Below are 516,459 nucleotides of genomic sequence, written 5' to 3'. Positions count from 1 at the left end.
TACCATTTTTGGAACAATTCTCAAATAGTGTCAATTTTTGGCAAAATAGTCGAAAAGTTCCCATTTTTGATACAATTGGTAAAAAGTGTCCATTTTTGTCAAAATTTTCAAAAACTGTCCATTTCAGGTAAAATTGTTAAAAAGGGTCAATTTTTATCAAAATTGTCAAATAGTCCGATTCTTGCCAAGATTGTTCAAAAAATCCTGTTTATGCTAAAATTATCAAAAAATTCTTGTTTTTGTCAATTTTTGAAAAAGTAGTCAAAAAGGTGCCAATTTTTGGCAAAACAGTAAAAAAATGACGATTTTTGGAGTATTTCTCGGAATGTGTCAATTTTTTGACAAAACAGTCAAAAAGTGTCCAATTTAGGTAGGTATAATTGTTAAAAAGTGTCCATCCCTAAAAGGCCTAGATTCTAAGGCGTCCTTAAATAAAGATTTATTCAAAGTGTCCATTTTAGGTAAAATTGTTAAAAGGGGCCAATTTTTGCCAAAATTTTCAAGTTTTCTTGTTTTTGCCAAAGATTGCTCAAAAATTCTGTTTTTGCTAAAATTATCAAAAAATTCTCGTTTTTGTCAATTTTTGAAATAGTTGTCAAAAAGTGTCAATTTTGCCGTCTTATAGGGGCGGGCCCTTTGCTTCATACTAAATATTTCCGACCTCCCATAGTCAATTGATGACGGTTTCGAACCGTTCTGCAGCCTTTAGCGAATTTTAGAATTCTTCAGTTTTTGAAAAAATTCTGTAAAGTAAGGTGAACATAAAATTCAAAACTTGAAGTCGGACTCCAAAAATCTGCTAAAATTTCCAGAACGGTTCAAAGAAAAGTACATTTTGTAAGTACGTAAAAATACAGAAAAAATGAAGTACATACATATACGTAGGCTCACGAAGAAGTACGTACAGAAGAAGGGGGCAGGGGGCACGAGTAAGACAAGAACACTATACTTCAATAATATACATACCTAAGGAAGAGGGTACTTGGAGTTGAGAATATTCGGTAACGACGATGATGTAGATGTAATGGTACTTGTCGAATAAATAAACAATGGACAAGGACCGGATTTAAGCTTGACGGGGTACGAGGGGGTGTCAGATACGACTAAGTATGTATATTTTTAAACGGCCCGGCGAACGGAATAGAGAATCCTACATGACGACGACGACGGGGTCGGGTATTTAATTTCTGTATTTCGAATACCACTGAAATTATGACCGTTTCCCGATCCTCTGAACAGAGATGGGAACACACTGCAGAGTTTCCTAAATGCCCTTTTTTATCCCTTTCATGTATAATTTTTCCCAGCTTCGGTGATTCGACGATGACGATCGTAATGTGGAATGAATTTGAAAAAAAAAAAAAACTATGTCAGAACGATGAGGAAATCCCAACCACCCTGTTTCCTTTCCCCATAGTTTCTATTTCTCTACAGTATGACTGTGCTATTATCGAAGAAAAATAAAAAAAAGCATTTGTTTTTTTTTTCCTTTCGAACTACTCCTTATCTCGATATTATCTGTTTGCTTCGAATTTCAAAAAAAAAATAAATAACCAACACGCTGAGTTGCTTTTTTCGAAACGAAAAACTCATTATTGACACACTTGTATTTTGCTTCTTGTTCATCAGGTTTTTTACAGTTTCTTATGTACATTTAACTTAACGATAAGTATAAGTGAAAAAAACAAAGTCGTAAACGAGTTCGAAATGAATAAATAGAGATAATCGAAACGAAAAAACTGATTAATGAAATGCAGCTAAAGTACTTCAATTTTAACCGCATTTCAGATACGAATTGTCTATTTTAAAAAATTAGTCTAAATGAGGAAATGGAAATACGAGTAAAGGAAAAAACGAGATAGATAAAACATTAGTACAATCGTGAAATTTATCTGTACTAATGAAGTGAAAATGGAAGAAATATTCTATTTAAAGACACGAAAATTACTTACCTACTTATCTCGAGTTGATTTCTTTAGAACTTGGAAACCTAAAAATCGCTTTGTTGCATTAGATACTAGTTTCTCTTTTATTTTTATGAAGTCAGAGCGATTGTGATTTTTTCCAAGGGAATGGGGGGGGGGGGTAGGGTAATGATTTACACTGAGGGAGAATTCATCTCATTTCTGCAGATAACGAAGTGAGATATTTAGATATTAGGAGAGGACGACTTCATGATTGATTGCAAGATGGATGAAAAAGGTGGGAAGGGGGGGAGGCAACTGTATGACTCAAATTCGGACCTTTCAAAGTTCAAAAATAACTTCAAGCTGTTTTTCACCGTTGATGGGGGATCTGATGACAAAGGAACTTCTCTTGAATTTCTAGAAACGCGTTTTCGCTGAATTTTTCAACGTTTTTTTTTTCAAATACAGCCTCTTGCCCCTTCCGGTCCTTCCTCCTCCCCCTTCATCAGCTCAATTTCCTCAACACATTTTTTCAAGACCTCGGCTACACTCCATTTACCCATCCGAGACATTTTCGTGTTTCAAATTCGTTACCAGGTAATTGCACGGTCCCAGGTGTTCTGAGAGATTCTGCGAAAGAGCAGAATAAAAATGACCAACACTTTCGCAATAACGTACAAGATGGAAAAAAATGTGCTTTGTACTCGAAACAGAGAAAGAGAGAGAGAGAGGGGGAAAAATCACAAGACAAATAAACCACGTGAAAATTCCGTCAGACGCGATGGAACGAGGGGGCAGACAGGGGACGAGGCAAATTACTCGTTTAATATTAACCTGCTGCGGTCGTGCGGTCTTTACACGGTAGTTGATTACGGTAAAACATTACGGCCCATTTGATAGCGAGTTGATGAGTTTTTCATGGAAATGGCCCGCCGCTGTAAGGTGGGGTGGGTACATCACTATACAAGTACATCAGGTAGATAATTACTAATTTTTGTTTTCGTCGAAATGATTATCGTATGGTGCACTTTTGCCTACAGAAGTATTGTAGGTACCTACGTGTTTGTGCACTTTTTGGAACGTATCCCAAAGAACATGGCGATGAGCTTTTCAGTACAATTAAACACACACACACAAACACACAGCTCATTGTCATCGAGTCTTTAAAAGTTTAAAGGAAAACTTGTGCTTTTGAGTTCCCGGAAAATCAAACCTACAATGGAGTTAGGCATTTCCATTGTTTTGATCAAAATATCTCTGAAATGGATGGGAAACTTCATGTTTTGAAAATTTGTTTTGATCGAGTTTTTAAGGACACCTTAGACTTTTCCTGCAAATTGATTTTTTGAAAAAAAAATTCAGGAGTAATTTTTGGTAAATTACTGGAAATTAATTGTTGTCAGATTACTCGGTATTTTTGCCGTAATTACTAGTCATTTTTTGGTAAGTCACCAAAAATCAATTTTTGTTAGATCATTTGCAATTTTTGGTAAATTGCTGGTAATTTTTGGTAAATTGCTGGTAATTTTTGGTAATTGCCGGCAATGTATGGTAATTACTGGTTATTTTTGGTAAATTACCCCAAATTAATTTTTGTCAGACCACTTGTAATTTTTGGCAAATTACAAGTTACTGGTAATTTTAATTTTTGGTAATTACTGGTAATTACTGGTCTTTTTTGGTGAATTACCTAAAATTAATCTTTGTCAGATCACATGTAATTTCTGGTAAATTGCTGGTAATTGTTGAAAAAATACTGGTCATTTTTCGTAATTACTGGTCATTTTTGGTAATTACTGGTCATTTTTGGTAAATTACCTAAAATTAATTTTTGTCAAATCACTTGTAACTTTTGGTAAATTGCTGGTCATTTTTGGTAACTACTGGTAATTTTAATTTTTGAGAAATACTGGTAAATTTTGGTAATTACTGGTCTTTTTTGGTAAATTAGCTGAAATTAATTTTTTTTGGTCAGATAACTTGTAATTTTTGGTAAATTTCTGGTAATTTTCGGTAATTACTGGTAATTTTCGGTAATTACTGGTAATTTTTGAGAAATACTGGTAATTTTTGAAAAATACTGGCAATTTTTGAGAAATACTGGTAATTTTTGGTAATTACTGGTCTTTTTGGGTGAATTACCTAAAATTAATCTTTGTCAGATCACGTGTAATTTCTGGTAAATTGCTGGTAATTTTGGCAATTACTGGTCATTTTTGTTAAGTCACCCAAAATAAATTTTTGTCAGATCACTTGTAATTATTTTGTTTTGATAAATTGCAGGGTTTTGGTGAATTTTGGAGTAATTTCGGTAAATTACAGGTTATTTTAATAAATTTTTGGCATTTTGGTAACTTGCGGGTAAATTTAGTACTTTAGAGGTAATTTTGGTAAATTAAGGACTATATTTTGATAAATTATGAAAAATTTGTTGAATTACGGGAAATTTGAACATATTATATAGTGTTTTGATAAATTTTGTGTACTTTTGGTAAATTTTGGATAATTTTAGTAAATTACAAGATATTTTGGTAAACTGTGAGTAACTTTGGTAAATGAAAGTGTTTGGTAAATTTTTGATTATTTTGGTAAATTTTTGATTATTTTGGTAAATTATGGTGAATTCTATAAATTATGGGGTATTTTGGTAAATTATGAGTAATTTGGTACGTTGCAGTTATTTTTGACAAATCACGGTGTTTTGGGTACTTTTGGTAATTTTAGTAAATTTTGGGTATTTTTGGTAAATTTTGGGTAATTTTGGTAAATTTGGTGTGATTTTGGTATAAACTGTGGGTAACTTTGATAAATTACAGTGTTTTGGTAAATTTTTGATTATTTTGGTAAATTTTGGTGAATTTTAATAAATTATGTGCTATTCTGGTAAAGTAAGTATGAGTAATTTGGTGATTGACAAATCACTGTTTTTTGGTCAATTGTTTGGTACTTTTGGTAAATTTTACTTACTTTTGATAAATTGGGGTACTTTTGGTAAACTCTGGGTAACTTTGGTAAATTACAGTGTTTTGGTAAATTTTGGTGAATTTTAATCAATTATGAGCTATTTTGGTATAGTATGAGTAATTTGGAAAACTGCGGGTAATTTCAACAAATCACTGAGTTTTGGTCAATTTTGGGTACTTTTGGTTAATCTTGGGTAATTTTGGTAAATTATGGGATATTTTGGTAAAAAGTGGGTAACTTTGGTAAATTACAGTGTTTTGGTAAATTTTTTTTGATTACAAGAATTTTGGTAAATTTTGGTGAACTTTGATAAATTATGGGCTATTTTGGTAAATCATGGGTAATGTGGTAAATTGCTGGTAATTCCAACAAATCACAATGTTTTGGTCAATTTTGAGTAATTTTGGTAAATTATGGTGTTTTGGTCAATTTTTTGGTAAATAGTGAGCTATTTTGGGTCAATTACTGGAAATGTTGACAATTTTGTGACAGACCTCATCATACTCGTATTACTGCTATCAAGTGCTGTTTCAAATGTTGTCAGCTGTTAGTATATCATAAGATTGTTTGGTGTAGTGTATTATTGGTCACCCGACCTACAATGAGGTTGAGGTACTCTGCACAAAACATCTTTCGCGACGTTTGCCCAAACTACAGCTTGGAAAAATTTCCATCCAACTTGTTGCAGCCTTGCAAAATTTTTATAGGATACACGAGACATGACATAGTATACACAATATATATGCACTCGTAAGTATACGTTTATAATACTACATAACCGGCAGCCTTCGTACGCCGGCCGCTCTGTGGCCGTTCGAGAAAAGGTTAAAAACCTGCAACTAGGGCAATGTAAAACCGGCACCATCGCGCGTTATGCTATATCGTATATGTTTGTTTCGCGTATATACTCGTACGTTAGAGTAAGTACTCGTACTCGTATTCGTATACCAGTAGACGTACGTTCAAAACGCATTTTCCTCACTGCATCCAATCCCAATCCAATTGCCTCTGTGTCTTTCTCTATAGCTCACATATACTACGATCAGTCTTTCTCTTTGGCACACTGTGATGCGGTGTAGGTACTATAGGTAGGTAGAGTAGAGGTATTGGTGACGAAAAGTGGAAAAACTGCATCGAATTTATGCCGATCGAGCGTTACAACGAAGAACGGCAGCGCGACCACCTCTTCTCATCTGATTGCCAGTTTCAACGACCGCCACCGCCACGACGATGCAGCCGAAGAAAAGAGTGGAAAAAAACAAATTCGATCGCGATCGCTCGCGTATACGATTTAATTGTAGTAACCCAGTTACCTCTATGTCTTTCTGTCTCACTTGCTCTCGATCTGCGTGTACCTCTGTGGCTCTGAGACCCGGGCTACTTTGCTGTTTATACGTCATTTCGCAAGTAAACGTTCGGATAACTTACTTTTACGAGTACCTACCTACAGTATGGAGGTAATGGTACATGTACGAGTCTTCTACATAGAGATACAGTGTATCTATAACACTGCTGGGAGTTACAGTTAATTCTCTCGGGTCACAACGAGAACTGCATCGCAGGATGGGATGGGAACCTCAGCCTATATTTGTTGACCTAGACCTCTGCAACGATCTAAAAAGAAAAAGGTGACTGTTCGAAGAAAGTAAGCCAAAAGCCATCGGGGATCAACGCATTGCCAGTTGTGATGATTGCGAAGGAAAATGCTGAAATTTGGTCGTAGAAGTGCCTTTTGAGGACTTGCAACTTTTCCACCGCCTCTCATTCACCCTTCTCCAGCAACAAAAATCGTATATTTCCCTTTAATGAATTAGTCCGGCATATGGCAATAGGAGTAATTGCACCACCCCCCCGCCGATCCTCCGGGACAACTGTCTTCTTAAAGGGGACATCCTAAGGAACATTTTAAAGCAAACTTGCCAAAAAAAAAGTTGGCCTTACTTACAAAATGGCGGGCATTTTGATTGAGAGGTCATCCGGAATCGCAGATTTTGCGTTTTAACATAGAACTTGCACGAACTTTTTCAAACTTTACAAAGGTAGATCGAAAGATCATGCAAAAGTTTATCACCTGTCAAAATTTCAAGTGCTAAAGTGCGTTTTTCGATTTTTGGTGAATTTTTGAAAATCCAATTTAGGCCAAAAATGAGGGAAAAAATCAAAATTTTACCAAATTGACCTAGAAAGCTGAAATTTGGGATATACCCTATTTTCGACATGCCAAATCGATTGGAAACAGTTTCAACCCGTTTTGAGCAGTTCTGGAGCCTCCAGCAGATTTTTGAAACTCGAAATTCCCACAAAATTCCATCAAATTGGACTTGTAAAGCTGAAATTTATTCTAAAAAGTAAATTCAATACGCTACGAAGTACTGCAGGTGAATTTCAAGTCGTTTTGGAGCCTCCAGCGACTTTTTGAAAATTCGTAAAGCCTCCAGCAGATTTTTGAAACTTTAAATTTTCACAAAATTTCATCAAATGGAGATGGAAAGCTGAAATTTACTCTACACTCCAATTTTAACACCTTCTGAAGACGACTTCAGGTAGGTTCAAGTCATTTCAGAGCCTCCAGCGACTTTTTTGAAAATTACTGGAGCCTCCAGTAGATTTTTCAAACTTTGAATTTCCCCAAAATTTCATCAAACTGAGACGGAGAGTCGAAATTAATTCTGCAAACTAATTTCAATACGCTGCGAAGTTGACTGCTGGTGGATTTCAAGTGTTTTGGAGCCTCCAGCGACTTTTTGAAAGGTTGTATGGCGTTTTTTCGGAAAATTGAAATTTCCTAAAAGTAGCTGGAAGCATCAAAACCATTTGAAACCACCATGTAGTCTGCGAAGTAAATTTCAGCTTGCCAATTCTATTTGATAAATTAATGTTGCGAGAATTTCAAGTTTCAAAAATCTACTGGAGGCTCCAGTAATTTTCAAAAAAGTCGCTGGAGGCTCTAAATGACTTGAACCTACCTGAAGTCGTCTTCAGAAGGTGTTAAAATTGGAGTGTAGAGTAAATTTCAGCTTTCCATCTCCATTTGATGAAATTTTGTGAAAATTTAAAGTTTCAAAAATCTGCTGGAGGCTTCAGGAATTTTCAAAAAGTCGCTGGAGGCTCCAAAACGACTTGAAATTCACCTGCAGTACTTCGTAGCGTATTGAATTTACTTTTTAGAATTAATTTCAGCTTTACAAGTCCAATTTGATGGAATTTTGTGGGAATTTCGAGTTTCAAAAATCTGCTGGAGGCTCCAGAACTGCTCAACACGGGTTGAAACCGGTTCCAATCGATTTGGCATGTCGAAAATAGGATCTATCCTAAAATTCAGCTTTCTAGGTCAATTTGGTAAAATTTTCATTTTTTTCCTCATTTTTGGCCTAAATTGGATTTTCAAAAATTCACCAAAAATCGAAAAACGCACTTTAGCACTTGAAATTTTGACAGAGGTGATAAATTTTTGCATGATCTTTCGATCTACTTTTGTAAGGTTTAAAAAATGTTGTGCAAGTCCGATGTTGGAACGCAAAATCTGCGATTTCGGCTGACCTGTCAATCAAACTGGCAAAGGCCGCCATTTTGTAAGTAAGGCCAACTTTTTTTTGGGCAAGTTTGCTTTCAAATGTTCCTTAGGATGTCCCCTTGAAGAAAAAAGTTGTCCCAGAGGATCAACGGGGGGGGGGGGGTGCAATTACTCCAATTGTCATATGCTGGACTAAATGGTTCTTGGTGTAGATGAGTCTGCTGGTAGAGTCACAGCTCTGCACTTCAAGTCCAGGTATGATCTTCCAACGAGAGAATCACTCATTTGGAAATTTTGAGAAAAACTAGCGGATTTTTCAGTCTGGACAAATGTTGAAGAATTTAGCAATTTTCATTCTGAAATTGATCGAGGTAATTGGCATGAAAATCACAAAAAATGAAATCACGATAGGTATAGGTAATTTTTAGTAAAATTCGCGATAATTTGGATAAAATGAACAAAGAATTTTAAAGATCATGTAGCGAGTGTAGAAACTTACGCAATACGAAATTTTTAAAATCTAATTATTGGAGGTCGAGAAGTCATTTTTTTTGTCCTCTCGCGATCAAATTTATCTCCTCGTAACGGTAAAAATCGTTCGAGTTGCTATTAAGATATTAAAATTCAATTTAAAAATTGGTATTTTTTTTTTAGACTGCAGCCGGTTTATTTGTGAAATTTTTTATCATTATCGAACAATATGGCAGTATTATAGTGGATCGATTAAGATACCGGTATGACGCTTGTACATAAAAATTGTGATATTTGTGTAACAAGGCGATTATTGGGCTCGTGTACTGTAAATATACGATGTACTCGTACACGCTTTAAGAAAGCGAGAAAAAAAAACTAGATCGTAAAAGGCGAACGATTAATGTTTAATTAACTACTGTTACCAGTTATTGTTATTCCTATAGGGTATTATATCGTCGTATTTTCCCAGCAGCTTTTCGTACAGCGCGGTGACCTTTTTATTTTTAGACAATTTTTTTTTCCATCCTCTCTTCGAATTTCTTTCACAATTGGTAAAAGAACAGCTCACACCATCGTAGGGTAGGTAGGGCAGGTAGGGGGTACCTTACCTACGCAACAGCGTAATAAACGTTGACGAAATTCGCAATGGACCGATGCCAGTGTTCTCTAAGTTCTTTGCACTAATTGTCCACGGTTCGAGGTATGTGTGGCTTGTGGCTGCCCATCCATCGCGCGAATAGGTACGCAGAAATGAGAAATATTTTGGAAGTGCAACGAACACTGGCCAGAAGCCAGTAAAGTTGAACTTGAATGTAGTGTAGTCGTAATAAAGATGTTGTTTTTTTTTTCAGTTCGGGGTCCGGAACCTCAGATGACACAATTTAGTCCGGATATGCGTTGAAAAGTGGATTTCCTCGTTTAAAATGAGTAAAGATGTATGTGCTAGGGTGAAATTTGTATTAGCTGGGTAATTCTGTCATATCCCTAGAGCTGGTCGACTCGATAACCGAGTCCATCTTTACAACCTACACCTACGAGCACCTACATTGCAAATGCTGATGCTGAATACAGCGAGGAGAAAATACGACGCTAATTAAAATTATACCCGAGAGGATACGTTAAAGCGTGATTTGTTGCCGAGAGCGATGTTCGTCGAGAACGCCTTTGGCCCTTTTTCATCTACCTAATACAAGTTCTTTGCAGAATGGTATCTCATTCTCACTGTTCAACATACATACACGAGGTGGCATCGTGTCGATGTGGTTTGTGTTTGTAGGAGGTCTCTTGAGATGAAATTTGTTATGTGTGAAAATGACCCTTTTCAACCCAGTTTGTTGAACGTGCTCTCTACGATTTGAACCAAATTGAGCTACGTCCAAAGAGCATATGTTTTAAAGTTCATTTTTTAAAAAAATTTTTGACAAATTTTTGAAGATTTAAAAAAATTTAAAAAAGCTGTTTCAAGAGCTATTTTTTAATTTTTTTTAAAAATATAATTTTTTTTTGAAGCAATATCAACCAATGCGAAAAATTTCTTCAATTCAACTCTCACATATCAACTACGTAGTACATAGAATGTTTTAAACCTTCCTGAAGCCTTCGGCGATTTTTCAATTTTTTTCATGAATTATTTCAGATTGCTCTGAGGGGGGGGGGGCAAAAATGAATGACAATCTTTGGTAAATCACTTTTCAAATTACTTATAATTTTTGGTAGATGTTCTAAATGTTGGTATTTCATAATAATTTTCTGGAATTCTTTGGTAAATTACTGGTAATTTTTAGTGACTTGGTAATTACTGATGAGTTTTGGTAAGCTACTCAAAATTAATTTTCGGAACAATACTTGTCATTTTCGATAAATTACTGGTAATTTTTGGAAATTATAGGTAATTTTTGGTAATTACAGGTAATTTCTGGTAATTACTGGCAATTTTTGGTGATTAAGTACTGGTGATTTTTATAGTAAATCAACCAAAATGAATTTATGGTACAATAATTGTCATTTTTGGTAAATTACTGGTAAGTTTTGGAAATTACAAGTAATTTTTGGCAATTACTGGTGATTTTTGGTAAATAATTCAAAATTAATTGTTGGTACTTAGGTACATTTGTATTTGCCATTTTTGGTAAATTACTGGTAATATTTAGTAATCTTGGTAATTTTTGGTGATTATAGGTAATTTTTGGTAATTACTGGTAATTTTTGATAATTACAGGTAATTTTTGGTAATTATGGATAATTACTGGTAATTACTAGTGGTGGGATATTATCGATATTTATCGATATATATCGATATTTGCCGTCGTCAATATATATCGATATTTTGAAACCGATAATCGATTATCGGAAAATTTTTAAAATTATGCAAAAATCCCGCAAATAAATTGTGCGAGGTATTTTTTTGCTCTTTTTGAGCATTTTCAGGCTCTTTTAGAGTAAAATAGGGATTATCACAGCTATTAATGGTAGCCATGGGCCATATCTGTAGAATGATGAAATGTTGACAATTACGTCATCAACGTCATCATTATTTTAAAAAGCGCCAAATAGGTAGCTAGATACTGTAAAAGCAAAAAATTAAGGAATAGAAACAGCTTAGAGATGATTCAGTTTATCTTTTCATCAAAAATCAGCTGTTTTATGGTCTTTTTATGAACATCAAAAACATCCGATATATATCGATATTATCGATATCAGACCTCCGATATTTTGACGATATCGATATCCCGAAATATCCATAATATCCCATCACTAGTAATTACTGGCAATTTATGGTAATTACAGATGATTTTTAGTAAATTATTCAAACAGAATTTTTGGTACAATATTCGTCATTTTTGGTAAATTACTGATAATTTTTGGGAATTACAGGTAATTTTTGGTAATTACTGGTGTTTTTTGGTAAATTACTCAAAATGGATTTTTGGTACAATAATTGCTATTTTCGGTAAATTACTGGTAATTTTTGGTAATAACTGGCAATTTTTGGTAATTACTGGTAATTTTTGGTAAATACGGGTAATTTTTGGTAAATTACCCAAAATTAATTTTTGACAACTAATTTTTAAGTTTTGGTAAACTGCTGGTAATTTTTGGTAATTACTGGTAATTTTTGGGAATTACAGGTAATTTTTGGTAATTACTGGTGTTTTTTGGTAAATTACTCAAAATTAGTTTTTGTACAATATTTGCCATTTTTGGTAATTACTGGTAATTTTTGGTAATTACTGGTAATTTTTGGTAAATACGTGTAATTTTTGGTAAATTATCCAAAATTAATTTTTGACAAATAATTTTCAAATTTTGGTAAATTGCTGGTAATTTTTGGTAATTACTGGTAATTTTAGGTAATTCCTGGTAATTTTAGGTAAATTACTCAAAATAAATTTTTGACAGACTACTTGTAATTTTAGGTAAATTACAGTTGATTTTTGGATTTTGTGACAAAGCAGCTGCAATTTTCACTATTAATTTTTCTCGCAAGGGAAATAGTGGAATCGAAAGGGTACTCAAAATACTTATAACACCAACCAAAATCTCAGACCCTGAAATTCACTCATCCATTTCTGGCAAGTGTTTGAAAATTCAAAGGGCTCTTCAGGCTGAGAAAAAATTCCAAAAATTAGAAACTGACCTGAGGTGAATGGCGTGTGGGGGGAAGGGGAGGCGAAGGTTGGGGAGGAGGAGGGTGGAAAAAGGATGAACGTACATTTATGGACCAGAATTTTCGAAGTTGGTTATTTTGCAACAATTTCTTGCCACATATCGTTTCCAATTTCAAGATACATACATAGATATCAGATAAGTTTAATTAATTTCGAGTTATTTCATTAAACAGGTTCGAATTCGAGTTGATCAAATTAAAATAGGTATCTAATTTTCTCTTCATTAAGCACTCCTATTCTCGATTTCAAACAATACCCTTCTTATTTGGCACGAGTTACTTCAGAATCGTGCACATAATGAGTTATTTTTCTTTCAAACTTGTCTTTATACAAGTGAGTAAAAAAAATTGGAAAATTTGGTAACTCTGAAAAAAAAATACTGACGATAAAAATCACCAAAGTGAAAAACAATGATTATAGAGTTGCTTGGTTTGTTACACAGGGTGCCCACAAAGTCTTGATCTACGAATAATTTATCAATATTATTATCGGAATTTTCAGGGGTCAATTTCCAAATTATTTTTCAAAAAATGAAAAAAATTGACATAATTTTTTTCCATCCAAGGGGTTATGATTGGATTGTGGTTTTATGAAATTTTCAATTCATTTTGAAATTTTTAAAACGTACTCGGGTCAAAAAACGTCAAAAAAGTCCGAACAAAACCTTATCGAACACCCAGTACTCGTTGAAAAATTGCTTTCCAACCTCGTTGACGAGTTGTATGTAATACACACCATGGTATATAGATAAAGATAAAGGTATCGTAATTACCTCATTTGGTGTATGCGCGCGCGTCCAACTTTCAGCAGCACATGGACTTGGATACGAAAAATATAATACCTTATCGGATTTTCTTTATTTTCACGATGCCCTCTCGGGTCATTAACGAGGCCGCGGAATGGCTATTCGAGATGATTAATCGTCTTTCGTCTGCCATGCCATATAGCCAAAAGGTGTGCAGTGCACTGTGCATCGTCGATTTTTCAATGATTTCTTTCTCCGCGCGATGAGGCAGCATCACCGAAGGGCACACAGATCCATTCGTCAAACGAGCTGTTGAACAAAAAAAAAAAAAAAGAACAAATCCAGAATTAATACACCCATTCGGCGGTGTGAATAATCTCTGCCAAAGATCTTGTCAGTATTCGCGAGATCGCGATGTAAAAAATCATCAAAGGTGGAAAAAAATTCACGAAAAATTTAAATAACTACGCGATGATGAGACGATCAAATCAAGGTAAACGACAATAATTTTATCATCAACGATGCATTTAATACTCTTATCATTGGTATAAAATGCATATCATATTATACACAGCTGACATGACAACGAGAGCATTAAAGATAATTTTTCAATCAAGGTTTAGTCATTGCCAAACGATTCGTAAGGATGCGAACAATTCAGAATTCTAAAAACAGCAGATGAACCGTTTACGAGTAGATACGATTTATCCCCTTTTTTCCAACATTTTTCTTTGTCTATTTAACGCGAACCCCAGTCCCCAGCTCTTGGCTGTTATACGTATCAATAGCACCCCTTATATTCGGCTCGACGAAGCTGTCGTTTAATTAATAATTGTCACCGAGCACATACGTACGATAGGTACCTTGCTTGAATGGTCACTATGCACAGTGCACCCAGCACAGCAGTGACGCATTCGTAATTGAAAACTGGCGTTCGTTGCAAGAGATTTGAAAAAAAGGTGATTTTTTATTTTCAACTGGGATAAATGAACGTTTAGCAGAGACCTGGAGGAAGGGAGGAGAACGAGCTATTCAAAAGTCGTGGCTTGTGGCGCTATTGAGAAATATATAAGGATCGTTATTGAAAAAGTATTACACAATTTTACAGTTTATCTACAGGGAAAAATAATGAACAATTACGAGGGATCGGAGTTGAAATTATTTCCCAAGAACGTGGTACTGAAATGAGCACAGGGAGGGGAGGAGTAGGTAATTAAAATTAACCTAGCCCATTTTAAACCACATCATCTGAACTTCTATCACATCCCTGGTCATCTTCAATCCCTGAAATTGAACTAGCAACACCTCAACACACGAATATGCATTCTTGCTGCCCAATGCACTATGCATTTAACTGCACAATGCACAAGAGCCTCATATCGTGCTCGTGCCCTCGATGCACAAACCAACTCGGTACACCGATGAATTCTTGGCATGAATCGTGTAAAAAATCCATCTCGGAGAGCGTTTTGAGTACCCGAAAGCCCCGGCTCACCTTTAGATTTCCGATTTATCGAGCATTTTCGACTCTCTTTATATAATTTTACGGTCGCTGTGTAACGCTACGTTGGTCGTTGTACTTATATGTATCAGCATTCAGCACCGCCATACACCGCCTCGTTTCACTGGTTTTGGAATATTACCAGAACGTACCAGAGCAAAGCAACCGTGTGCTGGGTACTTGGGTGTTCTCCACTGTACTTTCGTAGATGCTACGATTCGTTTTGCTCGGCAACATGAGTCATTTTTTAGGGATAAATTATAACGAAAGATTACTTCATCTTGTACGAGTACGAGTAGCTGACTAGAAAATATACGAAAATGCCGCACCATACAATACAGTATACTACGATATGTAAAGTACCTAGCTTCCTATATTTCGTCGAAGAAGAGAAGTCGATTATGGAGTATTTTCACGAAGTAGAACGTACTCGTATACCAATCACGCGTCATTTACCACCCTAAAGAAGGAAGCATTCGAACTGAACGAAGGAATATCTATAGGTAGGTACTACGAATTCGTATTTGGCGACCTTTAAGACTATTTTGAATCGATAGGTAGTGTACAAGGTACCCAACCCATAAAGCTTATTTATCAGTTTTTCTAATCACAAATACACCAACCATCCATTCCTCTGTTTCATTTTGGAACATGGTAGGGTAGGTATTGGTAGGTGTATGAAACAGGGGTCTATGTATACGACTGTTTATGATATTTTCAACTTGGGTTCAGTAGTAGCAGTTGCCACCAATAAACCACAACCAGGATATAGAATACTCGTAGGTAATGTATCGTAGAAAATTGAAATTCAGCTGTGGCTTGACTCAATCCTTTTTCTCTCGTTGTCTTCGATTCACCCTAATATCGTAATAATATTTCAGAAGCCGAATGTTTCACCAGAGCATCGCATGAATATTCAAAACACTACAGGAGTACAGGACCTGAATACGAAGAAAATAGAAATCGCTGAATAAGTGCGAGAAAATTCAATTTCACCAACTTACGAAGCTGAATTTCAAAATTCAACTTCTCAGAAAGTTCAATCTCTTGACCAGATTCAAGTTTTCAAAAATATGATTTTGGCACAATCCACCAAATCCACTGGCTCTAACTGCCATTACTCCGAATGACCATTTCTCCGAATAATAAATTTTTTCCTGACTTTTTTTCTATAACTACTGAATTTTTGAATCCGATTTCCGGAATTGATACCTACTTCCTGAACGAATTTTCCCCTTCAACCTTAAATTCAAAGTGAAAGAATTTTTTACAATTGATTTTGGTAAAATAACTCGACTTTCGGACAATTTTGACAAAAAACAGGCTTTTTCTGCAATTTTGAAAACAATGGGACTTGCATATCTACAATGTGTAGTGGGGACTAGGGACTCCAAATTACCCACCTAAGTAGGGAACTTTATGCCCAGGTGGAGGCTATACTGATTCTTCTAGGAAGATCAACACTCTCTGGTCACTGGTGGTTTAGTTCCACAGAGACCAAGCCGGAGCCGCAGACAGCTGCCTCTAAGCAGTAGGTATTATTTATTCCTTATAGGCGAATGTACCTTTTACACTGGGTACACAGCTCTCAAATAAGATGCTCAGCAGAATAACACCCTGTGTTGTATCGCATTATCTTGTACAGTGGAACCTCGATAACTCGAAACTCTTCAACTCGAAAACCTCTATTAGCCGAACCAACCTCCATTCCCCTTGAAATCTCCGTAACACTCAATGTTAACTTGACTCGCATAAGTCGAAATTGACTACACAAACCAGTTGTAACTCGAAGCTAAAATTTTGCCAAAAATAGTGAGAAAGCCTTTATAAGTCGTACGTTGTCGAGCGTTTACCTCTATAACTCGAATATTTATCAATTCATACGTTTATCTTTTATGCACTACCTACATATCTCAGTTGTAACTCCATAAGCTAAACTTTTACCGAAAATAGTGAGAAAGCCTCTATAACTCGTACGTTGTCTGGCATTTACCTCTATAACTCAAATATTTTAACTCATACTTCTATCTTTTATGCACTTACATATCTCTCAATTCATTCATTTCGTAAGACCTCTATAACTCAAATGCTCTGAAAATCTTACCGGCATAACTCGAAACAGATTATCTCAAAAACCTCTATAAGCAGAATGAATGACCATTCCCCTTGGATTTCGAGTTATCGAGGTTCCACTGTAGTAACGGTTAATGCACGGTGCACAACTGACAATAAACCTTAGCACTATACCTTGTATGCTATTTGGGGGTATTGCTGAGTTGTTTCACATCCTTGGAGGCTGGCATAAGGCGTAGCCTGTTGAATCCTCGAAGCAACATTGGCGCCCAACGTGGGGCGCCAATGATTGGGGTATTTCTAGCTATTCTAGCTTGTCCCACCAAGGGTACCCAATCTAGCCATAATACCAACTAATTTGTATTCAAAATAGGCAACCAGAAACAATGGTTGAAAATTATGTAAATGAAAACATACCGCAACTGCAGGACAATTGCGAATTAATAAGTAATAGGGCCAGATTGGGTACCTTGGGTGGGACAAGCTAGAAATACCCCCAACAAATGTTTGGAAAAAGTTTGTATTTTTGGCAATTTGCAAGAAAAGTATAATTCTGTTTGTAATTTTGATGAAAAACAGATTTTTTTTAGCAATTTTAACAAAGAAAAAAGACCAGACCAACAAAACATCAATATTTTCAAAAAACTTCCAAGAAATTTCGGCCACTAAAAGGTATTTTCTGAAGTTTTAACAAAAACTCGAGATGTGGCAATTTTGATAGAAAAACAGGCATTTTGGCAACTTAGACCAAAAAAAAATATTTCTGCGACTGAAAAAGCAACACTTTCTGTAAATTTTGGCCAGAAAACAAGTACTTTCTAAAATTTTGTCAATTTTGGTTAAAAAACAAGCTTTTGAGCAATTTTACCAGAAAAAATTTTTTCACAAAAAAGTTTTGATTTTTCAAATTTAACAAACTGTTTTTTTTTGCACTTTTGACAGAAAAAACGGATTTTCTTGCAAACAAAAAAGTGAGACATTTTAAAATTTTTGAAACAAAAAACACTATGTGAAATGTTGACAATTTTGATCAAGAAACAGGCTTTTTGTTAAATTTTGACAACCAAAAAGGGATCTTTTTTACCCTTTCACAAAAAACTGAATTTTTTGCAATTTGAAAAAAAAAATATTATTTTTTTGATTTTGACCAAAAAATGTTTTTTTTTGCAATTTTGACAGAAAAAACAAATTTTTTAAGACCAAACAAAGCTAATTTTTTATTAGAAATCAGACTTTGACAAAATATTGGACTTGACAAGAAAAAATAAGAATAATTTTTTTGCAATTTTGACAAAAAAACACTGATTTTTTTGTCGATCAAAAAAAAGTATTCTCTGAGATTTTGACAAAAACACAGAAGTTGACAATTTTGATAGAAAAACAGGCTTTTCGACAACTTTGACAAAAAATGGGACTTTCTTTCAATTCTTACAAAAAAGTTGGATTTTTTGAAATTTGGCAAAAAAAAGAAGAAATATTTGGAAGTTTTGATTAAAAAAATAAAAATAAACAAAAACAAAAACTGTTCGTTTGGCCATTTTCACAAGAAAAAAAATTTTTCCGACTGAAAAAGCAAGAATATCTCAAAATTTCGGCCAAGAGAGGTATTTTCTAAAATTTTGACAATTTTGATCCTGAAACTGGCTTTTGGACAATTTTGATGGACAATTTTGATCAAAAATTTATTTATATGTTACTTTTTCCAATTTTTTAAAAAAGTTTGATTTTTGGACTTTTGTGCGACCAAAAAAGCAAAACTTTTCAAAAAAATTAATAACAAAAAATGTTTTGTAAAATTTTGACAATTTTGATCGAGAAACAGGCTTTATGGCAATTTTGACAAAAAAACGGGGCTACTCTATCAGTTTTTACATATATAAAGGTTGGATTTTTTGCAATTAACAGAACCGAACCGTTTGCAATGTATGTTTTTTAAAATTTTAATTAAAAACCCAGGTTTTTGGCATTTTTGAAAAAAATTAAACTTTTATCGATTTTTCAAAAAAGTTGAATTTTTGAAAAATACGGCGTGAAAAAATGATAATTTTTTGTGATTTTGGTATATTTTTTTTTGCAATAAAAACTTAATTCTGATCCAAAAACAGGCATTTATAGGTAATTTCGACAAAAAAAATTGGCTTTTCTTTCAGTTTTTACACAAAAGTTGGATTTTTTGTAATTTTCCAAAAAAATACAACTTTTTTTTCATTTTGACAAAACACTGTTTTTTTTTGCAACTTTGACAAAAAAAGAGACAAAAATCCAAAACTTTTTAAAAATTTGACAAGAAATAAATATTTTTTTAAAATGAGAATTTTGACCAAAAACCAGGCTTTTTGACAATCCTGACAAAAATTTGAGTCTTGTAATTTCAATAAAAAACTCTCTTTTTTTGCAATTTTGACAAAAAAACAGGTTTTTTGCCGACCAAAAAAGCAAGACTTCTTGGAAATTTCGACCAAAAAAAAAGCTTTTTCTGAAATTTTGACAAAAACACAAAAATTGACAATTTTGATATACCTAAAGGCATACTTCTTCGCACCTTTGACAAAAAAAATGGTCTTTCAATCAGTTTTTACAGAAAATCGGATTTTTTGAACCTGGAAAAAAAGAGAAATTATTTGACAAGTAATTTTGATTTTTAAAAAACTGTTTTTTTTTGTTGCAATTTTTGACCATACAGAAGCAGATTTTTTTTTGTGTGACAAAAAAGTAAAACTTTCTGAAAATTTTGTTCAAAAACAAAGGTTTTTGCTGCAATTTGGGTAAAAGCCAGACTTTTTGGCAATTTTGAAAAAAACCACAATCATTTCATTTCGATAATTCTGAAAACGAACAGATTTTTTGAGTAAATTTTCTCAAGATAAGGTAGGATTCTTTGAGTTTTTGTCCAAAAAACATATTTTTAGTCACATTTCTGCATTTGAGATACACACGCTTCGGGAAACATGGATTCGAATTTTTCATCAATTTTTACCCAATTTCACTCAAAATATCGATTTGTTACTCGTATGTTGAAATCAGTCGTACAAGCGCCAATTAACTTTCAACCATTCGAATCCGTCTATACATCCGCAATTTTAATAGGTTTTTAAAACAGGTATCCTTCTCGTTCTTTTCCTGACAGTGTTTTCAAACCATTTGCCTTTTTCACGCAGCCAAATGTCAATCTACACTCACTAATATCTCCAATCTCCAGACACAAGCCCGCGAATTTGACATTCGATCAAACAACGTTAATTTTTCAGCTGGTTTTCGTATTTTCAAATACCTACCTAATAAATAACAGTAGGTATAATAATATCCCATAGCAGAAACAACGCTGCCTATCAAAGTATAGAAAATAAAAACCTTATACGAGGATTTGTCACGTTATCGTATTGCAAAATGTCGAAATTGTCAATTGGTTGGTATAGGTAGGTATAGAGAAGTGATGGCGCGTCGTTTTGACAACCCGGTAGAACAATCGAATAGGTAGGTATACAAGAGACATCACGCGAGAGCTTTACATGTAGGTATTTAAGTTTACAAGTTGTCAAAGTAGGTAAAGAGACAGGGAATCATACACGTATGATAATATACCTATAAGGATGATCATTTTATTTATAATATACATACCTTAAGGTGCACGATACACCAATCAAAGATCTACATATACAATAATGTGCACTGTGTGCCTTATATTATTACATATAATTACCACGCTGAACATTTATATGATTGGTCTTATATTAAATTCGTTAATATGTGTAGAGGTAGAGGACACTGACGCGTTTGAATACCGGTCATCAATGTCAGTTTACGAGTACAACCCAAGACGACGACGTGAGTATGTGAGCATAGTCATTTATTAAGTATTAAAAACTTTTCACGTTTCCACCCCTTCCACTGACTTGGCACACGTGGTAATTGTATCCAGTCCGGTGAAATGATTGACGTTAAAAACGCGCATACGGTACATTGGATTTCAAAAATTGGCAACTCATTTCAAACCATAAATGACAAGTGCACGACGTTGAATAGGCTGAATTAGCCAAACCAAAGCTGTGAACTGTGAAGTGAAGGTTTTTCCGCTGCCCAACTCGTAAACGTGGTTAGGTATTGTAAATCTTTACAAATTAATGAGTGCCAGTAAATATGGCAAGTAGGTACGATAAAGCTAGCCTATTCGTATGCACGTTCAATGGCTTTAATTATGCGACGACGAAAGAACAGGGAAAAAATGATTGAAACGAGTGAGAGATGGAAGGATAAAAACTTCCCTTTTGAGGTTGAAAATTGTCGGAAAATATGGCGTCAAATTATAATAGAGCGGAAGAAGTTAATACCAAAAAATTGGGAAAACTAGCTTTCATCTCCCCTCCCTCCTTCTCCCACGGACACAAAAAAATTGACAGAATTAATTTTTTCACGAGAAAATTTTCAAAAAAAAAAAAAAAATTGAAATTAGAAGAAAATCTGTATACAAAGTGTTTTTAAATTTCAATCAATTTTTTCAATAATTTAAAGGTTTTTTGTTACGATTTAAAATTTTTTCATTTTTTCACTAGGTACCTACCTTTTGACTGAATTCACTGCTACATATTTCACTACTCTCACTACCCATTTTTAAAATCACTATTTTTTCACTACTTTCACTACCTGTTAGATACCCTGATGTGTATTTTAAAAAAAAAAAATGACGCTTAAATTAATTTCGACGGATTTTAGATGAGACCACCTTTTAGTTTGTGGAAATTTCAATTTTCAAAAATCTGCTAGGGTGCTCCGGAACTACCCCTCAAAATGGTTTGAAACCATTTTTAATCGATTTGGAGGGTCGAAAATGGGGCACAAACCAAATTTCAGCTCTCTTGGTCAATTTGCTAAAATTTAGTTTTTTTTTTTCATTTTCGACCCGAGTTGGATTTTTAAAAAATTCATTAATTAAAAATAAACTGAAAAATTTGATCTTCTGTTTTCAAATTCGTATTCGGAAAGTCAGATCACCTCGATTCAAATCTGATGGACAATTATTTTAGCAGATTTTCAAATTCCACGAAAGGTCACAGGGGTAGAAATGACTTGTGTAACTTTTCTCATAACTGAGGATTATAAAATTACTTACTTCATCTTCTCATACGCGAGTTCGTATTCTATCATTTTTGGAAGGAAATTTGTACTCACCTGAAACAAAGAAAAATTAGAGCTGATTAGTTGGTTATAAAATTATTGATCAATCAACACTCAACAGATATGAAATAATAAATGGTTGAAGGCCAAAGTAAAAATGCTGATCATTTCGACGTTTAATAAAGAGCCAGAAATAAATATTCGCAAAAAAAGTGTCATAAAAATTGTAAAATTGATTGTGAAAATCACTCAAAAATATCAAAAATCGATAGACCATCAAAAAACGACCAAAAATTTGAGAAAATGTCTCGTTTGGGTAAAATTTTGCACATACTGCTCAGATTATTGAAAAATACCGAAAATGATTTTCATTGAAATATTTGAATTTCACAAAATTTCAACTTAAATTGGTCAAAAATTCCCAAAAAACAATTTCGCCGCGATATTTGAACTTCTCGCGAAATTTTAACTCATTCTGATATGTCGCAAGACCACTTTTAAATAATTCTTTGACAGTTCATTTCAACTCAAAATTTAAGGAGAGCAGAGCCAGTCATTTTTTTCACAAATTTTCAAAAATATAATTTTTTCAAACATTTTGAAGAAGAAAAAATACTCATCAAAGCCCTGCTTTTTTCTAAAATTGCCAGAGTGTCGCTTTCGGCCAAAAATAACAACAAAAAAAAACGTACCTTTTGTCAGAGTTTTTTTTTCTAAAAATCGTCGCTTTTGCGCAAAAAATTCTAAAACGTCAACTTTTTCAAAAAAATTACCCAAAGGTCTTCGCGTTGTCCTTTTTTAACTTCCCTCTCACCTACCCGATGGTGACTATATAACCCCATGTAAAGTAGCAAAACGCTGCTACTTTTTATTATCTTCGGATATGAAAGGTACGTCAACGGATGGTTTCCTGTTAACTTCTACTCGCTCGGTTCAGCCGTCGTGGTCCCAGGTAGAAGTGAGGAACCATTCTTATCCCCCCAAATGCTACTTCTCGCTGGATTAACCTCCTCGCGGTCCCAGGAAGTATGCATAGTCCTTGTTCCCTCCGTTTCCCTCCCTTGGCCTTACAATCCAATAAAGAGAAACTGGATCCAAATCAAGTCCTGTAAATATGAGATGCTAGAGATGGTGCATCGTCCCTATCATGCCAATAAATACTTCGACAAGAAATGGATACGAGCATGATGCTCTGTTATTGCCATGGCCATACGCCATACGTGGTAATTCCTATTCCCTTGGATATAATGGTAATTATTCTGTCTGTCTTGAATTACCATCGAAATATGGCAACGAAGATAGTCGTTTTGGCCTTTCTATTTTCCTTTTTTTCCCCAAATCACACCCTATTGGATAAGTTTATTGGATAAGTTATTGGATAAGTACCCGGCATTGCGCACCCTGCCATTTATTGGATAAGTACCCGGCGATGTCCCATTCCGCCATTTATTGGATAAGTTTATTGGATAAGTTATTGGATAAGTCAAACCCCGGCGATGCCCATTACACCCTTTATTGGATAAGTTATTGGATAAGAAAAACCCACAAACCCACAAAAAGTCCACAAGACAACAACAAAAATTTACAATTTTCTACTTTTTGATTAAATATATTCCCTATATAATTCCATGTCACGAGTTCTTTTATTTATTGACTTTTATCTTCATTGACTTATGGTAATATTGACGATCAAGTATTATTTATGTCCCCGAAGGTATATAATTCCATCAATACTTGAGGTAAGTATAATTCCCTACAGATGCCCCCACTTAGATACGCAATAGTACCTATCTAAGTCCCTCAGAGAAAAATGCTACAAAATGAATATTCCCAAATATTCACCCAATTCCCGATTTTATTGCTCCAGATCGATTATTTTGATACTCGATTGAAACAAATATTCCAATTCGAACGTCCAATGATCTTCGAATAATATTACGAGCATTTTGTCCCCATTGAAGGCATTTGCGATCGGTTGCATCCTGTCCCACGTGAATATAAATTAATTTAATATAAACCTTTGGGAGGAACCCCCCCTAAGGCCCTCGATACAGACGACCCTGAGAATCCCATTGAGCTAGTCACAAATCGAGCGAGATATCAATTACAATCACTCTAACCACACCATTATAATAGTACCCAAAACAAGGAGAGTGCTTGATAGGATATCCAGTGCCACTAAGTAGGTATAGGTCCAATAGCTCCTTTTAGAGGTCCGGCAGATCCTATATTTATAAGAAAATCAATCTTCAAAAGTTCATCTCGACCAGGAGATTGAGGATTTTGAGACTTTTGCAAGAACTTCAAAAACCATAAATCAAAAATTTAATTTTTGTTTTTATGTTAGTTTTTGAAATTTTCTCCCCCCACAAATACACACCTTCCTCTGACCCCTAAATGATGTTGGTTCTCTTGTACGGAACTCCACTCCCCTCCCCTCACCTTTCCTTTCAAGTTGACAAAAATCATAACCCTAAAAAAATTGAAGTAGGTAACTGAAAAAATGTTGAAAATTTTCCACGTTGGTCAAAATCATTCTGGATAACGTACATTTTCAAGAAAAATACGTTTCTCTGACCCCCCTCCCCCTCCCTCACCCCGAAACATTGTTGGTCCTCTCACAGGCTCCCAATTGGCGCAGGAATAAATTTTTTCAGAAACGAAGAATTCGAGTCTTTGAAAATTTTACGATTTTCTTGCATCTTGAAAAATTGCCACGCTTGGAAATGTTTTGAAAAAACTTCTCAGCTGACAAGATATCCGAATTCGAATTTTAAAATTCAAGGTTTTCTGCAGCAGCCGACGATAAGATGAAAAAAAACATGTTCGACTAAAGTTCTCTTTTTCTTTCTAAATTCATTCTTCAAAATCAAAACTACTATTTCCCTTAATCTCGTTTGAAAGGGTTTATCAGATAGCATAATGAAGCCCACTTCGTTGAAATCATTTCGCTCTATCTTAATTCTGCAGAAATCGAAAGGCACGATGAGTCAAAACTTATTAAACATACTGTACGTTGCGTAAACGTTTAGTAAATAATTTAATTTCGCCGGATATAAAGCAGCAGATGAGTGAATGGCGTTGCTAAAATATTGAGCTTCTCATACCTTCCTACCAGAGCCAGAGAGAGAGAGACTGGAAATAAGGGAGCTGGAGCGAGAGGATGAAAGGGCGAATAGAAACAACAAAACAGGGTGTTGTAAATGTAAACGTATGTATGTGTATGTGTTTCATTGATAAATGAGGGTCTTTTGATTCGAACGTATATACAGTGCGAGTGAGTGCCGCAGGATGCTCGAGATATTTTGGAATTTTTTACCCTTCCCATAAGATAGGTAGGTAGGTAGTATACTGACTCGTACATAATATAAGCTTACGTTTATTACAGATAGAAGGCATATAGATATAAATTTATGTACTTTATTATCCGGTATCACGAGTACGTACCTCTATCGTATACCTACACGCTATACACACTCGAGTAGGTAAGGTAGCAGGTAGAGGTACGTATATCAGTCATGAAAACACTTCTACGTGACTGGCGATGTGCAGCATATGACATAATTTTTATTACTCGACGAATTTCAATCAAATTCGGGCGGTGTTTCCGTTTCTTTCACCCCTTCTCACTCATTCATTTTTTCCATTATACGGTGTATTTACATCGAGTCCTTTTTCTCCTCCCCGTCCGTGCTCACAGTCTAGGTACATGATGAGTGCTTCATTCGTGTGTAGAGATAGATAGATATAGATATAGGTAGGTATTAAAAGTACATAGAATGTGTAACGTTACCTCTACATATATATACGAGTACGTCGTCGGTAAATAACTTATTTTCTCATGATTTATTCATAATTTTAATTTAAATTTCCAATTTTGGCGTTTGTCGAATTTCTACGGTAGAAATTTTTTTTCGCTCTCTCGAGGATTTATGTGTCAGGCTTTTCGAAGCGCAGTTCCTGCTGCGGAACTTGGAATTGCCGTGTAGGTTTTCAAATTATCGAATTAGCTATGTAAATACCGAACGAAAGAGCGAGTAACACGAATGTAATGCACAAATATATGTATAATATGTATTTGTGATTCGAATCGACGCACTGTACGATAATATCTTTGTGAGGTATCAGAGCTACCTACCTGTACCTGTACTTGGGATGTGCGCGGTTGGTTGACTGACTTTTGAAGTGGAGTTCAAATGCATTGATGTGGTGTAGGTGTATGTAGAGATTTATACAGCAGGTATTTAGTTGAATTGCTCGTATTGAAAAGAAGAGCTGATAGAAGGATTAAGAATGGTGAGATTGTCTTTTGGAACCAGCTGCACGAAATCCAAAAATTAACCCTTTGAGACCCGAAAAGAATCTGACGAATGAAAATTGAAAAATAAAAAATATCATTTTTTGTACTCGTAAAAATGAAATGCTATAAATTTTGAAAACATTTTCACAGAAAGCTCAATGTGTAAAAGTTGAAAGAATTTATTCAACTTCGGGTAATTTTGAATTATGAGGAGGAGGGGGTCAATTTGTCCAATTTTATGACACTTTCTGCAGTTGTGTCAAATCATTATTTTATTTATTTATTTCTATTTTTAGTGTGCGTAGCACACTATTGGTTTCGTTCCGAAAGTTGAAAAATTCTTTGGCTCGAATGTTCTCTTAGAGGAATGGGCCGATTTTTTTGAATCTTTCGTAGGTAGGTGAGGCATAACTTGAGGGAGGGAATGTCGTAATTATAATTGCAATTACTCAATTAGCTTCTTGAGTAATTGCAATTAATTACGAAAATTTGTACCAAAAAAAGAATAAAAAAGGGAAAAGGGCCATATCAAAAGGGAAGCCGACAAAAGCGAAGCCGACTTTAAATTTTCAAAATTGAACAATGAGAAAGGTATCAAAAGGGAAGCCGACATCGGTTTTGAAATGTAACACTGCAGGGGTCCTAAAATATTCTTATCTACAGTGTTATCTTTCCCATTGTTCAATTTTAGACTAGATGCCGAAAGCAGGTGGTTACCCTTTCGGAATGAAAACCCACCAGTCATTTGTGAAACACCTGCAGGTGTTTCATTTACACACGTAGATGCTGAAAGCAGGTGGTTACCCTTTCAGAATCAAAACCTCCAGTCATTTGTGATTTTGCTGTGCTCCCAAGAGGTTCTCTCAATCTCTCAGTACTGCAGTGCTTATGCTTTCCTGATATATCGCGTTGTGCTCCGGAGCTTTCAGAATATCATAGCATAGTGTATTCGGAATCGCGTTGTGCTTTTTTTTTCAAAATCGTGTTGTGCTTTTTTTTTTGAAATTGCGTTGTGCTTTTTTTTCAAAATCGAGTTTTTTTTAAAAATCACGTTGTGCTTTTTTTTCAAAGTTCGCGTTGCGCTTCTTTTTTAAAATTGCATTGTGCTTTTTTTTAAAAATTGTGTTGTGCTTTTTTTTCGAAATCTAGTGCTTTTCAATTCCTAAAATTTGCATTGTGTTTTTTTTCAAAGTTCGCGTTGTGCTTCTTTTTCTGAAATTGCGTGGTGCTTTTTTTCGAAAATGCGTTGTGCTTTTTTTCTAAAATTCGCGTTGTTTTTTTATTTCGAAGTTCGCGTTGTTTTTTTATTTTGAAGTTCGCGTTGTGCTTTTTTTTTAAATCTCGTGTTTTTTTTTCAAAATCGCGTTATGCTTTTTTTCCAAAATGGTGTGGTGCTTTTTTTCAAAATTTTGTTGTGCCTTGATTTTTGAAGTTTGCGTTGTGCTTTTTTTTCAAAGTTCGCGTTGCACTTTTTTTTAAAAATCACGTTGTGCTTTTTTTTCAAAATTCGCGTTGTGCTTTTCTTTTAAAATCGCGTTGTGCTTTTTTTTTGAATCTCATTGTGCTTTTTTTTTCAAAATCGTGTTATGCTTTTTTTCCAAAATGGTGTGGTGTTTTTTTTTCAAAATTTTGTTGTGCCTTTTTTTTGAAGTTCGCGTTGTGCTTTTTTTTGGAAGTTTGCGTTGGGCTTTTTTTTTAAAAATCACATTGTGCTTTTTTTCCAAAATTCCTGTTGTGCTTTTTTAAAAAAAAAAATCGCGTTGTGCTTTTTTTCTAAAATTTGCGTAGTGCTTTTTTCCCTAAAATTTGCATTGTGTTTTTTTTTTTGAAGTTCGCGTTGTGCTTTTTTTTCAAAATCGCGTTGTGCTTTGTTTTTAAAAAATCTCGTGCTTTTTTTCCAAAATGGTGTAGTGCTTTTTTTCAAAATTTTGTAGTGCCTTTTTTTTTCAAAGTTCGCGTTGCGCTTTTTTTTTAAATCACATGCTTTTTTTCCAAAATTTGCGTTGTGTTTTTTTTTTTTTTAAAATCGCGTTGTGCTTTTTTTCTAAAATTCGCTTTGTGCTTTTTTTTTAAATCTTGTTGTGCTTTTTTTTTCAAAATCGCGTTATGCTTTTTTTCCAAAATCACGTTATGTTTTTTTCCAAAATGGTGTGGTGCTTTTTTTCAAAATTTTGTTGTGCCTTTTTTTCAAAGTTCGCGTTGTGCTTTTTTTCCTAAAATTCGCGTTGTGTTCTTTTTTTTTGAAGTTCTCGTCGTGCTTTTTTTTAAAAATCGGGTTGTGCTTCTTTTTCTGAAATTGCGTGGTGCTTTTTTTTGAAATCGCGTTGTGCTTTTTTTTCAAAATCGCGTTGTGCGTTTTTTTTTCAAAATCGCGCTGTGCTTTTTTTCCAAAATTTGCTTTGTGCTTTTTTTCAAAGTTCGCGTTGTGCTTTTTAAAATGAAAATCGCGTTGTTTTTTTTTGAAATCGCATTGTGTTTTTTTCCAACGTTCTAGTTGTTTTTTTTCAACGTTCACATTGTGCTTTTTTTCTGAAATTGTATTGTACTTTTTTTTCCAGAATTGTGTGGTGTTTTTTTTTTCAAAATCGCGTTCAAAATCTCGTTGTGCTTTTTTTTTGAAGTTCGCGTTGTGCTTTTTTTCGACTTTTGCATTGTGCTTTTTTTTCTGAAATAGCGTTGTGCTTTTTTCGAAATCGCGGTGTTTTTTTCCAAAATCCTCATTGTGCTTTTTTTTCAAAGTTGGCCTTGTGCTTTTTTCAGAATTCACGTTGAGCTTTTTTTCAAAGTTTGCATTGTGCTTTTTTTTCAAAATCGCGTTGTGCTTTTTTTTTCACTAAAATTTGCGTTGTGCCTTTTTTTTCAAAATCGTGTTGTGCTTTTTTTTCGAAGTCCTCATTGTGCTTTTTTTTTTGAAGTTCACATTGTGCTTTTTTTCCAAAATCATGTTGTGCTTTTTTTTCAAAATCGCATTGTGCTTTTTTTGAAATCGCGTTGTGATTTTTTTCAAAGTTCGCGTTTTTTTCAAAATCGCGTTGTGCTTTTTTCCGAAATTGTGTTGTGCTTTTTTTCCAAAATTGCGTGGTGCTTTTTTTTCAAAATCGCATTCAAAATTGCGTTGTGCTTTTTTTTTCAAGTTCGCGTTCTGTTGTTTTTTTTCAACATTTGCGTTGTGCTTTTTTTTCCAAAGCGCATTGTGCTTTTTTTCAAAGTTGGCCTTGTGCTTTTTTGAGAATTCGCGTTGATCATTTTTCAAAGTTCGCACTGTGCTTTTTTTCAAAATTGCGTTGCGCTTTTTTTTCAAAATTGTGTTGTGCTTTTTTTTCGAAATCGCGTTGTGCTTTTTTTAAACTAAAATTCGCGTTGTGCCTTTTTTCAAAATCGCGTTGTGCTTTTTTTAAAATCATCATTGCGTTCTGCTTTTGAAATCCCAATTGCTTTTTTCCAAAGTTGCTTTGTGCTTTTTTTGAAAATCGTATTGTGCTTTTTTTCTCGAAATCACGTTGTGCGTTTTTTTAAAATCATGATTGCGTTCTGCTTTCAAAATCCCAATCGCTTTTTTTCAAAGTTGCATTGTGCTTTTTTTGAAAATCGTGATGTGCTTTTTTTTCATAATCGTATTGTGATTTTTTTTAAATCATGATTGCGTTCTGCTTTCAAAATTCCAATCGTTTTTTTTAAAAAGTTGCGTTATGCTTTTTTTTCAAAATCATATTTTGATTTTTTTCGGAATCTTGTTCTATTTTTGAAATTTGCGTTGTGATTTTTTTCTAAATCGCATTGTGCTTATTATTTTGAAGTCGCATTGTGCTTTTTTCGAAGTTGCGCCTTTTTTTGAAATTTTGTTATGCTTCTTTTCCAAAATTGCGTTGCGCTTTCCAAACTAAAGAAGCTACGCACACTGTTACAGCTGCGCTTGGCGCAGCTGTCTAGTTTATTTTACAATTCAGGTCTCTCCAACAGCCAGAAGCCAATTACAGGAGAGACCGATTATAACTAAGAGAGAAAAAAACTAAATATCTATCGTTTTATAAACTGAAAAAGGAAGAAGAAAAAAATACAAAAATTTAAAAATACAAAAAATAAGGAAGTAAAGTGAGAATTAATGACCAGATACAAAACAAAAAGATACTAATAACAAGAGATATGTAAAGATTAATAAATGATGATTAATTAAGCGGAGAAAAACAAAGAAAAAAAAACACAAAACAAAAACAAATAGAAAAAAAGAAAAAAGAAAAAATTAAACCAACCAGAAAAAAAGTAAGGTTTACTGGGGCAAGTCAGAATGTGTTTTTCACAATTTAAACTTTGACCAGCTGTTACTCCCCTTCTAATGAAGTAATAAGTATATTATGGATTAAATTTATTATGTAGGTTCCCATAAGGGTTCTTAACCTATGGTGAAAATTTGAGCGCGATTAACACAGAAGCTTTCACTCAGTGGAATAAAATAAGTATGAGCTGTTCTAACTTACCTCAAATTGGGGGAAGTCTGAGGCGTAGCTCACAAACAGAGCGCCCTAGAAAAATTGCACATGAACAAAATTGTAGAGAATTTAATTCTCTTTGAGATTACCCTCATCAGATTTTCACTAGGATGCACGGTTTGTCCGCTATATGCACTTGAAAATTATTCAATTCGTTCGTGAATAATTCATCAAAAATGAATTAGGTGAATCAATTCGTTCGCGAACGACTCACTTATGCTAATTAGTTCGTTCGCGAATGATACACAAAAAATAATTCAATTCGTTCGTGAATGATTCACCAATAAATTGAGTAAATGAATCAATTCGTTTGCGAACGAGTCACTTATGCAAATCATTTCGTTCGCGAATGATTCACCAAAAATGATTCAACTTGTTCGTGAATTATTCACCAAAAATCGGTTGGATGAATCAAATCGTTCGTGAATGAGTCACATATACGAATCAATTCGTTCGCGAATGATTTATCAAAAGTTATTCAATTCATTCGTGAATGATTCACCAAAATTTGATTGAATGTATCAATTCGTTTACAAATGATTCACTAAAAATAATTCAATTCAATCGTGAATAATTCTCCAAAAATCAATTAAATTTAAACGAGTCGATTCGTTTGCGAACGAGTCATTTCTACGAAACAATTCGTTCTCGAATGATTCACTAAAAATTATTCAATTCGTTCGCGAATGATTCACCAAAAATTATTCAATTCATTCGCGAATGATTCACTAAAATTATTCAATTCGTTCGCGAATGATTCACTCAAATTATTCAATTCGTTCGCGAATGATTCACTCAAATTATTCAATTCGTTTGCGAATGATTCACCCAAATTATTCAATTCGTTCGTGAATGGCTCTCCAAAAATGATTCATTTTATTCGCGAATGATTCACCAACATTTATTCATTTCGTTCGCGAATGATTCACCAAAAATTATTCAATTCATTCGCGAATGATTCACTCAAATTATTCAATTCGTTCGCGAATGATTCACTCAAATTATTCAATTCGTTCGCGAATGATTCACTCAAATTATTCAATTCGTTTGAGAATGATTCACCCAAATTATTCAATTCGTTCGTGAATGACTCTCCAAAAATGATTCATTTTGTTCGCGAATGATTCACCAACATTTATTCATTTCGTTCGCGAATGATTCACTAAGAATTTATTATTCCGTTCGCAAATTATTCATCTAGAAATCAATATGTTTATTCAGTCATCAATCATCAATCGTTTATGAATGATTCGAATCGATTCGCTTCGCTTATAAGCAGATCAAATTTCTATGCAGATTTTTCACAAAAAGTGAATCAATTCGTTCATAAAAGAGTTTTATTCGACGAAAGGTCGGTCTTCTCACGCATAATGCGCGAGTGTTTTTTTGAAACTGTCCCATTCTTTCCAAAATGAATTGAGTAAAAATCAAACCGAAAAACCAACGATTCTTTGGAAATTCCCCCCCCCTTTTGGTGATCCATACCTCCATTTACGGCTGTTTTTGATACTCCAATGTGCATGCATATACCTTTTTCAATTTAGTTTATTCGAAACAGTAAAATTCTTTGCTGTTGAATGAAAAATTAATATAGAAATGTTGTTGGTGGGGAGAGGGGGTGGAGACTGAAGAACCTACAAAAAATCTGAAATCAGCGGTCAGATATTTCCTGTATTCTTTGCACTCCAAAACGAAAGACAAAATTCTCAAGAAATGTATTTTTTGGATTTTTGACCCTGACTTACCACTTTAAAAAATCTGAAAAAAATACCAAAAATATGTATTATTGCTTGAGGTTGGTATTTTGGCGAAAAAATACACTCTGCATCACTTCTAGTTTCGGACCCACAGCAGTTTGAAATTTTCTTTCAGGCTTTTTGTTCAGAAACAGGGGAAAACATTGAAAAAAAATCCCATGGGTCGATCCCAGTCTTTCCGTTTACCACAGATACTTCAAAATTTTTGTTCATCATGGTAAAGAATATAGTTATTTTTTGCGTGAAAAAGACGTTTTTTTCGGATGGGGAGAGGGGAGGAGGTTTGGGTGAAATTTTTTCCACTCTAAAATTCGTTTTTGGTTCACCAAAGATACGCTGTGAATATTTTCAGAATCTGAGCCGATGATCGATTTATGTTCAACTCATTGATTCGATTGGTTATATGTAAAAATGACGTCAACAATTGTTTAGTTGATTGTCCAAGTGGCAAAAAATGCTTCAGAAATCAAATTCAGCTGACTTTTTGCGACCCAGAAATAATTCAAACATTGCAAGAAAGTTAATCGTCATCTGCGTTTCACTTAATTATACGATCGTAGTATTCGTATATAGCCATACCCAGCAGCCACGCTGACTGAGAACGGCGCGGAAAATCCGCGTGACGATGACGCCGACGCTGACGCGACGACGGTGGCAATGGCAGCAGACGCGAACGTTCGGTTATAATAAGTTATAAATTAACGAGAAATTAATTTCAAGTGCACACAAATACCGCTACACTCGAGATAAGAAGCACAAAAATAGGCTTTATCGCGAAAGAGCTGTTATTTGTTACGCTGTTATCTGGCGAGCTTTAAGAATATTTACCTTGGGCGCGCGGTAAAAGAAAGCTCTCTTCTTTTATATCGATAGCGAACGCCGATGCCGCCATCGCCCCTGCTGCTTTTTTCCCTAAAGTACTCGTACACTTACTCTCTAATCGTATATATGTATTTTTTAACCGACTTGAAAATGATACCTACCAACCTACCTGTAGATATAGGTACTCTTATCTGTGCACTATACCTACCTACTATGTACTTATAATGTACAGTATGCAGAAAACTACCACTTCTGTGCGAAGAAAATCCGAGGCAACGAGAGAAAAATTAATGAAAACCAGGCCCCAGATTCGCGAACAGAATGTAATTTCGCTCGCTTCCAAGTCGTGAAAACGCAGCAGCCTAACGTTTCATTATATATGGTATGGTATGGTATGGTACGATGGTATGGTACGATGAAATAAGCAGCTTTGGAGAAGTACACACACGTCGTCGTCGTCGAGTAATTAACGAAATAAGGTGCTGTGCAGCGGTGTTTCGGCGTTTGGCTGAAATTTAAGCGAGTATATTTCGAGCCTGCTGGCTGGTGTCACCTTGTAAACTACATTACCTACATTGTATAGGTGCTCATTCGCTGCCATGCCATACCATATCAGCTGAACGTAATACGTTTAGTTAATGCAAGGTACAGTCTGTTTGGGAAATTCTGACTGGAGACACGGGAGAAATCATTTTGACTTTTTTTAAGTGGCGGTGAGGGGAGGGGGTGGCATCGAACAAAATGGTCGAAATTTCGCGAATAAAAAACTTTCCTTCGAACTTCAGTTTTACCTACTGTTTGAATTGAAGGCGAATTTGAAAAAAAAAATGCAAGGTGTAGCTGGTAACGTCAAAAGACTTGGAAAAAATTTGGATAAAAGCTCAATTTTGAAAAAAAATGAGAATAACTGACTACTTGAAACAATATTATGAAATTGGGTACTTTTTTTCATCAATTGCTCAATTTCAACTTTCAAACAAGTTTGTTTGCGTATACATATCAGTATATTCAGTAATACTAATTATTGCTGAAAATCATCACACAATTTTGGCATCGAAATTCAACAAAAATGCTCCAAAGAAGTTTTGGTGGAAATTTTCGATTTTCTCCCGAAATTTTGATTTTAACACATTTTGATACAGCTGTTGCATAGCACCTTTTTCAAAACTTTGAAAAATCATGACCAAATTTTGGGCTCAAAATTGTTAAAAATGCTCAAAATACATTTTCGTCGAAATATTTGAATTTTTGGCAAAATTTTAACCTATTTTGATATGTCGTATGACACTATTTTAAGTATCACTGAAATCATGACACCCCCCCCCCCTCATACAACAATGACCATGCTAATTTCGATGTTAATGTCGACCCATCCACATCCGTCACTTTTGGATGCCACATGTCGGTGTGAATTTCGACCCTGTGTCGAGCTAATTGTTGATGTAATTGTCGCCTAATGTTGATCTGCATTCGTGTCAACAATTGGCTCGACACAGGGTCAAAATTCACATCAACATGGGGCATCCAAAAGTGACGGATATGGATGGATTGACATTCACATCGAAATTTATGTCGACCTCCTGCTTCGTAAAGTTATAAAATTTGAGTTTAAAAATTAATTTTTTTTTCCAAAAATAATTTCCTCTGATGTGGCTATTCTCATGCTGAAAACAGCATCGATACAAAGTCCACTTCCGAAGAAGTACAGACGAAAAGTCTGTATAATCAAAAAGTTGAAAAGAAATTTCTTATATCAAAGATGGTGCAATACTTTATCTAAGAGTACTAAACTAACCCATTTTCATGTCGACATGTCAATGTTAATGTTGATGTGAAATTTGACATCAACAAATACATCCACAATATGAACATCATATCATCTACAACTCCTAACTGTGGAAAAGTGAATAATTTCATCAATGCCCTAAAAAATTTGTTTTCCTCATTGAACAAGATCATATTTTTGAATGTTTACTAAACTTTTAAACAGTTAAACAGAAATTTTAATTCTGAAAAATTGGTCGACATAGTTGTAGATGTAAATTTCGAGTATCGAATTTTACATCTACATGTAGAGATGGCGTGTCAAGGTATCAGAAATAATGAGAAAATTTCGAAAATTTTCATTTACCTGGCTTTTGTACAGACAGAAGATTCTTACTAAATAATTAATTGATCACTTTTCCATCATTATGTTGAAAAAAAAACGTAGTCAATGTAAATGTTGACGTCGACAATTGTTGTGCGGGCCTGGCCAAAACCGCTTATAAAAACAATTTTGTCGAAATAGGTATTCAAATATTTCACAAAATTTTAACCCATTTTCATAAGTTGTATCTTCTTCTTAGTGCCGTTTCACCCCTTCAGGGGTATCCTGATTAAGACGCAACAGCCGCCGTTTCTGTGACATGATACACCAGCTCCCTCCCACTATCTCTATTTAGGGCGCTCCTGCCATGCTCCCCCTGTATAAATTGTTTGATCAGCCACACCAGATGTATTGGGGCACCCATCTCTACAAGAATTTTCCACAGTTTTTGCCATTGTACGCAGTCAAAAGCTTTCTTGTAATCTACAAAACACTGCACAGTATGCACATTGTATTCTCGTGCTTTCTCAATCAGCAGCTTAGGTTGAGGATCTGCTCCCTACTTCATCTTCTTCTCACAAATCCTGCTTGTTCTGGAGGGATTTGACTGTGCATGAGTGAGTATAACCAGTTGTACACAATCTTCAATAGTATTTTGCTGGCGTGACTCATCAAAGAGATTGCTCTGTAGTTCTCACAAATCTCAGAAGATCCTTTTTTGTACAGAGTGACATATTATGTTGACTGTACCCAGTTCTCCGGCCATCCACCACTCAGCCATATCAAGTTGCATAAATGTTGTAGATTCGGTAAGTGACTTCTTCACTTCCAGCTTTAAGGACCTCAGCCAGGGCTGACTCTAGTTAACAGGCCAGTATGTAATGTTTGGCAACTACGCTGTTTTGCAAAAATCACACCAAATCCAAAAAATTTTGAACTAATAGAAAGCATTTTTTATTCCCTACAAAAAAGGTTTACTACACCTTTTCTGTAAAAATGATATTTTTCAACTTACTGCGATGAACATCAACATTACATCTTATGCAGAAATCAAAAAGTCAGCCCACAATGCCAAAAATCAACATTTTTTTCCAAAAATGATACCAAAGCTCAAAAATTATCGCATGAATAGAACCCTTTTTTAATTTCCTGCAGAAAAGATCTACTGCAATTTTTATGTAAAAACGATATTTTCTGAGTACTTGCGATTTTTATTAACGTATCGTCTTATGGAATAATCAAAAAGTCAGCCAGCACGGGTTACCAAGTTTCAGTATACCGGCCTGTTAACTTGAGTCGGCCCTGCCTCAGCTGTCACCTTATCTGGTCCTGGAGCTGTGTTCTTTTTCAAGTACTCAATGGCATTGATGACCTCATCAAGTAGAATTGGTGGCTCTTTCTCTTCCACGATGTTGAACCTAGGATCATCAGGAAGCTCCTCTTCCTCAGCGTATAGCTTCTTGTAGTACATATTTTCTCCATGTCTCTGCAACCTCCTCTGCATCAGTCTTAACTTTGCCCTCTTTGTCTCAAATGATCTGCTTAATGACCTTGAATTCTCTCGTAGTTGACCTGATTTTCTGAAAGAGCAACCTAGTCTAATTCTTCTCAGCATGCATTTCAATTTTCTCACATATTGATGAAATGTGGGCATTGCCTAGTTATGCGCTGAGATAGAATTTTCCTTTGCCTGTCATGTTCTGCGGTCCTTGGCAGTTTCCTACGCTCTTCTATTGTCTCAATTGTTTCCTCAGTGAACCAGTGCTTCCAAACTTTTGGTTCAGTCTTTGGATGAGTGGTGTCATATGCCTTATTTATGTGTCCTTTCAGCTCCAACCACTGCTGGTTTGAGGGCGCCTCCTCCTCAGGGTCTGTGACTGCTGTTCTGAGAAAGTGACATGTAAGGCCTTTGGGTTGATGGCTTTCATCGTTTGTGGTATTATTTTCTTCTTAGGCACTGGTAGCTTTAGGCGCAGCTCCATCATTATTACCCGATGATCAGATCCCCACTTGGCACCTGGCAGTGTTTTGGCATTCTTGCATGAGGTTCTCCATCTCTCGCCTATCGGGATGTAGTCACTAGTCAATCTGGGTTCTATACCTGTCACCTGGCATGGCGATGCCCATCTTTTCAAAAATCCAAATAATCATGGCCCAATTTTGAGTTGAAAACTGTTCAGAAATGCCCAAAACCACTTTCGTCGAAATATTAATGCTCAAGAATTAATCGAAAATTCTCAAAATTGAATGATGATTTGTCAAAAACTGCAGAAAGTGTCATTTATCACTTTTGGGACATCAGTCAGAAGCTGTTCATCAAAACCATTGAACTGCTAAGTACCGGATTGGATCTCCAATACTCTAACAAATCACACTCATTGGTAATGGACTAATGGACTAGAACAACTTTGAATCAACCTGCTGAAAATTTCTGAAAAACTTGCTGCCATTGAGAACGTCCAAAAAATAACTCAGGATTCAAGAAATCACGATCTTCAGTCAATCACAACGCTGATAACCTCAAATAATAATAATGCAATGGCTTTACATCAAACAATCAAGGAAAATCAAAAAACTATGCAGAAAGTAAGTAATAAGTAATAACGCTCCGAAAAATTATTGGTAGGCCTAAGATTGTAAATATGCCCTTATACCTTTTCCGGCATTAAAAGAATAACTTTTTTTCATATTTTTTTTTTAATTAAAAAAAATAATAATTTTATTTTACCCCCTCCTCCCCAGGGATATTATCCTTTAGATTTATTTTTCAGATTTCAAACTTTGTACTTCTTTAGACTCCCCCCCCTTCCGAAATAATTGAAAATTACCAGAAAATGATGAACGAATTGATTGCCATTAAAATTCAAGAACACTTTTGGGGTTCTAGAATGAAACTCACTCAAAAAATTAGTTTTTTGGATTTTATATCCTGACCCACCACTTCAAAAATGTTGAAAAAAATGCCTAAAATGATACGGCTCGAGGTCGACATTTTGGCAAAAAAATCTACTCCGTACCATTTTTAGTTTCGAAGCAGTTTGAAATGTTCTGTTAAGCTGTTTGACCAGAAAACAATACCCAAATAAATTGGAAAACCCCCATGGATCGGCTCCCAGTCTTTCTGGACACCACAGTCACAGAGATCTCAAAATGTATATTAGTTCAGCCTGGTGATAAATCGGTCTTTTCCGCGTGAAAAACACGTTTTCTTCGCATAGGAAGAGGGGGGGGGGAGATTTGGGAGAAAATTTTTCAGCTCTACAATTCTTTTTTGGTCCCCCAAAGATACTCTGCGAATATTTTCAAAATCTGAACCAGTAAGGGCCGATTCATCTATCATGAAGGGAGGTATCCTTTCAGGCCCAATTTCATCAACTTCTTCGTTATTTATGTATACCTGAATCGACATCTCAAATGATCTCCAACATCTTGAATAATTTTCGCATCAATTGCAAAATCAAACAGTTAACCTAAGGCGAGATGGAGGTGGAGGAGTACCCAGATGAAGCAGAAAATAACAGCTCACACTGCACGATAATTAATACCCACAGTTTCAATAATGCTGCTAATACCATGGTACACACAAGATGTACGTACTCGCGAACTAGCGAGCATTCATACTCGTAAGCTCAGTTTCGCGAAATTGTAGGGCATAAAGAGATGCGAGAGAGGAGGGGACTCGATCTCGAACATTCAGATTTCAGGTGATAAGAGATGCTTGTTTAGATAGAAATGAGTAGATTAAGCACATATAGGTGGGTTAGCATTATGTTGCTTTGGTATATGATATGATGGTATAGTGTGTTTGGCGATAAACGATGACAATACATGTATATGAAAAAAAATAAAATGAGTACACACGTACACATTATACGCACGTAGGTACATCGTACCTCTATGTCCAAGTTGAAGAGTTCGCGGGTAGGTAGGTACTCGTATATGCAGCAGTGATTTATAAATAGTAAACGTAAGGTGTACGCAGTGTACCTACAGTGCACCACATATACCTACATTGCGTATGCTCACCTTGGCTATGGAGTAATTGCAATAAATTTGCAGTTGAACGAGTTCAGTGACTTTTGATTTATGATTTTTCACATGTACATATTACCTACATATATCTACATATGCCTACCTATGCTATACGTGTCCTATACCTATGAATATTTGAAAGTGGTCGCAGGCCTGTCACTGTACCTACGAATGAATTCGTGGTATACCGTTGACCATATCATTATAGCTTACCTACGAACAGTAGAGAAATAATATTCCATCAACATGCCAAAAAAACGCTACCATATATTAACGAAATAACCAAATGAGGTTTTTAAAATGTAAGAAAATGCCTTAAAAAACCCCCTATAAATATGTGTAGGTGGCTACGTTGTTGTTGTTGTTGTTGTTGTTGTGCTGCAACCTTATAATCGTCGTATTTTTTTCGTCAACATTACGGTTGCCTCGTGACCCCACAACGATGTGTTGTTGTCGTCCCTTCAACCTTCTCTTATTTTTTTCTCTTTTTTTTTCACCAAATAATATGAAAATATCACGCTAACAATATAAAGGTGGTGTAGTTATGTATGCGTGTTTAGTTGGTGTTTTCCTTATTAATGAAATTAAAATATAACAGCTGATTTCTTATCACGACTCGTTAACGTTTTAAATATATCATGGTATAGGCTCAATGTGGTTATTTAAACAAGCACGCGGATGATTTTAATTGATAATTAGATAAATGTAGGTACCTAAAAGTTTGTTTATCTGTTCTGTACCTATACATAGAGTAATATAGCATTGCATACTTGAACACTCATTTGAAGAAATGTGCACCTACTGTGTAACTTACGAGTTTCCTCTCCAACTATTATTCTAGAAGGTTCAACTTCCTGAAAATTCAACTATACGAAATTCGATCGTTTTATAAAAAAGTTTTGTACTTGGTATTTTTCCTGAGCCAGACCCAAAGCCAATCACGCTAGGTACACTCTACACCCTACCATACGAATCATGAATTTTTCAATGCAAAAGGTGGGGATTTTTATTGACTTTTGATAGAAATGTTTGGAATTTTTCATTATTATTTAATTCATTCAGAGAGAAGGGAAGAAGAAAAAATAAATACACTTTAATTCTGAGAAACAGATCGAAGTACATAGTACATTGTACATCATGTTATGGTCACCTACGATACATGATGCTATACTCGTACAATAAAATTCATTCTGGGTGGAAAGGGGGTGGTGATTTTACATTGTTTGCATATACTTTGAAATCTGGCTTGTTTCAGCATCTCCATCTACATATCAGGCATAAACTCAATATCCATCACAGCTAAATTCGACTTCTGCATGCCTTTTATATTGTATAAACGCTCCCCCTTTTGTCATCCCATTTGACACATCCGTAATGAAATTTTCTCCGCGAGTAAGTATACGAGTACGAAATCCGCGACGTTAAATTATTTTCTGGTAATGAGAGTCGAGGGTGTTAAGAGATTACAGCAAGTTCCAAGGTGCTGCGGTGATGGTTATCAACAAACTGCCACCGGATGCAGTGCGTACGTAGACGTACGCGGAACACAGCTCAGCGGGTTGGAATTACTATTAGTATTACGTGTAGAGAGATGAGGAAACATAATATAATCTATGCTAATCGGATTTGTACATAGGTATAGTAAGAATAAGAAATTCCGCAGCCCATGATACACACCAAGACGTACTAGGTAAGTATAAGTTGGCGCAAATTTTAACACCGTTCGGCAGAGAGATGATGATATTGGGGCAGAATCGTGTCGTGTTATAATTTTACACTGTACGAACCGCGAGGCGAGTGTGAGTTCGAGGATTTGTCCCTATGTAAACCGATGAAGGCTTCTATTTGTACAATGCTGGCTTTATATGTATGTGCTGTAATTTGTCTTATAGGTACCTATTTGAGCTTAACGACGAGGTTTATACTGGATGAAGATTTCTCAGCAACATGACGCATTTTCATATTTAGGGGCTCGAGAGTCGTTCAGAAACAGAGTAGTGCCGAACAGAGAGAGGGGGGAGGGTGTCTCGCCCCTTAATTAGATTGAAATACCGGTAAGGGTTGGTGATCTGGAGTAGGAAATAGAAAAATCTGGAATTACAGTAATTTACCTGCAATTACCAGTAATTCACAAAAAATTGTCGGTAATTACCCGTAAATTACCAAGAATTACCCGTAATTTACCAAAAATTACTTGCAATTTACCAAACAGTTCTCGTATTTTACTAAAAATTACCTGTATTTTACCAGAAATTACCCGTAAAATACCAAAAAATACTGGAAATTTACTGAAAATGATCAGTAATTTACCAGAAATTACCTGAAATGCACCACAAATTACCAGAAGTTTACCACAAATTGCCTGTTATTTACCCAAAATTACCTGTAATTTACCCAAAATTACCTGTAATTTACCCAAAATTACCTGCAATTTACCCAACCTAAAATTACCTGTAATTTACCCAAAATTACCTGCAATTTACCCAACCTAAAATTACCTGTAATTTACCCGAACCCAAAATTACCAGTAATTTACCCAAAATTACCGGTAATTTACCCAAACTTACCGGTATTTTACCAAATCTTTTTGGTAATTTACCAAAAGTTACAGATAATTTATCAAAAATTACAAGTTATTTAGGTACCAAAAATTACCAGTAATTTACCATAAATTATCTGAAATTAACCCAAAATTACCCAAAATTTACCAGATTTTACCTGTAATTTACTTGAAATTACAAGTAACTATCACATGTAATTCATCAGAAATTACCAATACCTAATTTATTAGAAATTGAACAGAAATGACCAGTAACTTATCAAAATGACTGGTAATTTACCAAAAATTACCTGTAATGAGGGCATGAAAACCAGATAAATAATACACTTGGTTTTGTTTTTGGTTTTATGTTTTTTGAAAAAATAAAGGTTTTGATTGTGGTTTTTAAAAATATCGCTCTTCACTTCCAGTTTTGGTTTTGGTTTTTTTCTGTTATCTCCATTTATTAGAGGGAAGAAGGTCAAGAAGGTGATCACTTTTTCAAATACTTTGTACAAGTATGTGTGACTAAAACGTGGCAATTTGACAGTGCCAAATTTGCAACTTTTTTTATTTTTCACCTGTATCATCAGTTTGTTTTTGCTTTATTTTTACCAAAAATGCAGTATTAATCAGGCTAATTACCTGAAAAATTCAAAAACTAAATAAGTTTTCAATCGGTTAAGGTTTTGGCTTTGAACTTAAAATTTGAGAAATAACGTTCCCAGTATTGGTTTTGGTTTTGTTGAGAAAAAATAACACTCCTGGTTTTGATTTTGAATAATTTTAATCGGTTTTTGGGGATTTTGGTTTTGGTTTGCATGCCCTGCTTGTAGTTTACCCAAAACTACCAGAAAATTAACAAGAAAATACCTGTAACTTACTCAAAATCACCTGTAATTCACCTACCAGAAATCACCTGCAATTTACTCAAAGTTACCTGTAATTTACCAGAGATTACCAGTACCTAATTTACCAAAAATTACCAGTTATTTCCCAAAAATTACCAGTAATTTCCCAAAAATTACCAGGAATTTACCAAAAATTACCAGTAATTTACCAAATATTGCCAGTAATTCACCAAAAAATTGGCAGTAATTCACCAAAAAATTACCAGTAATTTATCAAAAAATTACCAGTAATTTACCAAAAATTACCAGTTATTTACCAAAAAAAACTACCAGTAATTTACCAAAAAATTACCAGTAATTCACCAAAAAAACTACCAGTAATTTACCAAAAAATTACCAGTGATTTACCAAAAACTAACCAGTAATTTACCAAAAAAGTACCAGTAATTTACTAAAAAGTTACCAGAAATTTACCAAAAATTACCAGTAATTTACCAAAAAATTTAGCAGGCTGCAGTCGCTCCAAAATCAAAGTTTTTGTTTCGAGCTTTCAAACAGGCATAGGTACAGTCCATTAGTCATGCTCAAATGTGTTGAGAGAGGTTATTGGTTCAGTCATTTTTCTCATCTTTGTGGGTTGGTCAGGTCTAGTCATGATCTGCAATATTCATACCTGTCATCAATTGATCCAGGTCCAGAAAAACGGTCCAAAAAATCTGTTTAACCAAATGTCATGTAACCTATTAAGATGCATTAAAATTTTAAAAAAATTTGAATAATCTGTCAAAAATGTCTTTTTGAGCATTTTTGAAGACTTTTGAGCTTAAATAGTCTCCAAGATTTTTGGGAATTTTGGAAAAAGGTGTCATCATTATTTATGAGCAATCTTCTCTTACATATGTAGTACCATGTAAATTTTTTCATTTTTGTTTTTTTGTAGAAAATTGAAATTATGAGTCTCTTTGCCTATCACATGAAATTTATTGTCATTATCACGAGAACCTTCTGTGGTATAAGCTGAAAAACATGAAAAAAATGACCCCGGAACAATGAGGTTTTTGAGCAGTCTGTGTCCCAGTCTGTTTGTAGTAGTTCTCATGAAATGGGTCCTCTGTTAGGTTCATTTTCAGAAAAATGTTCATCAGAGGGTTTTAGTTTCTGTCTAGTAAAACCAAGGAACATTTTTTAGGTCGGGGGTTAATACAGGTCTTTCATATGAAAATTGTATGCCCCAGGTCTAGTCCGGTTCACACGGTCTTGTGTGCATTTTTGGATCTGCTCACGGTCATTGGACCGGTTTTTTGGTCTGGCCCAACAGACCTGACTGGTAATTTACCCAGTGGTAATTCACCTACCAGAAATTTCCAGTAATTTACCAAAAATTACCAGTAACTTACCAAAAATTACAAGTAATTTACCAAAAATTACAAGTAATTTACCAAAAATTACCAGTAATTTACCAAAAATTGCCAGTATTTTACCAGAAATTACCAGTAATTTACCAGAAGTTACCAGTAATTTACCAAAAATTACCAGTAATTTACCAGAAATTACCAGTAATTTACCAAAAATTACCAGAAATTCACAAGAAATTACCAGAAATTTACCAGAACGAAATTATCTACCTGTAACTAACCAGTGCCAATTTTCAAAAAAGAAAATCATTTTTCTCATTTCAAATGAAAATTTTAAAGAAAGAGCTATGATATTCGTCATGGTTCACCTACGACAGTACTTTAGCAATTAATTTTGATATTCTCCCCATTTTTCTTTCAATTTGACATTCCTCGTTCCTCATTCCTCAACCTACACAAGCGACACACTTCGTGATACCATTTTATGTAACCGTGTCGTAAATTTTCGAACAAAAATTTCGTGTAAAAAAATATTCTAAAAAAAAAGCGCACCTAAATAGGTTAATCCGGTTTATTTGTCCTTGCAAAATGGTTATCATATTAAAAAATTTTGCAAAATATTCACGGTTCGCTGTCAAATCTGTTATATACGAATAAGTAGGTACGTTTAAGTGTACGTAAATGTACATTTATGTGTGTCTAGCAGTATAATGGTAACGAGAGAAGAGTACTGAGCACTCGCAGCGAACGACACACGCGCCCACATACATAACGAGATAATAATTGTCAAATACGGTGTTATATCTAATGTAGTATACGAACAACAGAACAGTACAGTACATATATATGCCCAAATTTCCTGACATGTGGACCACTCGAGATTCCTGAAATAAATTTTTTTGAAAAAAAATTGGAAAATTTCCGAACTGATTTAAATTTTGAGTGAATATTTATATCAGAATAGCCTGACTCTCATCAAAATGTTTGATTATAATAATTCTACCATGGAGCAATAAAATTCGGATAAATCACAAGTAAAATTTTTTGTCTTGTACACACAATTTTGGTATGATTACACGTACCTCAAGCAGTGTTACCCATTCTACAGACTACACATTAATTGTAGACTCAACGTTCATCTCCGCGACTCGATTTTTAAACCGTGCGCCACCTAGCGGAAGTTGATGAAACGGGGTGGGCCACTTTGTATGTAGCCTATACATTTGACAATTTGGCCCTGGGCCACATTGTCAACTGGGCCAGATGTTATGTAAGATTTACACGTAGCATGGGCCACATGGAAGGAAATCTAAACCTATATATACGATTCTTTATCATTTACAAAGTCGAGTAGGTACCATACTACGAGTACACATGGTACATTTTTTTATAAGCCACAATTAGAAATGTTAATGATGAAACGTCTCTTTGATAAGTACCTGTTTACGTCATATACAATACTCGCGATGGTGTTTGAATTGTTTGATACAGCGGGTTATTTCTTTTCTGTTTTTTTCAGAGAGAGAGAGAGACCCTGCAGTAAACGTTTTTCTGATTTTTTTTCTTTCTTTCTGTCTAAAAAACAAGATAAAACTTACGATAGATACTTAATTTCACGTGTACGGATAATTATAAGGTATTGTCTTTCGATTCCGAACGAGATGACAGAGGCGACCGACCGACCGACTGATTTCATTGGTCGAGAATTTAAATTGTGTTATGCCTGCTCGATGCTCGATTGTCGCGCGAGCTCGCTATACGAATAGGTAGGTAAAAATAAATAAAAGCGAAAGTGTTTATCGAACGGAAAACTTTGACAATGGGACAAAGATTTCAAATAGCCTCGAATAATGAACTTGGTTGCCCTTGCGTGAGTAAATAATGTTGATTAATTCACAAACGAATTCGAAACTAGTAATTTTTAATGTCATCTGACGCGTTGTTCGATGGGTCGTGGGGCGGCCCTTTTTCCGCGTGTTTTTGCCCGCGCCACGCCATGTAGCCGGTTATAAGCAAAGCACCCATGTGAAATGTGAAAGTAATTCGTGGGTTTTTTTTGTAGACAACAAAATGTAGATAGGTACGGTATATATGGGCGGTTAGAACGATCCGATGGTTTTATTGTATATAGGATATGTTATACATAGGTAAAAGTAGACATGGAAGATATGACAGTTGACGAGCGACCAGACCAGGGGTCAATTTGCGTGGACTTCGGTGTGATTCGAGGGTGTTGACTCTTGGTGCTGGATGATCTCACCTCTGACAAGGTAACCTCTTGAGATGTCACACTCCGATTTGAACGGGATCGCGATTTTTGGATAGAACATAGTCTAAAACCCACAAAACCAAATTTTCAGCTGCCCCAGTTCATTTTTCAATTTTTGGCGAATTTTTGAAAATTCAAAATTGACTGTTTTTGGCGATATTGCTTTTTTTTCAAAAGTACGATCTTGACCAGTAAAAATGGTCAAAGTAAGTCCCAAAACTAATATTAATTACTCAAATCCAAATTACACCATTTCCAGCCATTCTGGAGCCTCCAGCGCGATTTTTCAATTTCTCCAGAATTTTGAATTTGCTCCAGAAGGTGTGAATATGAAGTTGGGCAGCTAAAAATCGAGTTGTGTATTATACTCGACCTGCTTAACGAGTTTATCTACATTTGAGACGATTTTGGGAGGGACACCTCAAGGGTGGTTTTTTGACCAGCTTTCTTTCAAAATTAAAAAATATCCAAAAAATCAAAAGTTTCCAGTTTGTGTGGAAATTTTCGAAATTAACGCGAATCACTGTGTTTTGTACAAAACAAACCACCCAAATCCAAATTTCACAACTTCCAGCCATTCTGGAGCCTCCAGCGCGATTCTTCAATTTCTCCAGAATTTTGATTTTGCTCCAGAAGGCTTGAATATGAAGTTGGGCAGCTAAAAATCGAGTTGTGTATTATACTCGACCTGCTTAACGAGTTTATCTACATTTGAGCCGATTTTGGGAGTGACACCTCAAGGGTGATTTTTTGACCTGCTTTTTTCAAAATTAAAAAATCAAAAAAATCAAAAGTTTCCCGTTTGTGAGGAAATTTTTTAAATTTGTGCGAATCGCTGTATTTCTTTAAGAACTAACCCCCGGAGCACAAACTCTACCATTTCCAGCCGTTTTGGAGCGAGAGTGACTCCTCAAAAAACCACTCTTGAGATGTCACTCACAAAATCGGCTCAAATTTTGATAAACTCGTTAAGCAGGTCGAGTGTAATATACAACTCGATTTTAGCTGGCCAACTTCATATTCACGCCTTCTGGAGCAAATTCAAAATTCTGGAGAAATTTTAAAAATCGCGCTGGAGGCTCCAGAATTGCTGGAAATGGTAAAATTTGGATTTGGGTAATTAATATTAGTTTTGGGACTTATTTTTACCATTTTTACTGATCAAGTTCGTACTTTTGAAAAAAAAGCATAAATCGCCAATAACAGTCAATTTTGAATTTTCAAAAATTCGCCAAAAATCGAAAAATGAACTTGGGCAGCTGAAAATATTTGGTTTTGGGCGGTTTAGACTATGCTCTTTTCAAAAATCGCGGTCCCGTTCAAATCGGAGTGTGACACCTCAAGAGGTTCCCTTGTGAGTTATACAATTATACATATTGATCGATTAGACCGAGGGGCTCATTGATTTAATCACCACCCCCGCCCCCTTCATCATAATTAATTTCTGATGCAAAGTTCTTCAGATTTGAACAACAATAACTTTGAATTTTCGTACGGAAAAAAATCCCACAGGCACAAAAATTTTGAAGTCTTCGTAATCTTGAGGCATATCTTTCATTTTAAAAAATAACGTTTCTGATTCGCAGAAGTGGTATCTGTTTCAGTTATTAGGTAATTTGAAAACGAAACTTTTAAAATTAAATTCAGCTGTTTATTATCGACTTTGAATCTAAAATAATCCGAATTGAATTTTTTTTGATAAGTGATGTCTGATGAGTTGAAGTAAAGATACCTTTTTATTTTTTCGTTTACTATGCTTTGAGCCATAAGAGTTAAAACTTGATATGAAATTTTTTGCGACAAGTTTTTCAACTAAAGTTATAGTTTTTGGTTTGACGACTACTTTTCAATTTTGTTACGAAAATGATGAACCCTCTGGTGAGTACCTCTACCTACATCTAATTTCGTAAGATCAAAAATAAATAATATTACAAATAGATGAAACTTTTCTCTAAAATAGTAAATGTATTTATCGAGATCTGCAAGTTACACTAATGAACCATTTTTTCCTCCCTACAGATCCACATCCGTTTCATTTGCGCAATGCTTGTAATGGAAGACCTTTACGAAACCATTTACAAGAATCAAACCATGACTGACGGCGAATATACAGTAAATGAATTACTTGGTCTCGCGCATCATCTTAAAAAATTGAAAGAAGCACCCAAAATAAAGTCCCTGAGTCGCGACACCAGTTTGAGCAAAGATGATTTCAAGAATGTCTTGGAATTCCTCGCACCTAAACTTATTGGTAATGAGATCGTAAATCTAGTAGCAGATAATGGTTTTTCCGAAGACGAGTTCCAAGGCGAATTATACCCGTATTACGAAACAGTTTTGAAGTACTTCTCAGCTTGGAAGAGTTTCATGGAACATCGTTTCTCGAATTTCAGAAGAACATTCGAGAGACTATTGAAAAAGAAATATCCAAACCCGGACCAGTACGAGATCGCCGTCCAGGAGTTCTTTCTGCTACAGTCGAGAGACCACGCTCTTGGAAATTTCACCAAACATCAGTATTGGGAGTTGTATCGTGAATTTGGTTTCCAAAAAAGAGAAGACAATTTTTTCGAGGTGTTGGATGAGTTCTACGAAGGATGGTGCTTGACCAACAACAGCATCGATCAGTTTTATCTGCTTCTCGAGGCCATGCCCGTTGAGAAATTCCAGACTTACGACAGAGATCTGATTTACTTCGAACCGTTTATAACGACACCATTTATAGGAATGCCCCAGTCTAAATTTTGCAAGTCCTCTAAACATGATTTTGATTATTTCGGCAAATACTGGTTTGCAGGCGGACAACGTTTTGATTTTTCCACCGATTTGAGGGATGAAGTAGCCGATTAATCCACCTCCGGAACAATTTCCTCTACAACCGTACAAATTTAACCGGTGGGTGGGGAGGGGGAGTTCTTATGTGTTCCTGCTTGATGGATAAGTTCTTGACAGCAAGTTGAGCCTGTATTCAATTTTTTTGCCATAAGGTTTTTATGCTTTGCAGAAATTACTTGTGATGAATGGTCTTGAACATGTTCTAGTTTTGCTTCCTTCTCCCCTCTTCAATAATTTCACAAAATAAGAATTTTTCAAAAGGAAAAACAAAGTTGAAAAAAATCCCCAAAAAAACTTCCAAGGCAATAAAAAAAAGGTACGTTTAAAGAGTACCTCTGATTATCAAAGGTGAATCAGACATTGACTCCGATTTTTAAACTATTCTTCTTCTTGGTGCCGTTCCGCATATGTCTCTGTTTTGGGCGAGAGCATCCGCACCCTCTTGCTCCCTCCACCCTGCCTAAAATGAAAAAAGAATTCTCCTCCAGCATCACATTTCGAGCGCGTCAATTTTTCTCCTGTCTACTTCGGGCACTGTCCAGGTTTCTGACACATTGAGAAAAACTGAGAAAACCAGAGCATTTATGAGCCTTATCTTCAGAGTCTTGCTCACTGCTGCATCTAACCATATCATCTTTACTCTAGGAATCTTCTATTTCCAGAAATTTTTCATTATTTCTGATAGGTACCTCGACATATCATCTTGACATGTAGATGTTGATTTTGAAGCTCAAAATTTGCATCTACCTACAACTATGTCGACAAATTTTTCAGAATTGAAATTTCTGTTTCAGTGTTTAAAAGTTTGGTAGGTAAACATTTCAAAATATTATCTAATAGTTTAAAGAGGAAAACTAATTTTTAATGGCATTGATATTCATTTTTCCCTAGTTTGGAGTTGATGTTATGTCGATATTGTGGATGTAATTGTTGATGTCGAATTTCACATCAACATTAACATTGACATGTTGTCGACATGAAAATGTATTAGTTTAGTCGTCGTCATGGTTCCATATCCTTTTTACAGGACATTGGAAATCATATTAAGTGGTACCCTAACAGGGTGAGGCGAATGCATATATGCCACTGCGATTATTCTAGGGAATCAACATTTTTTGAGCTAACATGTAGTAGTTTCCCGTTGCTTTCTACGCTATCTACAAAGCAGTGTTGAAAGAACAGCACAAGAACGGAACAAAATTTAAAAGAACGGAACATTTTTTGAAGAACAAGAACAAGAATGAAAACAGAATTCAAATTTTTTCAAGAACAATAAGAACAAGAACAAAACCGCAAAACCAATATTTTGAAAGAACAAGAACAAGAGCAAGAACAGAATCAAAATCTCCTCAAGAACAAGAACGGGAACAAGAACGGGAAAACATCCCATGTTCTTTGTTCTTGATCTGTTCTTTGTTCTTTGTTCTTGTTCTTAAATGTTCTTTCATTTTTTTCTTACACCATTGTCATAGCTACGAATTTCTATGGAAATTTATGCAAAAAATTTTGTAACTTGTGAAAAAATCGTAAAAAAAGGGTGTAATTTTTGCAAAATATTGATAAAATTGTCAGCTGATTTGAAACTAGCAAGAACGCTAGTGAAAGAACGCAAGCACGCAAGGAAAGAACTCAACAAGAACAAAAATAAAAACAACCAAGAACAGGCGTTCTTGCTGGTAAAGAACAAGAACAAGAACGAAACTGTGTGGCAAAAATTTGAGAACTCAACAAGAACAAAAATAAAAACAACCAAGAACAGGCGTTCTTGCTGGTAAAGAACAAGAACAAGAACGAAACTGTGTGGCAAAAATTTGAAAGAACAAGAACAAAAACAAGAACATAATTTGATAACAAAGAACAAAAACAAGATCAAGAACGCTCCTGATACATCAAGAACAAGATCAAAGAACAAGAACGCGGAAATTTTTTTCGCGTTCTTTCAACACTGCTACAAAGTATGTAGCCCATACATCGCTAGCCGGGTTTTTTACAACCCTGAGTTCAGTAATCACTACTACCTATAGGTGCTCAACCAGTTACGGCTTTTTGATACCGGCAACAGATTGTGTGCATTTCTGTTGCCTCTGCTGTTCTGGTGCTCGGAGCTTAACATGTAATAGATGTTAAATGCACTACAATGTATACATTACACGTTAACGCCTGCGTTTCTAGTGGGATTTGAACCCACACCCTCTTGTTCAGAAAGCCATGGCTCAACCCACTACGCCACCAAGCGTATTAGTTTAGTACTCTTAGATAAAGTTTGGCACCTTTCTCAATATACTGACTTTCGTGATCAACTTCTAGATTGTATAAGTCTGTACTTCTCAGAGGTGGTCTCCGCATCACTGCTGCTTTCAGCATGAGCAATGGCCACCTAAACCTAACAGAAATCATTTTTGGAAAAAATTTCAATTTTGAAACTAAAATTTCATAATTTTACGTAGCAGGATGTCGATATGAATTTTGATGCCAATGTCGATCCATCCACATCCGTCACATTTGGATCCTACATGTCGGTGTAAATATCAACCCTGTGTAGAGCCAATTGTTGACATGAATGCCAATCAGCATTGGTCAACAATTGCATCAACATAGGGTCAAAATTCACATTGACATGTGGCATCCAAAAGTGACGGATGTGGATGGGTCGACATTCACACCAAAATTAGCATAGCCATTGTTGTAAGGGTATCTCCTTTGTTATCAACAATAGATCCCAGGTACACGAATCAATTCACCACTTTGATTCCCTCAATTTCCTGGATTTCAGGTCGAGTTGTTCTCAGGCTGATTCATGATCATGATCTTCTTCTTTGCTTTATTCATCAGCGAGCCATATTCTGCGCTAACCTCTTCCAGACATTTCAGAAAAATGGTAGTATTTTCAACACATGTCTTGAAGCGATGAGGGCTGTGTCATCAGCAGTGTGAAGATTTGACATTTGTACACCTCTGATTGATACTCCTCCCTGCCATTCATCAGAGCCATCATCATTGGCGTTTTCTGCTACAATTAGCTGCAGCGTCTCTGGAATTATAAATGCTCCCTATAGATTGAACAGGAGTGGGGATAGAATACAGCCTTCTTATACTCCTCTCTCTAGGTGGAATTTCTCCCACATGTTGTTTCTCTGTTGATTTGGACATTTGCCATGTTCCCTTCCTACAATAAATTGTTTCATCAGCCACACCACATGTATTGGCGCCCCTGGCTGGACACGAATTGCGTCCCGCGCCACGGGTGGTACAAATGGGTAGGCTCGAATTGCGTCCCAAACAGGCACGAATTGCGTCCGCTGGGGCAGGTATATTTTAAACAAAAGAAGTGGGTCAAAATAGAAAAAAAATGTACTCACAAAGTAAGGAGTACCATTTCGTCTTGCATTACCAATGTTATTTCAAATAACTTGACATCCATACGCTTGAACTCTAAAAGAATTGAAAACACAACACTAGGGTCCCAGGGTTTTGAAAAAAAAAAATGCTGAAAAATGAAAAAATCGAGCGTGAGGAATTTGTTTAAAAAACCACCAATGTCAAAATTTACAAACATTTTTTCCAGGGACGAAACCAGGCATTTTCTTTGGGGGAGGGGGAGGTGTTCGATCAGAAATTTGCCGACTGATGTGACAAAAAAATACCTATACCTATTTTGCTGATTATAACATTGAGCTTTTTAATGTGAAATGAAGTGTGAGAAGACAATTTTGCCACTTGATATAAGTACTCAACACATATGATGGGTAGTAGCCATTAAGTTACGGATATTCATAGCCCATTATGACTTATAAAAAATTTGCATGTTCATTTTTCAATTTTTAGAAGCCTCAAGCAGAATTTTTTTGTTTTATAAAAATGAAAACAAAATATAAACAAATTGGCCCAAGCGTAGCAGGGGAAAAAGCTTTTGAAAATTTGTATTTTTATAAGTAAAAGAACAATTATTTTTCATGGGAGGAGATTGATTTTTTCGGTTCAAAATTTTCATAATTTGAATGATTTTTTTTTAGAAATTTCAGCTCCACAAATGAAAAGCAAAAAGGTCCCATCGAAGTCAGAACAACGCATATTTGTATACGTTAATTTGTACGTATTCTTCTTATTTCTCTAAAAACGACCATCCAACCTATCTAACACCCTAACCTTGGGACGCAATTCGTGTCCAATTCTAATGATCTCGAAAGGGTTGCTTTGGGACGCAATTCGTGCCTAGCAAAATATTACTTGGGACGCAATTCGTGCCTTTTCGTACTTTCGGGACGCAATTCGTGCAGTGCCGCGCCCCTACCTTGAGTACAATGTTCCACAGCTTATTCGATTGTACATACACAGTCAAACACTTTCTAGTAATCAACAAAACATAGCACAGTGCACACATTGTATTCCCATGCTTTCTCAATAAGCAGACTGAGGTTGAGGATCTGCTCCCTAGTTCCTCTTCCCTTCAAGAATCCTGCTTGTTCTGGAGGAATTTGACTATATATGAGCAAGTATAACCTACCATACATGATCTTCAGTAGTACTTTGCTGGCGCGATTCATCAAAGAGATTGTTCTGTAGTTCTACCAGTTCTCAGGAGATCCTTTTTTATACAGTGACTTATGTCAACTGTACCCAGTCCTCTGGACATTCGCCGCTCATCCATATAAAGTTGCATATGTTATGGATTCGGCAAATGATTTCTTCGCTTCCAGTTTTGAAGACCTCAGCCATTATCTTATGTAGTCCTGGTGCTTTGTGCTTTTTCCAAGTACTCGATGGCATTGATGACCTCATCAAGTAAGATTGGTAGCTCCTTCTCCTCCATGACTTTGAACCTAGGGGCATCAGTTTGCTCCTCTTCCCCGGCAACCAGCGTATAGCTTCTTGCAGTAGGTACTTTCTCCATATCTCTACAACGTCTTCTGCATTGGTCTTAGACTTCACGCTCATCATCTAGATTGATCAGCTTGCTGGCTTTGAAATCACATGTGATTGAGCAGATTTTGTGAAAGAGCAACCGGGTCTCATTAAGTAGATGTGTTTTTTTCACTAGGATTTCGGCAGATTTTCAAGAATCTGGATTTTGGACATTTCTCAATGACCTTTTTTTCAACAATTTTTAAATTCCATTATTCACCAACTTTTGAAACTGTAAAAACTTTCTTTTAACAAGTAAAATCCAAAATCCATTTTCAAAAGCTACTATTTACCTTAGCAGATAGTCTGAAATTAGCTATTCGATATGACCTTTATTTGTGTCATTCTGTAGGTAATGGGCCCATTTGGTCGTTTCTATTTATCGAGATAATCGTGTTTTTTTTAGTGAAAAAGTCGAGAGAATCGACAATCGAGGTTTTGATGGATTTCGATGTAGAACATATCCGACTATCACGTGTTAAAGTATCAAGGCCGCAGGTGCGCCCCAAGCGGAGAAAAACGGAACTAAAGTTTTTCCAAGAAGGGCCCATTTGGTTGATTTTGTTTTTTTTTCACGGTAAATTCATTTCCGAAGACTTCCAAAAAAATACCCTCCAAATTATACAGCACCTAGTTGCCAGTGGAAACATGTATACCATTCAAAAACACAACTTACCTAGCTGCAGCCTTAGCCATGTGGCACTGGTAATGAATTGCGGATCAGGAGGTATGGGTTCAAATCGCACCTCAGGAACAAATTTTTAAAAAAAATTTTTTACAATTTTTATTTTTACAAGTTGAATTTTGACAGAAAATGTAATTTAATATTTTTTTTTTGCTTTTGAACAGAGTAATGAATTTTTATGCAAAATTTTAAATTATTAATCATTGTTTTTCAGGCTTAAAATACTCATAAACATGAAAACATTGAGTAAAAAAAAATCACTATTGCAGGTGGGTAGTAATATTTGACATCAGAAACAATAATCTTCAATTTTAGGTATGAAGGTTTTGGGATTACATGAAATTTCAGCTTTTTTCAAAAAAAAACTTTGAAGTCAATTTTCTCAAAATTTGAGCTTTTTAAATTTTTAATTACGGATTTTTTTGGAGTTTTTTTTTGCACTTTTTGAGCTTCTATACAGCTCATATGATTGCTCCGGAGGTCTACTTCACCCCCCCCCCCCCCCCCCTCACACATAACTCAATATCGACCAAATGGGCCCATTATACCTGCGGAATGACACATTTTATGAGTTCAAAAACGATTAAAAAGCCCTTATTAAGTTGTTTTTTTTGCATTTTTGACGCTGTCCCACCATAATAACAAAATTTGAAAAAAAAAATCATAAATATTATGACTTGAGGTGAGGACAACATTTGGCCACAAAATGTAGTTTTAATTTTGTAGTTGAAACGATTGGGATTTTTGGCTAAAATGCAGGGCAAAAAATTGAAAAAAATTCATAGATTGACCCCCCCCCACCTCTCTTTCTACTATTTGCTCTACACATCATTTCGATTTCAAAACTGTTGGTCAATATGTGGTGAAGAATTTTTGGGATGAAAAACGCGATTTTTTCGCATAGGGGAGGGGGAAGGAGCATTGAGTGAAATTTTTTCAGCTCTAAAACTTTTTCCAAGTTCACCAACCTCTCAAAGATATGTCTTGTGAGTATTTTCAAAATCTGAGCCAACGTCAGATTCACCTATTTTAACCACAGATACCCTCTCCCAAGAAACAAATTTTCAAGAAACGTTTCATCGAAAGATGTAAACCAGCAGACTCGAGAAATTACAAATTCAATTACCTATATAAATACCTTGTACGACTTTCAAGTGCATAAATTAGACAGGCATTGAATTGATAAGCGATGAAAAGGTACTCGAGATAGGTAGATAGGTATTATAAATAAATCGATAAGAATCACTCGTTGTGTGTGATCAAGTTGGGGAAATTTCTTCCGTTAGGTTAAATTGTACTTGAGCGGAGAATTTTCACTCGAGCAGGAGATTCGAAAAAATATGAATACTGTATACTCGTAGGTAAGTATTATACAACGTCTTTGTTTTAGCAGCTCGGACCGGAACCGGTTTTTAAAAATTCATTCAAATTAGTACCTATAGCTTGGTGTATAAGGTAAGTACCTTACCCTACACCGTGTAGATTTTTTTTCGCTCCACGCTCTGCGGTAATAATAGTAATTTGAACGACTATTTGAACTAGTTTCGTATACCTATGCTGTACTTATACGTTGTATTCGATATAATAAACATTTTGCCGGTGTTTTAATCGTTAGGTACGCGTGAAAGAGACTTTTTTTTTTCGTTTTTGCAACCACGAGTACATAATGATTGCAAATTGAGCTTTTTCTTTGGGCGACGAGTTATACGATGGCTTATATAGAAAGTGTTGAGCGATTATTGTTTCGAATTGGTAATTTTCCACGAGGTAAATGATGCGAGGAGACCGTACGATACGATAACGTTATTTTTTACCCAACATGATGGTATCTATCATCTTTTTGATACCAACATATACTCGTACTACTATGGCGAATAGCTATGGGTGAATTTCCCGTATGGTGTATCTTGACAAGTACCCCGCATACTTCATCCTCTCGTCTCTCGTTCAGTTTGCTAAACACAAACCCTGTTGGCTCTGCTCATCGTTTATGCGCTGGAAACAATACCTTCACAGTAAAGGTACAAACCCAACACCCATTTCGAACACGATGATGATGAGCTAGAAGAAGAAGAAGAAGAAGAAGAAGAGAAGAAAAAACCACCAGCATATAAACATCGTACGATCATCTCGCTCGCTCGCTCGTACGAGTATTCTATGTCATAAAAGGTCCAAGGTCGTATTTACACCACGAAATTCCATCATCCAAGATGCGAGATCGGGATACTCAACAACGTAGTATTAGAAGGGTGGAGCAGTCGATGAATAATGATTGATAGTAGCATCTTCCAGGTCTCTCTGGCAGACTTACAGGCCACGAAGAAGGTAGATTCGAATTCGGACTAGGGTTCGATTCGATGTGTAAAACGATACTTTTATATTGTTCGAATCCCCTGCCTCGCCTCCTCACCACCCTCGTCGTATCCCTGTAATGGACCAGGCAACGATGGAGTATGGTTCGATACGAGTATTATACTTGTAGAAATCAGACCATTCGAGGACAGGGATTAGAAAATATTCTCGTTGGAATAATTATCGAGTACATTAGACACTTAGTTCATTTGTACCTATTTTAGATGATTGTATTGAACAATTTAAATTAATAAATTCAAAAAAAATCCACATTTCTTTGTTACGACGACGATGTGAAGACCTATAACGAGATAATAATTCGGGTCGCTCATGTCCCTGACAAGGGGAACTGGTTCGTCCGGAAAAGAGTGTAGGTACATTTTAACATAATAAACGTTATTTTTTTTATCTCTATTTTTTTCTTATTTTTTCTCCTCGCAGAGCCGAGTTGTTTAAATGTATAAATATTCGAATACCGCTGTACATAATAAATACTTGGCCTACTATGTATAAGGTACCATAGAGGACTATATAGGTATATAATAATTGTACAACCTGGCGTATTAAACAACCTTACGTACTTGCTCGAAGAATAAGAGACTGGAGCAGCGAAGAGTTGCGTGGGAGGAAGATGATTGTCTATTTGGATGCATACTGAGTATCGTTATACTATTCTTTTCGAAAAGTTTGATTATAATCGTAAATCATGGGATATTAATCCTCGAATATAATATGTTGCTTTTTTGATTTAGTCGGAAAATCATGAATTATGAATGTTTTCCAGACTTTCTAGCCTCGATTAAATACATACAAAGCACGTTTGATTTTTTTCTTTGTATTTTAGGGCGTACCTTATTCTTTGAAAAGTGGAATTTTCCATCCACCAGCCCCCAAAGTTTTTACCTCGCAAGATGAAATAATTCCATATTTTTTATTTCTCTCGTATCTGCAAAAAAAGTGGTGGAGGTAGTCTAACCCCCCCCCTCGTAAAAAAGTCAAAATAATTCAATCTATCAAAATTTTTTGTTTCTGGACCAAAATTTCTCTAAATAATCCCCTTTTTAAGAAAACAACCTTTTTCCGGTCCTTCAAACCATATTGCCCCTTCCCCAGAAAGGATCCCTTAAATATTGAAAAAATCACAAAAAATGAGAACAAATCAAAATCAGGGAAAATTTTTTGAAAATTTTCTCATTTCCACATTAAAATTTTTCTACATAACCCTATTTGAAGAAAAAACCGTCGTTGAACCCCCAAATAATGTTAGCTCTCTTATATCGAGCCCCAAATTTGAAAAAATGAAAAAAATTCACGTCTGTAGAAATTTTTTGAACATTTTTCAATGGGCAAAATCTTTATAAATAAGCACATTTTCAAGAAAACTCCTCTCTGGGTCCTTCAAATGATGTCGGCATCCTTGTATAATCCCCCCTCCCCCCCGGAGTTGAAAAACATTAAAAAATCTGTAAAATTGATGTTCAACAGGTAGGTACCCATTATTTGAAAATTTTTTATCTCTGAGTATACATAGAATACTTCTGAACAGGTATTTTTTTTGCACTTTTTTTGGAGTAGGTCGAAAACGCTAATTCTCGAAAGTTATAAGCCCATGATTTTTGTCCCCCCCCCCACCACAAACCCCAAAACAGAGGATAAAGAATTGATTCGGAGTGCCCAACAAAACTTCAAAATGAAAAAGCAGGACTTCGGTAGGACTTTTTGCAGAATATTTTTTAAACTCTTGGAATTTTTTAAGAAGGGTGAGGGTGAGGGGGGATGGGCGAGGCGAAATTTTATATTCAAATTTTCCACTTTGAAGGTTCTCGCTAATTTGTAATGAAATTGAGCGAATAAAAAACTTTATTCAACATAATTATTAGCCAGGCAAATTGCAGACAAAAATGGGCGAACCCAAACATAATTGCAAACAAAGGTTTTTTTGGTGAATATTGTCTAGGGTGGTGTGCTGAACAACATACTAAAAGTCCCCGCCCCTACCCCACGAGCAAACCCCCCCCCCAAATCAGTTTTTCATCAAGAACTCCTGAAATATTGAATTTTGAGTAAAATGAGCCCAGTATGATCATTTCATCTCCTTCCCAATACCTATCAAATGAGCTATCGTCCAACTCCCTAGCCTCAAGGGGGGTGGCGCTACGACCCCTCAAAGTGATGTGATTTCAATAATTTTACATTTTATGATTTGGGACCTGTAACCTGTTCTAATTGATAAAATGAAGTCAAACTTGGGGAATGGGATTCTTTTGAAAGCTAGGGTTGACCTCTGGAGTGGGGAGGGTCAAAGTTGAAAAGGTCATTTTTTTGGAGGGGCATAACATGACCCCAAATGGATGAAAAGGGTCCAAAATCATGCCATCGGACAGTACCCTATCTGTGATCAACATATCCAAATTTCAGCTTCCTAGGTCATCCCCACTCCTTTTAAGATGGAAAAAACCGAAAATAGAGGCAAAATAAGGGGATTTTTAGCTTAATTCCGCTTTAAATGGGGTGGGGATGACCTAGGAAGCTGAAATTTGGATATGTTGATCACAGATAGGGTACTGTCCGATGGTATGATTTTGGACCCTTTTCATCCATTTGGGGTCATGTTATGCCCCTCCAAAAAAATTACCTTTCTGTAATTTTCAACTTTGACCCTCCCCACTCCAGAGGTCAACTCTAGCTCCCAAAAGAATCCCATTCCCCAAGTTTTACTTCATTTTATCAATTAGAACAGGTTACAAGTCCCAAATCATAAAATGTAAAATTATTGAAATCACATCACTTTGAGGGGTCGTAGCGCCACCCCCCTTGAGGCTAAGGAGTTGTTCGATAGCTCATGTGATAGGTATTGGGGAGGAGATGAAATGATCACTGGGCTCATTTTACTCAAAATTCAATATTTCAGGAGTTCTTGATGAAAAACTGATTTTGGGGGGCTTTGATCCACTGTGGGGGGTTAGCTCGTGGGGTAGGGGCGGGTACTTTTAGTATGTTGTTCAGCACACCACCCTAGACAATATTCACCAAAAAAACCTTTGTTTGTAATTATGTTTGGGTCAAATTGCATATTGACTGCGCTATATGACAAGTTTTTAAAAAATATGTAAAAAAAATTAATGGAAAATTTGAACGACATTTGGAAAAAAAATATTATACCAATTTTTCGAAATAAAACGGAGAGTTTTATTATAAAATACTTAAGTAGGTAAGAGATAAAATAAAAATTTTTTACTAATTTATTATTCTGAGTTGAAATTTTAAAATTTGAACGATGGTTTAAAAAAAGAAAAAATTTCAAACTTTAAAAAAAAAAGCAAACGAGCCCAAGTAAACTGAGACCAAAAGCTTTTCAAAAATTCATGTTTTGACTGACTTTTGAGAAGTAAAAAAAAAGTTTCATTATGCAGGGAAGAGTTCATTTTTCTGATTCAAACTTTGAACATTTCTTGAATTTGAACAATAAGTTTTTTATTTGGGAAAAGAAGAGCAAAATATAGCCTGAGCGAAGCGAAGCGAGGCCAACAGCTCTCAAAAATGCGTAATTCATGTTCTAAAAAAAGTCGACAAATGAGCCCTTTTCCAAAAATTTTTTTCCAAAATCACCGAAAAAGGAGAAACGAATTTGAAAATTCCAAGTCTAATTGAAAAAAAAAAAACAGCAGGTCCTTTTTAATGAAAATTAATAAAAAGCAGGACTTGGAGGAACGTTAGACACTCTGTGATTATTGCCTTATCTGTTTAAAAAGTTCTCTTTTTGTTCCAAAGTCTTGTTTTTTTCCAAACTTGCTAAATAAGGTTCTGTTTTTTTTTGTTGCCTTTGCTCAAGTCAAAAAGTGTTGAAAACCGTCAATTTTTGGCAAAGTAGTCAAGAAGTGTCCATTCTTGTCAAAATTGTCAAAAAAAGCCCTTTTTTGGTAAAATTATCAAAAGACGCCAATTTTTGCAAAAATTGTCAAACAGTCCTGTTCTTGCCAAAATTGACCAAAAATGTCAAAAAAATTCCCCTTTCATGTCAACATTGTCAGAGAGAGTCAATTTTTGACGAGTTCACGAAAAGCTGTAATTTTTTTTCGTCAAAATTCTCAGGAAGTAATTTTTTTTACAAAATAGTCAAATGGTCGTAATTTTTGCCAAAATGTATCAGAAAATTTTGCTTTTCTGCCAAAACGTCCAAAAAGCATTGATGTTTGCCTCGCCTGCATAAAAAGTCTTTTTTTGGTTTCAAAGTTTGCCAAATAAAATTTCTGTTTTTTTTTTTTTACAAAATTGCTTAGAAAGCTTCTATGTTTTGTCAAATTTTATTTTCTCCCTTGAATTATTTCATTTTCTCAGTTTTTAGGATAATTTTTTGATATTCTTGAAATTTTTTTAAAGGGCACTGCAAATTTCATGGCGTGATTTTATCACCCAAGGTAACAACGGTGGGGGGGGGGTGAGAGCTAAAAAAAAGAAAAAAAATTCATTCCATGTACTATAATTATAACGGTCCTAAAGCATACCTACTTGATTTTTTTCTTTGAACTTTTGGTTCGCCATAATCGACACTTTTTTTTTAAATTTAGAATTAAAATTAACCCCATCTCCCTTAAGAATTTGGTTCACATTTAGAATGGAAATTTAATATTCCAACTCTTTCTCTCTCTATAATATACAATTTTTTGAAAACATGCAACTAGCAACTCGTCTAGTTCTCGTTCATCGTCATCATTAAATTTCAAAACAATTCTTCATACCACACCCTGACTGCAGAGGTTTTAGTGTAGAATTTTTCCTCTTTTAAACCACCAAATTTCTACGCATTTAAACCCAACAGTCATAAATCGACTACAGTGACTCACCACCACGATCCACGAACGAGTAAAACTTTTTTTCTCGTACTCGCGTATACTTCGCTTCAGTGAGTAGATAATTTTCACGAAGCACGCGAGCTTTATATACTTACTGTATTCGTGGATTGTGGTATAGAGAATAATAGGACAACAAATGCATAAATTACATTTCTTATTATACAATTTCGGAAATAAACAAATTTTCGCAACGAAAATATTTTAATTTCCTCAATTCCAAACATCAACATCAACACGATGACGATGAATACGCACCTAATGTATATCGCGTATTTAGTATTCGTATATCGAGGGTAGTAGATTTTCAAAAACAAAGTTGCGAAATTCCACCTTCCTAATACAATCATACAATCATACATGATCAAAAATTGACTAATTTTCAAAGTTTTCAAGAGCCTGGCATAATTTCAAGAATTCGTCGTGATTTTTTCCTCAAAATCTGGAATAATAATCACAAAAATCAATGAAAATTTCCCCCAAATTAAAAAAAAAGTCGATCGATTTTCTTCCAAATTTTCAAAAACCAGACAATTAATGCAATAAGTCAAAAAAGTAAAATTTTCATGGGAGGGGGTGTCAAAACTATTTAATAGAGCTGGTTTCAATAAAAGTAGACCAAATCCAAGGATTAAATGAAAAAATGCAAATACTTTATTTTTTGGATTTTCCAACATCATGAAGAGGGGAGGAGGGGGAGGGATCAAAACTATCGAATGATGCTTTTCTGATGATAATGGCCCCATTCCAAATTGGAATATAAAAATGTTAGAATTTCAATTTTTTTTCTAGCTGACTCGTAATTCAAAAATGAAGGTCTTGGCTAAATTGGCCAAAATCCTTCGATTTTTTTTTTTGGATACAAAATTCATCAAAATATTCAATCAACGAATCTGCTTCACAAATCATCGCCCATTGGGTATGTTTCGCAACAATTTACCCATTTCTTTGGTGAATTTACCTAATTTTATAGCGCACGTTCGAAAAGTCGAGCTGGTCATCCTTCGAATAATTTGGCAAAATAAGTACATCTACATAGATAGATAGATAGAGATATACCTACCCACTCTACAAAATATACGAGAGTAGAATAAAAAAAATTCGATAAGATCGAAAATTCGTATTTAAGTACTTTGTTTTATTACACCGCGCGTAACACGACGAGGTTAAATTTTCGCTTCGGAGTTCGGATCTGCTCACCGTATAATTATTACAAACTGTAATAGTGCGATACAATGACGTCATCAAAGACTACAGAGAGATATGATAGAGTGAGGAAGAAGAGAGCGAAAAAAAAACACGTAACTTAGTATGTTAAACAGAGTTGATAATTGCAGATTTACACCCGTAATACCGCGTACGTCTCTCAACACGAATATTAGATACTCGTACCTTAATCTCGATAAGAATATAAAAAATGACTAACAAAAAAAAAAAAAAAAAAAAAAAGGTCGACCAATAAATTATTTCAGTAGATTTGTAGGTAACTAAGTTTAAGATGAAGACGAGTATAGAAGATTTCATAATACGAGTAATACATACTACGATGATCCGGCTCAAATTTCAGCACCGTAGAAGGGTTCAGGGTTCAGGTTTTACAGCAACAAACTGCGCGTATCCAATTATCATTATTAATAGCGATCGTTTAATGGTCGCCCTGTATAACCAAATTACAATAATAATAGAAAATTCACCAAGACCGCAGGGACAGGTGTATAGCTGCCTAGCTGCATAGCATAATAGATTACGTGGTGAATATGACTATTGCTCGGATGATCTTCGAGGGTACCTAGGGTAAGGTAAGGTACACCTTAGCTACATATTTTACGCAGGCCTATTTTCTAGCTGCCAAAGCTATATAAGGGATGATAATATTCTTATAATGTATAAGGGCTAGGATATACCCTCGATAAACCTTCTCTCTCTCTGTCGTAGGTATCAGACGGGTTTATATTGTGGAGCTGCAGGAATTCCTCCACTTGGTCTTCACGGTTCGCGTATAACAATAGAGCACCTTACTACGATGTTTTCTCTCTTTTCTGGTATGGTACCTACGCAAACAATGCAATATCGGTTACCACAGGTGCGACAGTCTTTCACATCAGATACGACGAGTATGTGTTCCTGGATCTCTCGAGTGTACTATAAATACGTACCTACAATCTCGGCTAAGGTATAAGACGACGACGAGTAGCACAGGTAGACAGGTACCTCTATACATATACCTGTACAGGTTGTGGACCAAAAAAAAGAAAGAAAAAGAAAAAGATCTCTAGGTGTAGGGATAAAGATGTCTAAGACCTTTGGGGGATCCTTTTATTCAAAGTGCATCGAACTATGGCATCGACGTAGAAGAAATCAAAGACGTGGTTCGATATATTGACGGATATGTGTAGGACATTCGTACTACTCTTTTCTTGCCCACTTTTCCTCACTGTTTCTTCACAATATGCCATCAATTCGTTCGCGAATGATTCACCAAAAACTAAGTAAATGAATTGATTTGTTCGCGAACGAGTCAGTTATATAAATCAATTCGTTCGCAAATGATTAATCTAAAATTATTCAATTCGTTCGCGAATGATTCACCCAAAATTAAATAAAGCAATCGATTCGTTCGCGAACGAGTCACTTATACAAATCAATTCGTTTACGAATGATTCACCAAAAATTATTCAATTCGTTTGCGAATGATTCATCGAAAAGTATTCGATTCGTTCGTGAATGATTCACCAAAAATTATGTAAATGAATCGATTCGTTCGCGAACAAGTCACTTATACAAATCAATTCGTTCACGAATGATTCATCTAAAATTATTCAATTTGTTCGCGAATGATCTACCAAAAATGATTCGATTCGTTCGTGAATAATTCACCAAAAATGATTCAATTCGTTCGTGAATGATTCACCAAAAATTAAGTAAATTAATTGAGTTGTTCGCGAACGAGTCACTTATACGAATCAATTCGTTCACGAATGACCCACCAAAAATTATTCAATTCGTTTGCGAATGATTCACCAAAAATTATTCAATTGGTTCGCGAATGATTCACTGAAAAATTATTCAATTCGTTCCTGAATGATTCACCAAAAATTGAGTAAATGAATCGATTCGTTCGCAAATGATACACCAAAAATTATTCAATTTGTTCGCGAATGATTCACTAAAAATTATTCAATTCGTTTGTGAATGATTCGCCAAAAATTAAATGAAAGAATCGATTCGTTCGCGAACGAGTCACTTATATGAATCAATTCGTTTACGAATGATTCACCGAAAATAATTCAATTCGTTCCCGAATGATTTACTAAAAAATGATTCACCAAAAATCAAGTATTGGAATCTATTTATTTGCGAATGAGTCACTTATACGAATCAATTCGTTCGCGAATGATTCACTAAAAAACGATTTACCAAAAATTAAGTAAAAAAATCGATTCATTTGCGAACGAGTTACTTATATGCACAGATCAATTCGTTCGCGAATGATTCATCAAAAATTATTCAATTCGTTCCTGAATGATTCACCAAAAATTGAATAAATGAATCGATTCGTTCGCAAATGATACACCGAAAATTATTCAATTTGTTCGCGAATGATTCACTAAAAAATTATTCAATTCGTTCGTGAATGATTCGCCAAAAATTAAATAAAAGAATCGATTCGTTCGCGAACGAGTCACTTATATGAATCAAATCGTTTACGAATGATTCACCAAAAATAATTCAATTCGTTCCCAAATGATTCACTAAAAAATGATTCACCAAAAATCCAGTATTCGAATCTATTTATTTGCGAACGAGTCACTTATACGAATCAATTCGTTCGCGAATGATTCACCAAAAATTATTCAATTCGTTCGCGAATGATTCACTGAAAAACGATTTACCAAAAAAAATCGATTCATTTACGAACGAGTTACTTAATATACAGATCAATTCGTTCGCGAATGATTCACCAAAAATTTTTCAATTCGTTCACAAATGATTCACTGAAAAATTATTCAATTCGTTCCTGAATGATTCACCAAAAATTGAGTAAATGAATCGATTCGTTTGCGAATGATACACCAAAAATTATTCAATTCGTTCGCGAATGATTCACTAAAAAATTATTCAATTCGTTTGTGAATGATTCACCAAAAATTAAATAAAAGAATCGATTCGTTCGCGAACGAGTCACTTATACGAATCATTTCGTTCGCGAATAATTCACTAAAAAACGATTTATCAAAAATTGAGTATTCGAATCTATTCATTTGCGAACGAGTCACTTGTACGATTCAATTCGTTTGCAAGTGATCCACTAAAAATTGAGTAAATGAATCGATTTGTTCGCGAATGATCCACCAAAAATTATTTAATTCGTTCGCGAATGATTCACTAAAAATTGAGTATTTCATTCACGCATGATTCACCTAGAAATCAATCAATTTGTTAGATCATCAATTGGTTGTGAATGAGTCGATTCGGTTCACTTCGCTTAAAAATGGATCAATTCCTATACCAGTAGTTTCACAAAAACTGAATCAATCATAAATTAATTGATCCGTTTGCGAATGATTCGCCAAGAAATCTATATAATTTATTTAATCACCAATCGTTCGTAAATGATTCGATTCGATTATAAACAGATCAATGTTTCAAAACAAGTGAATCAATTCGTTCGTAAAATATTTTTATTTGAAGACAAAAGTCGGTCTTCTCACTCATTTGCGTTAGTGTTTTTTTGCTAATTTTCTCAGTCCCTCTTATTCAAAATGCATCGAACTATTCATCGACATAGAAGAAATCAAAGACCTGGTTCGACATATTGACGGATACGTGAACGACATTCGTACTCTCTTTGTCCATTTTTCTTCGCTGCAGCTTCATAAGCCAATGCAGTATATTATCAAGTTGTGAGTTTAAAAATAGAACACTACGCGTTCAACTCCAGAATCGTTAACTCGAACTCGATACTCGTACATCGGTTTTGGTCTCCTAAATCTTAAGATGTTTGTAAACTATTGGAAAGATCGTTTTTCAAAATCAACAGTATACTACATCATGTGCTGTAGCTCTAGCTACGTACGCAGAAAGCACTATGCGCATATAAATTTACCCATACAAACACATGGTGTGGTATATTTCGGATTTCTGAGTCATTCTTACTTTTTACTTGACTTCGCCTTTGTCTCTTTGTTTCAAGAAAATTATTACGACCGTTGGTAATTTATAAGCGTTCATTTCTAAATCATATAGTTACCTACCTACAGTACAACTACGAGTACAACAAGCACCCAGATAACCGTAACACCGCCATTTATGTGAAATAAAAATAAAAAAAAAAGTTGATAAAGAAAATGAAAAATACACCATCGATGACTTTTTTGAAAAAGTTTTTTATCGCGACGTGACACGAGACATGTAAAATTTAGTACACGACGATGGATCAAGTATGGTATATTTGTCAGGTACCTTCGTTACAATGTCTGCAAAAATACTCGTACGAGTTGATATCGGAAAATTTTAACGTGGGTTTTGATATTTTTTTCAGTCGAGTAGGTACCTTACCTACTTTAGTATTTTGCAAATAAACAGTTCATTTCCATCTGTTTCTCGGCTCTCGATTGTACTCGTAGGTAGGTACATAATACCAAGAAATGCATACACACATAAGTAACTACTAACTAGGTACCATAATATAGCGATAATATAAAAAACACATCACGTTTCGATGAGTTTTATCTGCTAATTAAAACAATGAACAATGCGAGTATGTGAGTAGGTGTTGTTTTCATCGTACGAATAAAAAATTCACGATAAATACTGATCCAAAAGCATTCGATACTGGTAATCTCATTCGATAAGGGCAAAAAATGTTAACTGATGAAGTGATGATGCAAAAGATTACAGCAGGGATTACCCTAGCAAATAAGATATCGGAATTTGGGGCAAAAAATTGGAATTTCTGATGATAAAAAAATCTTACGAAAGTACCTTATAGGCATTTCACTAAAACGATTCGTTTGAAAAAAATGTCTAAAAGGAGGCCTTTTCTTGACACCAGACAGTTATCGACTCGAACACCCTTAAAATGTTGTAATAAATGCCCCAAATACAAATCCGTGGGTGGTTAACCCACAATGACAATTTTTTTGGATTTCAATGGTTCCCAAAGTTGGGAATAAAAATGAAAAAAAATGTTTAGGAACCACTGAGTATTATTTTCAAAAACTTTTTTAGCGTAAAATATATGTTTGAACCTGGTAAACGTTATGCGAGGTGATTTTCTTATTTTCGACCCTTGGGGGCAGAAATGAGAGGGGGGTTAATTTTTGGAAAATTTCGGAACCACTATTTTGAACCTAGGAACCTACCCCTTTGAACCATCGTTGAAAAGATTTTACAGATGTCAAACATCCAAAAAAAAAAAACTTCGAAAAAACGTTAAAATCGCAATTTCACGATTTCAACGAAATGAATTTGACCCCTAAAAAAGCTCAATTATGAAAGTTACAAAAAAATCAAATGAAAAATTATCAAACACTTAGCACTTCCTAATCTGTTCAATTGAACTTTTTCATCTAGATAATTGAATATAATATGTACCTCAAAACGTTACGTTTGGCGCAAATCGCAGGTTTCTAGCTATCCAGGGGTTCCCAAAATATCGAAATTACGAAAAATTGGTTTTTAGAGTACCAGAGTAAAATTTTATTGGGCTCAAAATTGGGTACGATGGAGATCTTTCAGATTACTAATAAATTGCAAGAAGGTTTGAAAGTGATAAGTTCAAATTGTTGGTTCCAAAATTTTCCAAAAATCAACCCCCCTCCATTTTCTGTCCCCAAGGGTCGAAAATAACCTCCCATAATGTTTATTCGGGTTCAAACAGATATTTTACGCTAAAATAGGTTTTGGAAATAACACTTACTTATAGTGGGTTCCTAAAATTATTTTTCTATTTACAACTTTGGGAACCCCTGGAGCCCAAAAAATGGTAATTTTGGGTTAACTAACCACGGATTTGTATTTGGGACATACATCATAAATATAAATTTTACCTCTTTTTAAAGGGTTAGGGATGAATTTGCGATCTGAAAATTTTGTCTAAGAGATTTTGGACCCCATGAGGCCTTCTTCCACTGATCAATTTCAAAATCCCAGCGGGGCATCGGTTCGTCCTACACACTTAACTATGCTGTTTGGGCCCCAAAGATTTAAAAAAAAATTACCAAATTGATTTTTTTTCAGAAAATGCCAAAAATTCTCACTTTTATCTCCTATTAGAGCGGGCAAATAGCGGTTTTAAAAAGGAAAAAATTGGCACATCAATTTTTTCTTCGGGAATGTGTTCGGATGGACCCTCTGAACCACCAAAAAAAAGCCGACTCTCCTATCCCTGGAGGAAAATTTTTTAGGGGGCTGAAACCGGTTCCGATTCACGTTTTTTGCGTTTTACTCCGTAAATATTAGGTTTTTGAGAAAAACTACCATGACGAAAAATGTTCCTCTTCAAATTCTCGACAATTTGATGCTACGCTCGATACCCATTGCTCAAGGGGGGTGTCCAAAAAAAGGGATGGAAAGAGTAGGTGTTTCAAAAAAGGTCAGTCCAATAAATTAATCAAAATTACCACTTAAAATCATTCGTTTCGGCTCAAATTTTTTTTACAAAGTCTACTCACCCAACTACTAATTAAACTATCATTGGTTTGTCTTCAACCCTCCTCGGGGGTTCGTGAGGGTTGCTTGATTTTTCAAGTAACACACTACTGAATCATATATTTGAAAAACAAATCTGGACGTGCGATATATCGAATAGTATGTTTTCGAGGTCGCTGAATACGAATATGAACTCATTTTTTGCATACAACCCCTCAAAGCCCCTCTGTGCCCCAAAATGGGGGTCAAAATTTTGAAAAATCGTGAAACGTCGAGTGATATATCGAATGGTACGTTTTCGGGGTCGCCGAGTGCGAATATGAACTTATTTTTTGGGTCTCATTCCCCAATGCCTCTCTGTGCCCCAAAATGGGGGTGAAAATTTTGAAAAATCGTGAAAAGTCGAGTGATATATCGACTTGTAAGTATGTTTTCGAAGTCGCTGAGCACGATTATGGCCTTATTTTTTGGGCCCAACCCCTCACAGCTCCCGACTGCCCCAAAAAAGGCCAAAATTTTGAAAATATGTGAAAAGTCGAGTGACATATTGAATGGTATGTTTTCGAAATCGCTGAGTGCGAATATGAACTTATTTTTTGCCTACAACCCCTCAAAGCCCCTCTGCGTTCCAAAATGAGCGTCAAAATTTTGAAAAATTGTGAAAAGTCGAGTGATATATCGACTTGTATGTTTTTGAGATACTGAACTGGAATATGCACTTTTTTCCTGCTCTACTTACGATTCCTCAAAATCCCCTTACGCCCCCTAGATAGGATAAAATTTTTACTTAATAAAGCTAGAAAGCTGAAAGTTGGTATGTATTTTATTTTCGATTCCCTAAATCGACTGGAAACACTTTCAAGCCATTTCGAGTCGTTCTGGAGCCTCCAGCAGATTTATGAAAATTGTTGGTAGCATTATGTGGAAATTTCAATTTCCAGAAATCTGCAAGAGACTCCAGAAGTGCTCAAAATAACTCTAAAACGTCTGCTTAATAGTTACGAGATATTTTAATTTTTTTTAAATAATTTTTTTGCAACGATTTAAAAAGTTTACCAAAAATCAAAAAATGGACTGGAAATGCCTAGAACTGAAATTTTTGCTGTTGGGTATTTTTACATACTCTTTAGATTTAGTTTACGTAGTTTTGTTCAAAAATTTTCCTGCTGGTTGGAATCCCTCTCTCCTTCTCAGTTCTCTCCACATCAAAGTTTCAATGAATGATTATTACCAACTTCAGACCCTCATTTTGGGGCAGAGAGGGGCTGTGAGGGGTTGGGCCCAAAAAATAAGGCCATAATCGTGCTCAGCGACTTCGAAAACATACTTACAAGTCGATATATCACTCGACTTTTCACGATTTTTCAAAATTTTGACCCACATTTTGGGGCACAGAGGGGCTTTGAAGGGTTGTATGCAAAAAATGAGTTCATATTCGTATTCAGCGACCTCGAAAACATACTATTCGATATATCGCACGTCTAGATTTGTTTTTCAATTATATGATTCAGTAGTGTGTTACTTGAAAAATCAAGCAACCCTCACGAACCCCCGAGTAGGGTTGAAGACGAACCAATGGTAGTTTGATTAGTAGTTGGGTGAGTAGACTTTGTAAAAAAAATTTGAGCGAAAACGAATGATTTGAAGTGGTAATTTTGATCAATTTATTGGACTGACCTTTTTTGAAACACCTACTCTTTCCATCCCTTTTTTTGGACACCCCCCTTGAGTAATGGGTATCGAGCGTAGTATCAAATTGTCGAGAATTTGAAGGGGAACATTTTTCGTCATGGTAGTTTTTCTCAAAAACCTAATATTTACGGAGTAAAACGCAAAAAACGTGAATCGGAACCGGTTGCAGCCCCCTAAAAATTTTCCTCCAGGGGTAGGAGAGTCGGTTTTTTTTTTGTGGTTCAGAGGGTCCATCCGAACACGTTCCCGAAGAAAAAATTAATGTGCCAATTTTTTCCTTTTTGCCCCTGCTTTTGTACGTTATTTTCCCGCTCTATATAAATTGACCAGGAACTGCCAAAAAGCCTCGCTGATTTGCTAAAATTATCAGTCTCTAATTTTGTTACATGTTTCGAAAAAAAAGTTGCAAAAGCCTCACTTTTTCACTAAAAATTGCAAAAAAGTAATTTCTTAAACATGTCGTACTTTTTCTGAACCAGAAATTGCCAAAAAATTTGACTTTTTAGATATCATAAAAAAAACAAAATTCAAGGATAAAAACTTTAAAATTGGTCTCGTTTTTTAGTGTATACTCAAGTCCTAGAGAGAAGGGGTTAAAACTATTGAGGCTTCCTGGCACTAATTCCAAGTGGGGAAGGGGAGAGCGAGAATTTTTAGGTTTTTTTTTCCTAAGTAAGTAATATTTAAATGATAATACATAATTATGGAGATGATTCAAAAAACCTTCATGTTTTCATCCATCTTACATATAGCAGATGCATAAGTGTAATTTGGTGGGCATAATTTTGTAGTCATTCGCGATATCTGCGGAAGTGTTGACCCCCCTCTCCACACCCTTTATCATGCATTTCCCTCTCAAGTCACAGCATTACCAGAAATCGAATCAATTTGAATAATCTCGCGAAAAAATGATCAATTTTTTCCGTCGAATCGTCATCGTATATGGTATGCAATTTCGTCGAAGTCAATTTCGGAGAACTTTGCATCGTTTCTGGCATCGATATGCAGCGGACCGTTCCTCGAATCCGCCCACCCCAGTCTTCTTATTTCTATATACACGCTAATACAGGTGTAATTAGCCAATTTCAAAGAAAGTACCTATACCATTTGTGATTACCACCATTCTATACATTGATTTCAGATTTGCATGTATTAGTGTACCGATTTGTGTTTGTGGAAGTAGATGGATATTATGTATAAGCACCTAAACCAATCTTCCTCTATGTCATGTCTTCTGTGTACCTACCTATATACTCTCTGTTGTGGTACGTCTTTCTCTCGTTTCTCAAGGTGATTTCAGTCATCTTTCATTCGTCCTTCGTCAATGACTGTGTATGTATAGCACCTCTTTATGTATTATTATTACAAGTTTGGCTATGACGATGGTGGTGCGGTGTTTCCTCCGAATATACTCGCTCGGTTAGTCTATGCCTGTATTCTGATTTGCTGATATCTCCAGTTGAGATTTTCTTTATAATATACGTACGTTAGAGACGTACCTCTACCTATGACCATTAATGATAGATATATTATATAGGTACGTGCTGCTTACGTAGTAGTATACTATAAACAAAATACGAGATACGACGACCTTGAGTATATCTATCTACTAGAAAGAAGAGAAGAGTAATTTTCAATTTGGTCGACGTGTAGTTTAGCCCCGAGCTGGATATAAACCCCTTTAAATACGACTACGAGAAATCCTTAGGCTAAGCGTTGCCATTGCCTGCAGCGGCTATATGCGGTCGACTCTAGGTAATAAATCTGCCGAAATGATTGTCTTCTCTCGAACGCTACCATATAGCAGCGTCACAATGTATCCAACCATTAAAAAACCGAACGAATGCAATAAAACGCTCGTAAAAAAAATAAATAACCCAGCTCCTCGTATATGTATATGGTAGTACATACTACACAAGTATGAAAATAACATCGCCACTGGATGGTATTGTTGTTGTTGCTGCTACTGATGCTGCTGCTGCTGATGGTGGTGGTGAGGAAATGGATAAGATGAAAGAAAAAGGGTAACTCGGCAGGATTGCGAAATCCATTCGAGAGGTTTTCAAGGGGGTCAAGCTGTCTGATAAATTTAAACGTTCGGTATATTACTTATATACCTACTTAAACTTATTTATAGGTTGGTTCGAAAATTGCAATTTGCTTAGGTGAAAAATTGACGCTCAGAGGATATGCGTGTGTCAAAATCCAAATCCGAGACTGGCCAATAATAACTTCTATTTCTTTCAACGATAAGGTGAGATGTATAGAAAGGCACGGTACGTATCATCGAAAGGATACGCGATTTAGAAAGGGTATTGGCAGAGGATTATCTTTACCTTTCTCGACAGTGCTGAATGAAGCATTCGCCAAATACATATAAGAATCGTACTATACTTTGAGTGAGAATCAGACACGAGGTGTGTGAGTGTGATAAATGGATACGACGCCAGTTCCTAAAAATATACGCTGCTCAATTGATATGTCCGAAGAAATATGTATATGGTAAGCTATACGATTTTATTATAAGCAAATATCTTCGTTTTTTGTGCCTCGGTTGTATTGAAAGATAGTCCTTTTTTTTCGTCGTCCGGTTCCTTTTTTTTTCGCAGATGGGTAAATCCTTTCGTTTGGTCAGATATTTGAATGGTGTGATATATACCCTATATATATTTTTTTCATGTGAGAATCTAAATTGAACATGTGTATAGGTGCTGAGTTTGTGAGACTTTTCGAATATTGACTAAGTTAAATTCGTGTTGAAAAGAAAGATACAATTAGGTAGGTTGATATTTTATTTTAGCATTTTTAGCCTAGTTGAATGGGGAGCTGTCTGAAAAAAAAATTGTCCAGTGACCTCAAACGGGTGTTGGGAAAAACATAGCGTTAGGTCTTGAGCACGATCTTAATATTTTCTTCGGTCTGTTGAGATGAACATTGGCTAGAAATTTCGACACGATTTTCTTGGCCTTTTTCTAATATAGGATTTGCAGGCCAATTTTTCCAATATTCCAGATAATTGGAATATCAAACACAAAGCCGGTGGTGTGGAGGGGAGGGGTTCAAAAATTAGGGACTTTTTGAAAAAAGTCAAGCAAGTTGAAAAAAGTTGGGGAATTTGGGTCAAGTTGGGAAGAAAGTTGTGTAAGTTGAGGAAATCAAAGAATTACCAAAAACTATTGGTGTTTTACTGTTTACTTTCTTGAATTAAAATTTTCAAATTCAACATTTTTGTTTTCCAACCCCCCCCCCCTCTCCAACCTTTTCAAAAATTGTTCGAACTACAACTGGCTAATTTAGCTGGAAAAATCCGAGGCGAGGACGATCTGGGGTAAAAAGTTGGAAAAATTACTGTCTCAACCCCCCCCCCCACCTGAAGCACGTCACGCCTCATCTGCAGCACTGCTACTAATAAAATCAACTCACACGAACCAAGTTTCATCATTTCCGTAGCCATTGTGGAGCTTCCACTTTCCAGCACGATTTTTGTTCTGGACAGAAATAAAATTTCAAAAATTTTTCCACCAGAAGATGTGTGGAAATCAATTTGGGCAGCTAAAAATTGTGGTCTATTTTCGATCTATTCAACAATCCACATTCGATCTGATTTTCAGGCAAGCACATCAAAAGAACGTTTTTTTTTTCAACCAGAATTCTCCACTTACCATTAAAAATATGTTGGTCAAAAACCCGCATTGTAGGTGACTGCCTGAAAATCAGCTCAAATGTGGACAAACTCATCGAATAGATCGAGAATAAGCCACGATTTTTCGCTCTTCAAAGTTCAAATTAATTTGCACACTTTCTGGAGACATTTTAAAATTTTGAAGAAAATGAAAATCGCGCTGGAGGCTCTAGAAAGACTGGGAATTGAGAAATTCGAATGAGGGATGGAGGATGGGGGTTAGTTATAGACATGATAAAACCATTCGATCAAATTTTTAAAAATTTCTTATGTGCAGAAACATCATGATTTTTGAAAATTTTCCAATATTATTCTGGTAAAAAAAAGTTTAAAATTTTGGATAAATCAAAAATCCCACTGCGGGCTCTCGATCTACTCAAAATTGAGAAATTGAAATTTGGAGGTTTAGTTATAAACAGAATAATGTACCTATTAGTGCAAAATTTAAAAAAATTTCCCACATTTTGACCAAAAAATACCCTTGAGATGTCCTCTAAAAAGCAAATCAAAGGTGGAAATTAGCTCGAAATGCGAAATTCGGATAGAAGGAAAGAGGGAGGGAGGGAGGAAGGAAGGAAGGGATGTAGGTTCCAGAAAAGATAGATCCAGATATGTACACATTTTTAAATGCATAATTCGCCAAAAAATAGTCAATTTTGAATTTTCAAAAATTCGTCAAAAAACAATAAATTTGGCCAGCTGAAATTTTGGTTGTGAGGGTTTCAAAGCGAAATTTTTCCAAAAATTGCCCTCCCGTTCAAATCGGAGGCGGGCATCTCGAGAGGTTCCCTTCTGAGTTTGGCGTTGGATTCAAGAGGATAAAGCGAGGAGGATCTTGACCCGAAATTGGAGGATATGAAAAAAAAAAACTGAAAAAAGCTGAAATGAAAATCAAAAGTTATGTACGTAAAAGTTTTGCATTTGGTTGAATGGTTATGCAAGTTATGCTAAGTCATGCATTTGCCTGATTTTCCAAAAAATATCAGACTTCAAAATTCAGGAAAACTCAAAAAAAAATATAAAACATAATCTAAATTGATTCAAGTTTTTCATTTATTTGATGTTACCTATTTTGAATTTTTTTTATTTGTTGGCCTTTTTTTCTAAAACTTTGTTTGCTGACAATCGTCGCCACATTTTCAGTTCATGGGCATTACTTTTGCAAAAAGTTGTCTTTTTTTCACTATGGAAACTGCCATTTTTCAATAAAAATATCGTGTTTCCCAATTAATGAAAATGTCCAATTCCTCTCGCCCTTTCGGCTCCCCCTCACTCAAAAAATTAACACTTCTTCACTAACAAAGTCGTTTTTTCACCAAAGTTTCCATTACCCCCCCTCGCCCCCTCCACTGAAATGGTCATATGTATTTTGTTCGCCAATAATTTGACACGTTTTCACTACAAATTAATGGCAACTTTCTCACATACGTATAAACTACAATAAATTGTTGCTCTTCTCACTAAACATTGACATTTTTTCAACTGAAAATTGACACATTATTATAAGTATGTTGAAAATATTAGGTATTTTTCCTGTTAAAATGAAGAATTCTCTTGATTTTCTAACAAAAATGGGCACACTTTTTCACCTGAACAAATTGTCACTTAATCACTAAAAATCAATGGTCTTTTTTTTTTCCAAAAATGTTCAATTTTATTTCAATTTCCTTCGCTTCTTTCCTTCACAGAAACCTTTTTTTTAAATCTAAAAATTACAATTTTCATTTTTATAGGGGGGGGGGGTGTCAAAACTATCAAATATAATGGCTTTTTAACGAGAATGGGCCAAATCCAAGGATTAAAAAATTTGTAAAAATGCAAACGTTCAATTTTTTCGGTTTTCATCATTATCATGTAGGAGGGGGGGAGGGGGTTCTAACGCTGAACGCTGAATGATGCTTTCCTGATGAAAATTAACCAAATCCAAGGATTAAAATGTAAAAAAGTAAAAATGTCAGTTTTTTCAAATTAAAAAAAAAAAAGTTTCGGGGTTCATCGAATTTTAGAGACTTCCTGGCACAATTTGATTTCAAGTGAGGGGGTCCTATATGCATTTGGGTTTTGAAGGTGTCTACACTGATTTTCAGCACACCTTCAGGAAGCTCATGGAAGCGATTTTATAAGCCCAAAAGCCGTCGATAGTTTCAAATTTTCACCATTTGAACAAAAAAAGAGGGATATTCGGGTGTGCATTCCTCCTTTCTTTATTATCGAGGAATTACGAACGAGTACAACCTTATTTTTTAAGGAACATCTTACCTCCCAAACTCACCTCACCATCATGTTGGATGGCCACTAGGTGAGCAAGGAAGTATATTCTTAGATTATTGCACACATTCTTACCTCTCTTCCCTCGTTAGAGGGAGGAGAGTATATACCCAATACCCATAGTATGATAATGATGATAATTCCTCGAAGGATCAGCAAGCCCCAAAATCCAAATGCCAGTTGCTCCTCAACTCCAGAGTGCACCAGAGTCCTGAAATTTTTAAAGCAAGTTGAGTTAATAAAAATTGACTTTACAAATACGATTTCACAAATACCTAATTTAAGGAAGAGGAGGTTCAACTTAAATTTATATCAATTAAAAAAGCAGAAATTTCCTTTTTCATATCCTCACACAGAAAATCTTTCATCTCAATAGCATCTTTATGCAAAATCTCAGCAAAAAAAAAAATTGAACGAAGAAATCATTATAACCTTTTAGTTATAGTTAAGAGAATGAATAGAGAAGAGGGGCTAAAATTCCAACCAGATCTTATACAAAATAAGCCCTTTATACACACCATGTAAAATTCTCTCTATTTTATGCCTCTCAGCTCTCAGCCCTCAGCTTATTCACCACGACGTTGAATTCAAATTCTCATATTCTTTTTCTCTCGACGACAGAGCTAGCGTATGTTTTTGCGAAATCTTTTGCTTTTTCTTGCCTCGCCTTTATTTCTGTATGTGTGGTGTAGTGTAGGTTTTATACGCGTTGATCCTTTTAACCTGCTTTGAATTTGTCAACGTAATTTATTTCGCTCTAGCTTCACTTGAACTTTTGGTTTTAATTTGATTGCTCGTTAAGTTGGAAAAAACCACCGGCCTCGTGTTAGTATTTTCCACGTTTTACACTTACGTACTCGTACATTTTTATAGCACAGCCAGCTTCGTTCGTCGTCGTATGAAAAGGAGCTCGCAAATGAAAAACCTCGCAATTTTTTTACTCTTTTTTTCCCGCATCCAACGTAATACGCTGAAATTACATTCGTTTATTTTCTCTACGTACTTAGAGCTTCGTTTAGTGCCCTTTTAGCCCAAAAAACCGACCCAGCTCGAATTAATGTGTAAGTATCAATGTCCCTGGAAAAAATATTCGAAAAATTAAACGCTTCCCCCGGTTTAAATACGTAATACCCAAAATTTTCTCAATTCATTTTCATCTTGCTAATCTGCCCTAATCACGCTAATATTCCAGTCAATTTCAAAAAACCTTCAGATAATCTCGAACCAATCGATTTAATATCTTCAAAAAACTTCCACACGTATTTATCACCCGAAGCGATTTTTCGCACATAAACTTTTCTCGGCGTTTTTCAACTCGATTAAAAAATCTACGTAGGTAGGTACAGGTAGGTAGGGGAGAGGTACGACCTACCGCGCGGATGATGAAATATTTAATTTTGTCAAAGTCGTTGACATAAAACGTTTTATAGTCGTACTCGACTCCGACTCTCGTATATACTGTATAAAAATTTCCAAACCAGCGCATTAGCTTTATTTTTCGTCATTTTGCAATTTTCTTTATTCTTTCAAACTCTCCGAGCGCGATGAGACGATGAGAAGGCGAAACTAACTTAAGCTTTAAACTCCAAGTCGTCGAAGAAGAAGAAGAAAAAGAAAAATAAGAAAGGAAAAAAAACACCGAAACGCAGGCACACCATAAATGTATCTTCGCGAAAAAAGTTTCGCGGTAAATTGTTTAATTTTTACGTTTTTACTTTCTCATCGCTCATGTCGGTAATTCGAGCAAACATTTCAACAAACTTGACGTTCTCGTTCGGAGCGAAATTAAAATTCCCCATTATATTTAGGGGTACGGTACGATACGCCGTATATACGGTACGGGGCGGTATAGGGTACGTATATAAAAAGAAAAACTTTTTAATACGCCAACTTCTTTTTAGTAGATGGATATACACGCAGTTGTATATGTACAATATAAGCTACAAGATAGGTATGTAGGTACGGTTTTTAGTGTAGATGGGTAGGTACTCGCAGCAGCGACAGCCAACCAATTAAATCAGACAACGAGAATTTTTCGCGTCTCGTCTCGTCTCTGTCGCGTTTGTTTTTCTTCTTCTTCTTTGAAAAGCTAATTTTCAACTAAAAATAAAATGAAAAAAAAAAAAACGTCAAACTAATTTTCCAACAGAATGCGATAAAATCGTGATGGCTATAAGGCGAAGGCGTTGAAATGAAGAGGTAAAGTTGAGACATTTTAAGATGAAATCGATAACGGTTAATGCTCGAATTTGTCCAAAACAGTGGACTCAGCAGATATGTATTATCTCGATTACGAAATGCATAAAATGAAAATGCTAATTGGGAGAGAACAGAAAGGATGGAAAGGGAAGGGGTAAGGCGGTAGAGTATCAAACTTTCAACTAAACTCGGGTATGATTCGAGTATCTTGGATTTTTGAAAAAATTCTCACTTCTCGTGGTTCACTGTACAATATATTTTAACAAGTTGCCAAAAAAGAGTCAAATTTTCCGTTTATCAAACTAGCGATAACGACAGAAAGCTTTGCAACACAGTAATCCTCACAATTCCTTCGGTTTCAGAAATCATATTTAAACAGTAACTTTTCGTAAATTACGGAAAATATTAAGAATTGCGGGTGATTTTTGGTAAATTATAAGTGAAGTTGGTAATTTGGGAAATTACTGGTCATTTTCGGTAAATTACAGGTAATTCTCTGGTAAATTACAGGTAATTCTCTGGTAAATTACAGATAATTCTCTGGTAAACTACAGGTAATTTCAAGTAAATTATAGGTAATTTCTGGTAAAGTACAAGTCATTTCTGGTAAATTACAATTAATTTTTGGTAAATTACAGGCAATTTCTGGTAAATTATAGGTAATTCTCTGGTAAATTACTGGTAATTCTCTGGTAAATTACAGGTAATTCTCTGGTAAACTACAGGTAATTCTCTGGTAAACTACAGGTAATTTCAAGTAAATTATAGGTAATTTCTGGTAAAGTACAAGTCATTTCTGGTAAATTACAACTAATTTTTGGTAAATTACAGGTAATTTCTGGTAAATTATAGGTAATTTCTGGTAAATTACAGGTAATTTTTGGTAAATTACAGGTAATTTCTGGTAAATTACAGGTAATTTCTGGTAAATTACAGGTAATTTTTGGTAAATTACAGATAATTTCTGGTAAATTACAGGTAATTTCTGGTAAATTACAGGTAATTTCTGGTAAATTACAGGTAATTTCGGGTAAATTACAGGTAATTTCGGGTAAATTACAGGTAATTTCTGGTAAATTTTAGATGATTTTGGGTAAGTTACAAGTAAATTTTTGATTAAATTTCTGTTTTTTTTTTGTCAATTACTGATAATTTTACGTAAATTACAGGTAATTTTACGTAAATTACAATTGATTTTACGTAAATTACAGGTAATTGCAGGTGAATTACTGCAATTTTTGCGTAGTTACCAATAATAAACTCCTGGTAAGTACTCAGCCATTTTTGATGTACCTACTATTTTTGCAATAAGTAATCAAGAATGAAAGTTCAAATCAAAAATTAGAAAATAACGTAACCTAAAACTAAAAATCCAAAGAATAAAATTTGAAACGAAAAATGAAAATTGAAACAAAAAAAAAAAAAAGAAAAACTTCCAAAAACAAAATCGCGAAACCTCAAAAAATGAAACCCGAAAAACTAAAAACTAAAAATTGAAACAAACATCAGAAATGGAATCCCCCAAAAAATAGAAAAATCAGAAAAACTAAACGTAAAAACAAACCAAAAAATAATTGCAAAAAAGTCCAAAAAAACAAAATCTAGAATCAACTACCAAATCATGACCCCCCCCCCCCAGTGGGATGTGTAAAAATTTCGGAGGAAAAAAATTTAAATTTGGGATGTAGCGGTTTTTTAATGCGCTGAACACGATTTTGAAGTCATGTATTTTCACTGAGAACCCTAAAGGGGTGGCGGGGGAGGGGTGAAAACTCAAAATTTTGAAAGAAAGTATCAGTGAAGAGGACTCAGATTGAATTTTTCAACAGATTTTTTTGATAACTTGAATTTTTTGGAAATATCATTTTTTTCAACTAAAATAAAATGTTTACCTCTCCCTACCTCCCCTTCAAAATTTTGAGTTCCCCCCTCCCCCCCAGAAAACAAAACAAAAACAGGGCAATGCCTACTCTAAAAACAAAACTACCCCACCCCCTCCTCAAAAAAATTGAAATTGAAATGGATACATACGAAACCAAAACGAAAACTTGGCAGAAACGAAAAATAAAAACAGAATCGAGAAGTTCAAAAAAAAGTGTATAAGTAAATACTCCAAAAACAAAACCATATGAAAAACAGAAGTAGGTAGAAGTAGCACCTATGTGAAAACAAAAACCAAAAATGAATTGTAAAAATTCAAGAAAATAAAATTCTAATCAAAGATCCAAAAACGGAACTGAAAACAAAAAAAAAATGAATAAAAATAGGAGATACTTAAACAAATAAAATTGATCATAAAAATTAAAATCCCCAAAAACAAAATATTAAAAAAAAAAAAAGAAAACCGTAAAGCACCAAATACAAAAATGTAGAAATGAAAAACCAAAAACTGAAAACCAAAAAAATGGAAACGAAATCGGAATTGTCAAAAAGTTGACTTAAAAATCAAAATAAAAATTTTAAAAACTCTAAAAAACAAACAACAAAACCTGAATAACCAAACACAAAAAGAAAACAAGAGATTATAAAAGCCCGAAAACAACTCCAAAACACCAATCACTAAAAATTAAAATTCAATAATTAAATCGTAATTAATTACTTCACGCAAAAACAAAACTGAGAACTAAAACAATCAGCCTAAAAAACAAAAACAAAATTGAAAAATGGAAATAATCAAAAGCTCAAGAAATTCTTAACACCGAAAATAAAAATTTGATGGTAAAACAAAATTAGAAAAAAATTTCAAAAAAAATTGAAACTGGTGAAAAAAATGAGATGAAAAAAATCCCTAAAACGAAACTAAAAACTAAAAACTTTAAAACGAAAACCAACAAATTGACGATAAAAATCAAAAAAGAAACATGCAATGAATTTGTACAAAACCTAAAAAACATAAAATACAAAATAAAATTGTAAAATCGCAAAAACCAGTACTAAAAATCCTAAAAAACAAAAATGAAAACAAAAATAAAAAAAATTGAAAACCAACAATAATTGACCCTAAAAAAATAAAATAAAATAAAAACTGAACTCCCATAAGCGAAAACTCAAAACAAAAAAAGAAACTCTTAAACGAAATTGAAAATCAAACAAGAAACTGTAGGTAAAAACAAACGTAAAACTAACATTCAAAATTATGCAAAAAATCATCATTCATGTAGGTAATTTTTGGTACTGGTTCGAAATTCATTACAATTTTTTTCAAAATGGAAACTCCTGAAGAGGAGCAACATCCCCCACCCCTAATTTATGGCCAATTTTTGAAGCTAAAAAAATGTTCCAAGTCACGCGATATACTGAATAATAGGTTTCCGAACATGCTGAACACGAATTTGGCTGTATTTTTATGATAGGATCCCTTTCTGGTTCCCAGAACCCCCTCCCCTCCTCCAATCGGTTTCAAAACCTGAGAATATCGATGAAGTCGTGCGATATATCGAGTGAAACCGTTCTGAGAAGCAATGAACATGAATATGGGTCAATTTTCTCGACATAATCTCTTTCCCAACTTCTCAGTTCTCAAGACCCCTTTTTCTTTCAGGGTAGAGCCCAATGCCTCAAATTGACCTAGTCAGGCAACATATCGACTTTGATGTTTTCAAAAATGCTTAAAATCCTAATACGATCAATGACCATTAAAAAAAAAAGAATCCAACCCCTGTCAACTCTCAGAGGAATACATCAAAATGAAGGCATTATTATAGGGCATGGTAGAGATCAAAATGTTTTTTTTTTTTTTTGGGGGGGGGGGGGTGTTTATAATTACAAGATTATTTTTGTGAGGTTGAGGTTTTTTATTAGGGAGATGAATTTTTGTATTTCTGAGGGATCGTCAGGAATGGTAGGTGGGTTTTCTTTTATCTGTAATGTAAGTCTGTTCTGTTTTAGTTTGGGACAGTTGAAAAGTATGTGTTGGATGGATGTGGGTTCGTTTCTGCAAAATTGGCATGAGGGTTTTGGTTCTTTTTGGTATAAGTGGTTATGAGTAATTTTTGTGTGGCCTATTCTTAGTCTAGTGATCAGGATTTCTTCTTTTCTGTTCAGATGGCATAGATTTTTCCAGGGGAGGGTAGTATTTTTATGTTGGAAGAGTTTGTTTGAAGTTTGTTGTGACCAAAAGTTCTGCCAGTTAGTAAATGCGTTGTGAGTGATTAGAGATTTAATGTCATCAGGAGTGAGAGAGGTAAGAGGGGAGGGGGCAGCGGCTGTTTTTGCTAATCTATCAACAGTTTCATTTCCAGTGATACCTATGTGGCTGGGAACATACATGAAGCTAATTGAGTAATCATAATATTGGAGGTTAAAAAGGGACTTATGTATGTCTTGGACTATGGGATGGTCAGAAAAAATGTTTTGAATGGATAGCAGTGAACTTAGTGAGTCGCTTTGGATTAAGAATTTTTTATTTTCTGATTGAATGGAAATTATATCTATTAGGCAATGTTTTATGGCAGTGAGTTCAGCAGTAAAAATTGAGGCACAGTTGTGAATTTTGAAACTGAGAACTTTGTCATTAATTGAGTAAGCATAACCAGTACCCGCGTAGCTAGAGGTCTGCGCCGACAGAAAAACAGCGGCGGCGGCGTGAATCGGCGCGCCGGCGTGGCCCACTACGCCGATGAAACAGGGCTCAAAGTACGATGAAAAATGAAAACACTCAATTTTATTGGTTTATTGTTATGTGAGCTCTAAAAAGTGAATTTTTTTCAGAATAAGAAATCTTCCTCAAAAAACATAAATTTCTAATTTTTCTATAAAATACAAAAAAGTGACTAAAATCAATGAAAAAAACTAAAATCAACGAAAAAATAGCCCAACGCCGACTCACGCTGCCGGAAAATCGTCGGCGGCGGCGGCCGGCGGCGCGTCACCATGAATTCTTTTCGGCGGCGGCGAGTCAGTCCCTCAGAAATTCATCGGCGGCGGCGGCGTGGGTCGGCGGCGCAGACCTCTACGTGTAGCACTGACGAGATCGTCAGTGGCCTCGACAAAAGTATCGACATGATTTTACATGATTGTTGATTGAAAAAAGTCCAAACATTATCCACAAAGGGGTTAATCTAACTACGTTTAAGATGATTAATTAAAAATTGACGCTTTTTTCAAAAATTATGATGAAAATGCTGATGGTCGTCATTGCTGTCTACATTTGTATCTACAGTCATGTGCACGATTTCGATACATTGTAGACACCTTTGTAGACCCATGATCGATATTGAAATTCAGGTCGTCTTGTCGATCCGAAGTTGATGTTGACTATAAGACCGACAAAAGCATCTACAAAATTTTGATCTTGTATAGTTACTTTTGTCGATCTAATAATTGTCATCAACTTTGGCATCAGCAAGACGACCTGAATTTCGATATCGATTATAGGGTCTACAAAAGTATCTACAAAATGTCGTCATCGAGTAGATACTTCTGTAGATCTTGTAATCGACATCAATCATCTGGTTAATATTGATGAGGAAGTTGATGTCGATTACAAGATCTATAAATTTTTTTTAGAAATTTTGAAGTGTTGCCGACTCATTTGTCGATGTCAGAGTCGACAATACAATTAGAAAAATTTTCTAAGTCCAGAATAAGATGGACTGAATATTCTTTTGAGGCTTCTCCACTCAACAGCGGCAATGGTCTAGTGGTTAGAGAACGTGACAGCAGTGATGGCAACCTAGGTTCGATCCCTACCCAGGGCAACTTTTTTTCTTTCAAAAAAATTTTTTTGGGAGAAATACTTTTGAGAATAATTTTACTTGAATCAAAAAAAGAGGTTTGGGCACATTTCGCACATTTTTCAATCAAAATTTGCTTATTTTAGACTCAAAAAAATTACACCAATGTCGAGATCTTGTAGAGACAAAAAATAAAGGAAGACGACAGTCGATTTTGATATCAACTTCTCACTCGTCATTTATCGACATTGGTGTCAACAAATGTTGTGTCGGCAAGTGACGGATTAGAGATCTCGTCTTTTCCATCGACTTTGGCATCGCTTGTGCTACGCGGGTATGAATATTAGAAATTTTTGAACCATCTGTAAAGCATAAGTTATATTCAGTATAGTTTGATAACAGTTCTAAGTAATGACTCTTGATTAATAATGGGGAGTGATCATGTTTTGGGTAGTTTCTTAAGTAAAATTCCATCTGAATAGGTTTGAGAGACCAAGGGGGATAAGATATTGGTTGATGTATTAGGTTTTTTAGGTCAATTTGTAGGTTGTTCACATTTTTGATAAATTCTGGGATTGGACCTGAAGTATGGAGGAAATGCTGAGAGCTGTAGATATTTAGTGACCTTTGAAGAGGGTGAGATGGATTATTTGAAACAGTTGTTAAGAATTTGTTTGTCATGAGAATTTTCCTAAAATCAGGAGGAAGCTCTAAACTAAAAACATATTACGTAATAATCTCCTCAACTACGTACAAATTCGACGACTCGAGCATTAAAATGAACAACGACAAGAAAGAGACAAGTTACACCAGGAATGATTGGGGTGGGGGGTAATGTACATCAAAATACATCTTATCACAACCCAATACGCGAGTATAAAAAAAAAATCCAACCTCAAAAACCACAAAGTCTGCTACCGCTTCGCTAATGTGCCACCTTTCTCTCAAGTCTCAACCACTGGACATTTGACTTATTTGGATTTTACTCGCACTACTATGCAGACTTTTCATTAGAAGGCATAACTACATCTCAATATATTATCTCGCGACCGCGACTCACAGCCACATTAGAGCTGGGCTGGTTTGATACTTCACATTCGCATCCAACTTATGGCATAAAAATATGATCTGTACAACCACAAAACGTAAAAATTACACAACTAGGTACCATTACCAGAATGATCTAGTCAGCTAGGTAATTTTTTTTTAAAAAGAACTTCTTCGATGTATCTCGATCGAGATGTACAGAAAACGTACCTACAATAATTCGTGTATATACCGGTCTCCTCTCGGACTCGGAGTCCAGAGTCAAGAGTGCGATGCTGTTCTGAACACGTGTGAAAGAAACCGGTTCATGCAGGCAAGACAAAGGCCATTGTATAAATGATGGCTTTACCTTTCTATATAATCCAATCACGTATACTACATAGATATATAAGAGTATCAGCTTCTGGCTATCACTCGTATAGGTACTATTATGGGTACCTTATAACACTATACTAACGTAGGTTTAGTATACTCGTAGTATATGGTGAACTTATATACCATAATATTATAAAACATAAAGTTCACCATCATAAACGTAGAGACCATATTTCTATGGACGATAATGCACAAATCCGGATCAATTTAGTAAATAGACCCCCCCCCCTCCAATAACCCCTAAGTCGGTAATCATCCTTCAATATTTCACGTTAATTTGGGTACCTACAGTTCTCATCATATTTTATGATGATTTTTGGCAATGAAATGAAATAAAAAGAGAACATGCAATGGATTTTTTCATACGACATGCTTCAAAAAAGCCAAAAAAAAGTTGTTGAGTTTACAGAAAAATGTTCAAAATTATGTTAAAGTTTGAAAAATTGAATGAAAATACCCCCCCCCCCCATACCACCCCTCCTTTGAAATGTCTTTACAGCTCAGTAAATCATAAATATTACCCTTTTGCCTTTTCATAGGGCCAATTTCCATTCCTACCATCACATATATGTATAAAATATAAGTACATACACATTTATGTACATCACGAGAGATGAAATTTTTTTTTACAATACTTCACATCGCTTTCGGCTACTCGTCAGTCAACTCCGCGATTACATCATCTCGTATGCACGTATAGCGGCACAGATAACACAGGCACAATCGATTGATAATGTGTAAACAAAATCACAAATTACGGGAAATAAAAAAATTTTATCGCTTACGTGCCATCCAAGTATTATTACATCAGCCAGTCTGTCGTCCGATCTGCCATCTCATCGCGGTCACAAGTTCGCAAAATTTCACGACCTTTGATCTCGTATAATACTAGGTTCATGATCATCGCACACTCGAGATAGTTTGAGTTTTTCCCCCAAAACAACGCAATCTGAAACAAAAAGAAAACCCATTTCTTAATATATTATTTGTATTGAAATCTCTTCCGAATTTAATTGTATGTATTGTAAAAATTTTATTTACAAGGAGCTGATTAATTTCACGCATCGATTAAATTTATCAAACAAATTTTCAACCTTGTTCTGCTCTGACGTCAGCATAGGCTCGACCTGATTACCTTTTATCTACCTGAATGGTTATTCACTCTTCACTCGATGGAAGATTCGGCAGGCTATCTCGATTGCTCTCAAAATTATGGTCAATTTATTTCGAAAATTGAGTACGATGTACGAGCAGAAAAATAGAACACGAATCCGAATCCGAAGTGACCCACACGTGTACAACAGGAAATCAATCGACGATAATAATAATTAATTGTGAATGTACGAATATGAAATTCTATGTACAATACATTTATGTAGGTACTCATATATAGGCACTTTACAGTTTAATCGAATGTGAATGCGAGAGCATTAAAAATATAACGTCAAACATCCTAATTTCATTATAGCTCTTTACACACGTTTACATTTATTTTTATCGTTACGTCAATACATAATAAAACTAATTAAAATCGAAAGAAAAAAAAAATTCGCCGCGAATAGCCATCCAAACATACCTACGTGATGGAAATCATAATCGTCAATTTACAACGCTGCTGCCGTTTTAATCGATAAAAAAAAATAATGTAAGTGTACAGTGAACGAGTGCCATCGAAAGAAGAAAAATTTATTTCACATTACGCCGTAAACATCACGTATACTATTAAGTATTAAAAAATTTTACTGCAACCTCTCCCAAAGCTGAGAATAATTAACACGCTATGAAATAAATTTCTCACTATAAAATTGGCAATTTTTTCGCCCCCTTTCCTCTGTATAAACACGTGTATGAAATTATATAAGTACATTAAGTTACTTAGAGTTACGTAGGTACGAGTTCATTGTAAATAAGCATTAATAGGCACATATGTGTAGGATGCTCGACAACAACAAAAGTACCTTACCATTAATAAAGGCCGATAGAGTAGTTATTTTTAATTCTTTTTATCGTGTTTTTTTTTTATCGATATGGTAACTAAAAATAAACTCGCAGCTTTTTATATATCGAAGCATCCGACCATTTCAATAATATTGTGATTATTTTTCTTTCGAGCTATATTACATACTACACAGATGTTAAAAATGAGATGCAGCATTACGAACAGAAGCGAAGAGCCGAAGACTAGGGTGTTTTGATGAAATTCATAAGTCACAAAATATCAGCTACAACTTTGCGAAATTTTTCCAAAATTTCAACAGAATGTTGCGCGAAATACCTATTTTTAAATGTACACCTCTTCCCTTGTTGGTAAATTACTGGGAATTTTTTAGTAAATTATGTACTGGTAACTTTTTGGTAAATTACTTACTGGTAATTTTTTGGTAAATTACTGGTACTTTTTGGTAAATAATTGGTATTTTTTTGGTAAATTACTGGAATTTTTTTGGTAAATTACTGGTACTTTTTGGTAAATTACTGGTATTTTTTTGGTAAATTACTGGAAATTTTTTGGTTAATTACTGGTAATTTTTTGGTAAATTACTGGTACCTACTTTTTGAGAAAATACTGGCATTTTTTGGTAAATTACTGGTAATTTTTTGGTAAATTATGGGTAATTTTTGGGTGAATTACTGGTAATATTTGTTAAATAGAACGATTGGCAAATCAATGGTAATTATTGGTTTTCTGGTAATTTCCAATTTAGGTAAATTACTGGTAATTTTTTGGTAAATTACTGGTAATTTTTTGGTAAATTACTGGTAATTTTTTGGTTAATTACTGGTAACTTTTTGGTAAATTACTGGTCATTTTTTGGTAAATTACTGGTACTTTTTGAGAAAATACTGGTAATTTTTTGGTAAATTACTGGTAATTTTTGGTAAATTACTGGTAATTTTTGGTAAATTACTGGTAATTTTTGGTAAATTACTGGTAATTTTTGGTAAATTACTGGTAATTTTTGGTAAATTACTGGTATTTTTTTCGGTAAATTACTGGTACTTTTTGAGAAAATACTGATATTTTTTAGTAAATTACTGGTACTTTTTTGTAAATTACTGGTATTTTTTTGGTAAATTACTGGTATTTTTTTGGTGAATTACCGGTAATATTTGTTAAATAAAATGATTGGCAAATCAATGGTAATTATTGGATTTCTGGTAATTTCTAATTTAGGTAAATTACTGGTATTTTCGGTAAATTACTGATATTTTATGATAAATTTTCAGTAAACGACTAGTAATTTTTGGTAAAATACCCATAGTGTTTGGTAGCTGGAATGATTTGCAAATCACTGATACTGAATTTCTGGTAACTTTCAATTATTTGATGGTCATTTTTGATATTTTTGAATTTTTGATGAATGACTCATAATTTTGGGAAAATTACTGGTAATGCTTGGTGAATAAATAAATGGCAAACCTAGGGTAATTTTTTGGTAAATTACTGATAATTCTTGGTAAAGTACTGTTAATTTTTGGTGAATTATCATACATTTGAGGCTCAAAAATGGAAAATTTCCATTCACACGTATTTTTATGTAAGTTGCTTGAAATTTCTTTTCTTCTAAAAATATTTGAGCCCTGAAGTCCAAACACTACAAAAAAGCACGCTTTTTGCAAGATTTTGATTTTTTTTAGCATGTTACATGTTATTCCTAAGGGTGTACCTAAATTTCTCCTTCCAGGTTTTTTCTGCTAATTTTTGAAATTCTCAACCCCCTTCCAAACTTCTTCCTTCTCACTTGCCCTTGTCCAGACATTAGGACTATTTTTTTTCTGTTGTCCAGTAGGCAACACTATCTAAATTCCCTTCTTGTCCCAATATTTGAGGAACTTCATCCCCTCGTCATCAATTGTCCAGTCCAGTTTGTCTGAGTTGAAGTCACCGTATAATCAATACCTGTATAAAATTTTGGTCAAGATGTGATATACATACAGGGTATTTCACGGGAACCCGACATTTCTGAAGTTGAATTATACGTAAACAAAATAAACAAAATGAGATACCGCAATGGTAGCAGCCTCTAAAGTTAGCCAATTAGATTAATTTTACGGGAGCTCCGAGCCTTTGGCCTGGTGCTGGCAGGGCTTGAAAACCGGATAGATATCACTCTTGGTTTTGGTTTCAGTTATATGTTTTTTGAAAAAGTAGAAAAAGTAAAGGTTTCGGTTTTGGTTTAGGTTTTTTAAAATATTATCTCTCTCGTCCCGGTTTTGCTTAAAGGGTTTTATATCAAAGGAATTGGTTTCAGTTTCGGTTTTGGTTTTGGTTTTTTCCCTTTTTTCTTCATTTTTTAGAGGGAAGAAGGCCAAGAAAGTGATCATTTTTTTCAAATACTTTGTGTATGTGACTAGAAAACGGCACTTTGGCAGTGCCAAATTTGTCAACTTTTTTAGTTTTCAGGCCTTTTCACCTTTAGCATCAGTTTTTACTTAATTTTTACCAAAAATGTAGTATTAATTAGGCTAATTACCTGAAAAATTCCAAAACCAAAACCATTTCAGTTTTCAATCAGTTACGCTCTCCGTTTTGGTTTTGAATTTTGGGAAAATAACGCTCCCAGTTTCGGTTTTGGTTTCAGTTGTGGGAAAATTAACGCTTCTGGTTTCGGTTTTGGTTTTGAGCAATTTTAATCGGTTTTGGTTTGTATTTGCAATTGACACCTATTTTTGGAAGAGTAGATTTTTGTCTTGCTCAAAACATGCAAACAGGATTTAAGGATGAAGAAATTGACCCTAAAAATTTTTTGGAGTCCAAAAGTGACTATTTTGGTAATTTACATGCCCAGCCAGTATAGATACTGGACTTGCGTATAAGACAACCAACTGCAGGCTGAGGGGAACAGAAATGGTAAGGAAAACTTGAGTAACGCCAATTTATCCCGCTGGGTGATAAATTGGCGTTACTCAGGTCTCAGGTTATTTTGCCAAGATGGCTGCCAGTTGGTTGTCTTATACGCAGGTCCAGTGTCTATACCAGCCAGTCATGAAAATTTTTTGGGGATTAATTTTTTCACCTTTAAATCTTTTTTAGCATGCTTTGAGTGAGTCAAAAATCCACTCTTGCAAAAATAGGTCTCAATTGCAAACACATCATGTTGTTGTTTCTTCAAGTGTTCCATGGTAAAAACCAACCATAGGAGAGTAAAATTGATCTTATTGGCTACCTTTAGAGACTGCTACCATCGCGGTATCTCATTTTGTTTACGTATAATTCAACTTTAGAATTGCGGGGTTCCCGTGAAACACCCTGTATTATGTAGGCTATATTTACCTATTTCTAAGCAGTTTTATAAAATGATGTATAAAAAAAGGTGCATTAGGTAGTTACTCTAAATTCTTTTATACCTACTAGAATAAATCTTAATATATACAGTCCACAATAAGTTATCATTATTTTCATGGTCCTCTAAGAACCAAATTAAATCAGTAACAATGTCTGAATCTGCAGAAATACACGGCAATTCTCCCAATGACAACAACAACTGCGATGTTTTTCTCAATGATGACATTTTAACCAATGATGACATTTTAACCGATGATGATGGTACAAGTAGCTCTTTGACTTTGACTTCAACAAATACAAATGAGGAGCTGAGAATCAAAACTCACATGTGCCAAAAAAAAATACCGTTTTATGGCAGATTTGGATATACCGTTTTACACTCTATAATGTGACATATTCGGTTTTTTTTGGATCAAAGTCATTTTGGTGTGAAATTCACCTTCAAAACCAAGGGTCAGAATCAAAACTCACATGAGTTTTGATGAAAACTTAGTTTTGTTTGCAAAATTCCATAGGGAAAAGTTTGATAACAAGCTGAATTTTGGTACACGGGGGTTTTTTGATACGCTGAACATGAATTTGGGGTGTCCAGGTGAATCCGGTGTACGCTTCCCCCTTTTTTGTGGACCTTAAGCCCCCAAATTTGTTTTTTTGCGTTTAAGTCCGAAAATATGCAATTTTATGCAAGATTTATGTTTTTTGGGTCGCAGAATACGAATTTGACAATATTTTTTTGTAGGGGTGGGGGATGAGGGGGTTAGGGGGGCGAGAAATTCAAAATTTGACTATAATGATGTGTGATATGTCGAAATGTATGTTTTTGAGGGTGTAGATCACGAATTTGACAATATTTTTTTCGTAGGGGTGAATTGTGGGGGATGAAGGGGGTGAAAACGGCGAAAAATTCAAAATTTGACCATAATGATGTGTGATATGTCAAAATGTATGTTTTTGAAGGTGTAGAAAAGGTGAAGGGTGGGGGATGGAGAATTTTCTATTGGAGAGCCGTCAAAGTCCCTGGAAGAAAAAATTTGTAACATTTAAACAAAATTCACCATGGTTTTTCACTATAATTGACTGTTGTCGTCGCCGGGGCATTCGGGGGCAAAAATGGCAAATGACATCTTGAAATACACTATCTGAAGTACTAGCCCCTGGGATTTCCCGTGCATCTACGTGCAAAAATTTGTTCTATTCCTATTTATGTAGCAGAATAGGCAAAACACGGAGTTTTAACGTAAATTAAACCTCTATAATGACTTTATAACAAACTAAAATCGAGTAAATCGATGAAAATTACTCAATTTCAGTTGAATTATTCATACTTGGTACATTTCGACATATTACACATCATTATAGTCAAATTTTGAATTGTTCACCGTTTTCACCCCCTTCATCCCCCACAATTCACCCCTACGAAAAAAATATTGCCAAATTCGTGATCTACACCCTCAAAAACATACATTTCGACATATCACACATCACTATGGTCAAATTTTGAATTTTTCACCCCCTTCATCCCCCACCATCAACCCTTACGAAAAAAATATTGTCAATTCGTGATCTACAACCACGAAAACATACATTTCGACATGTCACACATCATTATAGTCAAATTTTGAATTTTTAACCATTTTCACCCCTCAGCCCCCACCATTGACCCCTACGAAAAAAAAATTGTCAAATTTGTGATCTACACCCTCAAAAACATACATTTCGACATATCACACATCATTATAGTCAAATTTTGAATTTCTCGCCCCCCTAACCCCCTCATCCCCCACCCCTACAAAAAAATATTGTCAAATTCGTATTCTGCGACCCAAAAAACATAAATCTTGCATAAAATTGCATATTTTCGGACTTAAACGCAAAAAAACAAATTTGGGGGCTTAAGGTCCACAAAAAAGGGGGAAGCGTACACCGGATTCACCTGGACACCCCAAATTCGTGTTCAGCGTATCAAAAAACCCCCGTGTACCAAAATTCAGCTTGTTATCAAACTTTTCCCTATCGTCGTAATTAAAACAGTGAAAAAAAATTTGATTGCAAATCTTGGAGTCAAAACTCACATTTGCCATTTTTTGTCTGGATATTAAAGCAGAAGGGAGCTAGGTGAAAATCAGTCAACACAGGGAATCGTGTTCTAGTAGCGCTATCTAATGATTAATTTTGGTATTATAAGTTTTTTCAACTGGCAACACTACTAACTCAGTTTTTCGCGTTTTTCTCAAAATCGTTTGTGGTGGCAAATGTGAGTTTTGATTCTCAGCTCCTCAAATAATAGTAACATAATGAACATCTTACTCAGTGATCTTTGAAAGCTTGACATTGATTCAGTAATACCAATTCCAGAAATCATCAATATTCAAGAACTGAGCAACATACACGACTTGAAAATCGAATTCGATGAAGTTGCCAGAAATTTATTAGCACGCTCCAGAGCAGACGATAACATTGAAGATATTTGATCCAACTTTAATGCATTATATCGAAATATAAGAAATTTGCCAATTCAGAAACAACATGACCATTTTCAAGATTTAAAATTACCAATGCTCAACATACCCAAATTCAACGGCGATGATAAAGATTGGTTTTTCCAAAACATCTACATGAAGAACATCCATAATAATACCAAGATTCCGCCTGAGAGAAAACACAGTTATTTGTCAACTCTAGCTTATTAAAAGAAGAAGCTCTAGATTTAATCAAAAATTTAACCATTTTAAAAACGTGCCAAAAAATTTGCAGCAGGCTCCAGCAGAACTGCTCAAAACATTTCAAAAACGTTTATAATCGATTTGAATTTTTGTACTGTAAAAAAATGCCAACCAAATTCGATTTTTAGAGCAGTTTTTGTCAGTTTAGCTGTAATATAGAATAATCAGCGGACTGGTAGGTACAGTATTTATAGATGTATTAGAAACTACATCGAGCAGACGATGATGAATCTCGATAGAGTTCACGAAGAAAGCTCTCTCGCCGCGCCGTTCTCATTCATAAGCGTCGACATTTTCATACTTACACAAAGTTGATAAAACTTTTAAATAAACTTTCAACTTGCAAGTATTCGCCGAATCGGCGGATATGCTGTATCCGAGCTCACTTCACCTACCTCGACTCTGTTGTAGCTGTTCATCTTGCTTATATTATTCATTATATACTCTTAAGCGAAAACGAGAGAAATAATTTTATTCAAAATTCATCTCCGAGCTGCGTGAAATTATGTACGAGGCTTGGGCTTGGGCTCCAAGGAGTACACAACACTCTGTGTATAGTTAGTTAGCTGTTAGCTGTTATAGCATCCAGCAACAGCAACAGCGCGGTGGTGAAAAAAACACATACCTGCGCTTCTCCACTCACCCTGCAGCAAGTTTTCTTCTAGAGTGTACTAAATCAGTCAAGGCTAATTGAAACACCTACGATAATAAAATATTTTGCCACGAAAGTCTCGCAGTATAACCGACGATGTAAAAAGGGCAAAAATTTAAAATTGAAATTCACAAAGTGCTGCTGCTGTTTGGTATAACTATTTTTTGAAAAATTCAACAACTTGTTTTTCTTCGACTCGGACTCGAGCATCTCTCCCCCTCCCCCCCACCGTAGCTTTCCTTTATCGTTGTGCATCTTTCTCGCGCAGCTCTTCAAAGATATCAAAACATTACGAGGTTTTTTTTTCTTCTCTCGTTCTTGCTTTTAAACGTGTAGGCAGTGATGGGTAGGTATATAAGTAAACTTGTTAAAAGTAAATAAAAACCCAACTTGGTCTTCTTCATTTTTACCTTCACCCTTTACCCTGCTCTCTGCCCCAACCCTCGATATCTTCTACTGGAATTAGTAGCTGTTCTTTGGTATCTCTTTGGCCGCTTGCTTTTCGAAAGATACGAGTATAGTTTATGTACCATCTTTCATCCTCCTTTCGCCTTCTTTTTCTAGCCTGTGAGCGGAGATGAAAGAAGAGGAGAGGAGAGTGGAGCGTTGCATATTCCCATACCCGTTTTTAGTGCTCTTTTCCATTTAGTTTTGGAAACGGGTCCGACAATTTATGGCATGTTTTATCCTATAATAAACGCGTCCGATGCGTAACGGTCAAGGTATCTTTTTTTTTCTCTCCTCAAACGACTACCGGATTTAACATCGCACCCTGCCTGCCTTCCCGTCTCTCTCTCTCTCTCTCTCTGCACTGTGAACATCTACCCTTCGTTTGCTTTGGATTTTTATCACTTTTTTTATACCGAGTAAGTATGGGTGTTCGATACACGAATTTTTGAACCAGACAAAGCTAAATCGACGAAAGAGCATTTTAGGTGCTGAAGTGGATTTTTCAATTTTTGGCGAATTTTTGAAAATCAAATTTGTGGAAGTATTGAAGTCCTGGGGTGATGACGATGATTAGTGAAGTAATAATAATAAACTTTACTATAAATTTTCAATATCGACAAATTTTTTCCAACATTACTTTTTCAATATATGCCATTCAAGTAGGATTTTTGAGTCGCAGTGTAATGAATCATCGAATATAAATTCTCCAATTAATTCGGTATCATCAAAAGTGATTAATTACTTACTTATTCCATTGAAAAGAAAATCGTATGACGATGTACTATGAGCAGATTGATTATTCTTGCTCACAATCAGATAGGTTAATATACTTAGTAGGTAGGTAATATAGGTAGGTATATGCTTATTAAAAATCAACTTAATGCTATTATGAAGTAAATATATTGTAATAATATGAAATAGGTGCCGATAACAGACTAATTTTTAATCCTATTTTCACTTTTATAGCCATACAAAGTCGAAAAGTAAAGGTTGGTATTATCATCGAGTACAGTACACGTTAAGGGCAATTTAATTTTAGGCAAATGAAGAGGTCATATTATTCAACTTTAATAGTATAATAATGCTTTGAACCAGTACGATGCATTTCGTAATTATGAAAAAGTTCAACTTTCAACTTCGATATTATGTCGAAAAATTAAAAAAAATTGGTCATCCTCGTATGAACGTTCAGCAGGTATCAAATCGAGCACACAGCTACAGGCAATTTAATTTTAGGCAAATTAAGAGGTCATATTCGATTTTAATAATATAATAATGCTTTGAACCATGCACGATGGATTTCGTAATTATTATGAAAAAGTTCAACTTTCAACTACGATGTTGTCGAAAAATAAAAAAAAATTGGTCCTTAAACCAACGTTTAGTTAACAAATCGAGTTAAGGCTGAATTTCAACCTATCTATGAAGCGTTTATCCTCATTTGAGTTAATTTTTCAGGTGGACACCTCGAGAGTATTTTTCGAACAACTTTCTTCAGTCAAGTAAAAAGCCATTAAAAATATTCAAGTCAAAAGAACGCACTTGAGATGTGAAACGAGTCCAAAATGAGCTACAACTCGATTTTTACCTCCGCTAATTTATTTTCATGCCTTCTAGAGAAATATTGTATATTCTAGAGAAATTGATAATTACGCTGAAAGTTTCAGAATGACTTGAAACAGAGAATTTTTGATTGAAGTTGGGAGGGGGGGGTCGGTTTTAAACAAAGTAAACTCATTCGTGCAAATTTCATTAAGTTCTACATGATGAAAAATTTTTGATTATTTTTGAATTTTTGGCAAAAAAACTGCACTTTTGAGGCAACTTGATTTGAAGCCAAGCCTCTAAAAAATGGCTCGAAAGAGTAAAATTTGAATTTAGGGACGTTGCTTTTAGACAAGGCAAAGCCTTTCGTGCAAATTTCAAAAATTTCCCCCAGAATAGAAATTTTTTTGATGTTCCTAATTTTGTTATCTGAGCATTTTTGGGCTTATTTTCAATATAATATTGCGCAAGTGGATCCAAAATCTCTGAAAAAGTCCTGAAAGTATCTAAGAAAATCCACAATTTTTTCAAAAATATTCACTTCAAAGGTCGTCTAAACACCGCAAAAAACTAAAAAACTAAGAAAAATACTTTTTTCATGTTTTTATTCTTTTGAGCATGTTTACCTACTTTTGAGCTCCCAAAGATATGAGTACTTAATTTATTAGGGTGCATCTTGAAAAAAAAGTCGGCGGATTTTGACTAAATTCAGCAGAAATCTTCTTTTTCTGCAGTTGAAAGTTACTCGTAAAATTTTTTCTAGCTCCGGAGGTGCTCCTGGAGGGGAAAAATGGAGCCTCAAATAGTTGAAAAAATTTCCCAAGTGTTTGGCTATTCCTCTTAATTTTTCGAATTGCCAGAAATGTCTAAAAAATTGGCACCACTGCGTTCCAAAACATTTCCCCAATTTCAGGAATGGTATATCTTTCAACATTTTAGGTAAATGTACTTGATTACTGCACAGTATTTGAGAAGAAAAAATTCTCATCAATCAGTCCATTTTTCTCCCAAAATAGATTGGGTACAGCGATAGGAGCGAAAAAGCAATGATTTTTCTTGAACATGCTTCCCTCCCCCTTCGCCAACAAGATTAACGAAAACCAGATCAGATATCTAAAATGAACTGCCACTATCGTCAGTGCATATACGAGAGGATATAATATCTCCACTCCAGAGTCACTTCCAAAGCTAGAAATTTTTTTAGTGTGCGTAGCACACTATTAGTTTCGGTCTGAAAGTGGAAAAATTCTTTGAAACGAATGTTCTCTTAGATGGATGGACCGATTTTTTTGAAATTTCCACATGTAGATGTGGTCTAACGTGAGGTATGGAACGCCGTAATTATAATTGCAATTACTCAAGTAGCTTCTTGAGTAATTGCAATTAATTACGAAAATTTGTTTTTTTTTTGAAATTGTGTTGTGATTTTTTTTTACCATAATTGCGTTGTGCTTTTTTTTCCAAAATCGCATTGTGCTTTTTTTTACCGAAATTGCGTTGTGCTTTTTTCCCCAAAATTGTGTTGTGCTTTATTTTGCTTTTTTTCAAAATTGCGTTGTGCTTTATTTTGCTTTTTTTTTGAAATAGCGTTGTGCTTTTTTTTCAAAATCGCGTTGTGCTTTTTTTCCAAAATCACTTTGTGCCTTTTTTTAAAATCATGATTGCGTTCTGCTTTCAAAATCCCAATTTATTTTTTTCAAAGTTGCGTTGTGCTTTTTCCAAAATCACAATGTGCTTTTTTTCCGAAATCGCGTTGTGCATTTTTTTCAAAATCGTGTTGTGCTTTTTTCCCAAAATCACGTTGTGCTTTTTTTCGAAATCGCGTTGTGCTTTTTGTTTAAAAATCGTGTTGTGCTTTTTTTAAAAATCGCGTTGTGCTTTTTTTCCCAAAATCACAATGTGCTTTTTTTCCAAAATCACGTTGTGCTTTTTTCCCAAAATCACGTTGTGATTTTTTTTCAAAATCGTGTTGTGCTTCTTTTTCAAATTCGCGTTGTGCTTTTCTTTCCGAAATCCCATTGTGCTTTTTTTTCAAAATTGCGTTGTGCCTTTTTTCAAATTCGCGACGTGTTTTTTTTTTTTTAAATCATGATTGCATTCTGCTTTCAAAATCCCAATCGCTTTTTTTCAAAGTTGCGTTGTGCTTTTTTTTTTGAAAATTGTGATGTGCTTTTTTTTCAAAATCATATTGTGATTTTTTTTGAAATCTCGTTCTATTTTTTAAATTTGCGGTGCTTTTTTTCAAAATTGTGTTGTGCTTTTCTTTCAAAATCGCATTGTGCTTATTATTTTGAAGTCGCATTGTGCTTTTTTCAAAGTTGCGCTTTTTTTTGAAATTTTGTTGTGCTTTTTTTCAAAATCGCGTTGTGCTCCTTTTCCAAAATTGGGTTGTGCTTTCCTAACTAAAGAGGCTACGCACACTGTTACAGCTGCGTCTAGTTTGAGTCGCTTTTCATCTCAAAATGAAGGATTCGGCTGAATTTTGTCAAAATCTATAATCTTTTTCTTTGGAGAGGGGGGGGGCAATCCATCCTAATATTCATCATACCTCCGGATCTAATGACTTGACTTTTTGAAACAATTTCGCAATGGCCACTTCTCTGTGTTTCACGCCAATTTTCGAAATTTCAAACTATTCCTCTTCTCCCCTCCCTTCTCCCTAAAAAACCTAAATATGGAACCATCTTTTAGAAAAAAAATTCACATACCCATCTACTCACTGAGTATTTTTTGCAAAGCTTTAGAAATTTTTGGACCATCCTCACCTGAAGTATGAAAAATATTGAATACTGAGCAACTCTGGTTGATGTAGGGGGGTCGGGGGTCGGGGGGTCAACTGAGAAATTTTTCAGATGATTTCGCATTAATACTTTCTGCTCTTTTGGATCAGTTTCTCCAAATTTGACGAGAGTGCAAATTTCACCATCGTACCTAGATTTTTAAAAATTTACCAAAAATCGAAAAATGCACTTCAACGTACTAAATTTTAGCTAGTGATTTATTTTTGTATACTTTTTTGATTCAGCTTTGTCCAATTCAAAAAATTGTTCTGCCAGTTGGGATACTCTTTTTGTGACTAAGGGGCAAGGTTGATTCCTTCTTCTCAATTTTTAACTAGATACATTTTTCTTCTTCAAATTTAAACAAGTCGATGGCAATTTTGGCATCTTTAAAGTTGTGAATTTTCACAGAAGATGAACTTTCAATTTCAAAAAAAAAACATGAAATAAGTGTTTTGATAATTTAGTTAAAAATTTGAAATGTCCATGACTTTGAAGCTTCAATTCCACAGCGGGCTTTTGTCTGAACCCAACAAACCCAACAAGCTATAATAACCTTAACCATCGATTTTTTAATACCAAGGATTGAAAAAATGATTCGTTCAAGTGCTTCGATCGTCTCTCAGACAGGATAAACTCTACCCACTTTTATTATTATTCAATTCATTATAAACCACTCTGATAAATCGTCGTCACAATCCGAGCCCTTGCGAATCCTCAAAAGGTGCTTGTTTATTTGTGCAAATTTAAATGCATTCTATACCTATTATTATGTCATTTACTCGGCGGAATTTTCCATACGACTTTTCTGGCTTCGTTCTTACCCATCTTACATTTACTACCCAGACAGACGTACTACGATTATATAGTAAGCATTGAGAAAATGATATAAGCTTATTAAGATGAGCGATTTGTTCTCTCTCTCTCACACACACACACACACACAGCACATTTATACTCGATACCGTTAATTGGTTTATTGCGGAAAAAAAATCGCTACGATAAATTAAAAGAAGAAAAAAAACATAAGTACCTAGGGCACACACACGCACGTTTTCTTGTTGATGTAGGTAGGATAGGTTTAGTTTAGAGGTATATCAATCTAGGAAAATATACATATCTATAACGAGCTCCTATCAAACTATTAATCGCCGTCTATCTCAAGGTTATAATTAAATCACGCACACAGCTTACTCGCGATTCGTCGAGTACGTACTCTTCTCTGACTATTTCTATCTCTATCTACACTTTAAAAAATTTATTATGCATACACTTTACTCTCGTACACGCCGAACTAATAAAATTTGCCAATATTGTAAACAGAATTTTATTAATAGATTCGTGGAAAAGAGATGGAAAAAAAAACTTGATCTGAAAATTAGGTAAGTACGTATTACGTAGCAGAGCCTACACATAGAAGCTGGAGGAAAATTAAATGGACCATCTACGAGTATACAATTTTACAGTTCCTTCTTCACATTTTAACCAAAATTTTGGTGGATATTTTAGTTATCTCTTTGACTTTTCAAAAAGTTCATTTCCTCGATACATTCTAAAAGCCTTTAATTTTCAAACTTCGTTGATTTTTCAGTATCTAAAGATGATAGCAAAACCGAAACTGGCAATTTTCGAAGCACACAATCACACACGATGCTTCCATCTCATAAACGAATAGGCACAAAAGTGCTTCATCACATCGTCACAGCAAGATAGATCCTCGTCTATCTCAACTTTAACGACCACTATACTCGTACGTACGTACTTACTCGTATTTTTTAATAAAACAGAAAACACAATTCGTCTTTTTTTGCCTTCTAATTAATACGAAACGGAATTACTCCGTGAGAGGAAAATAGCTGGCGATGGCGTACTTGACACAAACGAAGAATGACGAAGCATATAACAACTCGCAAAGAGGAGTCGTCGGTAGCGAGCAAAATTAAAAGAGAAAATACGACGACGTGTGGTGACAATGTATAGTCGTATACTTACATCGTCGTCGTATAAACGAGGGTACAAAAAAAAGAGCAAGCAAAACGTACCTACATATACGAGTCGAATAAAGCAAAAGAAAGGAAAGGAAACAAAACAAAACAGAGAAAAAAAGAACCAAACGAAACGAGTAATTGTTTAGGGTATTTTTTTAGTAATTTAGAAAATTACACGAACGATGCAATGCGAGAAATGACAAAAAGTGTACGAGGTTTTATATTATACGCTAGCTGTTACCTAAATAAAAGTTTTCCCAGATATATTTAATGATTTTCATGCCATTGTGTATTGTACGAATATACAGAAGTATGTACGTTTCCTACTTGGCGAAGTTGAACAGTAGGTACACAGATGAAAGGAGAACTTCTCGAGAATTGGGGGGGGGGAGGATGTGTACAGCATGGGCCCTGTTTGTGGTACGTAGTTTAACGTCGAAATTTTTATCTAAAATTCAAAACTTTACGGTATCATTTTTCTTTTACTAGCTGCGTGCAAAGACGTTATCTCACTATATAGTGAAAGGGAAAAGAGGCATTTTTTTGCAAGTTTTTCTGAATGCTACGTACGTACACACAAAAGAAAAATAAAAGAGGAAAAAGTTTAACTATAAGGTTATATGTAATTCTCAGGACGATCATTTTCACGATGATTACCCTAGTATGTATTATATAGGTATACATAGATAAAAGTTGCAAATGTTGGACGATTTGTGTGAAATAGCATTCAAATGAGCGTCAGGGGTGGCAACTACAGGCAATTGACGATGACTATAAGAAGTTCTACTCGTAGTAAAAGAAGTAGATTTCAGGTGCTAATTGTATAGGTGGATGAGGTGCATGTGAGGTGGTTGGGTACATATTATGTATGTTAGGAGGTTTGTAACGATGCGATGGTTTTTGTTGTGGGTAGTAGTAGACGTGTTGGCACCCTCTTGCGAACGTTATTATAGCTGGTGAATGGAACATGTCAATAAATAACCAGAAAAAGGGAAAAAATTATACAATACATTAAAAACCCAAGTCCGGTAAGCATTTCTTGAAAATACAAATATTCTTTGGTGACTTGTTATAACATGAGAGCTATTTCAACCCTCCGACTTGAAACCTGCAGGTTCAGTGTTGTTGGATTTTTCACCTAAGAAAACGTCAATTATTCGCTTTCGTTTTCATAATAATCCAAACACGACTGATCAAATTGATTGTTTGGCAAATTTTTGAACATCAAATACCCAGGGGTTTTTTTGTAAAATGAATGAATTTTGGCAACTTCTTCAAAAAATTTTGATTTTTTTTAGGTCCAAATTATCCAAATACAAAATCTGTCAAGGTTATCACATTGAAATTTTTCAATTATGGAACATTAGGTAGATAGGTACTCAATTGAAGAGCAAAAAAAGTGATCAAAAATTTTTCATTTCAGAAAAGTTTCAAATTTTTTAAAACGATAACTCAAAAAAATAATTCAAGTACTTTGAGTTTTTTCTCAAAACTCAGTAGCCGGGGGGGGGGGTGTATAAAAATTAAGGGACTTGTATCTTCAATTTAGCGTCATACCCCCCCCCCCCCGGGAAGGAAAAACCAAAAAATGACGTCAACGTTGATTTGGATGGTTTTCAGATCACTTTTTAGAAAATCTGGAATTTCCAAAATACATCTCAATAAAGAGTTTAACAATGGGGATTTTTATTTGAAAAAAAATTATTTTGGAAATAGAGTTTCAAGGTTCATTATAAAAAATACAGGGTGTCTAACAAAATTTCTCCGAAGAAATGCAGTACTTTTACAGTACCTTTTGCATTACCTTATTTTTTTTTATCCAGCTCACACCGAACCCCCCCCCCCCCCCCCAAAGAAAAAAAAATATTTTTGAAACGGTTGGAATTTGTCTATAACATTTTTACAAGTATTAATTTAACAAGTGTTGCCATCTTTTGAGGTACAAAATGAACATTTTTTTTTAAATTTTCACCAATTAATTCATTTTGAGGTTTTAAAAAAATTTTAAATCAAGGATTCTGAGAAAAAATACAGTACTTTTCAGGCAAAATGCAGTACTTACTTCGCAGTACTTGCAGTACCGAGGATTTCAATGCAGTACTTTTACAGTACTTGCAGTACCTGTTAGACACCCTGAAATATCACCTTTTGCAAAACTTTTTAAGGTCATTGGTCATCGAAATTTTACCCTAGTGACTGAGCTTTCACATTATCATGCTATCAAACAGAATTTTTGTTGGAAAAATCACTACTTTTTCACTACTTTTTTCACTACCTTTCTTCAACCAGATTTTTAAAAAGCTCAGCACTCGACCCCCCTCCCCTCCCACACACACAAAAAAATTAACAAAATCAAATATTCTACAGAAAATTTTCAAAAAAATTGAAATTGGAAGAAAATCTGTAAGACAATGTGTTTTAAAATTTCAATTAATTTTTTCAATAATTTAAAGGTTTTTGTTGCGATTTAAAATTTTTTCATTTTTTTAGTACCTTATTGATTGAATTCACTATGTACCTACTTTTTCACTACTCTCACTACCAATTTTCAAAAACACTATTTTTTCACTACATTCACTACCTGTTAAGATACCCTGTATTTTGAAAAAAAATGACGCTAAAGTTAATTTGGGCGGTTTTTAAACCACTTTTTGAAAAATCTGAAATTTCCAAAATACGAGTATATCCGAAGGCTCCAGAACCGCCTGAAACCACCTCCAATCGACTCAGCGTATTAAAAATAAGGTACTGAGTAAGTTTCATTTCCACAACTCGATTTGATAAAATGAGGAAATTTCAATTTTCAAGGGTGCTCCAGAACTATCACTCAAAATGGTTCGAAACCGTTCACAATTGATTTGGAGGGTCGAAAACGGGGCACACACCAAATTTCAAATTTCAGCTTTTTTAGTCTATTTGGTAAAATTTTGATTTTTTCGCCCATTTTTGACCCAAGTTTGTTTTTTTTTTAAATTCATTAAAAATCAAAATCGTTCGTGAACTGAAAAATTTGGTCTACGGTTTCCAAATTTGTACTCGGAAAATCAGATCAACTCGATTCAAACCTGATGATGGACAATTATTTAAACTGATTTTCAAATTCTGTGATTTCAGAATTTTTTTTTTTGATTTTCCGTTGAAAATAAAAGGTTACAGGTGTAGAAGTGACTTGAGTAACTTTTCTTATAAGAATTATAAAATTACTTACTACTTATTCTCATACGCGAGTTCATATTTTATTGTTTTTTTTTGGAAAGAAATTTGTACTCACCTGAAACAAAGAAAAAAAGAGATGGATTAGTTAGTTATAAAATTATTCATCAATCAACAAATACATAATATGAAATACGATAATACTCAATGGTCGAAGGCCAAAGTAAAAATTCTGACGATCTCCATATTTAATAAAGACAAAGAAAGTATCATAAACATTATAAATTTTATTGTGAAAATTACTCAAAAATATCAAAAATTGATGAACCATTAAAAAACGACTAAAATTTGAGAAAATGTCTCATTGGGTAAAATTTTGCACAAACTGCTTCAGTGCTTAAATTATTGAAAAATACCAAGAATTAATTGGAAATTCTCAAAATAGAATGATGATTTGTCAAAATTGCAGAAAGTGCCATAAAATTTGTCAAATTGACCCCCCCCCCCTTCATAATAGAAAATTACCAAAAATTAATGATATCTACTTCACAGATTTTTTAAAAAAAATAGATAACTACTTTTTCCAACCAAATTTTCAGAAAGCTCTCTACTCGAACCTCGCCCCTTCCTACAAAAAAAAAAACAAAACAAAAAAATCAACAGCCAAAATTTGTTAAGTACAGGAAAATTTAAAAAAAAATGAAATTGGAAGAAAATTTGTATAAAAAAGTATTTTTTAGTGTCAATCAGATTTTTTTTTTTTAAATACAAATTAACGCATTAGAGAATTTTTTCACCAACTTTTTGGCCAAATTCACAACTAATGAAAAAAATTGTTTGTAAAAATAACTTACTTACATTCTAAATTTTAAGAATGGGAATTCCTTCATTTTTCAAAAAAACTCCTTTTACAAGTGAGGAGCGATATTCCAAAACGCCCTATGTCCATTTTAAAAAATTAATTTTTAGTCTGGTAAATTGGCTATTCAGGCGGGTTTAAAACTTTATTTGGGTGGATTTATGATGTTAGGAGTGTAGCTATACACTTCATCCACCAGATACCACTAAAAAAAATTCAATAAAAATGGACAAAGTGCGTTTTGGAACACTTTTTATTTTTAAAAACGCAATTCGAAAAAAATGCACTAAGGGCGTTTTGGAATATCGCTCCTCAAGTAGAAATTCAAAAAAGTTTTGCTTTCCAAAAAAAAAAAAAATAATTTCTCGCAGAAATTGCTGAAAATTGTGTAAAAGTTGTATTTTTTTTTAGATGCTAAAATCACACGATACCGTTCAAATCGGACTTCATAAGATTTGCATTTTTTTTCTTTACCATAAATCTACTCAAAAACTTTCGTAACACTTTATATAAGACCTCCCTTTGACAATTTGAAAACAATAAGCGCAGACTTCGCAGTTTGCATACCTGTCCTTTAATTATAAAAGTCTCTCGTCGTAGCAGTTGGTATAGGTTAGGTCCCACTCCCACCTATATCATTACGCTTTATTAATACGGAACCCGTATCATACGCTTAAATTGTTCAATAACTGTACACATGACACGAAGAATTACACAGCATATTAAAAACTTCAGCTTCGAACATTCGAGACATTTTTTCCCAAGCTAATAGGTTAGCAACAGTCGACTCACAAACTCGAGGTACGAGATATAGTTAGAGGTACCTATACCATTACCATACATCTATACCGCCCGGTTAATTATACGAGACGACGGCGAGAGGGCTAAATTGCTCGATTAATATTTAAACTTTATTGCAGGATGAGTGCAGTACCTACACCTACATCTCTCTATTGTATCGTGATCGTAATCCATCCTTCCGTGATATTTGTAGGTAACGAGCCAGAGAGCAAAAGCACATAGTCAGCAAAGCGAAGATATTCGTTTGATTTATTATTAAAACTTGCCTATCTACCTACCTACCTACCTAAAGCAAGGAAAAACAGAGAGCGAAACACACACATACACGGAGAGAAAGAAGGGTATCCGCGTAACAGATATGAAAAATTCAACCCCCGGTTTTTCGTCGCGCGAAACATGTATCTCTCTAGGTACCTATTCAGCCTATCTCTCTCGCTCGCTCACCCCTCCAGCAAGGGTAGAGAGAGAGAAAGCTTCACGGCCTCAAAACTGCCTGGAATGGTGTGGTGGGACCAGAAGAAGAGGAGGAAAATCTAATCGCGGTTATTTGCAACAATCCCCAGCTGGGAATGGGATTTTACTGCCATCGTCAGCACCACCGAAAATACGCCCGCGTTCAAGGTCGAGCCGGAGCCGCGAGAGTAGGTCATGTTATTACGGCCGAAATAACCTCGAATTCGAAATCAAAACTGTAAATGCTATACCCGCTGCCTTTGCCTGGCATCGATTCGCAACTTCGGGCTTGCTCGGCAGTTTTCCATGTACTTTTTTCAGACTATTTTGTATGGGACAGTTTTACGAAAGTGTCCTATTTTCGACCACTTTTCCACCCACTTGCCTTTTAATAATTTGTTTATCGATAATTTTTCGAATAAATTTTGCCAAAAACATTCTTCTCAAAGAACATCTCTAAACTACAACTGTTTTTCAGGACCTAGTGACGTGTAGTCTGAAAAGTAAAATGTACTTTTTTTAAAAGAAAAATTGAAAAGAAAAGTTTCTAATTTTCCTTTCACATTCACTTTTCACTAAAGAAAAAAAAAATCGAGTGACCGATCAATTTGCTCATTTGAGAACACATATGAAAAATCCGGAAATTCCTCAGCTTCTTCAAATCACCAGTCATCTGTACCAGAAAAAGGATCGTCCGTAGCGCTGCATTGAACAAATCAGGATTCTTTTTGGACACACATTTATAAACACCGCCACGCGCCATTGTGTTCCCATGGATCTTCTAATACAACATTATTTTTGCTGGACACCTCCACTATATTTTTTGATAAGCTGGCGCCTCCTGGAAACAGTAGGTCAACTACTGGCCAATCATCCCAACATCCAGTCGATCATGCACCCTACGCTCAAGTCATGCTTTATCATGCAAGTCGACTGGAAACATCCTCCTGCCCTGTGTCATTTGGTGCAGTGTGTTTAAAAGTAAGCATGGTTACAAGAGAATTATTTTATGAACTAGCCAAATTTCCTACTTTCAAGAATGAACATGAAACTGATTCGGTACAACAGTAAAATCGCAACATAACACTGTTTTTCAAAACCTCGCCACAACAACACCGCTAACAAATTTGGAAAAGAAATTATTGTGGGTGAAAACCACTTACTTCAAGAAAATTTTCATGCGTTTGAACCAAAGAAAAAAATTTCCAAAGCTCACTGAAATGAATACTCCGGCATATGACAATAGGAGTAATTGCACCCCCCCCCCCCGACGATCCTGCGGGATAACTTTTTTCTTAAAAGAGACATCCTAAGGAACATTTTAAAGCGAACTTGCCAAAAAAAAGTTTGCGTTACAACATAGGACTTGCACGAACTTGTTCAAACTTTACAAAGGTAGATCGAAAGATCATGCAAAAATTTATCACCTGTCAAAATTTCAAGTGCTAAAGTGGGTTTTTCGATTTTTGGTGAATTTTTGAAAATCGAATTTAAGCCAAAAGTGAGGGAAAAAATCAAAATTTTACCAAATTGACCAAGAAAGCTGAAATTTGGGATACACTCTATTTTCGACATGCCAAATCGATTGGAAACGGTTTCAACCCGTTTTGAGCAGTTCTGGAGCCTCCAGCAGATTTTTGAAACTCGAAATTCCCACAAAATTCCATCAAATTGGAGTTGTAAAGCTAAAATTTACTCTAAAAACTAATTTAAATACGCTACGAAGTACTGCAGGTAAATTTCAAGTCGTTTTCAAGCCTCCAGCGACTTTTTGAAAATTCCAAAAGCCTCCAGCAGATTTTTGAAACTTTAAATTTTCACAAAATTTCATCAAATGGAGATGGAAAGTTGAAATTTACTCTACACTCCAATTTTAACACACTCTGAAAACGACTTCTGATTGATTTCAAGTCATTTTAGAGCCTCCAACGACTTTTTTGAAAATTACTGGAGCCTCCAGTAGATTCTTGAAACATGAAATTTCCCCAATATCAATTTATCAAATGGAGTTGGCAAGCTGAAAATTACTTCGCAGACTACATGGTGGTTTCAAATGGTTTTGAAGCTTCCAGCTAATTTTAGGAAATTTCAATAAAAAACGTCATACAAACTTGCAAAAAGTTGCTGGAGGCTCCAAAAGGACTTGAAATTCACCAGTAGTCAACTTCGTGGCGTATTGAAATTAGTTTGCAGAATGAATTTCGATTCTCCATCTTGGTTTGATGAAATTTTGGAGAAATTTCAAGTTTCAAAAATCTACTGGAGGCTCCAGTAATTTTCAAAAAAGTCGTTGGAGGCTCTAAAATAACTTGAAATCAACCAGAAGTCGTTTTCAGAGGGTGTTAGAATTGGAGTGTAGAGTAAATTTCAGCTTTCCATCTCCATTTGATGAAATTTTGTGAAAATTTAAAATTTCAAAAATCTGCTGGAGGCTTTTGGAATTTTCAAAAAGTCGCTGGAGGCTTCAAAACGACTTGAAATTCACCTGCAGTACTTCGTAGCGTATTTAAATTAGTTTTTAGAATAAATTTTAGCTTTACAACTCCAATTTGATGGAATTTTGTGGGAATTTCGAGTTTCAAAAATCTGCTGGAGGCTCCAGAACTGCTCAAAACGGGTTGAAACCGTTTCCAATCGATTTGGCATGTCGAAAATAGAGTGTATCCCAAATTTCAGCTTTCTTGGTCAATTTGGTAAAATTTTGATTTTTCCCCTCATTTTCGGCCTAAATTCTATTTTCAAAAATTCACCAAAAATCGAAAAACGCACTTTAGCACTTGAAATTTTGACAGGTGATGAATTTTTGCATGATCTTTCGATCAACCTTTGTAAAGTTTGAAAAATGTCGTGCAAGTCCTATGTTGAAACGCAAAATCTGCGATTTCGGCTGACCTGTCAATCAAAATGACCGCCATTTTGTAAGGCCAACTTTTTTTTGGATAAGTTTGCTTTAGATCGGCGGGGGGGGGGGGTTGCAATTACTCCTATTGTCATATGCCGGACTAATACGTAATGGTGAAATTTCTCAATATAATTTAAACTCGTTTTTAACAATTTTTCCTGCATTTCTGGCAAATTTTATCTGGTTTTATAAAATTTTAATGCAAATGCATATTATAAAAGTTTCTACTCATTTTCTCTCGTTCATTTTTTGCTTTCAATTTTCGTGCATGAATATTGATAAAAATATTTACAAAACAGAAAATTTCCGGTCACTTTTTGGCTACTTGTTTGGTGAAAAAAAAAGGTTACCAAAGTTACTTTTTTTTGAAAAATAACGTTGGGTTGCCTGACTGATTGTAAAATACTCCAAAGCTCGATAAAGTGAGCCGAGGAGGTTGACAGATTGTATAGGTATTTTGAAATAATTCCCAGAACTGTCCCTTTTCCCATAATGATACCGAAGTTTTTCAAATGCTTATCATTTATCATCAACAACATATCGAGTTTGGAAAATTGACTTTTGAATGAAGAAACTGAAGGGAAAAATTTACCTATTCGAATTTCGGCAAACATGGCACATGGCACGAAAAAGCAATTGAATGAAAAAAAAGGTCTAAATACAATAAAGATTCGATTTTATCGCTCGTCGTAATGAAAATGTGTACGCGTATGCGAGATTTCACTCGAAGAAATTATCCATTTTTAAAATCAACCCTCTCTACATGCCCCCTCGTTCTCGTCTTTTATACATTCTTTATGATTTTCATATCTCGATGCGAGTTAAACAGCACCCTAAATATTAAACTATTCAATTTGTGGCTTCTATATATATACGTCGTCGACAACGACGACGACGACAACATCGTCGACGAAGCGAAGACGTGCAAAACGTAGTTAGAGGTATAGGCAAATGCCTAGCTTAAATTTAAAATCAATTATTCGTTATTTTCATCGTCGTCGTCGTCATCGTGAAACGAGCGAAAAACTTGTAGACAGGGTGGAATAGAAGAGAGGAACGTATACGTAAACGTATTAAAAGCATACCTATATACTCGTACTTTTACCTTTGCCTCTATACCTTACCTTGGCAGCAATATTTAAGTATATTGAGATTTAGATACACGATAACTTACATATAGGTATAGAGAAGCTATTACTTTATAACGAGTAAAGTTATGGATGGGTTATTGATATTATTAAAACTCGAGCAAAATTGAAGTTTTAATCGAGCTCGTCGTCAGGGGTCGTTTAGTCTGTGAGCCATATAGCCGGGTGATTTTTTTACTTTCGTTTGGCATATACGAGTATAGGTACCCGAGACCCCGAGATGTTTTCCTGCTTCATCAACACGACCACGCTCATGCTCACGCATCGCGTAGCACGGTTTATTGCCTATCACTATTAAAATTGATGGTACTTACTCGTCGTACTTCTGTTAATCAATCGATGTACGAGTAATATAATTTTTATCATCGAATCGATCAGACTCGGGGAGCGCATTACGCTGCATAGCATAATGGGTCGCCTTCATCTTCACCAATTTTATATCGTACTCGTACCATGTATCACTAGTAGATCACCTTAGTTAATAAAACGCATCAGCCGTTCGTATACATAGTGTAATGAAATACTGCACGTGATATTTTATAAGCGTTTTTTTTTTTATAGCGAAGCTATAAAGATAAGCTAAATTGAGAGAGGAAAAATAGTATCAACTAGATACCTAGGTACATATTTTTATGCTCGACTAAAAATAAAAAAAATGGTAAATTGTTATCTGTTTGTTGTTTTGCTACCGTATCGTGGTTGTTTTTTTTTTTTTTACTTCAATTTTCTGGCCGGTGATTTGGAGATAGTTTTTTTTTTTTTTTTTTTTTTTTTTTAATTTTTATGAGCAACGATTAAGTAGAATAGAAGTGTATGAGCCTGTGGGATGGGGGGGGGGTTAAAGCAGCGGAATGACTTCTGTGTGATAACCAATAAACGGTTCAAAACGTGTTTTTGACTACTTTTGTACCTGCAACACTTAAGTAGATAGGCGTAAACTGATTGAAATTCACTGTATCCCCCCCCTCCTCCCTCCGCCTTATAATTGGTTTAGTGGTGAAGTTTTTGAAGTTCCGGGCTTTAATGTTTTTGATACGAATGTAGAATTTCTAATTCGAGTGTCTGAAGCGTAGAAATTAGTCCACGTCTTCGAATTGATTATTCTTTAAAATTTGGGAAACTGACCGCAGATTTTTTTTAAAAATTGCTTTTTACCAAAGTGGAAAATTAAGACATTGTTGTTTGGTCAACTCACTCGTATGGCTACCTTGTCTCTAGTTCAAGTACGTATTTTTTCACAACACGTAGGTACCTCAGCAGTGTTTTTTTTAAGGCTTTTAAATTCGCATTATTATATTATGTTTCGAGTACAATAATACATATAATGATCGACGCCCCGAAAACAATAAACACTTTATTTACTTTGTTTGGAACTCGTATAAATGTACTAATAAAGAACGAAAATAGAGTACGTGTAGGTAGAGACGAGGTAAGTATATAAGAAAAATAATCACACTATAATGCTATTTCGCCGGCTTATTGTTGCACACGCACACACACGCAAATATACCTACCTATATACGAGCGAATGAGTATAAAATAATAATAAAATGGCTATTTTATAGGTAACTAAATTACTCGAATAATAAATTAACAGCATTGTACGAGAATGTATGTGTGTAATGTGTACCTCTTCTATACCTCTATACCTGCGCTGCGATACTTATCACGAGAGTATATAATATGTAAATATACGGTAGCCAGAGTACCTAGTACCTACACCTATGGAGTTGAACATAATTTAGTATTAATAATTTCACGGTTTTTAATAGGTAGGTAAGTGGCTAAAGTACCTACATACGTGTTGGTTTTTTTCCACTGTATACTTATACAATATTTTTGTATAGTCTAAATGCTGCATTTATACCTTATCACCTTCGTTTACCTTAGAAATAAACTTTTGTATGAGCTCGCATGATTCAGGCATCTCAATAAAAAAAAAAAAAACATGCAAATAATTTCAAATTTCCGTCTTTTCAAAAATGAAAAAATACTTTTTTGTATCATCACAAATTCTGTACCCTTCACCTAATTTTGATCAAATTTTGGGGAAAAATTGAAAATCATGTGATATATCATTTGATACTTTGTCATAGCCCTGATTTCAAATTTTAATTAATTTTTGTCAACACGAGCCCTCTCTCACCCATCCCTCAATCTGGTGGTGGTGTCAAAAACCAAATTGATTACATCGTAGCACAGAAGAGGTTGAAGTCGGCGATAACACAACCAAGGCTAATCCTGGAGCAGATGTAGCATCAGATCATCAATTGCTGGTGACTTCATTTGAATTGCGTCTTTGCAGTGGGAAGAAACCAACAAAAAAAAATTGGATACACCTTCCTAACCGAGAAAGGAAAAGACTTGCTGCCCAAATAAATATTGATCAATGATCACACAGATGAAGAGGATGTAAATACCTTATGGGAAAACATAAAGGCAGAAATCCAAAAGAAGCCAGATTTGGTGATCAAGAATAGGAAGTAAGAAGTGAGAAAATGTCAACCATGGATGTCGGAAGAAACATTGAAGCTCATAGACCCATACAAAAATTGCCGACGTCGACATTTACATCAACTACGTTTTTCTCCAACATAATGATGGAAAAGTGACCAATAAGTTATTGAATAGGAATCTTTTGTCCATAAAGAAGTCAGGTTAATGAAAATGTTTGAAATTTTCTCATTATTTCTGACACTTTGACATGCCATCTCAACATGTAACTTAGATGTAGATTTTGCTCAAAATTTACATCTACATCAAAATTTACATCTACATCAAAATTTACATCTACATCAAAATTTACATCTACAACTATGTCGACCAATTTTTCAGAATTAAATAATTTCTGTTTTAGTGTTCAAAAGTTCAGTAAACATTTGAAAATAAGGTTATGATCTTTGTTTAAAGAGAGAAAAAAATGTTTAATGGCATTGATAAAATTATTCACTTTTCCATAGTTTGGAGTTGTCGATGTTACGTCAATGTCAATGTCAATGTGAAAGTTGATCATCCACAAATACATTGACACCAACATCTACCTCAAAGATTTCACAAATTTGAAAAATTAAGTTGATATTGTGGATGTATTTCCCAACAAACCACCTCGACACAATCTTGAAAAAAAATAGGGTCGAGTTGGCTCAAATTTTAAGTCAAATTTGGACCAATAAATTTCCTTTTCATCATTTTTTTCAGCATAAACTCTACCTATTCTCAAACATTATTGATATAAAATCGACCCAAATTTACCATTGAGCATTTTTCATATTGAGACATCGTCACATATTTTTTGTCGATAATTTGAAGATTGTGTGTAGTTTATTAGTCGATTTTTCAACACTTTCTTGTGATTTGATGCAAAATCGACTCATTATCTGTGACGACAGTTTTGAGTACTTTCTATCGACACTTTTTTCTAATAAATTTTGTGTCAAGCTTATGAAAAACGACCTCAAATCTTCAGAAAATCGCTCTTTGTATTCTAGTGCATATTTATGCAAATTATACAAAATATTATGTGAATTGATATTTGAAATGATTTGATTTGATGGTAAAATCCCTGCACCTCGACTCCACCTCGACTCTCCCATGACTCAAAAATTGGGTCGAGATGACCCCTTAGAAATGAAGTTACATACATATTATAACATTCCTTTTCTTCAACATTAATTTTTTTGGAAAAACTACTTATATAGTTTGCTGCACATTTTATCTGCGAGTAGTAAATTGTATCAGTGATGAATAATTATTAGGGCAGAAGAATATATGCTCAAAAAAACTGAAAATATGCGCATATTTTATGCGCTAATTTTGTCAAAAATATGCCAAAAAATTCCCTAAAAAGTCAAAATATGCCAAAATATTCCCATCATTTCCTACACAATATGGGTATCATTTTACAGGGAAAAACAAAGTGAATTCGAAGGTAACAATAATAATTTTGATAAAGTGATAAATCTTATATTTTGAGGCAGTTTTTTATGCAGTGTTGACATTTTACATTCAAAAAAATGTGTGTTCAAAAAATTACAAAAGATTACAAAAAAATCCACCCAAAAAAGTTTGTGTTCAAAAATATACAAAGAAGTGAAATTTTGAAATTTTTTGAAAATATTCCCCAAAAAGAGGGAAAAACTGTAAAAATTGATTAAATATGCTGAAATCTGAAATATGCGCTAAAACAGGTAAAAATATGCTAAAACGTGCATTTATGGTCAAAATTAATATGCTAAAATATGCCAAATAACATTGGCTTATTCGACTCGAAATCTCTTGATTCGCAAAAATGTGTTGGATATTCTCTACCTAATAGGACAGAAAAAAATATGCCAAAGAATATGTTCTTCTGCCCTAATAATTATTGACGTCTATTTTTTATCAATTTTTGGTCTACTTAATTTACTACTTCTGTGCTGTAAATCAACCACAAAATTTTGAAGCGATTTTCATACCATTTTCATTTCTCATCAAAAAATAGTCAAAATCAACTTCAACTTCAATGTGCAGAAAAAATTTTATATTTTTAAGAAAAAAATTGATGAATATTTTGAGTCAAATTTTGACTATTTTCAATTCATCAAAAAAATTGATGAAAAATTGATTCAAATTTTTAAACTTGAAAAAACTATTGGTTACAACAGCACAAATAATACATTAATTTTGAATCAATTTTCACGCTATTTTCATTTCCAAGTGATCATATTAATGTCTATTTTCAAGGCAAAATCGATAAATATTTCATATCAAGTTTTTATCGTTTTATCATTTTGACAAAAAATTGATGAAAAATAGATCCAACTTTTTATTTAAAAAGTTATCTATTAGATATAACACTTATTACAATTTTGAAATAATTTTAAATTGATTTATGATATATTTTCATTTAATCAAAAAATTGATGAAAAATCGATCCAACTTTGGAATTGAAAAAAAGGTATCGATTATGATATCACAAATTTTGAATGATTTCGAATTGATTTTCGCATCATTTTTATGACTTAGTAAAAATCGACCTAAAACTGACTTTAATTTCTGTATGCATAATTGAGTCTACAGAGAAAGAAAAATTGACAAACATTTGCAGTCAAGTTTAGGCCTTGAGCATGAAATCGACCTAAAATTGATTTGAATTTTCAACGTGAAATCGTCACAGATTATAGCACTATAATGTAGGAAGATTTAGGATCAAGTTTCCATCAATCTTACATTTCGTTGAAAATTGTTGAAAACTATCAGTCAATTATTTTGATATTTTTTGTCGATTCTCAAAATCGTCAAAAAAATGATTAAAAGTATAAGGCGATTTCCACTTGATCAAAACTCGACCTCGAATTGAAAGTCGAGATGGTTTGTCGGGTTGTTTATTTGTTGATGTCAAATTTCAAATCAACATTAACATCGACATGTTGTCAACATGAAAATGTCTTAGTTTAGTACTCTTAGATAACCTATTGCACCTTTCAATATAAAGAGTTTATTGTTCAACTTCATGAATATTGAATATGGACTTTCTGTCTGCACTTCTTGGAGGTGACCTCCGCATTGATGCTGTTTTCACTTTCAGCACAAGCATGGCCACCTAAATGTGTAAGAGAAAATGATTCTTGGAAAAAAATTTCAATTTTGAAACTAAAAGTTTACAATTTTGCATAGCTGGAGGTCGACGTAAATTTTGATGCCAATGTCAATCCATCCACATCTGTCACATTTGGATCCCACATATCAATGTAAATTTTGACCCTGTGTAGAGCCAATTGTTGACATAAATGTTGATCAGCATTGGTCAACAATTACATCAACAACTGGCTCAACACAGAGTTGAAATCATCATTGACATGTGGCATCCAAAAGTGATGGATGTGGATGGGTCGACATTCACATCAAAATTAGCATGGTCATTGTTGTATGGGGAAGAACACAGAAAAGTGAAACTGGAAGGAAATGATCACAACTCACAAGTGCAAAGCCTTGAATAGATGCGTTCAGAGAAATTGTACGTAGGAAAGACAGAGAAGCCTACCTGAACAGATGTTGTGAAGAAATTCAAGAATATGCTGACCACAATGAATCAAGCATACTATTCAAGAAGATAAAACAGATCACCAGAGATTTTAAACCACAATCATATGAAATCACAGCCAAGGATGGTATAGTTGCATGGTACTTGAATAAGATTCTAGAGAACTGGAGATTGTAATGCAGCAAGCTATATCGGAGTGAACCACAGAACCCAAACAACAATAAAGCACCAGGAATTGAAGTGGACAGTGGGGAAGAGCCAGATATGTGAAACCAGGATAATGAGTTATTTTGGACCAGGGCTGTAAGGTAATTTATGTCAGTAAATTATGGTGGTATTTTACCGTATTTTATGGTATTTTACCGTATTTTATGGTATTATACCATAATTTACCAAAAAACAAAATTAAACACTGTTTTTTCAACGTTCCTTCATAAATTTCCAAATAATTTGTGATTTGAAATTTACTTCAGGGATAGGTCAGCAGCTCAGAACTTTGAAGTCAAACTACAAATAATTCTTCATATCCAAATTGGTAAAATACAGTAAATAACAGTGAATAAATTACGGTAATTTAACAGCCCTGTTTTGGACACATAGCCAGAAGAGGACAGGAAAACATCGAAAAAGGAATTCAAATTTCATAAAATTGAAAATATTGTGTGACCCACAAGTATTGCAAGTTCTGTTTTCAGATGTGCTGATTTTTTTGTGCGGGTAATCCCATTATCTGGAAAATTGTTTTTTTAAGGTCATTGAACTCAATTGAAATTATAAATTTTCAGAAATTCCACCAGCGACCGCCCCTGCAGTGCCCCACCGATTCCTCGAATTTACTAAAAATATATGTACATTAAAAATTCTCTCAGGTTATTTAGGGGAACAACTGAACGATTGAAGAAGTAAAATGTTTGCAGGGAAGTTTTAAAAAATATATTACCAATGGTTAAAGTGGCGTCCTTGTTTACACGGTTTTCGTTCGCACAGCACGCGAAGAAAGATTCATGATTAAGATGCGGTTGTTTGCTTTTTCATACTTGTCGAAGAAATGTCTGCCACGGTTTAGGAAAAAAAATAACCATATAAACCTCTCTATATACGTATAAGAAGAAGAAGAAGAAGGAGAAGCTCTCGCGTAAAAATACACGCAGATAAGATAATGTATCGAAGTTTTTCAAGTGCTGCTTTAAATGTATTCTTATACACATACAATGTGTAGTGTACACACACAGTTACATGCATGTAAATCTACAACACAGTACCATGAAGACGAAGACTGAAGAAGAGGTATACAGCAGTGGAAAAGGACGACGACCAACGTTGAAACCGCAATGTTGAACGATTTTCTTTCAAACTCGACGACGAAAAAAGTTGGTACATACAAAGAAATATGGGGAAAAGCTTTTACTACATCGCATTATGACGGCTACAAAATTATATCCCTTCGTTAATGTTTTGTCACAGAGTCATATTTCCGCGTGTTTGCCCAGCTCAGCTCTGCTCCTACCATATATATGTAGTATAGGAAAATCGCTCGTATTTTCAGTTTTTCACGCCACAATGTACGAGTATCTCTAACTCGAGCTCGCCCGAACCAGGACGCTTTTATTTTGAGAATTATTATTTTTCTAGCATGATATAAAAATTCATTGCGAACGAATGTAATCGCGAGTACAGCGAAAGCATCTTTTACCTTACAGCTGTATTATTCGGTATTACTGAAGTAGATGTACTTAGACTTACTCCAGCTAGAGACTGAGAACGAGAAGTATCAAGAAAAATTGAAAACGACGAGCTATACCTATTTATTCTACAATTCTACACACAGCACTTTTGTTCGTCGTCGATCCCGAGCGAAAGTATTTTGCTACACAGCACCTTAAGTGGTCGTTGATCTACAAAAAGATGCATAGAAATGTCGCTATTATAGGTTTGGGTACTGTATGGGTACTGTATGGGTATTGAAAAACCTCGAACCGAGCCACAGAGCTAGACTCTGACCACGTCTATAAAGTGCTCATCTCTATAGCGAGCTGCAAAATACAACATTTTCCAAAGTGATTCCATATAGTACTTAGCGGACAAGTGCTCGGGCTCAGCGTTAGCGTTTAATGGGCTCGCAGAGCCTTATAGGTTGCCAGTTTGCCACTCCAACTTACGCTCAAGTACGCTGCTAAACGAGTTTACTCGCGGTTTTCCTCATGTAAATTGCGTTTTTCCGCCTAAAATACTTACTCTCGAGTTCGAACGCGTTCGCGTTTCTTCTCGCATGCTATACTCGTAATACTCGTACTTGGCCAAGTATGTACTTAGTTTATCCCGTTTCCCTTATCGAGACCCGAGACCGAGACTGAGACGTCGTCCTTTTTATGCAAACTGCCAAACGATAAGATTTTAACAGCGTCGAACGACGACGTCGATGGATAAATAAGCACATCTTACCAAATATTGATCATTCGATGGCGACGTTGTTGCTGAGTTGAAAATAAACTTTCAGCTCCATTTTTCTGCATTAGTATGTTAGTTTCGCAAAAATAGAGGTCATTTTGAAGATTTTGTAGAGAAATTCCAAAAGATGAAATTCAAGAGTAGGGTCGTCCGATTTCATTGAAGTTTTGCTTACAAGTTCCCTTCGGCTTCGACAGTTTTCACAAAAAGTAGGCAACCATCGCAAATTCCATTTCAATCGTGCAGTAGGCTGGAGGAGCGTTGAGGTATTATCGAAGAAAGACTCCAAATTCTTGAAAAATACGACTTCGAATTGTTCACAATTTTTCAGAGAAAATTTTTCAACATAATTTCCAGTGGAAATGACACTAGCTTGAACAGGGGATAATACCTTTTCGTTTGTATATACTTTTCAATTTTATCGCCTAAATGCAAAAATAAAATAAAAAACAAAAATAATGTCCTTCCACACTAGTAAGTAAGATCCTCAACACCTCGTTCATTTTCTTTTGATGGTCTTGGTCTCTTGGTATCTCTTTTAAAGTGATGTAGAAAAAACCAAAAACAAACCAAAAATAAACGTATGAATAATCTTTACCTCGATCTTCGAGAAGGCGTTCCTTTGGTAACCAAGTCAAATCAGAAAGCCTGAACAAAAAGGAAACCATTTTTTTGGAAGGAAATTTGTACTCACCTGAAACAAAGAAAAATTAAGATGGATTGGTTAGTTATAAAATTATCGATCAATCATCAACAGATATATGTATGAAATAATAATGGTCGAAGGCCGAAGTAAAAATTCTGACGATCTTGATGTTTCATGAAGAGCCAGAAATGAATATTCACAAAAATAAGTAAGTATCATAAAAATTGTAAAATTGATTGTGAAAATCAATCAAAAATATCAAAACTTGATGGACCATCAGAAAATGACCAAAAATTTGAGAAAATGCCTCATTTATAGGTAAAGTTTTGCACCGAATGCTGAAATTATTGAAAAATATGTACCATGAATTAATCGGAAATTCTCAAAATTGAACGATAATTTGTGAAAACTGCAGAAAGTGTCATAAAATTTGTCAAATTGACCCCCCCCCCCAACAAAATAATTGACATTTACCTGGAGTTGATCATGGTATCTAGTAACGGATTTTTTTCACTACCTTTTTTCAACCAAATTTTCAGAAAGCTCTCCACTTGACCCCCCCCTCCCTCCCCTCCCCTCAAACATAAAAAATTGACCAAGTCATTTACAAAAAATTGATACATTGAAAGAAAATTTCTATATAAAGTATTTTTTAATTTCAATCAAAATCATTTTAAAAAAAAACAACACAAATTAACGTTTTTTGACTTTTCAAATTCAAAATCACTACCTTTTCTTATTAGTCCGGCATATGACAATAGGAGTAATTGCACCCCCCCCCCCGCCGATCCTCCGGGACAACTTTTTTCTCAAAGGGGACATCCTAAGGAACATTTTAAAGCAAACTTGCCAAAAAAAAGTTGGCCTTATTTACAAAATGGCGGCCATTTTGATTGACAGGTCAGCCGAAATCGCAGATTTTGCGTTTTAACATAGGACTTGCACGAACTTTTTCAAGCTTTACAAAGGTAGATCGAAAGATCATGCATAAATTTATCACCTGTCAAAATTTCAAGCGCTAAAGTGCGTTTTTCGATTTTTGGTGAATTTTTGAAAATCGAATTTAGGCCAAAAATGAGGGGAAAAATCAAAATTTCACCAAATTGACCAAGATAGCTGAAATTTGGGATATACCCTATTTTCGATATGCCAAATCGATTGGAAACGGTTTTAACCCGTTTTGAGCAGTTCTGAAGGCTCCAGCAGATTTTTGAAACTCGAAATTCCCACAAAATTCCATCAAATTGGAGTTGTAAAGCTAAAATTTATTCTAAAAACTAATTTCAATACGCTACGAAGTACTGCAGGTGAATTTCAAGTCGTTTTGGATCCTCCAGCGACTTTTTTGAAAATTCCTGAAGCCTCCAGCAGTTCACAAAATTTCATCAAATCGAGATGGAAATCTGAAATTTACTCTTCACTCCAATATTTTAACACCCTATGAAGACGACATCAGGTGGGCACAAGTAATTTTAGGGCCTCCAGCGACTTTTTTTTCAAAATTACTGAAGCCTCCAGTAGATTTTTGAAGCTTGAATTTTCCCCAAATTATCATCAAACTAAGATGGAGAGTCGAAATTCATTTTGCAAACTAATTTCAATACGACATGAAGTTGACGGCTGGTGAATTTCAAGTCGTTTTGGAGCCTCCAGCAACTTTTTGAAAGGTTGTATGACGTTTTGTTGGAAAATTGGAATTTCCTAAAAGTAGCTGGAAGCTTCAAAACCATTTGAAACCACCATACAGTCTGCGAAGTAAATTTCAGCTTGCCATACTCCATTTGATAAATTAATGTTGGGGAAATTTCAAGTTTCAAAAATCTACTGGAGGCTCCAGTAATTTTCAAAAAAGTTGCTGGAGGCCCTAGACTGCCTTGAACCCACCTGAAGTCGTCTTCAGAGGGTGTTAAAATTGGAGCGTGAGTAAATTTCAGATTTCCATCTCCATTTGATGAAATTATGTGAAAATTTAAAGTTTCAATAATCTGCTTGAGGCTCCAGTAATTTTCAAAAAAAGTCGCTGGAGGCCCTAAAATCACTTGTGCCCACGCGAAGTCGTCTTCAGAGGGTGTTAAAATATTGGAGTGAAGAGTAAATTTCAGATTTCCATCTCGATTTGATGAAATTTTGTGAAAATTGAAAGTTTCAAAAATCTGCTGGAGGCTTCAGGAATTTTCAAAAAGTCGCTGGAGGATCCAAAACGACATGAAATTCACCTGCAGTACTTCGTAGCGTATTGAAATTAGTTTTTAGAATAAATTTTAGCTTTACAGCTCCAATTTGATAGAATTTTGTGGGAATTTTGAGTTTCAAAAATCTGCTGGAGGCTCCAGAACTGCTCAAAACGGGTTAAAACCGTTTCCAATCGATTTGGCATGTCGTCGTCGTCGTGGTTCCTTGTCCTTTACAGGACATTGGAAATCGCATTTTTGTGGTACCCTTACAGGGTGAGGCGAATGCCTATTGCCACTGCGATTATTCTGGGGAATCGACGTTGTTTCGAGCTTCCACTAGTAGTTTCCCGTTGCTTTCTAGTGACATCTACACAAGCACCTTGGAGCTAGCCGGGTAGTTTAGAGACCCTGAGCTCCTCAGTGTTGACCTCTATAGACGCTCGAACCAGTTTCAGCTTTTTGATTCTGCTAACAGATGGCGTGCATTATCTGTTAGCTCGGCTAAATATTCCAAATTTCAGCTTTCTTGGTCAATTTGGTAAAATTTTGATTTTTTCCCTCATTTTTGGCCTAAATTCGATTTTTAAAAATTCACCAAAAATCGAAAAACGCACTTTAGCACTGGAAATTTTGACAGATGATAAATTTTTGCATGATCTTCGAACTACCTTTGTAAAGTTTGAAAAAGTTAGTGCAAGTCCTATGTTAAAACGCAAAATCTGCGATTTCGGCTGACCTGTCAATCAAAATGGCCGCCATTTTGTAAGTAAGGCCGACTTTTTTTGGCAAGTTTGCTTTAAAATGTTCCTTAGGATGTCCCCTTTAAGATAAAAGTTGTCCCGGAGGATCCGCGGGGGGGGGGGGGGGGTGCAATTACTCCTATTGTCATATGCCGGACTATATCATTACTTTCACTTTTTTAATCAGGGTGTCTACCAGAATTTTTTGACCGAAAATCACTAGCTTTTTCACTACCTTTCAAAAAAAAAATCACTGCCTGCCTCCCAAAATATCCCCCCACCAACAAGAACGATTTTTCATTTTTTTTTTTTTTTTTTTTTTTTTTTTGGTTTGAACGTAGTCATTTTTTATATTGGAGTAAGTACACGTTTTCATCGATTTGAAATCAATTCGATGATTTTATAACCATTGCTACATACATTATTCAAATTTCAAGTTGTTACAATTTCTCATGTGAAGTGAATGATTTTTTTTTATTTTTAGCAGTGATTTTTCAGGGTGTCAAGTTCAACAAAATCTCAAAATAAAAAAGCAGGACTTTAGCAGGAAGTTATTTATTTTTTGAACACTTGGGATTTTCAAGAGGGCGAGGGGGGTATTTGTCGCTTTTACAATGTCTTCAAACATCCCAAGGTTTTTATTCAAGCAAGCGGATGTCAAGAATACAATTTTGTCATTTCAATTTTTGATTTTATATTCACCTTCAACGTTTTTGTTAAATGTTACTGTAAAAAAATTGGGCAAACAAAGAATTTTTTTCAAAATAAAAAATTTTAAAAAAATCAATGGAAAATTTGAACAACATTATTTGGAAAAAAATATACCAATTTTTCGAAAAAGCTATCGAAAATTAGTAGATATTTCAAGGGGTATAAAAACGAATTGTTTTCTTGGGTGATGGATGAAGAAATTTATTATTTTTGCTTCAAAATTTTAAAACTTGAATACTTAGTTATTTTTGAAAAAAAAATTCAAACTTGAAAAAAAAGCAAACGAGCAAAGCGAGGGCAAAAGCTTTCAAAAATATGTAATTCAAGTTCTAAAAAAGTCAACAAACGAGCCATTTTGTACAATTTTTTTCTTGTAAGGAAAATCAGATTTTCCGATTTTTTTCATTTTTCACTACCTTTTAAGCAAAATTGCTGAAAATCACCACTTTTTCATTACTTTCACTATCGACTTTCAAAATCACTACTTTTTCACTACCTACATTTTTTCAACCAAATTTTCTGAAAGCTCTCCACTTGACCCCCCCCCCTCCCCCTCAAACATACAAAAATTAACAAAGTCAAATTTTTCGCAGGAAAATTTACAAACAAATTGAAATTGGAAGAAAATTTTTATAAAAAGTATTTTTAATTTCAATAAAAATTATTTTTTAAAAAAACAACACAAATGAACGTATTAGTGAATTTTTTCATTTTTTCACTAACCTTTTGACTTTACAAATTCATACTCACTACCTTTTATTTTCACTAAGGCACTTTCACTTTTTTTATGAACACTTTTGATGTATTTTGAGCCGAAAGTTGCAGGGTAATGACTTTTAAGGATGTTTGAAAAAGTTCCACGCCAATGATCAAAGTTGGTTACAATTTCGAAAAAAAATCAAATATTTCGATAAAAATGTTGTTGACCATGTTTAAGAAATTATCAGGCTAAAAATGGGTCATCGTCATCAGAATTTTCAAAAAAATTGCCAGATCATCAATCAAAATGGTTTGAAATTTCGGCACAGAAAATAAAAGATGAGATTTCCATCACAACAATTTTTGAGCATTTTGGAAAAATTTCAAACTTGAAAAATATTATGTCATGATTTTTTGGATTTTTGAAAAAAGTGTCACGTAATTTACCGAAGTGACTTGGAATTTTGGACTGAAATTCAAACAATTTTTTTGAGTAATTTCGAATGATAGTCAATCTTATAACAATAAGGGTCTCGTTTTTCAAAATTTTCGAAAAATAAGTCACGTGGCAAATTTGAGGTGGTTAAAATTTTTTGCGAAGTTCAAATATGAATTTCTGAAGAATTTTGGGCCAGGCCATGAATTATAAATTTTTTGAAAAAAAGTGTCATGTGACTTGGGTACCTATCAATCTAGGGTAAAATTTCAACACAGAATAAAAAGTTGCTGTCAACATTTTTTATGAACACTTTTGATGAATTTCTTCTGATTTTTGGAATGGTATCGGTCGGCCGATTAAAGTGGGGTAAAATTTCGGGGAACATTCAAAAATTTCAACAAAAATATTTTTTAAGCGTTTTTGAAACTTTTTAAAATGTTCACAGCAGCGACATTCGTCTCAGGGTCATTCCATGTCAATTCGACCAAAAAAATTCGATTTTGAAAGTCATGTCTTTCGATTTCGCTCAAATTTTTTTTACAATATCTACCCACCCAGTAAGTAAGAAACCCGCAATCAGTTTGGTCCCAGCCCCCTCGGGGGGGGGGGGGGGGGGGTGGGAGGGTGGGGTGCGGCTTCCATTATTTTCACATTGTCTCGAGGTACTCACCTTCAGCAGCGCATTCCTCCAAAACTATGATACTTTGATCAAAACTGATTTCACAGTTCGAAAGGGTATTGAATTTTGAACTTTTTAAGCATTTTGAAATTTTCAAAATTTCAAAGTTGAACTTTCAAATTGAAAGTTCAAATTTCAAAATGACGCTGTAAGTGGAAACTACCATTTCAAATTCTGAAAAAATTTCCATAGATGTACCTTTCGATGGTTTTTCGAAATATTCTAGTTTCAAGAAGGGATCTCTTGATAGAAGGGAAGCACCCCCACCCCCCAATTCTGGGCAAAACTTTCCAAAAAAATCTGGGGCATGTGATATATCGAATTCTATGTTTTTGGTAACGCTGAACACGAATATGACGTTAGATTTTTGATTGGACCCCATCCACAGCCCCCAGCACCTCCCCAAATCGGGTGAAAGTACAAAATATGGTTTTTTTCGTGCGACACGTCAAATAGTATGTTTTTGGTGACGCTGAACACGAATATGACGTCAGATTTTTGGTTGGACCCCAATCCACGGCCTCCAACAATTTTTTTGGTCTTTTACCAATTGGGGGAGGTTCTGGGAGCCATGGGGGTGAGGTCAATTTGAAAAACTAAGGCTACATATTATATTTGTGTTCAGCGATATCGAAAACATATTATGTCATGCGTCACACGATTGAAATCATTTTTTTTCAGGTCCCCCCCCCCTTGGGCAGATCGAGACAATGTGAAAATAATGGAACCCCTCCACCCGCCTCCTGAGGCGGCTAGGGCCAAACTGATGGAGGGTTTCTTACTTACTGGGTGGGTAGATATTGTAAAAATTCGAGCTAAATTGAAAGATATGACTCAAAAACGTTGGTCGAATTGACATGGAATGACCCCTCACTGAGTTCAACTTTCAAAAACATGGAAAAAAATCTCAAGAATATATCCATGGCTTAGAACTGCCCAATTTTAATTTTTAGAAACTCACTAAACCAAAAATCATAGAATAAAATCGAGCTTTTGAAAATCGGTCTGTCGTGGTTTCATTTTGTGATGTACAGTACCTTATGATAATTATTCTTTCTATTTCTCTACATTTAGGTACTACAAACATTTTCCTACCGGTGGGATTTTTTTCGGTGTGGGGGGAGGGGTGTTATCTCTTATTCATTTTATGTTCTCGAACATTCCATTGATCATAGTTACAGCTTTGATAAACAAATCGTATTTACACTCGACAGCTCCATTAAAAATTTAATAAAAATCATTAGGCACGTGTAATTTATCAAGTTTACCTACTATGTATACATCGGATGATAATTATTATTATTTGATTAGGCAATAATACGATTTTTCAAAGTCTACCTAAAAGTGACCTCTGGTGTGCCCTGGAAATAGCTTATCGAAATTGATTGTCGGACATCGTACTCGATTTGAAATACACAAATAAGTAAGTATAGGCTCATAACACTATTCTACGCACCTATTTCTGGTTTTATTAGCCATGATATCCGTTTGCACTCGTCACTCGTATATTTTCATCGTTGAATTGGGAAACCGATATTTCAATACAATCGACTTTGTACTTCTCAGCTCATTCTTCTTTTCTCGGTACCAATTCATGTAAAAACCGTTGAGAAAAAAAATACTTACAAGAGTAAGAAATCACCTGACATCGTCGTCGAATTGGTACTTCTACCGACCTACCCAGACCCACGACCAACACGTCGTTAATTTTATTGCTCGGGTATATAATACCTTTACCTATCCTCCCCATCCTCCCTTTCTCGAATCGATGACCACTTCATCGCAAAAATCGCGAACCTTTTTATCGTCTGCCCACATACACATGACAACAAAAACACCAGGGTGTTCTTTTGGGTGAAAAGCAAAACCCTTAACATACTATATATACAGCTCACATAGAGCGTATCTTTAATACCATCTACCTTGTATGTAATATAGCGTCCTGCGTCCGTCCATTTCTCCTACATTAACAGACACACAATAGCTACAATTTCAGCTTCCTGAAACCGTTCGAATAGAAAATCACCACCAGATTGACGGTATTTATGCGGGAGCTCGGATTGCATTGCTCATCGAACATACGAGCTAGACTGGGGCATTCACATTGGCCATGGACAATACAAAAACATCGTCGTTTATTCTGCTTGCTCTTTTTTTTTCAGCTTCGGCACCGCATTTCCTCGATGGCGAGTTTTTTCTCCTTCGGACAGCTGATCAGCGAGCTGAGAACCCGAACAGCTGATGGGTTCGAATTTTTATATGCATTTGCTAAACTCGATCTCGCTTCCTTTACTTTACACAGTCACAGTAGGTTTTTAGTGGAAAAATTAACGTATTTTTCAAGGTGTACCGGTTTCTTTACTTACATTAAATCACGCACACATGCATACGATTGCACACAGTGCACTTGTACTCTCGTATATAGCCAGCTGACGATGGACGAAGATGATCGAAGAGGAAGAGGGGGTGGTACGATTCGAATAATGTGGTACGAGTATGACTTATACCTTACCTAATGAGTCACACCGTCGTCGAGAAGAACACTTGTTTCACGCAAAATAGCTATAGAGTATAGGTAGTGCAAATATTGCGACATTTTTGGATATTTTTATTTTAGTATTTTTTTTGTTCTGTATTTGGATTTTCTCGCCTCCGATACGATCGTTTTGTGGTTACAGAGCTCTTTGTCTTATTGTACTACATGTACTGCAACGAGTAGCACGTAATGAAGAATGGACGACCTTCAAAATGTACGAAATAATGTATTTGATGGTATGTATATTTCATGCAGTTGTATTCGTAATGCACATACTTCGAGATTGTACTGTAGCTGTGATGAAAGGAGGCGCGACGGGCGAGTATGCAGATGCACAGATGGATGATTGATCGATTTATTATACCGAGAATAGTTCATCAAAATATAAAATTTATTGCCATGTTTTCAATCATTTCATTACTCACAAGCTGTGTCTAGCTGTCTATACGTACTTATGTATAGTAGTCTGGATGAGAAGTTTCGAAAATTGACCATCCGATGAAAAATCGATCATGATGGTCAAGAATCGATTAATCGATCTATAAAAATCGATCCAATTGCGATTTTCAATCCCATTTGATCGATCATGTCGAAAAAGAAAAAAATCAATTTTAGCATCAAAACTTGACCACGGTCGAAAATCGATTAATCGATTTCGAAAAATCGATTATCGATAATTTAAAAATCGATAATCGATAATTGAAAAATCGTATCCAAAAAATTGACACATTTTCGATTTTCCATCCTATAAGATCAATCATGTTTGGTGACAAAAAATCAATCTTAGCTTCAAAAGTAGACTTCTCGATCAGAAATCGATCATTGGCCAAAATCGATTAGTCGAACTACAAAAATCGAATAAATTTTGATTTTTAATATTCCTTGTGATTGATCATGTTCAAAAAGAAAAATTCGAATTTTAGCCTCAAAAACTTACCATCTCATCAAAAATCGATAATTATTTAGAATCGCGATAATCGATCAGTTTTCGATATTCGATCATAAAAATCGAATAAATTTCGATTTTGAGTTCCATGTGATTGATCATGATTAAAAACAAGAATTGAATTTCAGCCTCAAAAATTGACCATCTCATTATCAAAAATCGATATCGAGAATCGCAAGAATCGAACCATTTTCGATCACAAAAATCGAATAAATTTCGATTTTGAGTCCCACAAGACTGATCATGATTGAAAAGAAAAATTGAATTTCAGCCACAAAAATTGACCCTTTCATCATCAAAAATCGATATCGAGAATCGCAAGAATCGGTTCATTTTCGATCACAAAAATCGAATAAATTTGGATTTTGAGTTCAATGCGATTGATCATGATTAAAACAAAAATTGACCATCTCATAAAAAATCGAATAAATTTTGATTTTGAATCCATTTGAGATTGATCATGTTCAAAAAGAAAATTTGAATTTGAGCCTCAAAAATTGACCATCTCATCAAATATCGATATCTAAAATCGCAGAAATCGATCCATTTTTGATTTTCAATCACAAAAATCGAATAAATTTCGATTTCAAGTTCCATGTGATTGATCATGATTTCAGCCTCAAAAATTGACCGTCTCATCAAAAATCGATATCTAGAATCGCAAAAATAGATCCATTTTCGATTTTTGATTTGAACCGATTAATCAAATAAACAACAACAAAAGTTGAATAAATTTCGATTTTGAGGTCCATGTGATTCATTATGACTAAAAATGTTAATTGGATTTTATCCTCAAAAATTGACCATCTCATCAAAAATCGATATCTAGAATCGCAAAAATCGATCAATTTTCGATCACAAAAAACGAAAAAATTTTGATTTTGAGTTCCATGTGATTGATCATGATTAAAACAAAATTTAAATTTTAGTCTCAAAAATTGACTATCTCATGAAAAATCGATATCTAGAATTGCAAAAATCGGTCAATTATCGATTTTTGATCGCAAAAATTTGATAAATATCGATTTTGAGTACCATGTGGTTGATTATGATCAAAAACAAAAATTGAATTCAAGACTCAAAAATTGACCATCAAGTCGAAAATCGATGCGTAGAATCGCAATAATCGATCCATTTTCGATTTTCGATCAAAAAATCAAATAAATTCTGATTTTTGATCATAACAATCGAATAAATTTCGATTTTGAGTACCATGTGGTTGATCATGATCAAAAACAAAAATTGAATTCAAGACTCAAAAATTGACCATCAAGTCGAAAATCGATGTGTAGAATATCGCAATAATCGATCCATTTTCGATTTTCGATCCAAAAATCAAATAAATTCAGATTTTTGATCATAAAAAATTAAAAATCGAATAAATTTCGATTTTGAGTTCCTTGTGACTGATCATGATTAGAAACAAAAATTGAATTTTAATTTTAGCCTCAAAAATTGACCAACTCACCAGAAATCGATATCTAGACTCGCAAAAATAAGTTTCGATTATCGATTTTAAAAATCGATTACGTTTCGATTTTCGATAATAAAAATCGATTACATTTCGATTTTCGATTACAAAAATCGAATAAATTTCGATTTCGAGTTCCCTGTAGCTGATCATGATTAAAAACAAAATTGAATTATTTTAGCCTCAAAAATTGACCAACTCACCACAAATCGATAATATTTAGAAGTGCAAAAATCGATCCGTTTTCGATTTTCTATCCCATACAATCGATTATTTTCGGAACAAAAAATCGATAGGTATGTACTAGCCTCAACAATAGACTTCCTAATTAGAAATCGATCAGGAATGATCGAAAATCGATTAATCGATCCCCAAAAATCGATCAGTTTGTGAGTTTTAATCTTGTAAGATGAATTAATGAATTACATATGTTCAAACTTGAAGTATCTATTTTACCTCGATTAACCTCTCGGTCAAAAATCGAATAATCGAACCCTGAAAATCGATTTTTTTGTGACTTTCGATTTCTTACTATCAATTATAAAGTGTTGCTAATCTCACAAATACTTAATATGCAGAAATTGATCATAATTCGAAATTCGATTAATCGAACTCCACGAAACGATTCGTTTGGGATTTTCGATGCCAAATGATCGATCATGCTCCGACATATCGATTAGTATGTTTTTAAAGAAGCTGAATTTGAATTTGGGCTTATCTTTTCGATTCAACCCCTTCGATCCGCTCCACCGTTCATGGTTTGATGATTTGATTGCAAGACATATCATCGAGATATCTTCTGCCAGTATAAATCCTAAAAATTTAATTTTTCTGCTCCTCCCTCAAACTATTTAGTCAGGGAGCCCAACCTGAAAAAATGTACGATGGGGGTTGAAATTGGGGACCCGGCCCAAAAGTTACTATATGTAGTACTCTTTCCAGAAATGCCACTCTGGCAATTCGCAGGTGGGGCTTTTAAGCACAGCGAAAGCTCAAAGTTCACAATTTTTATGAACTTTCAACTTGGAAAGTTTTATGGCTGAAACCAGGGGATTCTTATAGGATTTTTCACGCTGAATTCAAATATGCCGGTCTGCCGACCCCTAAGTGTCCCCAAAGGGGTGCCAGACTGGGTTAAAGGGGTAAAAATCGCAAAAAATGCTGTAGTTTTTCAATGATTTTTCGTAAAAATCAAATAGATGACAAAACGTGGCGAATTCTTGAAGAATTTTTCGCGCTAAATCCGAATATGCCAGTCTGCTAACCCCTAAGTGCCTCCAAAGGGGCGAAAAAGGCAAAATATTGAGGTTTTTCATGTCTTAGGCGCATAAACATACTTAGCATTATTTGGTACCTAATTATTTTATTCGAATGTGGTTTGCGAGCACATTTTTGAAAACAGCATAAAATTCTTGCAGGCATCCATACGCGAGGTGTCCCCCAAAAAAATTTTCAACCCCCTCCCCTCATATTTACCCCTCGAAATGGCGTTTTTCAACTTATTTTATGGGTTTTAACAATGTAGATTTTGCGAGGTACAATTTTAGAAGCACGTTTTTTGGATGTATTTTTGACTCTTGAACATGATATTATACCTATATTTTTTCTTATTCAGTGGGTTCAAATAATGGAGCTCCACTTCAAAACTATATAATAGAAATCGAGGATTACGTTGAGGTTCAGACAGGACTTTTTGATGAGTATAACACAAAATTCAACGTCATTTCGTGTTCAGGAGATTTGGTTTGGATCACAACGATACCGTATGTTGTAAAAGTATGTAGCTTAACTTCAAAAATAGTCGAAATTTAGAAAGGAGCCAAGGCTCCGATTGCGCTGGGTGAAACTAAAACGAATTATGACGTCATCTTTGCGTTCAAGGAGTTCGGTTCATATGAAAACGACGCCAATATTGTAAAAGTAGCTCCATGTTGAAAATAATGGAAATTGAGGAGGGAGATGAAGCTCTGGAGGAGCTGTGTGAATGTAAAACAAAATCTCAAAGTAGGTAACTATTTCAAAAATAGTAAAAATTGAAGCGGGGGGGGGATGGAATTGAAGGCTCTGGAGGAGATTAGATGCGTGTAAACTAGCCGAAAATCTGAGGTCATATTCGTGCTTCAACAGTATTGAATAATGCGGAAGCGACACCCTATTTACTCAATTATTTTCCCGGAAATTCCTATTTTACGCCTCTACGACTTATTATATCAATTTTTCATCGCGGCCCATCAAAACAAAAATTTTGAAAAAAATATATTCTAGAGTTGAAAATATGTACCTACATCCAAAAAACGTGCTTCTAAAATTGTACCGCGCAAAATCTACATTGTTAAAACCCATAAAATAAGTTGAAAAACGCCATTTCGAGGGGTAAATATGAGGGGAGGGGGTTGAAAATTTTTTTGGGGGACACCTCGCGTATGGATGCCTACAAGAATTTTATGCTGTTTTCAAAAATGTGCTCGCAAACCACATTCGAATAAAATAATTAGGTACCAAATAATGCTATGTTTATGCGCCTAAGACATGAAAAACCTCAATATTTTGCCTTTTTCGCCCCTTTAAAGTAGTCTGGCACCCCTTTGGAGGCACTTAGGGGTTAGCAGACTGGCATAATTCGGATTCAGCGCGAAAAATTCTTCAAGAATTCGCCACGTTTTGTCATCTATTTGATTTTTACGAAAAATCATTGAAAAACTACAGCATTTTTTGCGATTTTTACCCCTTTAACCCAGTCTGGCACCCCTTTGGGGACACTTAGGGGTCGGCAGACCGGCATATTTGAATTCAGCGTGAAAAATCCTATAAGAATCCCCTGGTTTCAGCCATAAAACTTTCCAAGTTGAAAGTTCATAAAAATTGTGAACTTTGAGCTTTCGCTGTGCTTAAAAGCCCCACCTGCGAATTGCCAGAGTGGCATTTCTGGAAAGAGTACTACATATAGTAACTTTTGGGCCGGGTCCCCAATTTCAACCCCCATCGTACATTTTTTCAGGTTGGGCTCCCGGACTAATTTATTCATACAGACACATCACAAAGTAAAACGACGAAGTAATTCCATTTGTTCTTTTCACTGTCGCTTTCGTAAGGGTTGAAAGTTGTTATTGTACTAATAGCGAGAAGAACCGAGTTCAACGAGTAAAAGTATACGACTATAAGAAGGATTGGATAGGGCCACCTCGTCCACAGCTGCTGCCACCTCGCTCGTCTTCATCGTTCCAATTCGGCGGGCCAGAGCGATGGAGAAGCGAAGGTAAGACCGAAAGCGTGTATAATTTATCAAATCTCAATGCGTAAACTTTTGACCGAGCTCGGCCACTAATTTAAGGATTACCAGGACATACAAAACAGAGCGATGGCGGTCTTCTCCACCTGTACGGTTGCCAGTATTGAACGGGGTGGTGAACGAGGTGAGGGGGACTTTGATAGAGTAAAGTTTCCATGTTTCGTGTTTGGCCGGCTTAAATGATTAACGAAGCGCGAATCGCTATTTTCTTAATAGTGAAACCTCCCTTCGCCCCCCCTTCGTGCTGCGAACCGCGACCGAAGCTTGCAAGTTTCTCGAAGCTGTTTCGTGTAGTGTATAAGATAAGCTTTGACGGTGCCTCTGCCTCGTCTCTGTCTACCTATATAACCTTCTTAATGCCTAATACAATAAAAAGATCCTCGAGTAGGTGTACAGAGTCGAGTACTATACTTGACAGCTACCTAGATACGATGAGGTGATGGAAAATTTTCGTGTCAACTTGATATTAGGTATTTTGAGTGTTTTGAGCGAGGTTGTCGTTTATCGTGCAAAAAAGATTCATGTACGACTTACAAGAGGATGCCTGAAAAATGAGCGAGCGAGTATAGTGATTATATTGATGGTATCAGTAAACCTATAAATAAGTTGTAAGAATAACATTTTTTTGTACATTTTTAGATATAAGCACCACCAGAAACACTCTCCAAAAGAAATTCAATGCCAACAAATTTCCCAATTAGTTTCCTTATCTCTCTACAACACGTCCAAAATTTCAAAAGTTATCGCTGGTCTTTTTTTTAGGGACCTTTGAATCATACTGCGTATACCTATTCTTACAATTAATCGCTTCGCCTTTTCCTAAATAAGTTAAAGACTTATTATTATTATGTACTTTTATCTTGGAAATTTTATCGAGGTTTTTTAGTATATTCAAAAGGTTTGGAAATCTGAAAAGAACACGTGATTGCCTGCATCTTTGTTTGTGAGCGTTCATCTGGTCTAATTATGAACCTATTTATTGCTACATGTTATCTTTTTGTGTACTTCCTATTCAACGTGAGATTGCAACGAAGTCTTCTAATTAATAATTGGAAAAGCGTCGAAAAACTGCTCAGATGACTCATGGTGTAATCTAATCATCTCATAAAGTCAAATGTTATCTCTAAAGAGTTAAAATGAACCTTCATTCACTCCTCTGGATTCATCATTAAAACTGAAATCTATCAAAGTATGTATTGGTACATCGCTTTATTTTCATAATCAGGAAAAAAAAGATAATAATTGAAGTTACGTCTTATATCAGAAGGGCACCTACACTTATCTTATCTATGTGCACTCATTACATATAAACAACATCAAACATCAGGAGGAGCAGGAGGAGGAGTGTGAGAGGAGGGGGATCACGTGCACAGTGCAATACATCAAATGAGATTATTTTCATGTTTAACATGTAACTAACGCATTTAAAAACCGAACTTTCGATGATGTATCGTTCTCGATAGAATAATTTTCGTTCTCAAATTTTGGCCAAAGCCAAACTAGGCAATGACATTTTGAAGGAAAGGGGTCTAATCGAAAAATTAAGGTCAGATTCGCGTTCAGCATCTTCAAAAACTCAGTGATCGAATGAGTTGCTCTGCTGACGCTCTTTGATCTCGAGGTCTAAAGCTAAGAACATAAGTATTCGTGATAAGCGGTTTCAAAAACGAGTAATTTGATTCGATTTTTTTTTTTTTTAAATTTTGATCCAAATTTGGGGAAGAGCTACTCGTTTTCGTCGACAGTTTTCATTTCGAAAAATAAGGTACTTCAAAGTAGCTTCAAAAATTACATCTGGGATCATTTTTACAGCGTTTTGAATTATGCCTCGCGCTGACAGATTTACAGATTTTCGATTTTTTGACAAAAAATTGCCAAAAAGTCACTCGTTTTTCCAAAAATTTCTGAAAAACCCTTCATTTTGCTAAAATTGTAATTTTCTGCCATAAATATAGCGAAAAGACTTGCCTTTTGTTAAAATAGTCACAAAAGTAGGTATTGTTTGATGCCAAAGATTGGTAACAATTATTTGTACTTTTTGTTTGTAGGGAGGGAGGGGAGGGGGAGAGAGAAATTCTAAAAAGTTTCAGATTTTTTTTTCAAAATGTGCCCCTGAAATCTCGCATTTTTGCCAAAAATTGTTAAGAAGACCTGGCATTTGATAACATTTCAAAATCTCGTCCTTTGTCATGAAATTGCTGTAAAGTTTTGCTTTTTTTATATTATGCAAGTATTATTAAATTACAAAAATTACCTATTTTGTCACGAAAAAATGCCAAGAAGTTTCATTTCTTGATGAAACTTGCAGAAACGTTTCGTTTTTTTTTTACACAACACTCGTGCAAATACGTGAAAACTGAAAAGACCGACTTTTCTTCAAATAAAAATCTTTTACGAACGAAGTGATTCACTTTTTTTGAAGTACATTTGTGGTAGCAATTGATCTGTTTACAATCGAATCGATTGATTGATTTTCTTCTTGGTAAATAATTCGCAAACGGATCAATTATTTTAGATTGATTCAATGTTTGTGAAACAATTGTATAGGAATTGATCTATTTTCAAGCGAAGTGAATCGAATCGAATCGAATCATTCACAATCGATTGGCGATTGAACAAATCATCGATCGTTTTATAGGTGAATCATTCGCGAACGAATTGATTCGTATAAGTGACTCGTTCGCGAATGAATCGATTCATTTACTTTATTTTTCGGGTGAATCATTCACAAAAGAATTGAATAATTTTGGATGAATCATTCGCGAACGAATCGATTCGTTTTATTTTTTGGGCGAATCATTCACGAACGAATTGAATGATTTTTGATGAATCATTCGCGAACGAATTGATTCGTATAAGTGACTAGTTTGGGAACGAATCGATTCATTTACTTTATTTTTTGGGTGAATCATTCGCAAAAGAATTGATTCGTATATGTGACTCGCTCGCGAACGAATCGATTCATTTTATTTTTTGGTGAATCATTCACGAACAAATTGAATAATTTTTGATGAATCATTCGCGAACGAATTGATTCGTATAAGTGACTAGTTTGGGAACGATTCGATTCATTTACTTTATTTCTTGGGTGAATCATTCACGAACGAATCGAATGATTTTTGATGAATCATTCGCAAACGAATTGATTCGTATAAGTGACTAGTTTGAGAACGATTCGATTCATTTACTTTATTTCTTGGGTGAATCATTCGCGAACGAATTGATTCGTATATGTGACTCGTTCGCGAACGAATCGATTCATTTTATTTTTTGGTGAATCATTCACGAACAAATTGAGTAATTTTTGATGAATCATTCGCGAACGAATTGATTCGTATAAGTGAATAGTTTGGGAACGAATCGATTCATTTATTTCATTTCTCGGGTGAATCATTCGCGAACGAATTGATTCGTATATGTGACTCGTTCGCGAACGAATCGATTCATTTACTTTATTTTTTGGGTGAATCATTCACGAACGAATTGAATCGTTTTTGGTGAATTATTCGCGAACGAATTGATTCACAAATTAAAGAATTGATCAATTGAAGGGCCTGATGGAAGAAGGAAACCCTCAAAAAACATAGTTTTGAGAAAAACGCGTTAAAAGTTTTACTTTTGTTGCAAAAAATTGTAAAAGCCAAAAATTCTCGCTTTTTTCCAAAAAAAACTCCAAAAAGTCCCAAGGTTTTTTTGTTGAAAACCCCGTCCAAAAGTGTCGCTTATTTTTACCAAAAATTGCTACCTATAAGAAGGTCTGTTATCTGATGAAATTGTTAAAATATTACTCATTGTCAAAAATTGAAATAAATTCTCGCTGCTGAAATGCTGCTTATTGATAAAACTCTCGAAGTTGACATTTTTGCCAACAATTGACAAACGATCTTGCTTTTGAACAGAAATTTCAAACAGTTCCAGATTTTTTTTTATGAATTTGTCCAAAAATGTCAGTTTCGTTTTTTTCCAACAAAGTCTGAAAAATTCTAAAACAGGCTACTTTAGAGACAAAAATTGCGACAAATTACCACTTTTGCCAAGTCTGCCTTTTTGCTGAAATTATCAAAGTTTTGCTCATTATTGTCAAAAAAATTTTCTACCAATTGTCAACAAAATTCACTTTTTTCCCCAAAAATTACCAAAAAGTTCCTCTTTGTTGGTGAAAATAGCTACAAAGGTGGCCTCTTCTGTCAAAAATTTTCTAAAAATGCCCTATCTTTTTTAAATATTTTCAAAGACTCGTTTTCCACCAGAAATAGTTGAAAGTCTCACCATTTGTCAAAACCTCCATAAAATATCGTTTATGGCTAAAAATGGGAAAAAATTCTCAAAAAGTCTAGCCTGGAAGTCTCTTGAAATTGTCAAGTCAAATTGATGACTAGTCCGGCATATGACAATAGGAGTAATTGCACCCCCCCGCCGATCCTCCGGGACAACTTTTTTCTTAAAGGGGACATCCTAAGGAACATTTTAAAGCAAACTTGCCAAAAAAAAAGTTGGCCCTACTTACAAAATGGCGCCCATTTTGATTGACAGGTCAGCCGGAATCGCAGATTTTGCGTTTTAACATAGGACTTGCACGAACTTTTTCAAACTTTACAAAGGTAGATCGAAAGATCATGCAAAAATTTATCACCTGTCAAAATTTCAAGTGCTAAAGTGCGTTTTTTGATTTTTGGTGAATTTTTAAAAATCGAATTTAGGCCAAAAATGAGGGAAAAAATTACAATTTTACCAAATTGACCAAGAAAGCTGAAATTTGGGATATACCCTATTTTCGACATGCCAAATCGGTTGAAAACGGTTTCAACCCGTTTTGAGCAGTTCTGGAGCCTCCGGCAGATTTCTGAAACTCGAAATTCCCACAAAATCCCATCAAATTGGAGTTGTAAAGCTAAAATTTATTCTAAAAACTAATTTCAATATGCTACGAAGTACTGCAGGTGAATTTCAAGTCGTTTTGGATCCCTCAGCGACTTTTTGAAAATTACTGGAGCCTCCAGTAGATTTTCGAAACTTTAAATTTTCACAAAATTTCATCAAATGGAGATGGATAAAGCTGAAATTTACTCTACACTCCAATTTTAACACCCTCTGAAGACGACTTCAAGTGGGTTCAAGTAATTTTAGGGCCTCCAGCGACTTTTTTGAAAATTACTGGAGCCTCCAGCAGATTTTTGAAACTTAAAATTCCCCAAAATTTCATCAAATGGAGATGGAAAGCTGAAATCTATTCTACACTCCAATTTTAACACCCTCTGAAGACGACTTCAGGTGGGTTCAAGTTATTTTAGGGCCTCCAGCGACTTTTTGTGAAAATTACTGGAGCCTCCAGCAGATTTTTGAAAATTTAAATTTTCACAAAATTTTATCAAATGGAGATGGAAAGCTGAAATTTACTCTACACTCCAATTTTAACACCCTCTGAAGACAACATCAGGTGGGTTCAAGTCATTTTAGGGCCTCCAGTGATTTTTTTGAAAATTACTGGAGCCTCCAATAGATTTTTGAAACTTCAAATTTCCCCAACATTAATTTATCAAATAGAGTTGGCATGCTGAAATTTACTTCGCAGACTACATGGTGGTTTCAAATGATTTTGAAGCTTCCAGCTAGGTACTTTTAGGAAATTTCAATTTTACAAAAAAACGTCATACAACCTTTCAAAAAGTTGCTAGAGGCTCCAAAACGACTTGAAATTCACCAGCAGTCAACTTCGTGGCGTATTGAAATTAGTTTGCAGAATGAATTTCGACTCTCCACCTATGTTTGATGAAATTTTGGAGAAATTTCAAGTTTCAAAAATCTACTGGAGGCTCCAGTAATTTTCAAAAAAGTCGTTGGAGGCTATAAAATGACCTGAAATCAACCAGAAGTCGTTTTCAGAGGGTGTTAAAATGGGAGTGAAGAGTAAATTTCAGCTTTCCATCTCCATTTGATGAAATTTTGTGAAAATTTAAAGTTTCGAAAATCTACTGGAGGCTCCAGTAATTTTCACAAAGTCGCCGAGGGATCCAAAACGACTTGAAATTCACCTGCAGTACTTCGTAGCATATTGAAATTAGTTTTTAGAATAAATTTTAGCTTTACTACTCCAATTTGATGGAATTTTGTGGGAATTTCGAGTTTCAAAAATCTGCTGGAGGCTCCAGAACTGCTCAAAACGGGTTGAAACCGTTTTCAACCGATTTGGCATGTCGAAAATAGGGTATATCCCAAATTTCAGCTTTCTTGGTCAATTTGGTAAAATTTTAATTTTTTCCCTCATTTTTGGCCTAAATTCGATTTTTAAAAATTCACCAAAAATCAAAAAACGCACTTTAGCACTTGAAATTTTGACAGGTGATAAATTTTTGCATGATCTTTCGATCTACCTTTGTAAAGTTTGAAAAAGTTCGTGCAAGTCCTATGTTAAAACGCAAAATCTGCGATTCCGGCTGACCTGTCGATCAAAATGGCCGCCATTTTGTAAGTAAGGCCAACTTTTTTTTTGGCAAGTTTGCTTTAAAATGTTCCTTAGGATGTCCCCTTTAAGAAAAAAGTTGTCCCGGAGGATCGGCGGGGGGGAGGGTGCAATTACTCCTATTGTCATATGCCGGACTATATGTTTCGTTTTTTAGCAGAAAGTTTGAAAAAGTCTCAGTTTTTTCCAAAAATTGTTCAAAAATGTGGCTTTCTTGTCAGAAATTGCCAAAAAGTCCTGCCTTCGCTAAAATTGTAGACGTTTCCTTTTGGTCCCAAAAAAGTAATCCAAAGTCTCGCTTTTTTGCCAATTCCGAATTCAAATTAGCTCTTTTTTCAAGTACGACTTCTCGATTACCCCCCCCCCCCTCCAAATTCGACAAAAATCAAAAAATTACGAACTTTCCCACTGAAATTCGATCAATTTGAACTTCTGCAAATAAATTCTCCTCTCTACCAGTACGACACACATTGGGCGATCAACTGTACCTCTTTTCCTTCCCCATCTGCTTTCCCCCCTTCGTGATACGACGATTTGTGCAATTCGCTATCTCTTTGCTCATTCAGCACACACTGCGCTTTAATTTAGCCAAGATTTTACGTAAGTATATAAATTGATTCGCGGTAAGGGGACCGGCGCGGGCGGGCGCGGGCGGCGAAAACTTTAATCCGCAAAAAAGAAGGTCGAAAAAATATACTATAAGGAAGAAGGGAACCGCTTGCATTAGGAATATAACCACGTATGTCATTAAAGCTAGTCGTTGAATATTTATTCGAACGAATAAACGTGGGCGATCGGGTTCGGGGGCGTCTTGCGTCGCGTCGTCGCAGGGATGCATACGGACGAGAAGAACACTGATGAAAAAATTAAGAACTAGAGTGAGAGAGAGAGAGAGAAAGAAAGGATGAGGGAGTTCGTGGATAAAACGTGTTTTTGAAAAGTTTCCATGCGATACGATACCAAAACCGAGGCGATATCAATATTGAAAAATATTTCGCAACGAGCTGCTCTCGGTTGACCGATCGTGACCAGAATATGTAAGCTTCGATTTGGCCACCCTCGCCGCCAATTTCGAGATAGTTTTTTTTTCTTTTGCACTTTGAATACCGTATATATATACTGCGAGAATACATATATTCCGATGTCGTCTCATGTACGCCTCTTTTTTTTCATCGTGTTCCAATTAATGAAATAAAAACTACCCTCGTCGTCGAAAGTTTACTTATTCGCGATACTTGTTCGAATGTGGAACAAATCACGTAGTCGAGTTAATCAAAATTATCCCACAAACTTGTGATTTTTTCACCTTTCCAAGTCCTTTTTCCTTCATCTACTCGTTCCTGTTTCTTTCTCTCTGTCTTTCGACGTATCTGCAATAATAATTTTCCTATCAACTCTTCGCCAGGTTTTCAAACAGGCCACAAACCAGTAGGACTTTTTTTTCAGACGTTAATTCGTCACTGAAAATTCTCATCGTCGCGAAGCAAAGGTTATTATTTCCTTCCAGTAAATAAAAACACGAAGGTCTGAGCCAACTTCGGATTTGAATTCGCGTTCAGTTCATTTCGAATTGAGCTGAACTTCTCGATTGAAACTCGTAACGAGGAATAAAAATGAGTATTTTCTCGTTTAAATCGAAATTTTTACAAAACTTTTCCATCGAACGTGATAAGATTGGTTAAAATGCCTCGTCTCCATTTAGAAAATTACACGATAGAAGCGAAGAAAAATTGTGTACAGAAGCATACGACTACGAGAGAGAGGCTCGTTTAAAGATTTCGCAAGAAAAACGTGGGAATCTGTTAACTGATTGTATTTACATCTCTGTACTATTTTACACAGCTAGTATAGGCTACGAGAATCCAGCGTTGTTGGTAAATTAAATGAGCCGAGAAATAAATTTTTATTTTTTCATCGTCGGCGTAGGATAATGTGCAGTAACTCGCTACTGTGCCCTAAAACTTCTTGCGCCCATCCCACGAATCTCTACTCGTATATAAAATTGACGTATAAAACGCGAAACGTGCGCGGTATTGTGTTTCATTTTTCTTCTTTTTTTTTTTTTTTGCTGCTCGTTTCAAGGTCTCTAAATTCGCGAATGCTGAAAATTTTCATCTTCAGCCAACCCTACAGCTTCGGGTTAAAATTGCTTTAAGGCAGTGTAAGCAACATTGAAACAACTAAATTGCTCACGATTCGATGGAAAAATTTTGCACGAAGACAAATTCTCGTTATTGAATTTTTATTCGAATTGGCGCGTTCCCTGTTCTCTTCTCGTTTCTACATTATCAGTCTTTGTGAGCTCAACTCGATGGAAAATGTAATTTGACGACAGATATATCGTATTACTTGTCGAATTATACACACATACATAGGTACGTTTTAAAGGTCGCCGAACTTGAAAAACATCGATTATTATTTTCGCAGCTCGGTCATTCGTAAGATACGTAGGTGTTTTTCTATATTATACCCTTATATATTCGAGAGGAAAATTTACACTCTCGTGAAACGTTATTTATTTAGACGAGTATCCGCAGATCAAAAGTAAAAATATGCTTTGGATATTTCAAACTCTACAGTATAGAATTTCTTGCTGTGCTAAATTTATCATTTTTTACTCCTAAGGGTGACTCAAATTTCCCAACATTCTCGAAAAATCACGAAAATCGAAAACAAATCGATTTTTGGCTTCGTTTATCAATATTTTCGACCGTGATAAATTTTTGATCAGGAAATACATTTTCGATGCAAAAATCGATTTTTCATTTCAAACACTTCCAATTTTACATAGGAAATCGAAAATCGAAAATTAATCGATTTATAGAGATCGATTTATCGAATGTTGGTAACGATCGATGTTTCATCAGGAAAGTCACTTTCGAGACTAAAACTGAGTTTCCATTTCGAAGAGTTTTTCGATCACACGTGGGATCGAGAATCACAAATGAATCAAATTATGGGGGTCTGAATAATCGATTTTCAATTGCGATCAATTTTTGAAAATCTATTTTGGAGGGTAAAATTGATTTTATTCATTTCGAACATAATCGATCACAAAAAAATCGAAAGTTGAAATCAAAAATTAATCGATTTTTAATGATGATAAATTTTTCAGGATAAAACTTGATTTCTCATTTCAAACATGGATCGATCACATGAAATCGAAATCGAAAATAAATCGATTTTCAAACATGATCAATTTTTGATCGATAAGTTCATTTTTGAGGTTGAAACTGATTTCTTATTTCGATCATGACAGATGACACATAATGACAATATAGAATCGAAAATCGCGAAGAAATCGATTTTTGGGGTTCGATTAATCGATTTTTAATCTTCATCAATCATTTCAAACATGATCATCACATGAAATCGAAATCGAAAATTAATCGATTTTCAAACATGACCAATTTTTGATCGAAAAGCCCATTTTTGAGGCTGAAATTGATGTCACATTTCGACCGGAATTCATCACAACATCGAATCAAAAATCGTAAACAAATCGATTTTTGGGAGTTCGATTTTTGCTCGATCACATGAAATCGAATATCGAAATAAAAAAAATCGATTTTTAATCGAAAGGTATATTTCTGAGGCTGAAATTGATTTCCTATTTCGACCACATAATTGATCACAATCGAAAATTATTCGATTTTTGGAAGTTCGATTAATCTATTTTCAATCCTGATCTTTTGAAGGTAAACTTGATTACTCATTTCAAAGATGATCAATCACAAGAAATCGAAAATAAATCGATTTTCAATCATGGTCAATTTTTGATCGAAAAGTCTCTTTTTGAAGCTGAAATTGATTTCCTATTTCGACCATACTTAATTGATCGCAATGTAGAATCGAAAGTCGAAAATAAATTGATTTTGAGGATTTCGATTAATCGATTTTCAATCCTGATGTTTCGAAGGTAAACTTGATTTCTAATTTCAAAGATGATCAATCACAAGAAATCGAAAATCAAAATCGAAAATAAATCGATTTTCAATCATGGTCAATTTTTGATCGAGAAGTCTATTTTTGAAGCTGAAATTGATTTCCTATTTCGACCATACATAACTGATCGCAATGTAGAATCGAAAATCGCAAAAAAATCGATTTTTGGGATTTTGATTAATCGATTTTCAATCCTGATCTTTTGAAGGTAAACTTGATTTCTAATTTCAAAGATGATCAATCACAAGAAATCGAAATCGAAAATCAATCGATTTTTGGGAGTTCGATTAATCGATTTTCAATCCTGATCTTTCGAAGTCAATCACAAGAAATCGAAAATAAATCGATTTTCAATCATGGTCAATTTTTGATCGAAAAGTCTATTTTTGAAGCCGAAATTGATTTCCTATTTCGACCATAATTGATCGCAATATAGAATCGAAAATCGCAAATAAATCGATTTTTGGGATTTCGATTAATCGATTTTCAATCCTGATCTTTCGAAGGTAAACTTGATTGCTCATTTCAAAAATGATCAATCACAAGAAATCGAAAGTCGAAATCGAAAACAAATCGATTTTCAATCATAATCGACTTTTGATCGAAAAGTCTATTTTTGAAGCAGAAATTGATTTTTTCCTATTTCGACCATAATTGATCGCAATATAGAATCGAAAATCGCAAATAAATCGATTTTTGGGGTTCGATTAATCGGTTCTTAATTCTGATCAATTTCTGAGAATGACTTCTCATTCGTCATTTCAAACATAATCGATCTCATGAAATCGAAAATTAATCGATTTTCAAGCGTGATCAATTTTTGATCGAATAGTCTATTTTTGAGGCTAGAATTGATTTCCAATATTTGAAACTCATAAGTAAGGCAACCTGGAACCTGGGAAGTTGATTTTTGAAATTTTCATTAATTCTTTATCTAAACCAACACACTTCGCCATAATAATTTCATATTTTTGAACTAATGGCTTCATTTTGATACACATTACTATCTGTATAGATAGACCTTGTACTTTGATGGAAAGTCGATTTTTATCTTAATACGTTTACAGAGCGTTCGGTTTTTGATCGCAGGGCAAGCTTAAAACAGAATTTACTACTGTAAGACTTTGCAGTGTAATGTAGACTGTAGAGTGCAGATGAATAAGTAGTCCAATTATTAATTAAAAGTATGTAATTGTGCTTATTCAAACCGCTTTCAGAAACAGTTGAGAGAAAAAAATGAAAGAATACCGTCATCTCATAACCTTACTTTCAATACTTGTGCTGAAACTACCACGGTTCAATTTCGACATTGTGGATCATGATCTTAAAACTATTGAGGCTATCAAGCAATATAGAGTTTTCGTACAAAAATGGAAGGGAAAAAATTATGAAGAAATGGACGCCAAACTTGCAGTAATGCAAGGTCTACGTGAATATCGAAGAACTAATAATACGGATGGTAAGATACCAGTCATTGTTTCAAGTTTTATACATAATAAGTTAAAAGTATCGTAATTAGCTAGACACTCGTAGATACGAAGTGTTATAATATTTCATAGAGCGAATTCGATAGTTCTAGATGATATCCAGAAGAATCTCGAAATTTTGGATGATATTCGTTTCAAGCACATGGGAAACCTCACACAAGAACTGAAATACAAATTTAGAGAAATGGATACCAGGCTCAAAAATCTTCATTATCAAATCGAACGCCAAGATGGTAAGTTATTCGCCCACGTTTCAAGTTCGATCTCGTATACGATATGTTCTAAAAAGCGTATTCAACACGTCTTCTATGTAGACGACGTTCTTCAAAAATACGCATCCATCGTTGAAGATTATATAGAGAATCGCAATTTTACCTCCTTCAGTACTCGTTTAACACGCTTTGAAGAAGAATTGCAGGGGAACCCGAGTGTTAAACATTTGCTGAAACTTCAAGTTCTGAGCCAAGACGACTCCGGTGCGAATAGTGATCGTTCCAACCGTTCGAAAAATTTCAACCTCACGCAAGAAAATATGGAAGCTAAGCTTGAAAATGTAAACCGTCAGATTGAAAATATATATCGGATAATGATGGACAGAAATGGTAATTGGTATAACCTCGCTTTGAGTATACCTATTGTACAGAATACTTCTATATAAATTCAATACTTATTTCCAGACGACATTTTTAGTTCAGATAAATCCGAAGTCAGAGAATGGATCATGGGACTTGATCGACACTGATTTTTTCATCCGAAATGGAAAATTTTTATCAATTTATTAACTGGTGGAATGAAAACTTTTGTTGGCTTAATTCGACGACGTTGAAATACTCATAAGTTTACATGTTTCAGATCATCTTTGAAGGTGGCACTATTTACAGTCCATAAATACCACTACCAGTTTTACACTAACCTACGAGTATGAACAAATTCTGCTACGTCAGTTTTTCAAGATTCAAGCTATTTGGGATGTTTCAAGTCATTTGCCTGGTTTTGGGATTGCAAAGATCATAACATGTAACAGCAGACCGAATGATTTTGATCGCATCAGTCAAAACGAATCTTTCATTTATTTTTAGCACTTTTGCAAAATAACCACTATACTAAGGAAAATAGATTTTATCAATTGAGGCTAAAATTGACCATGATTGATCACAATATAGAATCGAAAATCGCAAAGATATCAATTTTTGGAGTTCGATTAATCGATTTTTAATGCTAATAAATTTTTGAAAATGAAAAAAAAACTTGATTTCTCATTTCAAACAGGATCGACCACATGAAATCGAAAAACAATCGATTTTCAATAATGATCCAGATCAATTTTTGATCGACAAGTTTGTTTTCGAGGCTAAAACGAATTTTCTATCTCGACTGTGACTGATCAAAATATATGTAGAATCGGGTATCGCAAATAAATCGATTTTCGGGTTCAATTAATCGGTTCTCAATCCTGATCATGGTCAATTTTCGTGAATTGATTTCTCATTTGTAATTTCAAACATGACCGATCACATGAAATCGAAAATCGAAATCGAAAATTAATCGATTTTCAAACATGATCACTTTTTGATCGATAAGTTTGTTTTTGAGGGTAAAATTGATTTTCGGTGTCGTCCATGATCTATCACAATACAGAATCGATAATCGCAAAGAAATCGATTTTTGGACTTCGATTATTCGATTTTTAATGCTGGTAAATTTTCGAGGATAAGACTTGATTTTTCATTTCAATAAACAGAATCGACCACATGAAATCGAAAATAAATCGATTTTCAATAATGATCGTCATTTCAAACATGATTGATCACGTGAAATCAAAAATCATAATGGAAATCGTAAATTGATCGATTTTCAAACATGATCGATTTTTGATCGAAAAGTCAGTTTTTGAGGCTCGAATTGATTTCCTATTTCGACCATGATTGATCACAACATAGAATTGGAAATCGCAAATAAATTGATTTTTGGGAGTTCGATTAATCGATTTTTTTTATCGATCACATAAGATCGAAAATCGAAATAAAAAATAATCGATTTTTAATAAAAAGATATATTTTTGAGGCTGAAATTGATTTCCTATTTCGACCACACAATTGATCACAAATCGAAAATCGCAAATAAATCGATTTTTGGGATTCGATTCATCGATTTTCAATCCTGATCTTTCGAAGGTAAGCTTGATTTCTAATTTAAAAGATGACCATTGACCAATCACAAGAAATCGATTTTCGGGAGTTTGATTAATCGATTTTCAATCCTGATCTTTCGAAGGTAAACTTGATTACTCATTTCAAAGATGATCAATCACAAGAAATCGAAAATAAATCGATTTTCAATCTTGGTCAATTTTTGATCGAAAAGTCTTTTTTTGAAGCTGAAATTGATTTCCTATTTCGACCATATTTAATTGATCGCAATGTAGAATCGAAAGTAGAAAATAAATTGATTTTGGGGATTTCGATTAATCGATTTTCAATCCTGATGTTTCGAAGGTAAACTTGATTTCTAATTTCAAAGATGATCAATCACAAGAGATTGAAAATCGAAAATGGAAATCGAAAATGAATCGATTTGCAATCATTGTCAATTTTTGATCGAAAAGTCTACTTTTGAAGCTGAAATTGATTTCCTATTTCGACCATACATAATTGATCGCAATGTAGAATCGAAAATCGCAAATAAATCGATTTTTTGGGATTTCGATTAATCGATTTTCAATCCTGATCTTTCGAAGGTAAACTTGATTTCTAATTTCAAAGATGATCAATCACAAGAAATCGAAAATCGAAATCGAAAATCAATCTATTTTTAGGAGTTCGATTAATCGATTTTCAATCCTGATCTTTCGAAGTCAATCACAAGAAATCGAAAATCAATCGATTTTCAATCATGGTCAATTTTTGATCGAAAAGTCTATTTTTGAAACCGAAATTGATTTCCTATTTCGACCATAATTGATCGCAATATAGAATCGAAAATCGCAAATAAATCGATTTTTGGGATCTCGATTAATCGATTTTCAATCCTGATCTTTCGAAGGTAAACTTGATTACTCATTTCAAAGATGATCAATCACAAGAAATCGAAAATCAAAATCGAAAATAAATCGATTTTCAATCATGGTCAATTTTTGTTCGAAAAGTCTATTTTATGAAGCAGAAATTGATTTTTTCCTATTTCGACAATAATTGATCGCAATATAGAATCGAAAATCGCGAATAAATCGATTTTTGGGGTTCGATTAATCGGTTCTTAATTCTGATTAATTTCTGAGAATTGATTTCTTAAGTATTTCGATCATGATTGATCACAACATAGAATCGAAAATCGCAAATAAATTGATTTTTGGGAGTTCGATTATTCGATTTTTTGATCGATCACACAAAATTGAAATTCGAAATCGAAAATTAATCGATTTTCAAACATGATTCATTTTTGATTAAAAAGTCTATTTTTGACTGATTTTCTAGTTCCACCACAATTGACCAGGAAATAGAATCGAAAATCGCTAATAAATCGATGTATTGGGGTTCGATTATTAAGTTCTTAATTCTGATCAATTTCTGAGGATTGATTTCTCATTTTGTCGTTTCAAACATGATTGATCACGTGAAATCGAAAACCAAAAGCGAAAATAGAAATCGAAAATTATCGATTTTCAAACATGATTACTAATTTGTCATTTCAAACATGTTCGATCACGTAAAATTGAAAATCAAAATCGAAAATTGAAATCGAAAACTGATCGATTTTCAAACGTGATCAACTTTTGATCGAAAAGTCAGCTTTTGAGGCTCAAATTCATCGGAAATCGCAAGGAAATTGATTTTTTGGGAGTTCGATTAATCGATTTTTTGATCGATCACACAAAATCAAAAATCGAAATCGAAAATTAATCGATTTTCAAACATGGTCAATTTTTTAGGCTAAAATTGATCTCCAATATTTGAACCTCACTATGAGGCAACCTGGGAAGTTGATTTTTGAAATTTTCATTAATTCCTTATCTAAACTAACAGAACACTTTGCCATAATAATTTCGTATACTATCTGTATAGACCTTGTATACTTTGATGGAAAGTCGATTTTATTAATCTTAGTAGGTACGTTAACAGAATATTCGATTTTTGATCGTAGGGCAAGCTTAAAAAAAGCATTTACCACTGTAAGACTCCGCAATGCAGATAAACAGGTATCCAATTAATTATAATATTGTGCTTATTTAATACACTCTCAGAAACAGTCGAGGAAAAAAAAATGAAAGAATATCGTCATCTCATAACCATCCTATTAATACTTGTACTAATATTACCACGGTTTAATTTCGACGTTGTGGATCATGATCATACTAGTGAGGTTATGGATATTGTAATAGATATAATAGTAAAAAATGAAAAAATGGAGGGAAAATACGAAGACATGGATGTAAAACTTGCAATAATGGAAGGTCTGAATGAATATCGAAGAACTAATAATACGGATGGTAAGATACCAGTCATTATTTCAAGTTTTACATAGTTAAAAGTATAATAATTCATATAGCAAATTCAGTAGTTCTAGATTAGATGACATCCCGAAGAAACTCAAAGTTAGTTAATAAAAGTGCATAATCTAATAATTCATAATATTATAGCTCAAATTCAATAGTTCTAGGGTACATCCCGAAGAAGCTCAAAGCTTTGGATGATATTCGTTTCAAGCACTTGGGAAACCTGACACAAGAAATGAAATACAAATTTAAGGAAATGGATACCATGCTCAGAAATCTTCATCTGGATCTCGAATCCTATGTACCTAAATACGACGTTCTTCAAAAATACGCATCCATCGTTGGAGATTATATAAAAAATCGTAATTTCACCTCCTTCAGTGCTCGTTTAACATTCTTTGAAGAAGAATTATACGCGAATCCAAGTGTTACACACTTACTGAGGCTTCAAGTTTTCAACCTCACACAAGAAAATAATATAGAAACTAAGCTTGAAAATGTAAACCGTCAGATTGAAAATATATATCGAATAATGATCGATAAAAATGGTAATTGGTAACACACTAATCAATGACTCAATAGTTCTATATCGCTTCGAGTATAATATGTAGGTACTTACAGAATATGTACATTCAATATTTCTAGACGACATTTGGGGTTCATATAAATCCGAAGTCAGAGAATTGATCATGGAACGTCATCGACGAAGTGAGTTGGAATTTCATTTTATAAGGGAAAGGGAGGTATCCGAACAGGTAGAAAAATAGAAATACATCAGCAGCTAAATTTAAGATTCTGAAATGCATTTTTCGATTTTTGATGATGAATTTTTTTAAAAATCAAATGGCGAAAAATCAAAATATCGCCACATTGAGCTAGAAAGCTGAAATTTGATATGCATCCTATTTTCTTATACGCAGGTGACAGACCTTCAAAAATTTGAAAATCCAATTTTTTCATTTCAATTTATGGAAAATTTTGAAAACTTTTGTTGACTTAATTCGACGTTAAAATACTCATTACGTTTACATGTTTCAGATTATGGTATCTTTAAAGGTGGCACTATTTACAGTCCATAAATACCACTACCAGGTTTACACTATAAACAAATTCTACAACGTCAATTTTTCAAGATTCAAGATATTTGGGATGTTTCAAGTCATTCGCCTGGTTCTGGTATTGAAAAGATCATAACATGTACCTAACAGCAGACCGAATGATCCATCAGTCAAAACCAATCTTTCAGGGGTTAAATGAGAAAGATTTCTTTATATAGCACTTCTGAAAAATACTAAGGATCGTTGCTGCTCCCTGAATTGTGGTATTTAGAAGAAAAAAATTTGTCTGGCTTAGAAATTGAGATTTTTTTCCTCAAAATTATCCTTGTATGTAAATTATACCAAAACAATAGTGTAAAAGCATGAAGATAAAAAAAAAGGTCAAGTTGATAAAAATATTTGCAATATTTGAGTTCAACTTTCAGACAATCAGAAGATTTTTATTTTTTTTCACCTCACCGAAATTTAAATACATACCCAGGTTTAATGTAATTTTATGGGACTTTTGCGAAATGCTACATCTCAAATTCGATCGCCGAATCGATTAATGATGGTTTCAAGACGTTCTAGGGCTTCTGAGTCCCGAAAATCACACAAAAAAATCCAAAAATCGAAAAATCTACAGGAAGGATATTTTACCACGACTCGAAATTGCTGCCAATTTATTCAAAAAATCGAAGCAGAGGGTCAAGTGAAACATACAGTCAAAACGTTTGCAAAACATTTAGAGTTGTTGACGATTTCTGAATATATTCCAGGAAAAAAAATGAAGCACCGTTTACCTCTCAAAAAAATTACAAATAAGTTACTTACAATAATGCTCATTATATTATTTCAAGCTTGTAAGTGTTGATTCAATTGAGAAAACTTACCTGAAACCAAAAAAAGAAAAAAAACGATTAGAAACATCATAAAAGGTAGGTATACTTTGAATACTTAAACACAAAACTGAAATCTGAAAACAACTAACAAGTAAGATAAAATGGCAAATAAACATGTTCAGAGTACGTACATACTTTGTTTTTGATTCATAAATCAAAGATCCTTGATCTGAGGATTAAATTATTGCAGTTTTAAAAACATTCTCTCATTAAATTGCTAAAAAAATTGAGAACTCGCAAAAAACACCTTTTTTGACATTTTTCTCAAGTTTTCCATCAATTGTCAAAAAATAATTCATTGAAAGAACAAAAACATTGAGGACATCTTTTTGATTTCATAACAATCCAATAAATTCTTTTGGTACATGAAAATCGATATCAAAAATCGAAATGAAAAATTAATCAATTTTCAATAATGATCAATAATTTTTGATCGATAAGTCTGTTTTTGAGGCTAAAATCGAGTTTCCGTATTTCGAACATGATCGATCACATGAAATCGAAAATCGAAATCGAAAATTAATCGATTTTCAATCAAGATCAATTTTTGATCGATAAGTCTGTTTTCGAGGCTGAAATTGATTTTCCATTTCGACCGTGATCGATTACAATATAGAATCGAAAATTGAAAAGAAATCGATTTTTGGAGTTCGATTAATCACTTTTTGAGGATGAATCTTGATTTCTCATTTCAAACATGATCGATCACATAAAATCGAAATCGAAAATCGAAAATTATTCGATTATCGATCATGATCAGTTTCTGATCGATTAGTCGGTTTTTGATGCTGAAATTTATTTTCCGTTTCGACCATGATCGATTACAATATAAAATCGAAAATCGCAAATAAATCGATTTTTGGGATTCGATTAATCGACTTTAAACGCTGATCAATTTTTGAGGATGGATCTCGATACGTATTCAATTTCAAAACATAATCGATCACATGAAATCAAAAGTCGAAATCAAAAATTGATAGATTTTCAATCACGATCAATTTTTGAGGCTATAAAATTGATTTTCTACTTTGACCATGATTGATCACAGTGTAGAATCGATAATGACAAAGAGATCGATTTAAGGAGTTCGACTAATCGATTTTTTATCCTGGTCGATTTCTTCACATAGGAAATTGAAATTGAAAATCGATTGAGTTTCAATTGTGGTCAATATTTGATTGAGAAATCATCTTTCGAGGCTAAAATTGAATTTCCAATTTACGACCACGATTGATCTCAATGTAGAATCGATAATTACAAAGAAATCGATTTCAGGGGTTCGACTAATCGATTATTAATTCTGATCAATTTCTGATTTCTCATTTCAAACAGGATCGATCACATAAAATCGAAATTAAAAATCGATATAAGAAATTAATCGATTTTCAATCATGATCAAGAAGTATATCCTTGAGGCTAAAATTTATTTTCCTCAAAAATGGCAAGAAATCGAATTTTGGGAGTTCGATTAATCGATTTTCAATCACGACTTATTTTTTATCGAGGATCTCGTTTTGAGCTTAAAATCATTTTTCATTTCGACCATCATTCGAAAATGGCAAAGAAATCGGATTTTTTTAAACAGATACATTTACACGAATCTCAATTAATCCCTTCTTGGGTAACCGAATACGTTTAATTCAAGATACATAGAACCAGGGGGAGGGCTTCTCCAAGTTACAGAGTTCAATTGTAAGTACGTACCCAACAGCAAAATAAACGTTTAAAAAACATCAACAGAAATAATAAAAACCACATAACCACATCTATAGGTAGAAGTCGTTTGTAATCAAAATACGAGTAGCTGGAGCATTCAGGCACAGTCATTCAAACGCTATTCCTATCGAGGTATACCCTCATCTGGATACGGTCGACCCTCCATCTTCCCATCCGGCCTTTCTTTTGTGATAATATGTGCGTTGAATAGGGAATTTTTATATTTTTATTAATAATGACAACTTGGAATTACACGGATCGAGTATTTTGTAAGATATGTATTATGTTGATCGTTGTTGACGTCTACGAAAATACATCTAGGTAGAGGTACCTATACCTACTCGCGGTATACAGAACACGAGTACGAGTACGTGAGAGAACGATAGAGTAAGTATAACGATTATATACGAATTTAAGCAACCAAACCGAATAACTATTAAAATTATCATCGTCAATCTACTCGGATGAGCAAATCTGTGTACACAATATACCTATTCGTACGAGTTATTATAGATACATTGAAATTAAATTTGTAGTAAACATTTCCTTTAATCAGCACAACACTCCTCCGGCTTGCGTAACGTCATCCCTTCGTGCGATGTCCAAAACCGTGCCTTCGTGTTCATCGACGTCAATGCGGCGGTAATCACGTGCTTATTGCTTACACAAATCTTACAGAAGAGCCCAGCGCAAGATGCAGCATTATCCGCGAGGTTGTTTTTTTCAACATTTTAAATTGGAAAATCTTATCGTGCGTGAAGTTACAATTTTTTTCATTATAGGTACTTACTTATATACTGTACGTTCACGTATTGGTATTAACCTCTTAACACCCCGATGATTAGATAAATAGAAGTTGTATCTAACAAAGATCTGTCAACTCATTCATGAGTCATGGCCTATGTTAGTAAGGTTTGAAAGCAGTTACCGAATTTTGAAATTTAGAACAGAGATAGATCTCATCGGTACATCTATGTACCGCATGGACTTCGGTTATTCTTGCTCATCTTGCTGTTGCTGCTGATGATGATGATGGTAATGATGATTGTTAATAATGTTAATCGCGTAAATCGAGTGTATTTGTCTTCAAACTAGGATTAATTATCCGATACTTGACGGTACATTTGGTAAATTGGATATTTTGAAGTGAAAATAGCTTTTAAATAGGTAGGTGAATTGCCAACGATAAAGAGCTCAAAAGAGTAAATTAAGAAACGTTCGGCCGGAAACTTACAAAAATGATACCATTTTTGCTAAAATTGTTGAACGTTTTCAATTAGGTTCATAAAAATAAAAAAAAAATATTAATAAAAAAAAACTAAAAAAAAAAAAAAAAAACCATTAAAATCATTCAGAATTTTCAAAACATGGTTAAAATTTGCTAATTCGGCGAAAATTGCATAAAATATATGATTTTCAGCAATTTTGCTTGAAAGGTAGTGAAAATAGTGAAAGTAGGTAGTGAAAAAGTTGTGATTTTCAGTAGGTAATTTTGCTTGAAAGGTAGTGAAAAATGAAAAATGGTGGAAAATCCGATGAAAACGTATACTTTAATGTGCAAAATTACAGTTCAAACCAAAAGTGAAAAAAAATCGATGTTGGGTTGAGAGGGGGGGGGGGGGTGTTGAAAATATTTTGAAAGATACCTATTACCTACTATCTAGTGATTTTTTTTTTGAAAAGTACCTAGTGATTTTCGGTTTACAATTTCCTGTAGATGCCCTGATTGGGCCTTTGACGAAACTTCCAAAAAAAACTTAGCAAAAATGCTCTAAAAAAAAAAAAAAAAAAAACATCAAAATCACTCAAATTTATCAATAATTAAAAATGTTGGAAAAACATTTGTAAATGATTGTGTAAACTTTTAGCTACTTCAAATGTTCTGAAAACTTTTCCATTTGGCGTTCTTTGTTCTTCTTTTACAAAATCATTTTTGGAGTAGAAAAAATTGAGAATTTCTCTCAAAATTATAAAAAGTTAGGAATGTTGGACTATAATCTTGGAATTATCTCAATGTTCTGAAACTACTTGTATTTTATCGTGCACATTTCTGCATCTTTACTCGATGACATAGATCCTGACTTCCCATTATGAGAGATAGGAGAAGGGGGGCGGGGGGGGGTTGTGTGACGAGAAGTTAAAGAAATGTGGTTTAGAAACACAGCGAGATTAGGTAAAAAAAAAAAAAAAACGGATAGTGAAAAGTGGTGAGATTTATTTTCAAGGGGCCAACATGCTTTTCGGCACATAGGTACTCATACTTCAGAATCATTACTTGATGGGAGTATCATTTTGACCCATTTTGAGAGGAGGGGGTAAGATCTTACAAAAATAAGAGAATTTGGTAAAAAAAAAAAAGATAATGAAGAGTGTCGAAAGTTTTTTTTGACCTAGATCGCCTTTCCTTCCAATTCCCAGTTTCCCAGGGGCCAGTTCTTGAGATTTTCTAGTCAATGTGTAGTGGCCTGATTGCGTTAAAATACACGTATAGTTCGATTCAACTCCAACTGTAAAATAGGTTTGAGAAGCGAGATGAAATTCTGATACTGGTTGATAAGTGTGAGTACGAGTATTATGCTATGGGTATGTCAAAGTGTGCATGTATTATTATTATTCTCGCATAGTCTAAATAAAAACATAAATAAATCAGCAGCCTGTGTGTGTGCACGTGATCAGTTGAATGGTGAATTTACATCGTAATAATACTTCCAGGCTGGTTTATGTTTCGCTGTTTGAGAATATTGAGAGAGAGAAGAGCGATCGAGCGCCAGAGACTGAGTGAGAGAGTCCTGTAATATAGCACGTTATCTTTCTCACTTTCGCATACATTATAATATGTAAGCGAAGCGCGATACGCGTTTAAATAATTATTTCATCGTTTTAAAAGATTTAAGGAAAGAAACCGGTTGGCCATCTATTTATGGAGGCGTCGTGAAGCATATTTTATTTATATTGACATCGGGCCGCCGCGAGTTCGAGAGATCGAGATACATCGAAGTTTGGGTGAAAAAATTTAGGCTGAGTAAATGGCGCCGCCGTTTACAAATTATATCTATAGATATAGTATACGGTGTCCTAGTCACGTTACGTGTTCAGTCAGACTCATCCGAGTTGAGATTAAAAGCGAATAAATATTTAAAATGTACTCGAACCGGCGACGCGGTGTGTAGTGTACAATGTGTTAGAGATAGAGCGATAGGTACGAGGAATGGAGGTGTTGAAAATTATGCCTCGTACAAGTGTAGTTTACAGACTACAGACACAGAGTACCTACCATAAGAGATTAGCGTCGAGTGTGCTTGTGCCTGTGCCTGTGGCACAAGATGACGAGTTATTGAAATTAATATTGTTTAAGGTCTTTTTAAGGTCGCAAACTGTCATACTGGCGTACCAATTGACATGGTTTTTCTTTTCTGCTGCCGTGGCCCTGCTCTCCCAATGGTATTTAGTATAAGGTCTGTTTTCAAAAACGAATTAGTTAAGCTTATAGTATGTATAGTCGACCAGACGAGATCATCCTGTATGGTGGCATCTTTATGCATACATATATGTAATGTGTTGTGTGATTATTATGTTCTATTGATGTAGATTTCATGTACAAAGCAGATGATTTCCAATTAGTTGAGGTGTTGGGACGTATCAGTGAAACACATTGGAGTGCTCTGAAAATCAAAGTAACATAGGTCTGCTATAAATGATAATGAATGACCAGAGCATGCCAAGTTTTCAATTGTGAAGAATATGTGAGATAAGGCCCAGGAGGAGGAGATCCTTCTAGAGATGGAAGCTCCTGAATTTTGGATTTTCATGGCCAGAAACTTTGGGACAACGAAACTGCAATGGTGTGGATATGTTATGGACCAAGTCAGAAGTTGTATGTACAATTCGAGGATAAGTACAGCTGATTTTGTTCCATCTCCGAAGTGTGCGGATCAAGCGTGAATGTTCCTTTTTCATCCGGCTTGGTTCGTCTTCGTACCATATTCGGAGGGTTTGGACGAAGTGTTTGACTTGGTACAAATTGTATTGTGCAAAGTTCGAAATATAGTTTTATAAATAATGAATGAATTCGAATTACATGCCTTCATTCCATTTATTAGATAATGATGAATTTCCAAACGAATCATTTAGAAACGAAGTGATTAAATTTTTTAATCGTTCGTGAACGATTCATAAAAAATGAATCAATTCGTTCGCGAACGAGATTCGCAAAAAAATGAACCAATTCGTTCACGAATGATTCACCAAAAGTGAATCAAATCGTTCGCGACTGATTCACTAAAAATGAATCATTTCGTTCATGAATGGTTCACAAAAAATGAATCAATTCGTTCGCGAACGAGATTCGCCATAAACTGAACCAAACGAATTCGTTCACGATTCACGAATAATTCACTAACGTATAAATGAACCAATTCGTTCGCGAGTGATTCACCAAAAATTATTCAATTCGTTCGCGAACGAGATTGGCCAAAAAATGAACTAATTTGTTTGCGAATGATTCACCAAAAATAATTCAATTCGTTTACGAACGAGTTTTGTCAAAAAATGAACCAATTCGTTCGCGAACGAGATTCACCATAAACTGAACCAAACTAATTCGTTCACGAATTATTCACTAAAAAAAAAATGAATCGATTCGTTCACGAATGATTCACCAAAAATGAACTAATTCGTTCGCGAGTGATTCACCAAAAATAATTCAATTCGTTCGCGAACGAGATTTGCCAAAAAATGAACCAATTTGTTCGCGAATGATTCACTGAATATGAATCAATTCGTTCGCGAACGAGATTCGCCATAAACTGAACCAAACAAATTCGTTCACGATTCACGAATAATTCACTAAAGTAAAAATGAACCAATTCATTCGCTAGTGATTCACCAAAAATAATTCAATTCGTTCGCGAATGAGATTTGCCAAAAAATGAGCCAATTTGTTCGCGAATGATTCACTGATTATGAATCAATTCGTTCGCGAACGAGATTCACCATAAACTGACCCAAACTAATTCGTTCACGAATGATTCACTAAAAATGAATCAATTCGTTCGCGAATGATTCACCAAAAATGAACCAATTCGTTCGCGAATGATTCACCAAAAATGAACCAATTCGTTCGCGAATGATTCACCAAAAATGAACCAATTCGTTCGCGAATGATTCACTGAATATGAATCAATTCGTTCGCGAACGAGATTTGCCAAAAAAATGAACCAATTGCAGATGTCTACACAGGTGAACCAAGGAGTTTTTTTTTGTGATTAAAACTCGCAAAGATTACAAACGATGTAGGTTCAAATCAATTTGATAATTTGATTCGTCGAATAATTAGATTCATTCAATTCGACGTGTGCACGATTTATTTTCGCCCATAAAACACACTTATGTGCTTGTGTACTCGTACATTAGAATAGTTGAACCGATGTACCGGGGCATTGTCTCTTTCGTCGTGGCACTATGCTCATCTAGTCATCTGTATGGATAGGGTAGGGTACCACCTCTAGAAGTGAAAATTACATCGGTATAGATAAGTACTGTTTATGTACTCGTATTAAGCGTCGTAAAATTAGGTATTGTTTTTTGTTTCCTGTTTTACTCGTAGGCGAGGTACGAGTATACGATCCAAGCCGGACCTATTATTCTAACCGATAATTGTATATCTGCTTCGATGAGGTATCCTTACTCTATACCCCCTCGTATGTACCTATCCCTTTTGGGTACCTAATTTGTGGTGGCCTGTGTATACTCGTAAGTCGAAAATGTTGATGTTGTTATACTTGCCTTGCCTCACTCACTCGGAAACGAGTACCTGGTATAGATATAATGTAGAGTTGGTACATATTTGCTAAGAGTAGGTACGATGTGTGATGTTTTTTTTTATATTTAATTTATTTTTCTCGAACACCGTTATCCGCAAGGCTCGAGGGTGAGTTACGCAACAGATGAGTGTACGTGTGCTGGCGAAATCGTGAACTTCCTCTTTATACGTACGCATGTGTTCCTAGAGAAAGACGATGTGGAGGAAGTGGGTACCTATACTGGCTACCCGTTGGTGATTCTGCGCGAATCTCGAAGCGATAAGACGCGTTCGGTTCGTGGTGAAATCCGGAGGAGATTAACCTTAGAGTTGGATGTATGTAGAGCTACCGTTATGTGCTATGTACATGTTACGAGCAATTGCAAACCGTAGGTACGAGTATAAAAAAATGAAGAAAAAAGATCTGAAAGCTAGTTGGATTATTCCATTCTGCATGTGAAATCGGTGAGGTTTTGGTGCTACAATTTTCAGGTCCCTTAAATCCGCTTGAGGCTGATGGAGCAGAGTTTGATTTTTTTCTAAACGTGGGGGGCCACGCTTTCAAACTCCTCTTACCATAAAAAATGAAATTTTTCAAAATTTTTGGGCTAAAAATGTTATTTAGGCCTACTTTACTTTTTGATATTTTAGATCGAAGGTATCATTTCAAGTGTAAAGTCATTTTTGAGTAATGAATTCCATTTTTTTTTTTTCAAAAGAGGGGGGGGCAGAAAATCATATTTTTTTGATCTTTTGAAGTGAAGGTCTCATTTCATAGCAAAAAAGTCATTTTAAATTTTAAAAACATTTTTTCAGTTTAAAAAAAAAATAGAGCATACTTAATTGATTACAATAAACATACTTGTACAATTAATAAATTTTTAATGCAGATCAGTTTTCGAGGATAAATCTTGATTTTTCATTTCGAACATGATCGATCACATGAAATCGAAAATCAAAATCGAAAATTAATCGATTTTCAACCCTGACAAAATGTTGATCAATTAGTCAGTTTTGAGGCTGAAATTTATTTTCCGTTTCGACCATGATCGATCACAATATAATCGAAAATCGCATAGAAATCGATTATTGGGAGTTGGATTAATCGATTTTTGATGCTGATCAATTTTCGAGAATAAATCTTGATTTCTCATTTCGAACATAATCGATCATATGACATCGAAAATCAAAATCGAAAATTAATCGATTTTCAAACATGATCAAATTTTGGGCTGAAATTGATTTTCCGTTTCGACCATGATCGATCACTATAGAATCGAAAATCGCATAGAAATCGATTTTTGGGGTTGGATTAATCGATTTTTAATGCTGATCAATTTTTGAGGCTAAATCTTGATTTCTCATTTCGAACATGATCGATCACGTGAAATCGAAAATCGAAATTGATGATTGAAATCGAAAATAATTCGATTTTCAAACATGATCAGATTTTGATCGATATGTCAGTTGTTTTGAGGCTGAAATTGATTTTAGTTTCCACCATGATTGATTACAATATAGAGTCGAAAATCGCATAGAAATCGATTTTTGGGGTTCGATTAATCGATTTTTAATGCTGATCAATTTTCGAGAATAAATCTTGATTTCTCATTTCGAGCATGATCGATCACATGAAATCGAAAATCGAAAATCGAAGTCGAAAATTAATCGATTTTCAAACTATAATCAAAATTTTGATCGGTAAGTCTGGTTTGAGGCTGAAATTGATTTTCCATTTCGACCATGATCGATTACAATATAGAATTGAAAATCGCATGGAAATCGATTTTTAGGGTTCGATTAATTGATTTTTAATGCTGATCAATTTTCGAGGAGAATTTTCTTATTTTTTTAAACTGAAAAATATATAGGTAAGTATCATTTGAGACCAGCAAAACAGACATTTCGAGCAAAAAATGATGTTATTTAATTGAACTGAAGGTGTCATTCTTAGGGCTAAAAAGTCATTTCCAGTAAAAAAAAGTCATTTTTTGATATTTGATCAAAAATGTCATAGGTATGTTTGTATTTTGATCTTTTGGACTGATGGTGTCCTTTTAGGGCTAAGAAGTCATTTCGAGTAAAAAAAAATCATTTTTGTGCCAAAAGTGTCATTGTGGGCCCAAAAATGTCATTTCTTTCAGTTTTATGGTAAAAATACCCACCTACATATTGTTTTTTCTTGCACTAGAGGGGTTAGGGGGAGAAGGGCTGAGTGTTTTTTGGACGAAAATTCGACTACAAGTTGAAAATGTTCATCGTTGTGCCAGGTCAGATGCCTTTCCTTTTTCTCGATCATTGCGCTGTGGTTCAAGGATCCGATCTATTCCATCGGAAAGGAGACGTCGTCACGTCAGTTCATCCAACCAAAGATGAGAAAATAGAATAAAGGGCTAATAGAACAATGATCTGTACAGCTTCCCTTCGAAATATACTAACTTAGCATACGTTAATGTGTCATATCATGTCGTGTAGGTATCGAAGAAGAAGAAGCGCACACTAACGAGAAACATTTATTTAAATGGGATCCGCGGGAGGTCAATCACAAAATCTACTAAAACGCTGACTTTTTCCACCATCTTTCTCTCTCTCTTTCTCTCGCATCTGTACTTACATGAATGTGTATGTGTTGTGTTTCGGTTGACTCAGTAACCCAAATTACTTTAATTACACGGCTGAAGTATTAATTACCAAAATTATACAACGAAACAGAGAGCCGTATCCGTGAAACGAATTGTTTTCGGCTAAATTACGCGTATAAAACAGCGAAACAAAAAAAAAAAAATGTGGTACTACATAGAAAAATACTCGTACTCTAACTGTACAGCATAGCATAGAATACGAGTAGGATGAAAAACACCTAGGCGTATATTTTTCTATCAACGTTTCATTAATTCGAGGGTACCTACCTGGCGCGAGATACGAGTAGAAGAAGCGAGACCCACCGCGAGCGAGATTGAATCGACGGACGATCGAAAAATATAGATAAATTTCAATTGTTCTAATAGGAAAAAATCGCATTTTAATGAATTATTATTAACGGATTTAAGGATGCGTGTCTCCTGCGCTCTGTGCTCTGTGCTCTGTGTTCAATTCGGTGTTGAAATCGCGTACGCGTATTCGACGCATCGCCCAATTCCGGGCGCACATTAGCCACATCCTTTCCGAGGAAAATATTTATTAACGTTTTAATGGTTTTCGTTTATTCGTATATGTATGTAGACTATATTACATATAATACGATTCCTTGTAATTAGAGCTTTCGACAAAAGTGTACCTATTTATCTTAGGATGTTAAATACATATGTACCAGGGTCGGGGTGGTTTTTCGTTTTTTTTTTTCAATGGCGTGAAGGAAATGAGCATTGAGGTAGGAGACCTGGATTGAGAATATCAAAATATAAATCCCTTCAGCAGTGACCGTATCCGGTAGGGTAATCGAAACAATAGAACTGAGCTAGTGAGCTAACAGCACATCTTATTTGAAGCAGAAAAATGATTATCAAGGTGTGCCTCGATGGATTGAAACGAAGGGTGAGAAATCAAGATTAATTCTCGAAAATTGATCAACATTCAAAATCGATTAATCGAACTCCCAAAATCGATTTCGATTCGATTTTCGATTTTTCATTGTAATTTATTTATTTATTTTTATTTATTTTTATTTATTTATTTATTTACAATTTAGGTCTCTCCAACAGCGTAAGCCAATTACAGGAGAGACCGTTTATAGCTAAGCAGGGCTTCAAACCCGTACCCGTACCCGTACCCGAATACCCGAATACCCGAACGAAAATCCAACAATTTCTGTACCCGAACCCGTACCCATACCCGAAAAATGAAATGAGGAATACCCGAACCTGTACCCGTACCCGATAGAGACTATTTTGAACCCAAATACCCGATAGATCGGGTACAGTTCGGGTATTTCACCTAAAATACCCGAACGTTTAAAATTTTCATACCCGTACCCGATACCCGTACCCGAAAACGTTCGGGTTTGAAGCCCTGTAGCTAAGAGATAAAACTAAAAAAGACCTGAAAAACTATAACTTACAAAAACAAGAAAAAGAAAAAAAATACCATAAAAAAAACCAGTAAGAAACAAAAGAAACATTAGTACATTATCAATATGTATGTAGTTCTTCTCATTGAAAAAAAAAGTAAGATAAGCAAAAAAAGAAAATAAAAAGTACAAAATCAAATAGAAGAAAAACAAAAGAGTGAGGGCAAAAACCCAAACTTAAGGCAGATAAAGGGGGGAGGGGGAAAATAGAAAAAAAAGAGAAAAAAAATCTGGGATATGAAATGGCTCATAAACAGCTCCCACTGCATCCACGCTCCTTTTCCCATGCCTTCTCCACCACACGCCTAAAAGCAGACCTACCCATACTATAGATATCGGCATCCACACACCTACAGAGGAAAGCGTCAGAGATACCCATGATGTTATTCATAGGGGAAACCTTCATCCTAAACGTACTGTAATTGTGTAGAGAGAATATTTTTTTTGCCTGGAGTGGATCTTTGGGGCCCAGAAATTAATTTTTCCCAAAAGGTTACTATCTTTTACATTGCAGTGGATGAGATCATATCGCACCTCGGGAGTTATAAGGTCACATCTCAAAAAAAAATCGATTTTGATGTTTTTGCATTTTTGGGGTTTGCATGACCCCCTGCAACCAAAAATAACACTTTTAGTCGGGTATGCTGCTTAGATCATGTAAAAAATGCAAAGGGCCTAACTCAAAATTTCTACAACATTGCAAGTTGTTTGGAGTTATAAGGTCACATCTCAAAAAACTCCTCTTTCTTTGAGTAAAATTTGCACATACAAAGTGTCAGAAACCAGTTTCGATAGTGTTGAACGTTTTTAAGATGTAAAATAATGAAAAGGAGTGTATTTTTTGTAGGTTTGTTCCAAAACAAAAAATTTTTAAAATAGAACATTTTTCAGAAAAATTAATTTGCATATATATTAAAATTTTAGTTTTTTGGGAAAAACTCAAAAACTAAGCACTCTAGAAAAAAACTAACGACATTATGTCGATTGGAAATTTAATTCTCTACAATTTTGTTAACATGAAAATTTTTTTGGACGCTTTTTTTCGCCTCCAGATCACTTTTTATGAAAGGTTATAACTCAAAATGTTTTCCAAACATTGAAATATTTCCTCTTTAAGATTTTATTTTTCAAAATATTCTTATGCTAAATAAAGGTAGGATACCCAATCTTCAAAATGACATGCTACTCATTCCTCACAATTGATTATAAGTTGATGAAAATAATGAATCAAGTTTTAAAAAAAAAGAAAATCACTCTCCTGTAAAATTTCACTTTTTTGAGATGTGACCTTATAACTCCCGAGGTGCGATATAGGAACATCAGTGCAGCTGTCTCTCTTCTCTTTAATAGCAAATCTACTTCAAACCCTTCTAAAAGCTCTTTTTGAGATAGATCATGGGGATAATATTCAAAAGTTTTAAAATATAGGTATTTTAGAAATCTGTTTTGAATTTTTTCAAGCTCTTCCACAAATTTTTTAGTATGAGGGAACCAAATTAGTACACCAAACTCAACTATAGATCTTATGAACGAGAAGTATAGGACTTTGAGTGTACTTATCCTCTTAAAGTGCACTGAATTTCTGACAACAAAATAGGCCATCCGCCTTGCCTTCGCCAAAACAGTATTAATGTGATGTTTGAAGGTAAGTCCCACATCAAGATTTATACCTAGGTCCCGAACAGTGGTCAAGCGACAAAGTTCTTCCTCATTACCTGTGTAAGTATACTTCAAAACATTTTTTTTTCGAGTGAATGTCATTGTTCCACACTTGGAGATGTTAAGGGACAGTTTATTCTTGATACTCCATTCCACAAACCTATCCAAATCTGCTTGAAGACCCTGACAATCCTTTATATCTTCAATTTTCCTGTACATCTTTACATCATCAGCAAAAAGCTGTATTTCTGAATTATGTATCACTAATGGTAGGTCGTTTACAAACAGGAGAAAGAAAAAGGGACCCAAGTTAGAACCCTGAGGGACACCTGATGGACAGGGGTAAATTTTGGATTTATAATTTTTATAAGAAACATATTGGACTCTACCATTAAGATAAGACCAGAACAATTTACACAAATTTTGAGAGAAGCCAAGTCTAGCTAGTTTTTGTATCAATAAAGTATGGCTTACACTATCAAATGCCTTTTTAAAATCAGTATATATTGCATCTACTTGGCCACAACCATCAAGGGAGCTCAGACTATATTCGACAAAGTTGATTAAATTTGTGTTGACTGATCTACCTTCAACAAAGCCATGCTGATTTGCTGAAATAATGTTCTCAATTTTAGGATATAGTCTGCCATATACCACCATTTCAAACAGCTTTGAGGGAATATGGATTAATGAGATTGGCCTATAATTAGTAACGTTCCCTGGTGCCTCTTTTTTTGGAACAGGAATAACCTTTGAGCATTTCCATGCAGTTGGGAATTTACTCTTCTCGATTATCAAATTGAATATAAAGGTAAGGGGTTTAACCACAAATTCTCCTACTCCCTTGTATACATAAGAGGGTACATTATCTGGTCCTAGTGAGTGTTTAGTTTTGAGTTTTGAGATAACAGTTTTAACTTCTCTTTCATTTATATTTCTAATAAATATTGAGGAACCAGCACCTAGGGCTGAATCACACACTATATCATCAATATTGGCTAGATCATCACTTGTATAAACTGACTGGAAGAATTCAGCGAATGAATCGGCGATGCGATCTCCCTGTCTCTCTATTCCATGCATATCAACTATGCTAGTGCCAGAGTCATTTTTAGAGATTCTTTTTGCATTTATTTCTTTCCAGAAATTTTGGGGATTAGCATTATAATTTTGTTCAAGTCTAGAATTATAGTCCTCGAGGGCAATTTTAGTCATGTTTTTAGTTTCCTTTCTCAGACTTTTAAACTTCTCCTGGTGCTCAAGCAGACCAGTTTTAATAAACAACTGCCTTGACCTCTCCTTCTCTTTCAATTTTTAATTATCTCTCGACTGAACCAAGAAGGATATTTTGGTCCACTTCCTTTTTTCCTCTCCTTGAAGCGAGGTACATGGCCAGAAATTATCTCATCTACCACATTGGAATAGAATTCCTCTGCCTGATCTACTTCGGTTATTTTATACAAGTCATCCCATTTGAAATCCCTGAATGCACAGTATAGTCCTAAATAGTCAGCTTTAGCAAAATTCAGCCTTAAAAAATCCCCTGGGCAATGCTTTGCAGCTTTTGTAGTTTTGTGGTGGGGTATTTTAACTAGCAAGGGTGGATGGTGCAAATCTTCTCTCTCTAGCAGGGATTCCCCTCTTTGTACAGAGACTTGAGGTAGATTGGTAATGACTAGATCCAAGAACTTGTTATGAGCATTAGGGACTCTGTTTACCTGTTGAAGATGGCCCACCTGAATGAACTCAAGGATATCTCTGACTTTACTATTAAGAGGCTGAGACTGCCCATATTCTGAGATGTTAAAATCCCCTAGTATAACTTTGTTATATTGGCATAAAATTGGGGAAAAGGAAATTGCATCATAGATGGTTTGGTAGACAAACCCTGAGGTATTGGGAGGAATGTAACGCAAAATAAATTTTAGCCTCAAAAATAAACTTCTAGATCAAAAATTCATCATGATTAAAAATCGATTAAATTTTGATTTCGATTTTCGATTTCATGTGATCGATCATCTTTGAAATGAGAAATCAATCCTGCGAAATCGATCAGCATTAATAATCGATTAGTCGAACCCCCTAAAATCGATTTCTTTGCGATTTTTGATTTTATATCGTGATCATTGATGGTTGAAATCAAAAATGAATGTTACCTAGAAAATTCATCACGTTTGAAAAATCAATTAATTTTCGATTTCGATTTTCGATTTACGTGCTCGATTATGTACTATGAAATGAGAAGTCAAGATTTATGCTCGCATAAATTGAACAGCATTTAAAATCCATTAATCGAATCCCAAAAATCGATTCCTTTGCGATTTTCGATTCTGTGATTAGTCGAACCCCCTAAAATCGATTTCTTGGCGATTTTTCACTTTATATTGTGATCAATATGATGATTGAAATCAAAAATCAATTTTAGACTAAAAAATTTACCACGATTGAAAATCGATTGCGTTTAATTTTTTTAAAGTACTACTATTACGAGTATGTGTCACTTTCAACATGTTTTTATGCAACTTTTTCGACTTTTGGTAAATTTTACTGAAAAATTTCATCACTTTTTGGTAATAAGAACGCATTTTAAAAGCATTTTTATGGAATTTTACTCGTTTTAACGACGTTGCATGTGATTTAATGGTATCTTACAGATTTTTTTTTTTTAAAAAAATCACTACTTTTTTACTACTTTTTTCAATCAATTTCAGAAACCTCACCATTTTACCCCCCCCCCACCCCCTACTCCACACACAAAAATTTACAAACTCAAATTTCTCACAAGAAATTTTTCAAAAAAAAAAAAAATGAAATTGAAAGAAAATTTATATCCTACTTACCTACAAAGTATTTTTCAATTTCAATTAAAATTATTTTTGAAAAGTTACCAATTTTATCAAAAATTAACTTTTTTTCAACGATTTGAAAGTTTTATATTTTTTCATTTTTTCATTACTTTTTTGACTAAATTCACTACTTTTTGACTACTTTCACTATCTATTAGATCCCCTGAATTTACTGAGACCTATGCCAAATTTGCACCCCTCCTGAGATGTCACCTTCCCATCTGAGACTCAATTTTCTGAATTGTGTGGCTGGGATGAAAAATAGGGAGGATAAAAATCTCAGATTTCGATCAAAATTTGAAAAAAATTTCAAAGTGAAGGACGCACCATATCGACTGTTATAGTCCGGCATATGACAATAGGAGTAATTTCACCCCCCCTCCCGCCGATCCTCCGAGACAACTTTTTTCTTAAAGGGGGCATCCTAAGGAACATTTTAAAGTAAACTTGCCCAAAAAAAAGTTAGCCTTACTTACAAGGTGTGCGGCCATTTTGATTGACAGGTCAGCCGAAATTGCAGATTTTGCGTTTCAACATAGGACTTGCACGAAATTTTTCAAACCTTACAAAGGTAGATCGAAAGATCATGCAAAAATTTATCACCTGTCAAAATTTCAAGTGCTAAAGTGCGTTTTTTGATTTTTGGTGAATTTTTGAAAATCGAATTTAGGCCAAAAATGAGGGGAAAAATCAGAATTTTACCAAATTGACCAAGAAAGCTGAAATTTGAGATATACCCCATTTTCGACATGCCAAATCGATTGGAAACGGTTTCAACCCGTTTTGAGCAGTTCTGGAGCCTCCAGCAGATTTTTGAAATTCGAAATTCCCACAAAATTTCATCAAATTGCAGTTGTAAAGCTAAAATTTATTCAAAAAACTAATTTCAACACGCTACGAAGTACTGCAAGTGAATTTCAAGTCGTTTTGGAGCCCCCAGCGACTTTTTGAAAATTCCTGAAGCCTCCAGCAGATGTTTGAAACTTTATATTTTCACAAAATTTCATCAAATTGAGATGGAGAGTCGAAATTCATTCTGCAAACTAATTTCAATACGCTATGAAGTTGACTGATGATGGATTTCAAGTCGTTTTGGAGCCTTCAGCGACTTTTTGAAAGGTTGTATGGCGTTTTTTTGGAAAATTGAAATTTCCTAAAAGTAGCTGGAAGCTTCAAAACCATTTGAAACCACCATGTAGCCTGCGAAGTAAATTTCAGCTTCCCAACTCCATTTGATAAATTAATGTTGCGGAATTTCAAGTTTCAAAAATCTACTGGAGGCTCCAGTAATTTTCAAAAAAGTCGTTGGAGGTTCTAAAATGATTTGAACCTACCTGAAGTCGTCTTCAGAGGGTGTTAAAATTGGAGTGTAGAGTAATTTTGAGCTTTCCATCTCCATTTGATGAAAATTTAAAGATTTAAAAATCTGGTGGAGGCTCCAGTAATTTTCAAAAAGGTCGCTGGAGGCTGTAAAATGACTTGAACCTACCTGAAGTTGTCTTCAGAGGGTGTTAAAATTGGAGTGTAGAGTAATTTTCAGCTTTCCATCTCCATTTGATGAAATTTTGTTAAAATTTCAAGTTTCAAAAATCTGCTGGAGGCTTCAGGAATTTTCAAAAAGTCGCTGGAGGCTCCAAAACGATTTGAAATCCCGCTGCAGTTGACTTCGTAGCGTATTGAAATTAGTTTGCAGAATAAATTTCGGCTATCCAACTCCATTTTGAAGAAATTTTGTGGGAATTTCGAGTTCTAAAAATCTGCTGGAGGCTCCAGAACTGCTCAAAACGGTTTGAAACCGTTTCCAATCGATTTGGCATGTCGAAAATAGGGTATATCTCAAATTTAAGCTTTCTTGATCAATTTAGTAAAATTTAGATTTTTCCCCTCATTTTTGGCCTAAATTGGATTTTCAAAAATTCGGTATCCGGACAATTTACCTTGCGCAATTTACCCCGCGCAATTTACCTCGCGCAATTTACCTTGCGCAATTTACCTCCAGAGACAATTTATCTCGCGCGAAAATTTACCTCGTAAGATGATTGATCTTGTGAGAAAATTTACCTTGTGAGAAAATTTACCGCGTAAGGAAACACCATTTGAAACATGCATTATTTTATTATCAAAGTTTTCATTCATAATGACATGAAATAATTCTCAAAGCACAGTTCAAGCTCTCAGTGATTGATATTCACGCTAATTATTTAGATTTGCAGCTGCCTTAAAATAGGAGCAGTGTATAACCGAGGCTCAGTATGAGCAAACGATTGCCGGTGAACCTCCTCAGAAAAAAATAAAAGTTTACAGAGATGCCACCCAGAAGCTGAAAAATGTGTGGTTTCGAAATTTTCAGAAAGAAAAGATGAAGATCTTATGGAGCATCTATGAGGAGTTGCCCATAATATTACATATTGAGTACTACGCTTTCTCCTCCCCTTTCGACAATAGTAATCGTTCACCTGTGCCGGGCTGTGCAATTTTAATACTTCATTTTTAAATATAAATTTACCATTTTGTGTTCCTGAATTTGTCGTGATTGTTTTTACTCATGTTAAAAATGTTCCAAATAGGTAAATTTTCTCACAAGGTAAATATTCACACAAGGTAAATTTTCTCACGAGATCAATCATCTTACGAGGTAAATTTTCGCACGAGATAAATTTTCACACGAGATAAATTTTCGCACGAGATAAATTGCGCAGGGTAAATTGCGCGGAGTAAATTGCGCAAGGTAAATTGTCCCCAAATCCAAAAATTCACCAAAAATCAAAAATTCACTTTAGCACTTGAAATTTTGATTACTCCTATTGTCATATGCCGGACTATTATCGATTTGAAGTCTTTGAAATCGAATATTGACTTTTTTCGATTCGGGTCCTTTAACCCTCCTCCCCTCTACCTATCAACTCTCCTGCAAAACCCTCAACCATCGTGAAAATACTAAAAAAAATGATGAATCGCGATTGAAGTATCGTCTGTTGAGGGTATTACGAAAGCTACGAATGCGAATATTCATTTATTTTTCGGATACAACCCTTTAAAACCCCTCCCCCTCCTTTTATTTAGGAAAAAATCCAAAAAATTTTGAAAATATGGTGTGGCATATCGAATGCTACTAATTCGGGGTCACTGAGCACGAATATTCATTTATTTTATGAATTCGAGTCCTCAGTGACCCTCTTCCTTTCTCGCTGACTCATTCTTTCAAAATGGGCACTCGCAGAGAATGAAAAAAATTCAATAAAATTGTAAATACACAAGAAAAATCAACATCGACATCAATTTTACACTAATCCAGTGACGAGGAAGAGGTAAGAGGTAGGAGAGACGCGCGAAAATTTCAAATCTACATCGACACGTGTTCTCGTATTGTATGTACGAATGAACTGTACCTATGATGAAATTACGATACAGTAAAGAGTTGAAAAAACCTAAATTCGTCGTTCTTTGTTCGACGACATCGACAGTACGAGTAAAATCGCGTATATGTACACAAAAACATGTACGTATGTAAGTACTAAGTAGTGTATTTTTTCCCTATTTATAATACCCATTACCTCTTCTATATAACCTACTACAAACATCTCCATACTCGTATACCTAAACCTATACAGTACAATCTGTACGAGATGTCTACGTGCAATATCTCGTAATCACACCAAGCTGCACCGGTGTGTATGGTAAGCGATTACGTAACCAAAAAAAAAAAACAGAAAAAAATGTACGATGTACATACGTCCAATATACCTACATCTATAGCGTTTATCATTTACGGTTTCCTATGTGTTAAAACAGTTACCATTTGTAAAAATGAGAGAAAAAAAATCTCAAACAAATCGTAGGAACGTACGTACAAATATGGAAGACTATGCGCGCGAACAAATGAAAAATATTTCTATTATTTTTCAATCCGCGAGTGCACTACTCGTACATATGTTTATGTACGCATATCTCGTGTATCGGACATGCGGACGTTTTGTGCCTGCGCAGAATAACCAATTTTTTTCTGCAGTACAGATAACGTAACGTATAACATAACGTCGATGCAACAGCACGCAAATAATCGGCGTCATTTGTTATCGAATGAAAATTGTAAATTAATCGTCGTACATAGTACATCTACATACATACAATGATATTAATCGTCTTATAAGTACTCGTATTATGAATTCAATATCACACAAAGTAAAAAAATGAAGGAAGGTAAAAAAAAAACTCACCAATTTTTTTCATCTCTGGATAGTTTCTTCTTGCAAACGTCACATGTGAGAGGGGTAAGGCACAGATGTAAGCACGGTGTAAATAATTACATCTGAAAGAAAACGAGAAGATTAGATAAGAATCACTGGTACTTAATCCGTATACATTTGAAAAGAATAAATAAGTATTTAAAACTTTGATACAACGATAAGAATTGAATTAAGAATAAGTACCTGCTACTTAATAAGATGAATAAGACACAAAAAACACCTCGTGAGAATTAAGACGACATTAAAAATAAATCGAAAAGGACATCGAAGAGTAAAAAAGGTGAATCTGTTTTCACCTCGCGTCTAAAACCGAAATTTTCGATCGAAAAATACACGAAAACGTATTCATTTAGCACGCGATCACTTTTTGATACGAAGCACACGACAACAGGTTAAAAAGTGACGTTTATGAAGATGACGAATGTATTGCAAAAGATAGCGTCAGGGTGACTCATACCCGTAGGTGCGATAATCGGCTCGCACTCGCAGGCATTTTGTCAAACGAGTGTGTAACTTCTTATCGCATAAGGTTAGAAAAATTCGTTCGATTCTTTACATTCTCGTTTCGAGAAATTCAACAATGATGAAACGACGATAGCCGAATAAAGCGATTTTTGCTATAATGACCAGTAATACCAATTACAACACTTTCAGAATTTTTTTTGAATTCTAATCATGATCGGGGGTGTGGGGTTATTACTTCTGAGGAATGTTGAGACCCCATTTCGAAAATTGGTTCGTACTTAGGAGTTGAAAATTGGACATTTTTATCGAGAGTTCCAAACTAAGAATTCAACTCAAATTCTGAGATGAAATTGAGTAAATCGAGAACTGATTGAGTAATCGAATCTCGAAAATCGAATTAATTATTAAGATTTTTGATCTTACACGATCGATTAATATTATTGTACGGAACGAAAAATCATCTTCATTCTCAAAAATGGATTCTCCATCAAAAATAGATTGTGATCGAAACCCGATTAATCGAATTTCGAAAATCGAATAATCAGCGATTATCGATCCGATATGATCAATCAAGTTTGGAATTGAAAATGAGTTTTTGCCTTAAAAATGGATTTTCAACCAAAAATCGATTCATTTGCGATTTTTGATCCCATTTATAACCAATTGTGTTCGAAATGAAAAATCGATTCACATCGAAATATGGGCAATCTATTCAAAAATATATTATGATCGAAAATCGATTCATTTATGTGATATTTTGATCTGATAAGATTCACCATTCTAATTAAAAATCGATTATGAACGAAAATCGATAACTCGAACCACAAAAATCGATTTATTTGCGTTTTTTAACCCCACACGATCGATCATGATCGAAACGAAAAATCAAATCACTATATAAAAAATGACAATCTAATTAAAAATCGATCATAACCAAAGTAGATGTATCGAATTCAAAAAATCGATTAATTTTGGTGATTTTTCTATCCCATATGATTGATTATTTCGAAGCCAAAAATCAAATTCACCCCGAAAAATGAGAATTTAATTAAAAATCGATGTATCGAACTCAAAAAATTGATTATTTTTTACGATTTTCGATTATGATATGATCGAAGCAAAAAATTAAATTCACTCCGAAAAATGACTATTTGATTAAAAATTGATTATCATAAAAAATCAATACATCGAACACATAAGATCGACAAATTTTGCGATTTTTGATCCGGTATGATCAATTATGATTGAAACTTGAAATCAAATTCACTCCGAAAAATGGCAATCTAATTAAAAATCGATTATACCTAACCGAAAATCGATGTATCGAACTCGAAAAATCGATTCATTTTGGCGATTTTTAATATCTACCATAAATATGATCGATTATGATTGAAGCGAAAAACAAAATTCACTCCGATTTAATTAAAAATCGATTATAATAAGAAATCGATACATCGAACTCAAAAAATCGATTGTTATTGCGATTTTTGATACCGTATGACCGATTATGATCGAAACCGAAAATCAAATTCACTTCAAAAAGATGACAATTCAATTAAAAATCAATTATAACCAAAAATCGATGTATCGAACTCGAAAAATCGATTAATTTATTCGATGTTTGATACCATATGATCAATCGTGATCAAAGCAAAAAATAAAATTCACTCCGAAAAATGACAATTTGATTAAAAATTGATTATCATAATAAATCGATGCATCGAACACATAAGATCGATAAATTTTGCGATTTCTGATCCGGTATGATCGATTATGATCGAAACTTGAAATCAAATTCTCTCCGAAAAATGGCAATCTAATTAAAAATCGATGATAACCGAAAATCGATGAATCGAACTCGAAAAATCGATTAATTTTGGCGATTTTTGATACCATAAATGATCGATCATGATCGAAGCGAAAAACCAAATTCACTCAGATTCAATTAAAAATTGATTAAAATAATAAATCGATACATCGAACTCAAAAAATCGATTATTTTTGCAATTTTTGATTCTGTATGATCGATTATGAACGAAACTGAAAATAAAATTCACTTCAAATAAATGACAATTCAATTAAAAATCAATTATAACCGAAAATCGATGTATCAAACTCGAAAAATCGATTAATTTATTCGATTTCTGATACAATATGATCGATTGTGATCGAAGCAAAAAATCAAATTCACTCCGAGAAATGACAATTTGATTAAAAATCGATTCTAATCAAAAATCGATACATCGAATTCAAAAATTCGATCAATTTTTGCGATTTTTGATATCATATGATCGATCATCATCATAACGAAAAATCAAATTCACTCCGAAAAATGGAAATCTAATTGAAAATCAATTATAACCGAAAATCGATGTATCGAACTCGAAAAATCGATTCATTTATTCGATTTTTGATACCATATGATCGATTGCGATCGAAGCAATAAATCCAATTCACTCCGAAAAATGCCAATTTGATTAAAAATCGATTATAATCAAAAATCGATACATCGAACTCAAGAACTCGATCAGTTTTTGCGATTTTTGATATCATATGATCGATCATGATCGTAACGAAAAGTCAAATTCACTCCGTAAAATGGCAATCTAATTGAAAATCAATTATAACCGAAAATCGATGTATCGAACTCGTAAAATCGATTCACTTTTACGATTTTTGAAAGCATAAATGATCGATTATGATCGAAGTGAAAAATCAAATTCACTCCGATTTAATTAAAAATGGATTATAATAAAAAATCGATCCATTTTTGCGATTTTTGATTCTGTATGATCGATCATTATCGAAGCAAAAAATTAAATTCACTCCGAAAAATGACAATAAAATCGATTATAATCAAAAATCGATACATCAAACTTGAAAACATCGAATAATTTTTGCGATTTTTGATCTGGTATGATCGATTATGATCGAAACAAAAAATCAAATTCACTCCAAAAAATGGCAATCTGATTAAAAATCAAATAAAACCAATAACGAAATAATTCGATAAATTTTTGCGATTTTTGATCAATAGGTATCTAAGTATATCTAATAAATTATGATCGAAGCGAAAAATAAAATTCAGTCCCAAAAATGGCAATTTAATTAAAAATCGATTATAATCAAAAATCGATACATCGAACTAAAAGGATTGATTCATTTTTGCGATTTTTGATCCTATATAATCGATTATGATCAAAACGAAACATTAAATTCACTCCAAAAAATTACAATCAAATATTGAAAATCGACCACAATCAAAAATCGATGAATCAAACTCAAAAAATCGATTATTTTTGTGATTTTTTTTTCATCCCATGTAACCGATTACGTTCGTAACGAAAAATCAAATTCACACCGAAATATGGACAATTTAATGAAAAATCGATAAATCAAACTGAAGAAATCGATTTATTCTTGTGATTTTTCAATCCCATATAATCCACCATGTTCTCAACAAAAAATCAAATTTACCCCGAAAAATGGACATTCTAACTAAAAAATCGATCGAAGTCAAAAATCGATAAATCGAATCCTAAAAATCGATAAATTGCGATTTTCGATCACAATAGTTGATCGTGTTCGAAAACGAAAAATCAATTTCGGCCTCATAAATGAAACATCCATCCAATCAATAATCGATTAATCGCACCGAAAAATCGATTTAATTTCCATTTCTGGTGATCTTCCGTATGATCAATCATGTTAAAAATCACGATTGAAATTTTTTTCGATTTTTTAAAAATTAATTACCTAGGTACTTATTTTGATTGATCGATTTCACGATTTTTAAATTCGATCAAAGAATACTGAAGAGATCGATTTTTTCAAAATTCGATCGTCTTCGTCAAGAATCAAGCTTTTATCCCGTAAATTGATATTTTTGATCAATTCGATTCTTGATTTCGATCATAAAGAGAGATCGATCTATTTTAAGATAATTGAATGGTTTGTTTTCGAAAGTAGCAAACGCGATTATGTGGCCATAATTTTCAATACCGCCCTTTTTATCCCTCCCCTCTTTCCTGCCATCTTTTGGGGTCAAAATAAATTAAAAAATATCGATCAAGTCATACGATACATCGAATGGAATATTTTGAAAGGCAATAAACTCAAATATCTGCTATTTTTCACAAAAAAAAAAAAAAAAAATTGAAAAATTGACCAAAAAGAACTACAAATTTGGTTTTTGACACTTTTTTAAAAACACAATATCCTATCTCGAAAGTTTGGGGAAGATTTTGAAACCAGATCTTTCGAAAAATTCCCCTCATCGACGATTGATTTGTGTAGACCACAACAGCATTAAAAATCAACTCGGTTTCATTTCGGCTCGATTTGTGCGGATTCGCATTAAAAACATCACACACCAAGCTGACGACGAGATACGAGAAATTAATTCGCATTCTAAACGAAAAACGGAGTAACGAGGACCCGGGGCAGGAGGGCAGAGGCATATCTGAAACCCCAAAGAGATCAAGAGTGTACGTACGCGTACGAGCGTAAATTTCTTAATTAAATCTCATTTAAAAACTACTCGAGTGCTTTTTCACTTTACTTATCCGCCATTAAATCTGGCAAAATATACCCACCGGGTTAGGGTAAGTACGAGTATTAGGTGAAATTTTATAATTCGCGAGCGCTATTTTTAGTCTAAGGGCCTAATTAGTTGGTAAAAACGGCCTTAAATTTTACATCCAAGCCATACTCAAGCAACTCCGACCCTATAACCCCGACCCCGACCTGGTAATTATACAAGTACGCCACGCTCGACTCGTATTATCGGAAATACCATAACGAGTAACCCAGCTTCATAGTAGGGTAAACTTGTCGTAAATTTACCAAAAATTTGCAGCAGCAGCAGCCTCGAGTTTAAAAAAAATACAGCTAGAAAAAAAGGTTAAATGGGTCTTGAGCTGGAAATTTTTCACTGCGAATTTCCGGCTTTGGTTGGTGGTATAATAATTTAGGCTGTTTTTCAGCTATACGAGTATTTTCTCACGCATACGAGTCTTCTCGCAATTAAACCCTCTTAAACATAGTCTCTGAATTCGGTTTCCAAAACCATTCCGCGTACATACGTATAACAGTTTTAGTTACAGAGTGTAAACTATTATACATATTAATACGGTATTTTGAGCTTTCAAACACTCGGGGATGTCGTTTTAGACCTTTTTCAATGATTCTGTTTAGCTGTATAAGTTGTTCCAAAATACTCTACTTGAAATCCTCTATACAGAGCTCTATCTTCGTTGTAGTGTAGCTTTTCACGTGCATAAACTCGTTCGCGTTTTCGCAACCAACTTATTCGAAAAGCCAGCTCGACGCCGAGATAGCGCAAAAGCTTCGATTTCCAAGCAACAACGTTTTAATGTACACAATTTAACAGATAAACCATACCGAGCGAATACGCGTATCGAGAAATTTATGCGCCAAAACTAAACTAAACCCATAAAATAAACTCCGGCAAGTTTTAATGCCTTTCATTAGCGTTTTACCCTTTTATTTTCAGCGATTTTTTTTTTTTACGTTTTTGCACAAATATGCGGGATAAATTCCGAGCACGTGTATGCGAGTACCAGGGCAAGACGAGCACCGATCTGAATTCGACTCAGATCTAAGATTTCAGCATTGAAAATTCAACAAGATTTTTCTCCTATGTAGATTTTGTATTTGAGAAGTCTCAAAAGTACACACAAAGAAGAAGAATGGAAATCGCCATTTTTTTCAACAACTTCTCCCAATATTAATCAAGCAAAATATCAAATTTTCAGGCAACTTTCTTCAGCGCACAAAAATGGCCATATAAACTGAATGTTGTTGAAAACTTCTGAACTCACTACCCTAGAAAAATCTCAATTTTGGACAAAATTAAAAAAATATTTACATACTTACTTATTTGAAAAAAAAACCTGATATTACGTACAATTTTTCTCGAGGTGACCACACTGAATCCGAATATTTTGGTAAATTTTTTCAATTCAAATGTTCTGAATCTCTCCTCCCTTCCCCCTACCCCTCCCCTCAGGAACAAATTTTCAAATATGAACTTTCAATTGTTTTTTCCAAAATTTGAATTCAATTCCAAATCAAGGATTAAAATTTGAAAAGTTTCAAGGAGAAAGATCGACTCTGCTCCTTGTGGTACTCCAATGGACACTCTTTTTTTGTTTGATATATTTTCTGTTCCAATTTTAACGACAAGTGTTCGATTTTGCAAGAATGAGCGAATCAGGAATGTTGAGGTTGGACAGTTTGCAAGGAAGGCCCAGATGCCAAATGGAATCGAATGCTTTTTCTATTTACATCAAGAAAGACAGCTGCTGTGTACATTTTCTTTTCAAAGCCATCATTGATAAGTAATTCTGCATGCTCTGTGAAGAAGGTAGTTGCACTATATTTTGCTTTAAATCCGAACTGGTCCATTTGAATGATTTTGTTCCCTTCAATCAATTTAGTGGTGGAATATTATCAATATTTACCTACATCGATATGCGAGTTTACCAATATTTATCGCCGTTGTCGTCGTTTCCTTATAAGCGGTATGCCTGTTGGCCTGTCTGCTGCGGTGTGGTGTTGAGGATGAGCCTGAGGTATCAGTGAGTTTTCTCCTTGGTCTCCCTCTGCGTCTCTTTCTCGTTGGTGTATATTGAAGGACCTGTTTTGGTGATCTTGTTTCCTCCATCCTTTTGACATAATTTCTCTAATCTTTCCTATACTTTTTTATCTTCTGCATGACTGGTATCACTCTGAGATCTGCTGTTATGAGAGTCACCCCTGCCGTTCTCCTCATGAACTTCATCTCCGCTGCCGTTATTCTTCTTTTATCAGATTTCTTCAGTGCCCATACCTCGCTTCCATAAGTCATCATTGGTATTGCTAGGGTATTGTACACCTTCAATCTTGTTTCTTTTTGCACCTTACTGCTTCTCAGGGTTCTGTTTATGAGTCCTGTGACTCTCAGGAGCTTTGCAATCTTTCCACCAACATCTACTTCTCTCTGGTATGATATCGTGTTATCGTGTTTCCCAGGTATTTGAAATTATTGACCTGTTCAATGATTTTTACATTCATTACAATCTTGCTTCTTACTGGTTCCTTTCCTTTGAAGATGAAAAATCCAATAACTGATATATCGAAAAAATTTTGAAAATTATGCAAAAATTGTGCAAATTAAATCGTGCGAGGTGTTTTTTTTTTTTTTGATATTCTGAGCATTTCCAGACTGTTTTAGGGTAAAATATTGATTATTACAGCTATTAATGATAGCCATAGGCCATATCTGTAGGATGGTGAAATCTTGACATTGCGTCATCAAATTCATCAATTAAGGTAAGTGCAGCTAATTATGCCATGCTAAGGTTTGAAGTCATTTAGTGGGGTTAAAATGCATTTTTGGCAAAAATGTGAATAAACCACTTCAAAGTACCCCTATTGACAATTTCAACATGAAAAAAAGCTAGCAAAAAAGCTAGCACAGCGTGCCAGCATGACTGGGACCCTTTTTTCCACGTTTGCTAGCACACTATGCTAGCACTCACATGCTAGCAAAACACTAGCATGATTGTGCTAGCATAATGTGCTAGCAAACGTGGAAATAAAAGGGTGCCAGTCATGCTAGCACGCTGTGCTAGCTTTTGGCTAGCAATGTGCCAGTGAGTACTTGCTGACATTACTCTAGCATTCACCTGCTAGCAGAATACTGGCATGCTTGTGCTAGCTTAATGTGCTAGCAAAGGTGGAAAAAAGGGTGCCAGTCACACTAGCATACTGCGCTAGCATATTTCCTAGCAATGTGCCAGGGAATACATGCTAGCAAAATACTGGCACCTTTGTGTTAGCATAGTGTGCTAGCAAAAGTGGAAAAGGAGGTCCCAGAAGTGCCCTACTGATTAGTATCAAAAATTGGTCATAGACCTGCTATGCTAGCATGGTGCTAGCAACACTCTAGCGTGAGATGCTAGAGTCATCTGAGTGCACTGAATAATGAACTTCTTACTTTGAATCACATAAGAAACCATTTTAGCTTATATGCAAGTTGACTACATACTTCATCTAAGAGAAGTAAAGTATACCACAGGAGAAGGCAACGCTAGCAAAGTGCTAGCATCACGCTAGTGTTAGGATGTGAAAAACGCAGGCAATGTGTGATATATAAAATAAAACCAATTTTAAGTGTATAAAGGAATTGACAAAAAATGAAAATTTTAGCGACATTAAAAAGTTCAAACATTTAAGTATCCATGGAAAAAATTGTGTCCACAAAAAATTACTTTTACTATTTTTAATGATTTTTTGAAAAAAAAATTGAAAAATTCATCATTTCAAGAAGTTGCAGGTAATATGGGGTATTAGTAAAAATTACAAAAACATGAATTTCAAAAAGGAAAAATGTATTTTTTTTAGTATTTACCCAACACATGTCACCCACAATAAACAAGTTTTTTTTTAAAAATGATTTTTTGATTTTTTTTTTCAACACTATTGAAAATTCCTGAAAAGTTGCAGGCAATATGGGGTACTTGTAGACATGAAATTAAAGAAAAAGACAAACTAGAAAAACAATTTTCCTCCACCATTTTTGCAAATGTTAGTCATTTGGAATTTTTTCAGACTTTTTTGGTCTAGAAAAATGTAAAAAAATCTACAAAATAAAATAAATCAACAAAGTTTCCCATATTACCAGTATGTGAAAATTTCAACATCAAAAATATACTTTTATTAATTTTTTTATAAAAAACGACTCACTTAAAAAGTGAATTATGAAAAAGACAGCAAAATCATTGTTCATTGTGGCAAGTACATACTTGAAATTGCAGAAAAAGGTGAAATAGTGTCAGCAGAATGCGAATAAAATGCTAGGGCATGTGTGCTAGCATGAACCATAGTGTACTTATGTGGGACAGATGCTATGATGCTAACATTTGAATGCTAGCATAAACCTAGCATATTAATGCGAATAAAATACTATCTAAAAGTGAAATAATGCCAGCAAAATGCGAGTAAGATACTAGCATGTGTGCGCTAGTGTGATGCTAGCGTGTAGATGCGAGTAAAATGCTAACATTTGAATGCTAGCGTGAACCTAGCATACTGATGCGAGTAAAATGCTATTTAAAAGTGAAATATTGCGAGCAAAATGCGAGTAAAACGCTAGCATGTGTGCGCTAGCATGAACCTAGCATACTTATGCCTGAAAAATGCTAACATTTGTATGCTAGCATGAACCTAGCATACTGATGCGAGTAAAATGCTATCTAAAAGTTAAATAGCGCTAGCAACATGCGAGTAAAACGCTAGCATGTGTGCGCTAGCATAAACCTAGCATACTTATGCCAGAAAAATGCTAAAACATTTGTATGCTAGCATGAACCTAGCATACTGATGCGAGTAAAATGCTATCTAAAAGTGAAATAGTGCTAGCAAAATGCGAGTAAAATGCTAGCATGTAATGCAAGTAAAATGCTATCCAAGAATGGTATTGTGCCAGTGAGATGCTAGCATCATGCTAGCTCATGTATGCTAGCTCACCTCATGCTAGCATAACACCAGTGGAATGCGACTGATGCTAATGATATGCCAGCTTTGCTAGCATAATGCTAGAAAAATTGTCAACAGTATCTCATTGGCTACCTTTCACAAAAAAAAAAATTTCTTACCCCTCCCCAATGCCGCCCATCTTCTGAAAATGATTCACAAAAGTGGCGTAATTATCAACACATGCAGGTAATTACGCCACCACCCCAAAAAAACTATTTAAAATCTATGAAAACATTGGTAAAAATCATTTGGCATTTTAGGCACCTTATTGGCCACCTTTCCCTAAAAAAAAATGTTTCCATTACCCCTCCCCCTGTCCCACCCCTCTATTTCTGAAAATTATTCACCAAAGTGGTGTATTCATCAACATGCAGGTAATTCCGCCACTCACCCCCACCCCAAAAAAAATTAGTTAAAATTATTGATAAAAACATCGCTAAAGATTATTTCTTAGCATTTTGGTCGAAAATGTGCAAGTCCTGAAAGAGTTTTGTTAGAGTGGCGTAATTTTTAACATTGGTACTTTTGTATATTTTTCAACATTTTGATACTTCCCTCAAGAAATAACAAAAAACTGTTTATACTTACTATAGGAAACATACCTTCAAAATTTTTTTTCGCCCTTATTACAAATTACATCACGTTTTAAAACTGTGATCAATTTAACATGACGTTTTTTTTTTTGGCATCAAATTTATGAAAAAGTGAGCCACAGATCAGAAAATTATCTGGTCCGGTGATATTTTTGGTTTTCCTACCTTAGCTTTAACAGTACAATCACTTAAAAATTGTCAAACGGCGCTATCTACCCGTTTACCATGAGAACTGCGGTGGTGGCGTAATTGCCAATTTGGGCGTAATTAGCTGCACTTACCTTACTGTAAAGCGTTGAATAGGCAGATACATACTGGAAAAACAAAGAATAAGGAATAGAAACAGCTTAGAGTTGATATAGTTTCTCTTTTCACGAAAAATCAGCTGTTTATGGCCTTTTTATGAATGTTAAAAACTTCTGATACATGTATATCGATATCCAGAAATGTCGATGGTATCCCATCACTATATCAGTTATCATATCAAGTCTTCTTTTGACAATTTTTTCAAGAATTTTGGATACCTAATGAGCGGAGTAGACTGATTGGTCTATAGGATGCAGGTTCGTTTTAAGGTGTGCCAGGTTTGGGCAATACAATCATAACTGCTTTCTTCCAGCAATTTGGGAAATATGCTAGTTGCAAACACACATTGTATCTTACAAAATTGGGCTGTAAAGGAGTTTGGCATGTTCTTTAGCATTAGATTAGTAATTCCATCGATTCCGGGTGATTTTTTATTTTTGCCCTTCTTGATGATATGGTTGATTTCATTCAAGTTAGTAAACTTCACATATTCAACTATGCAGTTGTCAATGAAACGCAGATTATTTGTTACAAGTTGCTTTTCTGAAGTAGATACAATGACTTCTCTACCAAATGTCTTTTCAAAGTATCAGCAAAAACCGTGCTTTCATCTTTGCCTCTTATTGCTGTTGTAGAGCCATTGTCAAGTGGAGGAATCAGAGTGTTGGGTTTTGTGATACGTTTGATAGCTTTTCAAAGATCGTTGCTGTTATGGCTCAAAGTAGCCAGGTATTATTGGTAGGAATCACAATTAAACGTTTCCAATTTGTTCTTTATTTTGAGTATAAGATGATTTAACTGCAGTGTAATTTGCTAGATTTTTTAGTCATTGACAATGTCTTCTAATTTAATTTTTGCGTTGAATTAGCGAAGTAATGTGTTGAGGCAAAGGCCAATGGTAAGCATTGTATGTAGTTGCTGGTGATTTCTCTCAAAGAATTTTGGTGGACTTGATGATTTTTTCTGTGAAGTCAGATATTGCAGAATCAATAGAGTGGGTGTTAGCGTGGACATTGACAAAACCTTGTTGATACTGAACAGAGACATTTAAATTTCTTCCAGTTGGTAGTTGAGTATTTGATGTGAAGTGTAGAGGTTACTGAAAACGAGCAGTCTATGATCACTGGAAGATGGTCTGAATTAGAGATGTGCAGTCTGAAAAGTGAAAAGTACTTTTCTTTCAATGAAAAATTGAAAAGAAAAGTTCCTACTTTTCAATTCACTTTTCAGTTTTCACTAAAAAAAAAGTGAGTGACCAATCAATTCACCCATCACAGAACACTGACCTCATTGATGAAGTCAAATATCAAGTTTCACTATCTCATCCACTCCTCCACCTTCTTAAGCACCCATATATGAGCGCTGAATTGCATTTTGATATATTTCACAACATTTTTTACAAAACAGAAAAACTCAAAAATGTTAGAGGCTCTAGGGAGGCTCAAAACTACCACTTTTCGATCAAGGTAGGTGAAAAAATGTGATTTTGTTTTTTTGTGTGTTTTAGATAGGCAAAAAATACATCAATTTGAAGCTTTTACAGAGAGCTTCAAAATGAGACTCACACAATTTACTTTTCACACTTTTCAATGAACTTTTCACTTTTCATTTCACTAAAATTACTTTTCTGAGAAGTGCACATCTCTAGTCTGAATTAAGTTCAACAACTGGTGTCTGGGTTAACAATACTCCAAAATTTTTGTGAATCACTATATCAAGAATGTCAGAGATGAAGTCAACTTGTGTGGATAATCGTGTTGGTGAGGTCAGTCCTTCCATTTGGAAACCCGAATGGCAGCTTGCATTTAGTAACTTTCGTCCACTTGTGTTAGTTTTCTGACAGTTCCAAAGCGTGTTTTTGCTATTGAAGTCACCACATATTAATATTGGTTGATCACTGCATAGGCGAAGTAAAGATCTTCTTCTAATACATATTTTGTTTTTAGGACAGTTGTACGTTGAGATGATTATGGTTGTTATAGATTTCAATGCAAACAGCATCCAGGTTTTCTAATGTTGGTTGTAAAATCTTCCTGAAAAAAGTTGTTACGATTCAGAATTGAATGAGCAATAGCGAAACCAACACATTTTCATACGTAGGTCTAGGTACCCCGTGGGTATACCTAGTACTTCTAGAGGAAGCAAATGTGATGATGAGAAATCGTCATTATATTTGTAATTTTTCCACGTATTTTTTTATTATTAATCTTATCAACTGATTATCGTTTTACATCATGATGTCCCCTTCGTTGGCAAATTTGTAATCGCAGTACCTAATCAAAAGTTGAACGATGCTAGTGTTTCGTGGTGAAAAAAGCTAATTAATTGTTTCATGTTTGCAAGCATCGCTTTATGAGCAGTTGAAATCCGCATAAGTAAGTAGACGAATCTACAGATATTAACGAATCATTATTTCATTCATCTTTTGCTGGTCGTAAATACTAACTCGTACATTTTATTCGAATCAGGTTGATGAAAAATAAATTTACAACATGGGAATTGTAGAAATACTGATAATCATATTACTACTGCTTGTATGTCCCATGCTATCCATAATCTCGACAATATGCGTCATCATTCATTTGTACAAGTTTTTCAAGAGTACAGGACCACAAAGCCTGTCAACGAAGAACCTTACTTTTTACTGTTTTTTACTGTTGCTCATCTACATCTTAATATTTACATTTGTGGTTGGAATCGTAATGCATTTCGATCAGGAAAAGCAGGAATATTTATCGTTTATTTTTGTACATATGACAATAACGACGTCGTTTATCAAATTCATCATTGCATTGGATCTATTCGTGTGTTTTCGCAAAGTTGCAATCCACCTGAGAAGCCCTTCTTCATCGGCTGTTCAAAATAGAAAATTCATTGTATACTGCATTTTCGGTACGAGCGTTCCCTTCCTTTATGCATCAATTTTTACAATGTTATTTGGTGAAAATCGTAAATATATATTCTCATGTTTCGGGCCATATGCGATAAAGAGGTTTATTTGCACCGCTCGATTATTTTTGATTATCGGTGCGTTTTGGTACATCAGATTGTCCAGTGTAAATAAAAAGGATTTATGGTCAAAATATGGCCTACATATGCGTTTGCTTACGATGCTTGGTGGATTCTCGGCTGTAATGAGCGTTGCCGAAATCATTTCACTGATAAGCAGTAGTAACGAATCTGATACGATTGGAATTTTCTTTGTATTAAATTACTTTGGGTGTACTCTAGAAGGAGTGGTTATTGGAGTATTATTCACATTCAGAAAATCAACATTTGAGTCACCTATTTCTCCACTTAGACCCGATCAACAAACAGTTCCATAGGTTATGAAATTTTGCTCAAATGAAATTTTACCTTATGCTTATAATAATTCAATAATCATAATATCTATCTATCTAGGATTTAAGGTTTACACTAGATAAGCTCTAATTAATAATCAATTGTTGATGTAGTAAGTACAATGTAATAATATGTAGAGTACTTTCAATAATTAAAAACTTAATTATAAGCTGGTGATTTTCATTCTGATGCTTCTATTTATTCAGTAAATTAAAATGGGGGAAATTAGCCATGTAACTAATATCAACTCCTCCAATCCGAATAGTTTTACCAGCCTCCAGTGTGACTTTTCAAATTTCTCAAAACTTTTCAAAATTAGTTGAATTTTTCAAAATCTGCATTAAATTTAGAATTTTGAAAGCTTGAATCTGAATTTCCAAAATAAAAGCTCAACAAAAGACAAAAAAAATGATTCGTTTTCCAAATTTTCATCAGAAAAGTGAGACTATTTTGCATCTTTTTGGCAATGAAGCAAAATTGATTGCGGCAATTTTCAACATAATGTTAAAGTGAGGATTTTTGGCGATTTCTGGTAAAAAGAAGAAAAAAACGAGATTTTGACAATAATTTTAGCAAAAGACACAGTTTTTTGGAAGTGTTTGGAAAACAAAATGAGACTTTTCAGCAAATACCTATTGAAAAAAGTGAAACTTTTTAGAAAACTTTGGTAAAAAAGTGAGACTTTTTGGAAATTTTCGGCTTGCCTACTATTTGGGGAAAAACGAAACTTTTCCGTAATCTAATAAAAAGCCAGCATTTTTGTCAATTTTTTTTTGACAAAAAGCATGAAACATTATGGAAATTACGGAGAAAAAGTGAAAATTGTTTTCAACTTATACCGAAAAAGTTGAACTTTTTTGCAACTTCTTGGGCGAAGGGGTGATTTTTTTGAAAACATTGTTGAAAAATGACCCTTTTGATAATAATTTTTCTGCTGGTTAAGATACTTCTGTAAATTAAATCAATTTTATTTCAAGTTAGATAATTGAATTAAAATTTTTTTTTTCAATTTCCTTCTTTTAATTTATAAGTATGTAGTTGAATTTAGTTATGGTTACCTTATTTCAAATTATAAATATTTCTAAAATCTAAAATGAATACAACAGAACAATGTATACGTACTATAGTGTTATTAAAAAATTACAGATGAACACTTTCAAAAAATTCCCTGACTTGTCCTGACGACCGAAATTCCCTGACTTTTCCAGGTTTTCCAGCAGTGTGGACACCTTGCTTTTTATACCATGAAAAAAAAATCAAAATTCGAACAAATGTAAGTAGAACGCAGAAGTTATGCGAACATTTTTTTTTAAAAATCCTTCTGGAAAAAGTTGTTACGATTTGGAATTGAATGAGCAATGCGATACCAACACATTTTCATAAGTAACCACTGGTGATGCACTATTTTTAGAGGAAGCAAATGTGATGGTGTAAAAAGAAAACCGATTGATAATATTGATAATAAAAAAATACGTAGAAAAATGACAAATATAATGGCTATTTCCCATCACGATATCTCTTCGTTGGCAAATTCATAATCGCAGTATCTAATCAAAGGTTGGACGATGTTACTGTTTCGCGGTGAAAAATCCTATTTAATTGTTTCATGTTTGCAAACATCACTTCATCAGTGGTTGAAACCCGCATAAGTAAGTAGACGAATCTATAGATATTAACGAGATTATCTCATTCATCTTTTGCTGGTCGTAAATACTAAATCATACACATTTTATTCGAATCAGGTTGATGAAAAATAAATTTACAGCATGGGAATTGATGAAATACTGATGATCATATTTCTGCTCATATGCCCCATTCTATCCATATTCTCGACAATATGCGTCATCATTCATTTGTACAAGTTTTTCAAGAGTACAGGACCACAAAGTCTGTCAACGAAAAACCTTACTTTTTACTGTTTTTCACTGTTGCTCATCTACATCCTGGCATTGACATATTTTGTTGGAACCGTAATGTCGTCTGTCCATGATAAAACGCTGAGATTTTTGGAATTGAAGCGTGGTTTTCCAAAACGCATTAAGTCCATTTTTTTCGAAATTGATTTTTTCGCGCCATTTGGTTAGTGACGTCAGGACACAATATCATCTGAGACGCATACCTACTAGTGGAGGCAAATAAGAAAAAATAAAAACATTTTTGGCTACCAAAGATTTTATGATGAAAAATTGTCAAGGGTGGTCCCCTGAATAATCCCTGAGAATTGCCACCCCACAGACCCCTTGCTAATTTTTTTATGGGGGGTTGAACCCCCCCAAAATGGTTTTTTTGCAGTTTTATCCTCAGGGGTAGATTTTAAGTCAAAAATAGCTTTATTTTTGACTTCTACGTCAAATTCCCGATCTAGTGACATATCAACTGTCTTTCTACCTCCAAGGGGGGTGGGGCTGGAACCATTCAAATTTGAGGGGTTTTCTAAAAAACACAAAAAAGCTATTGGCGCGTACAAAGGGTGAAATGTGTCCCGAGAGTGTTCGGGTTGATACTAGCACGGAAGGTAGATACCATCGAGAAACTATCGCGTGAAAAATTTCAGATCCACACCACCTCCCCTTTTTGGGGAACCCCCCTTTCCTGAAATTTCAATAACACTTTTCTCAGCCCCATTTTAACCGATTTTGAAAATTTTTCAGGATGTTATGTATATTCTTGGTAGGTATCCTCACAAAAAATTTCAACCCCCTCCCCTCATATTTACCCCTCAAAATAGCGTTTTTTCATTTTTTCATGCTTTTTATCAATAGTGAAAATTGAAGGGACTAAGTGCTCTGGAGAGAGCTAGATGAGGGTAGCAAAAAATCTGACGTCATATTCGTGCTCAGCGGTACCGAATCATAAGAAAATGACACCCTACTCATTAATAATTGGTTATTTTCCCCAAAATTCCCATTTTACCCCCAGCTCTCCCTAAGACACATTTTTACATCATTTTGAGGGGTAAATATGAGGGGAGGGGGTTGAAAATTTTTGTGGGGATACCTACTAAGGATATACATAACATACTGAAAAATTTTCAAAATGGGTTGAAATGGGGCTGAGAAAAGTGTTATCGAAATTTCCGAAAAGGGGGGCTCCCAAAAAAGGGGAGGTGGCGTGGATCTGAAATTTTTCACGCGCAAGTTTCTCAATGGTACCCATCTTCAATGCTAATATCAACTCGAACGGTTTTGGGGGCCATTTTACCCCTCTTAGGCCCCTATAGACTTCATGTATTTTTCAGGAAACCCCCCTTTTTTGAATGGTTCTAGCCCCACCCCCTTGGGGGTAGAAGGACAGTTGACGTATCTCTAGATTGGGAATTTGACGTAGAACTCAAAAATAAAGCTATTTTTGACGTAAAATCAACTCCTGAGGATAAAACTGCAAAAAACCCATTTTGGGGGAGGGGTTCAACCCCCCATAAAAAAATTAGCAAGGGGTCTGTGGGGTGGTAATTCTCAGGGAGTATTCAGGGGACCACCCTTGACAATTTTTCATCATAAAATCTTTGGTAGCCAAAAATGTTTTTATTTTCGAAATATGATGCTAATTTGCCTCCACTATACCTAAAATACCTATTTTATCCATGTTCTTTCCAGCTTTTTGTGAAATTGTTGAAATGCGCTTGATTTTCCAAAACGCATTAAGTCAATGTTTTTTAACGCTTGTAGAATCGCTTGTTATTCCCATACGAACTGATTTTTAAAATTTTATAGTATGTTGTATATGTGCATCCTTAGGAAGTATCGCCACAAAAATTTTCAACCCCCTCCCCCCCATATTTACCCCTCAAAAATGACGTTTTCAGTTTTTTAACTTATTTTATGGTATTTAACAATGACGATTGCGAGGTACATTTTAGAAACACCTTTTTTGGACGTATTTTTGACCCCATACCTTTTTCGAAATTTTTGCGGTGGTGCGCCATGTTAGAAAATTGGGAAATGTGTGTGGGGGGGGAGGGTGAAATGGGAATTTTGGGGAAAATGACTATTAACGAGTAGAGTGTCGTTTTCTTATGATTCGATATCGCTGAGCACGAATATGACGTTAGATTTTGTTTTACACCCCCACAGCCCCTCCGGAGCCCTCAGCCCCCACCTCAATTTTCACTATTTTGGGAATGAAGTTACTTTGATGACGTTGGTGTCGTTGTCTTATAATTCGATACCACTGAGCACGAATATGGCGTCAAATTTTCTCCTGCACTAAAACTGCCCCTCCGGAGCCCTCAGCCCCCTCCTGAATTTCTATTAATTTTTGAAATAAAGTTATGTACTTTGATGAATTTGGTGTCGTTTTCGTTGTTTTCTTATGATTCGATACTCACTCAGCCCTCTCCTAAATTTCCACCATTTTCAAAATTAAGCTGCTTTACAACATGGAATCTTTTTCATACGAATTTCGCGCTCAGCAGTATCGAATCACAAGAAAACGACATCAATATCATCAACGTAATTCGAAAATATAAGGCAAAAATTTTCAAAAAATCACAATTCGTCAGATGTGAAACACAAACATAATTTTTGATAAGAGGTTTTGAATTGAATGGTAATATGCAAGCTGGAAAGGAGAAAAGGCAGAAAAATGTACTTTTCGCGTGGTGTTTTTTTTTAATTCTTCAATTTGTGCACTCGCGATTGAAAATAAACAGTAAGTAGTAGGAACCATTTTGTTGGAAATTGATTTTCCTACAAGATGGTACTTTCATTTTTATAATTATCTTATTGTTACCTCATAATTTTCCTGAATGAATGCTCATTTTTCAACATAAAACGTCTAGTGGTTTTCCAAAACGCATTAAGTCCATGTTTTTCAACACTTGTTGAATCTCTTGTGCAACATTCAACTCAACACCGCGTGTTGGATCATATCAAGCTATACCTAAACTTCAATGTTAGGTTGGTTGCATACTCAAAATAAGCCCTCTAATGAAATGGGAGTATGTTTTATGCTTTTTCTCGGAACTTACTTTTGGGACTTAATGCGTTTTGGAAAACCACGCTTCAATTAATTCTTGAATATATGATATTGACGACGTCTTTTATCAAATTCATCATTGCATTGGATCTATTCGTGTGCTTTCGCAACGTTGCAATCCACCTGAGAAGCGCTTCTGCATCGACTGCTCAAAATAGAAAATTCCTTGTATACTGTATTTTTGGTACGAGCGTTCCCTTACCCAGTTGGGTGAAAATCTGCCCTTCTGCCAATAAATACGCGGTAAAGAGCAGTTTAATTGGCGTTTTATACTTCAACGCGACTTTAAACTGCTGCCATGCAGCAGATTTTACAGTTTTCAAAATCGCGCTGCAATTCACGGGCGTGATTTGAAGCAACTTTTTAAGTTGTTACATTTTCTGCACAACAGAAAAAAATTTCTGCTGATAAACACGCCACAAGAATATTTCGTAGCATATTTTTATCGTGTAAGCCCCTACGCTTCTAAATTATGTGGCGTATTTTTGCACGTTGAAAAAACCAGCCACAAAAATACGCTACCTACGCAAATATTTCATAACGTATTTATTCGCGTATTTGCTGAAAAACGCGCGCAAATGTGGTATTTTGCGCGTGTGTTTTAGACTAGTGTACCGGTAGGGGATGCGCCCGCAGCTTCCACCTAGAGGGAAGTTGTGGTCCTGTCGGAGTGGCAGCACTGCTTACGAGTAGTGCACTCTATCGAACTAGTTCGAGATGCGCCACTCCGAGCTTCGAGCTTTGAAAGCTCGTTAGGTATATTTTCACTGGTGCTAGCGTAAGGTAGCAAGTTCAGAGCTTCCGCTTGTAGTCGATACTACAAGTGTATTTTATTTAATAATGTGTAGTGTATTTTATTATAAATCTTCGCGTGTGTTATACCAGAGAAGTGAATAAAATATTACGAACATTTAGCGGTCTTATGATCATTTATGAGGTGTCTCAACATCGCTGCAATTTGATATCTTTCGCAAGGATATCGGGCAAGTTTAGGTTCCCTGGGCTTATTATATGCACGCTGGTCTTGGCGAAGTCTCCCACAAAGTAAAGACCTCCCAAACCACCACACTAGTATATAAATATTTATTCATTTCTACCAAGTTCTCTGGTGGCGTAGGTAGCAAGGATTCCGCTCACAGATCAGGGGACTCAAGTTCAATCCCCGCTGGTGCCACAAAATTTTTCAAGAATATTGATCAATGGCAGATTTTTACGCGTAAATAAAATATGCGCCGTGATTTTCCTACAAGATGGTACTTTCATTTTTATAATTATCTTATTGTTACCTCATAATTTTCCTGAATGAATGCTCATTTTTCAACATAAAACGTCTAGTGGTTTTCCAAAACGCATTAAGTCCATGTTTTTCAACACTTGTTGAATCTCTTGTGCAACATTCAACTCAACACCGCGTGTTGGATCATATCAAGCTATACCTAAACTTCAATGTTAGGTTGGTTGCATACTCAAAATAAGCCCTCTAATGAAATGGGAGTATGTTTTATGCTTTTTCTCGGAACTTACTTTTGGGACTTAATGCGTTTTGGAAAACCACGCTTCAATTAATTCTTGAATATATGATATTGACGACGTCTTTTATCAAATTCATCATTGCATTGGATCTATTCGTGTGCTTTCGCAACGTTGCAATCCACCTGAGAAGCGCTTCTGCATCGACTGCTCAAAATAGAAAATTCCTTGTATACTGTATTTTTGGTACGAGCGTTCCCTTACCCAGTTGGGTGAAAATCTGCCCTTCTGCCAATAAATACGCGGTAAAGAGCAGTTTAATTGGCGTTTTATACTTCAACGCGACTTTAAACTGCTGCCATGCAGCAGATTTTACAGTTTTCAAAATCGCGCTGCAATTCACGGGCGTGATTTGAAGCAACTTTTTAAGTTGTTACATTTTCTGCACAACAGAAAAAAATTTCTGCTGATAAACACGCCACAAGAATATTTCGTAGCATATTTTTATCGTGTAAGCCCCTACGCTTCTAAATTATGTGGCGTATTTTTGCACGTTGAAAAAACCAGCCACAAAAATACGCTACCTACGCAAATATTTCATAACGTATTTATTCGCGTATTTGCTGAAAAACGCGCGCAAATGTGGTATTTTGCGCGTGTGTTTTAGACTAGTGTACCGGTAGGGGATGCGCCCGCAGCTTCCACCTAGAGGGAAGTTGTGGTCCTGTCGGAGTGGCAGCACTGCTTACGAGTAGTGCACTCTATCGAACTAGTTCGAGATGCGCCACTCCGAGCTTCGAGCTTTGAAAGCTCGTTAGGTATATTTTCACTGGTGCTAGCGTAAGGTAGCAAGTTCAGAGCTTCCGCTTGTAGTCGATACTACAAGTGTATTTTATTTAATAATGTGTAGTGTATTTTATTATAAATCTTCGCGTGTGTTATACCAGAGAAGTGAATAAAATATTACGAACATTTAGCGGTCTTATGATCATTTATGAGGTGTCTCAACATCGCTGCAATTTGATATCTTTCGCAAGGATATCGGGCAAGTTTAGGTTCCCTGGGCTTATTATATGCACGCTGGTCTTGGCGAAGTCTCCCACAAAGTAAAGACCTCCCAAACCACCACACTAGTATATAAATATTTATTCATTTCTACCAAGTTCTCTGGTGGCGTAGGTAGCAAGGATTCCGCTCACAGATCAGGGGACTCAAGTTCAATCCCCGCTGGTGCCACAAAATTTTTCAAGAATATTGATCAATGGCAGATTTTTACGCGTAAATAAAATATGCGCCGATTAATGGGCAGAAAAAGCATAGGCGTAAAGTGTTAAATCTCCTGCCTGCGTTTTTATGTCGCGTAAGAGCAGATTTTCACCCAACTGGGTACTTTATGCATCAATTTTTACAATGTTATGTTTTAGTTACAAATGTAAACATGGGCTCTCATATTTCGGGCCATTTGCGATAAAGAGGTTTATTTGCATCGCTCGATTATTTTTGATTATCGGTGCGTTTTGGTACATCAGATTGGCCAGCGCAAATAAAAAGGATTTGTGGTCAAAATATGGCCTACATATGCGTTTGCTTACGATGCTTGGTGGATTCTCGGCTATAATAAGCATTGCCGAAATCATTTCACTGATAAGCGGGAGTAACGAATCTTATACGACTACATTTTTCTTTTTATTAAATTACTTGGGGTGTACTCTAGAAGGAACAGTTATTGGAGTATTATTCACATTCAGAAAATCAACATTTCAGTCAGTTATTTCTTCAGTTAGACCCGATCAACAAACAGTTCCATAGGTTATGAAATTTTACACAAAAAATTTTTACTGTGCTTATAATAGTTCGATAATCATAATATCTATCTAGAACGTAAGGTTTACACTAGATAAGCTCTAATTAATACTTAATCAATTGTTGATGTAGTAAGTATGTACAATTGTACAATGTAATAGCTATAAAAAAACCTGTATTCTCATGGTCGCATGACAGTCTACAAAGCCGAAATAATTCATTTGCAACTTCGGAAGCATTTTCTGATAGTGAAAATAGCGAAAATTGTCGTTTTGAATTTGGAAGTTATGAAACTGACAATGAGGAGGAAAAAAATTTAAAGTATTGAGCGCTCAAAACTTTTTAAGCTCTCTGGAGGCGGAACGAAGTATTCTACAGAAACATTTGGTCGAGAAAAATTGTAGAGAATTGAAATTTCCAATCGACATAATGTCCTTAGTTTTTTCTAGGATGCTTGGTTTTCGATATATTTGCAAAAGAAAGTATAATTTTTGAAAAAAATTTAGCGCTCAAAACTTTTAAAGCTCTCTGGAGGCGGAACGAAGCATTCTACAGAAAATTTGGTCGAGGGAAATTGTAGAGAATTAAATTTCCAATCGAAACAATGCTGTTAGTTCTCTTCTAGGACGCTTATTTTTCGATACACTATTTGCAAAAGAAAGTAAAATTACCCCACCTTGGAATCAAAACTCACGTTTGCCAAACTTGATAGCGATAGCCACACCACAACGATATGGCAACTTGAAAAAAAAACTTCTCACGGAATCCTTTTTAGTAGTCTTACTCAAGAACTCGAGACACTTTGCGGCATTTTTATCGTCAACGCCCTAGGCGAAATCATTTATTGTCGATTTTCTCGAAACTTTGTCGGATGTCAAAAGTGAGCTTTGGTTCCAATCTCCTCAAATCTACTTTTACAGAATTGTTTTTCAGAAATTTAGATTTTTACGGACTTCCACTTTAAAAAATGTCTAGCTTTCAAATTGTTTTTATGTACCATGAAAAAAAAATCAAAATTCGATCAAATGTAAGTAGAACGCAGAAAATTTGCGAACCCATTTTTTAAAAAATCTTTATGGAAAAAGTTGTTACGATTCAGAACAGAATGAGCAATACGAAACCAACACATTTTCATACGTCTACGTATGAAAATTATCACTAGTGGGTAGGGGTACCCAGTACCCACTAGTGTTGCAATATTTCTAGAGGAAGCAAATGTGATGAACTGATAATGGAAAATAGCCATTACATTTGTCATTTTTCTGCGTATTTTTTTATTATTAATATTATCAACCGATTATCTTTTTACATCATGATGTCCCATCGTTGGCTAATTTGTAATCGAATCGCAGTACCTAATCAAAGGTTGGACCATGTTACTGTTTCGTGGTGAAAAAAGCTATACTTAATTGATTCACGTTTGCAAGCATCACTTTATGAGTACCTACTACCTACCTAGTTGAAATCCGCATAAGTAAGTAGACGAATCTATAGATATTAATGAATCATTATTTCATTCATCTTTTGCTGGTCGTAAATGCGTGTCACATAATTTACCTAAACGTTACTAACTCATACATTTTATTCGAATCAGGTTGATGAAAAATAAATTTATAGCATGGAAACTGGAGAAATACTGCACAGGATATTAGAAGTGCTCTTATTTACCATTCTATCCATACTCCCGACAATTTGCGTCATTATTCATTTGTACAAGTTTTTCAAGAGTACAGGACCACAAAGTCTGTCAACGAAGAACCTTACTTTTTATTGTTTTTCACTGCTGCTTATCTACATCCTAACATTTACAATGGTGGTTGGAAAGGTAATGTCTTTCCATTATGAAATGCTGACATATTTGGAGCCAATTCTTACATATACGGTAGTGACGACGTCGTTTATCAAATTCATCATTGCATTGGATCTATTCGTGTGTTTTCGCCAAGTTGCGATCCACCTAAGAAGCCCTTCTTCATTGACTGCTCAAAATAGAAAATTCCTTGCATACTGTTTTATCGGCACGAGCGTTCCCTTACTTTATGCATCAGTTTTCACAATGTTATTCGGTCGTGATCTTAAATATATTATGCTCTCATATTTCGGGCCATTTGCGATAAAGAGGTTTATTTGCACCGCTCGATTATTTTTGATTATCGGTGCGTTTTGGTACATCAGATTGGCCAGTGTAAATAAAAAGGATTTATGGTCAAAATATGGCCTACATATACGTTTGCTTACGATGCTTGGCGGATTCTCGGCTGTAATGAGCATTGCCGAATTCATTTCACTGATAAGCGGGAGTGACGAATCTGATACGACTGAGTTTTTCTTTTTATTAAATTACTTTGGGTGTCATCTAGAAGGAGTAGTTATTGTAGTACTATTCACATTCAGAAAATCAACATTTCAGCCAGTTAATTCTCCAGTTAGACCCGATCAACACACAGTTCCATAGGTTATATGGACGAAATTAGCCATGTAAATAATACCAACACCTCCAATCAGAGTAGCTTTACCAGCCTCCAGCGTGATTTTTCAATTTCTCCATATTTTAAAATTTCTCAAGCCCGAACTTTTCAAAATGACTTAGTTGAATTTTTGAAAATCTGCATTGAATTTAGAATTTTAAAAGCTCGAATCTGAATTTCCAAAATGAACGCTCAACGAACGGCAAAAAAAATGATGCTTTTCCCAAATTTTCATCAGAAAAGTGAGACTATTTTGCATCTTTTTGGCAATGAAGCAAAATTAGTTGCGGCAATTTTCAACATAATGCAGAAGTGGGGGATTTTTGGCGATTTCTGGTTGAAAAATGAAAACCCCGAGATTTTGACAATAATTTTAGCAAAAGACAAAGGTTTTTTGTAAATGTGTGCCTGTGTGGGAAACGAAATGAGACTTTTCAGCAAATTTTTGAAAAAAGTGAAACTTTTTTGAAAACTTTTGGCAAAAATGTGAGACTTTTTCGAAAATTAATGCCATGCCTACTATTTGGGGAAAAACGAATATTTTTCGTAATCTGATAAAAAGGCCAGCATTTTTGTCAATTTTTCTAAACAAAAAGTATGAAACTTTTTTTCAACTTATATCGAAAAAGTTGATCTTTTTTGCAACTTTTTGGGTGAAAAGGTAATCTTTTTCGAAAATATTGAAAAAAAGCAAGATCTTTGATAATTTTACCAAAAAAAAAAAGGAAGAGTTTTCTGAACATTTTTTGAAAATATTGTGACACTTTTTAGAAAACATTAGCAGAAAAGTGCAACATTTTGGCAATTGTTGGCTCATTTAGGGAAAAAACGAGTTTTTTCAGCAATATGATAAATAGCCAGCATTTTTGTCGATTTCTTTCAACGCAAAGCAAGACTTTTTGAAAATTTACTGACAAAAAGTGAAACTTTCTTGCAACTTATGTCGAAAAAGTTGAACTTTTTTGCAACTTTTTGGGTGAGGGGGTGATTTATTCTGAAAACATTGTTGAAAAATTACCATTTGATAATAATTTTTCTGCTGATCCAGATACTTCTGTGAATGAAAATAATTTTCAATTACATATGTGACCCCGCCTAACAAAATCGACCATTTTGACAAAATTTCAAAAAAAGTTTTTTTTTCAGAAATCTGATCTTTTAACCCTTAAGATTCATTTTAAACGTCATTTTTTGGACACTTTTTTTTGTCGAAATGGTCGATTTTGTCAGGCGGGGTCAAATATATAAAACTGCATTTCTTATTCGACAACATTTCAAGTTAGATAATCAAATTATAATTTTTTTTCAATTTCCTTCTTTTAATTTATAAGTATGTAGTTCGATTTAGTTATTATTACTTTATTTTAATTTATTAATAATTCAATTTTTTTAAATCATCAGTTTAATTTAAGTAGATAATATGTATACCAAATTTATTTTCATCAGGGCTCGTACCTACTCATTTTTTTATAAAAAAATTATTACAGTTTCGGTAACTAAAATTTTGAAAAAATGACCAAACGTTACTTCTGATATTTTTAGTCACTTAGTTACTTGCAAAGTAACTCAGCACGAGGCCTGTTTGATTTTAATTTCATGTATGTACCTATAGGTAATCAGTTTTTAATTCATTTCAATTTTTTATATCAATTATTAGGTAAGTAATTTAATTCATTTGATTCATTTTTATTTATGCTTATTTAATTCAAATCTTTATTTTAAATTCAAACGAATAAGTTTAATTTTTATTTTCAATCCAATTTACTCAATTTATTAATTAATTTTCAAGTTGAATTTTCATATTCGTATGTATTTTTAGCACCTACTCGGCTACTCGTATGATTTAATTTGATTCATTTTATTTTGAAGTTGAGTTAGTTTACTTTTAATGACATGTATTCTCATTTTACTTCATTAAATTCATTGTAAGTTCATCCATTTTCACTTTATTTTAGTTTTGAGATCTTGTAAGTGACATTAAGATAGACCCTATTTCTGAAGTTTCTGTTCATTCCAAATTATACAGAACTGGGCAGGTCGTACGGTCAATTTAATATTCATTTTCCCTCTCAGAATAGCAAATCCTTTGTTTCGCCGCCGCCGAAAAAAGGTCATTTTTGAAAAAGCGTTCGTTTCGCTGCCACGGTATCTTAAATTTAAAATGACAAAATATTAATCAAACAATCTCATCATGAGATGAGATCCTGAAATGAGAAATACTCTAAAAATCAACCTAAACAATAAAAAAACACTAACTCGTGAAATAGGGCAAAAACGTCCATTTTTACAACTTTGATCATCTCTCCTGACCACAAAAACAACTCAAATTGAAAAATCCCACTCTGTTTTTTTGTTTTAGGGTCCGAACTATCGATTAAGCCCATTTTCAACCCAAACACAAAAAAAAGGTCAAAAAAAGAAATAGATGAGATCATATTTAGGCTTATATTTAAGCTCATATTTCTCATTCTATGCATATTCTCGACAATATGCGTCATCATTCATTTGTACAAGTTTTTCAAGAGTACAGGACCACAAAGTCTGTCAACGAAGAACCTTACTTTTTACTGTTTTGCACTGTTGCTCATCTACATACTAACATTTACAATTGTGGTTGGAATTGCAATATCTTTCCATCAAGAAACGATGAATTATTTGCAGTCAATTCTTGTTTATATGGCAGTGACGACGTCGTTTATCAAATTCATCATTGCATTGGATCTATTCGTGTGTTTTCGCAACGTTGCAATTCACCTGAGAAGCCCTTCTTCATCGACTGCTCAAAATAGAAAATTCCTTGTATACTGTATTTTCGGTACCAGCGTTCCCTTACTTTATGCATCAATTCTTACAATGTTACTCGTATTTGGTGACGAAGGTAAATATATGTTCTCATATTTCGGGCCATTTGCGATAAAGAGGTTTATTTGCACCGCTCGATTATTTTTGATTATCGGTGCGTTTTGGTACATCCGATTGGCCAGTGTAAATAAAAAGGATTTATGGTCAAAATATGGCCTACATATGCGTTTGCTTACAATGCTTGGCGGATTCTCGGCTGTAATAAGCATTGCCGAAATCATTTCACTGATAAGCAGTAGTAAGGACTCTGAAACGACTGAGTTTTTCTTTGGATTTAATTACTTTGGGTGTACTCTGGAAGGAGTAGTTATTGGAGTATTATTCACATTCAGAAAATCAACATTTCAGCCAGCTATTTCTTCAGTTAGATCCGAGCAACAAACAGTTCCATAGGTTACTTTACACAATGAAATTTTACTAGTTATATAATAATTCGATAATCATAATATCTATCTAGGATTTAAGGTTTACACTAGATAAGCTCTAATTAATAATCAATTGTTGATGTTGATGTTGATGTTGTAAGTACAATGTAATAATATGTAGAGTAAGTACTTTCAATTAAAAACCTAATTTTAAACTAGCGGTTTCCTTTAGAAATTCGCTGGAAAATTTTAATTTCATCCTATTTTTCAAATACTTTTGACAGATCACAAGGATAAATTTTTGCACCGCAACAAAATTGGAATTAAAATACGGTAAAATAAAATAATTACTACCCATCTAAGAATAGGCCACTCTGAAATCACATACAACCATCTCTATCAAAAAATTCCAAAACCGCCCAGTCAATTCTGCGAAAATGAACCTACATCCATCCAACATTTACTATTCACCTGTCCTAAATTACAGAAAAGCAGACTATCTCTCCAAATAGACCCAGATTGAATGACTATCCCAGACAACCCTTCCGAAATCCAAAAATTCATAACCCTACTAAAAAACACCAACCTAATAAACCAAATCTAAACCCCTCTCTCCACGGGTGTAATAATCCTGCAATTATACACACCCCCAAAAAAAAGACCAAAGTTTTCGATTTAGACAAAATTTTGTTTAAAAATTTTAATTTCAAGAAAAAAATTGGCAAATTTTTCGAACATTTTTATGTTTTGGACTTTGAAAACACATTTTCGCTTCGAATAAAATAAAATTTAGTGAAAGAAGAAAAAGCGCAAAAGTTCTCAAAATCAGTCGAAATTACATTTTGGAATTTGGAAGAAAAATTTGAGATGTGGGTAATTCTCAAAAAGTGGTAAATTTTGTGTCCACAGCAAAGTTCTCACTGGTTTTAGCATGATTTTTTTTTGGTCCATACCAGCATCACCTCCCTCACATTTTACACTTGATATTGAGCTGTTCAGCCCCCCTTTCATTGGTGTACATTCGATTGTATACCCCAAATGTCCTTCGACTTGCCTGTCTCACACCATGTTTTTGAAAATGAATGTTATAAAGTGCTATGAAATCCCTTTTTTTTTTTTTGGAAAAATTTACACATTCTCATCATCGTAGAACACTAAGGTATATTATTGTGCAAATTGCAATCTCAATAAGTCCATAGAAAGCTCACATTTCTCAATTGAAAACTGTCTCACAGTTCTTGCGCCAACTAGAGCAATTTTTAATTATTTTTGCTGACTTCCCAATCCAACATTTTTTTCTGGTGAGTGGCTGCACTGGTTCACTGTTCTCATTTAAAAACCTACTTAACAGCCCGTTCTGATCGTATTAATCCGTAAAGTTTTGATGTGTGGAAAAAAGTGTGTCTTTCGGTTTGCGTTTTCATTTACCCTAATTAACCCGCCAAAAACGATAATTGAGAAAGGGAAGTTATTCTACATTATTACTGTTAAAAATCAAATAATGTCCAGTAAGTAAGGCTATAGAAACGAAAAAACGTTGAGATTGTCCTTCAGCTTGTCCAAATTTCAGACTGCTGTACTTTTATCGCGCTAGTCGAGATATAACTTCTGCGTTCTATCGTACTTACATTTGATCGAATTTTGATTTTTTTTTCATGGTGTAAAAAGCAAGATGTCTACACTTCTGAAAAACCTGGAAAAAGTCAGGGAATTTCGGCCGTCTGGACAAGTCAGGGAATTTTTAATAATTATTCTAGCATGTATGTAGTTTTATTGTATTCATTTTGGAAAAAGTTTCCCACGCATCGCTCGGGTAATTTCGTTTAGTTCGGGCTTGGAACCGAAACTATATTGAAAAACGTGACTTTTTTTAATGAAAAGGAGGGGTAATTTTAAAAATACGGTGTTTTATTTCTAAAAAAAGGTCTGGAAAAATGGAAAAATTGGTCTGGAAAACTTGGAAAAGCCAGGGAAAATCATTTCGAGTAGTAAGTGGACACCCTGAAGTTGGAAGCTGGACTTTTTTTAAAGTGGAAGTTCGTCTATAAAAATCTAAATGTTTGAGAAAAAAATCTGTAAAAATGGATTTTTGGGATAATGTTTGTTTGATTTCAAACATTGTATTTTCAAAAAGAGCACCACCCACCCCACCCTCCCCTTCTCACACACCCTCCAGTTGAGGAGACAAAATTTAGAAAAATACCCAAGTCATGTAGGTAATAAGTATTGTGAGTTTTCAAATGAGCTTAACTCGAATATAATCCTTTTCTGATCCTTCCCCTCCCACCACCTAAGTATCTCATTTCGGGGTCAATACCTAAAAAAACAATTGTGATGTACCATTTATCGAATGGTATGTTTTAAAATGTGCTAAACTTGAATATTACGTATTTCATTTTCTCAATGCAAATTGTGCCTTTTCAATTTTCATTTTTCTTTTTTTTTTTTGAAAATTTTCTCAATGAATATTTCAGTTAATTTTGCAAATTTTTTTAAAGCAAGCTTTCAATTGTTGAACATTATTATTATATGTAAAAAGTTGATCTTTCTCCTTGAAACTTTTCAAATTTTAATCCCTGATTTAGAATAATTGAATTTAAATTTTGAAAAAAAAAAATTGATTCGGGAAGTTGAATGTTGGACTTTGTTGATTCGAAAGCTCGCCTTTGAATATTTGTTCAAGTTGCTTGAGGGGGAGGGGGAGGGAAGGGAAGATTCAGAAAAGTCTAATTGAAAAAAAATTACCAAAATATCCGGATTTAGCGTGGTCACCTCGAGAAAAATTGTATGTACCTAATAGGGTAATTCTCAAAAAAAAAGGTCAATTTTGATATGCATAATTTTGAAAAACAAAAATCATTTTTTTGGAAAATTTCAAGTGGGAATTATTTGTATAGGTATCTCAGATCTCGTTTCTAGTGTTGGCATCAATTCAATCCCCCCCCCCACTGTGGGCACTGACGCCGTTGAAACGGCGATAATTAGGATTCGACCCTCATAGATGTGTAATAGTATGTCGATTAATGGAGTTATTTTTTTTGTAGAGGTGGAGGGTGAGGCGAGGCGTGGAGAGGGAGAAAATGTCAAATTTTGCTTGTATTATCGTGTAATGCGAACCTTTTTTTAAAAAATCTTCCTGGAAAAAGTTGTTACGATACAGAATTGAATGAGCAATGTGAAACCAAAACCAACACATTTTTATACGTAGGTACCCACTAGTGACGCAATATATTTCTATAGAAAAAGCAAATGTGATGATGGGAAATAGCCATTATATTTGTCATTTTTCTACGTATTTTTTTATTATTATTGTTATCAACCGATTTCGTTTTACATCATGATGTCCCTTCCTTGTCAAATTTGTAATCGCAGTACCTAATCAAAGTTTGGACGATGCTACTGTTTCGTGGTGAAAAAAGCTGTACTTGAGTAATTGTTTCATGTTTGCAAGCATCACTTTATGAGTTGAGATCCGCATATAAGTAAGTAGACGAATCTATGTATAGATATTAACGAATCATTATATTTCATTCATCTTTTGCTGGTCGTAAATATGTACGTACGTACTAACTAGTACATTTTATTCGAATCAGGTTGAAGAAACATAAGTTTACAGCATGAGAAATGAAGAAATAGATGAGATCATATTTAGGCTTATATTTAAGCTCATATTTCTCATTCTATGCATATTCTCGACAATATGCGTCATCATTCATTTGTACAAGTTTTTCAAGAGTACAGGACCACAAAGTCTGTCAACGAAGAACCTTACTTTTTACTGTTTTGCACTGTTGCTCATCTACATACTAACATTTACAATTGTGGTTGGAATTGCAATATCTTTCCATCAAGAAACGATGAATTATTTGCAGTCAATTCTTGTTTATATGGCAGTGACGACGTCGTTTATCAAATTCATCATTGCATTGGATCTATTCGTGTGTTTTCGCAACGTTGCAATTCACCTGAGAAGCCCTTCTTCATCGACTGCTCAAAATAGAAAATTCCTTGTATACTGTATTTTCGGTACCAGCGTTCCCTTACTTTATGCATCAATTTTTACAATGTTATTTGGTGAAAATCTTAAATATATATTCTCATGTTTCGGGCCATATGCGATAAAGAGGTTTATTTGCATCGCTCGATTATTCTTGATTATCGGTGCGTTTTGGTACATCAGATTGGCAAGTGTAAATAAAAAGGATTTATGGTCAAAATATGGCCTACATATGCGTTTGCTTACGATGCTTGGCGGATTCTCTGCTGTGATGAGCATTGCCGAAATCATTTCACTGATAAGCAGTAGTAAGGTACCATCTTATACAATTTTATATTTTTATGTATTAAATTGGTTGGGGTGTACTCTAGAAGGAATAGTTATTGGAGTATTATTCACATTCAGAAAATCAACATTTACGCCAGCCATTTCTCCAGTTGGACCAAATCAACAAACATTTCCATAGGTTATGAAATTTTACACAAATGAAACTTTACTATACCTAATAATTCGATAATCATAATATTTATGTAGGATTTAAGGTTTACACTAGATGAGTTCTAATTAATAATCAATTGTGGATGTAGTAAGTACCATGTAATAATAGAATGCTTTCAATTAAAAACATAATTTTAAAATAGTGATTCCTTTTTTATGCTTCTATATATTGTATATTCAGTGAAAATGGGGGAAATTAGCCATGTAACTACACAATATCAACACCTTCAATCCGAATAGTTTTACCAACCCTGTCTTTTTAAAATTATCCCTCCTTTGGAATGAAAAAAATCACGTTTTTCAATACGTTCGGTTCTAAGCCCAAACTAAACGAAATTACCCGAGCGATGCGAGGGAAATTTTTTCCAAAATTAGTACAATTGAACTACGTACTAAATTATTAAAAAATTACAGACGAACAATTTTAAAAAATCGCCTGACGTTTGTTGAGTGAAAATTGATCGAAATATAAGAAAAGTGAGACTATTTTACATCTTTTTGGCAATGAAGCAAAATCGGTTGCGGCAATTTTCAACATATGTGAAGTTGAAGTCGGGATTTTCGGCGATTTCTGGTTTAAAAAAAAAAAGAAATTTTGACAATATTTCTATCGAAAGACGCGGCTTTTTTGGGAATGTTTGGAAAACAAAATGATACTTTTTAGCAAATTTTGAAAAAAGTAAAATTTTTTAGAAAACTTTGGTAAAAAAGTGAGACTTTTTGGAAATTTTTGGCACACCAAATATTTGAAAAAAAAAACGATATTTTCCGTAATCTGATGAAAGTCCAGCATTTTGTCTATTTTTTTTTTTTGACAAAAAGTATGAAACTTTTTGGAAATTTCTGGGAAAAAGTGAAACTTTTTTCAACTTATGCCGAAAAAGTTGAACTTTATTGCAACTTTTTGGATGAAAATGTAACCTTTTTTGAAAATATTGAAAAAAAGCAAGATCTTTGTTAATTTTAGCAAAAAAAAAGGGAAGGTTTTTCTGGAAATTTTTCGAAAATAATGTGACACTTTTTAGAAAACATTAGTAGAAAAGTGAAACATTTTGGAAATTTTTGGCTCATTTAGGGAAAAAACGAGTTTTTTCAGCAATCTGATAAAAAGCAAGCATTTTTGTCGATTTTTTTCAACTCAAAGCATAACTTTTTGAAAATTTACTGACAAAAAGTGAAACTTTCTTGCAATTATGTCAAAAAAGTTGAACTTTTTGGGTGAAGAGGTGTTTTTTTTTGAAAACATTGTTGAAAAATGACCCTCTGATAATAATTTTTCTGCTGCTCAAGATACTTCTGTAAATGAAATTAATTTTCAATTACATATGTATATAAAACTGAATTTTATTCGACAACCTTTCATGTTACATAATTAAATTACAATTTTTTTCAATTTTTTTCTTTTAATTCATAAGTAACTATGTACAGTTCAATTTTGTTATGATTACTTTATTTTAATTTATTAATAATTCAATTTTTTTTATTCATCAGTTTAATTCAAGTAGATATTATCTATATCAACTTTATTTTTATAAGGGCTCGACTCATTTTTTTCTAAAAAAAATAGCATCCGAAGTAACTAATCAAAAAAATTTGACAAAGTAACCAAAAAGCGAACAAAAAAATAGCAAAACGTGCAATGAATTTAGATAAGAAAAAAAATACCAAAAAAAAACCACATTCCAGTAATTAATTAAGAAGAAACTCAATCAAGACTTTGAAAATTTTAGCAAAAAGCAGGCTTTCTGGCAATGTTTGCCAAAAAGCGAGATTTTGGCAATTTTTTAGAAAAGCAATGAGACATCTTGAACTTTTCTTTTTGCAAAGCAACAATTTTTATCAATTCTGCCAAAAAAGAGACTTGCAGTTTTATTTATTTATTTATTTATTTATTTATTTGACAGAAAGTAAGACTTTGACAATTTTAGCAGAAGTCGGATCTTTTTAGAAATTTTTGGCAGAAGAGCGAAACTTCTCAATAATTTTTCCGAAAAAATGGTACTTTCAGATAATTGCTTTCCTAAAAAAGCAAAACCATTACGGTAATTTTGGTTAAAAAAAAAAAGAAGAAGTATTGGGTAATTTTAGACAAAAAGGTGATTCTTTCTTGCAAGAATTAGTGATAAGGCGAAACTTTTTGACAATTCTTGGTTATTCTGACAATAAAACGAGACGTTTGAGTACCATATAGGTATGTATCTGGCGAATTTAAAAAAATGAAGAGTGATATTCCAAAACTAGCTTTGTCCATTTTTATCAAAGTTGGGTTTTCAGTGGTACCTGGTAGATGAAGTATTAACTCACATTCCTACATCATCAACCTACCAAAATGAGGTGTTAAACTCACCTAAATAGCCAATTCACTAAAAATTAAAAAAAAAATAATGTTCCAAAACGCGCTTTGTCCATTTTTATGAAATTTTTTTCAGCAGTATTTAGTGGATGAAATGTATACCTACACTCCTACATCATAAATCTGCCCAAATAAAGTGCTAAATTCGCCTAAAAAGCCAATTTACCCGTTTAAAGGGAAACTGTTTTTCCTCTCTCCTGAAAAGTTGTGAAAATGGACAAAGCGATCTTCAAATCAATCTTCTTGTTTTTCGTTTTTTTTTCTTGCAAAAAAGTGATAGGTACCTATTTAATTTTTGACAGATGGCAAGATTTTTTGCTGTTTTTGGGAAAGAATGTTCGGACCTAGACACTTTTATAGCGGGGCTTCTTAATCATAACGCTGAAAAATCAATGCAGCCAATTTAAATTTTTCCTTTTTTTCTTTGAAAAGTAGAACCAAGGTTTCAAAAAAATTGGAATTTTTGAAAATTAAAAAAAATAATTATAATTTCAGTAACTGAAATTTTGAAAAAGTGACCAAGCGTTACTTTTCATATTTTTAGTCACTTAGTTACTTGCAAAGTAACCCAGCACGAGCCCTGTTTGATTTTAATTTCATGTATGTAATGTACCTATAGGTAATCAATTTTTAATTCATTTCAGTTTTTTTTATTAGGTAATTAAGTAAGTAATTTAATTCATTTGATTCATTTTTATTTATGCTTATTTAATTCAAATTTTCATTTTAAATTCAAACGAATAAGTTTAATTTTTATTTTTAATCCAATTTACTCGATTCATAAATTGACTTTTAAGTTGAATTTTCATATTCGTATGTATTTTTAGCACCTACTCGTATGATTTAATTTAATTTATTTTATTTTGAAGTCGACTTAGTTTACTTTTAATGACATGTATTCTCATTTTACTTCATTAAATTCATTGTAAGTTCATCTATTTTCACTTTATTTCAGTTTTGAGATCTTGTAAGTGACATTAAGATAGCCCCTACTTCTAAAGTTTCTGTTCATTCCTAATTTTAGTACAGAACTGGGCAGGTTGCACAGTCAATTTAATGTTCATATTTTCCCTCAGAATAGCAAATAATGGTATAAAAAATAATAATATTCTACCTGTTTTCTTCATTCTTGACGAATCAGAAATTCTTCACTCACCTGTAACAAAAAACAAAAACAATTTGTCGATTAGTTGATTTGAAATCATTCAACAATATCCTAAATTTAAAATGACAAAATATTAATCAAAAAATCTCACCATGAGATGAGATCCTGAAATGAGAAATATTTTAAAGTATCAAAATCCATAGATAGTACATATTAGGATAATTCTCAAAAAAAAGGTCAATTTTGATGTGCATAATTTTTGAAAAACAAAAATCATTTTTTTTTTTGGAAATTTTAAGTGGGAATCATTTGTATAGGTGTCCCAGATACCTTTTGTAGCGTTGGACTCAATTCAATCCCCCTCTGGGGGCACTGACCCCCCCTAAAACGGCGATAGTTAGGATTCGACCCTCACCGATGTGTTATATGTATGTCGATTGATATGTTTTCGAGGCCGTAGAATTCGAATCTGGAGATATTTTTTACGTAGAAGTGGAGGGTGAGGCGTAGGGAGGGCGAAAATGTCAAATTTTGCTTATATTATCGCGTAATATGTCTATTTATGTTTTTCAGGCCGCAGAGTTCGAATCTGGACCTATGGGCGCTATAAAAAAGAAAAGTGAAAAGGCACAATTTGCATCCAAAAATGAAATAATAGTCACGTTTAGCACATTTGAAAACATACCATTTGATAAATGGTACATCACAATGGTGTTTTTTTTTAGGTATACTGGACTATTGGCCCTGAAATGAGATAGGTGGTGGGAGGAGGCGGATCAAAAAAGGATCATATTTTAGGTTAGCAAATTTTTTTTTAAAGGTTTATTTTTGAATATTATTTACAACTTATAATACTACTTACACGAAAAAAAAAAAATTGATAAAAATTACTATTTCAGTAAGTAACCGGATCCCATTCAAAAATAATAGTGATTTTTACTCAGCCAAAAAATACATTTTATCTAGAATTAGGTAAAAATTTATTACTCTCAAAGTAAAATTTACTAATCTCATAGTAAAAATCACAATATTTTTGAATGGGATCCGGTTACTGTATGAAATAGTAAAAATTATCCATACTTTTTTTTTCGTGTATTCATGCGGTGAGGGCCCCGCCCCTTCCGCGTGACGGCAATAGCATAGATCGTTTGTATGTATTTTGAGTTGAAAAAATTTCACGTTACTAGAATTATAGAGGGGAAGGTACAATTATGGACCCAGGTACAAATATGGACCCCCCATGGTTTAGTGTACAACCACTAGCGCTACGGTCATGCTGGGTACTAAAAATTATACTAGTAGTGTGGTATCGATGATCCATGTACATACTTATTTCGGATCCATGCAAACTTGGGTGTCTCTCATCAGCAATTGTTTTTTTTGCGCATTATTTTCTTGCCAATGGAAAATTTTACAAGTTTTTCATTCGGTAATTCATCAACTTCAAATAAAGTTTGGAAAAAAAATTATTAGCGAAGTAAGTAGCTTACAATGTGTACTTTCAAAATATACTTTCATATTTGTCTGTACTTCAACTGATTTTCATAATTTTTTACATTTTTCATGAACTGAGCCGATTTTTTGCATGGGTATAAATATGGACCCCTGAATTTTTTTACCTAATTCTGATTCAATATTTTTTAGAATGTCGAGAAAAGTGTTATTAACAAAGAAGACAAGTCCAAAGTGTCGAAAATTGAACCATGATTTTTTCATTTTTCATAAAGTTGGGCAATTTTTTGCATGGGTATAAATATGGACCCCTAAATTTTTTTCATCTAATTTTGATTCAATGGTTTTTAGAATACCGAGAAAAGTGTTATTAATAAAGAAGACAAGTTCAAAGCATCGAAAAACATCATTAAATAAATTTTTGTTCAATTTTCTGAAATTTTCATTCATTTTTTGAGGGGGTCCATATTTGTACCCGAGTCCATATTTGTACCATTTTATGTCACTTTTCTAAATTTCAAATTTCTCCGTGAGTTTTCAACAAAAAAATAGATTTTTTTACACAATATACTAGAGTGCTTGGCCTTTTGAATGGTGTACTCGAAAAAAAATTTTGATATTTTTTTCTACCCTTTAAAGCCAAAAAGCTAGAGGGGGTCCATATTTGTACCTTCTCCTCTACCTATCTTCTTCAAGTACTCGTATTTTGAGTGAATCCAGATTTTTATTTTCAAAACTCGTTGAAGCATGATCCCCCCCTCCCCCGAGAAAAGCGTTTTTTTGCTATTGTGAGCAAGGGAGGTGGGGGTGATGAAGATTTTTTGGCTCCAACATTTCTCAAAATTTCAGAAATCCTAGGACAGAGGCTATTCACCTATTTTACTCAGGAATACCCTTTCAGCTAGGTATCATGATATAGGTAAGCAAAAATACTTCCGCGCGTATAGTTTTATAGGATCAGGTGGTATAAAGGAATTTTCAAATACACATTCTGAGGTAAAATTTCACGCTGAACAACTTGGTTTCCTTCGATTTCCGCCAATTGTCTACATTTTTGGAAAAAAACGTAAAAAACTTGGTTTTTTGAGAGGTTTTTGAGCTTTTGAACTTGACCCACCACTCCATATGGTCAGGTGATGATTTCTATAGAAAGTAGACCTAAAGATACATATTTGACGAAAAAAATCGTGTTGGTATGTTTTTTCATTCCGGAATATAATGTAGATTTAAAGTTTTTTTTTATACCTCCTTCTCCCCTCATGCGATGAAAAAATCTGAAAAAATTCAGGTAAGTACCCCCATGTATCCTCTGATCATATTCGTTTACAGAACAAATTTATCTCAATTACGCACTGGTGCAGAATTTTTCCCCTGAAAACGCGTTTTTTGGCCCCCCTTGCTGTCGGGGGGGGGGAGAGGTGGGGAGCGGGCTATGGACTCAAAATTATTTTTTGGGGGTATACTAAACATACCCTGTGAGTTTCATCAAAATCCGAGGTTAAGGGCATTTTGCCTATCTTATCCGGGGAGGGGGGGGGGTCCCTTTGATGTTAAATAGCTTAAAATAATGATGAATGGGTCTAGTTTGCTGAAGTAAGGATCTAGACCCTAAATTTCGGCTTCGTTTTAGGAATATAAGCGATTTTAGCACTTCATCTCTCATACCAAAATACTTAATTTTCATTTCAACTTTTCTAGTACATTAAATAATCAAGAGTTTAAAATGAAACTCACATAATTTTGTAGAATGAACATTCCTGATTCCAAAAACCTATAACATCTTTAGTATTTATTCAACATTTTCTTAAAATGAATCAATTTCGTCACTCACTTTTCGAAAAAGTTATACAAAATTACCATGATTCACAGGCACAAGGCGAAGCCCCCAGAAATATTTTTGTCCAATATATTGAATAAAACAGCATAATTATTCAAGCGAAAATGAATTAATAAAATTAAAATAACTCGTAAACAACCTGCTTACAAGATGAAACATAGATAAAACACAAAAATACTTCGGGGTGGCGAGCATTTAGTGTCCTGTGCCAGGGCGGTCCCTATAGCCACAAGTGATAAGAACACGTCGACTACAAAATATTAGTTAAATATTCACGTCGCAACCGTACGCTTATTAAAACCGAATATCACACCATGAACCGGTCTATTGAAAAATTTGTATTTTTTATCCACGAGAAATTGTATGCATCAGTAAAGCTTCACGTTTGTATACCCGCCGGGATGCACGGAACAGTAGGATACCATCCGCCACAACCGGGTTTGGAAATGCCCTATGGCTAGGTATTTCCCATCATGATGTGCCTTCCTTGGGAAATTCATAATCGCAGTACCTAATCAAAGGTTGGACGATGTTAGTGTTTCGTGGTGAAAGAAGCTACTTAATTGTTTCATGTTTGCAAGCATCACTTTATGAGTTCTTGAAATCTGCATTACTTGGTAAGTAGACGAATCTATAGATATTAACAAATCATTATTTCATTCATCTTTTGCTAGTCGTTAATACTAACTCGTACATTTTATTCGAATCAGGTTGATGAAAAATAAATTTACAGAATGAGAATTGAAGATATACAAGGTTATATATTTCAGCTCCTAAGTCTCATTCTATCCATATCCTCGACAATATGCGTCATCATTCATTTGTACAAGTTTCTCAAGAGTACAGGACCACAAAGTCTGTCAACGAAGAACCTTACTTTTTACTGTTTTTCACTGTTGCTCATCTACATCCTAACATATACATATTTGATTGTAAACCTAACGTCTTTATTTACTGAAACGCTGACATATTTGTTGTCAATTATTGAATATACGATGGTGACGACGTCGTTTATCAAATTCATCATTGCATTGGATCTATTCGTGTGTTTTCGCAAAGTTGCAATCCACCTGAGAAGCCCTTCTTCATCGACTGCTCAAAATAGAAAATTCCTCGTATACTGTATTATCGGTACGAGCGTTCCCTTACTTTATGCATCAATTTTTACAATGTTATTTGGTGACTATGAGGAATATGAGCTCTCATATTTCGGGCCATTTGCGATAAAGAGGTTTATTTGCATCGCTCGATTATTTTTGATTATCGGTGCGTTTTGGTACATCAGATTGGCCAGTAAAAATAAAGAGGATTTATGGTCAAAATATGGCCTACATATGCGTTTGCTTACGATGCTTGGCGGATTCTCGGCTGTAATGAGCATTGTCGAAATCATTTCACTGATAAGAGGGAGTAACGAATCTAATACGATTATATTTTTCTTGGCATTAAATTACGTGGGGTGTACTTTAGAAGGAGTGGTTATTGGAGCATTATTCACATTCAGAAAATCAACATTTGATCCAGTTATATCTTCAGTTAGACCCAATCAACAAACAGTTCCGTAGGTTATGAAATTTTACACACTGAAATTTTATTATGCTTAAAAGTATACTTAATTCGATAATCATAATATCCATCTAGAGTGTAAGGTTTACACTAGACAAGTTCTAATTAATAATCAATTGTTAATGCACATAGTAAGTACAATGTAATAATGTGTAGAGTACTTTCAATTAAAAACTTGATTTTAAACTGATGATTTCCTTTTTATGCTTGTATTTAATCAGTAAAAATGGGGGAAATTAGCCATGTAACTAAACATCAACACCTCCAATTCGAATAGTTTTACCAGCCAGCAGCGTGATTTTTCAAATTTCTCCATATTTTAAAATTTCTCAAAACTTTTTAAGATTAGTTGAATTTTTCAAAATCTGCATTGAATATACAATTTTAAAAACTTGAATCAGAATTTCCAGGGTGAAAGCTCAACGAAAGACAAAAAAAAATGATACGTTTCCAAATTTTCATCAGAAAAGTGAGATTACTATTTTGCAACTTTTTGGCAATGAAGCAAAATGGGTTGCGGAAATTTTCAACATAGGTAATGTAAAAGTGGGGATTTTCGGCGATTTCTGGTTTTAAAAAAAACGAGGTTTTGACAATAATTTTAGCAAAAGACACAGCTTTTGTGGAAATGTTTGGACAACAAAATGAGACTTTTCAGCAAATTTTGAAAAAAGTGAAACTTTTCAGAAAGTTTTTGCAAAAAAGCGAGACTTTTTGGCAATTTTTGGCATACCTAAGTATACTATTTGGGGAAAAACGAATATTTTCCGTAATCTGATAAAACGCCAAGCATTTTTGTCAATTTATTCTGACAAAAAGCATGAAACATTTTGGAAATTACCGGGAAGAAGTGAAACTTTTTTTCAACTCGTGCCGAAAAAGTTGAACTTTCTTGCAACTTCTTGGGTAAAAAGGTGACTTTTTTGAAAATATTGAAAAAAAGTAAGATCTTTGATAATTGTAGCAAAAAAAAGGAAGGTTTTTCTGGACGTTTTTCGAAAATGAAGTGAAACTTTTTAGAAAACATTAGCAGAAAAGTGAAACATTTTGGCAATGTTTGGCTCATTTAAGGAAAAACGAGTTTTTTCAGTAATCTGACAAATAGCCAGCATTTTTGTCGACTTTTTTTTAACGCAAAACAAGACGTTTCGAAAATTTACTGACAAAAAGTTTTGCAACTTAATGTCGAAAAAAGTTTAACTTTTTTGCAACTTTTTGTGTGAAGGGGTGACTTTTTTTGAAAACATTGTTGAAAAATGACCTTTCATAATTTAAGCAAAAAAGCAATGTTTTTTGGAACTTTTTGCCAACAATGTGAAACGTTTGTGCAATAATTGAAAAAACATTTTTTTTGCAAACAACCGACAATTTTATTGACAATAAGTATTTGGAAAAATTGAATTTTTGAAAATTTTAGAAAAAAAAGCAACTTAACAATCGAATGATATTGAAAAATACAAAACATCAAAAGTTTCCCGTTTGAGTGGAAATTTTTGAAATTCACGCGAATCGCTGTATTTTGTCCAAAACTAACTCCCCCATCCAAATTTTACAATTTCCAGCCATTCTGGAGCCTCCAGCGCGGTTTTTCAATTTTTCCAGAATTTTAAATTTGCTCCAGAAGACGTGAATACCTATGCAGTTGAAGTCATTCCATGTCAACTCAATCAAAAAAAGGCGATTTTTGAAGTTATGTCTTTCGATTTTGCTCAATTTTTTTTACAATATATACCCAGCCAGCAAGTAAGAACCCCGCAATCAGTTTGATCCCAGCCCTCTAGGGGGGCGAGTGGGGGGACTTCCATTATTTTCACATTGTCTCGAGGTACTCAACTTCAGCAACCCATTCCTCCAAAACCATGAATACTTTGATCAAAACTAATTTCACAGTTCAAAACAGCATTGCATTTAAAATTTTTTAAGCATTTTGAAATTTTCAAAAGTTGAAAGTTGAACATTCCAATTGAAAGTTCAAATTTCAAAATGGAGCTGTAAGTGGGAGCTAGCATTTAAAATTTTGAAAACATTTCCATAGATGTACCTTTTGATGCTTTTTCGAAATATTCAAGTTTTAAGATTGGATCTCTTAATGGAGGGGGAGCACCCCCACCCACAATTTTGAGCGAAACTTTCGAAAGAAAATCTAGGGCATGTGATATATCGAATTGTATGTTTTTGGTGACGCTGAACACGAATATGACGTCAGATTTTTGATAGGACCCATCCATGGCCCCCCAGCACCTCTCCAAAAGGGAATAAATGTTCAAAAAAGTGTTTAGTTCATGCGACACATGGGTGACGCTGAACACGAATATGGCGTCAGATTTTTTAATGGACCCCATCCGCGGCCCCATCAATTTTTTTGGCTATACCATTTTCTTGCTTTCTTACCACCCATGATAATTTCTCGTTTTTTTTTGTTCTCTTGCTAATTTCTTGTCGGTATAGACACTCTGTAAAAATCCACTTTTACAGATTTTTTTCAGAAACTTAGATTTTTATAGACAATTTGAAAAAAGTCCAGGTTTCAACAGTTTTTATACCATGAAAAAAAAATCAAAATTCGATCAAATGTAAGTATAACTCAGAAGTTATGCAAACCTTTTTTTTAAAAAATCCTTCTGGAAAAAGTTGTTACGATTCAGAATTTAATAAGCAATGCGATACTAACACATTTTCATACGTATCTACCAGCGATGAAATATTTTTTAGAGGAAGCAAATGTGATTGTGTAAAAAGATAATCCGTTGATAAGATTAATATTAACAAAAAAATACGTAGAAAAATGACAAATTCTATAGCTATCTCCCTTCACGATATCCCTTCGTTGGAAAATTTTTAATCGCTGTACCTAATCAGAGGTTGGACGATGTTACTGTTTTTGTGGTGAAAAAAGCTATTCAATTGTTTCATGGTTCATGTTTGCAAGCAACACTTTATGAGCTGAAATCCGCATAAGTAAGTAGACAAATCTATAGATATTAACGAATCATTATTTCATTCATCTTTTGCTGGTCGTGAATGCGTGTCACATAATTTACGTAAACGTTACTAACTCGTGCATTTTATTCGAATCAGGTTGATGAAAAATAAATTTACAGCATGGAAATTGGAAAAATACTGCTAACCATATCATTACTGTTCATATGTCCCATTCTATCCATATTCTCGACAATATGCGTCATCATTCATTTGTACAAGTTTTTCAAGAGTACAGGACCACAAAGTCTGTCAACGAAGAATCTTACTTTTTACTGTTTTTTACTGTTGCTCATCTACATCCTAACATTTACAATTGTGGTTGGATCCCTAATGTCTTTCTATCAAGAAACGATTGCTTATTTGGTATTAATTCTTGTCTTTAATATGCCAGTGACGACATCGTTTATCAAATTCATCATTGCATTGGATCTATTCGTGTGTTTTCGCCAAGTTGCAATCCACCTGGGAAGCCCTTCTTCATCGACTGCTCAAAATAGAAAATTCATTGTATACTGTATTTTCGGTACGAGCGTTCCCTTATTGTATGCATCAATTTTTGAAATGTTAATTGGTGAGGATCGTGAATATACGCTCTCATATTTCGGGCCATTTGCGATAAAGAGGTTTATTTGCACCTCTCGATTATTTTTGATTATTGGTGCGTTTTGGTACATCAGATTGGCCAGTATAAATAAGAAGGATTTATGGTCAAAATATGGCCTACATATGCGTTTGCTTACGATGCTTGGTGGATTCTCGGCTGTAATGAGCATTGCCGAAATAATTTCACTGATAAGCGGGAGTAACGAATCTGATACGATTAAATTTTTCTTTTTTTTAAATTACTTGGGGTGTACTCTAGAAGGAGTGGTTATTGGAGTATTATTCACATTCAGAAAATCAACATTTCAGCCAGCTAATTCTCCAATCAGACCCAATCAACAAACAGTTCCATAGGTTATGAAATTCTACACATTGAAATTTTATTATGCTTATAATTCGATAATCATAATATCCATTTAGGATGTAAGGTTTACACTAGATAAGCTCTCCATTAATAATCAATTGTTGCTGTTGGAAGTACAATGTAATAACATGTAGAGTACTTTCAATTAAAAATTTAATTTTAAACTGGTGATTTCCTTTTTATGCTTTTTCTACTTTGTTCAGTAAAAATGACGGAAATTAGCCATGTAACTAATACCAACACACCTCCAATCCGAATAGTTTTACCAGCCTCCAGTGTAACCTTTTTAAATTTCTCCATATTTTAAAATTTCTCAAAACTTTTTAAAATTAGTTGAATTTTTCAAAATCTGCATTGAATTTAGAATTTTAAAAGCTTGAATCTGAATTTCCAAGATGAAAGATCAACGAAAGACAAAAAAAAAATGATAGGGCTACGTTTTCCAAATTTTTTATTAGAAAAGTGATACTATTTGGCGATTTCTGGTGAAAAAAAACACGAAATTTTGACATTAATTTTAGCAAAAGACACAGATTTTTTGGTAATGTTTGGAAAACAAAATGAGACTTTTCAGTAAATTTTGAAAAAAAAGTGGAACTTTTTGGAAAACTTGGCAAAAAAGTGAGACTTTTTGGTAATTTTTGGCATACTTACTATTTGGAGAAAAACGAATATTTTCCGTAATCTGATAAAAATCCAGCATTCTTGTCTATTTTTTTTCGACAAAAAGCATGAGACTTTTTGGAAATTACTGGGAAAAAGTGAAACTTTTTTCATACCGAAGACAACTTTTTGGGTGAAAAGGTAACTTTTTTTGAAAATATTGAAAAAAAGCAAGATTTTTGATAATTTTAACAGAAAAAAAAGGAAGGGTTTTCTGGACATTTTTTGAAAATAATGGGACACTTTATAGAAAACATTAGCAGAAAAGTGAAACATTTTGGCAATTTGGCTCATTTAGGGGAAAACGAGTTTTTTTAGCAATCTGATAAAAAGCCAACTGACAAAAAGTGAAACTTTCTTGTAACTATATGTCGAAAAAGTTGAACTTTTTTGCATCTTTTTGGGTGAAGGGGTGATTTTTTGTTGAAAAATGACCCTTTGATAATAATTTTTCTGCTGGTTATAAGATATACGTCAGTAAATGAAATTAATTTTCAATTAGGTACATATATAAAACTGAATTTTATTCGACAACATTTCAAGTTAGATAATTAAATTACAATTTTTTTTCAATTTCCTTCTTTTAATTTATAAGTACCTATGTAGTTCAATTTACTTATGATTACTTCATTTTAATTGATTAATAATTCAATTTTTTTAATTCATCAGTTTAATTCAAGTAGATATTATCTATACCAAATTTATTTTTATCAGGGCTTGTAGGTACTAATTTTTTTTCTAAAAAAATAGCATCCGAAGTAACTAATCAAAAGCATTTGAAAAAGTAACCAAAAAGCAACCAAAAAAAAAAAAAAAAAATTGCAAAACGTGGCAATGAATTCACATAAGAAAAAAAATACCAAAAAAAAAAAACACTTCCAGTGATTAATTAAGAAGAACCTTAATCAAGACTTTGAGGATTTTAGCAAAAAGCGGGCTTTCTTGCAATGTTTGTCAAAACGCGAGACTTTGACAACTTTTTGGAAAAGCAATGAGACATCTTGAACTTTTCTTTTTGCAACGCAACAATTTTTATCAATTTTGACAAAATAAGAGACTTGCAGTTCTTATTATTTATAATTTTTTTTTTTTTGACAGAAAGTAAGACTTTAACAATTTTAGCAGAAGTCGGAGCTTTTTGAAATTTTTGGCAGAAGAGCGAAACTTCTCAATAATTTTTGCGGAAAATGGGACTTTCTGGTGATTTTTTTCCTAAAAAAGCAAAACCATTTCGGTAATTTTGGTTTTAAAAAAAAAGAAGTTTTGGTTAATTTTAGACAAAAAACTGATTCTTTTTTCAAAAATTGGTGATATGGCGAAACTTTTGAGTACCGTAGGTATGTATCTGGCGAATTTTAAAAAATCAATCTTCTTGTTTTTCGTTTTTTTTTTTTTGCAAAAAAGTGATATGTACTTAATCTAATTTTTGACAGATGGCAAGACTTTTTGCTGTTTTTTGGGAGAGAATGTTCGGACCTTGACACTTTTAGCGCGGGGCTTCTTAATCATAACGCTGAAAGATCAATGCAGCCAATTAAAAATTTTTCCTTTCTTTTAAAAAAAATTAGAACCAGGGTTTCAAAAAAATTGAATTTTTGAAAATTAAAAAAAATAATTATAGTTTTAGTAACTAACATTTTGAAAAAGTGACCAAACGGTACTTTTCGATATTTTTAGTCATTTAATTACTTGCAAAGTAACCCAGCACGAGCCCTGTTTGATTTTAATTTCATGTATAGGTATATCGCACCTCGGGAGTAATAAGGTCACATCTCAAAAAAAATTGATTTTGATGTTTTTGCATTTTTGGGGTTTGTATGAACCCCCCTCAACCAAAAATTACACTTTGAGTTGGGTACATCATCTAGATCTTGTAAAAAACGCAAATGGCCTAACTCAAAATCTCAACAACATTGCAAGTTGTTTGGAGTTATAAGGGCACATCTCAAAAAACTCCACCTTTTTTGAGCAAATTTCGTACATACAAAGTGTTAACAAATAGTTTTGATTGTTTTAAATGTTTGTCAGTTAGAAATAGTCACAAGGAGTGCATTTTTTATTGGTTTGTACCAAATGGAAAAAATTTTTTAAATTGATCACTTTTCAGAAAAATGAATTTGCACATACCTATCATGAAATTTTAGTTTTTTGAGAAAAACTCAAAAACTAAGCACTTTAGAAAAAAACTAACGACATTATGTCGATTGGAAATTTAATTTTCTACAACTTTGTTGTCATGAAATTTTTTTTGGACGCTTCCTTTCGCCTCCACATCAACTTTAATGAAAGGATCTAACTCGAAATGTTTTCCAAACATTGAAATATTTCCTCTTTAAGATTTTATTTTTCAAAGTGTTCTTATGCTAAATGAAGGTAGGATACCAGATCTTTAAAATGAGGTGCTATTGATTCCTCACAATTAATTATAAGTTGATAAAAATAATGAATCAAGTTTTTAAAAAAAAGAAAATCACCCTCCTGTAAAATTTCACTTTTTTGAGATGTGACCTTATAACTCCCGAGGTGCGATATCTAGGTAATCAAATTTTAATTCATTTCAATTTTTTATATAATTAGTTAAGTAATTTAATTCATTTGATTCATTGTTATTTATGCTTATCTAATTCAAATTTTCATTATTTTAAATTCAAATGAATAAGTTTAGTTTTTATTTTCAATCCAATTTACTCAATTCATTAATTAATTTTCAAGTTGAATGTTCATATTCGTATGTACATTTTAGCACCTACTCCTATGACTTAATTTAAATTATTTTATTTTCATGTTGACTTAGTTTACTTTTAATGACATGTATTCTCATTTTACTTCATTAAATTCATTGTAAGTTCATCCATTTTCACTTTATTTCAGTTTTGAGATCTTGTAAGTGACATTAACATACCCCATATTTCTAAAGTTTCTGTTCATTCCTAATTATACAGAACTGGGCTGGTCGTACAGTCAATTTAATGTTCATTTTTTCCCTCAGAATAGCAAATAATGGCATAAAAAATCATAATATCCTACCTATTTTCTTGTCGAATAAAAAATTCTTCACTCACCTGTAACAAAAAACAAAAAAAAGTTGTCGATTAGTTGATTTGAAATCATTCAACAATATCTTAAATTTAAAATGACAAAATATTAATCAAACAGTCTCATCATGAGATGAGATCTTGAAATGAGAAATATTCTAAAAATCAACCTAACCATAGATATGTAGTAGGGTAGTACCTAATTCTCAAAAAAAGAAGTCAATTTTGATGTGCTTAATTTGAAAAACAAAAATTATTTTTTTGGAAAATTTCAAGTGGGAATCATTTGTATAGGTGTCCCAGATCCCTATTCTAGTGTTGGCCTCAATTCAACCCCCCCCCCCCGTGGGCCCTTTCGACCCCCATCGATGATGTTTTCGAGGTTGTAGAATTCGAAGGGGAGGGTGAAAATGCCAATGTCGATTTAAAGTTTTCTTCTGTACCTCCTTCTCCTCTCATGCGATGAAAAATTCTGAAAAAATTCAGGGAGGTACCGCTATGTATCCTCTGACCATATTCGTTTACAGAACAAATCTATCTCAATTACGCGCTGCTGCAGAATTTTCCCCCTGAAAACGCGTTTTTTTGCCTCCCTTGTTGTGGGGGGGGAGCGGTCTATGGGCCCAAAATTATTTTTTTGGGGTACTAAACATACCCTGCGAGTTTCATCAAAATCCATGGTTAAAGGCAGGGGGGGGCTTTGATGTTAAAGAGCTTAAAATAATGCTGAATGTGTCTAGTTTGCTGAAGTAAGGGTCTAGACCCTAAATTTCGGCTTCATTTTAGAAATATAAGCGATTTTAGCACTTCATCTCATACTAAAATACCTAATTTTCATTTCAACTTTTCTATATTAAATAATCAAGATTTTAAAATGAAACTTACATAATTTTGTAGAATGAACTTTCCTGATTCCAAAACCCTATAATAACATCTTTAATGTTATTGTTATGTATTTATTCAACATTTTCTTAAAATGAATCAATTTCGTCACTCACTTTTCGAAAAAATTATACAAAATTACCATGATTCACAGGCACAAGGCGAAGCCCCCAAAAATATTTTTGTCCAATATATTGAATAAAATAGCATAATTCCAGCGAAAACGATTTAATAAAATTAAAATAACTCGTAAACAACCTGCTTACTAGATGAAACACAAAAATACTCCGGGTGGCGAGCATTTAGTGTCTGGTGCCGCACCGGGGCGGTCCCTAGCCTCAATGCCACAAGTGATAAGAACACTTCGACTACAAAATATTAGTTAAATATTCACGCGGTAGCCGTACGCTTATTAAAACCAAACATCTCACCATGAACCGGTCTATTGGGAAAATTGTATTTTTTATACACGAAAAATTGTACCTATGTATCAGTACAGCTCCACATTTGTATACCCGCCAAGATACACCGGTTTTGTAAATGAGCTATGGGTATTTCCCATCATATGATGTCACTTCGTTGCCAAATTTATAATCGCAGTACCTAATCAAAAGTTGGACGATGTTGTCGATGTTAGTGTTTCGTGGTGAAAAAAGCTACTTAATTGTTTCATGTTTGCAAGCATCACTTTATGAGCAGTTGAAATCCGCATAAGTAAGTAGACGAATCTATAGATATTAACGAATCATTATTTCATTCATCTTTTGCTGGTCGTTAATACTAACTCGTACATTTCATTCGAATCAGGTAGATGAAAAATAAATTTACAGCATGAGAACTGAAGATAATTATACCAGTGTAAGAGTATGTAATTTTGTGCCTAATAGACGATTATTTCAATGGAACGTCACGGTGACGTCACTTGACGGACAGCTGTGCTGTAATTGGTCGGTTTCATTATCAACAAACAAATTTGGCCCTCGATTAGCATTACGTTAAATGGGGAATTTGAAATCTATAAAGAAATGAAGAAAACGCTTGTTAAATTCGGATTCTGCGTTGAAAAAGACCCTAATATCATACAACCTTTCTCATAATTTCTTTATAGATTTTAAATTCCCCATTTAACGTAATGTTAATCGAGGGCCAAAAACGTTGTCAAAAGCGCTTTCGAACAATTGTCGCTACACCATTAGCCAATCACGTTGCAGCTGTCCGTCAAGTGACGTCATTGTGACGTTTCATTGAAATCGTCTATGAAACACAAGGGAAATAGAGTGTATACCCAGAATACCTGGCTAGGATCGTGGGATTTAATATGACATACTCGTTACCATTGTAAAAATCTTTGAGTATAAAATATAATGATGATATGGAGGGATAAAAACGCAGCTTCAGGGTTTCACCTGTAGAGCGCTCCAAACGTGGTCATTCGCGTACCCAATGCATTTTAAATGGGAGGTCCGTCAAACTACGTCATCCTTGGGTACGCGAATGACCAAAAACCCTGTATTTTTATCCCTCCATATCATCATTATATTTATACTCAAAGGTTAAAATATAAAGGGTACATTTCCCCGTACCCCCCCATTTTGGGAGGGGCGGTAAAAACCACCTAGAAGGATAGTGCTAGGTTAGTGCTGGTTAGTGCACGTATCGCCGACGTTAGTGCACGCCCCCTTCACCCTCATTTTATAAAAAATATGTGGGGGGTACAGGGAAACGTGGTACCCCCCATTCGCGGAAGGGGGTTAAAAACCACCTAGAAGGATAGTGCTAGGTTAGTGCTGGATAGTGCACGCATTCCCGGCGTTAGTGCACGCCCCCTCCAATCCAATTTTTTAAAAAATTGGTGGGGGGTACAGGGAAATGCTGTACCCCCCCCCCCATTCACGGAAGGAGGTTAAATACCACGTAGAAGGATAGTGCTAGGTTAGTGCTGGATAGTGCACGCATCCCCAACGTTAGTGCACACTTTCTTCACCCCTTCACCCCCTTTTTTAAAAAAAATTTGTGGGGGGCTACGGAGAAATGATTTACAAAAAAAGGGGAAGAACGTTGTTGAAAGGGTTAAAACCCACATAGTTCGATTCAGTTTCGTTAGTGCTGGTTAGTGCACACACTTATACAATTATTCCCCCTCCCCCTCCCTCAATATTAATTAAATGAATAATTTTACACCCTATAGTCTAGTAAAATGAGCATCGAATAGGGAAAATCAAAGTGGCAAGCTGATTTTCGGTATATTGGTCCATTTTGATGTCCTGAAAACGAATCCGAGCTGTCCCCCACTGTACCGAATGAGCTCCCCCCCCCTAAATCGGGTGTTTGGCCAAAATCTCGAATAGTACATATTGACTCCAGCGCAAAAATGGTTTTACAAAATGTTCTTCTACTTGTACGTCAAATTTTCCATCACATGAGCCATTGATCAATTTTCCAGTCCCAAGGGGGGGGGGGGTGGACTTACGGCGCATCGAACATAGGGGGGTTTGGGATAGCTTCATAATGTTGATAGTTAATCATCATTAAATCGATTATATTGTTGTTTTACCAGGCAAATTATTTGACTCCTGTTACGAGATGTATTTTTTAAGTGTTTCAATGACTTTTCAATCCCTCCCCAAGCGGATTTTCAGACACTTTTTCGCAATACCTATGTGATTTTGTGTCTTCGCTGAATACTCATCTCCTCCCCTCACACTTCCTCAAATTTTTCTAATAGTCCCGATTCTGTAACATTAAACTAAAAATTCCCTTTAGGTACATTTTTTTTAAGGCGTTCCCATAGCAGTCTTGCTAAAAAAAAAGCATTTTCCTCACAAACTTCTAAAAGTTTGGAGGGGAGGAGTGGGATAGGAAATCACTGTAATCCTAATCTGCACACTTTATACTTTCGGTTTTATGTGAAACAAACAAACTTTGGAGACTCTCATGATTGTGGAATTTTAGAAGAATTAGGTAGGTACATAAGGGATTTCAAATCAGTGATAAAATTTGAAAACTTCAACTTGAAATTGGACTTTCAGGCAAACATATTGAAGTTGAAATCTAAAACTGAAAAAAAAAAAAAATATTGCGAATACTTTTTTTTAGATTTTGTATGTTTATAATTTATAATTACCTAATTTCACAGTTTTGCGCTGCCTATTACGATTGAATTGGAAATTTCATTGTGAGAACGAGAAGGTAGGTAGGTAATAGGTATTCAATGCTTTAGGTTCACCCCCTCCCCCGCCCCTTCAGGGGTGAGAAATATGAAGGAAGGTCCATTCTATGGCAAATTACATGAATTAGAACAGAACAATTGCACAATTTTTCCAATTTGACCCATATTAAAGAAGATGGATAGGAAAAAGTTGCAGGGGGCTTGGGACCCACAAAGGGGGAGAATTCATTCATTACTCTACGTTAAAATGGGTGTTTGCTGTTTGAAACTGGTATTAACATTCCATTCGACATGTTTACATTTTTTCGTACATTTCAATTCACTTCACGTACGTTAAATGGGCAAATAACTAAATGGTGAGGGGCAGGTGGGAGGGGTGACACTGGTAGTCCGCTCTGTACCTAAAAAAAAAACAATGTGAATCACCATCATGCCATTTTTGAATGATTAAAAATATTACGATCAATATTAACTATCAACGTTATGAAGCTATCCCAAACCCCCCTATGTTCGATGCGCCGTAAGTCCACCCCCCCCCCCCTTGGGACTGGAAAATTGATCAATGGCTCATGTGATGGAAAATTTGACGTACAAGTAGAAGAACATTTTGTAAAACCATTTTTGCGCTAGAGTCAATATGTACTATTAGAGATTTTGGCCAAACACCCGATTTAGGGGGGGGGGAGCTCACTCGGTACAGTGGGGGACAGCTCGGATTCGTTTTCAGGACATCAAAATGGACCAATATACCGAAAATCAGCTTGCCACTTTGATTTTCCCTATTCGATGCTCATTTTACTAGACTATAGGGTGTAAAATTATTCATTTAATTAATATTGAGGGAGGGAGAGGGGGAATAATTGTATAAGTGTGTGCACTAACCAGCACTAACGAAACTGAATCGAACTATGTGGGTTTTAACCCTTTCAACAACGTTCTTCCCCTTTTTTTGTAAATCATTTCTCCGTAGCCCCCCACAAATTTTTTTTAAAAAAGGGGGTGAAGGGGTGAAGAAAGTGTGCACTAACGTTGGGGATGCGTGCACTATCCAGCACTAACCTAGCACTATCCTTCTACGTGGTATTTAACCTCCTTCCGTGAATGGGGGGGTACAGCATTTCCCTGTACCCCCCACCAATTTTTTAAAAAAATTGGATTGGAGGGGGCGTGCACTAACGTCGGGAATGCGTGCACTATCCAGCACTAACCTAGCACTATCCTTCTAGGTGGTTTTTAACCCCCTTCCGCAAATGGGGGGTACCACGTTTCCCTGTAACCCCCCCCCCCACATATTTTTTTATAAAATGAGGGTGAAGGGGGCGTGCACTAACGTCGGCGATACGTGCACTAACCAGCACTAACCAGCACTAACCTAGCACTATCCTTCTAGATGGTTTTTACCGCCCCTCACAAAATGGGGGGGGGTACGGGGAAATGTACCCAAATATAAATAAAACACAACACAAGAGGTAAACCTGCATAGCTATTTATTGTATAAAAACATATTCCAATTTACAGTGTTGCCAATATATTATAGCGAAATACCCACACACCATAGGCATATCCTTACACCAGGATTTATATTTCAGCTCCTAAGTCTCATTCTATCCATATTCTCGACAATATGCGTCATCATTCATTTCTACAAGTTTTTCAAGAATACAGGACCGCTAAGTCTGTCAACGAAGAACCTTACTTTTTACTGTTTTTCAGGGCCGTATGCTAAAAATTACCTTAAGGCGTTCCTTAGATCTAAGGTACTTTTCCAGTAAGGAAAATCTTAAGGAAAACGGTATGCTAAAATTCTACTTACATTCAAGATTCCTTACTATCATATGCTAAAAATTCTCCTTACTTGAAGTAAGGAAAGTGTATTTCTATGATGTTGCCAAGTATAAAAAAATATAGAAATCAATCAATGAAATACGTTTGTGAGGATGCTAGTTGTTGATTACTTTCACACTCACCAGGTTCGCTACCATTACTTACTTGAGATATTTATGTAGATTGTAAAGGGGATCATAATCAATAATCAATACATTGGTTTCAAACGAAATTGATATTTAAAAAAAATTGAATTCGAACGATCATTCAGTTTAGAAACTGTGGATTTTCCTCAATTTTTTTTACAAACGATTATTTTAATTTCCAACGCCTCAACAAATTTAAAGTTGCGGACGGGAAGAAGAAGCCAAGTTGATAGAAATTGGCTGGAAAATTTTAATTTCTTCCTCTTTTTAAATAATTTTGACAGATCACAAGGAAACATTTTTGCATCGCAACAAAATTGGAATTAAAGTAAGTTAAAATAAGACTAAAGTTTTCAATTCAGATGAAATTCTATTTCAGAATTTTTATTTCAAAAAAAGAATGGTGAGAATTCGAATTTTTCGAAAACATTAACGTTTTGCACTTTGAAAACATATTTTTGCTTCGAATAAAATAAAAAGTGAAATAAGAAAAAAGCGTAAAAATTTTGAAAATCCATTGAATTTCCATTTTGGAATTTGGAGGGAAAAGTTGCGATGTAGATTTCTCGTTTCAATGTAAAAATTGAGAAATTCCTTAATTTGAATTAAATAATCAAATTCCATAATCGAAATTGTAAAATAGATCGAAAATTCAAATTCCGTACAAGTCCAGGAGTCTTCTGAAATGAAAATTTAATTTTTCTGTTAGAAAAGTCTGATTCTGCAAAGAAACAACTTCAGTTTTATACCTACTTGAAACGAATTTCCAAAAATTCCAAAATTAAATTCGATCAAAATTGAACCCCCTCCCTTCCTCTCGACGCACATAACTTGGATGGCGAAAAAAAAGGCACGCATGGCGTTTTACAACAAAACTATGACCATATCAGGAGTTGAAAGTAGTGATTTCGTAGTAATTTTCAACGAGGAATTCGAATCCGGTGCCCTTTTTTTTCGCCAGACCCCTTGGAGACGGGGGTGGCACCAAAATCAAATTTTGTAAAAATAAAAAAAAATCGAATGATATTAAAAAATCCAAAACATCAAAAGTTTCCCGTTTGAGTGGAAATTTTTGAAATTCACGCGAATCACTGTATTTTGTCCAAAACCAACTCTCCCATCCAAAATTTACAATTTTCAGCCATTCTGGAGCCTCCAGCGCGGTTTTTAAATTTCTCCTGAATTTGGGCATGTGATATATCGAATTGTATGTTTCTGGTGACGCTGAACACGAATATGACGTCAGATTTTTGATAGGACCCCATCCATGGCCCCCAGCACCTTCCCATAGGGGGTATAAGTTCGAAAAAGTGTTTTGTTCGTGCGACACATGAAATAGTATGTTTTCGGTGACGCTGAACACGAATATGACGTCAGATTTTTTTTATTGGAGCCCATCCGTAGCCCCAACAATTTTTTTGGACTTTTACCTATTTATGGAGGTTCTCGGGGCCATGAGTGAGGTCGATTTAAAAAACTACGGCTATATTCGTGTTCTCATGTGAATTTTTTGGACATTTTCTTGTTTTCTTGCCACCCCCATGTCAATTTCTCGCCTTTTTCTTGCTTTCTTGCTGATTTCTTGCCGGTAGACACTCTGTAAAAATCCACTTTTACAGATTTTTTTTTTAGAAATTTAGATTTTTATGGACAATTTGAAAGAAAGAATCAGCTTTCAACTTCAGAGTGACCGCTTATTTCTGGAAATGATTTTCGCTGACATTTCCAGGTTTTCCAGGCCAATGTTTCCATTTTTCCAGAAATTTTTTTCAAAATAAAAACACCGTGTTTTTAAAATTACCCCTCCTTTGCATTCAAAAAATCACGTTTTTCAATATGTTGGGTTCCAAGCCCAAACTAAATGAAATTAACCGAGCGATGCAAGTGAAATTTTACCCAAAATGGATACTATAAACACCTATACCTACGTACTAGAGATATTAAAAAATTACAGATGAAAACTTACAAAAAATTCCCTGACTTGTCTAGACGGTCGAACTTCCCTGACTTTTCATGGTTTTCCAGAAGTGTGGACACCCTGCTTTTTATATGTAGAGGAGAAGGTACAATTATGGACCCAGGTACAAATATGGACCCCCCCCCCCATGGTTTAGTGTACAACCACTAGCGCTACGGTCATGCTGGGTACTAAAAATTATACTATGTAGTAGTGTAGTATCGATGATCCATGTAAGGTGCACCGGGGGAAGTCAGAACGCTTTTTCACAATTTCAAATTTGATCAGCTGTTACTCTCGTACTAATGAACCAATATGGCTGAAATTTTGTATGTAGATTCCCATAAGGGTTCATAACCTATGGTGAAAATTTCAGCGCGATTTATCACAGTAGCTTTCGCACAATCGAATAAAATGTAACTTGTTCTGACTTACCCCGCTTTGGGGTAAGTCAGAAATCTACAAAATTAATTGGTGATTTTAGGATTCGACCCTGATCGATGCGCAATATGTCGAATAATATGTTTTCGAGGTCGTAGAATCCGAATCTGGAGTTATTTTTTCTGTAGGAGTGGGGGGTGAGGCGTGGGGAGAGAGAAAATTTCAAATTTTTCCTACATTATCATGTAATATGTCGAATAGTATGTTTTCGAGGTCGCAGAATCCGAATCTGGAGTTATTTTTTTAGTAGGAGGGGGGGGGGGTGAGGCGTGGGGAGAGGGAAAATTTCAAAATTTTCCTACATTATTATGTGATATGTCGAGTAATGTGTTTTCGAGGTCGTAGAATCCGAATCTGGAGTAATTTTTTTAGTAGGAGTGGAGGGGGGGTGAGGCGTGGGGAGAGGGAAAATTTCAAAATTTTCCTACATTATCATGTGATATATGTCGAGTAATGTGTTTTCGAGGTCGTAGAATCCGAATCTGGAGTTATTTTTTTTTGCAGGGGTGGTTGGTGAGTCGAGGGGAGAGAGAGAGTAAATTACAAATTTTGCCTATATTAATGTGTAATATGTCAATTGATATGTTTTTGAGGTCGTATAATTCGAATCTGGTGTTATTTTTTTGCAGTGGTAGGGGGTGAGGCAAGGGGAGATGAGAAATTTCAAATTTTGCCTATAATATTGTGTAACTTGTTGATTGATATGTGTTCAAGGTCGCAGAATTCAAATCTTGAGCTAGTTTTTAGGGTTGAGTGCTATTCAAGTACGTTTGGGGAGAGGGGGTTGTGGCCTACTGTGCCCCGTGCAAGTTGGAACAGTAATGAAATGAGCTAACTAATGATTATTTGAAATAACTTCCGCTCAAATACACGGATGTGTATGAAAATGGCGATTTGTAGAAATCTCCCCCTCCTGCCTATTATGGCAGTCATTGTGGTAACTTCAGAAAAACAATTCATCTGACAATTTATTGTAGAGTACAAAAATGTGTTTGTAAAAAAATGAAAAACTCATGTTAGGAGAAAAAATAATCATCTTCTGAGAAAACAAAAAAAAATCCCCAAAACATAGTAACACCACTCCAAAATACACATCTGACATCATCCTGCAGAAAAGAACACATGATATTGCCTGATTGTATAGCACTTTTTTTTTTCAAAACATGTTCTGAATTCTGATTTTACATAAAAAAAACTGTCAACTTTGAACATCAGTGGTATAAGAAAACATTGAGATGAATAAAAACCAAATTTGGAATTTTTTACAAGCAAAATTTGAAATCCGCCACCCATACGAACCTACAACTCACCTTCCACCTTCACCACAAAAAATGACTCCGGATTCAAATTCTAGGACCTCGAAAACATATTATTCGACATATTACACAATAATGTGTGAAAAATTTGAAATTTTCTCCTCCCCACGCCTCACCTCCCACTCCTACCAAAAAAATAACTTCAAATTCGGATTCTACGACCTTGAAAACATATTATTCGACATATTACACAATAATTTTGTAAAAAATTTGAAATGTTCTCCTCCCCACGCCTCACCTCCCACTCCTACCAAAAAAATAACTTCAAATTCGGATTCTACGACCTTGAAAACATATTATTCGACATATTACACAATAATTTTGTAAAAAATTTGAAATGTTCTCCTCTCCACGCCTCACCCCCCATTCCTACAGAAAAAATAACTCCAGATTCGGATTCTACGACCTCGAAAACATATCAATCGACATATTACACAATAATGTAGGAAAAATTTGGAATTTCCCCCTCCCCACGCCTCACCCCCACTCCTACAAAAAAATAACTCCAGATTCGGATTCTACGACCTCGAAAACATATCATTCCACGGATTACACATCGATGAAGTCAAATCCTAATTATCAATGTTCACTTTTCTGACTTACCCCATAGCACTAATTTAGGGGGTAAGTCAGAAAAAGCGATATAAATAATGAATAATGGAAAATTTAAAAAAATTGAATACTTGGGGTTTTACATTATTGTTTTAGGAATACTTTCACTTATAATATCACTTTTACTGATCATTTCTTCTGAGGTAAAAAGCAGTTTGAAAAACACTGGTTACAATTTGAAATCAAATTCAAAACAGCAACTAAAAAAGAACCAATCAAAAGCCTGTAAAATGAAACTGGGTCGCGAAATTTTTTATGCTGTGATGAATTAGGGGTAGTACCCTCAAGTTACCCCTGGGTAGCGCTTCGGCAGATATAAGCCACTAAGAGCTAGAGCAGTTTTTCTGACTTACCCCGAATTCGGACTTCCCCCGGTGCACCTTACTTATTTCGGATCCATGCAAACTTGGGTGTCTCTCATCAACAATTGTTTTTTTTGCGCATTATTTTTTTCATAATGGAAAATTTTACAAGTTTTTCATTCGGTAATTCATCAACTTCAAATAAAGTTCGGAAAAAAGTTATTAGCGAAGTAAGTAGCTTACAATGTGTACTTTCAAAATATACTTTCATATTTGTCTGTACTTCAACTGATTTTCATATTTTTTTTCATTATTCATAAACTGCGCCGATTTTTTTCATGGGTATAAATATGGACCCCTAAATTTTTTTACCTAATTTTGATTCAATATTTTTTAGAATGTCTAGAAAAGTGTTATTAACAAAGAAGACAAGTCCAAAGTGTCAAAAATGGAACCATGATTTTTTCATTTTTGATTAACTTGGCCAATTTTTTGCATGGGTATAAATATGGACCCCTAAATTTTTTTCATCTAATTTTGATTCAATTATTTTTAGAATACCGAGAAAAGTGTTATTAATAAAGAAGACAAGTCCAAAGCATCGAAAAACATCTTTAAATAAATTTTTGTTCAATTTTCTGAAATTTTTATTCATTTTTTGAGGGGGTCCATATTTGTACCCGAGTCCATATTTGTACCATTTTATGTCACTTTTCTAAATTTCAAATTTCTCCGTGAGTTTTTAACAGAAAAATTTTTTTTTTACACAATATACTAGAGTCTTTAACCTCTCAAATGGTATATTCGAAAAAAAATTTTGATAATTTTTTCTACCCTCTAAACCCAAAAGGCTAGAGGGGGTCCATATTTGTACCTTCTCCTCTACCATGAAAAAAAAAATCAAAATTCGATCAAAAAATGTAAGTACCTAGAACGCAGAAAATTTGCGAACCTCTTCTTTTGCAAGTCTTTCTGGAAAAAGTTGTTACGATTCAGAATTGAATGAGCAATGCGAAACCAACACATTTTTATACGTCTACGCATGAAAATGTACATACATATTACTAGTGGGTACAGAGAAATCAAATGTGATGAACTGATGATGGGAAATAGCTATTACATTTGTCATTTTTCTACGTATTTTTTTTTATCAAATATTAAAACTCGTATTATCAACAGATTGTCTTTTCACATCGTGATGTCCCTTCGTTGGCAAATTTGTAACCGCAGTACCTAATCAAAGGTTGGACTATGTTACTGTTTCGTGGTGAAAGGAGCTACCTAAGTAATTGTTTCATGTTTGCAAGCATCACTTTACGAGTAGTTGAAATCCGCATAAGTAAGTAGACGAATCTATAGATATTAACGAATCATTATTTCATTCATCTTTTGCTGGTCGTAAATGCGTGAAACATAATTTACATAAACATTACTAACTCGTACATTTTATTCGAATCAGGTTGATGAAAAATAAATTTACATCATGGAAAATGAAGAAGTACTGACATACATATTTGGGTTCATATGTTCCATTCTATCCATATTCTCGACAATATGCGTCATCATTCATTTGTACAAGTTTTTCAAGATTACAGGACCACAAAGTCTGTCAACGAAGAACCTTACTTTTTACTGTTTTTCACTGTTGCTCATCTACATCCCAACATATACATATGTGATTGGATACGTAATGTCTTTCCATTATAGAACGCAGGACTATTTGGCGTTCATTCTTATATATATGACAGTGACGACGTCGTTTATTAAATTCATTATTGCATTGGATCTATTCGTGTGTTTTCGCAAAGTTGCCATCCACCTGAGAAGCCCTTCTTCATCGGCTGCTCAAAATATAAAATTCCTTGTATACTGTATTTTCGGTACGAGTGTTCCCATACTTTATGCATCAATTTTTACAATGTTATTTGGTCAGAGAAATGAATATATGTACTCATATTTCGGGCCATTTGCGATAAAGAGGTATATTTGCACCGCTCGATTATTTTTGATTATCGGTGCGTTTTGGTACATCAGATTGGCCAGTTTGAATAAAAAGGATTTGTGGTCAAAATATGGCCTACATATCCGTTTGCTTACGATGCTTGGTGGATTCTCGGCTGTAATAAGCATCGGCGAAATCATATCACTGATGCGCAGTGGTGACGACGAAATGTTTTTTCTTGGATTTTTCTTTTTATTAAATTTTTTTGGGTGTACTCTAGAAGGAATAGTTATTGGAGTACTATTCACATTCAGAAAATCAACATTTCAGCCAGCTATGTCTCCAGTTAGACCCGATCAACAAACAGTTCCATAGGTTAACAAATTTTAGACAAATGAAATTTTACTATGCTTATAATAATTCGATAATCATAATACGTATGTACTACCTATCTGCATAGGATGTAAGGTTTACACTAGATAAGCTCTAATTAATAATCAATTGTTGATGTAGTAAGTACAATGTAATAATATGCATGTATGTAGAGCACTTTCAATTAAAAACTTAATTTTAAACTGGTGATTTCCTCTTTTATGCTTCTGTTTATTCAGTAAAAATGGGGGAAATTAGCCATGTAACTACATAATATCAACACCTTCAATCCGAATAGTTTTACCAACCTCCAGTGTGATTTTGCAATTTCTCAAGTCAGGGTTCCACTTATTTCTGGAAATGATTTCCCCTGACTTTTCCAAGTTTCACAGACCAATTTTCCCATTTTCCAGACCTTTTTTAAAAAATAAAACACCATATTTTTAAAATTACCCCTCCTTTGGAATGAAACAAATCACGTTTTTCAATACGTTCGGTTCCAAGCCCAAACTAAACGAAATTACCCGAGCGATGCGACGGAAATTTTTTCCAAAATTGAGACAATAGAACTACATACTGAATTATTAAAAAATTACAGATGAACAATTTCAAAAAATTGCCTGACTTTTGAGTGAAAATTGATCGAAATAATATGCGAGTAAGAAAAGTGAGATTATTTTGCATCTTTTTGGCAATGAAGCAAAATTGGTTGCGACAATTTTCAACATAATGTAGAAGTGAAAATAATTTTAGCGTAAGACACAGCTTTTTTGGAAATGTTTGGAAAACGAAATTAGACTTTTCAGCAAATTTTGAAAAAAGTGAGACTTTTGGCGAATTTTTAGCACACCTACTATTTGGAAGAAAAAACGATATTTTCTGTATAACCTGATAAAAAACCAGAATTTTTGTCAATTTCGATTATTTCAATTTCCAATGCCACAAATTCAAAGATGCGGATGGGAAAAAGAAGCTAAGTTGATGGAAAGAAAATTTTAATTTTGCCCTCTTTTTTCAATAACTTTGATAGATCAAACGGAAAAATGTTTGCATCGCAACAAAGTTGGAATTAAAATAGGGTAAGATAAGACCGAAGTTTTCAATTTAGAAAAAAATTTATTTAACAATTTTAATATAAAAAAAATGGTAAAAATTCGAATTTTTCGAAAATTTTGATGTTTTGGACTTTGAAAACGCATTTGTGCTTCGAATAAAATAAAATTTAATGAAAGAAGAAAAAGCGCAAAAATTTTGAAAACTAGTTGAAATTTTATTTTGGAATTTGGAGGAAAAATTTGAGATGTATTTTCTCATTTCAATGTATGTAAAATTGAAAAATTCCTAGATTTGAAAAAAACAACAAATTCCAAAATCGAAATAATTGTAAGAAAGATTGAAAATTTAAATTCCGTACAAGTCCAGGAGTCTTCTGAAATGAAAATTTTATTTTTCGAGGAAAAGACGGAAAATACTGTGTTACCAATCAAGAAACTGAAGAGGTCTGGATCACCTACATACAAGAACTGTATGGAGATGATACACGTCCGGCTCAATTTGCAGTTTCATCCACAGAAGAGGCACCACAAATTGAAATGTGGGAGCTGAGGAATGCTGTGAAGCGAGCCAGAAACCACAAAGCAGTGGGAGAAGATCTCATACCAGCAGACTTGATCAAACATTTAACACCAGAGTATGAAAAGGAGCTGCTGAAGATAATAAACAAAATATACGATGAAGGCACTCTGCCTAAGGACTTCAAAGCAGTAAATTTTGTACCAATACCAAAAAAGAACAACTCGCAAAAATGCTCTGAATATAGAACCATCGCACTGATGAGCCACGCACTGAAGCTACTACTCTCCATCATAAATGCCAGAATTGAAAAGAAGATAGATGAAAATCTAAGTGAAACACAATATGGCTTTGTAGCAAAAAAAGGGACGAGAGATGCAATTGCCCTGCTGAAAGTGATCATTCAAAGAGCACTGAATGCAAATAGGGAAATCATTGCTTGCTTCGTCGATTATGAAAAAGCATTTGATTGTGTCAACCATGAGAAGATGTTGGAGATCCTGGAAAAATACAATATCGATAACAAAGACCTGCAAATAATCGAGAACCTGTACTGGGAGCAAAGTGCTAACATCAAGATTGGAACTGAGTACTCAGAGAACGGATGTGGAATAAAGAGAGGTGTGAGGCAAGGATGCTCCCTCTCACCCAGGTTGTTCAACGTGTATGCAGAAGAAATAATGAGAGAAGCGCGAATCGAACGAATGGGATTCAAGATCAACGGCAAGAGAATAAATGAAATAAGTTATGCAGACGACAAAGTGATCCTTGCTGAGACAGAGGCGCAGATGCAGAAAATGATCAACCAAATCAACAGTGCTGGATTAAAATATGGAATGAAAATAAATGCAGGCAAGACCAAGGTGATGAGATTTACGAAAGGAGATGATAAAGAGGTCAAAATCAACATCGGATCACAAGAAATTGAAAATGTAAAGCAATTCAGGTACCTTGGAGCACTGATAAACAACGATGGTAGAGATCATAAAGAAATCAAATCACGGATTGGAATGGCAAAGACTGCTTTCAACAACCTTGCCAATGTGCTGGGAAATCGAACGATGAGTATTGATCTGAGGAAGAGAATTGTGCGATGCTACGTATGGACCGTTCTGAAGTATTCCTGCGAAACATGGACCATGAGTGCAGAATGCGAGAAGAAAGTATCCGCTTTTGAGATGTGGTGCTATCGAAGGCTACTACGGATCTCATGGAAGGACTTCGTTACCAACAAGGAAGTACTAGCAAGAATAGGAGAGGAGCGGAAAGTCGTAGTTGAAGACATCAAAAACAGAAAGCTAAAGTATTTAGCTCATAAAATAAGAGAAAACGGTATTTTCATGCTAGCGGTACAGGGGAAAATCCAAGGAAGATCGACGAGAGGGAGGAAACGATCGGAACTGTTAACAACAAACTCACCGGCCAACTCCCCCTGCAAGACCCTGAAAGAAACAATTAGATACGCTAGATACCGGCTAATATAGATGGACATATACGCTATCTCCTGTAAAGGAGCGCGACTACGACGACGACGACGTTAGAAAAGTTTGATGTTGCATAGAAACAACTTTATTTGAAGAGTGATATTCCAAAACTCGCTTTGTCCATTTTTATCAAAGTTGGGTTTTCAGTGGTACCTGGTAGATGAAGTATTAACTCACATTCCTACATCATCAACCTACCAAAATGAGGTGTTAAACTCACCTAAATAGCCAATTCACTAAAAATTAAAAAAAAAATAATGTTCCAAAACGGGCTTTGTCCATTTTTATTGAAATTTTTTTCAGCAGTATTTAGTGGATGAAATGTATACCTACACTCCTACATCATAAATCCAGCCAAATAAAGTGTAAACTCGCCTAAAAAGCCAATTTACGGGAAACTGTTTTTCCTCTCTCCTGAAAAGTTGTGAAAATGGACAAAGCGAGTTTTGGAATATCACTCTTCATTTTTATTAATTGAACTTAATTTCCTAAAATTCCAAATTGAAATTCGATCAAAATTGCCCCCCTCTCCGGCGTTATTTTACCTTATAAGGGAACCTCTTAAGGTGTCACTCTCTGATTTCAACGGGACCGCGATTTTTGGAAACAGCTTACAGATTTTCAGCCGCCCAAATTCATTTTTCGATTTTTGACGATTTTTTGAAAATTTAAAATTGACTGTTTTTGGCAATTTATGCTTTTTTTAAAAAAGTACGTAGGCCTACTTGATCAATAAAAATGGTCAAAATGAGCCTCAAGACTAATATTAATTACCCGAATTCAAATGTTGGGCAGCTAAAAATCGTGTTGTATATTACACTCGACCTGTTCAACGAGTTTATTCACATTTGAGCCGATTTTGAGAGTGACACCTCAAAAATTGCTTTATGACCAGCTTTTTTCAAGACTAAAAAATCCAAAACATCAAAAGTTTCCAATTGGAGTGGAAATTTTCGAAATTCACGCGATCGCTGTATTTTGTCCAAAACTAACACCCCCCCCCATCCAAATTTTTACAATTTCCAGCCATTCTGGAGCCTCCAGCGCGGTTTTTCAATTCCTCCAGAATTTTAAATTTGCTCCAGAAGACGTGAATATGCAGTTGAGGTCATTCCATGTCAACTCAATCAAAAAGAGGCGATATTGAAAGTCATATGTCTTTCGATTTTGCTCAATTTTAGCCCTCTCGGGGGGGGGGCGAGTGGGGGGACTTCCATTATTTTCATATTGTCTCGAGGTACTCAACTTCAGAAGCCCATTCCTCCAAAACCATGATAGTTTGATCAAAACTAATTTTACAGTTCGAAAAAGCATTGCATTTAAAACTTTTTAAGCATTTTGAAATTTTCAAAAGTTGAAAGTTGAAGTTTCAAATTGAATGTTCAAATTTCAAAATGGCGCTGTAAGTGAGAGCTACCATTTAGAATTTTGAAAACATTTCCATAAATGTACCTTTTGATGCTTTTTCGAAATATTCAAGTTTCAAGATGGGATCTCTTAATGGAGGGGGAGCACCCCACCCACAATTTTGGGCGAAACTTTCGAAAGAAAATCTAGGGCATGTGATATATCGAATTGTATGTTTTTGGTGACGCTGAACACGAATATAACATCAGATTTTTGATAAGACTCCATCCATGGCCCCCAGCACCTCCCCAAAGGGGGTAAAAGTTCAAAAAAGTGTTTTGTTCGTGCGACACATGGAATAGTATGTTTTCGGTGACGCTGAACACGAATATGACGTCAGATTTTTTATTGGAGCCCATCCGCGGCCCCCAACAACTTTTTTGGACTTTTACCTATTTGGGGAGGTTCTGAGAGGACCATGGGTGAGGTCGATTTAAAAAACTATGGCTAATATATATTTTGTGTTCTTATGTTAATTTTTTGAAAATTTTCTTGCTTTTTGAAGGAATCTCTATACCATTTTCTTGCTTTCTTGCCACCCATGATAATTTCTCGTTTTTTTCTTGCTCTCTTGCTAATTTCTTGCCGGTATAGACACTTTGTAAAAATCCACTTTTACAGATTTTTTTTCAGAAATTTAGATTTTTATAGACAATTTGAAAAAAGTCCAGCTTTCAACAGTTTTTATACTATGAAAACAAATCAGAATTCGGTCAAATGTAAGTTTAACGCAGAAGTTATGCGAACCTTTTTTTTTAAAAATCCTTCTGGAAAAAGTTGTTACGATTTGGAATTGAATGAGCAATGCGATACTAACACATTTTCATACGTATCTACCAGCGATGAAATATTTTTTAGAGGAAGCAAATGTGATTGTGTAAAAAGATAATCCGTTGATAAGATTAATATTAACAAAAAAATACGTAAAAAGCTGACAAATTCTTTAGCTATCTCCCATCACGATATCCCTTCGTTGGAAAATTTGTAATCGCAGTACCTATAATCAAAGGTTGGATGATGTTACTATGTTTTTGTGGTGAAAAAAGCTACCATATTCAATTGTTTCATGTTTCATGTTTGCAAGCAACACTTTATGAGCTGAAATCCGCATAAGTAAGTACACAAATCTATAGATATTAACGAATCATTATTTCATTCATCGTTTGCTGGTCGTAAATGCGTGTCACATAATTTACGTAAACGTTACTAACTCGTACATTTTATTCGAATCAGGTTGATGAAAAAAAAATGTATAGCATGGAAACTGAAAAACTACTGAGAATCATATTAGTACTGCTCATATGTCCCATTCTATCCATAATCTCGACAATATGCATCATCATTCATTTGTACAAGTTTTTCAAGAGTACAGGACCACAAAGTCTCTCAACGAAGAACCTTACTTTTTACTGTTTTTCACTGTTGCTCATCTGCATCCTAACATTGACATTTGCGGTTGTATACGAAATGCCTTCCCATTATAAAAAGCTGAAATATTTGGAGTCGATTCTCATACATATGACAGTGGCGACGTCGTTTATCGAATTCATCATTGCATTGGATCTATTCGTGTGTTTTCGCCAAGTTGCAATCCACCTGAGAAGCCCTTCTTCATCGACTGCTCAAAATAGAAAATTCCTTGTATACTGTATTTTTGGTACGAGCGTTCCCTTACTTTATGCATCAATTTTTGACAAGTTATTTCGTGACGATGATGAATATATGCTCTCATATTTCGGGCCATTTGCGATAAAGGGGTGTATTTGCACCGCTCGATTATTTTTGATTATCGGTGCGTTTTGGTACATGATATTGGCCAGTGTAAATAAAAAGGATTTATGGTCAAAATATGGCCAACATATGCGTTTGCTTACGATGCTTGTTGGATTCTTGGCTGTAATAAGCTTTGCCGAAATCATGTCACTGATAATCGGTATTAGTGACGAATATGATAAGACTGGCTTTTTCTTTGCATTAAGTTTGTTTGGGTGTACTCTAGAAGGAATAGTTATTGGAGCATTATTCACATTCAGAAAATCAACATTTCAGCCAGCTATTGCTCCAGTTAGATCCGATCAATAAACAGTTCCATAGGTGATGAAATTTTACACAATGAAATTTTATTATACTTAAGTATAATTCGATAATCAAAACATATCCATCTAGTGTGTAAGGTTTACACTAGATTAAGCTCTCATTAATACTTAATTAATTGTTGGTGTAGTAAGTACAATGTAATAATAGAATATTTTTAATTATAAAAACTTAATTTTAAACTGGTGATTTCCATTTTATGCATTTAAATCTAGTAAAAATGGGGGAAATTAGCCATGTAAATAATACCAACATCTTCGATTCGAATAGTTTTACCATAGTGGAGTGGCAAATGAAAAAAAAAACTGCATTTGATGAAAGAAGCGTGAATTTTGGTATGATGTATTTTTGAACCAAAATGAAGTTTTTAAGACCGGGAGCCACTCGAGCTCCCCCCTCCTTCGAGGGGGGTGGGGCTTACAATTTTTAAAATTTTCCTGTGGATAGAGTTTTAATCAGAAATTCAATATTATGGTGTCTGCTGTTAGACATTGATCAGCACTTTCTATTTTCACCATTGAAACCATCGTCCTCCCTCTCCCCCTTGCGTGGGGCTCAGCCCCCCAAATTGTGGATCTGGAAGACGTTGAGACTCGGAAATGTAATTTTGTGAAAATATACTATGTAAAGTGTACAAATAATTTTGATGGTTCATTTTTTGGCTCCCTCCCCCCTCTGCCCCCTGTGGCACCTCAAAACTTAAAAAGCCCCACGCAAGGGGGAGAGGGAGGACGATGGTTTCAATGGTGAAAATAGAAAGTGCTGATCAATGTCTAACAGCAGACACCATAATATTGAATTTCTGATTAAAACTCTATCCACAGGAAAATTTTAAAAATTGTAAGCCCCACCCCCTCGAAGGAGGGGGGAGCTCGAGTGGCTCCCGGTCTTAAAAAATTCATTTTGGTTCAAAAATACATCATACCAAAATTCACGCTTCTTTCATCAAATGCAGTTTTCTCCTGTATTTCAGCCGTTTGCCACTCCACTACCAGCCTCCAGCGCGATTTTTTAATTTCTCCATATTTTAAAATTTCTCAAGCTCAAATTTTTCAAAATTAGTCGAATTTTTCAAAATATGCATTAAATTTAGAATTTTAAAAGCTTGAATCTGAATTCCCAAGATGAAAGCTCAACGAAAGACAAAAAAAAATGATACGTTTTGCAAATTTTCATAAGACAAGGGAGACTATTTTACAACTTTTTGGCAATAAAGCAAAATTGGTTGCGGCAATTTTAAACATTGTAGAAGTGGGATTTTTGGCGATTTCTGGTTTAAAAAAAAAACGAGATTTTGGCAATAATTTTAGCAAACGACACAGCTTTTTTGGAAATGTTTGGAAAACGAAATGAGACTTTTCAGCAAATTTTGAAAAAATTGAAACTTTTTGGAAAACTTTGGCCAAAAATTTTTTGCATACGTATACTATTTGGAGAAAAACGAATATTTTTCGTAATCTGATAAAAAGGCCAGCGTTTTTGTCAATTTTTTTTTTTACAAAAAGCGTGAAACTTTTTGGAAATTATTACTGGGAAAAAGTGAAACTTTTTTTTCAATTTTTTGGGTGAAAAGGTAACCTTTTTACCCTTTTTGAAAATATTTTAAAAAAGCATGATCTTTGATAATATTTTAGCAAAAAAAAAGGAAGGGTTTTCTGGACATTTTTCGAAAATAATGTGACACTTTTTTAGAAAACATTAGCAGAGAAGTGAAACATGTTGGCAATTTTTCGCTCATTTGAGGAAAAAACGAGTTTTTTCAGCAATCTGATAAACAGCCAGCATTTTTGTCGATTTTTTTCAACGCAAAGCAAGACTTTTTGAAAATTTCCTGACCAATACAAAAATTCTAATACCCTTTTCAAACGAATCTTTTCAAAAGTTAAAAACAAAATTCCTACCATGTCCCAGAGTAACGTAGTGTATAAAGTTACATGCAACAACTGTAATTCTGATTATATCGGTGAAACGAAACAACATCTTCGTGATAGAATGTATAGGCATAGTTTGGATGTTAAAAATGGAAAAACTACTACTGCTCTGTCCGAACACTCTGTGAAATACAATCACAAATTTAATTTTGATCAGGCTAAAATTTTGCATAAGGGGTGTGGGAATTTACAAAAAAGAAAAACAGCTGAAGTTCTACACATTTTAGATAATCCTAATTGTATCAATAAAAAAACGGACGTTTCAGGCTTTGACTCGTACAAAGCTTTGGTGCAATACAAATAGGTACCTATTTTATCTCCGTTTCTCGCTACTCTCGTTACACACTATTCTACTTGTTAGTTATTCATATCACCTGATGAAGGTACTGTGTGCCGAAACGTAGTGTATTCGTAAATTTATTCTCGATCAATACAAATAAATAACCAAGTTATTCTACCAATTTGTGTTTAATTTTTTTCTATGTACTCTAAAAAAAAAAAGTGAAACTTTCTTGCAACTTATGTCGAGAAAGTTGAACTTTTTTGCAACTTTTTGGGTGAAGGGGTGACTTTTTTTGAAAACATTGTTGAAAAATGACCCTTTGATAATAATTTTTCTGCTGGTCAAGATACTTCTGTAAATGAAATTAATTTTCAATAACATACTTGTATATAAAACTGAATTTTATTCGGTAACATTTCAAGTTAGATAATTAAATTACAATTTTTTTTCAATGTCTTTCTTTTAATTTCTAAGTATGTAGTTCAACTTAGTTATGATTACTTTATTTAAATTTATTAATAATTCATGTTTTTTAATTCATGAGTTTAATTTAAGTAGATATTATCTATGTATACCAAAAAATTTTTATCAGGGCTTGTACTCATTTTTTTCTAAAAAAAGTAGCATCCGAAGTAACTAATCAAAAAATGTTGAAAAAGTAACCAAAAAGCAACCAAAAAAAATTGCAAAACGTGGCCAATGAATTTACATAGGAAAAAAATACCAAAAAAAAAAAAAAAAAAAACAACATTCCAGTAATTAATTAAGAAGAAACTTAATCAAGACTTTGACAATTTTAGCAAAAAGCAGGCTTTCTGGCAATGTTTGTAAAAAAGCGAGACTTTGACAATTTTTTGGAAAAGCAATGAGACATCTTGAACTTTTCTTTTTGCAAAGCAACAATTTTTATCAATTTTGACAAAATAAGAGACTTGCAGTTTTATTTATTTATTTTTTTGACATTTTAGCAATTCAAAATTTTATTTTAAATTTAAATGAATAAGTTTAATTTTTAAGTTGAATTCTCATACTCGTATGTATTTTTAGCACCTACTCGTATGATTTAATGTAATTTATTTGATTTTGAAGTTGACTTAGTTTACTTTTAATGACATGTATTCTCCTTTTACTTCATTAAATTCATTTTAAGTTCATCCATTTTCACTTTATTTCAGTTTTGAAATCTTGTAAGTGACATTTCCTAATTAAACAGAACTGGGCAGGTCGTATACAGTCAATTTAATGTTCATTTTTCCCCCTCAGAATAGCAAATGGTATAAAAAATAATAATATCCTACCTATTTTCTTATCGAATCAAAATTTCTTCACTCACCTGTAACAAAAAACAAAAACAATTTGTCGATTAGTTGATTTGAAATCATTCAACAATATCTTGAATTTAAAATGACAAAATATCAATCAAACAGTCTCATCATGAGATGAGATCCTGAAATGAGAAATATTCTAAAAATCAACCTAAGCTGGTATCAAAATCCATAGATAGTACTGTTACATTAGGTACTACAACAAAAAACCACCAACTCGTGAAATAGAGCAAAACTGTCCATTTTTGCAACTTTGATGATCATCTCTCCTGAACACAAAAACAACTCAAATTTAAAAATCCCACTGTTTTTTTTTTTAGGGTCTGAACTATCGATTAAGCCAATTTTCAACCTGAACACCAAAAAAAAAGGTCAAAAAAAGTTTCCTAGTGTAATTTAAGCAAAAAAGCAATGCTTTTTGGAACTTTTTGCCAACAAAGTGAAACTTTTGTGCAATAATTGAAACCAAAAAAATGTTTTGCAAACAACCTACAATTTTATTTTATTGGCGAGATTTGAAAAAATTGAATTTTCTTTTAAATTTTAGGAAAAAAAGTATAAGTAAAGTTAACCTGACAATGAGTAAGTATAACGAAACATTCAGAAATGTATTTCGCGGTGTTTCCTCTGTAAATCAAGGAGGGTTTTACTCTCTATACACTTTGAAAACACATTTTGTCTTCGAATAAAATAAAAGGCTATAGGTGGATAAGCGTGGCGAATTTGACGGGCCGAGAGCTTCAGGGTTGATATTTGCATGTAAGGTGGGTACCCTTGAGCACCTTCCGTCAGGAAAAATTCAGACATGCAGCCCCCCCCCGTTTTTGAGAAACCACCACTTTTCTGAAATTACAATAAAAAAAATTTCTCAGCCCCATTCGAACAGTTTTTTTCAATTTTTTAGTATGTTGTGAACATCTATAAGAAGTATCCCCACAAAAATGTTCACTCCCCTCCCCTAATATTTCCCCCTTAAAATGGAGTTTTTTTTAGCTTTGATTACCTGTTTTAGCGACGACCATGATTCGGCACAAAAATGGGAATAGAATTTTCAAGTGTGTTTTTGTCCCCTAAAAAACATATAATTTTTTCAACAAAAATTTGAGGATGGGCAGTGGTCAAAAATTGAAAAAACTTACAGAGGGGGTAAAAATGGATTCTGGTGTAAATTATTGTTTTTTGTAAACGATGTGTCGTTTGCATATGAATCGACCCCCCCCCCCCCCCGAACACGAATATGACGTCCAATGCATTATTACCCTCATCCACACCCATGGTCGTCGTTGAAACAGGTAAACAGAGCTAAAAAAATTCCATTTTGAGGGGAAAATATGGGGGACGGAAGAGGGTGAAAATGTTTGTGAGGACACCTCCTATGAATGTTTACAACATACTAAAAAATTGAAAAAAATCGGTTGACAAGAGGCTGCGAAAGAAATGTTGATTGCAATTTCAGAAAAGGGGGGTTCCTGAAAAACTGGTGGGGGGGTCTGGGGGTCTGAAACTTTCCTGACGGAAGGTGCTCAAGGGTACCCACCGTTACATGCAAATATCAACCCTGAAGCTCTCGGGGGCAAATTCGCCATACTTATTCACCTTTGGCCTTTGAGCCATATTGGTTTATTTGTAGGAGAGTAACAGCCGGTCAAAGTTGAAATTGTGAAAAACCCATTTGGACTTATCCTGGTGTACCTTTTTTGAAAAAAGTTTTAAAAGTACAAAAATTCACATTTTAATGAAATCAAACAGCTCCACATGTTACACAAGACTGGAACTTCAAGTTGATACCATCTCCATTCAAAAAATATTCATCATATGTACATAGAAAATGGCAGGCAAAATAAGTGAAAATCGTCTGAATATGTGGCGGCTATTGGCGATTTACCTTATCTCTGACTTTTTCAGGTCTTCCAGACCAATTTTCCAGACATTTTTTTAGAAATAAAACACTGTATTTTTAAGATTACCCCTACTTTCCATTGAAAAAATCACGTTTTTCAACACGTTCGGTTCCAAGCCCGAACTAAACAACATTACATGAGCCATGCGAGGGAATTTTTTTACAAAATGAATACAATAGAACCATATCTATTATAGTTATTAAAAAATTACAGATTACCTAACACTTTCAAAAAATTCCCTGACTTGTCCAGACGGCCAAAATTCCCAGGCTTTCCCAAGTTTTTCAGATGTACGGACACCCTCCTTTTTATACCATGAAAAAAAAAATCAAAATTCGATCAAATGTAAGTAGAACGCAGACGTTTTGCGAACCTCTTTTTTTAAAAAAAATCATTCTGGAAAAAGTTGATACGATTCAGAATTGAATGAGCAATGCGAAACCAACACATTTTCATACGTTTACGTACCCACTAGTGATGCAATATTTCTAGAGGAAGCAAATGTGATTATGGGAAATAGCCATTAGACATATTTGTCATTTTTCTACGTATTTTTTTATTAATAATATCATCAACCGATTATCTTTTTACGTCATGATGTCCCATCATTGGCAAATTTGTAATGGCAGTAACTAATCAAAGGTTGGACGATGTTACTGTTTCGTGGTGAAAAAAGCTACCTAAGTAATTGTTTCATGTTTGCAAGCATCACTTTATGAGTAGTTGAAATCCGCCATAAGTAAGTAGACGAATCTATAGATACTAACTTATTAACGAATTATTATTTCATTCATCTTTTGCTGGTCGTAAATACTAACTCATACATTTTATTCGAATCAGGTTGACGAAAAATAAATTTACAGCATGAGTATTGAAGAAATACTGATGATCATATTTGCGCTTTTATCTCCCATTCTATCCATATTCTCGACAATATGCGTCATCACTCATTTATACAAGTTTTTCAAGAGTACAGGACCACTAAGTCTGTCAACGAAGAACCTTACTTTGTACTGTTTTTCACTGTTGCTCATCTACATCCTAACATTTACAATTGTATTTGGAACCGTAATACATTTCCATACAAAAACGATGAATTATTTGCAGATCATTCATACATATATGCCAGTGACGACGTCGTTTATCAAATTCATCATTGCATTGGATCTATTCGTGTGTTTTCGCCAAGTTGCAATCCACCTGAGAAGCCCTTCTTCATCGACTGCTCAAAACAGAAAATTCCTCGTATACTGTATTTTCGGTACAAGCGTTCCCTTACTTTATGCATCAATTTTTCACATGTTATTTGGTGACGATGATGAATATATGCTCTCATATTTCGGGCCATTTGCGATAAAGAGGTTTATTTGCACCGCTCGATTATTTTTGATTATCGGTGCGTTTTGTTACATGATATTGGCCAGTGTAAATAAAAAGGATTTATGGTCAAAATATGGCCTACATATGCGTTTGCTTACGATGCTTGGCGGATTCTCGGCTGTAATAAGCATTGCCGAAATCATTTCACTGATAAGCAGTAGTAACGAATCTGAAACGACTGATTTTTTCTTTTTCTTAAATTACTTTGGGTGTACTCTAGAAGGAATAGTTATTGGAGTATTCTTCACATTCAGAAAATCAACATTTCGGCCAGCTATTTCTTCAGTGAGACCCGATCAACGAACAGTTCCATAGGTTATGAAATTTTGCACAATGAAATTTTACTATTCTTATAATAGGTAATTTATCTAGGGTGTAAGGTTAACACTAGATAAGCTCTAATTAATAATAAATTGTTGATGTAGTAAGTACAATGTAATAATAGAATACTTTCAAATAAAAATTCAGTTTTAAACTGGTGATTTTCATATTTATGCTTCTATATTATATTCTGTAAAAATGGGGGAAATTACCCATGTAACTACATAATACCAACACCTCCAATCCGAGTAGTTTTACCAGCCTCCAGCGTGTTTTTTCAATTTCTCCATATTTTAAAATATTTCTCAGGCCCGAACTTTTCAAAATTGGTTGAATATTTCAAAATCTGCGTTGAATTTAGAATTTTAAAAGCTTGAATCTGAATTTCCAAGATGAAAGCTCAACAAATGGCAAAAAAAATAATACGTTTCCAAATTTTCATCACAAAAGTGAGAGTATTTTGCATCTTTTTGGCAATGAAGCAAAATTGGTTGTGACATAATTTTCAACATAATGGAAAAGGAGGGTTTTCTTGCGATTTCTGGTGAAAAAAAAAACGAGATTTTGACAATAATTTTAGCAAAAGACACAGCTTTTTTGGTAAAGTTTGGAAAACAAAATGAGACTTTTCAGCAAATTTTGAAAAAAGTGAAACTTTTTAGAAAACTTCGGCAAAAAGTGAGACTTTAGGAAATTTTTGGCATACTTACCTACTGTTTTCTAGGTCAATTTGGCAATATTTTGATTTTTTACCTCATTTTTGTCTTGAATTTGATTTTCAAAAATTCACCAAAAAATCGAAAAATGCACTTTAGCTCTTGAAATTTTGACAGATGATAAATTTTTGCCTGCTCTTTCGATCTACCTTTGTACGGTTTAAGAAATGTGACTTTTTTGAAAATATTGAAAAAAGCAAGATCTTTGATAATTTTAGCAAGAAGAAAAGGAAGGTATTTCTGTACATTTTTCGAAAATAATGTGAAACTTTTTAGAAAAAATTGGCAGAAAAGTGAAACTTTTTGGCAATTTTTGCAAACAACTGACAATTTTATTGGCAAGATTGGGAAAATTTGAATTTTTGAACATTTTAGAAAGAAAAGTAACCTGACAATGAGTAGGTAAGTATAGCCAAAATATTCAGAAATGATACTCGGAATGTATTTTCATCAACTTTAGTTTTTAAAGGTCTGAGAGAAGTTCAAACAAAATTGAACATTCAGATTTGTGATAATTTGTAAAAAAAACAAGGAATTTGAACGATCACTTGGTTTAGAAACTATGGATTTTTCTCAATTTTTTTACAAACGATTATTTCAATTTCCAAAGTCACAAATTTAAGGACGTGGACGGGAAAAAGAAGCCAAGTTGATGGAAATTCGTTGGAAAATTTTAATTTCGTCCTCTTTTTTAAATAATTTTGAAAAATCACAGGGAAAAATTTTTGCATCGCAACAAAATTGGAATTAAAATAAGGTAAAATAAGACCAAGTTTTTCAATTCAGATAATATTTTATTTTAGAATTTTGATACATATATTATAAAAAAAAAAAAATGGTGAAAATTCGTATTTTTTGAAAACTTTTATGTTTTGAACTTTGAAAATACATTTTGTCGTCGAATAAAATTTTAGTGAAAGAAGAAAAAGCGCAAAAATTCTGAAAATCAGTCGAAATTACATTTTGGAATTTGGAGGAAAAATTTGAGATGTAAATTTCTCATTTCAATGTACATGTAGATTGTAGGTACGTAAAAATTGAGAAATTCCTGAATTTGAAAAAAAAATTCCAAAATCTAAATATTGTAAAAAAGATTGAAAATTATTTAAATTCCGTACAAGTCCAGGAGTCTCCTGAAATGAAAACTTTATTTTTTTATTGGAAAAGTTTGATGCTGCATAGAAACGACTTTGTTTTTAATAATTGAAGGGCCCAGTTCCAAGTCGGCCTAAGTCCATTTTTTCCGTTTCGAGAAAAACGCAAATAACTGTTTTTCTCGCCCTTCCGCTTCAATAATAAATGATGTGATTATATGGTTGTGAAGCTTGATCTTTCTGCTTTAAAGTACCATATTGGTATTTTTTAAATTTTGAGTATTTTCAGCTCCAGAGCACGTCAAAGAGTCAGAAAAAGTGGACTTAGGCCACTTTGGAATTATCTGATGTTAAAAATTTCGAAAAAGAGCTGAAAAAGTGCGTTTTTTCAAAAAAAAATTCACGAATCATTAATTTAATACATTTTTGAAACAATTTCTTTCAAAGCACCTATTTGTACATACCATGATGAATAATACATGTGAAAACGCCTTCACTCGAAAATCGTTGAAAAACTTCTGAAAAACGGCACTTGTATACAAATATTCGTAAAAAATGTATGATTTAGGCCACTTTGGAATAATCAGCTTTTTTTTCGAACCGGCAAAACAGCGCTCCTGAGCGAAAAAAGTAACGCCAGGGGTTGGGACAAGGTGGTAAAGGTGTTAACCGACCTGTACCACCAGATGGCGCTGCTAACTCAAAAATGATAAAAATGGACTTAGGCCGACTTGGAACTGGGCCCTTCAATTGAACCTTTCCTAAAATTCTAAAATGAAATTCGATCGACATTGCCCCCCTCCCCGACAATATTTTACCTTACAAGGGAACCTCTTGAGGTGTCACACTCTGATTTGAGCCGTTTTGGAGCGAGAGTGACACCTCAAAAAACCACTCTTGAGGTGTCACTCTCAAAATCGGCTCAAATGTGTATAAACTCGTTAAACAGGTCTTGTAATATACGTACAACTCGATTTTTAACTGCCCAACTTCATATTCATGTCTTCTGGAGCAAATTCAAAATTCTGGAGAAATGGAAAACTCGCGCTGGAGGCTCCAGAATGGGTGGAACTGGTGAAATTTGGATTTGGGTAATAAATATTAGTTTTGGGACTTATTTTGACCATTTTTATTGATCAAGTACGTACCTACTTTTAAAAAAAAAAATCATAAATCGCCAAAAATCCAAAAATGAACTTGGGCAGCTGGAAATTTGGTTTCGGGGGTTTTAGACTATGCTCTTTACAGAAATCACGGTCCCGTTTAAATCGGAGTGTGAACCTCAAGAGGTTCCCTTGTTAGACGAACTATCACTTTAAATAAAGTCCAGCTTGCAACTTCAGGGTGCCCCTTTACTTCTGGAAATGATTTTCCCCGACTTTTCCAGGTTTTCCCGACCAATTCTTCCATTTTCCCAGACATTTTTTTCCAAAATGAATACAATAAAACTATAAGTACTGGAGTTATTAAAAAATTACAGATGAACACTTTCAATTCCCTAACTTGTCCAGACGGCCAAAATTCCCTGACTTTTCCAGATTTTCCAGAAGTGATGGTCACCCTGCTTTTTATACCATCATGAAAAAAAATCAAAATTCGATCAAATGTAAGTAGAACGCAGAAGTAATTCGAACCTTTTTTTAAAAAAAAGTTCTGGAAAAAGTTGTTATGATTTGGAATTGAATAAGCAATGCGAAACGAACACATTTTCATACATTTACGTACCCATTTTTTAGAGGAAGCAAATGTGATTGTGTAAAAAGATAATCCGTTGATAAGATTAATAACAAAAAAATACGTAGAAAAATGACAAATTCAATAGCTATTTCTCATCACGATGTCCCTTCGTTGACAAATTTGTAATCGCAGTACCTAATCAAAGGTTGGACGATGTTATTGTTTCGTGGTGAAAAAACCTACCTAATTGTTTCATGTTTGCAAGCATCAGTTTATGAGCTGAAATCCGCATAAGTAAGTAGACAAATCTATAGATATTAACGAATCATTATTTCATTCATCTTTTGCTGGTCGTAAATGCGTGTCACATAATTTACATAAACGTTACCAACTCGTACATTTTATTCGAATCAGGTTGATGAAAAATAAATTTACAGCATGAGAATTGAAGATATACTGGTGATCATATTTCTGCTCATGTGTCCCATTCTATCCACATTCTCGACAATATTCGTCATCATTCATTTGTACAAGTTTTTCAAGAGTACAGGACCACAAAGTCTGTCAACGAAGAACCTTACTTTTTACTGCTTTTCACTGTTGCTCATCTACATCCTAACATATACATATTTCATAGGAAACCTAATGTCTTTACATAATGAAACGCTGAAATATTTGTTGTCAATTATTGAATATATGATAGTGACGACGTCGTTTATCAAATTCATCATTGCATGGGATCTATTCGTGTGTTTTCGCAAAGTTGCAATCCACCTGAGAAGCCCTTCTTCATCGACTGCTCAAAACAGAAAATTCCTCGTATACTGTATTTTCGGTACGAGCGTTCCCTTACTTTATGCATCAATTTTTGACAAGTTATTTCAAGACGATAGTAAATATGCGGTCTCATATTTCGGGCCATTTGCGATAAAGAGGTTTATTTGCATCGCTCGATTATTTTTGATTATCGGTGCGTTTTGGTACATCAGATTGGCCAGTGTAAATAAAAAGGATTTGTGGTCAAAATATGGCTTACATATGCGTTTGCTTACGATGCTTGGTGGATTCTCGGCTGTAATAAGCATTGCCGAAATCGTTTCACTGATAAGCAGTAATAACGAATCGGATACGATTGGATTTTTCTTTTTATTAAATTACTTGGGGTGTACTCTAGAAGGAATAGTTATTGGAGTATTCTTCACATTCAGAAAATCAACATTTCGGCCAGCTATTTCTTCAGTGAGACCCGATCAACGAACAGTTCCATAGGTTATGAAATTTTACACAATGAAATTTTACTATCCTTTTAATAATTTGATAATCATAATATCTATCTAGGGTGTAAAGTTAACACTAGATAAGCTCTGATTAATAATAAATTGTTGATGTACTTAGTAATAGAATACTTTCAAATAAAAATTCAGTTTTAAACTGGTGATTTTCATTTTTATGCTTCTATATTATATTCAGTAAAAATGGGGGAAATTACCCATGTAACTACATAATACCAACACCTCCAATCCGAGTAGTTTTACCAGCCTCCAGCGTGTTTTTCAATTTCTCCATATTTTAAAAATTTCTCAGGCCCGAACTTTTCAAAATTGGTTGAATATTTCAAAACTGAGGGGGCTGGGACCAAACTGATTGCGGCTTTCTTACTTACTGGGGGGGTAGATATTGTAAAAAAAATTTGAGCGAAATCGAAGGACATGACCCAAAAACGTTGGTTGAGTTGACATGGAATGACCCACTCGCCTTTTTGAGAGGGGTTTGAAGTTGTTATGGTGCAATCTGCCTCCACCTGCTAGGTGATAGATCTTAGGGTAACCCTTTACGCGATGTGATTTATAGCTATTTAGTAAAGAGGGTTCCAGTAACGTGGGAAAATATTAGAACATAGGGTGTGAACAATACCTTTCAATCGTGAAGGAGGCACGAGCTTCTGTCGATTGAAAGGTATCATCACTTGGTTTTTGCGATCGGCCGTGGCAAGATCCTCGTCGAAGTATGTGGTCAAGGAGTAATTTGTATGTAACAACAGGCCTATGCCTAGAGTTACATTATTCTCAGGTTAACCCACCTCGCGTGTGTTTAAGATAATATTTGAGTTTATCGTAATCATTGGTAATTATTAATTAATTCTCTGAGGTAATGATCCGACGATTATAACCTTTGCGGTCATATCAAGATAAACCTAGGCATCTTGAATGAAGCGTGTGATACGTGTGTCTCTTCGTAAAGCAGCCACCGACAGCCACTATTATTGGGGTAGGCTAAGGAAAAGAGGTGGTGTGACAGTGAGCAGTGTTCGGTAAGTGTAAGCTTACTTGGTGGTCTCTCAGCCACTATATTAATTATAACCATATCGTAATTAATGGATGATGTCAATAGACGTGAGGGATGGAGCATGGATTCCTCACTCACGTCATTATGAACCTATTTCGCATACATAGTTTTAGTCGTGTACTAGGCTAGTAAGGTCTCAATTCCATGTATAATTGCCATGATTTGCCAGGAGAAGTGCCTTAAGCACCATCCTATCTGTCTAGATTGAACGCATTTAATAAATAAATAACATATTACAATATGTTATAAATAACGTAGATGTAGTGAATGTCTTGACCGAATAAACCTTTGTACATAAATGGTATTTAAATGTTGATCATTTCTGTACTTTGATGACTTAGAATCTTTAGTGGTCACTCAAGAGAACTCCCACCTGAGCTAGTCAGGAGTCGAATAAATCTCCCCCCTAAGGTGATATTTATGAGAGGTACCATCGAAACAGTAATGACTAATTACACCAATCATCGCTGATCATTATCAATTCTAAGATAACAAAGTGTTGGTTTATAGTTTGTATACATTCAATTTTAGTCCAAATTTTGAGTTTTGTTTCCTTAGAATGGTGTTTATGTGTCTGCTTAGTTTGCTGAAGTAAGGGTCTAGAATTTTGGTTTCCTTTTAAAAATATAGGCGATTTTAGCACTTCATCTCTCATACCAAAATACCTAATTTTCATTTCAAATTTTCTATAAGGTATTAAATAATCAAGATTTTAAAATGAAACTTACATAATTTTGTAGAATTTCCTGATCCTAAAAACTTACAGCATCATTAATATTTATTCAACATTTTCGTAAAATAAATAAATTTTGTCACTCATTTTCGAAAAAAATTATACAAAATTACCATGGTTCACAGGCACAAGATATAAGAACACTTCGACTACAAAATATTAGTTAAATATTCACGCCGTAACCATACACTTATTAAAACCGAATATCTCACCATGAACCGGTCTATTGAAAAAATTGTATTTTTTTACACACGAAAAATTGTATGCATCAGTACAGCTCCACAATTGTATACCCGCCAAGATGCACGGAACAGTAGGATACCACCCGCCACAACTGGTTTTGGAAATGCCCTATGGCTAGGTATTTCCCATCATGATGTGCCTTCGTTGGGAAATTCATAATCGCAGTAGGTACCTAATCAAAGGTTGAACGATGTTAGTGTTTCGTGGTGATAGAAGCTACTTAATTGTTTCATGTTTGCAAGCATCGCTTTATGAGTAGTTGAAATCCGTATAAGTAAGTAGACGAATCTATAGATATTAACGAATCATTATTTCATTTCATCTTTTATTGGTCGTAAATACGTGTCACATACTTAATTTACATGAACGTTACTAACTCGTACATTTTATTCGAATCAGGTTGATGACAAATAAATTTACAGCATGGAAATTGAAGAAATAGTGCAAATCATATTTGCGCTCCTATCTCCCATTCTATCCATATTCTCGACAATATGCGTCATCATTCATTTGTACAAGTTTTTCAAGAGTACAAGACCACAAAGTCTGTCAACGAAGAACCTTACTTTTTACTGTTTTTCACTGCTGCTCATCTACATCCTAACATATACATATTTGATTGGATACGTAATGTCTTTCGATGTTGAAACGAAGACATATTTGGGGTCAAGTCTTGCACATATGATAGTGACGACGTCGTTTATCAAATTCATCATTTCATTGGATCTATTCGTGTGTTTTCGCCAAGTTGCAATCCACCTGAGAAGCCCTTCTTCATCGACTGCTCAAAATAGAAAATTTCTTGTATACTGTATTATCGGTACAAGCGTTCCCTTACTTTATGGATCAATTTTTCACATGTTATTTGGTGACGATGATGAATATATGCTCTCATATTTCGGGCCATTTGCGATAAAGAGGAATATTTGTTTCGCGCGATTATTTTTGATTATCGGTGCGTTTTGGTACATCAGGTTGGCCAGTGTACATAAAAAGGATTTATGGTCAAAATATGGCCTACATATGCGTTTGCTTACGATGCTTGGTGGATCTTCGGCTGTAATAAGCATTGCCGAAATCATTTCACTGATGAGCAGTAGTAAAGAACGTGATACGACTGCATATATTTTCTTTTTCATAAATTACTTGGGGTGTACTCTAGAAGGAGTAGTTATTGGAATATTATTCACATTCAGAAAATCAACATTTCAACCGGCTATTTCTCCAATTAGACCCGATCAACAAGCAGTTCCATAGGTTATGAAATTTTAAACAATAAAATAATATTATGTTTAATGGTTTATAATTTAGATAAGTTCTAATTAATAATCAATTTTTGATGTACTAAGCACAATGTAATAATATGTAGAGTACCTACTTTCAATTATTAAAAAACTTATAATTTTAAACTGGTGATTTCCTTTTTATGCTTCTACCTATAAATTCAGTAAAAATGGGGGAAATTAGCCAATTAGCCATGTAACTAAAACCGACTCCTCCAATCCGAATAATTTTACCAGTCACCAGCGTGATTTTTCAATTTCTCCATTTATTTTAATTGGTTTCTCAAGCCCGAACTTTTCGAAATTATGTTGCTGAATTTTTCAAAATCTGCATTGAATTAAGAGTTTTAAAAGCTTGAATCTGAATTTCCAAGACGAAAGCTCAATGAAAGACAAAAAAATGATAAGTACATTTTCTAACTTTTTATCAGAAAAGTGAGACTATTTTGCATTTTTTTTTGGCAATTAAGCAAAATTGGTTGTGGCAATTTTCAACATAATGTAAAAGTGAGAATTTTTGGCAATTTCTCGTAAAAAAAAAAAAAAAAAACTAGACAGCTAATCAAAGTTTAGCTGCAAAGTGTGCGTAGCTAGCTGCCTTTTCTACAGCTATAACCGTTATTACATCTAGGTAGTGCATAAGTGAATCAACCATGTCACAGTGATGAGAATTTTTGAAACTCTCACTGCTTCAAAATAATAATTGTTTTTCAGTGTTTTCATATTTTCCAAATTACAATACGTATTTCAGAATAATTTATAAGCTTGTATTGCTTCTAAATTAAGAAATTTCTAGTTGTTTTTCATAGTTTGCATTGTTTTAAAATTTACAAAATTTCAAATCAATTTCCCGAATTCCCCATCGCTACAATTTCATAAAGTTTTCAATAAATTTTCAGAATTTTGCATTGCTGCTGAGTTAGGAAATTTGCAATCAATTTTTAGAATTCACATTGCCTCTAAATAGTCAAATTTTGAATAATTTTTCAGAATTCTTATTGTCTTTAAATTAAAAAATTTCAAATTCAATTTTCAAGTTCATATTGTCTACAAATTGTAAAACGTTTACTCAATTTTTGGAATTTACATTGCCTCCAATTTTTCAGAATTCTCATCTTCTTCATAAATATTACAATATTTATTTCATATAATTTTCAAGTTCACATTATCTGCAACTTACAGAACTTTTAATCAATTTTTGGAATTCTCAACGTCTCTAAATACAAATTTTCATATTATTTTTTTTTTAGAATTTCCATTGTCTTCAAATTTATAAATTTTCAAACCAATTTTCAGAACTTGTTTTTTATTCTAAATTAAGAATTAAATCTTATAAAATATGTTAAGAATTTGCATTGCCTCTAAATTACACGAAAAAAAATACGGGTAATTTTTACAAAAAAATTCAACTAATAAATACTGGTATTTAGCACAATTAAGTACCAGATCCCATTCAATAATTTTTACTGTAATCGTATAGTAAAAATTATCATTTTAATAAATTTTGCTATAGGTACCAATAGTAAAAATCATTTTGTTTAAAAATTACATGTTTCAATTGTACAAAAATTAGTTTAATTACTCATTTTGAAGTAATTCTTAAATTATAAGTAAAAAGTTGAAAAAATTATTCATGTCAAGGTAATTCTTACTATACTTATGGCTACAGGTGGACAAAAAATTAATGAAATGTATTTTTAGTTAGCAAATGATATCATAATTCATAAATCAATTTCAGCATTATTTTGTCCCATTATCATGTACTATATGCATTTACCTATCCAATTTTCCTACGAAAAATCTGTCACCTACCTACTTACCTCACGGGGATTCGAACCTGGGTCCCTAAATTTCCTATTCCTACCTACATGCCCTAACCACTCAGCCACCACTTCGCTACGAGGGTTAAGGCATTAAAATAATATATTTGTTTGGTAAACGCCCCACCAAACCACTCCCACTTGGAATTTACAGCTAACAGACCGGGGGTGTAACAGGGTACAATGAAACACAGCTGGTGATGGAATAGACTGGGGGTATAGCAGGGTACAATGAGCGGCAGGTGTTCTACAAGTCCCCTTTTCCCTTTTTTAGCATTTAATGCATTAAAATAATGAACTAAAATTGCAATTACTCAGCAATTACCCATCCGAATTGAATGAAAATTAATCTATTCCCTCCGCCTTAATGATTCTCAAATGGTGTCCAATAGGTACGAAAAACGGTTGGATAGCTTAAGAGAACATTCATTGTAATTGAAATTTCAATTTCTCAAAGCGAAACCAATAGTGTGCTACGCACACTAAAAACGTGACAATAATTTTACCAAAAGACACAGCTTTTTTGGAAATATTTGGAAAACAAAATGAGACTTTTCAGAAAATTTTGAAAAAAGTGAAACTTTTCAGAAAACGTTGGCAAAAAAATGAAACTTTTTGGGCATTTTCGGCATACCTATCATTTTCTAGATCAATTTGGCAATATTTTGATTTTTTCCCTCATTTGTGGCCTAAAGATTTTCTAAAATTCACCAAAAAAATCGAAAAATGCACTTTAGCTCTTGAAATTTTGACAGGTGATACATTTTTGCCTGCTCTTTCAATCTACCTTTGTACGGTTTAAAAAAATGTGACTTTTTTTAAAATATTGAAAAAAGCAAGATCTTTGATAATTTTAGCAAGAAAAAAAGGAAGGTTTTTCTGGACATTTTTCGAAAATAATGTGAAACTTTTTAGAAAACATTAGCAGAAAAGGGAAACATTTGGGCAATTTTTGGCTTATTTAGGGCAATCTGATGAAAAACCAGCATTTTTGTCGACTTTTTTTTGTAACGCAAAGCGAGACTTTTTGAAAATTTACTGACAAAAGGTGAAACTTTCTTGCAACTTATGTCGAAAAAGTTGAACTTTTTTGCAACTTTTTTGGTTAAGGGGTGAACGTGATCTTTTTTGAAAACATTGCTGAAAAACGACCTCTTGATAATTTAAGCAAAAAAGCAATGCTTTTTGAAACATTTTGCCAACAAAGTAAAACTTTTGTGCAATAATTGAAAAAAAACAGTTTTCCAAACAACGGACAATTTTATTGGCAAGATTTGGAAAATTTGAATCTTTGAAAATTTTAGAAAAAAAAGTAATCTGACAATGAGTAGGTACTAGGTAGGTAGGTATAACCAAAATATTTTGGAAAAGCATAATCTAAAACCCCAAAAAACAAATTTTCAGCTGCCCAAGTTCATTTTTCGATTTTTGGCGAATTTTTGAAAATTCAAAATTGACTGTTTTTGGCGATTTATGCTCTTTTTTTAAAAGTACGTACTTGATCAATAAAAATGGTCAAAAGAAGCCCCAAAACTAATATTAATTACCCAAATTTAAATTTCACCATTTCCAGCCATTCTGGAGCCTCCAGCGCGATTTTTCAATTTCTCCAGAAGGCGTGAATATGCAGTTGGGCAGCTAAAAATCGAGTTGTGTATTATACTCGCCTGCTTAACGAGTTTATCTGCATTTGAGCCAATTTTGGGAGTGACACCTCAAGAGTGGTTTTTTGACCAGCTTTTTTCGAAATTGAAAAAAAAACAAAAAATCAAAAGCTTCCCGTTTGGGTGGAAATTTTTGAAATTCACGCGAATCGCTGTATTTTGTCCAAAACTAACCCCCCCCCCCAATCCAAATTTTACAATTTCCAGTCATTCTGGAGCCTCCAGCGCGGTTTTTCAATTTTTCCAGAATTTTAAATTTGCTCCAGAAGACGTGAATATGTAGTTGGCGTCATTCCATGTCAATTGTCAACTCAATCAAAAAAAGGCGATTTTGAAAGTCATGTCTTCCGATTCGCTCAATTTTTTTTCACAATACATATATACCCACCCGGTAATTAATAACCCCGCAATCAATTTAGTCCTAGCCCCCTCAGGGGACGGGTGGAGGGGCTTCCATTATTTTCACATTGTCTTGAGGTACTCAAATTCAGAAGCCCATTCCTCCAAAACCATGATAGTTTGATCAAAACTAATTTCACAGTTTGAAAGGGCATTGCATTTAAAACTTTTTAAGCATTTTGGAATTTTCAAAAGTTGAAAGTTGAACTTTCAAATTGAAAGTTCAAATTTCAAAATGGCGCTGTAAGTGTGAGCTACCATTTAAAATTATGAAAAAATATCCATAGATGTACCTTTTGATGCTTTTTCGAAATATTCAAGTTTCAAGATGGGATCTCCTAATGAAGGAGGAGCACCCCCACCCACAATTTTGAGCGAAACTTTAGAAAGAAAATCTAAGGCATGTGATATATCGATTTGTATGTTTTTGGTGACGCTGAACACGAATATGACGTCAAATTTTTGATAGGACCCCATCCATGGCCCCCAGCACCTCCTCAAAGGGGTAAAAGTTCAAAAAAGTGTTTAGTTCGTGCAACACATGGAATATATTATGTTTTTGGTGACGCTGAACACGAATATGAAGTCAGATTTTTTATTGGACCCCATCCGCAGCCCCCCGACAACTTTTTTGGATTTTTACCTATTTGGGGAGGTTCTAGGGGCCATGGGTGAGGTCGATTTAAAAAACTATGGCTATATTCGTATTCTTATGTGATTTTTTTGGAAATTTTCTAGCTTTTCGAAAGAATTTCTATACTATTTTCTTGCTTTCTTGCCACCCATGTCAATTTCTCGCCTTTTTTTTGCTTTCTTGCTAATTTCTTCCCAGTAGACACTCTGTAAAAATCCACTATTACAGATTTTTTTCAGAAGCTTAGATTTTTATAGACAATTCCAAAAAAATCCAGCTTTCAACTTCAGGGTGTCCACTAATTTCTGGAAATGACTTTCGCTGACTTTTTCAAGTTTTCCAGACCAATTTTTCCACTTTTAAAGTTCTCTGAAATTGTTGTAGGAACTCTGTAAAGGGTTCCTACAACAATTTCAGAGAACTTTTTTTTTTTTTTTATGTCGTTAGGTCCCTTTCCGTATGCGCCCTCACATATGATCTGTCCTAACTCCGAACTACTTAAACGAAATTACCCGAGCGATGCGAGGGAAATTTTTTCCAAAATGAATACCTACAATAAAACTATACGTACTAGAGTTATTAAAAAATTACAGATAAACAGTTAAACACTTTTGAAAAATTCCCCAACTTGTTCAGACCGCCGGAATTCCCTGACTTTTCCAGGTTTTCCAGAAGTGTGAACATCGTGGTTTTCATACCAAGAAAAGAAAAAATCAAAATTCAATTCAATTCAATTTATTCGGTACGTTTATGCCTTTTGGCTTTGTACAAGTTACACTTATAATATAGGTAGGTGTATTATAGGTAATAGTATAAATAAACTTAGAATTGGTTACAAAGTTGGGGGGTTTAGAAGTTCCTGCACTGTATAGAAAGCCTTTACCTCTAACCATCCTTTTAAATATTTTTTAAAGGTTTTTACTGAAGTTATGTTTTTTAGATCTGGGGATAAAGCATTGTAGATTTTTACTGCCATTGTATCGATATTGGATTGTAAAGTTGTTTTGAAGTAGTTTACTGCAAGGTTGTTTCTATTTCGTGTGGGGTACTGATGGCTTATTGTGGATGTTTTTATTGTTTTTTTCTTCACCATAACTCCAATTTCAAGAATGTATAACGAAGGAAGGGTTAATATTTTCTCTGACACAAATAGATCATTACATGATTCGGTACAAGTTAGGCCATAAATTTTACGCAGAATTCTTTTTTGTATTAGGAATATCCTGTTTAAAAGAGTAGGGTTACCCCCCCCCCCAAAAAGCTAAATTATAAGTTACAATGGATTGGAATAGTCCAAAATAAGCAATTTTCCTTGTCTGAGTTGAAGCGATATGGCGTAGTTGTGTCATGATATACACTGTTGTAGAGAGTCGACTTGCAAGTTTGTCAGTTTGTACTGTCCACTTTAGGTTATTGGAAACCACAGTGCCGAGGAATGTGGTATTTTCACAAGTTTGGGCAAGACCAAGAGAAGAAATTAAAGATGAGGGATGGGTGGTAGATATACAAAATGGCATAATTGTTGTTTTATTAAGGTTTAGTTCCATGCCATTCACTATGAACCAAGTCTGCATTTGTAGGAGGGTTTTTTCAGTTTCCTCAACTGCTAGGGTCCAGTTGAATCCTTTTGTAATTGCTGTGGTGTCATCTGCAAATTGTATAGTTTTATTTTTGGTGCAGTGGGGAAAATCATTTACATACATGAGGGGTAGAGAGTCAAAGTGGGAACTGTCCAATGAGCACTTTTTTTCAGGAACCGCAAAAAACTGTGGCGAAGGCGCGTGTTGACTAAATGAGTTGAATATGCCCTTAGGTTGTTCACTGATACCAGCTCTATCGGGCCACCAAAAATTTCCACCTCCCCGCCCCCTATCAAAACTTACGAGCATTTTAAGTTTGGAGAATTCCGGTTTTCATTCGACTTTTTTTTTAATGGCTATTTATGGCTATTTGTGGTAGATTTCAAAGACCGACACAGTGCGCATTGTATTTTTCAGACGATTTTACATTAGGGGGCAACTTTTTTCTCAATAAAAATTCATACTGGTAGATTTTGAAAAATTTTTTTAAAGAAAAAATGAAAAATTTTATAATACCAAAATTTATAGAAAAATGATCAATTATAACGCAATAAACATTGAAATCACTTCTATGGTAATCCATGCGCACTGTTTACATCGTCAGCCAATTTGAGTGCAAAGGTCGAGTGAAACCGGAATTATCCATGCATGCGGATAATTCCACATCTGACTCCACCTACCAACTTTGGAGGCCGCTAACTGTGTCAGTTAAATAGGTAGGTAAATTCTGTTTACACCATTCAATGCGCCTACTTAAACCATAACCGAAACCATCAAAATCTCATTTTTCATTTTCATGGCGGAATTCCCACTTTGACTCTGCACCCCTCACATAAGAAAAAAGTATGGCCCTAGGTTTGAACCTTGTGGTACTCCCATGGTAATGTCTTCTGGGTCGGATATAGCAATCCCTTTTTTAGAAACTAGTTTTACTCTTTGTGTCCTATTGGTTAGATAGGATTTTATAAGTTTTTTTGTGATACCTCTAATGCCATAATGTTCTAATTTAGCCACAAGGATATCATGTTTTATTCTGTCAAAAGCTTTAGAGAGGTCACAAAATATACCAATAGGTTTTTCATTGTTTTGTAGCATATCAGAGATTGTATTCACTAGTTCATAAATGGCATCTGAAGTACTAAGTTTTGATCTGAATCCAAATTGATTTGGGCTTAGAATATTTTTGGAGTTGACATAGGATGAAATTCTCACATAGATGATTTTCTCAAAGATTTTGGCAAAGACTGGTATTATAGATATTGGTCAGAAATTTGATATGTTATCTTTTTGTCCTTTGTTCTTATATACTGGGGTTGTTATGCTGTGTTTTAAGCAATCTGGGAAGACCCCTTGTACTAAACAATCATTGAATAGCCTAGAGAGGACCTCAGATATAGCATATCTGACATCCTTTATCAGCTTTACATCTATATTGTATACATCTTTTGCTTTGGAGTTGTTCAAGTTTTCTATAGTTTTACACACCTCAATAGGTGTAGTAGGGTGGAGGAATATGGAGCCTTGCACCTTTTCAGGTAGGAATGAGAGAGGGGTATAACCTGTACATGAAGAGTTTGGTTTTTTTGTGGTTTGTTGGGGAAGGTGGGTGAAGTATCTATTAAAATCATTGGCTAATTCCTCATTAGTTACTCTATTCATTAGATCACCAATCGAAGGTTTATGTTTGGTACCATTGATTATATTCCATATAGTTCTATTTTTATTGGATGAGTTTTGTATTCGCTGTGCATTGTAGTTTTTTTTTCCATAGTAATGGCAATTGAATATTCCTTCTTTTTATGTTTATACCTGTCCTTGATGTACATGGAATTGGGAAACGTTTTACAGAAGTCCCATAAGTTGTGAAGAAGTTCTTTTAGTTTTGAGATTTTCATATTTTTGAGAGCAAAATTTGTTCTTCTTCCAGCATTAGAGTTTGGCTTAGATAGAGGGAATGTACTTGTATATAGGTTTAAAAAGATCGTTAAGAAGTCTTGAAAATTTAGATTTGCTTATTCTCTACACAACAGCATATCCCATTCTTGTGATTGTAATGAATTAATAAACATTAACATGCTGTTTGGGGTAATTTTGCGGTGTAAATGGGATATAGGGGGGTAGTTTTGATTTGATCGAGTTTCAAGTGTAGAATGACACCATCATGGTCTGATATATGCGATCTACACAGTGCAGGAGTACAGAGGAGATTTGTTGAACAAAAGAAGTTATCTAAACAACTGGTGGAGCGGGTAGCATCATTATTCTTTACAGTAAGGTTATAAGAAGTAGTTAAATCTAGTAATGAACTTAGATTGCTTGTATCCTTTAGAAAATTTACATTAAAATCACCACCAATAATGACTCCATGACCAATGTGTAAGCAAGAAAGGATCAATTCCAATTTTTCTAAAAAAAACTGCAAAAGTACCTTGGGGGGGGTCGGTATATGGAAATTACATAGAGCCTAAGATCATTAGATTTTATCCCACATACCTCGATATGCCTTTCTATTGAATGAGAGTCAATAGTTGCAATTTCTACAAATTTAGATGTCATGCATTGGTTAGTGAGAATTAGCGATCCCCCTCCTTTCATCTGTTCCCTGCAATATGACGTAATTATCGAATCGATCAAATGTAAGTAGAACACAGAAGTTTTGCGAATTTTTTTTTTAAAAATCCTTCTGGAAAAAGTTGTTACGATTTGGAATTGAATGAGCAATGCGATACCAACACATTTTCATAAATACCCACTAACGATGCAATATTTTTTAGAGGAAGCAAATTTGATTGTGTAAAAATATAATCGGTTGATAAGATTAATAGCAACAAAAATCGTAGAAAAATGACAAATTCAGTAGCTATTTCCCATAACGATGTTCCTTCGTTGGCAAATTTGTAATCGCAGTACCTAATCAAAGGTTGGACGATGTTACTGTTTTCGTGGTGAAAAAAGCTATTCAAATGTTTCATGTTTACAAGCATCACTTTATGAGTTGAAATCCGCATAAGTAAGTAGACGAATCTATAAATATTAACGAATCATTATTTCACTCATCCTTTGCTGGTCGTAAATACTAACTCGTACATTTTATTCGAATCAGGTTGATGAAAAATAAATTTACAGCATGGGAATTGTTGGAATACCGATACACATATTCGCGTTCATATGTACCGTTCTATCCATATTCTCGACAATATGCGTCATCATTCATTTGTACAAGTTTTTCAAGAGTAGGTACAGGACCACAAAGTCTGTCAACGAAGAACCTTACTTTTTACTGTTTTTTACTGTTGCTCATCTACATCATAACATTTACATATTTGGTTGGAAAAGCAATGTCTTTCCATTATGAAACGCTGGACTATTTGTCGTCGATTCTTGTATATGTGGCGGTTTGATTATTTAGATATTACTGGCTGGTTTACCAGCCAGTAATATCTAAATAATCAAACCGCCACATATATATGACAGTGATGACGTCGTTTATCAAATTCATCATTGCATTGGATCTATTCGTGTGTTTTCGCAAAGTGGCAATCCACTTGAGAAGCCCTTCTTCATCGACTGCTCAAAATAGAAAATTCCTTGTATACTGTATTTTCGGTACGAGCGTTCCCTTACTTTATGCGCTAATTCTTCACGTGTTTTTAGTTAGTAGTGACAATAATAAGTACGCGTATAATTACCACAAATACTTGATGACATACCTCGGGCCACTCGCAATCAAGAGGAAAATTTGCACCGCTCGATTATTTTTGATTATCGGTGCGTTTTGGTACATCAGATTGGCCAGTGTAAATAAAAAGGATTTATGGTCAAAATATGGCCTACATATCCGTTTGCTTACGATGCTTGGCGGATTCTCAGCTGTAATAAGCATTGCCGAAATCATTTCACTGATAAGCAGCAGTGACGAATCTAATACAAATTTATTTTTATTTTTAATAAATTACTTGGGATGTACTCTAGAAGGAATAGTTATTGGAGTATTATTCACATTCAATGAATCAACATTTAAGCCAGTTATTTCTCCATTTAGACCAGATCAACAAACAGTTCCATAGGCTATGAAATTTTATTTATACAATGAAATAAATTTTATTTATACAATGAAATTTTATTATGCTTATAATTCGATAGTCATAATATCCATTTAGGGTGTAAGGTTTACACTATATAAGTTCTAATTAATAATCAATTTTTGATGTAGTAAGTACAATGTATTAGTATGTAGAGTACTTTCAATTAAAAACTTCATTTTAAACTGATGATTTCCTTTTTATGCTTCCATTTATATTCAGTAAAAATGGGGGAAATTAGCCATGTAACTACATAATACCAACACCTCCAATCCGAATAGTTTTGCCAGCCTCCAGCGTGATTTTTCAATTTCTTTGTACTTTAAAATTTCGCAAGCCCAAACTTTTCAAAATTGGTTGAATTTTTCAAAATCTGCATTGAATTTAGAATTTTAAAAGCTTGAATCTGAATTCTCAAGATGAAAGCTCAACGAAAGACAAAAAAAAATTATACATATCGGAGAGCGAGACTATTTTGCATGTTTTTGGCAATGAAGCAAAATTAGTTGCGGCAATTTTCAACATAATGTAGAAGTAAGGATTTTTGGCGATTTCTGGTAAAAAAAAAAAAAAAAAAAAAAAAAAACTAAGGATATTTTGACAGTAATTTTAGCAAAAGACACAGCTTTATTGGAAATGTTTGGAAAACAAAATGAGACGTTTCAGCACTCAATTTTGAAAAAAATGAACCTTTTTAGAAAGCTTTGGCAAAAAAGTGAGACTTTTTGGAAATTTTCGGCATACCTACTATTTTCTAGGTCAATTTGACAAGATTTTGATTCTTTCCCTCATTTTTGGCCTAAATTTCAAAAAATCGAAAAATGCACATTTAGCTCTTGAAATTTTGACAGGTGATAAATTTTTGCCTGCTGTTTAGGTCTACCTCTGTACGGTTTTAAAAAAGTGACTTTTTTAAAAATATTGAAAAAAGCAAGATCTTTGATAATTTTAGCAAAAAATAAGGAAGGTTTATCTGGAAATTTTTCGAAAATAATGTGAAACTTTTTAGAAAACATTAGCAGAAAAGTGAAACATTTTGGCAATTTTTGGCTTATTTAGGGTAATCTGATGAAAAACCAGCATCTTTGTCGACTTTTTTTCAACGCAAAGCGAGACTTTTCGAAAATTTACTGACAAAAAGTGAAACTTTCTTGCAACTTATGTCGAAAAAGTTGAACTTTTTTGCAACTTTTTGGGTGAAGGGGTGATTTTTTTTAAAACATTGTTGAAAAATGACCCTTTCATAATTTAAGCAAAAAAGCAATGCTTTTTGGAACTTTTTGCCAACAAAGTGAAACGTTTGTGTAATAATTGGAATTTTTTTTTGCAAACAACCGACAATTTTATTGGCAAGATTTGGAAAATTTGAATTTTTGAAAATTTTATGAAAAAAAGTAACCTGACAATGACTAGGTAAGTACATATAACCAAAATATTCAGAAATGATACCCAGAATGCATTTTTATTAACGTAAGTTTCAACGTCTGAGAGAAGTTCAAACAAAATTGAACAATCAGAATGTGATATTTGAAAAAAAAAAATTGAATTTGAACGATCACTCAGTTTACAAACTATGGATTTTTCTCAATTTTTTTTACAAGCGATTATTTCAATTTCCAAAGACTCAAATTTAAAGTTGCAGATGGGAAGAAGAAGCCAAGTTGATGGAAATTCGCTGGAAAATTTTAATTTCGTGCTCTTTTTTAAATAATTTTGACAGATCACATGTAAAAATTTTTGCAACGGAACAAAATTGGAATTAAAATAAGGTAAAATAAGACCAAAGTTTTCAATTTAGATGAAATTTTATTTTAGAATTTTGATTTCAAAAAAAAAAATGGTGAAAATTTGAATTTTTCAAAAACTTTAATGTTTTGCACTTAGAAAACATTTTTGTCTTTGAATAAAATGAAATTTAGTGCAAGAAAGAAGAAGCCCAACAATTTTGAAAATCTGTTGAAATTCCATTTTGGAATTTTCAGTTTGAAACAATCAAAATTGTAAAATAGATCGAAAATTCAAATTCCGTACAAGTCCAGGAGTCTTCTGAAATGAAAATTCAATTTTTCTGTTGGAAAAGTCGGATGCTGCAGGGAAACAACTTCAGTTTTATACCTACGTAAAACGATGAATTTTCAAAAATTCCAAAATGAAATTCGATCGAAATTGAACCCCCTCCCTTCCCCTCAGCGTTATTTTACCCTACTGTATTCCAATTTTGTTGCGATGTGAAAATTTTTCCTCGTGAGCTGTCGAAATCAACATAATCGTTTGTAGAAAATTGAAGAAAATTCTTCATCTCCAAAATCAGTGATCACCCTACTTCAATTCCCCCCCCCCCCCCCCCCCCCGTAAAAATAATGATGGCTGAATCGTAATCTTTAGAATGTATTATATTACTATTTCAAAAAGAAAAAGATACAAAAGACGTGTACTTAACTGGATATCGGAAAATCCGAAACATTCTTGAGACCCTCTATTTTCCATTTGGGCAGCAAAAGTTTTTCTTGAGAGGAACGATCCTTTCCCTTGAAACTGACCTCAAAAATACAACAATTGCACCCAAAAACAATACTAAAAGTACAACGTCCAAAAATATCATCCTTTCGAGCTCCCTATTGTGAAATATAACGAATAATAATTCTCAATCTCTCGAGCTATTTTCCACGACGTAGTTTAGCATCATTCAGCATGCTGTTGGCATTACCTTAATAGCAATTTTTTTCACTTTGGTACAATCAAATGGATGAGAATCATCCCAGTCATTTCGACGTAGCATATGTGCGAAAACTTAAACTCCGCATCGTACTCGTACCCGTATTTCAAACTGAGCTGACGACCGATAGAAATATGAAAAAAAAATATATATTCCTCGTGAGAACCTAGTTCCTCGGACGAAAAAATATCAAGGAAAAAAAATAGACACTAGTGCAGTACCACACACAATTTCGAACATTATTATTATAATTTCGCTATAACATGTGCATTATACGAGTATAGAGTAGTGACAAATCGACGCTTTATGTTGCAAAAGGGACAAATGCCACATGACAGGGGTACGTGTAGAGGTGCTAGTCGTAGTTTTGGAAATAGGTCTGCTGCTGCGAAACACCATATGGACGAAATACTCGTATCGTCGTCATTGACGATATATCCATAAAATACGTACGACCAATAGTTAAGTGTGTATCGTCGTATATCGTGGTGTACATACGAAGAGTACTCTTACTACTACATATACAAACGAGAGAAGCTATAAAACCGTTTGTCAATATGATAAGACAATGGGAGCTGGGCGAGGCGACGACGAGGAGTATATTGGCTGCTCTAATTAAAGACAGCGTGTCGCCGATATTTATCTCGACTCGAAGATGTGCTTCCTCCCTGTCCCTACCATAGTGATGTTTTTTTTCCTCCTCTTGTCTTTTTTTATCTTATTTATCGATGGTTGTCATTCCATCTCCCATCTCCCATCTCCGCATCGTCGTTGTCGAGCTCGTTACTATAATAAAACTTTATCTGTATGTAAATTAACGCTGCTGCTGAAAAGAGTATAGAAAAAAATCATCCAACGATCGCATCTACATAATTCGGACGACACTACTACAGAAAAAAAAATGAAATAAAAATAGAGAAGAACAACTTTCTATTTACTATAAACTTATCCATGTATGTGCTTATAAATAAGAAGAAGAAAAAAAACACAGAAACTTCTATAAAAAGGACATTTTTGAACGCATTGCGTATTAATAATATAGGTATAATCTAGGTATAGGTATAGATATACTACGATGTTCATAAACTATAATATTCAAGTTGGAGTCGGTTTGTATAATTTTTTGGAATATAAAAATATAATAAACACGCGTGTAACGCATGTAACTAGTTTCTAGTTTGGTTTTATAATGAGAACCGGTACACAAGTAGCAGCTGAGCAAAGCGTGATATCGATTTGATCGGTTTAATAGTTTCGTATTATCAGATAAGATGGGTATTTGGGGAATTAAATGATGCGAAATTAGGATACGTGCTGGATGAAGAAGAAGTGGGGGGGATATCGTGTCGATTTGATCGATGATCTATGGTCCATCCAGTGGAAAGTGATCGACAGAAAATTTAGCAAACCTTATGGATTTGAAATGTTAGAAAACATGTACTTAAGATTTTTGGAACGTCCCCCTCGAATTTCGAGTAGAAATAAACTGTAGTGTAATTATTCAAAAGTGACCTTGAGACCTATGAAAATGTATTAAAATTTCGTGAAAAATTCAAATATTTTAACGAAAAAGTTTTTTGAGGAGTTTTGAAAAATTATGAGCTCGAAATTGGGCCACAATGATTCTTGGGGTTTTTGAAAACGAGTTAGGTACCTATATGACCTGTCAAAACAGGTTGAAATTTCGATAAAACATCAAAAATCTCAACCAACATTGCTGGTTCAAATATGCCAAAAACCCCATGTTATGATCAGTTCAGCCAAAAATGTTCAAAACATTTTTCAAAGCCTTTTAATCAACATACATACATAGATGATTTCGGTTATGTTCACTATGAAAGACCTGAAGGAGTGACAATGAAAAAAAATAACAGCGATATTGACAGTAGATGGATTGTACCATATAATCTGAAGTTGCTAATGTTGTTTAATTGCTATATTAATGTTGAAATTGCTTCATCAGTCAAAGTTGTGAAATATTTATTCAAGTATATTCACAAAGGGCCTGATAAAGCCAAAGTGGCAGTAACAAATAAAGAAAATATTGATGAAATTAAAGAATATGTTAGCTTACGATACATTAGTGCTTCAGAAGCTATATGGAGAATTCTTGAATTTAATATGTCGGGGTGTACACCTGCTATCAGCTCTTTGCCCCTTCATCTTCCAAAAAAGGATACCATCATATTTGAACCCACAAAAAATCAATATCAAAATTATGTTTATACTTTTTAAGGCCGAAAAATCAAGAAATGTTAGAACTCACACATCTTGATTTTTATGAAACTTTTATAGTGCACACAAAGGAACCAAAATCAGAAAGTATTGCTTTGGGTTCAAACAGGCATTGGATCATAAGGCGCAAAAGGGGCGATTGTGTTGCTAAATTGCATTGGATATCACCTTCTCTTGGAGAATTATTCTATTTGAAGCTACTCCTATCAAAGTTCTCAGCTTATGGTACTAAAGAGCTCAGAACTGTGAATAATGAAGTACTTGAGTCTTTTCAAGAAGTAGCAGAAGCTAGAGGATTAATTGATAAGAATGAAAATTTTATCTCAACCATGTAAGAAGCAATAGTTTTTATGGTTGGACATGGTTTGAGACAATTGTTTGTTTGCATGCACCTGCTAAACTTTTATGGGAGGCTTTCAATGAGCAACTTGCAGAAGATTTCTTATCCAAACCAAACTGCTCCCACCCAGATGCACTGAATAGAACTCTTCTAGAAATTAATCATAAATTAAGGTTGCATGGTAAATCATGCCCAGATGTGGGGTTACCAGAGCCAAGTTCCACAAGTACAGAGGTAGATCGTGAATTATTAAAATGGGATACAAAGGTGTGTGAAGAAATGGTGAATGCGTGGTTACCAAAACTAACAAATGAACAGGTGAAAGTATTTGATGAACTTTGCACAAATTCTTCTTCCATTAGTTCTCAAAGAGTTTTCTTCTTGGATGGGCCTGGGGGAGTGGTAAATCAACTCTAATTAAAGTCATTTGTGCTTTTTATAGATCTAAAAAAAAAAACATTGTTCTTTGTATAGCTTCAACTGAAGTTGCTGCACTAAACTATGAAGGAGGTGTCACTGCTCTTTCCATATTCAAACTTCCTTTAGATCTTGATAAAGATAAAATATATTGTTCTTTATCCTCAACAAGCCAGAGAGCTGAACTTTTGAGATCATCTATGCTAGTTTTGAAACTAATAAGGCCACTCATTGTTTGTTTTAAAAAACTTTATTAACGGGTATTAGGCCGGATTACAAAAATAAATTTGCTAATATTTCGCAAGAATTACATCTAGCTTCTTCAGAGCTGAACACTGCTCTGAAGAAGCTAGATGTAATTCTTGCGAAATATTAGCAAATTTATTTTTGTAATCCGGCCTGATACCCGTTAATAAAGTTTTTTAAAACAAATCATCTATGCTTTTGATATGGGATGAAGCTTCAATGGCTAGAAAAGAACAGATAGAAACTTTGAATCAAACTTTACAGGATGGGTCGTGATTTCCAGTTTTTTTTTTTTTTTTTTTGAAAAAGGGGCCATGGGACAACTTGAAATGGGTTGAAATTTGATAAAAAATTCAAACATTCCGTCAATAATTTTTTTGAGCACTTTGATGAATTTTGGGCCTAAAATGGGTCATGACTTTTGAAAATTATGAGAAGTATGTCATGCGACTCATCTGAATGGGATAAGACTTCAACAGAAAAATGGAAAATCTCCATTAAAACTTTTTTAAAAAATGCTTTTGAGGAATTTCAAGTCCAAACTTGGGCGATGATTTTCAGAATTATCGAAAATACGTGTCGGTCGTTGACCTATATCAAAATGGAATAAAAATTGCAGAAAAAATCAAAAATATGTATGTATTAGAACTTCTTTTGAGGATTTTTGGAAAAATGAAACAATAAATTCGGTGGACTCATTTAAACCATTTAAAGGAGCCCATCGAATTTAATGAATCATAATTACAAAAATGCTAATTGACCACAAGCAAAAAAAAAATACAAAATGGATTCAATTTTGGACTGAAAATTCTTCAAAAGTGTTTAAAAGAAAGTTTTGATAAAAATTACGCTTTTTATTTAAGAAATTCTCAAAAATCGCGACCAGATTGTGGGGTCGAAATTCTTCAAAAATGCTCAAAAAATATTTTCATCGAAAACTGTGATTTTGACAATTTTCAAAAATCTCAAAAATTGTGACTTAATTTGAGCTCGGAATTCTTCAAAAAGTGCTCAAAAAAAAAGTTTGAATGAAAATTTTGGTTTCTTTGGCAAAATTTTAACTCACTGTGATCAGTCTCACAAAACTTTCAAAAATCCCAGAATCGTGACTTGATTTTTATTTGTTTGATCATTTGTTTGTTTGTTTGTTTATTTGTTTATTTGTTTATTTGTTTATTTATTGGTTTAGTTTTATTTTGTTCAGTGCACTTATTTTTTAGGAAACCATAGCTTGGGTCTTGAGTTTTATTGGACATTTTCAACTTTACGTAAATGTATAATCAACTGCTATAATCAATTTGTGCAAAATCTATGATAATTTTATTTTTTGATTTAACAAAAAATGCACGCCATATCAAGCATTATTTCTGTCTTTTGGTAAATTGCTTTTGGATTAGGTAAAAGGCGCTAATTTCACTTCCTCCCTCAACTCATATTTACCCTTGAACATATATTTCATTTTTATTTTATCATTCAATTATTATATCGAATATTCAGTAAGTGGATAATTTCCATCCACGAATCCATTGATTAATAACAGTAATAATAATTTCTTCATCATCATGATTCATGTTTCTTTCTAATTGTCAGAGCTGTGGGACCAAAACAATGCCCAAACCAGAACCAATTAAATCCCGATTCAAATCCAATCCCGAAACCAAAACCGTTATTTTTCTTGATCCCAAACCCGAAAAAATCCCGGAATCAAAACAATCCCAAAACCGAAACGGGATTTCAATTTTTGCCTTTTTCCCGCAATTTTCTTTTGATAAATGGTCATTTTACATCATATTTATTTTCATTCATTCAGATTATAATAAAAATTACCCAACGAATTAAGCAAAATATGCATTTAAAACGTTAAACGAATTACATCATTGGATTTTTCACGCCAAAACCTCCCATTTTTTAGACCCTTTCAGGGTGCATGAGTCAATTTGGGCTTAAAATTGGTTGAAATGAAAATCCCAAAACTGAAACTGATTCAACCCGGAACCAAAACAATTTTTTCAATCCCAAAACAAATCCCGAAACCGAAATAAAAATTTAGAGGCGCGAATCCCGAAACGAATCCCAAAACGAATCCAATCCCGAAATGAAAAAATTTCAAACCCAAAATCAAAACCCAAACCCGAAATCGTTTCAGTCCCACAGCTCTGCTAATTATAAAAAGTAAAATGTAAGAAATCATTTAGTTATCACACTTTTTACTGAATGTGTGCTTTTGTGAATATTTGTGAGTGAATTATTCAATTTAATATTCAAGTAATCATGAAGATTGAAGAAACAATTGTTGAAGTCAAATTATTTAAAATAAATGGCATATTTTCAATAATAATATTGTATAACACAAGAGTTCATTTTTTTCACTGAGCCCAAAATTACGACACCAAAGTGTAATATTGATGATCACACTATTAATGCCTGCATTTCTGATTCTTTTGTGATTTATAAAAGCTGAAGCATCCTTGTATGTATTTTCATTTCCTTTCTTTTTATGACTTTCATTCCGTTTATTTACATCTAATCTTGCCATCAACTGTATCACATAAGTTACTTTGAAAGAACAATGAGGGTATGGGCATGCTTTAGACCCTTGTTTCATTAACAGCTCAAGTTTTTTCAAATCCTCAAGCATTCTTATGCATATTTCTATTCTTCAATATTTTGTTTTAATAACTTTTATTATTTTTAAAAGCATCAAATCATTTGCTTTGTTGTATAATTTATAAATAATTATAACAAATTGATCCCTTATTTGTTTTAAAACTTGATTTCTCACCATCATTGCAAAGAAACACAGATTCACACTCTTAAGTAACTTCAAATAAAACATGGATAGCCATATGTCATTGTAATGAAAAACTTCATGTTGAATTGGTTTTGTGAGGAGTAGCACAATAAAATGTATTGAGATGTTTTTCCTTCCAAAAATCCATGTGCCAAAATATGGATTCCAACAAGTTTTCTTCAAAAATAATATGTACATCAAGGTATATTACTCTATTTTTCTACTTCAATTACTTTTCATTTTTTAAATTTATTTTATTTTTTACTTTTCATTCACGTTATCAGAAATACTTACATACTAAATTAAGTATTCATTTTTTTCTTTTTTCTCGTTCCTGATTTTCTTCATTTTGTTGTAGTTTTTTTTACATTACTTTTTTAATTCCTTTTAGAATAATCAAATCATTTGTTTTGTTGTACTTATTCATAAACAATCAAAAAAAGGAGGTGCAGAAACAATTTTGGTACATAGGGTTCTGGCAGGGTTTTTTTCAAAGTAAGTAATGCTCCATTTTTTTATTTCAATGTGAGTAAATTTCATTTTTTTAATTTTCTATTATTCATTCATTGTTATTAAGAGGGCTAAGCTTTCATTTTTTCAACTTTCTCTCGTTTCTGATTTCTACTTCCATAAGTAAATTATCATCTCAATTTTGAAACTTACATGTAAAATAGAATGAAAAATAATCGAGCTCTTGCTAGTGTGTCTCAAATGTAAATTCTTCAATTTATTTGAAAAAATATGTATAAATGCCGCGCCGTTTTCAGCGGTACCTAAAGTGGGGGCTCTAAAAAAAGGATTCAAAATTACGAGTACACAGGGAGCTTAATTAAACTTTTTCACCTGAATTATTGAATATATGCCTCAAAACGTTACGTTATAGGCGCAAATCGCAAAATTCCAGTTTTCCAGGGCCTCCCAAAATATCAAAATTACAAAAAATCGGAAAATTGGATTTTTGAGTACCAGCACAAAATTTTGTTGAGCTCAAAATTTGGTAGAATAGAGGTCTTTCATATACTAATAAACTGTAAAAAGCTTTTCAGCGGGGTTCGAAGGGGTAGGTTCAAAATGGTGGTTCCAAAATTTTCCAAAAATTAACCCCCCCTCAATTTCTGCCCTCGAGGGTCGAAAATGGAAAAATTGCCTCGTATAATGTTCAACGGGTTTAAGCATAATTTTACGCTAAAAAAGTTTTTGAAAATAATAATCAGTGATTCCAAATATTATTTTTTTATTCGCAACTTCGAGGACTCCTGGAGCACAAAAAATGGTCAATTTTGGTTAACTAACCACGGATTGGTATTTGAGGCATTTATTACATTTTAAGAGTAGTTCAGTCAATAACTGTCTGGTGCCAAAAAATGGCGTTATTGATTTTTGACAGAAAAATGAAAAATCTCCATCAAAACTTCGTTTTGATACTTTTGGAAGAACTGAAGTCCAAACTTGGGTGGTGATTTTCAGCATTTTTCAAAATATGCGTCATGCGACCTATCAAAATAGATTAAGTACAAATTCTGTAAAAAAAAAAATCAAAAATTTATACCAGAACTTTTTGGTTATTTTTGGAAAAAAGAAACATTAAATTTGGTTGACTCACTAAAACCGTTTTGAATGAGTCAATCAAATTTAATGAATCATTTTTCCAAAAATGCTAATTGACTACCAGCAAAAAAATACAAAATTGATTCAATTTTGGACTGAAAATTCTTCAAGTGTTCAAAAAAAAGTTTCGATAAAAATTTCCGATCTTTTTGCAAAACTGTAGCCCATTTTGATAGGTTTTGAGACACACATTTCATTTTTTGAAAATCTCCAAAATTCTTTAAAAATGCTCATTGCTCAAAATACATTATCATCAAAAAGTTTGAATTTCTCGCAAAATTTTAACTTGTTCTGACAATTTTCAAAAATCTTAAAAATTGTGGCTCAATTTGAGCCTGCCACAGAATTCTTCAAAACTGCTCAAAAAACGTTTGAATGGAAATTTTGGTTTCTTTACCAAAATTTCAACTCACTTTGATCAGTCCCATGACACTTTCAAAAATCCTAGAATCATGACCTGATTTTCATTTGTTTGATCATTTGTTTGTTTGTTTAGTTTTATTTTGTTAAGTGCCCTTATTTTAGGAACCCATAGCTTGGGTCTTAAATTTTAGTGGACATTTTCCACTTGAGGTAAAGTAGCTCAATAAGCACTACTTAGTATGTGATGTATGACCTGTAAATGCCGCTTGCGGTCTCTTACAACAATCAATTATTTGATTTGATTTGAAGTAAATAACTGCAAATCAATTTTCGCAAAATCTTACATTTTATAATATGTAAGTATTAAGGAAAAGAGGAAACAATTTTTTTTATTGGTTTTTCGATTGATCTAGGGAAAGTGTGACACTGTTTGAATAAAATTGAAGTTCATTGATTTAAAATTTAATGATCGTTTATACTACCTGTGTTATTTAAATGCCTTTTAAGATGTATTAAATTATGAATCGACCGCGAAAAATTAATAAAATTCAACATTCAACATTTGAAATATGCAACGATTTAACAAAAGTATCCATAATTTCAAATGAATCAAAATTAAAAAACATTTCAATCTTAGTAAGATTAATATTTTGTGATCATTTTGAAGTAGTGTAAGCAGCCAGCCCAAACCAGATCGATATATTAAATTAACATATATATCGATTATATTCAGTAAGCAGATAATTACCATCCATGAATCCATTGATTAATAATTGTAATAAAAATTTCTTCACCATCATAATTCATGTTTCTTTTTAATTGTAAAAAGTAAAATGTAAGCAATCATTTAGTTATCACACTTTTTACTAAATGTGTGTTTTTGTGAATATTTGTGAGAGAATTGCCTATTCAATTTAATATTTAAGAAAAATGGTTATATTCATATAAGTTTCATTCTAATAGTCAATAGTAAAATGTAAGCAATCATTTAGTTATCACACTTTATGCTACTTGTGTGCTTTTGAAAATACATATTATTTAGTGAGTAAATTATTCAATTTAATGTTATAGTAATCATGAAGATTGAAGAAATATTTGTTAAAGTCAAATTATTTAAAATAAATGACAGCTTTTTAATAAAATATTATGTATAACCCAAAAGTTCATTTTTTTCAGTGTGAGCCAAAAATTATAACACTAAATGTGTAATATTGATGTTCACACTATTAATGCCTGCATTTCTGATTCTTTCATGCTTTACAAAAGCTACAGCATCCTTGTGTGTATTTTCATTACCTTTCTTTTTATGACTTTCATTCCTTTTATTTGCATCCAATCTTGCCATCAACTGTATCACATAAGTTACTTTGAAAGAACAATGATGGTGTGTGCATGCTTTAGACCCTTGTTTCATCAACAGCTCCAGTTTTTTCAAACCTTCATACATTCTTGTACATATTTCTATTTTTCAATATTTTGTTTTGATAACTTTTATTAGTTTTAGAAGCATCAAATCATTTGCTTATAGTAGTATAATTCATAAAAATTGTAAAAAATTTATCCCTTATTTGTTTTAAAACTTGATTTCTCACCATCATTGTAGAGAAACACAGATTTGCACTCTTAAGTAAGTAACTTCAAATAAAACTTGGATAGCCATAATATGTCATTGTGATGAAAAACATTATGTTGAATTGGTTTTGTGAGGAGCATCACAATAAATGTATCAAGATCTTTTTCCTTCCAAAAAGCCATGTGCCAAAATATGGATTCCAACAAGTTTTCTTCAAAAATAATACATCAAGGTATATTACTCTATTTTTCTGCTTCGATTACAATCCCGTGAAAATCCGAGGTGTACGTCTAATTTTGATGGGGAAGTGAATGCACCTCAGAAACCTGAAAACCTCAACTCAAACTAATACCTAAACTAGATAACTGAAATGTACACTGAAAACAGACATAGAGAACTACCTACCCAAGGTGTGACACGCCGATCGAAAAAATTTTTTCACAGGCGGATAGAGCATCAAAAAATATACTATGAGCCGAAATGTTAGCTGCTGTGGTTCATATGGAGGAAACTTATGGGGATTTGAACATCGAAAAATCGCAAAAATACACAAAAATACCTACACTGAAAAAATATAAAAATTGAAATCATTCGGCACCCTGTTCGCTTCAGCAGCTAATTTTTTGGCAACGATCTACCATCGATATATGACGCTTTATGGTGGACAAGTCGCCGCGATCTGCGTGTAACACCTTGTGGGTGAATTTGTCCCCACCCCCTAATTTTGGGCGAAAATTTCGAACGAAAATCTGGGGCATGTGATATATCGAATTGTATGTTTTTGGTGACGCTGAATACGAATATGACGTCAGATTTTTGATTGGACCCCATCCACGGCCCCCCAGCACCTCCTCAAAGGGGATAAAAGTTCAAAAAAGTGTTTTGTTCGTGCGACACATGAAATAGTATGTTTTTTGTGACGCTGAATACGAATATGACGTCAGATTTTTGATTGGACAAGTCGCTTCGATCCGTGTGTGTGCCACATTGGAGATGAATTTTTCCCCACCCCCTAATTTTGGGCGAAACTTTCGAAAGAAAATCTGGGGCATGTGATATACATCGAATCATATGTTTTTAGTGACGCTGAACACGAATATGAACGTCAGATTTTTGATTTGACCCCATCCACTGACCCCCAGCACCTCCCCAAAGGGGGTAAAAGTACAAAAAAATGTTTTGTTCGTGCAACGCATGAAATAGTATGTTTTTTGTGACGCTGAATGAATATGACGTCAGATTTTTGATTGGACAAGTCGTTGCGATCCGTGTGTAACACCTTGGGGATGAATTTTTCACTTATTGAAAAGAATAAAAAAAAAGAAAAATCAAAATAACTCGGAATTCTGTTTGCTTTGCAGCTAATTTTTTGTTTTTAATCATGAACCATCGTCGATATATGATGTCCAAGGTTGGACAGTCCGCCTAGATTCGCTTGTGACACCCGAGGGATGATTTTTTTTACTCGTAAAAAATGAAATCATTTTTGATAATTTTTGGTTTGCACAAAAATTCATTATTCGTGTTCAAAAGCAAAGAAAATTTTTCAATAATATTATGAAATTTTCTAATATTTTGATTTTTTGTATTTTTATTATTTTTTAAAAATTCATCAAATTAGAATTAGAATTTCATTGCAATTTTTTCTTGATTTTTCATCATTTTTTGAAAATTTTTCAACATTAGAGTTCAAAAATTTTTTCTACTTCTTATTCGCGTGCAAAACTGTAATCTAGGCGGCTTGTCCACCCTTGGACATCATACATCGACGATGGTTCATGATAAAAAAAATTAGCTCCAAAGCAAACAGGATGGCGAGTTATTTTGATTTTCCATTTTTTATTCTTTTCAATAAGTGAAAAATTCATTCCCAAGGTGTCACACAAGGATCGCAGCGACTTGTCCAATCAAAAATCTGACGTCATATTCGTATTCAGCGTCACCAAAAACTTACAATTCGATATATCACATGCCCCAGATTTTCTTTTGAAAGTTTCGCCCAAAATTAGGGGGTGGAGAAAAATTCACCCCCAAGGTGTTACACGCAGATCGCGGCGACTTGTCCACCATAAGGCGTCATATATCGATTGTAGATCGTGGCCAAAAAATTAGCTGCTGAAGCGAACAGGGTGTCGAATGATTTCAATTTTTATATTTTTTTCAGTGTATTTTTGTGTAAGGTGCACGGGGGAAGTCAGAACGTTTTTTCACAATTTCAACTTTGATCAGCTGTTACTCTCGTACTAATGAACCAATATGGCTGAAATTTGGTATGTAGGTTCCCATAAGAGTTCTTAACCTATGGTAAAAACTTCAGCGCGATTGTCACAGTAGCTTTTGCACAATCGAATAAAATGTAACTTGTTCTGACTTACCCCGCTTTGGGGTAAGTCAGAAAATCTACAAAATTAATTGGTGATTCTAGGATTCGACCCTGATCGATGCGCAATATGTCGAATAGTATGTTTTCGAGGTCGTAGAATCCGAATCTGGAGTTATTTTTTCAGGAGGAGTGGGGGGTGAGGCGTTAGGAGAGGGAAAATTTCAAAACTTTCCTACATTATCATGTGATATGTCGAGTATAATGTTTTCGAGGTCGTAGAATCCAAATCTGGAGTTATTTTTTTGTAGGGCTGAGAGGTGAGTCAAGGGGAGATGGAGTAAATTACAAATTTTGCCTATATTAATGTGTAATATGTCGATTGATATGTTTTTGAGGTCGTATAATTCGAATCTGGGGTTATTTTTTTGCAGGGGTAGGAGGCGAGGCAAGGGGAGAGGAGAAACTTCAAATTTTGCATATAATATTGTGTAACATGTTGATTGATACGTGTTCAAGGTCGCAGAATTCAAATCTTGAGCTAGTTTTTAGGGTCAAGTGCTATTCAAGTACGTTTGGGGAGAGGGGGGTTGTGGCCTACTGTGCCCCGTGCAAGTTGGAACAGTAATGAAATGAGCTAACTAATGATTATTTGAAATACCTTCCGCTCAAAAACACGGATGTATATGAAAATGGCGATTTGTAGAAATCTCCCCCTCCTGCCTATTATGGCATTTTGGCTGTCATTGTGGTAACTTCAGAAAAACAATTCATCTGACAATTTATTGTAGAGTACAAAAATGTATTTGTAAGAAATTGAAAAACTCATGTTAGGAGAAAAAATAATCATCGTCTGAGAAAACAAAACAAAAAATCCTCAAAACATAGTAACACCACTCCAAAATACACATCTGACATCATCCTGGAGAAAAGAACACATGATATTCCCTGATTGTATAGCATTTTTTTTTTTTTCAAAACATGTTCTGAATTCTGATTTTACTTAAAAAACTGTCAACTTTGAACATCAGTGGTATAAGAAAACATTGAGATAAATAAAAACCAAATTTGGAATTTTTTACTTTCCTCATTCTACCAAAAAACCAACTCCAGATTCGAACTCTACAACCTCGAAAACATCAAACTACATATTACACCATAATAAAAGCAAAATTTGAAATCCCCCGCCCATATGAACCTATGACTCACCTTCCACCTTCACGACAAAAAATGACTCCGGATTCAAATTCTATGTAGGACCTCAAAAACATATTATTCGACATATTACACAATAATGCAGGAAAAATTTGAAATATTGCCTCTCCCCACGCCTCACTCCCCACTCCAACAGAAAAAATAACTCCAGATTCGGATTCTACGACCTCGAAAACATATCAATCGACATATTACCCAATAATGTAGGAAAAATTTGGAATTGCCCCCTCCCCACGCCTCACCCTCCACTCTTACAAAAAAAACAACTCCAGATTCGGATTCTACGACCTCGAAAACATATCATTCTACGTATTACACATCGATGAAGTCGAATCCTAATTATCAATGTTTACTTTTCTGACTTACCCCATAGCACTAATTTAGGGGGTAAGTCAGAAAAAGCGATATAAATAATGAATAATTGAAATTTTAAAAAAATTGAATACTTGGGGTATTACACTATTGTTTTAGGAATACTTTCACTTATAATATCACTTTTACTGATCATTTCTTCTGAGGTAAAAAGCAGTTTGAAAAACACTGGTTACAATTTGAAATCAAATTCAAAACAGCAACTAAAAAAGAACCAATCAAAAGCCTGTAAAATGAAACTGGGTCGCGAAATTTTTTATGCTGTGATGAAGTAGGGGTAGTACCCTCAAGTTACCCCGGGGTAGCGCTTGGGCAGATATAAGCCTCTAAGAGCTAGAGCAGTTTTTCTGACTTACCCCGAATTCGGACTTCCCCCGGTGCACCTTATTTTTGCGATTTTTCGATATTCAAACCCCCATAAGTTCCCCCCCCCCCCGGTGAACTTCAGCAGCTAAAATTTTGGCTCATAATATATTTTTTGATGCTCTATCCGCCTGTGAAAAAAAATTTTCGATCGGCGTGTCACACCTTGGGTAGTTCCCTTGTAAGTAGCTCAAGATTCGAATTCTGCGACCTTGAAAACATATTAATCAACATATTACACAATAATATAGGCAAAATTTGACAATTTCTCCTCTCCTCTTGCCTCGTTCCCACCCCTGCGAAAAAATAACCCCAGATTCGAATTATACGACCTCAAAAACATATCAATCGACATATTACACATTGATATAGGCAAAATTTGAAATTTCCTCTCTCTTCCCTTGACTCACCTCCCAACCCTACAAAAAAATAACTCCAGATTCGGATTCTACGAGCTCGAAAACATATTATTCGACATATTGAACATCGATCAGGGTCGAATCCTAATATCACCAATTAATTTTGTAGAAAATTCTGACTTACCCAGTGGAGACTATAAGAGCAGGTTTTGTCCCCTTTAGGTATTTGCTCGAGGTTTATGGTGTTTGGAACATACACAGAGGTGGGGATGGCGGGGTCAATTTCACCATTTCATTGATAAGAAAATCTAAATTAGAATATTTTTTGACAATTATAACGGGTTGTGATGATATTTATAATTGGCTAGAGCAAAAAAAAAATGGGGAGTAAATGTCGCATTTTATCCGATTTCATGACACTTGATTTATGCTCTGGATAGTCAATTGACCTTGAATATGACAGGAGTATCCTTTCATCTTCTCCCACCACCTTCTATAAAACATTTTCCCGCTCACATTAACCATTTATAGCCGTTTTGTTCCTAAAATTTCGTTAAAATCGTTAAATTTTGGGCAAAATTTCAAAAAATGACATTTTTATAACTTTCGAGCCTCTGAATTCAAACGAGAAGTCAAAATATGGAAAAATAAATGAGATATTCGTGTTCAGCGTGAAATTCTAATGCTTTTTGACACCTCGTTTGCAATTTTTACCACAACTCATTTTGGGGGAAGGGGGGTAGGGCGTCCCAAAAAGCTTCAAAAAATGGGTGAGCGCATGCGCGAATTTCAGCGGATTTTGGATATGTTTTTTAGGATACCTTATAGAATACATTGAGCCAAAAAAACCTTTTGTAACAACTTTTTTCCGGTTCGGCTAATTTTTACCTTAAATCTCCTGCAGAAGGTACAGGTAACTAGGTATATTTGATATTTTTCGTTTTTTTATTCGCGTGCTAAATGTACGTGTAAGTAATTTTCGTGCCTTTAAGAATTAACTTAAGATTTTTTGGCACTAATTTAAATTTTTACATTTTGTTATGTAGGTTTCAATGGACGATAAAGAATTAAAAATCCAGAAATTGAAGAAATCAATTGAAGGGAAAGACTCAATTACTCGCAACCTACGTGATCTAATTGAAGAACTGAAGAAAGATAACAAGATGAATAATCAATTGGAGAAATACTTCATTTCAGAGTAAGTAAATTCAAATTTTTTCAATTTTCTATTTTTCATTAATGTTATTAGGAGGGCCAAGTTTTCATTTTTTAAAACTTTTTCTCAATTTTGATTTTTTTACATTACTTTTCTAATTCATTTTAGAAGCATGGTTATTTTTTACTATACGTTTTGACAAGATGGCAAATGCTCAGAGGACACTTTGAAATCTTCTGTTCATTGCTGATCAGAGAAGCACCATACCAGAAGTTGAAAATTTTATAGTTGACACTGTACAGGATGTAATTCCCACAAGTATGTTAGCGACTGATACGAGTAAAGGTAAAGGTAAGAAGAGTCTGGATCTCTATCTACCTGGTAGGATCTCCGGTTTTTATCTCAATAATGTTGACCATTATAAATAACTCAATACACAAAGGTAATCACTATTAAGAGAAATTCGGACGCATTACTCATCCCAAATACCTACTAATATTCTGCTATTGTTATTGAGCCTGAATGAAGGTAATTTTCAGACTGTATTAAACAGAGATGGTAAAACAGGTTGGGCGATGGATGCTGATAAGGATAACCCTTTAGGGAATTATCAAAAAAGGATTCTGGCAGTTTTTTTTTTCAAAGTAAGTAATACTCCATTTTTTTATTTTAATGTGAGTAAATTTCATTTTTTTAATTTTCTATTATTCATTCATGCTAGAGGGCTACATTTTCATTTTTTCAACTTTTTCTCATTTCTGATTTTCTTCATTTGTTTTAGTTTTTTTACATTACTTTTCCAACTTCAACAATTACCTATTTACATACATACATATTTTAGAATTTCTGTTATTATCAGTTTTAATCTTCCAATCTAATTTCTACTTTTTCATTTGAAAGTGTTATCAGTATTTCCATTTTTCAGCATTGTTCTTTCATTTTGAAAGCCATAAAACGGTGGAACTTGGTATACAAGCCACTAAAAATCCGAAGTGCACGTCTAATTTTGATGTGGAAGTGAATGCAACTCAGAAAACTGAAAACCTTAACTCAAACTAATTACTTGAACTAGATAACTGAAATTTACACTGAAAACAGAGAAGCTCTATTTAGAAAACCAAAAACTAAACCATCAACTAACTATATTTTAATTGATTTCGACGTACCTGTTCAAAAGCATCCATAAGCATTTGAAAAACTACACATCAATAAACTCAACTGGATTTTTGAGTACCAGCACAAAATTTTATCGAGCTCAAAATTTGGTGAAATGGAGGTCTTTCAGATACTAATAAACTGTAAAAAGCTTTTTAGCGGGGTTCGAAGGGGTGGGTTCAAAATGGTGGTTCCAAAATTTTCCAAACATTATAACCCCCTCCCCCCAACAATTTCTGCCCTCGAGGGACGAAAACGGAAAAATTGCCTCGTATAATGTTCAACAGGTTTAAACATATCTATATTTTACACCAAAAAAGTTTTTAAAAATAATACTCAGTGGTTCCAACAATTCTTTTTTTATTCGCAACTTTGGAGACCCCTGGAGCCCAAAAAACCGTCATTTTTGGTTAACTAACCACGGATTCGTATTTGAGGCATTTATTACAGCATTTTAAGAGAGGTTCAGTCGATAACTGTGTGGTGCCAAAACTGCCCTTATCGATACTCTTTCTTTCGACAAAAAATGGAAAATCTCCAAGTTTTGATACTTTTGAAAGAACTTCAAGTCCAAACTTGGGTGGTGATTTTCAGAATTTTTCAAAATATGCGTCATGCAATCTATCAAAATAGATTACAAATTCTGTAAAAAAAAAATTAAAAATTTGTATCAGAACTTTTTTTGGTTATTTCTGAAAAAATGAAACATTAGAGGTCAACTCATTCAAATCGTTTTGAATGAGTCAATCGAATTATTGAATGAATCATTTTTCCAAAAATGCTAATTGACTACGAGCAAAAAAATACAAAATGGATTCAATTTTGGACTGAAAATTCTTCAAGTGATCAAAAAAAAGTTTCGATAGAAATTTTTGATCTTTTCGCGAAACTGTAACTCATTTTGATAGATTTTGAAACACGCTTTTTATTTTTAAAAAAAAATCTCGAGAAACCGGATTGTGGGGTTGAAATTCTTCGAAAATGCTCAAAAAACATTTTCATCAAAAACTGCGAATTCCTCGCGGAATTTTAACTTGTTTCGAAAATTTTCAAAAATCTCAAAAATTGTGGCTCAATTTGAGCTCGGAATTCTTCAAAAGTGCTGAGAAAAAGTTTGAGTGGAAATTTTGGTTTCTTATTTAACGAAATTTCAACTCACTTTGTGATCAGTCCCATGACACTTTCAAAAATCCCAGAATCGTGACCTTGTTTGTTTAGTTTAGTTTTGTTCAGTGTCCTTATTTTAGAGACGCATTGCTTGGGTCTTAAGTTTTAGTAGATCTTTTTATGACTTTCATTCCTTTTATTTGCATCTAATCTTGCCATCAACTGTATCACCTAAGCTACTTTGAAGGTACAATGATGGTGTAGGCATGCTTTAGACACTTGTAAGCATTCTTGTACATTTCTATTTTTCAATATTTGTTTTGATAACTTTTATTACTTTTAAAAGCATCAAATCATTTGCTTTGTTGTACACAATTCATAAATAATTGTAAAAAATTGATCCCTTATTTATTTTAAAACTTGATTTCTCATCATCACTGCAAAAAAAAACACACACACACACAGATTCGCACTGTTAAGTAACTTCAAATAAAACTTGGATAGCCATATGTCATTGTGATGAAAAACTTTATGTTGAATTGGTTTTGTGAGGAGCAGCACAATAAATGTATTGATATCTTTGTCCTTCTAAAAAGCCATGTGCCAAAATATGGATTCCAACAAGTTTTCTTCAAAAATAATATCTACATCAAAGTGAGTATTACTCTATTTTTCTACTTCAATTAATTTTCATTTTTTAAATTTATTTTATTTGTTACATTTCATTCACGTTATCAGAAATACTAAATTAGGTATTCATTTTTTTTTTCTTTTTTCTCATTCCTGATTTCCTTCATTTTGTTGTAGTTTTTTTTACATTACTTTTTCAATTCCTTTTAGAATACCTAATCAAATCATTTGTTTTGTTGTACTGATTCATAAACAATCAAAAAAAGGAGGGGCAACACAAATGCATTGAGATTGTAGGAAGTGTTCAACATGTCTTGGCCCTTGGGTTATGTACTGTCTGGCTACACAAGTTATCTACGAGTAGAAAAGCAATAGAAAAACAATGCCTTTTCTACTCGCATACAATGTATGTAGACGATTCCAAGTAACAACTAGCGGCATAGAAAATATAGGATTCTGGTAGTTTCTTTTTCAAAGTAAGTAATACTCCATTTTTTTACTTCAATGTGAGTAAATTTCATTTTTTCAATTTTCTATTATTCATTCGTGTTATTAGGAGGGCTAAGTTCACATTTTTTCAACTTTTTCTCATTTCTGATTTTCTTCATTTGTTTTAGTTTTTTTACATTACTTTTCCATGTTCTACAATTACCTATTTACATTAGCTGTTTTAGAATTTCTGTTATTATTATCAGTTTTAATCTTCTAATCTCATTTCTATTTTTTCATTTGAAAGTGTTATTGGTAGCCTATTTCTAATTTTCAGAATTGTTCTTTCATTTTGAAAGCCAGATTACTACCATATCAGGCAGTTAAAATCAGAAGTGTACGTCTAATTTTGATTTAATCAATTTACTCTCATCATCATCATCAAATTAGACGAAAATATGAGAAAAAAATAGAAAATTATGTTTTCTGACCGGAAGGCCGGATCCGGCTAATGGTAGTATGGGTCGATTTGGTATCTAGCACAGATCGTTTGACCAAAATTTGAGCCCTGGAAGTGCATTAGATGAGCTGCTTTAACAGGTTTTTCAATTTTTCCAATGACTGACATAAAAAACCAGATGGACAAAAAATATGCTTTCTGATGTAAATTCCAGATCCGGCTGACGATAGTATTAATCGATTAGGTATCAAGCATAAACCCTTCGGCCAAGATTTTAGCTGCTTAAATTCATGTGGTGAGGAGAAACGGCCATTTTTCAAATTCACCAAAAATAATAGAAAAAAAGTAAAAAATTCTGTTTTCTGACCGGAAGTCCGGATCTGGTCAATGGTGGTATGAGTCGATCCGGTATCTAGAAGACTACCTTCGGTCCAAATTTGAGCTCCGGAAGTTAATACGCGGGAGAGATGGATATATGTAGTTTTTTCCAGTTTTCTTAGTTGAATAGCTTTACCTGTGTACACAAAACTTCAAAAATTCGCCAAAAATCGAAAAATCAACTTGAGCAGCTGAAAATTGAGGGATGGGTGTTTTTTGAGGTCCTCTTTCCAATAGTCTAAGTTTCATTCAAATTGAACGAATCAGAAAATTTGTATATATGTTTCTTTCTAAAATGTAAGCAATCATTTAGTTATCACACTTTATGCTACTTGTGTGCTTTTGTGAATATTTGTGAGTGAATTATTCAATTTAATGTTCAAGTAATCATCAATACTGAAGAAACAATTGTTAAAGTCAAATTATTTAAAATAAATGACATCTTTTCAATACAATGTACCTACATAAGAACACAAAAATCATTTTTTTACCGAGCCAAAAATTAAAACACCACAGCGTAACATTGGTGATTACACTATTAATGCCTGCATTTCTGATTCTTTGGTGTTTTACAAAAGCTAACGCATCCTTGTATTTTCATTTCCTTTCTTTTTATACCTTTCATTCCTCTTATACCTATGTATCTAATCTTGCTATCAACTGTATCACATAAGTTACATTGAAAGAACAATAATGAGGACGTGAGCATGCTTTAGACTTTTATTTCATTAACAGCTCAAGTTTTTTCAAACCCTCAAGCATTCTTGTACATATTTCTATTTTTCAATATTCTATTTTGACAACTTTTATTACTTTTAGAAGCATTAAATCATTTGCTTTGTTGTATACCTACCTACCTACCTATTCACAAACCATTGTAAAAAATTGATCCCTCATTTATTTTCAAACTTGAGTTTCCATTATTATGGCAAAAAACACAGATTTGCACTTTTAAGTAACTTCCAATAAAACTTGGGTAGACATTGTTATTGTGATGTAAAACTTTATGATGAATTGATTTCAAGAGGAGGAGCACAATAAATGTATTGAGATCTTTTTATTTCCATAGCAGGTACCATGTGCCAAAAATGGGCGATATTAAGGTTTTTCGCTGGAGTAATGCTCTATTTTTGTACTTCAATGTAAGTAAGTAAATTTTAATTTTTTAAATTTTCTATTCTTCATTCATGTTATTCGGAGGGCTAACAATATATGTTTTCATTTATTCAACTTTTTCTCATTTCTGATTTTCTTCATTCATTTTAGTTGTTTTTTTACATTACCTGTTCAATTTACTTTAGAAGCATCAAATCATTTGCTTTGTTGTAATTTTATTTTCAATCTTATTATTATTGCAAAAAAATCACTGATTTGCACTTTCAAGTAACTTATTCCAAATAAACTTGGATAGTCATCTGCTATTGTGACTAAAAACTTTACAATGAATTTATAGTTTCAAGAGGAGGGACATAACAAATCCATTAAGATCGATTCCCCTCCAGGTATTTTCTAAAAAGTATGATACTTTTTCTACTCTGATGTAAGTTGAGAATTTTAATTTTTTCAATTTTTCATTTTCATTTATGTTATTAGCACTTGGCTAAGTTTTAATTTTTTCAACTTTTTTTCATTTCTGATTTTCTTTTTTTGTTTTAGTTTTTTTACATTACTTTTTCGACTTCTACAATTACCCATTTAAACTACTCGTATTATGGAATTTCTGTTATTTTTTTTATCATTTTTCAAATTTTTTATCTTCCAATCTCATTTTCACTTTTTTATTTGATAGTGTCATTTCTCATTTTTAATCATACATAGTTCTTTCATTTTGAAAGCCGGAAACTGGTGTTCACTTTAACCTATTAAAACATGTAGGTACATGACGATGACGTGAAAGATAATTAATGTACCTACATCTAATTTTGATGGGGAAGTGAATGCAACTCAGAAAACTGAAAACCTTAACTCATACTAATGCTTAAGCTAAATAACTGAAATTTACACTGAAAACTGAGAAGCTCTATTTAGAAAACGTTCAACTAAAACCAAAAACTAAACCATCAAGTACCTATATTTTAATTTGATTTCGACATCCCTGTTCAGAAGCATCCATAATCATTTGAAAAACTACACACAACTGCCCACCTAAGTGAATGTTGCAAAAAAAAAAAAAAAAAAAAAAAATGAAAAATAGTAGATAACATCACCAAAATTGACGCTATTCAAAACATCTGCACTTCCCAATGCATTAACAAATTTTTGACTAAAATTCAAAAGCTTGGTTCAATTTTTCCAAAGCTTGTGTTACTTAAACATTTTAGAAAATTACCCTAGCTAGCTCTTTAGCTCAAAATGTATCAGATTGTCAACTATGAGTAAATACTTATGTACTTGGAGCACACAGCTTTTGAGGTCTTTTTCCTTCCAAATTACCACACGTCCAATAGGGGTATCAGCAGGTATTCCTCAGAAGTAATTTATCTACTTCCAAAAGAAATTTTCATCTCAATTTTGAAAGTTACAGGTAAAATCGAATGAAAAATTATCGAGCTTTTGCTAGTGTGTTTCAAACGTAAATTCTTCAATTTACCTGAAAAAATATGCATAATCACCTTTTTTAGGGGTGCCTAAAGCGGGGGACTCTAAAAAAAAAAGGGTTCGAAATTACGAGTGTACAGAGAGCTTAATTGTACTTTTTCACCTGGATAATTGAATATATGCCTCAAAACGTTACGTTTGGCGCAAATCGCAGGTTTCCAGTTTTCCAGCGGCTTGCAAAATATCTTAATTACAAAAAATTAGAAAATGTGATTTTTGAGTACCAGCGGAAAATTTTATTGAGCTCAAATTTGGTAGAATGGTGGTCTTTCAAATACTAATAAACAGTAAGAAGCTTTTTAGCGGGGTTCGAAGGGGTAGGTTTAAAATGGTGGTTCCAAAAGTTTACAAAAACTGACCCCCCCCCATTTCTGTCCTCGAGGATCGAAAATGGAAAAGCATATATTCTACGCTAAAAAAGTTTTTGAAAATAATACTCAGTGGTTCCAAAAATTGTTTTTTTATTCGCAACTTTGGGGACCCCTGGAGTCCAAAAAATGGTCATTTTTGGTCAACTAACCACGGATTCTTATTTGAGGCATTCATTACAACATTTCAAGAGTGGTTCATTTGATAACTGCTGGTGCCAAAAAATGGCCTTATTGATACTCCTTCTTTTGACAAAGAACGGAAAATCTCCATCAAAACTTTGTTTTGATACTTTTGAAGAACTTGAAGTCCAAACTGGGGGGGGGGGTGATTTTCAGCATTTTTCAAAATATGCGTCATGCGACCTATCAAAATAGATCACAAATTCTGTAAAAAAAAAAAAAAATCAAAAATTTGTATCAAAACTTTTTTTGGTTATTTCTGGAAAAATGAAACATTAAAGGTTGACTCATTCAAACAGTTTCGAATGAGTCAATAGAATTTAATGAATCATTTTTCCAAAAATGCTAATTGACTACGAGCAACAAAATACAAGATGGATTCAATTTTTGACTGAAAATTCTTCAAGTGTTCAAAACAAAGTTTTGATAGAAATTTTCGATCTTTTCGCGAAACTGTAGCCCATTTTGATAGGTTTTGAGACACGCTTTGTATTTTAAAAAAAAAATCTTGAAAATCAAAACCGGGTTGTGGAGTTGAAATTCTTCAAAAATGCACAAAAAACATTTTCGTTGAAAACTGCGAATTTCTTGCAAAATTTCAACTCATTTCAACAATTTTCAAAAATCTCAAAAATTGTGGCTCAATTTGAGCTCGGAATTCTTCAAAAGTGCTCAAAAAAAGTTTGAATGGAAATTTTGGTTTCTTTGTCGAAATTTCAACTCAGTTTGATCAGTCCCATGACACTTCCAAAAATCCTAGAATCGTGACCCGATTTACAGAGTTTTATTGTAACCACTTTTTCATTATCGTCGTCGTCGTCGTCGTCGTACTTTCGTCAATAACACATTATCCAATCAGTGATTAGTATTTTAGCTATAAGCCAATCAGCGAGTAGATTTTTAAAATGCTAAGCAATATGCAATAATAGTTGGTTATGTTTATGTTTGTTTCTAAATTCCGAATTCAATTCTAAATTTTATCATTTATAATATGTATTGATATAAAAGTCGTCGGAAATTTTATGAAAATCGGACATCTTTCTATGAATCTACACATTCAATTCTCAAGTTGATGATAAATGTCAGGATTTTCTCAAGGAGGGGGCAAAACCAGATTTTTAGGCATGAAAAATCAAAGTAAGGGATAATTTTCTGGAAACCTATCGTGATGTATGGTGATAAGTATGTTGAAAACGAAGGCAAAATTATTTCTCGAGCGAAGCGAGAGCGAAAATTTTTTAGAAAAAATGGGTTCGAAATTCGAATAACAAAAAAACGTCCATTTTTGCATGTTTTCTTTCAAATTTTTGCTCGCAAGGGGGGGCCATGGCCCCCTTCGCCCCCCTTGGCTACGCCACTGAAGAACTATAAAGAGAAAACAATTTTTTTAATTGGTTTTTTGATTGATCTAGGGAAAGTGCGACACTGTTTCAATAAAATTGAAGTTCATTGATTTAAAATTTAATGATTATTTTTACTATGTTATTTAAATGCCTTCTAAGATGTATTCAATTATGAATTGACCGTGAAAAATTAATAAAAATCAACATTCAACATCCAAAATATGAATCAACATTTCAAAAAAAAATTTAATCTCGGTAAGATCAATATTTTGTGATCATTTTCTAGTAGTGTAGGTAATCACGAACCTGCCCCACGCATTGATAACAATTAATTACATATCGAATATTTTTAGTAAGTAGATAATTGCCATCCATGAATCCCTTGATTAATAATTGTAATAAAAATGTCTTCATCATCATAATTCATATTCCTTTTTAATTGTAAAAATTATTACTCTATTTTTCTACTTCAATTAATTTTCATTTATTTTATTTTTTGCTTTTCATTCACATTATCAGAAATACTAAATTAAGTATTCATTTTTTTCTCATTCCTGATTTTCTTCATATTATTTATTGTAGTTTTTTTTACTTTGCTTTTTTAATTCCTTTTAGAATAATTAAATCATTTGTTTTGTTGTACTTATTCATAAACAATCAAAAAAAGGAGGGGCAAAACAAATGCATTGAGATCCTTCTCCTTCCACTTAAAAATACTCAACCTGGAAAAAAGTAGGATTCTGGCAGTTTTTTTTTTCAAAGTAAACAATACTCCATTTTTTTATTTCAATGTGAGTAAATTTCATTTTTTCAATTTTCTATAATTTATTCATGTTATTAAGAGGGCTAAGATTTTACTTTTTCAACTTTTTCTCCTTTCTGATTTTCTACATTTGCTTTAGTTTTTTTTACATTACTTTTCCAACTTCTACAATTACCTACTTACATTACCTATTTTAGAATTTCTGTTATCATCAGTTTTAATCTTCTAATCTAATTTCTAGTTTTTCATTTGAAAGCGTTATTGGTAAGTATTACCATTTATCAGCATTGTTCTTTCATTTTGAAAGCCAGAAAACGGTGTAGAACTATATATCATGCCACTGAAGATCAGAAGTGTACGTCTAATTTTGAAGGGGAAGTGAATGCAACTCAGAAAACTGAAAACCTCAACTCAAACTAATACTTAAACTAGATAACTGAAATTTAGACTGAAAACTGAGAAGCTCTATTTAGAAAACCTTCAACTAAAACCAAAAACTAAACCAATATATTTTAATTGATTTCGACATCCCTGTTCAAAAGCATCCATAAGCATTTGAAAAACTACACATCAATAAACTGAACTGGATTTTTGAGTATACCGACGCAAAATTTTATCAAGCTCAAAATTTGGTGGAATGGAGATCTTTTAGATATGTACTAATGAACTGTAAATATCTATTTAGCGGAGTTCGAAGGGGTAGGTTAAAAATTGTGGTTCCAAAATTTTCCAAAAATTATACCTCTTCCCCTTATTTTTGCCCTCGAAGGTCGAAAATGGAAAATTTGCCTCGTGTAATGTTTACATATATATTTTACGCTAAAAAAGTTTTTGAAAATAATACTCAGTGGTTCCAAAAATTCTTTTTTTGATAAAATTAGCCAAAATGACTAAATTGTATTAAAATATCGCATTCGCATATTATATTGGTTAAACACATGTATTTAAGACCATTTCAGCTCAAAGTTTGAAAAAATTCACTTTAGAACTTTTTTCAGGGGTTCTCAAAGTTCGCCACCCCCAAAAGTAATCTGCAACAATGAGGTCAAAAACTGACTCGAAATAAAAATTCAAGCATGTCAGTCGATTAAGAAGTAAAATGCAACATATTTGCCGCAAACCGGACCTCGATAGCTTTTCATGGTTTCCCAAAATATGGACCTCAAAAAAAAGTCAAAAATTGAATTTTTCGATTTGAGCCAAGTTGATGAAGGGGTTGTAAATGATATCAATTGAACTTACTACTAGTAGCAATAAACCATGAAAAGGGCATTAGGGTGGCTCGACGGGAAGGGTCAAAAAAGGGGGTTCCAAAATTTTCAAAAATAGAAATACCCCCCACCACAACCCCTAAAAAGGTCAAAAATGAAAAAAGCGTTACGTGCCGCATTGCTTACCCTTAAAGCAACATATATTCGCTACTTTTAATTTTTTACATTTTCGAGCAGTGGTTCTAAAATTTTTTGAAATTTTCGACTTTGGGGCCACCCCACAGCCCCCTATGAGTTCCCCTGGGAAAATATCACCTGATAATAATAATAGGGACCATTCCCTATAAGAAAAGACCATCCAAGTCTCGAAGTAGCGAGGGGCACGAAAATGGCCAAAATGACCCTCCTTCAAATTTACCGAAATTTCAACTCACTTTGTGATCAGTCTCATGACACTTTTAAAAATCCCAGAATCGTGACCTGATTTCTATTTGTTTGATCATTTGTTTGTTTAGTTTTGTTTTGTTGAGTTCCCTTATTTTAGGAACCCATACCTTGGGTCTTTAATTTTAATGGACATTTTCAACTTTAGGTAGGTAAGTAACTGCTAATCAATCTGAGCAAAATCTGACATGAGCTCCTGAAAATAGTTAATTTAAAAAATTCATCGGCAAGTTTTCGTTTAGTTTCTTAGATATGTAGTTTTATACTTATCACGTTCGATACTCACTTATTCTTTCGACAAAAAACGGAAAATCTCCATCAAAACTTTGTTTTGATACCTTTGAAGAACTTCGAGTCCAAACTTGGGTGATGATTTTCAGAATTTTTGAAAATAAGACGTGTTGGTCGTTGACCTACATCAAAATCGAGTACAAATTGCAGAAAAAATCCAAAATATGCATCAGAATTTTTTTTCAACATTTTTTGGAAAAATAAAACATTAAATTCGGTTGACACATTTAAACCATTTCAAACGAGTCAATCGAATATAATGAATCATTTTTCCAAAAATGCTAATTGACAACGAGCAAAAAAATACAAAATGGATTCAAGTTTGGACTGAAAATTCTTCAAGTGTTCAAAAAAAATTTTCGATAGAAATTTTCGATTGTTTCGCAAAACTGCAGACCATTTTGATGGTTTTTGAGACACTCTTTCAATTTTGGGTTGTGGGGTCGAAATTCTTCAAAAATGCTCAAAAAACATTTTTATCGAATTCTTTGAATTTCTCTCGGAATTTTAACTAGTTTCGTTTCGTTTTGTTATGTTCAGTGCCCTTATTTTAGGGATCCATATCTTGGGTCTTAAGTTTTAGTAGAGATTTTCAACTTTAAGTAAATAACTGCTAATCAATTTGAGCAAAATCTGACATGAGATGATTTTATTTTTTATTTTAACAAAAAACGCGCGCCATGTCAAGCATTGCTACCTTTTGGTAAATTGCTTTTGGATTAAAAGGCGCTCGTTTCACTTCCTCCCTCACCTCGTATTCACCCTTGTATTTGTATGTAAGTTTTTTCTCCTGAAAATGATAAGAAACATACATATTCGTTTTTTCCACTCTGATGTAAGTAAATTTTAATTTTTTCAATTTTTCAATTTCATCTTCATTTATGTTACTTATTAGGACTTAGCTAAGCTTTCATTTTTTCAATTTTTTTTCATCTCTGATTCTCTCCATTTGTTTTAGTTTTACCTACTTTTCCATGAGAAAAGTCAAGGTATTGTATTTGTCATGATGGTTGAGGATTTGGGTGGGGGTGGGTTTTCATGACGAATTGAAGTGTGCTGATCACGATAAGACGTATGGCACCAAACGAGATAAGTTTATATATAAGTCCATCCATGCAGTACAAAAATCAAAATTCCTCTCAAGCGGTGAATTTTGAAAAAACGAGGCGTTTTTTCTGGTGTTTTCTCAAATTTTACGGCTTGAGAGGAATTTTGATGTTTGTACTGCACGGATGGACGTTTTGTTCCTTATGAGGCAAAATGCACCCATTTCTCATCTCCCTTCACAATTTTGACTCAAAATTTCCTTACGATTCTCCTTCAAAACAAAAGATGAAGTGTAAAATCGTGCTTGAAAAATCTGGACGGAAAGCTCATCTAGGTTAACAATTTCAAAGTTGATTTAAAGTTTGAAAAAATGTAGCAAATTAAATACTAAATAATGTAGAAAAGTAGTAAAATGTTCGTAGAATCCGAATCTGGTTTTGGTTTTTTTGTATCTTCGCTCGTTCCAGAGTTACAGGGGTGGGAACCTTAATTTTGAATTTACCATCGTAGCTGCCCGAAATTTCATATTCACGCCTTCTAGAGCAAATGAATAATTCTGGAGAAATTGAAAAATAGCGCTGGATGCTCAAGAATGGCTGGAAATGGCGAAATTTGGATTTGTAGGGTTAATATCAGTTTTAGGACTTATTTCGAACATTTTTACTGATCAAGTACGTACTTTTTTTTAAAAAAAGCGTAAATCACCAAAATAGTCAATTTTGGATTTAAAAAAAATCGCCAAAAATCGAAAAATGAACTTGGGCAGCTGAAAATTTGGATTTTGGGGTTTTAGAACATGCTCTTTCCAAAAATCGCGATCCCGTTCAAATCGGAGGCGGACACCTTAAGAGGTTCCCTTGTCAGTAAGATTAATATTTTGTGATCATTTTGAAAATCAAATTATACATATAAATATCGAATATTCAGTAAGTGGATAATTGCCACCCAAGAATCCATTGATTATTAATTGTAATAAAAATTTCTTCATCCATAGTCATCATGATTCATGTTTCTTTTCAATTGTAAAAAGTAAAATGTAAGCAGTCATTTACTTATCACACTTTATTCTACTTGTGTGCTTTTGTGAATATTTGTGAGTGAATTATTCAATTTAATATTCAAGGATTCATTAACATTGATAAAACAGTTTCTTTCTAATTGTCAACAGTAAAATGTAAGCAATCATTTAGTTTATCACACTTTATGCTACATATTGTGTGCTTTTGTAAATATTTGCGAGTGAATTATTCAATTTAATGTTTGAGTAATCATGAAGATTGAAGAAATATTTGATAAAGTCAAATTATTTAAAATAAATGACAGCTTTTCAATACAATAAGTACAACACAAAAGTTCATTTTTTTCACTGGGCCAAAAATTACGACACTAAAGTGTAATATTGGTGGTCACACTATTAATGCCTGCATTTCTGATTCTTTCATGCTTTACAAAAGCTAAAGGGTTATTTTTTATATACACTGCAACAAGATGACAAGTCAACAGAAAGCAATTCGAAACCGTCTTTTTATCGTCGACCAAAGAACTAAGAAGCCACGCTTTAAGAATTTTGTCGTTGATACTGTTAAAAAGCTAAAGCATCCTTATACGTATGTATTTTCATTTCCTTTCTTTTTATGACTTTCATTCCTTTTATTTGCATCTAATCTTGCCATAAACTGTATCACATAAGTTATTTTGAAAGAACAATGATGGTGTGGGCATGCTTTAGACACTTGTTTCATTAACAGCTCAAAAAAACCCTCACACATTCTTGTACATACCTATTTCTATTTTTCAATATTTTATTTTGATCACTATTATTACTTTTAGAAGCATCAAATCATTTGCTTTGTTGTATAATTCAGAAACAATTGTAAAAATTGATCCTTCATTTATTTTTAAACTTGATTTTTCATCATCACTGCAAAAAACCACAGATTTGAACTCTTAAGTAACTTCCAATAAAACGTGGATAGCCATCTGCCATTGTGATGTAAAACTTTGTGTATTGAGGTTTTTTTCCTTCCAAAAAGTTATGTGCCAAAATATGGCTTTTAACAAGTTTTCTTCAAAAATAATACAAACATTACTCTACTTTTCTACTTCAATTATATTTTTATTTTTTGTATTTTTTACTTTCCATTCACATTATCAAAAATACTAAACTATTCATTTTTTTCTGTTTTTTGTCATTCCTGATTTGTTTTTTAAAACATTTTTATCGAAGGAGGGTGGTCAACTCTAGCTACAAAATTTATATGCGTTCATAGAGATACCACATCACAGGGTAGTGCGGAAACTGTTTGTAATAACCTAGACTTTCGCAAGGTGAATGCCAACACAATAGAAAAGTAAGTAATACGCTATTTTTCTATTTCAATGCAAGCAAATTTTCATTTTTTTAAATTTTCTATGTTTCATTCATTTTATTAGCAGGGCTATGTTTTCATACTACTAGCGACAGACTTGATACTACTTTGCGACTAACTTGATGCTACTAGCGATCAGCTTGGCGCTACAAGCGACTGACTCAACGTTACTAGCGAATGATTTAATGCTACTAATGACCAAGCTAACAGTTAGTAACGACTGAACTGACCCTACTAACAGCTATGGCAGGTACCTACAATCAGTGAAAATTAAAGCATTACCAAAAACCATGTTTTTTTTTTTTAATTTTGAAAAGTTTTCACTCGGGCCAGATCATTTTCCTTTTCCTTCTCTGACCAAAATTAGATAGTAGCAAAATTGACTTCTCGCATCACAAATATTGCTGATTTTTTAATGGAATTTTCTTTAAGGGTCCTCTGTTGCATTTCAGTCAAACTACCAGAAATCCTCGATCTAAAAACGCCCTATTTTTCGCCCAATATCTGGAAACAATCATTTATAACATTTCAATTTTTGCCAAAATTGTTTGTTAGTGGAAATATAAAAATTATATCCTGAAAAAAAAATGAAGAATTGTCAATTGTCAAGTGCTTTTGTTGCGGCTTGCTCAGGCTCCATTTATATTTTTAAAAATATCGCAACTTCTGGAAAAATGAAAATGCTCAAGTCATGAAAACCCTTTTTTTTATCATTTTTAACTTGGATGAATTCCAAAAAAATCACAAAGAAGGAAAGCTCATTTGTTTTTAGATAGATTTAGATATGGTACTAAATCCATTTACTTTTCATCGAGATGTATTAAACATACCAAAAACGCAGCTATATATCTGCAGTTTTAATTTTGTGAAATCATCAATCCTGAAATTTTTCTTAGTCCAGGGTGTTGAAAAGCACATATAAATGTTTTAAACACCTCATCTCCCAATTTCCTCAGTGGCCTAGTTGGTTAGGCAGGTGACCAGAGAGCGAGGGGTTACAGGTTCAAATCCCACCCCAGGCATGACCTTTTTTTTTTGATTTTCAAAATGTTGTGGGGAGTATTCGTTGTTCTAGGAGGGTCAACGAGTAAATAGCTGCCATTAACATGGTTTTGACATGATTTTCAGTGCAAAATGCGCAAATTTGCGCACGTCACTACTATTGACAAAAGTTGGTAAAGTCTGTCAGTAGTAATGACGCTACTTGCCAAAAAAGTTACTAGTGTTTTTTTTAAAATAATGACGCTAGTAGTGATTTTCTATGAGGGAATCTTCTACCTAAGTTGATTTATTTACACTTATATCAAACCAAACATGGCGAAGAATTAGTTGTGAAAAGATCAAACAATTTTTTTATTGGTTTATTGACTGATCTAGGGAAAGTGCGACAGTGTTTGAATGAAATTGAAGTTCATTGCAATTTAAAATTAAATAATTGTTTTTACTACATTATTTAAATGCACTCTAAGATGAATTAAATTAGTCGTGAATTAATTGTGAAGAATTAATGAACTTCAACACCCAAAATACGCTACAATTTAACAAAAGTAGGCATAATTTCAAATGAATCAAAATTTAAAAAGATTTCAATTTCAGTAAAATTAATATTTTGTGATCATTTTCTAGTATTATCAACAGCCAGACCTATGTATGTATCTCGCAATTGTAAAAAGTAGTGTGAGCAATTATTTGGTTATCAGTTATCACACTTTTTACTACTTGTGTGCTTTTGTGAATATTTGTAAGCGAATTATTCAATTTAATACTTATTTAAATAGGTAATCATGAAGATTGAAGATGAAGAAACAAATGTTAATTCTTAATGGAATCATTGTGAGTACCTACCTACTAAATAAATGAAAACCAAATCAAAATTAAAGCAAGTATTCAAAACAACAAAAAATGCTCTATTTTTTTACTTCAATGTAAGTAAGTAAATTTCAATTTTTCTAATTTTCTATTTTCCATTTATGTTATTAGGAGGGCTAAGTTTTCATGCTTTAAAAAAGTTTTTCATACTTCTGATTTTCTTCATTTGTTTAGTCATTTAACATTGCATTTTTTATTTCTATTTAGAAGCATCAAATCATTTGCTTTCTGTTGTAATTATTCATAAACTATTGAAAAAATTGATCCCTTATTCGTTTTCAAACTTGATATTCTATAATTATTGCAAAAAGTTACAGATTTGCGCTTTCAAGACTTAATTTCTTTTAAAAAAAGTATCACCTACTTAAGGATGGTTGAGTGAGGTTTGACAGCAGTGCCATAATATTGGGCAAAGATAATGTAACCAGTGAGGCCATCACCAAATGCAAGCCTCCTCTTAATGAAAAGAAAATGTTTATAAGATATTCAGAACATGAATATTTGAAAATCCAGGGGCACGCTCGTGCCCCACCCCGCCCTCCCGAAACACGAATACCAACGAGAACGAACGAACGAAAACAACATTTATAAAAACAAGACGAGCGTGACACTGATATTCTGAACCCAACTCGCCTTTGATAGCGCGCATGCCGCCAACTCATTTTGCTATGAAAGCATGCATTAAATTAAAAAATTTCCAAGAAGCAAATTTTCTAATTTTTCACGCACTTTCATTTGAGACTAAAACGAAGTTTGTACGATGAAAATTCGCGAAACTACAATTTGGCTCTATTTTGTCATTTTTGTAAAATTCTTCGCCATCTTCAAACACTATACAGAGAAGACGGCTGAATGGATTTTTGCGAAATTTTGGAATTGGGTTCTTTTTATCAACCATTACGGACTAGTGAAGTCAAATTTCGAAAATTTTGAAATTTGACCTTTTGCCCCCCCATTTGGGGCCCCAAAATTTTGAAAAAATTGAATTTTATTTCAAAAATATATTTTTTGAGTTCGAAAAAACCTATATGCCAATTCTGAGCGAAATCGAACATCAACTGAAAGCTCCATGAGCTTTCAAAGTTGAAATAATTTTGAGATTTCGCCTATTTTTAAATGGATAATACAAAAAAAAGAGAACTCATTTCAAAATGCAAATAGGAAAGGAAACCCTTCTCATGTTTGAAGAACCCATGTACAAAATTTCAACGTACTTCGTTTCCAAAAAAGCTCTGTAGCTTTGATTAAAGTGTTACAAAAAGAAAGGACCGTTACATTTGAATCCATGCGTATTCCCATGCACGTTTTGCTATCTAGCGCAGCAATAATGTGTTATAGTGACTTTATTTCACAGCAGCTGCGTGGCTGCATGCATTATGTGTCGGATCGCCACGCGTAGGGTCTACGGTTCGATTCCCACTCGATTCTACTTTTTTTTTCAATTTTTTTAAAGCCAATTTTCTTGGCGTAATTTTTTTATTGTCGTCTGATCTCTGGAAAGTGAGTACCTGGTGTTTGAAACATATTTTTAGAGAAAAACATGTTTCATTAATGTTTACTAAGTTTTTGAAAATTAAAAAAAAAAAAATCATCTTTTCGCCATTATGCTACGAATAATGTTTTAATGTATTTTTTTCACATAGAACACGAATGCAAAAAAATGTTTTGAAATTTCATTGTTTTTTTTTTAAAACCAGTAAAATAAAATCAACTTATCAACTATTTGTGAGGTCTTGCGTTATATTGACACACATGTGCGATCATTTTGCTCTAGATGCGAGCCATTTTGTTCACTTGTTTGAAACGTAATAGTATGTCTATGTACCTATTAATGCATTGAAAAATGAATTTTTGCCATTCATTTTTATTATATTTTCTTTTTTCAATATACCCTTGAAAGCTTTGAAAACTTTTTCCGTTTTTGATTGTTTTTTTAAATACCTACCTACATCATGGAACACATTGAAAGTACAATGATGACATTTTTTCAGCAAAATGAAACTATGAAAAACCGTGTCATGTCAGTAAAAATGAAAAAAAAAACAACACCAACAACGAGTAGGTACTCAAAAGCAAAAAATTATTTTATTGTGTATTTAAAAAAACGATCAAAAATAAAAAAGGTTGAAAGGGTAACCAATTTCATTTTAAATGGGGGGAAAAAATTGAAAATTTCCAAAGCATTAAGAATACTTCAAGTTGAAACTCTTATTGAGAAAAGAAAATGCATTGAAACGACAAAAGTTAATTTTTCAATACATGTACTTCGAAACTGAAAATAAGGTACCCATTGTAAAAAAAATTGGGGCGGACACAGGGCTTTTGAAGAAACATGGTCGGCTAATTTAGCATGAACCTTAAACCTATGTCCGCTCCAATTTTTTTTACAATTTTTTTCAGTGTAAGTATTGAAAATTTATGAGAAAGGTGTCTCAAAATCCATTTATATGACTTTTAAGGAGAACTCAGAGAATTTGATTGAAAAAGGGCGGCTTTCCACCTGATATCATTACTTTTATCAGTGAAATTTTTAAACAAAATTTCTGTAAATTATGTTGTGTACAATGATCACGTTTAAAAGTAGGTACCTGCAGAATTTCTATTTTTTGTTTGAACAAGAGAATTTACGTTTGTATTGTATCCGTCGAGGGCGGGGGTCTGAATTCTTTTTTGGAGAATTTTTTGGGGGTAAAATATATTCTATAAGTAGGTACATAATGGCAATTTTTACGCGCAAAAAACCAAAAAATTCAAATTAATTTCTTTATCTATCACCATTTTTTATTCAAATAAATGATGAGTCTTCTACAATATGAAAACATTGCTGAGTTCAATTCCACAACTGCACTTTAAAAATTAATTATTATTACAGCAAAAAAACTTGAATTAACAATTGAAAAAATTAATACCTCATATATTTTCAAACTTGACTTTCTATTATTGTGGCAAAAATCACAGATTTACACTTTTAACTCATTTTCTCCTCTGGGCCATGGACCATGGGCTAGGGAAAAGTAATTGGAATATTGATTAGTATTGATACTTGTTGATATTTTTTGTAGAGTCATTTGATAGTAATCGATACTTTTTTTTCATCAATAAATACTTGACACCAAATTACATAAGTTTCAGTGGGATTTTTTCAACTTGAAGTAAACAATCTGTAGTTGTAGTACTTAAAGTGCAAATTTTTGAGATAATTTTATTATTCAATTTTGAAAAAACCACACACTATATCAAGCATTTCTACCTTTTATACTTATTGCTTTCCAATAAAAAGGCACTCATATCACTTCATCAATCATCCCTCCTCCCATATTTACCCTTATATGTATTTATTTAATTTAATTTCCAGTTTTTCTTGCTTTGTCACCTCTTAGTCATAATAAAACTATGTACTTGTATTTATGACTTCCCTGGTTCCTCCATAAGAGCCCAGCAAGTTGAACTTAATCACACACTTCTACATAGTTTTTCCTTAAATTGAGAAATTGTTGACAGAGACTCTACAAAATATGTATATTTCAGAAAAATGAGGGTAAAATGATCAATTCTTTCAGTATCTGTTTGGTTTTTGTCCAGCATTGATCTCCTTTGCCTCAGTATTTTATTAGTCAACATTTTTAGTATGTACCTATCTGCCAAGTTTTAGTCCAATGTTGATCTTCTTTGTCTCAGTATTTTATAATGAGCTAATAATTTCAAACACTTGTAAATTTGACATTTTTAAATAAAATTGCTACAGTTAATATCATATATGTACTTCCTAACACATCTGCTTCCCAATAATAGCTTTATTTGTTACGACCAGCTACTGAATCCTAGATAATTAAACATGCCATAATTGCTACATACTTTACAAATAGCCTGGAGCATTTTCTGATTGTAAGTACCTTACTTTCCATAATTGATATCTTTTTAATAAAATATAACGCATAAGTCCATTGCTTTTCATGAGCCAAAAGTTAAGGTATAGTCTGGGGTAATTTCACATTTCTGACTCTTTAGTGCTTTACAAAAGTTGAAGCATCATTGCACATTTCATTTCCTTCTTCTTGTACCTTTCACGCATTTTATTTGCATCTAATCTTGCCATGAATACTGTATCACATAAGTTACTTTGAAAGAACAATGAGGATGTGGACATGCTTTAGACTTTTGTTTCATCAACAGCTCAAGTTTTTTCAACCCTCGAGCATTCTTGTACATATTTCTATTTTTCAATATATTTTTGTTTTGATAACTTTCATTACTTCACAAACAATTGTAAAAAATTGATCCCTCATTTATTTTCAAACTTGTTTTTTTATCATCACTGCAAAAAACCACAGATTTGCACTCTCAAGTAACTTCCAATAAAACATGGATAGCCTTCTGTCATTGTGATGAAAAACTTTATGATGAATTGGTTTTTCAAGAGTAGGAGCACAATAAATAATGTATTGAGAGTTTTTATCCTACCAAAAAGCCACATGCCAAAAGATGGGTTCCAACAAGTTTTCTTCAAAAATAATACATACATTACTGCATTTTCCAACATCAATTACCTATATTTTTAATTCGTTTAGTTTTACTTTTCATTCGCCTTATCAGAAATGCTTGGCAAATAATTTTTTTTCTTTTTTCTCATTCCTGATTTTCTTCATTTGTTGTACATATTATATGTAGTTTTTTACATTACATTTTCAATTTCTTTCAGAAAGCATCAAAACATTTGCTTTGTTGTACTTATCTATCCATAAACAATCAAAAACAGGAGGAACAAAACAGATGCATTGAGATCCTTCTCCTTCCAAATATTTACAACCTGAAGTGGTTGATCCCTTATTCATTTATAAACTTAATATTCCATTATTAATTGCAAAAAAATTACAGATTTGCACTTTTAAGACTCCATTTCTTTGAAAAAGTTTACCACTTACTTATGGGATGAGCGAGTGAGTTTTGACAGACGCGCCATCTCCATAATATTGGGCAAAGACAACGCAACAAGCAACACTGTCAAAAGTCAACAGATGATTTTTCTACTCAGTACAATTTACGAGTAAGTAAGTTTTCATTTTTTCAAACAATTCTCATTTCTGATTTTCTTCATTTTGTTATAGTTTTTTTACGTTACTTTTTCAACTCCTACAATTAGGTACCAATTTAAACTATTTTGGAAATTCTGTTCTTTTTTTAAAAATTTTTATCAGTTTTAATCTTACAATCTCATTTCCATTTTTTTACTTGATGGAGTTATTCCTTATTTTTCATCATATAAGTAGTTCTTTCACTTTGAAAGCCAGAAACTGGCATTCAATTTAACCTATTAAAACTACAGAAATATTGTTGATCATGTCAGAAATTGTGTACGTGAAATTTTGATGGGAAAGTGAATGCAGCTCGGAAACTGAAAACCTTGACTCAAGCTGATACTTAAACTATAGATAACTGAAATTTATACTGATAACTGAGAAGCTCTATTTAGAAAACCTTCAACTGAAACCAAAAACTAAACTATTACCTACTCCTACCTATTTTATTGATTTGGCATCCTTGTTAAAAAGTATTTAGAAGAATTTGAAAAATAAAATGGATAACATTACCAAAATTGTTGCCATTCAGAACATGTGCACTATCTGATGCATTTTAATAGATTTTTTTCTAAAATTCAGACATTATAGTCCAATTTTTTCAAAGATTATTTTATTTGAGAATTTTAGAACATTGTCTTCTCTTGCTCAAAATGTATCAGATTGTCAACTAAATACCTAGAGCATTATAGCTAACAAAAAATGTACTGATGAAAATAGCAGGAGTGATGAGTTCACATTATATGGATATTTATATCATAATTTTATAACCATTTTTGGCTCCTGAGAGTGCAATAAGATATTTACAAGGGAAGCCCCCCACATTAGAATCTCCGGTTTGAATGAAACTTGGACTGTTGGAAAGAGGACCTTAAAAAACACCCATCCCCAAATTTTCAGCTGCTCAATTTGATTTTGCTTCAAAAATTTGCCAAAAATCGAAAAATCAACTTTAGCAGCTGAAAATTGGGGGATGGGTGTTTTTCATTCAAATTGGAGATTCTCATGTGGAGGGCTTCCCTTGTTAATAAAATTAATATTTTGTGATCAAAGAAGCCGGACCAACCCAAATACATATCTTCATCATCATGATTCATGTTTCTTTCTAATTGTAAAAAGTAAAATGTAAGCAATCACTTTGTGTGCTTTTGTGAATATTTTTGTGAGTGAATTATTCAATTTAATATTCAAGTGATCATGAAGATTGAAGAAAGAAAATATGGAGACCATTAAATTTAGATATGTTTCTTTCTAAAATGTAAGCAATCATTTAGTTATCACACTTTATGCTACTTGTGTGTTTTTGTGAAAATTTATGAGTGAATTATTCAATTTAATGTTTAAGTAATCATGAAAATATATGAAAGAGCATTTGAATTTGTATAATATGTTTCTTTCTAAAATGTAAGCAATCATTTAGTTATCACACTTTATGCTACTTGTGTGCTTTTGTGAATATTTGTGAGTGAATTATTCAATTTAATGTTTAAGTAATCATCAATACTGAAGAAACAATTGTTAAAGTCAAATTATTTAAAATAAATTACATCTTTTCAACACAATGTACCTACATAAGAACACAAAACTTCTACAATAACCTATTTACATTATTTTGGAATTTCTGTTATTATTAGTTTTAATCTTCCCATCCCATTTCTATTTCTTCATTTGAAAGTGTTATTGGTATTTCCCATTTTTCAGCATACTTCTTTCATTTTTGTGTAAATCTGTTCTTTAAAAAAAAGAAGAAAGCCAGAAACTGGAGTTTGCTATAACCCATTAAAATTGGATGTATTTGGCTGTTCAAATTGCAAGTTGTGCATGCCAAATTTTGATGGGAATGTTAATGCAGCTCAGAAAACTACATAAAAACCTAAACTCAAACTGATAAACTGGATAACTGAAACTTAAACTGAAAAATGAGAAGCCTTATTTAGAAAACCTTCAACTGAAACCAAAAACTAAACTATTATTACCTACCCGTATTTAATTGATTCGACACCCTTATTCAAAAGCATTTAAGCATGTATAAGAGTTTGAAAAATAAAACGGGTAACATTACCAAAATGTTGCCATTCAGAACATCTGCACTTTCTGGTGCATTTTAATGGATTTTTAAAATAAAATTCAGACATTACAGTCCAATTTTTTCAAAGATTTTGTTACTTGAGAATTTTAGAACATTTTCTTCTCTTGCTCAAAATGTATCAGATTGTCAACTAAATACCTATAGCATTATAGCTAACAAAAAACATACTGATAAAAATTGCTGAGTGCTGAGTTAACATTATATGGATATTTATTATTATTATTTTATAACTATTTTTAGGCTCTTGAGAGTGCAATCAGGCACTTTAAAGTGAAATAGAATGGATTAACAAAACTGAGTTTTATTAGCAATGTGCTTCAGCTCTATCTAGGCAGTGGCATAGCCAGGATTTTCTCAAGAAGGGAGCAAAACTAGATTTTTAGGCATGAAAAATCGAAATGAGGGATAATTTTCTGGAAATCTATCAAATTTTCGCTCACAAGGGGGGGGGGGCATGGCACCCTTAGCTACGCCACTGTTTCCAGGAGCTATTTAATGATATGTACAGTTCATCATTCCTGGTTGAATTATCTACAAATCAACACAGCATGGCACAGAAAATGTAAACAAACCATTTAATGAGATTTCGTTTGATATGATACTACCAAAATGGCATATATCAGAACAACAAATATCCCTGATAAACATCTTGAGAACCATTGTATATGGATGCGATAATTTTCCTCACGGATAACTTACAATCAAAAATCAAATGTATGACCTCACAATTCACATACATACATATATATGTGACGTGCTCTACGAGAATCGACCTTAGGTAAAAAAATGTGTTTTGAGAAACATGCATTTAAAGTTTTGAAGTGTGTTTTCGCCTTATTTTCGGGTAGGTATGCAACAGAAACGTCTCCAGTAGTTTCGTCTAGGTCCCCTTTACCTCTGTGACTGTTCCTGTAAACCAGTCATAACCGCAAGTTCCTATGCTGCCACGCTAGCCGTGTGGCGCAGCTGATGGACTATCACGCGGGAGGTACTGAGTTCAAATCCCCCCTAAGCCAACAATTTTTTTTAAACTTTTTTCAGTTGTTTTTTTTTTATTTTAATATTTTTTCAAGCTGATTTTTCACTGAAAATGAAATTTATTCTACTTTTTCTTCTTTTAAAAAATTAATGAATTAACAAGTTTTTATGAAGTGAAATACACGAATGGGGCTTGATAAGTGTTTGTATGCAAATTAGGTTATTTTTTACTGCCAAAATCATAAAAAATAAAAAAAATGAATTTTGAGTTGATTTTGGCCCTACCCCTCAACTTTGGGGTTGATTTCCGAGGAAAGTAAAAGAGATAGGAAGTTGATAATCACTCATTAACTTGAAACCCCTTTTTTTGACCTAAGGTCGATTCTCGTAGAGCACGTCACATATGTTGTCTGGCGTTTACCTCTATAACTTGAATATTTCAATCCATACTTCTATCTTTTATACACTTACCTATCTCTCAATTCATTCATTTTCGTAAGACCTCTATAACTTGAACACTCTCAAAATCTTACCTGCATAACTCGAAACTGATTATCTCGAAAACCTCTATAAGCCAAATGAATGACCATTCCCCTTGGATTTTGAGTTATCGAGGTCTCATTGTATTTTCAGGAAGTAATACTGTATTTTTCTTCTTCAATGTAAGTAAACTTTCATTTTGTTAGGTTTCCTATTTCTCATTTATGTGATTAGGAGGGCTAAGATTTCATTTTTTCAACTTTTTCTCATTTCTGATTTTCTTCATTTAGTTTTTCAGCATTGATTTTTTTATTTCCATTTGGAAGCATCAAATCATTTGCTTTGTTGTAATTATTTATAAACAATTGAAAAAACTGGTCCCTCATTTGCTTTCAAATTTGATATTCTATTATTTATATTGCATACGCCAGACACTTTGCATATGAAATATTGTCAATATGAAAGCTTATCTTAGGGGAGAGTGGGGTGATCTATCTCATTTTCAATGAATAATTTTTTTTTCACCAAAACTATGCAAGTATGCATGCAATTTATAAGCTAATTGCACTACTGAATATCCCTAGCTTTCATTGTAAATGGACATCTATTCAGAATTTTATCTTTTCATGTAATATTTTTAATTGGACAAAAATGATAACACTGTTTTGCATCAGATTGTCCCCCAAAGAGGGCGATATGTCACACAATTTCTTTTCTTAAAAGTTAAGTATAAATTGAATAAATAAGTAATTGAGAAGGAGCCATGGGGTCTATTATTATTGCAAAAATCACAGATTTGCACTTTCAAGTAACTTCCAATAAACCTTGAAAGGCCATCTGTCATTGGAATAGACCGATTTTACTCATCTACTCTATTTTTCTACTTCAATGTAAGTAAATTTTCATTTTTATAGATTTCCTATTTCTCATTTATGTGATAAGGAGGGCTATGATTTCATTTTTTCAACTTTTTCTCATTTCTAATTTTCTTAATTTGTTTAGTTTTTCAGCATTGATTTTTTTATTTCCATTTGGAAGCATCGAATCAGTTGCTTTGTTGTAATTATTTATAAACAATTGAAAACACTGATCCCTTATTTGTTTTCAAATTTGATATTCTATTATTATTATTGCAAAGAAATCGCAGATTTGCACTTTTAAATAACTTCCAAAAAAACTTGGATAGCCAACTGCCATTGTGATGAAAAACTTTTCAATGAATTTGGTTTTGAGAGGAGGGGTATAATATCAAATGCATCAAGTTTGTTTTCCTTCCAAAATACATATGTACCATGAGCATACATATGGGCTCCAACCCTGCATGTACCTTACTTGATCTTTCTACTTCAATGTAAGTAAATTTTCTTTTTTTTTTTGATTTTTCATTTTCGTTTATGACACCTATATTAGGACCTGGGTATGTTTTCATTTTTTCAACTTCTATAATAACCTACCCATTTAAATAATTTTTGGATTTCTGTCATTTTTATTTTTTTATTTATATGTATCAGTTTTAATGTTCCAATCTCATTCTCATTTTTGTATTTGATAGTGTTATTTCTCATTTTTCATCATAATTCTTTCATTTTGAAATCCAGAACCTGACATTCATGGGTAATTCTGATCAGATCACAAGTTGTGCATGTCAAATTTTGACAGGAAAGTGAATAGAACTCTGAAAACTAAAAACCTTAACTCACTGTCAGACTTATATGTACTTAAACTAGATAACTGAAATTTACACTGAAAACTGGAAAGTTCTATTTAGAAAATCTTCAACTAAAACCAAAAACTAAACTATTAAGTACCTATTTAATTGATTTTGACATCCCTGTTCAAAAGCATTCATAAGCGTTTGAAAAACTACACATCAATACAGGAACCTAATTGCCTACCTAAGCAAATGTTACCAAAAAAGCATATAACATTGCCGAAATTGTTGCCATTCAAAACATCTGCACTTTTTGATGCATTAATAAATTTTTGTCTGAAAATTTAAACCTATGGTTTAATTTTACCAAAGATTGTGTTGCTTAAAAATTTTCAGAACATTACCCTCTCTTTAGCTCAAAATGTGTCATGATCCCTTATTCATTTTGAAACTTTGATATTCTATCATTATTGCCAAAAAATTGCAGATTCGCACTTTTAAGACATAATTTCTTCAAAAAAAGTTTACTACCTACTTATGGATGCTTGGGTGAGGTTTAGACAATGAAACGAGTGAGGCTGTCAACAAATGCAAGCTTCCACTGAACAAAAAAAGTATATGAAGAAATTTTTTTGAACATGAATGTTTGAAAAAATGTGTAAGTGGTCATTTTTACTAGCAAAAACTAAAAAATTCAAATTAATTTCTTTATCCATCGCCTTTTTTTTATTCGAACAAATCATGAGTCTTCTACAACATGAAAACATCGCTGAGGTCAATTCCGTAACTGCATTTTGAAAACTTGATCCCTCATTTATTTTCAAACTTGATTTTTCCTCGTCACCGCAAAAAAACCAGAAACCACAGATTTGCACTCTTGAGTAACTTTCAATAAAACTTGGATGGATAGCCATCTGTCATTATGATGAAAAACTTTATGATGAATTGATTTCAATAGGAGGAGCACAATACATTAATCATAAATGTATTGAGAGCTTTTTCCTACCAAAAAGCCAGGTCCCAAAAAGGGGATTCAAACAAGTTTTCTTCAAAAATAATACGTACATTAAGTAGGTATCCTATTTTCCTTCTTCAATTACCTTTATTTTTATTTTTATTATTTTTATTTTTTACTTTTCATTCACATTATCAGAAATGCTAAGCCAATTTTTTTTCCTTTTTTCTCATACCTGATTTTCTTCATTTTTGTTGTAGTTTTTTACATTACTTTTTTCATTCCTTTTAGAAGCATCAAAACATTTGCTTTGTTGTACTTATTCATAAACAATCAAAAAAAGGAGGAACAAAATAGATGCATTGAGATCCTTCTCCTTCCAAATATGTACAACCATAAGTGGGAAAAGGTTATGATTTCGGCAGGTTGCTATGTACTCGTAAGTACTTGGAGCACATGGCTTTTGAGATCTTTTTCCTTCCAAGTTACCAGGTACCAAAATAGGGGTTTCAACAAGTATTCTTCAGAAGTAATTTTTTTACTTCAAGAAGTAAATATTCATTTATTTTTTTTTAATTTTCTGTTTTTTAGGAGGGCTAAATTTCCATTTTTCAACTTTTTTACATTTCTAATTTTCTTCATTTCTTTTTGTTTTTTTATACCTATTTTACTTTTCTAATTCCTTTTAAAAGCATCAAATCAAATTGCTTTGTTGTAATTATTCATAAATAATTGAAAAATGGATCCCTAGTTTATTTTCAAACCTGACTTTCTACAGCCATCTGCCACAGTGATTAAAGCTTTACAATGAATATGCATATAGCAGCAAGTATTTTCAAAAGGTAATCAGTTTTCTACTATAATGTAAGACAATTTTCAATTTTTTAATTCTCTATTTCTCATTCATGTTATTAGGATGACGAAGTTTTCATTTTTTCAACTTTTTCTCATTTCTGAGCTTTTCATTTGTTGTAGTTTTTTTACATTACTTTTTCAACTTCTATAATTACCTGTTTAAATTATTTTGGAATTTCTGTTATTTTTTTGCAGTTTTAATCTTCCAATCTCATTACCATTTTTTATTCAATAGTGTTACTTATTTTCCATTTTTTAGCACAGTTCTTTCATTTTGAAAAAAAGAAACTGGTGTTATTTTTGAATTATATTCATAAAGGAATTGATGACCAAATGACCCAAATTGTGCATGTGAACTTGGGAGGGAAGTAAATGCAACCCAGAAAACTAAAAACCTAAACTCAAAATGATAAACCAGATAACTGAAACTTAAACTGAAAACTGAGAAGCCCTATTTAGAAAACCTCCAACTGAAACCAAAAACTAAACTATTACCTAATCGTATTTAATTGATTCGACATACTTATTCAAAAGCATTCATAAGAATTTGAAAAATAAAATGGATAACATTACCAAAATTGTTGCCATTCAGAACATCTGCACTTTCTGATGCATTTCAATAGATTTTTTTCTAAAATTGAGACATTAGAGTCCAAGATTTTGTTACTTGAGAATTTTAGAACATTTTCTTCTTTGGCCCAAAATGTATCAGATTGTCAACTAAATACCTAGAGCATTATATAGCTAACAAAAAATGTACTGATAAAAATTGCTCAGTGTGGAGTTAATTTGTTAATTTACAGGGATACATACTTATATTATAATTTTATAACTATTTTTAGACTCTTGAGAGCGCAATAAGATACTTTAATGTGAAATAGAATGGACTAACAAAACTGAGTTTTACTAGGAATGTGTTTCAGCTCTTTCTAGGAGCTATTTAATGATATGTGCAGTTCATCATTCCTGGTTAAGACATCTCTAAATCAAATAGTAGGTACCTACTGTACAGAAAATGTAAACAACCATTTACAGAGATTTTATTTGACATGATACCAACATGGTACATATCAGATCTTCAAATTATTATTCTTCTTACAAAACATCCTGAAAACCATTGTGTATGGAAGCGATAATTTTCCTTGATGGATAATTTGCAATCAAGAATCAAAATGTATGACCTCACTTACATTGGTACATATTTTACAATAAATTGGACAAGAGCTGCTAGGTGCATGAACTTGCCACGTGATACCTAGAGCATTATAGCTAACAAAAAATGTACTGATGAAAATTGCTGAGTGCTGAGTTAACATTATATGGATATTTATACTATAATTTAATAACCATTTTTAGGCTGTTGAGAGTGCAATAAGATAGTTTAAAGTGAGATAGAATGAACTAAAAAACAGAGTTTTACTAGTAATGTGGTTCTATTCAATGATATGCACAGTTTATCATACATGGAATTGACTTCTACAAATTAAAACAGTACTGCACAGGTAAGGTTTAAACAAACCATTTACCAAGATTTTTTTCGATATTAAGTGTACCAAAATGATACATATCAGATCTTCAGATATCACTACTAAACATCCTAAGAAAAATTGTGTATGCAAAAGAAAATTTACAACAACAAATCAAATAAGTGACTTCACTTTCATATTTTACAATAAATTTGACAAGAGCAGCTACATGAACTTGCAGCATAAAACATGTCAAGACATTTATGAAAAAAGAGTACAATCAAAAAATCAAAAATTGTAAAAAAGGAATGCAAGAGATTTTCCAATTGTATAAGTCCTAACTGCCCGTGTGCAAATGCCAAAGTAAAAAAATATAATTTTGGGACATTTTTCCTAGGTATATAGAAAGCAAAGTGTCTGCAAATCACTAGCTATTTGTCAACAATTTGCTAGCAGTTCGGCAATCATTCAAGTTATATCAAATTTGCGAGTAATTTGCTAAGTCATACCTCCCTGTGGAGATGGAGAAATGAAAATTGGGACGTTTTGTCAGCAGAATATAGGTGACTTTCTGAGACTAGTACGCCAGCAACTTTGCATATGAAATATTGTTGATAGGAAGGCTTACTCAGGGGAGAGTGGAGTGATCTGTCCCATTTTCAGTGAATAATTTTTTTTCACCAAAACTATGCATGCAATCTAAAAGTTAATTTGTACTTATGAATAGCCCAATCTTTCCTTTGTAAATGGACATTTTTCTATCTTTTCCTTTGGGTGATATTTTAAATTTGAGAAAAATTACAACTTTTTGGTTTTTGTAATCTGATTGCTCACCATACAGGGCGATATGTCGCACAATTTTTTTTTTAAGTTGGGTATGAATTGAATAAATAATTGAGAAGAAGCCATTCAAGTTATGTTTTCTATACTTATGCATAAGAAAGTCAAATTCAATTGTTCAGAGTGAGGTTTTAGGATTTTTGTATGAAATGGGGCCAATTATTTATTGCAAAAAGTCACAGATTTGCACTTTTAAGTAACTTCCAATAAACCTTGAAAAGCTATCTGTCATTGGAATGAAAAACTTTGCAATGAATTTGGTTTCAAAAGTAGAGGCATGCCAAATGCATTGAGATCTTTTTCCATCCAAATTGCTGTGTAGCAAAATATGGCCGAGTTCAACAAAATTTCTTCAAGGCATTTTAAGTATCTACTCTATTTTTCTACTTTAATGTAAGTAAATTTTCATTTTCATAGATTTCCTGTTTCTCATTTTTATGTGATTAGGAGGGCTATGATTTCATTTTTCCAACTTTTTCTCATTTCTAATTTTCTTAATTTGTTTAGTTTTTCAGCATTGATTTTTTTATTTCCATTTGGAAGCATCGAATCAGTTGCTTTGTTGTAATTATTTATAAACAATTTAAAAAACTGGTCCCTTATTTGTTTTCAGATTTGATATTCTACTCGTATTATTACTTATTATTGCAAAAAAATCACAGATTTGCACTATTAAATAACTTCAAAAAAAAAAACTTCACAATAAATTTGGTTTTGAGAGGAGGCGTATATCAAATGCATCAAGTTATTTTTCCTTCCAAAATACATAGGTATGTACCATGAGCATAAATATGGGTTCCAACAAGAAGGTACTTAGCCAACTTTATGTACCTTACTCAATAAGTATTTCTACTTCAATGTAAGTAAATTTTAATTTTTTTGATTTTTTATTTTCATTTATGTTACTTATATTAGAACCTGGCTATGTTTTCATTTTCTCAACTTTTTCTCATTTTTAATTTTCTTTGTTTGTTTTAGTTGTTTTTATTTACATTAAAACTTCTATAGTAACCTACCCATTTAAATAAGTTTGGAATTTTGGTTATTTTTATTTTCTTCATTTATACGTATCAGTTTTAATGTTCCAATCTCATTCCCATTTTTTTATTTGATAGAGTTATTTCTCATTTTTCATCATAATTCTTTCATTTTGAAAGCCAGAAACTGGCATTTGCTTTAACCAATTAAAACTCTATATGAGTAATGCTGATCAGATTACAAATTGTGCATGTCAAATTTTGATGGGAAAGGGAATAGAGCTTGGAAAACTGAAAACCTTAACTCATTGTCAGACTGATACTTAAACTAGATAACTGAAATTTACACTGAAAATTTAGAAGTTCTATTTAGAAAATCTTCAACTAAAAACAAAAACTAAAGTATTAAGTACCCATTTAATTGATTTTGACATCCCTGTCCAAAAGCATTCATAAGTGTTTGAAAAACTACACATCAATACAGGAACCTAATTGCCTACCTAAGCAAATGTTACCAAAAAAATGATGTAACATTACCAAAATTGTTGACATTCAAAATATCTGCACTTTTTGATGCATTAATAAATTTTTGTTTAAATATAAACACATGGTCTAATTTTACCAAAGATTGTGTTGCTTGAAAATGTTTAGAACATTACCCTCTCTTCAGCTCAAAATGTGTCATGATCCCCCCTATTCATTTTCAAACTTGATATTCTATCATTATTGCAAGAAAAAGTACAGATTTGCACTTTTAAGACATCATTTCTTCAATTAAAGTTTACTACCTACTTATGGATGCTTGAGTGAGGTTTAGACAATGTAATGGGTGAGGCTGTCAACAAATGTAAGCTTCCTCTGACCCAAAAGAATTTGCATACAAGAATTATTGGAACATGAATACATATTTGGAAAAATGTGTAAGTGGTCATTTTTACACGCGAAAAACTAAAAAATTCGAATCAATTTCATCATCCATCGCCTTTTTTTATTTGAAAGAATCATGAGTCTTCTACAACATGAAAACATCGCTGAGTTCAATTCCATAATTGCATTTTAAAAATTTATCATTATTTTAGCAAAAAAAAAAATGAATTTAAACTGAGGTGGAAGGATTAGAAATATTGAGTGCTCAAGACTTCCAAAGCTCTCTGGAGGCTGAACGAAGCATTCTATGGAAAAATTAAGTTGAGGAAAATGGTGGAGAATTAAATTTCCACTCATCAACAACTTTTGCTCCTTGTAGGCATTGTAATATTATTGGTTTTTCAAAACAAAAAATGAAGATGGCCTTGTTGTAGTGTGGATGACTGAGATTTCAAAGAACCATATCAACTTTTTTTTTTAGTATCACCAATTGGTGAAGAGATAGGTGAATTTTCAAATGAAGGGGTGGATCATCGGAAAAGGAAGAAGAAAAATTAGCATCTAGGCTACATTTCTTTGTATTGATAATATCATCTTATCTAACCCTGTTGTAGAAGCATTGCGGTTACATAATTCAACTAGTGATATTTGTTGCAATTTTGGTGCCTAGTTTAGGTATTATTCTTCTTGCTTATTTTCGATCATTTTTGCTCGTTTATGTAAGTAGGTAATTTCCAATTAAACTTGGACAACAATCTCATATTGTGAAAAACTTAATAATGAATTTGGTTTCAAGAAGGGACGGGGCCATCACAAATTCATTGAGATCTTTTTCCTTTTGAATTACCACGTGCCCAAACAGGGGTATCACCAGAACTTATTCTTCAGAAGTAATTTTTCCTACTTCAATAGGTAAGTAAATTTTAATTTTATTAATTATATATTTTTTCATTATTATGTTATTAGGAGGGATGTTTCCATTTTTTCAACTTTTTCTCATTTTTCTGATTTCCTTCATTTGAAGAGTGATATTCCAAAACTCGCTTTGTCCATTTTCACAACTTTTCAGGAGAGAGGAAAAACAGTTTCCCTTTAAACGGGTAAATTGGCTTTTTAGGCGAGTTTAGCACTTTATTTGGGTGGATTTATGATGTAGGAGTGTAGGTATACATTTCATCCACTAAATACTGCTGAAAAAAAATTCAATAAAAATGGACAAAACGCGTTTTGGAACGTTATTTTTTTTAAATTTTTAGTGAATTGGCTATTTAGGTGAGTTTAACACCTCATTTTGGTAGGTTGATGATGTAGGAATGTGAGTTATTACTTCATCTACCAGGTACCACTGAAAACCCAACATTGATAAAAATGGAAAAAGCAAGTTTTGGAATATCACTCTTCATTTGTTTTAGTTTTTTTACATTACTTTTTTAATTCCTTTTAAAATCATCAAATCATTTTGCTTTGTTGTAATTATTCGTAAACATTGAAAATATTGATCCTAGTTTATTTTCAAACTCAACTTTCTATAGCCATCTGCCATGGTGATTGAAGCTTTACAGAGAAAATTCTATTCTCAGTTTCAATATTTTCGCTGATTGTACTAAAGAGTTGAATGCGTTTGTCGAAGGTGCCTTTCAGAACGTCAATTTTTGTGTTGAATTCAAAAATTACTCGTAGTTCCTTGTGTCGCCTGCTATGAATACCACCTTTTCAGATGTATTCTCTTAGGCGGCTTCGATTATCTAATACAATTAGTTGAAGCATTCCTACCGGAAGAACAAGCTGGTGTTTTGAAGCAACGTTTATTGGATTACAACGAATATAGCAGAAAGAATTTATAAAAAGTAATTATTTGTTGACTTTAATGTAAGACTATTTTCAATTTTTTGATTCTCTATTTTTCATTCATGTTAGGCCTATTAGGATGGTGAAGTTTTCATTTTTTCAACTTTTTCTCGTTGCTGAGCTTTTCATTTGTTTTAGTATTTTTACATTTCTTTTTCAACTTCTATAATTACCTCTTTAAATTATTTTGGAATTTCTGTTATTTTTTTTCACTTGTATCAGTTTTAATCTTCCGATCTCATAACCATTTTTTTATACAATACTTAGTGTAATTTTCCATTTTTCAGTATAGTTCTTTCATTTTGGAAAAAAGAAACTGGTGTTATCTTTGAATTGCTGGAAATAATGTTGAGACCGAAATTAAAATTGTGCATGTCAAATTTTGAGGGGGAAGTGAATGCAACTCAGAAAACTAAAAACCTAAACTCAAACTGATAAACCAGATAACTGAAACTTAAACTGAAAACTGAGAAGCCCTATTTAGAAAACCTTAAACTGAAACCAAAAACTGAACTATTACCTGCTCGTATCTAATTGATTCGACATCCTTATTCAAAAGCATTCATAAGAATTTGAAAAATAAAATGGTCAACATTACCAAAATTGTTGCCATTCAGAACATCTGCACTTTCTGATGCATCTGAATAGATTTTTTTCTGAAATTCAGACATTATAGTCTAATTTTTTCAAATATTTTGTTACTTGAAAATTTTAGAACATTTTCTTCTGTTGCTCAAAATGTATTAAGATCGCGAACTAAATACCTAGAGCATACGTAGCTAACAAAAAATGTACTTATAAAAATTGCTGAGGCTGAGTTATCATTACTTACATAGATACTTATATGAGTATAACATTATAATTCTATTCATAACATGTTTTCAGGCTCTTGAGAGTGCAATAAGATACATTAAAGTGAAACAGAATGGACTAACAAAACCGAGTTTCACCAGCAATGCGCATCAGCGCTATCAAGAAGCTATTCAATAACAGTACTATGCACCGGTAAGGTAAACAAACCATTTACAAAGATTTTGTTCGATATTAAGCACACTGAAATGATACATATCAGATCTTCAGATATCACTACTGAACATTCTGAGAACCATTGTATATGGAAAAGATGATTTACCTCTCAGATAATTTACAACCATCATCAAGAATCAAATAAACGACCTCCCTTACATATCTTACAATAAATCTGATAACAGCAGCTACGTGAACTTGTAATGTAAAACATATCAAGACACTTATGAAAAAAGAGTACGATCAAAAAATCAAAAATTACAAAAAAATGAATGCAAGAGATTTTCCAACTGTACAAACAAACAACTGATCTCATGTTCTAATGCTAAAGTAAAAAACCTTAATTTTGGAGTATTTTTCATAGGTATATGAAAAGTGGAAATTTGTCAACAATTTGCTAGCAGTTTGGCAATCGTTTATAGAAAATTTTCTAGCCTAGCAATTTGCTAAGTCCCACCTTGTGGCCAGCAAATGGTGGGGGGGGGTTGTTGGCAAAATATAGGTGACTTACTGAGACTAGTACACCAGCAAATTTGCTTATGAAATAATTATCATTCATAGGACCCCCCCCCCCTCTGCAACCCTAATGGGGCAATATGGTACACCATTTTTTGTTTCAAAGTTAGGTATGAATGAAATGAATAATTGAGAAGGAGCCATCAATGTTATGTTTTCTATAGGTAAGTAAAAAAAAATCAAATTTAATTTTTCATAATGAGGCTTTAGGATTTTTGTCTGAAATTGGATTATTGTTGCAAAAATTGCAGATTTGCACTTTTACGTACCTAACTTCCAATAAAACTTAAAAAGCCATCTGCCAACTTGGTTTCACGATTGTAAGCAAATTTTCATTTTTTTCAATTTTATATTTCTCATTTATGAGATTAGAAGGGCTAAGTTTTCATTTCTGATTTTCTTCATTTGTTTATTTTTTCAACATTACAATTTTATATGTATTCCTTTTGGAAGCCTTAAATCATTTGCTTTGTTGAAATTATTTATAAACAATTGAAAAAACTGATCCCTTATTTATTTTTCAAATTTGATATTCTATGTATTATTATTATTGCTGCAAAAATCACAGATTTGCACTTCTAAGTGATTTCCAAAAAAACTTGGATAGCCATCTGCAATTGTGATGAAAAGCTTAACAATAAATTTGGTTTTAGGAGGGGCAGGGTCATAACAAATGTATTGAGTTCTTTTTCCTTCTAAAATAGGTACCATGTACAACAAACACGGGTTTCAACAAGTATTGCACAAGACTATTGTACTTTACTCTATTTTTCTGCTTCAATGTAAGTAAATTTCAATTTTTTTAATTTTTCATTTATGTTATTAGGAGGGCTAAATGCCTTTCTTCAACTTTTTCTCATTTATGATTTTTCTTCATTTGTTTTAGTTTTTTACATTACTTTTTCAACTTTTACAATTACCTATTCGTACTTATTATAATTGGAATTTCTGTTGTTTTTTTCCATTTCCCTATAGGAGGAAAATATGCAATTGACGCGGTAAAATATAAACCAAAATAATACTTGTATAATTTTCAACAAAACAAATTTGAAATCCTGTAATCAATACTCATCAAGTTTTTTTTTGTTGGTAAGTGAATGCAACTCAGAAAACTGAGAACCTAAACTCAAACTGATAAACTGGATGACTGATATTTATACTGAAAACTAAGAAGCTCTATTTAGAAAACCTTTAACTAAAACCAAGAACTAAACCATTACCTATTTAATTGATTTTGACATCCAGCTGTTTAACCCTAAACGTCGCAACGTACACTATAGTGTACACACACTTTGGGAATTTTTGTAATTTTTTCTATGGGCCGGTTTCGAATTTTCATTTCACTAATAATTATTACAAACCTTTCCACGCCTAGAATTGAAATTTCAAACCATTTTTTTGAAATATAAACTTTTTATGCAAGTTCAAAGTTTGTGTGTTTCAGTTTTTTCTATTGCATCAAAATAGACATTTTTAAATTATAATCTGACAAAATGAGAAAAACTTCTGAAATTTTTCAAAGTGTGGATTTATTAAAGAAAGGTCTCCTATTTACTAGGAAGAAGTCAACTTTTTATTTGATCACTCCAGCTTTTCATAATTGAAGCTGAAAGTTGATGTACACTATAGTGTACGTTGCGAATGACAGAGTATATTACAACCGGAATTGAATGTGCATTATAGTGTACACCGCGCACGATGGTATCCTTGAAATCTGTTGTACATTGTATTTGTCACGTTCGTCTACGACTCTGGCGCTAGTATTTGTGAACAATAAAACCAATTTTATTACCCCATGTTTGGAATAGAATGAGTAGAGAGCCGAATTCTTAAAGAAACAGTTATTTTTATCCCATTTGGAAAAAAATGACGCGGTCAGTATCTACTCATAGGACATTTGATAGCTATAGACTGCGTATTTTTGAAGAGAACCAATCTAGATTATTTACGAGTTGTATTTTGATATTCTGATAGTGAGTAGTGTCAAGTAGAGTAGAACTTAGGAAATCCCAAGAACTGCTTTAGCTCAAAAATTTGAAAAGAAAATGGGATTTGGCATTTATTTTACCATGAGAATCCAACATAGAAAATTTGTCTTCGGATGAATTAGAAGATGAAATTATCAGAGGCCTGCCAAAGAGGGGGAGCAGTAATTGAGTGAATTAGAAAAAGTTGGGAAAAATTTGTGTAAGTTGGAAAAATCAAAGAATAATTTTCAAAAACCCTGAGTTTTTACTTTTTGAATTATAAATTTGATTCGCAGACCAAGGTTCAACAGTAGAAAAATTGACTTCTCACAATATCAAAAATAATATTGTTTTACTGAAATTTCCCAAAATAAAGTCTCTTCATTCCATTCAAAACTGCCATAGTTTCTAACTTTTTCTAAAATACTAAAAAAAAGGTCCTATTTTTCATCTAAAATTCGTAAACAATTTTCAATTTTCACCAAAATTGGTTCTTTTTGAAAACATGAAATGCTGTCCTAAAAACTGAAGAATCGTGAATTTTTGAGAGCTTTTGCCGTTGTCTGGCTCGGGTCTTATTCTTATTTTTTTTAATGTTATAATTTCCTGTAAACTAAAAATTTGAAGCCATGAAAATCAAATTTGCATTCAATGATGTTATTTTGTACTTCGAGTACCTAATAAATTTTTCACAGTTTTTGACCGAGAGAAGCGACAACAAATATTCATTCTACTGTGCAAATTTTCAAAAATTTTCAAGAATACAATACGAGTATAAAAATTAACTTCCAACTTTCCTTAAAAAATTTATTAAAACCACACCTGACCAATCGGCTGGAAAAATCTGTGGAGGGGTGTGGTAGGGGGAGGGGTGTTTGATGAAACTAGAAAGTTGACAAAATTTCAGACCCCCCCCCCCCCCCCTAATTGATCATTTCGTCGCGCCACCAACTTCACTTTATATGTACTCATATACCATACCACATGCCGTACGTACGTATTTCAGGAGAAAAATATGAAATAAACAGGTTTTTGTGAACTGAATAGCGCATACCAACGTTCGCAATGTACACTTTAGTGTACACAACTCTTCAATAGTAAGTTTCAGCATCGTGCGCAGTGTACACTATAGTGTACATTCCATAAAATCTGCCCTATGGGCTCGAAAATTTTTTTGGGGGTTTTTTGGTGTTCCTTAGACTCATGGAACACAGTTTATCACAAAAAAAAAATTTTCACAACTTTTTCCTAGGAGCGTGCTTTTAAGGGTTAAAAGCATTCATAAGCATTTGAAAAATTACACATCAATACAAGAACCCAATTGCTTACCCAAGTAGGCCCAAACTTTATTTTTAAAAAAAGAAGCTAGCATTACCAAAATTATTGCCACTCACAACATCAACAAATTTCTGTCTAAAATTCAGTTCCAAAGTTATCTTTAGAATTTCAGAACATTTTCTTCTTTTTTGCTCAAAATGTATCAGATTGTCAACTAAATAGGTACTTGGTGCATATCAGCTAACAAAAAATGTATTTATAAAAATTGCTGAGTGCCAAGTTAACATTACATGAATGGACTTATAGTACTATGATTTCATAACAATTTATCGGTTCTCATATGCTCAATTAGATACTTTAATGTGAGATTGTAGGACATTTCTCAATGAAATATTTCCTTCTAAACACAAGACCTTGAAGATGAAAATTGCTTAAGATGTTATATATACTCACACCATACATATCAGGCGATTCCACCTTTTTCTTATTGCTTTTAAGTTAAAAAGTGCTCATATCACTTCCTCCCTCACCTCATATTTACCCTTATATTTATTTCATCAATAAGTAGGTATTTCATTTCCAGTTCTTCTTGCTTTGTCGTTGCCTCTTAGTCTTCAAACTATTTGTATTTATGATTTGCTTGGTGCATCCATAAGAGCCCAGCAAGTTGAGCTTACTCACTATCATACAGTTTTTTCACCCAAATTGACAACTTTACTACCTAAGTCTATAACAGAAAAAAAAAGGTGGGATAAAGTGATCAAATTATCCTTTTAAAATGTACATGGAGCACATAGCTTTTGAGATCTTCTTCCTTCCAAATTACCATGTTCCAAAATAGTGAACCAACAGATATTCTTCAGAAGTAATTTTTCTACTTCAGTAAGTAAATTCTCATTTATTTTTCAATTTTCTATTTTTCATTTGTTATTAGAAGGGCTAAGTTTCCATTTTTTCAACCTTTTCTCATCTCTGATTTTCTTCATTCATTTTAGTTTTTTTACATTACTTTTATAATTCCTTTTAAAATCATCAAATCATTTTCTTTGTTGTAATTATTCATAAACATTGAAAAAATTTATCCATAGTTTATTTTCAAACTCAACTTTCTATAGCCATCTGCCATGGTGATTGTAGCTTTACAACAAATATAGTAGGAAGAACTTTCAAAGATTAATTATTTTTCGACTTCAATGTAAGAATATTTTCAATTTTTTAATTCTCTATTTTTTAATTATGTTATTAGGATGGTGAAGTTTTCATTTTTTCAACTTTTTCTCATTTCTGAGGTTTTCATTTGTTTTAGTTTTTTTACATTACTTTTTCACTTCTATAATTACCTCTTTCAATTATTTTGGAATTCATTTTTTTTTTCATTTTTATCAGTTTCAATCTTCCAATCTCATTACCATTTTTTTATTCAACACTTATCTTCCATTTTTTAGCACAGTTCTTTCATTTTGAAAAAAAGAAACTATAGTGTTATCTTTGAATTATAGAAACTGATGATGGAGGGTTTTAGTAATCAAAATTGTGTATGTCAAATTTTGGGAGGGAAGTCTAAAAACCTAAACTCAAACTGATAAACCAGATAACTGAAACTTGAACTGAAAACTGAGAAGCCCTATTTAGAAAACCTCCAACTAAAATCAAATACTAAACTATTACCTAATTGTATTCAATTGATTCGACATACTTATTCAAAAGCATTCATAAGAATTCGAAAAATAAAATAGATAACATTACCAAAATTGTTGCCATTTAGAACATCTACCCTTTATGATGCATTTTAATAGATTTTTTTTCTAAAATTCAGACATTATAGCCCAATTTTTTCAATGATTTAGTTACCTACTTGAAAATTTTTAGAACATTTTCTTCTCTTGCTCAAAATGTATCAGATTGTCAACTAAATACCTAGAGCATTATAGCTAACAAAAATATAATGTACTGTAAAAATTGCTGCGCGCTGAGTTAACATTACATGGATACTTATACTTATTATAATGCAATAGGAATAACCACAGTATTGATTTATTCTGTTACCTACATCAGTAAAGGTTTCAACAGTGGATGTAGACCTGACATCAATGGATGTCGAAATATTCAAATGGATGGTAGTGTCAACGCCAATTATCCTTATTATGATGGCAACACCTTTATTTGTGTGAACATCAAATTTTGTTGGGAAGTAAATGCAACTCAGAAAACTGAAAACCTAAACTCAAACTAATAAACTGGATAATTGACATTTACACTGAAATTTACAAGGCTCTATTTAGAAAACTTTCAACTAAAATTAAAAACTAAACCATCACTTCATTAATCGATTTTGACATTCCTATTCAAAAGCATTCATAAGTATTTGAAAAATGACACATCAGTACAGGAACCCAGTTGCCTACCTAAGTAAACTATACAAAAAAAAAAAAAAAAAATAGATAACATTAACCTTACCAAAATTATTGCCATTCAGAACATCTGCACTTTCTGATGCACTAATAAATTTTTATCCAAAATTCGAACACATAATCGAATTCTTCCAAAGATTGTGTTACCTACTTAAAAATTTCAGAACATTTTCTTCTCTCTTGCTTAAAATGTATCAGATTGTCAATTGAATACCTAGAGCATATTATAACTAACCAAAAACATGCTGATAAAAATTGCTGAGTGCTGAAATAATTCTATACGAATACTTATGTTATAATTTTATAAATATTTTTGGGCTTTCATACTTATGCTCAATTAGATATGTTCACTCGAGATAGAAAGACAAATTTTGACTCAACATTTCCTTCTAAGTACAAAACCTTAGAAATAAAAATTGCTAATGATGTTATAATTATGCCCACACCATATCAAGCATTTCCACTTTTTCTTTATTGTAGTGTTGTATCCGATTATAATCGATTATGAAAATAATCGATTAATCGAGGTGAAATGTAATGTAAATTCGATTATTTTTTTCCTGATAACCCAGGATGAATTATTCGATTACTTTGACAAATAATCGCACATCGAATAATCGCATGTTACATTTTTTTGGCATAATTTTTCAATAATTTGAATAAGTTTTCTGCAAAAAGTTGGATTTTTAAGCATGAAAAATCAGAATGAGAGGTAATAAATTTTTAGAAAAGATTTCGTGCTTTTATGAAAATGAAAGTAAAATAAAAAATTTTGTGGAAAAATGGGTCCAAAATACGAAAAAACGTCTATTTTTGCATGATTTATTCCAAATTCGATTATTTTTGAATGATTAATTCAGACAGCGATTATTTTTTTGTCGATTAATTTTTTTGAGATTATATTTTTAAATAATCGCATTCGATACAACACTACTTTATTGTTTTTGAAAAAGCGCTCATATCATGCACACTTCCTCTCTCACGTCATGTTTACCCATATATTTATTTTATCATTATTTAATTTCTAGTTTTTCTTGCTTTGTCACTTCTTAGTGATTGAACTATTTGTATTTATGACTTGCTAGGTGGATCCATAAGAACCCAGAAAGTTGAGCTTACTCACTCATTATCACATCGTTTCTTCACCCTAATTGCCAACTTTAGTGCCAAAGTCTATAAAATTGAAGCAAAGGGTGGATAAGTGATCAATCATTATTCTTGTAGTATCCCTCTTTAGTGCTTGTCCACTTGTCAGTATTTTATCAGTCAATATGCAATATTTTTAGTAAGTGTTCAGTTCAGTTGTTTTCCAGCGTTGATCGTCGTTGCCTCGGTAGTTTACCTATTGTGCCAATAATTTTGAATCCTCATAAATGTTAACTTGACATATTTAAATGGTAACAGTTTATTGTACAATTTTTCTAATCACTTTTTTTAGTGTAAATATCAGTGTTGTTCCTGCCACATCTGCCTGCCTGATAAACAAGGATGTTAACTGGAATGAAAGAAAAAAAAAAAAAAACACTTACAGGTTTCGCGGTTATGGTTTGATGCATTAAAATTTTTTTTCAGAGGTTGCCATGGCAATGACAAAATACCAGAATGTGTGTTTATAGGTGGCCATTCCAATGACAAACTATGGGAAGGCAGTATCAATGTTTAAAGATTGGTAAGAAAAAGGGAACATGGGTAAATGTAAGTAAGCTATAATGTGCATTACTAAACCAATATCAACAATACTAGAAGGACCAAAGATATTTCATCAGTTCTTGGAGTAGTTAATTCAAACTCATCAATTTTAAATGCATTATCCAAAATTTTTCATGCGTAGTTCTTGCCTAGTATTGATCTTCTTTGTATCATTGTCAGTATTTTATCAGTCAATACTCAATATTTTCAATAACTGTTAAGTTTATGTCTAGTGTTGATCTCATTGTCTCAGTATTTTATCATGTCAATAATCTTGAACACGTGTAAATATAAACTTAGCATATTTAAATTGTTATGGTATATAATAAGATTTGGTGATAATTTTTTTTGGTTGAAAGGTTGAAATATCATTATTGTTCCTGCCACATCTACCTACCCGATAAGCAGGGATGTCAACCAAAATGAAAACAAAATTGGTTTCAGTTTTGTGGGAATCTTAATGCTAGGAGAGGCAGTATTAATGTTGAAAGATTGATAAGAAGAGGGGAACATGAGAAAATGTATGTAAGTGATGAGGTGCACTAGTAGACCTATATCAACAATACCAGAAGAACCTAAGAAATTTCTTCATTTCTTTGAGTGGTTCATTCAAACTCCTCATTTTTTAGCATATTATTCAAAGTGTTTGTGCATGATGAGTGCTATCACTTCCTCCCTCACCTCATATTTACCCTGATATTTATTTTTATCATTATTTAATTCCCAGTTTTTCTTGCTTTGTCACCTATTAGTTATAAGTAAACTATTTGTATTTATGGCTTGCCTGGTAGACATCCATAAGAGCCCAGCAAATTGAGCTTACTCACTCACTTACAAATAGTTTTTTTGCCCAGTTGACAACTTTACTACCAAAGTCTATAAGATATGAGAAAAAGGTAGGTAAAGTGATCAATTCTTTTAGTACTTATCTGTCAAGTTCTTGTCCGTGTTGATCCTTGTATTATTGTCAGTACATATTTTATCAGTCAATACTCAATAGTTTTAGTAACATGTCTAGTTTTTGTTCAGTGTTGATCTTTCTTTGTCTCAGTATTTTACCTATTGAGCTAATCGTTTTGAATGCTTGTAAATGTAAACTTGACATATGTATTTAAATTGTTACAGTTTATTATAAGATTTTTACTAATCTTTTTTTTTTTTTTTGTTTTTATCATTGTTGTTTCTGCCACATCTGCCTAGCTGATATATATATATTATATAAGCATGGAATGTTCATATTGGACTACCCGGATATTTCCATTACAGAATGCTTCACTTTAGCATTCATAAACTATGGGAAGACAGCATCAATGTTTAAAGATTGGCAAGAAAACAGGAATATGGGGAGGGATTGTAAGTGAGTTATAAGCTGCATTACTAGACCAATGTCAACAATACCAGAAGGGCCAAAGAAATTTCATCAGTTCTCAGAGTGGTTCACCCAAACTTATTCTTTCAATGTGGAATCCATCACTTCAGCATTCATAAACTATGGGAAGGCAGTATCAATGTTTAAAGATAGGTAAGAAAAATGGAATATGGGGGGGGGGTGTAAATGAGCTATAAGCTGCGTTACTAGACCAATATCAATAATACTAGAAGGACCAAAGAAATTCCATCAGTTCTCAGAGAAGTTCATTCAAACTCATCATTTTTAAACACATTTATTCAAAGTGTTTTGTAATTCATGATTGCTATTCACAAAATCTCCTACATCAATTCAACAACAGCAATTGAGAATGGTTAAAGATGTGATCCGACCAACGTTCACAAGTAATTCCTAAGAAGATATTTCATGATTTCATGGGTAGACTGAAACAGTTTTATCACCACCTTTTATGGTTGTGGAAAAATATGGGTAAAAAGGGGTATACTCCAGCGTGTGCTATCTCTGACCATTTCTTGGAAATTTGAAGGGAGGTGGGCGATAAAAATTTATGGGAGACCTCAATAGACAGTAGTAAAAATGTGGTGTCCCACACTTCACCTAGCATTTTGCAACCAAGGTTCAAAATTTTGTAATTTATGTTTTTTGAAATTTTTAATTTGTTTGATTATTATTGATTTGGGTTATGCCTACTTAGGAAAGAAAATGCATTTGTTTTTTTCACTTCATTGGAGATTTTACTTACCTTGCTGTTGAAATACACAAAACAGCCATTTTCAAGATAATACTCAATTCACCCAAAGTTTCACAAATTGTTAACTAGTTGAGTCTACGAGTATAACGCATATTATCACATTATTACTTGTAATAGCCCCCTTCCCACTCCCTCACACCATCTGCAGAGATTCTCAATTAGTGCATAATTTCATGGAAAATGATTATTGGAATTGCTAATCTAAAAAAAACATACCTAGGATTCTCTAACTTAATGTAAATATACAGATTTTTTTGGGTATCTAGGTAAACCACATGGTTTGTCTTTCTTGCAATCAAATGCATAAGTTTTCAAGTAATAAGTATACCATTTTAAAATATTATCTAGGAAAATATACTTTGTGACCGTCAGCAATAAAACTGATCATCGAGTGCAAAAAAACAAATCGCATATTTTTGTCCCCTAGAAGGCTTATGGAACAAAAATAGGCGAAAAAACAATTTTTGATTTTTGCCACAGATGGTTGGTTTTATTGCGGCTGGTATCTTAGTTTGTTATAAGCAGGGCTCGGATTTTTATGCTGTAGAGCATATTTTTTGTATGCATAGAGGATGGGGAATTTTTCAATAATTATCTCCACAATTCATGAAATTTCAAGTAAAATTAGCCTAATTCGTTAGAGCATATTTTGGCATATTTCACCATAAAAGCATATTGTACCTACTTATTTTTTTTTTGTTCATTTTATTTGTTTTTTATTCCTTTAATAATGGAATTAGAATTAGGTACCTTTTCGGCTTTTCTTGATTTTAAAATGCTCTGATTTGCATTTTTGTTCGTGAATTCTTGGTATTATTCAACAATATTAGTAAAATTGTATAGGAATTAATTTTTCCTGAAAAACAATGCCCATATCGTTAGGGAACATTTTTACTTTTTAGAGCATATTTTGCCATTTTTTAGAGAATATTTAAGCGCATATTTTGGGTTTTTTAGAGAAAGAATATCCGAGCCCTGGTTATATGTAAGTAAACTATTTGTATTGATGGCTTGTCTGGTAGACATCTACATATAAGAGCCCAGCAAGTTGAGTAACTCACTTTCAAATAGTTTTTTCACCCAATTGACAGCTTTAATGTGGAGGGAGAAATCATAGGGGTAATATTCTCCCATTACATTACTACTAAAGTCTATAAAATATAAGAAACAGGTGGGTAAAGTGATCAATTATTCTTTAAGTATCTGTTTAGTTCTTGTCCAGTGTTGATCTTCTTTGTATTGTCTGTATTTTATCAGTAATATCTACTCAATATTTTGAGTAACTGTCTAGTTTTGTATATGATTAGTAAACCATTTTTTTCAGTTAAACATCATTGTTGTTCCTGCCACATCTGCCCACACCTGATAAGCAGGGATGTTGACCCAAAATGAAAGAAAAAATCAGTTACAGTTTCGTAACTATGGTTTGGAGCGTAAAAATGTGTTTTTTCTTTCAAAATCATCATTAATTAAAAAGTTATATACCGGCACATCAGAAGATTCCAGTATGGCACATGGCCATGCCAATAACTACTGTATGTAGATTGTTTGATGCATAATAAAATACACAAAAACAAACTCAAAAAAATACATCGAAAACTACCAAAAAACAGTTCCATTTCCAAACTACATAGCTAATAGTGTTTCAGTGTGAAAATTGGTTTGAAAGATTCACTTTAGCACTCATAAATTAACTATGGGGAGGCAGTATAAATGTTTAAAGATAGGTAAGAAAAGGGGAACATATAGGGAAATGTAAATACGCTATAAGCTGCGTTACCCTACTAGATCAATATTGTCAAAATCAGAAGAGAAGGACCAAAAAAAATCCATCAGTTCTTTAAACCAGTCATTTTTAAACACATTTATTCAATGTGTTTCATGCACCAAGAGTGCTATTTACAAAATCTCAAACATCAATTCAACAACAGCAATTGAGAATGGTGAATTGATGACAAAAGACAAGATCCAATCAATTTTAACAATTAATTCCCAAGAACATCACTCTACTGTAAAATTTCACTTTTTTGAGATGTAACCTTATTACTCCCAAGGTGTGACTTAAGTATATTATAATTTTATAACTATTTTTAGGCTCTTGAGAGCGCAATAAGATGCTTTAAAGGGAGATAGAATGGACTAACAAAACTGAGTTTTACTAGCAACTTGTTTCAGCTCTTTCTAGGAGCTCTTTAATGATGTGTGCTGTTCATCATTCCTGGTTAAGGCATCTCCAAAACAAACAACACTGCATGGAAAATGTAAACAAACCATTCATCAAGATTTTGTTCACCATTATGCCAAAATGGCATATATTAGATCTTCAGATATCACTACTAAACATCTTAAGAAAAATTGTTTTTGGAAAAGATAATTTACAACAACGAATCAGGTAAATGACAACACTTTCATATTTTACAGTAAATTTAACAAGAGCAGCTACATGAACTTGCAGCATAAAACATGTCAATGACATTTATGAAAAAAGAGTACCTAAGTGAAAAATAATCCCTCATTTATTTTCAAACATGACTTTCTATTATAGTACAGGAATTTTAGATGAAATGAGAGGATTTATTCGGACTAATTCCTACAAAAGGTTTTTTTGCGGGATACTGTAGTGGAAGAGGTCCTATTCAACATACTAAAAGTCCCACCCCGTACCCCGCGTGCGTCGCGTGCTAGAGCGTGAAAAGTGTCCCGCCGCGGCGTTTTTTTCGATTTTCTCGCGAGGAGTTAATTTTACGTCAAAAATAGCTTTATTTTTGTATTCTACGTCAAATTTCCGATCTAGTGATATATCAACTGTCCTTCTACCCCCAAGGGGGGTGGAGCTAGAACCATTCAAAAAAGGGGGGTTTCCGGAAAAATACCTAAGGGCTATAGGCGCCTAAGAGGGGTGAAATGGTCCCCAAAAACGTTCGAGTTGATATTAGCATGGAAGATGGGTACCATTGAGAAACTTCCGCGTGAAAAATTTCAGATCCACATCCCCTCCCCTTTTTGAGGAACCCCCCTTTTCAAAAATTTCAATAACACTTTTCTCGGCCCCATTTTGACCGATTTTGAAAATTTTTCAGTATGTGATGTATATCCTTAGTAGGTATCCCCACAAAAATTTTCAACCCCCTCCCCTCGTATTTACCCCTCAAAATAGCGTTTTTCAACATATTCTATGCTTTTCAACAATAGTAAAACGACACCCTGTTCATTAATATTTAGTTATTTTCCCCAAAATTCCCATTTTACCCCAACCCTCCCTAAGACACATTTTTACACCATTTTGTGGGGTAAATATGAGGGGAGGGGGTTGAAAATTTTTGTGGGGATACCTACTAAGGATATACATCACATACTGAAAAATTTTCAAAATCGGTCAAAATAGGGCCGAGAAAAGTGTTATTGAAATTTTTGAAAAGGGGGGTTCCTCAAAAAGGGGAGGGGATGTGGATCTGAAATTTTTCACGCGGAAGTTTCTCAATGGTACCCATCTTCCATGCTAATATCAACTCGAACGTTTTTGGGGACCATTTCACCCCTCTTAGGCGCCTATAGCCCTTAGGTATTTTTCCGGAAACCCCCCTTTTTTGAATGGTTCTAGCTCCACCCCCCTTGGGGGTAGAAGGACAGTTGATATATCACTAGATCGGAAATTTGACGTAGAATACAAAAATAAAGCTATTTTTGACGTAAAATTAACTCCTCGCGAGAAAATCGAAAAAAACGCCGCGGCGGGACACTTTTCACGCTCTAGCACGCGACGCACGCGGGGTACGGGGTGGGACTTTTAGTATGTTGAATAGGACCCCTTCCACTACAGTATCCCGCAAAAAAACCTTTTGTAGGAATTAGTCCGAATAAAAAACTTAAAATGACTGAACTATTATTAAGGCAAAAAAATCACAGATTTGCATGAAATGACTCTTACTTCACCAGTAGACAACTTTTATTTATTATTACAGTATGGTGTGGTTTATTGTTAGCAGCAGATGCTGCACCATGTGTGCCAACCACAAACAGATCCAACAGTCCAAGCAGATCCTATGAAAATTACAAAAGGAGGGCTAGGTAGAACAAGGACAACTAAGAGATCTGCAATATTTAGAATATACTTAACCATCATACATAATAGTCGCATAATTTAGTGTTTTCAATTACTTTTTAAATTCCTTTTAGAATCATAAAATCATTTGTTTATGTTGCAACTACAAATATTCATACCTAAACAATTGAAAAAATTGATCCCTCCCTTATTTTTAAACATGCCTTTCTATTAGTAAGGCAAAAAATCACAGATTTGCAGTTTCAAGTAACTTCCAAAAAAACTTGGATAGCCAACTGTCATTGTGATGAAAAACTTTATAACGAATCTGGTTTTAAGAGGCTTAGCTGCATACTTGACATGCATTCAGATCTTTTTCCTTCCAAATTGCCACGAGCCCAAACAGGGGTACCAGGACTACCACTAGCACTTTTTATTCAGAAGTAATTTTTCTACTTTAATAAGTAAATTTTGACTTTTTCAATTTTCTATTTTTTCATTATTTTGCTATTAGGAGGGCTGATTTCCATTTTTCAACTTTTTCTCATTTCTGATTTCCTTCATTTGTTTTAGTTTTTTTACATTAATTTTTAAATTCCTTTTAAAATCATCAAATCATTTTCTTTGTTGTAATTATTCATAAACATTGAAAAAATTGATCCCTAGTTTATTTTCAACCTTAACTTTCTGTAGCCATCCACCATGGTGATTGAAGCTTTACAACGAATAGCGCAGGAAGAATTTTTCAAAGAGTAATTATTTTTTGACTTTAATGTAAGACTATTTTCAATTTTTTAATTCTCTATTTTTCATTTATGCTATTATAACTTAGACTGAAAGAAGCCCTATTTAGAAAACCTCCAACTGAAACCAAAAACTAAACTATTATCTAATTGTATTTAATTGATTCCACATACTTATTCAGAAGCATTCATAAGAATTTGAAAAATGAATAACTGACATTTGCCCTAAAAACTAAGAAGTTCTATTTAAAAAACTTTCAACTAAACCCAAAAACTAAACCGATTACCTATGTAATTGATTTTGACATCCCTGTTCAAAAGCATTAATTATAAACATTTGAATAATTACACATCAATATAGGAACCCAATTGTCTATCAAGTAAACTTTACAGAAAAAAAAGTATAACATTGACCAAATTATTTGCAGTTGGAACATCTGTACTTCCTGATGCATTAATAAATTTTTGTCTAAAATTCAACATAATGCAATGTAAGTACTCAAACACACTTCAGGGTCACCATGGTATCAAATTGCAACAAGCAGACACCTTTATCAACTTTTTTTTGCCTCTAAACAGGTTTTCGCTTCTCCTGAAAAAAGTAGTTCTTTTCACATACGAGGTATCAACGGAGCCACCGACGATTTTCCTTTTAAATACAAAACCCTAAGGATAAAAATTGCTTGAGATGTTATACTTGTATACTCACAACATACCAAGCATTTCCACATTTTTTAAAATTGCTTTTGAATTAAAAAGTGCTCGCATCACTTCCTCCCTCACCTCATATGTTTACCCTTATATTTATTTAATCATTATTTTAATTTCTAGTTTTTCTTGATTTGTCACTTCTTAGTGATTGAACTATTTGTATTTATGACTTGCTAGGTGGATTCATAAGAGCTCAGAAAGTTGAGCTTACTCACTCATTATCATATCGTTTTTTCACCCTAATTGCCAAGTTTAGTACAAAAGTCTATAAAATATAAGAAAAAGGTGGGTAAATGATGAATGATTGTTCTTTTAGTATCCGTTTAGTTTTTGTCCACTGTTGAGATCTTCTTTGTATCATCATCAGTATTTTATCAGTCAATATGTGATATATTTTTAGTAAGTTTAACTCTTAAGTTGTTGTCCAGTGTTGATCTTCATTGTCGCAGTGTTTACATATTATGCCAATAATTTTGAATGCTTGTAAATGTTAACTTGACATATTTAAAGTGTAACAGTGTATTGTACGATTTTTCTAATCACTTTTTTCAGTTAAGATAATATCATTGACATCATTGTTGTTCCTGCCATATCTGTCTACCTAATAAGAAAGTAGAGATGTTAACTGAAGTGAAAAAAAATCTGTTAGTTTTGTAGTTATGGTTTAATGCATTAAAAAATATTTTTCTCATTCAAACACATTAAGTTTTGAAAGGAACATGGTTCATGTATGATAGAGTGCTATTTAGGAATCTCACACAGCAATTTAACAACGGCCATTGAAGATAAAGAAAAATGCTATCCAACCAACTTCATCAAGGACTATGGAAAGGCAGTATCAATGTTTAAAGATTGGTAAGAAAAGGGGAACATGGGGAAATGTAAGTAAGCTACATATAAAGTGCATTACTAAACCAATATCAACAATATTAGAAGGACCAAAGATATTTCATCAGTTCTTGGAGTGGTTCATTCAAACTCATCATTTTTAAACGCATTATCCAAAGTGTTTCACCCATGATAGAGTGCTATTTAGGAATCTCACACAGCAATTTAACAACAGCTATTGGAGATGGTGAAAGGTACAATCCAACCAACTCCATCAAATGATTCCCAAGAAGATAGTTCATGATTTCATGAGTAGACTAAAACATTCTTGGGCTCTCATATGCGCAATAAGATACGTTAATGTGACATAGAAAGACATCTCTTGACAAAACATTTCATTTGAAATACAACTCTATAAAATTTAAAAGCATTCATAAACTATGGGAAGGCAGTATCAATGTTTGAAGATTGGTAAGACTAATGGAATATTGTAGGGGGGATGTAAGTGAGTTATAAGCTGCGTTACTAGACCAATATCAACAATACCAGAAGGACCAAAGAAATTCCATCAGTTCTCAGAGTAGTTCATTCAATCTCATAATTCTTAAACACATTTATCCAAAGTGTTTCGTGCACCATGACTCATGAGAGCTATTTTACAAAATCTCATACCTACATCAATAATTCAACAACAGCAATTCAGAATGGTGAAAGATGCGATCCAACCAACTTTCACCAGTAATTCCCGAGAAGACATTTTATAATTTCATGAGAAGGCTAAAACAGTTTTTTCACCATCTTTTAGAATTGTAAAAAAATATTGCTAGAAAGGGGTATACTTCAGTGTCCAGTGTGGGCTTTCTCTGACCTTTTTTTAAAAAAATTTGAAGAGAGGTTGATGATAAAAAGTTGTGGGAGACCTCAAAAGACAGTGGGAAAAATTTGGGGTCCCAGACTTCACCTAGCATTTTGCAACCAGGGTTCAAAATTTTAAAATTTTCAGGAAAATAAATTTTTTTGACATTTTTAATTTTTTTATTATCATTGATTTGGGTGATTTGAAGTGCTTTTCTACTCCTAAATATAGGCACAATGCGACCAATAACCATTCAAAAAAAGAGAAGTATTATATTTTTTTGAAAATTTCAAAACTTTTGACCCCTGGTTGCAAAATACTGGGTGAAGTCTGAGTCCGTAAATTTTTTCCACCGTCTTTTGAGGCCCCCCACAACTTTTTATCACCCTCCACCTTCAAATTATCAAAAATAGTCAAAGACAGCCCACCCTAGTGCACTCCAGAAGACCTTATACATGTAAGTAAATATCCAGCTAAAGAATGCCTGTTGTGTGTTGGTCATTTAGCAACCACACTCTATGCTAATGATATACAGGAGTATATAAATTTGTTGAAGATGGTTATAGGTTTGTCAAGTACCTTTATCAACGAATGATGCTTCTCCTTTGTAGGTTCTAGGTACCTTTATACATAGGTTTGTCTAATACCTCCTCATCTTGAGAGATAGTCCAAGAATTACACAGATTTTTTGAGTCAAAAATTATACAGATTTTTCTGGGTGCCTAGGTAAAGCACATCGTTTGTCTTTCTTGCAATCAAATTCATAAGTTTTCAGATAATCAGTATACCATTTTAAAATATTATCTAGGAAAATATACATATAAAAATCAGGGGTTTGATTTTAGTACATCTCTGTTGAATTTCAAACTTACTAAAGTAGTTTTCAATTCAGTTATTATTGTTATTGTTAATTTGTTATGTTTTTGGTGTAAATGATTTTGTTATTTCTAAATCTATTTATTTCTCATCATTTTTCATTCCTGGGACAATTTGGCACCTCATCAGCCTCCATTATTTATTTTTTCAATAATTTATAATGCTATTCTGCAATCTCAAATGTATGTAATATTTTCTATACATACTTTTATAGTAAGTAAGTATAGTTCATACTTTTATAGTAAGTAAGTATAGTTCTGTTCATTTTCTTAGTGATATGTAGTTACTCGTATAATGATAAAAATATGTAAACGTTTATGAGTTCATTGTCAAGTGTAACTTTTGTAATTCAATTTATATTTTAAATAAAAAATTTGTATGTATTTTCCTAACAATTATTATTGATTCTAAATCAAATTGGAGGGCTTAATGATATTGGGAAATCGAGTTGTATAAAGATTGTTTCATATCATAAAATAGGCAAATTATATTTGATTGTTGATAACGTTTTGTTATTGTTGTCTTGCTTCCCATTTTTTGTATCGTTATTTGATGTTTTTTTCAATTGTTCCCTCTTCCTTTTTATATATTATGTTTATTTACCTATCTATTGAACTTCTTTGTTGAATTTATTTACTTTTATGTCCTTTGTTAGTTTTGCCATTAAATTGTTTTTTCAACATAATATAATTATATAATCCACCCCCTCCACCTGCAAGTATATGGGTGCCGTCATTGTATTCTTTGTAAGTATACTTTTTTGTTGGTTGAGATTTAGAACCAAATAATGAATTCTAATTTTGATTTCAATTGCAATTATTTTTGAATTAAATTCGCTTTTAAGAATTATCCCTCAAAGTGATTGTGAAAAAAATAGTGTTAACAAAACTCGTGATCAGCATTTGATACCGAGATGAGAAGTAAGTGGATACTAAACTTGTGATCAGCATTCGTGAAACTCCACAAAATTATACTCGGATATGGTTCTATCCTCAGCATGATCCATCATTTCACTTGCTTCGTCAAACGCTTTGAATCTGATTTTCAATGAAATACGTTAACTTCTGACGCTTTTGTGTACATTATTCATCTCCAATAATTGTTTGACAAGAAGTTTTCATTTATGAAGATTGAAGGGTATTTTTCCGCCACATATTTCGAATACTTTTGCCACACTTGAGTTCTCTTTAGATCGCACGTGTTTTTTTTGTACAAATCTGATTTTGAGAGCAAAGACTAATTCTTCGCTTCCTTTAGTATTTTTTTTGTTTTATCGAACATGGTAACATCATCTTGCTCACGTTGCTTCCGACACTAGTAAACGAAAAATCACATCGAAAGTTCTTGTTTTGCCGCTATTTCTCTGCAACATTTCTGCAATAATTTTGCACCACTTGAGCTAGAGTTCTCTTTAGATGACAATATTGTTAACGTTGTGATGGTCTATCCTCACAAGCAGTCGTACTGTTTCGCACAGAAATGGTGACATTTTCATCGGTTATAGTGGGTTCATATTGGCGAACAAAGTTGAAAAAACTGACCTTTTCAACATATCTACGTTTTTAAAATTCTCCACTGTGCTGCGCGCTTGTACAATATCATCACTATCGCACTGGAAAAAGCAACATTTCGCATTCGCACGTACCTGACTATCGAAAATTATAATAAATTGAATGTAGATCTGATCCACTTCTTCATATCTTACTACTATAGTTCATCTATGTGATCTGTCATCTATAAATTTTCAGTTTTCTTCTTTTCTTCCTTCGTTTGAAGACTTTTACTGGCTAATATGCAAAATGTGGCAGTGAAATTGATCACGAAATATTGTAATTCCTAGTTCATCTACATATGTGATGTCTGATCTGTCATCTATAAATTTTCAATTTTCTTCCTTTTTTTGAATTCTTTTACTGGCTAATTTATGCCCAACGTGGCAGTTGAATTGTTCACGAATTGTATTTCTTGGTTCATGTTCAGCATATCCTTAAAATCATAATATCAATAAGTATGTGCGTAAGAATGTACCTAACTGTATTAATATTGTATAGATCTCAATAGTTACCTGACTGAAAGGAGATTCGTAATATTAGTTGGAGATAAATTCACTGCAAAAAAAATAATAAGCGAGAACTTCTCACAACACGAACCACTCACTACATTTTTCAGTTCTCGACACGCCACAAATAACAGAGAGGACTTCAGCAAAGTACACAGATGATGAAATTTCGAAATTCAATTAATCCGTAGAGATTATTCTGAAAGAAGATGAAATATTCAGTCTGATAATCGTTTATCATCGTTCACCATCAAGATTAGTTCAGATACCGGCGCTGATTTTAATTACGACCTAAAAATTGGATCTTTATCGTTAGAAAATTATGCTTTTGGAGAGAAAAATATTTCACAATACCAAAATCTAACGACTAACGAGGCAACTTCGAAATTTTTTGGTCATTGCCCTGGTTGGTTTTGTCCATCTTTTTTTCTATTAAAGTGTCAGAGGGTAATCATCCCATGCCAAATTAACTCGGAAATCAGTAAGGTGAGGGCTCAATTATGGGTCAGGTGATCTAGAATGGGTCAGTAAAAAAAGTCTCCGTAGTCACATATGAATAATCATAAAGTGGCGAAATCTTTATTTTTTTTATTCTCAGACACTACTCTATCAATGTAACAACCGGCCAAACTTTTTACAGTGAACACCTAAGAAAAAATCGCGATTGTTTACAAAGCAGATTTTTATCTGTAAAAAATTCACATGAGCAGAATTTTGCAATTTTTCAATTTAAAAAAATTTATGTTTATTTTTAGAAAATTAGATTGAAACCAAGTAAATACCATTATTAATGTTCTAAATATACCCTTTTCATAGAAATTTGAAGTATTCAACTCATTTACAGAATTTCCGGCATGTTTGAAAAATGCATTAGCTGAATTCCAAAATGTCAAAATTTTGATGTTTTTTTCAACTTTTGTATGTTTTTGAAAGTTAAAATGTAGGTTTTGAACTATGTCAAATGCATTTACAATCAAATAATATTAATTTAGCGATGTTAATTTCTGACCCAAAATTGAGGTGACCCGAAATTGATCACTTTTTTTTCTGAAATGAAAGATGATAGTAAAAATTTTGAACCAAAAAGTTCTCGAATTTGGGTCGACCCATTTTTGAGTTTTTTATTTTTCATTATAAAATTTTTTTTTACTAGTATTTTGCATTCGGATCACTCGTTTGGTATTATTTTTATCGCAGGCATGTCGTTTATTATATCCACTTGATGAAAATTACACTGACCCGATTTCAATACTAGTGACTCCATAATGGGTCAAATATGGGTGCAGTAAAATCAGTTTTTCAGATACTTCCTCTTCATTGAATTGGGTGTATTTTCAGAATGTTATGCCTTAATAGTTCTACTATTCTACTAATTAGTCGATTTTGCGGAAAACAATTCTGGTCTCCAACCCGAGCTTGTAAAAAAAAAGTGACCCATAATTGAGCCCTCACCTTACATATTTCGAAGGGTATAAACAACGATGTTTTTAGTGTGATGGGTTCCTTATGAAAAGCTTACTATTTTGCTTCAAAATTTTGAAATTCAATTTCTTTTCTAGAAAAATTCGAAATTAAAAAAGAAGAGCGAAAGGGCTTAAGCCAGGCAAGAGTGAAAACTCCCTCGAAAATTAGTATTTCGAGAGGTACGAAAAAATAAAAAAAAAATTGTTTGCTTCAAAATTTGAAATTATTTTTTAGAAAAAATTCAAGCCTGAGAAAGAAAAAAAACGAGCTCGAGTGAAGCCAAAAATATTCATGTTTTGAGAAGTAAAAAAAAAAAATGTTTTATGCAGGGATGGGTTTATTTTTCCAATTTAAACTTTGAGCCCTTTTCCGCAAATTTTTTCAAAAATTCCAAAAAAAGGAGAGACGGATTTAATAATTTTGAAGTTTGATTGAAAAAAGCAGTACTTTTTGATGAAAAGTGAAAAACCGTCTTCTTAAGGTCATTGACCTGTCAGTATGGTTTTTAGAGGTCACATGTCTTCCAGTCTGTCTCTTAAGGTCATTGACCTATGTGTTTGGACTCTCAAAAGTTACTGATCCAGCTGCTTAGTCTCCGGAGGTCGTCTGCCCGTCTGACTGAACTCGTAAGGTCACTGACCCATCTGTCTTTGACCCGCACCCGTGTGTCTGAACTCTCAAGGTCACTGATCATTTAGTCGATCCTCCCAAGGTTGTCTCTCTGCATGGCTGGCCTCACAAGATAATCAACCTATTCACTTAACCTCTCGAGGTCATTGACCTTTATAAACTCTCATAGTTGTCTTTCTGCTTGTCTGGTCTTTTAAGGTCATTAACCCAATTGTTTCACTTTCCCATGATTGTCTGTCTGGCCTCTCAAGAACATTGAACCGTCAATATGGCTTCTCAAATTAGGTTGTATGTCTGACTTCTCAAGGTCACTGACCCATCGGTCTTTGGCCCGCGTGTCTGGGCTCTCAAGGTCACTGATCATTTAGTTTATCCTCCCAAGGTCGTCTGTCTGCATGGCTGGCCTCACAAGATATTCAACCTGTTCACTTAACCTCTCGAGGTCATTGACCTTTATAACCTCTCATAGTTGTCTGTCTGCTTGTCTGCCTTCTTAAGGTCATTAACGTTTTACTTTCCCATAATTGTCTGTCTGGCCTCTCAAGACCATTGAACCGTCAAAATGGCTTCCCAAATTAGGTCGTATGTCTGACCTCTCAAGGTCACTGACCCATCGGTATTTAGCGCGCGTGTCTGGACTCTCAAAGTCACTGATCCTTCAGTCTATCCTCCCAAGGTCGTCTGTCTGCATGGCTGGCATCACAATATAATCAACCAATTTACTTCACCTCTCGAGGTCATTGACCTTTATAAGCTCTCATAGTGTTGTCTGTCTGATTGTCTGGTCTCTTGAGGTCATTAACCTGATTGTTTCACTTTCCCATGATTGTCTGTCTGGCCTCTCAAGATCATTGAACCGGCAATATGGCATCCCAAATTGGGTTGTATGTCTGATCTCTCAAGGTCACTGACCCATCGGTCTTTGGCCCATGTGTCTGGACTCCCAAGGTCACTGATCATTTGGTCTATCCTCCCAAGGTCGTCTGTCTGCATGGCTGGCGTCACAAGATAATCAACCGGTTCACTTAACCTCTCGAGGTCATTGACCTTTATAACCTCTCATAGTTGTATGTCTGCTTGTCTGGCGTCTTAAGGTCATCAACCCGATTGTTTTACTTTCCCATGATTGTCTGTCTGACCTCTCAAAACCATTGAACCGTCAATATGGCTTCCCAAATTACGTCGTATGTCTTGATCTCTCAAGGTCACTGACCCATCGGTCTTTGGCCCGTTTGTCTGGTTTCTCAAGGTCACTGATCCTTTATTTTATTCTCCCAAAGTCGTCTGTCTGCATGGCTGACCTCACGAGATAATCAACAGGTTTACTCGACCTATCGAGGTCATTGACCTTTATAACATCTCATAGCTGTCCATCTGCTGGTCGGGCCTCTTAAGGTCATCGAACCGATTGGTTTACTTTTCCATGATTCTCTGTCTGGCCTCTAGAGATCATTGAACCGTCAACATGGCTTCCCAAGTTCGTTTGTCTGCCAGTCTGGCCTCTTAAGATCACTGACCCGTCCTTTTGGTCTTTTGGTGTCACTGACCTGCTGGTACAGCCTCGCATGGTTGTCTGTCTGCCTAACAGGAATCTTTACTTCTCCAGGTTGTCTGATTTTGGACAGACTCTAGGTCCAAAAACATTTCCTTGTCAGACATTTTCGATGCAATATTTAAAGTTATGGCAAAGCTCTAATACTATAATTTTGACAGGTTGCAAAACTCTTTTTTTAATTCTAAAAGCGTGAACTAATTTTCAGGTTCAAAACTCTTCGAAAATGCTCGAAATATTTAAATTTTTCGCCAAATGTACTTTTTCAAAAATCCCAAATATCACAACCCAATTTTAAGCTCAAAACTATTCGAAATATCTCCCCCCCCCCCACCCTCAAAAAAAACATTCTCGTCAAAATATTTGTAATTTTCACGAAATTTTGATTTATTTTCATAATCAAAACTGATTAATGATATTTGATTATCACACTAAATTATCATCTTTTCATTAGTCTTCCCAGTTAAACGAAGGTAGATGAACATTAAAAAATGAAGTACTTCACGTTGAGTCTATTTCTTTATTTTTTTAGGGCGAATTCATCGCCAATCTATACTACGAATGCAAGTAGCACTTTATCACCTTTCAGTAGGGTAAGTAGGTATAATATGTACTTAGATCTCTGTGGCATGTTGCAATTATGCTTGAATTAACACTACATATAACTAAGGAGGTATATGATTTTTCAGGAGATGCTGAAGATAGAAAGGGACTTGCTACTCCAGAACAATAAGACTGCTGCATTAATGACTATGTTAGCCCATGAACGTTTAGAATGGCGTGAATGTAACAAAATAATTGGGGCATTAGAAAAAGAGAGGGTAAGATGTGATATTTCACACATTCTAGTCAAACTACACAAAATTAAGGGACCGAAAACCAGAATTTTCCAACTTTTTGCCAAAATTTTCACCTTATAAGAAGAGAGATTAGAATACCAAACTAAAACATAGCAATCACGCAAACATTATACGATATTTTTCAGGACGACGCAATTGCAGAAGTTAAAAAAATCATCATTCCACTAAACGTTTGCTCATTTGGAACCATAATTGAGACCCTATTTCTGGACATTATGACAGACAACACAACAACGATACCTAAGGACACACCAGAGCGGAGTACAAATCTAATCCTGAGACAACTCAGGTGGCGCAAAATTATTACCGCTGGGCTAGAAAGAGACAACGATTATGTAAAATTACTAGTCGATGAATTAGATACAAATTTCAAGAGAGAAAATAACTTTACGACGATTGATAAGAAGAGCGAAAAATACGAAGATTACGTTTCGAAATTCTGTTGGTCCATTGTTCGAGCTATTAATCTTGTAAACAAAATAAATGCACTCGCTGCAGATGGTGTCGGCAGATTGGATTCTACAATATTCGGCAACATAGTGGATAAGTACATGGAAATGTTTTACAATGCAATGGTGGGGTCACGTAAGGGCAAATCAGACGTTGAGTGTACTTAGATCATGAGTTAGATTAAATTCTAGATCACGTATATAGTGGGAGGGGGGGGGGGGTCTGTTATATCTATAGCTCAAGTGATTTTATATTTTGTTGTCAGCATTTTTTCAATAAAGTTTTTTCATCCTTTGAAAATTATTGGGGAAATAAATCAGTCGTATATTCTGATTGAGTAGAAGGAGAGAGGAGGTTGGAGGACACTGAAATTTCCCTCTAAAAGCTTCTCCAGCCCCTCTAAGAAGATAATGCTTCCAATGAATTCTTTTTCGTGTAACTCTTTCATCAAACAATAATACATAGGTAGGTAGGTCTAGGTACCTACGTAATGTAATTAAAACACCTCGTCCAGGGAATAAAGCACAAAGCTTTTTTTTGGCCAATATTTGACGATATCGTGCACACAGAGAACAGAGTTCGTTGGACTTACAATATACGTCAGTCAGTCAGTCATTCAGTCATATTCGTATTCCTAGAGGAGAGCTACTCGTACACATACACAGTATACGTACATATCAGTGATTACCTGTGACACGATACACGCGTTATAAAAATACATTTCGGCAAAATTTCGATCGAGTTGAACGTATACCGTGCCAGGTGTGTATGAAAAATTTACTGCCCAACGCATTGCTCTAAAATTAGATCGCTAACGTAGGTGTGTGTACTCGTTTCAATTCCAAGCATATAGGTACACGTGTAAAATAACGAGCTTTGTACTACTTATGTACATAGACCGAAATTGACTTGGAAATATGAAATTTTTATTTTCCACTACCTACCTTGAAATTTTGAATATTTCTGGGAATTTTACCCATGATGAAGTAGGAAAGCTAAAATTTACTGTAGATATATCCTAATTTCAACATGCCTGATTTTTAGAAATTTCTCCACTTCACCCCCCCCCCTCCCAAAATACAAAAAAATCAACAAAATCTAATTTTTCACAGGAAAATTTTCAAAAAATTGAAATTGGAAGATAATTTGTACTTACAATTTTTTTATTTTTTCACTACGTTTCTGACTAAATTCGCTACTTTTTCACTGTGTACTCTCACTTCCAATTTTTAAAACCACTATTTTTTTTCATTACTTTCACTACCTGTTAGATACCCTGTACATATTTTGAAACAAAAGAAAATGACACTGAAGTTAATTTAGACCATTTTTCACTTTTTTGAAAATCAGAAATTTCTAAAATACACTGCAGGGCTTTAGAACAGCCCAAAACCACCTCCAATCGACTCAGCGTATTAAAAATGGGGTACCAAGTAAATTTCATTTCAACAACTCAATTGGAGTAAAATGTTAAGGAAATTTCAATTTTCCAAAATCAGCTGGGGTGCTCGAGAACCACCTCTCAAAATGGTTTGAAACCGTTTCCAATCGATTTGGAGGGTCGAAAACAGGGCACACACAAAATTTCAACTCTCTTGGTCTATTTGATAAAATTTTGATTTTATTCCATTTTTGACCCGAGTTTAGTTTTTTGAAAATTCATTAAAAATCAAAATCGTTTGTGAAAACTCGAAAATTTGATCTACTGGTTCCAAATTCGTCTTCGGAAAATCAGATCACCTCGATTCAAACCTGATGGACACTTATTTCAGCTGATTTTCAGATTCCGTGATTTTAGAATATGTTTTTTGATTTGCCATTGGAAATAAAAAGTTACAGGTGTAGAAGTGACTTATGTAACTTTTCTCATAAGGATTATAAAATTACTTACTTATTCTCATACGCGAGTTCATATTCTATCATTTTGGAAGGAAATTTGTACTCACCTGAAACAAAGAAAAATTAAGGTGGATTAGTTAGTTATAAAATATTATTGATCAATCAACAGAAATATTAATCGGGGGCCCGCATAAGGATCTATTGCACCCCTCCCCCATCGATCCTCTGGGGCAACTTTCTTCTTAAAGGGGGAGTCCTGAAGAACATTTCTAGCCCTTGTCCTCAAAAAAAAGGGGCCCTACTCAAAAAATGGCGGCTATTTTGATTGACAGGTCAGCCGAAATCGCAAATTTTGCGTTCCAACATACAACTTGCACTAAATTTTTTAAACCGTACAAACATAGATCGAACGACCAGGCACAAATTCATCACCTGTCAAAATTTCAAGTGCTAACGTGCCTTTTTCGATTTTTGGTGAATTTTTTAATTTTCAAATTTTGGCCAAAAATGAGGGAAAAAATCAAAATTTTACCAAATTGACCAAGAGAGCAGAAGTTTGGGATATACATACTCTATATTCGGCATGCCAAATCGATTGAAAACTGTTTCAACGCGTTTTGAGCCGTTCTGGAGCCTCCAGCAGATTTTTGAAACTCGAAATCCCCACAAAATTTCATCAAATGGAGTTAGCAAGCTGAAATTTACTTCGCAAACTAATTTTAATGCGATATGAAGTCAAATGCAGGTCGATTTCAAGCCGTTTTAGAGCATCCAGCGACTTTTTGAAAATTACTGGAGCCTCCAGTAGATTTTTGAAACTTGAAATTTCTCTAAAATTTCATCAAACGAAGATGGAAAGCCGAAATTTACTGCACACTCCAAATTTGACACCCTCTGAAGACGACTTCAGGTGGGTTTAAGTCATTTCGGAGCCTCCAGTGACTTTTTGAAAATTACTGGAATCTCCACCAAATTTTTGAAACTTGAAATTCCCACAACATTTTATGAAATGAAGTTGGGAAGCCGAAATATAATCTGCAAACTAATTTCAATACGCTACGAAGCCAACCGCAGGTGGATTTCAAGTCGTTTTGGAGCCACCAGCGACTTTTTGAAAATTACTGGAGCCTCCAGTAGATTTTTGAAAGTTGAAATTTCCCAAAATTTCATCAAATGGAGATGGAGAGACGAAATTCATTCTGCAAACTAATTCCAATACGCTACGAAGTCGACTGCTGGTGGATTTCAAGTCATTTTGGAGCCTCCAGCGACTTTTTGAAAGGTTGTATTGCGTTTTTTGGAAAATTGAAATTTAAAAAGTAGCTAGAAGATTCAAAACTATTTGAAACCACTATGTAGTAGACTTCATGTCGTATTGAAAGTTTGCGAAGTAAATTTCGGCTTTCCATCTCCGTTTGATGAAATTTTGGAGAAATTTTAAGTTTCAAAAATCTACTGGAGGCTCCAGTAATTTTCAAGAAGTCGCTGGATGCTCTAAAACGGCTTGAAATCGACCTGCATTTGACTTCATATCGCATTAAAATTAGTTTGCGAAGTAAATTTCAGCTTGCTAACTCCATTTGATGAAATTTTGTGGGAATTTCGAGTTTCAAAAATCTGCCGGAGGCTCCAGAACGGCTCTAAACGTGTTGAAACAGTTTCCAATCGATTTGGCATGCCGAAAATAGAGTATACCCCAAACTTCAGCTTTCTTGGTCAATTTGGTAGAATTTTGATTTTTTTCCTCATTTTTGGCCAAAATTTGATTTTTAAAAATTCACCAAAAATCGAAAAAGGCACTTTAGCACTTGAAATTTTGACAGGTGATGAATTTTTGTCTGATCTTTCGATCTACGTTTGTAAGGTTTAAAAAATTTCGTGCAAGTCCTATGCTGGAACGCAAAATCTGCGATTTCGGCTGACTTGTAAATCAAAATAGCCGCCATTTTGTGAGAATGGCCACTTTTTTTCTGAGGACAAGGGCTAGAAATGTTCGTTAGGACTCCCTCTTCAAGAAAAATGTTGCCCGGGAGGGGGTGGGGGGGTGAATGTGATCATTATGCGGGCCCTTCCGACTATATGAAATAATAATGGCCCAAGGCCAAAGTAAAAATTCTCACGATCTCCATGTTTAATAAAGAGCCAGAAATGAATATTTACAAATATATATAAGTAGTACATATCATAAAAATTGTAAAATTGATTGTGAAAATCACTCCAAAATATCAAAAATTGATGGACCATCAGAATACGGCCAAAATTTGAGAAAATATCTCATTTGGTTAAAATTTTGCAGATTGCTAGTCATTGAAAAATACCAAGAATTAATCGGAAATTCTCAAAATTCAATGATGATTTGGCAAAACTGCAGAAAGTGTCATATAATTTGTCAAATTAACCCCCCCTCCTGTTCCTCCACCTCTTCCTTCTCAATAATTGAAAATTACCAGAGGCTGGTCATAGGATTTGGGGACGGATTTTTTTTTTGAAAAAATCACTACTTTTTCACTACCCGTTTTCAATTCAATTTTCAGGAAGATCTCCACTCAACCCCCCCCCCCCTTCTCTACAGTAAAATGTTCAAAACATTGAAATTGAAAGAAAATTCGCATGCGACGTATTCTTTAATTTCAATCAAAATTATTTTCAAAAAAACAATACAAATAAACGCATCTAATTTTTCACTACTTTCAATACTGCCCCTTTCGAAAATCACAACTTTTTTTTAGTCGATTGGTGATGGTTTTAAACCGTTCTGAAGCCTCTCCAGTAAATTGTTGAATTCTGCAGCTGTCGAAAAAACGCATTTTTGCAATTCTTTCGATCGATTTAAACACACATTGTGAAAATAATTTCGCGTCGGTTTAAATCAGAAAATTCTCTGATTTTTCTGCATTTTTTTTTTTTTTTTTCATTTTTGAAAATTATTAGCTAGAAAAATGCTTGGATCTGAACTTGTGCTTGAATATTTTGAAAATTAAAAGTTGAAAAGATGATACCATAAATCCAGGTTCATGGACGATGCTGAATTTCATTTTCACCCTACTCAAGTAAGTACTTACAGCGTTTTTTCAATAACTGGAGAATTCGAAAATCCGCTGGAGGCTCCAGAGTCCAGAATGGTTCAAAACTATAACGTCAATCAACTCGCGGGGTCAAGAATAGGGTACTAAAAACTCAATTTCCACTCTTCACATTAATATTTATTTTCAATTTTGATTTCTTCAATGAGACGAGAAACGGATTAAATATAGATTTTAAAAATTCATTAAAATTCGACCGAATGCAGATATACCTATAGGTACTTGTATCGAACAAACGTTCCCGTTCATTGACGTATTTTCAGCATCGAGTACCTATATAATCTTTTGAGCTACTCAAGCAGCGACATGAAAATCGAGTCTGTTTAAAATAAATATACTAACCTCTCAACCAACTCTCTATACCTACTCATATCTCAAAAAGAGTGAAAAATCAGATATCTCTTATCACGACACTCTATACGATGAAATTATTTATAATTTTTTTTGGCGCGTTTAAACACTCGAATTTGAAACATTATCTTTATTGGCATTATCTGAGATGCTTGAAAACTTCCTCTCAAGATTAATTTGTGTGCTGGTTCAGTCAGCAGAGATGCTATATTCACAATTCACATCATAGTATATGCATACTCGATACTCGAAGAATGAAAAAAACCAACTGCCGACGACGTTGATGGTATTAAAAAAAAAACGCTAATCCATTACCAGTGGGTCGTATTATTATCGCGTATTGTCTCACTGGGTACATAATACGATCTCGAAATTATACAGGTATATTATTTTCTTATCGCGTAAGTACCTCTCTTAGTATTATGGAACAATCGCTCGAGTCTCATTTACGAAACACGAGGAGGAGACGCGACCGCGAAGTATATGTAGAGGAGACATTATTCATCGAAAATACACCGTGTTTTTCGCCGAAATGTGGGTAACCGAAAAAATCAAAATTTCTATTGTTTTTTACACGACGATGGCTGTTGGCCAAGCTGGGCGAATATGCACGTCGGTTATAATTAATTCGACCTAACGTGTAATTAAAGCTGATATTCAAATTCGCGTCAGGTGTTTCATATAATGTACCTATGTATGTGTACCATGTACCATGTTACCGTGTACACTTCCAAATATATAATTACCTTATGGTGTACCAGTGTAGTAGATTTTATCAAATATTTTTTTTTCCTCTTTCGCATGCCACAATAGGTGCCGAAATTACCGACTATGACGCGCGTATAACTAAATCGTCGTTGTTAGCTCGTTAAAGAACACGAGACATCGCGTCAACCGATGTTTACAGCTCGCTTTGCCCATTGCTGCCCATATCCCCCTAACGACCGCATTGTCAAAATACATTAATGGAAATGATATGAAAGGCGAAGAAAATGACGTACCTACTCGTATATTCTAATTCAATTCCAACAATTAACGTCAAGCTGGCAGAAAATTGGGAAGTATGTCATTTTTTTTCGTAATTTTTTCAGGGCAAATGCTTGATAAAAGAAGATGATTTTTTTCCAAAACATTGTACTTCTTTGATCAAATTTATAGTGGAGACCTTCATTTTGAGTTGAAAGTCACCCGGTAAAAATTTTAGCTCCGGAGGTGTTCCTAAAGATGTGATATAATATGGGTTCTCAAAGAGGACGTGGTGGAAAACTGAAACTGAAATGAGCAAAACTAAAACTGAAAACGAAAACCGAAAAAAGCGAAACTGATTTTTGGTAGTTAATTTTTTTCAATAAATTTTCAAAATATTACGAAATTGGTGGGGAAAAATGGAACTGGAACTGAAACTGAAATGAATTCACTGAAACTGAAACTGAAAAAAACAAAATTGATTTTTGATATGAGATAATTTTTTTCCAATAAATTTCCAAAATATTACAAAATTGGTGGGGAAAAAAGTGGGACTAGAACTGAAACATGAACTGGATTGAAAAAAGCAAGAGGCTTTTTTTTCGATCATCTCAAAATAGATCGATCCCTCTTTATGACCGAAATCTAGAATAAATTGGTCAAAAATGCCAATTTTCGGTATGAAAGTGTAATTTTTGTCAATTTTTTTCCAAAAAAAAGACCATTGAATTTTAAAAAGATCGATTTCTCCGGTATTCTTTAATCAAATTCAAAAATCGAGAAATCGATCGATCAAAATACCTAATTAATCTCCACCATATCGAGGTTTTTCCAAAAAAAAAAAAAAAAAAAAAAAATGTTATAATTAAAGTGTAATTTTGAACATGAAAGATCACATATCGATTTTTCGGTGCGATTATTCGATTTTAGATTGAAAATTTCATTTTTCAAGCCGAACTTGATTTTTCGTTTTCGAACACGATCGACTATTTAGGATCGAAGATCGCAGATGAATCGATTTCTGGGATTCGATTGATCGATTTTCGATCGTGATCGATTTTTAATTAGAATTTCCATTTTTCAGGGTAGGTAGATTTGATTATTTGTTTCGATCATGATCGACCATGTGGGTAAAAATCTCAAAATAAATCGATTTCTAGAGTTCGATACATCGATTTTTGGTTATAATCGATTTTTAATTAGATTGTCATTTTTCGGTATTCAATTTGATTTTTCGTTTCGATCATAATCGATTATACGGAATCAAAAATCGCAAAAATAAATCGATTTTTCGAGTTCGATACATCGATTTTTAGTTGTAATCGACTTTCAAATTGATTGTCATTTTTCGGAGTGATTTATGATTTTTCATTTCGATCATAATCGATCATATGTGATCAAAAGTCGCAAAAATTAATCGATTTTTTGAATTCGATACATTGATTCTCGGTTATAATCGAATTAGATTCTCATTTTTCGGTGTGAATTGATTATTCGTTTCGATCATGATCAATCATATGGGATCAAAAAATCGTAAAAATTATTCGATTTTTCGATGAATCGATTTTTCGAGTTCGATACATCGATTTTTAGTTGTAATCGACTTTCAAATTGATTATCATTTTTCGGAGTGATTATGATTTTTCGTTTCGATCATAATCGATCATATGGGATCAAAAGTCGCAAAAATAAATCGATTTTTTGAATTCGATACATCGATTCTCGGTTATAATCGAATTATTTCATTTTTCGGTGTGAATTTGATTATTCGTTTCGATCATAATCAATCATATGGGATCAAAAAATCGTAAAAATTAATCGATTTTTCGAGTTCGACTTTTTGATTCTCGGTTATAATCGATTTTCGATCGGATTTTCATTTTTCGGAGTGAATTTGATTGTTTGTTTCCATCATGATCGATCGTATATGGGGGTCAAAAATCGCAAATGAATCTATTTATTTTTTGTGGTTCGAGTCATCGATTTTCGATCATGATCAATTATTAATTAGAATTCCCATTTTTCAGAGTAAATTTGATTTTTCGTTTCGAACACGGGATTTTTTTTCATGTTGGATTCATCGCTTTTCGATTATGATCGATTTTTGATTAAAGTGACCGTATTTCGGTGTGAATTTGATTATTCGTTTCGATCATAATCAAATCAAATCATTTATTTTTGCAATGGGCAGCTATGCTGCATTTACAAAGTCAATCATATGGGATCAAAAAATCGTGAAATAAATGAATCGACTTTTTGAGTTCGATTCGTTTTCAAGTAGATTGTCCATTTTTCGGGTTGAATTTGATTTTTCGTTTCAATCTTAATCGATTATAAATGGTATCGAGAATCGAAAAAATTAATCGATTTTTCTAATTTGATAAGTATTTCGATTTTCGGTTACAATCGATTTTTAATTGGATGTTCATTTTTCGGAGTGAATTTGATTTTTCACTTCAATCTTAATCGGTTATAAATGGTATCGAAAATCGAGAAAAATGATCGATTTTTCTAATTCGATTTTCAGTTACAATCGATTTTTGATTGGATGTTCATTTTTTGGAGTGAATTTGATTTTTCGTTTCGATCATGATCGATTTTTAAAATATTACGAATTTGATGGGAAAAAAGAAGGGAACTAAAACTGAAACTGTGAAATGAAGGAACTGGAACTGGAACTGAAACTGAAAACTGAAACTGCAAAAAGCAAAACTGATTTTTGATACTTGGTTCATTTTTTCCAATAAATTTCCAAAACATATTACAAATTTGATGAAAAAAAAGGGATACTTGAACTGAAACTTGAAAAAAACTGAAACTGAAACTGAAAAAAGCACAACTGATTTTTGGTAGTTCATTTTTTTTTTCAATAAATTTCCAAAATTTTACGAATTTAGTGGTGAAAAGGGGGGGGGGGACTGAAACCATAGCTGGAAATAACTAAAATTGTGAAATGAATTCAAATTCAAATTTGCAAAACTGAAACTGAAACTGAAAACCGAAAACTTGAAAATGAAGCTGAAATAAGAAAAACTGATTTTTGGTAGTCCATTTTTTCAAAAAAATTTCCGAAATATTCACCTATTACGAAAAGTAGGACATTTTCGAAAAATTCGTAGTTTTTTGGTTCAAGTCCCAACTCAAACAGTTTCGATAAAAATGGCATAGTACATCCCCAAAAGATCGTATTTGAGATTCTTCATCGACCTATAGGGCCATTGCCATCGAAATCCGAGACCACTTTCACTTTGGGAATTGAAAGAAGCGTCCAAATACACCATCAGTAAAAATTTCATGCATTGAAATTTTTTTTTCGAATTTCAATGAATTGCGAAAATCCATAATTTAGCTCGTTTCTCATTAAAAAAAATTAACGTAAAAAGTTGAAATTGAATTTGTACCTTATTCTTGACACCCCCCCCCCAAGAGTCGATTGAAGTTAGCTTTGAACGATTCTGGAGTCTCCAGCGAATTTTCGAATTCTCCAGATATTGAAAAAACGCTGTACTTACTTGATTGGTAGTTTCAAGTAGGGCGAAAATTAAATTCGAACGTCTCCCCTCCAGGTACTTTTCCAGAGCTAACAATTTTTCTGAGTAGCTTTCAACTCAAAATGAAGGTCTCTACTCAATTAGGCCAAAATCCTATAACTTTTTTGGTATTCAGTGTCGTATGACAAAATTTCCATCATTTTTGAAATTTTTAATGAACGTTGAAACCTATAAAATCGTTTTTTTTTTTGCACTCAAACCAAACTCTCATATCAGTGAACTACCGTATTGTGAGGTATCGAGAGAGAAGAATAAACACTCTTCTATCAATTAACATCGGTTTTAAAATTAATTCGCGACAACTCGACAGTCATACGAGAATTGCAAAACCAAAGATCAAAGCACACCAATACCTCGCTCGTATACTCGTATATGTCGTATACCTACGTCAAAAACCTATGCCACGATGAATTATGTAACATTAACCTTTCAAGCGACAGCAGCGGTCAATACAATGAAGAATTCAAGCTTGTTTTTCACGCTAACCCTTTACCCTGCCCTTCGTCCAACAGCTGCGACCGCAACGCTACCCTTATATTAATAGATCGACTGATCGTTAACACTCTCACACCCGAGTATTAATTAACGTTATAAATACGTACGTTAAAATTGGCAAATTCGATTAACACCTCACAGAGTAGTATACGAATAAACACAAATATAGAAGGTAGGTAGGTAAGGTCCCTCTATAATTATAGAAATCACACTAAACGACGATGCCTTCTGTCCCAGACCAGTACACGTTTAAAATTCGCCATTAAAAATTACCTATCCTCTTCTGACTCTGCTAATATAGTCATTAACGAAACCATAATACCATAGCATCGTTCATCGTTTTGAGTTCTACACGTAAATCGATTCGCGAATAAATTCGCTCGAAAATGGCATTTTTCTCCCGAGACTTGGCAAAGGTGTTGTACGAAGCTGTTTGCGACCACACAGAGCGTGAACTTCCAGCAACTCATCTCAATCCCACGAGATTTTTAGGTATACGAAACTCGAAATAAATTTTACGCTTCTCGCTAAGCAACAGACCCCTTTTCCGCTCCCCCTCCCCCCTCCCCAATTCATCGTCACAACGTATAAAAAGTTCAACTCGTGAAACTCGAGAGTATACGAGGAGAATCAGGCGTTTTTAAAATTTCCAAAGGTCACACAATGAGGCAAACGAGCCAGTTTCACAATTTAGTACACCGCAAACTCGCAAGTTTTTCTTTCATCAAATTGGTAGGTATATAGCGAAGAAATAATTTACTCGACATTGTGCGCGCAATTTTCCCTTTCCAACTCGATTAGTTGTTGAATTATTACTCCTGCTCGTATAATTATTCGCGTATGTGGTTAAAGTCGACGACAATGGCGGTATGTTGGTTTAAATTTTCGACGACACTGTAAGGTCTGGCTTGTCATTGTCGTAGGCCGAGATGTGGCTAGAGATTGGTAGGTAGGTATAGTAGGTGGATGCCTGGATATAGGGGTAGGTATAAACGTACCAATATATGCGTATACTGTATATCGAATTGCCATCGCGTCAGCTCAGTTTATACAGTAATTTAGAAAACGCACACAGATGGTTTAGCAAGCAACTTTAATGGTGCACGAATTTTCCGCGAACGTGCCAAAAAGTAATTGAACTTTTGTTATATGTGTCGTGTTCGGCTTCGGCTTCGGCTTCAACTGACTGTATGTATAGTGAGAGGAAGGCAGCGGTGTATACCTATACTTTTCAACCTATCCTATCTACGGGCGTAAAAACAAATTGTTCCTTTTTCAATTTGCTCGCTTCGGAGAAGGTTTTGTACTTTTTTCCAAGGAAACCCTTTCTTTGTCTTATAGTTTTCCTAGCATACCTACTACCTAGTACTTGTGGTTACCTCTATAGTTACTTGACAACACGAAACGACCATTAAAATTTAGTCAAACTAGAAAATAATTTTCACCTTGAAACAATTAAGCAGGCATAAGCACGAAGTCCTCGTCGTACCGCGTCAACATTGCACGAAAATGCCTACCGTGTCGATTTTCAAACACTCGTTTCCAGTTTTTGATATTGAAAAAACAACACATGGATCGTCAACAAATCTCAAATTTCACTGTCGATCTTCCACTTATTGTTCATTTCTGTATCTTATTCGACTACGAAGATCCTATGTGGTGGATAATTGAAAAAAAGTAAAGACACTGGACAAAAAGGCCTAAAAAACTCACCATTTCTCAGAATTTCAGAAGAAATCCCAACGTAATAATAATACTAATAATAATTTACAAAAAATTACGGAAATTTACCAAAACTGGAATTTACTAAAATTACAGAAATTTATCAAAAATTACAAGAATTGACCAGAAATTACCAAAATTTACCATACGCTGAAATTGAGCAAAAATTATCACATTTACCAAAAAATTACCGGCATTTAACAAAAATTACCAAAAATTACCAAAAAAATTACAAAATTTTTTCAAAAATTACCAAATTTACCAGTAAATTGCTAAAACCCGCCAAAATTACCAAAATTCATCAAAAATTATCGACATTTTCCAGAAATTATCAGAGGTTATCAGACATTAAAATTGATTGAAAATTACAAAAATTGACCGAAAATTACCGGAAGAGACCAAATTTACCAATAAATTACTAAAACTCACCAAAATTGACCAGAAATTACAAAAGTTTATCCTGCAACAACATTGCCCAGGAATTATTAAAACTGTCCAAAATTTCTCAAATATACCAAAATTGCCATAAATTACCACATTTTACCAAAATTACGGAAATTTACCAAAATTACAGAAATTTAACAAAAATTACAAGAGTTGACCAGAAATTACCAAAATTTACCATACGCTAAAATTGACCAGAAATTATCACATTTACCAAAAAATTACCGACATTTACCAAACATTACCAAAAATTACCTACATTTACCAAACATTACCAAAATTTACCAAAAATTACCAAAATTTACCGAAAATGACCAAAATTTACCCAAAAAAACCAAAAAATTACAAAAATTTACAAAAAGTACCCAAAATTTATCAAAAATTACCAAATTTACCAGTAAGTTACTAAAACTTGCCAAAATGACCAAAATTCATCAAAAATTACCGACATTTCACAGAAATTATCAGAGGTTATCATGACATTACAATCACCAAAATTGACCAAAAACTACTAAAGTTTATCCTGCACCAACATTGGCCAAAAATTATTAAAACTGTCCAAAATTTCTCAAATATACCTAAAATTACCAAAAGTGACCAAAATTTGCCAAAAATTACCTAATATACCATTAAATTATCACATTTTACCAAAATTACTAAAATTTAAGGTGCGCAGGGGCAAGTCAGAATGATTTTTCGCAATTTCAACTTTGACCAGCTGTTACTCCCGTTCTAATGAACCAATATGGATCACATTTATTATGTAGGTTCCCATAAGGGTTCTTAACCTATGGTGAAAATTTGAGCGCGATTGACACAGTGGCTTTCGTTCAGTGGAATAAAATATAAACGGTTCTGACTTACCCCAATTGGGGGAAGTCAGAACAGGCTAAACTTTGCAGAGGCGTAGATCACAAACAGAGCGTCCTAGAAAAATTGCATGATGACAAAATTGTAGAGAATTTAATTCTCTTTGAGATCACTCTCATCAGATTTTCACTAGGACGCATGGTTCGTCCGCTATATGCGAAAAACTAAGAAATAGAAAGTCTGTATTATTTTTAGAACAAATTCAAAACAAGTCCAAAACAACAACAAAATACAATTGAACCAAAGACATATAAAATGAAGCTGAATCGCGAAAATTTTTATGCCGTGATGAAGTAGGGGTAGTACCCTCAAGTCACCTTTAGTGGCACTTCGCCAGATATAAACCTCTAGGCGCTCCCAGTTGACCAAATGCTAGCAAATTTTACGCTAGCACGAATGGTGCCGGAATTTGAGACACTTTTTTTAAAAATGCTAGCAAATCAGTAGTGATTAGGTCGCATTAACGTAGCAGAATTGAGCACAAACAGCTAGGGTATAGCTAGCATAAAGCTAGCGAAATGCTAGCATTTTGTTAACACTTTGCTTGCAATTCTACTACGTAAATGCGACTAAATCGCGACTGATTTGCTAGCATTTTTAAAAAAAGTGTCTCAAATTCCGGCACCATTCGTGCTAGCGTAAAATTTGCTAGCATGAGGCTAGCATTTTGCTAGCGCAGGAAAAGTTTGATTATCAGGAAAATTATTTTTACTAATTAACTTTTAAAAATACTAGGAGGTGTTTTCAATCAGGTCAAGGTAGTTCTCCAATATCCAAAAATAGGCAACTGACCTCCTACGCTAGCTCACCGCTAGCATAGCGCTAGTGAGGTGTGCCAGAGTAAGTAGAGTGGTAGCACTCTTCTTACTATCATACAAAATACTACCTTGAGCTTATATTCAGATTGACTACATACTTTATCTAAGAGTAGCAAAGTATACCATGAGAGAGAACAACGCTAGCAATTTGCTAGCATTAAGCTAGCGCTTGGGTTAGAAGTCTCTTTATTGAAAAATAAAGTTTTTTTTTTAAATTAAAAAATTGCCAAAATTTAAAATTTAAAAATGAAATATCAAACAAACTAAAAATAAGAAATTTCAAAAACATTTGAACAACATTTTTAATGAACAAATTATACATTATAAAAAATGAAATAATTACAAGAATGATTTTTCAATAATGGAATATTCTTCAAAATTATTGTTCAAAGTTGAAAAGTAGCCAAAATGGAAAGGAAAAATACCTACCTGTTAAAATGAAAAGCATTAACAAATTTGAAATTTTTTTAAAAATGAAAATAAAAAATCATTGAGAAACGAAAAATTACGTATTTAGGTATCTGTTAAAAATATTTAAAAATTCCATTTAAAAAATGAAGATATGGAAGTATTTTTCTGAAAAATGGGTGAAAGAGATTCACTGAAGTTTTTCTGTACTTGCATGAGTAGGCTATGAAGGAAATGCCAGTGAAAAACATGCTAGGAAAAAAATGCCACATACTTGCTCGCATTTTGCTAGAATCTAATTCCATACAGAAAGCTAGCTGAAAAGTGAGGGCAATCAGCTAGCGTTTTTCTATTGCTAGAATGCAAAGTAAAAGCTAGACGAGAGAGACTAGAGATCTGCTCGCATTTTGCTAGCATTAGATTGCTAGATAAATGTAAGCAGATAAATGCAAGCGTATTGCTAGTGTAGAAAAGCAAGCAATTATCCGTTAGTAAAACGCTAGCATTAAGCAAGCACAATTAGTGTGATACAAATGCTAGCTGAAAAAAGCGAGAGAATTGCTAAAGAATTGCTAGAACATAATTTGCCAGAAAAAAAGTGCTAGCAAATTGCTAGCTTTTTGCGAAAGATTTAATGCTAGCTACAAAAAGCTAGAAAAATGCTAGCACTTTCCCAAAACGTCAGTAAAATGCTAGCAATCCGCTAGCACTTGGTCAACTGGGCTAGAGCAAGTTTTCTAACTTACCCCGAATTCCAACTTCCCCCTGTGCACCTTACCAAAATTACAAAAATTTATCAAAAATTTCCAGAATTGACCAGAAATTACCAAAATTTACCATATGCTGAAATTGACAAGAAAACATCACATTTTACCAAAAATGACCAGCATTTAACAAAAATTACCAAAATTTACCAGAAATTCTCAAAATTGATCAAATTACCAAATTTACCAGTAAATTATTAAGACTCACTAAAATTACCAAAATTTATCAAAAACTACCGAAATTTCTCAGAAATCATCAATTTATCAGACACCAAAATTGATTAAAAATAAAATTGACCAACAATTACCAACATTTCTACAAAAGACACCTACATTTGCCAAAAATGAGTAAAATTTACCAAAATTCATCACAAGATACCAAATTTACCAATAAATTACTGAAACTCTCCAAAATTGACCAGAAATTGCAAAAGTTTATCCGGCAGCAAAATTGGCAAAAAATTATAAAAACTGCCAAAAATTTCCCAAATTTGCCTAAAATTACCAAAACTGATCAAAAATTACTTAATTTACCAATAAATTACTAAAATTTGCCATAATTACCAGAATTTTTCAGACATCAAAATTGATTACAAATTACCAAAATTGATTACAAATTACCAAAATTAACCAGAAATTACCATTATTAAATTAGCTCAAAATTACCAAAACTGATCAAAATTTACCAAAGTTATTAACAGTAACTCACCAGAAATGACCAGTAATTTACCAAGAATTACCCATAATTATATAAAATTTTCAGTTTTTCAACTGATGTTGACAACAATTTTCCAGAAATTATAAGTAATTTACCAGAAATTACCAAAAATTACCAGTAATTTACCAAAAAATTACCAGTAATTCACCAAAAAATTACCAGTAATTTACCAAAAAATTACCAGTAATTTACCAAAAAATTACCAGTAATTTACCAAAAAATTACCAGTAATTAACCAAAAAATTACCAGTAATTTACCAAAAAATTACCAGTAATTAACCAAAAAATTACCAGTAATTTACCAGAACATAAGCAGTAATTTACCAAACTTAACAGTAACTCACAAGAAATGACCAGTAATTTACCAAGAATTACCCATAATTATATAAAATTTTCAGTTTTTCAACTGATGTTGACAACAATTTTCCAGAAATTATCAGTAATTTACCAGAAATTACCAAAAATTACCAGTGAGTTACCAAAAATTACCAGTAATTTACCAAAAAATTACCAGTGATTTACCAAAAAATTACCAGTAATTTACCAAAAAATTACCAGTAATTTACCAAAAAATTACCAGTAATTTACCGAAAAATTACCAGTAATTTACCAAAAATGATCATCAATAATTTACCTAAAACTACCAAAAAATTACCAGTAATTTACCAAAAAAATTACCAGTAATTTACCGAAAAAATTACCAGTACTTTACCAAAAAAAATACCAGTAATTTACCAAAAAAAATATCAGTAATTTACCAAAAAATTACCAGTAATTTACCAGAATTTACCAGTAATTTACCCAAAATTACGGATTATTACCTAAAATTCCTAGTTATTCAACATAAGTTGACAACAATTTACCAGAAATTACCAGTAATTTACCGGAAATTATCTTATCAACACAAATCATAGTATTTATTTCAATTGGGACACAAAACCTTCCATTCAGTTTCAGAGCAACAAAGGTCAACATGGTATAAAAAATGCTCAAAAGTCAAAAATAAAGGAAAAAATGCTGATTTTCGAAATTTCAAAGTCAATCAACGCCCCACATTTTACTCCCCTTTCCTCCCCTCCTAATCCGTTCCAATACACACAAATAAGCAGTGTTTACTTTCCCATTTAAAATGCATCATTTTCCATTCGAAATTTGAATACGTACGAGTGTTTCGAGTGCCAATAATATATGTACCTAATTCTCACGCAGTCATGAACCATACATCACGCAATAAAGAACAAACCAATCCAGTCGACGAGGGCGCGGGTGTCAGGATGAGGAGGAGAGTTCTAAGGCACGGTGACGATAGACTGATTATAAAAAAATTGGGGAAAAATATAAGTCCATATTTCAACCGATCCGTAATGGAAGGGTTACGTAATGGTTAAATAAAGGGCTATTAACGAACGTATTATCGCACGGATACCTAACCTACCTATACCTTTACTCACAAATATATTTACAAATCTATACAGTACCTCTATACCTACCTATTTCGAAATAAAGGGGAACACCTGTTTTTCTAATAAGAGTATAGCAGCGCATGGCAAAATAATTGACTCGTGTCGTGCATGGGAACGATTTTCATTTATTCCATTTTGCCAGATATTATTTTGATTTGAACCAAGCCATACCATAAGTATTGAGGATCAAGTGAATTAGGTATGTATAGCCAGGTACCTACACTCCGCCTGCCACACCTCATCATTCTGATGAATTGAATTGAGTAATTGGCCGCACATATACGTACGTACACGATAACATGACGAGAAGAAAATGAAGCTAACACGCTTGTTATGATTGGCAACAAGGTCATTTCTTATATTAATGTTATAGTTTAAGCACCTTCTATAATTATACGACAAAATGAGAAATGACTATTTTTATTCTAAAGTGCCGTTATATTATTTGATTATTATTTTACTTTTTGTTCGATTTGGATCGAATTCTGCTAAAGTGAACACTGCATGGACACGTTGCTTTGGGTAAAAGGCCATACTCTAGTCGACTCAGCATCTTAGAATTAGGATACCTAATATAAATTAAATTTCAGCTTCACAACATGATTTGGTTAAATTTTATGGAAATTTCAACCTTCAAAAATCTGCTGTAGCCTCCAGAACTGCTCAAACTACGAGTAGTTTGATACTGTTTTAAACGAACAGAAGCCATTTCAGGAGAAATGAGGAAAAAAATAGGTACATAAGGAAGCAGATAGAGACGATGAACAATCATCGTATTCTCAGCCACCCCACGTGCATCTTTTAAAAGAGAAAACCGAGAGAAAATAACACGTTGGTCAATGAAAACAACAAACCTCTGACGAAACAAAAACAATTCGACACAGCGAGAGAAGTCCGGAAGGTACAAGAATGGGCTAGGATGACCGTGGTAAGGGTATTAAACTTCTAGGAGGGTAGGTCACTGCGCCATATAAAGAGAGAGCTACAATTAAAAGCAAAATTGGTTTTGGTCATCGTGTTGTGGCCGACCCTATCTTACTTTTACAGTGTGAAGTAATATCCCTAGGGTGTGTTCGAAGTGCAGAAGTTCAAGGGATGTAAAACGAAAACACACGCAGCAGCGGTCAGTTTTCTTTCAAGGTACAAATTTTTCTCCACTTCCTGGTTTTGCATCAGTTGGTACTCAAATTAAATCTAGCAACGACGAATGCCAGACACTCCTTTGAAAATTTCAACATCGAAACAGCGAACATGGTTTTTTGGCGAGATGCAATGAAGAAAAAACGAGTAAGATAGAGAAATTTGCAAGGAGCAGTTGCGAATGATCTGCTGTCAGTGGTTTTTATAGTCTTCCGCGAATGCATATTCACCTTTATAGGATGACGACAACGACAAAGAGTAAGTACACCGTGTAGTCGAACGATACCATATGCGTTCGCGGTGGTGTATTTTTTTTTCTTTTCAACGTCCATTTGAACAAGTGATGTTAATTCGACTATAAATAAAAGCGTTAAGTGTTAATTTAAGTATTAAAAACAAGCATGTTGAAGATTTAGTGCTCGAAGAAAATAATCGAGGACAAGGTCGAAAGTAAACATAATGGCTATCTCGAAAATATAGGGAAATAAAAGAATACATCAACAAAGTGGTGTACAGATACGATGACGGTTTTTCAAGTTGTACTCGTATTAGTACGTATTACCGGTATATGAATGTGTATTTTCTCTCTTTCCATCGCTGAACCCCCCCCCCCCCCCCCTCCTACCGACCCAGGCTCAGGCCATTCCGGGTACGTGTGTTTTTCGTGACAGTTGACATATACTCGTCGTTTGGATATATGCATAAATACCAAAATGTAAACCGTAAAGCTCGCGTTGACAGAACGCACGCACGCTTCGTAAAGCAAGCTCATTCTGGAAATGTGTTTTCTGTCGTGCAATTTACGATCGAGCATGAGAAGTAATTACGAAAATATTTTTAATTATTCGCCTCTAGTCCTCTGACGACGACGACGACGGCCATCGCTACGATTAATCTTCCACTTGTCAATAACGCATAATGTACAATACAGTATTGTTATGGTTTTTATTTTTATTCGAATTGGGAACACGAACGGAGATGTGTGGTTTTTAGGCTGTTTTTGAGAGTAGAATGGAGGATGGTCGACGATGGTTTCAACGCGAAAGCTCAACATCGGGCTTTCAAAGTGAAAGCTCAAAAGTGGACTTTCAATGTAAAAGTTCAAAAATGGACTTTCAACGTGAAAGCTCAAAAACAGATTTTCAACATGAGAACTCAAAAATTGACATCAAACGTGAAAGCTCAAAAACAGACTTTCAACACAAAAGTTCAAAAACTACCTTTCTAAGTGAAAGCTTAAAAGTGGACTTTCAACGCGAAAGCTCAAAAACTTATTTCCAACATGAAAGCTCAAAAATTGACATCAAATGTGAAAGCTCAAAAACGGACTTTCAACACAAAAGCTCAAAAGCTGGCTTTCAATGTGAAAGCTCAAAAACTGGAATTCAACATTTGAGGTCAAAAGTCGACTTTTAATGTGTAAGCTCTAAACTCAACTTTCAACTCAAAAGCTCAAAAACTGGCTTTCAAAGTGAAAGCTCAAAAGTGGACTTACAACGTGAAAGCTTAAAAACTGACGTTCAACATGACAGCTCAAATACTGACTTCAAATGTGAAAGCTCAAAAATGACTTTCAACCCAAAAGCTCAAAAGCTGTTTTTCAACGAGAAACTGAACTTTCAATGCGAAAGCCCAAAAAACAGATTTTTAACGTGAAAACTCAAAAATTGACTTCAAATGTGAAAGCGCAAAAACTGACTATCAACACAAAAGCTCAAAAGCTAGCTCTCAAAGTGAAAGTGACCTTTCAATGTGAAAGTTCAAAAATTGGCATTCAACATTCAAGGTCAAAAGTTGACTTTTAATGTGTGATCTCTGAACTCAACTTTCAACTCAAAAGTTCAAAAACTGTCCTTCTAAGTGAAAGCTTAAAAGTGGACTTTCAACGTGAAAGCTAAAAAACTCATGTTCATCATAAAAGCTCAAAAACTTATTACAACATGAACGCTCAAAAATTTACTTCCAATGTAATGGCTCAAAAACTGACTTTCAACACAAAAGCTCAAAAGCTGGTGTTTAAAGTAAAACTGAACTTTCAATGTGAAAGCTCAAAAATTGGCATTCAACATTTGAGGTCAAAAGTAAACTTTCAATGTGAAAGCTCAAAAACCAGATTTGAACTCAAAAGCTCGAAAGCTGGCTTTAAAATTAAAAGGTCAAAAGCTGGCTTACAAAGTGAAAGCTCAAAAGTGAACTTTCAACGTGAAAGCTCAAGAACTGATGTTCAACATAACAGCTCAAAAATTGACTTCAAATGTGAAAGCTCAAAAACTGACTTTCAAGACAAAAGCTGAAAACGTGGCATTCATAGTGAAAGCTCAATAGTGGGCTTTCAACTTGAAAGCTTAAAAACTGACATTCAACTTGAAAGCTCAAACACTGACTTTCAAAGTGAAAGCTGAGAAGTAGACTTCCAATGTGAAAGTTCAAAAACTGACTTTTAATGTGAAATCTCGAATGTAGAATTTTCAAATTTGAATTTCAAAATTGAACTAAATAATAGGGAACATGAAAGTGAGCTTTCAAAGAAAAAGCTGAAAGTGGAACATTTGATGCAAAGGCTCACAACTTGAATTTCAAAGTAAAAGCTCAAAATATTCATCATGAAAGTAAAAATCTCAACTTTTAAGTCTCAAAGTTGAAATTTGAAGGACTCTGAAGGTGAAAGCGCAATAATGAACATTCAAAACAAAAGCTCAGAACTGAACTCTCAATCAGGAAACCTCTGACAGAATATTCAAAACTGATGCTTACAAAGGAATTTTCCACATGAAAGCTGAATAGTTGACTTTCAAAGAGCAGGTTCAACAAATTTTCTTGGAAAAAGCACAAAACAGAATTTTGAATATAAAATCCAAAAACGCCACTTGGAAAATTAAAATTATGTAGGGGGCTTCCTAAGCTGGAACTGGAAGTGAAACAGTGGATGAGAAAGATCAGAGCGAACTTTCAAGAAGACAGCTCACGGCTGTATTTTGCATGAGAAATCTCAACAGTAAGCTTTTGAGGAGAAATCTCCAAAATTGAGCTTCAAGGATAAAGCTCCGAAATCAACTTTCACAGTGGAAGCGAAAAAGTGATATCTCAAAGTGAAGTCTCAAAACTGAACTTTCAGAGAAAAAGCTCACAGTAAAATTCAAACATGAAAGCTCAAAACCGAACATTTGAAAAAAAAACTAAACAGAATATTCAAAGTGACCTCACACAAGAAACTATTGCAGTAAATGCTCAAAATCTGAACTTTTGAGGTGAAAGCTCTAAAACTGAACTTTCAGAGTGAACGTTCTGAAATCAAATTTCAAGAAGGAAGCTCTGAAATAAACTTTCAAGTATAATTCTAAAATATAAACTTTCATACAGAAAGCTTGAAATCAAACTTTTGTACAGAAAGCTCAAAATCAAACTTTTGTGCAGGAATCTCAAAATTGAACTTTTGAACAGAAAGCTCAAAATTGAACTTTTGCACAGAAAGCTCAAAATTGAACTTTGCATAGAAAGCTCAAAATTGAACTTTTGCACAGAAAGCTCAAAATTGAACTTTGCATAGAAAGCTCAAAATTGAACTTTGCACAGAAAGCTCAAAATTGAAATTTTGCCCAGAAAGCTCAAAATTGAACTGTTGTACAGAAAGCTTAAAAGTTGATTTTTGAAGAGAAATTTCAAAAGTGAACTTTCAAAGAAAAAACCTAAACTGAACATTCAATGTGACAACACTCCACTAAACTTTTGACGTTGATCTTAAGCTGAACTTTGGCTCAAAACTCAACTTCTGAAGAGAAAGTTCAAAAACTCAATTTTCGTAGGTAAAGCTCAAAAACTCAACTTTTGAATAAGAAGTTCAAAAACTGAAGTTTTGAAGAGAAAGTTCAATAACTGAAATTTGAGAATAGAAAGCACTAAGATCTACTTTTGTGATGAAAGCTCCGAAATCAACTTTCAAAATGAAGGTTTCTAAAGTAAACTTTCAAGGGGAATGGTCAAAAGCGACCTTTCATAGTGAAAGCTCAAAAGTAAACTTTGAAAGAAAAAGCTCAAAAATCAACTTTTAACGTGATATCTTAAAATCAAACTTCCAAAATGAAAAACCCAATTGTATGTACCTACATTCAAAGTGACTGCATATAAATGAACTTTTGATGTGAAATCTCAAAACTGAACTTTTAGCATGAAGGCTTAAAACTGAACATGCGAATTGAGATCCCAAAAATGAGCTTTCAAAGTGAATGCTTGAAACAAACTCCAAAATGGGGCTTTCAGAAAGAAACACATTGGAATTCTCAAAGTCACTTCTCCCATCAGAACCTTCCAAGCGAAGTGAAAGCTCAAAAACTGAGCTTTCAATGTGACATTTCATTCCTAAAGTTTCAGAAAGATACCTTAAAATTGAACTTTCAAATTGAAAGCTCAACTCTAAACTTTCAGAAAAGAAAACTAGAACTGTTCTTACAAAGTTACCAAAAAATGAATTTTTCGAATTATAGCTCAAAACTGAACTTTCAAAGTACAAGCTCAAAAGCTGAATTTTCTAAATGAAAGCTCAAAAAACTGAACTTTTAGAGTGAAAGCTAAAAACTAAACTTTTGTCAAGAGAACTCAATATTGAATTTTTGAACTGAAACCTGAGCTAAAATGTCATCCGAAAACTTGACTTTCAAAGTAAAAGCTCAACTTGATATCATGAAAACAGCCATTCAAGACTTTAATTTTAAGAACTCATAAATTCATAAATTGATTTTGATTGATTAATAAAGTACAGTGCAGAAAATTGATTTCCAATAATAACTCGAGCTCACTGAATGCGAATATCATCGGTTTTAAAAATACTACCTCCGAGGCCCACCCACCCCCTCCCCCCACCACTCAAAATGAAAAAATCATCATTTTGACTTCTTATAAAAACAAAATTAACTGAACCAAAACTTAGGAGATATTTCGTGAATGAAATCGCCAATTTTTAAAATTAAAAAAATGACTTACCCTATTAATTCAATATCATACTGCGAACATTTGTAACTCACCTGAAACAAAACCAAAAAAAAAAAAAATGGGTCAGTTGATTTCAATCAGTCATCTCGTCGACTCATTCTTATACTTATCAAACCAGCTTATTTTAATCAAAATCCAACAATCCACCACCCCAAATCTACATAATTCACCAGTTGATCAAAAAAGCCAATCACGCTTCGATGAAAATTTTATTCATGAGAAAAATATATTTAAAGCCTGCATCGTTCTCAGACTCCAGATCTATAAAACTTAACGACATACTCGTCTCGTATACAGTCATAGCGTGTCCTTCGCAAATAAAAACTTTCAGCAATATCAGGGGCTAGATAGGTACTTGGTATACTAGGCTACGTACGAGAACTCCATACAGCAATTCATGTACGTATTACAAAGAGTTACTATATACTTTATGGGCAGTTATTTGAAATGGTTCGAAAGCTGGGCATCGTTTCTTAGGGTAGTTTTTGTTTCGGTTTTCGGCTACAGTCGCTCCAGGCGAGCATATTTTACAACCCCTAAGGTGCCTAATGATACCATTAACCAGCAGCTCAGCACCGAGAACCTTGTACATTGTAAATTAATATAAAAGCAGGAGCACAGGCAAAGGTCCGCGCGTTGAAATTATTAAAAGGGGGCAGTTGTCGAGGTGAGCAGTGAGCACACAAACACACACCCACGGTTCCACCCGTTCCAAAAACCGAATCGCAGCCATCTCATTTTCATAATGGCATGGTTACATCAAATTAATAATAAAGTTTCAACGAAAAGCAGCTCGGCTCGTATACCTGGCCAGTCCGCAGATGCAATAATTCAATCTAACTATGTGACAGTTTTAATTACAGATAATTTTAAAGGTTACCACGACGTATAACAAATATCGTTGGGCGGTTTGTGTATACGCATACGTTGAGGTAAGTATGTATACCTACCTAACGATAAGTTTCACGAAACGTATGCTTATTGCTTATATGATATGCAGGAAATCTAAAATCATATTTTTTATCCTTACGATCTTTCGATCTAATACGTTATACGTTGTTTTTGGTGTTGGTCGAGTCAGTCGTATCGTGTAACCAACCATTTCGTTGTTTACCTAATTATACCTACTCGTCGTCGTTGTTTAGTTGTATAGTACACGAGCTTCGAGAAATTATTTTTCGGTTTAAGTTTCCTTATATAGAAACTCGTCTATGTATCTGGATAGTTTCCTTGGTTTTAGGTTCCTCGTGCGATGGTCGCTCTTTGTAGTTTGTACCACAACGTCATAGCTCAAAATGACCACAGAAACCATCTGTAAACGATAACGTGTCTAATTTTATTTTTTAGGAACTTATTTCCAATTTTCAGTATTGTAATTAGCAGAATTATTTTTTTTTCAGAAAAACTTGATTTCTTCTATTTAAGTTGTCATTTTAATCATTCAGGATGTTTCTAAGAATGGAACAAAGAACCAAAAATGAAATTGAAAATTCTGAAAATCACGTCAAAAATTGAAAATGAAATCGAAAAACCAGAACATAAATTGGAAAACTAAACCGAAAATCCATCGAATTTTTTTTTTGTGAACTCAAAAATGAAATTCGAAAAAACGAAATACATAAACGACATTTTAAAAATTAAAGTGAATAAATGCCTCATTTTAGATCAACCTGGAAGGACTGGAAACAGTTTCAAACCATTTTGAGCAGTCCATGGAGCCTCCAGTAGATTTTTCTAAGTTGAAATTTCTATCAAAATTTTACCAAATAAAGTTGGAATGATAAAATTAAAGGTGTTTTAACAAGAGTTCAAAATGGAAAAGCAGGACTTTTGGCAGCACATTATTCAATTCTTCAAAAACAATACGATGTTTCTTTGGTGGATGAGGGTTAGATCTTTTACACGTCAATATTCCACATTTTCAACGTCTTCAGACATTTTAAGCTTTTTTCTAAGAGGGGGGGGGGGAGTGCGTCAGAAATACCCTCAACATTTGAATTTTTCGTGAAGGGGGAGGGGTGAAAATTTTAATCTACACCTAAATTTTTCACTTTTTCAGATTTTTGTAGTTTCCCAATTTTTTCCAGGGGCGGGGGGGGGGGGGGATTGATTGACAATATTTTAACATGGCTTGTACTCGATTTTTTAGCAAAAAAAGGTTGATTCAAGTAACCAAAAAAGCCGAAGAAAGTAACCAGAAGTAATAAAAAAAGTGATAAAACAAAAAAAAAACAATAAAAAGTTGAACTATTTCGAAAATTTTTGGTTGCTAATTTTTGGAAACCAAGAAAAAACTTCTGCAATTTCTGGCAAAAAAAATAAAAAATTTGAAAAAATAGCAAAAAGCCAGACGTTGTCAATTTTACGGAAAGAAAAAGCTGTTTGAAAATTTCCGATAAAAAAACGAGAGTTTCTGGGGTCATTTTTGGGAAAAAATAGAGCTTCCGAATTTTTTTCAAAAAAATGCTAAAAATTGATCATTTTTGTAATTTTTTTAGAAAATACAAATTTTTGTTAATTTGGATAGTTTTTTTGGGAATTGCTGAAAAAACGAGACTTTTTTCAATTTATTGGTAAAAAAAATAAGATATAAAAAATATATTAAACTTGATCGGAAATTTCCACTCAAAATGAACAGGAAAAATTGAAGCCAAAAATCAACCTATCACAAATCGCGTTGACCACGTGTTTTTCGGGAGGTGAAAGCTCTAAAATTGGTTAGTTGCCGGAAGGTAAAGAATTTTGGCAACACGAATTTCGATCCTGTTCAATATTTATATCTATGGGTAAAAAAGTACCATTTTTGTGTAGGTAATTTTTAAAAAATTGAGACTAAAATGTTTGAAAAAAAGGGAATTTTTTGCAAGTTTTGCCAAAAAAAAACAATTTTTGACAAAAAGTGAGACTTGGGATTTTTTCAAAAAAAAATCAAATATCAGAAATTTTGTAAAAAATTGAGTATTTTTGTAATTTTTTTTTTAAAACGTGATTTTTTGATTATTTTTTTGCGAAAGCAAGACTTATTTGACAATTTTAGCAAAAAGCAAGACTTCTTGAAAATAATTAGTCGAGAAATTACACATTTTTTTGGCAATTTAAGGCTAAGTATAGCAAGACTTCTTTCAGTAATTTTTGGAAGAGAAATGTAAATCATTAGTAGGAGTTTTGCTAGAAAAGGGTGAATTTTTGTCTAATACCAAGAATTTGTCAATTTCAGCAAAAAGTTGCATTACTGGCAGAAAAATCTAGATAAGTATATTTTTTCGAAATTTATGTCAAAACGATTTTGCGATTTTGCCATAGAGCAAGAATTTTTATCAATTTTATACTAAAAAGCAAGACTGTGACAATTGCACAGCAAAAAGCAATGGATACTTTTTTGGCAATTTGTTGAAAAAGCGAGACTTTTTTTCAATTTTTGAAATTTTTTGGAAAAAAATAAAACTTATTTGAAGAAAAAATGAGATTTTAGTGGTATACTTTTGACATTTTTGGTCAAAAAATTGAGACCTTCAATTGAGACATTTCGGAATCTTTTTTTTTTCATTTTGCAATTATCCCATTGCACCTAATTTTGAATTTTCGTAGTCACACAATAAATGGGTTGGAGCCTAATGAACCTCCCCCCTCCACTTAATTAAAATGGCTAAAGGCCAAAAAAAAATTCAGAGCAAAAATAAACTGTTGTTACATAGCATTTAAAAGATGGACTTGCGACCTATCAAAATGGGTTAGAATTTCGCGAAAAATTCAAATATATCGACAACAATGTTTATTATTGAGCACGTTTAAAGAATTATGAGCTCGAAATTGAGTCACGATTTTTGATATTTTCCAAAGCGCCATCTGACCTATCAGAGTAGATTAAAATTTCGTCAGAGAAACAAGAATCTACATGAAAACTTTTTTTGAGCACTTTTGAAGAATTTTGAGTCCTAAATTAGGTCATGATTTTACAGAATTTTTGAAAAAGGTGTTTGTAAAAATTGTCAGTGTTCCCTTTTTTGCCTTGGCTCTATTAAAAATCCTGTTTTTTTTTTGTTGCCAAATTGCCAGAAAAAACTATCATCTGACATTTGCCTAAATTTCTGAAAAAATCCTATGTTTGTTCGAATTACCAAAACATAATACCTACCCATTTCTGTCAAAATTGTCAAAAAATTCAGTTTCTGGTCAAAATTGTCGAAAAGGCCCTGATTTTTTCTTGTTAAAATTGTCACCAAGTCTCATTTGTGCCATATTTTTTCAAAAAGTTCCAATTTTTTGGCAAAAAATTGTTAAAATGAATCGTTATTCGTTTTTTTTCGACAAAAATTCAAAAAAGACCTGTTTTTCGTCCAGTCTAAATTTTCAAAAGAATAGTCCAATGTTTTGTGTAAGTTGGCGAAAAAAATCAATTTTAAAAAGCTCAACAAAATTTTGAACGAGAAATTTTTGATTTTCTCGCAAAATTTTTACCAATTTTGATTAGTCGTATGATTCTTTATCAAAAATTATTCCGAAAATTGCGCTCAATGTTAAAGTTGAAATATAAGATGCTCCTGCTGTGAGAACTGCAATCTCGAACGGGTTTTCACCATCTTCAAGTGCACCGGTTGCTTATTCGATCATGTATTACGCGGGCGGATAATGGATATTCTTTAATCTACTCGTTTGATTGTTTAATTTATAATGACAATGGTCGCATCATCATCATCATCATCATCGCATCGACGAGAATCGATAACACGTATACATATATATACGACGATAACGAGATTAATATTTCGTTAATAATAATTGCACATGGTATCGATAAAGCTGCAGGTATGAGGTAGAGGAACAGAGCACGTATCGTGTCACCTCGTCATATGTACATACCTCTACCTATACCATCGAGTTATCATTTTGGCTTAATTAATTCACTCGCATTCGCGTGATTCGAAGAAGGGCTTTTCATTTAAGCAGCATCCATCTCGCATCATCATCATTAAAAGACCATAATAAGTTTATAATTTATAAATAAAACTTTGTTTACAAACACACTCGATCGTAATTGAGTATATTATAAGATTATTCGATACCAATTAATCATCGTGTATCGTATCGCGACAAGGTTATGATATTACTCGTATTATTATTCTCGTTACCTGTTCTGTTTCTGTGTGCGAGAGCAACGACACATTACGAGTATACCTGCCCTCTATAAGTGCCTACCTATACCTATATCCTAAATCTACCATCATCGTCTCGCATTTTCGTACATCTTCGCAGTCTTTTGAATTTGAACACCGCACACGATACACTCTGTGTATTCCTATTCTTATATAACTAGGGCGAAATTTCAATGAAAACAATACACGTATGTATACTTATATACGTAGTATACGTCGGTCTTAAAATAAATGGCAAAAGTTAACAAAGAAAAAAGCTCTACACATAAACCCTGAAAACTTTTATAGTCCAAACTTTATACACACACATACACTATAACTGGGGAGAAAAAAAATGTGCAGAAAAATCGCTGCTATCATTTTTATAAAACGCAGATGTGTTCGAAAGCTCAACTTTATCATCCTCGACTCGAGTAACATATTCTTAACGAATTTCTTCACCACACAGCGTATAGAGAAGAGACGACTTTAAAAGAAGCACAATTTCCAGCTCTATATATATGACTGTGGTTTCACGACGTACGTGATTTTTCGACGATGAAGCGAAAAATAAATTAATCCCAGCATTCGGCGCGGCGACCGTGTCTCGTATATTCGAGATATTTTTACAAAGCTTATTCCTTTATTAATCCCGCATTTTATATTCGATTCGGGTAAAATTTGTACAAAGCAGACCATTCATGAAATCATATATTGGCTTTGAAATTCCACCAGTAAGAGAAACTTTTGCAAATGGTGTGTGTGGGACAAACGAATTTATGAATGAGATCGTGTTTTTTTTTGTAGGTCAAATGTTTTCAAAAAATTTCTCGAAATTTTGCAACGTCATATTTTTGGTGATCTGTGAAGATGTGTGAATTCAGAGATATTTCAAAAAGGAAGTAGTCCGGCATTTATGAAGATAGGAGTATTGCACCCCCCCCCCCGGGTCCTCCGGGACAACTTTTTTCTTAAAGGGGACATCCTAAAGAACATTCTAAAGCAAACTTGCCAAAAAAAAAAGTTGGCCTTTCTTACAAAATGGCGGCCATTTTGATTGACAGGTCAGCGGATATCGCAGATTTTGCGTTCCTACATAGGACTTGCACGAAATTTTTCAAACTTTACAAAGGTAGATCGAAAGATCATGCAAAAATTTATCACCTGTCAAAATTTCAAGTGCTAAAATGGGTTTTTCGATTTTTGGTGAATTTTTGAAAATCAAATTTAGGCCAAAAATGAGGGGAAAAATCAAAATTTTACCAAATTGACCAAGAAAGCTGAAATTTGGGATATACCCTATTATCGACATGCCAAATCGATTGGAAATGGTTTCAACCCGTTTTGAGCAGTTCTGGAGCCTCCAGCAGATTTTAGAAACTTGAAATTCCCACAAAATTCTATCAAATTGTAGTTGTAAAGCTAAAATTTATTCTAAAAACTAAATTCAATACGCTACGAAGTACTGCAGGTGAATTTCAAGTCGTTTTGGATCCTCCAGCAACTTTTTGAAAATTCCTGAAGCTTCCAGCAGATTTTTGAAAGTTTAAATTTTCACAAAATTTCATCAAATGGAGATGGAAAACTGACATTTACTCTACACTCCAATTTTAACACCCTTTGAAGACGACTTCAGGTGGGCTCAAGTAATTTTACGGCAGCCAGCAACTTTTTTTGAAAATTACAGGAGCCTCCAGCAGATTTTTGAAACTTTAAATTTTCACAAAATTTCATCAAATGGAGATGGAAATCTGAAATTTACTCTACACTCCAATTTTCAATTTTAACACCCTCTGAAGACGACTTCAGGTGGGTTCAAGTCATTTTAGGGCCTCCAGTGACTTTTTTGAAAATTACTGGAGCCTCCAGTAGATTTTCGAAGATTGAAATTTCTCCAACATTAATTTATCAAATGGAGTTCGCAAGCTGAAATTTACTTCGCAGACTACATGGAGGTTTCAAATGGTTTTGAAGCTTCCAGCTACTTTTAGGAAATTTCAATTTTCCAAAAAAAAAAAACGCCATGCAACCTTTCAAAAAGTCGCTGGAGGCTCCAAAACCACTTGAAATCCACCAGCAGTCAACTTCGTAGCGTATTGAAATTAGTTTGCAGAATGAATTTCTACTTTCCATCTCAATTTGATGAAATTTTGGGAAATTTCAAGTTGCAAAAATCTACTGGAGGCTCCAGTAATTTTCAAAAAAGTCACTGGAGGCCCTAAAATGACTTGAACTCACCTGAAGTCGTCTTCAGAAGGTGTTAAAATTGGAGTGTAGAGTAAATTTCAGCTTTCCATCTCCATTTGATGAAATTTTGTGAAAATGTAAACTTTCAAAAATCTGCTGGAGGCTTTAGGAATTTTCAAAAAGTCGCTGGAGGATCCAAAACGACTCGAAATTCACCTGCAGTACTTCGTGTCGTATTGAAATTAGTTTTTAGAATAAATTTGAGCTCTACAACTCCAATTTGATGGAATTTTGTGGGAATTTCGAGTTTCACAAATCTGCTGGAGGCTCCAGAACTGCTCAAAACGGGTTGAAACAGTTTCCAATCGATTTGGCATGTCGAAAATAGAGTACATCCCAAATTTCAGCTTTCTTGGTCAATTTGGTAAAATTTTGATTTTTCCCTCATTTTTGGCCTAAATTCAATTTTCAAAAATTCACCAAAAATCAAAAAACGCACTATAGCACTTGAAATTTTGACAGGTGATCAATTTTTGCATGATCTTTCGATCTACGTTTGTAAAGTTTGAAGAAGTTCGTGCAAGTACTCCTATATGTTAAAACGCAAAATCTTTGATTTCGGCTGACCTGTCAATCAAGATGGCCGCCATTTTGTAAGTAATGCCAACTTTTTTTTGGCAAGTTTGCCATAAAATGTTCCTTAGGATGCCCCTTTAAGGAAAAAGTTGTCCCAGATGATCGGCGGGGGGGGGGTGCAATTACTTCTATTGTCATATGCCGGACTATTATCGCAACTTTGAAAATACACAGAAGCAAGAACCGAGTAGGTGAATTTTCAGATAGATAATTGTACCTACGTATCTTGCAATTGATTGCATTTCAGCAAAACTAGTTCGCGAATAATACGAGTAAATACCTCCAGGGTTAATTTCCATTCGATAGAACACTCGAGAGACTGATCTTTTTCTCTCACTGCAGGTGAATTTCAAGTCGTTTTGGATCCTCCAGCGACTTTTTGAAAATTCCTGAAGCCTCCAGCAGATTTTTGAAACTTTAAATTTTTTCAAAATTTCATCAAATGGAGATGGAAAGCTGAAATTTACTATACCCTCCAATTTTAACACCCTCTGAAGGCTATGAAGACGACTTCAGGTGGGTTCAAGTCATTTTAGAGCCTCCATCGACTTTTTATGAAAATTACTGGAGCCTCCAGCTGATTTTTGAGAATTTAAATTTTCTCAAAATTTCATCAAATGGAGATGGACACCTGAAATTTACTATACACTCCAACTTTAACACCCTCTGAAGGCTCTGATGACGACATCAGGTGGGTTCAAGTCATTTTAGAGCCTCCAGCGACTTTTTATGAAAATTACTGGAGCCTCCAGCAGATTTTTGAAAATTTAAATTTTCACAAAATTTCATCAAATGGAGATGGAAAGCTGAAATTTACTATACACTCCAATTTTAACACCCTCTGAAGACGACTTCAGGTGGGTTCAAGTCATTTTAGGGCCTCCAGCGACTTTTTTGAAAATTACTGGAGCCTCCAGTAGATTCTTGAAACTTGAAATTTCCCCAACATTAATTTATCAAATGGAGTAGATTACACGGTGGTTTTGAAGCTTCCAGCTACTTTTAGGGAATTTCAATTTTCCAAAAAAACATCATACAACCTTTCAAAAAGTTGCTGGAGGCGCCAAAACGACTTGAAATTCATCAGCAGTCAACTTCGTGGCGTATTGAAATTATTTTGCAGAATAAATGTCGACTCTCCATCTTGGTTTCATGAAATTTTGGGGAAATATCAAGTTTCAAAATCTACTGGAGGCGCTAGTAATTTTCAAAAAAGTCGTTGGAGGCTCTAAAATGACTTGAAGTCCACCAGAAGTCGTTTTCAGAGGGTGTTAAAATTGGAGTGTAGAGTAAATTTCAGCTTTCCGTCTCCATTTGATGAAATTTTGTGAAAATTTAAGGTTTCACAAATCTGCTGGAGGCTTCAAGAATTTTCAAAAAGTCGCTGGAAGATCCAAAACGACTTGAAATTCATCTACAGTACTTCGTAGCGTATTGAAATTAGTTTTTAGAATAAATTTTAGCTTTACAACTACAATTTGATGGAATTTTGTGGGAATTTCGAGTTTCAAAAATCTGCTGGAGGCTCCAGAACTGCTCAAAACGGTTTGAAACAGTTTCCAATCGATCTGGCGTGTCAAATATAGGGTATATCCGAAATTTCAGCTTTCTTGGTCAATTTGGTAAAATTTTGATTTTTCCCTCATTTTTGGCCTAAATTCAATTTTCAAAAATTCACCAAAAATCGAAAAACCCACTTTAGCACTTAAAATTTTGACAGGTGAAGAATTTTGCATGATCTTTCGATCTACCTTTGTAAAGTTTGAAAAAGTTCGAGCAAGTTCTATGTTAAAACGCAAAATCTGCGATTTCGGCTGACCAGTCAATCAAGATGGCCGCCATTTTGTAAGTAAGGCCAACTTTTTTTTTTTTAACAAAGAAACAGTAGAACTGCCGTGAGGCATGATGTCCAAAGTTGTCCCGGAGGATCGGCAGGGGGGTGCAATTACTCATATTGTCATATGCCAGACTAAAGTACGAGGGTCAGCCCTTCTGACAAAAAAAATATAATTATTTTGGCAGAAAAAGTGGCTTAAACATAATTTTTTTTTAAATTCGGGACTGTTTTTTTTGACGATTTATAATTTTTCTCACAATGTTGTTTTACCATTTGGGTAAATAACTGAAAATAAAATTGAAAACTTTGAAAAAAAAAATGAAAAAATTCGAACCTACGTCAAAAAAAACCTTTTTGAGAAAAAATATGCTCAAGTAACCAACGTAGGGCACACATGAGAAGAAACTGCCTATAATATTGCAAATACAAGTACATAAACAAACACACACATAGAGATGAAAGTACTGCACGAAGAAACTAACATTTAAAAAGTAAATAGAGTAATTGAACGTAATGAATGTAGGATGTAGGCTAACATTTGGCATTATATCAATTTGTTTGCTCAGTCTTTTCTGTACTCGACTCGACGTTCGTATAGTTGTATACTGTATAGCCATAGCGAGGTCAATAAACGAATTTATGGATGCTCTCGAACTGACATTTAGTTGCCAGCGAGGTCTGCGTTACAGCTGTCATGTGCGCGATCTCTTTCTCACCTCCCTGGCCCCCTCACCTTGAGCTTTGCATACAGACACAGAGAGATAGTGATACACCGCATCTACGAGTACTGCAGCCCCAACTTCAACACTGAACACACAAATACACCGTGATGATGGTATCTGTTTATGATATCTTTTAGCAATTTGGAAACGATTAATTTTACGTCATAAACGGACGACAGGCGCCATGCTATAGTTTTCAGATACATTAATTTCCTCGATTGTGTGCAGCAAAGCGCAGCGCGGCGAGGCGGAGGCTAAAGAGAAAAAAAACATTCTTCCAGAGCCGAGTTTTTCTCGTTTTCTCAATGCGAATGGGTAAAAATCGATGGGTCGCGTAAATTATAAGACAATATTTTCTAGATGGCGAAGTACGAGTTGAGAAAACCATGATACAGTTTTCTTAATCCTTCTTCTTTTCCTTCGTGTGACCAATTAGGAGTTACGATCCTTCTTCTCGATATTTTTGCCATCAAAAATGAGGTGCAATTTTTCAAACGATACCTTGATATTTCCACAAAAATGAAGACCAACCGATGAAAAATTCGTAATTAAAAAGTTGAATAATGAAAATCATGACCCATTTGGGTACAAAATTCTTCAAGAATACTCAAAAACGTGCCGATTAAAATTTTTTGATTTTCTGCTGTTCACTTTTTGCAGGTTGTATGACACCTTTTTCAAAAATTCTGGAGAATCATGACCTAATTTTCGGCTCAAAGTTCTTCCAAGTGCTCAAAAAAAGTTTTTATGTAAATTTTTGTTTCTCTGACGAAATTTTAATCCACTTTGATAGGTCGGACAAAATTTTAGAAAATATCAAAAATCGTGGCCCAATTTTGAGCTCAAAATTCTTTAAAAGTGCTCAAAAAACATATTCGTTGCAATTTTTGTATTTCTCGCGAAATTTTAATCCATTTTGATATGTCGCAAGGTCACTTTAAACTCTATGTAAAATGATTTATTTTTACTCAGAATTTTTTTTGGGCTTTAGTCATTTTTAATACGGGGGGGGGACTTTTTTTGGAGTATTCGTTTTTTTTTTTTTGGTCAGAATTACAAAAAATTCTCGTTTGTTTTCAAAAATCCTGAAAAATCTCAAATAAAGGTTTCGATTTTTTGGCCAAAATTGTCAAAAAATATAAAGTCTCAGTTCTTCTTAAAAAATTGTTTTTTTTTCGTTGTCAAGATTACAAAAAAATTTCGTTTTTTTTTCAAAAATTACAAACTTCAAGAGTCTTACTTTTTTATCAATAAATTGAACGAAAGTTTGGCTTTTTCAACAAATTGCCAAAGAATAGTATCCACTGCTTTTTGCTATGGAATTGTCAGAACGAGTCTTGCTTTTTAGTAAAAATTAATCAAAATTCTCGCTTTTTACCAAAATTGAAAAATCTTGCTTTTTTAGCGAAAGTTGACGCAAAAACCTTGGCTTTTTTGACATACATTTCGAAAAAATACTATAGATTTTGTTTGCTAGTGCAGATGCAGCTTTTTGCTAAAATTGACAAATTCTTGGTTTGTATTAGACAAAAACATCCCCCTTTTTTTGCAAAACTGCTGAAGAATTAAATTTCTTTTCCAAAAATTACTCAAAAAAGTCTTGCTATAAATTTAGCCTACATTTCCAAAAAAAAGTGTCAAGAGTCCTGCTTTTTGCTAAAATTGTCTAATAAGTCTTGCTTTTGCTAAAAACTATCAAAGATATCTATCTTCTTACACGTAATTATTATGTAATTAGTACTCGCGTAAATATTCCTAATCTTCTATGTATATCATACGAGATTTTGTATCAAAAAAACGAAACTCCCCTCTATTTTTACGTAATTATAGAACCATCGGTATAAAATAATTTTATTACGATTCCCACACACTGGAAACATTATTATTATTTTTTTTTCTTTTCTAAATCTCGCCAGTACCAAAAAGTCGCTCCGAAAGTAACCCCGGGTTTAAAAAGTTTTTACGGCTGTGCACACACCACCAACGGAGCTATTCAATGTAATGTTACGAGACAAGAGATCTCTACTATGGGATTTTTTTCATACATGAATAAATAGTATAAGTATAGTATACGTATACGTATTAAGTGGAATTTGAACAAAAAATTACTTTACGACGTAATAAAAGTTTATGAAGGTATAAAAAGGATATAGAAAACGAGACGAGAGGGTGAAATAAAAGCACTAAAAAGATGTACAAATTCGCTTTTAATCTAAAAATAAAACGCCGATAAAATTTCTAATAAACGCGAAAAATAAGTCGTTTTGAGAGAAATTATCGTTGTCGTAGTCGTCGCCACCGCCATCACCCCTTATAGCTGTATAGCTGCATCGTCCCCCAGCCTAGCTCGATCGAATCGTAATTTTTAATCGTTCCGTTGACATTTTCCGCAATATTATACTCCCGTAACTCGGAAGTTGCATACAAATTCCTCGATCGATGTGCAAACAAAACTACAAATATGTATGAGTAAATAGTGTATCTATTGTTTTCTAGCTCTTATACAGTCTTAGCTTAGTCATGGAAAATTTCATCCTCATAAAATGTAATTTTAAACATATTTTTGTAGTAGTATTTGTACATCGAAAAAATATCGCATCGTACGAATATCTATACGCGAATCATATCGATTTCCTGTATAAATGTATTTTACATCGCGTGATTCAATTCGTACCAAACAAGCATACACAATTATCACCTGGGTTTCAGCGTTGTTTATCACTGAGTCGATCTCGAATCGCGAAACAAAAATGTCGAAACATTATTACGCGAAATGATTATCCTACATCGATTACCCCTTTATTTTTTAGCGTGTAATATTTATTCGAATTCTGCGAATTTTCAATTATTTAAATACTCGCACGAGTACATCGCGAATAATCTTTAACATGACCAATTATTTATATGTTTTGCGAATTGCATCATTATACTCGATGTATCGGTGGGGGGGGATCACCTCAGAATAAATGGAAATTTTATAAATTAATTTCAGTTATTAGGATATCTATACGATCTAAAGCTTGCTTAGACCATGATTGACTTCATGAGAAGACCCAATCATTTGAAAATGAGAATGTTTACAATTTGCATCCAGCATGAAATTTTCTGCATTTTGAGCATCCATTTGTGATATGAGTAGCTTGGCAATTTGTCGCAAAAGCTAGACTTTTGTTCAATTTATTGATGAAAAGACTTTTTGGTAATTTTTGAAATTTTTGAAAAAACGAAAATTTTTTGTTTTTGTAATTTTGACAATGAAAAAAAAAACAATTTTTGTAGAAAAACTGAGACTCGAGTATTTATGTTTTGACAATTTTGGCTAAAAAACGAGACTTCTATTTTAGACTTTTCGAAAAAAACGTGAATTTTTTTGTAATGACCAAAAAAAAAACCAAATACTCCAAAATAAGTACCTACCCTGAAAGTTCCATATAATTATGTAGATTGATTGATTAGGTATACTTCTGGAATAATACACTGTCAAAATGAACTTCACTTTTTTTATTTTAAAGTGGACTGGACTCTAAGGAACCCCCCCCCCTCCTATTATTAAAAATGGCTAAGACCCAAAATAAAAAAATTTGAGCAGAAATAAACTATTGTACATAGAATTTAAAAGTGGCCTTACGACCTATCAAAATGGGTTAAAATTTCGCGAGAAGTTCAAATATATCGACGAAAATGTATATTGAGCACTTTTAAAGAATTTTGAGCTCGAAATTGAGTCACGATTTTCGATATTTTCCAAAGTGCCATCCGACCTATCAAAGTAGATTAAAATTTCGTCAGAAAAACTAAAATTATCATAAAATGAATGGAAAATTAGATTGAAAAAATGGAGATTTTTTGCAACTGTTGGAAAATAATTTAAAAGACGTTTTAAAAAAACAACAAAATTAAAAAGGAATTAAAATCTTGGATGAAGAAAAAAATGACTGAAAAATTTAAAAATTTGACAAAACAGCGACATTTCTTTGACATATTTTAAAAGCAAATATGTACTATTTGCAATTTTGGTAAAAAAAACAGGACCATTTGTTTGCCCCTCCCCCCTCTTCCTTCAAATGTTTCAATTTTTCTTGAAGGGTGTGATAAGGAGATGAAATTTACTTACCTACCAAATTAAAATTTTATTATTTGCAAAGAGATCTACACAGGTCTTTTTTTGTATTTCCTTCCTTGGGGAGGGGGGACGCTAAATTGAAGTTGCAAGTCCTTAATTTTCACTACCCCCCCCCCTAACACCTCTGTGTTTTGAGAGAAAAATCGAATCATCCAAATTATTTTTTTACTGTTAAAAAAAAAATTTGAACTTTTTTGAAATAAAAAAATTAATGTGACAACCTTGAAAGATTTTGTATTTGGATAATTTTGATCTAAAAAAAAAATTCAATTTTTTGAAATACTCGTATTACTAAAATTTATTCATTTTTTCATTTTTTCAAATTCTTTCATCTTTTTAGTTTTTAATAACAATTTTTCGATATTTTCGAGCTTTTCATTAAGGGGAAACAGTCCCCCGCACTCCCCCACAAAAAAGCCCTGGATCTACAAAAAATTGAACAAGAAATAAAAATTTTGAAAGAAAAACCTAACAAATGAAAAATCAATATTTTTTCACGATTTTGAAAATGAGCAAGACTTTTTGAAATATTTTTTGGAAAAAGTGGGGGGGGAGGGGGGTCAAAATTTTCTCGGGTCAAAACTTCATTATTTTTGTATAGAACTATAAAAGTTGAAAAGCAAATTAAAATCCCAAATGAAAAAAACACTCACGCATTTAGCGTGAGAAGACCGACTTTTCTCTAAATAAAAATATTTTACGAACGAATTGATTCGCTTTTTTGGAAACACTTGTACAGCAATTGATCTGTTTACAATCGAATAGAATTCGCGAACGAATTGATTCGCATAAGTGACTCGTTCGCGAACGAAATCGATTCGTATAAGTGACTCGTTCGCGAACGCATCGATTCATTTACTCAAGTTTAGATGAATCATTCGCGAACGAATTGATTTTTATAAGTACTCGTTCGCGAACGAATCAATTCATTTGCTCAAGTTTTGATGAATCATTCGTGAACGAATTGATTCGTATAAGGATCTCGTTCGCAAACGAATCGATTCGTATAAGTGACTCGTTCGTGAACGAATTGATTCATTTACTTAATTTTTGATGAATCATTCGCGAACGAATTGATTCGTATGAGTGACTCGTTCGCGAACGAATAGATTCGTATAAGTGACTTGTTCGCGAACAAATCGATTCGTATAAGTGTCTCGTTCGTGAACGAATTGATTCATTTAATTAATTTTTGATGAATCATTCGCGAACGAATTGATTCGTATGGGTGACTCGTTCGCGAACGAATCGATTCATTTACTCAATTTATGATGAATCATTCATGAACGAATAGATTCGTATAAGTGACTCGTTCGCGAACGAATCGATTCATTCACCCAATTTTTGATGAATCATTCGCGAACAAATCGATTCGTATAAGTGACTCGTTCGCGAACGAATCGATTCATTCACCCAATTTTTGATGAACCATTCGCGAACGAATAGATTCGTTTAAGTGACTCGTTCGCGAACGAATAGATTCGTATAAGTGACTCGTTCGCGAACGAATAGATTCGTATAAGTGACTCGTTCGCGAACGAATCGATTCATTCACTCAATTTTTGGTGAATCGTTCACGAACGAATTAATTATTTTTTGTGAATTATTCGCGAACGACTCGATTCATCGAATCATTTTTCGTGAATCATTCGCGAACGACTCGATTTATTCAATTTATTTTTGGTGAATTGTTCACGAACGAATTCGTCGAACCTATTAATCAATTGTCAATGAATCATTCATTGTATTAATTTTTCGTGAATCATTCGCGAACGAATTGACGAACAAATTAATCAATTGTTAATAAATCATTCGCGAACGAATCGAATTTTCCGATTAATTTCTGGTAAATTATATACGAACGAATTGATCAATTGTTAATGAATCATGCGCGAATGAATCTATTCATTTAATTAATTTCTGGTTTTAATTATTCGCGGATAAATCAAACCAAAGTTTTTTGGAAATTTCTGCAGAAAATGATTCAATTTTTCGCAATTTTGTCAGATGCATGACCTTATTGAACTTTTAATTGAAAACCAGTATCTACGGAGGATGTCAAAATTTACTCGCATCAAAATTTTAATATTTTCGAAGAAAATCTGAAAATTTTTTTAAAAAGTTCAAACTTTTGCGAGGAGAAAAAAATCACGTAAATAAAAAATTCGGAATTGGCAATTTTGGAAAAAAAAATACCGACTAGGTCTTTTTATTACAATTTTCGTAAAATTGTGCACCGTTTCAGACCATAATTTTTCCAAAAATCGCGATCCTGATCAAATCAAAGGCGAATACTTCGATAGGACAGATTCCCCTATCAGTCGAACTTCATCTGGATATTCGCAATTATTAGCAGACGAGGTAGTTTAAACGATTCACGTCGCAATAAACACGTCTTATTTTCGATTGAGAACGCCCTTCACGCTTTCGAAATAAAATAATCGAAGTAAGTCGAGAGATAGGTACTGACTCCACGATTACTTTTTTTTTTACTCTTTTTTGACTACGTGAGCGTACTCGTAGGCCTACGATAGATGACATTTAAATATCTAGGTAGGTATACCATACCTGCTACCGGGCATGGGCAGTTTCGCATCCATCCGAAAATAGCCACGCTCTAAAACGCAAACTGAGCGCGTATCGATCACGATAGGCAATGGTATAGTTTTTCGACTCACACAGTTCAGGATCATGACAACAAGTATACATCAAATTGTATTGTTCACCGTCGCCATCGCCATCGCCATCGTAATTATAGAGATCACGTTGGCGAAATTACCCATTTCCAAAGAAACATACAGTACCGTTGAATTGAACCGGTTGTTACATTATACTCGTAGGTACATGGAAATGGTGTCCAAAATTCAACGCAATCGAATGACTATAAAGTGGAATGTCCATCAACCCAGTTGCAAATTGTTTTCCTTTTATTAAGTATCTGTGTATCTTTGTTGTTGTTGTCATCGTTTTTTTGGATCACTCGATACAAATTTCATGAACCTAGGTCAGCTCGTTATTTGTATCGCATAAATAACCCATAATGTAGGTATATAGCGATAGTAAGTACGATTAGCATAACGTGTTTTACTTTTTTTTTCTCTCTTTTCGCAATTTCCATTCATAACGATGACGAATAGTGCACTGCAGTGACAGAAAGCAGAAAAACGACCATCGCACGATGGGTTGGTGGATTGCGTAAAATCACGCGGTAGATGTACTGAAAATGTCCAAGCTAGCACAGCAGGGTTGCCCTAAATTATATTCGATGGTCGAGTTACTTGTCAAAAACACCGTTGGAAATGTCGAAATTGAAATTTTATTGCTCGGGTTTAAAGTACAATGAGGGTTATAGTCCGGCATATGGCAATAGGAGTAATTACAGCCCCCCCCACCGCCGATCCTCCGGGATAACTTTTTTTTTAAGGGGACATCCTAAGGAACATTTTAACGCGAACTTGCCCAAAAAAAAGTTGGCCTCACTTACAAAATGGCGGCCATTTTGTAAGTAAGGCCGACTTTTTTTTGGTAAGTTTGCTTTAAAATGTTCCTTAGGATGTCCCCTTTAAAAAAAAAGTTGTCCCGGATGATCGACGGGGGGGGGGGGGTGCAATTACTCTCCTATTGTCATATGCCGGACTATTATAAAACTTTGAAAATACACAGAAGCAAGAACCAAGTAAGTAGGTAAATTTTCAAATAGATAATTGTAAGTATCTTGCAATTGATTGCATTTCAGCAAAACTAGTTCGCGAATAATACGAGTAAATACCTCCAGGGTTAATTTCCATTCGATAGAACACTCGAGAGACTGATCTTTTTCTCTCTAATGTGTTTCTCACGTATCTATCTACATAAATACTCGAATATAACTTTAAAAAAAAAAAAACGAGTATCGCGTGTTTTTTTTCTTCTTTTTTTCGATGTGTTATATATTATTTAATTTCGATTAATTCTACTTAGGCACTACAATTAGATGAGTAAACACGCACTCACTCGTACGCGTAGGTACAGCACGTTGATTAGAGACTCTTTAAAAACTGATTACATGACCTAAAATTATATTCGAAGGAAGACTGGTTTTTTTTCCCTTCTCATTCTTATAATGTTAAAGTAATTGCTTTATAATCATGGTATAATTACGTGCCCATGCCGTGAAAATACGAGAATATTCTCGTAGCACCCTCGATTAACAGCCTTTTTTCCCCTCTTTTGGTGAGTATCCTTCTTCTTAGGTAGGTATAGGTAATATTTTGTTCTACTCCCGCTGTGTGCCTTGACTTATAGCCCAATTATTCGGGATCGCGATCGTTTAATCGTTTATATGTACATAGGTAAGTAGAGGTACTACTACCTGTGTGAAAAGAGCTATACGAAAATGTGTCAATCAACGGCATGCACTTGTAGGTACCTTTTTATCCAAAACGTGTATGAGAAAAGGAGAAGAAAAGAGATGCATTCCAAGCTCCTTTTCTGTACACTGTACCACTGGTAAAGAAGGATGGGCGTAAAAAAGGTTTTTATTATTCTTGGATCGCGTTGTGTGTGTTGTGTATACGAATTGTGAGCACTGCGATGAAACATTTTAATTCTTTGAATTGACATTTACTATTACTATAGACTGTGTTGGGTTCCATTATTATCGTAAAATGTTGCTGAAGGTGTTCGGTATACGTGGATAGAAAGGGTTAAACTATGTTATGGTAATATGAATCTTTATATGTAGGTAATTGAGGCCAGGTAGTTACCCAAAAGATCCAGTTTTTGACAAAATTGTTTAAAAATTCCCCTTTCTGGGTCAAAATTGTCAAAGTGTCAATTTTTGGCGAGTTGACGAAAAGTTGCGATGGTTTTTTCGTGGGGGGAGGGGGGGGTTGTTGTTGAATGAAAAGGTGAATTTTTAAAGTGAAATGAGCGATAAAAATGTCATTTTTTCTATGTTTGAAAATTCTCACTTTTTCCATTTTTAAAAATTCTCATTTTCCCTTTTCAAATTATCAGAAGCTTCAATTTTTTTTTGGGGGGTCTTTATAATGATGGTTCTTTTTTTTTTTAGAAATTTCAATCATCAAAAAGGAAGAATAAACAGGCTCGATCGATGGGAGAGATAAAATTTTCGAAAATTCATAATATTTTGAAGAGTGAAAAAACTATGTTTCAGACAAAATTTTTCAAACGATAAGTTTTTTGGGACGTGTTTAAGATTTTAGAATTATGAATAACTTTTTCCCAGAAATTTCTAATAGGTAGAGTGAGCAAACGGCGGTTTTTGGACCCTCTGAACTACCAGAAAAAAAACCGACCCTCCTACCTCTGGAGCTAATTTTTGTAGGGGGCTAAAACCGATCTCGATTAACGTTTTTTGCGATTTACTCCGCAAATATTGTATTTACGAGAAAAACAACCATGACTGAAAATGTTCTCCTTCAAATTATCGATAATTTTATACTACGATCGATAACCATCCCTCAAAGGGGGTATCTAAAAAAAGGGATGGAAAGAGTAGGTGTTTCAAAAAAGGGCAGTCCAATAAATTAATCAATGTTCCTACTTGATATCATTCGTTTTCGCTAATTTTTTTTTTTACAAACTCCACTCACCCAACTACTAATCAATCCACCGTTGATTGGTCTTCAACCCTCCTCAGGGGTTCGAGGGGGGGGGGGGTTGCTTGATTTTTCAAGTAACACACAACTGATTGTGAATCATGTATGTATTTGAAAAACGAATCTGCACGTGCGATATATCGAATGGTATGTTTTTGAGGTCGCTTAGTTCGAATATGAACTTATTTTCTGGTTCCAACCCCTCAAAGCTCATCTGTGCCCGAATAAGGGAGGGAGGGGGGGTCAAAATTTTGAAAAATCGAAAAGTCGAGTGATATATCGGATGGTATGTTTTCGAGGTCGCTGAGTTCGAATAGGAACTCATTTTCTGGGTCCAACCACTCCAAGCTCATCTGTGCCCCAAGAAGGGGTGGGGGCCAAAAATTGGAAAAATCGTGAAAAGTCGAGTGATATATCGAATGGTATGTTTTTGAGGTCGCTGAGTTCCAATATGAACTTATTTTCTGGGTCCAACCCCTCAAAGCCTCTCTGTGCCCCAAAAAGGGGGTCAAAATTTCGAAAAATCACGAAAAAATCGAGTGATACATCGAATACCGTTTTTGAGGTCGCCGAATACGAATGTGAACTTATTTTTTAGGGTCCAGCCCCTCAAAGCCTCCTTCTGTGCCCCAAAAAGGGGGTCAAAATTTGGAAAAATTGTGAAAAGTCGAGTGATATATCGAATGGTATGTTTTCGAGTTCGCTGAACACGAATATGAACTTATCTTCTGGGTCCAACCCCTCAAAGCTCATCTGGGCCCCAAGAAGGGGGGGGGTCAAAAATTGGAAAAATCGTGAAAGGTCGAGTGATATATCGAATGGTATGTTTTCGAGTTCGCTGAACACGAATATGAACTTATCTTTTGGGTCCAACCCCTCAAAGCTCATCTGTGCCCCAAGAAGGGGGTCAAAATTTTGAAAAATCACGAAAAAATCGAGTGATACATCGAATGGTATGTTTTTGAGATCGCTGAATACGAATATGAACTTATTTTTTTGGGTTTTTGGGTCCAGCCCCTCAAAGCACCCTTCTGTGCCCCAAAAAGGGGGTCAAAATTTTGAAAAATCGTGAAAATTCGAGTGATATATCGAATGGTATGTTTTCGAGGTCGCTGAACACGAATATGAACTTATCTTTTGGGTCCAACCCCTCAAAGCTCATCTGTGCCCCAAGAAGGGGGGGGTCAAAAATTGGAAAAATCGTGAAAAGTCGAGTGATATATCGAATTGTATGTTTTTGAGGTCGCTGAGTTCGAATATGAACTTATTTTCTGGGTCCAACTTCTCAAAGCTCATCTGTGGCCCAAGAACGGGGGTCAAAAATTGGAAAAATCGTGAAAAGTCGAGTGTTATATCGAATGGAATGTTTTTGAGTTCGCTGAGTTCGAATATGAACATATTTTTTGGACCCAAACCCTCAATGTCCCTCTGTGCCTCAAAAAGTGGGCCAAAATTTTAAAAATTGTGAAAATAAGTCGAAAGATGTATCCAATGGCATATTTTAGATTGAAATTTTTCCACTATAATTTACAGTTTACAAACTAACCAGTTCTGTGATTTATCAAAAAATCACACTTTTTCCAAACTCATTAGTCTAATTTTCAGCAATGGGATACTGGCTGATCTTCCTTGCCCCTCCCCCTAGATATGGTGCTGTTATCATCGTAAAAACCTTAAAACGTCGTTTACCAAAGAGTAAAATATTATCAAAAATTGAAATACATATGAAACATTCTACATTAACGATGATTAAATTTTCAAAAACAAAATTATTCAAAAAATATATCTAGTAATAGTGCTATCCTCCCCCCCCCCTCTTACCTTATTATCATCACCCTTCGTAAGTGTTTATTTTGTGAACAAGCCATTTTCATCCCCTTTACCCAAATTGGCTTTATCAATTTCCCTATATCAATAAAAAAATAGATTCACCTTGACATGAACTTTTAAATCCGGTTCATCAAATTTTTACTAATTTTTTTCAAAAGAAAGACGTATATTTTATTATTTACACGAAATTATCCTAATTATCAAATTAACTGCGGGATCAACATCTCATAATATAAGGGCAATTGGGGGGGGGGGGGTCACATTTCTCAACTACAATTCATCGAAAATAAACAATATGCATTTTAATAATTTAAGCAGTTACCTAAATACACAAAAATGAGCAATATTAGACTTTTTAATGTGAAATACAAATTTTAGTTATTCTAGGGGGCCAACTTGGTTTTCTAGGGAGGGAGCTAATATCGTCATGAGAGTTCATTTTACTCAAAAGAGACTCTTTAGAGGTGTTGGGACTTGAAATTTTTGAATTTTAAAACTTTTATTTTGAAGTTGGATTTTTTCAAAATAAAAATTGCGAGGCCCACCACTGAGCCCAAATTATTCAAAAATGGAAAAAATGAAAAAATTGGAAGTATTTTCTCACCAGAGGTCACTACATTGAGGGTTGGGAGCAGAAGAAATTGCATATTTTTCTTCTCGTGTAATTAAGGACCACCCTAGGTAATACAAATATCAACCCTAAAGCTCTCGAGGACCATTTCACCCCTCTTAAGGAAGTACTTAAGGCCCTTGCTACATCACAAAGCTCGTCTATAGTTAATCGTGTTACGCAGCATTTGGTTCTTTTTCATAACACCATTATTGAAAATAGTAATACATAAGTGATACAGGAATTTTGAAAAAAAAAAAAAACACTAAATAATATAAGTATGTTTTATAAGTACATTTTGTTGTTTCGTCGAATATAACCAATCTGTAGTTGTTATTTACAATCGAAAATGTATAAATTAGATTTCATTTACTTATTCGTAACTCTACAACGACGATGCAAAAAGAGATTTCAATACGATAGATTCGTTTTTATGAGTTTCATCTTTGTGTCGTCTTCTCGTCTTCGCCGTTTCAATGGTCGTGATTCTCGTTGTGTTTCTTCTTTATTTAGTTCTGTGTCATATTCTGCGATTCTTTGTTATATACACGAACGTTCTTAATGCAGAAAGATATCCATTCGTAGGCTACCATAATATAAATATGACGTTGAGATGACTTGGAAATGTAATTACGAGCAGTCGCGCAGAAATGGAAAAACCTTTTAGCATTTTTATGTTTGTTCGCAGAATTAAAGCTCGCCTTATTTGTAGATTCATTTCGACAAATTGGCGAGTTTGTATACGTATATTCGCGTGGAAAGAGGTTGATCGGAATTGGCCAAGTTGGGAAAGTGCTTTTCACGTTTTTGTGTTTGGTTATTCGACAACCGTAATTTCGAATTTGAGCTTTTCGTTCTTGATATTTCAATAGTTCACGTCGTCGTCGTTGCTCCGGAGAATGGATCACGAGGCTGGGCAGTCGATGACAGATTCATCTCGATTGTGTTGGTGAGATTGAGTTGAAATGCTCAAATTTCTTGCTGATACTTCAGGTTTCACGAAGAAAGCTCATCTGTGGGCATCAACTCTCGCGAGCATCTCTCAAAATGATCATTAATTCGTCAACTCAACACAGATCTGGAACCCTGAAATTATTATCGAATTGGGCCAAGAAGAGCTTTCCACGTCGAAGACGAAGAATCAACTCTACACTACGACAAAGTTCAACCGCAACATCCAAAACAGACTCGTTCTGGCCAGCTGACGTGATCGTTGCAACAAGTTCCAGCTATAGCATAGCCTATCGCCGCTCAGTCTAAGTGGCGTGATCGTTGTAGTTCGCATGGTGTAAATTCAACCACGGAGTGAGGAGAGTATACTATATACCCGTGAAACGACGGTAAAAAAAAGATCATAAATCAAAGCCCGACTAACCGGTTTATGGTTACGGATGCATCGCGCGATGTGTATCCATCAAAGTCAGCTGATCGATGTTCACAGCTCTAAGAGAGGCAGCGAAGTAAGACGAACAGCTGATTACTCAGCCACGGTGACCAGCTCGCGATGATCATTTGGTTGTAACGAACAAGAAAGAACAAACCCACCACCAGACCAGCAACAACATCAACATTTCAACGTTTTCGTAGTCTATTTGTATGTACGTGCTGGTAATAACGGTTCGCCGCCTTGCCGGCTTCTTCGCGATGCTCCAACGATCAGCAGTGAACAAAAAAACGCTGGAGAATAATAAAATTCAACAGCTGATTCCCACATTGCTCCCGTAGCCTGAGGCGGTACCGTGTCGTCATACTTTTATGACATCCGTTCTTAGCCAACGATTCTTTTCCGCGAGCTGCGAACGAAGACGAGACGAGCCCGGATAATTAGTCCTCCGACAGTGTCGAAGGATGCTATTCGACGATGTCCTTGAGTCAGCTGTGGAAAATTTCTCGACTCGGATGACCTTGGATTTAGAAGATGGATGTGTACGTGTGTGTGTTCGACTGTTGGAGTGGCCTAATTTTTGTATCCGTGGTTTGATTTTTATTCGTTATGGATTAGGCTATCGCTTTCTACTCCCTAGGAGTAGATTTGTTGGGCCTGTTTTGATTGACATTGCACCAGAAGGGGACGAGGATGGATTCAAAGGACAGCACACTGCTTTCAATGTTGAAGGAATGGACTATTTTGAGCAATAATCGAGAAATTTCAGAGAATTTTGCTAAAAAAATTATTCAAAAAGATTAACAGAAAAATCAGGTAGGTCGAAAAATCTGCTTATTGAGATTCAGTGTCCCACAATTCCACACTTTGAAGTGAAAATGATTCAATTTTTCGTGCTCTTTTATTGATAATTATTTGCATTCATATCAAAAAACAAGTCAAAGAAAAGTCTACCTCACAAACACGCAATGCTCCCTCCCCCCAAAAAACATTACGAAAATTTTGAAAAAATACCGTAAAAACTGAAAAAAAGGAAGAATTTGTGAAGAGGGAGAAATAAATTTCGACAAAAAAAATACATAATTTGATACTTTGGCAAAAAAAGCACAATTTTTTTAGCCATTTGATTATTTTATCATAAAAGTATTTTTCGTAAACTCGCCAAAAATTGACACCCCCTGATCGACGGGCATTTTTTGACAATTTTGCCAAAAACGAGACTTTTTGGACAAACTTGGCCGGAACAGTGCTGTTTGATGATTTTAGCAGAAATTGACCATTTTTAACAATTTAACCAAAAATGGATAGTTGGATACTTTTTGACCATTTTGACACAAATGGACACTTCTTGCCTATATTGAGAAAAATTGACGGTTTTGACATTACTGCCCCCACCCCCTCCTCTCAAAAATTGGCGCTTTTTGACTTGGAAAAATTTGACCCAAAAAAAAAGGAAACAGAATGGTTATAAGGCAAGTTTGACAAAAAACAGGACTTTTGATTGGCATTTTGGAACAAAAAGAGGACTTTTCAAGTATTAGTAGATGAAGCAAACATCAATAAAATTCTTTGTGGATGTTTGGGGCGCAGAGGGGGTACAGGGGGGTACGAAAGATAATGAATTTACAACTTTTGAGTATCAGCGTACTCCAAAAAAAAGAGACAAAAAAAAACTGCTTGTAATAATCCTAACATTTGTAATTATAGCCAACTTTTGTAAATTACATCCTTATTACCGCATAAAGGGATAACCTATAAAATAACGTTATAATTACTACTACGTTTGATAAATTACGTTACTCCTTGTTTGTACATCCATGTAGAATTTTGTAATCGCTTGTAAAATTGGATATTTCTAACACTATTAGGTAGAAGTTTCACAGCACATCTTACATCTAATTCAATTTTAAAATTATTTTCAGTAGGTCTGCACTAGATGCGCTCACTGATTCCATCTCGTTTATTTCAGAAGTAATACATTATGTAAACCCATGCTGTGCTGCATCAACATTGACGATATCCACCCGGTTTTAGTAATTCTTTGCCACCAGCCAAGAATAGGCCAGCTACAAAATCTGCACAGGCTTCTTTGTGACCTGTCACAAGGAAGCCTGTGTAGATTCTTTAGTTGGCCTTCCTCGGCTGGTGGATGAACAATTACCAAAAATGGATGCACATTGCCAATGTTGACAGGGCACAGTATGGATTTATTACTTCTAAAGAAAAAAAAAACAGTTGAAATCCAAGGTGTGATTAATGCCTGTAAAAATACCACTCATTTAATCCTTTCTGATATAAGTACTAAATTTTTTTTGAGATTTCACTTCCATTGATCACACACCATTCGTGTAATATATATAGCACCTATACACTTTCTTATACCGTCAGGCGGGGTCGCTTTGATTTCGCGAGGTGACTTTGATAGCGCTTATTTTTCTGCACGTTTTGATCTGTGGAGCGAGTAAAACGTCGATTTACATTTTTTTTTTCCAAGCGAAGTGGTTACACTGATGGTGAATTGATACGATAACAGTGTTGAGTTGGTAAATAATTATTTTTGTCCCTGCTTTTAATCGAGTTTTTTAAAAGTGATAATTTTTCAAGATTTTTCATCACTCAACAAAAGTTGATGTTATAGTATTTTCAGATATGTAATAGAACATTGGCTGATAGTCTATCATAAAGCTACACTCCTTGGGAAATATCTCCAAAAATTTCGAGTTTCTAGGTTGAGGTGCTCCGATCCTTGGCTCATTGTTCTCAGAGATGTTATCAATTTTTCATTTTTGAGGCTAAAAATTTAAGTTTTGAGACTAAAGTGAAAATCAATGTCATTTTCGGATTCAGTGTGAAATTTCATCCCATTTTGATAGGTCGCAAAGGTATTTTATTGAATATCTAAAAATTTTGTTAAAAAACGCTTTTTTAATAATATCGCACCTAGGGGAGTAATAAGGTCACATCTCAAAAAAGTGAAATTTTACAGGAGAGTGATTTTCTTTTTTTAAAAAACATGATTCATTATTTTCATCAAATTATAATCAATTGTGAGGAATGAATAGCATGTCATTTTGAAGATTGGGTATCCTACCTTCATTTAGCATAAAAATATTTTGAAAAATAAAATCTTAAAGAGGAAATATTTCAATGTTTGGAAAACATTTTGAGTTATAACCTTTCATAAAAAGTGATCTGGAGGCGAAAAAAAGCGTCCAAAAAAATTTTCATGATAACAAAATTGTAGAAAATTAAATTTCCAATCGACATAATGTCATTAGTTTTTTTCTAGAGTGCTTAGTTTTTGAGTTTTTCTCAAAAAACTAAAATTTCAATATATATGCAAATTAATTTTTCTGAGAAATGTTCTATTTTAAAAATTTTTTGTTTTGGAACAAACCTACAAAAAATACACTCCTTGTGATTATTTTACATCTTAAAAATGTTCAACACTATCGAAACTGGTTTCTGACACTTTGTATGTGCGAATTTTACTCAAAGAAAGAGGAGTTTTTTGAGATGTGACCTTATAACTCCAAACAACTTGCAATGTTGTAGAAATTTTGAGTTAGGCCCTTTGCATTTTTTACATGATCTAAGCAGCATACCTGACTCAAAGTGTTATTTTTGGTTGCAGGGGGTCATGCAAACCCCAAAAATGCAAAAACATCAAAATCGATTTTTTTTGAGATGTGACCTTATAACTCCCGAGGTGCGATATGATGACTTCCTCTAGGCCAAAATTGATGAAATTTTGTATGGTAAGTCTGAAGGTGATGAGAAATCATTTTTTGAAAAAAAAAGTACCCCTATCAAAGTGACCCCATCTTGTGGGTGACTTTGATATGGCCTTTGAGGGCAATTTTGAGGCACAAAAAAAAAACAAAAAAAAAAAAGGTTATTTGGTGCGTTTTGACATACTTTACACACTGAGTGGTGCAATTTTTTCGAAAACATCTTTCTACCCTATACAGAGCAGAAAACATTTTTTTTGATCAAAGCGACTCTGCCTGACGGTAAGATCTAAAAAAGCACATTCAGGAGATATATTTCAGTACCCTCAAAAGAATGGAAGCACTGGTTCTCTGATGAAACCATTGCAACAATTGAAGAGCGCAGGAACAGATGATTGGACCCAGTCAACTTACATCACTTTGTACAAAAAAGGCTCACCAGGGAACTTTGAGAATTATTACACCATATCAGTGATCTCACATGCAAGCAAGGTGCTTCTGAAGATTATCTATGATTGTTTGTATCAACTCATGCGGTCTCGAATCCCTCAAGAATAGGCTGCATTTACCAAAGGAAGAGGCACAAAAGAGCAAATCCTCAACCTTAGAGCAGGGTTGGGCATCTATGCGTAAAATAGCCTATTCTACATTTTGGTGTAGAATATGTAAACATGTTGTTTCCTCTTCTATTCAAATCTACAGAGAATACATTATCCAGGAAATGCTGCAAAAGATCGTAGATGACTCAAATGGAGCTGATGAATGACGAGGAGGTGTCCTGATAGGTGGCAGATGGATCACCAACCTCCAGTATGCCGATGACACAACGTTGGTGGCTTCAAGTGTGGAGTACTTGATGCTGCTCAAGTGCCTGCAGGAAGTCAGTGCACAATGATATGGCCTACTAATCAACATGATCACAAAGATGACGATAATTGACAGGTTGACCAACAACAGCCAGAGATCTAGGAAGTTGATGGAATCAAAGTTGTGAAGCGATTCTCTTATCATGGACCCATCATTGAGAACACTAATAGATGTGGAGCTGAGAAACATCACCACTGCCATCTTACATACCAGAACTGTGATGGCTCGCTTGCAACAGATATGGGACAATTTTCCAATAACCAGGACCCTGAAAATTTGATCAGTGAATGCACTTGTCTTATCGGTGTACCCTGTACCTGTATGCATCAGAAACTTGGACCATTCACAAAAGGGATTGGCAATAGATCAACCCAATGGAAATGTGGTGCTGGATGCATCTGCTGAGAGTCCCTTGCACAGCAAAAAAAACGACGACTATCTGCAGCGGTCCTTGGCCAGATACTCAAGTATGTACTTTGGACAGGTCAGAAGAGCAGATGCCACGAAGAGAATATTTGTGTAAGGCAGAGTAGAAGGAGCCAGAGCAAGAGGCCAATCATTGACCTGGCAAAGCAACTGGCCACAGGCTCATGCAGGTAATATATGATTATGATGACGATGATGATGATGATGATGACGATGACGATCATGACATTTCAACTAATCAAAATGAAATTTTCCACAGCTAACTCAACGACATCATTGAATAGCATCCTTCAACAACTGGAGGACTAATCATCCGTGTCGTTTGAAGTGTTTACTTGCAGCTTGTGCTGTGCAATTACGTCGAAGGTTTCGGGGTACTTCAGCTGAAATATGACACATAAGTTCATTTTTAGATACTGGCCCATTAGCACTTTAAATTCGCAATAAAGTTGGAAATTTACCTTTGCTTCCTCCTCATCGATGCCATAATCTTTTAAAAGCTGAAGGTCATTCATTGCAATCTCTAGGTTTTTTGCATTGATCTCATCTAGTTTTAGAAATGTTTTTCTGCATAAAGCTGCCACAGCCGGAAATTCCGATTCAATTTCTTGAATCATCTTTTCTCGTTCCCGCCGGGTGGCTTTTTGATGAGTTAAAACTGAAAACCGCGTAGTTCATGATTTGATTATAATTCAAGCAATCATTCACACACATGATTCAAGAGCTCAGAGCCTAGATCACATTACCTGCATTGAAAGCCCAAACTGCCAAGATCGTTCCAATCGAAAATTGTATTCTGCGCATATCTCGAAAATTCTCAATAAGCCGGATGTATCAGGTAGGTAAGCAAATTGTGAGTATATTTTTCAGTAAAGATGACAACAACACCAGGAAGATAAGTTAAAATTGGTAAAAAAAATGACTGTACCGGATCTCAAGTTGAACATGTTTTCACTGACAAAGGGTACCCCCCGATAAGATAGGCAAAATGCCCTTACCCTCAGATTTCGATGAAACTCACAGGGTATGTTTAGTACCCCCAAAAAATAATTTTGGGCCCATAGCCCGCTCCCCACCCCACCCTCCTCAGCCAGGGGGGCCGAAAAACGCGTTTTTCAGGGGGAAAATTCTGTATCAGCGCGTAATTAAGATAAATTGATTCTGTAAACGAATATAGTTAGAGGATACATGGGCGTACCTCCCTGAATTTTTTCAGAATTTTTCATCACACGGGGAGAGAAGGGGGGTCAAAAGAAAACTTTAAATCGACATTACTCCGGAACGAAAAAACATACCAAAACGATTTTTTCGTCAAATATGTATCTTTAGGTCTATTTTCTATAGAAGTCATCACCCGGTCATTTGGAGTGGTGGGTCAAGCTCAAAAGCTCAAAAAACTCTCAAAAAACCACGTTTTTTGCGTTTTTCTCCAAAAATATGGACAAATGGCGGAAATCTAAGAGAACCAAGTTGTTCAGCGTGAAATTTTACCTCAGAATTGTGTAATTGAAAATTCATTTACACCGCATGATCGTAAAACTACATGCGCAGAAGTATTTGTGCTTACATCAAGATAGCTGAAAGGGTATTCCTGGGTAAAATAGGTGAAATGTCCCTGTCCTCGGATTTCTGAAATTTTGATGAAACATAGTTGGGTACCATTAAAAAAAATGTCGGAGGCAAAAAATCCCCCCACCTCCCCTTGCTCATAATAGCGAAAAAAGGGCCTTTTTCGGGGAGAAAAAATCCATGCTTCAACGAGTTTTGACAAAAAAATCTGTATTCACTCAAAATATATGGAGGAGACATTATAATAAAAGTACCTACATAGGTATTTGAGATTCTGCGCCAATCCATGCTATTGCCATCAAAATCCAAGGCCACTTTTGGGGTTCTACTGAGAAAATTGAAAAGTAAATTTTTTTTTTTTTGGAGAGGGGGTATTAGTAGTTGGTGTTTTGAAAATATTTTCTTCGCAAAAGTTTCGCTATAATGACGAAAAAATATTGAAAGATAATATATTTCTGAAACTGAGGAAATATTTTGGAACGCAGTGATGACAATATTTTAGGTTTCAAAAAATTGATAAAGATTGGCAAAAATTCCTAAATTTTTGTTGATTTTTCAAAATTGACAAAAACAATTTAAAATAATAGCATAGAATGGACGCAGAATCTAAAATATATTCATTTAGGACTGGGTCGATCGTCATTTTTCTCAAAACAAATTGGGTACAGGGGCTACAATGAAAAAACCGTGTTTTTTCGAAAATACACCCACTTTAAGGGCACATGTTTTCCCTTTAGGGGCACTTCTGGAGCCAGAATTTTTCTGTACAACTTTCAACTCAAAATGACAGTTTTTGCTAAAATTGGTAAAAATCCATTTTTTTTTTCTTTTTTTGGTGATTTACCCAATCTACTACATAGTACGTAGGTAGGTAATACCTATGTTTTCAATGTACTTGGTAACTCACATAAAAATTTAATCATAGACACCAAAAAGAAACCTTTCTGATAGTTTTGAGTTAGATACCATGTACTTGAAAAGTAGGCTACTTGTAATTCAAGAAAACCTTGATTAAGAAGTTGCATGGCGTAAATAGCGCTGTAATGAAGCATTTTTCACAAAAACTCTAATTTTTGGGCAACCCCTCTCCCCGATGTGGTCGTTAGGAGGGTCCAACTGCAAATCAAACTTCATATTCATGTTCAGCGAGTTCGGTTCATATAATAATGATACCCATATTGTCAGTCTACTTTCGCCGTAAAATTTGGAGAGGAGGTGCCTATGGCCAAAAAATTGGAGTTTAAGGGTATACTCTGCGGAGAGCATTCTAATTTGACAACCGGTCGAAATATGAAACCGATTTGTTCATTATTTTCATCATTCGTTCGTAAGACTGCATGTAATCGATTGAACGAATTTAGTCGTGATTATGTCCCGCGACCCGCTCCCATCTAAACTTCAGACGGGGATTTCTCCGTGAATTTTCAAAATTCTTCCAATTTTTTTCACCAATACTGATTCATCTACGAAATCGAGGGTATGTAGCCATATTTTCTAATTTTGCTTTTACAACAGGGATGTGAGCGTCTAAAGTACCTCCATCCAATTCCCTATTATAGCCATCAAATGTCCTGAATCAAAAATATCTCGACATACCCTCGCTTTTGAAAGCAAACCCTAGAAAAATCCGTTCTATAGTTTTGGCACAATCCCCGCCCAAAGTTGACCATTTTTCATCAAAAAATTAGAATAGCCTTAAAGAAGTTAGTTGGTTTTCTTATTGTTTTTGGAGGCCAGCATCCAAAATTATGGATCGCTTTTTTTGGTGGTGCTGTGACAAAAAAAAACACAATTTTGAGTGTTTTTTGAGTTTTTGAAGATGGCCCACCTGGAGGGAAAATTTGAAAAAAATACCAATTATAGTGCTCATGCAGATACATTTTTGAAAAAAAAATTTCATGTGCTTAAATTAGGTTCGGAGATACGGTGGTTTCAAATTTTCTTTTGTCAATATATCTCCCCTGGGGGGCCCACAATTTTTGAAGAAAATTCAAGTTGCTAGAATCATATCTCCTTCAAGTATTTTGAGTGAATACAGATTTTTTTGTCAAAACTCGTTGAAGCATGGATTTTTTCTCCCCGAAAAAGGCCCTTTTTTCGCTATTATGAGCAAGGGGAGGTGGGGGGATTTTTTGCCTCCGACATTTTTTTTAATGGTACCCAACTATGTTTCATCAAAATTTCAGAAATCCGAGGACAGGGACATTTCACCTATTTTACCCAGGAATACCCTTTCAGCTATCTTGATGTAAGCACAAATACTTCTGCGCATGTAGTTTTACGATCATGCGGTGTAAATGAATTTTCAATTACACAATTCTGAGGTAAAATTTCACGCTGAACAACTTGGTTCTCTTAGATTTCCGCCATTTGTCCATATTTTTGGAGAAAAACGCAAAAAACGTGGTTTTTTGAGAGTTTTTTGAGCTTTTGAGCTTGACCCACCACTCCAAATGACCGGGTGATGACTTCTATAGAAAATAGACCTAAAGATACATATTTGACGAAAAAATCGTTTTGGTATGTTTTTTCGTTCCGGAGTAATGTCGATTTAAAGTTTTCTTTTGACCCCCCTTCTCTCCCCGTGTGATGAAAAATTCTGAAAAAATTCAGGGAGGTACGCCCATGTATCCTCTAACTATATTCGTTTACAGAATCAATTTATCTTAATTACGCGCTGATACAGAATTTTCCCCCTGAAAAACGCGTTTTTTGCCCCCCCTGGCTGAGGGGGGTGGGGTGGGGAGCGGGGTATGGGCCCAAAATTGTTTTTTGGGGGTACTAAACATACCCTGTGAGTTTCATCGAAATCTGAGGTTAAGGGCATTTTGTCTATCTTATCGGGGGGTACCCTTTTTATTTAAAAAATCATTTGATTAAGATGATGATGATAATGATAATGATGATGATGATGATGATGATGATAAGTAAATAAGGTCAATCTGCAATCTCAGAAAAGGTTGACTTGAAAGCTTCCTGTTCCTGATAGTACATAGATAATATTATGAGAGCTATGTACCTATGTGTGATCATGATAGACTATACGTATATCACGTTGAATATAAAATCCTTTATGGAAGCAACACTGTTTTATCGAAATGCTTGAATCGCGATTAGATACCCAGTCATTATCAAAAGAGTACATCAAGACATTTTATTAATTTTGAAATTAGCTTTTCGTTTGGTTCCAACGTACATACATATCTCATGGGCCCAATATTATCTCCTATCATCATCACCAAATGAGTTTTTTTTTTTTAATAGAAATTTTTCAGTGATGTACATATATTCAAATTTAGATCCGCTGCCATCAATTTTTTTGCCGATTTTAATTTACCTACTCGTCGTGTTCATCTTTCTGATGGGGTAGCTTTGTTTTTACGCTCTGTCTTGATTTTTTTTTTTTTTTTAAATATACACCTGCCGCTTATTAAAATTTTGAAAATATGCGCGGAATACAATTTTTGATCGGAACGATCTCGTCAATTTTGGCGTTCAATGCAGGTAGTGTGGTCTTGGCTCTCAGCTCTTAAATCACGTGTGTGAGTGTGAGTGACGTTGAATAATAATAAAATTATTAACTACGCAATTTCAGTTTCAACTCTTCAAATACTGACGCCCGAAGAAGAGAAACACTTACAAACATTGGAATCGCTTTTTCCGGAGGCGGCAGATTTATGGAAAAAAACAATACTAAGAATAGAAGAACTGACTGCCAGAAAGGATGAGCTTCTTGCAGATAGCATGGATATTATAAGGGACTACTACGGCGAGGAAGCAGCGGTAAATTTCCAACTTGATCGCGAATTTAAAATGCTATCTGGCCGGTATCTAAAAATGAACTTATGTCATATTTCAGCGGGAGTACGCCGTCATCGCCGACGACGAAATAGGCCTAGAGAAGTGGAAAAATAAATATTTAAAACAACATTGAGTAGACTTCTGAAGAATTGATGTTGGGGTGATTGTGCAATCAGAACACTCGAAAATGGAATTAATGTGTCGAGGAGATCCAATTTTTCAAATTCCAATTCAGATGTTTTGCTTTTGTGCTTACTTCACAGTATCGACTATCGAAACGCACGGGTACGTCTATATGTATTACACGATCCTAATACTGATGGGTTGTTCTTAAAGAATACCGGTTGGAATCCCATTTTTGGGACCCGGTATATCGGTAAGTGGTTTATCCCTGAAAAAATAACACATTTTAAGCCTTCATGATATAAAATACTTTTTTTAAAATTACATTTTTTGTAATGACGAAAACTTTATCATCATACTTAATTCCATAAACCTATGGTAATAAACACATTTCACTTGGAGTTCTCTCCATAGTTGAACTTCAGCTCGGTACCAATAAGGAAGGGGTACCATGTCGGTCTATCCTTTCAAAATCGCAAAGAGTGGCACCGGAAAGATACATATAACATTTTTGCGGTATTCTTTCGAAAGGAGACCATTTCCCGACCCCGAAACCGCCATTACATTTTTGAGATCGAATTACAAAACCGATCCAGGGGTTCCCAAAGTTGTGAAAATTGAGCACTTCCGTTGTCATCTGTTTCGGCCAATAAATCCCAACCAAAAGGGGGTAGAGGGGTGCTTGTGGTCTCAAATAACTCGTATTGGATCACTCTTGAAATATCTACCCATCACCGTTCTCATTTAGTGATACTCAACATTTCAGTGGTTCCCAAAGTAGAATTTTTGTATTCCTACGTTTTGAAGTCACGCATTCAAACGAATATTATCAGTAAATAAATTTTGCAATCAAAAAATGTTTCAGATAAAAAAGTTGCAAAATTTTATGACGATTTCAAAAATGTGTCCATTTTTTCCCTTAGCATTGGTAGGGGCCGAGGTGAGGGGGTTGGAACGTCAAAAAACATGATCTAACAAAGTTACATCCAAACCTGAATTTGAATTTCTCACGAGGTTTTACCGTTGAACTGTTCTCTTCAGTTGAACTTATGATTGTTCTCGATACACGCAACAACCATCCACCCCCCCACGCCTCATCCCCCTCGCTAGAGATTTGATAACTACTAAAAGTGCACTCTGAACCTGGAAGTGCTTCACTTATGAGGTTATGTTGCTGAAGTGTCGACTCCGAATGAACTGTGAGAAATTCAAATTCAGGTTTGAATGCAAGTTTTTTAGATCACGTTTTTTGACGTTCCAATCCCCTCACCTCCGCTCCTAACAATGCTAGGGAAAAAAATGACACATTTTTGAAATCGCCATAAAATTTTGCAACTTTTTTATCTGAAACATTTTTTGATTGCAAAATTTATTTACTGACAATATTCGTTTGAATGCGTGACTTCAAAACCTTGGAATACAAAAATTCAACTTTGGGAACCACTGAAATGTTGAGTATCACTAAATGAGAACGGTCATTGATAGATATGTCAAGAGTGATCCAATACGAGTTATTTGAGACCACAAGCACCCCTCTATCACCTTTTGGTTATGATTTATTGGCCAAAACAGATGACAACGAAAGTGCTCAATTTACACAACTTTGGGAACCCATGGATCGGTTTTGCAATTCGATCTCAAAAATGTAATGGTGGTTTTGGGGTCGGGAAATGGTCCCCTTTCGAAGGAATACCGCAAACATTTTATATCTTTCCGATGCCACTCTATTGCGATTTTGAAACGATAGACCAACATGGTACCCCAACGAAAGTGGGTGGATAAAGTCATTAGAGTATGCAACAAATAGTCCGGCATAACGACAACAGGAGTAATTGCACCCCCCCCATCCTCCGAGACAACTTTTTTCTTAAAGGGGACATCCTAAGGAACATTTTAAGGCAAACTTGCCCGAAAAAAGTTGGCCTTAATTACAAAATGGCGGCCATTTTGACTGACACAGGTCAGCCAAAATCGCAGATTTGCGTTTCAGCGTAGGACTTGCACGAAATTTTTCAAACCTTACAAAGGTAGATCGAAAGATCATGCAAAAATTCATCACCTGTCAAAATTTCAAGCGCTAAGGTGCGTTTTTCGATTTTTGGTGAATTTTTGAAAATCGAATTTAGGCCAAAAATGAGAGGAAAATCAAAATTTTACCAAATTGACCAAGAAAGCTGAACTTTGGAATATATCGCCTATTTTCGATAGGCCAAATCGATTGAAAACGGTTTCAACCCGTTTTGAGCAGTTCTGGAGCCTCCAGCAGATTATTGAAACTCGAAATTCCCACAAAATTACTTCAAATTGGAGTTGAAAAGCTGAAATTCATTCTAAAAACTAATTTCGATACGCTACGAAGTACTGCATGTGAATTTCAAGTCGTTTTGGAGCCTCCAGCGACTTTTTGAAAGGTTATATGGCGTTTTTTTTGGAAAATTGAAATTTCCTAAAAGTAGCTGGAAGCATCAAAACCAATTGAAACCACCATGTAGTCTGCGAAGTAAATTTCAGCTTGCCAACTCCATTTGATAAATTAATGTTTCGGGAGTTTCAAGTTTCACAAATCTACTGGAGGCTCCAGTTATTTTCAAAAAAGTCGCTGGAGGCTCTAAAATAACTTGAACCCATCTGAAGTCGTCTTCAGAGGGTGTTAAAATTGGAGTGTAGAGTAAATTTCAGCTTTCCATCTCCATTTGATGAAATTTTGTGAAAATTTAAAGCTTCAAAAAACTGCTGGAGGCTTCAGGAATTTTCAAAAAGTCGCTGGAGGCTCCAAAACGACTTGAAATTCACCTGCAGTACTTCATAGCGAATTGAAATTAGTCTTTAGAATAAATTTCAGCCTTACAACTCCAATTTGATGAAATTTTTTGGGAATTTCGAGTTTCAAAAATCTGCTGGAGGCTCCAGAACTGCTGAAAACAGGTTGAAACCGTTTTCAATCGATTTGACATGTCCAAAATAGGGTATATCCCAAATTTCAGCTTTCTTGGTCAATTTGGTAAAATTTTGATTTTTCCCTCATTTTTTTTTTTGGCCTAAATTGGATTTTCAAAAATTCACCAAAAATCGAAAAACGCACTTTAGCACTTGAAATTTTGACAGGTGATGAATTTTTGCATGATCTTTTGATTTACCTTTATAAGGTTTGAAAAATTTCGTTCAAGACCTTTTTTTGAAACGCAAAATGTGTGATTTCGGCTGATATGACCTGTCAATCAAAAAGGCTGCCATTTTGTAAACAAGGCCAACTTTTTTTCGGGCAAGTTTGCTTTAAAATGTTCCTTAGGATATCCCCTGTAAGAAAAAAAGTTGTCCCGTAGGATCGGGGGGGGGGGGGGGTGCAATTACTCCTACTGTCATATGCCGGACTAAAAGCATGAGAAACGGCTTCATAGGCACATCAACCCAGAGACAATTCAAGTGGCAGATATATGTACTAGTATGATGGTTAGACGTCTTAAACGTCAAAAGCCTAATGACCTAGTGATGTAATAACATGTTATGTTTATAGCAGATTATCTGCTCATGTTACTGAATAAATTAAATTTACGGCAGACTTACTTACTCAGTTTTATTAGCCAATGAATTAAAATCAACAAATTCCATGGAACCAAGAGCTTGTTTCATAAATAATAATAATTTTTTTTTTTTTATTCGATTCATCTCATACAATATAAATCTACAATAAGTTCTCCCTGGCCTATGCGCAATATTGCGCGAGCGACACAGGGCTTTAATGTTAAACATACTACGTACTTATTTAAGAAGTATCTCAAGATTGTAATATTGATAAATATGTCAAAAAAAATTTCATAATTCAAGAAATACAAACCAAATAAAATTATTATGCAACTTTTTCTGTTTGATTATTTCAAAAAAGTTGAAAAAAATGCGCAACTGAAGAATTTTTGGTCGATTTTTCAACTTTTTCGCGAACTGTAGACATCTTGTTGTTTTTCAAAAATAATTTACGATGGAAAAATTAGTTCAAATGAAAGAACACAGGAGTAGAAGTAACTTACGTAACTTTTCTCATAAGGATTACACATAAAGTAACTTACTTATTCTCAAAAAACGCGAGTTCATATTCTATCATTTTTGCAGGGAGGACATTTGTACTCACCTGAAACAAAGAAAAATTAAGGTGGGTTAGTTAGTTATAAAATTATTGATCAATCTACAGATACACATAAGAAATAATTTAGGTCGAAGACCAATGTAAAAAATATTCACACGATCTTGACGTTTAATAAAGGACCAGAAATGAATATTCACAAATAAAGTATCATAAAAATAGTAAAATTGATTGTGAAAATCACTCAAAAATATCAAAAATTGATGGACCATCAGAAAATGGTCAAAATTTGAGAAAATGTCTCATTTGCGTAAAATTTGTACAGACTGCTTAATTATTGAAAAATTCCAAGAATTAATCGGAAATTTTCAAAATTGAATGATGATTTAACAAAACTGCAGAAAGTGTCATAAAATTTGTCTAATCCCCCCCCCCACCCACCCCATAATTTAAAATTACCAAAAGTTTTTTTTTTGGGTGTTTGTAATTACTTGATTATTACACCCGTCGTATGAGATTTAAATCGAGTTGGTAAGGTCAAGTTTTTTAATTAGGTCTAAGAATTTTTTAATTTCGGAAGGGTCGTCTGGTATGAATAGGGGTCTTTCATCTATTTGTAGGGACAGTCTGTGCTGATGTAAGGAGGGACATTGAAATAGTAAGTGTTGGACAGATATAAGTTCTGAGAGGCAGAATTGACATGTGGGTTTTGGGGCCTTTTCATAGAGGTGATTATGTGTGATTTTTGTGTGGCCAATTCTCAGTCTGGTTATAATGATTTCTTCAAGTCTGTTTAAGTGGGAGAGGTTTTTCCAAGGATGGACTAATTTTTTATGTTGAAAGAGCTTGTTTGTGGTTTGGAGGGACCAAAAGTTTTGCCATTTCTCAAGTGTGCTTTGGGTGAAGATAGATTTGAGGTCGTCAGCTGTGATAAATATAAGGGGAGAAAGAATGGTGGCAGATTTTGCATTAATATCTACAATTTCATTTCCTAAGATTCCAACGTGGCTGGGTACATACATAAACTGTATGAAGAAGTTTGAATTTTGTAAGTCAAATAGAGTTTTATGAATATTTTGAATTAGAAGGTGATCGGAAAAAAGATTTTGGATAGCAGTTAGTGAGCTGAGGGAATCACTTTGAATTAAGAAGGACTTATTTTCTGATTCATAAGTGATTATGTCACAGAGACAGTGGAAAATAGCTGTGAGTTCGGCAGTGTAGATTGAAGAACAGTTATGGATTTTAAAATTTGAAATTCTATCATTTATAGAGTATGCATATCCTGTGTGAAGTGTTGGTATTTTTGATCCATCTGTAAAGCAAAGATTGAATTTTTTGTATTCTGATAAAAGTTCAAGATAGTTCTGTTTTATTACTAATGGAGAGTGGCTATTTTTTGGGTAGTTAATAAGCTGTAGGTTGACTTGAGGAGGTTTTAGAAGCCAAGGGGGGTATAATATTGGTTTTTGGATGAGAGTTTTGGGATTGATTTGAAGATCATTCAACATTGTGATGAAATTAGAAATGGGTCCTTCTATATGATCAAAATGTTGGACATTTGGCTTACTTTATTCAGAATTTCTTAACAAACCGTACTTTTAGAGTGAGAGTTGACAATACATACTCAGAGTTTTATGAAATTGAAAATGGAGTCCCCCAAGGTTCAGTTCTTAGCACAGTCTTATTTATACTTTTGATTGATGACATTTCCAATGTTGTTTCTAGACCCATTTCTCTGAGAATCTTTGCTGATGATATAAACATTTCCTTTCGCTCAAATAATATTCAACTATTCAAATTACCAAAAGTTAATCAAGGTATCTAACGGAATTTTTTTGAAAAAAATCACTGCTTTTTTCGCCAGGTACTTTCTTTTATTTTAGCCAAATTATCAGAAAACTCCCCACTCGACCCCCCCTCCCCACACACAAAAAAGTCAACAAAATCAAATTTTTTACAGGAAAATTTTCAAAAAAAATTGAAATTGGAAGAAAATTTGTAAAGAAAGAACATATTTTTAAAGGGCATAGTTGAGTAAGATGGGCGAATCGGCCCCCGGCACATTCAGTGATGAAATTTTGGTGGTAGGTAGATACCATCAAAATACTTTAATCCGCCAAGTTACAGGCCTGTATTGTGAGTGGCTCTTGAGTAATGGGTTAATTACTCAAATCGGCCTCAGACCTTTTTCTCCAGATTGGCTCGACTGATTTTTTTCAAACCTGGACCAATGTGTAGCTGTATACGAGAGGCTTCCATGAAAAAATTTTGAGCTTCCTCCCACAATTTTTCCCTCCTCAAATACTCGACTCAAAATTTGAGTGCCCTCCTTACCTATGAAGCATACTCGGTACAATTTTTTAATTCACGTTTTTAGATACCTTATTGACTCAAGAGTAACATATCTTTCTTTCAGAAGTGTATCTCATTGGGGCCCTGGTCAAAAACGAGGGGAGAGACCAGTCATAATGAGCAAAAAAATCCAAAAAACCCAATAAGCGTCAACGCAACTGAGAAACTGAAAGTTAACTATTCAACAGATACTTACTTTTTCGAGACACAAAAAATATTATTGCTAATAAGCATGCAATAAATCAGTTGGACCCTCGATTGAGCTACTGTGACCCCCTCTCCCCTCTTTTTGGGGGTTCCAAATAATCATGGCAATCTGAGTATCATTTCCATATGATTCGAACCTCCTGAGCACGAATATGGTGTCAATTCTTCGATCAGAGGACCCCAAAGTCAATTATCTACCTACCACCAAAATTTCATCACTGAATGTGCCGGGAGCCGATTCGCCCATTTTACTCACCTTATATGCCCTTTCAATCCAAATTAAAAAAAAAAAAAAACAATTCAAATGCATTTATGAATTTTTTTATTTTTTTACTACCTTCACCCTTCACTATACCTGTCAGATACCCTAGTTGTGGGATTCTTTCTCAACGAGGAATCCAGTGGTGCAACTAGTTCTTCTTTTTGATTTGAACATCCTGCTGCAGGACATCCTGTGTGGGTATTTGTACCATTTTTCGAGAGTATTACGATCACTTCTCGTGTCTTTTGAAGAGAAAAATGCGTCCATTCCGTATTCCATGAAGTTGGCACTCAAATTCAAAGGCGAATCAATGGCACTCGTAGGTATCATTTTTATCTTGTGTAAGATGTGCATGTTTAAAAAAAAGATATATCAGCTGAGAGATGAAGGAAGACCACAGCGAAGACGTTGACGTATAATAGTGATAATTTACAAAAGAAGTGATGTGTAGGTACATGGTAAGAGATGACGACCACAACGACTACTACATATATCCAACTAGATCTACGGTGCTGTAAATTACGTCATTATTTGTTATACGCTTGTCATATTTTTGGGCTGTTCATCAATTTGATTCGGTCAATTAAAAATACGTATAATACACGGTATACTATACATTATACGAATATGAGTAAGCGAAATATAGCGTGAATGGAAGTAGTACCAGCTACCTACCTTCATCGTACGTATACTATAGACGTGTAATATGTGTATGAGTTTTTAAGTACCTACGTATGTAATAGAGGAGATTTTATAGTATAATTTGCTAGTATGGCATTACGAGTATAACATGTGTAGTACTAGGTACACTCGTGATACGAATGAGTTTTATGCATATTATCAGACGAAAAGACGATGCAAAGGTACCTACCTCTATACCTCTAATTGTAAGTTGTTGTAGAAGGTATACCTATAAAACATGCAGGCAAAAATCGAGGTTCGTTAATCTTTACACGCGTTATTAATTTGTCTGGTTAATTGTTCGATTAATCATCGCGTACGTATTGGAGGATGTATTCGTTTGTCTAATACGGTTATACCTACCTACTCGTTGTATACTTATGTATGAAGTAATCGGCTCGTTTCAGCCCGAAATTACCCTAGCTTCGGAGAGCTATATAGCGTGCCATAGTGTATAACCAGGGTGAGCCAATGGCGCAGAGGTAGGTTATCGCGAATCAGCTCGAAAATAGTATGTAATTTACGTGTTGCATGCGATTGCGATGTTCTTAATAATAAAAAAAATTCATCATAGTCTTTATACGTCGACCCAAGCGGACCGGCCCAATTCGACGAATACCAACTAAAACTTTCCACTTGGCAATGGCCGGATATGTAGCATTTAGTGCGCGAGCTGCTATGTACGAGTATAGCTTGCTACAAACACAAATTTACTTACCCTTACTTCGGTCGAATCCGGGCTTTAGGTACGTTGCGTAGCTTAAATTTTAAAATAGAAATATGTAATTTTCATAGCGGCGTTCGCGCTCGTGATATACGAGCTTTCTTCTTTATTGTAGGTAGGTAGGTACCTAACAACCTATCGTTTTGACGTGGTCACGAACCTTCGGCCTTCGTTGGGTTTCGCTGCCTCGTCGCTGGGTATATCGTAGCACGCGAAACAAATGCCCGAGCCGATGCACGCGGTCGTTGTCCTTCTTTTTTAGTCGCGAGAGGGGGGGGTCGTCCCTTTGGTCGGAAATTTCAGCGTGTGAGCGAAGTAGACGAAGAGAAAGGTTATGTTACTTTCAGTACTGTGGCATTCGTCAACCATGGAAGGAGAGGGGGGGGGGACAAGAGCCCCAAAATTTTGGTCGAAATGTTAAAAGATATCAAACATCGTGTGACACATCGTTTCAATTACTTATGTTTCCGAAAGCCCATTCACGAACGAATTGGCCAATTCTTCAGTTTGGGAATCAATTCGTTCGCGAATGATTCAGAAGAAATCATTCAATTCGTTCGCGAATGATTCATCAAAAATGACCAATTCGTTCGCGAATGATTCACCAAAAATCAAGTAAATGAATCGATTAATTCGCAAACGAATCATTCAATTCTTCAATTTAGGAATCAATTCGTTCGCGAATGATTCATCAAAAATCATTCAATTCGTTCGTGAACGAATCACCAAAAATCAAGTGAATGAATTCACCAGAAATTATTCCATTTTATTGTGTATGATTTACCAAAAGTTGAGTAAATGAATCGATTCGTTCGCGAACGAATTATTCAATTCTTCAATTTAGGAATCAATTCGTTCGCGAATGATTCATGAAAAATTACTCAATTCGTTCATGAACGATTTGCCAAAAATCAAATAAATGAATCGATTTACCAAAAATTATTCAATTTTTTCGTGAATGATTCACAAAAAGTTGAGTAAATGAATCGATTCGCTCGCGAACAAATTCATCAAATCTTCAATTCAGGAATCAATTCGTTCGCGAATGATTCTCCAAAAATTATCCAATCCGTTCGCGAATGATTCACAAAAAATCATTCAATTCGTTCGCGAATGATTCACCAAAAATGACCAATTCGTTCGCGAACGAATCATTCAATTCTTCAATTTAGGAATCAATTCGTTCGCGAATGATTCACTAAAAATTATCCAATCCGTTCGCGAATGATTCACAAGAAATCATTCAATTCGTTCGCGAATGATTCACAAAAAATCATTCAATTCGTTCGCGAATGATTCACCAAAAATGACGAATTCATTCGCGAATGATTCACCAAAAATCTAGTAAATGATCGATTAATTCGCGAACGAATAATTCAATTCTTCAATGTAGGAATCAATTCATTCGCGACTGATTCATCAAAAATTACTCAATTAGTTCGTGAACGAATCACTGATAATCAAGTGAATGAATTCACCAGAAATTATTCAATTTTTTCGTGAAAGATTCACCAAAAGTTGAGTAGGTAAATGAATAGATTCGTTCGCGGATAATTTCATCATATCTTCAATTTAGGAATCAATTCGTTCGCGAATGATTCACCAAAAGTTATTCAATTCGATCTCGAATGATTCATCAAAAATTACTCAATTCGTTCGTGAATGATTCACCAAAAATCAAGTAAATGAATCGATTCACAAAAAATTATTCAATTTGTGACTGATTCACCAAAAATTATTCAATTTTTTCGTGAATGATTCACCAAATGTTGAGTAGCCTAATGAATCGATTCGTTCGCGAACGAATTATTCAATTCTTCAATTTAGGAATCAATTCGTTCGCGAATGATTAACACAAAATTATCTAATTCGTTCGCGATGTTTCACAAAAAAATCATTCAATTCGTTCGTGAATGATTCACCAAAAATCAAGTAAATGAATCGATTCGTTTGCGAACGAATTATTCAATTCTTCAATTTAAGAATCAATTCGTTCGTGAATGATTCATCGAAAATTACTCAATTCGTTCGTGAACGATTCGCCAAAAATTATTCAATTTTCTCGTGAATGATTTACCAAAAGTAGAGTAAATGAATCAATTCGTTCGCGAACAAATTATTCAATTCTTCAATTTAAGAATCAATTCGTTCGCGAATGATTCACCAAATATGATTTAGCTTTTTCGTGAATGATTCACCAAACGTTGAGTAAACAAACAAATCGATTCGTTCGCAAACAAATTCATCAATTCTCCAATTTAGGAATCAATTCGTTCGCGAATGATTCACCAAAAATTACTCAAACTGTTCGTAAATGATTCACCAAAACTCAAGTAGATGAATCGATTCGTTCGCGAACCAGTCACTTATACGAATCAATTCGTTCGCGAATGATTCACCAGTAATGATTCAACTTTTTCGTGAATAATTTACCAAAAGTTGAGCAAATCAACCGATTCTTTCGCAAATGAAACGAATGATTCACCGAAAATCATTCAATTCGTTCACGAATGATTCACCAAAAATTAATCAATTCGTTCGCGAATGATTCACCAAAAATTACTTAAACTGTTCGTAAATGATTCACCAAAACTCAAGTAGATGAATCGATTCGTTCGCGAACCAGTCACTTATACGAATCAATTCGTTCGCGAATGATTCACCAGTAATGATTCAACTTTTTCGTGAATAATTTACCAAAAGTTGAACAAATCAATCGATTCTTTCGCAAACGAAATGAATGATTTACCAAAAATTATTCAATTCGTTCGTAAATGATTCACCAAAGTTAAATAGATGAATCGATTGGTTCGCGAATGATTCATCGATAATGTGATTCAACTTTTTCGTGAATAATTTTCCAAAAGTTGAATAAATAAATCGATTCTTTCGCGAACAAAACGAATGATTCGCCAAAAAATTTTCAATTCGTTAGTAAATGATACACCAAAAATTGAATAGATGAATCGATTCGCTCGCGAACGAGTCACTTATACGAATCAGTTCGTTCGCGAATGATTCACCAAAATTTATTCAACTCGTTCGCGAATGATTTACCAAAATTATTCAATTCGTTCGTGAATGATTCACCCAAAAGTAAGTAAATGAATCGATTCGTTCACGAACGAGTCACTTATACAAATCAATTCGTTCGCGAAGGATTCACCAATAATTATTCAATTCGTTCGCGAATGATTCACGTTAAAATTATGCAATTCGTTCGTGAATGATTCACCAAAAGGCGAGTAAATGAATCGATTCGTTCGCAAACGAGTCACTAAAAAATTAAATTCGTTCGCAAATGATTCACCAACTATTAATCAATTCCTTTGCGAGTGATTCAGCTAGAAATGAATAAATTTGTTCAATCACCAATCGGTTGTGAATGATTCGATTCGATTCACTTCTCTTGAAAACAAATCAATTCCCATACAATAGTTTAACTTTCACAAAAACCGAATCAATCATAAATTACTCAATTGATCCGCTTGCGAATGATTCATCAATAAATCAATCAATTTATTCAATCACTAATAGTTCGTAAATGATTTGATTCGATTCGATAGTAAACAGATCAATTGCTATACAAATGTTCCAAAAATCCAAAAAAGTGACTCAGTTTGTTCGTACTTAAAAGATTTGTATTTGAAGAAAAATCGGTGTTCATGTGTGAGTGTTTTTTTAAAATGAAATTATCTACCTACGGGTCTTCAAAAGATTAGTTTCCATTTATCGATTTCAAAATTTTGTGAACTACATATTTTCACCCCACATGACGTGGGTTGATACACCCAATTTTTTTTGGGACCCAGATGAAGTTGAATCGATAGAGCACCTAAAAATATAACACCAGTCAAAATTCTGAGTGCTGAAATCCATTTTTTGATTTTTGACAAATTTTTGAATTTCTGAAAATTCTTTGGGCAAAAAAATGGAAAAATCAAAATCTGGACAATTTGATCTCCTCAATCCATGGAAATTTCATGATTTAGTATTCGACATCGCAGCAGAGAAATCACATGATTTTTTGAGTAATTCAATAAGAATCTATTATTTCAAAAACAGGGGAGGGGGAGGAGAAGACAGATGTCAGGAACACTAATGAAAGTGTCATGGCTCAGAAAAAGGTTTTTTCTTAAAAAGGAAACAGTTGGAAAAATTCTGACTTGAAATTTTTTTTCAAATAAAAATTTTGTGGTGGAGAAAAGGGCTTGAGAGTGGCTCAATACAAAGGGATCAGCATTTCAAAGTGGACAGCTGAAATTTTCAGGTTCAAAAAACAAAAATAAAAATCAGCAATTTGAAAATGGCTAGAAAACTACCTACGAGAATAATTTTCACATCGTTTATCAATTACGATTGCATCACCTTCACATAATAAAATCAATCTCATCCTGAGCAGACGAACGACGACAAAATGGAAAGCATTTCAAGCGAATTGTTTTTTTCCACAACTCGATACTTTCTCGCCTACACAATTTTCTTCCCTCTGTTTTAGACATACCCAGACCTTTTCGGACTTTGGAAAATTCCTTATTTCGCCTACAGCTATGATGATGGAAAAATACTCAGCAACTTCACATCATCGCAGCATACGTAAGTAAGCAGTAAGTAGAAGTACCTAGCTCTAGCTCTATACCATGTGTACGTACACCTTATACTCGTACATACTATATATGCAGATTCGAAATCCGATCAACGGATCCGGGTGTGAATAACAAAAAGGAAAATACGTACCGGCTTTAAGGGCGCTTATTCTTAAGGTTTTTCTTTCGCCGGCTTGTCTTTCTCTCCCCAGCTATTTTTTTTTCTTTCTTTTTATCTCGCTCGTAAATTTTTATTCCTTTTTACCATATTCTAATTTTTCCAATTCAATTTCACCGAGTTATCAAATTCCTCGAAACGACTTAGATTCGCATTTTAACGACTTTTTATTTTCTTCAGAGGCAAAATGCGACCGACGTGTCTTGGATGAGCCCCCCCCCCCCCCCAGTATAGAGTTTGATTCGAGACTTGGCTTCGTCGGCCCCCGAATAACTATCATTTTTCACATCGTTACCCTCGTTTTCGCGCATCGTGGAAAATTTTTACAATCGGGATTTTCATTTCGATGCTCTCCCCTCCTCGAGCATCTCGCATTCGCATACACAATAGACGATGAGACAATCCAAACTACGTAACACAGCAGGAAAAAATTATTATTCGTATCTATAATGCGACGTTTCTCTATACACAAAACGAAAAACTATAAAAATAAAATTCTCGACCCCCCCCCCCTCCACCCTTCTCGATTGTATCGCTATCGGAGGATTAGATAACTTTGGCGCTAATAAATTTAATTTTTCTGGTCGTCGTGTGTGTGTTCACTGTTCAGTGTTGGCTCGACTAGGGGTTTAAAAATGTTAACGTGAATTGAATGTAAACAAGGGGGATATCTGATGTTACGCGAATAATTCGCTTTCCAGTTTGATGATTTTTATTCAAATAAAACATTAAAAAAACACAACAACAACACACACACACCGCAGCGCGATGAGGAAAACAGAGAGACGTACGTACGTAAAACCAAACATTCCACAAGGGTGAAAAAAAGATAGAAAAATTTGAAACACAATCACGAAAATGGATCGCAGAGGTAGGGCAAGGGCAGAAGGTTGGAGGAGCGGAGTATATAACATTAAAGATAACCCAGACCCGTATCGAGGATAGTTTTGATAAACATCGCTGTGGCAATTCGATATTAAGGGTGAAGTTTCCAGGGATATCTAAAATTTCGTTGGCAATTCGAACCAAGATGTTTTTTACTCGCATATCTGCGAATATGAAAGTCGTTTTTTAACGATGATTTCCAGCAATACTGCCGAGTGCTGTCGACAATGTGGTCGATCTGCAAGCTGTGCAGGGGTCGGTGGTGTAGCTGTTTATACGATACGAGTTAATTTTACCATCCCCGTTGAGTATTCTACTCGGTGCTGCAGTCGAGTCGTCTTCCATTAAATTAACCTTTTTTTTTTTTTTGCTTTAGAGAAGAAATCCGCCTGCTTTCTTAACCAGAACACATAGCAAGAAAAAAAAAGAAAGTAATGCTTGCACCGTATGCCACCGTCCTAAGGGAGATGAAAAATTGAGAATATTTTTTCGTACTGCTGGTGAAAAACATACGTAAGCAAAAGCATAGTTTTGCTGGGGGTGGTAGAGTAAGGGTAGAGAGGGAGGCGCGGTGGCAATTTCCAAATGTAGGTATCCGAGATTTTTATAATATTAAAAGAAAGCGAGGTCGTTTGTTCTTGAGCCAATCGTTCGTATACGAGGAGAGGGAGAAAAAAAGATATAAATTCGTTTCAATCTGACTGCCTTGTACTGTCGCTGTCGTTGATAGGGGCTTGACAGTACGTTTTTGCTGAGATACGAGTTCATCGAGTTTTAATGTATTCGAGGGTGCAGGTGATGACGAATCGAAATCTAAATGAAGGCTATAATCTGGTATTTCATTTTTCACAGTCGATGTGATATATCTTTTACCTACCCCTAACCAAAAAGTAGCTAAGAACCAAAAAAAGACAATTTTTTGTGTTTTTGAATTTCGAAGTAATTGGTTTTTTTTTAATAGTGTTCTCCAAAGTAGGGGGGTTTTCAATTTTTTTTTTTTTTTTGAAATTTGATGCAACGTGGTGAAAAATTGGGGCCAAATGAATTCAACAAGATGTAAGTGAAATTTCAAATTTTTTGGTCGAATTCTGTCAGGCAAGAGCTCAAAATTTGAAAAATTTGAAACTTATGATTTTTGACACGTTTCAATTTTTCTCAAAACTTTGGACTTTTGCAGGGAGGGACCAAGCCATTGACCAAAAATTTTGGAATTTTCCCAACAGTTTATTGAGATTATTTGGCTTCAAGTTTTTGCCAAGCTCAGTCAAACTTCAAAAATTGAAAAAAAAAACTAATAAAAATAACCCACCCTACCTTATCACTTGAAACCTCCATCATTGAAAAATCAACTTTGAGATTTCGAGTAAACACTCAAACTTCGTTGTTTTACAACAAACGTTTGATTTTGAGCTTGCAAGTGAGAATGTGACTCCGGGCTTTCAAGTTGATATACCTACTCTGAAGCACCCGTAGCCATTATTTCAACCGACCAAATTGATATTTTCTTGTAGGCGATTCAAAATTCAAAATTGACTATATTTTTGGCGATAAAGAATTTTCTTTCTTCAATCTTGAACTAATACAAAAACCTCGAACCCAAATTTCATCAATTCTGATTGTTCTGGAGTCTTCTGCGTGAGAATTTCGATTAATCCAGAGCACTCAAATTCTTTCAGAGGGTATGAAAATCATCAAACTGGGAACCTAAAGATCAAGTTGTGGGTGATTCTCAACTTGTTTAAATTTTTTTGCATGTTTGAGCGAATTTCTAAGCGGTAATCTCGATTCCGTTTTTTTGACCAGAATTTTCCACTAATCATAAAAAAATGTTAGTTAAAAAAAACGCACTCGAGTCGTTTACCTGGAAATCTGCTCAAATGTGGATAAACTCATAGAATACATCGAGCATAAGCCAAATCTCGATTTTTATAGCTGCCCAAGTTGATTTCAACGTCTTCTGGAGAAATGTTATAATTATGAAGAATTCGAAAATCACGCTGGAGGCCCCAGAATGGCCTGGAATGATGGAAGTTGATGCTCAAATGTGGGTAGACTCTGTAAAAAGTTCGAGAAATAGGGCACAACTCGATGTTTAGCTTCCCAAAGTGATTTTCATGCCTTGTGGAAAAACTATACAATTTTGGATAAATCGAAAATCGTGCTGGAGGCTCAAAAATGGACTGGAATGACAAAATTCGAATTCAGGGGGGGGGGGGTTGATTATAGACAAGATAGAGCAATTTCTACACATTTCAAAAATTTTCCCACAAACAAAAAAATTTCAATTTTTTGGATTTTTTCCTTATAAATTTATTGGTTAAAAAACGCACTTGAGATGTCCACCTGTAAAAATCCTGCTGGAACTGGAGGCTCCATAATGCCTAGAAATGGTGAAATTTGTGGTGGTGGTGGTGGTGGTGGGGGGGGGGGGGTAATATCAGCTTAAGGACTAATTTCTATCATCTCCAAGATTAGTCAACTCGAGGCTCGTATTTTATTTCTTTTTAAAAAAGTAAATTAACCATGAAAAAGTGAAAAAAAAGTTATAAAACGAGAGCAAAACATTTTTCATGCTGAGATTAAAGAATTTTAGGCAATTTTTAAGCGAAAAACCAGACGTGAACAATTTTTGAAAAAAATGAGATCTTTTTGGATTTTTTTTTGGTTGCGAAAAACGACTACCTATTTTAGTTACATATTTTTGTCAAGGAATGAGAATTTTTGGCAATTTTGACAAACAGCGAAATTTTTGGATATTTTTGGCAGTAAAACGAGACTTCAATAGCTTTAGCAAATGACAGAGCTTTTTAGCAATTTTTGACAAAGAACAAACAGGTGATTGTCGTAAAAGTAAAATTCTCTCACAACTTTTTCGCAAAAAATTGAGAATTTCAATTAATTTTGGGTGGAAAGTAATTCCTTTTTTGCACTTTATGTCGAAAAGTGAAACTTTCTCGCAACTTTTTGGTTAAGAAGTGAGACGTTTTGACAATTTTTTGCAATTCCCGAAAAAAAACGATTTTTTTGGTGGAGCTTTTGAAAAAAATTAAGAATTTTCATAATTGCTCGCAAAAAAAAAATGACAGTTTATCGTGATTTCGGAGTGCAGAGTGAATTTTGGATTTACAACTCTGTTAGGTAAAATATAATGGAAACTTCGAGCATTCGAAAATCGGCTGGAGGCTCCAGTAATTTTTAAAAAGTCACTGGAGGCACCAAAATTACTCAAACTCACCAGCAATCGACTTAATAGTGAGTTAAAATTGAAGTGAAACGTAAATTTCGGATTTCCAATTTCATTTAATGAAATTGAGTGGAAATTTGAAATTCCAAAATAAAAACCTGCAGGAGGCTCTAGGAATTTTTGAAAAGTAGCTGGAGGCTACAAAATGCCTCGAACCCACCAGCCGTCGACTTGAAAGCGTGTTGAAATTGAAATACAGAATGAATTTTGGATTTCCAGCACGGTTAGGTGAAATATTATGGAAATTTCGAGCATTGAAAAATCTGCTGGAGGCTCCAGTAATTTCCAAAATGTTGCTGGAGGCTCCAAAACGACTCGATATCTACCTGCAGTCGACTTCATAGTCGTGTAATAAAATTACTCTACAGGATGATTTTGTGGAAATTTCAAGTTTCAAAAATCTGCTGGAGGCTCCAAAATGACTTGAACCCACCTGCCATCGACTTGATAGAGTGTTGAAATTGAAGCACAGAGTGAATTTTGGATTTTCAGCTCTGTTTGGTGAAATTTTATGGAAATTTCAAGTTTCAAAAATCTGCTGGAGGCTCCAGTAATTCCCAAAACGTTGCTGGAGGCACCAAAACGACTTGAAATCTACCTGCAGTCGACTCCATAGTGTATTGAAATTATTCTACAGAATGATTTTGAGGAAATTTCAAGTTTCAAAAATCTGCTGGAGGCTCCAAGAATTTCCAAAAATTCGCTGGAGGCTCCAAAATGACTTGAATAAATATTGCTAGGATCATATAAAGATGAACTTTTGTTGTTCAAAAGTGTGAATTTGATATGGCAACGTCGCGTTTCTCATTGTTTTCAGTACCCGGAACTGGGTAGCCAATTCTTTTCCAGGCCCAACCAGGAAACCCGGTGATCCAGGTACCCATTGAACTCTGGACTTGCGTACACCTCCAATCGATACTCCTCCCTGCCATTTGCCTGAGCCATCGTTGTTGGTGCTTTCTGATACGATTAGCTGCAGTGCCTCATAAATTATATATTCTCCATATATGTAGATTAAACAGGAGCGGGGATAGAATGCAGCCCTGTCAAACTCTTCTCTCATGGGTGGAATTTCTCCATATTAATTCGGACATTTGCCATGCTCCCCTCATACAAAATTGTTTTATAAGTCACACCAGATATATTGGTGCACCCATCCCAAGTAGAATTCTCCACAGCTTTTTCCATTGTACGCAATCAAATGCTGTCATCCCCATATTTGTAATTGTCACAACTTGTGCAGAAAATAATTTTTTACATTTTCTCAAAATTTTGGATTTTGGGTTCAAAAACTCTTTTGACGTAATATAATTAATATTATTCAAAATTTTCCAATTTTCAAGTTGGTATATTACATACCTAGAGAAAATTTGTCTGAAAATTTTTGTATCCCTACATCGAACATTTATTTTGGAAATCAGGATAAAAAATGTCCATGTTGTGCATTTCCTCAAATTCCAAAATTAAATTTTGAGTAACCCTCAATTGAAAAAAAATCTGATTAACAAAAATTATACTCCTTCTCATACTGACATTTTTCACTTTTCATCCGTCAGATTCATCTCTGGTTTCAAAGGGCTAGGTACTTAGGTAGCTTTATTCTCTTCAGTCTATCAAGTTCAACTCTTGCTTAGCGGTTTAAAATGTGTATAAAAAGAACACCTCGACAAATATCAACTAAGTATGCTTGCCTGGCCCAACAACGTTATCATAATACACTTTATACATAATATACACCATTCTGAGACGCGTTGTCTGCTGCCACGCTGATCGTAAAATATATAACTTCTTGCAGCCATGCATAATGTATCAAGTTGAAAAATTTATCGCCTTCTCAATGACAAAAATTGCCCAGAATTGAGAAACAAGCTCGGTAATATTTTTTAAACCCAACGATAAGCAGTTTACTTATCTCCGAGCAGCACATACTCGCAATGTAATTTTTTCCTTCCCCTTGAACAACAACAAAAAAAAATACATGCATAAGTCGAGATACTCGTACCAGTGTAACGTAATTTTTCGCCAGTTTTCCTTTCCCACCCGCTGCCAACGGCATCATGGCTGGCTCATGGCTGAAAGTTCTCGCCAAACCGCCGTTTCTTCTTTTTGCTAATCGTAAATCGTAAACAAAGGATACATAAATCATCTACAGTATAACTATGTATGTAGAATGTATACGAATGTATACAGCATTGAAGTAATTGTGGCACGATGCGTATAAGACTGTATGTGGATATTTTTGGTGTGTGAAAACGATATTTCTGTCAAGTTTCGTATAATTTACCGACCATAAAGTACGACGAGCTAGCTGTTACCTCTACTGGTATGGTTTTTTTTGCCTTCTTCATTGTTCGAATTCGTCGACTACTTCTAATTTCAACGAATTAAATATGCAATTTTCAAACATCACAGGCCTACCCAGATATCCAGCAAGCTTCTACAACAACGAGATGACCACGTTCGAATATTTCGAAAATGAGCCAGTCACGCGATTTAACTCGACTTCGTGGTCTTTTTTTCCCTATGGTCTGCCATCGGAGAGATATCTTCCAACGCAATAATCTCTTCGTCTTTTCTGAATTGACCCTACAACACAACTACACATTATCATGCTTTACGATCGTCCTCATCGTCGTAATCGTAATACCCACCTCTCGTTATACGAGGTACTCGTACTCGTATTATCGAAAACTCATTCGTTTCTCCTCACAACCAAAAGCTTTGTTAAAGTCCGGTCAAATTAATCCGAATGACGATAGCGTTTAGTTGCGACTATCAACGCGTATCAAGCCACAACCATTTTATATACTACATAAGTTCTGTACTGTTAACAACTTTGGCTGTGCGTTTTCGTTACACGCTTGCTCGTACATTTTATACAGATCAAGTTCTCAAGTTTGGTTTTCCAAGTTTCACGTTGCTGATTCCATTCGTCAGATTGGTTAATGTCATTTTGTACTTCTCTGCTTCGTTTCTCGTATCTACTCGTATACACTGGCAACTTTCGAGCAAAGTTACTTTTCAAGTATACGTATATCTCTGCCGGATCCCTTTGGCGATTTCTCAAATGGAAAAGAGACATAGTTCGTCGTCGGTGCTGTTAACATCGCATCGTTGACGATAATTTTACTCTTGGTGTTTTGTTCTCTGTCTCCCATTTATATGTACTGAACTTGCACGAAATCACATCGACCAGAATGGAAACTTTACCGATGAATTTGGGTTTTGTTTCTCACACAGAAGAAAGTGGTAGAAAAAAAACATCTTGCGCAGTTCGCAAGATCAACCGACTTTGCTCTAAATATACCCCAGTAATTTACCAACATTTACCTCAGTGATTTACCAGACATTACTTTAAAATTTACCAATTTATCAAAATGCGCGGAAGTACCCAAATTTACCGATTTAATGAATACGAAAACATCGACAAAATAAAATAGTCAATCATAAGTAGCCATCATATTACACTTTTATGAAATTGATTTTCAAATAAAAATTAGCGTACTTATAAAGACGTAATCGTCATATTACAAGTGGAATAATATATCAGGAAAATTGTTAACAAAAAACAAAATTATTACCGAAATTTACTAATTTACCAAAATTTACCAATTTACCAAAATTTACCAATTTACCAAAATTTAGCTATTTACCAAAATTTACCAATTTACCAAATTTACCAATTTACCAAATTTACCAATTTACCAAAATTTACCAATTTACCAAAATTTACCAATTTACCAAAATTTACCAATTTACCAAAATTTACCCATTTACCAAAATTTACCTATTTACCAAAATTTACCAATTTACCAAAATTACGAGCGTCTGGAGTCTGACATTACACAAAACCTATCCGCCAATCAGAATCTGTTAAGGAGGAGTTTCTCGTTATCACATTCGAATATCATGTCATCAGACTAACATCAGACGCAAACGAACTCGATTTTGAAAAAAAAAACATCAAAAATGTAAAATTTCTATGATGAAATAGGTGAATAAATAAAATTAATATACTTCCATCAAATGTCGCTTTGAAAATGAAAAAAACATGTCCAAATTGACTTGGTAAGATCGTTGATTTTCGTGTGTGTGTTGTGATTGCTGATTGTGAATGTGTTGTGATGTTACTGAATATTAAAAAAATACCTAATGAAAACGCTTTAGTCTTTTATTTATCTAATTTCAATAGTACCTATGACATTTGTGCGGAAAGATTTTGCGAAATATACAACACTTCGAACGCATTTGAAGAAAATAAATTCATACTCTTTGAACATCATCCATTCAAGACCTCATACTCCGGAAGAAGGAAGGCGTTTCCAAATTCAATTGCTCACACTTCTCAAAGTCCTTCAATTTAATTATTTAAATCATTATTATAATCATCATCTTCTCTTTCACTTATACTTTACCAGTTCGCTTTTTCTGAATCTGAAATGAATGATGTTTCAAAGTGAGATTGACTGTTATCTATTTTGGTAACAAACTGAAACTACTTTTTCAACGTAGTAAGTATGATACGGATTTTGTGATTACTTCATTATCATTATTTTCATTTCGTGCTGAATTAAACAGCCATCTACGTCTATTTTTTTAATTATTGATCATTTATACATTCAAAATAGTTTGTATTGAAACGACGATGAAAAGCACAAAAATAAATAAAGTGCTACTTGCAATATGATTGGCGGATAGGTTTTGTGTAATGTCAGACTCCAGACGCTCGTCCAAAATTTACCAATTTACCAAAAGTTACCAATTTACCGAAATTTACAAATTTACCGAAATTTACCAAAATTTACCAATTTACCAATTTACCAAAATTTACCCATTTACCAAAATTTACCTATTTACCAAAATTTACCAATTTACCAAAATTTACCAATTTACCAAAATTTACCAATTTACCAAAAGTTACCAATTTACCGAAATTTACCAAAATTTACCAATTTACCAAAATTTACCAATTTACCAATTTACCAAAATTTACCAATTTACTGAAATTTACCTATTTACCAAAATTTACCTATTCACCAAAATTTACCAATTTAACAAAATTTACCAATTTACCAATTTACCAAAATTTACCTATTTACCAAAATTTACCTATTTACCAAAATTTACCAATTTACCAACATTTATGAATTTACCAAAAATTATCCTATCAATTTACTAACATTTACCTCAGTAATTTACCAGACATTACCCACTAATTTACCAATTTTCCAATTTACCAAAAATTACCCCAGCAATTTACCAACATTCACCTCAGTAATTTACCAGACATTTCCCCACTAATTTACCAATTTTTTACCGAATTTTTACCGACTTTTTTTTTAGTTACCCCAGTAATTTACTGCCAAAGGTTTTTTTTTACCAATTTACCAAAAATAACCCCAGCAATTTAAGAAAATTTACCAATTGGAATACAAACTTATCAAAAATTACGCCATTAATTTACCAAAACAAAAATTACCCAAGCAATTTACCAAAATTTTCGACCAACTTTAATTACGAGTAATTCACCAAAAATAACTAAGGTAGAGTGGGGTAATTGCAAAGCACTTTTTGATTAGTGACACTTTGAGAGGGCGCTGTGAGAAGACTATTGCACGGATGAAGCTGAAATTTGTACCACATATACTTCAGGGGGTTCTCTATCAATGGTAAAATTTTGGTACAATTTGGTTCACAAATCGTGGAGAAAATTGCAATTTGAAAATTTGAAAAGCGACTTTTGCATTTACCCCGTGTTAGGGTAAATGCAAAAGTGGGCAATATTTTTTTATTTTTGTATTTTTTTGCATTTTCAACACACTCACTGTATTCTACGTGTCATTTGCTAACTTTTGATGTATTCGTGGTCTTGATTCGGTGAAAAATTCGATAATTTTTCCACTTCCCAAAAAGTTTTTTAGGGGAGTGAAAAAATGTTGAAAAATTATTTTTTTTTAAACTCGCTAAAATGAACAAAAAATCAACTATTGGTCATTTCTGATGTTTTTTATGTAAAAAACTTGTCATAGAAATACATTTTTCGTCAAATATATCAGTAGAACATCAAAAAGGAGCAATAATTTAAAAATTCAGTAAAACTGTAATCACTTCTCTAACGTGTAACTCATCATGTGACCGTGGAAGTTTATTTTTTTTTGTTATTTCAAACCATTTTCAAGTTATTTGGAGCAAAAAAATTTTTGTGGTAAGTGCAAAAATGAAAAAAAAAATCGTTTTTGCAATTACCCCGAGTCGATTTTTTCTGGGATAGTTGCAAAAACGCAATTTACGGCCAAAATTTTAAAAAAATTTCAAATTGCGATATCTTACCTTAAACTTTATTCCTTCATGACCCTAAATCGCGAAAATTCCAGATAAATCGACAGTTTTTTCTATTTCACATGCATTTTTTAAAAAAACACCTCTCACTTTACTTATGAGTGGTTTCAACATGCTTTGATAAAAGTGTTTGCTACTGAGCGACAATCTGAACCCCGCGAGGTGTGACCAGGAGAATATGTCGGTAAAGGTCGTTGCTTCGACACCCCCTAGTTGGCACAACCAAAAAATTGATATTTGTTAGCATGAGGTCACAATTTTGCAATTACCCCGTTTTTGCAATTACCCCACTCTACCTTAATCATTTTATTTACTAAAAATTAATATTAATTCACCAAAAAAAAATTATCAAAAGTTACTGGCTATTTACCAAAAACTTAATGTTTTTTGTTAAAACAAAAATTACACTAGAAATTTTTGAAAAATTTTGATTTTTTGTGGCAAAAAAATTTTGGACGAATAAAATTAACAAAAAATAACAAAAAAATCGACAAAAAAATTTCGCCTCTTGACTCGGGCGGGATTCGAACACCCGACCTCCGGCGCACCAATCTGCAACCTACACACCCTAACCACCCCGTCTGTTTGTTGGGGGTGAGCCGTTTGCGAGATATAAGGGTTTACACAAATTTCAGCTTATCCATAACGTTGAAACACACTTAAACGTTCATATCTCGTAAACGGCTGAATCGATTTCGACCAAATTAAAAATTTCTCTAGTTCAGTATCAAAGCAATATTTTGCCATCATCAGTTTCAACTTAAAGTTCGGAGCTTTTGAGTTCAGCGTGACACAAATTTATACATAAATTGATATATATATACATATTCTAGGGGGCAATCTCGTAACCTTTTTCTTGATTAACCAGCAAACTCATAACGTTTTGGCAAACTCGTAACCTTTTTAGGACGTGACTTTGCTATGAGGTGCTATATGAATCTACAAGGTGTGGGGAGTCTACTGGCAAAGTTTGAGCAGGGACGTGAGATTGCTGTTTATACAATTTCACTTTTGACTCAATTTTCAAATGAGTACATAGCCTAATTAATAAGTATGAAGATATGAGGAAAAGGTGTTTATTGCCAAGAATCATTTTTTACGTTTTTTACGTTCTTTTTGATGATTTTGGTGGTTGAAGATCTCCTCTTTCACATGGCGTGGTCAAAAATCGTCTAAAATGAATTTTTGACTGCTCAATTTTAATTTAGAGTTGATTATACAGGTCCGAATTTTCGTGTTTTTCAACCTAAACATCAATTTTATGGGAAAAGTATGCATCCTAGGAAAAAAATGCCCATGAAGGAAATTGTAGAGAATAAAATTTCCTTTCTGCTCAGAGCTGGTTATTTTTTTGTAGGATGCTTTGTTAAAAAGGTATTTGCGAAAAACAGAGACGTATGAGACTTGAAAAAAAAGCTTTCTTGAAAAATAGATGTTTCGGCAATGAGACACTTTCCACAGGTCACCAAAAAATCAAGTTTACGAATATAACGCGGCCTAACATCGAGTACTATCAGGCCTACGGGGTGACGCGTCGAGCGTATGCACAGCAACGAAGTTATAGAGGGGTCTTGAGATTGCTGTTTATACAAAACGTTACGAGTTTGCCTGTATGCGGCTATATATAAATAAATATATATAGGTATTAGTATCCAGACTTCTTGTCAACTAATGAATGGGTTAATTTTACTATACAAGTCAACTATGAGTTTTCAGAAACTTCCACCAGAGGGCGCATGGCTTAGAAATCAAGGCGCGAGGACGAACACAGGGTCTACAGTCAATTTGTAGTGTGTAGAATGTGATGCGCTGGTGGAGATGTATGTAAATACATCGAACCTGAGTATGCACGACAACAAATTTGAATTGAAATTTTTCAGTATTTTATTGGCCTATGGAAAAATTAAAAACGTCAAAAAATTTTATGCTGTTCAAGCTTTCTTATGGTGTCTTGACTTTCTTAAAATTCAAATTACTTCGACTCCATTTTCAAAATTTTTCTCCAAAATTTAGCCTAAAAATCTGACTAATTTTTTCAACACATAGATTTTATCAATATTAGATTGAATCTGCAAATAAAATTTTGATAAGTGATTTAGAACAGAAATTATGCCAATTTTAAAATTTTGTTCACTTTTCAGTATAATATGCCAAGCATAGTTGACATGTCTGGTCGCTAGCAAATATATATATACATGTAAAAACCATACATTACGAGATCCGTTTTATATAAAATCCGGCATTGCGAGATCCTGAGATCCTTTTGCCGGATCTCGCAAGTTCTCTCATATGCCATGGTACTCGTGAGATCCGGGGGACCCTGTACACACATTTTCAGCCGGATCTCGTTTTGCCTACTTTTCATATACTTATATACAATTTTTGAAAATAGATAAACGACGCATCTTGCGAGATCCACCCCCAAATCAGGTTTAGGCCATTGGTGGATCTCGCTTTATGCGGATCGCGAAATTGATGGCGGCAATGCATAGAAAGGCACTGTTTACACACTGGAACATGCGTTCGAACTAAGTTGTAGGGTTATTATTTGAGTTTTTAGCATTTTTCGAAATTTTTTGGGGTGGATCTCGCAATGCCTGTGTATATGTCGGATCTCGCAATGTACTATAAGACAGTATATATATAGATTTAAACTTAGTCATTGTGGTGCCCGTTTTAAGTATACGTAGTCATTGTGGTGCCCGGTTTTGGGCTTGTGGTGCCCAAATCGGGCACCACAAGGTCTTTTTATATAAAACGATGCAGAATCAAGTGAAATGCACTCTAAGGTGATAAAAAAATTTTTGAGGCAGGCACCACAAGTACTAAGTTTATATATCGGGCACCACTATGACTAAAAACCCAACAAAAAAAAAACTGCTCCAAAACACCTTTATCATACATATATATGTGATCCTCTATGTACGCGGGCACCACAATTACCATAAAAGACCCGGGCACCACAAGGTACTAGGTACGTGTATTCATATATAAACTTATCTCGTTTTGCGCCATAGGTCTTATCGTGATCAGCACACTCCGAAACGTCAAGAAAATCCACCCCCACCCAATTCTTGAACCATCATGACAAATACAATACCTCACTTTTCCGTTTCACGGCAAAGTCGGTAAAAGAAAGGAGAGAGATTCATTTTGATACCAAATTTTGAGTTTTCTTCTTCTCAGAACCCCCCCCCCCCCCTCCTTACGGCAGATTTTCTGGAATAATTTTTACGAGCATGCAAAAATTTATCATCAGTCAAAATTTCAAGTACTAAAATTCATTTTTTGATTTTTGATGAATTTTTAAAAATCTAATTTATGTCAAAAATGAGAAAAAAAATCAAAATTTTACCAAATACACCTTGAAAGTTGAAATTTGTGTTATACCCTAATGTCGACCTTTCAAATCGATTGGAGATGGTTTCAAACCGTTCTGATCAGTTCTGGAGCCCTCAGTAGATTTTTGAAACTTGAAATTTCCTCAAATTTTCATCAAATGGAGTTGGAAATCCGGAATTCACGCCGCATTCTGACTTAAACACGCACCCAAAATTTAGAAAAAATAAAATAAAAAATGATTTTCTGCTTAAATTGTGACAATTACAAATATGGGAGTGACGTGAATTTGGAAATCAGACAAATTTTTGGTCAAAAATAAAATGATTGAAGGTGGGGATCTTTATCTGAAAAAAAAAAATTATTTTATAAATTGAGTTTTGTACATAAAAATGAGATGCCATAAATTTTAAAAAATGCTCACAGAAAGCTGAGATATAAGTTCAGAGAATCTACATACATAGATCTAAGTAAAAGCTCACTCACTGAGGTCAAAATTTCATTTTGGAATTTTGGGTCGAAGTAAGTATGTAGATCTCACTTCAATGCCAACATTGGACCAACGCGTTGCATTTTTATAGACATGATATCCCAAAATAAGCACCTATAAATTTTGAACATTTTTCACAAAAAAGCTCGTACACAAAAGTTTTGAAAATTTACCATATAGAATCAATTTCATTCCAGAATATTGGTGGAAATGGACCAAAAAATTCTCAAACCCGATACATTTTGGTCTAACTAGGTGCCTAATCACTAATCAGTAATGAATTTGCATTCCCAAAATAGGATTCTGAAAATTTTGGAAATTTTTTACAAAAAGCTTCTACATAAAAGTTCGAACTGTTTATGATCTCACTTCGACCCTAAATAATTCCAAAATGAAAGTAAATTTTTAAAGCTCTCGACTTGACCCCCCCCCGGCTCAACACACAGGATTTTTAAAAAAATAACAAAATCAAATTCCTAACAGGAAAATTATCAAAAAAATATATTTTATATAGGTAGAAATTGGAAGAAAATTTGTATACAACGTATTTTTTATTTTCAATCAATTTTCTCAATAATTCGACGGATTTTGTTGCACGTTTGAATTTTTTTCATATTTACACTACCTTTCGGACTAAATTTACTATTTTTTCACTACCCTCACTACTCATTTCCATAAAATCACTACTTTTTCACCAATAATTTCATTACACCTGTTGCATACCCCGTATTTTGAAAACAAAAATGACGCTATAGTTACTTAATTTGGACGGTTTTAGACTACTTTTTAGAAAATCTGAAATTTTCTATGGGTCATTCCATGCCAAATCGGCAAATTTTTGCGAAAGGGGGTCTTCGATTTTTTTCAAAATCAGATCATGTTTAGGGGTCATCAAACGATGACGATTGACGCAAAGGCGGAGCTGTGGGGCTTCAAAGTTCTCCAAAATGGCTGAAAATGAAAAATTCCAGTTGCAAATTGCTCCGGTTGTACGTGGTACAGAATTTTGAATTTTTTTTCAGATTGTAGTACTTTGAGAGGGTAATAGACGAATGGTGTTGAAACCAGTTTTGCCACTTTCAAAAACCTAACAAAATCGAATTAAAAACTTATAATTTAAGTATAGGTAACCATGATTTCGAAGAGTAAAAATTCTGAAAAAATTCTGAATTTTAGTCCTTTTTATGTAGAATAACATATCAAAAAATTAGACTGGCATTTTTTTTTAATTTTCTAGGAAAAAAATTACAAGTGTTACACTTATTGCAAAGATACTATCAGAAACCTAAAATATGAAAATTTTTGCACTTTTTAAATATTTCACAGAGGACGGACATGTGTAAAAATCTCACCCCCCCCCCATTTTTTAAAAAAAATCGAAGACCTCTTGTGCAAAAATCCGTTGATTTGGCATGGAATGACCCCATATATATTCAAAGGCTCCAGAACAGCCTAAAACCATCTCCAATCGACTCAGCATATTAAAAATGGGGTACTAAGTAAACTTCATTTCAATAACTGAATAGGATAAACTGTTGTGGAAATTTAAATTTCCAAAAATTCGCTAGAGGGCGCTCCAGAATTACCACTCAAAATGGTTCGAAACCGTGTTCAATCGATGTGGAGGGTCACAATAGGACAGCTGAGGACACACAACGAATTTCAGCACTCTTGGTATATTTGATAAAATTTTGATTTTTTTTTCATTTTTGACCCAAGTTTGACTTTTTTAAAAATTCGTTAAAAATCAAAATCGTTTTTGAACTCAAAAATTTGATCTCCTGTTTATAAATTCGTATTCAAATTTCATTTCAACAGCTCAATAATTGGGTAAAATATTGTGGAAATTTCAATTTTCAAAAATCTGCTAGGGTGCTCCAGAACTACCACTCAAAATGGTTCGAAACCATCGCTAATCAATTTGGAGGGTCGAAAATAGGGCACAAACCAAATATCAGCACAATTGGTCTATTTGGTAAAATTTTGATTTTTTTTCATTTTTGACCCGAGTTTGATTTTTTAAAAATTCATTAAAAATCAAAATCGTTTGTGAACTCAAAAAATTGATCTACTGTTTCCAAATTCATATTCGGAAAATTAGATCACCTCGATTCAAACCCGATGGAAAATTATTTCAGCTGATTTTCAAATTCGGCTACATCAGAATTTTTTTAGATTTGCCATTGAAAATGAAAGGACGCAGGTGTAGAAAAGACGTACCTGACTTTTTCTCATAAAAATTACAAAATTGCTTACTTATTCTCATACGTGAGTTCATATTCTATCATTTTCGGAAGGAAATTTGTACTCACCTGAAACAAAGAAAAATTAAGGTAGATTAGTTAGTTATAAAATTATTGATAAATCAACAGATAATATGAAATAATAATAGTTCAATGGCCAAAGTGAAAATTCTGACGATCTCGCGACGTTAAATAAAGAGCCAGAAACGAATATTCACAAATAAAGTATTATCATTAAAATTGTAAAATTTATTCTGAAAATCACTCGAAACAATCAAAAATTGATGGACCATCTGAAAACGACCAAAATTGAGAAAATGTCTCATTGGGGTTAAATTTTGCACAGACTGCTTAGTGCTTAGATTATACTCAAAAATATCAAGAATTAAATGGAAATTTTCAAAATTGAATGATGATTTGGCAAAACTGCAAAAAGTGTCATCAAATTTGTCAAATTCACCCCTCCCCACCCACAAAAAAATGGAAATCATTAGAATTTTATCATGGTATCTATTGGAATTTTGTTGTACTCGTAGTCAAAAATCACTACTTTTTTTTACTAGGTACCTTTTTTCAACCAAATTTTCAGAAAGCTCTCCACTCGCCCTCCCCCTCCCTTAAACACAAAAACAAATTAACAAAGATTAAATACTAGTACGAGTAAAAAGGTTGAATTTTCGACGATATTTTCTGCAATGGAACTTGGATGGAACGACCTTGAAACTCAATTTCCAAATAAATTTTTTTTTAAATAAAAATCCCAACCGTCAATTTCTTAATTTTTGAACAACAATTCTTTGATTTGAAAATCATGTCATTGCCACATTTGTACGTAATTGTCACAACTTGTGCAGGAAATCATTTCTAATTTTTTCTCAAAATCTTGGATTTTTGCTTCAAAAATTTTTGACGTGATACATAATTAAAAATTTTCTGATTTTCATGTTGCATGTTGATATTACCTAGAGAAACGTTTCGGAAAATTTTCGTATCCCTACATCAAAAATTTATTGGAATTGGGATAGAAAAAAATGCCCATTTCGAGCATTTTCTAAAATTCCAAAATGAAATTTTGAGTAAACCTCAATTTTAAAAAAAAATCTTCTTAACGAAGGAAGCAAGTGAAGAGTTGAACTTGATAAATACTGAAGAGAATAAAGCCACCTATTCTAGAGTATTCCTAACTAGGTGAATACAGTAGCCGATGGCGAATGGCGATGGTGATCTCGTGCAACAAAAACAATTGCGCCGATACTTTATTACATTTTCAAACCATTTTTATTAATTAATTTTTAATTGGTTATATTGTTAATTAAAAAAAACGGTCTGCCTTTTGCAGGCAATTCTGTATAGGTATAGCCTACTACTACGTACTACTCGTATATACTGCAGCCAGATATTCGAAGCTTGGAATTACGGCGCCTCGTTAATTACAGCGCGTTTATCGTTCGTAAAAAAAAAAAAAAGGAAAAAAATACCAATCAAATCTCATTTATCTTCCAGCGTTGGCAGCGATATAGAGTCGGTGTACTCCCTTCTTAATTTAATGCAAAATTAACGCCGTTGCTCTACAATACGTTTGATATATTGATAAGGATTGGCTCAATGATTGTGTACATGGCTTTATTAAGCAACTGATTGCATAACCTACTATATATCTCCTTTATAAGGCTTTCGTGTGAGATATAGGTAATCCATTTTTGGATGTTTGGGATCATTTTTTTCAGTCGATTGTTCATATCCATTTTAATAAGACAGACTGTCCAAAAAAATCATATTATTTGAGAGTGAATTTCAATACATCTTGTAGAATTCTGAATGAGGAATTTTTTATTTGAAAAAAAAAATTATTTTGGAAAGTGAGATTCAAGGTCGTTCCAAGGTTCATCATGAAAAATATCATTTTAATGAACTTTTGACAGCTGCTTTTACAATAGGTACTTAATGGATGAAAAAAAAATATCAATTACACACTTGATCATTTAAAGGTATCCATGATTCATATGGAGGTCCATCCACTGCCCTTTGTGCCAAGTGCCATGAGTTAAATCCGCCTCTGAATTTAAATTCTTCACATTAATACCAATGAGAAATTCGTTTACCAACATTTAGAAAACTTTCACGACACAAGAGGGAAAATTCACCCGTAAGTACTTGAAATTATTTTATATACTCGTAATAAAGTCGAGCTTGGCATTAGAGATAGGCTGTTATATAAACATCAAACTGGTACAGCTTAGAAATACACACATGAAAATTATATATTCATCATGTTTTTCTTGGCCAATGATTCTATTCGTAAAAAAAAAAAAAAAAAGATACAAGAAAATAATAAATACGCGAATATAAACACACCACTGCTGTTAGCTTTCTCGATGCGATGCCGATTGATGTGTATTTTACGACCGCGTTTGTCCTTGGTCATTGATGGCGAAGGAGGAAAGCTCGAAAATTAAAATTCAATTTGGCATTTACATTTACATCTGCAGCAGGAGGCCAGAGCAGCACAAAGCACACGAAAGAGGTAGGTTTCGGATACGTAAATCGTCATCGGAGTTCGGAGTTCGGGTCTCGGGTGTACCTTTAAATTACTCGTATTGGCTTTGGCTACAACAGTGTTTCAGGACATAGTTTGCATTTTAACGCACATTTGGCCGATATTCATCTGTTGTTTGACGTTCTCCTACTATGTTCATCGTTTCCTTATGCTGGCTTATAGGCTCCTCTTACTCAATAATACCGTTATGGTCGTCTCTCTCTCGCTCGCGCCATCGCCAACAACTGGCGAATTCTCTATTCCATTTGCTGGCTGGAAGCGACGACGAAGGGTTCTCTTTTCATCTGCTGGCCCCGTAACGGGTAACCTTGATTAATTCGAGCAGTATGCTTTTTTTTCTTTATTTTTATTTTCATTTTAATAGTTTGTATTCGTATACTCTGCGCCCGTTTCTTTACCGTTTCTTCCCTCCATACTTCTTCATTCGTTTCTCGATTAATTGAATTGCTACGCTGAGCTGTGCTGCGTTGACGATACCACTCGCTCAGCTGTTACGAAATTAATTAACATCGTAGTTTGCTGCTACTGCCGCAGTGCAAAATGATCCCATACCGTATTATTTTATTAGGTAATACATGATCATGTGTGCAAAGATCTGGTGCTAGGGGGTTCCTCTTTATAAAAAAAAATAGTCGTTAATTTCAGAGTAAAAGAAATTGATAGCTTTATGCCCGAAATTGAAGCGAGGACTGTCGTTCGATTTCGATTTACATTTTGCCCATTCTCTTGCCCCTGAATTTCTTTGATTTTTTTCATGTTTTTTGCCTCACATCGCCTTCCTTTTCTATTAGTCCGGCATATGACAATAGGAGTAATTGCACTCCCCCCCCCCCGCCGACCCACCGGGACAACTTTTTTCTTAATGGAGACATCCTAAGGAACATTTTAAGCAAACTTGCCCAAAAAAAGCTGGCCTTACTTACAAACTGGCGGTCATTTTGATTGACAGGTCCACCGAAATCGCAGATTTTGCGTTTCAACATAGGACTTGCACGAAATTTTTCAAACCTTACAAACGTAGATCGAAAGATCATGCAAAAATTTATCACCTGTCACAATTTCAAGTGCTTAAGTGCATCTTTCGATTTTTGGTGAATTTTTGAAAATCCAATTTAGACCAAAAATGAGGGGAAAAATCAAAATTTTACCAAATTGACCAAGAAAGCTGAAATTTGGAATATACCCTATTTTCAACATGCCAAATCGATTGAAAACAGTTTCAACCCGTTTTGAGCAGTTCTGAAGCCTCCAGCAGATTTTGGAAACTCGAAATTCCCACAAAATTTCATCAAATTTGAGTTGTAAAGTTGAAATTTATTCTAAAAACTAATTTAAATACGCTACGAAGTACTGCAAGTGAATTTCAAGTCTTTTTGGATCCTCCAGCGACTTTTCGAAAATTCCTGAAGCCTCCAGCAGATTTTTGAAACTTGAAATTCCCGCAACATTAATTTATCAAATAGAGTTGGCAAGCTGAAATTTACTTCACAGACTACATGGTGGTTTCAAATGGTTTTGAAGCTTCCAGATACTTTTAGGAAATTTCAATTTTCCAAAAAAATGTCATACAACCTTTCAAAAAGTTGCTGGAGGCTCCAAAAGGACTTGAAATCCACCTGCAGTCAACTTCGTAGCGTATTGAAATTAGTTTGCAGAATGAATTTCGACTCTCCATCTCAGTTTGATGAAATTTTGGAGAAATTTCAAGTTTCAAAAATCTACTGGAGGCTCCAGTAATTTTCGAAAAAGTCACTGGAGGCTCTAAAATGACTTGAACCGACCTGAAGTCGTCTTCAGAGGTTGTTAAAATTGGAATGTATAGTTTTCAGCTTTCCATCTCCATTTGATGATGTTTTGTGAAAATTTAAAGTTTCAATAATCTATTGGAGACTTCAGGAATTTTCAAAAAGCCACTGGAGGCTCCAAAACGACTTGAGATTCACTTGCAGTACTTCGTAGCGGTTTTTAGAATAAATTTCAGCTTTACAACTCCAATTTGATGGAATTTTGTGGGAATTTCTAGTTTCAAAAATCTGCTGGAGGCTAAGAACTGCTCAAAACGGGTTGAAACTGTTTTCAATCAATTTGGCATGTTGAAAATAAGGTTTATCCCAAATTTCAGCTTTCTTGGTAAATTTGGTAAAATTTTGATTTTTTCCCTCATTTTTGGCCTAAATTCGATTTTCACCAATTTTAACACCCTCTGAAGACGACCTCGGGTGGGTTCAAGTCATTTTACAGCCTCCAGCGACTTTTTTGAACATTACTGGAGCCGGTAGTAGATTTTTGAAACTTGAAATTTTCACAAAATTTCATCAAACTGAGATGGAGAGTCGAAATTGATTCTGCAAACTAATTTCGATACGCTATGAAGTTGACTGATGGTGGATTTCAAGTAGTTTTGGAGCCTCCAGCGACTTTTTGAAAGGTTATATGGCGTTTTTTTTGGAAAATTGAAATGTTTTAAAAGTAGCTGGAAGCTTCAAAACCATTTGAAACCACTATGTAGTCCGCGCAGTAAATTTCAGCTTGCCAACTCCATTTGATAAATTAATGTTGGGGAAATTTCAAATTTCAAAAATTATTGGAGGCTTCAGTAATTTTCAAAAAAGTTGCTGGAGACTCCAAAACCACTTGAAATTCACCTGAAGTCGTCTTTAGAGGGTGTTAAGATCGGAGTGTAGAGTAAATTTCAGATTTCCATCTTCATTTGATGAAATTTTGTGAAAATTTAAAGTTTCAAACATCTGCTGGAAGCTTCAGTAATTTTCAAAAAAGTCGCTGGAGGCTCTAAAATGACTTGAACATACCTGAAGTCGTCTTCAGAGGGTGTTTTAAAATTGGAGTGTAGAGTAAATTTCATCTATTCCATCGCCATTTGATGAAATTTTGGGGAAATGTAAAGTTTCAAAAATCTGCTGGAGAGGCTTTAGGAATTTTCAAAAAGTCGCTGGAGGCTCCAAAATGACTTGAAATTCACCTGCAGTACTTTGTAGCGTATTGAAATTAGTTTTTAGAACAAATTTTAGCTTTACAACTCCAATTTGATGGAATTTTGTGGGATTTTCGAGTTTCAAAAATCTGCTTGAGGCTTCAGAACTGCTCAAAACGGATTGAAACCATTTTCAATTGATTTGGCATGTCGAAAATAGGGTATATCCCAAATTTCAGCTTTCTTGGTCAATTTGGTAAAATTTTGATTTTTTCCCTCATTTTCGGCCTAAATTCAATTTTCAAAAATTCACCAAAAATCGAAAAACGCACTTTAGCACTTGAAATTTTGACAGGTGATGAATTTTTGCATGATCTTTCGATCTATCTTTGTAAATTTTGAAAAAGTTCGTGCAAGTCCTATGTTAAAACGCAAAATCTGCGATTTCGGCTGACCAGTCAATCAAAATGGCCGCCATTTTGTAAGTAAGGCCAATTTTTTTTTGGGCAAGTTTGCTTTAAAATGTTCCTTAGGATGTCCTCTTTAGGAAAAAAGTTGTCCCGGAGGATCGGCGGCGGGGGGCGGTGCAATTACTCCTATTGTCATATACCGGACTATATCTATTTTGAAGATTCTAGGTATCATCAACAGGGTTAAAATTTTGTGATAAATTAAAATATTTTGACGAGGATGTTTTTTGAGCATTTCTGAAGAATTCTGTGTCCAAAATTAGGTCATGATTTTTGATGTTTTCTGATTATCGAAAAAGACGTCCAAGTCCACACATGGGTCATGATATTCAAAAGATGTCATTTGTATCGAAAACTTTTTCATCGGTTTCGAAAATTAGCTCTGAAAATAGATTAGAAATACGAAAGGCGACTGATCTAACTACTGTTTGCTACATTGTAGCATTTATTTACCATTTAAAAATAATTGAAATAATCCAGCTCTCAAAAGCATCGCAGCAAGCTGCAACTGTAACTCAACATCGGGTACATGGGGGCTCAAAGCAACAACGAAGTTTATAGAAGACCTCTCCCTCAAACACTTTTGTTTTTCCATCATCGAGCATCAGCAACGTCCCGTGAGCAATTATTTTTTCGCAGAATGAATTCGACACTCGTAGCCATTTAAACGTATTATGCCATCCCCTTTGGTAAGAGTTATTTCCATTTCATAAGGTTTACAAAACGACTACACAAAATGCAACTCTCGCCTCGTCGAGTTCATCAGCTATACTCGTACTAATCGTAAGCAGAATTGAGAATATCCTCGTAGCGTGGTTTTATTGACGCGAACAAATATGCTGAGTTGAGAACACTGATCGGATGCTGTTTACTCTGTGACCCTTTTCGACGTGTTGTTGGGTAGTCATCGCGACCGAGCAGAGCAAATAAGCTGAGAGATACACGAGTAGGTACTCGTACTCGTACAGTACACAGAACACACCGTACACTGGCTTCGAAGAATGGTACTGCATCAACAGTAATAAAGTTACGTAGGTACTTGAGGTTCGCCGAAGCGTTTAAAATTAAAACATTCAAGTGGCTGGCACAACAGAAGGAAGCGGAAGAGGAGGAGGTGGAGGCGATTATGCGGCAGCTTTAACCAAGGGGGTGAATGGAATGAGAACTACATACAATGTAGTACCTTGTGTTGTGTGCGTGTAATTGCTACGTCGAATGAATACAGGAGCATTTATGTTGATTTTTTTTCCTACATGCAATGGTGTTTTGAAGGCGTCCTGGGTGAATTGTACGTATACAACTCTCACCTTTGCTGTCTCTGTCTCTCTCTCCCTCACTCACTCGCTGTTAATGGATCGAATTTACATAAATATTGGAACGATGCGGACTGGTTGAATATACAAATACCTGCGTTTGATTAAAATTAGAAAACATCAACGGTTAATAAATTAGGTTATAAATTTCCTCGGCGCTGCGTGTTGGTTTTTATTTGAGTACTGTGTGTATGTGTAAGTTGTGCACCGCAGCAGAGACCAAGATCGAATCTAGTTTTCGGATAAAAAATGCACCGCGTCGTGTGCTCTTCACCACATTTTTTCGAGTTCAGCAAACTAGTTTTATTGGCACTTGATTCTGGTGCTCACCAAATACAAGATAGTTGTCGTGTTGTCATCTCGGATTTATATCCTAAACGCTATTATGTAGCTTTATATTTGAGAAGTCGGAGTCGTTGAGCAGTAATCGTTTGAAAATGTTTTTGTTGATTTGGAAATTGCTGGCATTCAGAGATAGGCTCTTTCGAAGAATTTGTTGTTTTTTCCTTTCTATTTTCTTATCATATCCAATCCTATGCTGCTCACTCGGGCTAATTTACTTCATCATCTTAATCGAGATTACCATTTTGACTCTTTCCTCCCCCCTTCATCTAATTTAAAGACTTGAGAAGAAACTGCCTGCACAAAATCTCACTGTTTGTTGGACACTTCATTTTTTACTGCTCAGTTTGCCTCTTCAAAAAGTTACTAAGCTTTTGAATATTTTTCAGATTTTATTTATCTTTTCCTTGAAAAATGCTCCCTTAGCATTCAAAAGTTGTAATCATGGCGGATCCGAGGAGAAAAGCATGCAGCCATAAACGCCTCAGAAGGGCCAATTTCGGAAATTTCTACTTTTATTGCCCTCCCCCCTCATTGGATCATCACTCCGAATACATTTTTCTCGAACGTTATTTTCCTGACTTTCCTACTGAATTCTGGAATCCGTTTTTTCGAATTAATATTTTTCAAAATGACCATTACCTTATTGAATTAATTGTCCCCAAAAACCAAATTTCAAAATGTTGATAAGAATTTCGAATCAACGTAAAACGAGTCTTCCCTGCAATTTTGATGAAAAATTAGTTTTTTTTAATTACAATTTTGGTTACCAAAAAAATATTTTTCGGAGAATTATGACAAAAAAATCGAGTCTTTTTGAAATTTTGGAAAAAAGTTGGATTTTGAAGCAAATTTACCCAAAATTAGGCTTTTTCCGAAATTTTGACAAAACAAGATTTACACACAACAATTTTTACGAAAAATCAGTATTTTTTGTAATTTTGGCTTTGACAATAAAGCGGTAAAATTTTAATTTTTTTGGATTTCTTATTATGAAAAAAGCTGGTCAAAAAACCACTCTTGAGGTGTCCGCTCCAGAATCGACTCAAATGTGGATAAACTCGTTAAACAGATCGAGTATAACACACAACTCGATTTTTAGCTGCCCAACTGCATATTCAGGCCTTCTGGAGAAATTGAAAAATCGCACTGGAGGCTCCAGAATGGTTGGAAATGGCGAAATTTGGATTTGGGGGGTTAATATTAGTTTTAGGACTTATTTCGAACATTTTCACTGATCAATACGTACTTTTTTAAAAAAAAAGCATAAATCACCAAATTAGTCAATTTTGGATTTTCAAAAATTCGCCAAAAATAGAAAAATGAACTTGGGCAGCTGAAAATTTGGATTTGGGGGTTTTAGAACATGCTCTTTCCAAAAATCGCGGTCCCGTTCAAATCGGAGGCGGACAACTCAAGAGGTTCCCTTGTCCGCCATAAACTCCGTGTAATGCAAAGAGATTTTTTCAAGCTTTCAAGAATTTCCGCAGCCTCCTTCTTCAAAACTGCACATTGGATGTTTTTTAGACCCTTTAGGATGCTGAATAGTCCTACTCATTCTGTTTTTCCTACTTTTGTCCTGCATTTTGTCGACGTGTCGCGGATATCTTTCATCTTAGGTTTTCGCCATCGCCAAAAATCAAAAAAAGGGTTCTGCTTTTTCTCATTTTTCCCGCATTCAAACTGAAATTAATAATTTATTCTCTTCTTTTTTAGTGATGGAAAAATTTCTTAATCCCTTCCCCTTTCATATTGGAAAATTTCTCACTATAAGTATTGCTTTCGCTCTGGTACTTTTTACATTTGAGGGGTTCCATGGAAAAGGGGCTTTAGTCAATTTTTTTTGAATTTTACAATTCTGAATAATATAATTGAAAATTATTAATTTTTTTTATCAATTCCACCGTATTCAATGATATTGAAGTGTTCTTCCATGAAAAAAAAACGAAGTGGAAAATGTTTGCTCCTAGGAAAAATTTTAAATTCACTATTGTATTTGAAGGTGTAAAAATCAGTGAAAAAAAATGACTAAGGCCACTTTTCCATGAAGCCTCTCATTTTTAAAAAATCGAAATCACCAGAGAGTCCTGCCCCCCCCCAACTTCCTTACACGTTCTGGTTTTTTTGTTTTTTGTTTTTTGTTTTTTTCAATCGAGCATTGGAGTCTTGCATCCCCACTCCCTATAATTGAAACGTCTGAAAAAATGTTTAGCTACTTAAAAGCCTATTTTTTTGCCAAAATTTTGATTGCACAAAAGTCTTGTTTTTTCGCCTTTGCAAAAATTCCTGATTTCTATTTTTATTTTTTTTATTTATTTATTTTTTCAGAAACTATCAACTCAAATTTCTGATCTTCTTTGGATTTTTTTTTGAAAATTGGAGAATTAATTTTGAGGTGAAAAATTCTGACTTCAATAAATGACCAACCCAAAACATTTGAAAACATATTCCTCTTAAATTGCATTCTCCCGCGTTTGGTTTTCTTACCAAACTTGTCTGGAAGTTGTGACTATTTTTCCAAAATTGCAAGAAAAATCTCGCTTCTTCCCTTGAAATTGAAAAACATTACTATTTTTCTTGCTCAAAATTAAAAAAGTCTTTTTTTTCATTTTTTTTCAGTTTCTTTTTTCAATCAAACTTTAAAACCATTTGTTTGATTTTTTCGGAAATGCTCTCTCTTTGAGCCGCTCAAGAAAAATCTCTTCTATTTTTGAGATACATTCCAATATTTGCATACTTATTAATTTAATACAACTGCGAGCAACCAACGTGTTATGATTGAGATGCATTTTTAATTAATAAAATACTCGTAATAAAATTATCATGAAAATTTGGAAATCAACAGCGGATTCGAATCAGCTTCTTAAAGTGGGTTTGGCATACTTTAAAATTGTGCTTCTGTCAAGATAACAAGCATAATTTTTATTCGATGTCTTCACATAGGTATTGTTAACTTAATAACATAACCATATTGTAAGGATTTCACGTGTTTACTTTATAAAGCTATCGAATTAATTTTCACGAACAGGTAAGTCATTTGGTATAGATAAGCAGTCGGGATCAGCACTAGCTCAGTATTGAAAATACAGCCAATCTGCGATAGCTTGCGAAGTTCAAGTTTTTGTTAAACTTATTACTAGTGTGAATATTTAGCATTTCATCGCAATAATTGTAAGTATTATTAAAAAATCATGTATACGCACATTGGACGAATAGATATTTATTACAATTATAGGCTATACACGTAGAATTATCTGATGTGCACTGTGCACTGTGCAGGTAACACTCAAACAAATATTTGGGAATTCAAAGTAACGAAGACGCAGAAAAAACATCACATCTTGAACTCGCCGAAAAAATGTACCTATATAATACAGCGATCTTTTTCTTGATACTCTTTTTTTATAATAATCCGGTAGCAGAATCCGCCAAAATACTGGGTATTTTTCCAGTACTAAGTAGAAGCCACCATTCGATAAACCAACCAATTGTCAAAGGCTTAGCATCTAGAGGTCACCAAGTCACTGTAATTAGTGCTTTCAAATCAAACGACAATGTACCGAATTATACGGAAATTCTCATCTCAGAGACGGAGGAACATCGGAATTGGGTAGACACTGTTACAATTGAAGATAGTGCTAATTTCGTAGGAGCTCGAAAAGTTATGGAAAATTCAGTTGCTATGGACTTGTCACATTGCAATAAGGTTCCCGATGTAGAATACATAAAACAATTGATACATTTTACAGATAAAGATAATAAAATTGATTTAATCATGGCTGAGGTTTACCACCTTCAGTGTATTCATCTATTAGCTCATAAATTAAACGTCCCTTTGATAATTGTGCAGCCTTTGAGCATTCAAATGGGAGCTGACTATTTCGCTGGGAATCCATTCGTTCCATCTACCACGCCAATGAGCTATACAGCGTTTACAACAAAAATGAATTTTTGGCAACGTTTTGTGAATGTTTTTGAGTATGCGGTGACATACTGGTATCATAATTTCGTACACAATAAAGATATGGGCACATATGCCCGTAAACATTTCAATATGGAATTGCCGTCAGATGAAGAGCTTCACAGAAGAACAGCTTTGGTATTTTATAATAATCATGCTAGTTTAATTTCAAGACCAAAATCTCCCAATGCTATTGATATAGCCGGAATTCATATCAAAGAACCAGAAAAATTGCCTAAGGTAAGAAACATGATTGAGGATATTATGATGAACTCATTGGAAATTTTTTTTTTTTGCCAATTAGGATGTAGAAGAATTCATCGAAGGGGCTGCTCATGGAGTAATTTTCTTTTCTTTTGGAACCACGATTAGAGCAAGCAGTATATCACCAGAAAAACTGCGAGCAATCAAAGCTGCCTTTTCAGGCATACCTCAAAGAGTGCTATGGAGAGTAAACGATTTGAACTTGACTGATGTTCCTCCAAATGTCAAATTAGGTAAATGGTTTCCTCAACGAGATGTATTAGGTGAGAATTTCAAATTACCTAGCCAACTACACAAGGTACAAAAATTCCCATGTCTCTTTTACCTGCTCGACAATTGAACTAATTTCAGAGCACAAGAATGTAATCTCATTTATTAGCCATTGTGGTTTGCAAGGAACACTGGAAGCTATTCACACTGCAACTCCAGTCATTGCAATTCCCTTCGCATTCGATCAATTCCAAAATGCCAAAATATTAGTCGAACGTGAAGTGGGTATCGAAGTTGACTATTTTGAAATGAATAAAGATACTCTCATCGATGCCATTAAAGAAATCACGACAAACACCAAGTACTGCAATCACCTTCGTTCGATATTTTTTCTCAAAATGTTTTCCCTGTTCACTAATCATTGGGTATAATTTCCAGATACCAAGAGAATATCATTCGGTGGTCGAATATTTTCAAAGATAGACCCATGTCTGCTCTAGATGAAGCGTTGTATTGGACAGAATACGTATTAAAGCATCGAGGAGCTCCGCATTTGAGAACAGCAGCCGCTGATATGCCATTATATCAGTACCTTCTCTTGGATGTACTTGGATTAGTACTGTTTACTGTCATATGTTTTTTGTACTGTTTAAAATTATTTTTTAAATGCATAATTTTCTTCGTATGTAGGCAGAATCCCCCAAAAATTAAAACACAATAATACGTACCTACTTTGTTGAATCATAAGAAACAGAATGGTTTGAAATATTCATAAAACATAAATTTCAATCAGACTGAACTAAATATCGGTTTTTGGCAAGAGCATTATCGAATAAGATAATTGAAATCGTACTCAATTTTTTTCCAAAAAAAAAGCTTCAGTAATCGAAAAATCACGAAAAAGTAATCAAAAAAGTGACAAAACTCGAGCATACATTCTAATAAAAGAATTGTGGTGGTTTGGGACGTCTTTACTTTGAGGGAGACGTCGTCAAGACCAGCGTGCATATAATAAGCCCAGGGAGCCTAAACTTGCCCGATATCCTTGCGAAAGATATCAAATTGCAGTGATGTTGAGACACCTCATAAATGATCATAAGACCGCTAAATGTTCGTAATGTTTTATTCACTTCTCTGGTATAACACACGCGAAGACTTATAATAAAACACACTACACATTATTGAATAAAATACACTTGTAGTATCGACTACAAGCGGAAGCTCTGAACTTGCTACCTTACGCTAGCACCAGTGAAAATATACCTAACGAGCTTTCAAAGCTCGAAGCTCGGAGTGGCGCATCTCGAACTACTTCGATAGAGTGCACTACTCGTAAGCAGTGCTGCCACTCCGACAGGAACACAACTTCCCTCTAGGTGGAAGCTGCGGGCGCATCCCCTACCGGTACATATGCCCCGCTTCCATTGAACAGCGTGGACATCGGAGATGCTGGATCATTGAAGCCAAAACTTGGCCAATCGGACAACGGACGGTAGGGCCCCTCTGCCCCGCTTCTATGAACCCGCAGCTTCCAAGATGTTGAATAGCTAGGTTCTTCGGCATCCATCCATGACTTCCAATAAGTCGAATTTGCAATTTTTTTAAAACATCTCTGCTGCTTTTTCATGGCACTAGCGACTTAAAATTACCTTAGATGCCAACAATTTGTCATAATATTTAAATAGGTTACAACTTAGTCGCTAAAATGCTACAAAATTCACAAACACAAAATATTTACATAAAAAGCAGAGAAATGAGCGCAAATTAAAATGCGCAAAGATACACGTTGAGGTGCGTCGCAACTTGTAAAAAATGCCTCGCCGGAGTGATAACAGCTTGTTTACCAACACGAGATCAATGAACTCTTCTCCTGGAGTAATTAACAGGTACTTCTTTAATTAATTACGCGTTCCATATCGTACTTGTAGATGTTAGCCTAATGATGATATTCTTCTTTTCCAGCAGCAACTTTCCCGGATTTGATCGGCGTCGAAATAATTTCACTGGAACCGAACGGAGATGACTGTTTTTGACTCAGCTCAACACCAAGGTAAGTTTCTAACTTCTCTGCTAAATTTTCTAAAATTCTCGTATGTTGAATGTTGCTAAGCTCTGTTTATCTCCGTTCCAGGTATTTCCACGATATTTTCTCAGCCACAGGCACGGACAGCGATTCTTCACCAGCCACAGCAGCTATCTCAGCTTGGTGAGTTTTTGTTTTCTTTTTCTCCTTGATCAAGTACCATTTGTGTACCTTGTCGCTACGGAAGTTCACCAGGTGACTCGTTTTTTTTCTTTTCTTTAGGTGATCCTCGAACCGATGTTGCGTTTATTCGGCGAATTCGCCACCTTGTCAACAATAACACATAGGGAGCTGTTTTTCTTATTTTTCTTGCTTCGAAGGAGTTTGAAACGATGCCGCCATCGTGGAAATTGGATCCACTTGCCTGACTGAGTGAGTTGGCTTTCATCATTTTGAGATGCAGATGAGTTGTTTCTATTTTTCTTCACGTTAATCTTCTCATCATTTCTGTTACAGCCGAATCGCTGTCACATCTAGAAACACTAGGCGAGTCGGGTAACAGGAAAATTCATTGCGCGAAATTCACCGCGCGAAACTCACCGCGCGAAATTCATCGCGCGAAACTCATTGCAGGGTAAAATTAATCGCGAGGGAAAATTCATTGCGGAGGAAAATTCACCTTTGTACTAAATTGATTGCGAGGGAAAATTCATCGCGGAGGAAAATTCACAGTTGTACTAAATTGATCGCAAGGGAAAATTCATTGCGGAGGAAAATTCACCGTTGTACTAAATTGATTGCGAGGGAAAATTCATTGCGGAAGAAAACTCATCGCGGAGGAAAATTCACTGTCAGGGGATTTGAATTTAACCATTTCGCCACTGCTGGGCTAAATTTTCAAAATTTATTCGAGGGCTACGGCTACATTCATTTACCATTCGCGAATTAGTCCAATTCAATGCCAGTTTTTTTTTGATTCGTAAGATGGGAGTTCCTTTTTCAAGTTCAACATACAAATAGATGTACTTCAGTTTTCATATTATACATACACATACAAATTTTAAATTGATTACTTTTCAGAAAAATGAATTTGCACATTATAATGAAATTTTAGTTGTTTGAGAAAAACTCAAAAACTAAGCATTCTAGAAAAAACTAACAACATTATGTCAATTGGAAATTTAATTCTCTACAACTTTGTTAACATGAAATTTGATGGGTGCCAAACATTAACAGTCTCTCTGAGTCATCTTTACCGGAGTCATGCAGCAAAAAACGATCACCTTTAGCTGTCTCAATTAAATCAGGTGGAAAAGAAATCTCACTTAAAGTTGTTGGAAGTGGAACTTTGCATTCGTTGCCCAAGATATACGTTATACTACGATGAATTTTCCCCCACAATAAATTTTCTTCCGCAATGAATTTTCCCTCACGGTCAATTTAGTGCAGTGGTGAATTTTCCTCTGCAATGAATTTTCCCTCGCGGTCAATTTAGTGCAACAGTAAATTTTCCTCTGCAATGAATTTTCCCTCGCGATCAATTTAGTACAACGGTGAATTTTCCTCCACGATGAATTTTCCCTCGCGATCAATTTAGTACAAAGGTGAATTTTCCTCCGCAATGAATTTTCCCTCGCGATTAATTTTACCCTGCAATGAGTTTCGCGCGATGAATTTCGCGCTGTGAGTTTCGCGCGGTGAATTTCGCGCGATGAATTTTCCTGTAATCGGCGAGTCGCTTTTCTTTTTCTTATGTCACAGCTTCCGTCCGGGGTGACTGAACTCTCAGCCTACAGCATCCAAACTGAACAGAGATACCGGAACAATACCGCAGTGTCTGGAAAACTGCCAGGATTGCAGGTACGTTGAATTTACGACTAGTTTTTCATTTTTCTCGTACATATTAATGGAATTTTTCAACATCTCTTTTATCAGCGATCTGACATTACGAAAACTAGAAGTTTTTCCTGGAGCTGGAACTGGAATCCTTTTTCTCATCTCTGCTGAAGTAAGTACCTCGTTTTTTCATCTCTATTTTCGCGTACCAAGTGATCTTGTTAGCTTTAGATCGTGTCGCGTTCGTTTTCTCTCGTGTTGTATTGCATTGGTCCCGCGTTATCGTCACGGACAGCTAATCGCTCGTTGCTATCCCCACACACAGCTGGGAACATTTGGCTATCTCCACTGACAGCTGGGAACATTTGTCTATGTACACTGACAGCTGGCCGGTTATAAATTTTTCAAGTTTGAAAGTTGCGACTTCTCTCATATTTTCGCGACTGAAAGCTTTCTCGCGTCTCTCTCGATCAAATTCCTCAACACACACTCACGCGAATTTTTCAATCTCTCTTGGAGAAAAAAAAAATTTTACACATGTTTAGAATAACGATCTCTATAACTAGGTCAACTAATCAGAAATAAATTAGTCATAAATTATACAATGCTTTATGAAGCTATATTTTAACCAAATAAACAAAAACAAAAACTTACACAGAGGCAAAAACTTAAAAAAAATAAAACTTCTATTTCTAGGAACAATTACCGCAATATCAAGGGACGTAATCTATATCGAATCTTCTATTTATCTTGACTTTTCTGGCATTCGGATTTTTTCTAGGATCGAATATTCCCGCGATGATGACTTCAGTATCCTCTCGAGCCTTGTCGTCCTTATTCTCCTTACTGAGTTGTTTCTTGATTCTCTGTCTCGCCTTTACTGCAGTCTTTCTCTTCGAGCATCATTGAATTTTGGTCTCTGTCCTTTTTTCATCACTTGACGACCATGTCAAGTCCACACACGTTTTTCTGATCATGATTGTGTTTTCTGACTTGAATTTTATCACCTCTCTTACTCTTTGCTCGTATGTTTCGATTGTTTGAGTCTCTTCTTTCAGCACACTGGCATCAGGAAATATTTCAAACCTCTCTGTATCAATTGATTTTGAACTCGAACTACTAAATTTGAGCCATGGAGCTACGATTGGCCCCTTTTTCATCGTCTCTGACTTCGTTTCCTGTGTCAGGGATTTCACTGAGCTGATTTTTAAATTCAGCGGGGCTGGCCCTTCTCTTTTGATCTTTTCCTCCTCAAAATCAGGTATCTCTCCTTCCTCCAGTTCTTCCTTTGGTGATGAGTGGATATCTAGCATCGTTGGTATGGAGGTTAAATTCTTAAATTTGAGTTTTCCAATGTGGGTGCATACGTGGAGGAGGTAGTAGGTGGTCTCTCTTTCCTTCTCTTTTAAAGGGTGACATGCAGGGCACATAACCGACTTGCACCCCACGCCATATTTACCAAATGCGTGGTTAATTTCCATTCTGGTTATCAAGTGGCGTTAGAGTTGTATCTTCGAGCCAAATTCAAGAGCCGGAGACGAGGTGTTACTTGAATCGTGAATTTGTAACTTCTCTGATCAAATCTTATTCTCGTTCTGTAGATTTCGGCCATCTAATACCAAAAAATGGCTGTCGGAGGCCAATCTCCCTCTTCAGCTTTAGTCCCCTCTTTTTGGCACTTCTCTTTTGGCTCGTACCACGAGTCGGTTATGTATGTGTCGTCTGAATCCCAGTTTATGGAGTGCCACGTCTCTGACTCGCTGGAGCTCGGATAAAAATCCCTGCGTGCCTCGCACTCGCTGCTAAATTCGCTCTCAGCCTCGTTCCAATATTCAGGTTCAGAGAAATCTTGGTTTGAGTCGGATTCGGTGCTCCACTGGAATCTGGATGCGTCGTTTTGAACTTCTCTATTTGGAATTAAACTCCAATTAAGATGCCGGAAGTCTGACTGGAAATCGAGTACAGAAAATGAGCGTCCTTCTGGAACCACTGTAGTAAATTCTCGTAATAATCGCGTTTGTCTTGCCACCTCGCGAACGTATTCGGCGAACACTAGCCAAAATCGGAGTCGAACTTCAACCGGCCACATTCTCTAACGTAATGACGATGAAAATTTTGAAAACTCGAACGTTTGTGAGCTTTTATCAACTTGAAAGTGGTGGGAACCGGTTATCACGCCCCTCTTGTAACCTAATGTAGTACACACTATCTAATCTTACGCCTCTGTGTATAAACTTGAAAAATTTTGCCTAATTCTAATTATTATGAAAGCACAACTTATGATTACATCGAGCGAGGTTTTTCCCAAATACAACTTTCTATTGTTAAACTACTAATAATAACTTAAACTTACGATAACGGTAATCTTCACCACTGAGCTTTTGGATAACTGCATACTTTATTCGTTATCTCTGTTGCACTTTTCAGCCTGTTTTAGCTTGTTCTTATCGTATGCTTTGAAAGCTTGTACAAAGTATGCACGTTCATCCCATTCTAACATCTCTAGGTAGATGAAATTCACGGTCTTTTTTCGCTTTTTTTTGTTACGAGGATTATCAAGGCCATCCGGTGCATTTTTATCTCGTAAGTTCGAGCTTTCAGCGTTGGTAGGTACCTGCTTCGTTCTCGAACGCGTTTCATATCTCTCCCGCGCCGCTTCCCTCTTCTCCTTGTACTCATCTTCGTCCGGAAACGTTTGTTTGAGACAATCTTCGAGCTTTTTCTCTAGGAGGGGGGGGGGAGCTTTTTTCGTAATCTCTTTTTTATCTCGCGGAACTCTGCATCATGTTTTGTAACATCTCTTTTAGGTCTCTCTGCTTCGCAATTTTGGCGGATTTTTTCCAGGGTTTTTTCAGGCTGCTTTCGCGAACCTCTTGGTAAATATTCCGGATCTCTGGGGTCATCGACCTCTTCCTCATCAGTATTTTCTTCTTCCATTTCAGCATTTTGACTTGTGGTTTTTTTTTCGAAAAATCTCTGATTTTTTCCACCAAATCTCTGTTGTCGAATTTTGATCTCTGCTTTAGGTCATTTTTGAGCTCTTCCAACTGGTTTTTATTGAGGTATGACGTCATTTGACGAGTGTTGACAATCTGCTCGTCAGTAGGGTCAGCTACATTTTTGACCATGTAACAATTGCTACCTACATGCTGTTCGACTGTATATGGACCATAGCGTTTTTGAAATAGCTTTTTTGAAAGTCCTTTTTCATATGATGACAAACGATGAGAAGTTAACATGACCAATTCACCATTTTCGAAAATGGTAGGGGGCCCATGTAATTTATTGAAAGCGACCTCATTATTTATTCTCTGCTGCATTCTTTTTTCGCGAATGAAATTCACTAAAGCCTGCTGCTGGGTCATATTTTCAATATTCTCATCAACCACTTCTTGAGTATAGACAGCCTTTCTGGCCAATTTGTCAGCTACGAAATTATTATGATCATATTTTCTCGCCCTTACATGTCTCAACTCGAACTCCTTGAATTTTTTGGAGAGTTCAATGACCTGCTGAAACGCTGCTTTGTGATGAACTGGTTTTTTGTTGGTATTTTTCCAGTTATTTTCTACCCATCTCTTTGAATTGTGATTTACTGCAGTGACCAAGTAGTTGGAATCCGAAAATACTTTGAGCTTCTCTATCTGGTTATTTAGGGCAATTTCCATCGCTTTTATCAACGCAATGATTTCTGCCAAATTATTCGAATTCTTGTATTCTGGGTGCACAACTCTTTCCGAAACATTAAAGTCTCCACTAGGTGTCCAACTGATTCCGATACCCGCTATTGCTTCATCTGTGCCATTTTGAGAACAAGCTCCGTCCACAGCTACCCAGACAAATCCTTTCTTATCAACAATGAGCTTTTTTGGGTCCATTTTGAGTTTTAGAGCTTCTTCTGACATTATAGATGGAACATTATTGGCACGTTGCTCTTCTCGTAATTTACTCAATTCAAATTTGGCATTTATTCCAATGTTGGGCACTGGCAAATCTTGGGCCAAGTTATCAGGAATTCCCCAAACTTCATTTGGCTTCACTCCGAATTCGGTAGGTGTATTATTTATCTCATTTTCCACCTGTTTGGCATATTTGTGCCAGCCATGATGAGTATAATCAAAGTCCTCAGCTGATTGGTTGATTTTTACTCTCAGCCTGTCGCCAATTATTCTCATTGTTCTTTCCACTAAGCTTGATTGTGGATTATATTTGGTGGTGTGGCCAATTTTCACACCATAGGATTTGAGTAAGTCATTCCAGGTATCACTTACAAATTGAGTACCATTGTCAGTGATCACTTTGCGCACCTTGTGCCCCAGTTTCTTTATCTCTTCGAGTATCTCTTTCATCGCTTTTGAGACCTCTTCTTTAGTAGCCACAATCAGGGTTTTGAGCCACACTTTGGCAGTGAATACACACTTTACAACTAGCATGTATTTTGGGTCCTTGGCTTTGTTAGCAATCTGGCCAATTAGATCAGCTGATAAAACATCTGCTATGCCATAAGACTCAATTTGAGCATACTCTAGCTTCTTTTTCTGCCCAAAGTTCTTATTGTGTTTGCAATCGAGACATTCGCTTGTAGCCAATTTGGCAGATTTTGGCACATTTGGCGAATAATACATGCGTCGAAATATCGAGTCAATTTTGGCAGCTCCCACATGACCATACTCTTCATGTAAGTACATTATGGTATCTTTATACAACTCATCAGGCATGCATGGCACTTTAGATCCATCTTCTCTGATTCGATGCAGTATTTTGACACCCTCTTCTTCTTCCAAAATGACATATTTTTTCTCGAGCTGTTTCTTCGCTTTTCTCTGCTTAGAAGTCATGTCAATCTCGTCTGCTTGAAGTCTTCGAATGACTTTTGACCAATTTTCATCTCTGTTTTGGTACAAGTCCAGCCTCTTAAGACAGTCAATCAACTGCTCTTTAACCAGATCTTTGTAAACAACGCCAAGTGGCACCATATGAGTCCAATTCGTGCTGTATAATGTCAATTCAGGTGCCTGTCTATCCCACCATTTTCCAACTCTTTTTGGCAGGTCATAAACAAGATCGTGACAGTTAAAATGCGTTATCCACGCCGCTGCTTTGCGATGTATTTGAGCCAAGGTGTTGAATCGGTGCACAACTGACATTATGTCCTTTCTGACGTGCACAGTATATCCATGAAGCCACATTTCGAGTTTTTTTAATGCGTTCGCGAGCGAATACATCTCTTTCTCTATTATTGTATACTTCTTTTGGTGCTCTTTAAACGTGTTGCTCACAAACAGCACAACGTGATCTACGCCATCTTTGTCTTTCTGGTATGCCACCGCATTCATGGCATCTTGGGTAAAACTCGTTTCTAAGTAGAAATCTGCACCATCAATGGGAGTGGCTAATTTGAATTCTTTACGATACTCAGTTTCCAACATCTCTAATGCATTTTGCTGCTCTTCACCCCACTTGAAGTTTTCTTTTCGAGTCACTTCATAAAGTGGCACTGCTAGTTGTTGATAATCTGCGATGAAGCGCTTGTAGAATCCAACAATTCCCAAAAATGCCATAACTTCTTTTTCATTTTTGAGTTTGAATTCGCCTTTCTTGTTGGTGTGCTTCTTTTTGAATTCATCAAGCTTTTGGAGCTTTTTATTTTGCTTCAAAATTGCCCCAGGCTGGAGTTGAAAACCAAGATGGTTGATACTCTTTTTGAAAAACTTTGATTTTCTTGGATTGAGCCTAAGTCCATTATCTCTGATTATTTTCAGTGTATCAACCAGTAATTCCATCATCTCTTCGAAAGTCATTGCCTTGAGTAGCACATCGTCTACATACTTCGTTCTGCCTTTTTTTGCCTTCATGATGGTGTTTATCATTTTCACAAATAATGCAGATGATACTTTCAATCCATATGGCACCCTTATAAACTGGTGGACTTCTCCATCTACTATGAAAGCACAATACTTCCTATATGCTTCATGTAGCACCATCTGCCAAAATCCTGCCACAAAATCCAAGCAACAGTACATTTTGGCACGTCCGTCTGTTGTTATAATTCTATCAAGCAATGGAGCTTCATTATAGTCATTTTCGAGTATAGGGTTCAATTCCATAGGATTCAAGCATAATCTCACCTCGCCATTTTTCTTGATGTTTGCTACTAGAGCATTGATGTAAGGTGAGGTCGAAGGTTCAACGATCTTTTTTGCTATCATCACTCTGAGAGCTTCTCTCACCAGTGGCATCTGTTTATTAGATGGAGTATACTTCGGACCATGGAATCTTCTGATATTCTTGGGATCCTTGAATCTCAATTTCATCGGCGGTCCTGTCCATTTTCCAGGATACTTGCTGAACACACAGGCAAATTCTTTGAGTATGTCAAATGCTTTTTTAGCCTGTTTCTTCGTAATGGTTTCTTCATTTACGGCTTGCTCCAAATCTGATTTCAGCGTTTCCAAAAATATTTCTGGACCATCGTCCACATCTTCAGGCTCCATTTCCTGATACTTATCAGCTGTGTTGGCTCTTTTGGATATGCAATCAATTTGCTCAACGCTCTTTTTCTTTACTCTGATTCGTCTGAGTGTAATCTTCTTCTTGTACTCCTCCTCAGTCATAAAGTTGAGTGTTTCAATCTTCTCTTGGCCTGGAGGGCAGCACGTGGCTCTTTTATTTTCCACATCAGTCTTAATTCCAAGTACCTTCATGGTTTTGGTACCAATTATAAAAGTCTGGTTACACCCTTTCATAATGTAAAATGGAATTTTGAGCTCGCATTCTCCAAATTTGAGTTTTGGCACAATCACATATCTGTATGTCTCTACCTTTGAATCATCAGCCAAACAGCACACAATAGGTTTTTTTAGCATGATGTACTGAACGCTATCATAGTGATCTCTGAGCAGGATGTTTGCAGTTTCTTCTGATATGACATTGGGGGTTGCCCCGGTATCAAGCTGCGCTGGATAGGTGGTGCCATCCATCGTAAGTGGCACTACACACGTGTCAAATTTGTCTTTTTCTCTGAGGATTTGCTCTCTAACTCGAGCATCAATTTCCTCTCTGCGCAGCGGTGGTTTAGGTGTAAGAGGTTGCTGGATTGAATTCATTGAAGTTCCTGCTGTCGGTTGTGCACTCTGAGTTATGTTTTGAGGCACATGTGTAGAATTTTGGGACATAGGTGTTGCCCCATTCACATGATTGACTGTTATTTTTAACTTCTCTGATGCCCCAGCGGATTTAGCAGGTGTTTGCAACGTCTCTGATAAGTTTCGTTCCTCCTCCTGAGGGGAGGGGATTCCTATCTTGTTGAGTAGCTTATGGAGCACTTGAGGTTTCATGAACTTTTTTAACTTCTCTATTTTCTTTACGGCATCAGCGACTTCCTTTTCGATGTTTTTAGGAATGTCTGAGTTTTTCTTTTCGATCAGAGTTTTCTTCTTTATTACTTCATATTGCAAGCCATCTTCCTCAGTTACAACTTCTCTACTCTCTTCAGTCTGAGTGCCATGTTGCTCAGTGCCATTCTCAGGAGGTTTCTTCTGATGCCAATCGTAATTGTACATTTTATCCATCTCTTGGAACACCTCTGTTTTGCGTGCAAATCTAGGATAATATCTGCCATTTTTTCTGCTTAAATGGAATTTATGCATCACTGGCATCATGTTGTAATCTTTATCAACTCGAAATTGACGCTTAGACTGATCTTGTGAGTCTCTTTTCAAGTCCAAAAATAAGGCAGCAGGAGACCACCAAAATGACACAACATCATCTTCCAGTGACTCTAGCGCTCTTCTGTATGCAAAGTACTTGTCCATCGATACTGGATTACTTGCAGAAGTTTTTGGCTTTACCAGTGGAAACAGCAAAATAATTTTTTCAAATCCTTTCTGCTTTAAATTCTCCATAATCTGCACTGCATATTTTTTCACAACACTCGAAGCCATGTCTGAGTAGTTCAGTTCATATTGAGCCAGTGATATAATGGCTTTTTTCTTCGTAAAGGTGGCTGCTCTGATGGCTGTTTTCAGATCGCTGATGTTGATCTGTTCTTTGAGATAAGGCTGAGTGATTTCAGGCCTTCGTCGTGGTATTATATTTGCTAAGAATACTGCGAGTGAATCTCCAATGAGTTCAAACTCTTCTTGTGGTAGCTCATGGATTTGCTCCACTTGTGCTAATTTGCACGCGTCAGCTACTCGTTTCCCGACGGCAATCCTGCTGAATCAATTGATCCCTCAGGTGAGGTAGGGGGGGATTGTTGCTCCTCTGAGCTTTCATTCTCTGATGGTGTTTCTTCCTTATTTATTTGATTAACACCATGTGTCTTTTCCTTCAGTTTTTTATACCTAGACTCATCGTTTCTGTCTTTTTGGTAAGTTTTGGTAGTCTCTGATTTAGGCTGACTTTTGTTTTTGTCGTAACTCGGCTTTTTATATTTGTCAGTTGTGCACTCACTTTTGTTTTCATTGGTGTTATTCCGCACTGTGTGTGAGTTGGGACGCCTATCAGTACCGCCAAAACTGGATCGACGATTCTCTGATCTTTGTTGCACATTTCGAGCCTGAGTAGCAGGCCTTTCTGGCTCAGGTGGCCTCTGAGCCAATTCTTCAACGCGAGTCATTCCATTCAGTCTTTTCTCGAAAATGTTGATATCTTGCAATTCAATCTCAGTGAAACGAGGTCTGAGACTGGGTGTCATTTTATAGTATATCAACATGATGATATCCTCGAATGGTGAGTTCGTAGTTTTGAGTACTTTCAACCATATCATCAATTCTGAACATTGTGTGGTCGAAGATGTTTTGCACACTGGCATATTTCTGAAGTGATTTCTAGCCTCATTTTGTCTCTGAGGACCCCAAGCACAATCGATGAAATCTTTTCTCAATTGATAATAATCAGTATTATTTTCTTGCAAATCTTTCCAAGGTGCCATATGAATCAGCTTATCATCAATTAGGACCATTAGGGCATCGCAATACTGACTTTGGGATACTTGATATGGCTGCATACGTCTTTCAAATCGGTGCAAAAAGTTGTAAACTTGGTACTTATTTTCTTCCGAATATCTTACCCCAAATTCACGCAATCTGTCTGGTCTTATGTTGAAATTTGAGTTCCCAAATCTGATTCTATAGTTTAGTCTGCGTTCTGGGGGGTTGTTTTGCTGCTCATGTTCAGCCTGAATCCATCTAGGATCAATCTGCACTTCTTGATCGTCATCGTTTCCGTGTCGATCATTCGCTCGATCATCGCGTCGATCATTTCGTCGATCATCTCGGTTATCGCGATTATAGTTATTGCTGTCGAAACTGTTACGATTGTTGTTGTTGTAATCGCTGCTTCGGTCGCTATTTCGATCATCTCTGTTACCTCGATCATTTCTGCTATCTCGTCGATCATTGTAGCTATCACGTCGATCACGGCTGCCTCGATCGCTGTTTCTATTATCTCTGTTATCTCAATCGTTGTTTCGGTAATCTCTGCTATCTCGATCATTTCGATGGTCTCGATCGTTGTTTCTATCATCTCTGTTTGATCGTGATTCTCTTGAAGATGATCTATCGCGATTTGGTCTGTTATCAATTGTACAATAGCCATTGTTACTGCTACCGTTGTTGCCACATCTCTCGTTACTGTGGCTGTGGTTATCAATGTTGCCCCTGTAGGGGGCGGGGGACCTTGATCGATCTCTAGATCCTCTCCTTCCTCGGAAAAGATCTGCGCCTTTGCCTGGATTTACACTGCTGCGACTGGCAGTGTTATCGGCATTGATACTGTTTACGTTGTGCACAACTGTGGGCACAACAGGGGGCTGGTAGGGTGGTTCTTCTGGATCATGAAGCTCCGCTACAAAACCGTCAACGTGGTCTTTCCATGATAGATACTCCGCTCTTTCGATCTGCATATTTTCTTGATCTTCCAAGTACTGCATTTGGATCTGATGCATCAGGTTACTCATGTACATATTTCTCTCCTTCATTTTATTCATAATGATCACGTGAGAGGTGAGTACATGGTCAGTAGTTTCCTTGTAAGCTCTGAAGGTTGCTCTCATCTCTGATCTTAGATCATTGATCTTTTTCTCGTGGTCTTTTTTGAGATCTGATTTCATTCTGGCCATTTGAGCACGTAGCTCGAGATATAGGTGACCTACATCATCTCTGGTTTTTGAAATCGCCTTTTCAGAATCAATTACTCGACTACTAATGGTGTCTTCATTTTTATCGTGATTATCTGACGCAGCATAGGCCCATTTTCGAAAAATTAACTCGTCCTGAGACAATGGCGCTGGATATTGCTCATCAGGCTTTTTCTCAATTTTCAAATCAATTTTCTTCTCAAAATTCACAGGATCAAAACTGCAAATTTGGGCCATTTTGGATTCAGCAATATTTTTTAAACATCTCTCTGATCGGTTTATTTCATCTTCAAGTTCATATTCCAGTTCATTTTGGTTTATCGATGCATCAGGATTTTCGAATCCTGACAGTAGTGCACTGCTCCCAGCTACAGCTTCATCTGCACCATTCGCATCTATTTCGTCTAAGTCAGTTTTTAGAAAATCCAAATCACCATCCTCGAGTGCTTCCTGATATTCCTGGGAATCGATCTGAACTTCAGCACTTCGCCATTCCCTTCTCTGATCTAAAATATTCTCGTGCAAGCTGCGCAATAATTTTCGATCTCTAATTTTGGCTGGCTTCGATTTAGGTGTTTTTTGAATTCCTAGTTGTTCACGGCGTCGAAAATCAGCATCTTTCGCAGCATTTCTGGTCGAACGTCTCAGCTGCTTTTTACCGTTATTCTGATTTTCATTTAAACATCTCTGATTTTCATTTAAACATCTCTGATTTACACCGTCACTGTCATATTCTCTGATTTCAGGTCGCAATTGTGTCACACGTGTATCCAAGTTAATCGATGGAAAACTGGATCGTCGCGAATTGTCAATTCCAGGATCTGGAGAATTATGGTCAGCCGTCATCTCATACAGTCGTCGCATCCGTTCAGGTAATAATTCGAGAAATTCATCCGATAAATATTCCAAATTATTCGTAGCCATTATCGAGTTTGTAACTTCTCTGTTTCAGGTACGTGGTACAAGCTTTTACAACGTTCGGCGCTTGACCTTGAGCTTTCGTGTCGAGCTTGTTCAACTGTGCTCGGTTTTTCCAAACCAAAGCTTGTCGAACTTGGTACGAAAGCTCTATTTCTTACGCGATTTTCGACACTTTTTCGCGATTTTTTCGAGAATAAAATCTCACGTACCTGTTCTGATGAACGTTGCGGTCGCCAAGTTGACCGTTGATTGATCGTTGCAGTCGCCTGGTTGACTGATTGGTCGCCTGGTTGACCAAATTGGACCGAAATTTTTCCGAATAAACGATAAAAAAAATTCGCGATTTCTTCGAATCGTCTCTGTGAGGTGAAACCTCAAATGGAAAACAAGTTTCCGATGCAATAAATTGCAATTTGCGTCTTACGAGCGCAATTGTAGGCTAGGCCTGAGAACACGCGGTGTGCCTCGTTTTCGACTAAAACGTCTCTGCTTGCGCCTAAATATTGCAATAAATGCAATTTTGAAAAGCCCTGGGTTAGAGAACCACGCTTGGGCGCCAAATATGTGGTGGTTTGGGACATCTTTACTTTGAGGGAGACGTCGTCAAGACCAGCGTGCATATAATAAGCCCAGGGAACCTAAACTTGCCCGATATCCTTGCGAAAGATATCAAATTGCAGTGATGTTGAGACACCTCATAAATGATCATAAGACCGCTAAATGTTCGTAATGTTTTATTCACTTCTCTGGTATAACACACGCGAAGACTTATAATAAAACACACTACACATTATTGAATAAAATACACTTGTAGTATCGACTACAAGCGGAAGCTCTGAACTTGCTACCTTACGCTAGCACCAGTGAAAATATACCTAACGAGCTTTCAAAGCTCGAAGCTCGGAGTGGCGCATCTCGAACTACTTCGATAGAGTGCACTACTCGTAAGCAGTGCTGCCACTCCGACAGGAACACAACTTCCCTCTAGGTGGAAGCTGCGGGCGCATCCCCTACCGGTACAGAATGAATCAAAAATAAATTTTCAGAAAAAAAGTGAAAATTTTCGCAATTTTAGTCAAAAACACCAATTTTTGGAAAAATAAAATAAGAAATTTTAACAGTTTTATAAAAACGAATCGCATTTTGTCAATTTCTGGCGAAAAAGCAAGACTTTTAGACAATTTTAAAAGAAAATAATGTTTTGGAACTTTTTGAAAAAAACAACCTGTTTTCAATCTTGTTTTTTTTCAATTTTTTCTAATGTATAATTTTTTTAAATTCTGCATATTATATTCAATTTTTTTTGTTGGAAATGCCACATTTGTGCTTTTTGGAAACTTTCATTTTCCAAGACAACTTTTTATCGAAAGCTCACTTTTTTGTGATTTGGCCAATTAGGCAAGGTTTCCAATCACGCTCATCAAAACAATTCAATTTGCTAGACCGAAAACCTAGAGAAACCTCCAAAGGTTTAAAATACTCGTAATACATAAAATTATAAAGGGTATACAGAGAAAGAAGCAGATAAATCGAAAATGTTCAAAAAATGAGCTCAGAATCGAATTAAATTCACACCGAGGGGTGGAAAAATGCGGTCTTATATTTTGATTTTGAAAAAATTAGCTTTTCCGCAGTAAGACTGGTCTTTAAAAAAAGAAGAGGTGAGATAAAAAGGTCGAGACCAAATCTCAGGCAAAAGAAAGCAAATTTCAACATTTTTCAGTAAGTATGTGAGTTTATTCATTCGTTCGTGAATGATTCACCAAAAAATTATTCAATTTGTTCGCGAATGATTCGCCAACAATTGATCAATTCGTTCGCGAATGATTCACTTAAAAATTATCTACTTCGTTTACGAATGATTCGCTCACAATTGAACAATTCGTTCGCGAATGATTCACATAAAAATCAATCAATTTGTTCAATCAACAATCGGTTGTGAATGATTCGACTCGATTCAATTCACATTGCATGAAAACAACAGATCAATTCCTATTGTACAATAGTTTGAAAAACTCCGAATAAATTAATTATTGATCCGTTTGCGAATTCACCAAGAAATCGATCAATTTACATTTTCAAATCATTCGCGAATGATTCACAGAAAAACATTCAATTCGTTCGCGAATGATTCACCAAAAATTATTTAATTCATTCACGAATGATTCACTAAAAAACTATATAATTCGTCCGCGAATGATTCACCAACAATTGATCAATTCGTTCGCGAATGATTCATCAAGAAATGAATCAGTTTATTCATTCGTTCGCAAATGATTCACCACCTTACCGAAAAATTTTCTATTCGTTCGCGAATGATTCACCAACAATTGATCAATTCGTTCGCGAATGATTCACTGAAAATTGATCATTTCGTTCGCGAATGAAGAATGATTCACCTAGAAATCAATCAATTTTTTCAATCGCCATCTGGTTGTGAATGATTCGATTCGATTGTAAGCAGATCAATTGCTACACAAATGTTTCAAAAAAAGTGAAATCTAAAACATACTCCGCTTAAATTGCTTTATTCCGTTTGGTTTTCTTAATAAAATTGTCAGGAAGTTGCGACTGTTTCGCCAAAATTGCGAGAAAAATCTCGCTTCTACCCTTGAAATGGCAAAAAATTACAATTTTTCGCTCCAAAGTGCGAGAACGTGATTCTTTTCCATTTTTTCAATCAAACTTTAAAATTAAACATTAGCTTTTTTCGTTCAGTATTTTGAATCACTGAAAATACATGTAAAAAATTTTTCGCTCATAAATTCTGGCCCAAACAATTATTGACTCCTTCCTCTAGCCAATTAGAAACAATGCTCAAGGAGAACGTCACGATTTTTTCGGAAATGTCCTCTCTTTGAGAGCCTAAAAAAATGCTCTCTCTTGGAGACATCACCGGAGCTGAAACTTTACTGGACGACTTTCAACTCAAAATGATGGTCTTCGCAGATCTTTTTTCGCGATCTACTCTAGTGTTCATAGCACGTATGCAACTTTAACCACTCGAGAAAAATCACTTCTTTTTTTGAGATACATTCCAATGAAATTTACATTGTACTAATTTAATACAACAGCGAGCAACCGAAGCGAAGGGTTATGATTGAGATGCATTTTTAATTAAAATACCTACTCTTCGTAATAAAATTATCCTGAAAGTTTAGAAAATCAATAGCGGATTCGAATCTGCTTCCTTAAGTGGGTTTGGCTTTGGCATACTTTAAATTGCGCTTCTGTCAAGATAACAAACATAATTTTTATTCGATATCTTCACATAGGTATTGCTAATTTAATAACATAACCGTATTGTAAGGATTTCAAGTGTTTACTTGATAAAGACATCGAATTATTTTTCACGATACAGGTAAGTCATTTGGTAGAGATAAACAGCTAGTCGGGATCAGAACTAGCTCAGTATTGAAAATACAGCCAATCTGCGATACTTAACTTGTGAGGTTCAAGTTTTTGTAAAACTTGTGTACATATTATTTGTGTGAATATTTCGCATTTCATCAACAATTATTGGTGAGTATTATAAAAAAAACACATACGCGTATTGCACGAATAAGTAGATGATATTTAATAAGATATTCATTACTGCAATATTATAGGCTACAAGTAGAATTATCTGATGTGCAGGTAACATGCAGACAAATATTTGAGAATTCAAAGAATCGAACACCGTATCCTGACGGAAAAAACATCATACATCTTGAACTCGTCGAAAAAATGTACCTGTATACAGCGATTTTTTTCTCGATATGTTTTTTTCAAAGTAATCCGGAAGCAGAATCCGCCAAAATACTGTATATTTATCAAATGCGAAGTAGAAGTCATCTTTCCATAAACCAACCAATTGTCAAAGGCTTGGCCTCTAAAGGTCACCAAGTCATCGTAATCAGTCCTTTCAAATCAAACGACAATAATGTGCTAAATTGTACGGAAATTCTCATCTCACAGACAGGGGAACTTGCGGATTGGATTGACACTCTTTCTATCGAAGATAGTGTTGATTACGTAGGAGCTCGAAAAATTCTGAAAAGATCTGTTCCTACAGGATTATCACACTGCGATGCGGTTCTCGGTGCAGAATATGTAAAACGATTGATACATTCTAAAGATAATGGAATCGATTTAATTATGGCTGAAATTTATCATATTCAGTGTATCCATCTATTGGCGTATAAATTAGACGTCCCTTTGATAATTGTCCAACCTTTGAGCATTCACATAGGAAATGACTATTTCGTTGGAAATCCATTCGTTCTATCTACTACACCAATGAGCTTCACGGCATTAACAACAAAAATGAATTTTTGGCAACGTTTTGAAAATGTTTTTGAGTATGCGGTGACATACTGGTACCGTAAACTGGGGTAACATTGAAGGATTTTTCAGTATTTTTTATGTTTTAGAGGTATGAATGGCGGAGGTAGGGGAAATGTGTGTGGTGCTTTTGATAAAGCTATGTCAGCACTACGTTTTGGCGGTTACAGAAGTTGCCTACCTTTTTCCTGTCAAGCGCAAGAGCCAAAAGAAGTGCCCTTCAAAGTTACCCAGCGTTTGGGGTAACTTTGAAGACCCCTTGAAATGTGCTTCAATCAAGGTCAAAAATTATCAAAAACATGAGTATTCACTTTTTGGTCACTTTATACGCGTCAAGTACTTACAAAATGATCCATATTCACAATTGAATTTATGAAAGAGTGCTCCAAAATGATAATTTGGAATTTTTCTAGTTTTCAGGCGTTTTTCATGCATTTTGGCCAATTTGATCCAATTTTATGATTTTTTAATGATTTTAGAGCTGTTTTTCAAGTTTTCACATCGTTTTTAACAAGTTTACAAGCATTTTCATGCATTTTCGTCCAATTTTACCAAAATTTCATGATTTTTTTATAGACTTCAAAGTTACCCCAGTTTGAATATTATTTTTTTACTCCTCAGGGAACAACTTTGGCACATGAACAAATGCGCTAATTTATAGTCGGGAGATGTACCAACACATCTATAATGTCACTTGACTCGTCCTTTGAAAATTCAAAATTCCAGACACCAAGCTTTTCATGTTAATTAAAATTGATAAAAACAGCACTTTTTTTCGCTTGCTTTTTCACTGGTGTTGGAACCACTAGTTGAAAATGATAAAATAGGAAAAATAATCGCCAAAGTGTACTCTATCCATTCCCGGTGTCAGAATTGTTCCATACTTCATAGTTCCACCGCCATGGAGCATAATATGATGAAAAACCGCACCCTTCAATGTTACCCCGCGATTTCAATGTTACCCCAGTTTACGGTATCATAATTTCATATATAACAAAGATATGGCCACGTATTCCCGTGAACATTTCAATATGGAACTGCCGTCTGATGAAGAGCTAAACAGAAAAACAGCTATGGTGTTTTATGACAATCATCCGAGTTTCATTACGAGACCAAAATCTCCTAATGTTATTGATATAGCCGGAATACACATCAAAGACCCAAAAAAATTACCCAAGGTAAGAAATAGGATATTATCATGAACTCATAGGAAAATGTTTTTTTTGCCAATTTGTGATACTTATGCATTGATCATTTGCCACTAGGATGTAGAAGAATTCATCGAAGGGGCTGCTCATCGCAGTCATCAAAGCAATTCAATTTGCTAGGCCGACAACCTAGAGAACCTCCAAAGGGTTAAAATACTCGTAATGCATAAATTAAAGGGTACACGAAGAAAGAAGCAGATAAATCGAAAATGTTCAAAAAATGAGCTCAGTATCGAATTAAATTCACACCGAGGGGTGGAAAAATGCGGTCTATTTAGATTTTGAAAAAATTAGCTTTTTTGTGGCAAGAATGGTCTTTAAAATCAGAGGAGGCGAGAGAAATAAGTCGAGACCAAATCTGAGGCAAAAGGAAACAGTTTTCAGTATGTTATCTTGATACATTAATTCGATTTTCATCGAAATTCGAGTTGTAGGAAAACACTGATTTTTAATTTTTCGCTAGAGATTTTTTTCACAAAAAGAGTGATTTTTCAACTCGTAATTCAAGTATCTGTGGATTTTTCCCCCTAAAATCTTCGAGTTGTGCTTGTAGGGTGTTGCGTGATATATTTCCGGTCATCACTTTTACGAAATTCAAATTCACTCGAAAATTGGAGCATTCTGAAACTTATAAAAACATCGCAACACAACAAGTTCAAAAAAGTGACTTGTCTGTCTGGTTCTTTCCATGATCTTTGAAAATTTTGAAAATCAGTAAATTGTGTTTCTATCAAGATAACACAATTTTGTTACCATATTTCACGAAACGAACGAGACATTCAAAAGAAAAACCGAGTTGGCAATCGATTGCCTCATAATGAGACGAAAAATAGAATCAACGTTTCTTAACATAAAATGGACCGCGTAAATAAATTTACACAGTACAATGTTCATACTAGTTAGGTATAGGTAACGATAAAAGATAAAATCCCCTCCAGCCTACCCAGATAAAATACCTACAATATTTTACATCATTTCACATAATTTTACTTACCTATACGTGAATATGTAATTACTAAGCAGCCGGATGTTATTCAGATAACAAAACTTAAATTTTATATTCATGTTGTAAGAATTTCAAATGTTTAGATTTTATTATGTAAAACTATGGAAATAATTTTTACGAAGGAGATAAGTCATTTGGTAAAGATGAGCTGTCGGGATCGGCACCAGCTCAGTATTGAGAATAGGTACAGCCAATCTGTGAGTGCTTGTGAAGTTAAATTTTTAGTAATTTGTAATACGATACTCAAGAACCTGGATACAATCGCAGTACCTTATCATTTTTGTAAATATCTCACATATCATCAGTAAGTAAGCAAGTATAAGCACAGTATTACTCGTATAAAAAATCATGTAGCATGCAAATTGTACGAATACGTACCTATGTTATAAGGCAGATAGTTATAAAGTACATAGATTTATTCATTACAATTGCAGGCTATACACGTAGAAATATTTGATGTGTAGGTGACACACAAACTAATATTTGGGAATTCAAGGAATTGAAGACAAAAAAAACACCACATCTCGAACTCACCGAAAAAATGTACCTGCATAATATAGCGATCTTTTTCTCGATATCTTTTTTTTATAGTAATCCGGTAGCAGAATCCGCCAAAATACTGGGTATTTTTCCAATACAAAGTAGAAGCCATCATTCGATAAACCAACCAATTGTCAAAGGATTAGCCTATAAAGGTCACCAAGTCACCGTAATCAGTCCCTTTAAATCGAATGACAATGTACCAAATTATAGGGAAATTCTCCTCTCACAAATAGTGGAACTTCCGGATTGGGTAGACACTATTACAATTGAAGACAGTGTTAATTTCATAGGAGCTCGACAAATTATGAAGATGTCAGGTTATTTGGAATCATCCAACTGCGATAAGGTTCTCGGTTTGGAATATGTAAAACAATTGATACATTCTAATGATAAAAATAATCAAATCGATTTAATTATGGCTGAAGTTTATCATGTTCAGTGCATTCATCTATTAGCGTATAAATTAAATGTCCCTTTGATACTAGTCCATCCTTTGAGCACTGCAATGGGAACTGACTATTTCGTTGGAAATCCAGTCGTTCTGTCTACTACACCAATGGGGTATTCGGCGTTTACAACAAAAATGAATTTTTGGCAACGTTTAGAAAATGTTTTTGAATATGCGGTAGAATACTGGTGTCATAACTTCGTACACAACAAAGATATGGCCGTATATGCCCGTAAACATTTCAATATGGAATTGCCATCAGATGAAGAGCTTCACAGAAGAACAGCTTTGGTCTTTTATGACAATCATCCGAGTTTCATTTCAAGATCAAAGTCTCCCAATGTTATCGATATAGCCGGATTACACATCAAAGACCCAAAAAAATTACCCAAGGTAAGAAACAGCATATTAAGTATGGTGAACCCATTGAAAATTTTTTTTGGCAAATTTGTGATACTTAGGTACTAATCATTTGCCACTAGGATGTTGCAGAATTCATCGAAGGAGCAGCTCATGGAGTAATTTTCTTTTCTTTTGGAACCACAATTAAAGCAAGCAGTATATCATCTGAAAAACTGCTAGCAATCAAATCAGCCTTTTCAGCCGTACCTCAAAGAGTTCTATGGCGAGTAAACGATTTGAACTTGACTGATGTTCCTCCAAATGTCAAATTAGGTAAATGGTTTCCTCAACGAGATGTATTAGGTGAGAAATTCAAATTACACAACTGCACTAGGTAGAAAAAATTCCATTTACAAGACAATTGAATTAATTTCAGAGCACAAGAATGTAATTGCATTTATTAGCCATTGCGGTTTACAAGGAACACTGGAAGCTATTCACACTGCAACTCCAGTAATTGCGATTCCCATCGCATTCGATCAATTCCAAAATGCCAAAGTATTAGTCGAACGTGAAGTGGGTATCGAAGTTGATTATTTTGAAATGAATAAAGATACTCTCATCGGTGCCATTAAAGAAATCACGTCAAATACCAAGTATGTACCTACTGCAATCTCTTTCGTTCATTATTTTTCCTCACATTTTCCCCCTATTCAATATTCATTGGGTATATAATTTCCAGATACCAAGAGAATGTGATTCGGTGGTCAAATATTTTCAAAGATAGACCAGTGTCTGCTCTGGATGAAGCGTTGTATTGGACAGAATATGTAATAAAGCATCGAGGAGCTCCACATTTGAGAACAGCAGCCGCTGATACGCCATTCTATCAGTACCTTCTCTTGGATGTACTTGGATTATTACTGCTTGTAGTCATATGTTTTTTGTACCTTTCGAAATTATTTTTTAAATGCATTATTTCCCTCGTATATCGGCAGAAATCGAAGAAAAATAAAACGCAATAAAACTATGTTGAATCATACGAGTAAGAAAGATAATGGTCTGAAATATTCATGACCATAATTTCAAGCAGACGAAACTGAATTTCGATTTTTGGCAAATTCTTGAAAATCCAAAAACAGCGATTTCTAGAAAGAGCACGACCGAATAAGGTAAAAAGCACGAAAGTAACCAAAAAAGTGACAAGACCTGAGAAAAAAAAATCAAAAAAAAAGTCTTAAAAAACCAAATATGTAGGTGTGTAGGTAATTGATATTACAAATTAAAACGCTCTGGATTAAAAAAGTAAAGTGTGGCTTTTTGACTATTTTCATAAAAAAAAAGTGGAAATTTATGTACTTACTCGAATTTGAATTTGAAAAACACCAAGTTTTGGAAAAATAAAGCAAACATTGACAGTTTCAAAGAAAGGGATCGCTTTTTGGCAATTTCTGGCAAGAAGCAAGACTCTTGAGACAATTTTTGAAAAAAATAATGTTTTGGAATTTTTTGGAAAAAACGACAATTTTTAGCAATTTTTTATTGAAAGGCGAGAATTTTATACAATTTTTGTCAAAAAGCAAGACTTTGAAAATTTTGGAAAATATAGCCGGACTTTTTGGAAAATTATTGACAAAAAAATAATACCGGGTCATTCCATCATGTGGAAGACCTTCCGAAAGGATTACCAATGGCGCAAATCGCAGCCCTCTAGCCCATTTTTAACGGCAGCCAGGGGGTGTCAAAGTTTTCAGTGAACCTAAAATATCATCCATTTCAGCAATGGATTGCTCGATAACCGCAATACCTACCAAAATGGAACCTTTTCCCATAGTTAGAGGTTTTGAAAGGCTTTTTGGTGATATCATAAAAATCAGTGTTGCCATTTTTTTTCAAACAAAAAATTAGCTCAATAAGTTTCAAAACGTAGTTTTCACATCGTTCCGACTCTCAAAAATTCTGAAAAAAATATATTATGGACAACTATGACATCCATCATGGGAAAATTGAATGTTATCTCTCTATATAGGCCACCACAAGGTAACATAGATGTATTTTTCAAAAAGCTAGAAACTGTGATGAAAATTGTATCCAAAAATGGTTTTCTCAACATTATAGGTGGTGATTTCAACATAAACACACTATCAAATAGCCAAGCTGCAACAACATTTCGGGATTTATGCTCTTGTTATAAAATGAACTTACTATGCAACAAACCTACAAGATCTAAAACTTGTTTGGACAATTTTCTGAGTAATATAGATGCCCCTTTTGGAATTGAAGTATGTAAAACACATATCTCAGATCATGAGGGAGTAATGTTCATGCTCAATATCTCTGAACAGGTACAAGAAGTAAATTATTTAAAACCTCAACAAAGATTAATAAATGATACCACTAGGGGAACTTTTCTCAGGTTACTTGAGGGAGAAAACTGGAGTAACTGCTGGAGTGAAACAGATACCATTAATTCAGCTTTTCAGAGTTTCCTAAATGTGTTCTTATCACACTATGATTTGTCATTCCCATTTGGTGTAGTGAAAGGGAAACAAAAAAATTTTATAAAATTCCCCCTACCAACCAAAATTGAAATAAAAACTGTTAAGCAAAATTTAATGGACCTACATAGCATGAAGAAGACTTTTGACTCTCCATACCTGAAAGAAAAATATAAAATAACTAAACAAAAATATAAAACTTTGATTGAAAATGCAAAAAAATCTGCAAATGATAGAAAACTCCAAAATGCCAAAAACTTGAACAAAACATCCTGGGAACTTATCAAAACAAAAACAAAAGATAACTGTATAGATTATATAATGGACCAAAACCGTATGGTAACCAATCCACTGGAAATTGCCTCTGCCTTAAATAAATTCTTTTGTAATTTACCAAAGGTAGAAAACTTGAAAGATGATGAAAATCCCTTGAATAATTTAAACCCATCCAATAATTCCACATTCTTCATTGCACCAACAAACTCAGTTGAGGTTGTGAATGTAATTCACTCACTCAAAAATTCCTATTCAAAAGACTACCATGGGCTTGATACCTATATACTGAAAATAGCAGCGCCATACATTGCTGAACCATTAGCCAGCCTCTTCAACATGTCTGTTCAGGAAGGAGCCTTCCCTGATATCCTTAAGGTCAATATTGTGACACCTGTGTTCAAAAAGGGGGAAAGAAGTGCCATGAATAATTACAGACCCATATCTATAACATCAGTGTTTTCCAAAGTTCTAGAAAGCTTATTTTATAAACGTATATCTAAATTTTTCAGTGATAATAATCTGTTACACAGCTCTCAATTTGGATTTTGCAAAAATAAAAATACAACAGGTGCCATTTACCAACTTATTCACAATATCTTGGAAAATCTCCACAGCAAAAATGACATTATAGGGATTTTTTGTGATCTTTCAAAAGCATTTGATATGATTAATCATGAAATATTGCGAGGTAAACTAGAAAAGTATGGCATTAGAGGGGTGGCTTTGGACTGGACCACATCCTTTCTCAAAAATAGAACTCAAATTGTTAAGATAGAAGATATAAATGGAGAATACCATTTCTCTGATCAATATCCAGTTGAGCAAGGAGTTCCACAGGGGTCAATATTAGGACCTTTGTTCTTTATCTATTATGTCAATGACCTTCCAAAAAATGTAAGGAGTAATCTGATCCTATTCGCAGATGACACTACAGCACTGATTCCTATGAATATGGGTATCTCAGTACAGCAGGTTGTGGATGATTTGGTAGAGTGGTTCAGAATAAATAAAATGAAATTAAATGTTGAGAAAACAAACCTGATATATTTTGGTCACAGCTCACAAAATTTAAATTTGGCACTGCCAATTACTAAAGTTGAATGTCTAAAATTTTTAGGAGTATACATCAACTCCACTCTTACTTGGACTGATCACATAGACTATTTAGCTGGGAAGCTATCATCAATAAATTATCTCCTTTGGCAATTAAAAGGTGTCACCAATGTGCAAACATTAAAAACGGCATATTATGGAATGTTCCAGTCTAATATGTCATATGGCTTAGTGTTTTGGGGCGGTAATGTCAGTCTTATGCAGAGAATTTTTGTAATACAAAAACGAGCAATAAGAATCATCTATCGAATGCAAGTCACAGAATCATGCAAGAATATCTTTCTTTCAAATGAAATTTTAACCTTACCCTGCTTATACATATATCTAATATCCCAAATTGTGAAGAAAGGCATAGTGAAATTACATACCCCTCAACACAGTCATTATACTAGAAATAGCCAACAACTACATAGCACACAATTCAGGACTAAATTCCACCAAGTTAGTATAGACTTCATGGCTGCAAAAATTTATAACAAAATCCCAACTGAAATTAAAATTATCAATTGCACAAAATTATTTTCTAAAACTCTGAATAAATGGCTACTAAAAAAAGCATTTTATTCAATAGATGAGTATATGGACGCTGTTACATAACTGAGTACATTAGCAACTGAACTTTCAGCAACTACATGTAATTTTGATTTATCATCTAGCGTCATTGTTTCTTTTTTTATTTTTATGTATAACCGATAATTTTTGGATGTTATGTGGTAAATAATTCTAAGAATCTTTATAAATGTACATGAAATCTCACTTTTTTTTATAATGTATTGTTTTCTGATTCATGTAATTATGTTGTTTTTTTTCTTTTTTCTTTATTTCTTATTTGGTTTCTATTATTTTCATTGAATGCGTCTATTTGGATATCTGTGCTGATCCTATGCCTGTATGGTGCTGTACATGGCGCATTTATTTCATTTTATTTCATGTTATTTAATTTCATTATTCATTCTTTTATGTATTGATTATTTCCTACACTGTTAGTACATAAGTCGACTTTGTAAATGCAGCAACGCTGCCTATTGCAAAAAATAAAGTTGATTTGATTTGATTTGATTTGATAATATATTTTTTTCAGAATTTTTGACAGTCGGAAAGATGTGAAAACTACGTTTTGAAACTTTTTGGAGCTAATTTTTTGTATGAAAAAAGTGGCAACACTGATATTTATGATATCACCAAAAAGCCTTTCGAGTAATCCACAACTTCTGTCCAACAGTACCCACTCAAAAATCTTATTTTCTGCAAAATTCGCCAAATCTTCTGCTTTCTCTAATTTTATTATTATTTTTTTTTAAACAATCCATCCACTCTTTTCTTTTAAATTTCTGATTTTCTTTGGGTTCTTTTGGAAAGTGGAGAAATTTTGAGGTGAAAAATACGAACTTACTATAAATTTTGACCAACCTAACCTAAAACGTTATGGTAAACATACTATTCTGTTGAAATTGCTTTCTTGCTTTTGGTTTTCTCACTGAAATTGTCAGAAAGTTCGACCTTGGAGACATACCCGAAGCTAAAACTTTTCGGGAAAACATTCAATTTAAAATGAAAGTCTCTGTAGAAATTAGAAAAATCTTCCAGCTTTTTTTTTCGCGATCCGCCGCAGGGTCGATCTAAATTCTCACCGGGGCTGGAAAAATTTGGTCTATTTAGATTTTGAAAAAATTAGCTTTTTTGCGTTAAGAATGATCTTTATTAAAAACAGAAGAGGCGAGAGAAATATGTCGAAACCAAATCTGAGGCAAAAGGAAGCAAATTTCAACATTTTTCATCAAGTAGGTACCTATAAATACTTACGTCATCTTGATAATCGATTTTCATCAAAATTCAAGTTGTTGAAAAATACTGATTTTTTAATTTTTCGCTTGATTTTTCTTCCACAAAAAGAGTGATATTTCAACTCGTAATTTACAAATCTATCTCTAGATTTTTTTTCCTGAATGCCTCGAGTTGTGCTTGTAGAATGTTGTGATATATTTCCAGTCATTACTTTTACGAAAGTCAAATTCACTCGAAAATTAGAGCATTATGAAACTTTAAAACGTCGTAACACAAAAGTTCAAAAAAGTGACTTATCTGTCTAATTATTTCCATGTACACATATATAGCCTTTCAATGATCTTGAACGTTTTGAAAATCAGTAGGTAAATAATTGTGTTTCTGTCAAGATAACAATTTTGTTACCTTATTTTACGAAACGAAAAAAATATTTAAAAAAAAACAACTATGTAGTTGGCAATCGATTGCCTCGTAATGAGACGAAACATACCTAGAACTAACTTTTCTCAACACAAAATTGATCGTAATTGACGAACGTACATCATACATTTAACACTGTATAGTGTACATGGTTAGTTAACAATGGAGATAAAATCCCCTCCAACCTACCCAGATAAAATACAATATTTTATATAATATCACATTTACCTACGTGAATAATAATTATTACATCGGAAGTTATACAGATAACAAAACTTAAATTTTATAATCATGTTGTAAAAATTTCCAATTTTTGAGAGCTTGTGAAGTTCAATTTTTTGTAATTTGTAATATATGTACTCAGGTAACTGGATACAAATGATACAATCAGTACCTTATTATTTGTGTAAATATTTCACATCTCATCAGCAAGTAAATAAGTAAGTAAGCACGTATATATTATTCAAAAAATCATGTACTTAGTGTGTGCACTGTACGAATACGTAAATACCTATGTTATAAAGCAGATATATGTAGTTGTAAAATGGATATTCATACGTAGACATATCTGATATGCAGGTAAAACGAAAACAAATATCTGGGACTCCAAAAATTCGAAGACAACATCCTCACAGAAAAAACATCACATCTTCAACTCGCCGAAAAAATGTATCTGCACTTGTATATAGCGATATTTTTCTTGATATTTTTTTTGAATAGTAATCCGGTAGCAGAATCCGCCAAAATACTGGGTATTTTTCCAACGCGAAGTAGAAGCCATCATTCGATAAACCAACCAATTGTCAAAGGCTTAGCCTCTAAAGGTCACCAAGTCACCATAATTAGCCCTTTCAAATCAAATGACAACATACCAAATTATAGGGAAATTCTCATCACACAGACAGAGGAACTTTCGGACTGGGTAGACGGTATCGCAATTGAAGATACCGTTAATTACGTGGGAGCTCGAAAACTTGTGAAAATATCAGCTTATGTGGAATTATCCAACTGCGATAAGGTTCTCGGTTTGGAATATGTAAAACAATTAATACATTCTAAAAATAATGAAATCGATTTAATTATGGTGGAAGTTTTCCATGTTCAGTGTTTTCATCTATTAGCTTATAAATTAAACGTCCCTTTGATAATTGTCCAACCCTTAAGCAATGAAATGGGAGCAGACTATTTCGTTGGAAATCCATCCGTTCTATCTACTACACCAGTGTGCGTTACTGCGTTTACAACGAAAATGAATTTTTGGCAACGTTTTGAGAATGTTTTTCAGTATATGGTAATATACTGGTATCATCATTTCGGACACAATAAAGATATGGCCGTATATGCCCGTAAACATTTCAATATGGAACTGCCGACAGATGAAGAGCTTCATAGAAGAACAGCTTTGGTCTTGAATGACAATCATCCGAGTTTCATCTCAAGACCAAAATCTCCAAATGCTATTGATATAGCCGGAATACACATCAAAGAACCAAAAAAATTACCCAAGGTAAGAACCAGAATATTATGAAGCCGATAGGTAATTGCGTAATGCCCACAAACAGCAATAGTTGATAGACGAACTGGACGGAAAATGTGTTTCGTGCCAACTTGTGATATTTATTATTCTTCAATAATTTGCCACTAGGATGTAGAAGAATTCATCGAAGGAGCTGCTCATGGAGTAATTTTCTTTTCTTTTGGAACCACAATTAAAGCAAGCAGTATATCACCTGAAAAAATGAGAGCCATCAAAGCAGCCTTTTCAGCTATACCTCAAAGAGTTCTATGGCGAGTAAACGATTTGAACATATCTGATGTTCCTCCAAATGTCAAATTAGGTAAATGGTTTCCTCAACGAGATGTATTAGGTGAGAAATTCAAATTAGCCATCTACACAAATAGTCTAGCATATGAAAATGGAAAAATTAACCCACCCCCCCCCCCAATACACAGGGACAACTTTTTCCGAGATTCAACTGTGGTTTAACTCTTCAAAAAGACATGAAAATCACGTTTTCATGATTTCAACGAAGTAAAAAGCTCAGAATTTGGCCCAAAATACCTAGCTCAATTTTGAAAGTTACAGGAAAAATCATATGTAAAATTATCGAGCACTTGCCAGTGTGTTTCAAATGTAAATTCTTCAATTTATTTGAAAAAGTATGCGCAAACGCCTTTTTAGGGGTGCCTAAAGGGGGGGCGGCTCCAAAAAAGGGGTTCAAAATTACGAATATACAGGGAGCCTGATTCAACTTTTTCATCTAGATTATTGAATATATACCTCGAAACGTTACGTTTGGCGCAAATCGCAGGTTTCTAGTTTTCCGCAGGGGTTTCCAAAATATCGAAATTACGAAAAATTGGAAAATTATATTTTTGAGTATTATTCCAGCGTAAAATTTTATTGAGCTCAAAATATGGTAGGGTGGAGGTCTCTCAGGTACTAATAAACTGTGAAAAGCTTTTTAGCGAGGCTCAAAGGGGTAGGTACAAAATGGTGGTTTCAAAATTTTTCAAAACTCAACCCCCCCCCATTTCTGCCCTCGAGGGTCGAAAATAGACACATCTTCTCGCATAACGTTCATCGAGTTCAAGCAGATATTTAACGCTAAAAAAGTTTTTAAAAATAATACTCAGTGGTTCCTAAAATTATTTTTTATTCACAACTTTGGGAACCCCTGGAGACCAAAAAAGGGTCGTTTTGGGTTAACTAACAACGGACTCGTATTTGGGACGTTTATTACAACATTTCAAGAGTGGTTTAGTCGATAACTTATCACAACTCATATTTTTTCCAAATTGACGTAAAAAGCTGAACATTGGGATATGAAACAGTTTCAAACCGTTTGGAGCAGTTCTGAAGCCTCCAGCAGATTTTTCAATCCTCGAAATTTCCGTTAAAATTTTACCATATAAAGCTGGATATCTAAAATTCACTCTAACACTCCGATTTCAACACGATATCGAATCGAATGCAGGTGGTTTCAAGTCGTTTTAAAGCTTCCAGCTACTTTTTGGACCCTCCTGGCCGATAAAAAAGTTATTCCAGAGAGTTGGTATTGAATTAATTTCAGAGCACAAGAATGTAATCGCATTTATTAGCCATTGCGGTCTACTTGGAACACTGGAAGCTATTCACACTGCAACTCCAGTCATTGGAATTCCCTTCGCATTCGATCAATTCCAAAATGCCAAAATATTAGTCGAACGTGAAGTGGGTATCGAAGTTGACTATTTTGAAATGAATAAAGATACTCTCATCGGTGCCATTAAAGAAATCACTACAAACACCAAGTACTGCAATCACTTTTGTTCGATATTTTTCTTCAAATATTTTCCCTATTCAATAATAATTGAGTATATAATTTCCAGATACCAAGAGAATATCATTAGGTGGTCAAATATTTTCAAAGATAGACCCACGTCTGCTCTGGATGAAGCGTTGTATTGGACAGAATACGTATTAAAGCATCGAGGAGCTCCACATTTGAGAACAGCAGCCGCTGATATGCCATTCTATCAGTACTTTCTGTTGGATGTACTCGGATTTGTACTTCTTATTGTCATAAGTTTTTTGTACTTCACGAAATTATTTTTCAAGTGCATTATTTCCCTTGTATGTCGGCAGAAACCAAAGAAAAATAAAACCCAATAAAACCTTGTTGAATGATTATCATCACAAACAACTATTAAGGGAACTACTCCAGATATCCTCATCCGACTCGAATAACGTAATATGATTTCAGAAAGTAATGGTCTGAATTTCAAGCAAGGTAAAATGAATTTCTATTTTTGGCAAATTTTTGAAAATCCAAAAACAGCAATTTTCAGAAAGAGCATGGTCGAATAAGACGAGTGAAATGGTCCATCCTGGGATTTTGATTTTGAAACCAACCAATAGAAAATGTTGCTTCTGTCCAACAGTACCGGTCATTCTGTTTCCCTTCATTTTGCTTTTAGCTAATAAGTAAGTATATGCTGAAAAAAAAAAAAAAAAAAAAAATGGGTAACCGAAAAAATGACTTAACTCGAGCAAATGTTTTAATAAAACAAAAAAAAAAAACTCAAAAATGAGTTTCAAAAAAAAAAACAACAATTCTATATCTTAGAAAATTATGCTTTCTCACTCGATAAAATTGATCATGAAAACAGAAAACAATACAATCAGTCAAAATTATTAACTTTCCTCACTTCGAACAAAAAACAAAAAAAACGAATTCGCACTGATATCTCCTTCATTGACATATTCCACGAACGAATGTGAGTATAGACCATCTATTCTTAAAGTGGGTTTGACAAACTTAAAATTGCGTTTCTGTCAAGGTTACAAACTTGAATTTTATAACCATTTATTGCAAGGATTTCAAGTGTTTAGATTATTTACAAAGTTATCGAATTACGTAATTTTTACGAAGCAGGTGAATTCATTTGGTACAAATGAGCAGTCGGGATCGACACTAGCTCAGTATTGAAAATACAGCCTATCTGTGAGAGCTCGTGAAGTTGACGTTTTTGCAGGTACCTGGGTACATTACAATCGGTACTTTATTATTTGTGCACATATTTCACATCCATCAGTATAAGTAAGTAAGCAAGTACTACTCGTATTAAAAATCATGTAGCATGTATATTGTACGAATACATTATGTTATAAGGCAGATATAGTTGTAAAATGAATATTCATCACAATTACAGGCTATACACGTAGAAATATCTGATGTGTAGGTGACACAGTATCCCGACAGAAAAAAGCATCACTTTTTGAACTCGTCGAAAAAATGCACCTGTATATAGCGATTTTTTTCTCGATATCCTTTTTTTATAGTAATCCGGTAGCAGAATCCGCCAAAATACTGGGTATTTTCCCAACGATAAGTAGAAGCCATCATTCGATAAACCAACCAATTGTCAAAGGCTTAGCCTCTAGAGGTCACCAAGTCACCGTAATTAGTGCTTTCAAATCTAACGACAATGTACCAAATTATACGGAAATTGTCATCTCACAGCCAGAGGAACTTACAACTTGGGTAGACGCTATTACAATTGAAGATAGTGTTAATTTCGTAGGAGCTCGAAAACTTATGAAAATATCAGCTTATGTGGAATTATCCAATTGCGATAAAATTCTCCGTGTAGAATATGTAAAGCAATTGATACATTCTAAAGATCAAATCGATTTAATTATGACTGAAGTTTATCATATTCAGTGTATTCATCTATTGGCGCATAAATTAAACGTCCCCTTGATAATCGTCCAACCTCTGAGCAATCACATGGGGGCTGACTACTTTGTTGGAAATCCATTCACTCTATCTACCACACCAATGTGCGTTACTGCGTTTACAACAAAAATGAATTTTTGGCAACGTTTCGAGAATGTTTTTGAGTATGCGGTAGACTACTGGTATCATAATTTCGTACACAATAAAGATATGGCCACATATGCCCGTAAATACTTCAATATGGAACTGCCGTCAGATGAAGAGCTTCACAGAAGAACAGCTTTGGTCTTTTATGACAATCATTTGAGTTTCATTTCAAGACCAAAATCTCCCAATGTTATTGATATTGCCGGAACACACATCAAAGAACCTAAAAAATTACCCAAGGTAAGAACCATCAGGATATTAATTATGAAGCCTATAGGACAGGTAATTGCATAATGCTCACAAACGGCATTTTAGTTGATAGACGAACAAGAAAAAAAAATGTGTTTTTGCTAATACTTTGCCACTAGGATATAGAAGAATTTATCGACGGAGCTGCTCATGGAGTAATTTTCTTTTCATTTGGGACTGCAATGAAAGCTAGCAGTATATCACCTGAAAAAATAAGAGCAATCAAAGCTGCCTTTTCAGCTATACCTCAAAGAGTTCTATGGCGAGTAAATGATTTGAACATAACTGATGTTCCTCCAAATGTCAAGTTAGGTAAATGGTTTCCTCAACGAGATATATTAGGTGAGAAATTCAAATTAACCAAATACACATGAGGAGCTGAGAATCAAAACTCACATTTGCCACCATAAACGATTTTGAGAAAAACGCGAAAAACTGAGTTAGTAGTGTTGCCAGTTGAAAAAACTTATAATACCAAAATGAATCATTAGAAAGCGCTACTAGCACACGATTCCGTGTGTTGGCTGATTTTCACCTAGCTCCCTTCTGCTTTAATATCCAGACAAAGAATGGCAAATGTGAGTTTTGACTCCAAGATTTGCGATCAAATTTTTTTACACTGTTTTAATTACGACGATAGGGAAAAGTTTGATAACAAGCTGAATTTTGGTACGAGGGGTTTTTTTGATACGCTGAACACGAATTTGGAGTGTCCAGGTGAATCCGGTGTACGCTTCCCCCTTTTTTGTGGACCTTAAGCCCCCAAATTTGTTTTTATGCGTTTAAGTCCGAAAATATGCAATTTTATGCAAAATTCATGTTTTTTGGGTCGCAGAATACGAATTTGACAATATTTTTTTTGTAGGGGTGGGGGATGAGGGGGTGAGGGGGGCGAAAAATTCAAAATTTGACTATAATGATGTGTGATATGTCGAAATGTATGTTTTTGAGGGTGTAGATCACGAATTTGACAATATTTTTTTCGTAGGGGTCAATGGTGGGGGCTGAGGGGTGAAAATGGTGAAAAATTCAAAATTTGACTATAATGATGTGTGATATGTCGAAATGTATGTTTTCGAGGTTGTAGATCGCGAATTTGACAATATTTTTTTCGTAAGGGTTGATGGTGGGGGATGAGGGGGGTGAAAAATTCAAAATTTGACCATAATGATGTGTGATATGCCGAAATGTATGTTTTTGAGGGTGTAGATCACGAATTTGACAATATTTTTTTTCGTAGGGGTGAATTGTGGGGGATGAAGGGGGTGAAAAATTCAAAATTTGACCATAATGATGTGTGATATGTCAAAATGTATGTTTTCGAGGTTGTAGATCACGAATTTGACAATATTTTTTTCGTAGGAGTTAATGGTGGGGGATGAAGGGGGTGAAAAATTCAAAATTTGACCATAATGATGTGTGATATGTCAAAATGTATGTTTTTGAAGGTGTAGAAAAGCTGAAGGGTGGGGGATGGAGAATTTTCTATTGGAGAGCCGTCAAAGTCGCTGGAAGAAAAAATTTGTAACATTTAAACAAAATTCACCATGATTTTTCACTATAATTGACTGTTGTGGTCGCCAGGGCATTCGGGGGCAAAAATGGCAAATGACATCTTGAAATACACTATCTTTAGTACTAGCCCCTGGGATTTCCCGTGCATCTACGTGCAAAAATTTGTTCTATTCCTATTTATGTAGCAGAGTAGGCAAAACACGGAGTTTTAACGTAAATTAAACCTCTATAATGACTTTATAACAACTAAAATCGAGTAGATTGATGAAAATTACTCAATTTCAGTTGAATTATTCATACTTGGTACATTTCGACATATCACACATCATTATAGTCAAATTTTGAATTGTTCACCGTTTTCACCCCCTTCATCCCCCACAATTCACCCCTACTAAAAAAATATTGTCAAATTCGTGATCTACACCCTCAAAAACATACATTTCGGCATATCACACATCATTATGGTCAAATTTTGAATTTTTCACCCCCCTCATCCCCCACCATCAACCCTTACGAAAAAAATATTGTCAAATTCGCGATCTACAACCTCGAAAACATACATTTCGACATATCACACATCATTATAGTCAAATTTTGAATTTTTAACCATTTTCACCCCTCAGCCCCCACCATTGACCCCTACGAAAAAAATATTGTCAAATTCGTGATCTACACCCTCAAAAACATACATTTCGACATATCACACATCATTATAGTCAAATTTTGAATTTTTCGCCCCTCTCACCCCTTCTTCCCCCACCCCCACAAAAAAGATATTGTCAAATTCGTATTCTGCGACCCAAAAAACATGAATTTTGCATAAAATTGCATATTTTCGGACTTGAACGCATAAAAACAAATTTGGGGGCTTAAGGTCCACAAAAAAGGGGGAAGGGTACACCGGATTCACCTGGACACCCCAAATTCGTGTTCAGCGTATCAAAAAACCGCTGTGTACCAAAATTCAGCTTGTTATCAAACTTTTCCCTATGGAATTTTGCAAACAAAACTAAGTTTTCATCAAAACTCACATTTGCCATGGCAAATGTGAGTTTTGATTCTAACCCTTGGTTTTGAAAGTGAATTTCACACCAAAATGACTTTGATCCAAAAAAACCGAATATGTCACATTATAGAGTGTAAAACGATATATCCAAATCTGCCATAAAACAGTTTTTTTTTTTTTTTTGGCAAATGTGAGTTTTGATTCTCAGCTCCTCACATGTAGTGCAGCATAATGATAATCAGACCCCGCCCCCCAATCACACTTCATTCTAAAAATGACATCCTAGGGAAAATTTTGAAATAAACTTGCAACAAAAAAATAGCCCTCACTAACAAAATGGCGGTCATTTCGATTGACAGGTCAACCCAAATCGCTGATTTTGCTTTCCAACATGGGACTCACTCGACATTTTTTTAATTGGACAAATCTGCATCGAAAGAGCATGTAAAAATCTATCATTGGACAAAATTTCAATCTATCAAGGTATATTTTTCGATTTTTGGTGAATTTTTAAAAATCAATCAATTTATGCCAAAAATGAGGATTGAGGAAACAATTTTAAATGTTACCAAATCGACCTAGATAGCTGAAATTTGATATAAGCCCCATTTTCGGCCTGCCAAATTGATTAGAAACGGTTTCAAACCGTTTTAAGCAGTGTTCTGGAGCCTCCAGCAGATTTTTGAACCTTGAAATTTCCACAACATTTCATCACAATATGAAGTTGGAAATCCCAAATTTACGCTGCACTCCAACTTGAACAGTTGAACACGCTATGAAGTTGACTGCTGGTGAGTTAAAGTTATTTTGGAGCCTCCAGCAACTTTTTGAAAACTACTGGAGGCTCCAGCAGATTTTTAAATTTTCCGAAATCCCATACAATTTTACCAAACTAAGCTATAAATCAAAAATTTACTTCGCACTACGATTTCAATACCTTATCAAGTCGACTGCAGGAGTGCAGGTGGTTTCAAGTCATTTTGAAGCATCCAGCCACTTTTTGGACCTCCATGGCCGATAAGATACCCATTTTTTTTTTTCAAAATCGGTATACCTAGTCCAGTCTGAAACAAATTTTTGTCCATCGATTTCATACTTCTCTGAAAATTTGAAAAATCACCCTTCCGCCTCCTTTTGAAATAGAAAGATGAAATTCAGTTTACATCCTATTTTTGAGTCGCTGCTGGAGGATCCAAGAATTTCCAAAAATTTGCTGGAGGCTCCGAAATGACTCGAACTCACTAGCAGTCAATTTAACTGCGTGTTCAAGTTGGAGTGCATCATAAATTTCTAACTTCGAACTTCGTTTGATAAAATTTTGAGAAAATTTCATGTTTCAAAAATCTGCTGGAGGCTCCAGAACTGCTCTAAACTGTTTGAAACTGCTTGAAATCGATTTGACAGGTCGAAATTAGGGTATCAGGGTGTCTACCGGAATTATTGGCCAAATATCACTACCTTTTCACTACCTTTTTCATTAGCTTACCTGTCAAAAAAAAAATCACCGCCTTCCAAAATTTTTGTAAACTCCCCCCCCCTCCCTCCCTCCCTCCCTCCCACAAGAAATATTTTTCATTTTTCATTTTTTGGTCATCAATTTGAAATCAATTCAATAATCGACTATGTATTTCGATAACAAAATTCTTTCAAATAATATGAAAGATAAAGGATTTTTTTTTTACATTTTTAGCAGTGATTTTTCAGGATGTCTAGTCCTACAAAATTTCAAAATAAAAAAGCAGCACTTTAGGAGGAAATTTTTTAAACACCTGGGATTTTTCAAGAGGGGGAGGGGGTGGCCGAGGAAATTCTAAATTTCAGCTTTCCAAGTCAATTCGTTCCAATTTTGATTTTATTCTCATTTTTGGTTTGAATTTGATTTTCAAAAATTCACCAAAAATCAAAAAATGCATAAAGCACTTGAAATTTTGGCATTGCGATAAATTTTTTTATGGTCTTTTGATCTAGCATTTGTTCAGTTCAAAAAATTTCGTGCGTATCCTATGTTGGAAAGCAAAATCTTCGATTTGGGTTAACCTGTCAATCAAAATGGCTGCCATTTTGTAAGTAGGGCCAACTTTTTTTTTTTGGAAAGTTTGCTTTGAAATGTTCCTCAGGATGTCCTATTTAAGAAAAAAGTTGTTCCAAGGAATCTGCGGGGAGGTAGTGCAATTATTTGTATTGTCGTATGCCGGGCTAAAGGTTCAAGTTCAAAAATTACCAGCCCCTTTTTACTGACTCGATAATTGAATTAATTTCAGAGCACAAGAATGTAATCGCATTTATTAGCCATTGTGGTCTACTTGGGATACTGGAAGCTATTCACACGGCAACTCCAGTCATAGGAATGCCCTTCGCGTTCGATCAATTTCAAAATGTCAAAATATTGGTCGAACGTGAAGTGAGTATCGAAGTTGACTATTTTGAAATGAATAAAGATACTCTCATCTATGCCATTAAAGAAATCACTACAAACACCAAGTATGTACTGCAATCACCTTCGTTCGTCGTTATTTTTCCTCGAATTTTTCCCCTATTCAATAATCATTGTGTATTTATAATTTCCAGATACAAAGAGAATATTATTCGTTGGTCAAATATTTTCAAAGATAGACCCATGTCTGCTCTAGATGAAGCGTTGTACTGGACAGAATACGCATTGAAGCATCGAGGAGCTCCGCATTTGAGAACAGCAGCTGCTGATATGCCATTCTATCAGTACTTTCTATTGGATGTACTCGCATTTATACTATTTATTGCTATATGTTTTTTGTACTTTTCGAAATTATTTTTTAAATGCGTGATTTTCCTCGTATGTCGACAGAAACCAAAGAAAAATAAAACGCAATAAAACCTTATTGAATCAAATCATTATCACCACTAACAACTATAAGAGAACTACACCTACTCGAGATATCTTTATCCGACTCAAACGTAATACGATTTTAGAAAGAGAATGATCTGATACATTCATAACCAAAATTTCAAGCAGATTAAAATGAATTCAAATTTTTGGCAAATTTTTGAAAATCCGATAACAGCAGGTCGAATAAGTTGAGTGAAATGGAAGGCCCATCCTTGGATTTTGATTTTGAAACTAACCAGTAGAAATTTTAAAAAATTATATTTTGGAAATAAATCTTTGAAAAAATTACATTTTGGAAATTTTTGGAAAAAATTACATTTTGAAAATTTTTGAAAAAATTACATTTTGAAAATTTATGGAAAAAATTTCATTTCGGAAAATTTTGAAAAAAATCACATTTTGGAAATTTTTGAAAAAAAACGACAATTTTTAGCAATTTAGTTTAAAAAAACGCGAATTTCATACAATTTTTAACAAAAAGCAAGACTTTTTGGAAAATCATTGGTAAAACGGTAATACAGGGTGTCAGACAAATTTTCAAACCTCAAATGCATGATTTTTGACAAGACTTCGCACGACTTTTTAGCCCGACAAGACACCAAGATAAAACATATTTGACACCCACCCCCTCTTCAGGAACCGCAATTTTTCATTTTTCGAATTTCAAAAAAAAAAGAAAAAAATTGTAAAAGGCCCACCTACGTTGAAGAACAAAGTATACTATACTTAGTAGGGTAGAAAATATACTGATTTTTCATACACGTGTACGAGGAGGATAGGTACACCGAAAGGAAATTTAAATCTCGACCATCGTCGTCGTCGTCGAGTATCACACAGGGAGAGTATGAGCTGGCATAATTGTAAATATAAATTTCCCCGATACAATATTTACATTGGTGTTGGCCGAGCGAATGCATGCTTCGGTAGAGAAGAAGACATTTTGAGAAAACTTTCTATATGTATCCTACTATACACACATACGAGTATCTACCACAAATATTTCTAATACACGAACAACGAGTATATTCAGGGGGAGCTGTTTAATGGAAATTAGTATTTACATGTTTGCTTTATTAAGTGCTTTTTGCTATATTAATACACATATATGTATGTGTAGTGGATCTCGAACACGGAGCAGTAGCGATGAGCTGCGGTTCATGAATACGCTTTAATTAAGATAATATTTTCAAGCTGCGTTTTCTTCTTCACTTTAGAGCAGCTATAGAAAATAATCCAACGTACACTGTGTGTCTATACTGTCTACATACACGTACATATAAGGCGCCGAACGACTTGAAAAAAAAGGGGTTTGTAGAGAATTGATTGCGTAAGCGTAGGTGGTAAGTTGGGTAGCAACTAGCCAGTAACCCGCTAAAGAATTCAAGATGGTAGGTGGTGGTATTATTTATACTTATTTCTGATAATATGAATAGTCACTGAGTGGAGCAATTAATTATAATAGGTATTGAAAAATATTGTGCACCGTATAATGAACTGTTTGTTGTCTCTTTATGTAGGTTTCAGAACTTTTACTGTGGGCCCAGCCTTTCAAAAATATAATTTTTCCTCGACATTTCCGGGTTCTTCGGACTAATTCTTTCCAATTTTCCCCATCTTTCAAATAGCGGAAGAGAAAAGTGATTTAATTTTTCCAAACGTCCTACGGTGACTATTCTAATATAGTTTCCGATTAAGGTGTACTTTATTTTTATACATGAATGGTGGAAATTTTTTTTTCGTTTTTTTTTCTCGCTCTCATCCCCTTCAAGTTATTACCTCGGATGAGAAAATCGAACCATGAAATTTTCAGCCCCATCGGTGAAAAATAAACGGTGCTGGTGAACGCCCCAATTTTACAAAATATGAAAAAATCGACATATCAGAAAAAATTTTAAACTTGTTCAACTTTCTAATTGCAACGATTTCAGTAATTACAAATTGATCACGATCGCCGTTAATTGCCAATTGTCATAATGAACTTGTAAACAAGTAAGGCATTTTTTTGTGGAAGAAAAATCATTCAAAAGACATCTGAGAGATTAAATTCGAAAAAAATATCAATTTGTTAAATTTTTTTGATTTTTTGAACTTTGAAGGTCTCCCTACGTAAATGGCCAGCATTCTTAGAAAAAGGAGCATGCGGAGACACGCAGCACTCCTAAAGAAACTGTCAAAAAATATCGAAAAATTGTTACAAATCCTAGAAAAAATGAAAAATTGGGGGAAAATGAAATTTGACAAGACAAAGAAGTTTTTAAAGCAATTTTGTAAAAAAAAACAGGATTTTTATTTGGCGAACAATTTCACCAAAAATAGTCACTTTTTGACAATTTTTACAAAAATGGGCATTCTTGGCTATTTTTCCAAAAATCGACGCTTTTTGACACTTTTAAACCTAGGTAAGTTTGGCAGAAAAAAAACAGAACTTTATAAACAAGTTTTGAAAAAAGCAAGACTTTTGGAACAAAAAGATGACTTTTTGAATAGATAAGGCTAAAATCAATTTTTTTTGGTGATCTGGGAAGGGGAGGGGTGAAAAATTACCTCCTGATAATTTAAATGAAAAAACACGACTTTTTGTCAAACCGCCAAAAATTGACTCTCTTTGAAAATTTTGACAAAACAAAAACAGGAATCTCTTGACAATTTTGTAAAAAACTGTATCTTTTGGAAAATCTTGGCAAGAACAGGACTGCAATTTTGGCAGAAATTGGCCCTTTGACAATTTCACCAAAAATGGACACTTTTTGACAACTTTCACAAAAATTGACAATTTTTGTCTATTTTGCGAAAAATTGACGTTTTTTGACACTTTTTGACTAGGGTAAATTTGGCAAGGAAAGAGCAGGACTTTATATGCAATGGAAAAAAAACAGGATTTTTGTAACAAAAAGAGAACTTTTCACACGGATAAGGCAAAACTCAGTTCTTTTTTGTGGATTAGGGGTAAGGGGGGAGGGGGTACAAAAATTATGGACTTACAACTTACGAGAATTTGCGTATACCCCCACAAAAAAGAAGTAAGAAAAAGACTTGCTTAGAAGTATTCTGCTCAGAGATGAAAAATTTCCAAATAATTTGAAGCTGCAGACATCAATTTTACATGACTTTTGATAATTTTCAGCTTTGAGAGCTTAACACAAGAGGGCCAATCTCATTTCGAAGGCCAAGGGAGAGGTTTTGGTTTTCTTGAAAATGTACTTACGTATTTAGAAAAATTGTACCAAGTACAAAATTTTCAAAAATTAGTACAGACATGAATTTTTCATCTTTTTTTAATTTTTTTTTTTTTCAAATTTGGAGAGGAGCTTCATACAACAGAGCCAACATCATTTGGTAGTCCAACAAAGGTTTTCTCTTGAAAATGGGGTTATGTAGAACAATTCTAATGTGAAAATGATTATATTTTCAAAAAAAAATTTCTGATTTTTGATATTTATTCATTGATTTTGAGGTCGAAAAAATTGCAGAATGAGTCTTTAAAAAATTTGAAGATCTGAAGTATTGAAATTGAAGAATTTGAAAAACTTCTTGAGATCAATAAACTTTGGAAAAAGGCATTTTAAAAAGAAGACCCTGCAAGATCATGAAATCTCAAGAACAAATTCAGGAAAAACTTTCCAAATTGAAAAATCTTCATAAAAGAACTCGAGTCTAGGGAACGAAAAATCTCTAAAAAAGTAATGAGGTCAAAAATTTCACTAAAAAAAATTTCAGAACACCAATTTTAGTCTCTTGGAGAACAAAAAATTTTGAGGTCGAAAAATCTCTAAAGAAATGTTTCAACGTTGAAAAACTTAGTTCAAAACATTTTGAGGAAAACCCTGTTTTTTTATTGAAAAATCTTATCAAAAAATTTTGATACTCGAGAGCAAACAAACTATTTCGAAAAATTTCATGGAATCAAAAACTCAAGTGGAGAAAAATGAAGGAAACCCCCTTGAGATCAAGTAATCTTGAGAGCAGAAGCTCATAAGACCGAGGAATCTCGAAATAGAAAAATAAAAAAAAAAACTCAAAAAAATGGAGATCATAATGTTACATTGAGATAAGATAGAAAAATATTGAAAAAATCTCAGAAGGGAACCTCTTGAGGTCTCATACTCCGATTTGAAAGGGACTAGTCTAAAACCTCCAAAACCGAATTTTCAGCTGCCCAGGTTCATTTTTCGATTTTTGGCGAATTTTTGAAAATTCAAAATTGACTGTTTTTGGCGATTTAGACTTTTTTTTAAAAAGTATTTGTACGTACTTGATCAGTAAAAATGGTCAAAATAAGTCCCAAAACTAATATTAGGTACTTACCCAAATCCAAATTTCACCACTTCCAGCCATTCTGGAGCCTCCAGCGCGATTTTTCAATTTCTCCAGAATTTTGAATTTGCTCCAGAAGGCGCGAATATGAAGTTGGAGAGCTAAAAATCGAGTTGTATATTACATTCGACCTGTTTAACGAGTTCATCTACATTTGAGCGAATTTTGGGAGTGACACCTCAAGAGTGGTTTTTTGACTAGCTTTTTTCAAAATTAAAAAATCAAAAAAAATCAAAGTTTCCCGTTTGTGTGGAAATTTTCGAAATTCACGCGAATCGCTGTATTTTGTTCAAAACTAACCCACCCCCCCAAATCCAAATTTCACAATTTCCAGCCATTCTGGAGCCTCCAGCGCGATTTTTCAATTTCTCCAGAATTTTGAATTTGCTACAGAAGGCGTGAATGTGCAGTTGGGCAGCTAAAAATCGAGTTGTGTATTATACTCGACCTGTTTAACGAGTTTATCCACATATGAGCCGATTTTGAGAGTGACACCTCAAGAGTGGTTTTTGAGGTGTGCCTCTCGCTTCAAGACGGCTGGAAATGGTAGAATTTCCGCTCCTGGGATAGTTCTGGACAAAATACAGCGATTCGCACAAATTTCAAAAACTTCCTCACAAACGGTTATCTTTTGATTTTTTGGATTTTATACCTAATTTTGAAAAAAGCTGGTCAAAAAACCACTTTTGAGATGTCACTCACAAAATCGGCTCGAATGTGGATAAACTCGTTAAACAGGTCGAGTATAATACACAACTCGATTTTTAGCTGTCCAACTGCATATTCACGCCTTCTGGAGCAAATTCAAAATTCTGGAGAAATTAAAAAATCGCGCTGGAGGCTCCAGAATGGCTGGAAATTGTGAAATTTGGATTGGGGGGGGGGGTAGTTTTGAACAAAATACAGCGATTCGCGTGAATTTCAAAAATTTCCACACAAACGGGAAACTTTTGATTTTTTGGATTTTTTAATTTTGAAAAAAGCTGGTCAAAAAACCACTCTTGAGGTGTCACTCCCAAAATCGGCTCAAATGTGGAAAAACTCGTTTAAACAGGTCAAGTATAATACACAACTCGATTTTTAGTTGCCCAACTGCATATTCACGCCTTCTGGAGCAAATTCAAAATTCTGGAGAAATTGAAAAATCGCGCTGGAGGCTCCAGAATGGCTGGAAATGGTGAAATTTGGATTTAGGTAATTAATATTAGTTTCGGGACTTATTTTGACCATTTTTACTGATCAAGTACGTACTTTTTAAAAAAAGCCTAAATCCCCAAAAACAGTCAATTTTGAATTTTCAAAAATTCGCCAAAAATCGAAAAATGAACTTGGGCAGCTGAAAATTTGGTTTTGGGGGTTTTAGACTATGCTCTTTCCAAAAATCGCAGTTCCGTTCAAATCGGAGTGTGACACCTCAAGAGGTTTCCTTGTCAGATCAAAAACTCCAAAAAATCTCAAAAAATTGCGATATTGGGTCAAACGATTTTTAGAGCAATTTCGAGACGAAAAATTCTGAGGAAAAAAATTGAGGAAAATCTCCAAGATCAATCAATAAAAATCTTCAGCAAAAAAGATCTCGAGATCAAAAAGTGACGCGATGAAGAAATTATGAGAGAAACATCACAGAAATCTCGACATCTGAAGTAGGCACAGTGATCAAATAGTCTCGAGGAGAGTCAAATCTGGAGATGAGAAAAACCGATCTCGAAAGCCAATTCTTGAAAATACATAAAGCACGGGTCTCATCATACCTCATGTTTGAGCTGAAGTGTTCAACAAAATGCACATTCAATAATTCCTGCTTCGGCCACTTAATTAACAGATTCAAACCTTCCAGTCATTTAGATTAAAATACGAACAACTTTCATCCTATATATCCGAATGTAACCAACAACTCGTCGAATGAATTAAAAAAACAAAAAAAATAATAATATGGTTGAATATTCATCTACTGCTTTCCACCTTGTACTCGTAGATAACCGTTTCGTATAGTAAATTTCATCTTCCTCTATATACCTCTATATACCCTTTGCTTCCTACGATGCACACCTTAATGCCTAAATAAATTTATTCCCATTAAGATACGTACTACAAGTTAAAGGAAAAAACCAACTATACACAAAAAAGAAGAAAAGAATGAAAAATTCATCATCATTTATTCCAACATCAACATCGGACGCGACGACTTAACACGATACAGGCTATTTAACGCATACGCTTTTGCATTAATATGCCATTTATTTACAATTTCTTCTGAAAAAAAAAGAATGACTACACGAAAAAAAAATAGTAATTTTTAACCAAATGTTGAAAGCCTATGTATATATACTAAAAAGGAACCGGTTCTGTGAACTTTTTTTCTTCTTTTATCGGCTGCACGTTGCATAGACTATAGAGAGTCGAGCTGCATTAGCATTAGCATTATAGTATAGACTTAACAGGCGTGCGAAAACGCATCCAAGCGTCACAAACAAGATTTAAATAAAATGATAATTAATGTATCAGTTGGTAATAATCTATCATATGTTTCAGGCGTGAGCGAGAGGCGATCCGGCCCGCGACCGTTTCCCTATAGTTTATTATACTCGTACCTTGACGCGTTATCCTATAATTTAGCTTATCGAATCAATCAACGTGTTCAAAAGTCACTAAGCTTTAATACTCTTGGACTCGATGAGTACTGACGTGAGTATAGCACAATTCGCGATGAAATCTCGTACCAAAAAGCCTACATTTTTCAGCCTATATAACACCACGAGTGACACGTTGAAATTGCCAAAATATTTTGTCAGTTTTTTTTTGTTTCATCTTCGTCATTTATAGCGAAGGTGAAACGTCAACGTTCTCGGAAAAAATTCATTTCATCTGCTGAAAACGTCGATCACGAGATGAGAGATGCATTTTGGACCCGATTCTAGTTTTTTTTGTACTTAACATCTGGTCCGAGTCCGCCCTTGACGTAAGTGTTTCTTTTTTTGAGAAATATAGCTCCGGCAACGAGAACCAATCGCCATCGTAAGCATCACAGGCTCGATCTTAAAATAACCTTATTTTTTTACGAGAAAAATGTAAGTATGTATACGATGCATGGGACCGTTTCGAGCATTTGGACGCGAAGAGCAAGGTGTAATTAAGATGTTATCCAATTATCACGTTCGACTATGCCAATATCGTCAGCTTCGAGAAGTGAGTTCGTCATTTGGCCCAGTGTAGGTGGTTGGAAGAGAATATTGACATTTGGGTGTGTTATTCGTTTGTATGTATGTATTTGTACATAGCTAATGTTCTCTTTCGAAAATTTTTTTTTGACAAGGTGTGCTATAAGTCAGATGTTGGTAGGCATTGAACGACCGTCAAAGAGGGAAAAATTGCCAGGATTAATTATCGTTAATGTATCGGTCGTGACTTTTTTTAAATTTATTTTCCTCGGCTGTGAAGAGGGCAAGGTGACTGGGTCAATAGGGGCAGATTTCGAGTTCGTTTCTTGCTCATTGAACCAGGAGCTTCGTGAGAAATTCAAATATTTCAACGAATACGTTTTTAGAGCTTTTTTGACGAATTTTCAGCACCAAAGTGGACGATGTTTTTTTGGAATTTTCGAAGTATCAAAATTGGTATAAATTTCGCAAAAAATTCAAATGCTATTTTCAAAGAAATACCTACGATTTTTGAGCCTTCTTAAAGAATTTTAAGCCCAAGATTGGATCATGATTTTTAGAATTTTTTGAAAAAGGTGTCATTCGACTTGTCAAAATGGGTTGAAATTTTGAAATTTTCAAATATTTCGACAGACGTGTTTTTTGAGCATATTTTAAGCACAAAATGGGGCCATGATTTTTGGAAATTTTGGAAAAAAGTGTGACGTGACCTTTCAAAATGGGTTAAAATTTTACGAGAAATTCAAATAGTTCAACGAACATGTTTTTGAGGTTTTTTTTTGAAGCACATCTGGGTCCAAAATTGGGATATGATTTTCGGAATTTTCTGAAAAAAATTAATGCAACTTACCAAAATGGGTTAAAATTTTGCGATAAATTCAGATATTTCGAGGAACTTGTTTTTTAGCTCTTTTGAAGAATTTTGAACTCAAAATTGGATCAGGATCTCTTGAAATTTTTGAAAAAGGAGTCATGTGGCAAATCAAAATTGGTTAAAATTTTGAGAGAAATTCAAATATTTGAACGAGTTTATTTTTTGAGCTTTTTTGAAGAATTTTGAGCCCAAAATTGAATCACGATTTCATAATTTTTTTAAAAAGGAGTCTGTGACTTATCAAAATGGGTTAAAATTTTTAGAGAAATTAAAATATTTGAACGAGTTTATTTTTTGAGCTTTTTTGAAGAATTTTGAGCCCAAAATTGAATCACGATTCCATAATTTTTTAAAAAAGGAGTCTGTGACTTATCGAAATGGGTTAAAATTTTGAGAGAAATTCAAATATTTGAACGAGTTTATTTTTTGAGCTTTATTGAAGAATGTTGACCTCAAAATTGGATTACGATCTCATAAATTTTTGAAAAAGGAGTCTGTGACTTATCAAAATGGGTTAAAATTTCGCGAGAAATTCGAATCACTTGAACGAATTTGTTTTTTGAGCTTTCTTGAGCAATTTTGAGCCCAAAAGTGGGTCCTGAACTCCTGATGTCTGAAATTTTTGAAAAAAGGTGTTTCGATTAAAATTTTGTTCGAAATTCAAAATACGAGTAATCTTCAACGAACATGTTTTTTGAACTTTTTTGAGCAATTTTGAGCTCAAAATTAGGTCATGATTTAATTTTGCAACAGATGTGTTTTTTTAATCGACCTATCAAAATGGGTCAAGATTTTGCAATAAATTCCATCAGACGAATATGTTTTTTGTACCTTTTTGAGGAGTTTTGCGTCCAAAATTGGGTGCTGATTTTTTGGAATTTTTGAAAGGATTAAAATTTTATGAGAAATTCAACATTTTTGCCGAATATGTTTTTGGAACTGTTTTTAGAAATTTTGAGCTCAAAATTGGGTCATAAATTTCGGAATTTTTGAACGAGATGTCATTCGCCCTTAATCTTTTGGCTTTTCACTCCGTGTTGATTTCATGATCACCAGACGAGTTCATCTCCGGATGTTCTATCTCAAATTTTCATTTCTTTTATGATTTTCGCTCAAAATTCATCGATCATCACGATCAACAGGTTTCTTCAAATTCTCAAGCCTGAGAGCTGTTTTTGATCTGGTGATTTTTTTGAGATTTTCCACTCTTGAGCATCCGGAAATTTTCTTGAGCCTTTTCCAATCTTGAGGATTTTCCTTGAAATGTTCTGATTTCAGTTTTTTGATATCTCTCTCAAGGCTTCTTGACCTCTATTTCTGGTTCTTGTGAATTCGCATCTGAGATTTTTTGATCTCAATGATGTTCTATTTTGATCAAAATGCATTTTCCAGAGCTTTTTGATTTCATTTACATTGGTCTTCAAAATTTTTCAAACGATTTTTCGTCTCAAAAATTCTTTGATCTCGAGATTACTTTGTTGTAAGATTTCTTCAAGTTTCCTATTTTTATCACTTTTGACATTTTTTCATCTCTAGATTCTTCGATCTCAAGATATTTCGCTCTCTGAAAATTTTTTTGACGTAGAATTCTTGGTTTTGAGACTTTGTTGCTGTTTTTTTTTTTTAGATTTTTTGTTCTCAAGTTTCAAGAATAATTTCCTTGAGTTTTTGTAATTTCGAGGATTTTACCTCACAATGTTCTAATCTTGGTTTTTTATCTCAATATTCTCAAGATTCATTGATCTGCGAGTTTTTAAAAATTTCTCTCTTGTACTTGTACAATTTCAGATCTCTTGACCTTTACTTTTGTGATTTTTCAATCTTGAGTCAAAAGTATTTTGATTGAGATTTTTTAATACTATGATGTTTTTCTTTAAAATTTGAGCTCAGCATCCTTGGTTCCAAAATTTTTCGTTAAAGATTTTTCAATCTCCAGAATTTATTTTTTCGGATTTTTTCTCTCGAGATTTTTTCTCAGGATTTTTTGATCTCAACATTTTGTATTTTTTTCAATTTTTGATTTCAATATACTTTTAATGTTGAATCTCAAGGTTGAGATTTATTCAATCTCAGAATTTTGTTATTTCGATATTTTCGCAAGTAACTCAATTTTTCATCAAGACATTTCGCTCTCCAGAATTATTTTCTTTCGAGATTTTTTTGATCTCGAGGATTTTTTTGAGCTATTTTTGGCGTGTTTTAAATCTCGAGATTTTTCTCTCAAACTCATTTTGAGACTTTCTCTTCAAAATTTCTCAGTCTTGAGATTTCTCAATTTCAGAATTTTTCTTTCGAGAATTTTGCTTTAGATATTTCTTTGATCTCATGATTTTTTGTTTCGAGTAACTCGAGTCTCACAAAAGCTTCTCAAATCCCACCCCCTCCTCCCCACCTCCACTCACAATGTAGGAGTGCCCTTTTCTTTCGATTTTTCGAGAAATTCCTTACGTTAAGAACGACCTTTTCTACAACTTTCGATTGATTCATCAAACCACTTTTTCGTATTTGATTTTTTTTTTCATGATCCACTCAATAAACCCACATCATTGGCCGAATCATCGACCAAACTCCTCATTCGCCTACTATCATCTCTTCACCGGTCAAACCCTCGAAAAAAATGTCAAAAATAAAAACAATCGGGTAAATTTTGACGTCATCGTCTCATAGGAACGGGATTTTTTTACGTAGAAAATACAAAATATGACAACGTCGTTGTGAGGAGGATTATTGGACTAAAACCGACGACATCGTCGCGAGGCGAGGTTATTATCCTTGCGAGTGAAATTAACTCTCTCTCGGTGTGATTTTCTTTGAGGCCAATGATTTGGTATGCAGATGAAGCTGAAACCGTCGAAAGAAAGAATCACGGGGTGTGTTGACGATATAGCATGAGCATGGCGCTGGTGCCAACGACGACGACGACGACGATGCCATTGTACAGAGTGTACACTGTACAGTGTACCTACCTACACCATCATCATCGTAAACTAGCTCTATTTTGACGTACACAAAACGACAAATAGCAATTGAAGAAAATAAAAAAATACCGTATTTTAACACGAAAAAAGAAAAATATATAGTAAAAGAGATCGAACCGGGGACAGGGCACGCGTTTACAAAGTTGCGTTGAGCGATTGCCAATTATTTAAACCGTGTGTGCAGCACATTGTACGTAAAAAAAAAAAAAAGGCACACGAAGACTTGAGAGAGAAAGAAAAGAGTTATATGTACTATATGAACGAGTATGTACGAGTATTATACACGTATTATGAATTATGACGGGCATTAGTTTACTCTCACACAGATACAGACACACACACACGCCAGAGTTTTCAACTCGGTGAAATAAAAATTCGTCTTTCGAATTGTGGCTGCGAGGATGTGACTGTGGTCTGTTGTGGCAATAATGCAACAACGTGTGTGTGTTTATGGGTTAGTGTAGTTGAACACAACACGTATAGTATAAATATGATCGTACATTTCGTATAAACAAAAAAATCACGCGGTTAATTTATGTTTATGCGTGAAAAGAACGAGCACCCGGCGTTTGAAGCCAATTTGCATGTGATTTTTTTTTTTGTTGACCGAAGAGAGAGTAGGGTAGGGGGTGTAAATACTGCGGTATGATTGACGGATGACGATTGGCGAAGTTTTTTTTCTCTCTTCGTTGTGTTTATCGAATCGTTATGTAGTGCAGTAGAACATCGAAATGTAATCAAATAAATGACTGTGGAAAGTTTTTTTTTTTTTTTGATCTGTTCTGTACGAGAAAGTGTGGATATTTTGTCGCAAATTTGAAACACACTAGATATTCTGACGGATGAAATGACAATTTTATCAAATTTTTTGACACTGACGCCATCCATGTCTAAATCGCATTGCTATTCCAAAAAGATGGAGCCCAAAACTCGTTTTGGAGAGTGAAAGCTTACAATATCATTCAATAATCAGTGAAAACTTTTGAAAAATTCTCCCAAATCAACAAAAATGGTTTCATATCTCGTGAAACCAAAAATTCTCGAACAAATCGTCTTCAGAAATTTTTGTGCTTTTAAAATAGGTAGGTATACATTATTAAATCGTAAAATCTCTTACCTATAATTATTCTACATAAAGTTGATATCCATCTCTTGGCCAAAATTCGTATCCACCTGGAACAAAACAAAAAAATACAGCATAGATTAGTTAATTTTCTAATAAGAACCAATCTGATCTTCATTTTCTATCAGTACATTTTTTGAGATTTTTTCGATCACCAAGATTTCAAATCAGAATTTTTTGATCCCAAGAATTTTTTTTCGAGATATTTTGCTCTTAAAATTAATTATCCAGAAAGAATTTTTTTTCGAATTTCATGTTCTGAAGTTTTTTTTTCAAAAGATTTTTCTTGATCTTCAATTTTTTTGAAATTTTTCTATCTCAAGTTTTTTTGATTTGAAGAATTTTTAGTCGAAATTTTTGGCTCTTGAAATTTTGAAGACTTTAATTAACTTAAATTCAACTAAAAATGAATAAAAAAATGAATAAAAAATTAATCATTTGAAAAACTATTTATTCATTGGGGGGGGGGGTGTGGAAAGGGTGAGAAGCAGGGACAATTAAACAAGTTTACAATCAGGTACAAGTTAGATTTTCTCTCCAAGGTTTTTGTTCTCAAACTACTAATATTTCTCAAGATCTCTTTGATCTCAAAATTCCCTAAAATTGACAAGGTTTTTTTTTTGAAATTTTTCATCTCGAAATTCGTTTGATCTTTGGATTTTTTGAGGTTAATCATCACCAGATATCTTTTATCTCAAGAATTTTCAATTTTCCCTCAAAATTTTTTGATCTCGAGTTTTTTTGAGTCAATTTCAGCGGATTTTTTGACCTTTATTGCTTTTTTGAGATTTTTTGCCCTTCTAAAAGATTGTTTTTGAAGTTTTTCATCCCAAAAAATTTGTTCTAGAAATTTTGTGATCAGAATTTATTTTCCTTTGCAGTTTTTGATCACAATGCGTTTCTCAGGATTTTCACATTTCGACATTTAAATTTTTCTCGAAATTTCTTGATTTCGAGTCTTTTTGTTTCAAGTTTATCATTGTTTATGTAGATTTTTCGACATCTCCTTTTTTTGAGATTTTTCATTCTACAGAATTTGTTTTTAAAATTTATCAATTCAAAGATCTTGCTCAAAAAAATTTTTCTCTGGAGTTTTTGATTGTGATGTTCATCTCAGGATTTTTTATTCCCTAAATTTTTTGAGATTTTTGATCGACAAGATTTGTAGCAACTCAGAATTTTTTGATTCCAAGAATTATGACTCAAGATATTTTGCTCTTATAACGTAATTGTCGACCCGAGAGAATTTTTTCCAGAGTACCTATTTTATGATCTGAAGAGGGTTTTCTCTCAAAATTTTCTCCAAAATTTCTAATCCCAAGGTTTATTTTGATCTTTGAAATTTTTGAAATATTTTTCATCTTAACAATTTCTAACCACAGGATCTTTCAATCTCAATCTTTTTTGATTTAAAGAATTTTCAGTCGAAATTTTTGGATCTTGAAATTTTGTTACGATTTTTTGATCTGAGAAGGGGTTCATTTCAAGATTTTCTCCTCAAAGTACTATTTGATATTAAGGTATTTCACACGATCTTTTCGATCTCAGAATTTTTTCTCAAGGTAACAAGGTTTATTTTTGAAATTTTTCATCTCGAAACTCTTTTGATCTCCAAGAATTTTTCGTCAAAATTTCAATCTCGAGATTTTTATGAGTTAATTTTGCTCAAATTGGCAAAAAAATCTTAGTTTTTGTACGAAAATATCAAAAAATCCTTGTTTTTTGGTCAAAATTGTTGAAATGGAAACAATTTTTAACCAAAATTGACTGCAAAAACAATTTTTTTTTAGGTCAAAATCGTAAAAAATTTTATGCCAAAACTGTCAAAAGGAACAAATTGTGCCAAGATTGTCAATAAAAAAACAAATGTTAAGTGTCCAAAAAAGCAAATGTTGCCAAAAAAAAATTGCCAAAATTGTTCAAAGAAACCGAATTTTGCCAAAATTGTCAAAAAAAAAAATTGTCAAAAAAAACAAATTTTGCCAAAATTGTCAGAGAAAAACAAATTTTGCCAAACTTGTCACTAAAAAAATCAAATTTTGCCAAAAATTGTTTTAAAAAAAACAAAAGTTCCCAAAAATGTTCAAAAAAAAAAATAAATGCAAAAATTGCTCAAAAAAAACAAATTTTGCAAAAATTGTCAAAAAACACAGAAATATTGCTAAAGTTGTCAAAAAACATGTTTTACCAAAACTGTCCATAAAAACCCAAATTCTGCCAAAAATGTCAATATAAAAACAAATTTTGCCAAAATTGTCAAAAAAACAAAGAATTCTGTCAAAAGTGTCCTGAAAAGCAAATTTTGCCAAAATTGTTCACAACAAACAAATTTTGCCAAAATTGTCAATAAAAAACCAAATTCTGCCAAAATTGTCAAAAAACAAAGAATTCTGTCAAAAGTGTCCTAAAAAGCAAATTTTGCCAAAACTGTTCAAAACAAACAAATTTTGCCAAAATTGTCAATAAAAAACCAAATTCTGCTAACATTGTCAGAAAAAAGCAAATTTTGTCAAAATTGTCAAAAAAAACCACATTTGGCCAAAGGAGCATGCTACAATATCGAGAAAATCCAACATTGCGTAAACTCTGATGAAATCCAAAATCTCTTGTTATAGAAAGTTTAATTAATCACTAGAGTATTTTTAAGGTTTTGAGGTAGTAATGGAGATTTGAAAACTGAAGCTCAATGTGGCAAAATCTCAAACTTATCTGTGGACATTTAAACTGACTGAGAAATGAGTAGGTAGAGGTTAGACGAGAAGGTATTATAAGAGATTTAGATTTGAAAAAAGTTTTCGAATCAGGGGCCTCAACGAATGATCACGATCACTCACCTCGATACAATTGATTAGAGCGGCTATAGGTACGATTATTTATTATTATAATCAATTCATTACTTATAATTTCTGCGATACACAAACGGAATGAATGTATTCCTATCCTACCTTAACCCAGCTTATCGTAAACGACCCGAAACCTTCAGTACGTTAAAAGTGTACGCAGATATATTAAGGACAAGCGCACGTGCATTACGGAAGATCATCGCTCCATCACCGAAATTAGTCTCAGATAATTATAAAATCGTTGTTAACTAAACCCATATAGATAACGGTACCGGCAGATCGCCTCGCACCGCGCTCGCTCAATCTACTTCAACAAGTACAGATCGCGAACGAATACGAAAATAATACACCAAACAATAAACCGAATCGATAATAAAGACGTGTAACCTTGAAGCGAAGAGAGAGAAAAAAATTACAATTCAATTGTAGTCGAATGATTATTCACGTATTGCCGAAGTACCATTATGGGCGCGGAGCGATAATTCAATCTCCGCGTAGCCTTTTGCGTTAAACCCACACGTACCGTTTGATTAAGAATCGAGCATTACCTACTAGGCTGTAAATCGTTAATTAACTGATTTGAATGTCGATGCTGTAAAATTAGGTGAAAATGGTCTATAAATCAGGCTAATAGTAATTGTTCTATACGGTTTTCTGATGATTTATATACACGTGTAGGTCGTCGGATGGATTGTGAAGAAATGAATGGTTTGGAGGAAAAATTGGTTCCTCGAGTTCTTCTTTGGAAATGTGTTCAAAAGTCGCTGATATAATTCTGAAATTTTCAAAGATCAGAAACCCTGGAGAAAAGAAAACTGGGAAAAATGTCACAAAATTAGTCAAAATTTTTGGAAAATTAGGAGCAATTTTAGAAAATAACTTGGTCAACAATTTTACAAAATTAATCAAAATTTTCAAAAAATAGTCAACATTTTTACAACTTTGAAAAAAAATTGTTTTCTTCAACAATTTTAGCAAAGCATGTGGATTCATGTGGGCATTTTTGGGGCTAAGATTAAAAGTAGGATTTTTCAGAAACTTTGACTTCACAGAAAAGCCAAGTACATACGAAAAAAGAGAAAAACAGAATTTTCTTAATAATTTCGCTGTAAAATATAGAATTTTTGGTAGTCTTTTACAAAAACGTGGGAATTTTTGACAATAATAAAGACAATAAACAAATTTTTTTGGCAGTTTTGCCAAAAATTTAACGATTTTTTGACAATTTTGATTAAAAACTAGGATTTTTCAAAAATGTTGGCAAAACATTATTTTTTTGACAATTCTCGTAAAAATTGTTTTTTTTTTACAACTTTGGGCAAAAACTAGATTTGTTGACAATTTTGGCAGAAAATGGTGAAGTATTTTAGAGAGTTTTCGTTAAAAAAAGAGTTTTTATTGACAATTTTGACAGAAAATGGTTATTTTAGACAGTTTTGACAGAAAGAATGTTTTTTTTGGCAATTTTGGCAAAAAATTGTTATTTAAGACAGTTTTGGCAAAAAAAGAAGACTTTTTCACAATTTTGGGCAAAAACTAAGATTTGTTGGCAATTTTGGAAGAAAATTGTTATTTTAGACAATTTTGGCAAAAATAATAATTTTTTGGCAATGATCTTGGCAGAAAATTGTTATCTTGGACAATTTTGGCAAAAAAATAATTTTTTGGCAATTTTGGCCAAAAGCTAAGATTAGTTGACAATTTTGGCCAAAAAATTGTTATTTTTGACAGTTTCAGCAAACAGAATGATTTTTGGCAATTTTGGCAGAAAATAGTTCTGCCTAAAAGGCTGAACATTTTCGTAACTGTGACAGAAAATAGTTATTTTGGACAATGATGGAAAAAAGAATGATTTTTTGGCAATTTCAGCCAAAAACTAAGATTTGTTGACAATTTTGGGCAGAAAATGGTTATTTTTGACAGTTTCAGCAAACAGAATGATTTTTGGCAATTTTGGCAGAAAATAGTTCTGGCTAAAAGGCTGAACATTTTTGTAACTGTGACAGAAAATAGTTTTTTTAAACAATGATGGAAAAAAGAATGATTTTTTGGCAATTTCAGCCAAAAACTAAGATATGTTGACAATTTTGGCAGAAAATTGTTATTTTAGACAGTTTTGGCAAAAATAATAATTTTTTGGCAATTTTGGCAAAAAAATGGTTACCTTAGACAGTTTTAGCAAAAAGAATGAATTTTAAGCAATTTTGAGAGAAGACAGTTTTGGAAAGAAGAACGATTTTTTGGCAATTTTGACCAAAAGCTAAGATTTGTTAACAATTTTGGCAGAAAATGGTTATTTTAGACAATTCTGGCAAAAAGGATAAATTTTTTAGCAATTGTGACAGAAAATAGTTATTTTAGACAATGTTGGAAAAAAGAATGATTTTTTGGCAATTTTGGCCAAAAACCAAGATTTGTTGGCAATTTTGGCAGAAAATGGTTATTTTAGACAGTTTTGACAAAAATATCAATTTTTTGGAATTTTTGGCAGAAAATTGTTATTTTAGACAGTTTTAGCAAAAATAATGATTTTTTTGCAATTTTGGCCGAAAATCGTCATTTTACACAGTAGCAAAAAGAATGATTTTTTGGCAATTTTGGCGGGAAAAGGTTATTTTAGACAGTTCTAGTTATTTTTTTTGCAATTGTGACAGAAAATAGTTATTTTAGACAATGTTGGAAAAAAGAATGATTTATTGGCAATTTTGGGCAAAAACCAAGATTTGTTGACAATTTTGGCAGAAAATGGTTATTTTAGACAGTTTTGGCCAAAAGAATGAATTTTTGGCAGTTACTTCAGACAGTTTTGGAAAGAAGAACGATTTTTTGGAAATTCTGGCAGAAAATGGTTATTTTAGACAGTTTTGGCCAAAAGAATGAATTTTTCGCAATTTTGACAGTAAATTATAAGTTTTGGAAGAAAGAACAATTTTTTGGCAATTTTGGCCGAAAGCCTAAGATTTGTTGACAATTTTGGCAGAAAATGATTATTTCAGACAGTTTTGACCAAAAGAATGAATTTTTTGGCAATTTTGACAGAAAATAGTTATTTTAGACAGTTATGGCAAAAAAGTAAGATTTTTTCGGCAATTTTAGCGATCAATTATATTGTTACTTTTTGGCGATTTGAACAAAAAGATTTTTTGACAATTTTGTCCAAAAACAAGGATTTTTTGATAACTTTTGAAGAAATAGTTTTTTTTGACGATTTTTGAGAAACATACGATAGATCTACGTGGACATTTTTGGCACAAAAAGGGTAGGATTTTTGAGAAACAAACCGATAATTTTTTAGTGGTTTTGGTAAGAAAAAAAATGGAATTTTCTCACCAATTTCGCTGTAACTATACAATTATACATAGAATTTTTGGTAAATCTTTGCAAAACAACATTATTTTTTGGTAATTTTGGCGGAAAATTGTTTTATTGACAACTGTTTTCTTTGTGACAAATTTAGCAGAAATGTAGAATTTTTAGACATTTTTGGATAAGAATTGAAATTTTTTGACAAAATCCAAAGATTATGATTTTTTGACAATTTTGGTAATAATGGTTTCTTTTGGCGGTAGGGAGGGAGGGGGGGGGGGTCAAAAATCAGCCACATACCTAATTTTAGACTTCCACTTTCTACAGGTTAATTTGGTGAAATTTTGATTTTTTAAAGATTCGTTAAAATTCCGAAAATCCAGAAAAATCTTAAAAAATTCATTCAGGCATGAGTAATTTTTGAGTTCTGCAAGCTATCTTATGAAAATAATCTATTGAAAACAAGGAATTTATCTCGAGGATATTTTAGAAAACAATTCAACCCTGTTTCCAAAATTTTAATCAAAATCATTTTTTATAATCCAAATTTATGCGCATAAATTGGTTAAAAATTTTTCAATTCTGGCAAAGCAATTGATTTAGAATTGAAAAATTCATCAAAAACAATTTACAAAAATGAAATCCTAAAAAATTTGACCAAAAATTCAATTTTTGTAAATTAAGTATCACAAAATGGTGTACAAAAATTCGTTTAAAAAAAATTTGAAATAAAACAGCAACCAAGCGAAATTAATGAGATAAACGATTTCGCAACGATTTCACGTGCGATGATTGTGCGGTTGTGCGACACAAGGATACATTCAGAGACTGACGTATGATGTAGAAGATCTTATCTGCTCGCACATACGAACAATTGTTTTGTATTTTCGATTATAAATCATTGTCCGGTTGTTTAGAAATTCAGCTTTGGTATTGGCTTCCACACGACGACAACGACGTGCAATTTCGTAAACCTACCAACACCAGGTACATACAAAACAAAACAACAAAAAACTCACAAAAACAAAAATGACACCTATTTCAGAATGTTTTGTCGTGTTTTTTTCGCATGCACGATTCCAACAAATAATAATTCGTGTTTTAAGGAATTGAAATACGAAAAAAAAATAGTTTTATAATAATAATAAATAAAAACAAAATGCAAATTTCATCATCATCCTCGTTTCCTTATTGGTGTCTTGTGGCTGGGTACTCGTTTTGAAATTTTTTTTCAGACATATCACGGTCAAAATAATATATACGGAAGCTTGACACGCATCGTACAGTTGAATTAATACCAAAACCGGAACATCAATTATTGCGTTGGCGAGCTTTGGAGTATCTACTTGAGTGATTCTCTGCCTCTCTCTCTCACTCGCTCTGTTTTATATTCTCTTCTGACTCTCTCACTCTCGGGTTTCGCAGCATCGCAAACTATCGCAGATTAACCTTAACACATTTATATGAAATAATTTAAATTAGCCGAGAGCTCGCGTCAGCATCGTACTCGTATACACGTAGACAAAAGAAGGAGAAATAAAAATGTAATTATTAATAATCCCACGCGTTCGGAAAAAATTACTTAGCCAGACAAGCTGCGCGTTTATTTACGTAAATTGTGTGTATTTACATTGTGGCAGTGGCAGTTGTATATGCATTATTTTTATTAAGTTTTTTTTCCTCTTTATTTATTTTCATTTTTTTTTTTTTACTGACCTATAAACATTGAAAGGAGACGACGATAAGTAAACGATGTTTTTGCCTCGATCGTCGTACTCGTATGAGTCTTATCGCGCCAAATATCTTGATAATTTAAATGATCGTCGAGGTAATGACGTATATGAACTTATTGCCGGCTATATAATTCTCTGGCTTTGATATTAAATCAGATTCTATTTTCCTCCTTTCTATTTTATTTTATTATTACCGATGATCAGTAGTGCACGTGGTACAGTTTGGCGAAATTTTTTGGCTGCTGGTTAGCGAAAGGCATGTGACGTATGCATGAATGTAGTTTACATTTATTACGACGATTTCCTTGGTATACTGTTTTTTCTTATCCGGTCAACGGTTCGAGGGCATTGTGCTTAGCGATTGAGAGTCGAAAGATCCAGAATGTGGCTAGTTTTCCTATAGTGCCCTTGCCCAGAGTCGAGATGTTGATCACGGAGAGCGAGCAATTTATTGAAATGGCACCTCAATAGTTGACATTTTTATGGAACTCCCTGTACATACAATCGATCGGCAATCGGCAACTGGCAATGAGCGAGGAGAAAATGGAGAGGATTTGAACAGATGGAGGTTTTCGCTCATGCTCTTGTTTGCGGTAAAATGCTGCCGCGTGATGAGAGAACAAGTTGATTTGCGGTTTATTCTCAAATATAGTGAGGTACTAGATGCTGTGAAACGTTGGTTCGCTTTGCTGTGTTGCTGTGTAATGTAGGTATCGAATATGTGGCATGACTGACCTTTAAAATAGCCTACTATACGTAGCCTTACATTTTTACGATGTCGATGTCGATTCCGATGCTGTTGCTGCTGCGGTGAAGCTTGTGGAAAAAAGATCTCGAGAATTGCGATCATTTTGTACATTTCCTTGCTCTGCTCCTCGCCTCGGATGATCTTGGGAAATGCCATTGTGTTGGTATTGTATCGAAGCATATACTCGTATACGTGGTGGAGGTATTGGACGAGTCTGTGTACTGCAGTCTTTGGCAGTTGACTTAGTCTTGAGATATCAAGATTGTTGAGGAAGTGACCAGATGACCACATATCGAGATTTTAATCTATTACGTCTTGAATGGCATTAGGGTGATCGTATAAGTAGGTATAGTAATTAGTGTGGAGATCATTAGATCAAAAAAAAATGAGGAAGTTGGCTGCGAAGTACGACTTACGAGCTTGTACTTACTGAATGGTAAAAAGTTTTTGTTATGACTGCAGAGGTCAGAATATAGACGATTATGAGGACGATTGTGCTACAAAACTCTTCTTGAAAGTTGACTGATGTAGGTACATTTGATTGAAAAACGCTAAGAAACTAATGTTTAAACAAGATTGAACTAGATTCATTCACATTAGTAAATCAACCCTAATTGTTTCATAAGAAGATTAAAGCAGAAAATGGTTAAAAATTGGTACATAGATATAGTTTTTTGCCAAAAACGTCAAAAGAAACAACTCTTTTCCAAAAATTGTCAAAAATCAAAATATTTTACCTTTTTGACAAATATTGGTCAAAAAATTTAAGTTTTTTTTATTCAAAAACATTCTACACATTTTCCAAATCTGTCAAAAAGAGAACAGTCTTTTTGCCAAAATTGTCAAAGAAACTATTTATTGCCATCATTTTCTAAAAATCATAGTTTTTGCCCGAAATCGTCACAAAATCCTGCTAATGTTATCAAAAATTCTGTACTTTTTCTCCTGCCAAAACAACTAAAAAAAATCGCTTTTTCTATCAACGGTTTGCCGAAATTATCTAAAAAAACAATCATTTCCAAAATTCTTAAGAAATCTCAGTTTTTAGAAGAAAGTGTTAAAGAATTCTATTTCATTTTCAATAATGTCAAAAATAACAAATTTTTGCCAAAATTGTCAAAGAAATCTTGCTTTTTTGTAAGAACAAGGGGTAAAAATCCAATTTTCTGCCAAAAACTGTCAACGAATCTTAGTTTTTGGCCACGATTGTCAAAAACATCTTGTTTTTTTATCAAAAATTCAAAATATTTGAAAAACTCCACTTTTTGGCAAAATTGTCAAACTAAAACAATTTTTCACCAGAATTGTCAAAAATTTGTTATATTTCGCTACAACTATCAAAAAATTTTTTGACAAAATTGTTAAAAAATCCTACCTTTTTCTACCAAAATCGCTAAAAAAAAATCGGTTTTTCTGTCAAAACTTCTCAAAAACCTTACCTTTTTTTTTACCATAATGTCATCATGAATCTTTCACGTTTTGCTGAAATTGTCCAAGAAAACAATTTTTTTCAAAGTTTGCCAAAATTGCAAAAAAAATCTTAATTTTTAATGGCAAAATTGTCAAACTTGTTTTTTGTAGAAATTGCCAAAAAAAACTCTTTTTTTTGCCGAAATTGTCGTAAATTAGGGTAATTTTTTCAGTAAATTACATGAAATTTCTAGAAAATTGGAGTAATTTTTGATAGACTACGGGTAATTTGTGGTAAATTACGAGTAATTTGTGGTAAATTACGGGTAATTTGTGGTAAATTACGGGTAATTTGTGGTAAATTACGGGTAATTTGTGGTAAATTACGGGTAATTTGTGGTAAATTACGGGTAATTTGTGGTAAATTACGGGTAATTTGTGGTAAATTACGGGTAATTTGTGGTAAATTACGGGTAATTTGTGGTAAATTACGGGTAATTTGTGGTAAATTACGGGTAATTTGAGGTAAATTACGAGTAATTTGAGGTAAATTACGAGTAATTTGAGGTAAATTACGAGTAATTTGAGGTAAATTACGAGTAATTTGAGGTAAATTACGAGTAATTTGAGGTAAATTACGAGTAATTTGAGGTAAATTACGGGTTATTTGTGGTAAATTACGGATAATTTGTGGTAAATTACGGATAAATTGTGGTAAATTAGGGTAAATTACGGGTAATTTGTAGCAAATTGTGGGTAATTGGGTAATTCGTGGTAAATTACGGGTAATTTGTGGTAAATTACGGGTACATTGTGGTAAATTACGGGTAATTTGAGGTAAATTACGAGTAATTTGAGGTAAATTACGGGTTATTTGTGGTAAATTACGGATAATTTGTGGTAAATTACGGATAAATTGTGGTAAATTGGGGTAAATTACGGGTAATTTGTAGCAAATTGTGGGTAATTGGGTAATTCGTGGTAAATTACGGGTAATTTGTAATAAACTACGTTTTATTTTCAGATAAATCTTGAATCACAATTAATTTCTGGCAAATCACGGATAATTTCAGTGATCTATAGTGAGGGTAATTTCAAGTCAATCGCAGGTAATCATTGGGAAACTACCGGTCATTTTTGGTAAATTAAGGGTAACTTTCAATGATTTATCTACGGCAAATCTCTGGTAAATTAGAGTAATTTTCAAAAAATTACGCGTAACTTTCTGGTATGTAATTTAAATAATTCAACATATTGTAATTTTTGGTAAATTACCGGTATTTTTAGATAAATTACGGTAAAACATAATAAATTATGGTAATTTTTGGTAAATTCTGGAAATTATTAATAAATTACGGTAATTTTTGGTAAATTACGGTAATTTTTGGTAAATTACGGTAATTTTTGGTGAATTACAATAATATAGTAATTTTTGGTAAATTAATATAATATGGTAATTTTTGGTAAATTACAAATGAAATGGTAATTTTTAGTAAATTATGGTAATAATGGTAAGTTTTGATAATTTTTAGTAAACCACTCTCATTTTTAATAAATTACAATGGTATGGTAATTTTTGGTAAATTACAGTAATTTTTAGTAAATTATGGTAAAATGGTAATTTTTAGTAAATTACGGTAAAATGGCAATTTTTAGTAAATTATGGTAACATGGTAATTTCTGGTAAATCTTGGTTATTTTTGGTGAATTACAATAATATGGTAATTTTTGGTAAATTAAAATAATATGGTAATTTTTGGTATATTATGGCAATATGGTAAGTTTTGGTAAATTATGGTAATTTTTGGTAAACCACAGTATTTTTTAATAAATTACAATGGTATGGTAATTTTTGGTAAATTACAATAATATGGTAATTTTTGGTAAATTATGGTATTTTTGAGAAAATTACAGTAAAAATGGTAATTTTTAGTAAATTATGGTGGCATGGTAATTTTTGGTAAATTACGGTAATTTCTGGTAAATCACAGTAAATTTTGGTAAAATACAGTAACTTGGAGTAAATTATGGTAATAAATGGTAATTTTTTGTAAATTACAGTGATATGGTAATGTTTGGTAAATCACGGTAAGTCATTTTTAGTGAATTACGTGTAATTTCTGGTGAGAATAATTTCTGGTAAATCACGGGTAATTTATGACATACTACTGGTATTTTTGGCAAATTACTGAAAATTTGAGGTAAATTACAGCCAGTTTGGGTAAATTACAATTAATTTTTGATAAATTACGAGTAATATCTGTTCCAGTTGTTGGAGAGACCTATAAATTGTTAAATAAATAAACGAGTAGATTTATTGGAGAGGGTAATTTCTGATAAATCATGGGTAACCTTTGGTAAATTATTGGTAATTTTTGTAAACTACGGGTCATTTTCGATAAATTTTCTTTTTTTTGTGTGTATCAAATACAGTCTATTTAAACAACTTCACTTCAGCACCTCATTAATTTATGAACACGCCATTCTCATCCAATCAGAATCCAAAATTAAAGGAACTGGCAGCACAATACAAACTTCCTTATCGTAATACTTCTCATAATTCTAAGCAAACAACATTTCACCATATGGGCAAGTGTTGAAAAAAAAATTCACCAATTCTAGCTTAGAAAGTACGTCCAGTCGTACAATAATTTCGAAACTGCCCCTGTCATTAAGCCTTATTCTCACTCGTACTTGAACAGCAATAAAACGCCAACAGCTTCGCTTCGACCAAATCCCTCTATCCAATATAAGTAGATAAAGGTATACGAGAAAGTAACCCATCACATCACTCTCGATCAACTCGAACGAATCGAAATAAGTAAATAAAATAAATAGTGATAACAGTTGCCAAATGTGTATTCTAAATGTTCAATTTTATTGCATTTTAATCGAAACTTTATTCGCAGGCTGGCCTTATAGAAGAACGCTTTTAGTGATACATCAGATCAAATATGGTTAATAGACTCGTCAAGCTAGTTTTTTTCTTCACCTATGTATAATATTCGCCCAATTCGCGTAGTTTAATTTACGACCTTTTTTTTTGCGTTCGCGATCGCGGGGGCTAAGACGCGCACGGGTACGTATATAAGCTGCGGATTTACGTGGTAATTAAATTTAATCGATCATATACATATACGAGTATATACATATGGCGAATGGCGTGAGTTATAAACAATCAAGCGCACAATTGCTTTTCGCTTTATGGAGAGTATAAACGATTAAAACTTCATTAGCGTGTACGAATAGGTAGGTAGGTATACATACGAAACCAATGATGCCCTGAAGAGGTGCTTTTAAACACGCCAAGCTAGAGACTTATACTTACTACTACTCGCGTATAGGTTTACCTACTCGAGGGCATAATCGCTCCAAGATTAATTCGCTTAATACGTACACAATACGAGTGAAATGTTGATGTCTTGATGAGGTGCTACAGAACGTGATGAATGCGATGTGTTCCATTCTACAGTACAGAGCTCATGGGTCACGTACGAGCGAGAAGCCTGAGGGGACATGAAGATCGATTTGATTTAGGTAAGAGTGGCATTTTTTTTCCAAGTTGCAAACGTATATGGACGGGTCATTTTCCCAAAAACAGGTTGAGTATAAGCTAGAGTAAAAAAAAAACATAATTTTTTCAAAAAAATGTCCCTTCTTTGAGGATCTATATAGTTCGGCATATGACAGTAGGAGTAATTGCACCCCCCCCCCCTGCCGATCCTCCGGGATAACTTTTTTCTTAGAGGGGACAAACAATGGGACATCCTAAGGAACATTTTAAAGCAAACTTGCCCAAAAAAAAGTTGACCTTACTTACAAAATGGCGGCCATTTTGATTGACAGGTCAGCCGAAATCGCAGATTTTGGGTTTCAACATAAGACTTGCACAAAATTTTTCAAATTTTACAAAGGTAGATCGAAAGATCATGCAAAAATTCATCACCTGTCAATATTTCAAGTGCTAAAGTGCGTTTTTCGATTTTTGGTGAATTTTTGAAAAACGAATTTTAGGCCAACAATGAGGGGAAAAATCAAAATTTTACCAAATTGACCAAGAAAGCTGAAATTTGGGATATACCCTATTTTCGACGTGCCAAATCGATTGGAAACGGTTTCAACCCGTTTTGAGCAGTTCTGGAGCCTCCAGCAGATTTTTGAAACTCGAAATTCCCACAAAATTCCATCAAATTGGAGTTCTAAAGCTGAAATGTATTCTAAAAACTGATTTCAATACGCTACGAAGTACTGCAGGTAAATTTCGAGTCGTTTTGGAGCCTCCAGAGACTTTTTGAAAATTCGTGAAGCCTCCAGCAGATTTTTGAAACTTTAAATTTTCACAAAATTCCATCAAATTGGAGTTCTAAAGATGAAATTTATTCTAAAAACTAATTTCAATACGCTACGAAGTACTGCAGGTGAATTTCGAGTCGTTTTGGAGCCTCCAGAGACTTTTTGAAAATTCGTGAAGCCTCCAGCAGATTTTTGAAACTTTAAATTTTCACAAAATTTTATCAAATGGAGATGGAAAGCTGAAATTTACTCTACACTCCAATTTTAACACTCTCTGAAGACGACTTCAGGTGATTTCAAGTCATTTTAGAGCCTCCAGCAACTTTTTTGAAAATTACTGGAGCCTCCAGTAGATTTTTGAAACTTGAAATTTCCTCAACATTAATTTATCTAATGGAGTTGGCGAGCTGAAATTTACTTCGCAGACTACATGGTGGTTTCAAATGAATTTGAAGCTTCCAGCTACTTTTAGGAAATTTTAATTTTTGAAAAAAACGCCATACAACATTTCAAAAAGTCGCTGGAGGCTCCAAAACGACTTGAAATCCACCAGCAGTCAACTTCGTAGCGTATATTTCGACTCTCCATCTCAGTTTGATGAAATTTTGGGAAAATTTCAAGTTTCAAAAACCTACTGGAGGTTCCAGTAATTTTCAAAAAAGTCGCTGGAGGCTCTAAAATGACTTGAAACCACCTGAAGTCGTCTTCAGAGAGTGTTAAAATTGGAGTGTAGAGTAAATTTCAGCTTTCCATCTCCATTTGATAGAATTTTGTGAAAATTTAAAGTTTCAAAAATCTGCTGGAGGCTTCACGAATTTTCAAAAAGTCTCTGGAGGCTCCAAAACGACTCGAAATTCACCTGCAGTACTTCGTAGCGTATTGAAATCAGTTTTTAGAATAAATTTCAGCTTTAGAACTCCAATTTGATGGAATTTTGTGGGAATTTCGAGTTTCAAAAATCTGCTGGAGGCTCCAGAACTGCTCAAAACGGGTTGAAACCGTTTCTAATTGATTTGGCATGTCGAAAATAGGGTATATTCCAAATTTCAGCTTTCTTGGTCAATTTGGTAAAATTTTGATTTTTCCCCTCATTTTTGGCCTAAATTCAATTTTCAAAAATTCACCAAAAATCGAAAAACGCACTTAAGCACTTGAAATTTTGACAGGTGATGAATTTTTGCATGATCTTTCAATCTACCTTTGTAAAATTTGAAAAATTTCGTGCAAGTCTTATGTTGAAACTCAAAATCTGCGATTTCGGCTGACCGGTCAATCAAAATGGCCGCCATTTTGTAAGTAAGGCCAACTTTTTTTTGTGCAAGTTTGCTTTAAAATGTTCCTTAAGATGTCCCCTTTAAGAAAAAAGTTGTCCTGGAGGATCGGCAGGGGGGGTGCAATTATTCCTATTGTCATATTATTCCGGACTAATATGAAGCCAAAATCCAAAATTTTGAGAAAAAATAAAAAATGATTTTCTGTGTCAGATTTTTCTAGGCTCTCAAATTGTTAAACATCGCAGAGGAAATTGAAAATACGACTATATCCTTCTAAAATTAATAAACGAAGCTTTTGATTTCTTCCTTCATCCCCCCCCCCCCACAGAAACGATACCAAAATCAGATTCGAAACTAATTTATGAGAATAAATCGACCCATTTATACTCGTATATTCGTCTCCTTTCAGCCCAAATTACTGTTTCTTTTGAAAATCGAGTATAAAGTAGCAACTATACAACATGTACCAGATCGTACAAAAAAATATAATTCATTCGTTCGTGAACGAAACCCCATATTCCCGAAACAACCGAATCAATTACCATCAAAGGAATAGCATCATTTGAGCTGGCGTTCATTCAATCCGTACAAAAGCAGCCGTATAAGAAGAAGAAAAAAAAACCCCAACCTTTAAAAAAATACACCGCACGATCACGACATTAAAACTTCTCGACGATCATTTCACAAAAGGCAATTTTTCGGGCTTTCTTTTCTTCGACTACGCAAAGGCGAAGGCGAAGGCGCAAAACTTGCTTCAAGTTTATTCATTTTTTACCCTTTTTTCATGTTCTTTCTTTCTTTCTTTCGTTATCTTAAAAGCATCGTTGGCGTAATTTATCTTTATTGAAAATAAACACGCATCATTAAACGCGAAAATTTTCTCGAATCGCCTTTATCGATTGTATAAACGTGCAAAAGGTGATTTCGAGATGAAAAACTATAGAAAAACCAACTAACTATACGGCGTGGATGGCGGCGACTCTCTGGTATATACGAGTATATCGCAGTTGCATCGTTTAATTTTCCAGTAGCGTTCGTTGAATTACGTACTATAATTTTCCGACAAGAAAGTTTTTCGGTCTTTCTTTTTAAACGATTCTGATAAAAGCTTCGCGCTTATATACAAATTCGCAAATGGCAATTTCACGTTCACGTTCGAAGTAAAAACAGGCGGAGCAATTTTAAACTTCGTTTCGATCCGGCTTTCCGCGAGTTTTCCAACATTTTGGATGAAGACTTTTTTTTTACTTCGGAGATACTCGTATATTCGAACAAAAGAAAACACCTTTGAAAGAGAAATTTGTCACGAAGGCAAATCGTCTTTTTATTTTTTTAGACGAATTTTTGGGTTTGAAAAGAAAGTTGCTATTGCTATAGAGTATAAGGTGATGAAGGTGAGGAAACGAAAGGAGAAACGATTTTCCATGTTTTGAACTGTTAAAGAATTATTCAAAAATAGATCTTTCAACCAATTAAAATTTCGCACAAAATTCGAATATTTCAAAAAAATGGATTTTGAAAAATTTTGGGCCCAAAATTATAGGTCACGATTTTTCAGATTTTTGATAAAGGTATCATGCGACCTACAATTTTAGCCAACTTAGACGAGCCTTACATTTTTTTTTTTGTTTTGATAGGTCATATGCCATTATTTTCAAAAAGCTGGAAACTCCTAATGCAATTTTGGGCTCAAAATTTTTCAAAAATCCTCAAAAAAAAACGTTTTTGTTGAAATATTTGAATTTCTCGTGAAATTTTGAATAATTTTGATAGGTCACATGGCACTTTTTCAAAAATTTCAAAAACAATCTGAAATGCTCAAAAAACATCTTCGACAGGGTGTCTAACAAAATCTGAAAACTAAAAAGAAGGACTTTTGAAGGACCTTGGAAGGACCTTTTTAAAATTAAAATTGTACCTACTGACCCCCCCTCATCTATTTTTACAAAATTGCCAAAAAAATCAAAAATTTATAATTAAAAAAAAAACAAAAAAATTAATAATGTTCAAAATAGACCTGATTTTGTCTAATGACTACGAAATCCAAAAAACGAAATTTCGTACTTTTTTCGTATTTTTTTCATACAACATATTTTCAAGTTGTACTTCGTCACGCCTCACGTACCCTCGCTTAGTTTTTAAACATCAAAATTGAGTAAGGGAAACTATTTTGATAAAAAAATTCAATATCAGAGATGGCACTTAAATTTTTTTCAAAAAAATAACTTTAGTAGGTAACCAACAAGTAATCAAAAAAGTGACTAAAAAGCTCCCTCCCCTCCACACCAAGATTTTTTCCAACTAATTGGCCAGATGTGGTTCGAACCATTCTTTAAAAAGGGAAGTTGGAAACAAAAATGTCGAATAAAAAATTTATTTGAATTTTTCATTGATTGGATTATGTTTTTGGAATTTCTCGAGTTAATTTTTCCATTCTAGGAAATGTTTGAAAATTGTTGTAGCATAATTGCAATTTGATCGAGCGAAGCGAGGGTGAAAGCTGTGAAAAACTGATAATTCAAAACGTAAAACATCATTTTTTATGCAAAAAGTTGATTTTCATAGCTTCAAAATTTACAAATTTTAAAAGTTTTCAGAAAATTTCATATGTACTCGTAGGTACCTATTCATCATAGTTAAAAATATGAATAAACCCCCGAGCAAAGCGAGGACAAAAGCTTTCGAAAATTCACAATTCCTGAGTAGTAAAAACAGCATTATTTTTCATTTGAGGAGTCATATTTTTCTACCCTTTAATTTCGGTCAGAGAAAAGAAAAGAAAAGAAAAATGATTTACCCAGTTGACCACATGCTAGCAAAAAGCTAGCGTTTTATTCGCGTTTTGATAAGTTGCTAGCAATTTACTCGCTTTTTGTGGCCAGCAATAATTGTCTCGCTAAAAGTAAGCGATTTTCTTGCAGTTTTTCGCTAGCAAATTCAATTCTAGCAATTTTCGAGCTGTTTTCCAGCGACTCTCAGCTAGCTTTTACTTCAATTTAACTTGCTCGCCTTATGCTAGCGTATTACTGGCGGATACTTGCTCGCAATTCTATGCTAGGACAGTTCAAGCAATATTCTCGCATATCTCAGCTAGCTTTTACTTCACTTCATACATGCTCGCCTGATGCTAGCGTATCAGTGATGGATACTTGCTTGCAATTCTATGCCAAGAAAGTTCAAGCAATATTCTCGCATATCTCAGCTAGCTTTTGCCTCACTCTATACCTGCTCGCTTAATGCCAGCGTATCACTGACTAATATGTACCTGCTCACAGTTTTATGATAGGAAACTTCAGGTAATATTCT

The 516,459-nt window shown here is 34.1% G+C and overlaps 6 protein-coding genes and 4 long non-coding RNA genes across 16 annotated transcripts; 9 read left to right on the top strand and 1 right to left on the bottom strand.

The window, feature by feature from the left end:
- The first annotated feature begins 48,193 nt into the window (after positions 1-48,193).
- LOC135845780 (uncharacterized) lies at positions 48,194-56,483 on the top strand. Its single transcript, XM_065364607.1, has 2 exons — positions 48,194-48,337; positions 48,479-56,483. Exons 1-2 carry the CDS (start codon positions 48,323-48,325, stop codon positions 49,307-49,309), a joined length of 846 nt encoding a protein of 281 aa, XP_065220679.1. The 5' UTR covers positions 48,194-48,322; the 3' UTR covers positions 49,310-56,483.
- A 20,807-nt stretch (positions 56,484-77,290) lies between these two features.
- Positions 77,291-340,546, bottom strand: LOC135845784 (uncharacterized). 2 transcript variants are annotated; one of them, XR_010558828.1, is made up of 5 exons: positions 340,403-340,546; positions 339,983-340,323; positions 172,843-172,934; positions 87,460-87,623; positions 77,291-77,589 (listed from the first exon to the last, which is right to left on the bottom strand). It is a non-coding gene; the product is annotated as an uncharacterized LOC135845784 (long non-coding RNA). The 2 variants fall into 2 exon arrangements; XR_010558829.1 differs by lacking the exons at positions 339,983-340,323; positions 340,403-340,546 and adding an exon at positions 173,056-173,428.
- Positions 128,503-152,656, top strand: LOC135843974 (uncharacterized). 3 transcript variants are annotated; one of them, XM_065362045.1, is made up of 9 exons: positions 128,503-128,745; positions 145,838-146,079; positions 146,194-146,340; positions 146,422-146,709; positions 146,785-146,892; positions 146,960-150,593; positions 150,758-151,147; positions 151,245-151,307; positions 151,638-152,656. In XM_065362045.1, exons 6-9 carry the CDS (start codon positions 150,368-150,370, stop codon positions 151,676-151,678), a joined length of 720 nt encoding a protein of 239 aa, XP_065218117.1. In that variant the 5' UTR covers positions 128,503-128,745; positions 145,838-146,079; positions 146,194-146,340; positions 146,422-146,709; positions 146,785-146,892; positions 146,960-150,367; the 3' UTR covers positions 151,679-152,656. The 3 variants fall into 2 exon arrangements, 2 of the variants coding, with proteins under 2 accessions (XP_065218118.1, XP_065218117.1); XM_065362046.1 differs by having other exon boundaries at positions 146,492-146,709.
- LOC135844952 (uncharacterized) lies at positions 222,933-234,687 on the top strand. Its single transcript, XR_010558677.1, has 3 exons — positions 222,933-223,117; positions 233,350-233,509; positions 233,630-234,687. It is a non-coding gene; the product is annotated as an uncharacterized LOC135844952 (long non-coding RNA).
- Positions 340,547-344,501: 3,955 nt separating the features above from the next.
- Positions 344,502-345,556, top strand: LOC135844248 (uncharacterized). Its single transcript, XR_010558484.1, has 3 exons — positions 344,502-344,635; positions 344,732-344,863; positions 345,028-345,556. It is a non-coding gene; the product is annotated as an uncharacterized LOC135844248 (long non-coding RNA).
- Positions 345,557-402,821: 57,265 nt separating this feature from the next.
- LOC135844215 (uncharacterized) lies at positions 402,822-407,406 on the top strand. Its single transcript, XR_010558475.1, has 3 exons — positions 402,822-403,131; positions 403,223-403,410; positions 403,487-407,406. It is a non-coding gene; the product is annotated as an uncharacterized LOC135844215 (long non-coding RNA).
- Positions 407,407-443,811: 36,405 nt separating this feature from the next.
- Positions 443,812-445,938, top strand: LOC135845629 (UDP-glucosyltransferase 2-like). Its single transcript, XM_065364326.1, has 5 exons — positions 443,812-443,947; positions 444,056-444,977; positions 445,042-445,264; positions 445,353-445,572; positions 445,650-445,938. Exons 2-5 carry the CDS (start codon positions 444,135-444,137, stop codon positions 445,930-445,932), a joined length of 1,569 nt encoding a protein of 522 aa, XP_065220398.1. The 5' UTR covers positions 443,812-443,947; positions 444,056-444,134; the 3' UTR covers positions 445,933-445,938.
- Positions 445,939-463,532: 17,594 nt separating this feature from the next.
- LOC135845628 (UDP-glucosyltransferase 2-like) lies at positions 463,533-469,317 on the top strand. Of its 3 annotated transcripts, none has more exons than XM_065364322.1 (7): positions 463,533-463,654; positions 463,769-465,633; positions 465,721-466,973; positions 467,261-468,053; positions 468,143-468,365; positions 468,439-468,658; positions 468,745-469,317. In XM_065364322.1, the coding sequence occupies exons 3-7, from the start codon at positions 466,771-466,773 to the stop codon at positions 469,025-469,027; spliced, it is 1,722 nt and encodes a 573-aa protein (XP_065220394.1). In that variant the 5' UTR covers positions 463,533-463,654; positions 463,769-465,633; positions 465,721-466,770; the 3' UTR covers positions 469,028-469,317. The 3 variants fall into 3 exon arrangements, with proteins under 3 accessions (XP_065220394.1, XP_065220396.1, XP_065220397.1); XM_065364324.1 differs by having other exon boundaries at positions 463,535-463,654; positions 467,104-468,053; XM_065364325.1 differs by having other exon boundaries at positions 463,535-463,654; positions 467,083-468,053.
- Positions 469,318-474,331: 5,014 nt separating this feature from the next.
- On the top strand, positions 474,332-477,755 carry LOC135845630 (UDP-glucosyltransferase 2-like). 2 transcript variants are annotated; one of them, XM_065364328.1, is made up of 5 exons: positions 474,332-474,534; positions 474,674-475,601; positions 475,740-475,932; positions 477,169-477,388; positions 477,467-477,755. In XM_065364328.1, the coding sequence occupies exons 2-5, from the start codon at positions 474,762-474,764 to the stop codon at positions 477,747-477,749; spliced, it is 1,536 nt and encodes a 511-aa protein (XP_065220400.1). In that variant the 5' UTR covers positions 474,332-474,534; positions 474,674-474,761; the 3' UTR covers positions 477,750-477,755. The 2 variants fall into 2 exon arrangements, with proteins under 2 accessions (XP_065220400.1, XP_065220399.1); XM_065364327.1 differs by having other exon boundaries at positions 475,740-475,962.
- Positions 477,756-478,131: 376 nt separating this feature from the next.
- On the top strand, positions 478,132-485,091 carry LOC135845631 (UDP-glucosyltransferase 2-like). Its single transcript, XM_065364329.1, has 5 exons — positions 478,132-478,677; positions 478,790-479,703; positions 479,832-480,054; positions 484,495-484,714; positions 484,802-485,091. The coding sequence occupies exons 2-5, from the start codon at positions 478,873-478,875 to the stop codon at positions 485,082-485,084; spliced, it is 1,557 nt and encodes a 518-aa protein (XP_065220401.1). The 5' UTR covers positions 478,132-478,677; positions 478,790-478,872; the 3' UTR covers positions 485,085-485,091.
- Positions 485,092-516,459: the final 31,368 nt, after the last annotated feature.

The sequence above is a fragment of the Planococcus citri genome, chromosome 4 (genome assembly GCF_950023065.1).
Source record: "Planococcus citri chromosome 4, ihPlaCitr1.1, whole genome shotgun sequence".
Classification (NCBI taxonomy): Eukaryota; Metazoa; Arthropoda; class Insecta; order Hemiptera; family Pseudococcidae; genus Planococcus; species Planococcus citri.
This window is presented reverse-complemented; position numbering and strand designations above follow the sequence as displayed.

Coding starts and splice junctions, on each gene's coding strand:
- LOC135843974 (XM_065362046.1), top strand. CDS start 150,368: ATGAAAGAATATCGTCATCTCATAACCATCCTATTAATACTTGTACTA. Junction 150,594..150,757: donor AAGAACTAATAATACGGATG/GTAAGATACCAG, acceptor CAAATTCAATAG/TTCTAGGGTACATCCCGAAG. Junction 151,148..151,244: donor AATAATGATCGATAAAAATG/GTAATTGGTAAC, acceptor CAATATTTCTAG/ACGACATTTGGGGTTCATAT.
- LOC135845629 (XM_065364326.1), top strand. CDS start 444,135: ATGTACCTATATAATACAGCGATCTTTTTCTTGATACTCTTTTTTTAT. Junction 444,978..445,041: donor AACCAGAAAAATTGCCTAAG/GTAAGAAACATG, acceptor TTTGCCAATTAG/GATGTAGAAGAATTCATCGA. Junction 445,573..445,649: donor GAAATCACGACAAACACCAA/GTACTGCAATCA, acceptor TATAATTTCCAG/ATACCAAGAGAATATCATTC.
- LOC135845628 (XM_065364322.1), top strand. CDS start 466,771: ATGGAAATAATTTTTACGAAGGAGATAAGTCATTTGGTAAAGATGAGC. Junction 468,054..468,142: donor ACCCAAAAAAATTACCCAAG/GTAAGAAACAGC, acceptor ATTTGCCACTAG/GATGTTGCAGAATTCATCGA. Junction 468,366..468,438: donor TCCTCAACGAGATGTATTAG/GTGAGAAATTCA, acceptor AATTAATTTCAG/AGCACAAGAATGTAATTGCA.
- LOC135845630 (XM_065364327.1), top strand. CDS start 474,762: ATGTATCTGCACTTGTATATAGCGATATTTTTCTTGATATTTTTTTTG. Junction 475,963..477,168: donor TCCTCAACGAGATGTATTAG/GTGAGAAATTCA, acceptor AATTAATTTCAG/AGCACAAGAATGTAATCGCA. Junction 477,389..477,466: donor GAAATCACTACAAACACCAA/GTACTGCAATCA, acceptor TATAATTTCCAG/ATACCAAGAGAATATCATTA.
- LOC135845631 (XM_065364329.1), top strand. CDS start 478,873: ATGCACCTGTATATAGCGATTTTTTTCTCGATATCCTTTTTTTATAGT. Junction 479,704..479,831: donor AACCTAAAAAATTACCCAAG/GTAAGAACCATC, acceptor CTTTGCCACTAG/GATATAGAAGAATTTATCGA. Junction 484,715..484,801: donor GAAATCACTACAAACACCAA/GTATGTACTGCA, acceptor TATAATTTCCAG/ATACAAAGAGAATATTATTC.